At 43.6% G+C, this 576,716-nt stretch overlaps 1 protein-coding gene across 1 annotated transcript; it reads right to left on the reverse strand.

The window, feature by feature from the left end:
* Positions 1 to 24,551: 24,551 nt before the first annotated feature.
* MALRD1 (MAM and LDL receptor class A domain containing 1) lies at positions 24,552 to 389,785 on the reverse strand. Its single transcript, XM_040434052.1, has 27 exons — positions 389,744 to 389,785; positions 389,433 to 389,529; positions 387,649 to 387,783; positions 384,150 to 384,302; positions 382,060 to 382,165; positions 378,434 to 378,801; positions 363,151 to 363,575; positions 351,822 to 351,909; positions 346,867 to 347,043; positions 344,648 to 344,807; positions 332,267 to 332,423; positions 322,149 to 322,259; positions 312,108 to 312,321; positions 295,202 to 295,449; positions 289,261 to 289,553; positions 289,144 to 289,154; positions 287,311 to 287,556; positions 283,316 to 283,473; positions 247,238 to 247,418; positions 208,943 to 209,071; positions 199,425 to 199,574; positions 184,519 to 184,676; positions 168,886 to 169,087; positions 83,113 to 83,382; positions 42,595 to 42,717; positions 40,755 to 40,813; positions 24,552 to 24,827 (listed from the first exon to the last, which is right to left on the reverse strand). Exons 1-27 carry the CDS (start codon positions 389,783 to 389,785, stop codon positions 24,552 to 24,554), a joined length of 4,737 nt encoding a protein of 1,578 aa, XP_040289986.1.
* Between the last annotated feature and the right edge of the window lie 186,931 nt (positions 389,786 to 576,716).

Genomic DNA, 576,716 nt, shown 5'->3' on the forward strand with positions numbered 1-576,716 from the left:
TTTGAATGCTGACGGTGCTATCACTCTAGTGGTAGCATGAGACGGAGTCTACAACCCACACAAGTGGCTCAGGTAGTGCAGCTTATCCAGGATGGCACATCAATGCGAGCTGTGGCAAGAAAGTTTGCTGTGTCTGTCAGCGTAGTGTCCAGAGCATAGAGGCGCTACCAGGAGACAGGCCAGTACATCAGGAGACGTGGAGGAGGCCGTAGGAGGGCAACAACCCAGCAGCAGGACCGCTACCTCCGCCTTTGTGCAAGGAGGAACAGGAGGAGCACTGCCAGAACCCTGCAAAATGACCTTTAGCAGGCCACAAATGTGCATATGTCTGCTCAAACGATCAGAAACAGACTCCATGAGGGTGATATGAGGGCCCGACGTCCACAGGTGGGGGTTGTGCTTACAGCCCAACACCGTGCAGGACGTTTGGCATTTGCCAGAGAACACCAAGATTGCCAAATTCGACACTGGCGCCCTGTGCTCTTCACAGATGAAAGCAGGTTCACACTGAGCACATGTGACAGACGTGAAAGAGTCTGGAGACGCCTTGGAGAACGTTCTGCTGCCTACAACATCCTCCAGCATGATTGGTTTAGCATTGGGTCAGTAATGGTGTGGGGTGGCATTTCTTTGGAGGGCCGCACAGCCCTCCATGTGCTCGCCAGAGGTAGCCTGACTGCCATTAGGTACCGAGATGAGATCCTCAGACCCCTTGTGAGACCATATGCTGGTGCGGTTGGCCCTGGGTTCCTCCTAATGCAAGACAATGCTAGACCTCATGTGGCTGGAGTGTGTCAGCAGTTCCTGCAAGACAAAGGCATTTATGCTATGGACTGCCCCGCCCGTTCCCCAGACCTGAATACAATTGAGCACATCTGGGACATCATGTCTCGCTCTATCCACCAACGTCACGTTGCACCACAGACTGTCCAGGAGTTGGCAGATGCTTTAGTCCAGGTCTGGGAGAAGATCCCTCAGGAGACCGTTCGCCACCTCATCAGGAGCATGCACAGGCGTTGTAGGGAACAGGCACGTGGAGGCCACACACACTACTGAGCCTCATTTTGACTTGTTTTAAGGACATTACATCAAAGTTGGATAAGCCTGTAGTGTGTTTTTCCACTTTAGTTTTGAGTGCGACTCCAAATCCAGACCTCCATGGGTTGAAAAATTTGATTTCCATTTTTTTATTTTTGTGTGATTTTGTTGTCAGCACATTCAACTATGTAAAGAACAAAGTATTTCAGAAGAATATTAAATTAATTCAGATCTAGGATGTGTTATTTTTGTGTTTCCTTTATTTTTTTGAGCAGTATATATATATATATATATATATATATATACACTCACCTGAAGAATTATTAGGAACACCATACTAATACGATGTTGGACCCCCCTTTTGCCTTCAGAACTGCCTTAATTCTACGTGGCATTGATTCAACAAGGTGCTGATAGCATTCTTTAGAAATGTTGGCCCATATTGATAGGATAGCATCTAGCAGTTGATGGAGATTTGAGGGATGCACATCCAGGGCACGGAGCTCCCTTTCCACCACATCCCAAAGATGCTCTATTGGGTTGAGATCTGGTGACTGTGGGGGCCATTTTAGTACAGTGAACTCATTGTCATGTTCAAGAAACCAATTTGAAATGATTCGAGCTTTGTGACATGGTGCATTATCCTGCTGGAAGTAGTTATCAGAGGATGGATACATGTTCTCATTCTGTTTACGCCAAATTCGGACTCTACCATTTGAATGTCTCAACAGAAATCGAGACTCATCAGACCAGGCAACATTTTTCCAGTCTTCAACAGTCCAATTTTGGTGAGCTCGTGCAAATTGTAGCCTCTTTTTCCTATTTGTAGTGGAGATGAGTGGTACCCGGTGGGGTCTTCTGCTGTTGTAGCCCATCCGCCTCAAGGTTGTGCGTGTTGTGGCTTCACAAATGCTTTGCTGCATACCTCGGTTGTAACGAGTGGTTATTTCAGTCAACGTTACTCTTCTATCAGCTTGAATCAGTCGGCCCATTCTCCTCTGACCTCTAGCATCCACAAGACATTTTTGCCCACAGGACTGCCGCATACTGGATGTTTTTCCCTTTTCACACCATTCTTTGTAAACCCTAGAAATGGTTGTGCGTGAAAATCCCAGTAACTGAGCAGATTGTGAAATACTCAGACCGGCCCGTCTGGCACCAACAACCATGCCACGCTCAAAATTGCTTAAATCACCTTTCTTTCCCATTCTGACATTCAGTTTGGAGTTCAGAAGATTGTCTTGACCAGGACCACCCCCCTAAATGCATTGAAGCAACTGCCATGTGATTGGTTGACTAGATAATTGCATTAATGAGAAATAGAACAGGTGTTCCTAATAATTCTTTAGGTGAGTGTGTATATATATATATATATATATATATATATGTATATATATATGTATATATTGTATCTACTGTGTAATTATATATACACTGCGTGCAGAATTATTAGGCAAATGAGTATTTTGACCACATCATCCTCTTTATGCATGTTGTCTTACTCCAAGCTGTATAGGCTCGAAAGCCTACTACCAATTAAGCATATTAGGTGATGTGCATCTCTGTAATGAGAAGGGGTGTGGTCTAATGACATCAACACCCTATATTAGGTGTGCATAATTATTAGGCAACTTCCTTTCCTTTGGCAAAATGGGTCAAAAGAAGGACTTGACAGGCTCAGAAAAGTCAAAAATAGTGAGATATCTTGCAGAGGGATGCAGCACTCTTAAAATTGCAAAGCTTCTGAAGCGTGATCATCGAACAATCAAGCGTTTCATTCAAAATAGTCAACAGGGTTGCAAGAAGCGTGTGGAAAAACCAAGGCGCAAAATAACTGCCCATGAACTGAGAAAAGTCAAGCGTGCAGCTGCCAAGATGCCACTTGCCACCAGTTTGGCCATATTTCAGAGCTGCAACATCACTGGAGTGCACAAAAGCACAAGGTGTGCAATACTCAGAGACATGGCCAAGGTAAGAAAGGCTGAAAGACGACCACCACTGAACAAGACACACAAGCTGAAACGTCAAGACTGGGCCAAGAAATATCTCAAGACTGATTTTTCTAAGGTTTTATGGACTGATGAAATGAGAGTGAGTCTTGATGGGCCAGATGGATGGGCCCGTAGCTGGATTGGTAAAGGGCAGAGAGCTCCAGTCCGACTCAGACGCCAGCAAGGTGGAGGTGGAGTACTGGTTTGGGCCGGTATCATCAAAGATGAGCTTGTGGGGCCTTTTCGGGTTGAGGATGGAGTCAAGCTCAACTCCCAGTCCTACTGCCAGTTTCTGGAAGACACCTTCTTCAAGCAGTGGTACAGGAAGAAGTCTGCATCCTTCAAGAAAAACATGATTTTCATGCAGGACAATGCTCCATTACACGCGTCCAAGTACTCCACAGCGTGGCTGGCAAGAAAGGGTATAAAAGAAGAAAATCTAATGACATGGCCTCCTTGTTCACCTGATCTGAACCCCATTGAGAACCTGTGGTCCATCATCAAATGTGAGATTTACAAGGAGGGAAAACAGTACACCTCTCTGAACAGTGTCTGGGAGGCTGTGGTTGCTGCTGCACGCAATGTTGATGGTGAACAGATCAAAACACTGACAGAATCCATGGATGGCAGGCTTTTGAGTGTCCTTGCAAAGAAAGGTGGCTATATTGGTCACTGATTTGTTTTTGTTTTGTTTTTGAATGTCAGAAATGTATATTTGTGAATGTTGAGATGTTATATTGGTTTCACTGGTAAAAATAAATAATTGAAATGGGTATATATTTGTTTTTTGTTAAGTTGCCTAATAATTAGGCACAGTAATAGTCACCTGCACACACAGATATCCCCCTAAAATAGCTAAAACTAAAAACAAACTAAAAACTACTTCCAAAAATATTCAGCTTTGATATTAATGAGTTTTTTGGGTTCATTGAGAACATGGTTGTTGTTCAATAATAAAATTAATCCTCAAAAATACAACTTGCCTAATAATTCTGCACTCCCTGTATATATATATAATGTATCAACTGTATAATAATATATATAATATATTATTTATCAACTGTATAATATATAAATATATATATATATATATATATATATATATATACATACAGTATATTAAATTATAACAGTACCATACCCTAGTAGGAAGAAAAACTTTGCACTCCAGCTTATAAAAGTTTGTATAAGGAGGCAATCCAAAATATATTATGATTAGGGATGAGCAAATTGATTCGTCTTATCAGCAAGAGTTCTTCCCCTGTGAGGGGCAATCTCACCTTGCCCAGATAATCCTGTGCCTGCACTGCTGCTCCAAGTAGTGGCACAAGGCTCTTCTTCTGCTGATGTAGCAGCGACTTCCGGTGGCGCATGAACAGTCACTGCCCCAGAGCGGAAACAGAGCTTTTATGCTTGTGCAGCTAGTCAGAGCAGTGGTGTAAGCGCAAGATTGTCTTGGTCTAGCAAGATGTCCGGTCCTGTCAATCAAGAGGCAGGTGGGTGTTTCTTCAACCGCCTGGACAGCCCCTCACAGTTAAAGAACTGTTGTTGATGAGAGGAATCGATTGGTTAGAACTTAGAATCAATTGACTCATCCCTAATTATAATGTTTCGGTCATATAGACTTTCTTCACTTACAAGTGCCTCACTTCTATATACTCAATTCGTTGCTAAGATGAAGATGGACCCCTCGCAGACACAGGGTTCCTTATCAATCTGAAGAAGGTCTGTATGACCAAAATGTCATGATATACAGTATTTTGCACTGCCATCTAATATAAACCTTTTATAAGCAGAGATGAGTGAATCCATTTTTTAATTCTGAAATTCAGCCTGAATATTTCAAAAAGTTATAATTCTGAGGAACCCAATTTTTTTGTGATTTGATTCAGGAGATTTGATGATAGAGAAAGTGAGAGAGGTAGAGACAACTTAGAGACTTTTGGGTCAAATTTATTTGGACTCAAATCGAATAGGTGGGCCAGTTTATCTTTATTGTATCTGAATTTCAAGAGATTCGCTCATCTCTATAAACCATTACCTACTGGACTACTAAATTGTTCTTCCTACTGTTTGACAGGTTGGAACCCTACTGGTACACTCATAATCCCTAAAGTAGTGTGACATGGAACAAGTTACATGTGCACCGTAATCTAGGCATGGAAAAGTTCCATACAACAGAAGCATAAAAACAGAAGGAAGAAATGTTTTTGTGTAGTAATAGGTAACCCAAAAAGGACTATATTAGAATATTTAGTAAAATGGTAATATTACATTCAGTAGAAAAAATGTATTTGATGTCAGTGCCAGGGAAAGGATGGGCCTGAGTTTAGCTTTTGCCCAGGAGCTTCAACATCTTCCCAAATCCCCTGTATATGGTACAGTACACAGAGTTAAATCTCCAAATTATTTTTGCATTCCAAGGGAGCATGTTACATAAAGATTTAATATTCAGTTCATTACGTTATTGCTTAAACAGTTTGCAGTCCAATCGTCCCACCTATGGGAGGTCAGGGTTTTATTTTTATTTTTTTAACTCTGGTGGTTTAGAGCTCTGGGTGAAAAAAATGCTAAATCTGCACAAGTTTTACTGTGGTTGGAAAGAGATATCAAAGTGGTGTGGCTTGTGCAGAATTAATTTCTGGAAATTTTGAGGGTGTTCCCGGGGGAGATTAAAATTATCTGAAAATGCAAGTTAAAAAACGTTTCAAGTATTTTAGTACCATTATTTTAAATGTATTTTTGATATTGTTTTCTATTTATTGACATTTTATACAAGCATTTTTCCTGATGTTTTCGATGTCCTATAGGGTCTAAGGACATACTACGAGCAAGCTATGTTCTGCTAAAACCACTACCAACCCCAAAAATGCTTCAAAAACCAAAATGATGTCCAGGTATACTTTACAATATTTTAAAATAGATTTAAAGAAACATCTGGTCTCAAAAAAATTAAAAAGCATGCAAAAAAGATGTGAAAAACACTATGGACCAAGTAAACTCTCTAAGTGAAACTAGCCTTAGAGAAATACACAGTGTTGTTTGAAAGTTTTTGAACCCTTTCTGCATAAATTTTATCTAAAACTAGATCAGATTTTCACACAAATTCTAAAAAGTAGATAAAGATAACCAAATCAAACGAGTCAAAAATATTAATCTTGGTCATTTATTTTTTTAAAGAGAATGATCCAATATCATATATCCGTGAGTATATGATATGTGAACCTTTTCAGTATCTTGTGCAGCAATAACTGCAACTAACTGTTTCTGGTTTTGTTTTTTTTGATTACTCCTACACATAGATTTTGAGTAATTTTAGCCCATTACTTTAACCCCTCAAGGACCCGCGCCGTACATGTACGGGGCTGATGGACGTGACTTAAGGACCAGCGCCATACATGTACGGCGGGCTGATTGGGGGGGTGCAGGAGCTGTGCCTGCCCGATCAGCGGCAGGGGTCTGGCAGTCACTGATAGCCGGACCCCTGCTGTATGCGCCAGAATCGGAGAAAACATTAACCCTCACACTGCTGCGGTCAGTGCTAACTGCGGCACATGCAGGGTCCTGCCGGGTCCAGCGTGGCCATCGGGTCCCAGCACTGCTGTGACGGGGACCCGATGGCAGGGAAGCCAGCCCTTTGCCTTCCTTAGGCATCGTGGCTACCTTCCGTGATAGCCTGTGAGATTCAGCCCCCTGGATCTCACAGGCAGGAAGCTATAAGTGTATTACAGTGAGTAATACACTTACAGCCAATGCATTACAATACAGAAGTATTGTAATGCATTTTAAAGGGCACCAGACCCCCAAAAGTTGAAGTCCCAGTAGGACAAAAAAGTAGGACAAAAAAAAAGTGAAAAAAGAAGTTAAAAAAATAAAATTTTGCAAAAAATATTAAAAGATTCAACAAAAAAAAAGCATCCTTTTCCCATATTAGGTATTGCCGCATCCGTATCGACAGGCTCTATAAAAATATCATATAACCTATCCCCTCAGGTGAACACAGTCAAAAAAATAATTTGGCACCTAACATCACTAAGAGTGCAACACCAAGCGATCAAAAAGGCGTATGCCCCCCAACATAATACCAATATAACCGTCACCTCATCCCGCAAAAATGAGATCCTATCTAAGACAATCGCCCAAAAAATAAAAAAAAATATGGCTCACAGACTATGGAGACACTAAAACATGATGTTTTTGTTTAAAAAATGCTGTTATTGTGTAAAACTTAAATAAAAAAGTATATATATATATATATATATATATATATATGGTATCGCCACGTTCTTATGAACCTGCTGTATAAAAATATCACATGACCTAAACCCTCAGATGAACACCGTAAAAAAATTAAATAAAAAGTGTGTCAAAAAAGCTATTTTTTATCCCCTTACATCACAAAAAATGTAATACCAAATGATCAAAAAGTCATATGAACCCTAAAATAGTGCCAATCAAACCATCATCTCATACCAGAAAAAAATGAGCCCCTACATAAGACAGTCACCCAAAAAATATTAAAAACTATGTCTTTCAGAATATGGAAACTCTAACAAATAATTTTTTTCTAAAATGCTTTATTATGTAAAACTGAAACAAACAACCAAAAAAAGTTGTCATGTTTGGTATTGTCGCGTCTGTAACAACCTGCTCCATAAAAATACTACATGATCTAACCTGTCAGATGAACATTGTAAATAACAAAAAATAAAAACTGTACCAAAACAGCTATTTTTTGTTACCTTGCCTCAAAAAAAAATGTAATATAGAGCAACCAAAAATCATATGTACTCTAAAATAATACCAATAAAACTGCCACCTTATCCCGTAGTTTCCAAAATGGAGTAATTTTTTGGGAGTTTCTACTCTAGGGGTGCATCAGGGGGTCTTCAATTGTGACATGGCAACTTAAAATTATCCCAGTGAAATCTGCCTTCCAAAAACCATATGCTGTTTCTTTCCTTCTGCGCACCGCTGTGTGCCCGTACAGCAGTTTACAACCACATATGGGGTGTTTCTGTAAACTACAGAATCAGGGCAATAAATATTGAGTTTTGTTTGGCTTTTAACCCTTGCTTTGTTACTGGAAAAAATGGATTCAAATGAAAAAAAATTGCCAAATAAGTGAAATTCTGAAATGTCATCTCTATTTTCCTTTAATTCTTGTGGAACACCTAAAGGATTTAGAAAGTTTGTAAAATTAGTTTTGAATACCTTGGGGGTGTAGTTTCTTAAATTGAGCCATTTATGTGTGGTTTCTCACAAAATGACTTCAGACCTGAACTGGTCCTTAAAAAGTGGGTTTTGGAAATTTTCTGAAAAATTTCAAGATTTTCTTCTAAACTTCTAAGCCTTCTAACGTATCCCCCCCCCCCCCCCCCCCCCCCGCCCAAAAAAAAAAATATTTTTACAAAATGATCCAAAGTAGACATATGGGAAATGTAAATAAATAACTATTTTAGGAGGTATCTGTTTTAAAAGCAGAGAAATACAAATTTTGAAAATTGCTAATTTAAATTTTTTTTTGGTAAATTTGGTATTTTTTTTAATAAATAAAATTTTATATTTTGACTCAAATTTATGACTGTCATGAAGTACAATATGTGATGAGAAAACAATCTCATAATGGCTTGGATAAGTAAAAGTGTTTTAAAGTTATCACCACATAAAGCGAAACATGTCAGATTTGCAAAAAATGGCCCGGTCCTTAAGGTGAAAAATGGCAAGGTCCTAAAGGGGTTAAAGAGTCACTGTAGTTTAACACAATTTCATTTGATTTAATTGAAAATTGTATAACTACCAAATTTCTAAATCACTGCATTTAAAAAATATGCCAGCATCCACCTTAAAAAAAAGCTGCAAAGTCATGGCCACTAGGGGTCTTACTTCCACCTAAGTTGCAGCCCACTGTCTGTTGTCAGGCAAGATCCAGAAGATGGCTGAGAGCAAGTAGGGGCATGTCAGAGCTAGAGATGAGCGAACCGAAGTTGATGAAGTGGAATTCGATCTGAATTTCAGGAAAAATTCGATTTGTACTGAAACCGAATTTCCTCACGCTTCGTGGTAACGAATTACATTTTTTAAAATGGTTGCTGCACGTGTGAGGACACGGAGCAAGGAACTCTGGAAAGGCGGGATCACCCATAATGCCATGCATGCAGCCAAGCAGCAGCTAGCCCTATCACATGATGTCACAGCCCTTTAAATACCCTCAGCCATCTTGGATTCTGCCATTTTCCAGTGCATAGAAAAAAACTTCATTGTGCTAAAAAAAAAAAGATTTACAAGTGCAGGGAAAGATTATTCATTGTGTAGGGAAAGGATAGGGAGGAATCATTCCACAGCATTTATGTTGAACAGCGTTCAGTAGGGGAGGTTACAGCCTTGTTTGATACAGCCATTAACGGGGTTTATTACAAGGAAATATTTCTATGTCTTATTTGCCCTTGTGCGGTGCAGTTATATGTTCTAAAGCATTTTTTGGCTTGTTTTAGTGGGAAAATAGGGCTTATTAGCCGTTGTGTGATGAAGTGCGAAAATTACAGCCCTTTTTGTTGTGTATTAGTGGCAAAAGAAAAATATATTTGACGTTACAGCGGTGCAGTTATATGTCCTAAAGCCCTATTTGCTGTGTATTAGTGCCAAAAGTAAAATACACTGCCTGTCCAAAAAAAAAAATCACCACCTGGATTTAACTAAGCAAATAGTTATTATGAGCCTCCTATTGGATAATTACTGCATGGGCGATTATCATTTATCTGGCAAGTTATTTAACCCCAACTGGTGCAATGAGTTGCTTCTCATTTCTTGAACAACCATGTCGAAAGACACATCTCGTGGTCGTGGAAAATATGTTAGTCTGTTTGAGAAGGGTCAAATCATTGGCATGCATCAAGCAGAGAAAACATCTAAGGAGATTGCAGAAACTACTAAAATTGGGTTAATAACTGTCCAACGCATTATTAAAAGCTGGAAGGATAGTGGGGACCCATCGTATTCAAGGAAGAAATGTGGCGGGAAAAAAATCCTGAATGATCGTGATCGGCGATCACTTAAATGTTTGGTGAAATCAAATCGAAGAAAAACAATAGTAGAACTCAGGGCTATCTTTAATAGTAAAAGTAAGAGCATTTACACATGCACAATGCAAAGGGAACTCAAGGGATTGGGACTGAACAGCTGTGTAGCCATAAGAAAACCACTAATCAGTAAGGAAAACCAGAAAAAAAGGCTTCAGTTTGCTAGGGAGCATAAAGATTGGACTCTGGAGCTATAGAAGAAGGCCATGTAGTCTGATGATTCCAGGTTTACCCTGTTCCAGGGTGATGGGTGCATCAGGGTAAGAAGAGAGGCAGATGAAGTGATGCCCCCATCATGCCTAGTGCCTACTGTACAAGCCTGTGGGGGCATGGTTATGATCTGGGGTTGCAGCAGTTGGTCAGGTCTAGGTTCAGCAACAGTATGTGCTCCAAGAATAAGGTCAGCTGACTACCTGAACATACTGAATGACCAGGTTATTCCATCAATGGACTTTTTCTTCCCCGATGGCATGGGCATATTCCAAGATGACAATGCCAGGATTCATCGGGCTCAAATTGTGAAAGAGTGGTTCAGGGAGCATAAGATATCATTTTCACACATGGATTGGCCACCACAGAGTCCAGACCTTAACCCCATTGAGAATCTTTGGGATGTGCTGGAGAAGGCTTTGCGCAGCAGTCAGACTCTACCATCATCAATGCAAGATCTTGGTGAAAAATAAATGCAACACTGGATGGAAATAAATCTTGTGACATTGCAGAAGCTTATCGAAACAATGCCACAATGAATGCATGCCGTAATCAAAGCTAAAGGCGGTCCAACGAAATATTAGAGTGTGTGACCTTTTTTTTTTTTTGGTGCCGACTTTTTTTGGGGACAGTCAGTATATATTTGCCGTTCAGGGGTGCAATTATATGTTCTAAAGCCCTGTTTGTCATGTATTAGTGGCAAAAGTAAAATATATTTGCCGTTCAGCGGTGCAGTTATATGTTCTAAAGCACTTTTTGTCGTGAGTGGCAAAAGTAAAATATATTTGACGTTCAGCGGTGCAGTTATATGTTCTAAAGCCTTTTGTGGCATGTACAAGTGGAAAACAATAAGGGCCTTTTTGCCATTCAGCGGTGCAGTTATATGTTCTAAAGCCCTTGTATATTAGTGGGTGGAAAAAAGGGCTTATTTGCTGTTGTGTGGTGAAGTGAGAAAATTACAGACTTTTTTGGGGTGTTTTAATTTCCTTTTTATATATTTATTTGATCTAACAGTATGTCAGACAGAGAAGTGCCAGTCCATGCAAAGGGGAGTGGCAGAGGCCTAAATGTTTCTGGAGCAGGCACAGGTCGCAGCAGAGTAAGGGGCCGTGGCAGCAGGGGTCACTTTGAGAGGCCTGAGCTCCCAGTGTCAGCTAGCAGTCGTGTCTTGACCAGCAACCCAGCGGTTCTTGAGTGGTTGACTCGATCTTCTACTTTGTCGCAAGTGACATCAGACACCCCCAGCCAAGAGTCGGTGGGTTCCTCAGACACAACCCTTAGTTGGCATGGCCCGGGAGCAGGCCCTGTGCCCTCACTGGTCCTCGACCTGCCTCTGTCCTTTTCTGTTCCCTCAGCCAGAGGAGTATTGTCTGCTGTGGGCTCATCTCCACTATACAGTAAGGACGAGCTACTAGAAGACAGTCAGCAGCTACTAGCATGCCAAGATGTGGAGGAGACATCCGCCACTTTCTCCACTAGGCGGGCAAGTAGTGATGAGGAAAGTGGCGTGGGAGCTGGTGTTGTGAGCGGTCAGACTCCTGACCCAGAGACGGTTGAGGAGGACATCAGTGACTTGCAGACAGTACTCGATGATGATGATGTAGATAATCGAACTTGGGAGCCGGGTGATGAAGGGGCTTTATCATCGGGAGAAGAGGGTTGCAGCTTGCCCGTTAGGCAGCGGTGGAGCCAGCAAGTCGCTAGAGTGGCCGGGAGTCAGCAGGGTGGCAGCAGTGGGAGGTCGGGAGCCAAAAGTGCCCGGGGTAGATCACCCGCTTCGCAGGAGCCTACCTGCCCAGGAAGTAGCGGTGCACGGGTTCACGGAGGACGCGGCGGTAGCAGTCAGTCAGTGCGTAGTGTTGGGGGTAAAATCACCTACTCGGCGGTGAGGCAGTTTTTTGTTAAGCAGCCGGAGGAGGTGAACATGGCCATATGTAGAATCTGTGGGCAGAAGTTGAAGCGTTGCCAGGGTGCCAATGTTGGCACCACGGCCCTGCGTCAACATATGCAGCGACACCATAAAGTGGCCTGGGAAAACCGTGGCTCTGATGTGGTGATCCAGCCTGCCGCAGCAACTGCTGCATCACTCAGTGGCACACACCCGGTTTCAGGTAGTCAAGGCTCCACCACCTCAGCCGAAGGAAGCTGTCTGTTATTCCCATCATCTGCTGGTCCTGATGCTCCTGCTCCTCCTTCTCCTACTCCTCGTCAGTCATTTCGTCAGCAATCGATCACCGAAGCAATTGCCAAGAGACAACAGTATGCGTGCACTCATCCAATGGCACAGAAGCTGAACGTGCTCCTGTCCAAGTTGCTGGTGCTGCATTCCCTCTCTTTCCAAGTGGTGGACTCTGCACCCTGGCTTGTGCTGAGCCGAGGTGGAGAGTCCCAAGCCGTCATTTCCTTGCCAAATAGGCAGTACCAGCCCTGCACACATATGGAAAACAGAAGGTGGGCCAGTCCATGAGCCTGTCGGTGTCTGCCAAAGTGCACGGCAGCGCCTACGTGTGGACCTGTAACTACAGTCAGGGACAATACATGTCCTTTATGTTCCACTGGGAGAATGTGGTTCCTGCACAGTCACACCAGCAACTTGGCCAGGTGACGGCGCTTCCGCCTCCACGTTGCCATAAGGTTGGTCCTGCGACAATGTCCATCTCTGCCTCCTCATCCTCCACTGTGTCCTCAGCCTACACTGCAGGGACAATTCACAGTGCCCCTCCTCCATACCACATGTGCAGGGCACGGAGGTGTCACGCTGTTCTGCACCTCGTTTGCCTGGGAGAACGAAGTCACACAGGGAAGGAACTGCTCCGTGTCCTTCATCAAGAAATCGAACACTGGCTTTCTCCTCGACAACTGAAAATCAGAACCATGGTGACCGACAATGGGAAGAACATGGTGTCGCCGCTGTGTCAAGGAGAGCTGAGCCATGTGCCCTGCATGGCATACGTGTTCAATCTGGTTGTCAAGCGGTTCCTGAAGTCTTCCACCAATCTGCAAGACATCCTAAAAATGGACAGGAAACTTTGCATGCACTTCAGCCACTCGTACACCGCAAATCACACCCTCCTTGAGCTGAACGGCATCACCCAAGATAGCCTGATATGCGGCGCTTCCACCCATTGGAAATCCACCCTCCATATGTTGGACCGACTATACGAACAGAGAAAGGCCATAAACGATTTCTTGATTATACAAGTGGACAGGAGTACTCCCCTGTGTAACTTCGATGTCAGCCAGTGGCAGCTCATGCATGACACCTGCCATTTTCTCAGGCCCTTTGAGGATGCCACATTATTTGTCAGTTTCCAGGACTATGGGATGAACAATGTAATTCCACTGCTTCATGTCCTGGAACAGATACTGGTAAATCTGACTGGTCAGGGGACTGGAGACGTGGCGCCTAGATCTCACGGCCACATGAGCCGTGTGTGGGATAAACTGGAGGAGGAGGAGGACATTGGAGCACAAGCAATGTGTAGCAAAATGGGCAGTTTTTCTACACAGGTGACAGTAGAGGAGGAGCAGGAGCAGCCAGAGGAGCTACAGGGCGATGAGAAAGACGAGGCAGAGGAGCCAGACACACCATGGCAGTATGCAGTGGAGATGGAGGCAGGGAGTCCCTCCGAGTCACTTACACAAATCGCCCAATGCATGCTCACTTACTTGCGTAGTGACAGCCAAATTGTTACCATTCAGCAGAGGGATGACTTCTGGCTCTCCACCTTGTTGGACCCTCTCTACTGGTCCAAAATTGGGGCCTTTTTTACACCCGCTGAGAGGGAGGACAAACTGAACTACTATAGAGACATCCTATGTAGTCAGTTGGCCGCTGCCTATCTGTGCCATTCTCCATCCTCTCGCAGGTCTGACATGGGGGGCCCTCTGCTCTCACGTTCCCCTGCCATGGCTGCTGGGGAGGGGTGAAGTGGCAGGAGCAGTACCAGCTCCATCAGCAGCAGCCTGCGTCTAGAGTCGATGATGAGCAACTTTCTTCACCCGCATAGTGAAGAAACTACTCACCAGCAGCAGCAGCTAGACTTGGAGCATGACCTGAACCAGCAGGTGGTGGCATACTTGGACAGTACCCTGCCACCCCACATTGAAGATCCGCTGGACTACTGGGCAGCCAAACTGGATTTGTGTCCGCAATTAGCAGAGTTTGCCATGGAAAAGCTGTTCTGCCCGGCCAGTAGTGTGACATCAGAGCAGGTGTTTAGTGCGGCGGGGGCCATAGTTACCCAAAGAAGAACTCGCCTGTCCACCCAAAATGTGAAGAGACTGACCTTTGTCATGATGAATCAGGCTTGGATCAGCCAGGATTTCCACCCACCAATGCCTGATGCATCAGACTAGATCATCCATGGTGCCGCACCAACACTTTGACAAAAGAGACCGGTTTCTTCTGGATACCTGCCTCAGCTACTATTCTAATGCTGTCACCTGCCTGATGCCACACATCTAATGCCAAGTGCTCCTTCTTTCACCCACCATCTTTAGCTAGTACTGGTACTGCCACCCACCTCCACACTCTGTCACCAGGTCACTCTGTGGTCTCCTTATGCTGCTGCCACCTCCACACTATGTCACCTTGCCACTCTGGGGTCTCCTGATGCTGCTGCCACCTCCACACTATGTCACCTTGCCACTCTGTGGTCTCCTCATGCTGCTACCACCTCCATACTATGTCACCTTGCCACTCTGTGGTCTCCTCATGCTGCTGCCACCTCCACACTATGTCACTTTGCCACTCTGTGGCCTCCTGATGCTGCTGCGAACTCCACACTATGTCACCTTGCCACTCTGGGGTCTCCTGATGCTGCTGCCACCTCCACACTATGTCACCTTGCTACTCTGTGGTCTCCTCATGCTGCTACCACCTCCATACTATGTCACCTTGCCACTCTGTGGTCTCCTCATGCTGCTGCCACCTCTACACTATGTCACTTTGCCACTCTGTGGCCTCCTCATGCTGCTGCCACCTCCACACTATGTCACCTTGCCACTCTGGGGTCTCCTGATGCCACCTCCACACTATGTCACCTTGCCACTCTGTGGTCTCCTCATGCTGCTGCCACCTCCATACTATGTCACCTTGCCACTCTGCAGTCTCCTCATGCTGCTGCCATCCCCACACTATGTCACCTTACCTCTCTGTGGTCTCCTCATGCTGCTGCCACCTCCACACTATGTCACCTTGCCACTCTGTGGCTGAGCATTTTGCCGGACATTAGAGGGGTTGGATAAGCTATCAACCGCAATGACCAAGTATTATAAATATACCATAGTTTAATTTTATTACATTGATTTTGCATTCTTTTGTTTCAGGCCACGCCATGAACTTTTCAAAAAGCATAACTTTAGTAAAGTTTCTATTACCCTTTTATGGTCAATGTTGGTTTAGTTTTTTTTATTCCAGTCCTCATTCCTTCTGCAGGAAAACACCATTCTGGGCGACAGCTGCACTAGACATTCATGCTTCACATAATAAAACATTCATGCTTCAAACGGTAATTTAACTAAAAGTTCTCAGCCGTTCAGGATTATGAAGAGATTGTTCCATCCTAATTTATTTCAGCACCTTCAGTGTCAAGCTGTCTTGACAGGATCATTGAGCCTGTAGTTAAAAAGCACAGCAGCTACATGCCATATTCGCGGACGATCAGGAATGTGCTTGGAGGAGAGATTTTTATCAATCACCATTTTTGAGGACAGAAATTTAAGATTACACTTACCGGTAATCACTTTTCCATGAGTCCATGAAAGCACCCTTGAGAGACGACTAGAATAGTATTAGCATAGGGGAAGACTACTGCCTGGAGGACTTTTCTGCCAAAAGATAGCCGGTCTTTAGAGTCTAAATCTAACTTATAGTGGCGAAAAGAAGTAAATGGAGACTTCCAGGTAGCAGCTCTACAAATTTGTTCTAGAGATGCATTAGCCTTCTCTGCCCACGAGGTAGAAATGGATCTGGTTGAGTGAGCACCAAAACCCAAAGGAGGAGTTTCCCCCGCTGATTAATAGGCTAAGGTAATGGCACCTACTATCCATCTAGAAAGTGCTTTATAAGAAGCATTTTCACCATTGACTAGTGGCTTTCAAGTATTCTGACAGGCATCTTTTTACGTCTAGACAATGGAGCCTCGTCTCTTTCTCGTTCTTTGGGGACTGACACAAGCATGGAAGAACAATGTCTTGGGTTCTATGAAACAGGGAGACCACTTTAGGAAGAAAATAAGGATCTGGTTTAATAAGCACTCTATCCTTCAAGATGTTGGTATAAGGAGGGATAAGCTGAAAAGGGAGAACTCTCCCCTACGTAGAGATACAGTAGCCTTGCGGTTCGCCCGGCAGTCGTTTCACGGCGAACTTGTGAACACATTGCAATATTCGCGCCCGCCATATTATTTTACATTGTAAAGAACTTTGACCTATGACACATCCATCAGGTGGTACAGGACAGCCAAATAAGATGTTTCAGCACATGGACATACCCCCTACCTTATAAATAAACCTGATCTGGGTGCCATTTTACATTCAGTCTTTTGCCAGTGTAGGGAGAGGTTGTTGTGTGGACAGACTGTTAGGGACCCAATACATTATCTAATAGGGCCACAAAAGTCTTTTTAAGGATTGGTATAGGTGTGCTATCGATAGGAGTGACATACTGAGGGGTGTAATATACTTATAATATACTTTCTAACATAGAAAGTATATTATAGCGCAATTGTAGTGTGCAGCAGTGGTGTGCAGTTCTGCTGCGATACTGCAGCCACACAGAGTGCCAAACGCTATTGGAACAAATCATTTCTACTGGTGTGATTTACCAGTTGCCCCCCAAAAAACTGATTGAAGCAGGGGTGTTATATACCAATAATATACTTTCTATATAGTGCATTTAGGTAGTGCAGGATTTGTCTGCGGTTTTGTTGCGTTACCACATCTACACAGAGTGACAAACGCTATTGGAACAAATCATTTCTACTGGTGTGATTTACCAGTTGCCCCCTAAAAAATGGATTGAAGCAGGGGTGCTATATACCAATAATATACTTTCTATATAGTGCATTTAGGTAGTGCAGCATTTGTCTGCGGTTTTTCTGCGTTACCGCATCTACACAGAGTGACAAACACTATTGGAACAAATAATTTCTACTGGTATGATTTACCAGTTGCCCCCCAAAAAAACTGAGCTCAGTGATCAATGCCAGATAAAGTTACTATGATCCTCATGCATGTTTATTTACAGGACAACGTAATTATCTCCAGCGACTGATCAGGCGCACTAGAGACAATAAACAAACGTTCCTTTCATATATTGTTCTCTTAACAAATGCATCCACGCCAAGCCAATAAATCCACGTCTTGCACGGGGGCCCTAGCCGGCGTCCATACATCAGCCAACAAAACACTGCTCTGCTGAACACATCAGTCTCCCCCGGCCCACAGCCCAGTGCTTAGCACATGGACCATTCGCCGACAGAGACCTCTGCGCCCAGCAGCTGTGACAGGACATACACAGGAAGATATCCACTCCAATGGTTTACCCCGAAACTGAGAGACATGATGACAATACACAATATATTAGAAACACATCCTAATAAAATTTCCACAACACACTGCATCAAGATGAATCAGGTGTAGATCAGCCAGGATTTCAACACACCAATGCTGGATGCATCAGACTAGATCATCCATGGTGCCACACCAACATTTTGTTGCCCACCTGATGCCGAACATCTGATACCAAGTGCTCCTTCTTTCACCCACTATCTTCAGCGAGTACTAGTATTGCCACCCACCTCCACACTATGTCATCTTGCCACTCTGTGGCCTCCTGGTGCTGCCATGTCCACACTATGTCACAGTGCCACTCTGTTGTACCATGCTGCTGCTGCTGCCATGTCCACACTATGTCACCTTGCCACTCTGGCCTCCTGATGCTGCCATCTCCACACTATGTAACCTGGCCACTCGCTGGCCTCCACATACTGCTGCCAACTATATACTCTGTGATTGCGCCACTCGGTGGCCTCCTCATACTGCTGCCACCTCCACTCTGTGGACTTCTCATGCTGTTCACACCCTCCCCACTTTATGACTGGGCCACTATTTTGGCTTTCGGCCTGGCTGATATCATCATTTATTTGACCTTTCTTCTGATCTGTCAGAAGGAAGGAAATATGAAACGCACAACAGATCCTGTCTGTGTAGCAGCTGTAAGGCCTCTATGGTCCCATCAGAATTGGCTTATGATTTGGTAGACAAAAGCAGGAGTGAGTACAAAACACAGAAGACATGCAAATATTCCATTCACGTGTCATCTCTGTTTTAGATCCACTCCTGTTTTTATTGGCATTAGCAATACTGAGCAAATGCTGACTGGGTGAAGGCATATGCTCGAAAGACCGGATCTGTTTTTTGTGGGTTATAGTTCTGACGGATCAGAGGAAGGGAAAATTAATCAGTGACGTCAACACAAACTTACTGCTGACACCCTCTCCACTCTGTCAGGGTGGCTCTACTTGTATAAGCATTTAACAGAACAGGTTCTGTAGACATCTATGTGGAATCAGCTGACGACGGTGTAAAAGGAGTGCGCTTCTTCTTGACACTTACATCGACCTATAAGACAGCGTTCATACTTGAGTTATTAGGCCAGTTTTGGCAAATTTAAGTATACTTTCTTATAATTTTAATCAAGTTTTGGTTTAATAAAATCATTGTTAAAATATTTAATAAATGTAATAATAAAAATTAAATGTTGCGTAAGACAGTAGAGAATCGGACAGTCTTCTGCTTATTCAATGACGTGGTGTTGTGATGGAGAAAGCATAAAAAAAAAAAAATTACTCTCCATCTGGAGCCGAATCCTGTCAAGATTAATGCAAGTGCGGTATTGGCTGCTCATCCAGCAAGATACTTCTGGGGGAACCTGCCTGGCATGCTTAGGCCTCTACTAGCAACAGACAATGAGAAGAAGACAAAGCTTCAAGATTGTTTGGAGCCCGGAAGAGTTGCGAATTTAATCACGATTCAAACCAACCAGGGCCCAGTCTCTTCGTCAGGGGTTCCCAGTCATCATGGATAGGAAAGGAGGGTATCCTTATTATATTTAATAAATTTAATAATAAAATACATTTTATAATAAAAATTACATTTTTCCTAACACAGTAGGAGGACATCCTGAGGTGCACGGAGATGGAGATGGTCTTTGGATTCCCACACAGACGTCTCAGAAATGAACCGCGGCTCCCAAAAGCAGCTCCTGGGGAGATCATGGAGCGTCCCGATCATCCGTCATCTATTCGCCCCAATTTATTTTGGAAGTGTGTAGAACCCGTGTGGGACCCCCATGCTAAAGTTTGATCATGGAGACACCGAATTTTATAATATAATAATTTAATAAATTTAATAATAACATTAAAAGAATTTCTTAGGAGAGAATCGGCCAGTCTTCAGTTTAGTCAACGACGTGGAGGGTGTTGCGATGGAGAATGCATTCCAAAAAAACAATTCCTATACACCTGGAGCCGAATCCTGTCAAGATTGATGCAAGTGCGGTATTGGCTTCTCATCCAGCAAGGTACTTCTGGGGGAACCTGCCTGCCATGCTTAGGCCTCTACTAGCGACAGACAATAAAAAGACAAAGCTTTTTCTTTTCTGTACATTGAATAAATAATTTTTGGGGCCTGTACTCCACTGGCCTGCAGTAAAATTGATATCTAATGACTGTCTAATATACCTCCAGCCACATAATCACTTGATGTTTTCTATCCGGTGAATGCCAAATTTTTGGGGCCTGTACTCCCGTGGCCTAAAATAAAATTTTGCTAGGCTCCAGCAGGGCACATTTTTGAGAGTTTCAATTTAAGACACATAAAAATGGCCCCTGATTAAAATACATATTTTTTGTGGTATGTCACTGTCCATGTTGTGGGACGATTTGTGCACTTCTTGTAAGTATTTGGTGGCTGCAAATATAAGCTGAAGGTTTTTCAGGTTAGCCTGGCATTAAAGTGAATGGGTCCGCCGCGAACTTGCGGTTCACGAACATTTGATCGCATTCGCGCAATTGCGTTTGCGAACCATCCCGGCCGATGTTCGTCCATCACTACCCCTATGCGCCTGGCAGAGGTAATTGCCACCAAAAAGGCGGTTTTAAACGACAAATTTTTAATAGTCAAGTCCTGTATTGGTTCAAAAGGAGGCTCCATCATTCTAGTCAAAACTAGATTAAGATCCCACGGGGGAACTGAGGGTCTGATCACAGGTTTAATTCTACTACTTGCTTTAAAAAATCTCCTAATCTATGGATGATTTGCAATTGGGAAATAAAAAAAAGCACTAAGGGCAGAAACTTGTACCTTAAGAGTGCTAGGTCTTAGGTTCTTATTGAGACCCTTTTGTAAAAAATCTAAAATTTTTGACATAGGAGGAGAACTTAAGGGATCTACCGTGTTTTTAGAGAAGTTTAAAAAAGTCTTCCATATTCTGAGGTAAATGGTAGAGGTTACTTTTTTCCTACATGATAATAGGGTAGATACAACTCCCTTAGATAAACCACTGTGCTCTAGGATTTCCCTTTCAAATGCCAGGCTGTTAGATGAAGGTGTCTCACTTCCGGATGGAAGGCAGGACCCTGAAACAACAGATCTTGCCTGTCCAGAAGAATCCAAGGATCTGCTAAAGAAAGCTTCCTCAACCAGGGGAACCATGTTCTTCTTGACCAGAAGGGGGAGATCAAAATGATCCTTGTCTGCTCCTGCCTCAGCTTTTGTAACACTCTTGGAAGAATATAACTATTATTTCTCTTTTAATAAACAATATAGCCACAAAAACATATAAATTTAAAACAACATATGGAGGGCAAAATGCTGTTAGGGGACTATAGGTTTAACAACCACTGCTTATCTATAGGTGAGCTGATACCGAACACAAGCGCATAAGAAACAATGTGATTAGCTGATAACCAGACCATCGTGACCGATGAAACCGCACCTGGATTGGCCCATCTGCATGCTCTTCAACACGAGATATAATCCTACTGGACATCATGGAGCGGAAACCCGCCCCATGGATATATAAGATCTTACAAAACGTCAGTAGCTCCTTACCCCCCCTGAAGAAGCCGCATCTCGCGGTGAAACATGTCGGGGGAGCTGCACCATTAGTTTTTAATGATTATGGCAGGGCAAATTAATGATTAATTGAACGGCGATCTGCAGACGCCGCATATATACGTACATTATAGGGGCAGATAATAGGTACAAGTGCGGGCGGTAGGAGCCGCTATGATTGCCTGATAAAATATATCGGACTCTGACAAATATAGCACTGTAGGTAGGGTAATAATCCCAAGAGCGTCAGCTGCAAAGTGTCTGATGTCGGCTGACATTACAGACACGCACTTTGCATTCCACTGCAAGAGATAAATAAAAATCTCAGCTCACCTATAGATAAGCAGTGGTTGTTAAACCTATAGTCCCCTAACAGCATTTTGCCCTCCATATGTTGTTTTAAATTTATATGTTTTTGTGGCTATATTGTTTATTAAAAGAGAAATAAAACGGCCAGAAACAGGAATTATAGTCCCATGACTATTGAAACCGTACGTCTTGACCTCCTGGGTCCAGTGGATCACTTGTAAATATTATACTCTTGGAAGAAGCCTCACTGGAGGGAAGGCGTACAGAAGTTGATTCAGCCATTGAGCTCCATACCCCCTGTCGAATGCCCCACTGACAATAGGCGCCCCACCCTTTTGGACTGGCGTCTGTGGTGATGGTTATCTGCTCTTTTAGGTCCCAAAGGAGACCCATAGACAGATTTGAAGGATCCAGCCACCAGATTAAGGATTGTATTACCTGAGGGGTGAGAGGAAGCGGGCCATCCAATGGGGATAGTGATCCTTGCCACTCGTTTAGAATTTGCCATTGAAATGTTCTGGAGTGAAACTGGGCCCAATTAACAGTGGGTAACGTGGAGGTCATCCTGCCTAATATTGCCATTCCCTGTCTGATGGTTTGATCTTTTGAGGCTACCAGGGACCGCATTTTTTCTCTTAAATCTGGATATCTTGTGCTGAAGAAGCAAACAACGTAAGTTTACTGAGTCCAGAATCAGTCCTAAAAATACACAACTTTGGTAAGGGGTCAGATTTGATTTCCCCCGGTTGATCTGCCATCCTAATTTTGTCAAAATTTGCAATACTTCTTGGAGATGAGAGGTTAAAAGGTTTTCTGATTCTGCCACCACTAGAAGATCGTCCAAATAAGGGATAACCAAAATGTCTCTTTCCTTTATGTGAGCCATAACCTCTGCCATCAACTTTGTAAAGAGCCTGCGGGCCTGAGATATTCCAAACGGAAGTGCTCTGTTTTGTAGATTATGGACTTGGCCTTCCATGGAAACTGCCACCCTGAGATTTTTTTGGAATTCTGCATGAATTGGAATGTGGTAATAAGCATCTTTTATGTCTATGGTGGCCATGACACAGTTTTTGAATAGATGTTTTATTGCGGACTGTGTAGATTCCATCCTGAATTTTTTGTATCTAAGGCTACTTTCACACTAGCGGCACGGACCTCCGGCAAACTGTTCCGTCAGGTGAACAGCCTGTGCCGGATCCGTCCTGCCGCTAGTGACCGTGTGCCCGGGACTGCCGCTCCATCCCTATTGACTATAATGGGGGCGGAGTTCCGGCGGAGGCACGGCAGCGCACGGCGAGAATCTGCCGGAATAAAACTACGACATGTCCGACATTTATTCCAGAAGCCTCTCGCCGTGCGCTTCTGTGCCTCACTGGAACTCCGCCCCCGCCCCATTATAGTCAATTGGGATGGAGCGGCAGTCCGGGGCACATGGTCACTAGCGGCAGGACGGATCCGGCAGGCTGTTCACCCAACGGAACAGCCTGCCGGAGGTCTGTGCCGCTAGTGTGAAAGTAGCCTTAGGAACTGATTTAAATCTCTGAGGTTTATGATCATTATAAATGTTCCATCAGGCTTCGGAACAAGGAAAAGGGACAAATAAAACCCCCTCCCTTTCTCTGAGTCCGGCACAGGAACTAGAATCTTTTTCTCTAGAAGGGAAAAAACTTCTTGTCTTAGTGCTAGGTTCTTTGTAGAATTTTGCACAAGATTAGTCATTTTTAATCTTTCTGGTGGGGGGAGACAAACTCTAGACGGAAACCATCTTTTTATAATACCAAGAATCCACGGGCTTGATGAGATTTTTTCCCAGGCCCGAGAAAACAGAGGGAGTCTTCCCCCCATGGGACAGAAACTGTCATTGTTGACCAGCTTTGGACCATGAGTAATCCCTTATCCTTCCTATTTCTGATTTCTTGTCGGAAATCTTTTTATTTCTAAGAATAAACTGTTGTCTTTTGGGAGGTCTGGAGAGAGGAAACCCTTTTTTGTTATCAGATACCTTCTCTAGAAGGTCATCCAAAACCGGTCCAAAGAGATAATCTCCCTGGCACGGAATAGAGCAGAGCTTTTTCTCCGTGTCACCAGACCATCCCTTAAGCCAAATAGCTCTCCTTGCAGAATTAGATAGAGCCTCTGACCTTGCATTTAATTTGAATGCATTCGCAGAAGCATCCGAGATTAAGTCTACTGCTTTAAGGATGGTGGGGAACACTGCTAATAATTGGTCTCTGGAGGTTTTATTCTGGATATGGGACTCCAGTTCTTGTATCCATAGTTTTAACGACCTGGCAGAGGAATAGTGGCAATATTCGGTTTAAATGCCTGGGTAGAGGCTTCCCATACTTTTTTGAGGTAGACTTCTGCTTGTCTATCCATAGGATCTTTTAAGGCGCTGAGATCTTCAAATGGCAAAGCAGATTTATTAGAGATCTTAGCGATTGGGGCATCCAATTTAGGAGGTCTATCCCAGCAGGAGGACTCAGCCTCTTCAAAAGGTTATTTTCTTTTTAAAAATTTTGGAATAACAAATTTCTTGTTGGGTTTTTTCCACTCTTTCTGAATTAAACATTTAATGTTTTCATTTAATGGAAATACTCTTGATCTTTTGTGCCACAGATCACCAAACATTATATCTTGGACCGACCTTTGTTCTCTAGGTTCATCCACTCATAGTGGCTCTGATAGCCTTCAGCAGAGATTCTGTATCCTCAGTGGAAAATATGGGTCTACCCGTGGTTTCTTCATCCGAAGACGTGTTTGAACTCTCTAGGATTTCTCTTTGCTCATTCTCGTCTTAAGAATCTGAATCAGATACCATGGCAGAGTGACCCTGTTTGCCAGAGGCTGAGGAAGGGAGGCACTTCTTAAACATTTTCATAGAATCATAAACTTCAGATTTGACAATATCCTTAATGCTCTGAAGCAGAGATGTGGATTCCTCTTCTACCACCTTATTGACACAATGCTGACATAATAACTTAGACCAGGAAGGGGCGAGCTTTTTCCTGCATACAGCACACTCTTTGCCCCTGGTCTTTGTGGTAGCTTTCCTTGGGCCCTCTTTGACAGTCTATGATTAAAAATAAGAGAACAAGCCCCTATTAGAAACCTGACAGAGGAAATATAAAAGTTGGGGATTGACCCCCTTACCCCACCAGGAGTACCGGTCTGGCTTCATGACCTTCCTGGACATCTGCGCACGGACTATTCTCATCCTCCATTATAGTAGACAGGGAGAGAGCGTCTTCCATATGGGATCCACCGATGCTTGTAGGCTGGCTGGGCTCCTTCTGACCGCGCGCTGAAGGGTAATATATATACTGAAGGTTGGGTCCCTGCCAGTTCTCCCATGCGGCCCGAGTAGGAGAAATCCCTCCCCCACTTCCGGAACGCTCACCGTGTGCGTTCCAAATACCGGAAGTTGCGCCGCCGCAACTTTCGGTTCGTGCACAGGTCACGTGGAACAAGACTCTCTTCCCACCCCCTGCCTCTATAAGTTGCTAGACAGGGCGGCAGGCAGAGAAAGGCCCTGGACTTCCTGAACACCACCAGGAAGATCCGGCGTGACAGCATCACCTCCCGGTAATGCTGGGACTGCCCAGGAACACCGCCCCGATATTGAATCCAGGACCCAGAAGGTGTACCCCATACTTTACAGGCGGCTCCTAGTGGAGACTTACCCCAATTAAAAGTGTCTTCAGGGGCTGCTGCAGCCTAAAATTTGCTCTCTACAAAATACCATCCTATACATAGGACAGGAAACGGGAACTGGTGGTATAGGGGCAATGCCCCTCCTTAAGAGCTCTCCATGAAAGTTCCTGTTTACTGTCCTGGATGGAGGCGGTCTCTCAAGGGTGCTATCACTGCACTTTCTCCACCCTTCACTCTTTGTTCTGTTTTACAAAATCATATCTTGGCTTATCCTCGAGTGATGGAACTTGTCAATGTGTTCAATTTTTCAAAACTCCTCACGTGAATTCATTTCAACTCGCAATTGATTACTGAGCAGTAATCTGTTCCTAGAAAAACTGGCCCCTGCATTATAGGAGCTCAACTAAGCCTGCAGGGGTGTGTCTGACAACGAATATGTTGACTGTTTACAATAGCAATCAGCAGAATTGTGAATTCAGCTCTGGATTATAATCAATGTTCCCTCTAAACTATGTGCTCTGGAAAAAAATAGAACTGAAATGTCCACACCCTGCAGACAACCCGAGTTACTATTCGGCTCACTGGCTTCATTAGCAGGAGATTTTAACTCTTTCCTTTCTACAGAGGGAATGATGGCTATAATACAGGCTGTAACTCTAGCTCAGTATAAGCAATGCAATGCAAGTGTGGCTGGCTCCAACTTTACAGCATTTTCCTGGTATCTATAATAACAATGAAGGGTAATGAAGTTTTTCTAACATGGCAGCAACACTCTAAGGACTCATGCACATGACCGTGTCCGTTTTGTGGTCTGAAAACTGCGAATCCACCAAATATGGATGCAGTATTTTTTTGCAGACCCATTGACTTCATTTTGGGGGCATATTCTATCATTTTGCTTTATTTCTTTATTATCTGTGTGCTTTCTCCATCCGTATGTCCTTTCTGAAAAAACTGACATATGGCTGCAAAATGCAGACCACAGACCCATTGAAGTCAATAGGTCTGCTAGAAATGTGAATGCAACACGGACGGTATCTTTATTTTGCCTCAATTTGCGGGCTTCAAAATACATACAGTTATGTGCATAAGGCTTCAAGGGTCTATGCAAGAATGGGCACCTACGAGACCTGCAAAGGGAACGTACTTATCTGCTTGCCAGATTTGGCTCCCCGGCCTGTGATGCTCTGCTGGGCTCCAGTGATGTAAACATCCAGTTTGACATCGCTAAAGCCAATCACAGGCCACAGCGGGGTCAGGTTCCCCTTGTGACCATTTGTCATGACGCAAGGGGAGCCTGAGAGTGCTGGAGCCTGTGATTGACTGCAGCGTCACAGGCTGGGAGAAGAAGGAGCCGGGAGCCAGCGCTGGAAAGCAGGTAAGTAAGCTTCTCTTTGCAGGTCCAGCAGAATGGGGAAAAGGGCGGGGGTCCAAAAACCCTCTCGTTCTTGCACAAACTCTTCAAGTTAGAATAAATCAAATTTTTATAATTTTTTGGGTATTTTATATACCGTATGTCTGTATTATATACTAGTAGTACAATATATTTATCCAGTAATTAACTTCCCAATACATCTCGATTCAATAGGTAATGATCCATTTACAGATCACATGGAGCAGGAATACACATGAGGTTTCAATAAAAACATATTTTTTTCCGTTTCATTGGTTACCCACACAGAAAAAAGGAAGTTAAACTGTTTGCTGACATGTCTCTTGCGGCTTGGACAGACGCCTATTTTCTTGATACGGTTGCCAAAACCTGAAGGGAACAGACAGATAATATATTGAGGCTGGTTGTCTCGGTGCAAATTCGGAGCCACAGATTGAGCGTGTATTCTGTGGTGGCTGCAGACAGACCGCATCTGTGGTATCGTAATGAGCAGTTGTAGGCATTACAATCCAATGCTTTCAGTGGAGACATTTATTTTGCGGTCACATTGTAACAGAACAAGGTACTGTCTGAGCTGATCAGGAATATGCATGCAGGTTTGACGTTTCTTATATTAATTTGCAAAAAAAGAAGTAATCCAAAGTCCAAGCACCCATCTAATTCCCAATGGAAGGAGATATTATTCTGTTTACATTGTTACTACTTATGCCAGTTCAAAGGCAGCCATGTTCAGTTCAATAGGATTCAGTGACATAAATGAGGCGTGGGGTGCAAATTGACTCATGCCTCAGTGATATCACTGGCTGCTAATAGACTGGCTGAACATTCAGCCCACATAATTACGGACTACGTTGTTTATAGGCAGTGGGCGCTCATTAATGGTTGCTGGTAAACATCTATTTAGTTTGGAATATGCAAGACGATTGTGCTCTGGAAAAATGTATAAACCCTAATCCTAATGTTTCTACTTTAGCAGCGTCCAACAAAAACTTATAAAAGTTTCCTTTGTCTTTCATTGCCAAGCACTGTTTTGTCTTAGGGATGGAAGTAAAGTTAGAAAAAACACATTCACGTAATATGAACTGGATGGTCTCAAATAAACAATGAAGCCTTTTTGGAACAAATCTCAAGTTATCTTTTTCCTAAGAGGGGCTAGGGCCAAAGCTCATTGACGCTCCCTGCTGAGTAACCAGGATTGGAGCCTTTACAGAGATAAGGTCTAAAGGTTCATGCAGATAGACACGTGCGGCCCATGCCAGTATTGCGGCCCGCAAACAGCGGGTCCGCAATATATGGGCACAGGCAGTGTGCGCTCCGTATCTTGGATGTAGACCCATTCACTTCCATTGGGGCTGCCACCTCAGCTTTATTAGAATCCACAAGTTAAAGGGTTTGACTCCTCCAGAAAGGGAATCCGAGGCTTCAGGGTATAAAGAACCTCATGGCCACACACGTCTGTTTGGCAAATCACTAGTCACAGTGGTGACCTACCTCAGCTAGTGCTTTTTTTGAGGAGGTATCTCAAGGCATTTCCTGCATGTTAGAATAGGACCAGGAAGTACAAATTAGCGGTGACCTGGTGAAAGTCATAATGGGATTGGCTGGGGATCGGTAAGTTGAGTATTCTTTTATTTTCTTTTTATAACACTCCGAGGTCTTTCTCAATAAAATTTTCCCCTGAATAACTTTTTTAAGCCTATGGTCTACACCACTTGTTTAAGACCTACCAACAAGTGTAGATACATCTGGCGCAATGATCTTTGATCTTAGTCGAAAAGGCCAAGAACTTCAAGAACCAATACTTCCTTCCTTTTAGACTTCCCAGTAACATATCACAAATACTATATGAAAACTTCAGTCCAATTCCCATACATTACTTTGGGTTGGGCCAACATATTGGTCTACAAATCGGCCATGTAAGGTGACTCGCCTGAGCTGTGACAATTTCAGCAACTCGTGACACAACTGAACCTTTTATTCCTATCTTGAGAAATAATTCACCTACATCCCAATCTAATATGTTATTAATCTGCTACTGTGTAAATGCAAAAAAGGCGAGATAATTAGCTTAAATAAATTGAAATACTGCTGGTTATCACCATTAAAACTTCCCGAAAACCATAAAACCAATGAATAAAGCTGTTAGTTTCTGACAAGTTTCTGTATTAATTGCATTCAATCTCATTTGTGTCAGCGTGATGTGAATTAAAAGAGAGGAATGGCCATAGTAAAGATATATGTCTAATTTACAACAGAACAATAGGTATAATGAAACATTCTCCTCCGACGCTCACTACGCCAGCATCTAGCTAACACAACGCTCTGTGGTGTTTGGTAATCCTTTCATCTCTCATCTTCCCACACAATGAAAATAAATTATATTCACTGCCTCAAACTCAACGCCAGTCATTTAAAGGGGTGATTTACTTTAGGGTGTAGGTTCACTTTTGATAGTATACTAGGGAAATCCTTTATACATGTGCTGCATGTTGGGTCTTTAAATATCGTTCCAACTCAGGAGCTGAGTTTGTGCCATACCCGGCAGGTACCGTCAGGGTCCGTGATCAGAGACATCAATCACGATCATTTAAAGGACATTGGTCAGCAAATTTGTACCTATGACACTGGCTGACCTGTTACATGTGCTCTTGGCAGCTGAAGGCCTCCGTGTTGGTCCCATGGTCATATGTGCCGCTTTGCTGAGAAAAATGATGTTTTGATATATGCAAATAAATCTGTAGGCACAATAGGGGCATTGCCATTACAACAAGTGGCTCTTCTCTCTCTGCAACTGCTGTGCCCTCTGCACTTTAATTAGAAGGCCAGGCAATGTAAATAGGACCACTCCTGTCTGGTCCTGTCAATCAGAGTGAAGAGGTTGCAGCAGTTGCAGAGAGAGAGTATCCTCTAGGTGTAACGGCAATGCCTCCATTGCTCCTAGAGGCTCATTTGCATATTTTACCACTTCATTTTTCTCAGCAATGCGGGCACATATGAACATGTGAGCAACACAGATGCCTTCAGCTGCACTTGGCACATGCAACAGATCAGCCAGATGTGCTTTAACCTCTCAGATGAATTGCTCAATTTCGACCATGGCATTTGAGAGGTCATATACTGGGAAAAGATAGTGGGAGCAGCTTGATTAATTTGACAGCTGGGAGTAAGGTTAAGGCTCATGGGCCAGCAATTGTAAAAATCATAGTAAGCCCTGCCTCACGTAGAGCTTAATAGGAACATATTTCCATAGACTGCTATAGCAAACTGTTGAAGTCTATGGCATAAGTGATCTAATGACAAGTGATCTAATGAGATCACAAAAAGTTATCAATAAAAACTACAGCTGGCCCTGCAAAAAAAAAAAAAAGTCCACTAACAACTTCATAGATGGAAATGTATAAAATAAAATAAAGTCAGAATATAGCTTTTCAATTAAACAGATTATTTTTCAAATTTCCGTTTTTGTTCCTCCACTTTAAGAATATTCTCACAATAGTTTACTGATACCAAAATGTCATGAAGCTGACCTACTGTATATTGCATTCCTAAATGGTTAGCTCTACACGTGTGTCCTATACAATACACAGGACGCTTATCTTAGGAGGAAATGGGGCAGCAGGAGTATAAAAGATTTCTGCATGCATCTAAAATTTTGGGCACTGGCTAGCAGCTAAAGATGAGAATTGCTTTCAGGTTAAGTGACTGTTTCTTTACTTTATGCTGCAAATGATCTGTATATGACTTTTACCATTGCTTAGTAAAGGTCCCTTTACATGGGACGATATTAAAGCAGATTGTCGGGAAGGAATCGTTCCTTCCCAACAATCTGCTGCTCGCTAGTGGAGGAGACCGCTGCATTTATATCAATGATCTCCTCCAGAGTATTGGAAGGAGCGATCACTAATGCCATCGCTCTTCCCCTTAAGGATTCGTTGTTTGCTGGGGGCAGATTGTGTTTACATGGAACAATCTGCTGCCAGTAAACGATCAGATTGCCCAAAGATCGTTAGCAATAATCGGTGTGATTCTCAGCCAGTGTAAAGGGCACTTAAATCTTTTATTCGCTTAGCCATGGTTTAAAAGTATTTATTCCCGTATCTTTGAATCCACAGTAAATCAAACAAAAACTATTGCACATTTGGTATCATTCTCATCATACTGACCTGAAGAATAACGATAATGTGTCATTTTTATTGCACAGTTAACGTTGTTAAAGCAAAGCCTGTGAAACAATGGAGCAATTGCATTTTTCTTTTCCAATTTCACCCCACTAATCTTTTTTTTCCCAGCTTCCCAATGCATATTAAATGGTGCCATCAATTAAGTGAATGGAAAAATAAAAAAAAGTTATGCCTTTTGAAAGGTAGGAAGGAGAAAAATGAAAGCAAAAAATGAGAACTGTTTATGGTGCTAACAGGTTAAAGTAAAAATTCCTATAGTTAGTAAAATGGAGCTACTAATAAAAAATATATAATAAACATCAGATTTCAACCTGGACTAAAACTTACCATTAAAGGCATTCTCTGGGCTTTAAATATTGATAACCTATCCTCAGGATAGATCATCAATATCAAATCGGCGGGGGTCCGACACCCAGCACCCCCGCCGATCAGATCTATGAGGAGACGGTGCACGCAGTGTGCATAGGCCAGCTCCCTTCTCTCTTCCTGCTCGCTGCTGGTATGTCTATGGGACAGCAGCAGCGAGCAGAAAGAGAGAAGGGAGATGGCCTATGCACACTGCGTGCACCTTCCCTTCATACAGCTGATCAACGGGGGTGTCGGGTGTTGGACCCCCACCGATCTGATATTAATGATGACCTATCCTGAGGCATTCCTGCATTCCTAGTGGAGGTCTGGAGGAAACAGTGGTGCTGCTCTCGTACTTCTGTCTATCTTCAGGACAGGTCATCAATATTAAAAGCCCGGAGAACCCCTTTAAAATATATCCCAAGTCAAAGTCAAAGTCCTAATAAAAACCTGCAACATCATAATTGCAAACCAAAGAAGCTGTAGTTGTATACTTTATTAAAATATATCCCTTTATAAATATGACAGAATATATATATTTGAAATAATAATATAATTAAAAATAAAAATAAATTATATTTTGCAAAATATTTGTAGATAACATACTGCAAATATCCATGAAGGTATAATAGTATTTGCAGGAATTACATCAGAAAATAAGAGTGCATGTGTAGTAATAAAAACAACTTTTTACTGAAAATCCTTCAAGCTTTATTCGCTTCCTGGGATATAAACCTCCCCAGGGTTCTGCTTTGATTTCTGCAAGCAGAAAGAAATGCAGACAAAAAGATGCTGCACTTAAATCTCCCTAGCACCAAACCATAGCATAATCCTCAAAAGAAAAACACCATAATCTATGAGCACACAGACAATGATGTAGCCCAGGTTTACCCCTCCCTGGTCATTGCTTCAGAAACAGTCCTATGTTTTATTCATTTGTGCCTAGAATTTTTTTTACCTCCAGAAACACTACATTTTTCTGCAAAGAGTCCGACCTAAGGAAAATCTTAAACATATACAGTAAGGTTCCTTTAATCCATCACCAGATTATTATGATAGCTGCTGGATTACTAGATAGACTATTTGATTCTACCACCACGAGGTAGTGGTGGGGCAGATTTGCTACTGAAAAGGCTCTGATATTTTGGTAAAATTTACTCCAAAAAGACTGGCGGACATGCCATACATCACATTTATTAACCGTGTTAGATACTTTAGATACTTTTTCTGACAAGGGGCATGGCTTCGAGGTTAGGGGCATTGTTTAAATGCACCAAAAAATGCACCAAATTTTCGCTTTATATTTTTTTGTAAACTAAGCCAATAAACAGATGTAAAAAAAAAAGTAGACAGTCTAAAAATGCACCAGATTTATGAGCTAACATCAGCCACTGTGATAAATCTGGTGCGGTTTTTATGTCTCATTGAGTATGAGGGGTGTCGCACCAGACGTGTTTCGGGGTCTAATTGTTTGAGGAAGGGGCAAACAATTAGACCCCGAAACGCGTCTGGTCCGACACCCCTCGACTTTGTACCGAAAGACCTAAGTACCGAAGATTGACCAATTTACAGAGCAGAGGTGGACTCTTTCCGACGCAACTTTCCGTCATTTCACTACTGCGGAATTTTCATCTAAAAGCGGAGGTCCATAGGCTTGAACAGCGATTTATAGAGCCGTCTGCAATCTCCTGATCTTACAAGTGCTGCATGAACAGAGGCACATTTCGGAGAGTGGTCACATCTTAATGTTTGGCCGATTATAATCAACTTTTACTTGCAAGTAATTCAGTAGCGGGACGCCGCTACCCACTTTTGTTTCGGCGGGACGCCGCTGCAACTAAGTGTGGGATATCTGATTTCTGGTCTACATCTACCATACTCAGGTATTTATTTCAAAGACTGCACATAAGTATTGGATTGAACTTTTTAGTTATTGCGATACTGAGGAACATTTTAACTTGCTGGTCATACCTTTGAGGTCAGCTCATTATGACAATTTATACCTAGCGGACTTCTCAACAGCTGGAAGATAGTAATCATAATCATTGCAATATCTACTATACTGTATATGCTTATTCTGATAATATAGCATTGTATTTATTTCCTATTTTGTCTGTTTTATCATTAATAAAACTATATAATTGTTGCAACCACATGGTCACGGTCTCTTGAGTGCCCTGTATCCAATATAATAATAGGACATGTACTATCTTTGAACGGAATGGGAAAATAGAAATACGCAAACGGAATGCATACGGAATATATATTTTTGAAATGAATGGTTCCGTATATGGTCCATATACGGATCGCAAAAAACGGAACGTAAACGGAAAAATAAACGTTCGGGTACATGAGGCCTTAGACAGTATTAGCAAATCTGCCTTTGAGTATTTAAAGTGGAATTGTCGCTCTCCTAATATATGTCTGTTTTAGAAAATAATTGTATTCCCTACAGCCTACAATATAACAATTGTGGAGCATGTTTTCCTCAAGGTTTTTGCTGTGCTATTCCTTAATAGAAAGTAAGAAATTAATTGACAACTGGGTGTTACCAGTTAGGGGTGTGTCCCTACGCACTGTCCAATCAATACTGACAGTATTACACTGTGCAGAGACACACCCCTTTGACAAGATGAATGGTATTTCCAGGAGGAATAACAAAGGGATGGCACAACATGGATTATGAGAAAAGATAATTGGTTTTCAGGGGGAATACAATTCATAATTAAAGCAAACATGTGAGGAGAACTAACGGATCATCTTTAAAACTGACTTGAACTGGTAAAGAATATTCGGGAAGAAAGTCCAGTATTCAAAATTGTCACAGAATATTTTGCAATATACATCATTCACAATTGGTTCCCTGATTCTTCTGGTCTTGCGAAAAAACATGATATATTATGTTCTGCGCTGTGTTGAGTTATCACATTTTCTAAACCAAAAAATTCCCTGTATATTCAAATTCTGTAATAATTATTGGAATTTTTATGAAAAAATAAAATACTGAACTGAATCTAGTATGGGTCGGAGGGGGCATAGCAGACGCTGCCTCAGACGCTGCATTAGGCATGTCACAGTGCACGTTATGCTAGAGTGTGAAGTCACTGGTTTCCAGATCCCTTCCTTATTATTATTGCTACAATAGTAAATACATAAGCGCATATCCTTATTCTAATATAGCTGTTAGTGCAACAGTGGAAAAAAACTTTAACTTTGGACAATTTATTCTATGTTAGAAGGGTGCCCCTGACAATAAGCTGATCAAATTGGGAAGGGGGATTTATTAAGCCCAGCACTCCATTAGACTTTCTTCAAAAAGTTGAAAAAAAGCCAACCCGCAGGTAGCCATCCCCTGTGATGTCACAGCCCTATAAAACCCTCATCCCGTGTGATCTCCACCATTGTCCATTTGTGGAAAACACGTTCTCCACAGTGTGCACAAAATCTTTGATAAATATTGGCACCAGACATACCCTCAGACTACAAAAACGGAATCACTGCACGCTGCTCTTCTTTCGTGCCAATCACAAGTGGGGCGGCCATTGTTTCTCATACAGCAGTCACAGATGAATTGACAGAACAGGGGAGATTATGGTAAAAAATTATGTATTTGTCTTTTCTGAAAGTTGATTTAAAAAAATTCTACAGCCAGAGCGTGGATCATTTTAAACCCGTACTCATATATTGTATGTTTGTTACATTGCAGTATGCCATGAAGAATATTTATCACCTATCTACTAGTGATGAGCGGCAGGGGCAATATTCGAATTTGCGATATTTCACGAATATTTGGGCGAATATTCGCCATATATTCGAGAATTCGCGAATTCATGATCTCCAGGCATTATTTTCTTGATTGCGAAAATTCGCATAAAATTCACATAAAATATTCACATAAAAAATCGCATGAACTGGTATTTAAAAAAAAATCAAATATTCGCGATTACGAATATATTTTGCGATATTCTAAATATTTGCGAATTCTCGAAAGTGCCGATATTCGCGATTAAAATTCGCAATTCGAATATTGGTGATCAACACTACTATCTACATGATATTGTAGTGGATAATGCCTGATCAGTTGGTAGATGTCCTACTGCTGGGACCCCCATTGATCATGAAAGACCTTATACCCCTCACAGCCCCTGAACCCAAGGGTGCACCACCAATGAGGCCAGATAAGGCAATTGCCTCCGGCAGCACCAGGTAGGGACAAGAGGGGGGCAGCCGAAGGGCCATGGGCTTAAGGGAAGGGGTTAGGTTAAGAAACTGGCATTGGAGAGGGAGGGGCGCCATTTCAGTTTTCGCCTCAGGCAGCAAAAAGGCTAGGTGCACCCCTGCCTGAACCCCTCGCATCAGATCGAGAATGCAAACTGCTAATCAATGAATCTCTATGGGAGTACAGCGCATGGAGCTGAACAGCAGTGTATATGCTCAACCTGCCCTCTGTCCATTTCGGGGTGGGGGGCCAAGTGGTAGGGGTTTTTGTTCTCTTGATCAGTAGGATTCTTAGTGTTAGGACCTTCCCACCAATCTAATAGTTATCCCCTATCCTGTAGATAGGGGAAAACTTGTTACCTTGTCACAGCCGGAATTCCTTTAACTCATAATTCCTTAAAATTATATCTATAAATAGATTTGGATTTTGTAAATCAGTCAACCCCTTCAAATACCATATGGTATTCACTAAAGTCTGGTGTACAGTAAGGATAATTTAGAATTGTATGCAGATCAGTTTTATTCTTTACTGCCGCAAATAACAAAAAGTGACATGACACACTCTCTAGTCTAATGTACAATATTGCTGCATAATGCGTCTCAACTGGAAATATCACTAATATCTCGGAGAACATTCACATCATGCAGCCAGCAAACAAGAGGCCCATGGTTTCTCTATCACATAACTGTCAGAATGGCCACTGATTAATTTAATAAATCAATGCATATTACCCTGTATGTACCTAATACAATTTTTATCCATGGCCGCACAGTTATATTACTGTCTGGAGAGGGTTATTGTGGAAAAACTGTGAATTATCTCGCAGCATGAATGCATTGATGTCTGCTAAATAATCTATTTGAATTCTATTCTTCAGAGATTTGATACGTTCAGTTCCATAACTGCTAAAATTTCCACTTGGGATCTTAGGAATCGGCTCCATGAAATCACATATAGCATCTCAGACAGGCTATTGCCGAATGATTAATGACTGCATTGAGCAGCAAAAAGTAGGTTGTAAAATATCATAAAAATGTTGGAAATTCAGAAATGTGGACTGTCATATTCAGGCACAAATGGGATATTCGCAGCTAAATACTGACGTTTTTCACAGTACTGGGAAATTAGTATATGTTATTTTAGTGCCTTAAAATAGGATTAGCACAAATTGCATCAGTTGTTTTCCATCCTCCACAGGGCATAATGTAAAGCACCTGCACAGCTGGCAGTCGGTACTTTAATAGCACAAATACAAGCTACTGTATCTGTGTAAGAAATGCCTATTTAAGAAAATAACCTCAGTACATTCCCTATTTATTTCTGATGTGTCAAATGAATGCGAATATGATTGTCTTGCTTTATGTTCCTAAGTCCTGTCTCCCCCACCAAACATAGAGAAAGCCAGAGAGTCCTGATTCCCTTATCATTCATAGGGAATGCCTGTGAGTCCTGATTCCCCTATCATTCATAGGGAATGCCTGTGAGTCCTGATTCCCCTATCATTCATAGGGAATGCCTGTGAGTCCTGATTCCCCTATCATTCATAGGGAATGCCTGTGAGTCCTGCTTCCCCTATCATTCATAGGGAATGCCTGTCAGTCCTGATTCCCCTATCATTCATAGGGAATGCCTGTGAGTCCTGATTCCCCTATCATTCATAGGGAATGCCTGTGAGTCCTGCTTCCCTACATACACATAGAGAAAGCCTGTCAGTCAAGCTTAGACTTCTACTTATAGAAAAAGCCTGTCAGTTCTGCTTCCCCTGCCCATCCATAGAGAAAGCATGTGAGTCCTGCTTCCTCGAACCACATAGAGAAAGCCTGTGAGTATTGCTTCTCCTTTTACTCATCGAGAAAGCCTGTGAGTCTAGCTCCCCAACCCACACATTGAGAAAGCCTGTCAGTCCTGTTTCCCCTCCTACTCATAAAGAAAGCCTGTGAGACCTGCTTCTATATGCATTCATAGAGAAGGCCTGTGAGTCCTGCTTCCAATAGAGAAAGCCTGTAAAATCCTGCTTCCCCCAATCCACTCATAAAAATGCCTTTCAGTCCTGTGTCCCCTGGCCACTTATAGAGAAAGCCTGTGAGTCCTGCTTCTAATAGAGAGAGCCTGTGAATCCTGCTTCTCTGCCCATACATAGCAAAAACCTCTGAGTCCTGCTTTTCCACCCATTTATAGAAAAAGCCTGTAAGTTTTGCTCCCGGACCCTTAAAAAATGATTGACAGTTCTTTCTGCATACAAACTTTGTCAAACACTGTTTTTGGGTTGGAGAGGCAGGATTCACAGACTTTCTCTATGGACAATTAAATATGACCAAACCTAACATTTAAGAGGGCCTGTGAGCTCTCCTGATGTGCCTCTTTTAGTAATTTCTCGCAAACTCCATTAAATGACAATTCTGGAACATCGTGGCTGTTTCTCTTCTATTTCTCCTAGAGATTTATTAACTAATTGACAACAGAGTTTTGTACTTTCAGCACTAATTGGACAGTATCAGATTGTACAAAGTAACAAAGATAACACTCAGTTGTCAATTAGTTAATACATTTCTAGGATAAATAGAAGAGAAACAGCCACGAAGTTCCAGAATTATTTAATGGAGTTTGGAAGTAATTACTAAAATAGGCACATCAGGAGAGCTCACAGGCCCTCTTAAATGTTAGGTCTGGTCATATTTTATTATCCATAGAGAAAGCCTGTGAGTCCTGTTTCTGCTCATACACAGAGAAAGCCAGAGAGTCCTGATTGCCCTATCATTCATAGGGATAGCCTGTGAGTCCTGCTTCCCCTGCCCACTCATAGAGAAAGCCTGTGAGTCTTGCTTCTCTGCCCATTCATAGATAAAGCCTGTGAGTCCTGCTTCTCTGCCCACTCATGGAGAAAGCCAGAGAGTCCTGCTTCTCTGCTCATACGCAGAGAAAGCCAGACAGTCCTGATTCTGCTATCATTCATAGGGAAAGCCTGTGAGTCCTGCTTCCCCGACCAACACATAGAGAAAGCCTGTCAGTTCTGCTTCCCCCAGCCGATACATAGAAAAAGCCTGTGAGTCCTGCTTCCCCCAGCCACATAGAGAAAGCCTGTGAGTTCTGCTTCCCCAACCAACACATAGAGAAAGCCAGAGAGTCTTGCTTCTCCTTCTACTGATCGAGAAAGCCTGTGAGTCTAGATCTCCGATCCCCAAACATTGAGAAAGCCTGTAAGTCCAGCTTCCCCCCTACTCATGGAGAAAGCCTGTGAGTTCTGCTTCTATATGCATTCATAGAGAAAGCCTGTGAGTCCTGCTTCTAATTGAGAAAGCTTGTGAGTCCTGCTTCTAATAGAGAAAGCCTGTGAGTCCTGCTTCTAATTGAGAAAGCCTGTGAGTCCTGCTTCTAATAGAGAAAGCCTGTGAGTCCTGCTTCTAATAGAGAAAGCCTGTGAATCCTGCTTCTAGCCACTCATAAAAATACCTTTCAGTCATTTGTCCTCTGGCCACTCATAGAGAAACCCTATGCCAGCGTCATGCACAGTGATGAGCGGCAGGGGTCATATTAGAATTCGCAATATTTTGCAAATATTTTGTAGAATATTTGTCGAATATTCGCGAATTGGAATATTCGTTATATTCTACGAATTTTTACTTGAAAATTCGACAAGGTAATCATTGTGTAACATGCAAATTTTTGCAATGCGAATTTTTCGTAATGCAAATTTTTATCGCAAATTTTTCAATTGCCGAGTAAAAACATGATTCCTCCCTGCTTCTTGCTTGTGGGTCAATAAGTCATAGCACTATATCGAATATATTAATTTTTTCTAATATTCGTAATATTCCAAAACAAGAATATATAGCAATATAGCGAATATTCGAAAAAAAAAACTAATATAGAGCAATTTAGCTAATATAGTGCTATAATCATTTTTTTCAATATATTGACATTTTTTTCCTATCTGAACTTCTGATGAGAAAAAAAATTACAAATACAATATAAAACAGAATATAAAAGTCAGTCCTGCGTCCCAACACGGACAATTACTTGCGCTGCTGGTTCCGATGTAGTGTGGTAGGCAGTTCACACTGAGTAATCAAGTAATGGAAGTTTGGAAACCGCGCTGCTTGAGACCATATCATCCGGTGCACAGGTGAATGAAATTGGGCACCAGCCTCTTTCCTCCTCACCCAAAGGATCCGATCCTCCACAGACCGCCTCCTCTGCAGGGTTAAGAAAATTGGCAAATAGTGTAGCACCCTCTTGAAAGTTGGTTTAAAAGGTTTTATTCTACTTACAAGAGATAGTAGACAAAAAGCATGTAATAAAGGTAAAAACCGTCACGCTCCTGCCCGACCCGGGTTTCGCTCTCTGGCTTCCTTCCTTGTCGCCCCTGAGGAAGCCAGAGAGCGAAACCCGGGTCGGGCAGGAACGTGACGGTTTTTACCTTTGTTACATGCTTTTTGTCTACTATCTCTTGTAAGTAGAATAAAACCTTTTAAACCAACTTTCAAGAGGGTGCTACACTATTTGCCAATTTTCTTAACCCTGCAGAGGAGGCGGTCTGTGGAGGATCGGATCCTTTGGGTGAGGAGGAAAGAGGCTGGTGCCCAGTTTCATTCACCTGTGAACCGGATGATATGGTCTCAAGCAGGGCGGTTTCCAAACTTCCATTACGAGAAAAAAATTACAACTATTAGAGAAAAAAGATTATAGCACTATTTTAGCTAAATTGCTCTATATTCGTTTTTTTTAGAATATTCGCTATATTGCTATATATTCTTGTTTTTGAATATTACGAATATTCGAAAAACTAATATATTCGATATAGTGCTATATATTAGTTTTTTAGACTATTCATAATTTTTCCCATTTAAATTCATGATTCCTCCCTGCTTCTTGCTTGTGGGCCAATGAGTCATTGGCCCACAAGCAAGAAGCAGGGAGGAATCATGTTTTTACTCTGCAATTGAAAAATTTGCGATAAAAATTAGCATTACGAAAATTTGCAATTAAGAAAATATATCACTATATTCTAAATATTCGCGAATTTTCGAAGTACCTATATTCGTGATAAAAATTTGCAATTTGAATATTCGTGATCAACACTAGTCATGCAGAAAACAAGTATCTACTAAAACAGACATGTCAGGAGAATTGACAGGTTCTCTTTAAATGTGTATGGTAATTATGAATGTAATGCCATAAATACTGATTTGAACATTACCTGCATACAGGTACTTCATTGTTTAGTAAACATTTTCCTCCATTTTTGCAGTATGCTTTTGGACATTCTGGAAAATAAGAATAACATTATAAGCAATGTTTGTACTGGAGATCACCTGAACATGGCCTCCACGTAGTGCTGCCATGAAGCTCCATGCTCTCACCTAAAGGCAATTCTTCTAGTGGAGAACAACAATGAAAAATATTAAAAAGAACTTAAAGGGCTTCTGTCCCCCCCAAAACACATTTTTCATTTTTGGGCTTGTTAAAATCCTTATTGAACGACTATTCCCTATATAGGGCTCTTACCTTGGTCTGTGGCTTCGTTTCATTTAAAATCTATCTTTTAAAATATGCAAATGACTTCACTACCAGCAAGTAGGGCGTCTACTTGCTGGTAGCCGCCGCATCCTCCTTTTAAAAAAACGCCCCCTCCTCCTGTTGATTGACAGGGCCAGCGAGCGCTCTCCTCCTCCGGCTGGCCCTGTCAGCATTTCAAATCCCACGCCTGTCTTCATTCGGCGCAGGCGCTCTGAGAGAAGGACGATCGCCTCCTCAGCACTCCCTCAGTGTGCCTGCGCCGATGATGTCTTCTCTTTCGGTGATGTCATCAGCGCAGGCGCACTGAGGGAGTGCTGAGGAGGCGAGCGTCCTTCTCTCAGAGCGCCTGCGCCGAATGAAGACAGTCGCGGGATTTGAAAGGCTGACAGGGCCAGCCGGAGGAGGAGAGCGCTCGCTGGCCCTGTCAATCAACAGGAGGAGGGGGCGTTTTTTTAAAAGGAGGATGCGGCGGCTACCAGCAAGTAACCGCCCTACTTGCTGGTAGTGAAGCCATTTGCATATTTTAAAAGATCGATTTTTTATTAAACGAAGCCACAGACCAAGGTAAGAGCCCTATATAGGGAATAGTCGTTCAATTAGATTTTAACAAGCCCAAAAATGAAAAATGTGTTTTGGGGGTGACAGAAGCCCTTTAACCCTCGTCTTAACCATAAAAAAAATCCTACGGACTGCCAAGAAAATTAGACATGGTTATCTGCTGTTTATTTTTATCATTCATTTCTAGATTACATTTTCACTGCCTGGTCCTGTTAATCATAGCGCAGCAGTTGCAGAGAGAGCTGAGCCTCCCACCAGTTACTAGAATGGAGGAGCACTGAATTTGGATGTTTCTTTCAGCCTCCAAAGACAGAATGGAGAAGCAGGGAGCATGTGTTAACGCCTCATAATTCAAGTTCCCCTCAGGACACCCATGCAGAGTAGAGAAACAGGGGTGGCTTAAGACCTCCCATCCTACAAATCTTGGAGTTTCAGTGATCCGGCATTATCATCTACAGTATCACATAGATAGGTGATAAATGTCCTTCATGGCATACTGCAATTAACAAACATACAATATAGGTTGATGGATCAAAAATTATCCATTCTCTCGCTGTAAAATTTATTAAAATCAACTTTCATAAAAGACAAACACATAATTTTTAACATAATCTCCACTGTTATGTCAATTGATTTGTGACTGCGGTACAAGAAACAATGGCCGCCCCACTTGTGATTGCCACAAAACAAGAGCAGCGTGTAGTGATTCTTTTTTTGTAGTTCGAGGGTGTGTCTGGTTTCTCGAAGACTTTGTGCACGTCCACCCACATCCTCGACTGATGACAACACTGAGTGTACACATGAACAGGAAAGCTTGTTGACAAATGGACAAAGTGTATTGAAAAGCAGGAAGATTATGTCGAAAAATGATATATTTGTATTTTCTGGAAGCTGATTGAAGTAAATTCTACAAACAGAGTGTGGATAATTTTTGACTCACCCACGTACATAGTTGCACAGGATTTAGTACCTGAACATCCAGACTCATCAATGAGATCACTGCAGTCTTCTACTCTGTCACAACGTTTTTCAAAAGGCACCCAGGTGTTCGAGGGAAGGCACATCACGGAGCCATTTTCAGCCATTATTGAATCTAAAGCAAAACAGACAAATTAAAAAAAGTCAACTTGAAGTTCTTCAAACATTCATTGTCAATGTATACCATGCTTTATGTAGAGACACTGGCCATTGACAAGGCAATGGTAAAACCCACTGCCACCTTTCCTTGGCATATCCTGAGACGTGTGGCATCAGATGATCGGCTTTAGGGAAAACAAAATTTTATGATACTCTGTTTGGTGACGTATATGTCTCTATATGTGGTCGTGATGTAAAGTGCATCCTGTCAATGTTTTGTTAGCATGTAATATATTGAATTTGTGAATGGAGTCCTCAATGAAATTCACAGATAGTTAAGAGTGGACATATCAGAATTTCCAGAAGAAGTAACAAATGAATGGCACAACACAGAAAAGATGCTCCAAAATGATTATTGCATAAACAGCGTTTTTACACAACCCTTCCCAAGCCCCCTTTTTAGGCGGGGAGAGAGCAGGGCCAGTGGGCTCAGCACATTTATCTTCATTCACGTAGAGTTTTCTGGCATGACTGATGACAGCAATCTAAGGGAGCTACGAGGCTGCTGTAGATTTCAGTCTGGCACATGTCCTGCTAGAGGATGTACCAAGTCTATGAAGAGGCCTGCTCCTCAGCACACATTTGCGAGAGAATAGATTTAGCAAATGTTTTTGAAAATTGCTGTGGAGAGAATGACAAATTTGGCGAATCCTCTAGCTGGTCAATGTGCCCCTCTATGTTTATAGGGGTTTTCCTGTCTGGGATACTTATCGCGCATCGATAGGATATGTCATAACTTCCAGATAGGTACGGGTCCCACCTCTGAGACCTGCTCCTATCACAAGAGCAGGGCCCCAAAGTGCACAGCCAATCTCCATCTACTGCAATGGGAATTCCGAAAAGAGACAAGCACTGGCTCAGCTGTTTTTGGAAGTCCCACAGCAGTGACCGGAGAGGATTCTGCGCACGCGTAGTGAGCTCTTCATTTGTGGTGGGATCCTTTTATGGAGACAGGAGTTGGGAAGCACACCTATCAGAAAGTTATGACACATCCTGTCGATATTCCGTAAATGTCCCAAATGCACCAAAAAAGTGTGAACCTTAGAATTCCTATTCATCAGTAAAATATTTTTGCTCTCTCTTACAGTCTTAAACGTGAATACAATTACAAGACAAATATTTTATGATAGATTTCATAAAATTGAATTAATCAGCGACAAGCATTTAGCCAACTGTTCATAACATAAGGCTTTATAGAAATGGACCCTTGTTAGGCATTTAATGTTTTCCATTTAACAGCAGGGTGAACTAACAGCCGCTAGATCTCTAATGTGTGAAGACGAGTGGGCACGTACCGCTTTTCGCTCACCAGAAGCTACACACAGAGGTATATGCAGGAAATGTATTTTTAGGCTACAGATTGTAAAATGGAGAACATGTCCTATGCTACAGAATAAAAGTGAGTGTCCCTGTAAATTACTGCCATGTTGTAAAAGACACAAATAATTTCAGTAAATGGTGGTAAAATTGGTGCACAGTAGCACAGTGGTTAGTGCTGGGCCCTAGGTTCAAATCCGCCCATGAACAACATCTGCATGGAATTTATATGTTCTCACTTTGTTTGTATGGGTTTCCTCCCACACTCCAAATACATACTAAACTTAAAGGGGTTATTCCATGATTGATGTGCAAAATAAACATCATATAGTACATGACAATCTCTTTCTAACAAAGCTAGAACCAGCCCTGCACCTCACATGGATCCAGAGATCTCCCCATTCATTTATTTGCTAGATTTATATCAAGCTGGAAGTTCAAGGGGAGTGTCTTTTGTGCTGCAGCTCAGGGGGCGTGTCCATGCTCTTCCTATCACAGATCAGAAGGCAGTTGGAGGATGAAACTGAGCATGTGCGGCCTTCTCAGTGAGCAGGACAAAGAAATAAGAAAAAGAAACAAACAGCAGTTGGCGCTATACAAATACACTTTATTGAATAACTCAGTACCTATACAAAATTTTTAAATACATGCAATTACAAAAGTATCCAGATCCGGGTGTTGGTTTGAAAACTGTAGAATATTTTTTTGTGGGACAACCCCTTTAAGACTGTATAAAACCTGCAGATTAAGCAAGCGATTGTCAGGAGGGAAGTGTTCCTTCCCGGCAATTGCCTGCTCGCTGGGGGAGGAGACCGCTGCTATTACATGCAGCAATCTCCTCCTCAGTATGGGAAGAAGTGATCGCTAGTGCCATCGCTCATCCCCATACTGAATCATTGTTGGCCAGCAGCAGATCGTGATTAGACACCACAATCTGCAGCCGGCAAAGAGTGATTTTTAAACTTGTTGAAAGATTGGGATTGCCTGATGAACAAGCGTTTGCTTGTTCATAGGGTAATTGGCGGCAGTATTACACTGCCAGATCATCACAAAAGAGCATTACTATGAATGCTCGCTAGCAATTATCTGGCAGACCATCTGCCAGTCTAATACAGGCTTTAGATTGTGAGCTCCACTGGGGACAGCAAGCAATGATGGTTTCTGTAAAGAGCTGTGGAATAGGTCAGCGCTATATAAGTGAGTAAAATAAATAAATTAGAAATAATCATGGTAAAAGTGCATTTTCCCGAAGATAAGAAATGATTTGCCTAGAGATGAGAGAATTAATTCTAAATTAATTGGATTAGTCATAAATTTCACAAAAATTCTTCTGACCAACGAATTTCACTTTTAATGAATCGCGCAAAACTACACTCACCATTTTACTGTCAAAGATCACATGACCCTGGGAGGGGCCCTGGCCAGAAGGCTTGCCCACAATTCTTTGCAGGCATCCTGTCAGCCAATCAGGGGGCTGGATATTGGTTGGTCCATCAGGCAAAGCACAGATGCCTCTGTGAGCTCAGCCAATGATGTGTGAGGATGTGCCTGCCATTTCTCTAGCAGACACCTTTTAAAGACAGAAGCCAGCTTTGCAAGGACAGTGTAGGGAGTGTAAGGAAGCTATGTTCAATAGATTGAATTAATAGGTAGAAAAGTCAGGTTTTTCCTGTAGAGATGGAGAACAGTGTGTGTTTTACAGCAGGGAAAGCTGTTCATGTAATGCACTTCAAGAACAAAAATCCTGCAGCGCAAATTTTTTAATTTTTTTTCTGTCCATGAGCAGCCAGTGTTTTATAGACATATTAAAAGCAGCGACAGCAGCATATATTTTGCGGAATATGCACAATTTTCTTTCTTAAAATCGGTTTGCTATCATTTAAAACAAAACATTTCAGTCTGTCGATACCAGCGTGAAAGCAGAAGGGAATTGTCACGGATGGTGTACAGGAAACAAGACAATACCATATAAACAATGTCTCTCTGGATCCACAACTAAGGAACAAAGGGAGACCCCTGCAATAGACCTGCCGCTCTCCCTCACTGCTCAGCCTATGCGAACACCCCAAAGGTGGATGGCCGCATATCCACGTTCCTCGGCTATCTATTACCTGAAGACCCTACAATAGTGAAGGGACACGACCACCGGCTCCCTACACTGACACGGAGGGAGTCAGGGTCACCTGGATCCAGAAAAGACAAAATCATAAATACATAAACAGCACTTATCTTGCAGACGACTGACGACTGACGACTGGGAACTGGGAACAGCATGCACACACACTCCAGGAAGTTGTATCAGCCGCACACTACTGCATTATGGGGAGGAACTTAAAGGGTAGCAATCAGTCCAACTGCATGACAGCTGAGATAGACTAACGAGATGAGAAACTAAACCAAAACAAAGAAATTCATGGAGGAGGATCTGAGAAGCTCCTGTGAGCGCTTCTCAGCTGTCTGGCTGTGACAGTACCCCTCCCTCTAGGAGTGGACTCCGGACACTCAGAGCCCACCTTCTCAGGATGGGACCTATGGAAAGCCCTGATGAGACGAGTGGCCTTAATGTCCGTCACTGGGACCCACATCCTCTCCTCAGGACCATAACCCTCCCAATGAACGAGGTACTGGAGGGAACCGTGGACAAGACGAGAATCCACAATCCTAGAGACCTGAAATTCAAGATTTCCATCAACCATAATCGGAGGAGGAGGCAAAGGCGAGGGTATAATAGGTTGAACATAAGGTTTCAATAAGGACTTATGAAAAACATTATGGATCTTCCAAGTCTGAGGAAGATCAAGACGGTAGGCAACAGGATTGATGACAGACAGGATCTTGTAAGGCCCAATAAACCTAGGACCCAACTTCCAGGAGGGAACCTTCAATTTGATATTCTTGGTAGACAACCACACCAGATCACCAACATTCAGGTCCGGACCAGGCACACGTCTCTTATCCGCCACACACTTATATCTCTCACTCATGCTCTTTAGATTATCCTGAATCTTTTGCCAAATAGATGACAAAGACGAGGAGAATCTGTCCTCATTAGGCAAACCAGAAGAGCCCTCTCCCGAGAAAGTCCCAAACTGCGGATGGAACCCATATGCACCAAAAAATGGTGACTTATCAGAGGACTCCTGACGACGGTTATTTAAAGCAAACTCAGCAAGGGACAAAAAAGAACACCAATCCTCCTGATTCTCCGCCACAAAACAGCGGAGATATGTCTCCAGATTCTGATTGACGCGCTCTGTCTGGCCATTCGACTGCGGATGGAAAGCAGAAGAGAATGACAACCGAACCCCCAAGCGAGAACAGAAAGCCTTCCAGAATCTGGAAACAAACTGCGTGCCCCTATCAGAGACTATGTCTGAAGGAATCCCATGCAATTTGACAATGTGGTCAATAAATGCCTGCGCCAGCGTCTTAGCATTGGGCAAACCAGGAAAAGCGATAAAATGCACCATTTTGCTAAAACGGTCCACCACCACCAGAATCACAGTCTTCCCCGAGGAACGAGGCAAGTCCGTTATGAAGTCCATGGACAGATGTGTCCAAGGACGGGAAGGAATGGGCAAAGGAAGGAGAGGACCTGATGGCCGTGAATGAGGGACATTGGCACGAGCGCAAGTCTCGCAAGCTGCCACAAAACCCTCAACCGACTTACGAAGCGCAGGCCACCAGAATCTCCGAGCGATGAGATCCAGTGTGGCTCTTGCCCCCGGGTGCCCAGCAAGGACCGTGTCGTGGTGTTCTTTAAAAATCTTGTGTCTCAAAGCGAGAGGCACAAACAACCTCCCAGGAGGACAAAGATCAGGAGCTTCTGACTGGGCTGCCTGCACCTCTGCCTCCAATTCAGGAAAAAGAGCAGAGACCACCACACCTTCAGCCAAAATGGGACCCGGGTCTTCAAAATTCCCACCTTCCGGAAAACAACGTGACAGGGTATCTGCCTTCACATTCTTAACCCCAGGGCGGAACGTAACAACAAAATTAAACCTTGAAAAGAACAAAGACCATCTGGCCTGTCTCGGGTTCAGACGCTTGGCTGACTCCAAGTAGGCCAGATTTTTATGGTCAGTAAACACGGTAATAGGGTGTCTGGCTCCCTCTAGCCAATGGCGTCATTCCTCAAAAGCCAACTTGATGGCCAACAATTCCCTATCTCCCACATCATAATTTCTCTCTGCGGAGGAGAGTTTCTTTGAGAAAAAGGCACACGGTTGCCATTTGGCAGGAGAGGAACCCTGAGACAAGACCGCACCCACCCCTACCTCAGAAGCATCAACCTCAACTATGAAGGGTAACGAAATATCAGACTGTACTAGGATGGGAGCGGAAGCAAAACTCTCCTTGATATTAGAAAAGGCCTTACGCGCCTCTACCGACCAGGAAGAAAAATCTACCCCCTTTCTGGTCATATCAGTGAGTGGTTTAACAACAGAGGAATAATTCAAAATAAATTTCCTGTAATAATTGGCAAAGCCCAAAAAACGCATCAGCGCCTTCTGATTCTCAGGAAGCTCCCACTCAAGCACAGCGCGGACCTTCTCGGGGTCCATGCGAAAACCAGAAGCGGAGACAAGAAACCCCAGAAATTGGATTTCTGGAACCGCAAACACACATTTTTCCAGTTTCGCGTATAATTTATTCTCCCGCAGGATGAGCAAGACCTGACGTAAGTGTTCCTTATGAGTCTTGAAATCAGGAGAAAAAATCAAAATGTCATCCAAATACACTAATACAAATTTTCCCATTAAATGATAAAAAATGCTGTTGACGAAATGCTGAAAAACGGCTGGGGCATTCATCAAACCAAAAGGCATAACCAAATTCTCAAAATGGCCCTCAGGGGTATTGAAAGCCGTCTTCCATTCGTCTCCTTCTCTGACAATAACCAGGTTGTATGCCCCTCTTAGGTCTAATTTGGAAAAGACTTTAGCCCCAACAACCTGGTTAAACAGGTCCGGGATCAGAGGAAGCGGATAAGGATCACGAATAGTGATACTGTTTAGCTCCCTGAAATCCAGACAAGGTCTTAAAGAACCATCTTTTTTCTTAACAAAGAAAAAACCAGCGGCAACAGGTGACTTCGAGGGTCGTATGTGTCCTTTTCTCAGACTCTCAGAGATATAAGCCCGCATAGCGACCCTCTCAGGTTGGGAGAGATTGTATAAACGAGATTTAGGCAGCTTGGCGCCTGGGATGAGATTAATAGGGCAATCATACTCCCTGTGCGGAGGTAAACCCTGAACTCCACTCTCAGAGAAGACATCCAAAAATTCAGAGAGGAAAGGTGGTACAGTCTTAGTAGAAACCTCAGAAACAGATGTTATGAGGCAATTCTCTCTGCAAAAGTTACTCCAACCATTTATTTGCCTCGCTTGCCAATCAATGGTGGGGTTATGTTTAGTGAGCCAGGGTAGCCCCAACACTAGAGGAGTAGGCAAACCGCTAAGGACGAAACATGACACATCCTCAACATGAGCATCACTCACAATTAAACGGATATTGTGAACTATGCCCTTTAATGATTTCTGAGAAAGTGGAGCTGAATCAATAGCAAAAACAGGAATATCCTTTCCCAAAGTGCATACCTGGAAACCATGAGTTATTGCAAATTGATTATCAATGAGGTTGACAGCTGCTCCACTATCCACAAAAATCTCACAAAAAATGCTCTTGCTCTCTAGCGCCACCCTATCAGGCAGGACAAAACGGGAACTACAAGCAAACGGAAAACCTTCAATTTCCGCCTCAACCCTGCCAATAGTAACAGACGGAACATTTTTAAAAGATTTTTTCCTTTTTGTCTCTTTATTACTCCCAGAAAACTGCCTGAATCTCCTAGAGGGACAAACATTTGCCAGATGATTTATACCTCCACAACAAAAACAAACCCTCCCCTGCGGGCTGAATCTTCTATTGTCAGAGGCAATCAACCCCAGCTGCATAGACTCCTGCTCAGAAGGGGCTGACAGCGACTGAGACCCCTGTGCACAGAATGAGACCGCTGCACTGTCCCGGGACTGAGTATGACAGGAAGGAGAGATCTCTCCTCTCTCTCTAAGACACCTGTCAATACGAACAGCCTGAGACATAGCAGAATCCAAGGAGGTAGGTCTTTCATGAAAGGCAAATGCATCTTTCAATCCCTCTGAAAGACCATAGCAAAATTGACTTCGGAGTGCAGCATCATTCCAACCCGTATCTGCTGCCCATCTCCGAAATTCTGAGCAGTATATCTCTGCGGATTGTTTACCCTGGCATAACAGACGTAGTCTAGACTCAGCCAGAGCAATACGATCCGGATCATCATATATCTGACCCAGGGCTAAAAAGAATTCATCCACTGAACGAAAGGGCCGTGCCCCCTCCGGCAGCGAAAAGGCCCAGGACTGAGCGTTACCCCTGAGCAGCGATATAATGATCCCCACCCTCCGTTCTTCATCACCAGAAGAATGGGGAAGAAGGCGAAAATGGAGTTTGCAAGCCTCTCTAAAACTCACAAAATTCTCACTACCCCCGGAGAACGTATCCGGGAGCGAGATCTTAGGCTCAGCACAAACTCCATGAACGCAAGCTGAACCGGTCACTTGAAACTGAGAAAAAGTCTTACGGAGATCAGCTACCTCCAAAGAAAGACCCTGAAAGCGTTCAGCCAAAAGTGAAACCGGATCCATGCTTGAGACGGTTTTGGCGGCTGATAATGTCACGGATGGTGTACAGGAAACAAGACAATACCATATAACCAATGTCTCTCTGGACCCACAACTAAGGAACAAAGGGAGAACCCTGCAATAGACCTGCCGCTCTCCCTCACTGCTCAGCCTATGCGAACACCCCAAAGGTGGATGGCCGCATATCCACGTTCCTCGGCTATCTATTACCTGAAGACCCAACAATAGTGAAGGGACACGACCACCGGCTCCCTACACTGACACGGAGAGAGTCAGGGTCACCTGGATCCAGAAAAGACAAAATCATAAATACATAAACAGCACTTATCTTGCAGACGACTGACGACTGACGACTGGGAACTGGGAACAGCATGCACACACACTCCAGGAAGTTGTATCAGCCGCACACTACTGCATTATGGGGAGGAACTTAAAGGGTAGCAATCAGTCCAACTGCATGACAGCTGAGATAGACTAACGAGATGAGAAACTAAACCAAAACAAAGAAATTCAAGGAGGAGGATCTGAGAAGCTCCTGTGAGCGCTTCTCAGCTGTCTGGCTGTGACAGGAATCTTTAATTGAACCTCTATTAATTACTGAAAGACAGCTTCAATGTTGCTACCATTTATAAATGTGCAGTTCAACGCATTTTAGTGCATCAATGTAAGTGCTGTGCAGGAGTGACAGCATAGCGATCAGCCACAGTGGCTGATCACTATGCTGTGGATCTCACTGGGGGCACTGATTGGCACATGGGGGTGCACTGTGGAACTGTGGATGGCACATTGGGGCAATGAGGATGGCAGATGGGGCACTGGATGTCACTGGGGCACTGTGGATGGCACATGGGGCACTGTGGATGGCACATGGGGCACTGTGGGTGGCACATGGGGCACTGTGGATGGCTCATTGGGCACTGTGGATAGCACATTGGAGCACTGTGGATGGCACATGGGGACATTGTGGATGGCACACTGGATGTCACTTGGGGGCGCTGTGGATGTCACGGTTATGGGCGCTCAGTATGAGTGATAGGGCTCAGGCACACAACTGTATCCGTTTTGCGGTCTGCCATATGTCCCAGAGCGGCATACATCGTGTGCACGGGAGCGCACAGCATCATAGGTTACTATGATGCTATGAGTGCAGGACAATAGCCCCGCGGCGGCCCGATGCTCACAGCATCATAGTAACCTATGATGCTGTGCACTCCTGTGCACACGATGTATGCCGCTCCGGGACATATGGCCCGCTCGGAGGACATACGGTCGTGTGCATGAGCCCTTATAGATATAGTCGCTGCTGCAGGCAGAGCAGTGTGTGGGGCGTGGTCAGCCTGTGACTCATCACTGTGCTGTGCAGCCAGGCTTGTGTATCAATAAAGTTATGTATTCAACAAAACAAGAAGGGGAGAAAGTAAACAGATCTGCCAGGATAATGTGATGTTTTACAGGTGGGAAAGAAAGCTCAGACATGAAAAACAGGTATTGGGGGCATATTGGGACCGGACAATCTCTTTAACATTTGTGTTTAGCAACATAGGTATGCATCTGCCTCCATTAACCCCTTCAGTATCGAGCCACTTTTGACCTTCCTGTCCAGGCCGACTTTTGCAAATTGCTTTATGTGGTAATAACTTTGGAACGCTTTTACTTATCCAAACCATTCTGAGACTGTTTTTTCTCGTGACACATTGTACTTCATGACGTGGTAAATTTGAGTCGATATATTTCACCTTTATTTATAAAATAATCAAAAATTTACCAAAAATTCAATTTAGGCTCCATTCACACATCCGCAATTCCGTTCTGCATTTTGCGGAACGGAATTGCGGACCCATCTATTTCTATGGGGCCGCACGATGTGCGGCCAGGATCCGGGATTGCGGACCCGCACTTCCGGGTCCGCAATTCCGATCCTGAAAAAAATAGAACATGTCCTATTCTTGTCCGCAATAGTGGACAAGAATAGGCATATTCTATTAGTGTTGGTGATGTGCGGTCCGCAACATGCGGAATGCACATTGCCGGTGTCCATGGATTCGCAAAACACACACGGATGTGTGAATGGAGCCTAGGACAGATAGTAATACCTCATAAAATGGTTAGCAATCAACATTCCCCATATGTCTGCTTTATGTTGGCATAATTTTGTAAATGTCATTTTTTTTTTTTTAGGACGTTAGAAGGCTTAGAAGCTATTTTTCACATTTTCAACAAAATTTCCAAAACCATTTTTTTAAGCACCAATTCAGTTATTAAGCGATTTTGAGGGGCTTACCTAATGTAAACCACCCATAAATGGCCCCATTTTAGAAACTACACCCCTCAAATTATTCAAACTTTGTTAACCCTTGAGGTGTTCCACAAGATTTAAAGGAAAATGGAGGTGAAATTTCAAAATTTCCCTTTTTTGGTTGATTTTTTATGTTAATCTATTTTTTCTTGCAACACAGCAAGGGTTAACAGCAAAATAAACCTCAATATATATTATTCTGATTCTGAAGTTGACAGAAATACCCCATATGTGGTGGTAAACTACTCTATGGGCACGTGGCAGTGGTCAGAAGGAAAGGAGCACTATATGGATTTTGGAGGCAGATTTCACTAGAATGGTTTTTAGGCACCATTTTGTATTTGAAGAGACCCTGACGTACCCCTACAATGGAAACCCTCAAAAAGTTACCCCATTTTGGAAACTACACCCCTTAAAGAATATATTAAGGGGGGTACTGATCACTTTGACCCCCTAAGCGTTTTACGGAATTTGGACACACTTGGCTGTAAAAATGAAAAGTTTTGTTTCTTCCAATAAAATGTTGTTTTAGCCCCAAATTTTTCATTTTCCCAAGGGGTAACAGAAGAAAAAGCACCCCATAATTTGTTACCCATTTTCTCCTGAATACGGCAACACCACATATGTGGTGGTGAACTGCTGGGGGGGCACATGGCAGGATTCAGAATGGAAGAAGCGCCATATGGCTTTTGCAGCGCAGATTTTGATGGATAGGTTTATGGGATTTTATTTTTTAAGTGATTGTCGTATGTGGGGGCTCATTTTTTGCTGCTGTGGTAATAATCCATAATCACTAATTATTTTGTTCACATACCACTTGTTTAATAAGAATTTGTCCATAGCAACTGCTCCTCACAATACTTCTTTCTGACTATCTTCTCAAGATGGCCGCTGATGCCCTTACCCTGAGGCTAAGACCTCCCTCCCTAACTACCCAGAATTCATTCGGCTCATCTCGGGAAAGCACAGCCTCACCCCAACCAATCCGCTTTCTCCAGACTTAGGCTACTTTCACACTACCGTTCAGAGCGGATCTGTCTGATGTCTGCACAGACGGATCCGCTCCTATAATGCAGACTTGGGATCCGTTCAGAACGGATCCGTCTGCATTATATTGTAGAAAAAATTCTAAGTCTGAAAGTAGCTTCAGATGGATCCGTCCAGACTTTACATTGAAAGTCAATGGGGGACGGATCCGTTTGAAAATTGAGCCATACTGTGTCAACTTCAAACGGATCCGTCCCGATTGACTTACATTGTAAGTCTGGACGGATCCGCTTGTCTCCGCACGGCCAGGCGGACACCCGAACGCTGCAAGCAGCGTTCAGGTGTCCGCTTGCTGAGCGGAGCGGAGGCTGAACGTTGGCAGACTGATGCATTCTGAGCAGATCCACGTCCAATCAGAATGCATTAGGGCAGTACGGATGTGTTCGGGGCCGCTTGTGAGCCCCTTCAAACGGAGCTCACAAGCGGACACCCGAACGCTAGTGTGAAAGTAGCCTAAAACACACCCTCTTACTCCTGAGTAGTTGATTGCGAATATTCTAATTGCTAATTTTTCAGCACTATCCTGGTCCGATGGGAGAGCGCACGCAGAGTTAGGGACTGCCCACTACTACGTTTTACGTCTTCTTTATATAGAAGATAGGAGACGGAGGACACCTAGCAACGCTGTTTTAGCCGCACTACTGAAATGCCTGGGGGAGGAAAGAACATGCTGCAATTACTAGGTAATTCAATACCTATACAAAAGTATTAAAGGGTTTCTATCACTTCGTATGCCATAATTAGCTCTCAGACACTAGCGATCCGCTAGTGTCTGCTCTGGCCAACCATCCTAATATAAGAGCTTTTTGGGCAGCCGTTTTGCTAAAAAAATAACTTTTATAAATATGCTAATGAGCCTCTAGGTGCTATGTGGGCGTCATTAGCACCTAGAGGCTCCGTCTACCTTCATACACAGCCACCGCCCAGCGCTTCCCTCCAGCCCGCCCATCTCCTGATGAATGCGATCCTCCGTGTGACGCAACGGACGAATTCTCGCGCATGCGCCGTGCGCGGCTGTATTCGGCGCATGCGCAGAGAATGTCTGACCGCTTCCCTGCTCAGACATCTCCACTGCGCCTGTTCCTTGGAGCACTATGACGTCATCGGCGCAGGCGCAGTGGAGATGTCTGAGCAGGGAAGCGGTCAGACATTCTCTGCGCATGCGCCGAATACAGCCGCGCACGGCGCATGCGCGAGAATTCGTCCGTTGCGTCACACGGAGGATCGCATTCATCAGGAGATGGGCGGGCTGTAGGGACGCGCTGGGCGGTGGCTGTGTATGAAGGTAGACGGAGCCTCTAGGTGCTAATGACGCCCACATAGCACCTAGAGGCTCATTAGCATATTTATAAAAGTTATTTTTTTAGCAAAACGGCTGCCCAAAAAGCTCTTATATTAGGATGGTTGGCCAGAGCAGACACTAGCGGATCGCTAGTGTCTGAGAGCTAATTATGGCATACGAAGTGATAGAAACCCTTTAACTAGGGAACTAAGGTAAACTTAGTCAGACCAATCCAATTACATAAAAAAATAAAAATGACAGTTACCCTTTAAATTTTACACAGTAAAATAATTTTTGAACAGAATAAAATCTTGTTTTTGTGTTGCCATTTTCTGAGAGCCCTATTTTTTGGGCAATTGTCTTGGGTAGGGTCTCATTTTTTGCAGGATCAGATGACGTTTCATTGGTATGACTTTGGGGTGCGTATGACTTTTTGATCACTTGGTATTACACTTTTTGTGATGTAAGGTGACAAACAAAATTTCTTTTTTGACACCGTTTTTTTTTTTACGGTGTTCACCTGTTAGGTCATGTGATATTTTTATACAGCAGGTCATTACGGATGTGGCAATACCTAATACTTTCTTTTATTTATTTACGTTTTACACAATAATATCATTTTTTTTATAAAAAAAATCATGTTTTAGTGTCTCCATAGTCTGAGAGCCATAGTTTTTTTAATTTTTGGGGCGATTGTCTTAGGCAGGATATCATTTTTGCAGGAGGAGATGACAGTTTGATTGGCACTATTTTGGGGTGCATATGACTTTTTGATCGCTTGCTATTATACTTTTTGTGATGTAAGGTGACAAAAAATGGCTTTTTTGACACCGTTTTTATTTATCTTTTCACGGTGTTCATCTGAGGGGTTAGTTCATGTGGTATTTTTATAGAGCAGGTTGTTACGGACGTGACAATACCAATTTTTTTTTTTTACATTTAACACAATAGAAGCATTTTTGAAACAAAAAAAAAATAAAGTTTTAGGGTACTTTCACACTTGCATCAAAGTTTTCCGGTATTGAGTTCTATCCTAGGGGCTCAATACTGGAATAAAACGGATCAGTTTTATCCTAACGCATTCTGAATGGAAAGCAGTCCGTTCAGGATGCATCAGGATGTCTTCAGTTCAGTCCTTTTACGGTATTTGGATAGAGAAAAACCCGCAGCATGCTGCTTTTTTCTCTCTGGCCAAAAATACTGAACACTTGCCGGAATTTTTTTCCATTGGAATGTATTAGCGCCGGATCCGGCATTAAAATTGCTGCATTGACGGATACGGTCTTCCTATCTGCACATGCGCAGACCTTTTAAAAAAAAAATAAAAAATACTGTATCCGTTTTTCCGGATGACATCAGAGAGACGGATCCGGTATTGCAATGCATTTGTGAGACAGATCCGCATCCGGACCTGTCTACAAATGGTTTCTGTTTGCATACAGATTGCCAGATCCTTTCACACTTGCGTTGCTAGATTCCAGCAGACAGTTCTGTCGCCGGAACTGCCTGCCGGAATCCAGCAACGGGAGTGTGAAAGTACCCTTAGGCCCTTTTCACACGGGCGAGAATTCCATGCAGGTCCAATGCGTGAGGTGAACGCATTGCAAATAGTGAAAGAAAGGGGCAAACTCAGATGGGAGCACTGGAGTAGCCAAGGTATACAATTTAATAAAACATATAAAACAGATAAAAATGGGCATAAAACCATACATAAAAATAGCCCTATACAAAAGGTAGCACCTATACAACCTGTACTGGCTACACACCACTTGAGGAGCAAGTGATGAGTCTCATGCACCAGTGTACAGCTTCGCCCTTGGCTGCTCAAGATATAAACAATGGTGTAAATGAGACCTGTATCAGCTCCGCACCGTGATAAGTGCACCAGATGGTCAGTCCCGTATATAAATTTGCTGCAATGTGAATAGCCGTTTCAATGTAAAGAGACGTTTAGCGATTCGTCTACTCAGACATGTGGCTATTCCAACAGCATTGAAACATACTCCAAATTGCAGTCCAGTTCATAAACGCGATAAGTTCATGGCCAGTCACTTAGTGCTGCTTAGAGATGTGCCTCTGTAACAATGCCCAGTGTATGCCCAGCTACAAAACAAACTCCCCCATAGGAGTCTTACTCTTACCCTTCTTCACTGCTACTCTGCAGCGCTGGTCCCAGGTGGCCGCACACCAGCGGCATCCCATGTGGTGTGCTAGACCTCAGCGCGGCGTCCCACGTGACCTGGTTGCTCGGGAGACCGGATGAAGCTGAAGTGTCGTCACTAGTGAGGGACGGCTTTCACCGGATCCAAATGTTACAGACTTTCTTTCTTTGTCTCTTTGTTTGTAGATGTTGTCTCTGCTGGACTAATGAGTCGAAGCTCACTCCTTACGCCAGACGCGTTTCGAGGTGCTGTGCCTCTTCCTCAGTGGCCAACTGAGTGAGCGTATCCTCACTCTTATATAGGGGAAAAATATTCCCATAGTGCTTCACTTTATCCTGCATTACTAAACTCTGAAATGGAGTAGGATCTCCACAATATCATGCATTCTCAAATCCTGGTGTGGAATCGGCCAATATACTCTAAAATGCCCATTCACATCCTAAATGGCATATATTATATATAATAAAATGATAAAACATATATGTATCCTAGCATATTTGGGATTGGAGAAAATCGCATAGGTCACACAGTAGCGCAACAGAAAAACGCACCGAAAACGCATCAGAATTTAACTGGCGTCTTTCGTGCGGTTCTGCTATCTTTGAGTTATAATTCCCCATCATAAGTAGGGTATTTATGAATCTGTCAACCTTAACACTTCTGGGTCTGAAAGGAACGCATCAATATAAAGAGGACGTTTGCCCTGCGGTTTTGCTATATGTTTTTTTTTTTATGGAATTCCCTCGAGAGACAAAGCTCATGCATATACATTCCTCAAGCTCCTTGTAAGGAATGGAACATCCTGGATCCCAGAGAGGTACGTGTGCAGGGAGAGCTATCCGATAGGGAGGGGAGATCGAAGTGTCGATAGACGACCAGACTCCGTTGTCCCATCACCACCGGACAACCCCCCCATTCCTCACAGAAATCCAAAGACTTCCATTTCGGCGTTTAAGCCCCTTGGGATCATCGTATCGAATTCGAAGATCCTTTGTGATTCTTGTCTAGACATGTGCGCTATGTTGTTCCCACCTCTCCAAGACTTCCTGACTTTCTCAATCGCCATGAATCTTAGACCGGTGGGGTCACAATTGTGCATCAATGTGAAATGTCTCGACAAGGAATGTGTATCCTAACCCTTCTTGATGTTTGAGATGTGTTCAGCTACCCTCTTTTTGAGGGTTCTTTTTGTTCTTCCTATATACTGCTTTCTGCAACTGCATTCGAGCAAGTATATAACATCCGTAGAGTCACATGTCAAACATTCTTGTATATCCAGACTAAAGAAGTTGGCTACAGATTCCACTTTAGTAGTTTTCCTAGAGAAGGTGGTGGTCTTACAATTGGCACATCTACCACATCTAAAGAAGCCTTTTACTGCCAACCAATTGTCTTTACTCTGGGCATCATTTTTTCTTTTAACAGTTGGGGCTACTTTCCCTGCCAAGTTTCCTGCTCTCGTGTATGTAATCTTTGGGGCCTCACTTAGGAGAGGACCTATCAGTTTATCGTTTAATAGGTGACCCCAATGTCTCCGTATTATTCTTTCCATTCTCCTATATTGAGAGCTAAATGGTAGGACAATTCTCAAAGCTTCTTCTTGTTTTTGAGGGGAGCTAGCGGAGAAAAAATCTTTCCTTTCCATTTTTTTCACCTTATCCAGTGAACTATTACCTGCACTGGATAATCCCTTTCTAATAACTGTTGTCTCAGACGCACTGCTTCATTTTCAAATTTGCTATCTTCAGTACAATTCGGTTTCAATCTCCGGAATTGACTGGTGGGGACATTAATAAGGCAGCGCGGTAGGTGACAACTAGAAAACCTAATGAAACTATTTTTAGTAACTGGTTTGAAGTATGTGTTACAACATAATTTGTCCCCTTGGACACATATCTCCAAATCCAGGAACTCTACCCTTTCTTCACTTATATTGGGACTAAACACTAGGTTTCTCTCATTGGTGTTAATATTTTGCAGAAACATATCCAACGACTCGGGTGTATCTCGCCAAATGAACAAAATGTCGTCAATGTACCTGCGCCATAGCACCAGACTCGTCCCCAGCTTGGCCATGATGGTGAATGCATTGCACCCGCACTGAATCTGGACCCATTCACTCCAATGGGGCTGTGCACATGAGCAGTGATTTTCATGCATCACTTGTGCGTTGTGTGAAAATCGCAGCATGCTCTATATTGTGCATTTTTCCCACAACGCAGGCCCCATAGAAGTGAATGGGGCTGTGTGAAAATCGCAAGCATCCGCAAGCAAGTGCGGATGCGGTGCGATTTTCACGCATGGTTGCTAGGTGACGATCGGGATGGGGACTCGATCTTTATTATTTTCTCTTATGACATGGTTATAAGGAAAATAATAGCATTCTTAATACAGAATGCATAGTAAATTAGCGTTTTAATGCGTTTTGCACGCGTGTGAGAAAAATCGGTATGTTTGGTACTTAGACCCGAACCCGGACTTCTTCATAGTAGCTCGGGTTTGGGAACGGTGTTGTGTAGATTTTATTATTTTCCCTTATAACATGGTTATTAGTAAAGTAAGTAAATTAGGGATGTAAAAAAATAAATAAAAATTAAACTCACCTCATCCACTTGTTCGCACAGCCCGGCTGGTCTTCTTTCTTCTTCTTTGAGGACCTGGAAGGAAAAGGACCTTTGGTGATGTCACTGCACTCATCACATGGTCCATCATTATGGTGATGGTCCATGCAATGGACCATGTAATGAGCACAGTGACGTCACCAAAGGTCCTTTTCCTCCCAGGTCCTCAAAGAAGAAGAAGAAAGAAGACAAGCCGGGCTGCGCGAACAAGTGGATGAGGTGAGTTTAATTTTTATAAAAAAAATTTAAACCCCTCCATCCCTAATTTACTTACTTTACTAATGACCATGTTATAAGGGAAAATAATAAAATCTACACAACACCGATCCCAAACCCGAGCTACTATGAAGAAGTCCGGGTTCGGGTCTGGGTACCAAACAAGCCGATTTTTCTCACGTGCGCGCAAAACGCATTAAAACGCTTTGCACTCGCACGAAAAAATCTTACATTTTCCCGCAACGCACCCGCATCTTTTCCCGCAAAGCACCCGCAACGCCCGTGTGAAACCAGCCTTAGGCCTCTTGCACATGACCGTATGCCCTCCAAGACATACGATCCGTGAGCGGGCCATATATCCCGGAGCGGCATTGATCATGCGCACGGGAGTACACAGCATCATAGATTACAATGATGTTGTGAATGTCGGGCCGCCCGTGGGGCTATTGTCCCGCACTCATATGATCTTATGAGTGCGGGACAAGAGTCCCACGGGCGGTCCGACGTCCACAGCATCATTGTAATCTATGATGCTCTGTGCTCCCGTGTGCATGATCAATGCCGCTCCGGGACATATGGTCCGCTCACGGATCGCATGTCTCAGAGGGCACAGAGTGTGCAAGAGGCTTTAGTTTCTCCATAGTCTGAGCCATAGTTTTTTTTATTTTTTGGGTGATTGTCTTAGGTAGGGGCAAATTTTTTGTGGGATGAGGTGAAGGTTAGATTGGTACTATTTTGCGGGGCATATGCCTTTTTGATCACTTGGTCTTGCACTTTTAGTGATGTAAGGTGACAAAAATTTTTTCTTTTAGCACAGTTTTTATTTAAAAAAATGGACGGTGTTCATCTGAGGGTTTAGGTCATGTGATATTTTTATAGAGTCGGTCTATACGGACTCGGCGATACCTAATATGTCTTTTTTTCCCAATTTTTTTTACTTAATTTTGGAAAAAGGACCCTTTTTTCTTTTTTACTTGAAATTAAAAATTTTTGTAAAACTTTATTTTTTTAACTTTTTTTTGTACCACTCTGGGACTTTAACTTTTGGGGGTCTGATATTCTTTACAATGCATTCTGTATTGTAATGCATTGGCTGTAATACACTTACAGCTTCCTGCCTGTGAGATCCAGGGACTGGATCTCACAGGCTGTCACGGAAGGCAGCCACGATGCCTAAGGAAGGCATTGGGCTGCTTTCCCTGCCATCAGGTCCCCGTCACAGCAGCGCGGGGACCCAATGGACACCCCGCACCCGTCAGGATACCGCACGTTTTGCGGTCAGTGCTTACCGCGGCAGCGCAAGGGTTAATGCGCCGGCATCTGTGTTTTCACCGATGCCGGCGCATACAGCAGGGGTCCGGCTATCAGTGACTGTCGGACCCCTACAGCTAATCGGGCGGGCGTAGCTCCTGCACCTGCCCAATCAGCCCGCCGTACTTCCATGGCGCTGGGATTTCTGTCCCAGTTTCCAGCGCCGTACATGTATGGCACTGGTATCCTACAGGTTAAGGCATAATTCTTGAACACTCTATCTGAACAAGTCACTGTTTCTTCCAATACTGCTGTGTGTATAAACAAAGGCAGATATCTGTCTCCATTTTGGTGTAATCTTTGCACGATTGTCCAAAAGAAGCTACTAATTTCTAAACCACCATGTGTGTGTATGAAAATGGGCAAGCACCTGCCCCATTAAGGTATCATTTTTGCAATGCTTCTTCAGAACAAGATTTTTCCGATAATATGTGTTTAAACAACATCTGCCCCAATAAGGGACTGTTTTTGGAATGTTTTATATTTAGGAAACATAATCGAATGATGCAGTGTGTTTTTAAACAGACTGCTCATTAACACCAACAACCATGGGTTTACTCATGGTTATGTACAGTGGTGCTTGAAGGTTTATGAACCCTTTAGAATTATTTATATTTCTGTATAACTTTTACCTAAATCGACCTCAGATTTTCACACAAGTCCTAAAAGTAGATAAAGATAACCAACATAAACAAATGAGTCAAAAGTATTAGACTTGGTCATTTATAGAGGAAAAGGATCTAATATCACATGTCTGTGAATGGCAAAAGTATGTCATTAGCAGATAACTTGAAAGTGAAATTAGTTAGATATTTTGAATTAATGGGATGGTGTGAGAGGGTGACCTGTTTTATTTAAAGAACAAGGATCTCTCACAGTCTGATCTCCACAACACGTCTGTGGAAATGTATCCTGGCATAAACAAAGAAGATTTCTGGAGACCTCAAAAGAAGAGTGTCACGGACGTACCGAGACATATTGACGTCCCTGCGACAGTGAGTGGCAGGAGATCTTAGATTTATTGCTCTGAGTTAAGCTCTGAGGTGGGCTACTGATACTGAGTGGAACGATCCGGCTCTCCATAGCCAGTTTTGTCAAGGCTCTCCATAGCCAGTTTAAGTGTTTCATAGAGGCTGAAGGACGCTTTGGCCTTTCATGCAACTCCTGTGTCTCTGGAGGCTGCTATGTGTCTTGCAGTACGCATTGATAGACGCCTGAGAGAGAGATCTAGGGGCCCCTACTCTCAGGACGTCCTCCTCTGACACTTTGGGTGAATATACTCCTGAGTTTAGGTCTGGGGATGAACCCATGCAGTTAGGGGGAGCTACTCCTGGATCCGCTTTTAAGAGTACTGGTCATAAGAAGGGAGTGTGTTTTTTCTGTGGACAGGAGGGACATTTTACCAGAGTATGTCCATACATTCAGCGTAAAAAAAGGGGGAAGTTTAAATCCTATCTGACTCTTGGAGGGGTGAGAGGAGAGTCAGAAAATGTGCATTTGTCTTTGACTGGTAGTACCCGATTTCTCCTGATTGCTGAGGTGGCGCTAAAGTAAAAAATTGTGGGGATTGAGGTGTTTATCTACAGCGATGCAGGGGTGAACCTGATTGATGATAAGTTCGTCCATATGCACGGATTGTCACTGAGTGCATTAGAGAAAAATATTACAATTTTTGCTATTGATTCTGCACCTCAGAAGTGTTTATCGCAAGTTGTGCATGATATCAGATTAAGAATGGGTGACTTTCATCAAGAATTTATCTTGTGTTTAGAGTTGGAGGGTCTCCCTGCTCCGGTGGTTCTGGATTTGCCGTGGTTGAGCATGCACAATCCAACCATTGATTGGCAGGCTAGACAGATTCTGTATTGGGGTTATTATTGCGTTGACAATTGTCTGAATACATCTTTTTCTGTTTTAACTACTAAGACATTACCCTCTTTTATATCTGATTTTACCAACATCTTTTCTGAGTGGATGCCAGGATTTATCTCCACATCAGAAATATGATTGTCCTATCAATCTTATTCCCAGAGATAAATTGCCCAAATCTAGGTTGTATAACCTTTCTGGACCTTAAAGACTGGCCATGAGAGAGTATATTACCGAGAGTTTGGCTAAAGGACACATAAGACCCTCAAAATCTCCAGTGGCAGCAGGGTTCTTTTTTGTTAAAAAAAAAAGACTGAGTTCTTCGGCCATGTCTAGATTTCCATGAACTCAATTGGATTACTGTCTGTGATCCTTACCCCTTCCTTTGATTCCTAATTTGTTTAACCAGATTGTTGGTGCCAAAGTGTTTTCTAAGTTGGATTGAAGGGGGGCATATAATCTGGTCAGGATCAAGCAAGGGGATGAATGGAAGACGGCTTTTAATACTCTAGAGCAGGGGTACTCAACTGGCGGACCGCGGTCCAAATACGGACCGCGGCCGCCAGTTGTCCGGACCCCGGCCATCCTTCAGAGCGCTGCTCCTCTCCTGCACACTGTGCCGTGCAGGAGGAGGAGCTTACCGGCGCACTTCCACCTGTCCCACAGCGCAGTGAGACAGGGCTTCCTCCACATGTAGCGCTCCTCCTCCTGCACACTCTGGCAGCTCTGCTCAATACAGCGGCGGGCACAGGAGCTGATAGTTCTCAGCAGCGCAGGAGGAGTCTCTCCCTCCCCCTGTGCTGCTGCTGTCCCCACCGCTGCCAATAAGAAGAGAGACAGGAGGAGGAGGAGGGGAGGGGCTGTGGCCACTGCGCCACCAATGAAGAAAACTGACCTGTATTACAAATACAGGAGGCAGGTGCTGGAATCAAATAGCCGGCACCCGACCTCTGTGACAGGGAGCTGCGATCAGCTCCCTGAGGGGTTAATTGTAGCTGAGGGGTTAATTGTAGCTGATCGCAGCCCCCTGTCACAAAGGTCGGGTGCCGGCTATTTGATTCCGGCACCCGCCTCCTGTATTTGTATAAGAAACGTTGGTGGCACAGTGCGCCCCCCCCCCCCTAGTATAAGAAACATTGGTGGCGCAGTGCGCCCCCCCTTCCCCCTTCCCCATTATAATAAACATTGGTGGCTCAGTGGGAAGTGCCAATGAGGGTTAAAAATAATAAAAGAAAATTAACTCACCTCCTCCAGTTCATCGCGTAACTGCCGGTCTCCAGTTCTTACTTCTTTCTTCAGGACCTGTGGTGACGTCACTGAGCTCATCACATGGCCCATTACCATGGTGATGGATCATGTGATGAGCTCAGTGATGTCACCACAGGTCCTGAAGAAAGAAGTAAGAACTGGAGACCGGCAGTTACTCGATCAACTGGAGGAGGTGAGTAAATTATTTTTTAACCCTCATTGGCACTGCCCACTGCACCACCAATGTTTATTATATTGGGGGGGGGCGCACTGCGCCACCAATGTTTATTATACTGGGGTGATGGGGGGGCGCACTGCGCCACCAATGTTTATTATTTTGAGGGGGGGCGCACTGCGCCACCAATGTTTATTAAATTGGGGGGCACACTGCGCCACCAATGTTTATTATATTGGGGGGCACACTGCGCCACCAATGTTTATTATATTGGGGGGCACACTGTGCCACCAATGTTTATTATATTGAAGGGGGGGCTCACTGCGCCACCAATGTTTATTATACTGGGGTGATGGGGGGGCACACTGCGCCACCAATGTTTATTATACTGGGGTGATGGGGGGGCACACTGCGCCACCAATGTTTATTATTTTGAGGGGGGGCGCACTGCGTCACCAATGTTTATTGTGATGGGGGGCACACTGCGCCACCAATGTTTATTATTTTGAGGGGGGGCGCACTGCGCCACCAATGATTATTATATTGGGGGGCACACTGCGCCACCAATGTTTATTATATTGAGGGGGGCGCACTGCGCCACCAATGTTTATTATACTGGGGTGATGGGGGGGCACACTGCGCCACCAATGTTTATTATACTGGGGTGATGGGGGGGCGCACTGCGCCACCAATGTTTATTATATTGAGGGGGGGGCGCACTGCGCCACCAATGTTTATTGTGATGGGGGGGGTGCACTGCGCCACCAATGTTTATTATTTTGAGGGGGGGCGCACTGCGCCACCAATGTTTATTATATTGAGGGGGCCGCCAGACGAAAAAGTCGGACATGTAGTACTTTTAGTCTGGCGGCCTCTCACCGTGCTGCGCCGTAACTCTGCCCCCATCCCCATTATAGTCGATGGGCACAGAGCAGCGGCACGGCGAAGTAGTGGCAAGATGGATCTGACAGGGTGAGCAGCCTGTCGGATCCATCCTGCTGCAAGTGTGAAAGTACCCTTACTAATGAGCGCTTCCATCATGGAACGCCCATTAGTACAGCCTTTACCTCCACCGCTACTTGTGCTAGTAAAAAAATATATATATTACGGTACCTCCACCTCCATTTGCTCACGCTGTGGAGAACACTCCCTGCTGACTAGAAGCTCAGGACAGGACCTACAAGACGTCATCACGTTAGAGCACCGGTCCTGAGCTTGCAGTCAGCAGCGAATGTTCACCGCAGCCAGGTGAATGCAAATTATAATTTTTTTTTTGCAAAAGCAGAGAAGGGGGGCAATACTCTTACTGGGGGCACTAATGGGGACATTATTCTTACTGGGGCACTAATGGGGACATTACTAATTCTGGGACTTACCCGGGGCGCTCCACTTTAACGTCAGAGCGCCCCACGCGCATGTATCACATGATCGCATGGCATCTTTACTGTTGGCGTTCAGCTCGGACCTTCACCTGACTGCAGACCCTGGTATGTGGACCTTTAATAAAACTAGTTGAGTACCCCTGCTCTAGAGGGTCACTTTGAGAATCTGATCACGCCTTTTGGGTTGACCAATGCTACTGCAGTTTTCTAGCATTTTGTGAATAACATTTTTCATCACCTTGTGGGGAGGTTTGTAGTCGTGTATTTGGATGACATACTAATTTATTCTCCAGAGGTGGAGATACATCAGGATCGCGTTAGATAGGTGTTGCAGATCCTAAGGGATAATAAATTGTATGCAAAATTAGAGAAGTGTGTTTTTGCTGTACTCGAGGTGCAATTTTGGGATACCTGTTGTCGCCTTCAGGTTTTTGAATGGATCTGGAAAAAGTCCATGCTGTATTTGACTGGCGAAAAAACAAGAGAATGGAGCTCATGGTACCAAAAGTAAAAATATATTTTATTTCATTGTAACATGGTTAAAAAATATATATGTAAAGAAAAAAGTAAATGATATGCCATTAAAAAGTGAATGGGAGCAGAAAAAGAGCGCTACCCTGGGATAGCACAGGTATCAGTTGTCAAAAATATATTTATTGGTCAATGGAATGTACATGGTACAATAACCAGCCAATGACCAGAGAAAAATATAATAATAACCTAAATGCACAGGTGAGTCAGCAGTCAAAGATGAACTTACACGGCAATGAAGCAGGGTTTGTATTGCGAGTGCAACATAGAAAATAAAGAACAAACCACAGTGAAGACCAGGTATGAAAAGTAACCTAAGTCAAATGCCGTATAAGTAAAAAAAAAAGAACAGAGACTCACCTGAAAGAGACCGTGTGCTATGTCACCCAGGATGACGCTACCCCAACGCGCGTTTCGGCGTGCCTTCGTCTGGGGGTATTTGACTGGGATCGACCCGAAAATCTGAAGGCTCTTATGTGGTTTTTGAGGTTCACCAATTATTACCGAAAATGTATTAAGAACTATTTGACAGTAGTGAAACCCTTAACTGACATGACTAGCAAAGGGATGGATTTCTCAGTGTGGCCTAATTCGGCGTTGCGAGCCTTTTCTGCGGTTAAGGAGTGCTTCTCTTCTGCCCCTATATTGATGCAGCTGGATGTATCACAACCTTTCATTGTGATAGTGGATGCGTCCGAGGTGGGAGTAGGAGCATTTTTATTGCATGGCCCGTCACTTGGTAAATGGCGTCCATGTGCCTTTTTCTCCAAAAAAAACTCTCTTCTGCAGAGAAAAATTACGATGTGGGTAACAGAGAGTTACTGGCTATTAAGTTGGCTTTCGAGGAGTGGCATCATTGGTTGGAAGGGGCGATTCATCCGATCACAGTTCACAGATCACAAAAACCTGGCTTACTTGGAGTCAGCTAAATGACTGAACCCGAGGCAGGCCAGATGGTCTTTGTTTTTCACAAAAATTCTATTTCATTGTCAATTATCGTCCTGGGGTTAAGAACATCAATGCAGATGCCTTGTCATGTAGTTTTCCTGGAGGTGTGATTTTTTAAATCAGAGTCCTATTCTGTTGGAAGAGGTGGTGATATCCGATCTATACCCTCACCTAGAGGTGAAGGTGTTAGAGGCCCAGGGAGACGCAGTGGATTCTTGCCCCTCTGGGAAAATATTTGTGCCATCGGAATTGCGTCACAAGGTTTTTGAGGAACATAATTGTACGGTTCTTACGGGACACCCTGGGAGCAGATCTACTGCCGACCTCGTCTGTCATAGATTCTGGTGGCCGGGGTTGCGTAAATGTGTTGAGGATTATGTGTTGGCCTGTAGTGTCTGTGCGCGTGCTAAGGTGACACATACTCGGCCTTCCGGATTTCTACTTCCATTAGCCATCCCGTCCAGATTATGGACTCATTTATCTATGGATTTTATCACTGATCTGCCTAATTCGTCAGGAAAGACAGTTATTTTGGTGGTGGTTGATCGTTTTAGTAAAATGATACACTTTATATCGTTGTCTGGCCTACCTAATGCTAAAACACTTGCTCAAGTGTTTGTAGACAACATTGTGAAATCCCATGGCATTCCCTCTGACGTGGTTTCGGATTAGTTTGTGTCCAGATTCTGGAAGGCGTTCTGTACTCGGCTGGGGGTACAACTGTTGTTTTCTTTGGCTTTTCATCCTCAGTCGAATGGACAGACGGAACGCACTAATCAGATCCTGGAGACTTACTAGTTTTTGTCTTTGGAAGAGTTTGTCGTAAATAATCGTAGACAGGAGTCCACTGGTAAGTTGCCGTTTTTTGGGGCATATGGCACATTTTCTGGTTCAGATACTTCTGGTATTCCTGAGGAGGAAAGTTTTTCGGCATCATTATCATCAATATGGCGGAAAATTCTAAATAACTTGAGGAATATGGGCAACAAGTATAAACGTGTGGGTGACAAGAAACGTATGAAGGGTCCGGACCTAAGAGTGGGTGATTTGGTGTGGCTGTCCACAAGAAACATTAAGTTGAAGGTACCTTCTTGGAAGTTGGGTCCAAGATTTATTGGTACATGTAAGGTCACTGCCATTATTAATCCTGTAGCTTTTCGTCTTGAACTTCCTTCAGGCTCTGAAAATACATAATGTGTTTCATAAATCTTTGTCGAAGAGATATGTTGAACTTTTTTAAGCCATCTTCCTTGCCACTCGCTCCTGTCATGGTGGACGGTAGCTTGGAATTCCAGATCGCCAAGATAATAGACTCTCAAGCTCTCCATAGTTCTCTTCAGTATCTTGTTCACTGGAAGGTTTATGTACTTAAGGAGAGGATGTGGGTACCGGCATGTTTACTTTGTGGATCAATAGGCGTCTGTGTTGTTTCTGGTATTGGCCACACCCTTAACCCAATGGCGCTGTATATCTCTGTGACTACACTGTCATTAGACAGGTATGATGACAGTACAACATCTGTACTGGCAGTCGGTGCCATAGAACCAGCAATAGAAAAAAAGACCAATAAAATCCAAAATTCACTCTAGTCCTTTGTCTTGCGGTGAGCCCAGCCAGTAGATAAATTACACAAATAGAGATTTTCACAGTACAAACATATGGTAATGATTTTTTAAAATTTTTGTCTTGAAATCTTTTATAGTTAGAAAAAAAATTATAAGAAAGCAAAAATATATTTTTTTTAATAATTTTTCCTTAAATATATTTTCTTAATATTATATCTGTCATCTAATGGCATAAAAAGAAAGGTTCTAGGTGTTCCATAAAAACATTATCAAATTCTTGTAGGTTGGCTCCGAAATTACAGCATAAAAACCTCATGGCACCTGTGAAACAGAGTGGTGGTAATATCATGGTCTAGGCCTGTTTGGCTGCATCTGAGCCAAGAAAGCTTGCCATCATTCATGGAACACGTATAAAAAGGGGTTAGGGTCTGCGCTGAATAAATCCCTCATATGTTCAATGTGATGTTTAAGATTATGATTTTGTAAGTGTAATAAAGAAGCGTGAACTATTTTACATGCGGGTCTGGGCTATGTTGATACTCTCTTTGAAGGCGTGAGAAGCATACCCACTACCGCTCGTTGCTTCAGAGACTAAGAAGCTGCGAAGGAGAAAGGATAAGGAGGAGATTGGAAGAAGCAGCATAAAAAGAACAAGTGATTTTTGTGTTACCACTAAGCTTTCCTTTATTGCAGCGCGGACCCTTTTTATACCTTTTGGACTGAAAGAAGTGGAGACCTACTTCTACAAAGGGGCTGCAGCTAATAGCACGTAATCTAATACACAAAACTTTTGTATATTTATTCATGGAACACGGATTTCTGAATTATACCAGCAAATTCTAAAGGAAAATGTCAGGACATCTGTCCGTTAGTTGTGGGACTATTTTTGCACTTCTAGTAATTATTTCTTGGCTGCAAATATGAGCTGAAGGTTTTTCATGTTCGCCTGCCATTAAAATAAATGGGACCCGCCGCGAACTTGCGGTTCGCGAACATTTGATTGTGTTTGTGCGATCGCATTCGCGAACTGTCCCAGCAGATGTTCGGTGTGGTATACCTACCATAACTCATATAGTTTTGTAGGTATCTCATTAAAGATCTATACAACTTAAAGGGTGTACAGAGCAGTAATACACGCATGTGGATTAGGCCTAGAATTTTATATTTTTCTCCCTTTTTCTTATTGTTGATGTAAAGTACAAACCGGATTCCAAAAAAGTTGGGACACTAAACAAATTGTGAATAAAAATTGAATGCAATGATGTGGAGATGGCAAATGTCAATATTTTATTTGTAGTAGAACGTAGATGACAGATCAAACGTTTAATCTGATTAAATGTATCATTTTAAAAGAAAAATACGTTGATTCCAATTTTCACGGTGTCAACAAATCCCCAAAAAGTTGGGACAAGTAGTAATAAGAGGCTGGAAAAAGTAAATTTGAGCATAGCGAAGAGCTGGAAGACCAATTAACACTAATTAGGTCAATTGGCAACATGATTGGGTATAAAAAGAGCTTCTCAGTGTGGCAGTGTCTCTCAGAAGCCAAGATGGGTAAAGGATCACCAATTCCCACAATGTTGCGCAGAAAGATAGTGGAGCAATATCAGAAAGGTGTTACCCAGCGAAAAATTGCAAAGACTTTGCATCTATCATCATCAACTGTGCATAACATCATCCGAAGATTCAGAGAATCTGGAACAATCTCTGTGCGTAAGGGTCAAGGCCGTAAAACCATACTGGATGCCCGAGATCTCCGGGCCCTTAAACGACACTGCACCACAAACAGGAATGCTACTGTAAAGGAAATCACAGAATGGGCTCAGGAATACTTCCAGAAATCATTGTCAGTGAACACAATCCACCGTGCCATCCGCCGTTGCCAGCTGAAACTCTACAGTGCAAAGAAGAAGCCATTTCTAAGCAAGATCCACAAGCTCAGGCGTTTTCACTGGACCAGGGATCATTTAAAATGGAGCGTGGCAAAATGGAAGACTGTTCTGTGGTCAGACGAGTCACGATTCAAAGTTCTTTTTGGAAATCTGGGACGCCATGTCATCCGGACCAAAGAGGACAAGGACAACCCAAGTTGTTATCAACGCTCAGTTCAGAAGCCTGCATATCTGATGGTATGGGGTTGCATGAGTGCGTGTGGCATGGGCAGCTTGCATGTCTGGAAAGGCACCATCAATGCAGAAAAATATATTCAGGTTCTAGAACAACATATGCTCCCATCCAGACGTCATCTCTTTCAGGGAAGACCCTGCATTTTTCAACAAGATAATGCCAGACCACATTCTGCATCAATCACAAAATCATGGCTGCGTAGGAGAAGGATCCGGGTACTGAAATGGCCAGTCTGCAGTCCAGATCTTTCACCTATAGAGAACATTTGGCGCATCATAAAGAGGAAGGTGCAACAAAGAAGGCCCAAGACGATTGAACAGTTAGAGGCCTGTATTAGACAAGAATGGGAGAGCATTCCTATTTCTAAACTTGAGAAACTGGTCTCCTCGGTCCCCAGACGTCTGTTGAGTGTTGTAAGAAGAAGGGGAGATGCCACACAGTGGTGAAAATGGCCTTGTCCCAACTTTTTGGGGATTTGTTGACACCATGAAATTCTGATTCAACATATTTTTCCCTTAAAATGGTACATTTTCTCAGTTTAAACTTTTGTTCTGTGATTTATGTTCTATTCTGAATAAAATATTAGAAGTTGGCACCTCCACATCATTGCATTCAGATTTTATTCACGATTTGTATAGTGTCCCAACTTTTTTGGAATCCGGTTTGTAGTTGAATAGAAGCCACCTTGTAACCTTCAAAACACTTACATGAAAATCCAACTATAAACCCTTGGATAAAATTCAGATCTCTGTGTCTAGTTAGAAACTTTATTGAGTTTTTCTTTTCATCAGAATTCTTCATCTTGTTTATTTTAGTTCTTTGTCCGTCTTTCAGGCCTCATATTTTATCTCGGAAAAACAGATTTTTTTTTTCAAACATGTCATCACCTACAAAGATTATTTTATCAGGAAAGTGAATTTTCAACTACAAAGTGAAGGCAACATTTGTGGCTCTGTGATTACATTTCAAAGTAAATTAAATCATTATAAAGAAACCTTTTTTTATGTCCTCCAAATGAACGTGTTGGTACAATTGTTTCTTTTCTATTAATTTTAAAGGGAAGGAATAAAAGAGCTTTGTTAACAAGAGAAGATATGAAATCTCTGCCAAGGTTATGGAGGGATAAGGTTAGGAGAATATCAACACCTTCCGTGATCTCATTAAAAGTACTGGGTAATTTACTATCCTGTAATATGCCTATATTAGGTGTATTTCTGGCGCATAAAAAGTATTTCTTACTCGGCTATCTTACCACTCTTGTCCCAGACTAATAAAACGTAACTTTTACTTATTCATGTTTAAAAAACAAAAAAATATATATATTGTGAGCTACCTATAAGGTTAAAAACACTGTGCTCCATGTGGCTTACTGTATATAAAGAATCACTGGGGGTATGAGTTGGCGGGAGTGCACTAACACCGCTTAGTCATACATCATATTCCCAGTTATATAAACAGGTTTAAAAATGCCTGATAACTGCTTGGCCCCCATGTCTGGGGAATGACACACCAAGGTTGGATAAACTTAGAAGTATCATATATTGTGGTATCAGGCACACAAAACCACTGTAAGATCACATTAGGGTCAGCAAGTTAAAAAACCTAAAATCCGCCCCCCAACATGTGTCGCCAGCTAATCTGGCTTCATCAGGGGTATCGGGCAGACTTGAGTATCTGACGCTGGTGGAGGAATTTAACCTCTCAACTTTCATTTCCTGTGCGGGTAATGCACCAATCCGCAAGCTGTTTGGATCATGTTAGTTACTTGTAACCTATCATTGCACACATTGTTGCAAAGACAGGTTTTGTGGCATCACTTAGGAGGAGGGACCAGGATGACCCGATGTGCAGAGAGGACCGCCGCACACACTTACCTTTCCTGCAGGTCCCATATATTGTTCTGCGCATGCGTTGGAACTTAGGCAACAAACAAAACATCTCTATGCGCTGTGCCGTTCCCCGCATTAGCCTCTCTTCGGATCGTACTGATTTCCTGCGCATGCGCCAGGACTTGGGAAGGAAGAGGCACAATATTCCTTAAATGCCTCTATCCTCATAGCTATACTTGCGCAAAACATAAAAGACCAGAGAAAGAGATATAAATAGCAAACTTATACTCTGCCTCTGAGTGTCATTACTGGTTGTTAGTGCGCATACTAGCGAATCTGAGAGGGAACTTGGGCTGAATAGGGTACTACGGCTGCTCCGATACTACATTCCTATTGCCACAACATCATATCTATTTGCATTCAAAAGGCAGGGACAAGAAAGTACCCTACCACAAATATTTATATTATTAGTGCACATATATATATTGCGAATACTGCTAATTTACCAGTATAGGGGATCCTGCGGGTTATACACCCTCCCACACTCCTTATCCTATAAGGATGGTTATTCCACTGCTACTTTTAGTTATATTGTTTTTCTAACATCCTGACAATCAACTTATCACTTTCAAGAGTGACCTCCATATATTATGAGGTTTATTGGCTATATAGCTGGTAGCTCCTATTATCACTATTATCAGACCATTGATGTGAGAAGGCATTGGCCCATCTGGGAATGACTATATCCAGCTCTGTTTACCACTTCCCACAGGAGAGGAATTGTATGTTACACGTAAGTTTAGTATCCAATTTTGGAACTGTTATTATCGGATTTAATAAACCAGCGTCTATATCTGCTCACATAAACGTATATTCATTTCAAAAAGATATAATATTGTGTTCTGTCTTCATTTTACAAGAAAGATGTATAGGTGAAGCCTTCGTTTAAGCCATTTGGGCTAAGGCTATTCAGGCGGTAAATCCACCTTGTTTCTTCTTTTAGCAGGATTTGATCTAAATTCCCTCTCCTTGGCCCCAAAGTCCTTTTACAGACACCCCAAAACTTTAGGGATTTTGGGTCACCATTATGAAAAGTTCTGACGTGTCGTGATATTGCTGTGTCAGACTTAGTATTGATGCTACTTATGTGTTGGCAAATTCGTTGTCGGAATTCTTGGGATGTTTTGCCCACATACAATTTGTGACACGGACATTGTGCAATGTAGATAATGCCCATTGTTTGACAATTGATAAATTCCCTAATCTCGTATTTTCTGTCATCCAGGGGGTTCGTGAACACCCCCTGGATGATAGAAAATACGAGATTAGGGAATTTATCAATTGTCAAACAATGGGCATTATCTACATTGCACAATGTCCGTGTCACAAATTGTATGTGGGCAAAACATCCCAAGAATTCCGACAACGAATTTGCCAACACATAAGTAGCATCAATACTAAGTCTGACACAGCAATATCACGACACGTCAGAACTTTTCATAATGGTGACCCAAAATCCCTAAAGTTTTGGGGTGTTTGTAAAAGGACTTTGGGGCCAAGGAGAGGGAATTTAGATCAAATCCTGCTAAAAGAAGAAACAAGGTGGATTTACCGCCTGAATAGCCTTAGCCCAAATGGCTTAAACGAAGGCTTCACCTATACATCTTTCTTGTAAAATGAAGACAGAACACAATATTATATCTTTTTGAAATGAATAGACGTTTATGTGAGCAGATATAGACGCTGGTTTATTAAATCTGATAATAACAGTTCCAAAATTGGATACTAAACTTACGTGTAACATACAATTCCTCTCCTGTGGGAAGTGGTAAACAGAGCTGGATATAGTCATTCCCAGATGGGCCAATGCCTTCTCACATCAATGGTCTGATAATAGTGATAATAGGAGCTACCAGCTATATAGCCAATAAACCTCATAATATATGGAGGTCACTCTTGAAAGTGATAAGTTGATTGTCAGGATGTTAGAAAAACAATATAACTAAAAGTAGCAGTGGAATAACCATCACTACAGGATAAGGAGTGTGGGAGGGTGTATAACCCGCAGGATCCCCTATACTGGTAAATTAGCAGTATTCGCAATATATATATGTGCACTAATAATATAAATATTTGTGGTAGGGTACTTTCTTGTCCCTGCCTTTGAATGAAAATAGATATGATGTTGTGGCAATAGGAATGTAGTATCGGAGCAGCCGTAGTACCCTATTCAGCCCAAGTTCCCTCTCAGATTCGCTAGTATGCGCACTAACAACCAGTAATGACACTCAGAGGCAGAGTATAAGTTTGCTATTTATATCTCTTTCTCTGGTCTTTTATGTTTTGCGCAAGTATAGCTATGAGGATAGAGGCATTTAAGGAATATTGTGCCTCTTCCTTCCCAAGTCCTGGCGCATGCGCAGGAAATCAGTACGATCCGAAGAGAGGCTAATGCGGGGAACGGCACAGCGCATAGAGATGTTTTGTTTGTTGTCTAAGTTCCAACGCATGCGCAGAACGATATATGGGACCTGCAGGAAAGGTAAGTGTGTGCGGCGGTCCTCTCTGCACATCGGGTCATCCTGGTCCCTCCTCCTAAGTGACGCCACAAAACCTGTCTTTGCAACAATGTGTGCAATGATAGGTTACAAGTAACTAACATGATCCAAACAGCTTGCGGATTGGTGCATTACCCGCACAGGAAATGAAAGTTGAGAGGTTAAATTCCTCCACCAGCGTCAGATACTCAAGTCTGCCCGATACCCCTGATGAAGCCAGATTAGCTGGCGAAACATGTTGGGGGGCGGATTTTAGTTTTTTTAACTTGCTGACCCTAATGTGATCTTACAGTGGTTTTGTGTGCCTGATACCACAATATATCATACTTCTAAGTTCATCCAACCTTGGTGTGTCATTCCCCAGACATGGGGGCCAAGCAGTTATCAGGCATTTTTAAACCTGTTTATATAACTGGGAATATGATGTATGACTAAGCGGTGTTAGTGCACTCCCGCCAACTCATACCCCCAGGGATTCTTTATATACAGTAAGCCACATGGGGCACAGTGTTTTTAACCCTATAGGTAGCTCACAATATATATATTTTTTGTTTTTTAAACATGAATAAGTAAAAGTTACGTTTTATTAGTCTGGGACAAGAGTGGTTAGATAGCCGAGTAGGCAATAGTGTTTAAGTAATAAATAAACCCTTCCCAGATAGGGTCCTTGTTAGTAAGTATTTAAAATGTATTTCTGGCGCATATTTACGCAACAATACGCAACTTTTCCCCGCCCACGCCAGGTGTAAAAAAGGGAACGGCCTGGCAGGCACGTCTCATTCATCATTTTCTACGCCTGTTTTAGGCATAGAAAATGGTCTAAATGGAAGGGCTCATGCACACAAACACATGTGCTGGCCGTGCCTGTATTGCGGCCCGCAAACACGGATGTGGGTCCGCAATCCGGGCGTCTGGGCTTCAACGGCCGGAGGGACAGCCACCTTGGGCTCCTTACTCAGGTAATTACCTTTTTCTACTGCTTTTTATACTGCTATTATTTTCCCTTATAACCATGTTATAAGGGAAAATAATACAATCTACAGAACACTGATCCCAAGCCCGAACTTCTGTGAAGAAGTTCGGGTTTGGGTACCAAACATGTGCGATTTTTCTCACGCGAGTGCAAAACGCATTACAATGTTTTGCACTCGCGCTGAAAAATCGCGGGTGTTCCCGCAACGCAACCGCACATTTTCCCGCAACGTCCGTGTGGTAGGGGCCTTAGGTGTTTTGCACTCGCGTGAGAAAAATCCCACATGTTTGGTACCCAAACCCGAACTTCTTCACAGAAGTTCGGGCTTGGGATCGGTGTTTTGTAGATTGTATTATTTTCCCTTATAACATGGTTATAAGGGAAAATAATAGCATTCTGAATACAGAATGCATAGTAAAACAGCGCTGGAGGGTCCTATTCAGTAAAGGGGACAGAAGGAGATGCCGGCATTGCGATCAAGTGGATTAAGGTGAGTTAAATGATATCTTTTTTTTTAACCCCTTCAGCGCAGTTTTACTATGCATTCTGTATTCAGAATGCTCTTATTTTCCCTTATAACCATGTTATAAGGGAAAATAATAATGATCGGGTCTCCATCCCGATCGTCTCCTAGCAACCATGCGTGAAAATCGCACCGCATCCGCACTTGCTTGCGGATGCTTGCGATTTTCACGCAACCCCATTCATTTCTATGGGGCTTGCGTTACGTGAAAAACACACAAAGAGGAGCATGCTGTGATTTTCACGCAACGCACAAGTGATGCATGAAAATCACCGCTCATGTGAACAGCCCCATAGAAATGAATGGGTCAGGATTCCGTGCGGATGCAATGCGTTCACCTCCCGCAACGCATCCGCGTGGAAAACTCGCTCGTGTAAAAGGGGACTAATAGTTCCTAAAATCAGTTACCTACTGCTAACTTTACCAATACATCTTCCACGCAGACTCTTTGACTCCTTCCGAAAACTGTGCTCCTCCTATATCTGGGGCTCAATAAAACCCAGGATCTCCAATAAGATTCTCCTGTTACCTTTCCAAAAAGGTGGGATTGGGTTTCCCTCTCTGAAAGATATTACCATGCTGTCCATCTCAGTAGAGTTATTGACTGGGTAAGGAGACCGGCTCAAACACTGGGTATTAATTGAAGAAAATTTGGCTCATTGCCAACTCAGATCCCTAGTGTTCTCTGAGTCGTCAGGTTTGACTCATAAGCAGAAGGACAATACTATATTGACAGCAACTTTGTCAGTTTGGCATACCTCTGAGATAAGACTGTCATGTTCCAAATACCCCTCATCTTTAATGTCGGTGGGCGACTGTCTCTTGACCTCAGGTGAGGGCTACTCCACCTTACCTTACCAACTGAAAACTCGTCGCTTTCACCAAGAGAAATGTTAGACCAAGAGGGAGCCTTCTTAGATGCCCCCTCTATATGCACTAAATTAAATTTACCTCACTTTAATGATTTGCAATATGCTTTCATTCGCTCTTCTCTCAAGACAGTGCTGTCTCCTGGGGTCAGACCACTCCCGTTCACCTGGTTTGAAAAATGACTTACCCATGTACAGTACCCTCCTAAGCAAATCTCTACCATTTCACATAATTTGCGAAATTCGGAGTCTCCATCATTATATTTTATCAAAGAATGGGAAAGAGATCTGGATGTGAAATTCACAGACTCCGACATACACACCATATTAGTGGCACCTAAGCTCACTTCAAGGTGCACCACCATACAAGAGAATGAATATAAAGTCTTAACTAGGCGGTACTTGACCCCAGTTAAGCTTAGAATGATGTATGAAACCACCTCTGATCTCTGCTGGAGATGTAAAACAAATAAAGGCACCTTCCTACATATTTGGTGGTCCTGCCCCTTGTTAGTGAACTTTTGGACGACAATATTTGATAAGCTAAATCATATCCTAAAAACACATAACTCAAAACTTCAGATGTGCCCCAAAATTGCTCTATTATCCCTACTTCCAGATACACTCACCAAACCCAAACAACGTCTAATGAGAATTTTATTAGCTGCAGCAAGGTTACTTATGGCATCAAATTGGAAATCCGAAATATGCCCCCCACAACTGCTTTTTGGATAGACAGAGTAGAATCCATCTCCAGACTAGATGAACTTTCTCACTGGAAGCAAAGGTCCCTTCATAAGTATACTGTAATCTGGTCGTTATGGGAGAATTGGAGAACTACCAACTAGTTTCTTGGGTCTTGAGAGGAACACCACACTTCTCCTAGTCCCAGATTAGGATGTCTAAGAGGCTAATCGCCGTAGTGACCCTAGAGCTAGACTAAGTAGTTGCAAGTGCCAATTAAGGAGCAATCCCCCTCTTGTATGTTAGTGGACACCCAGACATGGTCCTTATAGGCCTGGTCCGGTCCCATACCTAGTGCTCGATCTCATATATACCATCCTCGTCCTCCCCGCCCCGTCCTTCCCTTACCCTTCACCCCATTATCCCCCCCTCCCCCAACTCCCATACATACGGGTTTACTGTTTGTTTTTTTGTTTGTGTGCTCAGTATTCAGGTATAAACAAAAAAGATGCCCAACAGGAGAGAAAATTGATGAGAAAATCTCTCCAACTACCACATAAACTGAAACTTGAAAGGACCCTTCGGAGTGGGCATAACGGAGTGTCATTATCTATTAGGGCAAAGGGAACATTTTAGGCTTGCCCATTACTGTGTAACGGCATATATTGATGAAAAAGAGGCTATGTGAGTTATACATGAATCGGAGGTATACAGGTGGTTACTCCCCTTCCAGCTCTTTTCCCCTGATGAGTCTGGGTAACGACAGACGAAATGCGTAGGGATTTTATCTGCCTTAGGGGTCCTCATTCAGTTAGTACCCAGGGCCTCTAATATTGTAGGGTTAGGTTCCGGACGGGCCGCCCTGGTCGGGCTATAGGGACTTCTAGGGACAGCGAGTTTTATCTGGACCCTGTCCGCACAAAAGTGTGATCTCTGGAACTACAAGACGGTACCCAGGTGACTCGCATCCACTGGTAAGATTGTTCCTTTTATTAAGCGGAATATACCAGATTTTTGGAAATCGTGCTATTTTGATCATGTGGCTGTGATCGGGAACGTATGGTCACCCATGGCAATATTACTTGCTTTTTGTGGATTTTGTTTGTGGCACGGTTGTGGTGTGCACACACCTAGCACTTTGTTATGTTTGTATCTTTTTATAATTGTATCTATTAAACGTTAAGTTTTAGATTGAACTACCTCCGTTCAGTATTCAGGTGTCACCCCGTCTGCTTCATGAACAAGAACACTAATTTCACAAAGGTATCATTGCACCCTCCGGAGCCCGACCTTCTTGATTTAGGTATATGTTTTTCATTTTAAAGACACATTCCCGCAAGTACTCTGTTACCCTCATTACGTACTGATGGACGACATTTTTTGCCGAGCATATTGTTCTTCAATTGTCTACGTTGTATATCTCTTTGTTGAAAATCAATAAAAAGATTTTAAAAAGAAAAGAAGTAGGAATGAATGAATGAATGAATGAAAGGTGCCTGGGTTGTTTCACCTGCTTCTCTATAGGGTGACTACGTCGGAACTGAGGGGAGAGGAAGAGAACAGGGAAGCTACTGAGCATGTGAGTCCATCTCTGAATGCAGGGGAAGGTGGACTAGAAGGATAAACAGCAGGGGGCACTACTTGAGAGAACAATGTAATGTACAGTCGTGGCCAAAAGTTTTGAGAATTACATAAATATTGGAAATTGGAAAAGTTGCTGCTTAAGTTTTTATAATAGCAATTTGCATATACTCCAGAATGTTATGAAGAGTGATCAGATGAATTGCATAGTCCTTCTTTGCCATGAAAATTAACTTAATCCCAAAAAAACCTTTCCACTGCATTTCATTGCTGCCATTAAATTACCTGCTGAGATCATTTCAGTAATCGTCTTGTTAACTCAGGTGAGAATGTTGACGAGCACAAGGCTGGAGATCATTATGTCAGGCTGATTGGGTTAAAATGGCAGACTTGACATGTTAAAAGGAGGGTGATGCTTGAAATCATTGTTCTTCCATTGTTAACCATGGTGACCTGCAAAGAAATGTGTGCAGCCATCATTGCGTTGCATAAAAATGGCTTCACAGGCAAGGATATTGTGGCTACTAAGATTGCACCTCAATCAACAATTTATAGGATCATCAAGAACTTCAAGGAAAGAGGTTCAATTCTTGTTAAGAAGGCTTCAGGGCATCCAAGAAAGTCCAGCAAGCGCCAGGATCGTCTCCTAAAGAGGATTCAGCTGCGGGATCGGAGTGCCACCAGTGCAGAGCTTGCTCAGGAATGGAAGCAGGCAGGTGTGAGCGCATTTGCACGCACAGTGAGGCGAAGACTTTTGGAAGATGGCCTGGTGTCAAGAAGGGCAGCAAAGAAGCCACTTCTCTCCAAAAAAAACATCAGGGACAGATTGATCTTCTGCAGAAAGTTTGGTGAATGGACTGCTGAGGACTGGGGCAAAGTCATATTCTCCGATGAAGTCTCTTTCCAATTGTTTGGGGCATCTGGAAAAAGGCTTGTCCGGAGAAGAAAAGGTGAGCGCTACCATCAGTCCTGTGTCATGCCAACAGTAAAGCATCCTGAGACCATTCATGTGTGGGGTTGCTTCTCATTCCAAGGGAGTGGGCTCACTCACAATTTTGGCCAAAAACACAGCCATGAATAAAGAATGGTACCAAAACACCCTCCAACAGCAACTTCTTCCAACAATCCAACAACAGTTTGGTGAAGAACAATGCATTTTCCAGCACGATGGAGCACCGTGCCATAAGGCAAAAGTGATAACTAAGTGGGTCGGGGACCAAAACGTTGACATTTTGGGTCCATGGCCTGGAAACTCCCCAGATCTTAATCCCATTAAGAACTTATGGTCAATCCTCAAGAGGCGGGTGGACAAACAAAAACCCACTAATTCTGACAAACTCCAAGAAGTGATTATGAAAGAATGGGTTGCTATCAGTCAGGAGTTGGCCCAGAAGTTGATTGAGAGCATGACCAGTCGAATTGCAGAGGTCCTGAAAAAGAAGGGCCAACACTGCAAATACTGACTCTTTGCATAAATGTCATGTAATTGTCGATAAAAGCTTTTGAAACGTATGAAGTGCGTGTAATTATATTTCACTACATCACAGAAACAACTGAAACAAAGATCTAAAAGCAGTTTAGCAGCAAACTTTGTGAAAACTAATATTTGTGTCATTCTCAAAACTTTTGGCCACGACTGTACATAAAAGCCTAGCAATATTTTTAATGCATGTATATTTCAATAATAAAGTACTTCGTTTGAAATGCACTATTCATTGCATAGTAACTAGGAATGAGCGAACCCGTGGACGTTCGGGTTCGCCGGATTCGGCCGAACTTCAGGTCACTTTATTACTTTCCATTATAACATGGTTATATCGGAAAATAATAGCATTCTTAAGACAGAATGCAAAACAAAATGGACATTTAGAGGTAAAAAAAAAAAAAAAAAAACTCACCTCATCGCGCACATCGCAGGTTCTTTGGCAGTTCCTGTTCAGTGAAGATAGAAGAAGCTGCTACAGCACGATCAAGTGGATGAGGTGAGTTTTTTTTTTTTAACCCCTAAATGGCCATATTGTTTTGCATTCTGTCTTAAGAATGCTATTATTTTCCGACATAACCATGCTATAAAGGAAAATAATAAAATCACCCAAACACCAATCCTGAACCCAGACTTCAGTGAAAAAGTCCGGGTCAGGTACGAACCCGAACTTTGCAGTTCGGGTTCGCTCATCCCTAAGGCCTCGTTCACACTTCAGTGTTTGGTCAGTGATTTCCATCAGTGATTTCTGAGCCAAAACCAAGTGTGGGTCAAAACCACAGAACAGGTGCAGATCTATCCGTTATACCGTGGCTTCACTTTGGGTTTTGGCTCACAAATCACTGATGGAAATCACTGAGCAAACACTGAAGTGTGAACGAGGCCTAATAGTAACCTTTTTAAAGCTTTGCCAGCTTCTCTGGATATAAAACTACAGGCAGTGCTGAATTTGTTATGTCAGCTGTATCTGTTATGTAACATAACTCAAAGTGATATTAGAATGATCAGAGGTAGAAATCCAAATCAACAAATTTGTACTTGTGTTCATATAAAAAAGTCTGAAGTCCTTACTGCAGGTCTTTTCATCTTCCCCAAGACGGCAATCTGTCACCCCATCGCACCGCATGATCAATGGGATGCATTTATCAAAGCAGTGGAACTCAGTAACTCTGCAGCGCGTTTCGGGGCTGGTGATAGGAGATGAAGTAGGGCAGAGGATCTCATCTGTACCATCCGTGCATTCTTCTACTCCATTACATTTTGCTGATAAGGGGAGACATTCCTTTTTATACATACAGGTGAACAAATCCTGATGACAGGAAGGTAGTGGTATCAATGGACCTGAAAAGAATAAAAGGTGAAACAGCTGAAAATATTAGTGTAAAAAACTGTATAAATTAAAAAAAATTATCATTATTTGTAACAATATATAGCAACATTTCTTTCTAATTTGAAAACTACCATATTTTTCGGCTTATAAGAAGATCCTCTGTTTACTAAAATACCAGCAGGGCCGTCTTTAACCCGGGGCAAAAGGGGCAGCTGCCCCGGGCCCAGTTTCTCCTTGGGGGCCCAAGGCATCTGCCTCTTGAGCCCCACTGCGGCCCTTGTGACAAGTGGGGGGCGGCAGCAGGGCACGGGGAGATGAGCGCTTCTATTGTGAAAGCGCTTATCTCCATAGTCATCTGTATCGCCGTTCTCAGGACAGCGATACAGATAGATGTGCTGCGGCGGGGCAGGGAGAGGCGTCTCCCTTCCCCATTCCTCTGATAGGCTGCAGGCCTAGTGCCTGCAGCCTATCAGAGGCCGGTGCAGGCGGCGCAATGACGTCATTGCGCCGCCTGAGCTGTACAGCGCGGGACACAGGCCGGAAAAGGCCTGCATCGCATCGCTGCCAGCCTGATGGAGGTAAGTATAAGTGTTTATTTTTTTATATGGTACTACTTACTGGCACATGATTGGGGGGCATCTATGGGGGCAATTTTTAGTGGCACATGATTGGGGGGCATCTATGGGGCACTTGTTATTGCCACATGATTGGGGGGCATCTATGGGGGCACTTGTTACTGGCACATGATTGTGGGGCATCTATGGGGGCACTTGTTACTGGCACATGATTGGGGGGGCATCAATGGGGCACTTGTTATTGGCACATGATTGAGGGGCATCTATGGGGTACTTGTTATTGGCACATGATTGAGGGGCATCTATGGGGTTACTTGTTACTGGCACATGATTGGGGGGGCATCAATGGGGCACTTGTTATTGGCACATGATTGAGGGGCATCTATGGGGTACTTGTTATTGGCACATGATTGAGGGGCATCTATGGGGTTACTTGTTACTGGCACATGATTGGGGGGCATCTATGGGGTACTTGTTACTGGCACATTATTGGGGGTCATCTATGGGGCTCATGTTACTGGCACATTATTGGGGGCACTGTGGGGGCATCTATGGGGGCACATCTTACTGGCACATTATTGGGGGCATCTATGGGGGCACTTCTTACTGGCACATTATTGGTGGCACTTTTTATTGACACATTATCGGGTGGCACTATGAGGGCACTTCTTACTGGCACATTATTGGGGCACTATGCGGGCATCTACTGAGGCCACAAAGGAGGTATTTTTTTATATGGGGGAAGGGGGGAGAGGAACACTATGTGGGCTTCTACTGAGGCCACAAAGAAGGGGTATTTTATATGGGAGGCTCTGTATAGAGGCATTTTATACAGGGGTGGGTACTGTGGGGAAGGGGAGCGAGGAGTACTATGGGCTCATCTATGGGGGGCACTAAGAAGGGGTATTTTATACTTGCAAATTATGGGGCACACTGAGGGCGTTTTATACTGATACATTATGGGGGGCACTAGGAAGAAGGGGCGAGAGGAGCACTATAAGGGCATTTACTGGGGGCACTATATAGGAGTATTTTATACTGGCACATTATGGGGGCACTATGGGGACATTAGCTCAACTGGGGGCATTAAAAGGGGGTATTTTTTGCACTGGCACATTGTAAGGAGAATTATTACTACTGGGGGCATTATGATGGGCTTTATTACTACTGGGGGTCTATGGGGAACATGATTACTAGTATGGGCACTATGGGAGCATTATTACTTCTGGGGCACAGTGGGCACATGTTGAGGGCACTGTAGGAGCACTATTACTACCATGTGTGCTCTAGCAGAGAATTATTCCTATTGGTGGGACGTTTGGGAGCACTATTACTGTGGGGGCACCTTGGCACAGTATCAGCTTATCACAATTATTTTTGGGGGACGTTATGTTTACACTATTAGTGTCAGGGGCACTATTTGCTGGGTGCAGTTATTTTAGGGCACTGTGTGCCAATAATTATTGAAGGGCACTATCTGCATGGTACTAGTATTATCAGGGGGTTTATCTGTTTCTGCAGTATAGTATTGGGGAGCACAGCGGCACAGTATTGGGGGTGGTTGGATGATTTGTTCAGAAGATGGGAGGATTATGGAAAAGTAGTAAACTAAGATTTTGTTTGTCAAACTGCAGAGAGGAGAAATGGCTGAAAAATGGTGGTCTGGTCTGAAGGTCTGAAAGGAGAAGATGAGGAAAGAGACGTCACTGAATGTAAGAGGTATGTGGCACTGGATTACCCTGTAGCTTCTTCCCCTATTCTACCTATCACCAATAGCGTATTGCCCTGAGACTTCCGCTCATAACATAAAGTAGACAGACAATACACAAAGCTTTACACCAAAAGCCAGGAGTACAAGCCAACAACCCATCCATAAGACAGGTACAGTCAGCATAACTTGCAATGGCAGCATTATGCACGAGACATGCAAGACCAGCTCTCCATCCAGAAGGACCTGAGAGCCAGTGAGCCTCAAATTGCCACGATGGGGCTGAATGGCTTGAAGGAATCTGCTTGCCCAGCTCATTATCATTAGGGTGACGAAAATTGAAAACAAATTTTTGGATGCCAGGTGACTCTTCTCTCACTTGCATGTCTCATTGTGCACAATGCTGCCATTGCCAGGTATGCTGACTGTACCTGTCTTATGGAAAGGTTGTTGGCTTGTACTCCTGGCTTTTAGTATAAAGCTTTGGGTATTGTCTGTCTGCTTTATGTTATGAGCGGAAGTCTCAGGGCAATAAGCTATTGGTGATAGGTAGGATAGGAACGTAGCGGGAAAAGTTAAAGATTATTGCAGACATATAGATAGAAGTAAGAAAGTTCTATAGCAAGGTTGATAGGTTAAAATGGTAAGATAGTATCGAAAGGGTTAATAAGGAAAAAGGTGTGTGTTTAAATAGATAGATAATTAGCTTAATATATCCTAACCAATAGTATTGCATGAAGTTTAAGTAGTGATTAATTGGTTAATTGAGGTATTTGTTACAAAGTAATTCTTTCCTGGTATTTTAGTAAACAGAGGATCGTCTTATAAGCTGAAAATATGGTAAGTATTGCTTGCACTATCTCTTGTACACCCTGGGGTGTTGGTCATGTGTTATAACGTGGTAGACAGCCATGTGTTATAGCATGGTCAACCGGATCTCTACCCCATATTTAGGCTAGTGATGATTATTTAGTTTTTACAATTCTGTATTAGTGATGAATGGCATAGGCAATATTCGAATTCGCAATATTTCAAAAAAGTTTTGGCCAAATATTCGCCATAAATTCGCAAATTAGAGATCTCCAGTCATTGGTTACTTGACTGCGAAAATCGGCAATGTAATATATTTGCGATAAATTTGTGATAAATTTGCAATTAGAATATTCAACACTATTCGCGAATACGAATATATAGCACTATATTCTAAATATTAGCAAATTCTCAAAGTGGCGATATTCGCGATTAAAATTTGCGATTCGAATATTCGCGCTCAACACTATTCTGTATGTGATTTCTCTGTTTTCTATTTAATCACACTTAGTAAATATATGGATTCACTAAGCCTGCGTGAAATAGGCCTTACCTTTCCTCTCGTCTCGTTATATCCTGATATGTGTGGTATGAGATGGCCATATATTCAAAAAAATCATGTTTTCATGATATAATGTCACAAGGTGCCTATATGTGTCTAGATCAGGGGTACACAACCTTTTCTGGTTGGGGGCCACATTGTCAGACTGAAGGAATCCAAAGGGCCGAAAAATAAAAGTTAAAGGGGTATTACCAACTGATATACTGTATTTATTGCATATTGTACATACAGTATATACTATAAATGTCTGGTTATGCCTCCAGGATTCATATCTAATGGGAGAATACATGAAAAATGCATGTGAGCAGCCACAAGACATAGACATACATGTCTGTCACCAGATGGTTGGGGGCCACACAGAATGATATCGAGGGCCGCATGTGGCCCCCGGGCCGCAGGTTGTGCACACCTGGTCTAGATGTAGCCCTCCAGTGGTTGTGTTGGGATTCACAGTCTGTCAAGGGCTTTGCTAGCATGTTGCTATAGTCTGAAAAAAATTTTATCATGAGAAATTGGGGTTCTTAAAGGAGATCATCTCACTAGGATATGCACCAATGTCAGACAGGTGTGGGTTCCACCTCTGGGATCCGCTCCCATCTCTGCGCATGCCATTTATTTCTATGGGAGTTCCATAGAGGGGAATGGAGCGGTGGCCGTGCTTGCAAAAATGAAAGCAAAAAGTTGCATGCAGTGTTATTTGTACAGCTGAAAGCCAGCATTTATGCCAGGAAAGAGGCTGGATCACCAACGGGTCCCATTATAGTCAATGGGGATCAGGCAGCATTCAGCAGTACCTGGCAATGCAGTGTATGGAGAGCTCTGATAGCCTGATCCCCAGCTGGATCAGGCCACTGAAATTCCAACCTGTCAACGGGCCCTTAGAAAATCTGTATCAATGTTTTTTTTTTAAAAAAACTCCACGTTTTGGTGCAGTTTTTGATGCAGTTTTTTGAGCCAAAGTCAGAAGTGGATTTAAGAGGAATTGTGAGTATAAATGAAAAACATATCTTTTCCATTCTGCTGCATCAATTTCTGGTCTTGACTCAACTGCATAAAAAAATGAACCAAAGGATATAGTGGCGTTATTTAAAAAAAATGTGTGAGGAAGATCATCCAATAAATATGACATGTACAGTTGAACTCTAGGCTAGAATCTCATGTAACCTCTAATTATGTAATCTGCAATCTTAAAGGGTGACATATCGTTAGGATATGCCATCAATGTTATATAGGTACAAGTCCCACTTCTGGGACCTTCTGTAATCTCCAGAACAGAGCCCTCCCTAGGACCCGCACCTATCTGACATTGATGGCATATCCTAGCGATATGCCATCAATGTCCAAGAAGGGAATACCCTTTTATATCTTCTTTACTTTTTTTTTTTTTTAAATCATCCATCATGATCTACGTAAGTAGAATAGTCTGCAGCGCTGGAAGCAGTTTTTTGCCTTATACCCTTGATGCAAAGACATGTAAGATTAATTAGAATACAGCAGTTCGCTGAAATGACAGATTTGGGACCACAGTAAGATTAACAAGGGGACGTCTGCTTTTGATAGTCCCTACAAGCAGGTAACAGAGTAACCCCCTAGCTGGGCACCCCTACTTTAGGTGATATCTGTAGAGTACCTGGCAGTAAGGCCTCTTTCACCCGGGCGTGTCCGGATTATGTCCGGATGCGTCCCGGTGCATTGCGGCAAACCCGCGCGAGTAGGAACGCAATTGCAGTCAGTTTTGACTGCGATTGCGTTCCGATGTTCAGTTTTTATTGCGCGGGTGCAAAGTGTTTTGCACGCGCGTGATAAAAAATCGACTGTGGTACCCAGACCCGAACTTCTTCACAGAAGTTCAGATTTGGGTTAGTTGTAGTGTAGATTGTATTATTTTCCCTTATAACATGGTTATAAGGGAAAATAATAGCATTCTGAATACAGAATGCATAGTACAATAGGGCTGGAGGGGTTAAAAAAAAAATTTAAAAAATTTAACTCATTTTAATCCACTTGTTTGCGCAGCCCGGCTTCTCTTCTGTCTTCATCTGTGAGCAATAGGACCTTTGATGACGTCACTGCGTTCATAACATGGTCCATCACATGATCCATCACCATGGTGATGGATCATGTGATGAGTGTAGTGACGTCATCAAAGGTCCTATTGCTCGCAGATGAAGACAGAAGAGATGCCGGCTGCGCGAACAAGTGGATTAAGGTGAGTTCATTTTTTATTTTTTTTTAATTAACCCCTCCAGCCCTATTTTACTATGCATTATGTATTCAGAATGCTATTATTTTCCCTTATAACCATGTTATAAGGGGAAATAATAATGATCGGGTCTCCATCCCGATCGTCACCTAGCAACCGTGCATGAAAATCGCACCGCATCCGCACTTGCTTGCGGATGCTTGCGATTTTCACGCAACCCCATTCATTTCTATGGGGCCTGCGTTACGTGAAAAACGCACAAAGAGGAGCATGCTGCGATTTTCACGCAACGCACAAGTGATGCGTGAAAATCACCGCTCGTGTGAACAGCACTATAGAAATGAATGGGTCAGGATTCAGTGCGGGTGCAATGCGTTCAACTCACGCATTGCACCCGCGCGGAATACTCGCACGTGTGAAAGGGGCCTAAGTGTTCGGATTCCCTGCAGCGCAAAACATTACACTGTGCCAAATTAATGAGATGTCTGTATAATGTAGGACAGAACAGGACAGGCTCCAGGGTGAGAGACACTTTTTCAAACTGTAATTATTAAACAGTTGTTCTAAGGGCAAAAATCCTATTCTGAAAATAAAGAGAAGCTCATCATCACCCAAACGTACTGATTTAATATAAGCAGCCGGATATAATCTTTATAGTAAATATCTACCCCTTAAAAGGAGTCTCAAAAATTGTAAACATTGTAAGCATTTACTGTAGGGTCAGTGCCCCTAAACGTAAACTTACTTTTCTTGTGAAAATCCGGTCCTCTAATTTAGAGACATTTTTCTTTATCGCTCTATGCTAATGAAGTTTTATGTGCACCTTTATGGGGTCACACCATTTGGTGAACCATTGTTCTACCATTCACCTCCCACTCTGCTTTGAGTGACAGTCTCACTCCTGGCTCTGAAATCCCACGTCGGCACCAATTGCTAAAACTTCAGGGCATGATCAATATTGGTCCACAGAAGTCAGTCCAGGGCTGTTCTCCACATTCGCTGGAGAGCCGGGGGAGAAGATGTCGGGATAAGACTGACCCTGTCAATCAAAGCAGAGTCCAAAGGATCAAGAAAATTATCCCGCGGCGCAAAGAACCAGCCTTAACAGGAGACAGATTTATTCTCTGTAGTAGATGGTACAAAGCGTTTCGGGGGGTGTTAGAACCCCTTCTTCAGGTACAGACTGCTTAAGGTAAGCAGTCTGTACCTGAAGAAGGGTTTCTAACACCCCGAAACGCGTTGTACCATCTGCTACATCGCTGCCTGCCACTCTACCAATCAAAGCAGAGTGGGAGACTCTGGGCGGTGAAAGTGGTGGAGTGATGGTGCATTGAATGGCAATGGAGCACCTAAAACCTCATCAGTATCAGGTGTGAGGCAGTGACAGGCCTCATACTGTATATAAAAGAAGGTATGTATCTCCCAGAAGGATGCAGGAAACCTATTAAGGAGATACATATTGTGGTTTGCTGTGGTGCACCTGAGATGTGCCACCAGGGTACCCAGCCTTGGCGGAGTGGAAGCCAGAAGCTAGAGTGTCCACTAAGATACTGTAGATAGTGGACAATGTTGTTACCTAGTATAGCTGGTAACAGCTAATCTGGGCCTGGATTTTACTGGGAGTAAGCAAAGAGCTAGGTGGGTGCTTACTCCCCACGATCCACTCCGGGGTTTATATGTGGCCCATGTCCATGATTGTGTTTAAAAGTCAGCAGCATGATGCAGGGTGGGTCTGCTGTGTAAGAGGCTGAAGATCACACCCTGCAAGGCGCGTGTGAAGCCCCAAGACTGCTTGACTTTATTGTGAATGACATGAACTGATTACCTGACCCGGCTGAACTGAACTGTAAGTTGGCTGGAACAAGCAATAAACTGTATTGAAGTGACTTTGTTGTGTCCCTGCTTGTCTTTAAAACTGATCATAGGAGCCCACGGCATTACAAAGGATAAAAAGATGCATTTTTCAGGATTAGAGGACCAGATTTTCACAAGAAATTTTTGTTTATGTTCTGGATCACTAACCGTACATGCTCGTATGCTTACTTTAATGATTTTGGAGGTAACAGACTCCAGTTAACATCATGAGATATTTCATGGCACACAAAAGTTTTAGCACATCTTGATTTATGAGCTGGTGTAGATTTCAGCTATAATTTCCTTTTTTTTAATTTATGATAAAAGTGTTTGGCTGAGGAGGTCCTGTCCGGTCCTGTCCGCTAAGCCCTGCCTACTTTTTGGAAAAGAGCCATGAGCTTCAGGAGATCCGAAAAAAAAAAAAATCACAAATCTTAGCAGAAAACTAGTGCACAAGCCATGATAAGTTATATTCACTTTATGTACAACTTACATGATAGACATACTATATACTGTGAGATACAGAAAACATATAATATCGTTCTATAGAGGCAGATTATAACTATAGGAGTGCCGAGGAGCCTCAGAAAGCCACATATGAGGAGGTCAATACCATAAGTAGTGTGTCATAGTTGGGCCTCTGCTACATACTTTACACTGTGGCCCAGTGCCTGGAGGTTCGCAGTAACAGTCTCTTCCGTGTAAAAGAATCCTAGGGCACAAATTGTGTTTGATATCTAATTTGTTCAGGGCATTGTCTGTACTCAGTAAAGATCTCAGCACGCCCTACAGTGAAAATTAGGAAAAGAGGAAAGACTGTTCATGCGCTGGGAACAGGGCCTCTAATATATTAGATTATAATCAATCCTTTCCAGTTTATTACTGAGTATCATATAGGTTTCCTTCCATATGCCACAGACCTATAAACAGGTCTTATTCACAGAGGGCAGACTAGGCCCAAGCTCAGAGAACCTCAGTCTCGGGGGCTGCAGCTTCACTACCAGAGAACTCCTAGGAGAAGGAGATAAGAAGGTCTTGAGCCTAACAGGCCATGCTAGTTTCAGACAGCAAGGTATTCGCTCGTTTATGGCATAAGAAACTTTGCTGCTATAGAAAGGATTATTGCCTCCTGCATCAACCACACTTTGAGACAAACTGGCCAATAGAGATGGCCCGAACTATCCGACGGCGAACAGTTCCCGGCGAACATAGCTTGTTCGCGTTCGCCTCTGCCGGGCGAACACATGCGATGTTCGGTCCGCCCCCTATACATCATCATTGAGCAAACTTTGACCCTGTACCTCACAGTCAGCAGACACATTCCAGCCAATCAGCAGCATACCCTCCCTCCCAGACCCTCCCACCTCCTGCACAGCATCCATTTTAGATTCATTCTGAAGCTGCAGTCTTAGTGAGAGGAGGGAGACTGTAACTGCTGCTGATTTAATTGGGAAATCGATAGCTAGGCTAGTGAATTCAGTGTCCACTCCAGTCCTGAAAGACTCATCTGATCTCTGCTGTAAGGACAGCGTCCTGACAGCACCCCAAAAAGCCCTTTTTAGGGCTGCAACATTAGTCTGCTTTTTTTTTTCCCTTTATATACATATTGCAGTTGCCTGGCCTGCCTGTGTGTGAGGAGCTGCAGGCCCACAGACTGTAGTGTGCCCACTGCCAGTGCTCACCCCTGTCATTCCGTGTGGCACAGGACTTTGCTTAAAAAAAGGCACTTAATTTTTACACTTTAATCTAAGGTTAGTTGCCTGCCAGTGTGTGTCAGGCTGACTTCCACTGACTGTAGTGTGCCCACTGCCAGTGCCCACCACTCATACCGGCTGGCACAGGACTTTGCATAAAAAAGGCATTTAATTTTTACACTTTAGTGTAATTTCAGCTGCTTGCCTGCTGCTAGTGTGTGTCAGGCCGACTTCAACTGACTGTAGTGTGCCCACTGCCAGTGCCCACCCCTGTCATCCCGTGTGGCACAGGACTTTGCTTAAAAAAAAGGCACTTCATTTTTACACTTTAATCTAAGGTTAGTTGCCTGCCAGTGTGTGTCAGGCCGACTTCAACTGACTGTAGTGTGCCCACTGCCAGTGCCCACCCCTGTCATCCCGAGTGGCACAGGACTTTGCTTAAAAAATAGGCACTTAATTTTTACACTTTAATCTAAGGTTAGTTGCCTGCCAGTGTGTGTCAGGCTGACTTCCACTGACTGTAGTGTGCCCACTGCCAGTGCCCACCACTCATACCGGCTGGCACAGGACTTTGCTTAAAAAAGGCATTTAATTTTTACACTTTAATGTAATTTCAGCTGCTTGCCTGCTGCTAGTGTGTGTCAGGCCGACTTCAACTGACTGTAGTGTGCCCACTGCCAGTGCCCACCCCTGTCATACCGAGTGGCACAGGACTTTGCTTAAAAAATAGGCACTTAATTTTTACACTTTAATCTAAGGTTAGTTGCCTGCCAGTGTGTGTCAGGCTGACTTCCACTGACTGTAGTGTGCCCACTGCCAGTGCCCACCACTCATACCGGCTGGCACAGGACTTTGCATAAAAAAGGCATTTAATTTTTACACTTTAGTGTAATTTCAGCTGCTTGCCTGCTGCTAGTGTGTGTCAGGCCGACTTCAACTGACTGTAGTGTGCCCACTGCCAGTGCCAACCACTGATACCGGGTGGCACAGTAGCTTGCCGATAAATAAGGCATTTAATTTTTAGACAGTAGTCTAAATTCAGTTGCTTGCCTGCTGCCAGTGTGTGTCAGGCCCGCTTCCACTGACTGTAGTGTGCCCACTGCCAGTGCCAACCACTGATACCGGGTGGCACAGTAGCTTGCCGATAAATAAGGCATTTAATTTTTAGACAGTAGTCTAAATTCAGTTGCTTGCCTGCTGCCAGTGTGTGTCAGGCCCTCTTCCACTGACTGTAGTGTGCCCACTGCCAGTGCCAACCACTCATACCGGGTGGCACAGTAGCTTGCCGATAAATAAGGCATTTAATTTTTACACTTTAGTGTAATTTCAGTTGCTTGCCTGCTGCCAGTGTGTGTCAGGCCCGCTTCCACTGACTGTAGTGTGCCCACTGCCAGTGCCAACCACTGATACCGGGTGGCACAGTAGCTTGCCGATAAATAAGGCATTTAATTTTTAGACAGTAGTCTAAATTCAGTTGCTTGCCTGCTGCCAGTCAGTGTGTCAGGCCCTCTTCCACTGACTGTAGTGTGCCCACTGCCAGTGCCAACCACTCATACCGGGTGGCACAGTGGCTTGCCGATAAATAAGGCATTTAATTTTTACACTTTAGTGTAATTTCAGTTGCTTGCCTGCTGCCAGTGTGTGTCAGGCCCGCTTCTACTGACTGTAGTGTGCCCACTGCCAGTGCCAACCACTGATACCGGGTGGCACAGTAGCTTGCCGATAAATAAGGCATTTAATTTTTACACTTTAGTGTAATTTCAGTTGCTTGCCTGCTGCCAGTGTGTGTCAGGCCCGCTTCCACTGACTGTAGTGTGCCCACTGCCAGTGCCAACCACTGATACCGGGTGGCACAGTAGCTTGCCGATAAATAAGGCATTTAATTTTTAGACAGTAGTCTAAATTCAGTTGCTTGCCTGCTGCCAGTCAGTGTGTCAGGCCCTCTTCCACTGACTGTAGTGTGCCCACTGCCAGTGCCAACCACTCATACCGGGTGGCACAGTAGCTTGCCGATAAATAAGGCATTTAATTTTTACACTTTAGTGTAATTTCAGTTGCTTGCCTGCTGCCAGTGTGTGTCAGGCCCGCTTCTACTGACTGTAGTGTGCCCACTGCCAGTGCCAACCACTGATACCGGGTGGCACAGTAGCTTGCCGATAAATAAGGCATTTAATTTTTAGACAGTAGTCTAAATTCAGTTGCTTGCCTGCTGCCAGTGTGTGTCAGGCCCGCTTCCACTGACTGTAGTGTGCCCACTGCCAGTGCCAACCACTGATACCGGGTGGCACAGTAGCTTGTCGATAAATAAGGCATTTAATTTTTACACTTTAGTGTAATTTCAGTTGCTTGCCTGCTGCCAGTGTGTGTCAGGCCCGCTTCCACTGACTGTAGTGTGCCCACTGCCAGTGCCAACCACTGATACCGGGTGGCACAGTAGCTTGCCGATAAATAAGGCATTTAATTTTTAGACAGTAGTCTAAATTCAGTTGCTTGCCTGCTGCCAGTGTGTGTCAGGCCCACTTCCACAGACTGTAGTGTGCCCACTGCCAGTGCCAACCACTCATACCGGGTGGCACAGTACCTAGCACGCGTAGTACCACTTATCTAAAAAAAAAATGACAGGCAGAGGCAGGCCACCCCGCAGGGGCCGTCGTGGTCGTGGTGCTGTGATTTCCACTGTCCCTGGAATAATGCCCAGTTTTCAGAGGCCACGTACCCTGAACCCGAAAAATTCAGAGGACGTAGTTGACTGGCTTAGACAGGACACCCAATCTTCAACAGCTTCCGCTAAGAACCTTGACGCACCATCCTCCTCCAACTCAGCTTCGGTCACCTGCTCTCAAGTTACCACGCACCCGCCCGTCGCCACTACCACCACAGCCACCACAGCCGCTTCACTTGATCCGTCAGAGGAGTTATTTACACATCAGTTGGATGCAATTAGTGATGCGCAACCATTATTGCCAGATGATGTAGATTACGGGGATATGTCTCAGTCAGGCAGGATTACACACATGGACGTACAGTGTGATGATGATGATGTTGTACCCGCTGCTGCTTCCTTTGCTGAGGTGTCAGATACAAGTGAAGCGGTTGATGATGACGATGTGTCCACGGATGCCACGTGGGTGCCTGCTCGAAGAGAAGAAGAGGGGGAAAGTTCTGAAGGGGAGACAGAGAGAATGAGGAGACGAGTTGGAAGCAGGGGGAGGTCGTCGCAAGGAGTTAGTGGCACAGTCAGACAGCATGTATCGGCACCTGGGGTCAGCCAGACAGCACGCCAGTCAACGCATGCTGTTGCCACCACTAGAATGCCGTCATTGCAAAGCTCAGCAGTGTGGCATTTTTTTTGTGTCTGCCTCTGATAAAAGCAATGCCATTTGCAACCTGTGCCAAAAGAAACTGAGTCGTGGGAAGTCCAACACCCACCTTGGTACAACTGCTTTGCGAAGGCACATGATCTCACATCACAAACGCCTATGGGATCAACACATGAGTACAAGCAGCACACAAACTCAAAGCCACCATGCTCCTCCTGGTCCTGCATCTTCAGCCACGTCAACCACTGCTGTCCTCCCTGCCCCCTCTCAACCACCCGCCACTCCATCTCTCACCTTCAGCAGTTCCTGCTCATCTGCCCACAGTCAGGTGTCTGTCAAGGACATGTTTGAGCATAAGAAGCCAATGTCACAAAGTCACCCCCTTGCCCGGCGACTGACAGCTGGCTTGACGGAACTCTTAGCCCGCCAGCTTTTACCATACCAGCTGGTAGAGTCTGAGGCCTTCAAAAAATTTGTCGCTATTGGGACACCACAGTGGAAGGTACCCGGACGAAATTTTTTTTCAAAAAAGGCAATCCCAAACCTCTACCATGTCATTGAAAAGGAAGTCATGGCATCTCTGGCATACAGTGTTGGGGCAAGGGTCCATCTGACCACTGATACCTGGTCTGCAAAGCACGGTCAGGGCAGGTATATCACGTATACTGCGCATTGGGTCAACCTGCTGACGGCTGACAAGCATGGAATGCGTGGCTCTGCAGCGGAGTTGGTGACACCACCACGACTTGCAGGCAGACCTACTGCCACCTCCTCTACTCCTACTCCATCCTCTTTAATTTCCTCCTCGGCTGAGTCCTCTTCTGCTGCGGCGTCTGGCTGCACATCAACTGATTCCCCCCAGCTCCCCAGGGGCTATTCCACATCCCGGATACGACAGTGTAGCGCTATCTTGGGGTTGACTTGCCTGAAAGCAGAGAGCCACACAGGACCAGCACTCCTGTCCGCCCTGAACGCACAGGTGGATCAGTGGCTGACCCCGCACCAACTGGAGATCGGCAAAGTGGTGTGTGACAATGGAAGCAATCTGTTGGCGGCATTAAATTTGGGCAAGTTGTCACATGTGCCGTGCATGGCACATGTGTTGAATCTCATCGTACAACGTTTTGTGTCTAAGTACCCAGGCTTACAGGACGTCCTCAAGCAGGCCAGGAAGGTGTGTGGCCATTTCAGGCGTTCCTACACGGCCATGGCGCACTTTTCCGATATTCAGCGGCGAAACAACATGCCAGTGAGGCGCTTGATATGCGACAGCCCGACACGTTGGAATTCAACACTCCTAATGTTCGACCGCCTGCTCCAACAAGAAAAAGCCGTCAACGAGTATTTGTATGACCGGGGTGCTAGGACAGCCTCTGCGGAGCTGGGAATCTTTTTGCCACGTTACTGGACACTCATGCGCAATGCCTGTAGGCTTATGCGTCCTTTTGAGGAGGTGACAAACCTAGTCAGTCGCACCGAAGGCACCATCAGCGACCTCATCCCATTTGTTTTCTTCCTGGAGCGTGCCCTGCGAAGAGTTCTGGATCAGGCTGTAGATGAGCGTGAAGAGGAAGAGGAAGAGTTGTGGTCACCATCACCACCAGAAACAGCCTTGTCATCATCGCTTGCCGGACCTGCAGCAACGCTGGAAGAGGAGTATGAGGAAGAGGAGTCAGAGGAGGAATGTGGCGGCTTTGAGGAGGAGGAAGACCAACCACAGCAGGCACCCCAGGGTGCTCGTTGTTGTCACCTATCTGGGACCCATGGTGTTGTACGTGGCTGGGGGGAAGAACAGACCGTCAATGACATCAGTGAGGACGAGGAACGGGAAATGAGAAGCTCTGCATCCAACCTTGTTCAAATGGGGTCTTTCATGCTGTCATGTCTGTTGAGGGACCCACGTATAAAAAGGATAAAGGAGAACGATCTGTACTGGGTGACCACGCTACTAGACCCCCGGTATAAGCAGAAAGTGGCAGAAATGTTACAAAATTACCGAAAGTCGGAAAGGATGCAGCAGTTCAAAACCAAACTAAAAAATATGCTTTACACAGCTTATAAGGGAGATGTCACAGCACAACAGGAATCTAACAGGGGAAGAGGTGAGTGTAATCCTCCTCCTACCACGGCGGCAAGGACTGGACGATTTACAGATGTGTTGTTGATGGAGGACATGCGGAGCTTTTTCAGTCCTACTCATCGCCACAGCCCTTCGGGATCCAGCCTTAGAGAACGACTCGACCGACAGGTAGCAGACTACCTCGCCTTAACAGCAGATATCGACACTCTGAGGAGCAATGAACCCCTTCACTACTGGGTGTGCAGGCTTGACCTGTGGCCTGAGCTATCCCAGTTTGCGATAGAACTTCTGGCCTGCCCTGCTTCAAGTGTCCTGTCAGAAAGGAGCTTCAGTGCAGCAGGAGGCATTGTCACTGACAAGAGAAGTCGCCTCGGTCAAAAAAGTGTTGATTACCTCACCTTCATAAAGATGAATGAGGCATGGATCCCGAAGGGACTGACAGTGGGGGATACGTTTGACTAACAAAAGGCCTGATTACATGCCTTGGCCTCAAAATGGTCCCCACGCTACTGTATTTAATGTCTGCATACCGGATGACTTTCGTGAATTCTCCACCACCAACTAGGGTTCAAGCCGTAATGTTTTAGTCACTTTTCTGCCTGGAAAACATAAATTTTTCCGGCCGCTGCTACAATAGCGTCTGCAACAGTGCCATTATTTTTCAGGCATGTGTACATGCCTAATTTTTCTGTCCTATGGTGCAGCACTGTGGCTGCAAAAACAAACCAAAAAAAAAAGGCACATACAAGTGTCAATTCCCCTTCGTGATCGTTACCTTGTTGTGGTGAAGGGGCTTGCGTATCACAATGAAGCAATCATCATCACCTCTATAAAAGTGTGTTGGCAATGTTGCCACACCCCAGATGATAAGGCCGTTGCTTCATTATGGTCAGACCAAAAGCGATCGGGTGGCCACGCTACTAGACCCCCGGTATAAGCAGAAAGTGGCAGAAATGTTACCAAATTACCAAAAGTCGGAAAGGATGCAGCAGTTCAAAACCAAACTAAAAAATATGCTTTACACAGCTTATAAGGGGGATGTCAATGGGGGATTCGAGAATGGTTAATCAATTCGACCGGATAGGGTCCGTAACAGGGATTAAACTGATAGCAATAGTACTAGTTAAGACACCACTCATATAGGGTGTCACAGCACATTGCTCTGTGCACGCGCAGTGCCCCAATTTGGGAGTAAGAGGACCGACCAAGCTGCTTTTTCCATCTCCCGGTTCCTGAAATCAATTCAGTTTAGTGTATGAGAGTTTGGTCTGTCACTGTGAAGGCAGTCGAAGGTACCCGGCCTAAATTTTTTTTCATAAAAGGCAATTCCTGATATGGGACGTAACAGGGATTAAACTGATGAGAATAATACTACAGAAAATACCACTCATATCGGTGGAGGGAGCCAGCGTTTTTTTAACCATCTCCCCGTTCAAAAAATCTATTTAATAAATGGCCCCCAGATTGGGGATGTTAGAGGGATTAAACTGATGAGAATAGTACTACAGAAAATACCACTCATATCGGGTGTGACAGTAAATTGCACGGCGCAGATGCAGTCACCGTGGTTTAAAACAGAGTGGAGGGAGCCAGCGTTTTTTTAACCATCTCCCCGTTCGAAAAATCTATTCAATAAATGGCACCCAGATTGGGGACGTTAGAGGGATTAAACTGATGAGAATAGTACTACAGAAAATACCACTCATATCGGGTGTGACAGTAAATTGCACGGCGCAGACGCAGTCACCGTGGTTTAAAACAGAGTGGAGGGAGCCAGGTTTTTTTTAACCATCTCCCCGTTCGAAAAATCTATTCAATAAATGGCACCCAGATTGGGGACGTTAGAGGGATTAAACTGATGAGAATAGTACTACAGAAAATACCACTCATATCGGGTGTGACAGTAAATTGCACGGCGCAGACGCAGTCACCGTGGATTAAAACAGAGTGGAGGGAGCCAGCGTTTTTTTAACCATCTCCCCGTCCGAAAAATCTGTTTAATAAATGGCCCCCAGATTGGGGAGTCGGGGACGTTAGAGGGATTAAACTGATGAGAATAGTACTACAGAAAATACCACTCATATCGGGTGTGACAGTAAATTGCACGGCGCAGACGCAGTCACCGTGGATAAAAACAAAGGGGAGGGAGCCAGCGTTTTTTTAACCATCTCCCCGTTCGAAAAATCAATTCAATTGACCTTTCGGGGACCCTTGGTGTTGTACGTGGCTGGGTGGAGGAAGAAACCTTCAATGACATCACCGGGACGTGGCTAGCTTGGTATCCAACCTTGTGCAAATGGGGAGTTTGCGGTTGTGCAAATGAACTGTTTGCGGTGCATTAAAAGGGGAGTTTGGTCTGTCAATGTCTGTGATGCGGGCGTAACCCTTACACTACCTGATCGATACAACATCATACCTGATCGTATACACACACTGGATGTTTTAAAGCACGTTATTCCAAACAATTTAGGAATGTTAGTTGATTTATGCCCTTTATGGATTAAAACCCGACTCTGCGTCCACTACGTAATTTTCCATGGGAGTTTTGCCATAGATCCCCCTCCGGCATGCCACAGTCCAGGTGTTAGACCCCTTGAAACAACTTTCTCATCACTATTGTGGCCAGAAAGAGTCCCTGTGGGTTTTAAAATTCGCCTGTCTATTGAAGTCTATGGCGGTTCGCCCGGTTCGCCAGTTCGCGAACATTTGCGGAAGTTCGCGTTCGCTGTTCGCAAACTGAAAATTTTATGTTCGCGACATCACTACTGGCCAACCACGTCTTAGATCTGTGCCCCTCATTCCAGGAACTTCACAAAAGGTTCACAAGAACCCAATTGCATTCCTGTGGTTACTTTGTACAGACTGCAAAGTGTTCTTAGAGAGAGAGGGAATACTACCGCTACCATCATTGATGCTGCTTATACACTGCTATGGGGACAGGATCACACTGTGATATATACCCAGTACATACCTGGGAACTGTGCATTTTACTACCATGTGTACTACTAGTGTCATCTTCAATTCAGTAAAGAAAAACTTAATTTATTGCAACTTGTGGGCCTTGTTATTGACTCTATCATCTCTTATCCTTTGCCCTCCTGTTTTGCATCCTACCAACTGTTCACCATCAAGGGCACCCAACTACCACCAGCCAGGAGCCCGGAGGGAAGTAAGGGTGTGTCCTCCACCTCCAGTCACTGCACAGCCCTAGGGAGAACCAGGGTGGAGCAAGCTGCCGTGAACTGTTCTACTACCACCATCTTAGCCACTACCAATCCTCCCATCCTATGCTCCTCTTTCCCCGCTGCACATGCATCTAGGTGTCCATCACATGACCAGGGCAGATTTTTATTCTCTGAAATAGCCTTAATCGGTGTCCTATAGGCTTCCTTGCGCCGATTAAGGCACTTTTCGTAAGGAGAGATGGTACCCTCCAAATCCTGACCAGTTAAGCCAGTACTCTCTGCTCTGCACTGGTGAGGGGCAATCACCCCAAAACAGCTGTCTGCAGATGAGATGCTGGCTTATTTATTATCCAAGTCATGTCTCATGGTCTATTTAAAGGGCTGAACATTGACTCATAGAATAGCTACCTTAGATCTGGTGGCTTCAGAGGCAGAGCTTTTTAGGGGCTGATTTGCATCCCTTTATTCTCATGAAGAAAGCAGTATAAGTCCCCATTTACTGACTACAAACACAGATCTTAAAAACTACAAGGAATTCCTACACAAGGTTTATTCAAAAATTGTATACATTTTGCAATATGCCACAAATAAGCTAAAACTATGTAAAAGAAACAGTCAGACCATGCGCACATGGTATTTGTATAGTGACATATGGAGTCTCTGTGGCTCCACACTAAGGATCTGTTGCCACTCTAGGTGACTCTGTATGACGGAAGTATTTTTGTAGTATGATATCTGGTGTTACATGCCTTGGCATCTGTACAACCTTGAAGACGTATGAAGAGGCAGAGAGCATCATACTTCCATGCAATACTGAGCTGAAGGCACTCCATGTGGCACCATATGGTGCCTCCATATGACACTTTTATTATTACCCTAAAATATTAAGCATTGGAACATACCATGGCAAAGCGCAGCCGTAGAGTCCCATATGGTTCCAAATTACAGCTCCATACAACTTGGAGCTTGAACAGAGTCATAATACAGCCACGTGCATGAGTGCTTAAATGATAAGCTCAGCTCCGCTACATCTGTACGTTCATGACTATTACCATAGGTTCTAGCCGAAATTCTTTTTGCAGCATGAAACTGAATCGCCATGCATTTCCAGCTCGGCACATTTTTGTCAACAGTCCAACTGCGGTATAAAAATTACATACATCCAGCAGCATAATGCATCAGAATCTAATTGGTTTTATAATTGCCTGTTCCCTCCTTTGACACTCGGAGTCTCCCACTTCTATCTTACGGGAGTTCACAGATGAAGTACATTATTCATACATTTGTCCTTGGAATACTAATAAATTAAATAATGGCAAAAAATACAGAGGGGAAGTTGCAAATCTACAGGAGTGCCGTTCTTCTGCATTGCTAAGCCTACTGTCAACACAGGATTATAATGCAGCTCTTCTAAAATTTACTAAAGCCAAATAAATTCCATTAAACACAGAGCAGGAACTCGGGAGCGTTTGGTGACATTAAAATCTACAGAGTTCAGCAACCATTTGAACGTGTTCAACAAACAATTTGCAGAATATTCTCATTAATCTGCGCCTCGCTCCCTTTCACCTTCTCCTGGTATTTTCTGTTTGGGCGTGCATGCCTGGCATCTGAATGCATGACTTTATTATCGCGAGCTCTTATTACATTTGTGTGGCCATCTTTGTATATTGAATTTTGTACTCCTTCTGATTGCCTCTCGGAATTAGCATAACATATTGGTAGATCATTGATTTTTTTTTTTTCCAGGAGAGATTGGTACATAAATGAATATGGGCCATTTGCTTGACATGACATGGGTGAGATTGATAACCATACAATGACAGATTAGTAGCGCCTAATGGATTGTGCAGAAAATATATACCAAAGGAAGGAGTGTGGGTGGTAAGACTAGAAGAGGGAGGGAGAGGTAAGGAAACTGGAGAAGAGAGAAGGACAGAGTCAGAAAATGAGCGTAGAGTAAAGGTGGCCATACATATTAGATGAATATCAGCAATGTCATCACTGCCGGACAACCATTCACTGTGTATGGCAGTGGGGGGGACTTTCCCCAATGGCAGATGTTGGGTATGTTGGATCTCGACTTGCCTAAACCTTTTATTCTTAAGGGAGATAATCCTCCTCCTGGTAGTGGCTTGTTCTCCTCTTTCTATTGAGACATAAGCACCCTCAGCCAAGCCTCCTATGCATGTGTATGGGTGCTCGGGTGGAATGGTTGTCGGCTCAAGGAGCATTTGACCAACAGCTATCTAAAGTACTTGCTAATCTTAAAACTAGTAGCATGGGTACAATTAAACAGAGATTAGGTGGATGTATGGGAAGAGAAAATCTGGAGTAAAAAGTAAAACAAAAAAATGTATAGGACAGCATTTATCAAAACCGGCTTAATTCCCCCTGTACTGCCGGAGGATGTGCCAAATTATGCAGAGGTGGATGCCTCTTGCACACACTTAAATCTATGGCCGCCTCATAGCTGCCGTAGATTTAAAGAGGTTGTCTGTGAAGGTTCTCATTTATCCAGGTCATGGTATATCTGTAAAGAATAAATCAAGGCAAATTGGACGTGCTGTAGATTTCTTGAAAACGTTTCACTCGTTCTTCCAACGAGCTTTCTCAATTCTGAGTGACTGTACAAGAATTCTCTGGGAATAAATATGTAACTGAATCAACATCTGGTAATTATACCAGAGGTGTGAAGGAGGCCATCTACGTAAAAATGGAGAAGCCAAGCTTGAATAGATGCGGGGGGGTGGTTAGATATCTATTGTCTGCCACATACAATGCTGTCTTGACACCATTTTCTGGGAAGTCTTTATCACCTACTGACTCCAATTAGGATTATGGAATCAACACCTTTGACCCCATGCTGGGTATAATGACCTCTGGGGTATGCTGGGTATAATTGCCAGATGTTGATTCAGTTACATATTTATTCCCAGAGAATTCTTGTACAGTCACTCAGAATTGAGAAAGCTCGTTGGAAGAACGAGTGAAACGTTTTCAAGAAATCTACAGTAAGTCCAGTTGCCTTGATTTATTCTTTACAGATATTTAAAGAGTTTGTCTCACTTTACCAAAAGGCATTTATCATGTAGAGAAAGTTAATACAAGGCAATTACTAATGTATTGTTATTATTAGAGATGAGTGAATTTTTCAAAAGTTCGATTCGGCTGATTCGCCTAACTTTGCAAAAAAAATTTGCTTTGTGATGAATTACTTCATACATGATCGCGGCATCTGAGTGTAAAAACTGTGTGAAATTAACATAAAAAAATGAAATCAAACTTACAGCGTCCATCTTGCTTGAAGATCTGGAGTGAAATCTCACGCGGCGCGAGATTACATCATCACGCCGGCCGACGTGGTGACGTGTAACGTCACCACGAACGGGATTTCGGCTGAGACCTTCAATCAAGATGGCGGCTGGCAGCCCATTGCAAGCAAATGGAGGAGGTAAGAATGATTTTTTTTGTTTTTTATACTAGTTCAGGTTAAATCAAGCACGATTAAATTTGGCTTCGAGGCAAATCGAATTCATCCTGAAATTCGAATCGAATTCCACTTTGTGGGATTCGATTTGCTCATCTCTAGTTATTATCCATATTGCCTTCTTTGCTGGCTGGATTCATTTTTCCATCACATTATACACTGCTCATATCCAGGGGTTACGACCACCCTGTAATCCAGCAGCGGTGGTCGTGCTTGCAAGGTATAGGAAAAAGCACCAGCCTCTCTGGCAGCTGGGACTGCAGGAGTGTTCATAGGCCGAAGCTTTTTCTTACAGTGTGCAAGCACTATAGGAAGTCCTACTAGTAATAGTACCTTAGTAATTAGTCTGTCTACTGAAGATGCATTATTTTTTTTTTTCAGATAGTCCACTCCATTGCGTCACTATGCCCCCTGTGTATTCTTGAACACAATATGCTAATTAGGGCTATTGGTACAGGGAGGAGGAGACCTCCTCAGTGGGCGTCTCCTTCTCCATGCCTATGACGCTGTCCAATTGCAGCGGACCGTAGCACAGCCAGAAGAAGATGTGCTGTTCATGTGAGATTTGATGTAAACAATTACTCATTTTGAGCTAAAAAATAATTTTTTCAAATGGTCTTTATTAAAAATTGTGAATCCCTGTCTCTCTGTGGCTTTGAGATTCTCTAGTAACAGGCTCTGAATTTTCACTCTGTTCCACCAGGCAGCTCAGCTGACGGCTCCTTATCTCCTCTCTCAATATGACCTTTTAGTAATTTAAAGATAAGGTTTATTAGCTGATCATCACAAAGTGAAAGCACCATTCACACATACAAATAGTTAACCCTTTGTGACAGAACAGGTGAATATTTTTAATAAAGACCAACTGAAAAAATTATTTTTAGCCCACAATGTGTAAAATGTAATTATGAAAAAAAATTGACCCCGAAGATGTAAATAGCCTTTAAAGATGTGCTATCTTTAAAGTATGCCATTGCAGATTCAAGCAAGACTACTATAGCATAAAAATAATACATGATAATAATAAATGTTATAGAATATAATAATAATAATAATATATGTTATTTTATAGACTATAATAAATGTTATAGACTATAATAGAGTACTATAGAATATAAAAAGAAGTGTTTACATAGTATAATAGAGTACTACAGAATGTAATAATAAATGTTCTAGACTACAATAGAGTGCAATAGAAGATAATAATAATAATAATAATAATAATAATAATAATAATAAATGTGGTAGAATATACTAGAGTGCTAAATAATAATAATAATAAATGTGGAATACAATAGAGTGCTATAGAATATTATAATAATATGTTAAATAATAGAATAAAGTACTATAGAATATAATAATAATAAATGCTATTTTATAAGAATAGAAATGTTACAGAATATAATACTGAATCGTTTCTGACACCATTTCAACAAAAACCACAATAACGGCAGTATATTGGGAAAAGAATCATAATATAGGATACATACAGTATGAATTATTGAGATGAAATCTTCCCTGAATTGTGGGAAATAATCTCCAAGTACTGTACAGTGTGGTGTGGGCTGTTTTATCTCCATTGTGGTCAGAATTCCCATAAGAAATAAGTTATTTTCACTGGAGACGGACAACTATGGGAAGAGTTTGTTGAACTGCTCTGCGGCTCCAGTTGAATTCTTCACATTTACTCCAAACTAACAAAGTTTTATACAACAATGAAGGAAAACCGCCATGTAAACGTGTGTGTCCCAGAAATACAGCGGAATCAGATACAAACTCCAGAAAATAATTAACACTACGGTAATACAGCATTGCAATAGGAAGAAGAAATGTGTCACTCCCATCAGGCCTCAGGACAAAGCACAGATTTGCCATTATTTTTACCCCGGGAGGTACTTACTTCTGAGCTCATTGTCGCCCCCTGCTGTGTAATGCACTTTGTATGAACCTCGAAATGGAGTTGGGGAATGGAAATGACAAGGGCTGTGAGCACAATTCTGGCTCACAAGGGTGGAAGATACAGATGGCATAAGAGCTGGCTTGTGGATGTAGCATAGCTGGGTTTGTCATTTGGCACAGCTCATAATTACCAGCCTCTGACCTAGTGCTGTGTTATTGTACAATAGCAAATAGTTAAATAATAGACTGAGCTCTACTATATCTGCCCTTATTAAGCCCGTTCAACGTTTGGCCCGACAACGTTAAATGTTTGCCAATGCTGCTAATACTGCCCCCTAGGAAGAAAAATGTGGTGGTGAGTGGGTAGGATTTCTGTATAGGAATACTTTTTTGCATCTGTGATACAACATTGCACGTATCATTTAATCATATCATCAATGGATTCAAATGATCACTTCCTTTTTACATATGCAAATCCAGATGCAATACAGAAACCCGATCCCAGGGCTAAACACAGAGTATAGCCAAAGAGCAAATAAAATCTTTCAGTGCCAAGCACCGGTAGATCCGAAAACTGTAGACATAGGGCATAAAGAGTCAATCAACAAATATGAGTACTACTATGTTCCTTTAAAAATATTATCTTATATTAAACATGATTTTAAAATTTACACCTTTTCATGTTATTAATAAATATTCAATACAACAAAAAAAGCAAACTTTTTTGAATATGATGGTCAATCCATTCGATCAGTAACATACCGTGAGTTGAATAAAAATGGCGACTTCCCTTTAACGTGCATTTCTGCTTCTTCAGGATCGAATGGTCTCCTCCATACCTGCCACTAGTATGTATATAGATTTTCTGTTTGTGTGAGTTCTAGGAAGGCAATTGTTTTTCACCCCTTTTCCCTTCCCGCACTAGTGCACTTTATATAGATAGTAGGCAATCGAGCATAACTAGACAGACAGGGCACATGTGTAATTGACCATCATATTCAAAAAAAGTTTTGTTTTTTGTTGTATTCAATATTTATTATGGCACAACATATTTGAATCCCTACTTCAATCATGAAAAAGTGTAAATTTTAAAATCATGTTTAATAAAGATAATATTTTTTAAAAGGATTGATTGATTAATTAAATCAAGTATTCCTGTTAGGTTATGTGGTTTTTGCATTGTGGGTAAAGTATATTGATAGGGCATAAAGAGGTAGCAGTGGCACCTGGGTCCCAATTACAAAGAATCGGTTCGTTTTGGATTTGACAAATTTTCCAAAAAGTTCGGTTCTGGTCCGAATCTATTCGTTCCGAACCAAAGTTGATCCAATTGCCCTGCAAAGTAGTATACAGTATACCCCCTCTAGTCCTCTAAAAGACAGATTTTTTTTTAATGAAAAGCTACTATCTCGTTTTGTTAATTGTTTTACAAATGTTTTCATTTTCCCTCGTCCGTCCCCTCGGTCTGATAGAGAGTCAGTTGTAACTGTATCTACTTTTATTGTTGCCGCTGCAAACTGTGGTTATTGCTTGGCCGCAACTGACTGTGATTACCTCCTTCCTGGTGGTGACAGAACACTATTGATGGCTTATGCGCTGGGCGCTGTTTTACAAGATTCGTCCGAATCGAACCAGAAAAGATTTGGGTTTGATTTGGTGCCTAAAAAAATCTGAGATTCGGAACGAAGAATCTCCGGATCTGTGAATAGATTCGCTCATCTCTCGTCCTAATGCCTGAGGTAGCTCGGAGGTTCCTCTGTCTCATAAGAAAACATTGGTGTAATAAATTCCACCTTGTAGTTGAGGCCCTGTTACACATAGTAAATGGCCCCAGGAGCTTCAATTTACATGTTCCATATTCCTATCTAGCATTATCTTGAAAAAGGTCACCTTAAAGAGGTTATCCAGCAATTAATATTGATAACCTATCCTCACGATAGGTCATCAATATCAGATTGGTGGGGGGGGGGTGACACCCGGGATCCCCGAGGATCAGCAGTTAGAAGAGGCCAGCCTAGGCCAGTGACATCACCGTACATCGCTCACATGACCTAGTTGCAGCTCTGCCCCATTTAAGTCAGTGGTAGTGATGAGCGGCAGGGGTCATATTCGAATTCGCAATATTTCGCGAATATTTCGTAGAATATTCGTCGAATATTCGCAAATTCGAATATTCATTATATTCTACGATTTTTTTACTCCAAAAATCGGCAAGGTAATGATCGTGTAATATGCGAATTTTCGTATTCGAATTTTTTAATTTTCGAATTTTTATTGCAAATTTTTCAACTTTTAGACAAAGAATATTATAGCACTATATTAGCTAAATTGCTCTATATTCATTATTTTTTTTCGAATATTCGCTATATTGCTATAACTTCGTTTTTTTGAATATTTGTAATATTCTAAAACAAGAATATATAGCAATATAGCGAATATTCGAAAAAAATAAATATAGAGCAATTTAGCTAATATAGTGCTATAATCTTCTTTGTCTAATAGTTGTAATTTTTTTCTCATCTGAAGTTCACCTATAAAAAAAAAGATTATAGCACTATACTAGCTAAATTGCTCTATATTTGTTTTTTTTTTTTAATATTCGCTATATTGCTAAAACAAGAATATATAGCAATATAGCGAATATTCGAAAAAAAAGAATAAAGAGCAAAATTCGCAAACAACACTACTCCTAAAGTCAAGCACATTGCAGCCTTCTTATTGGCCCACAAGCTAGAAGCAGGGAAGGGATCATGTGTACTGATTTAAAAAATAAATAAAAAATATTCGAAATTACGAATATATATCACTATATTCGAAATATTCGCGAATTTTCGAAGCACCTATATTCGCGATAAAAATTCGAAATTCGAATATTTGTGATCAACACTAGTCAGTGGGGCTGAGCTGCAATACCAAGCTCAGCCGCTATACGATATACGGCACTGTGCTTGGTAGGCTGCTGGGAGCCCGCCACGCTCACCAGAGCACCGCCGAGTGCCGCAGATCCCTAAAACAGCTGATCCTGAGAATAGGTCATCGTTATCATTTCCTGAATAACCCCTTTAAAGTAATCTGCCACCAGTGACCACCCTATCGAACTGTTTGCACAGACGCATAGCTGTGATTCACCTGATTAAAACACTGTGGATCTGAGCCTCCATTCCTGAGTTATGATACTTTTTCTTAACATGCAAATTAGACGTTTTGAGCAATGAGTCACCATTGCTCTTGTTGCACCCAAGCTCTGCTCCTTTCTGTGTCCTGACCCTCCCTTGCTGCTTAGCTTCTGCCTGTCCCTGTCAATTAAAGCAGCCAGGGGGAGGCTGGCCAGAAAAAGGAGTGGTGCTGGGATGCAACAAAAGCCATGGGGATGCCCTCATTGCACCAAAGGCCTAATTTACATATTAAGAAAAAAGCATCAGAACTACAGAATGGAGCCTCAGATAAACAAAAGAAAAAACAGCGTTTTAATCAGGTGAACCACAGGTATGTGTCTATGCAAACATTTGGATATGAAGGTCGTTGGTGACAGATTCCCTTTCAGAACTGCTGCTGTGTATCTATTTTCTCCCATAGAAGTCAAGGGGGTCAAGGGAAAATAGGGGTCTGTAATATGGATCTATATCGACCTGTATTCTATGCACAGACTTCAATGGAGTTGAAGAATATGGATCTCTTATAGAACTCAATACACTTCTATTTGAAAAACCAGACACATAATATATTCTACAGTTACTTATAGTCTGATCCAAGGGTGGAATATTCAAACTATATCTCATAGGGGCAGCATCATGGTCGTTCATGTAGCAGAGGAATTATACCTCAGAATGTACTGCTTTCTTTAATGGACTTCTTGGGTCATGTAAGGTGCTTCATGAGGTTTCAAAGGACTTTAAAGGAAACCTGTGGGGGATTCAATCAGCACAACTCTATATGTAGGTGCACATTGCTATGGCGAAATACATATACAAAGAAAAAGACACAAATGCAATGGCACTCTGCAACCAGCATTCTGCCCTGCCTCTATGCTGGATGAGGCATTGGTGTACATTTTGGCCAAAGCGTAATAAGCCACTCACCACGTCAAGGTCGCCTCTATGGAGTGGTCCCTAACACTAGTTCCTACCTGTTTGTGGGCCATGACAGCCACACAAAGTCCAGGGAATGCAGGTGCAGCATGCACGCCAAGCACACTCTGCTTTTAACCCCGTCCGGTGCCATTACAGCTTTCATCGGATCCAGGGATGCAAGTACCAACATGCATGCTGAGCCCACTATATACTTCTCCTGGAGCCAAATGGCTACTGGTAGGTGCTATATATGCAGACTCAGTTTTATACTGACTTTAAAACCAGCCTCCAGGACAGATTAACTGGTCAGGTGTGCATGACTGCATGGAGATCGCCACGCCTCCAATATATACTACAAAGAAAAAATGTGGGGGATTCAATCAGCACAACCCTATATGTAGGTGCACATTGCTATGGCGAAATACATATACAAAGAAAAAGACACAAATGCTTCAAGTACTAGCTTCAAGTACTACATTAAGTACTAGTAAAGAGATATTGCAGGAGATAGTCAGGAGGTAGGCTGGAAGGTGGAAACAATACAAAAAAAAAAGGTAAGATTTGTTTGTTTATTTAAAGTTACAATTTTTTTTTTGTTTTTTTCTCCTCTTTAAAATGGCAGACTTGGTTCAGTGCAGGAATTGTTGTGCATTTATTTCATGTTCCACTCTTTGGAGATTCGGATGCTGTCAGATCTGTAGACAGTTCTCCTTACTGCAGCAGGAAATTGCATTTTTGAAAGCTGAAATATTTAAATTATCTGTTAAACAAACTCCAGCTAGGACTGCTGCAATGCAGCTGCCACAGAGGACCCCCAGAAATGGCAGATGGGTTACTGTAGGTTCTGGAAGTCTTAGAGTGGTGGATAGAAGACATGTCCCACAGTCGGTGGTTCTCCATAATTCATTTGCAGCACTCTCAGAATGTAAGGACAACATGGATATGGACTCAAGCACAGAGGGTGTGAAACCATCGACTCCTATGTCTAATGTATGCAACAAAAAAGATAAAGTGAAGTCTCAAAGGAAGCAGCTGTTGCTGGGTGATTCAATCATAAGAAGTGTGGAGCTTAAAGAAAATGGTTTTGTGAGATGTCTCCCTGGGGCTACTGCTAGAAGAGATAGAAGACGTATTATTAATATTGTTAAGCAAGCAAAGCAGGAAGGGGACGTGGATGTTCTTGTCCATCTAGGGACAAATGACCTGGCTTGCAATGAAGTGTCAGAGGTGAAAAAAACTTTTATCACACTTGGTAATGACGTACAGGATTTTGCATCCAGCATTTCATTTTCTGAAGTTCTGCCTGTGCATAATGTTCAGAATGATAGGCAGAGGCGCATAAAGGAGTTCAACATATGGCTTGGTAAATGGTGTCAAGAGCAAGGATTTGGCTTTGTTTCTCATGATAGCTCTACTTGGAATAGAAAGGAACTGTACAAAAAAGATGGTTTGCATCTTTCTCTCAAAGGAACAAATGTACTTAGTGAACAACTCCAAGAATTTGCGGAAGAGTATTTAAACTAGGAAGGGGGGGCAAAAGAGTGAAAATAAAAGAGTCCAATTGCCCCCCGAAACAATGCCAGAACAGGTCAGAAGCACAGAGGTTAAGAAATGATAAGCTCAGAGTCCTGTCTACAAATGCTCGCAGTTTAGGTAAAAAAATCAATGAACTTGGGTCAATAATGGCATCTGAGAATGTAGATTTAGTGGCTGTTACGGAGACATGGTTTAATGAAAGAAATGACTGGGACATAACCATACCAGGGTACTCTTTATACAGAAGAGACAGAGAAGGCAAGAAAGGAGGAGGAGTGGCCCTGTATGTGAAAGATAGCATTAAATCTAACCTAATACAAGTTGGTGAGGCCAACATAGAGTCAGTTTGGGTTACGTTGCAGTTTGCTAACCATGCAGTAACTCGTGTAGGTGTGATATATAGACCACCTGGTCAAGTTAAAGAACTAGATGATCTACTAGTTGAAGAAATAGCTAAAATGACAATGAAAGGAGAAGTTATCATTATGGGAGATTTCAATCTTCCAGATATAAACTGGAAAACCAAAATAGCAAGTTCTACCAGGAGTACAGATATTCTAAATTCCCTACTGGGGTTATCTCTACAACAAGTGGTTGAGGAGCCAACCCGGAGGGAGGCCATTTTGGATTTGGTATTCACAAACGGGGATTCGGTATATGATGTCATTGTAGGCGAAACCTTGGGATCTAGTGATCACCAGTCAGTGTGGTTTAATATAAGAACTGTGAAAGAGTCCCACCACACAAAAACAAAAGTTTTAGATTTTAGAAAAACAGACTTTTCAAAAATGAAATTAGTCATAAATGAGTCCTTATCAGACTGGAACGGATTACATGGAGTCCAGGAGAAATGGGACTACTTAAAAGGTGCATTATTGAAGGCAACAGAAAATTGCATTAGACTTGTCAGTAAAAACAAAAAAAGGAAGAGACCACTGTGGTACTCAGCAGAAGTGGCCCAAATCATTAAAAATAAAAAGCTAGCATTTTGTAATTATAAAAAAACCCAGAGCAATGAAGATAAGGAAATCTACAAGATTAGGCAGAGAGAGGCCAAGCAAGTTATAAGAACTTCTAAAGCGCAGGCAGAAGAAAAACTAGCTCAGTCTATGAAAAAAGGGGATAAGACATTCTTCAGATATATAAATGAAAAAAGGAAATTAAAACAAGGAATAACTAAATTAAAAACAAAGGACGGAAGGTATGTAGAAGAGAATAAAGGGCTAGCCGACTGCCTTACTGAATACTTCTGTTCAGTTCTTACAAAAGAAAAAGGAGAAGGACCTCCACTAGAAAGAATGACTAATAAATCGTTTGATGCATGTATCTTTACAGAGGAAGATGTTCTAAGTTTGCTGTCTAAGGTGAAGACAAATAAGTCACAGGGGCCTGATGAGATACACCCAAAATTATTAAAAGAGCTTAGTGGTGAGCTGGCAAAACCGTTAACAGATTTATTTAACCAATCATTAGTAACAGGAGTCGTCCCGGAAGATTGGAAATTGGCTAATGTCGTGCCCATTCACAAGAAAGGTAGTAGGGAGGAATCGAGCAACTATAGACCAGTGAGTCTGACATCAATAGTAGGCAAATTAATGGAAACCCTATTAAAGGATAGGATTGTGGAACATCTAAAATCCCATGGATTGCAAGATGAAAAACAACATGGGTTTACTTCAGGGAGATCATGTCAAACAAATCTTATAGATTTTTTTGACTGGGTGAATAAAATAATAGACGGTGGAGGTGCAGTAGACATCGCATATCTAGATTTTAGTAAGGCTTTTGACACTGTCCCTCATAGAAGACTTATCAATAAACTGCAGTCATTGAGCATGGACTCCCATATTGTTGAGTGGATTAGGCAGTGGCTAAGTGACAGACAACAGAGGGTTGTAGTCAATGGAGAACATTCAAAACAAGGTCATGTTACCAGTGGGGTTCCACAGGGATCTGTACTGGGACCGATTTTGTTTAATATCTTCATAAGTGATATTGCAAAAGGCCTCGCTGGTAAGGTTTGTCTTTTTGCTGATGACACAAAGATAGGTAACAGGGTTGATGTTCCTGGAGGGAAACGCCAAATGGAAAAGGATTTAGGAAAACTAGAAGAATGGTCAGAACTCTGGCAACTGAAATTTAATGTGGATAAGTGCAAGATAATGCACCTGGGGCGTAAAAACCCAAGGGCAGAATATAGAATATTTGACACAGTCCTGACCTCAGTATCTGAGGAAAGGGATTTAGGAGTAATTATTTCAGAAGACTTAAAGGTGGGAAGACAATGTAATAGAGCAGCACGAAATGCCAGCAGAATGCTTGGATGTATAGGGAGAGGTATAAGCAGTAGAAAGAGTGAAGTGCTTATGCCGCTGTACAGAACACTGGTGAGACCTCACTTGGAGTATTGTGCGCAGTACTGGAGGCCATATCTCCAGAAGGATATAGATACTCTAGAGAGAGTTCAGAGAAGAGCTACTAAACTAGTACATGGATTGCAGGATAAAACTTACCAGGAAAGGTTAAAGGACCTTAATATGTATAGCTTGGAAGAAAGAAGAGACAGAGGGGATATGATAGAAACTTTTAAATACATAAAGGGAATCAACTCGGTAAAGGAAGAGAGCATATTTAAAAGAAGAAAAACTACCACAAGAGGACACAGTTTTAAATTAGAGGGGCAAAGGTTTAAAAGTAATATAAGGAAGTATTACTTTACTGAGAGAGTAGTGGATGCATGGAATAGCCTTCCTGCAGAAGTGGTAGCTGCAAATACAGTGAAGGGGTTTAAGCATGCATGGGATAGGCATAAGGCCATCCTTCATATAAGATAGGGCCGGGGGCTATCCATAGTATTCAGTATATTGGGCAGACTAGATGGGCCAAATGGTTCTTATCTGCCGACACATTCTATGTTTCTATGTTTCTAAATGCAATGGCACTCTGCAACCAGCATTCTGCCCTGCCTCTATGCTGGATGAGGCATTGGTGTACATTTTGGCCAAAGCGTAATAAGCCACTCACCACGTCAAGGTTGCCTTTCATCGGATCCAGGGTCTGCACACCTTTACCTAGTGGGACACTACACTTTTACCAATCAGTTTGGGTCACAGAAAAGAAACCCCAATGACCCCTTTGACAATTATCGGTGACACATCATAAGTAGGGATGAGCGAACCCGAACTGTATAGTAAAAGTCCGGCTTCGGGTTCGGTGTTCGGCGCTTTCTTGGCGCTTTTTGAAAGGCTGCAAAGCAGCCAATCAACAAGCGTCATACTACTTGCCCCAAGAGGCCATCACAGCCTTGCCTACTATTGGCATGGCTGTGATTGGCCAGTGCACCATGTGACCCAGCCTCTATTTAAGCTGGAGACACGTAGCGCCGCACGTCACTCTGCTATGATCAGTATAGGGAGAGGTTGCAGCTGTGACGTTAGGGCGAGATTAGGCAGATTAACTCCTCCAAAAGACTTCATTCTGTGATCGATCTGCAGCTGTGGATCATTGAAGTGCTATTATTGACTTGCTCACTTTTTTGAGGCTGCCCAGAGCGTTTTTAGATCACTTTTTTTCTGGGGTGATCGGCGGCCATTTTGTGACTTGTGGTGCGCCAGCACGAGCTATCACCAAGTGTATTTAACCATCGATAGTGTGGTTATTTTGTGCTATATCCTACATCAGCTGCAGGCTGAGCCTGTGTCACCGAAGTGCATTTAACCATCAACAGTCTGGTTATTTTTTGGCCATATACTACATCAGCTGCAGGCTGAGCCTGTTTCACCCAAGTGCATTTAACCATCAACAGTCTGATTATTTTTTGGCCATATACTACATCAGCTGCAGGCTGAGCCTGTGTCACCGAAGTGCATTTAACCATCAACAGTCTGGTTATTTTTTGGCCATATATTACATCAAGGGCAAGTTGAGCCTGTCACCCAGCGCCTAAAAAATAGACCTGACATTTCTATTCAACCAAATCTGCACAGTTTTAGCTGGTCAAGTTATTTGTAGTGACCGTCAAAGCAGACTTTTTGTTCTGGGTTGAAAAAGCATTCCCAAATTTGCCATTCTGAAAATAACTAGTTTGTGGTATTTCAGGCCTACTTTAAATCTATCCCAAAAAGAAAATCTTACATTGAAGTTATTGATAGTATCACTCAGAAAAACCTAAGACACCCGCTAGCGTGCTGATAGAAGTGTCATTCTGTGATTAAACCTATAACTGTCACACAGCGCAAAAAAAAACAGGTCTCACATCTCTATTCAACCAAATCTGCACAGTTTTAGCTGGTCAAGTTATTTGTAGTGACCGTCAAAGCAGACTTTTTGTTCTGGGTTGAAAAAGCATTCCCAAATTTGCCATTCTGAAAATAACTAGTTTGTGGTATTTCAGGCCTACTTGAAATCTATCCCAAAAAGAAAATCTTACATTGAAGTTATTGATAGTATCATTCAGAAAAACCTAAGACACACGCTAGCGTGCTGATAGAAGTGTCATTCTGTGATTAAACCTATAACTGTCACACAGCGCAAAAAAAAACAGGTCTCACATCTCTATTCAACCAAATCTGCACAGTTTTAGCTGGTCAAGTTATTTGTAGTGACCGTCAAAGCAGACTTTTTGTTCTGGGTTGAAAAAGCATTCCCAAATTTGCCATTCTGAAAATAACTAGTTTGTGGTATTTCAGGCCTACTTGAAATCTATCCCAAAAAGAAAATCTTACATTGAAGTTATTGATAGTATCATTCAGAAAAACCTAAGACACACGCTAGCGTGCTGATAGAAGTGTCATTCTGTGATTAAACCTATAACTGTCACACAGCGCAAAAAAAAACAGGTCTCACATCTCTATTCAACCAAATCTGCACAGTTTTAGCTGGTCAAGTTATTTGTAGTGACCGTCAAAGCAGACTTTTTGTTCTGGGTTGAAAAAGCATTCCCAAATTTGCCATTCTGAAAATAACTAGTTTGTGGTATTTCAGGCCTACTTGAAATCTATCCCAAAAAGAAAATCTTACATTGAAGTTATTGATAGTATCATTCAGAAAAACCTAAGACACAGGCTAGCGTGCTGATAGAAGTGTCATTCTGTGATTAAACCTATAACTGTCACACAGCGCAAAAAAAAACAGGTCTCACATCTCTATTCAACCAAATCTGCACAGTTTTAGCTGGTCAAGTTATTTGTAGTGACCGTCAAAGCAGACTTTTTGTTCTGGGTTGAAAAAGCATTCCCAAATTTGCCATTCTGAAAATAACTAGTTTGTGGTATTTCAGGCCTACTTTAAATCTATCCCAAAAAGAAAATCTTACATTGAAGTTATTGATAGTATCACTCAGAAAAACCTAAGACACACGCTAGCGTGCTGATAGAAGTGTCATTCTGTGATTAAACCTATAACTGTCACACAGCGCAAAAAAAAACAGGTCTCACATCTCTATTCAACCAAATCTGCACAGTTTTAGCTGGTCAAGTTATTTGTAGTGACCGTCAAAGCAGACTTTTTGTTCTGGGTTGAAAAAGCATTCCCAAATTTGCCATTCTGAAAATAACTAGTTTGTGGTATTTCAGGCCTACTTGAAATCTATCCCAAAAAGAAAATCTTACATTGAAGTTATTGATAGTATCATTCAGAAAAACCTAAGACACACGCTAGCGTGCTGATAGAAGTGTCATTCTGTGATTAAACCTATAACTGTCACACAGCGCAAAAAAAAACAGGTCTCACATCTCTATTCAACCAAATCTGCACAGTTTTAGCTGGTCAAGTTATTTGTAGTGACCGTCAAAGCAGACTTTTTGTTCTGGGTTGAAAAAGCATTCCCAAATTTGCCATTCTGAAAATAACTAGTTTGTGGTATTTCAGGCCTACTTGAAATCTATCCCAAAAAGAAAATCTTACATTGAAGTTATTGATAGTATCATTCAGAAAAACCTAAGACACACGCTAGCGTGCTGATAGAAGTGTCATTCTGTGATTAAACCTATAACTGTCACACAGCGCAAAAAAAAACAGGTCTCACATCTCTATTCAACCAAATCTGCACAGTTTTAGCTGGTCAAGTTATTTGTAGTGACCGTCAAAGCAGACTTTTTGTTCTGGGTTGAAAAAGCATTCCCAAATTTGCCATTCTGAAAATAACTAGTTTGTGGTATTTCAGGCCTACTTGAAATCTATCCCAAAAAGAAAATCTTACATTGAAGTTATTGATAGTATCATTCAGAAAAACCTAAGACACACGCTAGCGTGCTGATAGAAGTGTCATTCTGTGATTAAACCTATAACTGTCACACAGCGCAAAAAAAAACAGGTCTCACATCTCTATTCAACCAAATCTGCACAGTTTTAGCTGGTCAAGTTATTTGTAGTGACCGTCAAAGCAGACTTTTTGTTCTGGGTTGAAAAAGCATTCCCAAATTTGCCATTCTGAAAATAACTAGTTTGTGGTATTTCAGGCCTACTTGAAATCTATCCCAAAAAAGAAAATCTTACATTGAAGTTATTGATAGTATCATTCAGAAAAACCTAAGACAAACGCTAGCGTGCTAATAGAAGTGTCATTCTGTGATTAAACCTATAACTGTCACACAGCGCAAAAAAAAAACAGGTCTCACATCTCTATTCAACCAAATCTGCACAGTTTTAGCTGGTCAAGTTATTTGTAGTGACCGTAAAAGCAGACTTTTTGTTCTGGGTTGAAAAAGCATTCCCAAATTTGCCATTCTGAAAATAACTAGTTTGTGGTATTTCAGGCCTACTTGAAATCTATCCCAAAAAGAAAATCTTACATTGAAGTTATTGATAGTATCATTCAGAAAAACCTAAGACACACGCTAGCGTGCTGATAGAAGTGTCATTCTGTGATTAAACCTATAACTGTCACACAGCGCAAAAAAAAACAGGTCTCACATCTCTATTCAACCAAATCTGCACAGTTTTAGCTGGTCAAGTTATTTGTAGTGACCGTCAAAGCAGACTTTTTGTTCTGGGTTGAAAAAGCATTCCCAAATTTGCCATTCTCAAAATTGTGGTGAACGGGAACAATGAGGAAAACATCTAATAAGGGACGCGGACGTGGACATGGTCGTGGTGATGTTAGTGGACCCTCTGGTGCTGGGAGAGGACGTGGCCGTTCTGCCACAGCCACACGTCCTAGTGTACCAACTTCCTCAGGTCCCAGTAGCCGCCAGAATTTACAGCCATATTTGGTGGGGCCCAATGCCGTTCTAAGGATGGTAAGGCCTGAGCAGGTACAGGCATTAGTCAATTGGGTGGCCGACAGTGGATCCAGCACGTTCACATTATCTCCCACCCAGTCTTCTGCAGAAAGCGCACAGATGGCGCCTGAAAACCAAGCCCATCGGTCTGTCACATCACCCCCATGCATATCAGGGAAACTGTCTGAGCCTCAAGTTATGCAGCAGTCTCTTATGCTGTTTAAAGACTCTGCTGCCAGGGTTTCCCAAGGGCATCCACCTAGCCCTTCCCCAGGGGTGGAAGAGATAGAATGCACTAATGCACAACCACTTATTTTTCCTGATGATGAGGACATGGGAATACCACCTCAGCACGTCTCTGATGATGACGAAACACAGGTGCCAACTGCTGCGTCTTTCTGCAGTGTGCAGACTGAACAGGAGGTCAGGGATCAAGACTGGGTGGAAGACGATGCAGGGGACGATGAGGTCCTAGACCCCACATGGAATGAAGGTCGTGCCACTGACTTTCACAGTTCGGAGGAAGAGGCAGTGGTGAGACCGAGCCAACAGCGTAGCAAAAGAGGGAGCAGTGGGAAAAATAAGAACACCCGCCGCCAAGAGACTCCGCCTGCTACTGACCGCCGCCATCTGGGACCTAGCACCCCAAAGGCAGCTTCAAGGAGTTCCCTGGCATGGCACTTCTTCAAACAATGTGCTGACGACAAGACCCGAGTGGTTTGCACGCTGTGCCATCAGAGCCTGAAGCGAGGCATTAACGTTCTGAACCTTAGCACAACCTGCATGACCAGGCACCTGCATGCAAAGCATGAACTGCAGTGGAGTAAACACCTTAAAAACAAGGAAGTCACTCAGGCTCCCCCTGCTACATCTTCTGCTGGTGCCGCCTCGGCCTCTTCTGCTGCTGCTGCCGCCGCCTCGGCCTCTTCCTCCGCCTCTGGAGGAACGTTGGCACCTGCCGCCCAGCAAACATGGGATGTACCACCAACACCACCACCTGCGTCACCAAGCATCTCAACCATGTCACACGGCAGCGTTTAGCTCTCCATCTCACAAACATTTGAGAGAAAGCGTAAATTCTCACCTAGCCACCCTCGATCCCTGGCCCTGAATGCCAGCATTTCTAAACTACTGGCCTATGAAATGCTGTCATTTAGGCTGGTGGACACACACAGCTTCAAACAGCTCATGTCACTTGCTGTCCCACAGTATGTTGTTCCCAGCCGCCACTACTTCTCTAAGAGAGCCGTGCCTTCCCTGCACAAACAAGTGTCCGATAAAATCAAGTGTGCACTGCGCAACGCCATCTGTGGCAAGGTCCACCTAACCACAGATACGTGGACCAGTAAGCACGGTCAGGGACGCTATATCTCCCTAACTGCACACTGGGTAAATGTAGTGGCGGCTGGGCCCCAGGCGGAGAGCTGTTTGGCGCACATCCTTCCGCCGCCAAGGATCGCAGGGCAACATTCTTTGCCTCCTGTCTCCTCCTCCTCTTACTCAGCTTCCTCCTCCTCTTCTTCCACCTGCTCATCCAGTCAGCCACACACCTTCACCACCAACTTCAGCACAGCACGGGGTAAACGTCAGCAGGCCATTCTGAAACTCATATGTTTGGGGGACAGGCCCCACACCGCACAGGAGTTGTGGCGGGGTATAGAACAACAGACCGACGAGTGGTTGCTGCCGGTGAGCCTCAAGCCCGGCCTGGTGGTGTGCGATAATGGGGCGAAATCTCGTCGCAGCTCTTGGACTAGCCGGTTTGACGCACATCCCTTGCCTGGCGCATGTGCTGAATTTGGTGGTGCAGAAGTTCATTCGCAACTACCCCGACATGTCAGAGCTGCTGCATAAAGTGCGGGCCGTCTGTTCGCGCTTCCGGCGTTCATACCCTGCCGCTGCTCGCCTGTCTGCGCTACAGCGTAACTTCGGCCTTCCCGCTCACCGCCTCATATGCGACGTGCCCACCAGGTGGAACTTCACCTTCCATATGCTGGACAGACTGTGCGAGCAGCAGCAGGCCATAGTGGAGTTTCAGCTGCAGCACGCACGGGTCAGTCGCACTGTGGATCAGACCCACTTCACCACCAATGACTGGGCCTCCATGCGAGACCTGTGTGCCCTGTTGCGCTGTTTCGAGTACTCCACCAACATGGCCAGTGGCGATGACGCCGTTATCAGCGTTACAATACCACTTCTATGTCTCCTTGAGAAAACACTTAGGGCGATGATGGAAGAGGAGGTGGCCCAGGAGGAAGAGGAGGAAGAGGGGTCATTTTTAGCACTTTCAGGCCAGTCTCTTCAAAGTGACTCAGAGGGAGGTTTTTTGCAACACCAGAGGCCAGGTACAAATGTGGCCAGACAGGGCCCACTACTGGAGGACGAGGAGGACGAGGATGAGGAGGAGGTGGAGGAGGATGAGGATGAAGCATGTTCACAGCGAGGTGGCACCCAAAGCAGCTCGGGCCCATCAATGGTGCGTGGCTGGGGGGAAACACAGGACGATGACGATACGCCTCCCACAGAGGACAGCTTGTCCTTACCTCTGGGCAGCCTGGCACACATGAGCGACTACATGCTGCAGTGCCTGCGCAACGACAGCAGAGTTGCCCACATTTTAATGTGTGCAGACTACTGGGTTGCCACCCTGCTGGATCCCCGGTACAAAGACAATGTGCCCACCTTACTTCCTACACTGGAGCGTGATAGGAAGATGCGCGAGTACAAGCGCACGTTGGTAGACGCGCTACTGAGAGCATTCCCAAATGTCACAGGGGAACCAGTGGAAGCCCAAGGCGAAGGCAGAGGAGGAGCAAGAGGTCGCCAACGCAGCTGTGTCACGGCCAGCTCCTCTGAGGGCAGGGTTAGCATGGCAGAGATGTGGAAAAGTTTTGTCACCACGCCACAGCTAACTGCACCACCTCCTGATACGGAACGTGTTAGCAGGAGGCAACATTTCACTAACATGGTGGAACAGTACCTGTGCACACCCCTCCACGTACTGACTGATGGTTCGGCCCCATTCAACTTCTGGGTCTCCAAATTGTCCACGTGGCCAGAGCTAGCCTTTTATGCCTTGGAGGTGCTGGCCTGCCCGGCGGCCAGCGTTTTGTCTGAACGTGTATTCAGCACGGCAGGGGGCGTCATTACAGACAAACGCAGCCGCCTGTCTACAGCCAATGTGGACAAGCTGACGTTCATAAAAATGAACCAGGCATGGATCCCACAGGACCTGTCCATCCCTTGTGCAGATTAGATATTAACTACCTCCCCTTAACAATATATTATTCTACTCCAGGGCACTTCCTCATTCAAAACTATTTTTAATTTCATTTTACCATTATATTGTGGGGCAACCCAAAGTTGAATGAACCTCTCCTCTGTCTGGGTGCCGGGGCCTAAATGTGTGACAGTGGCCTGTTCCAGTGGTGGGTGACGTGAAGCCTGATTCTCTACTATGACATGAATACAGATTCTGCGCTGACATAAGGCCAGATTCTCTGTTACGGGACCTCTCTCCTCTGTCTGGGTGCCGGGGCCTAAATGTGTGACAGTGGCCTGTTCCAGTGGTGGCTGACGTGAAGCCTGATTCTCTGCTATGACATGAAGACAGATTCTGCGCTGACATAAGGCCAGATTCTCTGTTACGGGACCTCTCTCCTCTGCCTGGGTGCCGGGGCCTAAATGTGTGACAGTGGCCTGTTCCAGTGGTGGGTGACGTGAAGCCTGATTCTCTGCTATGACATAAATACAGATTCTGCGCTGACATAAGGCCAGATTCTCTGTTACGGGACCTCTCTCCTCTGCCTGGGTGCCTGGGCCTAAATGTGTGACAGTGGACTGTTCCAGTGGTGGCTGACGTGAAGCCTGATTCTCTGCTATGACATGAAGACAGATTCAGCGCTGACATAAGGCCAGATTCTCTGTTACAGGACCTCTCTCCTCTGTCTGGGTGCCGGGGCCTAAATGTGTGACAGTGGCCTGCTCCAGTGGTGGGTGACGTGAAGCTTGATTCTCTGCTATGACATGAAGACTGATTCTGCGCTGACATAAGGCCAGATTCTCTGTTACGGGACCTCTCTCCTCTGCCTGGGTGCCTGGGCCTAAATGTGTGACAGTGGCCTGTTCCAGTGGAGGGTGACGTGATGCCTGATTCTCTGCTATGACATGAAGACAGATTCTGCGCTGACATAAGGCCAGATTCTCTGTTACGGGACCTCTCTCCTCTGCCTGGGTGCCTGGGCCTAAATGTGTGACAGTGGCCTGTTCCAGTGGTGGGTGACGTGAAGCCTGATTCTCTGCTATGACATAAAGACAGATTCTGTGCTGACATAAGGCCAGATTCTCTGTTACGGGACCTCTCTCCTCTGCCTGGGTGCCTGGGCCTAAATGTGTGACAGTGGCCTGTTCCAGTGGTGGGTGATGTGAAGCCTGATTCTCTGCTATGACATGAAGACAGATTCTGTGCTGACATAAGGCCAGATTCTCTGTTACAGGACCTCTCTCCTCTGTTTGGGTGCCGGGGCCTAAATGTGTGACAGTGGCCTGTTCCAGTGGTGGGTGACGTGAAGCTTGATTCTCTGCTATGACATGAAGACAGATTCTGCGCTGACATAAGGCTAGATTCTCTGTTACGGGACCGCTCTCCTCTGTCTGGGTGCCGGGGCCTAAATGTGTGACAGTGGCCTGTTCCAGTGGTGGCTGACGTGAAGCCTGATTCTCTGCTGTGACATGAAGACAGATTCTGTGCTGACATAAGGCCAGATTCTCTGTTACGGGACCGATCTCCTCTGTCTGGGTGCCGGGGCCTAAATGTGTGACAGTGGCCTGTTCCAGTGGTGGGTGACGTGAAGCCTGATTCTCTGCTATGACATGAATACAGATTCTGCGCTGACATAAGGCCAGATTCTCTGTTACGGGACCTCTCTCCTCTGCCTGGGTGCCTGGGCCTAAATGTGTGACAGTGGCCTGTTCCAGTGGTGGGTGACGTGAAGCCTGATTCTCTGCTATGACATAAATACAGATTCTGCGCTGACATAAGGCCAGATTCTCTGTTACGGGACCTCTCTCCTCTGCCTGGGTGCCTGGGCCTAAATGTGTGACAGTGGCCTGTTCCAGTGGTGGCTGACGTGAAGCCTGATTCTCTGCTATGACATGAAGACAGATTCTGCGCTGACATAAGGCCAGATTCTCTGTTACGGGACCGCTCTCCTCTGTCTGGGTGCCTGGGCCTAAATGTGTGACAGTGGCCTGTTCCAGTGGTGGGTGACGTGAAGCCTGATTCTCTGCTATGACATGAATACAGATTCTGCGCTGACATAAGGCCAGATTCTCTGTTACGGGATCTCTCTCCTCTGCCTGGGTGCCTGGGCCTAAATGTGTGACAGTGGCCTGTTCCAGTGGTGGCTGACGTTAAGCCTGATTCTCTGCTATGACATGAAGACAGATTCTGCGCTGACATAAGGCCAGATTCTCTGTTACGGGACCGCTCTCCTCTGTCTGGGTGCCGGGGCCTAAATGTGTGACAGTGGCCTGTTCCAGTGGTGGGTGACGTGAAGCCTGATTCTCTGCTATGACATGAATACAGATTCTGCGCTGACATAAGGCCAGATTCTCTGTTACGGGACCTCTCTCCTCTGCCTGGGTGCCTGGGCCTAAATGTGTGACAGTGGCCTGTTCCAGTGGTGGCTGACGTGAAGCCTGATTCTCTGCTATGACATGAAGACAGATTCTGCGCTGACATAAGGCCATATTCTCTGTTACGGGACCGCTCTCCTCTGTCTGGGTTCCGGGGCCTAAATGTGTGACAGTGGCCTGTTCCAGTGGTGGGTGACGTGAAGCCTGATTCTCTGCTATGACATGAATACAGATTCTGCGCTGACATAAGGCCAGATTCTCTGTTACGGGACCTCTCTCCTCTGCCTGGGTGCCTGGGCCTAAATGTGTGACAGTGGCCTGTTCCAGTGGTGGGTGACGTGAAGCCTGATTCTCTGCTATGACATGAATACAGATTCTGCGCTGACATAAGGCCAGATTCTCTGTTACAGGACCTCTCTCCTCTGCCTGGGTGCCTGGGCCTAAATGTGTGACAGTGGCCTGTTCCATTGGTGGGTGACGTGAAGCCTAATTCTCTGCTATGACATGAATACAGATTCTGCGCTGACATAAGGCCAGATTCTCTGTTACGGGACCTCTCTCCTCTGCCTGGGTGCCTGGGCCTAAATGTGTGACAGTGGCCTGTTCCAGTGGTGGGTGACGTGAAGCCTGATTCTCTGCTATGACATTAAGACAGATTCTGTGCTGACATAAGGCCAGATTCTCTGTTACGGGACCTCTCTCCTCTGCCTGGGTGCCGGGGCCTAAATGTGTGACAGTGGCCTGTTCCAGTGGTGGGTGACGTGAAGCCTGGTTCTCTGCTATGACATGAATACAGATTCTGCGCTGACATAAGGCCAGATTCTCTGTTACGGGACCTCTCTCCTCTGCCTGGGTGCCTGGGCCTAAATGTGTGACAGTGGCCTGTTCCAGTGGTGGGTGACGTGAAGCCTGATTCTCTGCTATGACATAAATACAGATTCTGCGCTGACATAAGGCCAGATTCTCTGTTACGGGACCTCTCTCCTCTGCCTGGGTGCCTGGGCCTAAATGTGTGACAGTGGCCTGTTCCAGTGGTGGCTGACGTGAAGCCTGATTCTCTGCTATGACATGAAGACAGATTCTGCGCTGACATAAGGCCAGATTCTCTGTTACGGGACCGCTCTCCTCTGTCTGGGTGCCTGGGCCTAAATGTGTGACAGTGGCCTGTTCCAGTGGTGGGTGACGTGAAGCCTGATTCTCTGCTATGACATGAATACAGATTCTGCGCTGACATAAGGCCAGATTCTCTGTTACGGGATCTCTCTCCTCTGCCTGGGTGCCTGGGCCTAAATGTGTGACAGTGGCCTGTTCCAGTGGTGGCTGACGTTAAGCCTGATTCTCTGCTATGACATGAAGACAGATTCTGCGCTGACATAAGGCCAGATTCTCTGTTACGGGACCGCTCTCCTCTGTCTGGGTGCCGGGGCCTAAATGTGTGACAGTGGCCTGTTCCAGTGGTGGGTGACGTGAAGCCTGATTCTCTGCTATGACATGAATACAGATTCTGCGCTGACATAAGGCCAGATTCTCTGTTACGGGACCTCTCTCCTCTGCCTGGGTGCCTGGGCCTAAATGTGTGACAGTGGCCTGTTCCAGTGGTGGCTGACGTGAAGCCTGATTCTCTGCTATGACATGAAGACAGATTCTGCGCTGACATAAGGCCATATTCTCTGTTACGGGACCGCTCTCCTCTGTCTGGGTTCCGGGGCCTAAATGTGTGACAGTGGCCTGTTCCAGTGGTGGGTGACGTGAAGCCTGATTCTCTGCTATGACATGAATACAGATTCTGCGCTGACATAAGGCCAGATTCTCTGTTACGGGACCTCTCTCCTCTGCCTGGGTGCCTGGGCCTAAATGTGTGACAGTGGCCTGTTCCAGTGGTGGGTGACGTGAAGCCTGATTCTCTGCTATGACATGAATACAGATTCTGCGCTGACATAAGGCCAGATTCTCTGTTACAGGACCTCTCTCCTCTGCCTGGGTGCCTGGGCCTAAATGTGTGACAGTGGCCTGTTCCAGTGGTGGGTGACGTGAAGCCTAATTCTCTGCTATGACATGAATACAGATTCTGCGCTGACATAAGGCCAGATTCTCTGTTACGGGACCTCTCTCCTCTGCCTGGGTGCCTGGGCCTAAATGTGTGACAGTGGCCTGTTCCAGTGGTGGGTGACGTGAAGCCTGATTCTCTGCTATGACATTAAGACAGATTCTGTGCTGACATAAGGCCAGATTCTCTGTTACGGGACCTCTCTCCTCTGCCTGGGTGCCGGGGCCTAAATGTGTGACAGTGGCCTGTTCCAGTGGTGGGTGACGTGAAGCCTGGTTCTCTGCTATGACATGAATACAGATTCTGCGCTGACATAAGGCCAGATTCTCTGTTACGGGACCTCTCTCCTCTGCCTGGGTGCCTGGGCCTAAATGTGTGACAGTGGCCTGTTCCAGTGGTGGGTGACGTGAAGCCTGATTCTCTGCTATGACATTAAGACAGATTCTGTGCTGACATAAGGCCAGATTCTCTGTTACGGGACCTCTCTCCTCTGCCTGGGTGCCTGGGCCTAAATGTGTGACAGTGGCCTGTTCCAGTGGTGGGTGACGTGATGCCTGATTCTCTGCTATGACATGAAGACAGATTCTGTGCTGACATAAGGCCAGATTCTCTGTTACAGGACCTCTCTCCTCTGTCTGGGTGCCGGGGCCTAAATGTGTGACAGTGGCCTGTTCCAGTGGTGGGTGACGTGAAGCTTGATTCTCTGCTATGACATGAAGACTGATTCTGCGCTGACATAAGACCAGATTCTCTGTTACGGGACCTCTCTCCTCTGCCTGGGTGCCTGGGCCTAAATGTGTGACAGTGGCCTGTTCCAGTGGTGGGTGACGTGATGCCTGATTCTCTGCTATGACATGAAGACAGATTCTGCGCTGACATAAGGCCAGATTCTCTGTTACGGGACCTCTCTCCTCTGCCTGGGTGCCTGGGCCTAAATGTGTGACAGTGGCCTGTTCCAGTGGTGGGTGACGTGAAGCCTGATTCTCTGCTATGACATTAAGACAGATTCTGTGCTGACATAAGGCCAGATTCTCTGTTACGGGACCTCTCTCCTCTGCCTGGGTGCCGGGGCCTAAATGTGTGACAGTGGCCTGTTCCAGTGGTGGGTGACGTGAAGCCTGGTTCTCTGCTATGACATGAATACAGATTCTGCGCTGACATAAGGCCAGATTCTCTGTTACGGGACCTCTCTCCTCTGCCTGGGTGCCTGGGCCTAAATGTGTGACAGTGGCCTGTTCCAGTGGTGGGTGACGTGAAGCCTGATTCTCTGCTATGACATTAAGACAGATTCTGTGCTGACATAAGGCCAGATTCTCTGTTACGGGACCTCTCTCCTCTGCCTGGGTGCCTGGGCCTAAATGTGTGACAGTGGCCTGTTCCAGTGGTGGGTGACGTGATGCCTGATTCTCTGCTATGACATGAAGACAGATTCTGTGCTGACATAAGGCCAGATTCTCTGTTACAGGACCTCTCTCCTCTGTCTGGGTGCCGGGGCCTAAATGTGTGACAGTGGCCTGTTCCAGTGGTGGGTGACGTGAAGCTTGATTCTCTGCTATGGCATGAAGACTGATTCTGCGCTGACATAAGGCCAGATTCTCTGTTACGGGACCTCTCTCCTCTGCCTGGGTGCCTGTTCCTAAATGTGTGACAGTGGCCTGTTCCAGTGGTGGGTGACGTGATGCCTGATTCTCTGCTATGACATGAAGACAGATTCTGCGCTGACATAAGGCCAGATTCTCTGTTACGGGACCTCTCTCCTCTGCCTGGGTGCCTGGGCCTAAATGTGTGACAGTGGCCTGTTCCAGTGGTGGGCGACGTGATGCCTGATTCTCTGCTATGACATGAAGACAGATTCTGTGCTGACATAAGGCCAGATTCTCTGTTACAGGACCTCTCTCCTCTGTCTGGGTGCCGGGGCCTAAATGTGTGACAGTGGCCTGTTCCAGTGGTGGGTGACGTGAAGCTTGATTCTCTGCTATGACATGAAGACAGATTCTGTGCTGACATAAGGCCAGATTCTCTGTTACGGGACCTCTCTCCTCTGCCTGGGTGCCGGGGCTTAAATGTGTGACAGTGGCCTGTTCCAGTGGTGGGTGACGTGAAGCCTGGTTCTCTGCTATGACATGAATACAGATTCTGCGCTGACATAAGGCCAGATTCTCTGTTACGGGACCTCTCTCCTCTGCCTGGGTGCCTGGGCCTAAATGTGTGACAGTGGCCTGTTCCAGTGGTGGGTGACGTGATGCCTGATTCTCTGCTATGACATGAAGACAGATTCTGTGCTGACATAAGGCCAGATTCTCTGTTACAGGACCTCTCTCCTCTGTCTGGGTGCCGGGGCCTAAATGTGTGACAGTGGCCTGTTCCAGTGGTGGGTGACGTGAAGCTTGATTCTCTGCTATGACATGAAGACAGATTCTGCGCTGACATAAGGCCAGATTCTCTGTTACGGGACCGCTCTCCTCTGTCTGGGTGCCGGGGCCTAAATGTGTGACAGTGGCCTGTTCCAGTGGTGGGTGACGTGAAGCCTGATTCTCTGCTATGACATGAAGACTGATTCTGCGCTGACATGAAGCCAGATTCTCTGCTATGGCATGAAGAGACTGATTCTCTGCTGACATGAAGCCAGATTCTTTGCTATGGCATGAAGAGACTGATTCTCTGCTGACGTGAAGCCCGATTCTCTGCTATGGGACCTCTGTCCAATTGATATTGGTTCATTTTTATTTTTTAAATTTTAATTTTAATTCATTTCCCTATCCACATTTGTTTGCAGGGGATTTACCTACATGTTGCTGCCTTTTGCAGCCCTCTAGCTCTTTGCTGGGCTGTTTTACAGCCTTTTTAGTGCCCAAAAGTTCGGGTCCCTATTGACTTCAATGGGGTTCGGGTTCGGGACGAAGTTCGGGTCGGGTTCGGATCCCGAACCCGAACATTTCCGGGAAATTCGGCCGAACTTCTCGAACCCGAACATCCAGGTGTTCGCTCAACTCTAATCATAAGATGTTTAAACGGGTTGTTGCTGAAGTAACACAACCCCTTTAAATGGGTTATCCAATACTATAACCCCCCCCATATGCCGGACCCCTCGCAGGGAATATACTTACCCCGCTCCCTGCTCCCTGTGCCGCTCCTGGTCTCCGCATCACCATGGCAGCTTCTCTCCGTGCGTGGATGAAAACATCCGGTGTCGGGGGGGGGAAAGAGCAGCCAATGGAAGACAGGGACGGGGACGAGCCTCCCTAGCATCGCGGGTGACGTTAGAGAGACTCATCCCCGTCCCCGCCTGCCATTGGCTGCTCCCCTACCACTGCTGGATTGCAGGGTGGTCGTAACCCCAGGAACCGAGCAGTGTACAATGTGATGGAAAAATGAATCCAGCCAGCAAATAAGGCAATATGGAGAATCACAATATATTAATAAGTGGCTTGCAGTAACTTTCCCTACATAATAAATGCTATTTGCTGAAGTGAGACAACCCCTTTAAGGATATGTTCCCAGCTCCATGAATGTCTGCAACAAATGTATCATGTGAAGCTAGCTTATCTTTGTACAGTATTCTGGTGCCAATAATGTTAACATTAAAGGTAATGCCTACATGGCTCCAGATGGTGACTGAAGTGGTGGCCAATAAAGCCAAAAGATATGACTTGGCTCATAAAGCAGCTAAGAGTTTTTTCTTTCATACATGTAATTTATCCCATTTACAATCCATATAAAAATAAGACTTTATTAATTTAAATCCAATTCCATGATATCTAATGTTAAAGGGGAATTCCAGGAAACCAAAAAATTGGAAGAATGCCAGGAATGCCCAATCCCCCATTGTTCCAGCGCAGTGTCAGGAGGAGCTGTTGCAGTGCTGGAACATAGAGACTTTCTGTCATCATGTCAGTCCAGCAGAGGGAGCCAGTTCCCAGCTAGAGATAACAGGGGAAGACAAAGCCTGCTACACAGGAGCTCAGTCAGAGCCTGGAGAAGGAGAGGAGTGCAGTGCAGGAGATCCAGAGCAGGATCCGTTACCAGAGATCAGGGGTGGTGTGATACGACCACCCAAGTGAAGCAGTGCAGCCCAGACAGGTACAGATAGGCTGCAGCAGGCAGAGCATTGTATAGCCTGAAGGAAGAGTGCAACTACCTTGGAGAGATAGAGATTGAGCACCAGGAGGGTCCATTGCCCGCTAGCAGGATCAGTATAAAGTTAAACTTATTTCAAAGAGACAGTAGTTATACCTTCCCTGTTAACAAAACATTTTCTTAAAGAGACAGTGTCCCTATCGAATACAAATTTACCTGTTGCACCAGTTCAAGAGTTTATCGCTGAACTGCAAAACCATCATCAGCCGTTCCAGTGTTACTCAGTTGTCAGAGTGAGTTTGTCGCTATCCACTTGCACCACCTCCCCCTTACACGAGCACCGCAGCCCATGTAATACCAGGAGCTATGCTACACCCAATCTTTTAGTAGATTGTGGCACTCGTGTCCTGTTAATCGGGTGCTCTAGTTGTGGGGTCCCAACCCCGTAGAAGACAGTGAATAAAATAAACTTAGGCACTCCTTGAGATTTGTTTGCAGTATTGTGCTGATTTTTATTTGGTTTTCATATGCAAGGCAACTTTATCGTGTACATGTGACGTTTCAGTCCTACTTGGACTTTTTTCAAACACTAAATGACAGAATACAAGAATTCATATGAGTATCAGAAAATTACAGGAAATGAGTAAACAAGATTATATAACATCCGTCTGTGATAATATAGATATATATACACTCACCTAAAGAATTATTAGGAACACCTGTTCTATTTCTCATTAATGCAATTATCTAGTCAACCAATCACATGGCAGTTGCTTCAATGCATTTAGGGGTGTGGTCCTGGTCAAGACAATCTCCTGAACTCCAAACTGAATTTCAGAATGGGAAAGAAAGGTGATTTAAGCAATTTTGAGCGTGGCATGGTTGTTGGTGCCAGACGGGCCGGTCTGAGTATTTCACAATCTGCTCAGTTACTGGGATTTTCATGCACAACCATTTCTAGGGTTTACAAAGAATGGTGTGAAAAGGGAAAAACATCCAGTATGCGGCAGTCCTGTGGGCAAAAATGCCTTGTGAATGCTAGTGGTCAGAAGAGAATAGGCTGACTGATTCAAGCTGATAGAAGAGCAACGTTGACTGAAATAACCACTCGTTACAACCGAGGTATGCAGCCAAGCATTTGTGAAGCCACAACACGCAAAACCTTGAGGCGGATGGGCTGCAACAGCAGAAGACCCCACCGAGTACCACTCATCTCCACTACAAATAGGAAAAAGAGGCTACAATTTGCACGAGCTCACCAAAATTGGACTGTTGAAGACTGGAAAAATGTTGCCTGGTCTGATGAGTCTCGATTTCTGTTGAGACATTCAAATGGTAGAGTCCGAATTTGGCGTAAACAGAATGAGAACATGTATCCATCCTCTGATGGCTACTTCCAGAAGGATAATGCACCATGTCACAAAGCTCGAATCATTTCAAATTGGTTTCTTGAACATGACAATGAGTTCACTGTACTAAAATGGCCCCCACAGTCACCAGATCTCAACCCAATAGAGCATCTTTGGGATGTGGTGGAACGGGAGCTTCGTGCCCTGGATGTGCATCCCTCAAATCTCCATCAACTGCAAGATGCTATCCTATCAATATGGGCCAACATTTCTAAAGAATGCTATCAGCACCTTGTTGAATCAATGCCATGTAGAATTAAGGCAGTTCTGAAGGCAAAAGGGGGTCCAACACCGTATTAGTATGGTGTTCCTAATAATTCTTTAGGTGAGTGTATAGGATGGCCTAGTGGAGTCAAAAGGATTCCCTAGAGAGCATATGATATTAAGTGGTATGCTGAGTATGCCGAGCACTACTGAGGTAAAGTATAAGTGGCAAATGCTGGAATCTTCCTGTTGGGGCTGCATTGTCATATATACGGATGTAGCAGAGTGTAGGCTACTTTCACACTTGCGTTCGGTGCGGATCCGTCTGGTATCTGCACAGACGGATCCGCACCTATAATGCAAACGCTTGCATCCGTTCAGAACGGATCCATCTGCATAAACAGCTTTTTCAGATCTGAGTTTTCACATCGTGAAAACTCAGATCCTACAGTATATTCTAACACAGAGGCGTTCCCATGGTGATGGGGACGCTTCAAGTTAGAATATACTAAGAACTGTGTAAATAACTGCCCCCTGCTGCCTGGCAGCACCCGATCTCTTACAGGGGGCTGTGATCCGCACAATTAACCCCTCAGGTGCCGCACCTGAGGGGTTAATTGTGCGTATCATAGTCCCCTGTAAGAGATCAGGTGCTGCCAGGCAGCAGGTGGCCAGACCCCCCTCCCTCCCCAGTTTTAAATTCATTGGTGGCCAGTGCGGCCCCCCTCCCTCCCCAGTATTAAATTCATTGGTGGCCAATGCAGCCCCCCCTCCCTCCCTCCCTCCCTCCCCAGTATTAAATTCGTTGGTGGCCAGTGCGGCCTCCCCTCTCCCCCCCCTAATTAAAATCACCCCCCCCATCATTGGTGGCAGCTGAGAGTTCCGATCGGAGTCCGAGTTTAATCGTTGGGGCTCCGATCGGTTACCATGGCTGCCAAGACGCTACTGCAGTCCTGGCTGCCATGGTTACTTAGCAATTTTAGAAGCATTATACTTACCTGCGCTGTCTGTGGCCAGCCGGTCGCTCCTCCTACTGGTAAGTGAAAGGTCTGTGTGGCGCATTGCTTATAGCACAGACCTTTCACTTACCAGTAAGAGGAGCGACCGGCCGGCCACAGACAGCGCAGGTAAGTATAATGCTTCTAAAATTGCAAAGTAACCATGGCAGCCAGGACTTGGCAGCCATGGTAACAGATCGGAGCCCCAGCGATTAAACTCGGACTCCGATCGGAACTCTCCGCTGCCACCAATGATGGGGGGTTGGTGATTTTAATTAGGGGGGGGAGAGGGGACCAATGAATTTAATATTGGGGAGGGAGGGGGGGCCGCACTGGCCACCAATGAATTTAAAACTGGGGATGGAGGGGGGTCTGGCCCCTGCTGCCTGGCAGCACCTGATCTCTTACAGGGAGCTATGATACGCACAATTAACCCCTCAGGTGCGGCACCTGAGGGGTTAATTGTGCGGATCACAGCCCCCTGTAAAAGATCAGGTGCTGCTAGGCAGCAGGGGGCCGTTATGTACACAGTTCTTAGTATATTCTAACTTGAAGCGTCCCCATCACTATGGGAACGCCTCTGTGTTAGAATATACTGTAGGATCTGAGTTTTTTCACGATCTAACTCAAATCCAATGGTATATTAATAGGGACTCCTGACTTTACATTGAAAGTCAATGGGGGACAGATCCGTTTGCAATTGCACCATATTGTGTCAACGTCAAACGGATCCGTCCCCATTGACTTGCATTGTAAGTCAGGACGGATCTGTTTGGCTCTGCACGGCCAGGCGGACACCAAAACGCTGCAAGCTGCGTTTTGGTGTCCGCCTCCAGAGCGGAATGGAGGCGGAACGGAGCCAAACTGATGCATTATGAACGGATCCTTATCCATTCAGAATGCATTGGGGATGAACGGATCAGTTCGGGGCCACTTGTGAGAGCCCTCAAACGGATCTCACAAGCGGAACCCCAAACGCAAGTGTGAAAGTAGCCTAACACACATGCTTTATGAGACATGTCATCTAAACTAAATGCGTTAAGCAATTGCTTTTCAATGGCTTTTGTTTCAAGATAACGCGATGAGTTAAGAAATTTGAGTTAAGAGTGTGTGTGTTACCCCTGCTACATCTGTACATCACATTATGGATAGGTATAAATGAATACAAAGCTTGTCAAAGACAGCAATAACAAAAAATAGGCAAAGACGACAGTAACAAAACAATAGGGCAGAGCGTATAACTATGACACAGACATTTGTTTTCGGCTGATCCTACAATAATACGTGATAAGGTATTAATCTGAACAGGGTGTTGATTACAAAACAGACATTAGATGGTTCACTGTAGATCGAGGTTAAGGATAACAATATTGCGACATATTATGAGATACATCCAATTTCACAGACGAATGTTATATAATCTTGTTTTCTCATTTCCTGTAATTTTCTGATGCATTTTGTCATTTAGTGTTTGAAAAACGTCCACGTAGGACCGAAACGTCCTACTTGGACCACGATAAAGTTGCCTTGCATATGAAAACCAAATAAAAATCAGCACAATACTTCAAACAAATCTCAAGGAGTGCCTAAGTTTATTTTATTCACTCTCTGCTACACCCAATCACCAGCCTCACTTGAGAAAGTCGGGGATGTTGTCTCTGGAGAAAGACCTGTACTGCAGCAATGACTTGCCTGACTACCCCAAGTGAATGCGGGGGCCAGTGATTTGCTGCAGAAGTTATGTGGAATAGTTGCTACATCATCGCTGCAGTGCTAGTACAGACCACCGGAAGCACCAGATCGGCACTGCTGGAACGGTGGAGAGGTTGAGGAGGTGATTAAGGTTTCTTTAATATCCCCCTTTAGTATCCAGGACAGTTTGAAAAATGTCTAGCCTCAAAAAAAAAAAAAAATGCTTCTCTCTCACACAAGCAAGATGTTATATTTAAGACTCAATTGCTGCCCTCATTCCCTCTGTTCTCTCTACCCACCGATGAGAACTAGAACTTATACGGTTGCTACTTGCTGAGTCAGCGCGTTCATAGACTCTCATTTGCGAAGAGCAATCCCAGATAAACTTCAAAGGTTTGTGAGTGTGTGCTGCCGGCTGAAGCGTTATAGATAGATATAACGTGTTTCCCCGGGACTGTCTGACATAATGCAGGGTTCATTGAGGAAACATTTCATGCATGAAAACTTTCTGAAATAACCACTAAAACACATGGTAAAAAGCTACAAAGAGTCTAAGCTGTTCTCTTCTTTCATGGATGGAATTTATCCACCATTCATGTTCCAATTATTATAATAAAATGTATTTATATAGCACCGCCATATTCCGCAGCGCTTTACAAATTCATAGGGTTCGTTTACAAAACAAAAGTAACAGGCTAATATACAACTGAAGCACTAAGAGTCCGCAAGAGCTTACAATCTATGAGGAATTGGGGGTGACACATAAGGTAGTTGATTGTGATAAGTAGGATTCAAGCCATTATTGAACTGAAAGGAGTGGTGCCGACCGATCTGCTTCGGGTTTGGGACTGTTAGAGGATCGAGTTCAGGCCAGAGGAATTGGTGGGGTAGAGGTCTACTCGGGGAATAATAATTTTAAGTAGCACGTTTGAAGGTGGAGAAGTTGGGAATTGACCTGATATTCCAGGGCAGAGTATTCCAGAGAGTAGGTGCAGCTTGAGAAAAGTCTTGAATACGGGAGTGAGAGGTACGAATTATAGAGGATATTAATCTTAGGTCGCTAACAGAACGGAGAGCACGAGTAGGGTGGTAGACGGAAATGAGGGAAGAGATGTATGGAGGTGCAGCACTGTGGAGAGCTTTGTGGGTGAGGGTGAGAAGTTTGAATTGTATTCTGTGGTGGATGGGCAACCAGTGAAGTGACTGGCACAGGCTAGTAGCATCCGTGTAGAGGTATAATAAGCAAGAAAAAGACAAAAAACAGCGCCTCATGTGTGGTATAGTCTTAGTAGCAGTATAAGTATATGGTGTGTATTGCGCTTACCACAAACTGTTGTGATGAGTCACAACAGCTTTATAAGCCTTGGTGGTATCTGGCCCCACCAGCATCAGGGAAAGCCTTGCTGCTGCCTGGTCGGGCTTAGGATAAAATGTAAAAGATGTGAGACCACTTCTTAGGCGCTGCTGGCATATAGAGGAATCTTCTGGATGGATAAATATTCTTTTATTGAGTATCAGTCAATGCGTTTCAAGGGCGGAGCACTCCCTTCATCAGGACAATTCACAGGATAAAAGTTTGTTAGGCTACTTTCACACTTGCGTTAGGAGCGGATCCGTCTGGTGTCTGCACAGACGGATCCGCTCCTATAATGCAAACGCTTGCATCCGTTCAGAACGGATCCGTTTGCATAACCATGAACAAAAAAAAAAATATATATATTTTTTTTTTTTTTTCATGATAATGCAAACGGATCCGTTCAGACTTTACATTGAAAGTCAATGGGGGACGGATCCGTTTGAAAATTGAGCCATACTGTGTCATCTTCAAACGGATCCGTCCCCATTGACTTCCATTATAAGTCTGGACGGATCCGCTCGCCTCCGCACGGCCAGGCGGACACCCGAACGCTGCAAGCAGCGTTCAGGTGTCCGCTCACTGAGCGGAGCGGAGGCTGAGCGCTGGCAGGCGGATGCATTCTCAGTGGATCCGCCTCCATTGAGAATGCATCAGGGCTGGACGGCTGCGTTCGGGACCGCTCGTGAGCTCCTTCAAACGGAGCTCACGAGCGGACACCTGAACGCAGGTGTGAAAGTAGCCTTACATGTTGTACAATTTAAATAGCAGTTTTGGCGAGCTTATCTGGGGGGAAGGTCCAGGAGAAGGCGTGTTTAGCATAATGAGGCTCTTTATCAGTGAACCTCCTTATCAGAACACACTGCTGTTGCTCTGTTCAATCCAATACATTCCTTATATGGTTAACCCCTTCAACCCCGGGCCTGTTTTCACCTTCCTGCCCAGGCCATTTTTTGCAAATCTGACATGTGTCACTTTATGTGGTGATAACTTTAAAACGCTTTTACTTATACAGGCCATTCTGAGATTGTTTTCTCGTCACATATTGTACTTTATGACAGTGGTAAAATTGAATTAAAAAAAATAATTTTTATTTATAAAAAAATTCCAAAATTTACCCAAAATTTGGAAAAATTAGCAAATTAAAATTTCTCTACTTTTATAATAGATAGTAATACCTCCAAAAATAGTAATTACTTTACATTCCCCATATATCTACTTCATGTTTGGATAATTTTGAAAATGACATTTTTTTTTGGGGGGGGGGGGGGAGACATTAGAAGGCTTAGAAGTTTGGAAGCAAATCTTGACATTTTTCGGAACATTTCCAAAACCCACTTTTTAAGGACCACTTCAGGTCTGAAGTCACTTTGTGAGGCTTACATAATAGAAACCACCCAAAAATTACCCCATTTTAGAAACTACACCCCTCAAGGTATACAAAACTGATTTTACTAACTTTGTTAACCCTTAGGTGTTCCACAAGAATTAATGGAAAATGGAGATGAAATTTCAGAATTTCACTTTTTTGGCAGATTTTACCTTTTAATCAATTTTTTCCAGTAGCAATGCAAGGGTTAACAGCCAAACAAAACTCAATATTTATTACCCTGATTCTGCGGTTTACAGAAACACCCTATATTTGGTCGTAAACTGCTGTACGGGCACACGGCAGGGCGCAGAAGGAAAGGAACTCCATATGGTTTTTGGAAGGCAAATTTAGCTGAACTGGTTTTTAGATGCCATGTCCCATTTGAAGCCCCCCTGATGCACCCCTACAGTAGAAACTCAAAAAAGTGACCACATTTTGGAAACTACAGGATAAGGTGCCAGTTTTATTGGTACTATTTTGGGGTACATATGATTTTTAATTGCTCTATATTACGTTTTTTGTGAGGCAAGGTAACCAAAAAATGGATGTTTTGGCACCGTTTTAATTTTTTCTTTTTACAGCGTTTACCTGAGGGTTTAGGTCATGTGACTTTTTTATAGAGCAGATTGTTACGCACGTGGCAATACCTAATATGTCTACTTTTTCTTATTTATTTAAGTTTTACACAATAATAGCATTTTTGAAACCGAAATAATGATATTTTAGTGTCTCATAGTCTGAGAGCCATAGCTTTTTTATTATTTGACCGATTCTCTTAGGTAGGGTCTAATTTTTTGCGGGATGAGATGACGGTCTGATTGGTACTATTTTGGGGGGCATAAGCCTTTTTGATCACTTGCTGTTGCAATTTTTGTGATATAATGTGACAAAAATTGCTTTTTTTACTATTTTTTTTTACGGTGTTCACCTGAGGGGTTAGGTCATGTGATATTTTTATAGAGATGGTTGTTACAGACGTGGCGATACCTAATATGTATATATTTTTTTATGTATTTTACTTTAGCACAATAGCAGTTTTGAAAAAAAAAAATATGTTTTAGTGTCTCCATGTTCTGAGAGCTATAGTTTTTTTATTTTTTGGGCGATTGTCTTAGGTAGGGGCTCATTTTTAGAGGGATGAGGTGACTGTTTTATTGATATCATTTTGTGGGATATATGCCTTTTTGATCGCTTGGTGTTGCACTTTTTGTGATGTAAGGTGACAAAAATAGCTTTTTTTTACACCGTTTAAATTTATTTTTTATGGTGTTTATCGGACAGGGTGGATCATGTCATATTTATAGAGCCGGTCATTACGGACGCGGCGATACCTAATATGTGTGGGTTTAGTTTTTTTTCTGTTTTTTATTATAAAATAAGGGGAAAGAGGCGTTTTTTTCTTTTTTACTTTATTATAGTTTTATTACTTTATTAATTTTATTAAAAACACTTTTTTTTACTTTATTTCTGATGTTCACTTTTGGGGGGTCTGATCCCCTCTGCAATGCATTACAATACATCTGTATTGTAATCCATTGCCTGTTAGTGCATGACACTGTGCGTCCGCTAAAAAAAACTGATGCGGCATCCATTTTTTTTTGGAGGATCCGTTTTTTACACAGATCCCTTGTAATAAATGCCTATCCTTGTCCGCAAATGTGAAAAAAGTAGGACATGCACTATTTTTTGGGCTGAAGGGAAACACGGACAACGGACGCGGAACACAAACGGGTGAACTATCAGCATTTTTTTGCTGACCCTTTGAAATGAATGGGTCCCCATCCTATCCGCAAAAAAAAACGGAACAGAGGCCGAGAAAAACAACTGTCGTGTGCATGAGGCCTGAGTCATACACTAACAGGTTGCCTAGGAGACCCAGACCGAGGCTGGATCTCCTCGGCACCCGTAGAAGGCAGTTCCCGATGCCGTGCAAGGCATTGGGCAGCCTCTGCACGGCATCGGGCTGCCTTGTGTCGCATCGGGTCCCCGCCACAGCAGCGCGGGGACTCGATGCGATTGCTCAGCCAACACAAACTTCTTCTAAGTCGCGGTCAGCGCGGACCGCGGCATAGAAGGGGTTAATCCGCCGGCATCGGCTTTTACAGTGATGCCGACGGTTACAGCAGGGGCCCGGAACACGGACTGCCAGGCCCCTGCAGTGATCGCGCGCGCACCGCTCCGGTGCCCGCGCGATTACTATGACATACTATTACATCAAATTGCGGGAGCGCAGTGGTTCCCATGACATAGTAGTACGTCATAGGTCGGGAAGGGGTTAAACCAGCGAATTAGCATCGGTAGGATACATAGTATTTAATTGTATTTGTTTGTTGTCAAGGGAGCGCTACATGTGATACATCATACTCCATTCTTTCTGGACGCATGAGCGCTGTATCGGGCACTAATCAACACCTATCAACCTATTGGGGCTGGTAAACTCTTCACAGCGCTATCTTCTTTGGGCGCTGTGAGGTATACTGCGCTGTACTCTCATTTGGCAAGCGCTCCCACATCATGTAGCGCTGGAGCTGTTATTTCTACTGCCCCGATGTACTTACTGCTGGCCAGCGCTCCCCCATCGTGGGGACGCTGGAGCTGCTGTTGTAAATCTTCTATGTGTATAGCGGTTCTGTAAACCCTGAACCCATCATTGGCAGAAAGTAACAGCTCATACCCCCGGCGATAGTAGGGACTTTGGGACATTTTTGTAACCTCTATAATAGGGGAATAATTATGTTGAGAGATAGAGGACATTATATATACTGGGGAAATAATTCCATTTGGAGGAATAATGCATTATATAGATATAATCATAAGGTATATATATCCCTTGCTCTCTATAGTAGCTCATTTCAAAGCATGTAGCAAAAATACAATCATAAATAAAAATTAAAAATTATAATAAATAGACAATAGATAAATACATAAAAGTATAGCTAAAGATAGATAAATGAACTGCAATTAACCAAATAAAACTGTATAAAACCAATTACATAACCATAAATTGGGTAAATGGATAAAGACAATTAATTAGTACATTTGAGTATATAAGTAAAAAAAACATAAGTACATACTGGTTTTCATAGGAGGCGTGTTGTATCAATATATATATATACAGTATATATACATGTATGCGCCTATTATGTGCATGTATCTATATATATTCATATATATAAAAAGGATTACTGATATATGGACTAGATGGAATGAAATGGGCCCTAGTGAATACATTGTTTATCATAAAATGGTCTCGCTAATTTAGTTGAGTCCCCGCGGGCTAAGCGTATCTAGTTGGTATATCCAATAAATTTCTCTTTTCTGTAGGTTTTCAAAGCGATTAAACGGATTCTCTGGTATGAAATTAATAGGAGTGATTTTTATCTCATGTTTATCTTTTTCTGAGGTGGACGAACAATGTCTAGAGACACTGTGCTTCAAATATTGCTTTCGGATATTATATCTATGTTGGTATGCGCGAGAGTGGAGAGCTTGTGTAGTGTGGCCTACATGTTGTAGGCCACATCCACATTCAATAAAATATATCACATAGGTAGAGTGACATGTCAGATGATATTTTATTGGAAATGTTGTGCCATTATAGTTAGAGGTGAACGATGATTGTGTGTGATGATTTTGCAACAAACAATTTTTTGCTCCACATCTATAACTCCCTTTTTACGTGCAAGGATTATGTATACTCCCCCTTGTATTGGAGTATATTGTTTTAGTTTACTCGGGGCTAGAGTGTTTTTGATGGTAGGTGTGCGTCTATATGTAATTTTCTGAATAATAGAGATGTTTAGCTAGATATTGGTCCTGCAGAAGGACATGCCAATGTTTTTCAAGGCTTTTTTGTATCTGTCTATTGGATGTATTGTACTGGGTAATGAACCAAACTTCTTCCATTGTAGAAGTTGGATAAACAGATGAGCCTGGCTGCAGCATTTAGGACAGACTGAAGTGGGGAGAGTTTAGTGAGAGGGAGACCAATTAGTAATGCATTGCAGTAATCAATAGTGATGGCCGAACATCGGCAGTGACGTTTCGCGAACGCATTCGTGGCGGGCCCCATTCACTTTAATGGCAGGCGAACCTAAAAAACCTTCAGGTAATATTTGCAGCCACCAAATACCTACTAGAAGTGCACAAATAGTTCCTCAACAAGGACAGTGACATACCAGAGGGGGATCAACTGCAAAAATGCCCACAAAAAATATTTATTTTAGTCAGGGGCCATTTTATGCGTCTTAAAGGGAAACTCTCAAAAATGTGACCTGCTGGAGCCTAGAAAAAATTTATTTTAGGCCACGGGAGTATGGGCCCCCAAAATTAGGCATTCACCTGACAGAAAAGAATAAGTTATTAAGTGGCTGGAGGTATATTAGACGGTCAGTGCATAACAATTTTACTGTTGGCCAGTTAGATTACAGGCCCCAAAATAATGTATTCACCGTACATAAAAGATCAAGTGATTATGTGGCTGGAGGTATATTAGATGGTCAATGGACATCAATTTTAATGCAGGCCAGTAGACTACAGGCCCCAAAAATTAGGCATTCACCTGACAGAAAAGAACAAGTGATTATGTGACTGGAGGTATATTAGACGGTCAGTGAATAACAATTTTACTGTTACAGTTAGATTACAGGCCGCAAAAATTATGCATTCACCGTACATAAAAGATCAAGTGATTATGTGGCCGGAGGTATATTGGACAGTCAAGGGATATACATTTTACTGCAGACCAGTGGACTACAGGCTCCAAAAATTATTCATTCACTGAGCAGAAAAGAACAATTGATAGTGTGGCTGGAGGTACATTAGGCGTTCACCGTATAACAATTTTAAGGTTGGCCAGTTAGATTACAGGCCCCAAAAATTATGCATTCACCGTACATAAAAGATCAAGTGATTATGTGGCCGTAGGTATATTAGATCGTCAATGGACATCAATTTTAATGCAGGCCAGTAGACTACAGGCCCCAAAAATTAGGCATTCACCTGACAGAAAAGAACAAGTGATTATGTGGCTGGAGGTATATTAGGCGGTCAGTGCATAACAATTTTATTGTTGGCCAGTTAGATTACAGGCCCCAAAAATTATGCATTCACCGTACATAAACGATCAAGTGGTTATGTGGCTGGAGGTATATTAGACAGTCATTGGATATCAATTTTACTGCAGGCCAGTACAAATACAAATACATATGTTTAAAAGAACAAAAAATATAAAATTGGCTTAAAAACATGGCTAACAAAATCCCCCCCTTGAAAACCCCCCAAATGATAATAGTTGAAATTCGATAACACGTGGTCGTCAGAGGTGTTGAATTCCTCCGAGGTCCCAAACATTAGGCATTCACAGGACAAAAAAGGCATTTTTTTTGCCACTGTATTTACCTAAGACAGGGACAATTATTTGTTCTGGGTGGTGGCAGATAAGTGTGGGCTGGCATAAGGAAATTCAATTAGACGTGGTCGTTACAGGTGTTTAATTCCTCTGAGATCCATGCCTCATTCATTTCTATAAATGTGAGGTAGTCCACACTGTTGTGAGCTAGGCGAGTGCGCTTATCGGTCACAATACCCCTTGCTTAGCTGAACGTCCTTTCGGAAAAAACACTCGACAAGGGGCAAGCCAAGAGTTCCATGGCAAATTGTGCCAGCTAGGGTAACAGGTCAAGCCTGCACACCCAGTAGTCAAGGGGTTTCTCGCTTCTCAGAGCGTCCGATGTAGTCGGACACCTGTCGGTCTAGGCGTTCCCTGAGGCTGGATCCGGAGGGTGGCTGTCGATGGGTTGGCTGCAAGAATGATTTCATATCCGAAGTGACCAACACATCTTCAAACCGCCCTCTTCTTGCATGCGCTGTAGGATTGGTACTTGCTACTGTTTCTCTGTGGGTGGAAATTCCTCTGCCAGCTCCCGCAACAGCAGAATGCAGCATCTCTCGAAGCAAGGCCTGGAAATGCTGCATTCTGACAGCCCTCTGTGATGCTGGTAACATGTCCGCCATTTTGTGTTTGTACCGGGGGTCTAAGTACGTTGCCACCCAGTACTAGTCCTTGCCCTTTATGCTTTTTATACAGGGATACCTCTTCAAACACTGGAGCATGAAGGCTCCTACTCATCGCCCAGGAGAATGTAGTCCTCAGTCTCCTCCCCCCATCCACGGACAACACCAGGGATCCCTGAAAAGTTTAAAGCCTGCTCTTCTTGCTCCTCCTCCTTCTCCTCCCAGGCACTATCCTCCTCTGACTCCTCTTCAGACTCCTGCTGGTTTGTCTCAGATGGAGTAGACCCCCTTGGGAATTCATTCAGCATTGCGACTTCCTCATCTTCCTGCTCCTTGATGGCTTGATCAATGACACAACGCAATGCATGCTCCAGAAAGAAGGTGTAAGGTACGATGTCACTGACGACGCCCTGGCTGCGACTGACCGGTTTGGTGATGTCATGAAATGGGCACAGAAGTCTGCATGCATCGCGCATGAGCAGCCACTGGCACGGTGAAAAAAAAAACAAGCCCCCCAGAACCTGTCCTGCCGCAGAGTTCGTACAGGTAGTCGTTAATGGCACGTTTCTGCTGGAGCAGCCTATCAAGCATATACAAGGTGGGGTTTCAACACAGGCAAGTGGTGTCGCCGCTTAACGTCAGCAAGGTGAGCCATGGCCGTGTAAGATCTTCTAAAATGGCCAGAGATTTTCTTGGCCTGCCACAAGACGTCCTGGACCCCGGGGTATTTGGCAATGAATCGCTGCACGACTAAGTTCAGTACGTGTGCCATGCATGGCACGTGTGTCGTTTTGCCCTGTCTCAGCGTACTCAGAAGTTTGGCACCGTTGTCGCACACCACTTTACCAACTGTCAAATTGAGCGGGGTTAGCCACTGATCGGCCTGTGACCGCAGAGCTGAAAGGAGTGCAGGACCGGTTTGGCTCTTGGCTTCCAGGCACAACAGCCGCAGCACATCATGGCAATGTCTCACCTGGCACGTCGAATAGGTTCTGGGGAGCTTGGGGGGTACAGTGGAAGAAGCGGTAGCAGTGGAATAGGAGGAGTCAGCCAATAAGGAGACGGAGGATGGAATAGGAGGAGGAGAAGAAGAGACAGGACTGCATGCAATCCGTGGTGGTAACACCAAATACACATGGGTGCCCAGGGTTACATGCTTGACGGCCGTCAGAAGGTTCACCCAGTGGGCAGTAAAAGTTATGTTCCTTCCCTGCCCGTGTTTGCTAGACCACGTGTCTGTGATCAGATGTATCTTGGCACCGACACTGTGTGCCAGAGATACATTCCCTTGCGGCTGAACATGGCCATATAGCTCTAAATTTTATGAAGGCCTCCGAGTCCACCAGTTTATATGGCAGTCGTTGGCGGGCTAGCAGTTCTGACAAGCCGGCGGTCAGCTGTTGGGGAAGAGGGTTATTCAGCGTCATCAACTTTTACATTCGAACATTTGGGCCACGGAAGCCTGCCTTTTGCCAGATGAACGCGACGACGGCACGGTGGAAGGTGGAGTGGAGAACAAATGGGAGGAGAGAGGAGAAGGAAAAGAGGCAGGACGTGGAGCGTCGGGAGTGTGTCTTTCTGGGTTCTGACTGTGTTGTTCCCACTGGGCTCAGTGATGGGAGGCCAGGTGCCTTCTTAAGGAATTCGTCCCTAGGTGAGTGTTGGGCTTACCGCGACTTATGCGTTGACAGCACAGACTTCAGATGACGACACTATTGTCAGCATCTGACATGTTGAAAAAAGCCCACACTGCGAGCCATGTGCCGGCTTCCTGGGAGCGCCAGATGTTACCATGCATGGTGGATGACTCGCTCCAGATAAATTTGCAGTCTACTTTTTGCCTCCTGTGCACTGCGAGTTCTGCCTGCTTCTCCTCCATATCTTCTGCTCCGTCTCTCTCTCTCTAAACTCCCCTCCTCTTCCTCTCTTGTGGGCACACATGTGACGTCTATCGACACTTCATTATCGTTACCTTCACCAACACTGACATAAGAGATCTCGGAGTAGGCAGCAACAGCGGGGACCACCCTCCTTGGGCTGATCTGGGTACTGTTGTCAGACCGCTGGGTGGCGGCCGTTGTTACCTCCTCTTCCTCATCCGATGCCAAGAATGGCTGCGCATCGGTAAGGTCTGGAAATTGATGGGAAAATAATTCCTCTGACTCGAGTGGAGGGGCTATGGTAGTGGTGGTGGTGTCTTTGGGGGTGCACACAGCAGAGAGTGAGGAGGGTGCTGATACAGAGGATAAGGATGGTGCAGAAGCGGAAGGCTGAGTGAGCCACGCAACCAACTCTGGTGCGTCCTTTGACGTAATCGCACACACCTTCTCCAACTTCCCACTTAGGCTCCGGCCTTGTGAACCTGCCTGAACCCTACCACCCCTGCAGGAGGGGCTGCCTCTTCCTCTGCCTGTCATTTTCAAAATGACCCTGTGCCAAAGTCCCTAGAGAAGAGCAGTATTTGTTTAAGCAGGTATATCACAGGCCTCAATTAATATTTGGTGGGAGCTGGTATATCGCATGCCTCAATCAGTATTTTGTGGAAGCAGGTATATAGAGCACCTGAATCAATATTTGGTGAAAGCAGGTATATTGCACCCCTCAATCAGTATTTTGTGGAAGCCGGTGTATTGCAGGCCTCAATCAATATTTGGTGGAAGCAGGCATATTGCACCCCTCAATCGGTATTTTGTGGAAGCAGGTATATAGAACCCCTTAATCAGTATTTTGTAGAAGCAGGTATATCGCAGCCCTCAATCAGGGCCCCCCTGGAAGAAGCGCATTTTGCGAAACGTACATCAGGCTTCTGGCTCTCCCCAAAACTGGTTGGTATTTGCTATTGTTGGTAATTTGCCTTTTGGGATTTGTGTCTAGGGTGGGTGGGTTGCTGGTTGTGTTGGGTGTTTAGCCATGCCACCACTTATACCCTGTCCTTCACACAGGAATTTTTTCTGATCGGATATACAAATATACATACATTGGCAAGGGGGATTTGTCTTGGATAACAATATGGTTTAATTTATGGGGTAGATAATCAATTTTTTGCCATCACCCCACCATTAGTACCTGTACACTCCATTTTACTGCTACTGAGTTTTACCTTTCTGACCAGTATATCCTGTGTTTGATTGACCAATGACACAATATGTTTTCATTCTATGGCTAAATACCTATAAAATAACTTATTACCACTACTCATTGTTTTGGGGTTTGCTTGTTACTCCACAATTTAACACTCCCTGCTTTTTATTTATTTATTGTTATATTGATTAATAAAGATGGTATTTTTGTACTTCTATGTGTGGCTTTAATTATTCTTTGGTTTTCTGATACCTGCGATATCGCAGCAGAACCGCACACAACTGCTGCACACTACAATTGCACTATAATATACTTTCTATGTAAGAAAATATATTATAGGTATATCACACCCCTCAATCAGGTTTTTCTGGGGCAACAAGTATTTCACAACAGTTGCAATTAGTTATTCCAATAGCGTTTGTCCCACTATATAGCTGTGGTATCGCAGCAGAACTGCACAACACAACTGCTGCACAATACAAATGCACTATATTATACTTTCTATGTTAGAAAGTATATTATAAGTATATCACACCCCTCAGTATGTCACACCTATCGATAGCACACCTATACCTGTCCTTAAAATGACTTATGTGGCCCTATTAGCTAGCATTTGGTGTCCCTAACAGTCTGTCCCTGTTCCACAAAGCAACCTCTCCCTACACTGGCAAAACACAGAATGTAAAATGGCTGCCAGATCGGTCTCTGTTATAGGTTTGGGGTGTGTCCATGTGCTGAAATGTCTCAATTGGCTGTCCTGTCCCACCTGATGGATGTGTCATGGGTCAAAGTTCGGCGCAATGCAAAAGAATATTGCACATGCGAACATAGCTATATGTTCGCATGTTCAGCGAATCACGAAGAGCAAAGTTCGCCGCAAAATGATCACCGGGCGAACCGCAAGGCCATCTCTAGTAGACAAGACGCGAATGAATTAAGGCAACAACAAGAGTTTTTGCTGTTTCCACTGTAAGAAAAGTGCGGATTCTTGCAATATTCTTGAGGTGCAGACGACAAGAGCGTGCAAGTGATTGAATATGGGGAACAAAGGAAAGATCTGAGTCAAACGTGGCCTCAAGACAGTGGGCATATTGCACAGGAGTTATAATAGTGCTGCAGACCGAAATGGAAATATGAAGTTTAGGTGGTTTAGTAGATGGGAGAAAGACAAGAAGTTCCGTTTTTGAGAGGTTCAGTTTTAGATACAGAGAGGCTGTAACAGCGTCCTCGGTGAAACGCTGTCCCCCTGCTCGCCGCCACGGTTTCGGGCGCCGTGCTCACCTGTGATCATGATCTGTGCTTCCCTGTCTCGGCTGCTGCTCTGGAGATTCCGCTCCTCAGCTTCCAGTCAAGTTGAATGCTGCTTGTGCTCGGCTGCTGTACGCATCACTCCTTGGGAGAGTCTGTGTTGTGTCAGGTGATTCCATTGACCTACCCTGGCTCTCCTGGAGGTATTTAAGTGGCTAAGCCCTCTACCCTAGTGCCTCAGAGTCAAGGTCTTATTCTGTGCAATTGAGATTGCTACCACCTGGGTTCCTGACTACGTGCCTTGTTCCTAGACTACGCTGTTCATCTGATCCCTGCTTGCATCGCTCCTCCTGTTGCTGACTCGGATTGTCTGACTTCGTTCCTGTGCCGCCTCCCTGACCCATTGCTTTTCTCGACTATGTCTCTGCCTCGTTCACCGGTCCTGTCTGGTTGCTCCTGGTAACGACCCTGCCTGTCTAACTATGTCTATACTGTCGGTACCTTCACAGGTACCTCCTGGTCCACCTGGACAAGCTGCTACTGAGTCTGGGACTGCCCTTGAGTGGTACCTGGCAGCTACCCTAACGGCCCAAGTCTATCCTCACCACCAGAAGCTCTAGCGAAGACCAGGTAGCTGCTTAGTCATGCCCCTCCAGGGTACAGCCAGTCTGTAGCACAGTGGGTCCACTTCCACTGATTCGTGACAGAGGCCATGATGTTAGAGACATCTGCCACTCAATTACTGGTGTTTTGGAGTAAAGCAGGGGTGATGTCAGGGGATGAAGCGTATAGTTGGGTGTCGTCAGTATAGAGATGGTACCGAAAGCCAAATCTACTAATAGTCTGTCCGATGGGGGTTGTGTAGAGGGAGAGGAGTAGAGGTCCTAGTACTGAGCCCTGAGGAACGTCAGCATCAAGAGGATGAGGAGAAGAGGAGGAACCAATGAATGATACACTAAAGGAGTGGCCAGAGAGATAGGAAGAGAACCAAGAGAGAGCAGTGTCCTTAAGGACAATTAAGTGGAGCATGATGAGGAGGAGATATGGTCTACGGTATCAAATGCTGCAGAGAGATCCGGAAGAATCAGTACAGAAAAATCACCTTTTTTTTTTTGCTGTCAGAAGATCGTTAGACACTTTAGCAAGGGCAGTTTCTATAGAGTGAAGAGGGCAAAAGGCAAATTGTAAGTGGTCAAGGAGATTAGAAACAGGTCGGTAGTTAGCAGCACAGGTCGGGTCAAGAGATGTTTTTTTAGTAGTGGATTTATAACAGAGTGTTTGAAAGAGGAGGGAAATATACCAGAAGAGAGAAAGATTAAAAATTTTAGTGACCATAATAGCCATAAAACTCTAACTCTAGATAGCGATAGTTACTTTTAACATGGGCAACCTGGTGGCCAAAACATATTAATACCACACAGTATGTCTGCAGTGTGAAACATTTGTTTTATCTGTCAGTTAAAATTAGACAGTAACACATCTCCTTTTTTCTAATCTTTTTTTATTTTCTGATTGTAGATTTATTTAAATTTTATTTCCTGAACATTATTATGGGGCGGCCATCTTCCTGAGCTGTTCTTGATAACATTTACACAGCATTAAAAAAATTGCTTTACGGCAGCCGCATGGACCATAGACACAATGGACAGGAGGGGACCCTATTGACTTACATGGGAGAGTTTTCTAGCCATGCTCTGTGACCTGTGCAGAGGTCATTGTACAAGGAAAGAATAGAGAAGCTTTGACATTTACCTGCTGTAAATGGTGGATCCGGGCTTATCTATACACAGAGGTGATCTCAATATAGGCAGGGTTAAATGACAGATAAGCAGATAACTGCAGTAAAGTGATCTGTACAGACCAATAAGTGGTGCCAATTATTAGACATAGTGACCAGGCCGAACACTGCAGGATTTTTTGTTTTAGTTTAAATACAGTATAAAAAGTGATATGGAAAATTTAAAATGAAAGCATCAAAAATGATTTAAAAATATGTTTAACATAAAAAAGTAATTTAAACAGCAGGTCATTTTATGATGACATACTCCCTTTAAGCTAAAAGTATATCATAGGGAGACAATTCTTATAAAGCTGGTAGCGTCAGCAGGGACAGAAGTACCATTGTAGCAGGGAGGCTGGGGCTGTCAGGCCTGGGTCTCACCTGCCAGTACACACACACACACACACTGTAACGATCTAGGTTCAGGCTCGGAGTCCAGTAGCTGAAAGCAGCAATGCACAAGCAGAGGTAGATGAGAGGCAGCAAGCAGATGCAAGTCAGGACAAGCGTGGGTCAATAGCCGAGGATGTCAGATAAGTGAAGGACCACGAGCAAGCGTAGTAGGATAATTCAAGCCACGGGTCGGTACACGGATGATAACGTCGATTTCACAAGTAGCAGCGAGGAGCAAGATATTGGCAGAGAGCACAATAATCTGGCAATGAAACAGGAAGGAAGTACATGGGAGGAGCCAGGAGTTTAGAGTTCAGCAAGGAACTGGGAACCAATGTATCTAGCACAAGAGATCCGACAAGGTAACAAATCAGGAGTGAAGGTGGCTCAGCAGACAGAGCTGCAGCCAGGCACTGAAGCATTACTGGATTCGAATCCTGACATTACCCCCCTCCTTCCAGGACGGCCACTGGACGTCTGAGGACCTGGCTTGTGAGGAAACCTGTGATGGAATTCCCTTGTTAGCCTGGGGCGTGCACATTTTCTTCGCGTTCCCAAGAATTTTCCTCTGGACCACATCCTTGCCATTTAACAAGATATTGAAGCTTGTTCCTATGAATACGAGAATCCAGAATACGCTCCACAATAAATTCCTCTTTACCCTGTACATCAACTGGTGGTGGGGTTGGCAGAATTCTTCCAGGAAATGGGTTTTCACAGAAAGCCTTCAGCAGGGAGACATGGAAGACGGGATGAATCCTCATACCGCTAGGGAGTTGCAGCCGGAAAGTTAATGGATTAATCCGAGCGGTAATTGGAAAAGGTCCCAAATACTTTTGTTCCAATTTAGAGGAAGGAACATGTGTCTTCAAATGCCAAGTAGACAGCCAGACTTTATCAACAGTTTGAAAAGAAGGGGCTGCTCTGCGATGTCTATCAGCAGTTTTTTGTACTGTTCCTGAGCTTCCTGCAAAGTCTCAATCAACTTTTCCAGAATTTCCTTTAGAGCTGTTATTCTAGTAGAAACAGCTGGTATAGGGGTTGAGACTGGCAGGTTAGGGATAAAAACTGGATGATAACCAGAGTTCAAGAAAAATGGGGTCTGGGCAGTGGAGCTGTGCTTAGAGTTATTATAGGCGAACTCAGCAGTGGGGAGGTAATCCATCCAATCGTCTTGAAGGTAACTGACGAAACACCGCAAGTATTGCTCCAGAGTCTGATTGGTTCTTTCCGTCTGACCGTTAGTCTGGGGATCAAACGCAGAAGACAGATTGATAGAAACATCTAGAGCTTTACCGAAGTTCCTCCAAAATCCCGAGGTAAACTGAACCCTCCCTGTCAGACACCACATTATCCGGAATTCTGTGCAATCGAAATATTTTGCGAACCATTAGATTAGCAGTCTGTTCCGCTGTGGGTACACCTCTGGCTGGGATAAAGTGAGACATCTTATAGAAACATAGATAAGAACCATTTGGCCCATCTAGTCTGCCCAATATACTAAATACTATGGATAGCCCCTGGCCCTATCTTATATGAAGGATGGCCTTATGCCTATCCCATGCATGCTTAAACTCCTCAACTGTATTTGCAGCTACCACTTCTGCAGGAAGGCTATTCCATGCATCCACTACTCTCTCAGTAAAGTAATACTTCCTGATATTACTTTTAAACCTTTGCCCCTCTAATTTAAAACTATGTCCTCTTGTAGCAGTTTTTCTTCTTTTAAATATTCTCTCCTCTTTTACCTTGTTGATTCCCTTTATGTATTTAAAAGTTTCTATCATATCCCCTCTGTCTCATCTTTCTTCCAAGCTATACATGTTAAGGTCCTTTAATCTTTCCTGGTAAGTTTTATCCTGCAATCCATGTACCAGTTTAGTAGCTCTTCTCTGAACTCTCTCCAAAGTATTAATATCCTTCTGGAGATATGGTCTCCAGTACTGAGCACAATACTCCAAATGAGGTCTCACTAGTGCTCTGTAGAGCGGCATGAGCACCTCCCTCTTTCTACTGGTAATTCCTCTTGCTATACACCCAAGCATTCTGCTAGCATTTCCTGCTGCTCTGTGACATTGTCTGCCTACCTTTAAGTCTTCTGAAATAATGACCCCTAAATCCCTTTCCTCAGATACTGAGGTTAGGACTGTATCACTGATTTTATATTCTGCTCTTGGGTTTTTACGTCCCAGATGCATTATCTTGCACTTATCAACATTAAATTTTAGTTGCCAGATTTTTGACCATTCCTCTAGTTTTCCTAAGTCCTTTTCCATTTGGTGTATTCCTCCAGGAACATCAACCCTGTTACAAATCTTTGTGTCATCAGCAAAAAGACACACCTTACCATTGAGGCCTTCTGCAATTTCGCTGATAAAGATATTAAACAATATGGGTCCCAGAACAGATCCCTGAGGTACCCCACTGGTAACAAGACCTTGGTCTAAATATACTCCATTGACTACAACCCTCTGTTGCCTGTCCCTCAGCCACTGCCTAATCCATTCAACAATATGGGAGTCCAAGCCCAATGACTGCACTTTATTGATAAGCCTTCTATGTGTGACAGTATCAAAAGCCTTACTAAAGTCTAGATAAGCGATGTCTACTGCACCTCCTCCATCTATTATTTTAGTCACCCAATCAAAAAAATCAATAAGATTAGTTTGACATGATCTCCCTGAAGTAAACCCATGCTGTTCTTCATCTTTCAATCTATGGGATTTTAGATGGTCCACAATCCTCTCCTTAAGTATGGTTTCCATTAATTTCCCCACTATTGATGTCAGGCTTACTGGCCTATAGTTGCCCGATTCCTCCCTACTACCTTTCTTGTGAATGGGCACAACATTTGCTAATTTCCAATCTTCTGGGACGACTCCCGTTGCCAGTGATTGGTTAAATAAATCTGTTAATGGTTTTGCTAGTTCACCGCTGAGCTCTTTTAATAGCTTTGGGTGTATCCCATCAGGCCCCTGTGACTTATTTGCATTCATTTTAGACAGTTGACTTAGAACCTCTTCCTCTGTAAAGACACATGCGTCAAAAGATTAATTAGTCTTCTTTCCCAACTGAGGTCCTTCTCCTTCATTTTCCTTTGTAAAAACTGAACAGAAGTATTCATTGAGGTAGTCAGCTAGTTCTTTATCTTCTTCCATATACCTTCCTTCTTTAGTTTTTAATTTGGTAATTCCTTGTTTTAGTTTCCTTTTTTCATTTATGTATCTGAAGAATGCCTTATCACCTTTTTTCCCTGACTGAGCTAATTTCTCTTCTGCCTGTGCTTTAGAAGCTCTTATAACTTGTTTCGCCTCTCTCTGCCTAATCTTATAAATTTGTCTGTCATCCTCGTTTTTTTTTTTTTTATACTTCCTAAATGCTATCTTTTTGTTTTTAATGATTTTGGCCACTTCTGCTGAGTACCACAGTGGTCTCTTCCTTTTTTTGCTTTTACTGACAAGCCTAATGCAATCTTCTGTTGCCTTCAATAGTGCCACTTTTAAGTAGTCCCATTTCTCCTGGACTCCAATTAAACTGTTCCAGTCTGATAGGGACTCGTATACCACTAATCTAATTTTAGAAAAGTCAGTTTTTCTAAAATCTAAAACTTTTGTTTTTGTGTGGTGTGACTCAGTCACTGTACTTATAGTAAACCACACTGACTGGTGATCACTAGATCCCAAGCTTTCCCCTACATTAATATCAGATACCAAATTCCCATTTGTGAATACTAAATCTAAAATGACCTCCTTCCGGGTTGGCTCCTCCACTACTTGCTGTAGAGATAATCCCAGTAGGGAATTTAGAATATCTGTACTCTTGGCAGAACTAGCTATTTTGGTTTTCCAGTTTACATCTGGAAGATTGAAGTCTCCCATAATGATAACTTCCCCCTTCAATGTCATTTTAGCTATTTCCTCAACTAGTAGATCATCTAATTCTTTGACTTGGGTAGGTGGTCTATATATCACACCTACACGAGTTACCTTATGATTATCAAGCTGCAAGGTAACCCAAACTGACTCTAAATTGTTCTCGCTAACTTGTATCAAATTAGATTTTATGCTATCTTTCACATACAGGGCCACCCCTCCCCCTTCTTGCCTTCTCTATCTTTCCTGTATAGAGAGAACCCTGGTATTGATATATCCCAGTCATTACTCCCCTTGAACCACGTCTCAGTAACAGCCACTACATCTATATCCTCAGATGCCATTATAGCCTCAAGCTCATTGATCTTATTCCCTAGACTGCGAGCATTTGTAGACAAGACTCTGAGCTTGTCATTTCTTAACCTTTGTGCTACTGGCCTCTTCTGGCATTGTTCCCGGGGGGGCAGTCGGACTGCTGGATTATCACTCTTTTGCCCCCCTTTCCTAGTTTAAATGCTTCTTAGCAAATACTTGGAACTGTTCACCGAGGACATTCGTTCCCTTATGAGAAAGATGCAAACCATCTTTCTTGTACAGTTATTTATCATTCCAACAAGAGCTATCATGAGACACAAAGCCAAACCCTTGGTTCAGACACCATTCACCAAGCCATACATTGAATTCCTTAATGCGCATCTTCCTGTCATGCTGAAGGTTATGCACAGGCAAAACTGCAGAGAATGAAACAGTTGATGCAACCTCCCGTATATCCTTTCCAAGTGTATGAAAAGCTTCTTTCACCTTTGAAACCTCATTGCAAGCCAGATCGTTTGTCCCAAGATGGAGAATAACATCCACTTCCCTTTCCTGCTTTGCTTGCCTAACAATATTTAGGATCCGTCGACTATCCCTGCTTGCGGTAGCACCAGGGAGACATCTCACAACACCATTCTCCTCAAACTTCACACCTCTTATGATGGAATCGCCCACCAACAGCTGCTTACTATCAATCCTCACCTTCTCCTTTTTGTCTTTGGCTGCAGTCTTACATACTTTAGGCATGGGAGATGATTGTTTCTCACCCATTGTGCTTGAGCCATCCTCCATGTTGCTCTTGCACTCTGAAAGTGCTGCAAATTAATTATGGAGAGCCACAGACTGTGGGACATGCCTTCTATCTACAACTCTCAGTCTACCTGAACCTACAGTAACCCATCTTCCATTTCAATTTGGCAGTGGCATTGCAATGTTCTCAGCCTGAGTTTGTTTAGTGGTTAATTTAAAAATCTCATATTTCAAAAAGGTACTTTCCTGCTGCATTATGGAGAGCTGTCTACAGATCAGACAGTATCCAAACCTTTGAAGAGTGGAACCTGAAATAAAAGCACAACAATTCCTGCACAGAACCAGATCTGCCATTGTAAAGAGGGGAAAGATTTTGAACAAACAAATCTTACTTGTTTAGATTGTATCCACCTCCAGATTACCTCCTGAGTATCTCCTGAATATCTCCAATGCACTTATAACAGCAGCACTTAAAATAGCAGCCTTGGAAAAGCAGCAAGCTATGGTGAGACGGTCCACTACTACTAAGATAGTGGTCATATTGTGTGAAGGAGGTAGATCCACCACAAAATCCATGGAAATGGACCCCCAAGGTCGTGACGGAACTGGGAGTGGCTGTAATAATCCCAGAGGAGAAGATCGGGAGTCTTGTTTCTGGCACAGGTCAGACAAGAGGCAACATATTTCTTCACATCTTTTTTATAACTAGTCTTCGTGGCCCCAAAATGCCCTGACAGTTTAAAATCATGTACTAGTCTAAGTACTTCAACTCTAGCACATTTGGGAACATATATGCAATTAGAATGAGTCCATAATCCATTCTGAAAAGTTAGACTAATATCCTTTGGTGGATTACAAAGGAGTGGGTCACTACTGTAACCAACTTTAAGAAGTGCTAGGAACTCTTTGGCTGTAGTAGCCCCCAGGAAGTTCTTTTGAGGTAAAATGGTACAGTCTGGCTGGTTTTCTTCAAGGGGATTGGACAAAGTTCTAGATAGGGCATCGGCCTTGCCATTCCTTGATCCAGGTCTGTAGGAGATCACGAAGATGAACCTGGTAAAAAACAAAGCCCAGCGTGCTTGTCGAGATAATAGCCTCTTAGCGGAATGGAGGAACTTTAAATTCTTGTGATCAGTTAGTACAGTCACAGGATGATTGGCCCCTTCCAGAAGGTGTCTCCATTCGGAAAAAACATCTTTGATAGCCAGCAGTTATTTATTGGCAACATCATAATTCTTTTCTGCAGTAGACATTAGACGAGAATAATAGGCACAAGGATGAAGCTGCATCTCCAGTCCTCTGAGAAAGAATTGCTCCCACAGCATAATCCGAGGCATCTACTTCTACAATAAAAGGTAGTGTGGGATCCGGATGTACCAGGATGGGTGCAGAAGTAAAAAGTGTTTTTAATTTGGAGAACGCAGCCTGTGCTTCAGGTGACCAGGAGAAGGGTTTGCCTTTCTTTGTCAACTGAGTGATTGGTGCAATGACTTTAAAGAAATCTCTAATAAATCTCCTGTAGAAGTTTGCAAATCCCACAAATCTTTGAACCTCTTTAACATTAGTTGATGTGGGCCACTATACTACTGCTTTAATCTTGGCAGGGTCCAAACTCAGCCCTCCTGGAGAAATTATGTAGCCTAAAAACTGAATTTGGGTTTGTTCAAACTCACATTTCTCCAATTTGATGTACAGTTTGTTGTCTCTCAGTCGTTCAAACACTGTACAAACATGTTTGCGGTGTTCTTCTACATCATCTGAAAAGATCAGGATATCGTCCAAATTAACAACGACAAAAACATCCAATAGATCTCTAAAAACATAATTTATAAAATGCTGGAAGGTAGCAGGAGCATTGCACAGGCCAAAGGGCATAACCAGGTATTCATATTGTCCATATCTGGTTCTGAAAGCGGTTTTCCATTCATCACCCTCACGGACACGGATGAGGTTGTAAGCTCCTCTTAGAACTAATTTAGTAAATATTTTAGCTGATTGAAGTCTTTCAAGCAGCTCAGGGATTAAGGGAAGTGGATAACGATTCTTAACTGTAATCTTGTTCAGTTTCCTATAGTCAATGCATGGGCACAGGGTATGGTCTTTCTTTTCAACGAAGAACAGAGCTGCCTCTGCTGGAGATGTTGAGGGCCTGATGAACCATTTTTGTATATATTTATATCGATGTACTCCTTAAGAACCCGCAATTCCGGTTCTGAGAGAGAATAAATACGACCAAAAGGTATTTCTGCCCCAGGTAGCAACTCTATGGGACAGTCATAAGGGCGATGTGGAGGTAATTGATGAGCATTTATTTTATCGCAGACATCTTGACATTTCCTGTATTGTGGAGGCAAATTGGCAAATTGCATAGGAGCCGCTTCCTCAACTTGAGCTTCCTGGGTGACGGACTGACTCCGTAGACAATGTTTGTTGCAAAAGTCTGAAGTGAATGTTATAGTGAGTGACCCCCAGTTGATAGAGGAGTTGTGGACAGCAAACCAAGGAATGCCCAGAATGACAGGAAACTTTGGTGACGCTATTAGCTGAGAACTGATGGTCTCCTGGTGATTGGATTCAATGTGAAGTTCAAGAGGAACAGTCTCATGTGTCACCAGCCCAGATGATAAAGGTGAGCCATCGACATTCTCAATCTCGAACGGTGCCATCTTGTTAATCATTTTCATAATGTGATTATGAGCAAATTCAATGTCCATAAAGTTTACACCAGCTCCAGAGTCTAACATGGCAGAACAAGTAATGTCACGTCCTTGTAGCAGGATACGGATAGGAATGACAAAATGAGAGGATTGAGAGCAAACTTTATTTCCTTCGGGAATTACTGGTGAGACAGTCTGAGCGACGGAGTTTATTTGTTCGGACACTTTTAGATCAGTGGCAGCAATAGTTCTCTTTAATTTATTAGGGCAGTTGACTGCGTAATGTCCAGAATCCCCGCAATAAAGGCAAAGGATCTCAGCACGCCGTCTCTCTTTCTCTTGAAAAGAGATTTCCTGATTTTGTCTATCTGCATGAGTTCAGGGGGTGTCATTAAAAACTCCTCTGTACAGGTGGACTAACAGAGAAACGCCCCCCCCCCCCCCACCACCATTATTACCAAGCTGTCCAAGTCTCTCTTTCCTGCTTTCGGTGAGTCTTTGATCAATACGGATACATAGCTGTATGAAGGCCTCCAGATCATTAGGGGTGTCTTCTCTGGCAAGCTCATCTTTCACCTGTTCAGACAGACCACAACGAAATTGGCTCTTTTGCGCTGCTGGGTTTCATGTAGTGTCAGCCACTCAACGGTGAAACTCAGCAGTATATTCAGCCACTGAGCGTTTCCCCTGACGCAAGTTGTGCAGCTTAGCTTCAGCGGTAGCGCAGCGGTTAGGATCATCAAACACTTGATTCATAGCAGTTATAAACTCATCAAAATTGTTTAGGATGTCACTGTCCTGTTCCACTTAAGGGGAGGCCCAAGCTAGGGCTTCATCAGTCAGGAGGTTGATAATAAACAGTACCCTTTTTCCGTCCGGAAGGAAATGCAGTGGATTGCATTTGGAAATAGATACGGCACTGATTAAGGAAACCTCTGTATTGCCTGCGATCCCCATTGAATTTTTGCTGTAAAGGCATGCGTGCGCTAGAGTCTGTAGTGATGATATCCCGTGAGCGCAAGTCCAGTATTTGCCTCTGCAAATCATTGATCTCATCTTGTTGGTCTTTCACCATGTTGTGTAGATCTGAGAACCTTTCTTGATAAGTGACACCAAACTTTTGCAGCTCAGCAATTTTTTGCACAAGAGGGGCCACGGCAGCTGCGACAGTGGACTCCATGTTTAGGCCAGATTATTCTGTAACGTTCTAGGTTCAGGCTCGGAGTCCAGTATCTGAAAGCAGCAATGCAGAAGCAGAGGTAGATGAGAGGCAGCAAGCAGATGGAAGTCAGGACAAGCGTGGGTCAATAGCCGAGGATGTCAGATAAGTGAAGGACCACGAGCAAGCGTAGTAGAATAATACAAGCCACGGGTCGGTACACGGATGATAACGTCGATTTCACAGGAAGCAGCGAGGAGCAAGATATTGGCAGAGAGCACAATAATCTGGCAATGAAACAGAGCAAGGACATGGCTTTTAAAGGAAGTACATGGGAGGAGCCAGGAGTTCAGAGTTCAGCAAGGAACTGGGAACCAATGTATCTAGCACAAGAGATCCGACAAGGTAACAAATCAGGAGTGAAGGTGGCTCAGCAGACAGAGCTGCAGCCAGGCACTGAAGCATTACTGGGTTCGAATCCTGACACACACAGTAATCCTGTGTGTAGGGCAATAATGGATGTCAGCAGTTTGATTTAGGCCCTAAATTTGGGCTCAAGTCCAGCTGGTCTGTCACTCATTCATTATGGCCCAGGCCTCCCCAGCAGTAAACATGATGAAGAGTTGTCATCGTGCCTGCTGGGCTGCTCAGTAGGCATAATGAGATCATTGGATCTCGCCTACTGCTGGGGAGAGCATGATGTTACTCCATTTATTAGGATACACCTTAATAAAATGGAGAGTTACTTTTTTAAAATTTTATTAACACTACAGGAGGGGAGCACTAAAAGGGCAGCACTATTTTTTGCACAAGAGGGGCCACTGCAGCTGCGACAGCGGACTCCATGTTTAGGCCAGATTATTCTGTAACGTTCTAGTTTCAGGCTCGGAGTCCAGTAGCTGAAAGCAGCAATGCACAAGCAGAGGTAGATGAGAGGCAGCAAGCAGATGGAAGTCAGGACAAGCGTGGGTCAATAGCCGAGGATGTCAGATAAGTGAAGGACCACGAGCAAGCGTAGTAGAATAATACAAGCCACGGGTCGGTACACAGATGATAACGTCGATTTCACAGGAAGCAGCGAGGAGCAAGATATTGGCAGAGAGCACAATAATCTGGCAATGAAACAGAGCAAGGACATGGCTTTTAAAGGAAGTACATGGGAGGAGCCAGGAGTTCAGAGTTCAGCAAAGGGGATATAACTAATGTGTGGAGGCACTAACGGAGCATTCTACTGTACTTTAAAGGAGGCACTAAGGCTGGGTTCACATCGGCGCTGTGGGTGCGTTGCGGGAACATGCGCAATTTTTCCCCGCGAGTGCAAAGCGTTTTAATGCGTTTTGCACGCGCGTGAGAAAAATCGGCATGTTTGGTACCCAGACCTGAACCCGGACTTCTTCACAGAAGTTCGGGTTTGGGTTAGGTGTTCTGTAGATTTTATTATTTTCCCTTATAACATGCTTATAAGGGAAAATAATAGCATTCTTTAAACAGAATGCTTAGTAAAATAGTGATGGAGGGGTTAAAAATTATTTTTCCACTTGTTTGCGCAGCCCAGCTCATCTTCTTTCTTCTTATTTGAGGAAAAGTACCTGTGGTGACGTCACTGTGCTCATCACATGATCCATCACATGATGGTGATGGATCATGTGATGACCACAGTGACGTCACCACAGGTCCTTTTCCTCAAAGAAGAAGAAAGAAGAGAAGCCGGGCTGCGCGAACAAGTGGATAAGGTGAGTTAAATTATTTTTTATATTTTTTTAACCCCTCCATCCCTATTTTACTTAGCATTCTGTATTAAGAATGCTATTATTTTCCCTTATAACCATGTTATAAGGGAAAATAATAAAGATTGGGTCCCCATCCCGATCATCTCCTAGCAACCATGCGTGAAAAATGCACAATATAGAGCATGCTGCGATTTTCACGCAACGCACAAGTGATGCGTGAAAATCCCCGCTCATGTAAACAGCCCCATAGAAATGAATGGGTCCGGATTCAGTGCGGGTGCAATGCGTTTACCTCACGTATCGCATCCGCGCGGAATACTCGCCCGTGTGAAAGAGGCCCAAGGGTACTTTCACACTAGCGTTTTTGTTTTCCGGTATTGAGTTCCGTCACAGAAGTTCAATACCAGAAAAAAACTGATCAGTTTTACCCTAATACATTCTGAATGGAGAGTATTCCGTTCAGTATACATCAGTTCAGTCCCTCTTATGTTTTTTGGACGGAGAAAATACCGCAGCATGCTGCAGTTTTCTCTTCAGCCAAAAATACTGATCACTTGCCGGAATGTGAAGTTACATTGAATTGTATTAGTGCCAGATCCGGCATTAAGTGTTCTGGCAAAACGGATCCGGCTTTCTGCATGCGCAGACCTTTAAAAATGCAAAAATAATTAATATCAGTTTTTCTGGATGACACCGGAGAGACGGATCCGGTATTACAATGCATTTGTTAGACAAATCCTCATCCGGATCCGTCTGACAAATGCCATCAGTTTGCGTCCGGATTGCCGGAATCCTCTGCTGTTCTGTGGCACTTAGAGTTCATAATTTTTTTAAAGAGGGCACCAGTGGCGTACTGCCAATAAAGGCAGACCACGCCGTTGCTATGGGGCCCGCAGCACAGGGGGGCCCGGAGCGCATGGAAGGCCCCGCCCCCTAAGTCTACTCTGCACAAGTTTTTATTCATAGTTAATTGAGGCGCTCAGGCTGCCGTGGCCCGCCCACTTGTGTTATTTCCGCCCCCCCCCCTCCCCTTGGTTCACGGGCCCGCTCCCTATCTGACCTTTCTACAGGCTACAGCTCCCGGCGTCTGCTGCATTTTACACTGGCCAATCAGCATTTAGCAGCGCAAATATCCTGCTGCTAATTGGCCAGTGTATTGCAGCAGGAGCAGGCTCAATAATCACAAACAGAGTGCGCTCGTAGTTGTCCTCCGCTCTGCGCTTACGCGCTGCCTGCCATCTGCCCATCAGCCAGTGAGTGCAGCCTCCCCGACACAGACTGAAGGACCGCTTCATAGTGTGCCTGCCACAGTAAGAAGACAGCAGTCAGACTTAATAAAAAGTTAAAGTTCATGTATGGTTGGATGGGTATTCTTGATGGGGGGAGGGCAGCAGCAAGCAGTGTTTGTTATTGTTTTGGGTGGGGGGCCCTGAAAAATCATAGAGGACTCAGGAGGACAGTATGATTTCCTCCTAATCCTCCCCCTGTCCTTCTGAGTCCTCTATGAGCCTACAGGGTCCCCCCTCCCCAGCTCTTCAGTCACCTTGCGGGGGTGGGGGGGAATATGATTAGTGGCTATGTTCACACTGTGCTATCTAACCCCTATAATGCCCCCCAAAATGCCAGGGCACCGTACTTACCTCATTCTCAGGCACCCACATTGCTCCTGATGCCCACACAGCCGCCACTTCCTCCCTCCCGTCACAAAGATGAAAACATCCAGCGACATGGGGGGGGGGGGCAGCCAATAGCAGGCTACGATGGTAACGAGCCTCCCTAGCATCGCGGGTGACGCTAGGGAGGCTCATTTCCGACACCGCCTGCTATTGGCTGCCCCCCCCCCACTGGGCATAAGAATTATCTGTATGTGGTGCCTGGGCATTTTGGGGGGCATAATAGGGGTTAGATAGCCCCTTTAACCCTTAGGATACTGGATTTTTTATTATTTTTTTTTCGTTTTTGCATTTTCTTTTTTCTTCCCTATCTTCCTTCAGCCATAACTTTTTTATTTTTCCATTCACATAGATATATGAGGGCTTAATTTTTGCGGGAGAAGTTGTACTTTAATATGGCATACAATGTAGTGGGAATTGGGCAAAAAAAAATCCAAATGGGGTGGGAAAAAAAAAATTCTCCACCGTTTTATGGGTTTTGTTCCTACGGTGTTCTCTTTGCGGCAAAAGTGACCTGTGCCCTTCATTCTCTGAGTAAGTAAGTATAGTTTTTTTATATTGTGTAAATAGTATAAAAATAAATAAAAACTTTGAAAAAAAAATGTATTTACTTTTTCACATCACCATATTCTGACCCCCATACCTTTTTTTATAGTTATATCTACTGATCTATGTGGGTACTCATTTTTTGTGGCATGAACTGTAGTTTTTATTGATACCATTTTGGAATGTGTGCGCCTTTTTTATCACATTTTTTGGGGTTAGAGAAGTGATGAAAAAATGGTGCTGGTAGCAAAGGGGTTAAGATGTGGGGGGGTGGGCTATGTCAGGCTTTAGCACAGTGGACACAGACACTTGTTCAGTTGTGCTCGCATACATATTGCCCCCTGTATCCACTGTCCTATGCCCACTCTGCTAAAGTCCACATAGCCTATCTATGTCCGGCTTTACCAAAGCAGACGGGCAGGAGCAGTGATGGGCGCTGTACATCACTCACTACAGCCCCAGTGAAATCCTTACTTCCATACAGCACTGTCATATCAGCGGTGTATGAGAGTTAATAAAAAATAAAATAAAAAAAGATTTATCCCTAACGGTTTCAGTAGGTCAAGTATACATTTCTTTATTGGCAAATGGGGGTGTGGAAGGGGGAGGAGCCAGGACAGTGGTCGGGGTTAGGGGGCCCAAGTCAGATTCTTGCTATGGGGCCCAGTGATTTCTATGTACGCCCCTGGAGGGCACTATGGGTCAATAACTTATGTGTTGGACACTAAGCAGGCATACAAAGTCCCAGTGGCATACTGTAAACTGTTGACACCTCCTCCTGTCCAGCGCTAATAAACGATGGACAGGAGGTGGTGTCCAATGCCAGTAAACATTTCATTCATGACAGAGTGGGTGGGTGGTTGTATGACAAGCATGGGCGGCCTTAACTAGCCGCGGGAAGGGGGGATCCAAAAACGTACTGGCCCATTATTTTCTAGCCACGCCCCTGAACATCAAAAGTCTACATTTGTATAGTAGAAATTATCCTCATACTGTATACTGTCACTTGTCAAAAGAATTTTTGTTAATTTAATTTAACATTAAAGTAATATAATCTACAGTAGATATGTAAATAGCTATCTCAGGGGAAGCGACTGGATAGATGGGTGGGGATTTGACCACTGGGAGAGCTGCTTGGCTCTTTGGGCAGTGCCATATATCTTGAATGGAAATGGTATCACTGAATTAAAATCATGCTCTTGAAACTGAGTACTTCATTCTGACTAACCTTGGAGATAAGTGCACCCTCTCCAATTTATCTATTCAGTGGACAGTTGATAAAGGAAAATACTGCAGGACACAGGATGAGAGCTCACAGAGAAGGTGGAGTTACAAGATGAATTACATAATGAAGTACAACCATAGATAACTTACATAAACCAAATATAACAATAGCCACTAGATGGCAACAAAGCACTAAGTAAATTGGAAAACAAAAATAACAAAGAATATAATTAAATGAATTCTAGTTTGAGAATCCATTGAGAATCCATGAGCTGGAACATCACAATTATCCTTGTACTGTGTCACTATGTACAGATGCAGCCTAGCTAAATTTGATGGTTAATGCGTTAATAAAGAATGGAAAGAAAAAGATAACTAACTTTTCAATGGATTTCAATGGCTTTTTCACAACATAACCAAGATTACACTGTGCCATGTGTTATCAGAATTAAGTTTATCTATTCTACATCTGTATGTTATGCTACTTGTCATGTCCCTGCATATGCCTTGTCATGTCATTCATAAAGTGGGCGGAGCAGGCACGTGACGTAGGAAGTTACGCTGCCAGTGCCTGCCCGCCCACCCAGCCTCCTGCCTCCAGCCTGCTATGATCGTAAGTACAGGCTGCTTAGTGCTGGATCGAACATATGTATAGTTAACCATTGCCTGCCTGCAGTTACAGATACCATTAGTACAGGGAGCGGGGCCCGATGTAATAGAATACAGCAGGCATCCTCAAACTGCGGCCCTCCAGCTGTTGCAAAACTACAACTCCCAGCATGCCCGAATAGCCTACAAGTATCAGCCTACAGCAGGGCATTGTGGGAGTTGTAGTTTTACAACAGCTGGAGGACCGCAGTTTGAGGATGCCTGGAATACAGTGACTGCACCGGGCCCCGCTGCCATTACAGAACTAAAGGCCGGCCCCAGCCCCTCCTCCTCCCTCGTTGATACACACGCCGGCTGCGCTGTGCAGCTTGCGGTCGGCGGTGTATCAGTGTAAAAATGGCAGCCTTCGCCCCATAAGACGCACTGCCAGTTTCCTCCCACGTTTGGGGGGGGGGAAAGTGCGTCTTATAGGGCGAAAAATACGGTAGATTGAAAAATAAAAATTGTATAGCTCTTGGAACGCGATGATGAAAAAAAGCAAGAAAACCGCTTCGTCAGTAAGGCCCAAAACAGGATGGTCACTAAGGGGTTAAAAAGAAAGAGAGCAATTCCTAAAGGGGTTGTACAGACAAAAAACATGGCTGATTCCTTCTAGGGTTTAGTGGGTACTGAATTATCGATGCTTTTTCAATACCTTTTTACATGGTTCAATTCAATACGAGGATTGGCAATTTTTATACCAAGCTGCACTATTACAGTGATGGGGGAGTGTCAGAGAAGGAGCGAGGGGGAGAATAGAAGGGCAGGGGAGAGATAAACTCACCGCGGTCCTTGTGGGGCTAGATGCTCAGAGGTTAAAGGACCTCTGATGATTAGTGATGAGCGGCAGGGGTAATATTTAAATTCGCAATATTTCGCAAGTATTTGGGCGAATATTCATCATAAATTTGTGAATTCAAGAATTAGCGATTATTTTCTTGATTGCAAAAATCAGCAATGTAATGCACACGCAATACAGGCTTGGGTCACTTTTGCTACATTTTTCAAGCTGCTAGAAGTTTCCTGAGACTGGAGAAAATGGTTGGCACAGCAGAACATTACAATAGCTTTATATGCAGATAGAGTGCTCCAATATATTTGCGATTGCGCAAATTGTCAATTAATGATGCGCATATTTTTGCGCAATAAGTGCAACTTCACATTTTAGCAGGTCTGACTACATATTACTGATTGGTGCATTAAGTATTGTTGTGAACTTGTGACATCACAGCACTATGTCTGTAGCATGTATGTATGGACAGCAGAACCCTATATCACGATCTAACCTACACTGACTACCTCCCACTAACTATCTGTATTATATTTATATAAGCTAACTATCTAATGTAATTACACAGCAAAGCACAAAGCACAGCAATGACACTGCTCTCTCTCTCTCAGAACTCCATAAAACTACAGAAAATGGCTGCTGGGGAGGTTCTTATATAGTAAGGGGTAGGCAACTTTCCTATTGGTTGCTAGGGATGTTGCTAAGCTCAGACATTGCAGCCTTCTTATTGGCCCACAAGCAGGAAGCAGGCAGGGATCATGGGTTCAGATGAAAAAAAAATCTAGAATATTTGTGAATACGAATATATAGCACTATATTCTACATCTTCGCAAATTCTTGAAGTGGCGATAATTGCACTTAAAATTCGTGATTCTAATATTCGCAATCAACACTACTGATGATGTCATCGCCATGTGACCAGTAATATCGACTTGCTACTGGTTACATGGTGATGACATCAAAGGTCCTTTATCCTTCAACATAAAGAAGAATCTTGCTGTTTTTCCAGGTTTGTGCTTTATGCTATATGCCTGTATTAATGCAAGGCACAGGGTCTTATTGCATTACAGTACTTCCATGTGCCTCACATTAGTAGGAACAATGACCCCATCATATACCTCATAATTGTCACAGGATGTACGGGGAAGGAAAGACAACCAAAGGGAACCACAACTAAGCAACAACAGACTAGGCCCCAAACCTAGGGAATAAAGAGGTCACCTCCTAGCATTTCCTGATACTCTCCCTAAGCTGCTAACCACATGTGCAAATCTCAATAGTAGAAATGCACATGCACAGGAACCCGAGACTGCTGAAACACTGCACTAAACCCTCAGCTTAGGGAACCAGGAAAGAGGCAACTGGCTCCTTCCAAACAGAAGGAGCTAGTGTCTCCCTGAGGCCTAGTCAGGACAGACACACCAAGAAAAGGGAAAGGATTTAGCTTGAGATGTAACTGGAACAGGAGAACCACCACACAAGCAGAGCACTCCACAGAAGAACTATCAGCCGCAGGGAAACAAGTGAGAGGCGGAACATATAAAAAGCCACCTGACTGATAATGAGCAGCATCTGCGAAGGGGTGGAAACCTGTCAGCAACAATGAAAACAAGAGAGATCTGTCAGATAGACTCCTGAGTCTTCTGTCTATTTGAACTTCTAAGATCTCTCCCAGGGCCGGCGGTGACAATAATGTGCAATATGGGGTTAATTATGGTGTCACTTACTATTAATATGAGGTCCAAATTATTAATGCCATGTGCCTCACATTAATAGTAACCCTGTCAACTACCTCCTCACATAATGGACAACATGGGCTTAATGTGAGGTACATCATGGTGTTACCTAATGTGAGGTACGTAGAGGTCCAAATTGACAAAACCATGTGCCTCACATTAACAGTAAGTAACCCCATCATGTACCTCACATTAACCTCATTTTGTCCATTATGTGAAGAAAGCAATCGATACTTTGCCACCAAAAAAATATAATACTGCTCAGCAACATGAGGTTATTGGTATTGAGTATTGCAATATTTGTTCTCGGTTTTGAAATTGAATCAAAATTTTGGTATTGTGACAACTCTACTCCCTCCAAGAAAATGCTCCGCACTTATTGTTGGGTTGTATGGTGTTGTAGCTCAGATCAACTGAAGGGAATTCTTCTAAGCTTCAGTACCACACCCATGGACAGATGTGGTTCTGTTCTTGGAAGAAAACAGGTTTGCAAATCCCGTACAACCCTTTTTTTCTAAAATGCCCACCTTACATAATTTGGATAACTGGGGAGAGCAGACATCTACCACCAGTAGAATAAATGTACCATTCAAGGTGCTTTCAAAAGAAAGAGAAGAGCAGAAAGTTATGGCTACCATGATGGATATTCTCCATAGGTGGTGTCTGCATGATACTGGGGTGAGCTGATGCAGATGATAGGAATTTTCTTCTCATGCTCTTTTGTTTGACTTAAAACTTTTAGTGAACCTTCAGTACAAAAATGAACACAGTAAAAAAAAATACATAGCAATACACTGAGCACACTACTACGCCATTCGAGTCTACATGCACTGCTGACTATAAAGGACTCTAGTCTACCAGTAAACTAATACAAACCTATTAAACATACCAAAACACTCACCTTCTACTTGGCAGTCCAATGTAAATGATATATCATCCAAAGCAATGTCAACATCTTGGTTGCCCCCTACTTGAGCTTCAAAGGCCACCCGAAATGGACTGTTGCTAGCCAGAATGACAGTGCCGTACATCCACCTTTGCTCCATGCTCTCGACCGCTGACCACAGATGGATATTCAACCCGTATTCAGTGACTATATATACCTGTAAAGCAGCATATAAAATACAGAACATAAAGCATTCCTGTTATTAAATTATAGTAAAACTACCATTAATCACAATTTACGGGATTTAGGATGATCTCTAGCTACGTTGTCCACATTTGCTGATTGATGGGATAGACAGCGTCACCCAGACAACAATTTATGCCGATGATAAAACCAATCAGTCTTGCTTTAAAGAACTCTGTGCATGATGCATGCAAACCTATCATAAAAAGTGAATGACTTTGAAAAGCTGCAAAAGGCAAATGTCTAAATAATCAATTTCGTCTCATATTCCACTGACACAATAAGATGATGTGAAACAGGAAATACATGCATAAACAGAATATCCAAATAGGCAAAAAAAAATAATACTGTTTAGTCTATGCAGATGAGAGAAACCAGAAAAGGTGACATTCAGGAATCTGTTTACTACTGGGAAGATCAGAATTGGAAGCTACTATATTCATTGGAGGCAATGAAAAAAATAATAATTAAATCTGAATATTTACTGAGACTGGAAATTTAAAGGGGTTCTGCGCTTTGGACATACCCTTTTTGTTAGAAGGGTCCCCAGTCATATGTTAATCATGGCGTGCCCTGATGGTTAGACCCCCAGTCATTTGCAGAATCCCCTTAAAGGACATCAGCAGATTTGTCCCTATGACACTGGCTGACCTGTTACATGTGCACTTGGCAGCTGAAGACATCTGTGTTGGTCCCATATTCATATGTGGCGGCATTGAGGTTTAAATATATGCAAATGAGCCTCTAGGAGCAAAAGGGGGCGTTACCATTACACCTAGAGGCTCTGCTCTCTCTGCAACTGCTAGCCAGAAGGACTCAGTCAAAGTGGAGAGGGAGTGGCGGTTGCAGAGAGAGCACAGCCTCTAGGAGAAACGGCAACGCCCCCATTGCCCCTAAAGGTTAATTTGCATATATTTACACAGGCCTTTTTTTCTGGCGGAACGCCCCGAACGGTGTTCCGACACCTATTTTCTCCGACTCGCTCCGCCCCCCTCATGGGCGTCCGCCCGCCGCCGCAAACAGGAAAAAAATGAATGACCTTTTTTTTTTTTTTTACCTCACCTGCAGCCCGAGTAGTCCCGCCCATCCCCAGCCTGCTGCTTGTGATAGGTAGGCTGCGCAGCCCGGCCTCCACTGGCACTGCCCTCTGCCTCAGCAAGCATTGTCAGTACAGCAACATGAGCTCAGGGCAGGCCACGGCCCCGGGGGCGTGACGAGTGGTGCCGCGGAGGCGGGAAGCATTCAAGCAGGAGACAGGAGTGCAGGTCCTAGTGCAGAGGTGAGCTGACTGACTGTGTGTCAGCCGCCCTCAGTCAGGGCCCAGAGCCCCAGATTGAAGACGCTAAAGTAGGAGCAGCAGCAGGAGACAGCGCCTGGACAGGAGACGGAGAGTCAACTCAGCCGGACAGCTGTTACTGGGTAGGTGGTGATGTCAGCCATGAAAATGTACCAAGGGGTCCAAGGGCATGGGCAGGCACAGCAGCATCCAGCATCCATTAAATTCAGGCAGGGGGGCATAGCTAGCAGGCTGCAGCCATGATTAAAATGTACCATGGGCAGGCACAGCAGCATCCAACTAAGTGGCCTAGCGCTCATCTTCTCAGAGAACCACTTAGTTGGATGCTGCTGTGCCTGCCCTTGGTACATTTTCATGGCTGCTAGCTAGGCCACTGCCTGCATTTAAGGGCCCATTCAGACGGCCGTATAAACGGATCCGTACCCGTTCTGCAATTTTGGGGAACGGGTACAGACCCATTAATTTCAATGGGGCCGCAAAAGACCATGACCGGTCTGTGGGCTATACAGCCCATTCAGACGGCCGTATGAACGGATCCGTACCCGTTCTGGGGAACGGGTACAGACCCATTCATTTCAATGGGGCCGCAAAAGACAGCCCATTCAGACGGCCGTATGAACGGATCCGTACCCGTTCTGCAATTTTGGGGAACTGGTACAGACCCATTCATTTCAATGGGGCCGCAAAAGACCATGACCGGTCTGTGGGCTATACAGCCCCATACAGCAAGTCATGATGCCTTGTGATGTGTTCTTCTTAGGCCACGGCCGCCTAAGAACACACAAGGCATCATGACTTGCTGTAGATGGGGCTATATAGCCCACAGACTGGTCATGGTCTCCCTGCTGACCTCTGTGAGTGAAGACCCTAGACCAAGTTCCAATTTTTTTGTTCTATTTTAATAGTATGGGCATTTTCGGTCAGGGTGATACCCATGATGTTTATATTTTATTGTTATTTAGGTATTTATATTTTTAATTATAGCCAGCCCCAGAGCCAGTCAGCCCCAGAGCCAGTCAGCCCCAGAGCCAGCCAGGCCTGGCCCCCCCCCCCAAATTTTACTTGCATCCCTGTTCTCTAAAGGGGCGGTTTTAGGGGGCGGTCCTAGGGGTGGGTAGGGGCGTGGCCAGGGGAGGGGGGGTGAGTTCCACCACCTTTTCTCTGAGAAAAAAAGCCCTGTATTTACATATAAACATACATATGAAAAAAGCACCAACACAGATGCCTTCAGCTGCCAAGCGCACATGCACCAGGTCAGCCAGTGTCATAGGGACATATCTGCTCACAGATGCCCTTTAAATCCAGTTAAATGTCTAGTACAGATGAGGGAATCCCTGAAAATGTGTAAGTTCGGCAATTCGTTGATCAGCAATTTTTTTATTTTTTTTATTTTGGAACTGATTTTGCCCATGTAGAGGGGTTATTTTACCATAACTTACCCTTTTCAGTTCTTTATAATATGGATGTGCCTAGAGCTCAATGAAAAAGGCGCACTATAGGATAGTACGTTCAGGATTATATTTATGGTATAAACGGTGTGCTAATGGAGGCTCACCTTGTGGGGTTGTGCTACTATAGGCACAACCCTATTGTAGGCTTATTAAACAAAATCTTGTCAACTGGGGTGCTGCCGCAGGTAGTAGTCCCTTTGGGAAGAGATGTCCAGTCCCTCCAAGAGGGTGCTTTGAGACAAAGATACAAATTCCTGCTTCGGCGCTTCAAAGCCCAGTATAGACAGTCTTGAGTGTAAAATCTTCTTTATTTCATTAAAAAGCGCACAGAATAAGAACAACGCATTTCGGGGAAGCTATAGTCCCCTTTATCATGTTGGCATTGATAATCATAAATGTGATACAAATAGGGGTATATATACACAGTAAAAAAAAACACATCTGTGGGTGGTTACTGTCTCATGGAACCATCCCTAGGTGGTATCTCATTAGCATGAATATACATGAAACATAATATATGTAAACATTTTTATGTATTGATTTAATATAACATTAAAACGATTATAAACATAGCTATTGTGTGGTTTTTGATTTGCTTCTACAGATGGTATGATCGGTTTATACTTTATTAGCATATGAAATAGATTAGGGCAAAACACAGTCACGTGATTGCAAGGTTACCGATCACGTGACTCGTATCCTAGCAGATAGGGATGCCAGGAAGTAGTCTGGCCAATCGCATGCGGTCACTTGACAAAAAGGTGTCACGTGACACGCACCGGTATGTAGGAAGAGCGCTGCGAAGCGCAAGTGTCACGGTGGGGAGTGGGGGAAACCCCCCACTGTACAATATGGAGGGTAAATGGGAAGACAACTAGGCCTGGATGCCGGGATAAGGTAGCAGGACACCTCAAAATGCTTCCCTAACCCTCGCCCTGACTCCTACCCGTATGAATGGACCTGGATGATAGGACGGCTCATACCCAGGAACCTAGGACCCTGAGTCGCCCTGATAATCCCTTATAATAGGGAAAGGGCTGAGACGACCTGTTCATCCCAGAGATGGATGAACAGGAGTCTCACCCGGCCTAGAATCATGGAAAAGTAGCTGTAAACAGCTACTGGATCGGCAGGTAAGCACACAGAACCACACACTTACCTGCCGCAGCCACCACAACTGGAACCCGTGCATAGGTACTGGTGCCAAAACACCATACAGGACACCGTACCAACAACCACATACAGGTATCCAGCACACCAGTTACTGCCTGGACCCCCATGCAAACAGGATGCATGGCGGCCCCAGGCAAAGCTACAAACAGACTTGTAGTTCCCCCTCCGGGGAACCCTGGAGCCCTCTTCTGAAGTCACAGACAGGGGAAATGTCTAGCAACCATGCTGGACAACAACACCAAACATACTAGACATGGACCACCAAACTAGACATAACAATACATCCATAACATAAACCACACCAAACAAGACAACAGGTGAGGAAGGGTAAAGGACAGAGGGAACACAGGGGAGACATCATGGTGACATCGATGTCCAACTAGGTGGCCCTCACACTGGACAGATGGTATATACAGGACAGGAGCATAACTCCAGCACACACCAAGGCTGGAAGACAACTAACTCCAGCCTAGAAGCCACAGGCAATAAGAACACCTAGTGGCCACACCCAGCCAGGTAGTTAACCCCTCCAGCACCAGACAGGAAAGGACCCAGGAGAAAGGAGGAGGCACCTACATGCTGCAACATGTTGCCCCTGGCAACCAGCATGCACGGCAACCATGACACGGCGAACACCACCAATACCGTTACAGCAAGCTTTAGACAATGAGCTGGAAGTGGAGACCAGTAGCTGGGTGGATCGGTCATGTGATCGCGCTCATGCGGTCACGTGATCCGTTGCCAGGACACCATGACGCTGGAGGAAGCGAGATGTGACCTGAGATTTGATTACCTGACTCGTGAACTGATTTTAGTATAAAATCATCATTAAAACCATAGAAATGCCTAAAAAAAATGCTTAAAAATATTGTCCATGAGGAAAAAAAATTATTAATGAAACTGAAGATAGGTAATAGTAATGTATACACATAAACATATATAATAATCTATAATAAAAGGTGATAATAATATATAAAACATATAGTAAAAATGGGAAATAATGATAAACATATGTAATAATCTATAATAAAGGGTAATAATAATGGGTAACACTGATAGGAAGTGATAATAGTAATATGTAATGATATGAATATGATATGATAATAATAAATAGGATAATGCTGAATAGAAATCATAGAAAATGATAAAAATAATACATAGAATAATGCTGAATAGAAATCATAAAAAATTATAAAAATTGTATGTAAATGTATATATATATATATACATACACATATATATACACAGTCAGGTCCATAAATATTGGGACATCGACACAATTCTAACATTTTTGGCTCTGTACACCACCACAATGGATTTGAAATGAAACTAACAAGATGTGCTTTAACTGCAGACTGTCAGCTTTAATTTGAGGGTATTTACATCCAAATCAGGTGAACGGTGTAGGAATTACAACAGTTTGCATATGTGCCTCCCACTTGTTAAGGGACCAAAAGTAATGGGACAATTGGCTTCTCAGCTGTTTCATGGCCAGGTGTGTGTTATTCCCTAATTATCCCAATTACAATGAGAAGATAAAAGGTCCAGAGTTAATTTCAAGTGTGCTATTTGCATTTGGAATCTGTTGCTGTCAACTCTCAAGATGAGATCCAAAGAGCTGTCACTATCAGTGAAGCAAGCCATCATTAGGCAGAAAAAACACAACAAACCCATCAGAGAGATAGCAAAAACATTAGGCGTGGCCAAAACAACCGTTTGGAACATTCTTAAAAAGAAGGAACTCACCGGTGAGGTCAGCAACACCAAAAGTCGCAGAAGACCACGGAACACAACTGTGGTGGTTGACCGAAGAATTATTTCCCTGGTGAAGAAAACACCCTCCACAACAGTTGGCCAGATCAAGAACACTCTCAAGGAGGTAGGTGTATGTGTGTCAAAGTCAACAATCAAGAGAAGACTTCACCAGAGTGAATACAGAGGGTTCACCACAAGATGTAAACCATTGGTGAGCCTCAAAAACAGGAAGGCCAGATTAGAGTTTGCCAAATGACATCTAAAAAAGCCTTCACAGTTCTGGAACAACATCCTATGGACAGATGAGACCAAGATCAACTTGTACCAGAGTGATGGGAAGAGAAGAGTGTGGAGAAGGAAAGGAACTGCTCATGATCCTAAGCATACCACCTCATCAGTGAAGCATGGTGGTGGTGTCATGGCGTGGGCATGTATAGCTGCCAATGGAACTGGTTCTCTTATATTTATTGATGATGTCACTGCTGACAAAAGCAGCAGGATGAATTCTAAAGTGTTTCGGGCAATATTATCTGCTCATATTCAGCCAAATGCTTCAGAACTCATTGGATGGCGCTTCACAGTCCAGATGGACAATGACCCAAAGCATACTGCAAAAGCAACCAAAGAGTTTTTTAAGAGAAAGAAGTGGAATGTTATGCAATGGCCAAGTCAATCACCTGACCTGAATCCGATTGAGCATGCATTTGACTTGCTAAAGACAAAACTTAAGGGAAAATGCCCCAAGAACAAGACAGTTGCAGTAGAGGCCTGGCAGAGCATCACCAGGGATGAAACCCAGCATCTGGTGATGTCTATGTGTTCCAGACTTCAGGCTGTAATTGACTCTAAAGGATTTGCAACCAAGTATTAAAAAGTGAAAGTTTGATTTATAATTATTATTCTGTCCCATTACCTTTGGTCCCTTAACAAGTGGGAGGCACATATGTAAACTGTTGTAATTCCTACACTGTTCACCTCATTTGGATGTAAATACCCTCAAATTAAAGCTGACAGTCTGCAGTTAAAGCACATCTTGTTCGTTTAATTTCAAATCCATTGTGGTGGTGTATAGAGGCAAAAATTTTAGAATTGTGTCGATGTCCCAATATTTATGGACCTGACTGTATATATACACTCACCTAAAGAATTATTAGGAACACCATACTAATACGGTGTTGGACCCACTTTTGCCTTCAGAACTGCCTTAATTCTACATGGCATTGATACAACAAGGTGCTGATAGCATTCTTTAGAAATGTTGGCCCATATTGATAGGATAGCATCTAGCAGTTGATGGAGATTTGAGGGATGCACATCCAGGGCACGAAGCTCCCGTTCCACCACATCCCAAAGATGCTCTATTGGGTTGAGATCTGGTGACTGTGGGGGCCATTTTAGTACAGTGAACTCATTGTCATGTTCAAGAAACCAATTTGAAATGATTCGAGCTTTGTGACATGGTGCATTATCCTGCTGGAAGTAGCCATCAGAGGATGGATACATGTTCTCATTCTGTTTACGCCAAATTCGGACTCTACCATTTGAATGTCTCAGCAGAAATCGAGACTCATCAGACCAGGCAACATTTTTCCAGTCTTCAACAGTCCAATTTTGGTGAGCTCGTGCAAATTGTAGCCTCTTTTTCCTATTTGTAGTGGAGATGAGTGGTACCCGGTGGGGTCTTCTGCTGTTGTAGCCCATCCACCTCAAGGTTGTGCGTGTTGTGGCTTCACAAATGCTTTGCTGCATACCTCGGTTTGTAACGAGTGGTTATTTCAGTCAACGTTGCTCTTATATCAGCTTGAATCAGTCGGCCCATTCTCCTCTGACCTCTAGCATCCACAAGGCATTTTTGCCCACAGGACTGCCGCATACTGGATGTTTTTCCCTTTTCACACCATTCTTTGTAAACCCTAGAAATGGTTGTGCGTGAAAATCCCAGTAACTGAGCAGATTGTGAAATACTCAGACCGGCCCGTCTGGCACCAACAACCATGCCACGCTCAAAATTGCTTAAATCACCTTTCTTTCCCATTCTGACATTCAGTTTGGAGTTCAGGAGATTGTCTTGACCAGGACCACAACCCTACATGCATTGAAGCAACTGCCATGTGATTGGTTGACTAGATAATTGCATTAATGAGAAATAGAACAGGTGTTCCTAATAATTCTTTAGGTGAGTGTATATATATATATATATATATATATATATATAAAAACACAAATAGTGCAGCAGCACAGTCAGACACGATGTATCGGGTGCAAAGTCCCCACAGAGGTCGGCTCTTCCTTCACAGAATATATCAAACGAATGATGAGGCAGCACTTCCAGTATGGAGTGAACGGGTGAGGACCCCAAACTTTATTCAAGCGACGTTTCGGCCTGCTCAATGAGGCCTTTCTCAAGCTTGAGAAAGGCCTCATTGAGCAGGCCGAAACGTCGCTTGAATAAAGTTTGGGGTCCTCACCCGTTCACTCTATACTAGAAGTGCTGCCTCATCATTCGTTTGATATATATATATAATAAATGAAGGGAAATATACATGGTTCATAATACGATCATAATACAACCACCCACGCAGTTTTCTGTGCATCCCAACTCGACCTCCGAATCCACTCTCACATCTCCAGTATATTCTGTAATGCGGGATGTTGAAGCAGATTCACATATCACCATTCATAGTTACACCTCTCCAACCCCACGACCTAAACAAGATCCACTGAGAATCATCAACAATGGAACAGTCTAGCCATCCCAGCGGACCACCATAATACAGAACCTTCCACCTCGGTATCTTTTTTAGCATTACCTCCCCTCCTTACTCCCACCATGTCCTATCCCATTCTCAAAAGCCCCCAAACCACCACCATTACCAATTTTTTTCACCCATTGGGCCGGAGACCGGTAAAAAGAAAAAAATGCAGAAGAGGTCACAGGGGAGGTATCAGCAAAAAGAAAACAAGAAGCAATAGCACAATAAGATCCAATCAATGGTATCTTCAATATATCCAGCCATGTACTCACTAAAAGCGAAAGTTCGCTATTAACTAAAGGCCTTTTTATTCTGCCCATCTTCTAAAATAAATGAATATGATTTGTTCCTAGATTTAAATCATTTCATTAGACACTTTGAAATATTTGAAAAGATGTCAAGAGAAACTAAAACACCAATTCCCCCGGCAACTCCAGACCGGGATCCCCCTGTATCTATACATTCAGGGCTAAAACCACCATCTAATTTTTATCAAATCCACCATAAAGGAAATTTTATAGATACATTCTACTCAGTAGTATCGGAGGATTTTTGACAAATCAATCAGGGATCCACCAGCAAACACAACCTCAAACCCTCTGAGAAAACCACTCTAAAAAAAACTACAAGTAAAAACATCATCATTTGTAATGCAGACAAAAAGGGGGCGGGATAGTCATACAGAACAGAGAGGATTACGTCCAGAAAGCCATAATGATCCTTTCTGACAAAGAATACTATTTACCACTTAGAAACTACCCCTCAATACAAGACAGAGAAGAATTTTTGACACTGATTAAGATAGCTAATCATTTGCTGGATAAAAAAAAATAAAAAAAGAGTACATTCTGGTAAAGGATTCCACGTTATCTACGTTTTACCATCTCCCTAAGATCCATAAGGATCTAAAAAATCCCCCAGGTTGACCCATTGTCTCTGGAGTCTCCTCCCTCACCCGCAATCTATCTCATTATATAGATGTATTTTTACAGAAATACATTATCAATCTTAAATCATATTTAAAGGACTCCACGGCTCTAATCAAACAGCTAAAAAGTATTGCGTGAAACAAAGGATACCAATGGCTCACACTGGCTGTTTCATCCTTATATTCCAATACTGTATCTCACACAAATTAGGAGTAGAATGTACATCAAAATTTCTCGCTGAAAATTCCACAATACCTGGAGAGCAGAAAGATTTCCTCATAAGAGGGATCGAGTTTATCCTCACTCACAATGTGTTTCAGTTTCAAGACCAAATTTACAAATACAATAGGGGTACCGCTATGGGGACTAGATTTGCCCCAAGCTATGCTAACTTATCTATGTTTTTTTTTGAAGCTCTATTCATATACAAATCACAATACTGGGAAGAAAACATCATATATTTCAAATGCTACATTCACGATCTGATTTTTATCTAGAGAGGAGATCAAACAAGCATTGAAAGTTTTATCTGCCATTGCAACACAAATGATTGGGGGATATCCTTTACAGAGACATACAACCCCGAAAGAATAGAGTTTCTAGACCTTGAGATATTCTGCAAAGATAAAGAAATACTAACAAAAACATTTTTCAAAAAGGTCGATAGCAATAGCTATCTAAACTGTACCAGTACACATTTAAAAAAATGGAAGCAAAATATACTTTTCAGTCAATTTAAAAGAATAAGAGGAAGTTGCACTCTGGAAGAAGACTATAAACACCAAAGTGCAATACTATCAACCAGATTTCATGAAAAAAATTACCCAAAAAGTATCATCACTGCTGTACATGAGAAGGCAGCTAGATTAACACAGCTTGAATGCCTCGAACCCAAACAAGAACAAGTCAGCAAAACTGAGAACTATCACTGCAATTTCATCATTACTTACAAACAAAAACATAATACGGTCAAATCCATTTTAGCCAAACACTGGCATATTCTAAATAATCCCAAGGGCACCACAATTAACATATAGAAATGCTTGCACTCTAAAAAATATATTGGCTCCAAGTAAACTCAGGGATACAGAAAATAGAAGGAACGACACTAACAATAAAACAGCAGTATGAGATGTAGGCAATCAAGATGTCTACGCTGCCCAATGATTCGCCAAACAGTGTCTTTTGTGAACAAAAATGATGGAATCTCCTATCCTATTTTTGTAAAACTCGACTGCAATTCCACCCATGTAATCTATGTACTTGAATGCCCTTGCAATCTAATATATGTTGGACGTACTATACAAACACTTAGAAACAGATTAAATAAACACAGATCCAACATAAAGAAAAAATACCCGAAACATAGCGTCTCGAAGGAATGCCACAGATTACCACGGAGGAAGCCCAGTGGGATTCAAGATTACCCCAATAGAGAAAATACCGATGCACCAAAGGGAAGATATCCAGCACATCAGAAGACATGAAATGTACTGGATTTTCAAATTTAGCAGTCTAAATCCTTATGGCCTGAATGAGGTATTCAAAATCAATTTATAGTGCCCTTGAGTCCTCTGACTGTTCTAAATTACATAATTCACTGCGTGCAGAATTATTAGGCAAATGAGTATTTTGACCACATCATCCTCTTTATGCATGTTGTCTTACTCCAAGCTGTATAGGCTCGAAAGCCTACTACCAATTAAGCATATTAGGTGATGTGCATCTCTGTAATGAGAAGGGGTGTGGTCTAATGACATCAACACCCTATATTAGGTGTGCATAATTATTAGGCAACTTCCTTTCCTTTGGCAAAATGGGTCAAAAGAAGGACTTGACAGGCTCAGAAAAGTCAAAAATAGTGAGATATCTTGCAGAGGGATGCAGCACTCTTAAAATTGCAAAGCTTCTGAAGCGTGATCATCGAACAATCAAGCATTTCATTCAAAATAGTCAACAGGGTCGCAAGAAGCGTGTGGAAAAACCAAGGCGCAAAATAACTGCCCATGAACTGAGAAAAGTCAAGCGTGCAGCTGCCAAGATGCAACCTGCCACCAGTTTGGCCATATTTCAGAGCTGCAACATCACTGGAGTGCACAAAAGCACAAGGTGTGCAATACTCAGAGACATGGCCAAGGTAAGAAAGGCTGAAAGACGACCACCACTGAACAAGACACACAAGCTGAAACGTCAAGACTGGGCCAAGAAATATCTCAAGACTGATTTTTCTAAGGTTTTATGGACTGATGAAATGAGAGTGAGTCTTGATGGGCCAGATGGATGGGCCCGTGGCTGGATTGGTAAAGGGCAGAGAGCTCCAGTCCGACTCAGACGCCAGCAAGGTGGAGGTGGAGTACTGGTTTGGGCTGGTATCATCAAAGATGAGCTTGTGGGGCCTTTTCGGGTTGAGAATGGAGTCAAGCTCAACTCCCAGTCCTAATGCCAGTTTCTGGAAGACACCTTCTTCAAGCAGTGGTACAGGAAGAAGTCTGCATCCTTCAAGAAAAACATGATTTTCATGCAGGACAATGCTCCATCACACGCGTCCAAGTACTCCACAGCGTGGCTGGCAAGAAATGGTATAAAAGAAGAAAATCTAATGACATGGCCTCCTTGTTCACCTGATCTGAACCCCATTGAGAACCTGTGGTCCATCATCAAATGTGAGAATTACAAGGAGGGAAAACAGTACACCTCTCTGAACAGTGTCTGAGAGGCTGTGGTTGCTGCTGCACGCAATGTTGATGGTGAACAGATCAAAACACTGACAGAATCCATGGATGGCAGGCTTTTGAGTGTCCTTGCAAAGAAAGGTGGCTATATTGGTCACTGATTTGTTTTTGTTTTGTTTTTGAATGTCAGAAATGTATATTTGTGAATGTTGAGATGTTATATTGGTTTCACTGGTAAAAATAAATAATTGAAATGGGTATATATTTGTTTTTTGTTAAGTTGCCTAATAATTATGCACAGTAATAGTCACCTGCACACACAGATATCCCCCTAAAATAGCTAAAACTAAAAACAAACTAAAAACTCCTTCCAAAAATATTCAGCTTTGATATTAATGAGTTTTTTGGGTTCATTGAGAACATGGTTGTTGTTCAATAATAAAATTAATCCTCAAAAATACAACTTGCCTAATAATTCTGCACTCCCCGTAAATCAAGACATAAATATGTTTACATATTGTATATTTGTTATGTTTCATGTATGTTTATGCTAATGAGATACCACCTGGGGGTGGTTCCATGAGACAGTAAACACCCACAGATGCGTTTTTTTGGCGTTTTTTTTTTACTGTGTATATATACCCCTATTTGTATCATATGTATGATTATCAATGCCAACCTGATGAAGGGGACTATAGCTTCCCCGAAACACGTTGTTCTTATTCTGTTCGCATTTTAATGAAATAAAGAAGATTTTACACTCAAGACTGTCTATAATGGGCTTTGAAGCGTCGGAGCAGGAATTTGTATCTTTGTCTCATATTACCCTTTTCAGTGGCACACTATTATACTTATCAACATTATTGTTGGTAAATTGGAGGCATTTAAGCCCCACCCCTAGGATACTCCAAACCGGCTGAAGGGCACCAACCTCTGGATGGGGCTTATATAAGCTCCACTCATTTTTGGCCTGGAAAAGCCAGAATTTGCTGGAGTTGCGTCTGAAAATTAGAAACAGCCCTTGCAAATTCAGCACTGTGGGCAACTAGGCAGTAGCCCAGTAATCAGCTAATTTCTGCAGGTCAGGCTTCAGAAGCCTCAGGCCATCAGAAGTTATTGCCAGTGGAAGATGTTGATGTCTTTTCCCTAAAAACAAGGAAAACCTGAGAACTGAGACTTCTAGCAACTTGCACTTGGCCAAAGTAACTTATACAGTACTTAAAAACTAAAAGTAACACCTACTTGACAACTTTTTAAAGTTGGTATGTGGGAGAGCCTAGAGGGTAGTGTACAAAGTGCCTCACCCCAAATTCTTTTTGGGTGTGGACATGACCCTTTACAAGTATACACCCCTTTCCCAATAAGCCAGACCCTTTCACGATACATCATGTCCCTTTCTGAGACCTTTCACAACCCCCTCAGAGCACATATGGGTTCTGGGCTGAATCTGATAATGCAGCACCCTGGCACCACATACAGTTACGGCTTACGGAGTGCTACTTTCTTGAAGAAAACAGCCCTCCATGCGCTGCGCTCTTATGGAAATCAAAGAAGTCTGCTCTTTTTGTGGGAGACTCTTGGATCGTCAGGGGCAGTTGGCAAGTGTGCTCTAACACTAAGACTATCTGTGTTTCCCATAGCAACCAATCAGAGTAAAGCTTTCATTTCCCAGAGCAGTCAAAGATATGAAAGCTGAGCTATGATTGGGTACTATGGGCAACAAAGACACGGCCCACAAAGGCCCACTGTGTATAGCCTACTGTAGGCCTGAGGCCAGCAGTGCATGACACAGAGGATTTTTCTTTACTGTTTTATGATCCTATGTGCCATGTACCACCCCTCACCTTCCACATTAGTCATAACACATTGTATAAGTGGTAATAAAGCTCTTTGTGTGAAGCCATAATAGGGTAAGAAGTGAATGCGGCATCTCCATGCGATGCTGTACATATGGAGCTTATTTTTAAATGAGGTATTTCTTCTAGAGGAGTATAGTTCTGTATACATGGCATCCGGCAGAGCGTTGTATAGTGGCACAGAGAATCCCATATCCAATGTGCATGAGGCCTAAATGTTAGAGAACTTAAAGGGGTTGTGCCACAAAACATTCTTCAATTTTCAAACCAGCACCTGGATCTGAATACTTTTGTATTTGTATGTAGAAACATAAAACATAGAAACATAGAATGTGTCGGCAGATAAGAACCATTTGGCCCATCTAGTCTGCCCAATATATCTGAATACTATGGATAGCCCTTGCCCCTATCTTATATGAAGGATGGCCTTATGCCTATCCCATGCATGCTTAAACTCCTTCACTGTATTTGCAGTGTAATTAAACATTTGTTATAGCCAGTCAGCTATTCAATAAAATGTACCTGTATAGCGCCACCTGCTGTTTGTTCTTTTCCTTTTTTCTTGTCCACATCACTGAGGTGGTCGCACACGCTCAATTTAAGGCTACTTTCACATCTGCGTTTTTGCTGTATCCGGCAGGGGATCAGCAAAAACACATCCGTTCAATAATACTACCGTCTGCTTCCATGCAGAACGGATCCAGTTGTATTATCTCCAAAATGTACAAGACGGATCCGGCACTAAAACCATTGTAAATCCATTTGACGCCGGATCAGTTTTTTTTTGTGTCTAAAGAAATGTATCCGGCGTGAAACACAATGTTAGTCATTGGTGCCAGTTCTGTATTTTTCAGACAGATCCAGCAAAAACGCAGATGTGTTGCTCAGCATCCCATGCCGTACACAAAAACGCTGCTTGCTGCAAAACACTTCAGTTTTCTCCCCATTCATTTTCAGTGGGTACAAAACTGAACAAATTTTTCGTTGCTGCTTTCCCATGCCACAACGAAACAGAACAGAGTGCATTCTGATGCACTCCATTCAAATTCATTCAATTTTGTCCCCATTGAAAATTAATGGTGAGAAAACGGAAGCGTACAGCAAAACGCAGATGTGAAAGTAGCCTAAATCTTCAACTGTCACCAGCCATACCTTATGTTAGATCCTGTGGCATTTACAGGGAAAAGAGCTGCGACAGACAGGATACACCGCCTGAGCTGTGATCAGAAAGGACATGCCCCTGAGAAAGGACACCCTGAGCTGCCAGCCTGAAATAAATCCAGCAGAACAATTGGAGCAATGAATGGGGAGATCTCTGGCCCCATGTGAGGTACAGGGCTGGTTCTAGGTTTGATAGAAAGAGGTTGTCATGTACTATATGGTGTCTGATTTTCATTTTAACATGAATTATGACATAACCCATTTAACTTTCTAAACTACTTTCTAAGTACATAATTGTGAAACACTTTTCAAAAATTACAGTATATTGTAGATTAATGGATTTCTAATTTATTTTCACCTTTAACATCCCGGACTGTGGAGGTCCAAATAGATAATACCAAAACCGGACTCTGCACTTCTCAGTGGTGGCAGGAAAAGCTTTGGTTGTAAATATCCGTGCAGTGTCGCCATCTTTCTGTCTGACTGCATTGGCATAGAGAAAGAATCTTCCTGTACCTTTTTAAAGAAGACAGATCGTCATTTCACCATATCGGATACATAGAGATAGTAATTAACCCTTTCGGGACCAAGCCATTTTTCACCTTACTGCCCAGGCCATTTTTAGCAAATCTGACGTGTCACTAGCGCTTTTTCTTACCCAGGCCATTCTGAGATTGTTTTCTCGTCACATATTGTACTTCATGACAGTGTCAAATAGAGTCAAAAGTTTATTTTTATTTATAAAAAAATATACCAAATTTACCCAAAATTTTGAAATATTTCTAAATTTCCAAGTTTCAACTTCTCTACTTTTATAATAGATAGTAATAACTCCAAAAATAGTTATTAATTTACATTCCCAATATGTCTACTTCATGTTTGGATCATTTTGTGAATGCCATTTAATTTTTTGGGGACCTTAGGCTTAGAAGTTTAGAAGCAAATCTTGAAATTTTTCAGAAAATTTCCAAAACCCACTTTTTAAGAACCAGTTCAGGTCTGAAGTTACTTTTGTGAGGCTTACATAATAGAAACCAACCAAATTACCCCCATTTTAAAAACTACACTCTCAAGGTATTCAAAACATATTTTACAAACTTTGTTAACGCTTTAGGTGTTCCACAAGAATTAATTTAGATAAAATTTCAGAATTTCACTTTTTTGGCAGATTTTCAGTTTTAATCAATTTTTTTCCACTAAAAAAGCAAGGGTTTACAGCCAAACAAAACTCAATATTTATGGCTCTGATTCTGTAGTTTACAGAAACACCCCATATGTGGTCGTAAACTTCTGTATGGCCACACAGCATTGCGCAGAAGGAAAGGAAAGCCATATGATTTTGGAAAGCATATTTCACTGGGATAATTTTAAGCTGTCATGTCACATTTGAAGACCCCCTGATGCACCCCTAGAGTAGAAACTACACCCCTCAAGGTATTCAAAACAGATTTTACAAACTTTGTTAACCCTTTAGGTGTTCCAGAAGAATTAAAGGAAAATGTAGATTAAATTTCAGAATTTCGTAAACCGCTGTTCGGGCACACGGCAGGGCGCAGAAGGCCATACGGTTTTTGAAAGGCAGATTTTGCTGGACTGTTTTTTTGACACCATGTCCCAAAAAAGTGATCCCCTTTTAGAAACTACGGGATAGGGTGGCAGTTTTGTTGGTACTATTTTAGGGTACATATGATTTTTGGTTGCTCTATATTACACTTTTTGTGAGGCAAGGTAACAAGAAATAGCTGTTTTTACACCGTTTTTATTTTTATTTTTTAACGGTATTCACCTGAGGGTTAGGTCAAGTTATTACAATGCGGCTATACCCAATATGTATACTTTTTTTTTATTTATGTAAGTTTTACACAATCATTTCATTTTTGAAACAAACAAAAAAATCATGTTTTAATGTTTCCATAGTCTGAGAGCCATAGTTTTTTCAGTTTTTGGGCGATTATTATGGTAGGGTATGATTTTTGCGGGATGAGATGACGGTTTGATTGGCACTAATTTGGGGTGCATATGACTTTTTGATCCCTTGCTATTACACTTTTTGTGATGTAAGGTGACAAAAAATGGTTTATTTAGCACCGTTTTTATTTTTTACGGTGTTCATCTGAGGGATAAGGTCATGTGATATTTTTATAGAGCCGGTCGATATGGACGCGGCAATACCTAATATGTATACTTTTTATTTATTTATGTAAGTTTTACACAATAACAGCTTTTTTAAAACAAAAAAAATGATGTTTTAGTGTCTCCATATTCTGAGCCATAGTTTTTTTATTTTTTGGGCTATTGTCTCAGGTACGGGCTCATTTTTTGTGGGATGAGGTGACGGTTAGATTGGTACTATTTTGGTAAGCAAACGCCTTTTAGATCGCTTGCTGTTGTACTTTTTGTGATGTAAGGTGACAAAAAAATTGTTTATTTAGCACAGTTTTAATTTTTTATTTTTCACGGTGTTCATCTGAGGGGTTAGGTCATGTGATATGTTTATAGAGCCAGTCGATACGGGCGCGTCGATACCTAATATGTCTACTTTCTTTTTTTTCCCCTATTTTTTTTTACTTTATTTGGGGAAAATGACATTTTTGTTTATTTTTACTTGAAACATTTAATTTTTTGGGGGGGAAACTTTATTTTTTTCAACTTTTTTTTTTACTTTTTTTTTTTTTTCCACTTTGCTGACTGCCTCCCCTCGACATCAGGTCCAGTATGTCCCCCACCAGTCCCCACGGGATGGTGAGAATTTTGGAGCTGTGGAGGATGTTTTCTGTGAGGAGCAGGCTCTGTCTGCTGGGCTCTGTAAGTGTGAGGAATGTCAGCAACTACTCCAAAACTCTCACCATCCCATGAGGACTGGTTGGGGGGATACTACACCTGATGTTGAAAGCGAGGAGGAGAAGTGCTCTGGTGTCTGCCTGTCCGGAGGCCATTTATCTCCTCTAGCAGTCTTCTTGCCTCTTGACCTCTGAGCCCTGTGTACCGGGCTGGGGCTCAGGCATTGAGGTGAACGAGAGCATCTGGATCTTGCTGGTGACACAGGTGGTGGGGATGATGCAGGGAGTGCAGAGGGTCCCACGTCTTCATGATTCTTGTCACCTTGAAAGACTGAAGCTGCAATGCACTTTGTGCTGAAGAACTAACACTTAAGGTAGGAGCTAACACCTCCCTCCCAAGGGGTGACCAATAAGGAGAGGGAAATCAAAACTAGGTTTTTGACTGGAATATGTGACCCAGACATGACCCTGCCTTGCTGGGGCTATTCATGACCTCCGAAGGCCCTGAAAGTCACTTATATTCCATACACTATAGCTTCACACTGAGACGTGCTCAGAAAGCAAATCAACATATTACTGCTTTGTTCACAAGAACAATATATGAATATAGATATCAGTAATGTATTTTAGCTCATAAGCATGGGGAAAACAAATACCTTTATGTGGTAATGCTAAAGCTTGGTGGTGAAGTGATTGGTTTTGTATGTAGAAATTCCATGTTTGAATCTTGGGAAAAACTTTATTTTTTTTTTCCTTCCACATTTATCCATTAAGAAAAGTATATGTCCTTACTATATTGAAAATAATATGTTTTTTTTAGAAAGATAATAAATATTACAGTTTTTTTTTATAATCATGTATTGTGCCTGCAAATAAATAGGTTTTAGCAACAAAAAAACCCCACTATTCTCAATATAGTAAAGCCTAATTATTAAATGATTATACACTAGATTATTTATTTTAGTATAACCTTTTAATATAGTTTTTAGATGGAGGGGAAAAAAATACAGAAAGAAAATTTTTATAAATTCTGGGTTTTGAACCTAGGATCTCAACATGCAGGCCAGACCATTATACCACTAAGCTATAGCATTACCACATAGAGATACATGCTTTTTACCAACAATCAACAGCTTTTTTCCTATAACACTGTGTGTGTTTAAACACCATCTGCCCACTGATAAGGGACACTTTTTGAAAGGCTTCTAATATTAAAAAGCCTAACACATGTGATGGTGTTAGGTCATATTTGGTATTGTCGGATCCAGGACAACCTGCTATATAAAAATACCACATGATCTAACCTGTCAGATGAATGTTGTAAATAACAAAAAATAAAAACGGTGCCAAAACAGCTATTTCTTGTTACCTTGCCTCACAAAAAGTGTAATATAGAGCAACCAAAAATCATATGTATCCTAAACTAGTACCAACAAAACTGCCAGCCTATTCCGTAGTTTCTAAAATGGGGTAACTTTTTTGGAGTTTCTACTCTAGGGGTGCATCAAGGGGGCTTCAAATGGGACATGGTGTCAAAAAACCAGTCCAGCAAAATCTGCCTTCCAAAAACTGTATGGCATTCCTTTCCTTCTGCGCCCTGCCGTGTGCCCGTACAGCAGTTTACGACCACAAATGGGGTGTTTCTGTAAACTAAAGAATCAGAGCCATAAATATTGAGTTTTGTTTGGCTGTTAACCCTTGCTTTGTATCTGGAAAAAAATTATTAAAATGGAAAATCTGCCAAAAAAGTGAAATTTTGAAATGTTATCTCCATTTTCCTTTAATTCTTGTGGAACACCTAAAGGGTTAACAAAGTTTGTAAAATCAGTTTTGAATACCTTGAGGGGTGTAGTTTCTAGAATGGGGTCTTTTTTGGGTGGTTTCTATTATGTAAGCCTCACAAAGTGACTTCAGACCTGAACTGGTCCTTAAAAAGTGGGTTTTTGAAAATTTCCGAAAAATTTCAAGATTTGCTTCTAAACTTCAAAGCCTTGTAACATCCCCAAAAAATAAAATGTCATTCCCAAAATGATCCAAACATGAAGTAGACATATGGGGAATGTAAAGTAATAACTATTTTGGAGGTATTACTATGTATTATAGAAGTAGAGAAATTGAAACTTGGAAATTTGCTAATTTTTTAAAATTTTTGGTAAATTTGGTATTTTTTTATAAATAAAAATTAATTTTTTAGACTCCATTTTACCAGTGTCATTAAGTACAATATGTGATGAAAAAACAATCTCAAAATGGCCTGGATAAGTCAAAGCGTTTTAAAGTTATCACCACATAAAGTGACACTGGTCGGATTTGCAAAAAAATGGCCTGGTCCTTAAGGTGAAAATGAGCCCGGTCCTTAAGGAGTTAAAGGGGGGATTGGGAAGAAAAAGCAAAAATAAAAAAAATAAAACAATACAATTTTAATGCAAAATATATTACATTTGATTCTTGTAGTATTGATTTGGACACAAATCAAATTATTTTACAAAATTCGCCAAATCGGACATGTAAAAAATTGGAAGAAGTTCTGTCTAGTCTGTGTATCCACCTACCGTATGTATCGCATATCTATCTATAGTATCTATTAATGGTATCTACAGTATCTATCTACAGCATCTACCTATTTATTTTGAAGGACAATTTTTACATAATAATGAATGTGAGGCATATGTACCGTATTCTCTAATATCTAATTAAAAATATTTTGTGCCATATTTTATCTAACAATCCCATATCTATCAACTGGATGCATCCATTATCTAATGCCTTTCAATAAGTGTCCAATAATTCAGACTTCAGATTACAAGATGATTTATCCACTTGATTATTGTAATGTATTTCAAGTAATATTGGCAACGTTGGATGTGAACTCCAAACATCAATAACATTCAATATATTTTTTCCATTTGATATCATTTCAGCCCTATTTTGTGTTTTTTTCAGCCTTACACTTCAAAGAGACGTAATCCTTTGAAGAACAATTTACAATTAGCTTGATAATATGGTGACATTGACTCTGGTACATTGGGTAAAGCACCAATTATTTTCTTTTCATGTCTCTTCACTACAATCCACACTGTTTTCCCTATGTTTCCTATTTTTTAGCCTACATAAGAGCCCTATATTTATTTTTCTGCCACAAATGACATTCCATGTAGACGTACCCTTAAAGTGTCCCTCCTATTGCCATCTCCTGTCCAATCTGACATTTAGTGTTGGAAAATACAGCTGGGGAGAAGAATATCAAACACTGGTCCTATTTTAAGCACATAGTGACATTTACATCTATATTATACAGCTGACACCAGCCAGCAATGTCTGGGAATTCTTATGTGGACTCTCAAACCCTGATTAAGATGAAGGCCCCTCTGTAAGAAACTTACCTTTCTGGGCTCCAGCGGCGTGATACTCAGCCTTGACACGGCCATGTCGGGAGAGACGCACTGCTGAGCCACGCACACTGGTGATGCGATAGCATCCTTAGCAACAGGATGCAATTGTGATGGCAGTCGGTAGGGAAGACATGGACTGGAACCCCTCCTGCTTTCCCTGCCTATTTGCAGTGCAAGCCCTAGGCAGCAAGTTCGCAACTGGTCACCGTTCCCTTCTCAACTAAGGTGCAAGACAGACGACATACAGAGACAAAAAAACAAAACAAAAGCAGAGTTGGACAGAAATGGGTAGGAAACAGGAGGACGATACAGTACCAGAACAAGAGACAGAGGGTAGACAAATAGCCAAGTCGAGATCAGAACCAGACGGGAAACACAGTACCAAGGTGTATTGCCAGGAGGCAATTTAAATAGAGCGCTGAGTTCCTGGATCAGAACCTGATAGGTCCATGGACTCGGCACTCCATAGGACAGTTTTCAATCTTCAAAGTAACTGGGCAGCTGGGCTGTAACTCAGCCCGCCACCCATCGCACGCACACTGCATGGTAAAAGAGAGCATTGCGCTCTGTTGCTAGGGACACGACTTCGTCAACAGGTGTCTGGCAGGGCATTTCACCCGGAACAGCCGCGCCAAAGCCAGAGACAGTGGTGCTAGAGCCCAGACAGGTAAGTTCGTGACAGCAATGCTCTGTTTCTCCCTGCAGTGGGGATGTGCTGGGGAAGATTACCAGTGGACTGATTGCTCAGCTGCTCTATTACTGTGTGCAAATGTTTCTGACTAATAGAGCGCTGAGTCAGGTTCTGATCCAGTGACTCGATGCTCTATTTAAACCCCTTCCTGGCCATACACCAGTGCCAGTGAGAGTCTCTGACTCACTAGCTGTGTTCCTGGTTCACAGAAGATATCACAGCAGCATATCCAGTGTGACTTTTATTGGGGACCAGAGTGCACACACAAATACGACGTTTCGGCTACACAGTAGCCTTTCTCAAGTATACCAGTATAAAATCAATCAAGCATATAAATAGCATAGTCGGCCCCCCACATGTGACAAAATATAGCCAATGACCACATACTATCAATAAAAAACACCTGTGTGTTAGTTAGAATGATCGCTATTGCCAATAGAAATGCTGCTGTACCAATCAAGAGTACCTGATGTTCACTAAATCGGTTCCATGTTGTCCACGTATGTTAAAGAAAAAAGAGCTGAAATAGATTTTTACCTTACAAGCTCTCCAACCCCAGGTATACTGGTATACTTGAGAAAGGCTACTGCGTAGCCGAAACGTCGTATTTGTGTGTGCACTCTGGTCCCCAATAAAAGTCACACTGGACATGCTGCTGTGATATCTTCTGTGAACCATTTATGTATATGGGACAGCGTTGGATCGGCTGTCCCTACACGGCTGGTGCATTCCAGACAGGCCAGAAGGTCCACTTTGTGCTGCTCTCCAACTATTTTTATCATAGCTGTGTTCCTGGTTCCTTGTTCATGTGCTTATTGGATTGTCCTTCCCTTGACCCCGGCTTGTCTTCTGAACACTCTTTATCTCTTGTTTTGTACTGCGTTGTCTGTCTGGTTTTGATCTCGGCTTGTTTTCTGACCACTCTCTGTCTCTCGTTTAGTACTATATAGCTTGTCTAAAAACGTAAAAACACCAAGTTGGAGCTCACCTCACCATACACCACCGAGGAGCACGGACACAGAACCGGAACCAAGGCTGAGAAGTAGCGAAAAAAATAGATTGTCCAGCTTCACCTCGCAGTGCGTGTTTTATTAGGAAACGTGCTTAACCGCTTTACGTCCGCCCATAGACTATAAACGTCCTATGGGTGGACGTCTATTTCTGACAGCACGTTTTAGAACGTCCTTTCAGAAATAGCAGCTGCACGCTAATCGTGCAGCTGCTTATCGGGTTGCCTGCTGTCAGTGACAGCAGGGCAACCCTAAGACAAGGCAGGGACAGTGCCCAGGTGTCCCTGCCTTGTAGATCGCTGCAGACACAGCGCTCACCGAGCGCTGTGTGTGCAGAGCAGGAAGCGCTGTGCGCTTCCTGTCCCGGCCCGGTGGTCATGTGACCGCCGTGACCGGAGAGTGCAGGGGCTGTGTGAGGTCTCTCAGAGACCTCGATCAGCCCTGCTCTGAGGCTGTACAGCGCTGGATTGCTGCTGTACAGCCTCTCTAGGGGTGCATTTGTCCTGTAACTGGGGCTACTATGTCAGCCCCAGTTACAGAAGAAATCAACAGTGTAAAAAAAAAAAAAAAGTGAAGTAAATGTCCCCCAGAGGTCTTGTATGACCTTATGGGGGACGAAAAGTGTAAAATAAAAAAAATAAAAATAAAAGGTTGAAAATAAAAAAATAAAAAAAAGTTTCACAAGTAAAAAAAAAAAGTCCCCAAGTAAGGAATGAAAAAAAAATGTTAAAAATAGAAAAAATAAAAAAAGTATACATATTAGGTATTGCCGCGTCCGTAAAAATCATCTCTATAAAAATATCACATGAAAAAAAAAAACTGTGTCTAAACAAGCAATTTTTGTCACCTTGCATCACAAAAGGTGCAACACCAAGTGATCAAAAACGCGTATGTCCCACAAAATAGTACCAATAAAACCGTCACCTCATCCCGCAAAAAATGAGCCCCTACATAAGAAAATCTCTCCAAAAATAAAAAAACTATAGCTCTTAGAACATGGAGACACTAAAACATCATTTTTTTGGTTTCAAAAATGCTATTATTGTGTTAAAGTGAAACAAATAAAAAAAAGTATACATATTAGGTATTGCCGCGTCCGTAAAAACTAGCTCTATAAAAATATCACATGACCTAACCCCTCAGGTGAACACCGTAAAAAATAAAATAAAAAACTGTGTCAAAACAAGCAATTTTTGTCACCTTGCATCACAAAAGGTGCAACACCAAGTGATCAAAAACGCGTATGTCCTACAAAATAGTACCAATAAAACCGTCACCTCATCCCGCAAAAAATGAGCCCCTACATAAGAAAATCTCTCAAAAAATAAAAAAACTATAGCTCTCAGAACATGGACACATTAAAACATAATTTTTTTGTTTCAAAAATGCTATTATTGTGTAAAACTTTAATACATGAGAAAAAGTATACATATTAGGTATCGGCACGTCCGTAACAATCTGCTCTATAAAAATGTCACTTGACTGAACCCCTCAGGTGAACGCTGTAAAAATAAATAAATAGAAACTGTGCTAAAACAACCAATTTTTTGGTCACCTTGCCCCATAAAGTGTTATAATGAATGATCAAAAAATCATATGTACCCAAAAATAGTACTAATAAAACTGGCACCTTCTCCCCTAGTTTCCAAAACGGGGTCACTTCTTGGGAGTTTCTACTGTAAGGGTGCATCAGGGGGCTTCAAATGGGACATGGCATCTAAAAACCATGTGGAGTTCCTTTTCTTCTGCGCCCTGCCGTATGCCCATACAGCAGTTTATGACCACATGTGGGGTATTTCTGTAAACCGCAGAATCTGGGTAATAAATATTGAGTTTTGTTTGGCTGTTAACCATCGATGTGTTAAAGAAAGAAATTGATTAAAATTGAAAATCTGCCAAAAAAGTGAAATTTAAAAATTTGATCTCCATTTTCCTTTAATTCTTGTGGAACGCCTAAAGGGTTAACAAAGTTTGTAAAATCGGTTTTGAATACCTCGAGGGGTGTAGTTTCTACAATGGGGTCATTTATGGGGGTATCCACTATGTAGGCCCCACAAAGTGACTTCATACCTGAACTGGTCCTTAAAAAGTGGGTTTTGGCAATTTTCTTAAAAATTTGAAGAATTGCTTCTAAACTTCTAAGCCTTCTAACGTCCTAAAAAAATAAAATGACATTTCCAAAATGATGCCAACATAAAGTAGACATATGGGGAATGTTAAATAATAAATATTTTATGAGGTATCACTTTCTGTTTTAAAAGCCGAGAAATTGAAATTTAGAAAATTGCGAATTTTTCTAATTTTTGGGTAAATTTGGGATTTTTTCATAAATAAAGGTGAAATATTTTGACTCAAATTTATGACTATCATGAAGTACAATGTGTCACGAGAAAACAATCTCTGAATGACTTGGATAAATAAAGGCGTTCCAAAGTTATTACCACATAAAGTGAGATAGGTCAGTTTTGCAAAATTTGGCCTGGTCAGGAAGGGGGCAAATGGCCCAGATGGCAAGTGGTTAAAAACCAAACATCAGGCTCATTTCATCAACATGTTTCGGATCACCATATATTACAGAGGAAGGATCTGTAATATATGGTGATCCGAAACATGTTGATGAAATGAGCCTGATGTTTGGTTTTTAAGCACGTTTCCTAATAAAACACGCACTGCGAGGTGAAGCTGGACAATCTATTTTTTTCGTTATATAGCTTGTCTGGTTCTGACCAATTTACATACAACTCTGGTATTGTGTTTGTCTGTCTTTGTTCGTTTGTCCGTCTCTACACTACACTACATAGCGAAGAGAACGTAAACCAGTTGCGGTCTAGCTATCTAGGGATTGTACTGCAAGCAGGTAGGGAAAGTGGGTTGGGTTCTAGCATTAGGGCTCACTGTCCTTGTCTGCCCCTACCTACAGTCGTAACACCCTCCCATCTTAGTACACCCATTACAGTCTGTCAGGTGTATAATGTAATAGCATGACGAACAGGTATAATACACTGCAATACACACTGGGATAGATTTACTAATCTTATAGATGGTGTAAACTTACTGTAGATGAGCTGTCTAGACCTGCACTAGATTTATCAAAGGTGCTCAGTGTTAGCCCAGTGGCCTGTGTCGGCGCCGCTGCCCCTATCAGCAGGCACGGGCGCCGAGTTCCCTCTTTTCCCTCCTGCCGCCCAGCTGACAAACACGGGCAGCAACTAACTTGACTCTGCTACATGTGATCCATGCCAGTGTTTCCTTGCTGCTGGAGACCTGCACTGCTGCTGAAGCTTGCGTGGGTGTGTCTCTCTTTCCTATGTGGCAACACATACACGTCCTCTGTCTCAGCAGCCAATGGCCGGATTGCAGCATGTATTTAAAGACGCTTCCTGCTACAGGAAGTTGCCTGGGCAACCTCAGTATCTAGCTTGTCTAGTCCCTGTGCAAAGGTGCTTATCTTGTCTGCCTTCCTGTGTACCGAATCCTGCTATTGAACTCCTAGACTTTTGCCTGTTTGCTGCTTGCCTCTGACCTCGGATCTCGTTTATGGACTTTGTTTGTTTGTTTTCCGCCTGCCTCTGACCTAGGACTTCGCTTACTGACATTGCTGGATCGCTGCCTGTCCTGACCCGGATCCTCCTGGCCACGTTGTCCCCTTGGTGCTTGCACCGAGCACTCTGACCCCCTGGTCAGCTGCTACTGACTTGGGGACTACTCTGGAGTGGCACCTAGCAGCTCCCCTACGGCCCAAGCCTATCCCCACCATCTGGGGCTCTAGTGAATACCAGGTAGCTGCTTAGTTACGCCCCTCCGGAGTATACCCAGTCAGTGGCACAGTGGGTCCACACCCGCTTGAATAACACTCAGGCTGTGTTATATGAGTTTGATGTAGTGCAATTTTGGTGCAAAAGGACACATCCCTTTTCCTGTGAGGTCATGCCGTTCTAATTAAACTCTTTCCTTTTGGAGTGAGTCAGAATTTATTTTAGAAGCTCTAGCAGTGCCAAATTGTGCCATTTTGTAATATTTTTCTTACCCTTTTTAGGGTAATATTGTAATATTTTTTAGATAGATTTTAGGCAGTGCTATTCAACCTGCCTCTATATTCATTTCTGTTGCCAGAAAATTGCACTTGACACCAGCTGCTATTGAATGTATTTGAAGTTCTACGTTGCACTTAGCAAAAGAGGCTTTTATACGTTTAATTCTGGCCTCATTCTTCAATAATACATTTCCAGTGCACCAATGTCCATGGAACAATGGCCTAAGAGAGAATACCATAACATAACAATTCATCAGGGCCACTACAACTCCTATCATCTGCACCAGTTCCTCGGAGTCGCTGCAAAACGACTGGACAGAAAGATAGATTAATAAATTTCTTGAGCTTCTACTAAAGGGGCTCTCAATCTTTGAACGATTCCCTCACAAATACATTTCTTATAGATATCTCTACAAAGAAGGGTAAGGAAATTAGGATTCTTGTGTTCTGGATGTCTCTGAAGACTAGAAATTGGTGTAGACGTGATTTCTATATGCTTATTACATTTGATTCTGTCTGCTATTATAGTTTATTTATAACATTACAGGTCAATATTGTATGCAGCAATAATGAAATCAGTCTGACATCTTCCATAAATACAAATGATATTGGCTATTTGAAGCAGAGTACAGAGTACATGGAGATCTGAGATCTTGGCTGACTTTTTGGAGGAGGAACAGATAGCCCTGGCTTCCTTCGAAGCTTACGTGGCTTACAAGCGGCTCTACCTAATTAGTTCTCAAGGACAAATATGCTATGCGCCAAAGGTCTGATACAAGTATGTGATCCAAATACAGAAAATAAATAGAAGGACGCAATGTTCTCCTTTTTTCTAATCTTCTCTTCATTCATTAAATGGTCAAAAAAAACTAATTGTATGTCAAGAATAGACAGCAAAACAACTTCTATCTGAGTCAGTGTACAAAGTGCTGATTCAGTTACAACTCAATTTTTTTAAGGTGCAAAAATAAAGTATATAGAAACCCTAAACAAATACCATAGCAATCATTTACTTATCTGAAATGCTCTAAAATGTTAGTCCAGGATTAGAAAAAAGGCTCAACATTTTTTCTAGAAACAAAAAAAAAACTAAAATGATTTCTTGTCCATGAGCTGTGTCTGGTATTTCAGGTTATGTACTGAAAATCAGCTGCAATACCAGAACAAGTCCTTGGACAAGTGTGGTGCTGTGTTTTTTTTTCTAGTTCTGGAGTGTTCCTTTAAACTTGTGTTTTCCCATGTTGGGGTAGGTTTACATTTGCGTTTAGCATATCAGGCAGGCTGTTCTGGCAGTTCATAGGCCCAGCATAGCCACATACTGTCGTTCAGTCAGTTGGGTTTGGAGGGGATCCAGTTGCTTTCCAGTATAAGTTTAGATGCAATGGTTTTTGTCCGGACAAAAGCCAGCATTTCACCAGAAATTGCCTGGACCTCCATTGGATCCCATTATAGTCAATGGGGTCCGGCAGTGAACGGCAGTATCGGCTAGGCTGGATCTCTGGCAGGCTGTTCTCTCTTAATAGCCTGTCAGATCTGTTAAATGCAAATGTGAACCTACTCTTGGATATGTATGGTATGCCCCTAGAATATGCCATAACTGTCTGATAGATGGACGTTAGAAGGGTTATCTGTAGCCAGTTCTCAATTCTATTTTTGTATGTTGCCACATGTACAAGTGGTAAAACAAGGGTCCCCATTCTGCCATTGTGAATATGCCAGAAGAATCCAAGAAAAAATCCAGAAAAAAACAACATAAAAATGAGTAAATTGTTAGCTGGCAAAGTATTGTATACTGACGATAGGTCATCAGTAAGAAAATCTCGGAAAACCCCTTTAAATCTAATTTAATCTAACTTGATATTGTTTTCCCTGACATTAAACTCTCCCTGACACTAAAGACCTCTTTGCCCGAACACCGGGGAGATTATTGCTGACAAACATTTGTACGGACGCTTGTTAGCAATAATCTGCAGGTGTAAAGGTGCTGTCAATTTCCCGATAAATGAACGTTTCGGATCTTTCATGCAGTCATCTAAATCTTTGTTTACAGCAGCAGATCGTGCCGTCTAAACAGGCTCTACTGCTGGCAAATAAGGATTCTGTAATGGAAAAATTGATAGCATTAAAGGGGTTATCCAACCCCAAAAATGTCCTCCCAAATGCCCGGGCCCCTCACATAGAATGTACTTACCTCACTCTTGCACGACAGGAGATGCAGTGGTGGCCGTGCAGGCATGAGAAGCAATGCAGGTGCCAGGGAGCAAAGTAAGTCCAATCTGTGTGAGGTGCCCGGGAATTTGGGGGGGCATTTTTGAGGTTCAATAACCCCTTTAACAATCACTCCTCCCCATACCGTGAAGGAGATTTCTGCATGTAAACACAGCGGTTTCCTTCACTGGCAAGCAGGCCACCGCTGGGAAGAAACACTTCCGTCCCAACAACCGTCTGCTCAATTGAGCAGTGTAAAGGGTCCTTTAGTTAGCTGTATTCTCTGATAAGGTTTTATTACTCTCTTCCAGAATACACATGGATTCCATGGTTGGGATCGTATGTAGAGCCTATGACATGTAAATATCATGCCTCCTGATTGTCTGAGACTGACTGCAAGGCATTAGGGGCAAGCCCATCAGCCACGGCTCCGCTTAGGGTCAAGTGGTCATCCTTCTTCATCTTCCCTGCTCCACGGTACTATCTTTTGATCTGTAAAATGACAGATGCCATTTTGAGCGGTTTGTCTGGAACAAATTGCAAAGGTTTCAGATTTGATAGAGTCCAACGTTTTTTGAAAATTCGTAACGAACTTTGGTTTGGTAGAACCGATTCACTCATCTCAAATACGCTTCGGGGCCAGTATAAAAATTGCAGAACTTTAAGATTCTTTTTTTAAAATATAAAACCATGGTTGGGATCTTATGTAGAGCCTATGACATGTCAATATTATGCCTCCTGATTGTCTGAGACTGACTGCAAGGCATTATGGGCAAGCCCACCAGCCACGGCTCATCCTTCTTCATCTTCCCTGCTCCACGGTTCTATCTTTTGATCTGTAAAATGCCATTTTGAGCGGTTTGTCTGGAACAATTTACAAAGCTTTCAGATTTGATAGAGTCCAACATTTTTTGAAAATTGGTAACGAACTTTGGTTTGGTAGAACCGATTTATTCATCTTCGGGGCCAGTATGAAAATTGCAGAATTTTAAGATTATTTTTTTTATATATAAAAGGTGACACATGGAATATTGAAAAAAGAAAATTAAAAATTCTAAAAAAAGAAACATGTTTAACATAAAAACATGATTTAAACAATAGGTCATTTTCTGATGACACCTTTCCTTTAACAACATAGGTCGCTACTTACCTGGAGTGTGGTCTGTATTTAGATATTTGTTGACTTTGCGTCGTACGGCCCACCAGAAATCATTTGCAATGTCTTGAGAGAGATCACATCCAAAACTGATCTTGTCTGCATGCTCAAAATTACAGCTCCCAGGGACATTGGTGTACTCACCTATGTATATGAAAAAATAATGTCTGCCTTTAATGGATAAGCACATGAGAGACGTTCACTCAATATGTTCTCAGTAATTCACACACACGAAAAAAATCACTTTACTCTGAAAGCAGCAAGATAAATGTCTAATTTACTTAAATCAACCTCTGCTTTACCCTTCTCTCGAGCAACGCCATCTTCTGCTGCCTGAACCATGTACAATTTCCTATGAGTCTATAAAGGGATTAGCTCATCCTGGCTTAACACATTTACTTAATTTCACCAAGGAATTCCTATTTTTCATATCAGTACTTGCTTCAGTGCCATTCAACCGAGTGTGAAAATTGTAAATAAGATCATTTACATTTTAAATGAAATATGTCTCAGATGTTGAAAAATTAAACCTTTTATGATTATTATGAAGATTTATTATTTTAAGGAAATTCTTCTTATACCAAAGTGACAGATCTGATGTCATATACAAAATAATGACGGAAGGGAAAATGTAATATTTAGCTGCTCTTTCGGCAGTTGTCGGGCTTATAGGGGCCTATGGCTGTATTGAGTATGACAAATATGCACACAGAACATAGTGTGAAAACAGCCTAATAAAATATTAAGTAGATAGTGTCGGGCCATTGCATTGTATTTGAAGATGATGTCAGAATAACTAATCATCTCTGCCCCTCCGTGCTTTGGATTAGAGTTTACATAATGTATTTGACATGCATACTGCTGCATAGCAAAGCTTTCAGCATCTCTTGTGCCTTAGATCTGCATCTGTGGTAATGCTCAAAGTTTGGGGTAATCTTCTATATAATTTATAGCATCTTCTAGATCTAGCCATCATCTATTTCCATCCCTTCAGTGGGCTAGAGTTTGCACACTACCTGTGAATTGCATGCTGCTGAATAGGTATAGCGTTCAGCATCTCCTGGGCCTTAGATCTGCATCTGTGATTTCGAACAGAATCCTCACAGTTTGGAGTGATCTATATAATTAATAGCATCTGCTAGATATGGCCATTATCTCTTCCCCTCCCTTCAGTGGGCTAGAGTTTGCACACTACCTGTGACGTGCATGCTGATACATAGGTGAAGACTTCAGCATCTCCTGTGTCTTAGATCCACATCTGTGGCTTCAAGCATAATGTTCACAGTTTGGTGATATCTATATAACTAATAGCATCTGCGACTGCTAGGTCTAGCCATCATTTGTTTCCCTTCCTTAACTTGGCTATAATTTGCACACTGCCTGTGATATGCATGCTGCTGCACAAAACACAGTCTGCAGCATCTCCTGTGCATTTTTAGCTATTCAAATTTGGGTATCCATCCTTCCTCGCAGATCATGTACACCCATACATGCTGATTCTCTTTACTGGGGCTGATTGGATCCTCCAGCAAATATGATGTGAAGTGTCACATGGCTAGAAATTTGGACATTGATTGGAAGAGCATGACCAAGACTTCCAAGTACTACCCTGACCCCCTAATTCCCCAGACTTGAACCCAATTTAACATCTGTGGGACTCATTCATCGTTTTCCCTCTATAGATTCTCCCCCCCCCCACACCTTCCAGCAGCTGTGGAATGTACTGCAGTCAGCATGGCTCCAGATACCGGGGACAACTAACCTGGACCTTACTGAGTCACTCCCAGCCCATCTAGGTGCTGTCCATGCTTCACACATCAGTTATAATAATGTGACTCAACTAGATGAATATTCAGCAAAAGTTCTATATTGAAAAGTTTCGGGGTGGGGGGGATTAGGTTGGTTATCTTTTTTTGGGCAATGATTTCTTACAATTTTCAATATTCAAAATGTTGTCATCAATTGTAACTTTGATTGTATAATTGTACATAAAAATCTATTCAGCTCATGGGATGGACATATAGATGTGAGGCTTGTTATAAGTCACAGCTCTGATAACTGTTCTACAACTGTACCGAGCCGTGCCCCTGTGTGTCCATGACAGATTACTATCCAGAGGAAATTAACAATTACATGATGGTGCACACAGGGGCACACATTCTATCTGATATTTAGATAATGCAAACTTAGGGGACATAGTGCTTTTTTCCTCTAAAATATGTGACTTTTTACAGTTTTACACCACCCCTACCACTTTTAACCTCTTAAGGACACATGACGTACCGGTACGTCATAATGTCCTGGTACTTAAGGACACATGACGTACCGGTACATCATGTATGGTTCCGATCACCGCCGCGCGGCGGGCGGTGATCGGAACCCGGTGCCTGCTCAAATCATTGAGCAGGCACCTAGGCTAAATGCGCCGGGGGGTCCTGTGACCCCCCCATGTCGGCGATCGCAGAAAACCGCAGGTCAATTCAGACCTGCGGTTTTCTGCGTTTCCGGGTTATTCGGGTCTCTGAAGACCCGATAACCCGGAACAGGATGGTGATGGTGGTGTGATTTCACCCCACCAATCACCATCCAGCGATCCTGAGTGGTGATGGTGACATCACCACTCAGGATCGCTTCTGATTGGTCTGTGGGCGGTCCGGCGGCAGATTCAAAAGAGGCAGGCGCTCCTTTCCTCCTCCTTTTGTGTTCCGGAGCCGAGGAGAGAGGAGCTGTCTGCACGTGTGTCCGCCATCGCTGCCAGCACCCCTATCTGTGCCCCCATGACCCGATCTGTGCCCCTAGCACCCCATCAGGTACATAGGGACAGCATAGGGAAAGTTTGGGTTAGGCAGGAAAAAAAAAAGGGAAAGTTAGTTTGTGAACTTTTCATTGCATCACCCTAAGTTAGGGTGTCTGGGGTCCACAGCAAAGCTGTGTGACCCTAGACACCCCAGGGGTGCGTCCGGCCACTGTTAGCGCATCGCACACCCCACCGCTGATCAACTTCGGACGGTTGATCAGCGGTTTAGATATTTTTTCCCACATTTTTTGGCCTTTTTTTAGTTTTTTTTTTTTTCTGTTAGTTTTAGGGTTAAGTTTGCGAACACCCGTGCCCCCACACACACACACACAAAATAAAGATTTACACACACGCACATACACACGCAGACACACACTCCCCTATGGCCCGCCGGACGTTCTCGGCCGAGGAGGCATACGCCCAGCTTGCCTCAGACTTCGAGAGTCCCAGTGAGGACGAGGATGACCCCACATTCCTGTTATCATCCGCGTCCTCCTCATCATCTAGCGATGATGATGAGCCCCCAAGGCGGCGAAGACGCCGCCAGGCGGAGCAAGGGGACCGCCATGTTAGGGACCCTGTGGCCCAGCCTAGTACGAGCAGCTCTGGAGCTCGTACTGGTTTCCCGGCCCACCAGTTAAATCCAGAGCGATACGAGCCCGTGATTCCTGATTTTGTAGGCCAATCAGGAATCCAGATTTCCACAGTGGGCTACACTGAATATGACTTTTTTTGTCATTTTTTCAGTGACCCACTGGTAAATCTGATGGTGGAGCAGACGAATCTGTACGCCCAACAGTTCGTCGCTCAACACCCGGGCTCCTTTTTGGCCAGGCCCGGTGGCTGGACGCCGGTCAGTGCAGCCGAAATGAGGACATTTTGGGGCCTCGTGCTGCATATGGGCCTGGTCAAAAAACCCAGTGTCAGGCTGTACTGGAGTGGGGACGTCCTATACCAGACCCCACTTTACAGTACAGCCATGACACGCTCCTGGTTTGAGGCCATCCGGAAATGTCTGCATTATTCCGATAATGCAGCATGTTCCCCCCGAGGTGATCCTGCCCATGACCGTCTGTATAAGATACGGCCGGTCATCGATCACTTTGGGGCCAAATTCATGGAGGCCTATGTACTTGGAAAGGAGGTCGTGGTTGATGAGTCTCTCATTGGTTCAAGGGGAGACTCATTTTCCGCCAGTATGTGCCCTCCAAGCGGGCGAGGTATGGCGTGAAGCTATACAAAATTTGTGAGAGTACCTCAGGGTACACTTACAAATTTCGTATATACGAGGGGCGAGATTCCCGGATTCAACCCCCAGAATGTCCCCCCACTCTGGGTGTTACCGGGAAACTTGTGTGGGATCTTATGCACCCACTGCTGGATAAGGGTTACCACCTGTACGTGGATAACTTTTATACCAGTATCCCCTTGTTCCAGTCCCTTGCCGCCAGATCCACGTTCGCTTGTGGGACCGTGCGGAAAAATCAACGCGGCCTCCCTGCCCTCCCCCCTCCAGGTACCTAGCCCCAGGGGTGAGACCCGTGCCCTTACCACTGGAAACCTGTTGCTGGTCAGGTATAAGGAAAAGAGGGATGTCCTTATGCTGTCCACAATTCATGGTGCGAGGTACCGCGGCAACGGTCCTCAAGCCCGATTGTATCGTCGTCTACAATCGGTATATGGGAGGAGTTGATCTCTCTGATCAAGTCCTCAAGCCATATAACGCCATGCGCAAAACCCGGGCATGGTACAAAAAAGTTGTGGTCTACTTGGTACAGGTTGCCATGTACAACTCTTTTGTACTATCCCGAAGCGCTGGCAGCACAGGGACATTCCTCCAGTTCTATGAGGCAGTCCTCAAGGCCCTGATCTTTTCGGACCGGGAAAGAGCAGGCCGGAGTACCTCGGGAACTGTAGGCGCCCGGATCGTCCCTGGCCAACACTTTCCAAGTGTGGTCCTCCATACTGGAAAGAAGGGACGAACCCAAAAAAGCTGCAGAGTGTGTCACAGGAGGGGGATACGGAAGGACACCACTACTCAATGTGACACGTGCCCCGATCATCCGGGCCTCTGCATTATTGGTTGCTTCAGGGAGTATCAAACTTCCATGGAGTACTAAATTTATATCCCAATATAGCACTGACATCGGATAAAAAAACTGGTTCTCAGACTTGAGACACCCAAAAAAACTAAATTAATTTATTAAAAGTAGACATATTAGGTATTGCCGCGTCGGTAATAATCTCCTCTATAAAAATACCCCATGACCTAACCCCCCAGATTAACACGGTCAAGGAAAAAAAAAAAAAGGTGCAAAAAAAGATTTTTTTTTGTCACCTTACATAACAAAAAGTTTAATAGCAAGCGATCAAAAAGTCATATAGCCCCCAAAATAATGTCAATAAAACCGTCCGCTCGTCCCGCAAAAAATGAGCCCCCCACATAAGATAATCGGATAAAAAAGAAAATAAATGACACAGACTTTAGAGATACAAATTATTTTTTTTTGTATCAAAAAGGATAATATAGTCAAAAACCTAAATAATTAAAAAAAAAGTAGACTTATTAGGTATCGCCGCGTCCGTAAGAATCTCCTCTATAAAAATATCCCATGACCTAACCCCCCAGATTATTACGGTTAAAAAAAAAAAAACGGTGCCAAAAACGCAATTTTTGGCACTTTTCCATTTCAATCCGTTTTTTCCGGTAACAAAACAAGGGTTAACAACCAAACAAAAGTTTATATTTATTACCCTGATACTGCAGTTTACAGAAATGCCACATTTGTGGTCTTAATCTGCTGTATCAGTAAAAGGGAGGCCGCAAAAGGAAAGGACCGACATGGTTTCTGGAAGGCCAATTTTGATGGCCTTTTTTATTGACACCATGTCCCTTTTAAAGCCCCCCTGATGCCCCCTAGAGTAAAAACTCCCTAAAAGTGACCCCATCTAAGAAACTACACCCCTCAAGGTATTCAAAACTGATTATACAAACTTTATTAACCCTTTAGGTGTTCCTCAACCGTTAATGGCAAATGGAGATGAAATTTCAGAATTAAAATTTTTGGCAACCTTGCCTCACAAAAATGTAATGTAGAGCAACCAAAAATCATATGTACCCTAAAAATAGTCCCCCAAAAAATGCCACCTTGTCCCATAGTTTCCAAAATGGGGTCACTTTTAGGGAGTTTCTACTCCAGGGGTGCATCAGGGGGGTTGAAACAGGACGCGGTGTAAATAAACCGGTCCATAAAAATCAGCCCTCCAAAAACCAAACGGCGCACCTTTCACTCTACGCCCCGCTGTGTGGCCGTACAGTAGTTTACAGCCACATATTGGGTGTTTCTGTAAACGGCAGAGTCAGGGCAATAAAGATACAGTCTTGTTAGGCTGTTAACCCTTGCTTTGTTAGTGGAAAAAATGGGTTAAAATGGAAAATAAGGCAAAAAAATGAAATTTTCAAATTTCATCGCCATTTGCCAATAACTCTTGTGCAACACCTAAAGGGTTAACGACGTATGTAAAATCAGTTTTGAATACCTTGAGGGGTGTAGTTTCTTAGATGGGGTCACTTTTAGGGAGTTTCTACTCCAGGGGTGCATCAGGGGGGTTGAAACAGGACACGGTGTAAATAAACCGGTCCATAAAAATCAGCCCTCCAAAAACCAAACAGCGCACCTTTCACTCTACGCCCCGCTGTGTCGCCGTACAGTAGTTTACGGCCACATATTGGGTGTTTCTGTAAACGGCAGAGTCAGGGCAATAAAGATACAGTCTTGTTTGGCTGTTAACCCTTGCTTTGTTAGTGGAAAAAATGGGTTAAAATGGCCCCCCTTAGACTATATACTCTGAAGATGCATCAAATTTGGCCGATGGTGTAGGCCAAATTTGAAGTATCTTTAGACACTTTTGTCTAACTTCACACCAGCTATTGGTTGGCTTTTTTTGTGCCAAAATTTTGTGCCACAGAGAGCCCAGGCAACCCCTTGTATCTTTTGCCATTTACATGAAGCCTTAGTGTAGCAGAATGCCTATATTTAAGGGAACCTTTCACCATGCAATCTGCAGGCAGGCAGCAAGAGCAGGAGGAGTTGAGCAGATTGACATATAGTTTTGTGGGAAAAGATTCAGCAAAACGTGCCATTTCTTATTTAAATCTCTGTTCTTTCTGGGCTCAGTAGCCAAGTGGGCATTCCTATCAGCGATTGAAAGCTATCTCAGTACACCCACTCACACAGGGAAGGCTATAAATCACCGATAAGACCACCCACTTGGCTACTGAGCCCAGAATGAGATGAGAGTTAAAGAATAAGTTAAAAGGTTTGATGACCATATACAAAAAAATCTACATGTCAGCTTCTGCTCAGCTATAACATGCTGACTGCTGATTGCACTGTATTTCATGGTGAAAGACTCCTTTAAAGGCAGGGGGTGCACCTCCAATGAGGCCAGGTGAGGCAATTGCCTCAGGAGGCGAGACCTAGAGACAAGTGGGGCGTTGGCAGGGCCGTGGGAAATGAGCACTTCTCATCATTCTATATTCAACTGTACCACAGTATGCCTTTAACATTAAGGCTGGAGTGGGACGCCATTTCAATTTTCTCCTCAGGCAGCAGAAAGACTAGGTGCACCCCTGTTTAAAGGAGATGCCAGCTTCAGATGGACAAGAGTTACATCACATAGTGCATATACTTGGCCTATAGACCACACCATAACAATAACTTTTACAAAGACACTGTAAAAGTAGGATATGTTGGCTAATCTCTCAATTTTACATCAGTATGAGGGTTTAGTCAGACCGCAGAGTGCACCTGTCCTTGTATAAGTTATTGTTATTTTGTTTTATTGTTTATCACATCCACACATTTGCTATCCTGTGTAGGATGTCTATTGTGGTACTTGTGGTCCGCTGCGGGCATACTCTATTGTATGCATTTTTGCCATTAGCAGCGGACCACAAGTGCAGGATCTGCCCCCCCCCCCCCCCCCCGGTATAGATGCACCACTGCATAAGGGGTTGAGCACTTCCTGCTTTTCATTACCACGCCAATTTGTAGTTTATAATCCACATAACAAATAGATCTGCACATTCAGATGTAGGAGGAGCTAAAGCGACTCCTGGCGCATTAACACACAAGCTTATCACACTGGCTTAGTTTAGAAATCTGCAAGGTTTCTAAAGCTTAAAGAGTAACTAGACCTTTGTAGGAATGTTTAATATGATGTCCCTAGTTCCTTAATAAAACTATTTCTAATATACTTTATTAATCAATTTTGTAATTTTCTTACTCTTTTACCTCTCTAAAGTGCACCATTCACTGTGTGCTTAAAACTCAGTTCTCTGTGTACGGAGTACAGATTGTGAAATTTAGGAATGGGGCAGCAGCGCTGTGAGTATGGGCAGGAGCACATATTGCTGCTCCTGCTCGTGCCGCCCGGAGGTTTACTAACTCCTGGCATAGTACATGGGTACCCTGTAACCACGTACTATGGTAGAGGAGATAAAAAAGGAAGGGGGGTTAATCTCTATTCTTCCACGGAAGGACCTGTGAAAGTATCAATGGAGGTAAATTTTTAGGCTGCCAGGGGAAAAACAACCATCAGGGAGATTCCCTAATGGGTGAGGTATAGACAGAGGGAATAGAACAAAATATATTTTTTACCCCTTTGGGGGGCGCCACCATCCCTCGAATGAAAAATATAAAATATGACCCTCAGTGGGTTAGAGTCTTTAAAAAAAATGTTTTTCTTGTATATATCTATATATACAGATTGATAACACACACATTAAAAAACTCATTTAGAAATCAATTGGATGATGTCATAACATAAATTCAAAGTAAAAGCAATTTTGACTCACTTCACCCAGGAGGTATCGGATGGGATAAACTCAAAACACCCTCAGAATTACCTCGCGCCTGGGTAGCCTGTAAGATCTCACTGAATGACAGCAGTCCAGTCGTGCTTCTTGTCAATCGTCTTTATTGAACCACAGGGTGAGGGTGAAGGTCTCTTGCTCAAGAGATGAGCAAGAGACCTTCACCCTCACCCTCACCCTCACCCTGTGGTTTAATAAAGACGATTGACAAGAAGCACGACTGGACTGCTGTCATTCCGTGAGATCTTACAGGCTACCCAGGAGCAGGAGGTAATTCGGAGGGTGTTTTGAGTTTATCCCATCCGATACCTCCTGGGGGAAGTGAGTCAAAACCACGTACTATGCCAGGATTAGCTGAGCGGAGCGCCGCCTTCTTCTGCCTACGCCGCTAAGCCAAGAGCTGACATGCAGTTCTCTTAGCTTAGTGAAGAAGGAGCCAGCTAATCCTGGCATAGTACATGGTTACAGGGTACCCATGTGCTATGCCAGGAGTTAGTTATCCTCTGGGTAGCATGTGCAGGAGCAGCAATGTGCGCTCCTGCTCATACTTACAGTGCTGCTGCAGCCACATTCATAAATTTCGCACTCCATACTCCGTATTCCGTACACCGCTCAGCGGTGTACAGAGAAGTGAGTTTTAAGCGCATAGTGAATGGTGAGCTTTAGGGAGGTAAAATTGATTAATAAAGTATATTAGAAATAGTTTTATTAGAGCATTAAGGACATCAAATTAAAAATTGTTGCAAAGGTTTAGTTACTCTTTAAAGTTGGTGTTAACTCTCTGATGTTGGCACTTCCTAGATATGTATAAATAATGTAAGGCCATGATGTACATACTGCAGTAAGCTTCATCCGAAGAGTCCCCACAGTCAGGCTTGTAGTCACAGACTAAGTGGGATTCAATACATTTTTTGTTTTTGCATATAAAATCAGTATTTTCTGGGCATTTTCCAGGCTCCGCTCCAACTGCAAAAAAACAAGACATTAAATCAATAGTCATCCGAGTGGATGTATGCTCCATTTCATTTGTTGATGTAAGTTTAGCAACACGTTGTTTCCATTAACATTGTGTCATCTTATTCCCATTACCTGCATTGGTTTTTACTACATCATTTAGTCATCAGTCTGTCTCTATTTAAGAATTAAACGAGAAAGAAATCCAAAGTCAGCAGCTTATGAAATGAAATCTTATCTAAAAAGCTGGAGACATCATTCTCTATGGAAATGTCTCAGAGGTTCTCAGAACGGGAGATACGTGAGATAAGGTTTGTAATACCTGTGAAGGATAGACCTGTCAACCTCTCCTCCTCCAGTCTGACGTGGCTGATAACAACGAATAATAGACTGCATTGAATGGCACCGATAATATAATAATATAATATAGTTCAGGCTCTGTGTCTATTTAACCAAACCTAATGATAGCATTGACTGAATGTGCTGACAGGTTGACAGGAACCATTTTTTGTGTAGATGACAACTTATATGATTGCTGTCACTTTTTAAAGAAATGTCTGTTGCCCTTTAAAGAGAGAGTCTGTCAGCAGTTTCGACCATGCAAAACTGCTGACAGCACAAGGTAGGGGCTGGGGAGAGCAGGACAAATATAAAATTTGTGGAACTTTTTTGTCAGGAGTAGTATGAACATGAACTTTTGGTCTGCCAGATTCTGCTCCTGCAAGTGCACTGGAGACAAAGCTTCACTGCAAATGCGATTATGAGCTATGCATTGAGATGCGTCATAGCTCCTCCATTCTACTCTGAGTGACAGCTGTAACATCCATCCAAAAAAACACTTCAGCTCACTTATAGCAGTGCAGAGGGTCTGTGAAGTGCCTGGCGGAATAAAAGTTCATGTTCACACTACTACTGATCCCTACATAATGCTGTCAGCAGGTCTGCAAAACTGCTGACAGACTCATTTTAATTTTAATATCACTATGTAATCAAACTGCACCTATCACCCTAACTTCAGATTTACTCATTTATGGTGCCTATTCTTTATAGACATCCTTCAGTTCACAATAAAAATGTTCCAATAAATGCAAAATGCATAGTTAAAATATCCGGTGCTCTCCTTTTTAACCCCTTCTACACATTTATGGAGTTGGGCCTGCTCCATACACAGTGTATGTCGGCCATGTTATCTCTGATTCTGGACTTTTAACCCCTCAGATGCCACAGTCAATAGCAACCATACATCTGAGCATTTAGATTGAGTCTCCTAGGACTGCCTTTGTAATCTGCCTCTGGCAGGGCTTGATAGAAAGTTATAATAGACTGCAATAATAAGGTATTGCAGTGTATGGTATAAATGATCGAATGATCGCATGTTCAAGTCCCTTATGTAAAAAATGTAAAAAAAAAGTTTTAATAACGCAATTTAGATCAGAAACCTTTTTTTTTTTTTTAAGTAAAGCACAAGAAAAACTTTAAATTTAGGTAATGCTGCAAATGATTGTTACAGATCTGCAGAATAAAAGTAAGATGGCTTTTGGATGGACCAGCTAAAAGTAGGGTAAAGGTTGTCATTAGTATGGTAAATGGTATATGGTGAGATTTATGTCCCAGATTTGGCATTAGGGTCCACTAGCTGAAAGTTACACTTCTTTACTAAACTTCTTTCTTAAACTACATATTTATTTCCCACATACAGCAATTCCGCAATATACAATGGCCTCATATACAATACAATATTTTCAACGTACAATGATCTTTTCTGGACCATCGTACGTTAAAACCAGAGTCAAAATACAATGTCTAAGACCCAGATGCAACTGTCAACATGACCATTTTTCTAGAAAAACACATTTATTGGTTGTCCAGTAGGTCCTCTGCGGTATTAAATAGTTTGCACTGCCCTCTGTCTGTGCCAGGGTGAGCTGCTCCTTTGGACACCAGTTGAGCGGCGACTAAATTTAATTTTTCTGGTACATCTACCTATGTACTATGCAAGAGCCTGAAGAAGCACCTGCCCTTACCATAAAAAGTCATTTAGGATTCCAGCATCTATTCCTGTATGTTTTACTTTAGGACTTGCTTTATATGTTTTGGTTATCTGCTTATTTTTCTTAAAACTTCACTTTTTCTTGTTTTGGGATGACATTTGGGGGTTTTGGAACAAATTACTGGTTTTCCATAGAGTTATGAACTTAAGTTACAATGATTTCAACTTACAATGGTCATCTCAGAACCAATTATCTATCTATCTGTCTATCCATCTATCCATCTATCCATCCATCTATCCATCTATCTATCTATCTTGTGCCTTCCTCTATGACATACGTACAATATATATAAGTGGTTTTGGCAGAGAATAACAGACGAACATTTACTGCATCAGTTTACATAGTGTATAAGTTTGATAGTTTTTCACTTATAGGATAAGGTCAGAAGACAAGACATAAGGAAGTTACAAGAGGTCTTCTAACTGTCGTTCAGATTCAGGGCAAGCTAGTTTCAACTATTTACCCATCAGTCAGGAATCTGAAGGTGAATTGAAATGAACATCACAGGGTCACTTGTCCGATTATAAGCTCATTACTTTAGTGACCTCTTGTCTGAGTTTCAAAGTCAAACTCTTCGCTCTTTTGTTGTTCCCTCTCGGTTTTAACAATTTCTTTAAAGTCACTCTGTAAATAGCTATAGAATAAGTCATCCATGAAGGTTGTGTGCAACTCAAAGGAAAGGGATATGTTTTATCAAAGGGTTGTATCAATAATTTTAAATGCTTAAAGGCTATGTACACCTTTGGGGGCAATTTTTGTTTTATTATTGCACTCGTACTCATTTCGAGCTAAAAACTTTTTCAATTGATCTTTAAAATTTTTACATTTTGTGCCGCCTTGAGTAGCAGGATATGAAATTTCACTCTGTTCCTTCAGGCAGCTCAGCTGACGGCTCCTTATCTCTAATCACTGACCTCCTAAACCAGTGATGGCTAACCTCCAACACTCTAGCTGTGGTGAAACTACGACTCCCCGCATGCACCATTCATTTCTATGGAGTTCTGAGAACAGCCAAGTAAGTGTACATCTTGGGAGTCGTAGTTTTACCACAGCTGGAGTGCCGGAGGTTAGCCATCACAGTCTTAAACACTCATTATAGCTCAATTCTTATCTTACTGATAAGAAGGTGGCTTAATTAAGTGGTTAGAGATAAGGTTTATTAAATGATCGGCAGTGAAAGTACCAGTCACACAGCTAGAAAAACAGTTAACCCTTTGTGACAGAACAGCTCAACATTTTTATTTTTTTAATCCAATAAATATTTTATTTTCTTCAATGATAATAACATAGCATTTAAACAAAGCCGGAAAAAAAAAAACAAAGGAAAAAAGTACTCACAAAATAGGCTTATACACACAAAAAAGATATTACTATCGTTTTAACATCATCTCAACCATGAGATTAAATCCAGCTCTGTAAAGTCAAGCCTAATATCTTTAATCCCAAATATCCCCCCCCCCCTTCCCTTGGCTGCTGTTGCTGATAGACCGGACCCCATACTCCCCCCTCGTACCCGTCCACGTACACCAGCCAACAGAGCGCAGTAATCAATCCACCTCGCTGCCACAGATAAAGGGGTATCGCGTACCTTACCTTCTCCGCTTCTCAATCTCCTCATACAGCTTTATTTGGGACATAATCCTTCTCCACTCCTCAAATACGGGGGATATGGGGGAACCCCATCTCTTAACTATCAGAACCTTTGCTATCAAGCAGCCCTTCAGCCAGATCAGATGGTATACAGAAAAGTTTGACTTTACTGGTATATAGGATCCCAAAATCACAGAAATCATATCCGGTGCACAAGATTGGGGGAAATCCCCCTGGAGTGCTGCAAATACCTGCTCCCAAAACCGCTTTATCACGCGACATTCCCATAAAAGATGGATATATCTAATATTGGGGCTACCACACTTTCGACAAAAAAATTCACGACCTCTGTCATTAGCAAACTTAGCCTGCATTTGTGGTGTATAATACAACCTATGCAAAGTTTTAAACTGGATCAATCTATAACTGGTTGCAGATATTACCTTCTTCGTATTTTGAAAAATCTGTGGCCAGGGGAGATTCTCAGCTCCCGTTCCCATTTAGGTATACTTTTAAAGGAAATCACCGTGGACAGTGAAGCTCGCAATTTCGAATAAATCTATGCCATTTTTATCTTTTTCCCTAAGTGAAAAAAGCAATAATCAAAAAGTAGGTGTTGTTGGGTAATCATATATGTTTTATTAAGTGTAGCTTCGTATGCATGTTTTAAGTGTGCATACATAAATTGGTCTAAAAACGAAATATTTGTGAAATTAAAATCCCCTAAAACCTTAAAACGGTCTGCAGCAAACCAATGTGCCACTCTAGTGATACCCCTACGACTCCAATAAGTGTAATCAGTTATTTTCAAAAATTCTGGTAAGTTCTGATTCTCCCACAACGGGGTAAAATTAAGCACATGTGACACCTGCAGAGTCATTTTCAATGTATCCCAGACCCTCTGCAGAGTTCTCGGGATCAAACAACTAGTGTCCAAACCTCTAAACTGTGCTGTTTCTAAGTGCATAAAAATATTATCAAGTGACCTACAAGTTACCCTAGTTAAATATTGCCCAAGTGCATTCTCTCTAAAGTTACAACATCTTTGTAGCTGCACAGAAAAAAAATTCCCTTGAAAGAAAGGAAGTGCCAATCCCCCCTCTGACTCGGCCAGCCACAAATACCTCTGCTTTATGCGAACCCTCTTCCTCCCTCAAATTAGGTTGTTTATTAAAGCTTCCAGTCTATAAAAGAAGGCATCCTCTATCCAGATGGGGGAGGCACAGATCGGATACAAAACCAGAGGTAATATGATCATTTTAACTAATGCCAGTCGATCGGATTGCGATATTAACAATTTTTGCCAAGCTCTGATTTTCCCCTTTACTTTATCTATTACCGGGGAGAGATTTAAGTCGTAGAATCTACTTATAGGGACACCTATCTTTATCCCCAGATAGTCCAGAGAGTCATCCAAAGACAACATCCGAACCCGCGAACCCCCCTCAGGGTCATTTCGTTTTAGAGGGAGGAGTGAGGACTTAGCCCAGTTGATTAAATAACCAGAAAGTAGACTGAACTCCTCTATCACCTGCATAACATAAGGGACGGCTTTCCAGCCCTGATCCAGAAAGAGGATAACATAGTCTGCGTAGAGCCTAATTTTATCACTCTCTCCCGCTACCCCGAAGCCCCGAATCTGACCATTCAGACGAATCCTACAAGCCAACGGCTCCATAAATAGCGCAAATAAAAGGGGCGAGAGCGGGCAACCCTGTCTCGTACCGCGTTGAAGCTCAATAATAGAGGAATTAACCCCATCAATGTTAAAATGATAATTGCCTCTCTGAAAGATGGAGGGAGGGATCCGTAGCTATATGATTCATTTAGAACCTGCAGCAGAATGGGGAGAAGTGCCTTAGCGTGGAACCTATAGAGTTCAAATGGCAAAACGTCCGCCCCAGGGGAGGAGTTATATTTAACCGAGCAAAGAGCATCCTCTAACTCTGCCTGGCGTATTGGATGATCGAGCATTCTGGTTTCCTGAGGGGAGAGAAAAGGCATTTCTAATTCATCCAAATAATCGTCAGTTTTTGAGGGGCTACATACCGTTTCAGATCTATATATATCAGAGTAATACTTGGCGAATTCCTGTCTGATCAACTCTGAATCCTTAACTATCTGACCCCGAGTGTTTCTAATATGACTTATTTTAGTCCCACCCCTTTGACTTGCTACCAGTGCAGCTAACAATTTCCCTGTTTTCCCCTCCTCACTAAAACGTCTCTGTCCTTGAAAAAAGAGTTTATGTTGGGTTTTATTTACCATAAAAGTCCTATATTGTTGGTTGGCTTCCTTCAATTCTATACGTAGTGAATCTGTACCGTGTTTCGTCAAAGTCCCCTACAACTTCCTAACTGTCTCCCTCAATGCGTTTTCCTGCTTATGAAACTCCGCTTGTTGTCTTTTTATTTTAACGCAATAAAGGCCTCTAATATAGGCCTTCAAAGTGTCCCATACAAAATGAACATGGGTGGAGCCCTCATTTCGATGCCAAAATTCAAGAATCTCCGCATTGATTAAATCTCGCTCACCAATGACTCCCAACCAATAGGGGTTCAATCTGAAGGTTCTATTAGGGCCTGTATTTACCCCCCTTTCCCCTGAGCAGAAGCAATACCGGGGAATGGTCAGAAATTCCATGCAATTCATATTTCGTCTTCACCACTTGATCAGACATAGCCCCGTTTGCGAATGCTAAGTCAATTCTTGACATTGACCTGTACGTCCGGCCAAAGCATGAATACGCTATTTTTTCTCCATACAAGTGACGCCAGACGTCAACCCATGCCAATTCCTGGGTAATTCTACACAGGAGAGACTGAGAGTGCCTCTGCTCAGGGGAGAAAGATAACCTATCCAATCTCGGATCCAATACCGAATTAAAGTCACCGACCAACAGCAACGGGCACGAGGGTTTACTACAAATAAACATAGACAGCATAGATAGAGAAGTGGAGGCAAAAGGAGGAGGGACATAGACAAAGGCTAAAATACAACATTTTTAATAAAGACCAATTAAAAAAATGATTTTAGCCCAAAATTAGTAAAATACAAAAAAATAATAAAATTTGACCCAGAAGGTGTCCAAAGACTTTAAAATCATACATAATCTAGTACATTGCTCTCTCTTTCTAACAAAGCTAGAACAAGCCCTTACCTCCGATGGATCTATAGATCTCCCCAATCATTGCTCCAATTGTTCTGCTAGATTTATTTCAGGCTGGCAACTTTGGGAGGTGTGTCCTTTCTCAGGGGTGTCCTTTCTGCTGCAGCTCTCTCCCTATCACAGCTCAGGGGGCATGTCCTTTCTGCTGTAGCTTTTTTCCTGTAACTGTCACAGCTTCTAACTAAAGATATAGCTGGTGACAGTTGAACATTTAATCTGAACACGTGTGACCACTTCAGTGAAGTGGACAAAGAAAAAGGGAAAGAACAAACAGCAGGTGACACTTTACAGATACATTTTATTGACTAGTTCAATGGCTATATTACGTTTTAAATTCATGCCATTACAAAAGTATTCAGATCCAGGTGCTGGTTTGAAAAATGTAGAATACTTTTTGTGGCACAACCCTTTTAAAGGGAGACCATCGCTTCCAAAATTAGTTTGAATGTAAGCATGTGTGAATGTAGCCTAACAGAGGAACGGTACAAAATACAGTCATAGGAATAGATGCTCCAGAATTGCTATTACAAACAGAAGAATGTTTTCCATTCTCCGAGTTCAGTGATGTCACTTATACGGTATATACCTGCACTACTCCTAGAATCCATGCATTCATCAGTATCACTATTTATTCTCATACTTTACTTTGTATTTTCATTTGCTGTACTTCATCTTGATGAAACTCTTATCTGGCCTCTCCCTGCCATGTGTTTTATCTGCTCCCTGAAGCTACTGCTGTCAGTTCATTTCTAATGGTGCTCTCTCTGTCTTATTAGATCAGTGCCCCACAGATTGAATTATTACCACCAGGCTTGTTATTATATACCACCATCGATTAATACCTGGAAAAACGGAGGGGTCAAGGTCTGTCTTAATAAAAAAAAAGATCCAAATTATTATAGAAAATAAATTGCCCCTTGAGCTAGTAATTCAAGACATTATGAGGCTCCTGTTCTGTCATCCAATTCATGAGATACCGGTAACTCAGATTCCTCCAAGAGAAATTTGCAGGAAAATTGATACAGTAGGTGTTATTCAGTTTTTCAAAGCAAAAAAATTAAACAACAAATATAAAAAAAAAAGCTACCACTCTCCTCTTCTATACACTGCTCCGGCGGTTCCCCCAGACTTTGTGTACAAGCAGTCAGCACATAACCACTGCAGCCAATGAGTGTCATGGTCTTTCAAAGATATTTCATGGCTTAGGGCTATGAGCCCTGTTCTATGTTCAAAGGACCCAGGTGAGTTACAATAGTTATAATATAATTTGATCCATATTGAAATCAATCCCATCCACCAGGTTTCTTTTTTGCACCAGGCAATGTTATTTTAGGTGGCAGAGGGTTCTTTGCCCCCCCCTCGCTTGGGTGCGACTGCTACTGTACCTCTGCACCTGCTGTAGCTATGTCCTTACCTAGAGAGATGTTAGTGCAGCTACATGTGAATGATTTTAGATTAACAACAAGCTTACATCATTGCTTCGTGTCTCTGACTGCTCCAAAAATTAGGCCCAGAGGGAAAGTCAGAGGGCGTTGAAATCACAGTTTGCAATGCAAGGCTAGTGTCTGAATCCTCCATAATTAAATTTTTGGGGCCATGACTTTTGTTGTCTTACCATTCTCCTTCCAATGTTTAGTCTAGGGTTACTTCTCATTGACATTGTAATGTAGTTAATTCTGCTCTATGTTAAAAACTTCTGCTCCACCTCTGTAGTGTGATGTTCTGCACATTCCACCATATTTCCATAAATGTAAACCTTTGTTGCCAGGTTGACTGACCCAGGTTCTTGTACAGTACTTGTCCTTGTACTCAAACTCTCACTAAACATTACAAATACTCCTGTTTTATCCCGTAAAATACAAATTTTCTATCCTAATCTAAACAAGTGGAAGAAACAGGAATCTTTAGTCAATTTAAGAGTCTCAGTGTAATTTAGAAATTTTTGAAAGTGCCACTGGTAGGGGCATCCATACAATCCCAATGATGTGTCAAAGCAGTAGATGGTCAGAGGGCCCATGGGACAGCCCTGTGAACCAGAGTTTGGAAGTGCTGTACAATATTTAATTTTGAAAATAGGATATAAGGGTGGTGTATTCAGAGGATGAGAGCTCTGTCATCCAAAAACTCTCCTTTGACTGGTGTTGTTGTCTTCCTAATATGTCATCCACATATCCTTTTTTGTGAGGAGGATTGTAGCCCAATGTCATTGAAAATGTAAGAAGGTTGTAAACCTCTAATCTGTGGTTTAAAGGGCTGTGCAGTGAGGGCTTGAGCACCAACAGTTTAAAAACCTTATACCCATCTGTTTAATGGCCAAGCTCAGACTATCCTAAGGCTTTCTAAGGACCCTTCGAGTAAATACAAAACAAATGAACTTAGTAAGTATTACTGGACCCAGCAATTAGAATTTCCATTGGCATTAATTGAAAATACCCAAATGGTTATGGAGGGGATGTATCATTTCATTTGCATTAGAAAACCAAAAAATTAAGATTTTTATGCATTTTATACTGCTCTTGCTTCATTTAAAAAGTCAGTGGTAAAGGTTCTTATTCATACAGGTCATGGTATATCAGTAATGATAAGTCAGATCAACTGAAGATGTTTCATTAGTCACCCAAATAGCTTTCTCAATTAGAATCACTTACTGGTGAATACTGGTGACTCAAAAAGAGCACTATTGTGTATACAGTCCAGTGCAGTAAGGAGTGCCAAGAATTGTACATTGGGGAAAAAAATAGCAGCTATACCAATGTATGGCTCAGCACAAAAGAACCAAAGCTTGCTGTCAGGAGCTGGTTATCCATTTGTTAAACGTTATGTACACTTTTGGAGGCAATTTTTTTAATATTTGCATTTTACTCATTTAGATCCAAAAATAATTTTTTAATTGATCTTTATTACTGTAAATAAAATATTGATACGTTCTGTCACAAATAATTAACTGGTTGTCTAGCTGTAGAATCGTTCGTTTTACTTTCACTTTGTGCTGGTCATCTAATAAACCTTATCTCTAATTTAGTAAGCGGTCGTAAACACTTATTTAAGCCACATTCTTATCAAGATAATAAATGAACTATAGTGAGTGTTTATAATGTCAGAGAGCAGAGATAAGGAGCTTGTCAGGTGAGCTGGTTGATGGAAGATAGAGAAAAATTCTGATCTTGATACTAGAGTATCTCCACCCTGTACAGAAAAAAGGGCTTCATATCTCTAATGAAGACCGAATGAAAAAAATATATTTTTAGCTCGAAATGAGTACAATGGAATAATTTTAAAAAATTCCCCCCAAAGGTGTACTTAGCCCTTAAGGACACTTGTTTTATGACAGCGAGGTTTGCATCTTAGAGGAGGACTGGTTCAAAAGAGCTGTGAAAGAAGTTATTTACGTTAAATTAGAAAAACCAAGCTTGAGTAGATGTGGAGGGCTGTGACATCTATTGTCTGCCATTTACAATGCTGTTTTAACACTTCTCCTCTACTGAGGCAGTTAATCACACCTAATAGCAATGAAAATGTAATCAACATATTACCCCTACGACTGAAGCATGAGTCACCAGTATTTAATGCCAGAGAATTCTTGTACAAGCCATTCTAATTGAGAAAGCAGGTCAGGTGATTAGTGAAACGTCTTCAAGGGAAAAAAATTCAATTCCAGTCCAGTTGCTCTGACTTATCACTACTGATATCTTTATTAGTTGCACTCCATATTTATCAACTGTGACTTTTTAAAAAGTTGCCAAAAAAGTTTCAATTTTGCTCTAGTATGTAAGTGGTGCAGAAGACTATCTCAATATCTCAAAAATGTTACATTTAAAACTGTACCACATATATCAAACACCATGTGATTAATAAATTTGGTGGAAATTATATCAAGGCAGACTAAAAATAAGTGACTTCTAAAATTACTCTCATGATCAATTCCTCCCTATGTGTCAATAGCAAATTTAGGCTACCTGGCTCCTGCCATTTGTCCAGCTCTCAGAAATAAATATAGAAGGGCACTCAACAATCAGAGTCACACCGAATTAGAGAGATCTATCTCTAAAACTATGCGATAATGCGAGATATCATAAAACAAATAACATAGAACAAACGGATAAAGCAATGGATAGATGATATACTGATGGTAAAATATAATTGTCCAATACAGCGAACTGAAAAAATGTGAAAGTCAATTTATTTCTGTAACCTCCTGATAGTATTGATTTGGGTGCATCAATTTCAGTTGGAGGACCGTCCCTTTCCTGATATAGGGTGAGCCGCCCCATATACCTAATACTATATCCATTTGTCCAGCTCTGCCATAAAAGTTTCCTTGCTGATGGCAAGGTCATTGGCACTTCCACTCATGTTGACTACAACTCTGTCCTTCTTAGGTATTGAAAACCTACAGTACATATTGTTTTCCCTTTCTAGAAACAAACCTCAGAGGAGAATTTAACCTTCTCTTACCTGACTTATTTTCAATGGACTGAGAATGTGTTATCATAAACCAGTACCATGAGGATGGCCCTATCTCTGTTGTCTAGTCTCTACATGTCCCTGTGAAGTTACAGAAACATCTAGAGAATCAATACCCCCATACACATCAGACTACAGTATTTTCAGCAAAACCTGTTGCTTTCGAACAGGACCAGCTGTCAATCTACAGTAATATGTATGGGGAGCCTCGAACTCTTGAATTTCTTAATCCCTTTGTTCTCCAAAACATAAGCCACTGCCAAAAGTGTCTGGAAGCATCTCTCTACTCAAGTGTATATATGTGTATGTGACAATTGGGAAAATTAGCTTTTGGCTGAAAGCTATTGAAGATGTATGGGCGCCTTTAGGTTTTCCAGATCTAGTTGTATGTCAGAAGAGTGAGTATAAGATCTGAGTAACTTGATGCAGTCATTTTATTCTGAGACATCACGTAAGATTTTTCACTTTTATTCTGACAACAGAAATAAGCCACTGGATATATAAACAGGATTGCTACATGAAGAGAGTGATATAAATATATATATATATATATATATATATATATATATATATATATATATTTATTTATATCTTAGTCTAGACTGAAGAAGTGTCCTGTTTGCCAGTCCACTGTGATGATGTCTTGTCTGAACAAGGTCACGTCAAGGCAAGTTTAGATGAAAATGATGGATAGCGCTAGATACCAGACGATGGGGTGGGTGCTCAGTGTCAAGTAAAATGCACTACAGGCACAAATAAAAAAATTGTTGTTTGGCCTTATTGATCAATCAAGAACATTTTTTGCATTCTGTGCTTGGTATGTACTGTCAAGTAGTCTGGCTAAACATCATCAGATCAGCTGAATTGCAAAGCACTTAGAAATCCGAGCCTTGTATTTTCCAAATCCAGTTTGATGTACATCAAGTATACAGAATATTAAACACTAAGGTCTGGTGTCTTTCCAGAAGCAAAAAGCATTGTCAGAAATGGAATAAAGATAAAGTTGCACTTCAGAAACACATGATTTTCACTCTTCATGATCGGACCAAAACATTGTACATTTTTAAACGAAATTATATTGTGACGTGATAATTCTAAAGCCCACACAACATTTTCATTAAATGGACCCATAACAGTAGCCTCATTTATGGAAAAAAAAAAGTAAAATAATACAACACTTTTTTAAAATATAATTTTCTCACTATAGAGTTAGGTCTTCTGGGTAAAATGCACCAGTGTGCATGAGTGAAAAGCATTTTTTCTTCTTTAGTTTAGGAATAAACATACAAATTTTATCTTTAAAGCAGGGTTGTCCAACTTTTGTACCCAGTGTACCCTACTGTTTCCCTTTTATAAATGGTAATTACATTTTACCACATCTACTGTTCTTGGGGGGCTGAACATGGACCTTTTTAGCCCTTCATGCTTAGGCTAGGTTCACAACATTGTTGTTGTTTTTTTTGTTCTATACTGTCATAGGACATCAACGGTGCCAGAAGGATCCCATTGACCACAATGGGGTCTGTTAGGTTTTCTGTTACAGTTTGCAGGTTTTTTACCAGACCAAATATCACACTTGATAAGAACCTCCTCTGTCGATGTGAACCTAGCCTTACAGGGGCTTATCCGCTTGAGATTTTTCTTATGTTTTCCAATGTCTTTTCATGTGATCTGAATATGGCCACTTCCTTATATTATCTTCTTTCTATGATTAAAATATCATTACTGTTTTATTAAGTGCCACAGATATAATTTATTTTTCTAAAACCAACCCTATTAAAGGGGTATTCCCATCTTAAAGTGATTTCATAATGTTAGCTTTGGGAATTAAGCTGATACTAAGAATGACAAGGCCACAGCACTGATGTAGCTCTGCGTCTTCTTAAGCTAGCCATATACATTAGATATATGTAGGCCGTATGATTTCTGCGAGATCGAGTGACCATCTAATGTGTGTGGAGGTTACTGAGCCCGGTAGGGTGGCGGTGGCCAGAATGATACAACGTATATGGCTCGCAAACTGATTGCTCAACATTGGCTGGACGATTGTAGCCCCAGTAGAACCAAATACATAGCCAAGATTAACTGGCTACTTAACCTGGAGCAGAGGGGTTTATAGGAAGACGGGGGCCCAAGCTAAATTTGAGAAACTTTGGGCTCCTTGGATCTATGCCTCTGGGTTAGCGACCCAGGTACTTCGGAGATATTGTCTGGGCCTGGTGTGATGGGTACTACTCCTGTCAATTTGCATTTGTGATTGTCTCCGTGATTGGCAGTCTTCTGCGTGGCTCGTGTATGCATTCCTCTTATTTAGTGGAGACGAACTGTGCCTGGCAACGACCAAAATTATTGCTGAACAATTCTACTGTTAATTACTGAAGGGAGTTGTGGATGGGTCAGGCATAAGTGCTTTATATTGCTGTGATGGCAACATCACAAGATGGGACTGTGGCGGATGGAGAGCATCTTCTGGACATTTTGTGTGTGTGGGGGGGGGGGGGAAATGGGCTTTCTGTTTGGTTAATTTATTAAAATGTTAATAAAAAAGACTTAATTGAAAAAAAAATGACAGATGTTGGGAGAGATAAGGGTCTGACAATTAGGATTTCAACTGCCTGATCCTTGTGTTCTAACGGAGATAAACCAGTAGAATCTGGCAGTGGCTTTCTATCCCTTTTCCTACTGAGAACATGTTTTTTTGGCCTAATCAAGCAGGCATTTATATGAGGGAATCGAGAGTCTGGCTGAGAGCTAAAGTATGTGTATGGCCATCCTTATCTGTCCTTCCCTGTAAGGGTGAATTCACACTGGCATTAGGGAATTCCATTATAGGTTCCGTTATAACAGAATTCTAGCGGAATATAACAGAATTCTAGGACGGAATGCAAAATGAAAGCCTTTAAGAGGCATTCCATTTTGCTCCGTCCTAATACATGTCTATCGGACCTAATAACAGTTCAGTTTTTTCCGGTATACGTGACGGAAAAAATAATCCTGTATAACAGAGTTTTTTCCGTCATGTACAGTATAATGGAAAAAAACTCTGTTATAATGGAACCTATAACTGAATTCACTAACGCCAGTGTGAAGCTGCCCAAAATGGGGATGTCTGCAGTTACCTGCACAGTGAGATGGCCTGGGTGCTGCAGCCCCTTCATTCTCAGGGTCAAAACTCCACCGATCATAAAGTATGTGAGACAGTGACAGATCTCACACAGGTTAGAGGCAAGGAAGGGTTGGATTATGCGGCCCACACCCCTATTCCACCACAGGGGAGACAAGCTGGAGGTACTCAGGCGGGCATAAATCACCTCCCAGGGTCTCAGTAAGGGGGGAGTGTGCAAACAGAGACCTGATGAGGCTCTGTGAGTGTGGTCTCAGCTGGGCAAGGCTGAGAGACCACGAGGCTGGGAGATATTCTGACCGTGCTGCAGCCTGGGGATTGGTGGACTATTGGGCTGAGAAAGCCGCACCTGAAACAGTGAGTGCACTGTGATGTATACTGTAGGTGAGTCAGAGAGACACGTCTTATGTTTTAGTTAGTGCCCAGACGGGTAGGCTTTTATTTTGAACTGTTTATGTTTGTGCTTTTGCCACAATAAAGCACAGTTTGGCCCCAAAATTCTGGTGTCCGTGAAGAAGTGTGTGGTTGCAACCCCCGAAAAAGAGCTAACCCCCACACATAAGCTGAAAAAACTCTCTGTAAGGAAATACACTGACCAAAAATATAAACGCAACACTTTCGGTTTTGCTCCCATTTTGCATGAGCTGAACTCAAAGATCTGAAACATTTTCTACATAAACAAAAGACCCATTACTCTGAAATATTGTTCACAAATCTGTCTAAATCTGTGTTAGTGAGCACTTCTCCTTTGCCGAGATAATACATTCCACCTCACAGGTGTGGCATATCAAGGTGCTGATTAGACAGCATGAATATTGCACAGGTATGCCTTAGACTGCCCACAATAAAAGGACACTCTGAAATGTGCAGTTTGATCACACATTTCACACAATGTTTGAGGGAGCGTGCAATTGGCATGCTGACTGCAGGAATTTCTACCAGAACTGTTGCCCATGCAATGAATGTTCATTTCTCTACCATAAGCCGTCTCCAAAGGCGTTTCAGAGAATTTGGTAGTACATCCAACCGGCCTCACAACCGCAGACCACGTGTAACCACACCAGACCAGGACCTCCACATCCAGCAGGTTCACATCCATGATCGTCTGAGACCAGCCATCGGACAGCTGCAGCAACAATCAGTTTGCATAACCAAAGAATTTCTGCACAAACTGTCTCAGGGAAGCTCATCTACATGCTCGTCGGGGTCTGGACCTGACTGCAGTTCGTCGTCGTAACCAACTTGAGTGGGCAAATGCTCACATTCGATGGTGTCTGGCACATTGGAGAGGCGTTCTGTTCACGGATGAGTCCCGGTTTTCACTGTTCAGAGCAGATGGCAGACAGCATGTGTGGGGTCGTGTGGGTGAGCGGTTTGCTGACGTCAACGTTGTGGATCGAGTGACCCATGGTGGTGGTGGGGTTATGGTATGGGCAGGAGTATGTTATGGACAACGAACACAGGTGCATTTTAGTGATGGCATTTTGAATGCACAGAGATACTGTGACGAGATCCTGAGGCCCATTGTTGTGCCATTCATCCACGACCATCACCTCATGTCGCAGCATAATCATGCACGGCCCCATATTGCAAGGATCTGTGCACAATTCCTGGAAGCTGAAAACATCCCAGTTCTTGCATGGCAAGCATACTCACCGGACATGTCACCCATTGAGCATGTTTGGGATGCTCTGGATCGGCGTATACGACAGCGTGTTCAAGTTCCTGTCAATATTCTGCAACTTCGCACAGCTATTGAAGAGGAGTGGACCAACATTCCAAAGACCACAATCAACAACCTGATCAACTCTATGCGACGGAGATGTGTTGCACTGCATGAGGAAAATGGTGGCCACACCAGATACTGACTGGTTTTCTGGCAAAACTGTGCACATTTCAGAGTGTTTCTATTATTGTGGGCAGTCTAAGGCACACCTGTGCAATATTCATGCTGTCTAATCAGCACCTTGATATGCCACACCTGTGAGGTGGGATGGATTATCTTGGCAAAGGAGAAGTGCTCACTAACACAGATTTAGACAGATTTGTGAACAATATTTGAGAGTAATGGGTCTTTTGTGTATATAGAAAATGTTTCAGATCTTTGAGTTCTAATCAGCACCTTGATATGCCACACCTGTGGCATATGCCCTGATGTCCTGGTACTTAAGGACACAGGGCGTACCCGTACGTCCTGTGTAGTTCCGATCACCGCCGTGCGGCGGGCGGTGATCGGAACTGAGTGCCTGCCGAATTCATTCGGTAGGCACTCTGGCACAATGCCTATGACCCCCCCGCATCGGCGATCACAGCAAACCGCAGGTCAATTCAGACCTGCGGTTTACTGCGTTTCCGGGTTATTCGAGTCTCTGGTGACCCAATAACCCGGAACAGGATGGTAATCGGTGGTGTGATAATACACCACCAATCACCATCCTTAGATCCTGTGAGATGATGGTGACATCACCTCACAGGATCTCTTCTGATTGGCTGCACGGGCCGGCGGGGGTTAACTCCCCCGTACTCTCCTCTCCTCCTCCATTCGGCCGTAGGACTTCGCAGAGAGAGCAGCCTGCTGCCCTATCTCCAGACTGCACCCCCTGCCTGATCTGTGCCTAGCACCCCCTCTTTCGATCCTCCACAGTGCCATCTGGCACTAAAAGGTAGGTTAGGGACAGGGTAGGAAAAGGTTTAGTTCAGGCAGGGAGACTTCAGGGAAAGTTAAGGTTTTTAGTGTTGCATCATCCTCTTAGGGTGTCTGGGGTCCAAAGCATAGCTGTGTGACCCTAGACCCCCCCAGGGGTGCTGCAGTTTGCCCCCTTGCCCCCCCCCTTCACCCTTTTTTTTGGGGGCGCAAGCTTTTTTTTTTTTTTTGCGTACACTGACAGTGGCCGACACTCTTTAGCGTCCGGCCACTGTTCGTGCATTGCCCACCCCACCGCTGATCAGCTTCGGACGGCTGATCAGCGAGTTAGAATTTTTCTTTTTTTCTTTTTCACGTTTTTTTGGGCTCTTTATTTTTTTTAGTTAGTTTTTTTTTTGTTATTTTTCCCTGTTAGGTTTAGGAAAAAAAGTCCGGGAACACCCGAGCCCCAACACACACCTAATAAAGATTTACACGCACGTACACACACACGCAGACACACTCCCCTATGGCCCGCCGGACGTTCTCGACCGAGGAGGCATACGCCCTCCTTGCCTCCGAGTCCGAGAGCCCCAGTGAGGACGAGGATGACCCCACGTTCCTTTTGTCATCCGCGTCCTTCTAATTATCAAGCGATGAAGAGCCTCCAAGGCGGCGGAGGGACCCTGTGGCCCACCCTCAGTCCACCTGAGCCCCCTGCAGGTGAACTTGGCTGGTGTACCCCAGAGCGATTTGAGCCCGTGACTCCTGATTTTGTTGGACAACCAGGAATCCAGATTTCCACTGAATACAACTTTTTTAGTCATTTTTACAGTGACCAACTGGTAATGGTGGAGCAGATGAACCTGTACGCCCAACAGTTCATCGCTCAAAACCCGGGCTCCTTTTTGGCTAGGCCCGGTGGCTGGTGGCTGGACCCCGGTCAGTGCAGCCGAGATGAGGACGAGGACAGAGATGAGGACATTTTGGGGCCTCGTGCTGCACATGGGCCTAGTCAAGAAACCTAGTGTCAGGCATTACTGGAGTGGGGACATCCTCTACCAGACCCCACTCTACAGTACAGCCATGACACGCTCCCGGTTTGAGGCCATCCGGAAATGCCTGCATTATGCAGATAATGCAGCATGTCCCTCCCCGAGGTGATCCTGCCTATGACCGCCTGTACAAAATCAGGCCGGTCATCGATCACTTCAGGGCCAAATTTTTGGAAGCCTACGTACCTGGAAGGGAGGTCGCGGTTGATGAGTCTCTCATTGCGTTCAAGGGGAGACTCATTTTCCGCCAGTATGTTCCCTCAAAGCAGGCGAGGTATGGCGTGAAGCTGTACAAACTTTGTGAGAGTACCTCAGGGTCACTTACAAGTTTCGTGTGTACGAGGGGAAAGATTCCCGTATTCAACCCCCAGAATGTCCCCCCACTCTTGGTGTTAGCGGGAAACATGTGTGGGACCTTATGCACCCACTGCTAGATAAGGGTTACCACCTTTACGTGGATAACTTTTATACTAGTATCCCCTTGTTCCAGTCCCTCGCCGCCAGATCCACATCCGCTTGTGGGACAGTGCGGAAAAATTAACGTGGCCTCCCTACCCACCCCCACCAGGTACCTATCCCCAGGGGTGAGACCCGTGCCCTTACCAGTGGAAACCTGCTGCTGGTCAGATATAAGGACAAGAGGGATGTCCTTGTACTGTCCACAATCCACGGTAACGGCATCACCCCTGTCCCTGTGCGAGGTACCACGGCAACGGTCCTCAAGCCATATAACGCCATGCGCAAAACGCGGACATGGTACAAAAAAGTTGCGGTCTACTTGGTACAGGTTGCCTTGTACAACTCTTTTGTACTGTTCTAGTGCGCTGGCAACACAGGTAAATTCCTGCAGTTCTATGAGGCAGTCCTCAAGGCCCTGATCTATTCTGACCGGGAAAGAGCAGGCTGGAGTACCTCCTGAACTGGAGGCGCCCGAATCGTCCCTGGCCAACACTTTCGAGGTGTGTCCCCCATACTGTAAAGAAGGGACGGACCCAAAAAAAAGTGCAGAGTGTGTCACAGGAGGGGGATACGGGATACGGAAGGACACCACTACTCAATGTGACACATGCCCCGATCATCCGGCCTCTGCATTATTGGTTGCTTCAGGGAGTACCACACTTCCATGGAGTACTAAATTTATAATCCCCTTTTCCATTTAGCCACTGACAATCGATAAAAACTATGGTTCTCAGACTTGAGACACCCCAAAAAAAATTCTAAAAGTTTGTAAAACTAAAATAATTTTAAAAAAGTATACAAATTAGGTATCGCTGCGTCGGTAACAATCTCCTCTATAAAAATACCCCATGACCTAACCCCCCAGATTAACACAGTCCAAAAAAAAAAAAGTGCCAAGACAGCTATTTTTGGCACTTTTCCATTTCAATCCGTTTTTTCCGGTAACAAAGCAAAGGTTAACAACCAAACAAAACTAAATATTTATTACCCTGATACTGCAGTTTACAGAAACGCCACATTTGTGGTCGTAAACTGCTGTATCACTAAAAGGCAGGGCGCAAAATGAAAGGACAGACATAGTTTCTGGAAGGCCGATTTTGATGGCCTTTTTTATTGACACCATGCCCCTTTTAAAACCCCCCTGATGCACCCCTACAGTAGAAACTCCCTAAAAGTGACCCCATGTAACCTTACCTCACAAAAATGTAATATAGAGCAACCAAAAATTATATGTACCCTAAAAATAGTCCCAACAAAACCGCCACCTTATCCGGTAGTTTCCAAAATGGGGTCGCTTTTAGGGAGTTTCTACTCCAGGGGTGCATCAGGGGGGTTAAAACAGGACACAGTGTAAATAAACCGGTCCATAAAAATCAGCCCTCCAAAAACCACACGCCGCTCCTTTCCCTCTACGCCCCGCTGTGTGGCCGTACAGTAGTGTACGGCCACATATGGGGTGTTTCTGTAAACGGCAGAGTCAGGGCAATAAAGATACAGTCTTGTTAGGCTGTTAACCCTTGCTTTGTTAATGGAAAAAATGGGTTAAAATGGAAAATTTGGCAAAAAAATGAAATTCTGAAATTTCATCTCCATTTGCCAATAACTCTTGTGGAGCACCTGAAGGGTTAACATAGCTTGTAATATCAGTTTTGAATACCTTGAGGGGTGTAGTTTCTTAGATGGGGTCACTTTTAGGGAGTTTCTACTCCAGGGGTGCATCAGGGGGGCTTGAAACAGGACACGGTGTAAATAAACCGGTCCATAAAAATCAGCCCTCCAAAAACCATACGGCGCACCTTTCCCTCTACGCCCTGGCAGAGCCAGGGCAATAAAGATACAGTCTTGTTTGGCTGTTAACCCTTGCTTTGTTAGTGGAAAAAATGGGTTAAAATTTAAAATTTGGCAAAAAAAAGGAAATTCTGAAATTTCATCTCCATTTGCTAATAACTCTTGTGGAACACGTTAAGGGTTAACAACGTTTGTAAAATCATTTTTGAATACCTGGAGGGGTGTAGTTTCTAGAATGGGGTCATTTTTGGGTGGTTTTTATTATGTAAGCCTCACAAAGTGACTTCAGACCTGAACTGGTCCCTAAAAATTGGGTTTTTGAAAATTTCTGAAAAAGATTGGCTTCTAAACTTCTAAGCCTTATAACATCCCCAAAATATAAAATATCATTCCCAAAATGATCCAAACATGAAGTAGACATATGGGGAATGTAAAGTAATAACTATTTTTGGAGGTATTACTATGTATTATAGAAGTAGAGAAATTGAATCTTGGAAACTTGTAAATTAGTTTTTTTTTATAAATAAAAATGATTTTTTTTTTTACTTCATTTTACCAGTGTCATGAAGTACAATATGTGACGAAAAAACAATCTCAGAATGGCCTGGATAAGTCAAAGCGTTTTAAAGTTATCACCACTTAAAGTGACACTGGTTAGATTTGCAAAAAATGGCCTGGTCCTTAAGGTGAAATAAGGCTGTGTCCTTAAGGGGTTAAAAAGCAGCTTTTATTGTCTTTTGTTTTCCTACTGTATGTTTTTTTTTTTGTATTTCTATATAAATCCTGAAACCAAAGCTAAAACTGAGCCATGGCTTTTTGGCTTGGGCTGCAAGGAACTTTTTGGTTGCAATGAGTCCTTAATGTATCCCTATGGAGATAACACTGTTTTCTTGATGATCCTTTTCTCGTCTGATGTTCGCTACAACGGAACATTACGGTTGTGTTGCAATAGTGCTGCGATTTTGTCTCAGTTAGCAGTAGTATTTGTGCTGCTCTATACTAAAATGTGTGAAAAGCAGGGCAAACAGAACAGTTTACAGATTGTATGCCATAAAAATATTCAACAACATTCATTTTCCTTTTATAAAAGAACAAAAACTGCACTACACGTAAATACTTTGCTCATGACCCTACCTAGTATTAAAGATAAACTACTTAAATGGGTATTAAGCTGGCTGACATTAGCGATGTGCTAATGTCAGCTGAACATAACTATATTAGTGCCTTCTCACTGCCTAAAGCCTTTGTTGAGAAAAATGAACTTTTATAATATGCTTATTAGCCTCTAGGAACAGGGGGGGGGGGGGGGGGCGTTGCACCTGCTTTTAGAGGCTCCATTTGCCCACCTCTTTTCACGCCCTTCTTGATTCACAGGGCCAGGGCAGCGCTGCTCCCCTCCCGCCGGCCGTGTCTGCAGTGTAAATCTCGCGCTGTTCAGTATTCGGCGCAGGCGCAGTGAGGAAGTCAGCAGCTGCTGGGCAAATGGAGCCTCTAAGAGCAGGTGCAACGCCCTCTCCTGCTCCTAGAGGATAATTAGCATATTATAAAAGTTTGTTTTTCTCAACAAAGGCTTTAGGCAGTGAGAAGGCACTAATATAGTTATGTTCAGCTGACATTAGCACATCGCTAATGTCAGCCAGCTTAATAGCCATTTTTCAGGTGACAGAAACACTTTAAAAATGCAATCACTCCGAGGGTTAACTCACTTCAGTAGATACTGACAAAAGATAAAAGATGAGTTCTTTACACATCGCTGACCTTGAGGTTAACTGAGCAGTACGTGGCCTGAAAACATTCCTAGTAACAGTACGATATGCCAATATGCAAATCATCTCGCAAAATGTCTAGTGCCTTATTGTGGGTCATTTACATAGCATAACCTTCAACAGCCTTGAATAAGCTTATTGCTATGTGGGGAAAGACATTGACTTTGATGCTGTCTGCTTATATAAAACTTAAAAGAATATTATACAATATATAGTATTCGGTATCAACCTAGACATGAATAGGAAACTATGTAGGGGACCTTAGGACAAAATACATATTAATTTGAATTTAAATCTGCCCAGGACGCAATAAGTAAGTAATAAAATAATTTGAGATGAGCGAATTATTCAAAAGTTCGATTCGGCTGCTTCGTGATTTTATTTTAGATTGATTCGCTACCACGAAGCATGAGGAAATTCAGCTTCGCGGCAAATCGAATTTATCCTCAAACACTCAACACTAAAAATAATATTCACATTGCTATAATACATGTAAAGGCCAGGCTCACCTATAGGTAGAGTAAGCCAGGCAGATGGTAGATTTACATAAGAATGCATTAAAAAGTGCCTCTTTAGTGTGCCAACAATCAGGCCAATTATCGCGAATAGCGTTCCTAGCTTCGTTTTGCTGAATAAATACAGACAGACACAGAGTAATTTGTTATGTGTTGCTGTTGATCTGATGTTGTGCCTAATTTTTTACATAATTCTGCACCTCTTCATATCTCCGGTGGATCTACCGCCTGCTTAGGCTACTTTCACATCTGCGTTTTCAATTCCACTATTGAGAGCCATCATAGGATCTCAATAGCGGAAGAAAACGCTTCAGTTTAGTCCCCATTCATTGTCAATGCGGACAAAACTGAACTGAACGAAACGGAATACACTAAAATGCATTGCGTTCCATTTGGTTGCGCTACCATCGCTGACAGAATAACGCTGCAAGCAGCGTTTTTCTGTCCACGATGTGGTGCGGAGCAAGGCGGATCCGTCCTGACACACAATGTAAGTCAATGGGGACAGATCCGTATTCTCTGACACAATAGAAAACGACTTTCAATGGTGTTCATGACGGATCCGTCATGGCTATATAAGACATAATACAACCGGATCCGTTCATGACGGATGCATGCGGTTGTATTATTGTAATGGAAGCATTTTTGCAGATCCATGATGGATCCGCAAAAAACGCTAGTGTGAAATTAGCCTTAGGGGTTTATTAAGACTAGCGTCTTAAACGCCGGTCTTAATAAATGTGCCCCATAGTTTGTAAGACTGAAAAAAGACATCCAGTATAGCCTGTTATCTTGCAAATTGATCCAGAGGAAGGCAAAAAAAATATATAAAAAACTGAGGTAGAAGTAAATTTTCCTAATTTTAGGGGAAAAAAAATATCTTTCTGACTTCAATTAGGCAATCAGAATAAGGCCTCTTTCACACTTGCGTTGTCCGGATCCGGCGTGTACTCCATTTGCCGGAATTACACGCCGGATCCGGAAAAACGCAAGTGAACTGAAAGCATTTGAAGACGGATCCGTCTTCAAAATGCGTTCAGTGTTACTATGGCACCCAGGACGCTATTAAAGTCCTGGCTGCCGTAGTAGTAGTGGGGAGCGGGGGAGCAGTATACTTACAGTCCGTGCAGCTCCCGGGGCGCTCCAGAATGACGTCAGAGCGCCCCATGCGCATGGATGACGTGTCCATGCGATCACGTCATCCATGAGCGTGGGGCGCCCTGACGTCACTCTGGAGCGCCCGGGGAGCCGCACGGACGGTAAGTATACTGCTCCCCCGCTCCCCACTACACTTTACCATGGCTGCCAGGACTTTAGCGTCTTGGCAGCCATGGTAGCCATTCAGAAAAAGCTAAACGTCGGATCCGGCAATGCGCCGAAACGACGTTTAGCTTAAGGCCGGATCCGGATTAATGCCTTTCAATGGGCATTAATTCCGGATCCGGCCTTGTGGCAAGTGTTCCGGATTTTTGGCCGGAGCAAAAAGCGCAGCATGCTGCGGTATTTTCTCCGGCCAAAAAACGTTCCGTTCCGGAACTGAAGACATCCTGATGCATCCTGAATGGATTTCTCTCCATTCAGAATGCATGGTGATAATCCTGATCAGGATTCTTCCGGCATAGAGCCCCGACGACGGAACTCTATGCCGGAAGACAAGAACGCAAGTGTGAAAGAGCCCTTAGTCCCTGGATCAACGACCCCTCTCTAGTAACTATAACCTGTAATATTATTACACTCCAGAAATACATCCAGGCCCCTCTTGAAAGCTTTTAGTGAATTCACAATCACCACCTTCTCAGATACAGAGTTCTATAGTCTCACTGCTCTTACTGTAAAGAATCCTCTTTAAAAACCTTCTTTCATCCAGACGCAGAGGATGTCCTCTCTTCAAAGTCACAGTCCTGGGTATAAATACATGATGGGAGAGATCTCTGTACTGATCTCTGATATACAGTATTTATACAAGGTTATCAGATGCCCCTACAGTCGTCTTATTTCTAACGTGAATAACCCTAATTTTGATAATCTTTCTGGGTACTGTAGTCCACCCATTCCAGTTATTACTTCAGTTGCCCTCCTCTGAACCCTCTCCAGCTCTGCTATATCTGTCTTGTTCACAGGAGCCCAGAACTGTACACAGTACTCCATGTGAGGTCTGACTAATGATTTGTAAAGTGGTAGGACTATATTCTCATCACCTCATCTATGCCCCTTTTGATGCAACCCATTATCCTATTGGCCTTGGCAGCAGCTGCCTGACACTGGTTTCTACAGTTTAGTTTGCTGTTCACTAAAATTCCTAAGTCCTTTCCCATGTCAGTGTTACCCAGTGTTTTACCATTTAGTATGTACGGGTGACTTGCATTGTTCCTTTGTATGTGCATAACTTTACATTTGTCAGTGTTAAACCACATCTGCTACTTCTCTGCCTAAGCCTCCAATCTATCCTGATCCCTCTGTAGCAGTATACTATCCTCTTCCGTGTTAATTACTTTACACAGTTTAGTGTCATCTGCAAAATTTTTGATTTTAGCATGCAAGTCTTCTACAAGATCATTAATAAATATATTGAAGAGAATAGGGCCCAATACTGACCCCTGTTATACCCCACTAGTGACAGTGACCCAATCTGAATGTGTACCGTTAATAACCACCCTCTGTTTTCTATCACTGAGCCAGTTACTTACCCACATACATAGTCAAGATATACAGTTGCAAGAAAAAGTATGTGAATAGGGATGAGCGAACCCGAACTGTATAGTTCGGGTTCGTACCGAATTTTGGGGTGTCCGTGACACGGACCCGAACCCAAACATTTTCGTAAAAGTTCGGGTTCGGTGTTCGGCGCTTTCTTGGCGCTTTTTGAAAGGCTGCAAAGCAGCCAATCAACAAGCGTCATACTACTTGCTCCAAGAGGCCATCACAGCCTTGCCTACTATTGGCATGGCTGTGATTGGCCAGTGCAGCATGTGACCCAGCCTCTATATAAGCTTGGGTCACGTAGCGCTGCACGTCACTCTGCTGATTCAAGCATAGGGAGAGGTTGCAGCTGCGACGTTAGGGCGAGATTAGGCAGATTAACTCCTCCAAAAGACTTCATTCTGTGATCGATCTGCAGCTGTGGATCATTGAAGTGCTATTATTGACTTGCTCACTTTTTTGAGGCTGCCCAGAGCGTTTTTAGATCACTTTTTTTCTGGGGGGATCGGCGGCTATTTTGTGACTTGTGGTGCGCCAGCACAAGCTATCACCAAGTGTATTTAACCATCGATAGTGTGGTTATTTTGTGCTATATCCTACATCAGCTGCAGGCTGAGCCTGTGTCACCGAAGTGCATTTAACCATCAACAGTCTGGTTATTTTTTGGCCATATACTACATCAGCTGCAGGCTGAGCATGTTTCACCCAAGTGCATTTAACCATCGACAGTCTGATTATTTTTTGGCCATATACTACATCAGCTGCAGGCTGAGCCTGTGTCGCCCAAGTGCATTTAACCATCAACAGTGTGGTTATTTTTTGGCCATATATTACATCAGGGGCAAGTTGAGCCTGTCACCCAGCGCCTAAAAAATAGACCTGACATTTCTATTCAACCAAATCTGCACAGTTTTAGTTGGTCAAGTTATTTGTAGTGACCGTCAAAGCAGACTTTTTGTTCTGGGTTGAAAAAGCATTCCCAAATTTGCCATTCTGAAAATAACTAGTTTGTGGTATTTCAGGCCTACTTGAAATCTATCCCAAAAAGAAAATCTTACATTGAAGTTATTGATAGTGTCATTCAGAAAAACCTAAGACACACGCTAGCGTGCTGATAGAAGAGTCATTCTGTGATTAAAGCTATAACTGTCACACAGCGCAAAAAAAAACAGGTCTCACATCTCTATTCAACCAAATCTGCACAGTTTTAGCTGGTCAAGTTATTTGTAGTGACCGTCAAAGCAGACTTTTTGTTCTGGGTTGAAAAAGCATTCCCAAATTTGCCATTCTGAAAATAACTAGTTTGTGGTATTTGAGGCCTACTTGAAATCTATCCCAAAAAGAAAATCTTACATTGAAGTTATTGATAGTGTCATTCAGAAAAAACTAAGACACACGCTAGCGTGCTGATAGAAGTGTCATTCTGTGATTAAACCTATAACTGTCACACAGCGCAAAAAAAAACAGGTCTCACATCTCTATTCAACCAAATCTGCACAGTTTTAGCTGGTCAAGTTATTTGTAGTGACCGTCAAAGCAGACTTTTTGTTCTGGGTTGAAAAAGCATTCCCAAATTTGCCATTCTGAAAATAACTAGTTTGTGGTATTTGAGGCCTACTTGAAATCTATCCCAAAAAGAAAATCTTACATTGAAGTTATTGATAGTGTCATTCAGAAAAAACTAAGACACACGCTAGCGTGCTGATAGAAGTGTCATTCTGTGATTAAACCTATAACTGTCACACAGCGCAAAAAAAAACAGGTCTCACATCTCTATTCAACCAAATCTGCACAGTTTTAGCTGGTCAAGTTATTTGTAGTGACCGTCAAAGCAGACTTTTTGTTCTGGGTTGAAAAAGCATTCCCAAATTTGCCATTCTGAAAATAACTAGTTTGTGGTATTTGAGGCCTACTTGAAATCTATCCCAAAAAGAAAATCTTACATTGAAGTTATTGATAGTGTCATTCAGAAAAAACTAAGACACACGCTAGCGTGCTGATAGAAGTGTCATTCTGTGATTAAACCTATAACTGTCACACAGCGCAAAAAAAAACAGGTCTCACATCTCTATTCAACCAAATCTGCACAGTTTTAGCTGGTCAAGTTATTTGTAGTGACCGTAAAAGCAGACTTTTTGTTCTGGGTTGAAAAAGCATTCCCAAATTTGCCATTCTGAAAATAACTAGTTTGTGGTATTTGAGGCCTACTTGAAATCTATCCCAAAAAGAAAATCTTACATTGAAGTTATTGATAGTGTCATTCAGAAAAAACTAAGACACACGCTAGCGTGCTGATAGAAGTGTCATTCTGTGATTAAACCTATAACTGTCACACAGCGCAAAAAAAAACAGGTCTCACATCTCTATTCAACCAAATCTGCACAGTTTTAGCTGGTCAAGTTATTTGTAGTGACCGTCAAAGCAGACTTTTTGTTCTGGGTTGAAAAATCATTCCCAAATTTGCCATTCTGAAAATAACTAGTTTGTGGTATTTCAGGCCTACTTGAAATCTATCCCAAAAAGAAAATCTTACATTGAAGGTATTGATAGTGTCATTCAGAAAAACCTAAGACACACGCTAGCGTGCTGATAGAAGTGTCATTCTGTGATTAAACCTATAACTGTCACACAGCGCAAAAAAAAACACGTCTTACATCTCTATTCAACCAAATCTGCACAGTTTTAGCTGGTCAAGTTATTTGTAGTGACCGTCAAAGCAGACTTTTTGTTCTGGGTTGAAAAAGCATTCCCAAATTTGCCATTCTGAAAATAACTAGTTTGTGGTATTTCAGGCCTACTTGAAATCTATCCCAAAAAGAAAATCTGCGCTGACATAAGGCCAGATTCTCTGTTACGGGACCGCTCTCCTCTGTCTGGGTGCCGGGGCCTAAATGTGTGACAGTGGCCTGTTCCAGTGGTGGGTGACGTGAAGCCTGATTCTCTGCTATGACATGAATACAGATTCTGCGCTGACATAAGGCCAGATTCTCTGTTACGGGACCTCTCTCCTCTGCCTGGGTGCCTGGGCCTAAATGTGTGACAGTGGCCTGTTCCAGTGGTGGGTGACGGGACCGCTCTCCTCTGTCTGGGTGCCGGGGCCTAAATGTGTGACAGTGGCCTGTTCCAGTGGTGGGTGACGTGAAGCCTGATTCTCTGCTATGACATGAATACAGATTCTGCGCTGACATAAGGCCAGATTCTCTGTTACGGGACCTCTCTCCTCTGCCTGGGTGCCTGGGCCTAAATACTGATGTAGCAACTAACGTTACACGTCCGCAAATGAGCGGGTATCTGACTAAGTATCAAGCCAATTAATTTAGATCAATACTACCTAAAACAAAAATATACATTACCCAAGGGTCAAGTGATGTGCAGAGTCTTGGGGCAGCCAGCTCTCAAGAGTTTTTCCCGATAATCCCAATGATTCTCCAGAGATCTATAATCCAAATGTTTCTTTGTGTTTTTTTTTTTCTTTCCCCTTTCCTCTTTTTTTTTTTCTGGTAACTGGTTTCTTAACCCAAAACTTATCAGGTGAACACGCCCTCCGAATTTGGAACTTTCCAATCATTGTTGGGTGGGCGTGGGCATTGATAAGGAGTATGACGTCATAATACTACCCAGAATGCACTTTTGCTACTGATGTAGTATTAACTGCGCTGACATGAAGCCAGATTCTCTGCTATGGCATGAAGAGACTGATTCTCTGCTGACATGAAGCCAGATTCCTTGCTATGGCATGAAGAGACTGATTCTCTGCTGACGTGAAGCCAGATTCTCTGCTATGGGACCTCTGTCCAATTGATATTGGTTCATTTTTTTATTTTTTATTTTTATTTTAATTCATTTCCCTATCCACATTTGTTTGCAGGGGATTTACCTACATGTTGCTGCCTTTTGCAGCCCTCTAGCTCTTTCCTGGGCTGTTTTACAGCCTTTTTAGTGCCCAAAAGTTCGGGTCCCCATTGACTTCAATGGGGTTCGGGTTCGGGACGAAGTTCGGATCGGGTTCGGATCCCGAACCCGAACATTTCCGGGAAGTTCGGCCGAACTTCTCGAACCCGAACATCCAGGTGTTCGCTCAACTCTATATGTGAACCCTTTGGAATGATATGGATTTCTGCACAAAGTGGTCATAAAATGTGATCTGATCTTCATCTAAGTCACAACAATAGACAATCACAGTCTGCTTAAACTAATAACACACAAAGAATTAAATGTTACCATGTTTTTATTGAACACACCATGTAAACATTCACAGTGCAGGTAGAAAAAGTATGTGAACCTCTAGACTAATGACATCTCCAAGAGTTAATTGGAGTGAGGTGTCAGCCAACTGGAGTCCAATCAATAAGATGAGATTGGAGGTGTTGGTTACAGCTGCCCTGCCCTAAAAAAAACACACACACCAGTTCTGGGTTTGCTTTTCACAAGAAGCATTACCTGATGTGAATGATGCCTCGCACAGAAGAGCTCTCAGAAGACTTACGAATAAGAATTGTTGACTTGCATAAAGCTGGAAAGGGTTATAAAAGTATCTCCAAAAGACTTGCTGTTCATCAGTCCACGGTAAGACAAATTGTCTATAAATGGAGAAAGTTCAGCACTGCTTCTACTCTCCCTAGGAGTTGCCATCCTGTAAAGATGACTGCAAGAGCACAGCGCAGACTGCTCAATGAGGTGAAGAAGAATCCTAGAGTGTCAGCTAAAGACATACAAAAGTCTCTGGCCTATGCTAACATCCCTGTTAGCAAATCTACGATATGTAAAACACTAAACAAGAATGGATTTCATGGGAGGATTCCACAGAGGAAGCCACTGCTGTCCAAAAAAAAACATTGCTGCAAGTTTACAGTTTGCACAAGAGCACCTGGATGTTCCACAGCAGTACTGGCAAAATATTCTGTGGACAGATGAAACCAAAATTTGAGTTGTTTGGAAGAAACACACAACACTATGTGTGGAGAAAAAGAGGCACAGCACACCAACATCAAAACCTCATCCCAACTGTGAAGTATGGTGGTGAGGGCATCATGGTTTTGGGCTGCTTTGCTGCATCAGGGCCTGGACGGATTGCTATCATCGAAGAAAAAAAGAATTCACAAGTTTATCCAGATATTTTGCAGGAGAACCTAAGGCTATTCGTCCACCAGCTGAAGCTCAACAGAATATGGGTGTTGCAACAGGACAATGACCCAAAGCATAGAAGTAAATCAACAACAGAATGGCTTAAACAGAAGAAAATACGCCTTCTGGAGTGGACCAGTCAGAGTCCTGACCTCAACCCGATTGAGATGCTGTGGCATAACCTCAAGAAAGCGATTCACACCAGACATCCCAAGAATATTGCTGAACTGAAACAGTTCTGTAAAGAGGAATGGTCAAGAATTACTCCTGACCGTTGTGCACGTCTGATCTGCAACTACAGGAAACGTTTGGTTGAAGTTATTGCTGCCAAAGGAGGTTTAACCAGTTATTAAATCCAAGGGTTCACATACTTTTTCCACCTGCACTGTGAATGTTTACATGGTGTGTTAAATAAAAACATGGTAACATGGTTATTAGTTTAGGCAGACTGTAATTGTCTATTGTTGTGACTTAGATGAAGATCAGATCACATTTTATGACCAATTTGTTCAGAAATCCATATCATTCCAAAGGGTTCACATACTTTTTATTGCAACTGTATGTCAAGATATATGACATACATTGACTCGCCGTGGTTAAGTCTGGAACTTACCTCCTCATAGAAACTGATTAAATTAATTTGACATGACCGATCCCTCATGAAGCCATACTGATATGGTGTTATTCACTTATTTTTTATGGAGGTACTCCAAGATAGCATCTCTTAGAAAACATTCAAACAGTTTACCCACGGCAGATGTTAAACTTACCGGCCTATAGTTTCTAGGCTCTGTTTTTGACCCCTTTTGGAATATTGGCGCCACACTCCCTGTCATTATAGATTCCTGTATGTGAAAGATAGCATAAAATCTAATTTGATACAAGTTAGCGAGAACAATTTAGAGTCAGTTTGGGTTACCTTGCAGCTTGATAATCATAAAGTAACTCGTGTAGGTGTTATATATAGACCACCTAGCCAAGTCAAAGAATTAGATGATCTACTAGTTGAGGAAATAGCTAAAATGACATTGAAGGGGGAAGTTATCATTATGGGAGACTTCAATCTTCAAGATGTAAACTGGAAAACCAAAATAGCTAGTTCTGCCAGGAGTACAGATATTCTAAATTCCCTACTGGGATTATCTCTACAGCAAGTAGTTGAGGAGCCAACCCGGAAGGAGGCCATTTTAGATTTAGTATTCACAAATGGGAATTTGGTATATGATATTACTGTAGGGGAAAGCTTGGGATCTAGTGATCACCAGTCAGTGTGGTTTACTATAAGTACAGTGACTGAGTCACACCACACAAAAACAAAAGTTTTAGATTTTAGAAAAACTGACTTTTCTAAAATTAGATTAGTGGTATACGAGTCCCTATCAGATCGGAACAGTTTCATTGGAGTCCAGGAGAAATGGGACTACTTAAAAGTGGCACTATTGAAGGCAACAGGTAATTGCATTAGGCTTGTCAGTAAAAGCAAAAAAAGGAAGAGACCACTGTGGTACTCAGCAGAAGTGGCCAAAATCATTAAAAACAAAAAGATAGCATTTAGGAATTATAAAAAAAAACAAAAAAAAAACGAGGATGACAGGCAAATTTATAAGATTAGGCAGAGAGAGGCCAAACAAGTTATCAGAGCTTCTAAAGCACAGGCAGAAGAGAAATTAGCTCAGTCAGGGAAAAAAGGCGATAAGGCATTCTTCAGATACATAAATGAAAAAAGGAAACTAAAACAAGGAATTACCAAATTAAAAACAAAAGAAGGAAGGTATATGGAAGAAGATAAAGAACTAGCTAACTGCCTCAATGAATACTTCTGTTCAGTTTTTACAAAGGAAAATGAAGGAAAAGGACCTCAGTTAGTAAAGAAGACTAATGAATCTTTTGATGCATGTGTCTTTACAGAGGAAGAGGTTCTAAGTCAACTGTCTAAAATTAATACAAATAAGTCACAGGGGCCTGATGGGATACACCCAAAGCTATTAAAAGAGCTCAGCGGTGAACTAGCAAAACCATTAACAGATTTATTTAACCAATCACTGGCAACAGGAGTCGTCCCAGAAGATTGGAAATTAGCAAATGTTGTGCCCATTCACAAGAAAGGTAGTAGGGAGGAATCGGGCAACTATAGGCCAATAAGCCTGATATCAATAGTGGGGAAATTAATGGAAACCATGCTTAAGGAGAGGATTGTGGAACATCTAAAATCCCATGGATTGAAAGATGAAAAACAGCATGGGTTTACTTCAGGGAGATCATGTCAAACTAATCTTATAGATTTTTTTGATTGGGTAACTAAAATATTAGATGGAGGAGGTGCAGTAGACATCACTTATCTAGACTTTAGTAAGGCTTTTGATACTGTCCCACATAGAAGGCTTATCAATAAATTGCAGTCTTTGGGCTTGGACTCCCATATTGTTGAATGGATTAGGCAGTGGCTGAGGGACAGGCAACAGAGGGTTGTAGTCAATGGAGTATATTCAGACCAAGGACTTGTTACCAGTGGGGTACCTCAGGGATCTGTTCGTGGACGCATATTGTTTAATATCTTTATCAGCAAAATTGCAGAAGGCCTCGATGGTAAGGTGTGTCTTTTTGCTGATGACACAAAGATTTGTAACAGGGTTGATGTTCCTGGAGGGATACACCAAATGGAAAAGGATTTAGGAAAACTAGAGGAATGGTCAAAAATCTGGCAACTAAAATTTAATGTTGATAAGTGCAAAATAATGCACCTGGGGCGTAAAAACCCAAGAGCAGAATATAAAATCAGTGATACAGTCCTAACCTCAGTATCTGAGGAAAGGGATTTAGGGGTCATTATTTCAGAAGACTTAAAGGTAGGCAGACAATGTCATAGAGCAGCAGGAAATGCTAGCAGAATGCTTGGGTGTATAGGGAGAGGAATTACCAGTAGAAAGAGGGTGGTGCTCATGCCGCTCTACAGAGCACTAGTGAGACCTCATTTGGAGTATTGTGCGCAGTACTGGAGACCATATCTCCAGAAGGATATTAATACTTTGGAGAGAGTTCAGAGAAGAGCTACTAAACTGGTACATGCATTGCAGGATAAAACTTACCAGGAAAGATTAAAGGACCTTAACATGTATAGCTTGGAAGAAAGACGAGACAGAGGGGATATGATAGAAACTTTTAAATACATAAAGGGAATCAACAAGGTAAAAGAGGAGAGAATATTTAATAGAAGAAAAACTGCTACAAGAGGACATAGTTTAAAATTAGAGGGGCAAAGGTTTAAAAGTAATATCAGGAAGTATTACTTTACTGAGAGAGTAGTGGATGCATGGAATAGCCTTCCTGCAGAAGTGGTAGCTGCAAATACAGTGAAGGAGTTTAAGCATGCATGGGATAGGCATAAGGCCATCCTTCATATAAGATAGGGCCAGGGGCTATTCATAGTATTCAGTATATTGGGCAGACTAGATGAGCCAAATGGTTCTTATCTGCCGACACATTCTATGTTTCTATGTTTCTATGTCCTTAAATATCAGAAATAAGGGTCTGCCTATGACATTACTTAATTCTTTTAGGATACGTGGGTGTATGCCATCTGGTCCCAGCGATTTGTCTATTTTCATCTTTTTAAGACCCAGATCCACTTCTTCCTGGGTCAGACAGGGCACTTTTAATGGGAAATTTAGTTTTACATTCTGCATTTCATCTGACAGTTTATTTTCCTCAGTAAATACAGAGGGGAAAAAACTAATATTTAATAGCTTTGCTTTCTCCTCATCGCTGTCTGCAACTCCCCCCTAATCACTCTGTAAAGGGCTGACACCTTCACATTTATATTTTTTATCATTTATATAATTAAAGAACACTTTAGGGTTAGTTTTACTTTCTTTGGCATTGAATCTCCTTGTCTCCAGTTTGGCTGCTTTTATGTAAGTTTTACATATTCTATTTTTTTCCATATAGTTTTTCAATGGTTCCTCCCTACCCTTCTGTTTTAGTGATTTAAAAGCTTTCTTTTTGTCCTTTATTGCTTCCTTTACATTTCTATTTATCCACATAGTTTTTTTTTTTCTTGTTCCTCACCCATTTATTCCCATAAGGTATGTACTTCTCACAATTAGAGTTTAGGACGGTTTTAGAAATATCTCCTGTTGTGGCTGCATTTTTATTTGAGGACATTGTCCTAGTTAGTGACACTAATGGCCTCTCTTAGCTGGTTAATTTAGCTTTTTTTTGTCGTTTGGTATTCTTGTCCCTCCCTTAAGATACGCTCTTTTGAATGTGTCCCTCAAACTGCATATCGGTTGTTCTGTCTATTGGTTAGTACAAAGTCCAGTATGGCTGCCCCTCTAGTCGGGTCCTGAAAAAGTTGGGAAAGGTAATTGTCTTTGGTTATTGCCAAGAATCTGTTTCCTTTATAAGATCTACAGCTTTTGGTATTCTAGTCTATATCTGGGTAGTTTAAGTACCCCATAATACTGACCTCATTATGATTTGCTGTCTCATCTATCTCCTTTAGTAGTAGATTTTCTGTGGACTCTGGTATATTAGGTGGCTTATAATAAACTACTATTAATATTTTATTATTGTTTTTGCCTCCATGTATTTCTACTCACAGTGACTCCACATGTTCATGTCCCTCACTTATATTTTCCCAGAGTGTGGGCTTTAAATAGAACTTTACATAAAGGCAGACTCCTCTCCGGTTTTGATGATACTTGCTAAACAGACTGTAACCCTGTATGTTAACCACCGAGTCATAGCTATCATCCAGCCATGTCTCAGTTATTCCCACTATGTCATAGTCCTCCATAGACATTAAACTACTTCCAGTTCACCAGTTTTATTAGTCAGACTTCTAGCATTAGTGTACATACAATTAAGAGGTTGTTGGATATTTTTTTACCCTACACCTGTCCTTATGAACTGTTCTAGTCCAACCTTCCACTACTCCTTCAGTTTCATTACCTTACCCCAGGTCTCTATCTGCACTATCTTCCCCTCCTCTAATGTAATTACTCTCCCCCAAGTCCCTAGTTTAAACACTCCTCCAACCTTCTAGAGATCTTCTCCTGCAAAACAGCTGACTTCATTGAGGTGCAGCCCATCCCTACAATAGAGCTTGGAGCCGACAAAGAAGTCGGCCCAGTTCTCCAGGAACCCAAACCTTTCCTTCCTACACTATTTATTAAGCCACTTGTTAACCTTCCTAATCTCTCACTGCCTTTCTGCTGTGGCTCGTGGTTCAGTCAGTATTTCGGAAAACACTAGCTTTGAGGTCCTTGCTCTAAGTTTGTGACCTAAATCCCTAAAATCATTTTTAAGAACACTCCACCTACCTCTAACTTTGTCATTGGCTCCAATGTGGACCATGACTGCTGGATCTTCGCCAGCCCCTCCCAGTAATCTGTCAACCCAATCCACAATATGTCAAACTCGAGTGCCAGGAAGACAACACATTTTGACGATCCTGGTCTTTGTGACAGATCGCCTTATCTGTACGCCTAATTGAGTCTCCCACTACCAGTACCTGTCCGGCCTGCCCTTCTCTCCTGGTCCCCGGCTTACTGGAGCTGACATTCCCCTGACTGGCAGAGGAAGTGTCTTGCTGCAGTAGTGCTCTCCCTGAACTGACACCCCCCTCATCTGCCAACCTTGCTAACTTGTTGGGATTTGCCAGATCCAAACTAGCCTCCCTGGCACTCTTCCCTTTACCCTGCTTTGTAACTGTTATCCAGCTACTTAACTCACTTTCCTGAGCCTCCATGCTACCACCCTCCCCCAAAGAGTGCCTGCTCAGTGAGCAGCAAACTCTTTTCCAAATTGCCAATGCTTCTCAGTGTTGAACCTTGCTCGTTTAGAAACGCGATGTGCGATTCCAACGGGCAATTTGCTCATGGGCTGTTCCAGGACTACATACATTTGACAAGATGTGCACTGGACTGCATTGTTAATAATGGAACACATACTAATGGGGATTACACAAGAAAAGAGAAAGAAAAAATACAATAATACAGTGCAATGACTTACTGTAGTCCCCTCCTAAAGTCCCAATGAACTCAATAAGAGGAGAGAATTGAAAGATCACATACCGTTATTCCTATATCATAGATTGGCATTTCATTACGGGCAGTTCATCTGTTCTTGTAAAAGAACCACTAGGCTTCCTGCACATATGAATGTATTTAAAGTGGATTTTCTGCATAGATTTTGCTGCAGATTCCTCTGTTTCCACTTTGATTCTGTATCAAAATCCATATATGTTACATGCAGACTTTGTAACTTTGTCACAGATTTGTCCTGAAGAATGCAATCCATAAAGAATTAACATGCTACAGATTTCAAAATCTGCAACACAGACCAATTTCTGCCCTGAAAATTGCTCCGTCATGTAGATGAGGAGCAGGGGCATTGTGAGGTTAAAACATTTGGGGCCTGGGCCCCTGATGTTTTGTGCCAGGCCCTGAATGTCCTGCCTGCCAGATAGATACAACTGTATCGCTGTCCTTCAGACGGCAGTACAATTGAATCTAATGCACTGGAAGGGCTGAAGGACCTGTGATGACATCACGGGTCAAGTGACTAGAAAAACAGGCAGTGGTTGAGAAGGACCTGCGATGATGTCACTGTCATGTGACCAGTGCAGGAAAGTACGGCAGTGAAGAGGAGAAGTCCTGGGGTAAGAATCTGTAGTGATGTTTCCTGCATGAGGAGAGGTAAGTGAGGGGAGAGGCAGAGGAATGCTGGGAGTTGTGGTTATTTAACTGGGACTGTATGTTAGGGCTGAAGGGAGGGATGTTATTTACATGGAACTGTGTGTTGGAGGTGGCTGGGGAGGGGGTCATGTTATTTACATGGGACTGCATGTTGATGGTGGCTGTAGGAGGGAGTGATGTTATTTACATGGGCCTGTTTCATCAGTTATTATCCGTTTGAGCCATTTTCGTCTGAGATCCGTTTTTTTTAGACGCATGCAGGACTTTTTTCTGTCTAAAAAAAACGGATCTCAGATTGAAATGGCTCATACAGATGACAACTGATGTAACAGGATCAGTTTAAAAAAAATAAAATAATGGATCCCATTAAGTCCTAGGCATTTTTTTTATTTCTCTCTCTTCTTCTGACGGATCAGAAGAACGGAAAGTTAATCAGTGATGTGAACTCAGCCTTAGGCTAGTTTTACACTAGTGGCAAGGGAGTCCGGCAGGCTGTTTCGGTGGGTGAACAGCCTGTGGGATCCGTCCTGCCGCTAGTTCACGTGTGCCCCCAGACTGCCGCTCCGTCCCCATTGACTATAATGGGGACGGGGGCAGAGATTGTTGCTACTGCAAGTAAACAAAAGGCCAGAAGAGAACCAGGGAAATGAGGAAATATATATTTTTTGCCTAAAACTTGCTTAGCATAGTTTTATATTGCTGCCCATCAGATTTTCATTGATATATATATATTTTTTCATAACTCGGACAACCCCTTTAACACAACCAAAGCCACTGAAGCGTTGAGCTAACATTTCTTACCACAATGTAATTAAAGCATGAAGAACGGTACAGCTGTGTTACCAACAGGTATGTTTACTTCATACAGATAACTGGGGGCACCACTTGGCACAAGCCCCGATGACATCCTGACCACAGAGACCAGAGAAGCTATAATACCGTAGCTCACAGCATTACTGGGCCAGATGCACAGTAAGTAATATTTTGGGAGTGGGGGATATTCTCTGATGAGATAATATTGGAGTTACAGTATTTATTATGTTGCTACTCACACGGTGAACAGTTTAAAAACTCAATGTCATCAATGGCCGCTCCTCCGCCAAAGTCTCGCGTCCGTATGCCTTCAAATATGACTTCAAAGTGTCTCAGCTTTCCCAAGCGAATTTCCACTTTATTCCAATACCCATCTTGATTCTCGGATTCTCCCCATACTTTCATTAGGTTATTTTCTGTCTAAAGAGAGAGAAATATAAATGTTAAGAGCAATGAGTCATAGCAGGTGACATCCATTAATACATTTTCATACCACATTAATGACTGATTTTCAACAGACTGCATCTATAAATTATGTAGCGGATGTGGGGAAAATGGAAAATAGAGAATGCTTCAGCACGCATGGGTTGCTAGATCTTTTTTTAATTATTTGAATTTCTTATTTTAACCTACTGCAAGTTAACTCCAATTAAAAAACTGTGGCCTAGACTGATAGTTTTGCAGCTGAAAGTAGCTTGAATGTCATTTTATTGTATTTAATCGTTCCAGGTGTGCACACAGAAATCAGAAAGTGCCATAGCAAAATGTAGAATGCCCCCCCCCCCCAAATAAAAGTCTGTTAATGGGGTGAGATTGGACCTGGCAGTTTTCTGTCACTTTTCTAAGGTTAAGGTTCCCTCCATACTTGGGGGGATATAGCAAACCCAGCTGGCCTATGATACACCAGAATTATTAAGAGGCAATAATTCTGGGGCACAGTTAGGAGTTCCATGCGCCATAAAAAGAAACCTATGCCAGCAGGGCAGCTGGCATAGATTTCTGGTCTAATGTGTGCCAGTTTTCTGCTGCACATGTTGTTCAATGAGTCAGGCTGCAGAGGTTCCACCTGGTCCTGCTGTCCATGCCTGCCCACTTTTTGTAAATATGTGAGGGAGGTGGGAAAGGGCAAAAAATAAAAATATTTTGGTACAAAAAAGTTAAGTTAATACATTCCCCCAATAGGTTTTTGTGCTTTTTTTTTTATAAACACCTGGAGCCTGCTGATTTTTGGGGAAAAAAAGAGATGCTATCAACCCAAACAAATGAACCAAAAGTGATGAAAAATAAACATTTTTAAAAAGTGGCTTTTTCAAAAAATGTTACACGTTAAACCCCTGTTATAGTGACAGCTATTGTTAACATGCCAAAAAAAAGTATGATTGTCATTCCATATGCTACATTTTTCAGTGTATTCACACTATAAAACTGCCATAAACACCCCCAAATACCCATCATATCCCATTGTAAATGATAAAGCTCTACTAGGGGAGGTCAGTACATATGAATTTATCAAGCTACAATAAAACACAAAAGCAGCTATATAAACCTCTATGCAGTGAGCTCCCCCTGCTGGCGGCTGCAGGATATTTATTTGACTATGTCTGGAAGCAGTGAAAACAGCTCAGTGCCAGACCCCCCCTTCCTCCCATGGCAGGATGTGATCTGCCTCCATGCAAATGACGCCACTGAATCATTCTCATATAATGTACAATTGCCTTAGCTGCATTGAATTGTGGCAAATCCTGTGTGGGAGTCATTTGGTATATATGTTTTCAGCCTCTGAAGGTAAATACAAATGTTTCCATTCACTGACAGTTAACAATGGTCTGTAAAATGGTAAGAAACTGAAAGGAAGAATATTAAAAAGTTGCATGATGTGATGTGGGTAGGAGTAATGCTATACTCTCACTGGCCAGCAGATCAATAGAACTACAATTAGCAGCACTGCTTATCAAATGCACAAAGATATAAGCAAACAAATGCTAAATAAACTGCTTGGTTGCTATATAGAAAAAAATAGAAGCTCTTTGCGCATATTAGTGATCAAAAATATGTCGGCCCATGTACCAGCGACAAGGTGGCTTCCATCAGATGGGGCCTACTCTAACACGGCTCTCCGGGGATAACAGCCTACAATATGGGCAAAGTACAGCTATGTAATCCTGCTGATTAAAAACAGTTTTTAATCAGCAGGAATACATAGCTGTACTTTGCCCATATTGTACGCTGTTATCCCAGGAGAGCCATGTGTTAGAGTAGGCCCCATCTGATGGAAGCCACCTTGTCGCTGGTACATGGGCCAGACATATTGTTGATCAATATCATACCTCCAACCGTCACAGATCCGTCGGGACAGTCCCGGATTACAGTGGCTATCCCGGTACAGGGGAGATATATCCCACATTCTGGCAGCTGTCTCTGAGTCCATAATAAGCAGAGAGAGTTGCTTGTATTATGATAAAGCAGAGAGCCGGCATCGGCTATCTGCTTCATCATCCCTCCCCCCTGCTGGCTCTCCACTCCTCTTGTCTGTGCGGGGGGCGGGACTGGCCGACTCTGCCTCCTTCACAGACTAGAGGAGCCGATATCCTGCTGCTTGGAAGAAGGTAAGTACAGTTGCAAGAAAAAGTATGTGAACCCTTTGGAATGATATGGATTTCTGCACAAATTGGTCATAAAATGTGATCTGATCTTCATCTAAGTCACAACAATAGACAATCACAGTCTGCTTAAACTAATAACACACAAAGAATTAAATGTTGCCATGCTTGGAAAAAGTATGTGAACCCCTAGACCAATGTTTCCCAACCAGTGTGACTCCAGCTGTTGCAAAACTACAACTCCCAGCATGTCTGGACAGCCTTTGCCTGTGCGGGCATACTGGGAGTTGTAGTTTTGCAACAGCTGGAGGCACACTAGTTGGGAAACACTGCCCTAGACTAATGACATCTCCAAGAGCTAATTGGAGTGAGGTGTCAGCCAACTGGAGTCCAATCAATGAGATGAGATTGGAGGTGTTGGTTACGGCTGCCCTATAAAAAACACACACCAGTTCTGGGTTTGCTTTTCACAAGGAGCATTTTCTGATGTGAATGATGTCTCGCACAGAAGAGCTCTCAGAAGACATACGATTAAGAATTGTTGACTTGCATAAAGCTGGAAAAAGTTATAAAAGTATCTCCAAAAGCCTTGCTGTTCATCAGTCCATGGTAAGACAAATTGTCTATAAATGGAGAAAGTTCAGCACTGCTCCTACTCTCCCTAGGAGTGGCCGTCCTGTAAAGATGACTGCAAGAGCACAGCGCAGACTGCTCAATGAGGTGAAGAAGAATCCTAGAGTGTCAGCTAAAGACTTACGAATGTCTCTGGCATATGCTAACATCCCTGTTAGAGAATCTACGATTCGTAAAACACTAAACAAGAATGGATTTCATGGGAGGTTACCACAGAGGAAGCCACTGCTGTACAAAAAAAATATTGCTGCACGTTTACAGTTTGCACAAGAGCACCTAGATGTTCCACAGCAGTACTGGCAAAATATTCTGTGGACAGATGAAACCAAAGTTGAGTTGTTTGGAAGAAACACACAACACCATGTGTGGAGAAAAAGAGGCACAGCACACCAACAACAAAACCTCAAACTCATGGTTTGGGGCTGCTTTTCTGCGTCAGGGCCTGGACGGATTGCTATCATCAAAGGGAAAATGAATTCCCAAGTTTATCAAGACATTTTGCAGGAGAACTTAAGGCCACCTGTCCACCAGCTGAAGCTTAATGGGTGTTACAACAGGACAACGACCCAAAGCGAAAAAGTAAATCAACAACAGAATGGCTTAAGAAGAAGAAAATACACCTTCTGGAGTGGCCCAGTCAGAGTCCTGACCTCAACCCGATTGAGATGCTGTGGCATGACCTCAAGAAAGTGATTCACACCGGACATCCCAAGAATATTGCTGAACTGAAACAGTTCTGTAAAGAGGAATGGTCAAGAATTACTCCTGACCGCTGTGCATGTCTGATTTGCAACTACAGGAAACGTTTGGTTGAAATTATTGCTGCCAAAGGAGGTTCAACCAGTTATTAAATCCAAGGGTTCACATACTTTTTCCACCTGCACTGTGAATGTTTACATGGTGTGTTCAATAAAAAACATGGTAACATTTAATTCTTTGTGTGTTATTAGTTTAAGCAGACTGTGATTGTCTATTGTTGTGACTTAGATGAAGATCAGATCACATTTTATGACCAATTTGTGCAGAAATCCATATCATTCCAAAGGATTCACATACTTTTTCTTGCAACTGTATGTGGTGTTTATTTATTTTTTTACTTTCTGTGAGGGGCACAATGTGGGCATATTACTGGGGGGTCCAATGTGGGCATATTACTGGGGGCACAATGTGGGCATATTACTGGGGGGTCCAATGTGGGCATATTACGGGGGGCACAGTGTGGGCATATTACTGGGGGGCACAATGTCGGCATATTACTGGGGGGTCCAATGTGGGTATATTACTGGGGGCACAGTGTGGGCATATTACTGGGGGCACAGTGTGGGCATATTACTGGGGGCACAACGTGGGCATATTACTGGGGCACAGCTGGGCATATTACTGGGGGCACAGATGGGCATAATTCTGTGAAGACACAATGTGGGCATAAATACTGTGCGGTGGCATGAAGGTGGAATAATTACTATGGGGGGCATTAAGGGGACTTGGTGGGATTAGGTGTTTAGTTATGTTTTGGGCGGAGTTAGAGGCGTGGCCTAGTGCAGAAAAAAAATTGCTTTGCGCGCCGCACAATGTATCTCTCTTTATTTGTTTACAAGGTTGGGAGGTATGCAATAATATGCGCAAAGAGCTTCTATTTTTTTTTCTATATGCCAACAAAGCAGTTTATTTAGCATTCATCATTTGCTTATATCTTTGTGCATTTGAAAATCAGTGTGCTGTTACTTGTAGTTCTATTGTATTGTGTTTCAGCGGAGGTAGCGTGCACCTGCGTTCTCATATCTATACATTATTGAGGTGTTGGTTCGTTTATTTTTTATCTCGCCAGCCGATCAGGCAGAATAGGCTACCATAAGGCTCTGTATACATCTCCACTGTCCCTCCCTGCTTCCTGGGTGAGTGGCTACACTCCATACTTTACTTTATCACTGGCCTCAGTGGTCACGTGTACTAGAACAGCACTACAAGTAATGTGCTACTGACATGCTGCTCAAGCGCATATGACCACTAAGGCCAGTGATTGACTATAGCGGGACTGCTAAGTGCTTTTTTTTTTTTTTTTACGTTTAATTGGACACAGATGTTGATGATTTGGGTTTTCAGCTCCTAGGCTGGACAACCCCTTTAATTGTAGCAGAATAGACTGCAGTGTGTGGCCTTTATGGCAATGAAGAACTGTACAAGTGGATTGTGAAACTAACTGTTCTGTGGGTGGCATCATTAAATCATTCATTGACCACTAACTAGTGGTGTTAATTCTACTGTGGATGATAGCATTACAAAGATTACATGGACACTCATTTGTGGCATGTATCATTAAATGGACACTGAATGGCTGTATTAATTGAATAATAATTGCATGAAGAGTATTGACGGTAATCAATTGGTTACAAATTATGTATCCGTTTACTTTACTTTTTTATGCTTGTTGTATTTGTGATTTATTCTTGATTTTACATCATTGGCAACATTTCAGTGTAATAGGCTCTCAACTGAAGGGCTCATTCAGATTTGTGTATTAAAATACAGGTCACATAGGGATGCACAATATGGATTTTTTTTTTACAGTTTGTTTTGTTTTTGTTCTGCATTGTGTTCTGAGTTGTCCATTTGTAATCCGTATTTTTTGAAGGATTAACTTTTTTTCCTAAATGGGACATTCATTTATGGCATATCACAAGGAGAATCCCCCGGTGGGCCCCTGAGCATGGTGGGCCCCTAGTCTCCCACCCCCTTGACAAGTGGAACATAACACAATAGACTTACTGTACTACATACATATATTTAATGTTCAGCACTTCCACCAGCCTGTGTTCATAGAAAAAACTTGATAGATTATTAAAGAAACTCCCCAGTTTATTATTATAGACACGATAAGAGCTGAAATGACTTCTAGCTATAGAGGCATATGTGCATATGTGCCTCCCACTTTTTAAGGGACCAAAAATAATGGGACAATTGGCTTCTCAGCTGTTCAATGGCCGGGTGTATGTTATTCCCTCATTATCCCAATTACAATAAGCAGATAAAAGGTCCAGAGTTCATTTCCAGTGTGCTATTTGCATTTGGAATCTGTTGCTGTCAACTCTCAAGATGAGATCCAAAGAGCTGTCACTATCAGTAAAGCAAGCCATCATTAGGCTGAAAAAACACAACAAACCCATCAAAGATATAGCAAAAACATTAGGCATGGCCAAAACAACTGTTTGGAACATTCTTGAAAAGAAGGAACGCACCGGTGAGCTCAGCAACACCAAAAGACCCGGTAGACCACGGAAAACAACTGTAGTGGATTACCGAAGAATTCTTTCCCTGGTGAAGAAAACACCCTTCACAACAGTTGACCAGATCAAGAACACTCTCCAGGTGGTAGGTGTATGTGTGTCAAAGTCAACAATCAAGAGAAGACTTCACCAGAGTGAATACAAAGGGTTCACCACAAGATGTAAACCATTGGTGAGCCTCAAAAAAAGGAAGGCCAGATTAGAGTTTGCCAAACGACATCTAATAAAGCCTTCACAGTTCTGGAACAACATCCTATGGACAGATGAGACCAAGATCAACTTATACCAGAGTGATGAGAAGAGAAGAATATGGAGAAGGAAGGGAACTGCTCATGATCCTAAGCATACCACCTCATTAGTGACACATGGTGGTGGTAGTGTCATGGCGCGGGCGTGTATGGCTGCCAATGGAACTGGTTCTCTTGTATTTATTGATGATGTGACTGCTGACAAAAGCAGCAGGATAAATTCTGAAGTGTTTCGGGCAATATTATCTGCTCATATTCAGCCAAATGCTTCAGAACTCATTTTACGGCGCTTCACAGTGCAGATGGACAATGACCCAAAGCATACTGCAAAAGCAACCAAAGAGTTTTTTAAGGGAAAGAAGTGGAATGTTATGCAATGGCCAAGTCAATCACCTGACCTGAATCTGATTGAGCATGCCATTTCACTTGCTGAAGACAAAACTGAAGGGAAAATGCCCCAAGAACAAGCAGGAACTGAAGACAGTTGTAGTAGAGGCCTGGCAGAGCATCACCTGGGATGAAACCCAGCGTCTGGTGATGTCTATGCATTCCAGACTTCAGGCTGTAATTGACTGCAAAGGATTTGCAACCAAGTATTAAAAAGTGAAAGTTTGATTTATCATTATTATTCGGTCCCATTACTTTTGGTTCCTTAACAGGTGGGAGGCACATATGCAAACTGTTGTAATTCCTACACCGTTCACCTGATTTGGATGTAAATACCCTCACATTAAAGCTGACAGTCTTCAGTTAAAGCACATCTTGTTCGGTTTATTTCAAATCCATTGTGGTGGTGTATACAGCCAAAAATGTTAGAATTGTGTTGATGTCCCAATATTTATGGACCTGACTGTATATGGCGGCCAGCAACTGAGTGAAAGTTCCTAACCTGTCTAAAAGCACGGGACCTAACAAGGACAATCCATGTCAGAACCAGACAGGAACAACAAGGACCAAATCAGAATCCAAACACAGAACCAGTAACAAGCCAAAGTCTAAACCAGGGAGTAACTTCAGAATCAGAACGAGAGACAAAACAGAATCAAATACCAGACAGGTTCGGCACCAGGAGAACCGTCCATAATTAAATCGGTAGTCACCGGCAAGTCAAAAGGCAAATCCAAGGTCAGAAATCTAGTAATCCGAATTTGATTGGCCCAGCGTCTCTGTGCACTGATAAGCTTACCAGCCCAGCTGCAATAAAGCTGGACTCACCATGGTGAGTACAGGACAGATATGGTGCAGGCCCACCTCTTGGACCCACTCCTATTTCCACAACGGGGGCCCCTGAAGTGAATGGAGAGCACACTGCACATGTGTGGTGTGCTATCCATTCACTATCTGTTCAGCTATTTTCAGAACTCCCATAGCCATGAATGGAGGGGGGTTGCGCATACACAGCTTGCCCTTCCTTTACTCTAGCGTTCTGTTCTGGAAATAGGAGCGGGTGCGAAAAGGTGGAACCCACACCTATCTGACATTGATTTTTTTTAGGCATATCCTAGCAATACGCTATCAATTTCCCAGACAGGCCAATAAGTATTTCTTGATCTAATGGGTGGAGGACATAGAGCCACCTTCACCCCATTTAGAATTTAATGATATGTTTTACGTACCTGAACACAACTCTCTCACTATACATTTTCTCCGTACCTCCTCTCTGCATATATAAAACATAATGTACGGCTGTATTTTTATCTGCTGCATCATTAATCCTCAGATGCACAGATTTTGAGTGATTTCAATTAATTTGTCCTTTCATGTTAGTCGGAAAAAAGGCTACTATTATTTTTACTGGTCAATTTATTATGTGGACGATATCTCAAGGAGCAGAGGTCACGCAATAAGCAATTTAATGTAAAACTTTTTCATCCAGAATGTATTAGATGCAGACTGGTATTATTCACACAATGCCTTGTTAGACCTCTCAATGCAGCAAGGAAATGCACACCAGCCATGGTATGAAGTTCTGGAAATTCAATGTGACTTTCCACAAAGTTAGAAATGAATATATTTGCTTTAATGGCTTACTGACACAGGCTTTATAGTTAAAGTGGCTGCACGCTCTGAACAATCTCATTTTGTCAGAAGAGGTAGTCTATTGGCTAGGAATAGAGATTCACACCTAGTCTTTTATGGGGGCTTCCGTTACTCCTTCAGTGGTGCGGCACCAAACATACTTGACCGCGGCTTCATTCCAATACTTCTTCCTATGCAGACTATGAGACCAAATTTTCTCCTTGTTCTAGAAATCATTGGTGGAACCCCATCAATTTAACATTTATCACCTATCTGCTGGATAGTTGTTACACGTTTGCAGCTAAAATGCCCCTTTAAGCTGCCCGCAGGGTATCCTGTGCTAGTGCAGTACGCAGCTCTGCAGGGTGAGCGAATGTAAGGTCACAGGGGTAGTTAACAAACCGAGGGTTGCTCTTGGTACTCACAGTTTTTATATACCCTGGGCAGGCGTACAGCAGTGATGGAGAGGCTGGCACATGGATCCTCTGGGGCACTCTCTGTGTATAGGGATCAGGCCAGGTGGTAGGTGAGGTGCCCTGGGTGTTGTAGGTTTAGTGTGCCAGTAGCAAGATCCCTTAAAGGTTGTGATGCCAGTGCCGGTAACAATGGCACACCGATTTGTTGTAGGAATAATTGAGGTACACAAAGTTGCAGTGAACCAGAACTTCTTTTACTGAACAGTCCAACTATGTACAGGTTTTAGTTAGTTCCACATGTAAAATGTTGGCAACAGGCAGGCTTCATATAAATGGCAGGCAAAGTCTTTGCAAGATACTCAGAGGGAATAACACTTACAGATCAGGCTGCACTTTTCCTCAGATCCTGTCTGTCTTCCTCCAAGGCCCATATGCCCTATTGCTGGCTTTATCCTTGGGTAGAGAAACCTTTCTATGGTATATATCCTCTTGCTGTAAATATCCTTCTGCCCTTCAGCTTTCTATTTGGCTGGATAAAAGTGGCTCTGCTCTGTACTTTTAAAGGTGCTTATATATCTTCAGGAGGCAACTTCTTCTCCTGGAGGCAAACTAGGAGCCTGGGCTATCTAGCTGCATGTCAGAAGCTGCTCCTAAGCTCCTGCCTGGCTGAAGTGACTCTTGGCTTCTGACCATACACACCCTCTCTAAATACCATAACCATGTTCCACAGGAGGTGGAGAACAACGTGACCCAATTGACCCTTGTGTAGTGCCCACCCTTACGTAGTGGGACACTACACTAGGACCAGTCATCAGTTGCCATCTGTAAGAGAACCATGGAAGAAAGTGTTCCGTTCTCCTGCAGTGCCACCACAAGAGAAACTAAGCATTACACAATTCTCATTGAAATCAATGTGTTGTCTAAGTAAAGCCAGGTCCTTAAGAGCCGACACTCTTTGTAGACACTCTTGGCTCTAGCTGATGAATTAGGTCTTCAAAAATGTTTTTTAATATTTTTTTTTTTTATTCCAGACAGTCCCTTTAAAAGGAACCTGCAACTATGTAAGTTTGGGGTTACTAAACCATCAGCATGCTATTTTGCAGACAGAGTTTAGGGTCCGCTGTTGACCGTAAACAGGGCAATTGCCCAGGGACCCTTTCCGAAAGGGGCCCCCTGCTGCTAGATACTTAAGTAGGCCGAGTGTGGGAGATTTTATTATTATTATTTTTTTTATTCAATTCCTTTATTTTCCTCCTCCACATGCTCCCCAGTGTCTCTTGACCATGCTGCAGCGGTCTCTGTATGAACAGTCACCGCTGCTGTTCCCCTCCCGCAGTCTCCCCATCTCACCAGACCTCAGTGACAGCCCAGCAGGCTGCATTATCCACAATCGTGAGTGATGCCACAGACCGGTGTCAGGACGTTCTGTGTGGCCATCCTTTCCCTGCACTTGCTCCAGGCTGGAGGCCTAAACTTCATACTGGGATGGCTGGGCCTTCTTCTGCATCTGACCCCCAGACTCTGACCTCAGCTGCTGGACTTCAGGGGGCTCCCAGGACCCTCTTATCAAAGCACCTGGCCTGTTCCCTCTCCGACTGGTAAATCCATGGTGTAAAAGGTATGCAGCAGTGTCTATGGAGGAGGGGGGGAAGGGGCTGGGATCACACTCTCATTGTAGCAGCCCTGCACTGCCCTCAACTACTGATGGTCACTGACCTGTGAGCTTCCACTGTCAGCTCTGTGGCCCTCCTATGTGCTCCCTGCGTGCCCCTCCTGTGTTGCTCCCTGTGCCCGCTGTGTGTGCTCCATGTATGCGCTCCCTGTATCTGCTGTGTGCTCCCTGTGCCCGCTGTGTGTGCTCCATGTATGCGCTCCCTGTATCTGCTGTGTTCTCCCTGTGCCCGCTCTGTGGGCTCCATGTGTGCTCCCTGTGCCTGCTGTGTGCTCCCTGTGCCCACGGTGCGAGCTCCCTTTGCCCCCTCTGTGTGCGCTTCCCTGTGCCTGCTGTGTGAGCTCCCTCTGCCCCCTCTGTGTGCCCTCCCCTGTGCCTGCTGTGTGAGCTCCCTCTGTCCCCTCTGTGTGCCCTCCCCTGTGCCTGCTGTGTGAGCTCCCTCTGTCCCCTCTGTGTGCCCTCCCCTGTGCCTGCTGTGTGAGCTCCCTCTGCCCCCTCTGTGTGCGCTCCCCTGTTCCTGCTGTGTGAGCTCCCGATGCCCCCTCTGTGTGCGCTCCCCTGTGCCTGCTGTGTGAGCTCCCGATTCCCCCTCTGTGTGCTCCCTGTGCCCACTGTGTGAGCTCCCTCTGCCCTCTCTGTGTGCCGGCTGTGTGCGCTCCCTGTGCCTGCTGTGTGCTCGTTCCCTGTGCCCCCTGTGTATGCTCCCTGTGCCCACTGTGTGCACTCCCCTGTGCCTGCTGTGTGAGCTCCCGATGCCCCCTCTGTGTGCTCCCTGTGCCCACTATGTGAGCTCCCTCCGCCCCCTCTGTGTGCCCTCCCTGTGCCCGCTGTGTGCGCTCCCTGTGTGCGCTCCCTGTGCCTCCTGTGTGCGATCCCTGTGCCTCCTGTGTGCGATCCCTGTGCCTCCTGTGTGCGATCCCTGTGCCTCCTGTGTGCGATCCCTGTGCCCGCTGTGTGCGATCCCTGTGTTTTGTATGTAAGCATCCTGTGCTCCTGTGTGAGCTCTTTGTGTCCTGTGGGCTCCATGTGACTCCAGGGCACAACCAAACGGCATGCTCATGTGGTGCTTGTGACGTGGCCACGCTGCGTTCAATTACTGCATGGCTGTCTGGGCCATAGAGGGCTCTAGTTAAACTAATGAAGATGGCATTGTTTAGGTTTGTTGCATTGTTAATTGAACATGTTTTATATTCTGTGTTTTTCACGCAGCCCTGGCCCCATAGAAGTGAATGGGGCTGCGTGAAAAACGCATTGCATCCGGAAGCAAGTGCGGATGCGGTGCGATTTTCACTGATGGTTGCTAAGAGATGTTGTTTGTAAATCTTCCGTTTTTTATCACGCGCGTGAAAAATACATCAAAATGCATTGCACCCGCGCGGAAAAAACTGAACAACTGAACGCAATCGCAGACAAATCCAATGCAATCCTCCATAACTATGTGCATGTGTAGCATTATCTCCATTCACTGCTACGGAATTGCCAGTGATCAGCTATTTTCAGAGCACTCATAGTATAATGGAGGATGACCATGCATGCACATTGTGCTCTCCATTCACTTCAGTGGCCCGGATGGGACAACCCCTTTTTTTTCAGCTTGTGGTTTTATAAACTGCACCATGGAAAAAAAGAAGTGCCCTGGCCATTCATAACTAGGGATGAGCAAATTTCATATTTTGAAATTCGTTCACACTTCCTTTGGTGGTAAAAGTGTTATGGATTCCTTTACCACGGACCATAACGAAATTCTATGACGGAATGCATAATGGAATGTCTTTAGAGGCATTCCGTTATTCATTCCGTCATAATAAAAGTCTATGGGCTGCAAAACGGACCCGTCCTCTCCTGCATAACGGAAACGGGATGGATCCGTTTTGCTGTCCATAGACTTCTATTATGACGGAATGAATAACGGTGTGCCTATAAAGACATTCCATTATGCATTCCATCATAGAACTGCGTTATGGTCTGTCGTAACTGAATCCATAACGCAATTCACCTTTTACCACCAAACGAAGTGTGAACGAATTTCATAAGCGGAAATTCTCTCATCTCTATTCATAAAGCGAGGTCCATGTCCAGAATTCCCATTGAAAATGGGAAGGAATGAAAATCCATGCCAAAACTGCATCAAAAACTGTTTTATAAGATGCGTCAGAAAAAAAAACACATCCAAAATAAAAACTGATGCGGATTCTGCATTAGATTTTTTTAAGCACAGACAATACTCTGTGTGAACATACCCAAAGAGGCTGCAGGATCAGCAGCTTAGGCCTTGTTCACACGTCAGTTATTTGATCAGTTATTTCCATCAGTGATTGTGAGCCAAAACCAGGAGTGGAGGCTACACAGACATAAGGTATAATGAAAAGATCTGCACCTCTTCTGTGTTTTTGACCCGCACCTGGTATTGTCTCACAGTAACTGATGGAAATAACTGACCAAATAACTGACGTGTGAACAAGGCCTTACAGTGGAAAGGCTAAAGAGAGATGATGTGGCATTCTGCAATCAGCTGCTGTGGTTGCAACTGCTGTCCGTGCCTACAAGGTTCTGTCAGACTGCTAGTCCAATATTTCAGGATATGGGGCCCCACATTCAATTTTGCCCAGGGCCACACTTTGTCTAAAACCGGCCCTGCAAGCACCCATGTAAATGAGATAGGTGGTGATGTGAGGAGCAGATGGAGCAGAGCAGAAGGGACTTGAGAGACGGAATTTACATGACCTCACTGGACGTTTTGATACCAATGGGGGCACGTGACAGGACTTCATATCTACAAACATAGTAACATAGTTTATAAGGCCGAAAAAAGACATCTGTCCATCCAGTTCGGCCTGTTATCCTGCAAGTTGATCCAGAGGAAGGCAAAAAAAACTGTCACGGTCCCTCCAGTCACAGAGGTTAGAAGAGCTGAGAGACTGGCTGCACGTTAGGTCATCTGACAGTCTCTCTGTTTTCACTTGTTGCAGTGTTGTTGTTGTTGTTGTTGTTAATGACCACACCTCTTGTCTCAGGTGTAGCTTGTGGTCATTAGTGCTCCTCTATTTAGTCTGGACTCACAATTCATACCATGCGGTTGATATTCTCTGCCTGGAGTTGGAAGAGCTGGTGTATGGTCCTCATCTGAGTTCCTGCTCATCTATTTTCTATTAAAGATACGTTTACTTCTCTTGGTATTTTGTTGCTCCCATTTGCTCGTTGTTTACTAGGCCTCAGGGAGACGCTGGTTCATTCATCTGGGAAGGAACCAGTAGTCTCAGACCCTGTCACTAATCCTAGGGATTTATAGGGTTACTAGGGCCTAGGTTTCCGGTGTATGAATATTCCTACCATCAGGGTCTATTCATACTAACAGTAGTCTGGGCTAGGTTTAGGGTTTCCTTAGGTGGTCACCATTTCCCTTTCCCTAGCCTTGAGGCCTATTTCCTAGTGATTTTCCTTCTGTTGTCCATATGGTGTTCCTCCCCCTACACTGTGACAAAAACCCTCTAAGGCAGAAGCCAATTTTCCCCACTTAAGGGGAAAAAAATTCCTTCTCGACTCCAATCAGGCAATCAGAATAAGTCCCTGGATCAACGACCCATCTCTAGTAGCTATAACCTGTAATAATATTACACTCCAGAAATACATCCAGGCCCCTCTTGAACTCTTTTAGTGATTTCACCATCACCACCTCCTCAGGTACAAAGTTCCATAGTCTCACTGCTCTTACTGTAAAGAATCCTCTTTAGAAACCTTCTTTCATCCAGACGCAGAGGATGTCTCCTCTTCAAAGTCACAGTCCTGGGTATAAATACATGATGGGAGAGATCTCTGTACTGACCCCTGATATATTTATACATGGTTATCAGATGCCCTTACATTCGTCTTTTTTCTAAAGTGAATAACCCTAATTTTGATAATCTTTCAGTGTCCTGTAGTCCACAAATTCCAGTTATTACTTCAGTTACCCTCCTCTGAACCCTCTCCAGCTCTGCTACATCTGTCTTGTTCACAGGAGCCCAAAACTGTACACAGTACTCCATGTGTGGTCTGACTAGCGATTTGTAAAGTGGTAGGACTATGTTCTCATCACGGGCATCTATGCCTCTTTTGATGAAACCCATTATCTTATTGGCCTTGGCAGCAGCTGCCTGACACTGGTTTTTACAGCTTAGTTTGCTGTTCACTAAAATTCATAGGTCCTTTTCCATGTCAGTGTTACCCAGTGTTTTACCATTTAGTATGTACGGATGACTTGCATTATTCTTTCTCATGTGCATAACCTTACATTTGTCAGTGTTAAACCTCATCTGCCACTTATCTGCCCAAGCCTCCAATCTATTCAGATCCCTCTGTAGTAGTATACTGTCCTCTTCCGTGTTAATTACTTTACACAGTTTAGTGTCATCTGAAAAAATTGCTATTTTACTGTGCAAGCCTTCTACAAGATCATTAATAAATATATTGAAGAGAATAGGGCCCAATACTGACCCCTGAGGTACCCCACTAGTGACAGTGACCCATTCTGAGCGTGTACAATTAATAACCACCCTCTGTTTTCTATCACTGACCCAGTTACTTACCCACATACAGACATTTTCTCCCAGTCTAAGCACTCTTATTTCATATACTAACCTTTCATGCGGTACAGTGTCAAATGCTTTGGAGAAGTCCAGATATACGACATCCATTGGTTTGCCGCTGTCAAGTCTAGATTTTACCTACTCATAGAAACTGATTGAATTAGTTTGACATGACCGATCCCTTATGAAGCCATGTTGATATGGCGTTATTTGCTTATTTTCATTGAGGTACTCCAAGATATAATCTTTTAGAAAACCTTCAAACAGTTTACCCACGACAGATGTTAAACTTACCGGCCTATAGTTTCCGGGCTCTGTTTTTGGACCCTTTTTAAATATTGGCACCACATTTGCTATGCGCCAATCCTGTGGAACACTTCCTGTCAGTATAGAGTCCTTAAATATCAGAAATAATGGTCTGGCTATGACATTACTTAATTCTCTTAGGATACGGGGGTGTATGCCATCTGGTCCTGGCGATTTGTCTATTATAATCTTTCTAAGACGCTGATGTACTTCTTCCTGGGTCAGACAGGGCACTTTTAATGGGGAATTTACTTTTACATTCTGCATTTCATCTGACAGTTTATTTTCCTCAGTGAATACAGTGGATAAAAAAATATTTAATAGCTTTGCTTTCTCCTCATCGCTTTCTGCAACTCCCCCCTCATTACTCTGTAGAGGGCTGATACCTTTAGATTTATACTTTTTACCATTTATATAATAGAGTTAGTTTTGCTCTCTTTGGCAATTAATCTCTCGGTCTCTAGTTTGTCTGCTTTTAGTTGTTTTTTTACATATTCTATTTTTTTCCAGGAGCAAGGTTGGCAATTAGAGATGAACGAATTTCTTCAAATAGATTTTGGGCCCGATTCTAAGTAATCGGTCCTCTGATTCAATTGGGGTACAAATAAATACTAATACATAAATCGCTGCATTTTGAGCATTTCCTCCCATTTAGTTTACTTTATTTTAGTGATTTTACAAATAAATACTACCCAAATTAAAAGTACCCTGATTGTCCTGAAAAGTCATGTATGACTCTCTGAGGTCTCCTAGGACTGCTTTCAAGCAGTCCAAGCTTTTTAACACCAAGCCTGTTTAATAGCACACTGCACTGTCTCATTTTGTTTTTAAATTAAAATATGGTTGACAACATATCCATTTTTGGTAGCAGATGCCTTCTTTTCTGTCTTCTTACTTGTAAAATGGTGGCAACCATTTTGAGAGATTCTAAAGATTTGGATCTGTCTGGAATCCAAATATTTGGGAAATTTAAGAGATTTTTGAATCATTTAGTATATTACAAAGTTACATATTGATGGACATTATGATTCATGAGATAGTATGGACAACCCTTTTAAAGGGAACCTGTCACCTCTGTCACCTTTAAGATGCAATTTAATGTTATGTTATGTTATAGAGCAGGAGGAGCTGAGCTAATTGAGCTATAGTTTTAATAAAATAAAACTTGTGAAGAGAGAGGAGCATTGGGGATGCTGCGACTCTAAGAGCTGTCCCTGACACCGAGGCTCATAAGGAACAGAGGGTGACCATATGACAGATGGTGTTTTGATACGGAGAGGTAGAGACTACTGACAAAACAATGACCATTATCTATACTAGAGTCATGGACGATTTCATTGGAGATAAGGGAGGCAAGAAGTTCTCAGACTTGGAAAATTGGGCACTGGCAGGGTTTGGTTTTGGATTTTAGTTGTTGCTATACCGTTTTATTGTTTTTTTTGTATGTATGGGATATTTCACTGATGACTGTAAACTTGTCAACATAGAGTTGTATGTTTTATGAACATTTTGATGCTGTACAAAAATTTCAATAAAAAATATATAAAAATAAAATAAAACTTGTAATTTATTCATTTAAACCTCTTATCTTTCTATACTTACGTGTGGTGGGAGGTCTTACCTACTGATGTGACAGCCTTCCTGTATGCTTAGCCATGCAGTTAGCTGTCAGTCACTAAGAGGACCTAAGCCTAGAATGAGCAGAGGTGTAAATGAATGAATTGCAAGTTTTACTGATCCTTTCCTATAAAACTATACAGAGCATGGATAAGATGGTTTTTAAATTGAATTCTCTGTATGATGGACAGGCAGATCTTTTTTGTAACCCATGCATGTAACAATTATTAATAATAGTTATTGCCCTATACCCAACAAAATATCACCAACTCTGTGTTGTATGGCATAAATTGACTTGGCTTTTATACATCCTACTAATGTTCCCAAATTGTTTAATCCATACAGTAAAATGTACTGAAGATTAACAAAGCCATCTCAAGAAAGACATTAGTAAAAAGGTTCTCCGAAGAGCAGCTGCAATGAAAATCTTAAAAGTTAACAAAAATGTATTTTAAAACTCTGGTCATATAGAGCCATGGAATTAACATAAAATCCTATTATAAGTTTTTCTTTTGCATACCAACGAGGTATTTTTATCTGCATAGATAAGCCTGTATTGCTTCCATCTAAGATGGAGAATTTATCTTTTAACTACATTCTGCATCAAGGCCTCTTGTAATTCAAACTGTATTTTTCATTAAATTGTAATTCAGATGATGTATATTGTTACTAAGGAAGTTAATCTGCTTGCAAAAGATGGCAGAGATTTCAGAATCTCCTGATGGCGATCCTAAATTAATTAAATGTGCCGCACATAAAAATCTGAGTTAATATAATCTATAAATATGAGTTGTGAGGCTCTAGTCTATATGACCATTTGGTCTTGGTTTTAAACATTTTATTTGGTAGTTCTAGACTATAGGGAAAGATGATTATCTTGAAAGCCAAGCACCTATCTGAGTTATCTTAAAAAATGGAGGTAAAAAATAGAGGGGTTGTCGATACCTCCCTTCATAATCTTAACTTGTGGTAACTTAATATACATTAAAAATATACAGGGTGGGCCATTTATATGGATACACCTTAATAAAATGGGAATGGTTGGTGATATTAACTTCCTGTTTGTGGCACATTAGTATATGTGAGGGGGGAAACTTTTCAAGATGGGTGGTGACCATGGTGGCCATTTTGAAGTTGGCCATTTTGAATCCAACTTTTGTTTTTTCAATAGGAAGAGGGTCATGTGACACATCAAACTTATTGGGAATTTCACAAGCACACCATTGTTTTTCTTGTGAAATTCCCAATAAGTTTGATGTGTCACATGACCCTCTTCCTATTAAAAAAACAAAAGTTGGATTCAAAATGGCTGACTTCAAAATGGCCGCCATGGTCACCACCTATCTTGAAAAGTTTCCCCTCTCACATATAATAATGTGCCACAAACAGGAAGTTAATATCACCAACCATTCCCATTTTATTAAGGTGTATCCATATAAATGGCCCACCCTGTACATTAAAGGGGTTGTCCGAGTTCAGAGCTGAACTTATCCCGATTTTCACCCCTCCGGCCCCTCTGACATAAGCATCGGAGCATTTCATGGCTGGATTGCGCAGGTCAAGGGCTTGATTGTTTATATTTTCACACTGCTAGTGTTGCCAGTGATGTCACCGGCACTGAACCCTCCACCTAGCAGTCCCCATGAAAAGCCCGGTACATCACTGGATCTCTAAAAAATGCCTTTGACCTGGGTGAAAATAGGGGTATGTCCGGGTTCAGCGCTGAACCCGGACAGCCCCTTTAAAAAAAATATATATATATATACACACACACACATGCACACACACACACACACACACGTGCTATGTACATATAGTGGGGCTGCAATCAAGTCATGGTAACTTTCTCCAAGCCAAAAAGCCTGCTATCTTAAATTAGTCAGACAAAACTTTTCAGATGTTCTGTTCCTCTTTATACCGCTAATTGTGGGGGTGGTGGAGGTTATCCTAGCTAGGGACCACCTCTATAAGGTGAATTTTAATGGTAAGGGGTTGCATGATAATAGAAAATATTATAGTTTTTTTTTTTACAGGGCTACAAACTCAATTGCTTCGAGGAAAATGCATATACTTTTTTTCAATTTTGTACAATACTTATATTTTGTTTTGCGTAGACACATCGTTTACCAATCGTTTACCAACTTTGTATAAAAAATGGGAAAAGTTGTCTTTTGCCAAGATATATCTCTCACCCAGCATGGGTATATGTAAAATGACACCCCAAAACACATTCCCCAACTTCTCCTGAATACGGAGATACCACATGTGTGACACTTTTTTGCAGCCTAGGTGGGCAAAGGGGCCCAAATTCCAAAGAGCACCTTTCGGATTTCACCAGTCATTTTTTACAGAATTTGATTTCAAACTCCTTACCACACATTTGGGCCCCTAGAATGCCAGGGCAGTATAACTACCCCACAAGTGACCCCATTTTGGAAAGAAGACACCCCAAGGTATTTGCTGATGGGCATAGTGAGTTCATGGAAGTTTTTATTTTTTGTCACAAGTTAGTGGAATATGAGACTTTGTAAGAAAAAATAAAAAAAATAAAAAATCATCATTTTCCACTAACTTGTGACAAAAAATAAAAAATTCTAGGAACTCGCCATGCCCCTCACGGAATACCTTGGGGTGTCTTCTTTCCAAAATGGGGTCACTTGTGGGGTAGTTATACTGCCCTGGCATTCTAGGGGCCCAAATGTGTGGTAAGGAGTTTGAAATCAAAATGTGTAAAAAATGGCTGGTGAAATCCGAAAGGTGCTCTTTGGAATGTGGGCCCCTTTGCCCACCTAGGCTGCAAAAAAGTGTCACACATGTGGTATCTCCGTATTCAGGAGAAGTAGGGGAATGTGTTTTGGGGTGTCATTTTACATATACCCATGCTGGGTGAGAGATATATCTTGGCAAAAGACAACTTTTCCCATTTTTTTTATACAAAGTTGGCATTTGACCAAGATATTTATCTCACCCAGCATGGGTATATGTAAAATGACATCCCAAAACACATTCCCCAACTTCTCCTGAATACGGAGATACCACATGTGTGACACTTTTTGCAGCCTAGGTGGGCAAAGGGGCCCACATTCCAAAGAGCACCTTTCGGATTTCACCAGTCATTTTTTACAGAATTTGATTTCAAACTCCTTACCACACATTTGGGCCCCTAGAATGCCAGGGCAGTATAACTACCCCACAAGTGACCCCATTTTGGAAAGAAGACACCCCAAGGTATTCGCTGATGGGCATAGTGAGTTCATGGAAGTTTTTATTTTTTGTCACAAGTTAGTGGAATATGAGACTTTGTAAGAAGAAGAAAAAAAAAAAAAAAATCATAATTTTCCACTAACTTGTGACAAAAAATAAAAAATTCTAGGAACTCTCCATGCCCCTCATGGAATACCTTGGGGTGTCTTCTTTCCAAAATGGGGTCACTTGTGGGGTAGTTATACTGCCCTGGCATTCTAGGGGCCCAAATGTGTGGTAAGGAGTTTGAAATCAAATTCTGTAAAAAATGACTGGTGAAATCTGAAAGGTGCTCTTTGGAATGTGGGCCCCTTTGCCCACCTAGGCTGCAAAAAAGTGTCACACATGTGGTATCTCCGTATTCAGGAGTAGTTGGGGAATGTGTTTTGGGGTGTCATTTTACATATACCCATGCTGGGTGAGAGAAATATCTTGGCAACACTTACACAACATTAGACAACTTTTACCATTTTTTTTATACAAAGTTGGCATTTGACCAAGATATTTATCTCACCCAGCATGGGTATATGTAAAATGACACCCCAAAACACATCCCCCAACTTCTCCTGAGTACGGCGATACCACATGTGTGACACTTTTTTGCAGCGTAGATGCGCAAAGGGGCCCAAATTCCTTTTAGGAGGGCATTTTTAGTCATTTGGATACCAGACTTCTTCTCACGCTTTGGGGCCCCTAAAATGCCAGGGAAGTATAAATACCCCACATGTGACCCCATTTTGGAAAGAAGACACCCCAAGGTATTCAATGAGGGGCATGGCGAGTTCATATTTTTTTTTGATTTTTGATTTTTTTCTCACAAAGTCTCCCTTTCCGCTAACTTGGGACAAAAATTTCAATCTTTCATGGACTCAATATGCCCCTCAGCAAATACCTTGGGGTGTCTTCTTTCCAAAATGGTGTTATTTGTGGGGTGTTTGTACTGCCCTGGCATTTGAGGGTCTCCGCAATCATTACATGTATGCCCAGCATTAGGAGTTTCTGCTATTCTCCTTATATTGAGCATACGGGTAATGAGATTTTTTTTTTTCGTTCAGCCTCTGGGCTGAAAGAAAAAAATGAACGGCACAGATTTCTTCATTCGCATCGATCAATGTGGATGAAAAAATCTCTGCCAAAAAAAGAAAAAGGAGGGGAAAGGCGTCTGCCAGGACATAGGAGCTCCGCCCAACATCCATACCCACTTAGCTCGTATGCCCTGGCAAACCAGATTTCTCCATTCACATCAATCGATGTGGATGAATAAATCCTTGCCGGGATTTTTTTTTTTATATATACAAAGTGTTTGCCAAAGTATATGAACACCGCCACCTCCTCAGCTCATATGCCTCGGCAAACGTATCTTTTACTGCAGAGGAGAAATCTCGTCTTGCAGCGCCGCATACACCGACTTGCGTGTAATCTGACAGCAGCGCAATGCTTCTGTCAGAATGCACATCAGTGCTGCAGCTAGTCGATCGGTTGGTCCACCTGGAAGATAAAAAAAAAGAAAAAACCAGGCCGCAACACAATAATTTTATTAACTTTGGAAGAGAACATCTAAACTTTAACTTTTTGAACTGAACATTAACCTTTTTGCTTACTGGTGTTTTTTTTTTTTTTTTACCTTTATAGAACAAACCTCTCCTTCCCCATGGGTCAATGTGCAAAGCGCAAATCGCCCAAAGATGTGGCGAAGTGCGTTATGCACTTTGTCCCATGTGAAAGGAGACGTTTGCAGCAGCTGTGAGTGAATGGGCCCTAATAGCCCTGTGTGCCTGTCCTGGTGAGATGTGATCCCTATGCTAGGTGTACCTGTGTGTGGTACTTCCGGAAACACTCTCAATAGCATAGGGCAGGGTGGTCAGGACAGTCAGGACAGAAATAGCGGGTGTCACGCCTTATTCCACTCCTGCTACAGACACAACATTTTTTTCGGGGTGGCGGTTGGGATGAGGTACCAGCAACGACACTGGGGAAATGTCGCTCGTGTAGACGGCTAACTACACTGGTGGATGGGGCCACGGAACCTCCTGGATAAAGGTGGTTCTCGATGATCTCTTCCTGGAATTTGAGGAAGGATCCTGTTCTCCCAGCCTTACTGTAGAGAACAAAACTATTATAGGCAGCCAATTGAATTAAATATACAGACACCTTCTTATACCAGCGTCTGGTTCTGCGGGAAACTAAATAGGGAGCCAACATCTGGTCATTGAAGTCCACCCCTCCCATGAGCGCATTATAGTCGTGGACTGAGAGGGGCTTTTCAATGACACGGGTTGCCCTTTCAATTTGGATTGTCGTGTCTGCGTGAATGGAGGAGAGCATGTAAACGTCACGCTTGTCTCTCCATTTCACCGCGAGCAGTTCTCTCCCCCCTTGCAAGACGGGTGGTAACAAGCCGTTGGGGAAAGCCCACGCGACTAGTTCGCGCGGTGCCACAGGCGCAAATCCGTTCTAGAAACAAATGCCTAAAGAGGGCCACACTTGTGTAAAAATTGTCCACATAAAGATGGTACCCCTTGCCGAATAAGGGTGACACCAAGTCCCAGACTGTCTTCCCACAGCTCCCCAGGTAGTCAGGGCAACCGACCGGCTCCAGGGTCTGATCTTTTCCCTCATAGATCCGAAATTTGTGGGTATAGCCTGTGGCCCTTTCACAGAGCTTATACAATTTGACCCCATACCGGGCACGCTTGCTTGGGATGTATTGTTTGAAGCCAAGGCGCCCGGTAAAATGTATTAGGGACTCGTCTACGCAGATGTTTTGCTCGGGGGTATACAAATCTGCAAATTTCTGGTTGAAATGGTCTATGAGGGGCCGAATTTTGTGGAGCCGGTCAAAAGCTGGGTGGCCTCTGGGACGGGAGGTGGTGTTGTCGCTAAAATGCAGGAAACGCAGGATGGTCTCAAATCGTGTCCTGGACATAGCAGCAGAGAACATGGGCATGTGATGAATTGGGTTCGTGGACCAATATGACCGCAATTCATGCTTTTTAGTTAGACCCATGTTGAGGAGAAGGCCCAGAAAAATTTTAAGTTCGGAAACTTGGACTGGTTTCCACCGGAAAGACTGGGCATAAGAGCTTCCCGGGTTGGCGGATATAAATTGTGTGGCATACCGGTTTGTCTCTGCCACGACTAAGTCCAAGAGCTCCGCAGTCAAGAACAGCTCAAAAAATCCCAGGGCCGAACCGATCTGAGCCGTCTCAACCCGAACTCCAGACTGGGCGGTGAAAGGGGGAACTACAGGTGCGGCTGAAGTTGGTGACTGCCAATCAGGGTTTGCCAGCACCTCAGGGATTCTAGGGGCTCTACGGGCCTGTCTGCGCGGTGGCTGCGACGGGGTAACTACTGCACGTGCCACCGTACCAGCTTCAACTGCCCTTCTGGTGCTCGCCACGTCACCATGTTGTACGGCAGTGCTGGTACTAGGTCCAGGAAGGGCTGCGCTGCTGGTGTATGCCTCACCACGTGATCCGGCAGCGACAGCCCCACTCTGCTGCCCTTGAAGCGGATCCTGCACAACCTGTGGTCTAGCGACACGGGGCCTGGTACGCCTGGTTCTATCAGGGACCTCCACCTCCTCGTCCGAACTTTGGGTCAGAGAGCCACTGCTTTCCACAGGTTCATATTCTGACCCGCTAGATTCATCAGATGAGGGTTCCCACTCCTCATCCGACTGGGTCAGAATCCTGTAGGCCTCTTCAGAAGAATACCCCCTGTTTGCCATTTGGACTACTAAATTTAGGGGTATTCCCTGAGACTACCCAAGAAAAAAAGCAAGCCTGTCTTACAAAGGGGAGGCTAGCGAAGTACCGGAGGCCGCTGCGGTTGATAAAAAAATATCAAAACTGATTTTTTTATCGCCGCAGTGCGTGTAAAGTGATTGTGCAGTGATCAAAAAAAAATTTTGTCACTGCGCCGGGGCGGGCGTGGGTGAACGCACGTGTGGGCGACCGATCAGGCCTGATCGGACAAACACTGCGTTTTGGGTGGAGGGCGAACTAAAGTGACACTAATACTATTATAGATCTGACCGTGATCAGTTTTGATCACTTACAGATACTATAAAAGTACAAATGCTGATTAGCGATACGCTAAACAGCGAATAAGTGACTGCGGTGCGGTGGGCTGGGCGCTAACTGATCCCTAAACTACCTAACCAAGGGGCCTAAACTAATCCTAAACCTAACAGCCAATACTAGTGGAAAAAAAAAGTGACAGTTTACACTGATCACTTTTTGTCTTTCACTAAGTGATTGACAGGGGGGCGATCAAGGGGTTAATTTGGATGATGGGGGTGATGGAAGGTGATCAGGGGCTAAGGGTAGTGTTTGGTGTGTACTCACAGTTCAGTCTGCTCCTCTGCTGGATCCAACCGACGAAAAGGACCAGCAGAGGAGCAGAGAAGCCATATAACAGATCATATTTACTAATATGATCTGTTATATGGCTTGTGATTCGATTTTTTAAAAATCAGCAACCTGCCAGCGACGATCATTGGCTGGCAGGTTGCTGATGCAATACTACTCTAACTTTTGCCGGCCCGCGATGCGCATGCACGGGCCGGCAATACCCGAAATCTCGCGTCTCGCGAGAGGACGCACCGGCGCGTCCACCCAGAGAAACAGGACCGCTGCAAAGACGCAATCCTGCGTACGGCGGTCCTGAGGAGGTTAAGAGCTACAACTTTGCCAAAGCTGTGCGAGGGCTCTGGACGACCTGTAGTTTTCATTGCTACTATTCTGGAGTACATATAACTTTTTGATCATTTTTTAATCCTTTTTTAATGCATAATAAAGCATATTTAAATTGAAATATATATATTTTTAAATTTACAATTCAATTCTTATTTACAATTTCTTAGATTTTTTTTCATTTTTTTGGTTTGCTTTTTAGTTCCACTAAGACTAGATCATGCAATCTTCTGATCTGTCATTCAATACACTGCATTTCAGTAGAAATACTGTTATCAGTATACCACTGACAGTCATCCTATTAAGCCTTGCAACTGAGGTGTAAATATATGGCAGACCTAGAGGCCTTCATCAGACTCCTGACTGCCATGATGTGTCTTTGGAATCCCAATATTAAATTGCATCTAAGGGGTCTGTCATGGTGTGTGACACCTACATGTACGGCACAGCTCGTGAAATACCCACCTATTGCACTGTAGCATAAAGGGTTAAACTAGATAAAACCAAGATATTGATCTATTTTGTGTATGTCATAATGTAAGATTATCATAAGGCCTCACGCACATGGCATGTTCTTTATGGAGCTGCAATAGGGCTAACATAGAGGTGCATGAGCCCTTTACTGTAAATCTGTACAGAGGCAAATTGAGTTTTTTTTTATGGGGTATCCTCAATTGAACCACATACAGGTGAGACTCGAAAATTTGAATATCGTGCAAAGTTCATTTATTTCAGTAATGCAACCTAAAAGGTGAAACTAACATATGAGACAGACTCATTACATGCAAAGCGAGATATTTCAAGCCTTTATTTGTTATAATTTGGATGATTATGGTTTTAGCTTATGAAACCCCAAAGTCATAATTTTGAGGTCCCCTTTGCTCAGGGGATATGGATTAATTAGCTGACTAGAGTGCGACACTTTGAGCCTAGAATATTGAACCTTTTCACAAAATTCTAATTGTAAGCTGCATTAATGCAATTCCTTTTAATTTGAATTACTGAAATGAATGGACTTATTTTAATTTCTCGAGTTTCACCTGTATGTACAGACGTCATCTTCACTTGATGCATTGCTCATGTCACGTGGAGTCCAACTGAACCTATTGGACAGTGCTAAGAGGCAAACCAACCAGAAAAAAAGCCTGGAATGTCAAATGAAATCAATACACATTAGGTAAAGAAAATAAATCCTGCTATTGACAAAATTTGTGAATTTTAATTCAAAGTACAAATTAATTCAACATTTGACTTTTTGTTCCCATTGTGAGCTGGAGAATTAATGTACTTTGCATCAATCAGATGAAACAGAGGAGAGATAAATGCAAATATTACTTAGTAAAAAAAAAAAAGTTTTGATTGACACACTGCAGGGAGAAACAGAGTATTGCATCGTATTGCTAAGGATGCTGTCATGTCACCAGGGGTCATGGCTCAGCAGCATGTCTCTCCCGGCAGGGCCATGCCAAGGCTGAGGATCATGCAGCTGGATCCTGGACAGGTACGTTTCTTACACCTGGAAAACCCCTTTAAATGTTTCATTGTTCTCTTCTCAATTTATTGGTAAGTATGTACCTAGAGGAATTTTAGGTATGGGTTGTGGAGTTCAATAAGCTATTTCAGGCACCAATTTTTGGTGGGATTCATAACACTAGTTAGAGTAGAAACTCCAAAAAAGTGACCCCATTTTGGAAACTATGGGATAAGGTTGCAGTTCTGTTGGTACTAGTTTAGGGTACATATGATTTTTGGTTGCTCTATATTACACTTTTTGTGAGGCAAGGTAACAAGAAATAGCTGTTTTGGCACCGTTTTTATTTTTTGTTATTTACAACATTCATCTGACAGGTTAGATCATGTGGTATTTTTATAGAGCAGGTTGTTTCACGGACGCGACAATACAGGCGGGACCGCGCTTGTACAGGCGGCGCATGCGCCGTCGGCCTCAGTAGCAGCGCGATCCCGTCTATCGTGCGGACTCAAGCGCGATCCTGTAACTGAATCACGCATGCGCCGTCCGTCCCCGATGCCTGCACCTGAGTAACAGAAGACAGGCAGGCATCGGGGACGGACGGCGCATGCGCGATTCAGTTACAGGATCGCGCTTGAGTCCACGCGATAGACGGGATCGCGCTGCTACTGAGGCTGACGGCGCAAGCGCCGCCTGTACAAGCGCGGTCCCGGCGACTGAGCCGGGTGTCAGTTACACTGCTTAGAGGAGGGGTTAGGGCAGGGGAGTTACAGCCCGGACTTCTAGCGTGACTTCAGGAGCTGGAGACGAGCACTTTATAAGTCGTTTTTTTCATCAATTTACATCCCAGGAAAGCGGCACAAGAATGCATTGAAACAGAATGAGGATAATATATAAGGTACTGGTAATAGTTTATTAAGTGAAATCCAGGTGAAAGGTTTGCTTTAAGTACCAGGGTATCATGACGTACCGGTACGTCATGTGTCCCCAAGAGGTTAAAATGGTCATCACGTGACATTTTGTGGGCATTCCTGGGGAGGGGGGGGGGCTAAAATAGGCTTGCAATTTGGGATGAAAGTGTTGGTAAGGTCTGTATGCACATGTACTACCAGAGATGAGCTGAATGTCTATAGTTTGATATAAAAAAAGACAGATAAATAAAACATAGTTCCAGAGGTGTTAACTGCCATGTGTCCATATTGCAATATATACGTGTTGCCATGGATTGACATTTCACCTCGGAAAAAGTCATCGATATCAATGTACATTGACAAACTCTATCATGAAAACACCATAATAGGTTTCTGCATGTTGCCTAGGAAACACAAGTTGTCTTGTAGACATGTTGCAATGGATGCCCAGTGCCAGTTATGAACTATGGATACAAGTTGCCATGGATACGAATAATGCCTTGGCTAAACACAGAAGTATAAAGTTGCCATGGAAATAAGTTGCAACACATAAACAGCTTCCCATGGATACATATAGTAATTTGTTGTGGAGAGGGATTGTCATATTTACATGGATGATCATTATTGTCTTAGAGACCTGATCTCTAGGGATATTTTAGGTTGTTCACATGACCTACCGTAAACATATACATTATTGGGGGATTTATTAAGCCCCCTGTAACAGAAAAGTGGCCCCAAAAATGCTAATTTTTGGGAAACTCAAAATGAAGCAAAACCTTGTGACTTAGTGCTCACTCCTTTTTCAAAAAAGTGGGAAAGGTGTAAGAGGCCGTGTAAGAGGCCGACACATTCCTCCTAAATTTTTCATTATGTAAGCCAGAAAATTGGCAGATATAATACCTATCTGATGTAGATTTCAGCTTCTGTTGCACAAACATCCCAAGATTAGAGATGTCGCGAATATAAAATTTTCCGTTCGCGAATGGCGAACGCGAATTTACACAAATGTTCGCGAACGGGCGAACCGCCATAGACTTCAATAGGCAGGCAAATTTTAAAACCCACTCTTTCTGGCCACAATAGTGATGGAAAAGTTGTTTCAAGGGGACTAACACCTGGACTGTGGCATGCCGGAGGGGGATTCATGGCAAAACTCCCATGGAAAATTACGTAGTTGACACAGAGTCGGGTTTTAATCCATAAAGGGCATAAATCACCTAACATTCCTAAATTGTTTGGAATAACGTGCTTTAAAACATCCAGTGTGTGTATACGATCAGGTATGATGTTGTATCGATCAGGTAGTGTAAGGGTTACGCCCGCTTCACAGTGACAAACCAAACTCCCTGTTTAACGCACCGCAAACAACCGCAAAGAGTTGTCAATAGTTGACACACTCATGACATAAATTTTATTCCTCTATGCGTCAATCTTGGTGTAGTGATGACTGTGCTCGTGCGCACGTTCGGGAGATTGCAGGCGATGGCGGTTTTTCAAAGCCTATGGTCGTGCTGAGGTAGTTCAGTGACAGTTAAGTGACCCAGAAAACAATGATTCTGCAGTGTGGGCCCATTGTTGGCCTAGTAGGCTTTAATGATCACCTTAGATGATCACAAAGAAAATTAATGTTTTTTCTATGAAAAATTATCCAGCCGATCGCTTTTGGTCTGTTCACAATGAAGCAACGACATTATCATCTGGGGTGTGCCAACATTGCCAACACACTCATAGAGGTGCTCGCTTCATTGTGATACGCAAGCCCCTTCACCACAACAAGGTAACGATCATGAAGGGGAATTTACACATGTATGTGCCTTTTTTTTTGTTTTGTTTTTGCAGCCACAGTGCAGCACCAGAGGCCAGAAAAATTAGGCATGTACACATGCCTGAAAAATTAGGTATTGTTGCAATAAATGTTTTCCAGGCAGAAAGTGCACTAAAACATTGCGGCTTGAACCCTAGTTGGTGGCGGAGAAGTCACGCAAGTCATCCGGCATGCAGAGATTAAATACAGCAACGTGGGGACCATTTTTAGCCCAAGGCATCTCATCAGGCCTTTTTTAGTCAAATGCATCCCCCCACTGTCAGTCCCTTCGGGATCCATGCCTCATTCATCTTAATAAAGGTAAGGTAATCTAGACTTTTTTGACCTAGGCGACTTCTCTTCTCAGGGACAATACCTCCTGCTGCGCTGAAGGTCCTTTCTGACAGGACACTTGAAGTGGGGCAGGCCAGAAGTTCTATTGGGATAGCTCAGGCCACAGGTCAAGCCTGCACACCCAGTAGTCAAGGGGTTCATCGCTCCTCAGAGTGTTGATATCTGCAGTTAAGGCGAGGTAGTCTGCTACCTGTCGGTCGAGTCGTTCTCTGAGGGTGGACCCCGAAGGGCTGTGGCGATGCGTAGGACTTAAAAAGCTCCACATGTCCTCCATCAACAACACGTCTGTAAAGCGTCCTGTCCTTGCCGCCGTGGTCGTGGTAGGAGGAGGATTACTTTCAACTCTTCCCCTGTTAGATTCCCGTTGTGCTGTGACATCACCCTTATACGCTGTGTAAAGCATACTTTTTAACTTGTTTTGGAACTGCTGCATCCTTTCCGACTTCTGGTAATTCGGTAACATTTAAGCCACTTTCTGCTTATACCGGGGGTCTAGTAGCGTGGCCACCCAGTACAGGTCGTTCTCCTTCAGCCTTTTTATACGAGGGTCCCTCAACAGGCATGACAGCATGAAAGACCCCATTTGCACAAGGTTGGATGCAGAGCTACTCATGTCCCGTTCCTCGTCCTCACTGATCTCATTGAAGGTCATTAAATGACTTTTATCTGCAAGGTGCTGTGCCACCCTATATGAGTGGTGGGCAGTGGGCACTGTACAGTCTGTGGGCCTGACACACACTGGCAGGCAACTGCAATTATATTACAGAGAAAAATTTTTATGACTTTTTAAACTGCAAGGTACTGTGCCACCCTATATGAGTGGTGGGCACTGGGCACAGTACAGTCAGTGGGCTGACACTCACTGGCAGGCAACTGCAATTATATTACAGAGGAAAAATTCAATTACTTTTTTATTTGCAAGGTACTGTGCCACCCTATATAAATGGTGGGCAGTGGGCACAGTACAGTCTGTGGGCCTGACACTCACTGGCAGGCAACTTCAATTATATTACAGAGGAAATATTTAATGACTTTTTTTTATCTGCAAGGTACTGTGCCACCCGATATGAGTGGTGTGCACACAGTACAGTCTGTGGGCCTGTGGCCTCTCACACACGGGCAGGCAACTGCAATATATATATATAGAAAAAATAAATAAAAGCAGACTGATGTACCAGCCCTAAAAAGGGCTTTTTGGGGTGCTGTCAGGACGCTGTCCTTACAGCAGATGAGTCTTTGAGGACTGGAGTGGACACAGAACACTGGCCTAGCTAACGCTTTCCCTATTAATTAAATTCAGCAGCAGCAGCAGCACTCTCCCTGCTCTAACTAACATAACAGCTTCAGAATGAATCTAAGAGGGCTGCCGTCCTTGCTTTTTTATAGGAGGTGGGAGGGTCTGGGAGGGAGGGTATGCTGATTGGCTGGAATGTGTCTGCTGACTGTGAGGTACAGGGTCAAAGTTTGCTCAATGATGACGTATAGGGGGCGGACCGAACATCGCATCGATGTTCGCCGGGAACTGTTCGGCGGCGAATAGTTCGGGACATCTCTACCAAGATGTGCCATTGTGTAGTTCACCAGTATGTAGTATAAAACGTTAGTCGCAATAAATTCTGTTTTTTGGCTTTTATTTGTGTTTTTTTTTTGTTTGTTTTTTTTGGGGGGGGCATCGTTGCTATTATAATATGTGTATTTTTCTGAGAAAAACATTGACTAATTGATTTTCTGAGTAATTTTTGCATATTACCTACATAGTTGACATGTCTTGATTTTGCATGAATAGTGCTGCTTACTGGGCCATTAAAAGGCAAGGTTAATGTAAGTTCCACCCCAAATGGTCCATATTGTGGGCATTTTGGGCCATTATGGAGACATTTACGGGTTGTCCATGAGATGCAGCTTAAAGAGGGTTGTCCAATTTAATGATATGGATGACCTATCTTCCAGCCTCTTCAAATAGCTGATTGGTGGTGGTTTTCAGGCATCAGACCTCCACTTATTCTAAAGTCATAAATATCATGAACCTAGTGTTATGACTGTAGGTAGGGATAGACAAGGACAGTAAGCCCTAAGCTAGAACTCAGCCCGCCTTCCCTATCTACTTGCAATAGAAAGCCCTAGATAGCTAGACCGCAACTGGTTGACGGTTCCTACGCTACTTAAGTGCAGAGATGGACAAGCAGCAAAGACAGACAAACACAATACCAGAGTCATACGTAAATGCAGTACCAAACAACAGACAGAGAGTGGTCTGAAGACAAGCCAAGATCAGAACCAGACAAACAAAGCAGTACCAAACAAGAACAAGAGACAGAGAGTGGTCAGAGGACAAGCTGGGTCAGAAGAATGAACAATCCAATAAGCACAGGAACAAGGAACTAGGAACACAGCTAGTGAGTCAGAGACTATCACTGGCACTGATGTATGGCCAGGAAAGGTTTTAAATAGAGCACAATGTCCCTGATAAGAACTTGATAGGTCCACGACTTGGCGCCCCATTAGTCAGAAACACTAGCACACACAAATAGAACTGCTGAGCAATCAGCCTACTGATAATCTGCCCCTGTACACACTGCAGGGAGAAACAGAGTATTGCATTGTATTGCTAAGGATGCTGTCATGTCACCAGGAGTCATGGCTCAGCAGCATGTCTCTCCCGGCAGGGCCATGCCAAGGCTTACGCCACTGGAGCCTGGACAGGTACGTTTCTTATACCTGGAAAACCCCTTTAAATGTTTCATTGTGCTCTTTATTTATTGATAAGTATGTACCTAGAGGAATTTTAGGTATGGGTTGTGGAGTCCAATAACCCATTTCAGGCATCAATTTTTGGTGGGATTCATAACACTGGTTAGACTTTGACCTAGGGGTCTCCAAGCTTTTGTAGGTTGTGAGTCGTTTTCCAAAATGACTGGTTGTATTGAGCCTCAATTCATACTAAAAGTGGAGCTGTATTAAGACTAATACAGTGTCAAATGTAACAATTTATTCCTCTAGTACCAAATTCTATTAGTTCTATGGCATCCATGGTCCAAAAGTGTACAATAGTACCAACAAATGGAAGCTACATAGAAGAGACCTGGACGTTACACTTGGCCCTCAATCCACCGATTATGAAGCGCCGCTCTATTTCAACATTTTGGAATAAGCAACATAAAAGTTTTTACACTTCGATGGTTCAGCTTCTGTATTTGAGGGGGAGCATCTCCAGTGACTAACTGTGGCCATTTCTTGTACATATGAAACAGCTTACTCCATCCTATGCAATCTAAAACACTTGTAAGACAAAAATAGTATTTCTATGATATAGAGATGTCTGTCTGCTCACTCAAAGAGTCTTAAAGTCTGTAATCAGTCAATAGCCTGGCTTTAAGTACTCAAAGGATTTATAGTGCTTTATAGATTCTTCCATTACCTGAAGGCCCATAATAATTGCCACCTTAGTTTAAATACAGTTGTGTGACTTTTGAAAAGTTCCTTCAAGACAACTTGAAATTTAGTTTCTCCATTCAGATATTGATCTGCTTCACTCAGATTCTCCGCAGACTAAGATTATAACATCAGAAAAGCTACAAATGTTGGATTGGCTGAGCAACAATCTACTTTCGTATTGACAAACCTATTCTGATATGGAAGTAAGTGTTTAAGTCTTACTAATTCAACATCTGGCTCTTGGAAAGCTTGAACAATGACTTAGTAACTTAATAAAAAGACTCATTATGCCATTTGATGTCCTGTAGTTGTGGTTTCAGCTATATGAAGGTTATCGATTGCACGGGCTTATATCAGAGAGCTGCTCTATCTGGGGATAGGAAAGTTTCATATTTACAGTTTTCAGTCTCATTGCAAAAATATGAGAATGTTTTGACATAGAACGACCCTATCCTGTAGCGTGGATTTGGATAGGAATTTTAATTTCATTCCAAAAAGGAATTTAGAAAGAAATCCAAAGCACAAAAATTAAGTAGGAATTTTAATGTAGACAAAAATTTACCAAAGCATGAAAAATTGCTATCGGGGACTAGTGATAATCCCATGTTCTAGGGTAACTGGCAGACCAGACATTTCCACCAGGATGGACCTGGTAGTGAGTACCTACGAGTGGGAGCAAATTATATAGATACAAGAGCAGAGCAACATGGTGAATATTTCCCTTGGACATACAGTACATGGACTAAAAAATTACCACAGCTTAAGATGTTGTTGTTGGGCCCACTGGCTTTCTCATTTCTAGGTTGAGTGGCATATCAGACCAGTGTGATCCTGGGTTCTGAGTGTCTGTTGAGGCACTGACAAGCCAGGACCAAAGTATTTAGATGTAAATCTAGGCTATTAAAAAGGCTATCTGTTTAGGTTTCTAAAATTGATAGTCGGGGCTCATGCCTGAACTTGATTAGATATTTGATAGATTAAATAAGCATTCACTTTGGTCATATACACTGAGGATACAAATAATTCGAAGACTTTTGCCATATAAAAGTTTGCTCTCTTTTCAACATCTTGATAAGACAATTATATATTACCTGATGCAGCGATGCTTTGAAGAATGGCCTTAAGCATCTTTTTTTTGTGCTTGTTTATCTACCCAGCATGCATTACTCGCTTGTTAGATAGGCTCTCTATAACTATTGCAGTAAGCATTTACAGCTCTACTGATGAGGGCAAATGCACAGCTGAGCATACTTCATATACTGCTTTCTCCATCAAATCAAATATTTGCCTCTGACAACAAATAGAAGTCAAGCTGTTGTATATGATCTAATGGTGTGAACTTGGGGTAAGCAGAGACATTCCCTAAGGCTCTGTGCATGCTATGGAAATACCATTAGTCATTCGAAGACCACAGAATATACACTGCTCAAAAAAATAAAGAGAATACTTAAACAACACAATGTAACTCCAAGTCAATCACACTTCTGTGAAATCAAACTGTCCACTTAGGAAGCAACACTGAGTGACAATCAATTTCACATGCTGTTGTGCAAATGGGATAGACAACAGGTGGAAATTATAGGCAATTAGCAAGACACCCCCAAAAAAGGAGTGGTTCTGCAGGTGGTGACAACAGACCACTTCGCAGTTCCTATGCTTCCTGGCTGATGTTTTGGTCACTTTTGAATGCTGGCGGTGCTTTCACTCTAGTGGTAGCATGAGACGGAGTCTACAACCCACACAAGTGGCTCAGGTAGTGCAGCTTATCCAGGATGGCACATCAATGCGAGCTGTGGCAAGACGGTTTGCTGTGTCTGTCAGCGTAGTGTCCAGAGCATGGAGGCGCTACCAGGAGACAGGCCAGTACATTAGGAGACGTGGAGGAGGCCATAGGAGGGCAACAACCCAGCAGCAGGACCGCTACCTCCGCCTTTGTGCAAGGAGGAACAGGAGGAGCACTGCCAGAGCCCTGCAAAATGACCTCCAGCAGGCCACAAATGTGCATGTGTCTGCTCAAACGGTCAAAAACAGACACCATGAGGGTGATATGAGGGCCCGACGTCCACAGGTGGGGGTTGTGCTTACAGCCCAACACCGTGCAGGACGTTTGGCATTTGCCAGAGAACACCAAGATTGGAAAATTCGCCACTGGCGCCCTGGCTCTTGACAGATGAAAGCAGGTTCACACTGAGCACATGTGACAGATGTGACAGAGTCTGGAGACGCCGTGGAGAACGTTCTGCTGCCTGCAACATCCCCCAGCATGACCGGTTTGGCATTGGGTCAGTAATGGTGTGGGGTGGCATTTCTTTGGAGGGCCGCACAGCCCTCCATGTGCTCGCCAGAGGTAGCCTGACTGCCATTAGGTACCGAGATGAGATCCTCAGACCCCTTGTGAGACCATATGCTGGTGTGGTTGGCCCTGGGTTCCTCCTAATGCAAGACAATGCTAGACCTCATGTGGCTGGAGTGTGTCAGAAGTTCTTGGAAGACGAAGGCATTGATGGACTGGCCCGCCCATTCCCCAGACCTGAATCCAATTGAGCACATCTGGGACATCATGTCTCGCTCTATCCACCAACGTCACGTTGCACCACAGACTGTCCAGGAGTTGGCAGATGCTTTAGTCCAGGACTGGGAGGAGATCCCTCAGGAGACCGTCCGCCACCTCATCAGGAGCATGCACAGGCGTTGTAGGGAGGTCATACAGGCACGTGGAGGCCACACACACTACTGAGCCTCATTTTGACTTGTTTTAAGGACATTACATCAAAGTTGGATCAGCCTGTAGTGTGTTTTTCCACTTTAATTTTGAGTGTGACTCCAAATCCAGACCTCCATGGGTTGAAAAATTTGATTTCCATTTTTTTATTTTTGTGTGATTTTGTTGTCAGCACATTCAACTATGTAAAGAACAAAGTATTTCAGAAGAATATTTAATTAATTCACATCTAGGATGTGTTATTTTTGTGTTCCCTTTATTTTTTTGAGCAGTGTATTAAAGACATAAACATATATTAAAATAATAAATCAACCTCCTACCTTTATAAGAACTCGTATTATTCCAGTAGCTTTTGGTGACATGTAGTACCAAAATCTCAGCATACAAGTCCTCGCCGACTCCTTCCACTTGGAGCTTTTCATATGAGCTTTTTCACCACGTAGACCAACATATGATGTCTCGAGATACAAAAAGTGACCTATTGTATGGACCACATGGAGCACAAAAAATGGTTCTATTAGGTCTCATAGTTAATAATGTTTTTATTAAGGTCTCATGCACGATCATTGTACAGCTGTAAAACTACGCCTGTGGTTCAATACCCTTCCTCACCATGCTTCCAATGTAATATTGGGTCATAATGAGCCTTTTTTTCAACACAGAGAAAAAATTATGGAATGGTCCTCCAGCCTCCATATTAACGGATGCATTCATGAGATATTTCTGTATTGTGCTGTAGAGAGGAACCGTATGGCAGCAAATAGATTTCCTAGAGACTCTGTGTGGCATGACATCATTTTAGGTATTTTATACCACAAACATCTTAAAGGTCTATCAGGCGGTTTTTGTAGATCCTACCTTTCATAGTGGTTGGTAGGGCTTGACTAGTCTACTAAAGCAGTGCATTTGTTAAGGTAATCAAAAATTGCGATCAGTTAAAAAGGTAGCTTGTTCAAATATGCTTCTGAGCTGTTTGTAGCACCAAGCGGAGGACCTAGCCCCTTGGTGCATCATCTGGCTCCATAATCTTGAATCTGTGCCATGCGCCACAGTTTCAGCACATGCACAGTACTGCTTCTGATTCCTGCCTGAAAGAGAAGACAACGTACTGTGCATGCACTGAAATTATGGTGCATGGAATTTGTGCAAGATTATGAAGTCAAGCAAGAGCAGGATTCGAACTCTGAGCTTTGCCAATCACCTAAGGAAAGGAGGAATTTCATGAATGCACAGGACAGACAGATGGTGCACCGAGGGTCTAGTGCCAGTGCTTGAGGTTCTGAACATCTAATTAGCATATTTGAACAAAGTACTGAACGTTGTTTTTGCCAAATGTAGTAATGAATTTATATAACAAAAGGTACTATTTTAGTAGACTATTTAAAGGCTATGGACACCTTCAAAATCAGTCTATTTGAAGACTATCGCTCCTGAGTTCTGTCAGCTCATGAGAAGCCTTATCCCTGATCTCCTGATCTCATAGACACTCATTATAGCTAAAGTCTTATCAAACTGATAAAAATATGGCTTCAATGAGTGTTTATGGGGTCAGGAAATCAGAGATTAGGCTTCACATGAACTGCCAGTTGACGGAACTCAGGTGGGAAAGTCTGCAAATAGACTGATTTTTATCACAAAAAACTACTGAAAATCTTTAATGAAGACCAATTCAAAAATATTTTTAGCCCAAAATGAGTAAAATATAATCAAATAAAATTACCACAAAAATGTCCATAGCCTTTAAGCCCTACCAGCTACTAAGAATGGTCTCATATGCAAAAACTTGCTGACCCTCTCCCTTTAAATATTTTATTCTCGAGGCTCAGGGCATATGTTGGGTATAGAGGAAACAAGTTTTTATCTTCATTACTAGTGGAGCAAGTCATGACTTTTTCCTATTGATTCTCATGGAATCAATGCAAATCAAAGGGTGTAAAACTAGAGGCTTGTGCCAGTGTAGGTCAACAGAACTTGATAGTCAACAAATTTGGGAACCATGTGACACAGGTCCTATAAAATAAATTATACTTTCATAATTGATCGTTGTTTGCAATTATCATTATTAATGCTCAAAATCTTTTCAATCGTAATGGTAATTGCTATATATTATGAACAGGTCTTCAAGGGAGAGGAGACACCATGAGCAGCCACTGGAGGTGGTTGGTTCCAAACGTATTATCACAATAGTAATGATGGACTCTTTAATTTGAACGGTGGGGGTTCTTAAAGGAGGAGCATTCCAAAAAGTGTGTCTTTCTTGATAGAAATGTGAAGGAAGTAGTAGAAGAAGGTCATTGAGAGTCACTTCTACAAAAAGAATTTAAAGGTAAAAGTTGTAATTGAAATATTGAGGCATACTGTAGCTATAGGTCGGGAAGAAGTAGTAGACCTCCCCAAGTCTTGGTACCTGAAGGGGCCCAAAGGCTGTTCTACGACATAAAAAGACCCCAGTATTATAAAGACAACATGTTAGATGGGGGCCCTGTTCAGATTTTGTATCGGTGTCCAGCTGCTGCATGTTATACCTCCATTGGCAAGGACGTCAAAAGTTTCAAAGCTCCACATTTTATGCGGCAATGTTTTTCTCTCACTTACAGGCTGATATGTGTTCCCCACGGAGGCATCCATTTTGTGACTGCATAAATATCAATTCATTGACAGCCTGAACCTCATGAATATAAATCAGACCTTATGAATATTAGTCAGGCAATGCTTCAAGGGTTCCTGACATCCTTGATAAGTCAATGATACAAATCCCTCTGCTGTCTGTAGGTGATAGGTCGGCTTTAATGGTAGCAGGTTTACACAAGGTTAATACATGAGAAGCTTTAACCTGACTCCATCCCTTCTACTCCAGAATGTCAATTACTCCAAATTACCCTAATTTATAGATCACTACAATACGTGACAGGAATACGTATCTCTAGGCTCTTTATAACGTGGGATTGTATTTTAGTGAGTATATTGTAGAGATGTGAAGTCCTCTTGTGTACAGTAGATGTCTTTGGTTTGTCTGCTCATTATAGGAATGCTCCTATTGGTTTGTTGGTCAATGTACTAATTTCGCCCAGGTCATCAAAATGTAACATTGCATTACCGAAATGCCATTGTTTTTATTTTATAGATAGCAAAGGATGAAAATGGTAGTTCTCATGACTACATTTGTATCCCAAACAGACAAACCAGAAAGGCTTAGAACGGTGTTCCTCTAAATGGAAGTGGATATTTGGCCACCATTATCTGTACAAAATATATATTCAGTACAGAAGCAAAATTAAGTTGTAAGGTTAAAGGTGTTTAAAAAAATTCTTGCAATAGGGCATCACAGGGGTCTCCTACTCTATAAAACTGTAAGAGCTACTCTTCTCTGGTGAACCTAGTCCATCCATGCATTTCACAGATAATCATAGAAGGGAAATGCCTGGCCAGAATCAGCACCCTATGTGAGTAACCGCTGACTGACGGGGATTAGAGCAGCTGTACTCCTTTAAAAAATAACTTGTCCTCATGAGACAACCCTTCTATGACTTGTAATGAATGTCATTACCCATTTTCCAACATGTGATATGTTTATTAACATGCATGCCAAATGTCCACACTTTAAATCAGACATCTGGGGCTAATGTCTGCGATTGATAATAACACTGATCGCAGACATTTAACCCCATCACGTGCTTTGGTCAGTTGTGGCCATGACATCTGAGATGATTTTCTTTGGGAGCACTGTGCTCCTTGGTCCAGAAATGTTCAGATGCTCCAGTCAAACAGGCTAAATGAGTGAAGGGGAACTCTGAACCCGGACAAACACTTGAACGTCCCCAGGATGCTGATACAAATGAATAATGTGGTGATGCACAGGAGTCTATGACACCTTTCCTCAACATTCACTCTCATAAGCCACAAGCCATTTAAGGTCTATGCAAGGGTAGGTCAACTACTTGCGAGATGACGTTATTGCCACTGTCTGCACTGGGTCACAGGCAGCTCAAGATGCAAGTGAGAAGAGACCTGTGACCAGCACTGCACTGCTGAAGGTGACATGGAGCGAGTCTTTTTGGACCCTGATCCAGTCCTATCATCTCTGTGCAAAATATTATGTTTGCAGTTAACCGTCACAAGGGTACCACCATGGCCACCCTAATATACAGCATCTCATAAAACCAAACTGCTTAAGTTTGCCAATCAAACCTGGCTAATAACTGCAGAAGCCGGGAATTCATCTGTTACGACCCGCCAATATCTTTTTCTAACACATGCGTTTCCCTACATACTCTATGCCACCTCATAATATATGTAATAAATAACCAGATCTTACCATTTTCATTTCCAAGTGTATGGTCTATGGGAGGTCTCAGAGACTTAGATGAATGCCCTCCCAAAATCCAGTCAAAACTGTCAGCCACAGAGTTTTTCCACCCGCATGCACCATTTTCAAATGTGCATGATGTGCCACACTGTATTTCCTCTGTATTATCCCCACAGTCATCGACAAAGTCACATAACTTTTCAGAGGTGATGCACTTTTTATTTTTGCATTTAAGAAATCCCACTGGGCAGTTATCTGGTAGAAAACAGTTTGGGGTTAGACACCGACCATACTACAATAGATATAAGAAGAAATTCTGGCTATATACATTCATCTTACAGTTGGTGGAGAATAAACCCAATGTTCAGAATGAGCATCTTATTTTTAGGCACCAGTTCTACTTTTTCAAACATAGAAGCTGGAAAAAGTGGGAGAGACCGAGGGCAACTTTTTAATTACAATTTGTTTATTTGTTCTGCTTTATAAAAAGATCATAAATTCGTTTGAAATCTTGGGCGTTTCAGTTTGCGTTCCATGTTACGCGAGAATGTTTGATGCATGTGTACTGGAAAACTGGTGGTACAGAAGGGCCCATACTAACTTTTACAATGGGGCCCTATCACTGCTGGATGTGTTCTGGATTTGGCAAGTTTCAGTTTGATACTTCAAAGGGGTTGGCCCGCCTCACATATCGGTGACATATCAATAGTATATGTCACCAATGTCAGATAGATGTGGGTCCTGGAGGTGGACCCTGCACCTATCTGACTTCAGTGGTATATCCTAGCAATAGGCCACCAATGTGTGAGATGGGACAACCCCCTATATATTTGGTAGCAAAGTGACAAAAGGCAAGGGCAAATACAGGATTTTAATTTTCAAAACCCGCAGCTCAGATGGCAAATTGTTATATATCTTTGTACAAATGAAGGTTTAGAACTGGGATCACTACTCCAGCTGTGGTAAAACTATGACTCCCAGCATGCACACTGGCATGGCTGTTTTCAGAACTCCGATGGTACTGAATGTAGCTTGTTGGAAGTTGTAGAGAGCTAGAGAGCAGGAGGTTGCTGATTCCGAGCGACATGCTTGGCTGTTTTCGTAAGTCCCATAGAAATGAATTGGAAGCATACCACACAACCACGGCCACCGCTCCATTCACTTCTATGGAGCTGACGGAAATAGCTTGGTTATTTTCAGCAGTCCCATAGGAATTAATGGAGGGAGGCTGCGCATACATGATACACACTCCTTCACTTTACAGGCTCCGTTCTAGAGATAGGTGTGGGTCCCCCACACTTATCTGAAATTGGCGGCATATCCGTTGCAGAGTACTGCTGTCATGTCTTTGGTTTTATTTTTGTATTTTTAGCCACAGCGATGCACACCTGCACCTTAACTTCATTTCATAGGATATGCTGAACCTAAGTGTATGCACTGGAGTGGTAGGGGATTTAACAGGCGAGTATTGGTTATTTTATTCACATTTACTACTGCTAGATACATTTTTAAAATGTCCTGAAAACTGATTGTCCACCTTGGGGGGGGGGGGGGGCTGGACCTGCAGAGGGAAACATGCCAGCCTCATCACCTCCTCCGTTCCTCTGCTGCCACTGTTATACTCCGGTCCCACTTATCCACATCCGGTTTGACAAAGGTCTCATGTGCCGCTGCAGGTGATGCATGGGGGGGAACATCACTGCTGCTGCCAGTTATTGGCTGCAGTGGCACATGTGACCCCCGTCAAACCCGATGTTGATGAGTGCGACCAGAGCAAGCCAGCGGGGGACTAAAGAAGTCGGAACCTGGTGACAGATACAGGGTAAGTGTGCTTTCCTCCACAGGTGGGGGGTCTGGCCAAAAGGCAATTTAAGGATAGAAAACATAATTTAAGCCTTTTGTAATGCAACTAACGGAAATTTTGAAAAGGACTGACCTTTTTGGTGCAAAAAAATTCACAAAGTCTTACCTTTTCTGAGAGGCTGTGGGATAAATGCAGAAGATGGAAAACACTCATTTGAGAGAACAATGTCATCCAGAGCTATATCTCCTCTTTGATCTTTTCCAACTTTCCCTTCAAACGTAATGTAGAAATCTTCTCCCAGATCATGAAGTGATAGCTCCTTTCTCTGCCAGAAATTCCCCTGATCTCCAGTCATATTTAAAAGTAGATTTTCATGTCCGCTCACTGTTACCTGATACATGGTCAGTGATCCGATGCCCTCTCCATACATGTGGAAGTAAAAGATGATCTGTGGGAGAAGACAACCGCATGGTGCAGACAAAATATGTCATCAGAACTAGTTATAAGGCCATTATTTAAAGGGGTTTTGCCAAGTTTATAGGTAATCCTCTATCCACAAGATAGGGGATAACTAGCTGATCGCCGGGGGTTCGACCATTGGAACCCCCATCAATCCTGAGAATGGGAGTCTCTTTCTGACGGAGCAGCAGGTCATGCATGCGTACTGCTGGTTCATTCATTCTCAGTGGGAGCGCCGGAGAAACCTGAGCGCTGTACTGGACTATGTCCAGCGCTTCCGTAGAGAATGAATGAAGCAGCAGTGCATGCACGACCTGCTGCTCCATCAGAATGGGGAACCAGGACTCCCATTCTTTGGTTTGAGGGGGATCTAGCGGACTGATCTCCAGCAATCCACTAATTAGGGGATAACTTCGAAACTGGCCACAAAACCCTTCATGCTAGAGGTCCGCAACCTTTTTGGGATGACAGCCATACTCAAGTATAACAGGAGAGATTGCACTGAAGACTGCATTGAAAATATAATCCAGTTTACATCATGCATAAGAAATTCCTGCAATTTTTTATTAATTATTTTCTTCTCCCTTCTCTCTTTAGAGAGGGAGTAAGCGGCACGCAAAGGGCGGGGAATTCAAGTATATGTATGTATTAACTGTGTATTGTATAAATTTTTTAATGTTGGTAAAAATTGTAATAAAGATTAAAAAATAAATAAATAAATAAAATAAATTCCTGCAGATTTCATGTCGCAGTACTGAACTTCAAATCCACAGTCCTAGTCATTGTAGACCCTGAGAAATGTTGCATAGTGAACATTTATCATATTATACACTGCTCATATCCAGGGATTACAACCACGGCTGCAGCGCAGATATGAGGTGGCCAGGACGGGAGCTACTGCGTATATGTGCGCTGCTACAGTCCCGGGCCACCAGAGAGGATGTTGCTTTTTCCTATAGTGTGCACGCACGACCACCAATGCTGGATTGCAAGGTGGTTGTAACCATGGACATGAGCAGTGTATAATGTGATGGAAAAATGAATCCAGCCAGCAAAGGAGGCAATATTGACAATCACAATACATTAGTAAGTTCCTTGTATTAACTTTCTCTACATGATCAATGCCATTTGCGAAAGTGAGACAACCCCTGTAAAGTGTCCCTGGAAAAAATTGTCAGTTTTAGTTCATTGGTGGTAGGTGGGTCCAAAACAAATAGAATGCCCCATTAGACAATGGAACTGAGTTACCCAACTCTGCAGTCAAATGTGGAGCACTGTCATTTTATATAAAGCCCTATAGTGATATGTGAAGACGTGTCATTACATATACAGTCCTATAGAAGTATAGGGAGCACCATTACAATACACTGTATATAGTGAGATATGGAGCACCAGAATTACATATACACTCACCTAAAGAATTATTAGGAACACCTGTTCTATTTCTCATTGATGCAATTATCTAGTCAACCAATCACATGGCAGTTGCTTCAATGCATTTAGGGGTGTGCTCCTGGTCAAGACAATCTCCTGAACTCCAAACTGAATGTCAGAATAGGAAAGAAAGGTGATTTAAGCAATTTTGAGCGTGGCATGGTTGTTGGTGCCAGACGGGCCGGTCTGAGTATTTCACAATCTGCTCAGTTACTGGGATTTTCACGCACAACCATTTGGGTTTACAAAGAATGGTGTGAAAAGGGAAAAACATCCAGTATGCGGCAGTCCTGTGGGCAAAAATGTCTTGTGGATGCTAGAGGTCAGAGGAGAATGGGCCGACTGATTCAAGCTGATAGAAGAGCAACGTTGACTGAAATAACCACTCGTTACAACCGAGGTATGCAGCAAAGCATTTGTGAAGCCACAACACTCACAACCTTGAGGCGGATGGGCTACAACAGCAGAAGACCCCACCGGGTACCACTCATCTCCACTACAAATAGGAAAAAGAGGCTACAATTTGCACGAGCTCACCAAAATTGGACTGTTGAAGACTGGGAAAATGTTGCCTGGTCTTATGAGTCTCGATTTCTGTTGAGACATTCAAATGGTAGAGTCCGAATTTGGGGTAAACAGAATGAGAACATGTATCCATCCTCTGATGGCTACTTCCAGCAGGATAATGCACCATGTCACAAAGCTCGAATCATTTCAAATTGGTTTCTTGAACATGACAATGAGTTCACTGTACTAAAATGGCCCCCACAGTCACCAGATCTCAACCCAATAGAGCATCTTTGGGATGTGGTGGAACGGGAGCTTCGTGCCCTGGATGTGCATCCCTCAAATCTCCATCAACTGCAAGATGCTATCCTATCAATATGGGCCAACATTTCTAAAGAATGCTATCAGCTCCTTGTTGAATCAATGCCACGTAGAATTAAGGCAGTTCTGAAGGCAAAAGGGGGTCCAACACTGTATTAGTATGGTGTTCCTAATAATTCTTTAGGTGAGTGTATACAGCCCTGTAGTGATATAAGGAGCACCGTTATTACATATAAAGCCCTATAGGGATATATGGAGCACCATTATTACATATAATGTCCTATAGTGATATATGGAGCACCATTATTACATATAATGTCCTATGGTAATATATGGAGCACCATTATTACATATACAGCTCAACAGTAGTACATAGCACCCTATGGAGGAGTGTTATTACTTTATGTTAGCAGGCAGAGTTTGTGGCTTGTATGCAGATTGTGCTAATTCTTAATAAAACTCTATATACCTAATGTAATGTCTATTAGGATGAAGAGCACTAGTACTAGTGATGCCACCTAGTGTACTGGTTTATGGGTCTTCAGGTTTTTTAGGAGGGAGGGGAGGGTTGACCTAATCATGCGATGACCTGACAGGATTTTTTCCTGTAGAATCAATGTCCAATCTGCACCTGGGTAGCTACAGAATCTTGTAAGTCAATGTCTAATCCATGAAGGAGCCTTGAAGCCTGACTAGGGATATTAGCCAAACCAGAGGCACCGTCTGTAGACAGTTTTTCTGGAGTTACTGCAGCTCATAGTAGGGTCCTGTTCAGCTGGATGACACAGCTCTCAGGGGGTACATCCTTGGTCCTGTTTCTTTTCTTTTTAATTGGTCTGTCATTGACTCACAAGTTAGTTACTTATAAGTAGCACTAATGAGTCAATTTTCTTCCTTCAGTTGGAGACCTAATTTGCACATATTTTGTCCCAGAATTTTGACCAAATGTAACCTGAAATTACGTCAGAATCTTATTACCTCAGACATTTATCTGTACAGAGCTACATACAGTGGGATGCGAAAGTTTGGGCAACCTTGTTAATCGTCATGTTTTTTCTGTATAAATCGTTGGTTGTTACTATAAAAAATGTCAGTTAAATACATCATATAGGAGACACACACAGTGATATTTGAGAAGTGAAATGAAGTTTATTGGATTTACAGAAAGTGTGCTATAATTGTTTAAATCAAATTAGGCAGGTGCATAAATTTGGGCACCACAAAAAAGAAATGAAATCAATATTTAGTAGATCCTCCTTTTGCAGAAATTACAGCCTCTAAACGCTTCCTGTAGATTCTAATGAGAGTCTGGATTCTGGTTGAAGGTATTTTGGACCATTCCTCTTTACAAAACATCTTTAGTTCATTCAGGTTTGATGGCTTCCGAAACATGGACAGCTCTCTTTAAGTCACACCACAGATTTTCAATTATATTCAGGTCTGGGGACTGAGATGGCCATTCCAGAACGTTGTACTTGTTCCTCTGCATAAATGCCTTAGTGGATTTTGAGCAGTGTTTAGGGTCGTTGTCTTGTTGAAAGATCCAGCCCCGGCACAGCTTCAGCTTTGTCACTGATTCCTGGACATTGGTCTCCAGAATCTGCTGATACTGAGTGGAATCCATGCGTCCCTCAACTTTGACAAGATTCCCAGTCCCTGCACTGGCCACACAGCCCCACAGCATGATGGAACCACCACCATATTTTACTGTAGGTAGCAGGTGTTTTTCTTGGAATGCTGTGTTCTTTTTCCTCCATGCATAACGCCCCTTGTTATGGCCAAATAACTCAATTTTAGTTTCATCAGTCCACAGCACCTTATTCCAAAATGAAGCTGGCTTGTCCAAATGTGCTTTAGCCCACCTCAAGCAGCACTTTTTGTGCTGTGGGCGGAGAAAAGGCTTCCTCTGCATCACTCTCGCATACAGCATCTCCTTGTGTAAAGTGCGCTGAATGGTTGAACGATGCACAGTGACTCCATCTGCAGCAAGATGATGTTGTAGGTCTTTGGTGCTGGTCTGTGGGTTGACTCTGACTGTTCTCACCATTCGTCGCTTCTGTCTATCCGAGATTTTTCTTGGTCTGCCACTTCGAGCCTTAACTTGAACTGAGCCTGTGGTCTTCCATTTCCTCAATATGTTCCTAACTGTGGAAACAGACAGCTGAAATCTCTGAGACAGCTTTCTGTATCCTTCCCCTAAACCATGATGGTGAACAATCTTTGTCTTCAGGTCATTTGAGAGTTGTTTTGAGACCCCCATGTTGTTACTCTTCAGAGAAAATTAAAAGAGGAGGGAAACTTACAATTGACCCCCTTAAATACTCTTTCTCATAATTGGATTCACCTGTGTATGTAGATCAGGGGTCACCGAGCTTACCAAGCCAATTTGAGTTCCAATAATTAGTTCTAAAGGTTTTGGAATCAATAAAATGACAACAGTGCCCAAATTTATGCACCTGCCTAATATTGTTTGAACAATTATAGCACACTTTCTGTAAATCCAATAAACTTCATTTCACTTCTCAAATATCACTGTGTGTGTCTCCTATATGATATATTTAACTGACATTTTTTATCGTAACAACTAACGATTTATACAGGAAAATCATGACGATTAACAAGGTTGCCCAAACTTTCGCATCCCACTGTACATATACTGTATAACATACACACAAATCTCATAGGGCCCTATAGCAAAATTTAGTATCCTCCCGCCCCACCTAGTTTGCCAATACGTGTGCGTCAAACACTCCCCAGATTTCTGATAAATTAAATTGTTTTTACTGAGCTGAATAAATTTTTATAAAAAAAAATATTAATAAACCAAAGTTGCCCTTGGCCTCACCGATTTTATCTAACTTGTATTTTGGAAAACGTGGAACCAGTGCTTAATAAATATAGTGCTCATGCTAAACCACATATTCCTGACTGTATTTACACCAGACGACTGGCATAATTACATTTGCAAATCTCCCCTATACAGCCATAAATCACTGGTTCTTTTCACATAATATATTACAAAGCTGGCTGCCTGTAGACACCACTAGGGGGAGCTCAGTGCATAGGAATTCAAACAGTAACTGTAATATTCTCTTTGCACTGCACTCCCCTAGTGGCAGCTGCATGAAAATGCAATGCTTTCATATCAGGAAGAGAGAAAATTCAGTTCCATCCTCCTTCCCCCAGGTACCATGGCAGTCATGTGGTCTACCTCCATTAAATTTATTTTTTTATGTATTGTTTATTAACTCTGCATGTGCACCACTTTTACTATGCTTAATTTAACAGAGTTGTGATAAGTCAATATTTTCTATACAATAATTAAATTTTCCTTTGGTTAAACATTCATTCTGATCTCTCAGGGGTTAAACATACCGTGCAATTTCTGCTCCATTTGCTTATTGGTGGTCCTGAAAGCTTAGCGACCTGGCCTGGTAAATGTGGAAAAGATGCTTCTATGAAAATATAGAACCCAGATGGGTTCTTTGAAGTGTGATCAGTCACTGGACCAGTGCCAACAGTAGGAGTGCTCCCAGCTCTCATGCTCCAGTCAAAATTATCGCTCTGACTCTGCTTCCAATCACAAAGATCAAATTCGAAATTACAATGTCCAAGATAGGAGCCTAAAGAGTAGAAGTAGAAGTTTATCAGTGGCATTCACTGACGATGCATAGTATACTCAATTCAAGAGTTTAGAGGAAGAAAAATACTGAAGTAAAAGGATAGTCTGACATCTCAACATTCATGAATATCCACAGGATATGCCATAAATGCCTGACTGATGGAGGCCTCAATTCTGGAACCTGTACCTATCTCCAGAATGTGGGTCCCCCGGCCAGGTGGAGAATGAATGAAGAAGTGGCTATGCATGTGCACAGCTTTCTCTATTCACTTCTATAGGACTTATGGAAACAGTAGAGGAAGCATATTTGATCATTTCCATGAAGTTAATAGATAGAGTGGTGGACACTCACTGCCTGGATGCACCACCGTGTCAAGTGGAATAAGGTGTTTAAAGGCTATATGGACCCTTCGGAGGGTAGGGGTGGGGGCAATGTATTTTATGATTGCATTTTACTCATTTGGGACAAAAAATCTTTTTTTAAACTGGTCTTTACTAAAAATATTGAGCCCTTCTGTCATAAAGGATTAACTGTTTTTCTAGCAGTGTGACTGGTACTTTCATCTAATAAACATTATCTTACTATAAAAGGTCATGAACACTCAGTAAGATAAGAACTGAGTTATAATGAGTGTTTCTAAGGTCCTAGATAAGAAGCCGTCAGCTGAGCTGACAGAGAGAAATTACAGATCCTATTACTAGAGAAACTCATGGCTGCACAAAGACAGTGGTTCAAAATTCTTAACAAAGACCAATTGAAAAAAGATTTTTAGCTAAAAATGAGTACAATGCAAAAATAAAAAAAAATGCCTTCAAAGATGCACACAGCCTTTAACCCCTTATGGACCGGGCTCATTTTTACCTTAAGGACCAGGCCATTTCTTTGCAAATCTGACCAGTGTTACTTTATGTGTGAATAACTTTAAAACGCTTTTACTTATCCAGGCCATTCTGAGATAGTTTTTTTGTCACATATTGTACTTCATGACACTTGTAAAATGGAGTAAAAAAATAAAATTTTTATTTATAAAAAAAAAACCAAATTTACCAAAAATTTCGAAAAATTAGCAAATTTCCAAGTTCCAATTTCTCTACTTCTATAATACATAGTAATACCTCCAAAAATAGTTATTACTTTACATTCCTAATATGTCTACTTCATATTTAGATCATTTTGGGAATGCCATTTTATTTTTTGGGGATGTTACAAGGCTTTGAAGTTTAGAACCAAATCTTGAAATTTTTCAGAAATTTAAAAAAACCCACTTTTTAAGGACCAGTTCAGGTCTGAAGTCACTTTGTGAGGCTTACATAATAGAAACCACCCAAAATTTACCCCATTCTAGAAACTACACCCCTTAATGTATTCAAAACTAATTTTACAAACGTCGTTAACCCTTTAGGTGTTTCACAAGAGTTAATGGCAGAATTTCAATTTTTTGGGCAAATTTTCAATTTTAATCCATTTTTTCCATATACAAAGCAAGGGTTAACAGCCAAACAAAACTCAATATATATTGCCCTGATTCTGTAGTTTGCAGAAACACCCCATATGTGGTTGTAAACTACTGTACGAGCACACGGTAGGGCATGGAGGGAAAGGACCGCCATGTGGTTTTTGGAAGGCAGATTTTGCTTGACTGGTTTATTTTCACCATGCCCCATTTGAAGCCCCCCTGATGCACCCCTAGAGAAGAAATTCCATAAAAGTGAGCCCATTTTGGAAACTACACCCCTCAAGGTATTCAAAACTGATTTTACAAACTTTGTTAACCCTTTAGGTGTTCCACAAGAGTTATTGCCAAATGGAGATGAAATTTCAGAATTTAAATTTTTGGGCAAATTTTCCATTTTAATCCATTTTTTCCAGTAACAAAGCAAGGGTTAACAATAAAAAAAAACTCAATGTTTATTGCCCTGATTCTGTCGTTTATAGAAACACCCCATATGTGGTCGTAAATTGCTGTATGACCAAACGGCAGGGCGCAGAAGGAAAGGAACGCCATATGGTTTATGGAAGGCAGATTTTCATGGCCTGTTTTTTGACACCATGTCCCATTTGAAGAACCCCTGATGCACCCCTAGAGTAGAAATTCCATAAAAGTGACCACATCTAAGAAACTACACGCATCAAGGTATTCAAAAATGATTTTACAAGCTTTATTAACCCTTTAGGCGTTCCATAAGATTTAATGGAAAATGGAGATAAAATTTCAGAATTTCACTTTTTTGGAACATTTTCCATTTTAATAATTTTTTTTCCAGTAACAAAGCAAGGGTTAACAGCCAAACAAAACATAATATTTATTACTCTGATTCTGCAGTTTACAGAAACACCCCATATGTGGTCGTAAACTGCTCTACGGGCAGGGCGCCATTTGGTTTTTGGAAGGCAGATTTTGCTGGATTGGTTTTTAGACACCATGTCCCATTTGAAGCCCCCTGATGCCCCCTTAGAGTAGAAACTCCAAAAAAGTGACCCCATTTTGGAAACTACGGGATAAGGTGGCAGTTTCGTTTGTACTATTTTAGGGTACATAAGATTTTTGGTTGCTCTAAATTACACTTTTTGTGAGGCAAAGTAACAAAAATAGAAATTTTGAAATTTCATCTCCATTTGCCATTAACTCTTGTGGATCACTTAAAGGGTTAACAAAGTTTGTAAAATCCATTTTGAATACCTTTAGGGGTGTAGTTTCTTAAATGGGGTCACTTTTTGGAGTTTCTACTCTAGGGGTGCATCAGGGGGGGGGCTTCAAATGGGACATGGTGTCAAAAAACCAGTCCAGAAAAAAGTGTCTTCCAAAAACCTTATGGCGTTTCTATCCTTCTGCGCCCTGCCGTGTGGCCATACAGCAGTTTACGACCACATATGGGGCATTTCTGTAAACAACAGAATCAGGGAAATAAATATAGAGTTTTGTTTGGCTGTTAACCCTTGCTTTGTTATGGGAAAAAATGGATTAAAATGGAAAATTTCCCAAAAATGTTTTGGCACCGTTTTTATTTTTTATTATTTACAGCGTTCATGTGACAGGTTAGATCATGTGCTATTTTTATAGAGCAGGTTCTTACGGACGCGGTGATACATAATATGTATACTTTTTTTTATTTTATTTAGGTTTTACACAATAATATTTTTGAAACAAAAAAAAAATCATGTTTTAGTGTCTCCATAGTCTGAGAGCCATTGTTTTTTCAGTTTTTAGGCGATTGTCTCAGGTTGGGTATCATTTTTGCGGGATGAGATGATGGTTAGATTGGCACTATTTTGGGGTGCATTTGACTTTTTGAACGCTTGCTATTACACTTTTTTTTACAGTGTTCACCTGAGGGGTTAGGTCATGTGGTATTTTTATAGAGCAGGTTCTTACGGACGTGGCAATACCTAATATGTATACCTTTTTTATTTTATTTAGGTTTTATACAATAATATTATTTTTGAAACAAAAAAAATGTTTTAGTGTCTCCATAGTCTGAGAGCCATATTTATTTTTATTTTTTGGGCGATTGTCTTATGTAGGGTATCATTTTTTGCGGGATAAGGGGATGGTTAGATTGGCACCATTGTGGGGGGCATACACCTTTTTGATCACTTGGTGTTGCACTTTTAGTGACGTAAGGTGACAAAACAAATGTTTTTTTAGCACAGTTTTTATTTTACTTTTTTGACAGTGTTCATCTGAGGGGTTATGTCATATGATATTTTTATAGAGCCTGTCGTTACGAACGTGGCGATACCTAATATGTTTACTTTATTAAATTATTTTAAGTTTTACACAATAATATCATTTTTTGAACAAAAAAAATCAATCATGTTTTTATGTCTCCCTAGTCTGAGAGTCACAGTTTTTTCAGTTTTTGGGCGATTGTCTTAGGTAGGGTATAATTTTTGTGGGATGAGATGACGGTTAGATTGGCTCTACTTTGGGGGGCATACGACTTTTTGATCGCTTGCTATTACACTTTTTGTGATGTAAGGTGACAAAAAAAAATTGCTTTTTTGAAACCGTTTTTATTTTTATTTTTTACGGTGTTCACCTCAGGGTTTAGGTCATGTGGTATTTTTATAGAGCAGGTTCTTATGGACGCGGCGATACCTAATATGTCTACTTTAAAAAAAAAAAATGTACATTCAACATAAAAAAGCATTTTAGAAACAAAAAAAATCATGTTTTAGTCTGAGAGCCATAGTTTTTTTATTTTTTGGGCTATTGTCTCATGTAGGGGCTCATATTTTGTGGGATGAGGTGACGGTTGGATTGGTACTATTTTGGCGTATATATGACTTTTTTGATCACTTTTATTATCCTTTTTGGGAAGTAAGGTGGGCAAAATTTAAATTTCATCATAGTTTTTATATTATTTTTTTTTATGGCGTTCACCGTGCGGGGAAAGTAACATGACCGTTTTATAGATCAGGTCGTTACGGACGCGGTGATATCAAACATGTGTGGGGAATTGTATTTTTTTTATTTTTAATTAGTGATAAATGCGTTTTTTATTTTTACTTTTTTTTTACTTTTTTTTTGACCCAGACCCACTTGGTTCTTGAAGATCCAGTGGGTCTGATGTCTGTATAATACAATACAGTACACTATATAGCCTTAGCAGAAGTCTGATCAGCACCATGGAAAGCCAGAAGCCTGTGAAGGCGTCCGGTTGCCATGGTAACCATCACCCGCTGCCACAACAGAGCAGCGGGTGATGGGGAGGGAGGGGGGCCCCCTCCCTCTGTGATCCCGTCAAGAATCAGGGGCTGAAAAGGCACTGCAGCCCCCTATGGGAGAGGGAGGGAGCTCCCTCCCTGTTAACCCCTTCCATACAGCGGTTCCTATGGACTGCGGCATGGAAGGGGTTAAACGGCTGACATCTGTGTGATGATGTCACCCGTTTCAGGCAGAGTGTCAGCAATGTGCTGACACTCTGCTTTACAAGCTCGGCCATCCTGAAAATGAGAGGGAGGGCGGGCGGATGATCGCGCGCCCGCCCTCCCGCCCTGCCACCCGCACTACCGCACCGCCCACACCCCCCCCCCCTGACCGGCACAGGGGGGGGGGTTAAACATAAAAAACAGGCATTTTGATGTTTCTGATCCCCGCGGTTTGCAGCAATCGCCAATACGGGTGGTCACAGGACCCCCCTCGGGATTGAACCAGGATGCCTGCTGATTGATTTCAGCAGGCACCCAGTTCCGATCACCCCCCACTGCGCAGCAGTGATCGGAAATACACAGGGCGTACCTGTACGCCCTGTGTCTTTAAGTATCGGGACATCAGGGCGTACAGGTACGCCCTGTGTCCCCAAGACGTTAAGTAATCTCTGTTTTGGAGGAAGGTGCAGGTCCCAGATGTGTATATATCTACAGTATATTTGCCAAAATGTCAATAGTGGGAATATCCATTTAAAGAAGACCTGTTGCCACATGAAATTACAATTTGGGTGCATTTTTTGCAACTCTGTGTTGTGCTCTTCCTTTATTGTCCTGATAGAAGTTTATGAATAAAGGTACAGCTGAATGTTACCAGTTGGTGGGGTGTCCCTGCATAGTCTAACACCTCCAGTCAGTTCTACCAATTCTTAAACTTCTATCAGGAATAATAGAGGAAGGCCACAACATAGAATTCTAAGAATAAATGCTCCAGAATTTTCATTTCATGTGGAATACAATTATTTACTAAATCATACATGTAAAGATAGGTCACGGGTCTTTTTTAATAGCTGCCAAAATAATTTTTGGTGTTGTGTTTTGATTTAAAGACATAGATCTGTTTCTGTTATTAATTTCTATCATAATTTTTATTTTATTTTTTTCATTTTATTAGAGGTAAATTGTATGAAAACCTTAAAAAATCTATGCAAATATTTGATTTTTATTTATTTATTTTTGGGTGATTGGGGTTATGGTTCCATTGCCATTGTGGTTAACAGGTAGGAACAAGTGTTAGGGACCACTCAAATGAGACGACCTTGACGCGGTGAGTGGCTTATTACGCTTTGGCCAAAATGTACACCAATGTCTCATCCAGCATGGAGGCAGGGCAGAGTGCTGGATGTAGTGTGCGATCACATTTGCATTTTCCATTGTGGTTAACTTTCCACTTTTTTTCTATTTTATTCTTTTACTATTAATTGCATTTATTTATTCTATTCTTTCACATCTACTGAATATTCCCCAAAGGTCATAAAAGATCACTCAAAGTCATTTGGACTGCATTTAATTTATGGCAGTATTTTCCACTGTAATCAAGGAATCCATAGGAGTTCCAGTTACAGAAGAAAACAACCCTTGTGGTGACAAAGCTGAGCTGTGGTGGCAGAGCTGATTCGCTATAACCTTATACTTCTGCTGCCTCTGTTATTACAGATTGCTCATGTATATGGAGGCACCATACAACGGCACACAGAGTGTCTATGGGTTTCACTACAGCAGGCATGCTCAACCTGTGGTCCACCAGCTCTTGTAAAACTAAAACTCCCACCATGCCCTGCTGTAGGCTGATAGCTGTAGGCTGTCCGGGCATGCTGGAAGTTGTAGTTTTGCAACATCTGGGGGTCGCAAGTTGGGCATGCCTGCACTACAGGAATCAGTATTACTGAGGGCTTTAGTCCTGAAAGCAATTGGAACGTGATGTGTAGCTTCCTGGAGCCAAATGGCATTGACTTCAGTGGAAGGCGACAAGCATAATGTTTCATTGCATTAATATTCCCTTCTGTTGAGTGATGCAAGAAAAAAAAAAAGTTCTAGAAAAGTTAACATTATGCAGTTTTACTCCTGTCACATTATATAAATCACAGCATATACAGTAATATAAAAAAAAGTAATTTCCCCCTTTTACAGTCCCCTAAAATATTACACACCAAACAGTTATGATCTGAATTAGTGTTGAGCGAATTCACCGGAATTGAATTTTCAAGAATTTTCAAGTACTTCGCTCATCTCTAATCTTTGACTTAGAGTAGATTCACATCACCGTTTTGTTTTCCATTCTTCTGATCCTTCAGAGATACAGAAAACAAAAAAAAAAGGATCCCTTATTTTTTAGCCATTTCTGACTGAGATCTATTATTTTAGACAGAAAAAAAGTCCTCCACAAAGTACTTTTTCTTCCACCTAAAATAACGGATCTTAGACGGAATTAGCTAAAATGGATACAAAATGAGTAGAGATGGGCAAAATATTTGAAAAGTTAATTTGTCTGCTTCACCTAATTTTAGAAAAAAAATTGCTTTGTGGGTGCAATGACAGGAAGCGATGATTGCGCCGCCCCCGTCATTGCACCCCTCATACATGCTCGTGGGATCTAGCAATAATCTGGTGTAAATTTTTTTTTAATAAAATCATACTTACCATGCTATGCGCGCGATGGGCAGGTTCCACCATCTTAATTGAAGATCTGGCGCAAAATGTTGCACGGCCCGTGATGACATTATATGTCACTGCGCACGGGATTTCATGAGAGATCTTCAAGCAAGATGGCGACGTCCAGACCGTTGTGAGCAAATAGATGAGGTAAGTATTTTTTTTTTGTTTTTTACACCACCAGGGAAAATCGATGAAACATGAGGAAATTCTGCAAATCAAATTTATCGTGAAATTTGTGGACTTCGATTAGCTCAACACTAAAAATGAGCATAGCATATGTTCAAAATAAAGGATACATTTTTTATTTCTGTTCCTCTGACGGGTCAGAAGAACGGAAAACAAAACGGTGATGTGAACCTGGCCTTAGAAATGTCACCATTCTACATCTGGATTTTGCCACAGATTATCACAGATTTTGCAGGCAAAGTTTGGAGCAGACCTTTCTGACACAAATTAACCCATTGTTGACGTACCTGAACATCCTGTGAACTATTCAGGACCAGTGATGAGCGGCAGGGGCAATATTCGAATTTGCAATATTTCGCGAATATTCACCATATATTCGTGAATTCGAGCATTCGTGATCTCCAGTCATTATTTTCTTGATTGCAAAAATCGGCAATCAGAAAACTTGCAATAAAAATTTGCGATCCGAAAATTTGCGATCAACACTACTCCTAAAGTCAGAGATATTGCAGCCTTCTCATTGGCCCACAAGCAAGAAGCAGTGACGGATCATGAGTACTGATGAATAAAAATCTAGAATATTCGCGATTATGAAGATATAGCACTATATTCTAGATATTCGAGAATTCTTGAAGCACCAATATTCGCGATAAAAATTCACGATTAGAATATTCGCGATCAACACTATTCAGGACAATCAAAATTCTATGCTTTTCTGTGGTGCCTAAAAATGGGATCATATTACAGAGATATTCATGGGGAGAATACTTCTGGAATATGGCAGCCGATGAAGCATGGTGGGTAGGTATGAGCGAATTTCTTAAAATTCGAACAATTTGGTTTGAGTCTCAAGTAAAAGTACGCCAATTGCCCTGAAAAGTCATGTATGACAATCTGGGTCTCCTAGGACTTTATACAACTCATTGCAAGCTGTTTAATGCCAGGCCTGCATTAGTAATCTAAAGTGACAGCAACATATATGTCTATATGGCTTGCTGCTCGGCTATTTTCGGCACTCCCATAGAAATTAATGAAGGACGGCCACTCATGCGCGGTATGCCCTCCATCACTTTGCGGTCTCCGTTCTAAAGATAGATGCGGGTCCAGAGGTGGGACCTGCACCTATGAGACATTGGGGCATTTCTTACGATATGCACCCAATGTAAGAGATGACACAACCCCTTTAAGCTTGTACCGAAGCCGAAATACAGCAACTTGCGTGAGGCGGCAAATGTGCTGCAGTAAAGTTTTCATGACACAAGGTCAGGGAATCACACAATGTAACATTTGTGCTGAAAGTCAATCTGTTCTCTTATGTTTTATTGTAATATATTGTTGATAAATCTAATCCTGGACTGTACAGTTTGGGCTCAAAGTCAATCTGTTCCGCAATGTTAATTTACTATAGTAGATCTAATCCATAAAATATAGTAATAAGCAAAAATGTTATTTTGCTACTAAAGGGATATGACATTGACGGATGCGAAACTGAATATATTTCTGTATAGTCCTGAGATTTTGTATGAACCCATGGAAATGATGGGTAGGGTCCTTCTTTTATTTAGAACTATCATGAAGTGAACATGTCGTACCCCAGATCTGCAACTGTTTACTGTTTTATATGTAATGTGAATGTAAGACATGCAATACACTTTGTTCACCAGCAGATGGAGTACAGTTGGTAATGTTGGTAAGAGTGGGCTGGTCCAATTTACTGCCAAATGCGGGGCAGAGCTAGATACGGTGAGTTCAAAATGTAGAAAGTGAGCAGTGAAGGAGGATGTGCTCCATCTCCTGCTTCTCCAAGTCGTGTGGACCACAGTTGCGGCTCTTCTAGGATAATGTAATTGCCCCAGGAATACTACAAGTTCCTAGGTCACAGAGGAATCGCCAGCAACGCCGTATTTCAATCAGCAGAGTGATTAAGCATCCAAGCTATGAAGACTTGACTGCTAAGTGGTGGGTAACATGTTCTGACACCATCACGAGAGCTCAAGACAGACATAGCTAGAGGCCTGCATCATACAGTGGACACCTACAGTCACAGGTGCCAAAGTAAAGCCATAGGGAAAGAAATCCAGAGAGAGATAGCATCAGTTAGCAAGTTTTTGAGTGCCATCTTTGCTACATTACCAGCCACCATACCCCACCACCTGGGAGAGAAATTGTACTTTGTACGAGCTGCTGATGAATGCGCTGCTATCCATTTTTGCACTCAGTAAAATATGTTATTTGTTTAACCATCTCTGCCTGGTTTATTTCATCAACAGCTTTTTCACTCCTGCAAACCACAGGAAGTAATGGCCTGAGGTACTGTAGGACACTGTGACACTGCAATGCCACATCAGGACCACTACCACTCCTATTCTCTACACTGACTCCCACAGGGGCTCATCTGTGTCTTTCATACTAAATATACAGAAAATATAGGAGGTCTCATGCACACAAAAGAACCATGTAAAAATAGGACTATACAGTGTATAAAATGTAACTAACCCTATAGTCCTGTACTATGGAGCAGTAAACAATCTGCACCGGCATATGGTGCAATGGGCGCCTCACCCTTGGGCATGAAGCTAGACTACCTAGAAATGGGACCCACCCTTCCTGCAGGAAGTGGGACTCCCCCACCCCTCTCCGGGGGACGGCGGGGGGTTCTACTTAACTATAGCTCTGCCGTGTTTGCTGCCACCTGCTGATGAACCAGGCACATTACATTTAAACATAACAGTTACAAACATTGGAAATGCACAGTGTAGTGGACCTGGAATAAAATGCATAGATGACATTATATTAGCCCATTTAAGACAGTAGCGGGGTGAAGAAGTGGTAATGCCACTCTGGTGCGTTACATTCCCCCTTACTTAAAACCAAGCTGCCCTCGGCTTGAGCTTAGGGTGTGCTCTAAGGGTATCCAAGAAAAAGTTAATGTGCTACATGAGAATATACACTTACCTAAAGAATTATTAGGAACACCATACTAATACAGTGTTGGACCCCCTTTTGCCTTCAGAACTGCCTTAATTCTACGTGGCATTGATTCCACAAGGTGCTGATAGCATTCTTTAGAAATGTTGGCCCATATTGATAGGATAGCATCTTGCAGTTGATGGAGATTTGAGGGATGCACATCCAGGGCACGAAGCTCTCGTTCCACCACATCCCAAAGATGCTCTGTTGGGTTGAGATCTGGTGACTGTGGGGGCCATTTTAGTACAGTGAACTCATTGTCATGTTCAAGAAACCAATTTGAAATGATTCGAGCTTTGTGACATGGTGCATTATCCTGCTGGAAGTAGCCATCAGAGGATGGATACATGTTCTCATTCTGTTTACGCCAAATTCGGACTCTACCATTTGAATGTCTCAACAGAAATCGAGACTCATCAGACCAGGCAACATTTTTCCAGTCTTCAACAGTCCAATTTTGGTGAGCTCGTGCAAATTGTAGCCTCTTTTTCCTATTTGTAGTGGAGATGAGTGGTACCCGGTGGGGTCTTCTGCTGTTGTAGCCCATCCGCCTCAAGGTTGTGCGTGTTGTGGCTTCACAAATGCTTTCCTGCATACCTCGGTTGTAACGAGTGGTTATTTCAGTCAACGTTGCTCTTCTATCAGCTTGAATCAGTCGGCCCATTCTCCTCTGACCTCTAGCATCCACAAGGCATTTTTGCCCACAGGACTGCCGCATACTGGATGTTTGTCCCTTTTCACACCATTCTTTGTAAACCCTAGAAATGGTTGTGCGTGAAAATCCCAGTAACTGAGCAAATTGTGAAATACTCAGACCGGCCCATCTGGCACCAACAACCATGCCACGCTCAAAATTGCTTAAATCACCTTTCTTTCCCTTTCTGACATTCAGTTTGGAGTTCAGAAGATTGTCTTGACCAGGAGCACACCCCTATATGCGTTGAAGCAACTGCCATGTGATTGGTTGACTAGATAATTGCATTAATGAGAAATAGAACAGGTGTTCCTAATAATTCTTTAGGTGAGTGTAGACTATTACACACATACATAGACTGACATAGCAACAGCTACCACTAAGTTCCTGCCATATGAGTAGGGTGTCTTTTCACAGTTTGCCCTCTCGGTAATAACTAGTGAACCAAAAAAGACTGCAAAAAGCGCTCAAATACTCCACGATGTGGCCATAGTCCTATATGGAGTGTGGGGGAGTCATATACTGTTATCCCTCCAGGATGCTATGAGACGCCCGCAAATAGAAGGGTGGCTTCATCCCGTTTTCCCTTCCAAGCACCAAGGTCTATAAATAGCTTTTTGCTGGGTCACCTTGATGACAAAATAGGCAGCTACAAAATTTTCCTTGAGGCAGTGCACAAGGCCTTAGGACATAGACAGACTAGGAGAAGGAGCTGGTTCTCTCCCATATCTCCATGAGTTTTATTCCCTCTAAACACACATTAGTAGCGGGTCTGCCCTTGACGGTGTTAGATCTGCTTGTGTTGTAACCTGACGTCCTCAGAGGCAGTCCATATGAGCTAGAGTAAAGTGCTAACTATCTAGCTAACAAGATTAAGTGCAAAGATCCAATTAAAGTGCATACAATCACATTGCAGTGCCTATAAAGGAATACACACAATGGGCACAATACTTTAAACGTTGCTGAAAACTTGAAAAGGTTAGTGCAGAAATAGTGCATATACACAATGCAATTAAATAGTGCAATAAAATCACATTCAAGTCCTTTTCTTCACTGGTGGCGGATGAAATGCACCAAACTGGAACCTTTAGTGCAAAAAGACACTGCAAAAAGTCCTTTGTAATCCACGGGAAATAACAACGTCATTATTGGTAATCCATATAAGGCACAATGTCATTTGTAATCCACATGAGGTAGTAAAATAAAATATAAAGTAGCAGCAATGGTAATGATAACGCTTTTAAGCAAAGAGGCTCCCAATTAACCTGAGAAGGGGGGGAAAGGAATTTTGGCACAGACGTGCGCAACTGGGAATCATTTTCCTGTAACTGGGGAGAGTCCTAATGAGTATGGCCATCTGAGTGAGGACGAAACGGGGCAACAAGACACACAAAACAGCCAACACGTCCTCACCCATCAAGTCCAGTCCATGAAGTGGCTCCCATTAGTCCATGGTTCTTCTTTCTTTTCTTTCTTGGCGGAAAGGTAGCTCCTTAGAGGAAGGTCCTGACATCCTCTTTGCTGCTAGAGCTGCTAAAGCTTATAAGAGGGTGCTCCTGCCTCCTGTACACCATACTGGACGCTGTGGTGGAGCTCCACTGACCTCTAGTGGCTGTTCTGGGTATTGACCGTGTGGTCACACTCGCCACTGTTGCAACTTTTTGCCTCACTGGACCGGGACCTCTGGCTGAATAGGCAGTGGCAGGTAATCCTCCGGTCATGTTGTTGAATCCTGGGAGGCTCTCTCCATCGTCAACGCCATCTTACAGGGCAATTAGTAGTTTACCACCGTCGGGCTGTATGTAAATGCGATGGCGGACGCACATCCTAGTTAAGAGCTGGGAGGTGCAGGTTATCCTGGGATGAGAAGCTCCGGCTTTGGCTGAGGCTTCTCACAGAAGCGGAGTACTCCCCCTGCGGTTTCTTGCAGGCAGCGTACCCAACCTACTTTAGCTGGGTCTTCCTGACAGTACTCTGGTGCTGGCGCCTGAACGAGGGGCTTCTCCAGGAGGGTCACTCCAACAGCGAAGGGTCCCTTGAAGGCCTCCATAGAGATATATTACACCGGGTCTCCCTTGTACAAGCTGTGCCAGGCCTGGGGCAAATAGGGGAGCTTGACAGAGCGACGTCCCACGAATAGCACCTGCCCGGTCTCGTCGTTCATAAGGAAGCCACTTCCTCTCTCGACCGAAAACCAGACGACGTTTCCTCTTCACCGTTCCAAGTTCGGGTCCCCTGGCTGTGGTGGATCCAGAGCACGGATTGCCCAGTCTCCGTGGCCCGCTTGTACTCCCACAAAGTTGCGGTGTGGGCTGTCACCTCTTTAGGGACCATGGGATTGAGGCCTTCAAATGTCCCGCTCTTGCTAGGCGGTGGAGTGGACAGTCCGACTTCCTCCACCGCACAAGCCGGCGCGGTGGATGCCTCGGGCATTTTTTCTGGGTGTCGCTGGATTTGGGACATCTCCCATTTCGGGCAGGTCATCTCCCCAGACCATATTATTCCAATTTGGCTTAGGGAACTCCATCTTGCTTTCTCTTTCCTCACAACGAACTGGTGAGGGAGGAGGAGCTTAATGGGTGGAGTTTCCTCTCTGTACATTTGCACTGGGTTGTTCCCTGTGGGCAGGGCTGTATTTTCCCGTTCTTGGGCTGGGCGTTTCTTAATTTTGCCACTCTTGGGGGGGGGGGGGGGGGGAGAAGAAACACCATCACAGGCAAAGATGGTGGATGCCGGCGAGCACTTTCCTGCTCCGCAGTAAACGCAATAAAGTCATTTTTAAAGGGTTTTTAACAATTCTGTAGGCCTTGCAATATAAAGGCATGCAAGTAAATCCTGTTCGTGACGCCAATTGCAATGGGCGCCTCCCGCTAGGACCCTTAATAGATGTATGATTCGAGTCCCAAGTGTAGGAATGCCAAGTGGTATAGTGCAGATTAAAATGTTCCTTTATATGTGTCACGTGCTCCTGCCTGGATACGGCTGGACCCCAGGCTTTGGCTCCGAAGCAATAAATAGGGGGAATAATTAAGGGATTTGCAAGAAAAATTTAGTCCAGATCTTGTATGAAGTTGAACAGAAGCTTTACTTGAATAAAAAACATTCATCAGAAACAATTTTCAAGCTTTGTCTTGGTTCCAGCAGGCTTTAGCATGAAAACTGGCAGGCAAACTCGTCTCTGCTACATCTGTTTCTCTCTGGCTCTGCTGTACTGACAGGCTGGCTGTATGACTCTGCTTCTTCTGTATGTTGCACTACTTTCTTTGTAATCTGATCTGTCTCTAGATTAGGCCAGGGAACTTTCCTCCTGGCTCCTGAGGCCTTGGCCTCCATGACCAGCAGAGCTTAGGGTGCCCTGACTGGCTTGGGCACGTCCAGCAGAGACCTACCCTGTACACCTTCCCCTAGCAGGGGGTAAGCTAGGGGAATGGGACTCGCCCACCTCTTTCCAGAGGGGGGTTAGGGTACTTTCACACTAGCGTTTTTCTTTTCCGGCGCTGAGTTCCGTCCTAGGGGCTCAAATCCGGAAAAGAACTGATCCGTTTTATCCCCATGCATTCTGAATGGAGAGTCAGTCCTTCAGGATGCATCAGGATGTCTTCAGTTCAGTCTTTTTGACTGATCAGGCTTTTCAGAAAAACGCAGCATGCAGTATTTTTACCTCCGGCCAAAAAGCCTGAACACTTTGACTGAACGCCGGATCAGGCCTTTTTCCCATTGACTTGCATTAACGCCGGATCTGGCACTGTGTGTTCAGTCAAAACGGATCCGGCTTTTGCATGTTAAACCCGAAAAATGCAAAAAAAAAGTTAAAGTCCATAAATGGCGGATCCGTTTTTTCCAATGCATTTTTTCATTGTGATCAAAATCCTGATCAGGATTCAAATGTAATCCGTTTTCACACGTTTTTCCGGATCCGGCGGGCAGTTCCGGTGTCGGAATTGAACGCCGGATTAAAACAACGCTAGTGTGAAAGTAGCCTAAGAATGGAATGGGAGGTTCTATTCTATCTAAGTACAGCTCTGCCGTGTTTGCTGCCACTTGCTGGTGAACCAGGCATATTACATGAACATAATATCTATTATAGTCATATTCATAGGGAATCTTACATGTATACTATAAGGTATAATACCTTATACTATACATGTAAGATTATCTATGAATATGACTATAATAGATATTATGTATAGAAAACTTTGATGTTGTCATGTACAGTACAGACCAAAAGTTTGGACACACCTTCTCATTCAAAGAGTTTTCTGTTTTTCATGACTATGAAGGCATCAAAACTATGAATTAACAAATGTGGAATTATATACATAACAAACAAGTGTGAAACAACTGAAAATATGTCATATTCTAGGTTCTTCAAAGTAGCCACCTTTTGCTTTGATTACTGCTTTGCACACTCTTGGCATTCTCTTGATGAGCTTCAAGAGGTAGTCCCCTAAAATGGTCTTCCAACAGTCTTGAAGGAGTTCCCAGAGATGCTTAGCACTTGTTGGCCCTTTTGCCTTCACTCTGCGGTCCAGCTCACCCCAAACCATCTCGATTGGGTTCAGGTCCGGTGACTGTGGAGGCCAGGTAATTTGGCGCAGCACCCCATCACTCTCCTTCATGGTCAAATAGCCATTACTTTCAAAGTTTTCCCAATTTTTCGGCTGACTGACTGACCTTCATTTCTTAAAGTAATGATGGCCACTCGTTTTTCTTTACTTAGCTGCTTTTTTCTTGCCATAATACAAATTCTAACAGTCTATTCAGTAGGACTATCAGCTGTGTATCCACCTGACTTCTCCTCAATGCCACTGATGGTCCCAACCCCATTTATAAGGCAAGAAATCCCACTTATTAAACCTGACAGGGCACACCTGTGAAGTGAAAACCATTTCAGGGGACTACCTCTTGAAGCTCATCAAGAGAATGCCAAGGGTGTGCAAAGCAGTAATCAAAGCAAAAGGTGGCTACTTTGAAAAACCTAGAATATGACATATTTTCAGTTGTTTCACACTTGTTTGTTATGTATATAATTCCACATGTGTTAATTCATAGTTTTGATGCCTTCATAGTCATGAAAATAAAGAAAACTCTTTGAATGAGAAGGTGTGTCCAAACTTTTGGTCTGTACTGTATATCTAAATCTATATTTATGGATTACTTTTTCCATTGTCACACAGTGTTTGATAAAGGTCCTTTGACCGAAACGTCACAATTTGTGAAGTTGCCTTGCAAAATAAAAAGTCTGAACTGAAGTTCTCAAAAGAGTGCTGTTTCATTATTGATGATTCTGGCTGGGAAGGCACCACCATTTCATTAGACAAGAGTGCCACGTCTTGTCTGTAAAAAATTATGTTAGACCATTAAGGACAGTAGCAACACCACTCGGGGGGTGTTACAAATGGAATTGCTGTCGTTAGTTTGTACAGATTGTAGAGTCACTTACCACATAAGTAGGGGTCCTCATCCGAGTTATCCGAGCAGTCATTAACAAAGTCACACATGTTATTCTTGGGAATACAGTATTTATTGGAACACATGAACTCCTCTGATGTGCACTGCTTGTCATCTACCAGCACTGGTGCGCAGTCTTCGAAAGCTATATCATCCACGCAAACATCTCCTATGTAACTCACACCACGTTTAGCACGAAGGACAATCTACAAAATAGAGAGATTACTGAGGTTAATGAGATATTGGAAGGATAAAGAATTTAAAAATACATGACAGGGGTTCTCTGTTGTGGGAAATCCCTTTTTGTCAGAAGGGGTTCCGCAATAAGGAGTTGCTCACAGGGTATCCTCCTTCAGGCGCCCTCAGTTTTTCACTTCTACTGCACTATATATCAATGTGTTGGGTCCTCCAGAGCAAAATTGGTGCTCTAATCCAGTCTCCAATTTGGCAGGATAGGCCACTAACAGCAGCCCTGTTTCCCATGTGTGAATTGTACAGAATAATGCTTATTGGGCCTCATTTATTTTACCAAAGTAGTTTAAGAAATGAGTTTGGCCCATTATCTCCTTCCCTCCCATTCCAGTCGCACTCTTTGCAGAAGACAGTAGTATATTGCGTAATGTGTTCAACATGCCGTATTTGAGTGATATAACTAAGAATTGTGAAAGCGGAGGCCAACGTCCTTGAGAGCCTATTCACAGAAACTGGACGTTCCCATTCCAGAAAAAATAAATAAATACAGCATCCATGGTTTAGACATAGTTGCCAACAGTCACAAATGTGCAGGGACTGTCCCTAAATTTAAGAGACAGTCCCTGCAAATTCGGTCTGTCCCTGACTGAAAATGGGCTGGTGGTTAGGTAACACATAAATTGCCGGGTCCACACTATTTTGGGGAAGTTCCTGGGGGGATGACTTATTTGTCTCAAATTTACCAAGATGTTTGATTCTAGAGATGTAGAGGTGCAGACAGTATGAGTGGGCAAGCGTTTGAATATAGGGGGTAAAGGAAATATAAGTGTCAAACGTAGCAACAGCACAGCGGGTGTGCTGCCTAGGCGTGTTTGTAGTGCCACACACTGATAGATATCAGATTTAGGTAGGTTAGTAGATGGGGAAAACACCAGTAGTTCAGTTTTTAAAGATTTTGTTTCAGATAGAGAGAGGACATGATGTTAGAGACAGCGGACAGACAGTCAGTGATGTTCTGTAGTATCACAGAAGTGATGTCATGGGAAGACGCACCGGTCTATATCATATAGTTGGGTGTCATCAGCATAGAGATGGTACTGAAAACCATATCTGATTATTGACCAATCTGGGCTGTGTAGGAAGATCTAGGACTAAACCCTGAGGAACCCCAACAGCAAGAGGCAGAAGAGGGGAGGGAGAGCCAGCAAATGACACACTGATAGAGCCACCAGAGAGTTAGGAAGAACACAAAGAGAGAATGGTGTCCTTAAGGCTGTTAGATTGGAGCATAGTGAGGAGGAGATGAGGGTCTACAGTGTCAATGCTGCAGAGAGATCGAGAAGAATTAATAGAGTGTAGTCATCATTTAATTTAGCTGTCAGGAGGACATTTGTCACTTTGATAAGGGCAGTTTCTATAGAATGTAGGAACCAGATTGGATCAAAGACTGAGATAGCGGAAAGATAGTGGATGAGGCGAGACTAGACCAAACACTCTAGGAGTTTACAGATGAAAGGGAAAGACACAGGTCTGTAGTTAGTTGCACAGGACGGGCTAAGTTTTTTTCCTTTTTTTTAATAATAGGGTTATGACAGAATGTTTAAAAGAAGAGAGGAAGATACCAGAAGAGAGAAGATGAAGATTTTAGTTAGGTGAGTAGAGACAGCTTGAGAGAGACTGGAGGCAGTGTGAGTGTATAGGGTCAGTAGTGCATGTGGTAGGACAAGAAGAAGAGAGGAGCCTAGAGACTTCTTCCTCTGTGACTGGGTCAAATGGGAAGAGTGAGCCAGAGGAGATGAGGGGGGAAATGGATTAATGACGCTTAGAAGCTTGGAGCTGATTTCCTGCTGGATATTTCCAATTTTCTCTTTCTCTGAAGTAGGTGGCCAGATCTTTAGCACAGATGTCTGTACTAGGTGCCTTCACTTTTTGGACTGAGGAGGGAGTTAAAAGTGGCAAAGAGTTTTTTGGATTATTGGCTAGTGAGGAGATTGGGGTTGTGAAGTAGGTCTGTTTGGCGAAGTGAAGTGCAGAGTTATAAGTTTGCAGCATAAATTTATAATGGAAGAAATCTTGTGGTGTGCAAGTTTTTCTCCATAGGCATTCAGCGCCTCTGAAGCATCGCTGGAGTTAGGAGTTCTAAGGCCCTTCTGCCACATAAGACACCAGATTTTGCATCTGAACTTCAAGTTACACCTCTGCTTGTTGCCCAATTCATCATGATACAGGTTGCATAAGGGTATCCATAGTTGTCTACATATTTTCCTTTCTCCAGGGTATGATACTTTGTTAGCATAGGTTTTATTGTCCCCATGTTCCTTGCTGTTCTTTTATTTAATACAATCGGAGTTGTCTAACTATTCTACAGCGAGTTAATAACAAAATGTCACGCTAAAAATATCTGCTATTGTAGCAGATTGCTTCATTACCTAGGCAAGTTGCATTCTCCTATTTAGCATTTGATAGACTATCTTCCAAGATCTACTGTAAGCTAGACATGATATCCAAACGCAAATACATATCAGTTTAATTATTTGGCTAGGAGACACAATGTTGAACATATGGTAAGTCCAATTAATTACCTTGCCGCTGACATTGTTTATGGTGCTATATTTCAGTTTCACTCCAGTAAATTAGGCATTATGTTACACTCCGTGGGGAATATTATGAGGGTTACAGAATGGGAAATGTATTATTAAGCAACATCTATTGCAATCATTGGTTCCAGGCGACATTATTTTTCAGCTCTTTGCACCAAAGCCCATCAGAGAGACCACAGGCAGTTCTCCAAATCATAATAAAGAAATGATGACAACTAGGGTTGATCAAGCACCAAAGTGCGCAGGTGCTCTGGTGCTCGAGTAGAACACTTTGGGATGCTCGGGTGCTCTACCGAGCACAATGGAAGTCAATGGGAGAACCAGAGCATTAAACCAGGCACCCCCTGCTCTGAAGAGGTGAGAGTGTCTGGTTCACAGGAAAACGTCAGAAATTGATGGAAACACCACTGAAATAGTTTGGGAACAGCATGGGGAGGATGTCTGAATGCATCTTGGACTCCCAGGTCACTGCTGGGTAGTGATAGCCTTGCGGTTCACCCAGCGGTCGGTTCGCGGCGAACTTTACTCGTTCGCGATTCGCTGAACATGCGAACATATGGCGATATTCGCGCCCGCCATATTCTTTTACATTGTGAAGAACTTTGACCCATGACACATCCATCAGGTGGTACAGGACAGCCAATTGAGACATTTCAGCACATGGACATATCCCCTACCCTATAAATAGACCCGATCTGGCTGCCATTTTACATTCAGTCTTTTGTCAGTGTAGGGAGAGGTTGCTGTGTGGAGAAGGGACAGGCTGTTAGGGACAAAAACGCTATCAAATAGGTCCACAAAAGTCCTTTTAAGGACTGGTCTAGGTGTACTATTGATAGGTGTGCAGTACAGAGGGGTGTAATACACTTATAATATACTTTCTAACATAGAAAGCATATTATAGTAGATTTGTATTGTGCAGCAGTGGTGAGCGGTTCTGCAGCGATACTGCAGCTACACAGAGTGACAAACGCAATTAGAAAAAACTATTATAACTGGTGTGTTATACCAGTCGCCCCCCAAAAAAACTGATAGAAGCGGGGTGTTATATACCAATAATATACTTTCTATATAGTGTATTTGGGTACTGCAGCATTTGTTTGCGGTTTTGCTGCGTTCCCTCTGCTACACACAGTGACAAACGGTATTGGAAAAAATTATTATAACTGGTGTGCGCATGCGCGTACGCAAAAATTATATTGCTGATATTTCGCATTTAAAAAAATAATTAATGGAGATCGCAAATTCGAATAATACATCTGGTTTGTCACTGTCCATGTTGTTGGACTATTTGTGCACTTCTAGTAATTATTTCTTGGCTGCAAATATGAGCTGAAGGTTTTTAAGGTTCATCTGCCATTAAAATAAATGGGACCCGCCGTGAACTTGCTGTTCGCGAACATTTGATCGCGTTTGCGAACCGTCCCGGCAGATGTTCGTCCATCACTACTGCTGGGAGCGATGTTGTCCGAGTAGTACGCCACTTTTACAGACTGACAATATTACGGCCAAAACCGAAGATAAAATTGATTTTAGAGGAAAAATTGTTAGGAAACATTCTTTCCTGTATATTTACTTGTATATAAAAGTGCAAGTGCTGCCAAAAATTACAAGGAAGAGGCACTCTGATACAACCTGTATATCACATAAAGGAGGGCCTCATTCACATTGTGGTAGAATTGTTCAGGTAGTGGGACTCCTACACTAATAAAGCCTATGCACTAAGTGAAAGGGCTGCCAAAAATCGCAAGGAACAGGCACTCCAATACACCCTTTATTACACATAAAGGAGGGCATCATACACACCCTTGAAAAATTTTGATTGATGGCCTGCTGGTGACCCTCAAATACATTAGGAGCAAGGGCCTGCTGGTGACCCTCAAATACATTAGGAGCAAGGGCCTGCTGGTGACCCTCAAATACATTAGGAGCAAGGGCCTGCTGATCTGACCATCTAAAACATTAGGAGCAAGGGCTTGCTGGTGACCCTCTAAAACATTAGGAGCGAGGGCAGCCTAATATGCATGTTGATATGATGGAGGAGGAGGAGGACGGCGACGAGAAAAGGAAGATTGAACTATATACCCTTTTTTGTGGTAGAAGGGGTGCATGGGAATACAGTGTATTCAGTACATTATAAACACCACATTTAAAGTGCCTTTATGTTCAGCTGCTTTCCTCTGGTGGAGTAGAGAAGTCAGGGGCAATCCAGGCCTTGTTCATTTTGATAAGAGTCAACCTGTCAGCATTTTCAGTTGACAGGCGGATGCGCTTATCAGTTATTATGCCCCCAGCAGCACTAAATACCCGCTCTGACAAAACGCTGGTGGCAGGGCAGGCCAGCACCTCTAAGGCGTAGAGCGCCAGTTCGTGCCACGTGTCCAGCTTGGACACCCAATAATTGTAAGGCACAGAGGGATCACTGAGGACGCTGACACAGTCTGCTACGTACTCCTTCACCATCTTTCAAAACTTTTCCCTCCTTGTGACACTAGGCCGCGCATCAGGTTGAGGGTGCTGGCAGGGTGTCATGAAACTGTCCCAGGCCTTGGAGAGTGTTGCTCTGCCTCTGTTGGAACTGCTTTGTGTTCCCCTTGTCTCCCCTCCTCGGGTGGCCAAGGAACTACGTACTCTGCAACCAGTGTAGTCAGCTGCAAATTTTTCCACAAGGACCTTCTGATATTGCACCATTTTGCTAGTCCTCTCCACCACAGGAATGAAAGATGATAAGTTCTCTTTGTAGCAGGGGTCAAGAAGGGTGAACAACCAGTAATCTGTGTTGGCCAAAATGCGTATAACGCGAGGGTCACGGGAAAGGCAGCATAACATAAAGTCAGCCATGTGTGCCAGAGTCCCAACCGACAAGACTTCGCTGTCCAAATCAGGAGGATGACTCTCAATCTCCTCTTCCTCCTCTTTGGCCCATCCATGCTGAACAGATGGAATAAACCTGCCATGGGTACTACCCTCTGTAGCAGAGGCAACCGTCTCCTGCTCCTCCTCCTCATCATCATATTCGCGCTGAGAAGACGAACTGAGGGTGGTCTGGCTATCACCCTGTGTACTGTCTTCCCCATTTCCACTTCTTCTACATGCAAAGCGTCCGCCTTTATTGTGAGCAGCGAGCGTTTCAGTAGACACAGAAGTGGGATGGTGACGCTGATAATATAATATAATATAATATAATGTTGATTTCTCAAAGTTTCTTAAAACCTTGCAGAGATCAGACATCCATGCCAACTCGTCGCTTGTGAAGAGCGGAAGCTGACTGGAAAGGCAACGACCATGTTGCAGCTGGTATTTTACTACTGCCCTCTGCTGCTCACAAAACCTGGCCAACATGTGGAACGTGGAGTTCCAGCGTGTGCTCACGTTGCACAACAGTTGGTGAACTGGCAATTGCAAGCACTGCTGCAGCGTTGCCAGACCGGTGGCAGCTGTAGATAACTTTTGGAAATGGGCACACACCTTCACCAGTAGCACCTTCACCAGTAGCTCAGGCAAATTGGGGTAGGTTTTGAGAAACCTCTGAACCACTAAGTTGAACACGTGGGCTAGGCATGGTATATGTGTGAGCTTGCTGAGCTCCAAAGCCACCACCAAGTTACGGCCATTATCAGACACAACCATGCCTGTTTGTAGGTTGAGTGCCGAGAGCCACAGCTCAGTCTGGTCCCTTATACCCTGCCACAGCTCTGCGGCGGTGTGCTGTTTGTCACCTAAACAAATTAGTTTCAATACGGCCTGTTGCCGCTTCCCCACTGCAGCTCTACACTGCTTCCAGCTACTGACTGATGGCTGACTGGTGCTGCAAGATGAGAATTTAGAGGTGGAAGTGGAGGAGGAGATGGAGGAGGATAAGGGGGGGTTGCAGCCTCTAATGTATGTGGTGGTGGAAATCCTGATGGAAGTAGGGCCCACAATCCTTGGTGTCGGTAGCACGTGTGATATCCCAGGGTACGACTCGCTCCCGGCCTCCACAACATTCAACCAGTGTGCAGACAGGGAAATGTAGCATCCCTGGCCAAAAGCACTTGTCCATGTGTCAGTCGTTAAGTGGACCTTCCCAATAACTGCGTTGGTCAGGGCACGGATGATGTTATGGGATACATGCTGGTGTAAGGCGGGGACAGCACACCGGGAAATATAGTGCGGCTGGGGACTGAGTAACGATGGACGGCAGCCGCCATCAGGCTGCGGAAAGCCTCAGTGTCCACAAGCCTAAATGGCAACATTTCCAGGGCCAGTAATTTGGAAAGGTGCGCATTTAGTGCTATGGCCTGTGGGTGGGTGGCTGGGTATTTGCGCTTTCGTTCAAAGGCCTGGGGTATGGACATCTGTACACTGCGCTGGGACACAGAAGTGGATGTGCTAGCTGATGGTGCTTGCGAAGGTCCATGTCCAGGATGGGAGGCATCCAAGCCGGCATCTTGGACAGGGGATTGGCCAGCACGTAACACAGGGGAAAAGGAGGCAGTGGTGTGACCCGCAGACACTGATTGTGGACTCAGGCGTTTGGCCCACCTATTAGGGTGCTTTAATGTCATGTGGCGGATCATGCTGGTGGTGGTGAGGTTGCTAGTGTTCACGCCCCTGCTCATTTTGGTAAGGGACAGTTTGCAAATTACAAATTTTTTTTATCGTCGGCACTTTCCTCAAAAAAGCGTCAGACTGCGGAACACCTACCCCTTGGCAAGGGAGTGCTCCGGAGAACAGTTGCGGGACTGTTTGGTGTGGCCCACCTTCTTCCTTTAGCCACCCCACTGCCTCTTCCAGCCTGTTGCAGTGTTGCGGATCCCTCCTCCTCTGTACTGCTGTCCTCGCTCGGCTTGCCACCTTCCCAGGTTTGGTCAGTGATTTCATCATCCACCACCTCCTCTTCTACTTCCTCACTCTGCTCATCCTCCTGACTTGTTGACCTAACAAGAACCTCACTTACTTACAATTGTGTCTCATCATCAACCTCTTGAGACACTAATTGCCGTTGACTTATTGGCAACTGTGTCTCATCATCATCATCATCCACCTTGTGAAACACTAATTGCCGTTCCCCACCATCATCTTTTTCTGACTGTGGATGCTCAAGAGTTTGGGAATCAGTGCACAAGATCGCCTCATGTCCCTCTTCAAGCAAACTTGGCAAGAGGCCCAAATCAAGGAATTGCGCTGAAAAGAGCTCCTTGGAATATCCGAGTGTGGGATCACTTGTTTGCCAAGACTCTCCATGGTGGGAGGAAGGAGGATCAGGGTGAGAATTCTGTTGACCAGACTTTTGGCTACTGAGACTGGAGTTTGTGGAAGACAGGATGGTGCTTAACCGACCGGAAGCATTATCTGCAGCGGCTAAGAAAAAATTACACTGAATGTCACAGATATTTAGGATGCACAAACGTTATACAGGAGATGCGTCGCAGGTAATGTCGCTGTCACCAGCGGCGAAAAAATTGCACTGAATGTCACAGATATTTAGGATACGAAAACGTTATGCAGGAGATGTAGCACAGTTAATGTCGCTGTCACCAGCGGCTAAGAAAAAATTACACTGAATGTGACAGATATTTAGGATGCGCAAACGTTATACAGGAGATGTAGCGCAGGTAATGTCGCTGTCAGCAGCGACCAAACAATTGCGCTGAATGTCACAGATATTTAAGATGCGCAAATGTAACACAGCAGATGTAGAAGAGGTTGTGTCACTGTCAGCAGCGGCCAAACAATTGCATGCAATTTAGCGCAGGTTACACTAATAATATATATTGCAGCCAGATAAAACAATAGTCCTTAAAAGAACTTTTGGGTCTCTAACACCTTTCAACACTAAACCCTGCCTGAAAAAAAAAAATTCCTGTCCCTACACTATCTGTCCTTTCTGCTGCAGCTCTCCCTGACTAAGACTGAGCCGAACCACGTGTCATCGGGTGCTATATGGCACCCGATGACGAGTCCCAGCGAACCAATCATTGTAATGCCAGTAACCAACATGGCTACGGCATTACAGTGAGTGCCAGTACTTCTCTGCACGTTTATTGGCTGCTTAGCAGCCAACAAATGTGCAGGGAGGAGACTCGAGCATCATGATGCTGGGCACATAGCGGTGTACGGGTCAAAATGGTGTTCGGCCGAGCATGCTCGCCCAACACTAATGAAAACATTAAAGAGCTCTGTAAAAAAAACTTCTCTAAAAGGGGTTTCTCACCCCTCAGTGGTCTTTCGGGCAGTCCACCCAGAGTGGATGGACCTGCGGAGGGCGTCATACCTGATTCCCTTCTCTAGCTCATTTGCTCCCACTCTGCCACTGCAGATCTCTGGTTTGATGGGGGTCAATCAAGGGAACCACTAGCAAATGTAAGAATAATTTTTTTTCTGTCTCAAAAGTGTCTTTAGCCTTTAAATAGTCACTGAGTTTTGGGAAAACTTTTAATATATCATAGAGACATATCAAAAGTTGTGATTTTGTCTGAGTGCTGAGACCCCCACCAATCACTAGAATAAGGAAAGAAAAAAGTGTGCGCATATCATTCACTCTCGCCTCGATGCAGAAGATGGACTCAACAGAAGTCTATAGGCCTGTCTTAATTTCTGTCCTCTGCAGCAAGGAGAGAGAGCGCAATATGAGTGTGCTTCTCTCTCCCCTTTCTAGTGATTGTAGGGATCTCAACACTCAGACCCCCACTGGTCAACACTTTTGATATGACATATCAAAATTTTTACCAAGACCTAGTGACCCTTTATGTATTTGAGAACATATTTTTTAATTGTCAAGTCATTCCAAGTATTGTTTAAAACGTCGCAGTCAGAAAACCCAGTATCTCTCCTATTAATATGACAGTTTGGCTTATTGAAACGTCTCTTTGGGTTGGAGCGTTGAGTGGCTGCAAGGCTTATCCAACACCGAAGAAAAAATGATGACATCGATTTTTCTCTCATACATTATTATGCTAATGGCACTAGAGGGTGGTGTCCTTAGGATAGATCATCATCAGTGTTTGATCTGTGGGACTCTGACCATTGGATCCTCACTTTTTTAGTAGAATAAAGAGTGCTCCAGGGAGTGGCTTCTTTGTATTCCCAGTCAGTGTGTTGCAGGTACTATACTTACAGCTTTGCTAGTTGATACATCTTAGGCCCATTCATTTGGTGACTAGCAGTTTGATGACCCCCACGGAAAAAAAACTTGGGCTAGAATATCAATGTTTCAGTCCCTAAAAAACTCTTCAAATGGCAAAACAAAAAATACAAACCTGAAAGTTAGACAGTTTCCCCAAGTAAACTTCAGCTCTCCTCCACTTCGCTCCTTGTTTTCCAGTCTGAAACCAAACTTCATACGTCACATTGACAAGTCTAATAAGAACCTGTGATTGAAAAAAGAGAAATGTCTTTAGTCAAAATGTGTATATGGCTGCTCTTCCTGAGCGATAGCTGCACTCAATATACAGATATCCTTGTTATAATCTGTTATTTTCATCTGTGGACCCATTTTACATTCCCATCAGGTGCCAGGGGGGTGCAGATGTTGAAGTTGCACCCTGGCCCTGTGGGGCTCAAAGGCTCTTCTGCCACATAAGATACCAGTATTATAAATAGCATATGGGGAGGGGGAACTGTTACAAATTGTGCAACAGGATCAGACTACATTCACACGAACAGGAAAATCGGTCATGTGACAGCCACTTATGTAATGTCCATTGTACAGCCATTTGTAGAACCAACTGAAGTCAACGGGGGCTATTCACATTAAATGCAACAGGACCTGAGCTCGTAGCATGATGATGTTGTCATCCTGGGAGCGCAGGTCTGGCTGCATTCAACGAGGAGCGATTTTTTTTTAATACAAGCAGAATAGGGGGATTCTTTATACTGGGAGCCAGTAATAGAGGTATTAATAATACTGGGGGCCATTAATGGGGGAATTAATAATATTGGAAAGCACTAATGGGGTATTAAAGGGGTTATCCAAGACTATAAAAAACTCCCCCCCCCCCCAAAGCCGGGCCCCTCACAATGAATATACTTACCTGGCTCCTTGCTCCCTGCGCCGCTCCTTGTCCCCGGTGTCAGGTTGGAGTAGCCAATGGCAGGTGGGGGCGGGACGAGCCTCCCTAGCGTCACCCGCAATTCTAGGGAGGCTCGTCCCTGTCTCCGCCTGCCATTGGCTGCTCCTCCCCACCGACACCGGATGTTTTCATCCGCGTACGGGTAGAAGCTGCAGCGGCGGTGCGGGGACCAGTAGCAACATGGGGAGCGGGGAGCCAGGTAAGTATATTCATTGTGAGGTGCCTGGGCATATGGGGGAGCTATTCATAGTCTTGGATAACCTCTTTAATAATACAGGGGGCCTCTAAGGGGGCAGTAATTATACTGGGGGCACTAAGATGGGGGATTTGATTCCAAGGGGGTACTATGGGGTGGGAGGCATTAGCTGTGAGGACACTGCAGGGGATGGAATTTTAAAAAACAAAAACAAATGGAGAGATTTCTTCAAACCACTTTTTCACTGCAGCGAACCCCAGGGACCGATGGCCTGAGTGAGTACATTGTGACACAACATCTCATCAAGGCCATCACCATTTCCAGCCTCTGCACCGGCTTCTCGGGGGCTCACTTCATAGGCAGCTGCCTCCTGGATTACCATAGGTCCTCTGCTAAACCTAGGGTCAGAGATGCAAGCCCGGTCAGTGGCAACCCCCTTTTTCTCTAAGGGCTAATAATTCTCCCTTTGGTTCTACACAAACTGCACACACTTAAGGCCAGTCCTACAGAGGTGGGATCCCCATCTATCTGATATTCATCTCATGGATATGCCATAAATGTAACTTGTCAGAATAAACTTTTAAGTGAAAGTAGCAAATATTGCATGGAAAACGATTTATGACATTATAATACATGTGCCCTTTAATATCAGTAAAATAAAGAGAAAGTTGGTCATTTTTGGGACTGGATTACTTAATCTTAAGAACTCTAGATGATATTATTACTTTATTGTGACTTAACCTGATAAAAAATAAGAAAATGTGAGCAAATAAGAAGCCTCACACCATCTAAGGCCAATTATTTAACACCATAAACGGCTTAGGGTGGGTTCACACTAGCGTTAGGGATTATAACGGAAATCAACGGAATCCATAAAACGGAACGACGGATCCGTTCTTCTCGCCATAGACTTGTATTATGACGGAATGCAAAACGGAAGCCTTTAAAAGGCATTCTGTTTGCTCTCAGTCCTAATAGAAGTCTATGGGAATCAAAACGGATCCGTCTGGTTCCCGTTATGCAAGACGGAAAACAAAGTCCTGTCGACAGGACTTTGTTTTCCGTCTTGCATAACAGGACCCAGACGGATCCGTTATTCTTTCCCATAGACTTCTATTAGGACGGAAAGCAAACGGAATGCCTTTTAAAGGCTTCCGTTTTGCATTCTGTCTGGGAAATTCCGTTATTTTCCATTATAGCCATGTTATAACAGAAAGCCATAATGGAATCCCTAACGCTAGTGTGAACCCACCCTTATTTAGTATTAGGATATTTGACAAATAGCTTGTAGATAAATTGTATTTTTGAACCCGTTGCCATTACACTTTTCTTCGGTACACAATAAAAAATTTACTTTGTGAAATATAAAAATAACTGGGAGCTGATCCTAAACTGCACCAGGCCGAGTAAATATCATTCATGTAAATACTGTGAGATTAGAGTTTCGAGGAGATATTTTGGTATCTTTTTTTAAACAAAGCATAATCTTACTAAGGCCTCTTATCTTAATTGATATGAAATTATAGCAGATTCTTTTAGTGGCATTTTGTAATGGGAATTTCTAGTGATATATCGGCCTACAAAAACAATTGAGCTGTGGGACTTTGAAGATACATTAGGGGGGGGGGGGTCTTGTGAACACAGTTTGTATTTTATGTACAGTAGAGAAAAAACACACAGAAACACATTAAATTACAGAAGAGAACATCAATGGCTCACGGTTTGGATATCTACCTACAGTAATGGTTTGTTTGCAAGACAGAATTTGACTTCACCTCTGGCCTCATCCACACAAACGTTGTTTGTTTCAGTGTCCGTTACGTTTTTTTTGTGGATAGGATGCGGACCCATTCATTTCAATGGGTCTGCAAAAAAACGCGGACAGCACACCGTGTGCTGTCCGCATCAGTATGTCCGTTCTGTTGCCCGGCAAAAAAAATAGTGCATGTCCTATTTTTTTCTAGTTTGCGAACAAGGATAGGCATTATTACAATGGATCCGCAAAAAATAAACGGATCCGCAAAAAAAACAGATGCCATACGGAACGTCATCCGCAAAACACATACGGTCGTGTGCATGTAGCCTCTATCAGTCCTAACTGTGGCTGTTGATATTCAGATAGCCCCAGGACTTGATTAATAACAGAATTAAGTAGTAGCCAGACAATTTCCAGGAAAATATAGCACATATCAGACAACAAATATAGAATAATAAACTCACCAATATGAGGATGGCAACAGATGACAGATAGAAATGGTGTATACATGTGGAAAGTGATGAATGTAGGGAAGAATAATAAAACCTAGCAGAAAGTGACACTGAACTACTAAATCCAACAAGCCAGTAGAAAACAAAAAAGCAAACAGCAAACAGAAAGCTTAACGCACTACAAGCATATCTGCAATAGAAAATAACAGTGAAACCACGTAACCAAAAATCCCAGGAAGCACTAAAAAAAAAAACAAGACACAGAGCAAACGCTATACCTGGCAAAGAGGCACAGAAAAGGTATTTAATGACATAACAATCATTAAAAAAAACCTCCAAGATTAAGCTAGTTAATACCATATTCAGGTTAAGACATAGCAACTGTCTGAAACAAAGTGAGAAGTGAGAAGCATGCAAGAGATGGAAAAACCTGCTCTCCTGGAAACTCCAGGCACAAATAACAGCCTCACACATAAGGATACTATGGCTGCCTTCACTGGAACCTTGGCTATTTTTATGAATGAGCTGACACTAGATTATAGGGAAGGCAAATGGGCTTTCCTTGGGGTCTTTACCACCTTGGTGTTCAGACTTTAGTGTTGCGGTCTGGGGCTCAGGCGCGGCCATGCCATGTCAGACATGCTGCCAGGCCATGCCCCTGTGATGCGCAGCCTAACCACGCCCCCTGGTTACTCAAGCGCGTCCATGACAACCGCGCACTTGCTCACCTCCTCCCCACAACGCGCGCACCCTTGCTAGTTATAGGTTTACTCCCTTGCTGTGCTCCCAGTTCTGTCTGTGCGATTGTTTGTTATTTACAACCTCGCTTGCCTCTGACTTCCCTCTGTCTAGTGATTCTGTACTGTGTTACCCGTCTAGTTCTGACTCGGGCTTGGCTATTTTGACTACCCTCCGTCCTCTGATTTTATACCGTATTGTCCTCCCGGTTTTGACCTATTTCTGTATGACCCGTCTCTGTGTGGTTGCATCTCTTTATCAGTCTGTCTGGCACTTAGCAATACAGGCAACGACAACCAGTTGCAGACTTGCTGCTTTGCGCTTGCACTAGAATTGGGCAGGGAAAACAGGTTGGGTTCAGTCAGGGCTCACTGTGTGTGTGTTCCCTGCCTACTGTGCTGACACTTGGGCTGTAAGGGCAAGGCAGCCTACACCATCAGACATTTAGATTATTCATTTACAATGCAATGTTGCTGAAATATCATGGATTAATTTAGCTCAGATTATTACTTTTATTCAGTGCTGATCTTTTAACAGATTCTACATCTATATATGTTAATTAGATAAATAGGATTCTGTGTTTGAGAAGGACATCTGGGGAGGGAGAGGGCAATATTCTGATTTATAAAAATAAAAAAAAGTGAAGTGAGACCAGGAGGTGGAAAGATGAGAGTAGTAGTTGTGGCCGATGGAGGTGGTTGTAATAATCACAGTGGTGGTCCTCACTCTAGTGCTTACTGGATTGTGCAGTGAAGGGAGGGATGCACCCTGGGGTCTCCTGGGGGGCCCTTGGTGTCGGTGGGTTTTAGGTGTGCAAGGCAAGGATCCCTGGAAGTCACGCAATGCAGGGCTGTGGTAGTGTAGGTGATGAGGCCATTTTTAGTTAAAGAAGTGAACTATATTTACTGACGCAGCTTGGTAGATGGTACATACAGACCCTTACAAAAGTAGGCACAGTCTTTAACCCCTTAGTGACCAGCCTGTTTTGGGCCTTACTGACTAAGCGTTTTTCTTCCTTTTTTCATCGTCGCGTTCCAAGAGCTATAACTTTTTTATTTTTCAGTCTTTAAAGCTTTTATGAGGACTTGTTTTTTGCGGGACAAGTTGTAGTTTTTAATGGCGCCATTTTGGGGTTCACATAACTTTCTGATTAACTTTTATTAACTCTTTCTGGGAGGGAGATGGCAAAAACAGCAATGCTGCTACTGCTTTTTTACATGATAAATTTTACGGCGTTCATTTTTCAGTATAAATAACATAATATATTTATTCTTTGGGTCAGTACGATTACAGTGATACCAAATAATTTTTTTTTTTTTACGTTTTACTACTTTTTTGCAATAAAACCCCTTTTTCTAAAAAAGAAAAAAATGTTTTTGCATTGCCGCTTCCCAAGACCCATAACTTTTTTTATTTTTCTTTCTATGGAGTTGTGTGAGGGCTTGATTTTTGCGGGACGACTTGTATTTTTTATTGGTATCATTTTGGAGTAAATGGCGCTTTTTGATCGCTTGTTATTATGTTTTTTCTGTGGCAACTAAGAATAAATTAGCAATTAGCAATTCTGTCTTTTCTTTTTACGGCGTTCACCGTAGGGGATAATTTATGTGATATTTATGTAGTCTGTGTCGTTACGAACGCGGCAATACCAAACATATGGGGGCGAATTTATGTTTTGCAATTTTTTTTATTGAAAAGCGAATTTTCAATGGAAAAAAAAAAGCATCAATTTTTTTATGGAATTTTTTTTATTTAATAAATATTTTTTTTTGTCTTTTTTTACCACTTAATAGTCCCACAAGGGGACTATAACAGACAGTATTTTGATTGCTTTTAAAATGCAAAGCACTATCCCTATAGTGCATTGCATTTTAATGGCAATGCTATTCTAACATTGACCAGCAGGCTGCGCCAGAGAGGCGCAGCCTGCTGGTAATTACTGAAGGCTGGTCTGGGGCCTACATCCTATTCCTGCCAGCCTTCATACACATCGGCACCCACGATCGCATTTGGGGGTGCAGATGGGAGACAGTCCGCTCCCTCTGTCAGCACTTTACATACGGCGGGCGCCAATGCCGTGGCATGTAAAATGTTAAACAGCCCGGATCGGCTCTCCTGTGACTCCGAGCTGTTAGAGCAGGGTCGCGGCTCTCATGTGAGAATTGGGGACCCGTGCAGCACTTAGACTAGACCGCCACAAAAAAGCGGCGGCCCAGCCTAAGGCCCCTTAGTGACCCCTGTAAAAAGGCGTATGGGTGGTAACTAAGAGGTTAAAGGTTGCATAGACAGTTTCCCAAGGCTGCATATAGGGAGGAATAGGTAATGAGGTAGTTCTCCGAGTACCTCTCTGGTTAATCTAAGCAATCTTCCCAATACAGCCAAGTGGTGCAAATTCTCTCTCTCTCTGTATTCTAGTTCAGTCAGTATTTGTACAATAGCCAGCTGCGGGTTATTGCAGCCGACCGCTTCACAGCCAGGGAGAAGATGAGCCGTTTTTTCCCAACGTCTGTTACACGGTCCGCTGGGATTGGACTGCTCACAGCCAGGGAAAAAGAGATGCCCCCTGAGTAACACAGCCGTCTCCTACTCCATGTATTAACATACAGGGTGCCAAAACAGAATGGGGGCACAGCAAGGCAACGGAGCAGCGTATCATTAAAGAAATAGCACAATGACATCTCCTAATCTTGGCTTACAATGTGAGTTATTCATTTTAGAAAGTACAAACTAATGAAATGTCCTCTTTAGGTATGATAGGGAGCTTAAACCTTCTATCCCCAACCAAAATGCTGTGGAAATCTACAGCCGAGGTACATGTGTTACCTTCACTGCCTTTTTTGTCTATGCACCGTCCCTTGAAATGGCGGCTAAACCTTCTGTAAGGCTCAATACTTCTCTCCCTTAAAGGCTGGCACTTGATCATCTCTGAGAAGACTGCTGCATCTCAGTTTGCTGCTTCTCCTTGTCATGGAATCAGAAGCAGTGGGGCCAGCCCACACCTAGCAACTGAATCTAGGTAGCCAGGGAATTAAAATGCAGAGTATATACCATTAACCCCTTCAGCAGTAAACCACTGGGTCATTGTAAAAGCAAAAAGCAATTGATTGAAGTTTCGGTTTACTTGATGGGTAGAATCTACGGTATAACATCAGACAGAATGTGCTCCTTCCAGAGATGTACATTTTCTACTGTTTATGACCCAAAGGAGCAATGGCATATAGCATGGGTGTAAAAGCCTGTGTTCCAAAATGACATGTGGCCTGCGATGCCATTCTGTTTGACTCCAACCATATGGACACAGAAATGCTTGTGTGTTTGTGGCTGCTCACATTAGTTTCCCTGTCGCAGAGAAGAGGAGTACACAGCTCAGGGACAGGAATAGTGTACTGTGTAGCCATCACTGGATCACCCATATATCAGGAAATGACTGGTGTCCATGGACCCTTGGGGTATATGAAATAGAAAAGTGGCTTTCTGCGCATATGTCTCTCTCTTTTGAATTTCATGGGACTTGTGAAATCCTAGGCTGTTACCACAACATCCATAATCTACAATGCAGAGGGCCATGTGCATGGATGGTCACCTCTCTGGAGGGCTGAATTCCAGAAGTAAACCTGCACCTATCAGACACTTATGGCACATAATATTGATTTGTCATACATGCCTTCAGATGGTGATACCTCTACATTTTATTGTGGCCCTTGGGAGCAGTTTAATATAATAATGTGGCCCTTGGGTCAGAAAAGATTGTGCACCTCTGGTCTACAGGAAAGAGATAGAACAGACATAGCAGTGGTCCTTCTGGGGTAACTGTTTTTTTTTTTTCCTAAACCTGTCACTTTAGGATTGCCGGTCAAATCAATGAATATGAAATTGCACCTTTTTTCTTTTTCTTCCTAGGGCTCCCTATTGAGACCATGATCCTTATTCTAATGTATGCGTCCTTATAAAACGTCCCAGCAGGAAGAGCAGCTGTCGCGCTGCATCCACCATATAAGTATACTCGGAATAAATGCTGCAGGTCAGTTTGTGCGAAATGAAGATAAAATTGTAGACACGGGTAAGACGTGGAACATCAATCATTGCATAATAATGTTTTAGTGAACCTCTATGAGCCTCTGTCTTAATTGACAACACCGTGCCTTAATGTAACATATGTGCGGCGGCATTTGCTGCATAATTAGCGCTTTCTTTTTCCTTTTTCCCGGTAGGATTGTACAGCCCTTGTTATGTACTGATTGCTTTCTAGTTTTCTACATGACTAAATTATACCTGGCAAACTTGGTTTAAGACGGAAGCCAGATATTGCTCTTGCCTTTCCATCAGAAGGCAGCTGCCGCAGCATTGTGGTGATCTGGCTTCTTGTTAGATGTTCACCTGCTGCTAGCTGCCAAATGGGCTCGCTACAAAAAACACTGCAGGGAACGTAACCCGCAGCGTTTTTATCTGACACAATATTCATTTCAGACCAAAAGCGATAGGGAGTACGTGCCCATTCTCATGTTAACATCTTAATACACTGAGCCAATGTACTAGACAAGGATTATGCCATAAATCCAGACAAGCAGCATGTAAACCGGCCATTCCCTTCGACACATCAAACCTATAGTTGTTGTGAGCCACAGACAAGAGAATTTTAACACAAACCCTAATTGCTAACTCTCCTGGACTGTTCATGAGGCTCCCAAATAAGGGGGGAGACCTCAAAGACTCCTGGAGAAGTTGGCGAATTTCCCGGATACCACAGAGGCCTACCGCAAGCAGAGCTCCCTGAACATGTCCTGTCCTTGCCTCCAGGAAGCTACGTCCTCAGACTCAAGCCTGGCGTCCAAACACACATTCAGGGGGTGGCTAAATGGAGACATGTCCCAAAAAATTGTGCACGGTTCGTGCAACGCCCTATGGTCTCTTAGAAAGCAGTTTCTAAAAATTGGCAAATGTGCATGGTTCAGTGTTTAGCTCTGTTGCCTTGAAATACTGGGGTGCTAGGATGCAAGCCAACCAGATGTAGCATTGCAGGGGATGAGAGTTGCCATGCAGACCCCAATAACTGAGTCTGTTATGTATTTTGTGGTGTGAACAAAGTTCAGAATATTATTATTTTTCTTTTATGTCATGTTAACTTCTGGCTAGCACATTGAGGTTTAACACCCACTCAATTTCTAAATAAATACAGCAGGCTGTTCTACCTTAATTGATTCTGCACAAGGTCCTGTTTATTTTAGTGTCTGCATTTTCCTAAGACTGTTGGAGGATTGTGATCCAAGATACGCCACTCTCGCTGGCAAACAGGGATTTGAAAGTGTGAGGGGCTGCAGTGTGGCTATCTACAGCAACTTTTGGTGACCCCTACAAGCTCACAGGTGGAACAGTCATGCAACTGAACCCTCAAGCCCTCATACCACTATATAGATGAAAAAATACAAAAATGATAGCTCTTGGAATTTGACGATGAAAATATGAAAAAATAATTGCTTGGTCACTTATCATCCCAAAAGATTACAGGGAAAGGCATTGTATATTGTTCTAACAATACTACATGAGGCCATATAGAATCATCTGGATGTCTTAGGTCATATCCACATGGCAAGGCTGTGTGTAAGGTGCCTTTATGGCAATATATTACTAAGTGGTTGGTACTACGTGTGCAACTATGTGACGTAAGTCAGAGTGACAGAGGTAAATCATGGAACGTTGATTAAAGGAGTTATCCAATGACTAAAGTAAAAAATAAAATCAGACGTCATATAATACTTTCTAACAAAGAACCAGCCCTGTACCTCACATAGATCCAGAGATCTACCCATTCTTTGCTCTGCTAGATTTATATCAAGCTGACAGATGAAGGGGAGTGTCTTCTCTGCTGCAGCTCAGGGGCGTGTCTCAGCTCTCCCTATCGCAGCTCAGGAGGCAGTTGAAGGGTGAAACTGAGCATGTGCGACCATCTCAGTGAGCAGGTCAAAGAAATAAGAAAAAGAACAAACAGCAAGTACTGCTATACAGATACATTTTCTTGATTTGGCTATGCTAAATTTTTAATTACATGCAATTGCAGAAGTATTCAGATCCAGGTACTGGTTTGAAAACAGTAGAATACTTTTCATGGGACAACCTAATATGACATTGTATACTGTAGGAGTCATCTTTATCACTGTTTACCTACCTCTAATGATCCCACAGTCGCTCCATTCATATGGGTCCAGAATGTCAGCTTGCACTTGGGTCCAGTATGGGATATAAGAGGAGTCATGACATGAGCTGTATGGCCAAACTTTCCATTTGAGCTGTCTGCATACAAATACCAGCCTTCTTCTGTAGACCTGTGAAGTCAGTTATGTTATGGTGAGTTATGCTACTATCACGTATTAAAGTAGTACGTCTCTAGGAAGGTCAAATGTTGTGTTGGTTCCCTTTGAAAGTCTTTGGAAATTGAGAGTTTTCCTTTGTGATTATAAATTGGGTAGTCATTTATACTCTCTAACGCATTTCCACATTTGCTGTATTTAGTCATCAAAATATGATCTTTTGTGAGAATATGGATAACCACCGAACCTGAGAATAGTGGTTAGTGGGGGCAACCAATCAACTTCAATGTAATGTCCTTGGGTGGCGGTGTAGGCAGGTGTGTACTTATCTACAGTTTGTGCCCTCTACAACTGAGAAACAGTTGCAGTATTCCAATTAAGTGGTCACCATTCTATAGTTTATAGATATTTTGGAATTTCATTATATTATATATTTAGCTTGAAAGGTTCAGCTGTTGCTCTGTTCTGGTGGCGCACTGCACAAGGGGTTATTAAGATGTCATACATTCCCCTCCTTGAAGGATGCAAACAGAGTTAACAGGCCCATGGAACAAGTGCTAGCTGGGGCTGCTTTACAGTCCCAATAGGGAGGGGTTGTTGCAGAGTATATAGAAGAGGGTAGAGATATCGCACCCCTGTCTCTGGATAAGAGGGAGCAAGTTAGGAAAATACTGGATGGTCTACCTGCCTTGCACCCCACCAAGGGCACCCTGAACTACCACCAGACAGGAGACTGTTCATACCTGGGTGTGCCTTGAGGAGAAGAAATGGTGTGTTCCTCCCTTCAATGTGTACCGGCACGAGAGCTGGAGAAGGATCTCCACCATGTGCTCTACCACCAAAATCCTCGCGCAAGACACCACTCCCATTCTCTCTGCTTCACACCTCCCTTGCGGACTGCTACACTGTATGCTAAATACAGCACATTTTAGCTTGATTAGTCCAGTTCATTAAGAAGGTTAAGGTAATTGTGTGACAAAAGCTACTGCTACAACCATCATATGGTAAGCGTTTTTGAATGACACACCCAATGAGACCTGAGGACCAGAGGCAGAACTTGAAGTTCCTGAGCCCAATGCAAAATTTGTAACAGGGTGCCCACCCACCTGTGCCATTTATAATACTGGTGACATTGTGTGACTGACCTCACCCATTCCAATAGTCCATGCAGGCAGACGCAGCTCTGGCTAGGCAACTGAGCGTCCTCTGCTCTAGTGATGCCTCTGCAGCCATAGCTCTCTGCTATCTTCTGACAGGTACGTTGGGCTGCAAATGTGTCTGGCGGCCACTGATGACCCCAGCCTTGGTGGACTATTTAACGGAGCAGATGTCATAGATCCCTACCCTGCAGATTAAGGTATATCATTTGATTGTGACTCTGTTCATGACTCTTATTCTAACCCTGAGTTTGCTGACAGTCCTGTCTGGTTCTTTGAATGAGTCGCTTAGGTTCCTCTACTGACTCTTTGGGGATCGCAATCTGGGAATTCAACAAGAATATTCCATACTTTCTTGTATGGGTTAAAGGAGTTGTCCTGTTTAAGTATGAAAATGTAAATTTAAAAAGTATAAATTAGAGAGGGCTCACCTGCTAGTCAAGGATGGAGTGGGTGCTCCTACAAAAGGATTCACCCAATCCTCTAAAATTTTAAACAAGAAATATACAATAGTAGGGCACACCAACACCTGGGCTACACACGGAGAGTTTTGATATAACGATATATTTATTATGACATATAAAGCTATCTATTCCGACATGTTAAAATACATAGCTAAAATACATAAAATACATAAATACAATATATAAACGAAAAAATAAAAAATAATAAAAATTCTCTATATTGACCAATGTGTCAGAGTCTATTGCATAAATATAGTCTCTCCAAACGAATTTCCAAACTAATACTTGGAATAATAGTTTATGGCTGGTAAGGTGCTTCACATACTCGACGCAGTAGATTAATACTGCAAAGTCACTATAGTGGAAAAAACGCTGCCTATTTGTAAAGATAAACCGCAATTGTTATACTCACTGTTTGCGGCTAAAGTATTTGCCGTTTAATTATAGCACTGGTGGCGTCCCACGAGTGGTAATGATCTTTATAGGTTGCGGTGTAATAGGAATTTCCACCGGGTGTTATGTGAATACTGAATCCGGGATCCTCGGTGGTGTATAAATCTGTGCTGTCCTAGAGGTCGCTTAGTGGTATCCTTTTGCTGCGCTATTTGGTTGTATCACGCAGGCTGTGTAATTACCAAGTGCGTATCTCATAGACAGCCGACAGATATCCAGCTTTCCTTCAAAAAGATAGATTCTCACCGATCCCTTTTCTTTTCCTTTTGATTCCTTTTCTTTAAGCGCTTTAAATCTTCTGATTCTGTGCCTTATTTCATGGGATTTACCATACGCGTTTCAGAATATACTACGACTCCTTCTTCAGTGGCCACATTGTAGAAGCAGTTATTTCATCAGGCCCAGGTCTCAGATAGCTCTGACACGCCCCCGCTTCCTCTCAGCTGTCTTCTGTGTCTCTATTACCAGGGACGGATTTTGCCTGACAAAAGGCAGTGGATTGCAAATTAGGTGAAACTGGGACCCCTAGTGGCCATGACTTTACAGATTTTTTTCAAGTGGATGCAGGAATATTTTTTAAAGTGATTTACAAATTTGCTAGTTACAACATTCTCTAGTAAATGAAATCAAATTGTGTGAAAGTGCAGTGACTCTTTAAGGGTGAAGAACTGGAGATTCCTTAGACTTCATATCTAGCCAATGGTGCCCTAGCACAAATATATGATCAATCTTATGATCAATCTTATGAGCATCATATTGACATTCTTTTTTCAAAAGAAGATAATTATGCAAATGCAAGCTAACTTATGTAACATTGGGGCCAGCCTGCATCAGACGGGGAACTGGTGTTTTAACCTTGTATTGATAAGTGTGGCATTTTTTTAATGGTATGTTGAGCCAATTTGGAGTAAAGAAAACTTTTATGCATTTGCTCGACAAACTATTGTTTTTATGATCACTGATCTCAGGTTGTGGAGAGTTTGACTTTAGTGTTTTTGTAAGGAATAACTGACCCGAAGTCCAGTAAAATGTTATTATTCTCCTGTTATTATTACTTTATTGGACATGTCCTGCATTGACATATATAGATAATAATAAGCCTACTGTCTCTTTTATCAGCCATCGATAAACTAACCGGGAAGTCTGATAATTGCCGTTTGCATCCTTGTTACGGAGACATGGGGTTATTTCTACCAGCTAATAAGAAGTCACCGAGGCTTACACAAGGACATTGATCTGGCAACGTGTTTTCATTGAGGATCATACTTTTAATTAATGACGGCATGTTTTGTATCGGCAGATTCCTGTTTATTGGCTGAATTAATTAAAGACGTGTCAACATCTCGGCGCATGGCGGCCCACCCCAAAATACTAGATGTTCATTACTCATTAGGCAAATAAAAGAAAATTTTTCCGAGTGATCTACAGCTCTGACACTTTACTGACTGCAACGATTAATTACTGAGGTCATTCACTACAACATGAATATATCAGTATAAAAGGGATGGGAGAGGAATATAAAGTTATGGTAATGTATGCATGGTGTGTACTAGCCTACCAAAATGCCAGGGCACCCTCCAATATGCCCAAAAAAGAAGAAATAATGGGCCCCAAAGGTCCCGCAGAAGTCAACCTCATTTGGAGCTGACGTTGGAGACAATTATGGTCCTTGTCACTAGGGTCTATTTCTGATGGGATAATCCACAAATAACTTATTAGATTGTCTTCATGATATGTCCGTTATGTACAATGAAAACAACAAAGATTACAATGTAATTCTATGGGATGTGTACATATTGCATATGATTGGAGGGTGGACCCTTAGAACCATCTGCTCTGGTGGACACTTTGTTGCTTTTTTACTTTACCTATCGGCAACTATCACTGTATCAGTGTGGCACAGGTGGCAATCTTAAGAGGACCCGCATGATCAGGAGTGGGATAGTAGCTGTAACACATAGCCACTGTCCTGCTTTGATACAGGATCTGGGAAATTCTTTTGGACAAATTCGGTATCTATGTATTAGGTATCTATCTATTTTCTCCTATCTTTTTCGCTCCTAGTTGATGGCTCTATTTTAGGATCCCAACCATAGAAAATTAATATCAGGCAGACGAAGGAAGATATATAGATATATATATATTTATTCACATAAACATAGCCAATGGTCTTCAACCCCACATTGGGATCTTCATCAGCCATATCAATGCTTCAATTTTCCATGGTCAGGATCCTAAAATAGAAAAACGGATCATTCAAAGATGTCTACCTTTGTCCAGTGTTGTCACCAACTTCAAAGAAGGAACGGGGGAGTCTCCAAAGAGGTGCAGCATCAGGCTCAGGGGGGTCGTGTCCAACAAGCCTCTCGGTTTTTGTTGTGTCTATTCATTTCACAACCACCCAGGGCTAGATCATTGCATTTGACAATATGCTAGGAAGCACCCCTCTAAATTTTTATTACAGAGAAACCCTTTGTATGCTTTTATTACAAGGGAAAAGTGTAGTACCCCAGAGCAGGCACTATCATTCCTACACCCTGCTCCTGTCTCTAATGGCTAACAAATAATGTCATCTGTGTATTTGATCCAAGGTCCTTTGATATTGTGCCATAATAACATTGCTATATAATTATGTATTGTATTACATGCACTGTGTCTGGTTATCCAGCAGGTGGCTGTGTATCTGACAGAGAGAGATCTTACCATTCCATTTTCCCCCCTTTTGGGCAGAAGTGGGCTAGTGTTGCTTCCTACCAAGGGAGGGGTTGTATAAAGCTATAGGGAGTTGAGAGTTGGAAGGAGAGGAGGCAACATGGCGCAGTGAGGGGAGCGTTCCCCACCTGCAGCAGGAGCCCTGGGAATTAGCTTGTAGAGCACCATGACTCCTTGCAGATCATGGACTTTGTATTGCAAAAGGGTCAAAAGCCAAAAGGCACCACACTCAAAGGTATCAGAACTGCTAGAAAGTCTGATAACCGGAGTCATGCCAGAGATTAGTACAGAAGAGAAATGCAAAGCCAAGTGTCCGAACTGACCTGCCAGTGCACCCCAAAACCTGAAGGAACAAGAGAAAGATTAAATATTATCTGGATGCAAGTTTATTCAAGTAAAACTGTTAAACTTCAAGTCTGGACTCGGCTTATTCCTCCACCAAGTACAACTCTGTTTGAATGTTGTAGAGCCTTACCCTGGGGAGAAATAGTATCCAGGTAGGAGCACAATGACACACAGAACTAGTAAGGCCACATCACCACTCAGCATTTACTACACATTAAGACCCCGATCGTGCCCTGGGGGGGGGCACTTTGCAAAAGAAAAGGGGGGACCCTTTGATTACAGGGGCATACACAGATCTCTTAGGGCCTCATAGCAAAACAATATGGTCAGCCCTGCCCCCCTAGTTTCTGAGTATGCGTATGTCCAGACAAATTTATGCTTTTTTTTTTTATAAAGTAGAAGAAATTTTCATTGAATACAAAACATAATAAAAATGCCTTTGACTTCAACCACTTTATCTGACTTTTATGTTGGAAAAAGTGGAACAGGTGCTTTAATATTATGGTGCTCATTCTGTATACTATATTTCTTTATTTATGCTAGACAACTGCCAAAATAGATTGATAAATCTCCTGCTTCCCTTCTATTACAAAGCTGGCTGCCTGCAGCTACCACTAGAGGGAGCTCAGTGCATAGGAATTTATGCAATTACCATGGAAGCTGTAATTACTAATCATCTCTTTGTATTGAGTTCCACCTAGAGGCGACTACTTGAGGAGAAAAATTTCTATGCCCCCCCATCTCCCCCAGGGCCCCATAGAAGTTGCAGGTACACTACTGGTTGATTATATCATGATCGCCATATGCTCCAATATATACGAAAAATAGGTACCGTACGTAGCCTATGATACATTTGCCTATACATGTATTAGAACACAGTGAATTGCACTTTGGAATGGTCATTATTCAAGTTCTTTATGTAAAAGTATTAAGCAAAAATGTTAATTAAAATTAATTAAAAATATATTTTTTTTACATTTATTAAAGAGCATCTGTCAGCAGATTTGTACCTATGACACTGGCTGACCTGTTAAATGTGCGCTTGGCAGCTGAAGGCATCGGTGTTGGTCCCATGTTCATATGTTTCCGCATTGCTGAGAAAAATTATGTTTTAATATTTGCAGATGAGCCTCTAAGAGCAATGCGGGCACATATGAACATGGGACCAACACAGATGTCTTCAGCTGCCAAGCGCACATGCAACAGGTCAGCCAGTTTCATAGAGACAAATCTGCTGACAGATGCCCTGTAGTGGGGTTGTGCTACCATAACAACTAATCACCTATTCACAGGATAGTCAGAGACGTAAATTAAAGCTCCTTTCCCCATCTGTCCTTTATGATATTGGTGTCTTATGTGGTGGCAGAAACAGAGTCATAACTAGAGTTCATAGGCCCCATAACAAAATGAGATGGACCCACTAAGTGACAGGAACCTGAAACAGCCATATAAGTAGCAGTGATGAAGGAGGTAGATAATAGCAAAGTATATTGGAGCACCCACATACAAAGTTGCAGGTAGCAGAACTGAACAACTTCTAATTCCCCACCAAAAGTGGCCCTACTATGCTATAGTTACACCCATAGGCACTACCTTTAGCTATGTTCCAATTACAGTAGTTGATATCTGATTCCATGATGGGATAGTGTCAGAAAGTGTGTGTCACGATGGGGAGTGGGGAAAACCCCCCACCGTACAATGTCAGGTATAAAGGAGAAGCAGCTAGGCCAGGACCCCAGAATCAGGGAGCAGGTCACCTCCTAAAGCGTCCCTAATCCCTCACATAGTAGCAGGGGAGAGACGACCTGTTCTTCCCAGCCACGGATGAACAGGAGTCTCAAATGGCCTAGCAGCAGGAAAAGGAAAAGACCATATGCAGCAACAGAGTCGGCAGGTAAGAACACCAGAAACACACTTACCTGCCGCAGCGACCACGACTGGAACCCGTGCATAAGTACCGGTGCCACACACCAAATAGGACACCGTACAACCAACACCACACACAGGTATCCAGCACTCCTGATAGTGCCTGGGCCTGAAACAGCAAGGTGCACTGCAACCCCAGGCAGCACTGCATACAGACTTATGGTTCACCCCTCCGGGAAACCTGCCTACTTCCGGAGGTACAACACAAACTGGGTAACGTCTTGCACACATGTAGGGACAAACACCAACAACATTCCAGACATGTAACAACAAACAAGACGTACAACAAACCCTGAACATAAACCCACACCAAACATACAACAAGTAAGGTTGGGTACACTGAGGATAAAAGTGAGACAAAGGAATGACATCGCAGATGACATCAATGTCCTACAAGGTGGCCCTCAAAGACTGGGCAGATAGAATACCCTGGACTGGAGCAGAGCTCCAGCACCAACGACAGCTGAAGTACAACTGACTCCAGCCAGGAAGCCACAGGGGATAAAACCCTCGTGGCCACACCCAGTCAGTAAGTTAACCCTTCCAGCACCAGACAGAGGGAGGATACCACTAAAAGGGGAAGTGCACACCAGCCAACAAGCAACACGTTACCACAGGAAACAGCATGCGTGGCAACCATGTCACAGCGCACACAGCAAAAGCCGAGACACTGCCACCACATGCCATAACAGCAACACGTGGCCCAGGGCAACTGCAAGCGTGGCAAAAGTGTCATGGCGCACACCAAAGGCAGTGACAGTGTATTTCATATAGTGTGTGATTCCAGGCCAGTCTAGGATAGTAGAGAAGGTTAACATCTGGTTGTCTGGTGCTTTACTCACACCCCTAAGACCCAATAATATGTCTTTTGGTCGTTAAAGGATGCTGAACTTAAAGAGTCACTGTACTTTCACACAAATTTCTAAATCATTTCATTTTAAAAAAATCTGTCAACATTCACCTGAAAAAAAGCTGTAAAGTTATGGCCACTAGGGGTCTCACTTCCACCTAAGTTGCAGTCCACTGCCTGTTGTCAGGCTAGATCTGTCCCTGGTAACAGACAGTTCACAGGAAATGGGGGCATGTCAGAGCTAGCTGAGAACATGAGCCTGATAAAACAACTGTTTCTACACAGCTTTTGAAGATTATAGGAGCCTCCTGTGTGTCTTTAAGTGTGATCCCCCCCCCCCCTCCTTATCTGTTCTGTGAGCTCCAGTGCAGAAAACAAACATAATGGGTTTCTAAAGTAAGGCAAAAGATGTCACAGCAGTATAGTGCTGGCAGACTTCACAGAAGTGATGCATCCCCTGCTTCTGAGTGAAATACATCTAGCTGTGCGGCTAAATAATATGCCATTATGCAAACTTTTTTTTTTTTTTTTTAACTCAGGTAGGCTTTAAAGGGGTTATCCAATAATATAAACTGCCCCTCCCCCATATGCTGGGCCCATCACTGGGAATATACTTACCTGGCTCCTTGCTCCCTGTGCTGTTCCTGGTCCCCGATGTTTTCATCAGCGCACGGGGAGAAGCAGCAGCGGCGGTTCGGGGACCAGCAGTGGCACAGGGAGTGGGGAGCCAAGTAAGTATATTCCCTGTGAGGGCCCCGGCATATAGGGGCCAGTTCATAGTATTGGATAACCCCTTTAAGGTTTCCATTTCGGCCCTGCACTGTTCAAATGCATCCGTCCTCGGTGATCAAGCAAAGTGCTTTATGAGGGCTCTGTTCGATCATTAGGGAAACAGTCAGAGCAACTTTTTTTCCATTTGGTCCCACCAAATTTTTCTTGTTAAAAAGTGCATCTCATAGTCTAGAATACAGGATTCTTGTTATAATACAATACTTTATTCCAGTAACCGGTAACTAGAAGTTTTAGTAAAGTTTTATTACACTTCCTCTCTATCTATTCATTTACTGGCCAAGCGGTTATTGCTACTTGTAGTAATTGCCTCCTACTTCGAGAAAGTAATTATATTGAAGCCACAGATTATAAATCAGATTGATACAATCTGCCTCCATCAGTATTTTATTAGCATATTCTTTTGTTGAGCCAAGAAAAGAATGCTTGCCTCATACCAATAGACGTGATGGTAAAGTAAACATTTATTTCCATCTCGCCGGCTGCAAAGCAACAAAGCAATAAAAAGGAAATTGCAAATAAGTCACCAAACAACCTAAGGTCAAACTGAAACTTAGAATACAATTACCTCTAATAATATTCCCATTTGTTAATATTGTTTTAAAACACAGGCAAGTAGTATAAAACTATTTAGCAACTATTTAGTTTAAAGGCGTTATTCCACAAAAAGTATTATGATGCAATGGATAGGACATTTGAAATTAAGTATCATTGCAACATACTGTACATGCAAACATTTTTTTATTTTTTTTAACTGTACTTTACATTTTGCACTCTGGTGGCGCCGCTTGCTGTTTATCCTGCTGGTCCACCTTCACCTGCCTTCAGATGTGGACTTACATGCTCAGTAGCTTTTCTGCTCCCCTCTCCTCAGTACAGGCGTAATGATCTAATAGATAAGCAGGTGAAGAGGTCCCAGACACTCAGGGGCGAAGCTAAAGGCTCATGGGCCCTAGTGCAAGGGTTCAGCTTGGACCCCCTTCCCTCAGTGCTTTGTGGCCAGGGGCAGGGAAGCACATTGCCTTCATGCTGCCCGAAGCAAAGCAAAAATTAAAGCGGCAACCCCCCCCAATAACACATTTTTGACCTAACCCCTTCTCTCCAGCCAGAGATATAACTTGACCAGTCTGCACTTTCTATAATACCGCTGCGACACAAGAGTCTTTGGGCCCCCTCAGGCTCCTGGGCCTGGTAGCGACTGCAACCTTTGCATCCCCTATAGCTACGCCCCCTGCAGACAGGGGAAAAGGAAAATGTGGGAGCTTCACATACCATAGGTATCTCTGGGACTATACAGTATGTGAGGGACTATTTTCTATGTACAGTAGAAAGGAGTTAACAATGCATCCTGGGAGATGCAGGTGCTTTATGAGCTACTGCCATCCCAGAGAAAGGTAAAAAGTCCTCCAGATATGTGAGTTTTATGTTTTTAAATTTGTAGTATAACTACTTTAAAGGGGTATTACCTCCGTGTAGCTGTAAGGCGGAGATGCTCACATCATAATCAGCCCAAATATATCCTTTGGCTGAGGAGTTATGTATGTAATGCTTGTGGTGAAGCATGTTTCTGCTCATAATCAGGGGTATACCTATAAGGGATGAAGAGGTTGCAGTTGCACCCAGGCCTTTGTGCCTGAGGCGATCCAAAGTATCCTCTGCTACATAACAAGACACCAGAATTATAAATGACATATGGTAGGTAGGGGAACAATCCTAAGGAGGGATAAGTGACTTAATTTGCTGGGTAGTGTATGTGATTGACAGTTTGATAAACTTTTGGAAAGCAAGGCATGATTTAACTAATTTTGGTGGATTATAATAGGGACATCTGAGTCGGTAGTCCCCTCCCCAATGTTTCTGTGGGGATCATCGCCACCCAAAACGCCGATTACAAGGAAGGAGAGCGTGATGCTCATAGGAGAAATCACCTGTGATTACATCGCCATGTGACAAGTAACATATGGTTATTACTGGTCACGCGGAGACAATATCATCACATGTCCTTTCTCCTACAGGAGGAGCGTTGATGCAGGAGAGGTTTGCAATAGTTTTATGTGGAGATTACATCAAGGAAAGGTGACAGAGGGTGTTACACTATATACTGCATACTGTGGGGTGTTACACTGTATACTGTGAAAATGTTAAACTATATACTGTGGGGTGTTATAACGTATACTGTGAGGTACTGTATACTGTGGGGTGTTATACAGTATACTGTGAGAGTGTTAAACTATATACTGTGGGGTGCTATACTGTATACTGTGGGGTACTATATACTGTATACTGTGGGGTGTTATACAGTATACTGTGAGAGTGTTAAACTATATACTGTGGGATGTTATACTGTATACTGTGGGGTGTTATACAGTATACTGTGAGAGTGTTAAACTATATACTGTGGGGTGTTATACTGTATACTGTGGGGTACTATATACTGTGGGGTACTTTATACTGTAAACTGTGGGTTACTTTATACTGTATACTGTGGGGTACTATATACTGTGGGGTACTATATACTGTGGGGTACTTTATACTGTATACTGTGGGGTACTTTATACTGTATACTATGGGGTACTATATACTGTATACTGTGGGGTGTTATACAGTATACTGTGAGAGTGTTAAACTATATACTGTGGGGTGTTATACTGTATACTGTGGGGTACTATATACTGTATACTGTGGGGTGTTATACAGTATACTGTGAGAGTGTTAAACTATATACTGTGGGGTGCTAACTGTATACGGTGGGGTACTATATACTGTATACTGTGGGGTGTTATACAGTATACTGTGAGAGTGTTAAATTATATACTGTGGGGTGTTATACTGTATACTGTGGGGTGTTATACTGTATACTGTGAGAGTGTTAAACTATATACTGTGGGGTGTTATACTGTATACTGTGGGGTACTATATACTGTATACTGTGGTGTGTTACACTGTATACTGTGAGAGTGTTAAACTATATACTGTGGGGCTTTATACTGTATACTGTGGGGTACTATATACTGTATACTGTGGGGTGTTATACAGTATACTGTAGGGTACTATATACTGTATACTGTGGGGTGTTACACTGTATGCTGTGAGAGTGTTAAACTATTTACTGTGGGGCTTTATACTGTATACTGTGGGGTACCATATACTGTTGGATGTTATACTATATACTGTATAATGTGGGGGTATTATACTATATACTGCATACTTTAGGGTGGTATACTGTATGCTGTGGAGTGTTATATTATATGCTGTATAATGTGGGGTGTTGTACACTATGTACTATAAAGGGCTGGGGATGTTATTTTATATGTGGTATAGATTTCTTTATAAATTACCAGAAAAAAAATATGGGAACGAAATACGAAAGAGGGGCTGGTCAAGTAAGGGGGGTTTAAGATCCTCGGCCTATGATACAGTTAATCCGCCCCTTTATCTTGGTGCTTATAGAAATGACTTGCCTATCATAAGCACTAGCTAATGATTTGTGATTTACCAGGAATGTCACCACATAGAAATTCCAAGCTTAGAGCATATACTCACGTGGTATGGTCATCGAGAGGCCTATGGTTCTCTTCCCCAGGAACAATGGCAATGCCTTGACCGACAGACCACTGGAATGCCGTGTCCCAACGAAAAGAACTTGCCTCCGGCTGAAGCCAATTGCATAAACTCCCGTTTTCAAAGTCACAATATTCTGAAACTAAGAAATGATGGAAACCTCAGACAACTTCTTTTAGATGTTGCAAAAAGTATAGGCATTTAGAAACAAAGAAATCCAAAGCTGAGTTAAAGGGCTATTACCAGAATCTTAATCAATAATTATTTTTTGCAATTGTAATCAATTAGCAAAAAGCAATAGTTCCTTATTTTTTTAATCTCCCCCCCCCCCCAATAAATAACCTTTGTTAGTAGCTTTAGTAGCTGGCCCTAGTCATGTCTTACTATAATTTGGTACTGTCCAGTTGAACATGTGCAGTGTAGCATCAATTTTGCTACAGCGGCGCTCCTTCTCACCGCGATGCGCGAGTATGCACAAATGGCACAGAGCATGCGTACACAAGACTCCAACCTTGCGGAGATTGTAGTTTTATAATGTAAAACCATAGTGATGTGATGCTCTTGTTAAAGAAATTAAGTGATTAATGAATATGAATTGTGCTAATTGTAGTTAATTATTAGGTGTTCTCCATTTGAGTCATGAAAACCAAGAGCAATATTTTAGTATATGTATTAAGCAGCATCCATTTTATCTACTTCCTCCATATGTTTTACCATAAATATATGGCCGGTGTTTTCAATTATCATTTATAAGGAATCTTATTTTGTTGCATTTGCAAGTAGAGGAACTGCTGAGATACCAAGATATTATTTAGAAAAGGGCTTTTTGCAAAACCACAGAACATGCGCTTACGTGTAATGTTTAAATCTAACAGATATATTTTCTCCTCACTTCATCAGAGAAATGACTTAATTTTTGAGAAGGTGCAGGCCTTGTCATGAATTAGGTGCATTCCGTGGCAGTCCATGCGCCTAGACTGAAATCTACTATAGAAACAAAGTAGCGAGTCCAGCACTCTGGTCTTGGATAAAACCATGAATCTTTTATTTCAAATAAAAAGTTCCAAAATGGTACACAGTATTGTACTTTTTTTTTAAATATTTGAAATAAAATATTCATGGTTTTATCCAACACACGGGTGCTGGACCCCTTACTTAGTTTCTCTTAATGATCCGTGCACCAAAGACTAACAATGGCGGTGAACTTATTGCATTTATTTCTTTGTGTGTAGACTGAAATCTACTCCATCTTCTAGATGGAGTAGATTTCAGTTGTCATTTATGCCAGTAAACTGGTGTAAATTATAGTGAATATAACGTGGCCCCGCCCGCCTACACCACACCACTCCCTTCCACTCCACCTTTTCAGAAAGTGGCAAGGGCGGCACAGAGACACCAACTAAAACTAAATGTATGCGCACTGGCATTCAAAAAGTCACAAACTGTGGATTTGTGACTTTATTATGCCACTTTCTGGTAAAGGGGGTCATAATAAATGAAAACTCTGAACAATTTTGAAAAATTCAGGACTATTGGCAAGTATGCAGAAAGTGGAATGGCTTCCCATTGCTTAAATAATTTACTGTCATTTACACCAGAAATTTGCATAAACTAATGCGCAAATCAGTGTGATCTAATTGCGGATGTAGATTTGACTTTCTGAGGTGTATCTACCACTTAATAAATTAGGCACATTTTACTCCAGTGTACCTTGAGGCTGACAAATGAAATAGGTCGTCATAGCAAAGCTCTAAATGAGCAATGCTAAGGAGAGTCTATCTTCAGTCTTCAGTTTTACTGAGCGCTGAGGACACCAGTGTGTAACACGTCAGAGTGATGGCCAGTGATAGTTAGGGCACATGTCAGGGACTGATTTAGTGACAAGAGGCAGGCTGGAAACCCCTGTGTTACACATAGAAGTCTTAAGTGTTCAGTATAACGCAGAAGACTGAAGACAGTCTCTCCTTAGCAACGCTATTAGAGAATTGCTAAGAAGACTCTTTACACCATGTTTTCTACTACAAGGAAACATCTTTCCCTAATGAAGTATATTACAAAAATCATTGAAGTTTTAGGTACGCCCAGTGGAAGCTTTAGCAGATGTTGGAATAGTCTTCAGATTTCTTCCACCATCGTCACCCAAACTAGTAACCACTAATCTGTGCAATCTAGAAGTAGTTGTCACTGGTATTTTGACTTACCACAGTTGTGCTCATCAGACCCATCTGGACAGTCTTCTCTGAAGTCACACCGCTTTGTGACTGGTATACAATGTCCTGTTGACCTGCAGACATGTTCATCCTCTGAGCAGTAGTGGACTGGAAGCGTTGCCTTAGTAGGCGTTTCTAAGGGAATTGGTGACCAGGTTGGCAAAGTACCTGTAGGCAGATATAGTCATAGTCTGGTTAACTTATGCGACCACAAACTGACAGGACAAGTTACTAAAAACAATAAAGGATGATTAAACCTATTAGTAACTGGTAACATGAATGGAAGAAATCTTCACAGCATTTGCAGGATTTTCTATATACTACTGAAAAAACTGTCTTGTAGAGACATTGCAGAGATCACAAGTGTTAAAGGGGTTATCGATCTATAATGCCCCCCCATATGCCCGGGCCCCTCACAGAGGTTGTACTTACATACTTACTTACGTTCTTTTCACCCGCGCGACGAGGAGATGCAGTGGCGGCCGTGGCGGTATGAGAGGCAACGCAGGTTCCGGGGAGCCTGGTAAGTACAACCTCTGTGAGGGGCTTGGGTATATGGGGGGGGGGCATAATAGATCTTGGATAACCCCTTTAATTTCCTCCAGGTACTTTTCTCTTGCGGCTGACAGATTAGTTGATGAGACAAGGCTTGAAGGGAGTCTATTAGTTTAAAAGTAAGGATACCACCATGTAGGGTCGGTGCCCCGAAAGATAACCATAACTTTCTTATGAAAATCCATTCCTCTAATCCCGAGAAATGCTCCTTTGTATTTTATGCATTAAAAAAGGTCTTCTGTGTAATGTGGGTGAGACTGCTCTGCTAGATGGACATGGCTTATCCTGCATCATTGCTCCTAGATCTTAAATCTCATGGACTCTCAATCAAACAAGAGGGGGGCCTAGGAGGCATTACTGGTGGACTGATAGCACACCAAATGGTGGGGCCATTCCCATGGTGCACTGAAAACCTTATTTGCATAAAGATAAAAAGAATTTATGGATTTTCAAAAGAAAGGTGTGTTTCGGGGTCTCTATCCTAGATGGTGGCATGCTTTCTTTGAAGCTGATTTTGGATGTGACAGACTTTCTTTAATATTCCTAGTCTCTTATCATAGACAGAGTAGGGGGGAAGAGCACCGGCATTAGCCAGTTGCCTTACAGTGAGACACAGATCTGTGAGGAGGAGGGTTGATCTCCTGGTATATATAATGTATTTTTCACAGCACTTGATAAGGTGTAATTTGAAGCACCTGGGCCCTAATGCAAAATCTGTTACCATGTGCCATTTATAACACTGGTGTCTTCTATTGTTGCATATGAGCCTTCTGACTTTCATGAGCACCAATGCCTGGGATTGACTGCTACATCTGTGTCCCCCTTAGCTACAGATCTACTGTTTTGTATAACTTAATAAAAATGAATCATGGCACAGAGTCATGGTGTGTGACTATGTAAAGTCTGGCATTTGGCTCAGACAAAGGCCATGGTCCAAGCTTGTCTACAAGTTACCTTTTTTACACTTACAGATTAAGATCCCATGATATGACATTTGTAAGAAAACCGAGAGTGGGAACTATCGCTCCATAATAAGAGCATTTGTCTCAATCCCGATGAAGTGAGTTTTACAGATGCTCTGCTATGCAAAGTAGTACTCAACTACTGTTTTCTTGTAGCCACCATTAGGGGGAGCTCACTGCATACAGATTTCTACAGCTTCCATTGAGTGCAATAGTAGCTGTATAAATCCATGTATAGTGAGCTCCCCATAATTGTGTGGCAGGCAGACAGAAATTTGTAATATATGAAGTTAGAAGAACAAATCTCCCTTAAACAGATATAATGAAATCAATCGGGAATGTTGGACTTAGAAATAAAATGGCGCACATCCCTGGTAACATAACATGTAATCTGAAGACTCTAAACTCATGGAAGGGCATAACTGTGTGATGAACAGAAATAAATTGATTTAATCAGTGTGGGTTTATGTGTTACATTAGACAGTTGGACAAAATGAAAGCCAAATGTCAAAGATTTCTTGACAAAGGTCTGTAATTGCCATCTGTGCCGGATTCATTCTTCTCAGACCAATTTCATAGGGTTTGGAGAAATGGTTCTAGAACTGCAGATTCTGAATTATGACCAACTAATTAAATACAGTCATGGCCGTAAATGTTGGCACCCCTGAAATTTTTCAAGAAAATGAAGTATTTCTCACAGAAAAGTATTGCAGTAACACATGTTTTGCTATACATATGTTTATTCCCTTTGTGTGTATTGGAACAAAACTGAATAAGGGAGGAAAAAAAGCAAATTGGACATAATGTCACACCAAACTCCAAAAATGGACTGGACAAAATTATTGGCACCCTTTCAAAATTGCTGATAAATAAGATTGATTCAAGCATGTGATGCTCCTTTAAACTCACCTGGGGCAAGTAACAGGTGTGGGCAATATAAAAATCACACATGAAAGCAGATAAAAAGGAGAGAAGTTCACTTAGTCTTTGCATTGTGTGTCTGTGTGCGCCACACTAAGCATGGACAACAGAAAGAGGAGAAGAGAACCAAAATTGTGGAAAAATATTAAAAATCTCAAGGTTACAAGTCCATCTCCAGAGATCTAGATTTGCGTTTGTCCACAGTGCGCAACATTATCAAGAAGTTTGCAACCCAAGGCACTGTAGCTAATCTCCCTGGGCGTGGACGGAAGAGAAAAATTTATGAAAGGTGTCAACGCAGGATAGTCCAGATGGTGGATAAGCAGCCCCAAACAAGTTCCAAAGATATTCATGCTGTCCTGCAGGCTCAGGGAGCATCAGTGTCAGCGTGAACGATCCATTAACATTTAAATGAAATGAAACGCTATAGCAGGAGACCCAGGAGGACCCCACTGCTGACACAGAGACATAAAAAAGCAAGACTACATTTTGCAAAAATGAACTTGAGTAAGCCAAAATCATTCTGGGAAAATGTCTTGTGGACAGATGAGACCAAGATAGAGCTTTTTGGTAAAGCACATCATTCTACTGTTTACCGAAAATGGATGAGGCCTACAAAGAAAAGAACACAGTACCTACAGTGAAATATGGTGGAGGTTCATTGATGTTTTGGGGTTGTTTTCCTGCCTCTGGCACTGGGTGCCTTGAATGTGTGCAAGGCATCATGAAATCTGAGGATTACCAACGGATTTTGGGTCGCACTGTAGAGCCCAGTGTCAGAAAGCTGGGTTTGCGTCCGAGATCTTGGGTCTTCCAGCAGGACAATGACCCCAAACATACGTCAAAAAGCACCCAGAAATGGATGGCAACAAAGCGCTGGAGAGTTCTGAAGTGGCCAGCAATGAGTCCAGATCTAAATCCCATTGAACACCTGTGGAGAGATCTTAAAATTGCTGTTGGGAAAAGGCACCCTTCCAAAAAAGAGACCTGGGGCAGTTTTCCAAGGAAGAGTGGTCCAAAATTGAGAGGTGAGAGGTGTCAGAAGCTTATTGATGGTTATAGGAAGCGACTAATTTCAGTTATTTTTTCCAAAGGGTGTGCAACCAAATATTAAGTTAAGGGTGCCAATAATTTTGTCCAGCCCATTTTTGGAGTTTGGTGTGACATTATGTCCAATTAGCTTTTTCTCCTCCCTTTTTTGGTTTTGTTTTAATACACACAAAGGGAACAAACATGTATATAGCAAAACATGTGTTACTGCAATACTTTTCTGTGAAAAATACTTCATTTTCTTGAAAAATTTCAGGGGTGCCAACATTTATGGCCATGACTGAATGTAAGGAAGAGCTTGTAGCTGCATATGGCACTTCTAGTCCATGATATATTTCTCCATAGGATGGAATAAGAAACATTAATGGTCCCACAATGAGAAATCTGATTTATTAAAATATTGTCTGACTTTTAATAAATTAATTGTCAGCAGCATATGTGATAATATGCAGAAAAAATAGCCCTGTGGGATTCTGTTTAAATTGTGTGGGTAATGATGTGCTGGACCAGCATGTGATTACTCCAGCCAGTCAATGGCCACAGCAGCCGTGCTGTGCATGCTGACTGGATCTCTCTGATCAGTGATTGACTGGAGCGATTTCTTGCTAGTATGGGCCATAATGTTTTTTTAGACTGAAACAGCACCACTTATGTCCTGAGATATCCTAGAAATTTAATCATGGGGGTCCTGGCATCTGCAATCCAAGAGAATCCACCATATATAATTCTTGCAGCATGCAGTCACCACTAGGTGGAGCTCACCGAATCTGTGACCTGATCTTCCAGTACCTTTCCACATGTAATCTCCGATCCTCACAAGACCCCCTTCTCTACTGTCCTTTTATCACATCTTCTTACAATCGCTTCCAAGATTTCTCCCGTGCATCCCCCATACTCTGGAACTCTTTCTCCCGATACATCAGATGTTGAACTACCAAAAGAACCTGAAAACCTACCACTTCAGACAAGCCTACAGTAAACATGCTGCCATTATACCACCAAATGACCAGCGTTACCCTCACCTACTGTATGCTTTCCCCATCCCTTGAAGATTGTATGCCTTCGTGGACAGTGTCCTCTCTCCTTCTGTACCAGTTTGTAACTTGTCTTGTTCATGCTTATTGCAATTGTTTTATATTATGTATGTAAACCCTTTCTCAACTGTAAAGCGCCATGGAATGAATGATGCTTTAATAATAAAAAATTATAATAATTTATACAACCAGTGGCTACAGGTAGCAGCTGCGACAGTGCCACCACAAGCAGGTGAAGCAGTTCAGTACCGGACCACCATAGGACTCATTGCAGTTGCATGCCCTGTGCCTATGGTAGGTTTGCATAGAAACCCCAGTACGTTCTTGCTTTAGAAGAAAAATAAATATATGTACCACTCATAGAATAAATGTAAATGTGAAATCAGTCCCTCTGAACTACACCAGTGCATCAATGTAATCTTACCTCGATACAAAGTACAGTTAAAGAAGGAAATGTCGTCAATTGCAATGTCCCCGGTGTATCCATCACCTACCATGCCTACAATTAATATCTGAAATGCAGAAAACAATATATTAGTACTGTTCCATAATAATGTACAGAACCAGTGAGGTCTGTTTATACTATCTCAGAATCATAAAAATCATATGTACAGTAGTACAGAGTATATGTACAACTATAATTTACAGAATGCTCGGAAGTATATAGCTAGATGAGTGAAGAAGAAGAAACAAAAGAGTACTCATAGAGAGTTTTCACTCCTGTAGGATACCTATTAGTGATGAGCGAGCACCAAAGTATTCGGGTGTTCAGCCCAAACACATTGCTATATTTGTGTGCTTGGCCAAGCACCCGAGTATAATGGAAGTCAATAGGAGACAACCAGGCACCCCCTGCTTGGAAGAGAGGAGGGTGCCTGGTCCATAAAAAAAGGTTAGAAATTAATGGAAACCCCATCAAAATGGTTTGGCAACAGCATTAAGAGGATAGCTGGATGCGTCTTAGACTCCTATTATGTACGACATACAATAGACAACCACACAAAGGCTGTATGCCAAAAGCCAGGTATGTGCAAGCCATCAATCTATCCATGAGACAGATAACAGTCAGCATACCTTACCATGGCAGCCTTGTGCACTATGAGATATTCCAAACCAGCTCTCATCTGACTAAGAACCAATAAACCTCAAAATTATTTTGCATCTGTTGGATGGCTTGGGTGGACCTGCACACCTAGCTCAATATCATTAGGGCGACAAAAAGTTTTCCGATTGTCCTAGCATAATATTCAATAACCTTTCTATACAGTTTTGTCATGTAAAAACTAATTTGCATAAACATGGGCATATGGGAAAGACATGAAAATGAGCAGAATCTGCCTTGTTTTTCAGCTGTCATAAGACTATGAAAATCCATAGAGGGCGCTATTGAGTTATGAACAGCACCCTCTATTGGTTTCACAGTCTTATGACAAGACAAATATTCTTGTCAGAAGACTATGAAACCAATAGAGAGCGCTGTTCATAACTCAATAGCGCCCTTTATTAGTTTTATAGTCTTCTGACAAGAATATTATACTGATTCTTTTGACAAGCTTATTAGTGTAGCCTTTTGCATGGAAAATTTGCGATTAGAATATTCGTGATCTACACTAGGATGATATCTGACACTGGGAAAACTGGGTAATAACTCGCAATCTACACTGAGTTATTATCCAGCTTTCCCATTTTTTCACTGAATTACTACATAATTATTACATAATATTTGCTATATTGCTATATATTCGTTTTTTAGAATATTACGAATACTGGAAAATCTGGGTAATACCGTAACTCAGTGTACATCGCAAGTTATTACCCAGCTTTCCCAGTGTCAAATTTTATCACTGAGTTATTACTCAGCTTTTCTAGTGTCAGATATCATCCTAGTGTAGATCGCAAATATTCTAATTGCGAATATTCTAGTTGCAAATTTTCCCTGCAAAAGGCTACACTAATAAGCTTGTCATAAGAATCTGTATAATATTCTTAATAGAAGACTATGAAACCAATAGAGGATGCTATTGAGTTATAAACAGCACCCTCTATTGGTTTCATAGTCTTCTGACAAGAATATTTGTCTTGTCATAAGACTGTCAAACCAATAGAGGGCGCTGTTCATACTCATTACTCAATAGCTCCCTCTATTGGTTTCATAGTCTTCTGACAAGAATATTTGTCTTGTCACAAGACTGCGAAACCAATAGAGGGTGCTGTTCATAACTCAATAGCGCCCTCTATAGATTTTCATAGTCTTATGACAGCTGAAAAACAAGGCAGATTCTGCTCATTTATATGTCTTTCCCATATGCCCATATTTATGCAAATTCGTTTTTACATGACAAAACTATATAGAAAGGTTATTGAATATTATGTTAGGGAAATCGGAAAACTTTTTGTCGCTTTAATGATATTGATCTAGGTGTGCAGGTCCACCCAAGCCATCTAAAAGAAGCAAAATAACTTTGAGGTTTACTGGTTCTCAGTCAGATGAGAGCTGGTTTGGAATATCTCATAGTGCATAAGGCTGCCATGATAAGGTATGCTGGCTGTTATCTGTCTCATGGATAGGTGGATGGCTTGTACATACCTGGCTTTTGGCATATAGCCTTTGTGTGGTTGTCTTTTGTATGTCGTACATAATAGGAGTCTAAGACGCATCAAGCTATCCTCTTAATGCTGGGGTTTCCATCAATTTCTAACCTTTTTTATGAACCAGACACCCTCTTCTCTTCCGAGCAGGGGGTGCCTGGTTGTCTCCCGTTGACTTCCATTGTATTAAATTGTACTCCAGCACCCGAATTATTCAGCTGAGCACTCGGATCTGCCGAACTAGAGCATCCAAAACATGCTCAATGGGTTACATGTCCGGTGAGTATGCCGGCCATGCAATAACTGGGATGTTTTCAGCTTCCAGGAATTGTGTACAGATCCTTGCAATATGGGTTCATGCATTATCATGCTGCAACATGAGCCGATGGTCGTGGATGAATGGCACAACAATGGGCCTCAGGATCTCGTCAAGGTATCTCTGTGCATTCAAAATGCCATCAATAAAATGCACCTGTGTTCGTTGTCCATAACATACTCCTGCCCATACCATAACCCCACCGCCACCATGGGCCACTCAATCCACAACGTTGACGTCAGCAAACCACTCACCCACACAATGCCACACACAATGTCTGCCATCTGCCCTGAACAGTGAAAACCGGGACTCATCCATGAACAGAACGCCTCTCCAATGTGCCAGACGCCATCGGATGTGAGAATTTGGCCATTCAAGCCGGTTACGACGACGAACTGCAAGCCGGTTACGACGACGAACTGCAGTCAGGCCTAGACCCTGATGAGGACGACGAGCATGCAGATGAGCTTCCCTGAGATGGTTTCTGACAGTTTGTGCAAAAATTGTTTGGTTATGCAAACAGATTGTTGCTGCACCTGTCCAGGTGGCTGGTCTCAGATGATCATGGAGGTGAACATGCTGGATGTGGAGGTCTGCGGTTGTAAGGCAATGAACATTCATTGCACGGGCAACAGCTCTGGTAGACATTCCTGCAGTCAGCATGCCAATTGCACGCTCCCTCAAACGTTGCGACATCTGTGGCATTGTGCTGTGTGATCAAACTGCACATTTCAGAGTGGTCTTTTATTGTGGGCAGTCTAAGGCACACCTGTGCAATATTCATGCAGTCTAATCAGCACCTTGATATGCCACACCTGTGAGGTGGGATAGATTATCTCGGCAAAGGAGAAGTGCTCACTAACACAGATTTAGACAGATTTGTGAACAATATTTGAGAGTAATGGGTTTTTTGTGTATGTAGAAAATGTTTCAGATCTTTGAGTTCAGCTCATGCAAAATGGGAGCAAAGCTGAAAGTGTTGCGTTTATATTTTTGTTCAGTGTATATATATATTTGCAGACACCCAGATCTGATGGCCATCATGTAACATGTGCCTGGCCAGCACCTGTTCTGACTAAATTCCTCTATATCTATAGATTTCAATATTTTATCATCAATTTATTTTAATATTAGAAAAAAAAAGATTACTATGCCGTGAATAATGCAAACAGAAATGCTCTGTGATCCTACTAGTTAAATAAATAATATTCTGTTTTATCTTTTTCTACCAGATGATTGCCGGAAGCTCTCACAATAGTGCTTCGAGGACACAAGCCAAAATTTACTCTGCCTTAATATAGGAAAGAAACTTACATAAGAAAGCTTCGCTGAGCTGATCTTTGCAGTTCTGCAACACTGAATCTGTCTGGGAATTTAACAGCCGGGTCAATTTCCCATCTATTTTTTTTTTACCCTCTCAGTAAATTCTTATAATTGGATTTCAAAGGTAAAAATGTGTTGCCCACCATTCAACGAATTGCCATTTCCAACAAAACTTGCATGTCAATGTAAAGCCACCTCCGGGGAGTGCAGCCACCGTGAAGATAATTTCACAACTCATTTATAATGTGAATTAGGACAAATACCACTACATTTTCTTTACAGATGAGAAATGCACCTTGTTCGGCAGGTTGCATCCACTTGTCAGTAACTATCCATATTCTACAGGCCTGGGATTTCTCTCTTCAAAATTGAATTGTATAGATTTTTTCCATTAAGCCGTGCAGGCAATTAAACACATTTCTCATCCAGAGATAACGTGACTATTTATCACGGATTGAAGAGGACAGGTGGCAAAATAGAGCAGCGAATCAATAGAAAGAAGAATGATGGAAATGTAAGTTGATAGATTAAATAGATAGATAGATAGATAGATAGATAGATAGATAGCTATGAGATAGATAGATAGATATTAGATAGAATATAGATAGTAGTGTTGAGCACGAATATTCGAATTACGAATATTTATCGCAAATATCGCAACTTCGAGAATTTGCAAATATTTCAAATATAGTGCTATATATTCGTTATATCGAATATTCGTCGTTTTTTTTTCCCATCTGAAAACATGATTTCTCCCTGCTTCTTGCTTGTGGGCCAATGAGCCATTGGCTCACAAGCAACTTAAGCAGAGAGGAATCAAGACTTCAGATGGAAAAAAAAATCTGAATATTCCAAAAAACTAATACAGATGTAGTAGAGTTAACACTCGTGCTTTATGAGATGTGTTATCTAAACTAAATGCGTTAAGCAAACACCTTTAATTGCTTTTCAATGGCTTTTGTTTCAAGAAAACACAATGAGTTAAGAAATTTGAGTTAAGAGTTTGAGTGTTAACCCTGCTACATCTGTATATAGCACTATATTGAATATAGTGCTATATATAAATTTTTTAGAATATTCGTCATTTTTTTCCAACTGAAGTCATGATTCCTCCCTGCTTAAGTTGCTTGTGGGCCAATGACTGTTCACTTCAAATGGAAAAAAATGACGAATATTCTAAAAAACGAATATATAGCACTATATTCTTACGAGATTTTTACATTGCAAATTTAATTTTGAGTACGAATATTGGTGAATATATAACGAATATTCTACCACATATTCGCGAAATATCGCGAATTTGAATATTGCCCCTGCCGCTCATCACTAATAGATAGATAGAAAGATAGATAGAGAGATAGATAGATATTAGATATACAGACATATATGAGATATATGTTACATAGACAGATAAATATACAAAATGAGGCAGCACTCAATAAAAGATAAAATACCATAAAGTTATAAAGTTATTAACAAGTGGACGCTTGTTGGTGAATAACAGAACTTATTTTTTTTCTTTATTTTTTGGTAAGTTAGAACCTAAGTCAATGGGATCCTCTGATACAATGTATTATCTATCTATCTATCTATCTATCTATCTATCTATCTCATATCTTTCTATCTATCTATCTCTCTCATATCTATCTAGTGGCGTGCCTAGGGTGTTTGGCACCCGGGGCGGGTCCTTTCTCTGGCATCCTCCAATACTTAAAAAAAAATTGTACCCCCTCACAGTAGTATTGCCCTAATTGTACAACCTTCACAGTAGTTTTGTACAGATGTGTGCCCCCTCACAGTAGTTATGCCCACATTGTGCCATCTCATAATAGTTATGCCCACATTGTGCCCCCCTCACAGTTGTAATGCCCTTTTTGTGCCCCCTTCACAGTAATAATCCCCATTGTGCCCCCTTCATAGTAATAATCCCCATTGTGCCCCCTTAATAGTAGTAATGTGCTCTGTGTCCCCTTCACAGTAATAAAGCACACTGTGCCCCCTTCACAGTAATAATGCCCTCTGTGCCCCCTTCATTGTAGCAATTTTCTTTGCCTCTCTGCCCCCTCCATAGTTGAAATGCCCATTGTGCCCCCATCAAATTAGCAATGCCCTCTGTGCCCCCTCCAGAGAAGTAATGCCCTCTGTGCCCCCTCCATAGGAGAAATGTCCTCTGTGCCCCCTCCATAGTAATAAAGACCTCTGTGCCCCCTCCATAGTAATAAAGTCCTCTGTGCCCCCTCCATAGTAATAAAGCCCTCTGTGCCCCCTCTGTATAAAAAAAAAAAACCACAGTAACTACTCACCTTGTCCCGTTCCTGAAGCTTACAGTCCTCTCTCCCCTGCTGTAGACACAGATCGCTTTGCAGCACTGTGTGGGTGGAGCTTATGCAGATCTCTGGGCTGCAGGCTCCGCCCATATAGGCCGGCAGCGTGATCTGTGCCTGCAGGCTGAATGGTTGAGCAGGGAGAAATCTTCCTGCTTCACCATTCAGAGGGCGGCTGGCCTGAAGAAGGGGAGGAGTGCGGGGAGCTGAGCGGTGAGTAACAGGACCGCAACTCCCTGCGCTCCTGCAATGAGCGCTTCCATCTGTATTGATGGAGGCGCTCATTGCTTCTGGACTCGGGGCAGACCGCCCACCAGGATCCCCCTTAGCAAGCCACTGTATCTATCTATCTATCTATCTATCTATCTATCTATCTATCTATCTATCTATCTATCTATCTATCTATCTATCTCATCTATCATATCTATATTCTATCTAACTAGTATCTATCTACCTACCTATCTATTTATCTATCTACCTACCTATCTATCTATCTCCCTACCTACCTACCACACTGTATGTATACCCATTTATCCATAATTCTGTTTTTCATATTTATGGTTTAGAAGATAGTTGATAGATACTGTATACTGATTGATTTGAGGTTGAGATAGATAGATGAGATGGAATAGATGGATTTGATAAGAAAGCTTACTTGCTGATAGACGTTGTTAGTGGCCCATAAATTGCCGTACATGCTATACATTTTAATGGAGGTTCACTCCTAGGACAAATCACCTTTAGAGGCAGAGAACTAATCTTTTACTTTCAAGGACAGTAGTAGAGAAATGACATAACATAGTGCACACGTGAGACATTTTATTCTAATCTTTTCCCCATGACCCCTAAAATGTCAGACTTTCTGCTAAGATAAATATTTGGAGAACTGAAGCATAACTCACAAAAATATCAATTTCTTAGGAATCTAAAACCTTTTTATAACAGAACATTTCTAGACACAAAATAGATGTATGACAGCATCAGTACTGAATGCTGGATGCATATTTTATAGAGCCTGTCAGCATGATCAACCCTAGTAAACCAGGCATACTGTCTCATAGGCTGGATCATGCTGATTAAAACAATACATTAGTTAGTTACATACGTAGAAACATTGGGGGAGATTTATCAAACTGGTGTAAAGTAGAACTGGCTTAGTTGCCCACAGCAACCAATCAGATTCCACCTTTCAGCTGTGAAAAATGAAAGGAGAAATCTGATTGGTTGCAATGGGCAACTAAGCCAGTTCTACTTTACACCAGTTTGGTAAATGACCCCCATTCTTCATATACTGTATTAGAATTTTTACAAGAGCAGGAACGGAGCTGCTAGGAGGATCGCAAGATAAGTGTGCTCTCTTCCCCAACAGCCCTCTACTCCGCTGCCACCAATTAGTGGCAGGACCTACATGTAATCAGCGGGAATGCATGATTCGCAAATATACTTCCGATTACGTGCAAGTCCCAACACTCATTAGTGGCAGCGGAGCAGAGCAGACTTACCTCATGATCCTCCCAGCAGTTGTGCTCCTGCGCTCTCTGTGAAGCTACAGGACCACCAATGACTTCTCAGTACAAATATATGACCACAAATAAACCAACATTCTTTTTTTTTGAGAACCTCATGAAGAATTTACATAGTTACGATATTGGGGGTGTATGCTGAGAATAAAGGGGGTGCCTAAGAGGGCAGGGTGTAAGGTCATTTAGGTGATACACTATTGGGATTGGTGGCACAGGCATCAGAATACAGGGCAAGACAAGATGTCTATCCCTGTTACTCAAATGTAGTAAGCTTCAACTGGACTGGAGAAGTCGAGTGGAGTGGTGGACCATAGGCGCAAAATCACAACCAGAGATTTTCAATACAGTAGGTTTTATTGTAACAACGCGTTTCGGCAGGGGTGTAGCTAAAGGCTCATGAGCCCTGGTTCAAGGGTTCAGCTTGGCCCCCCCCCCCCCCCCTTCCCTCAGTGTTTTGTGGCTAGGGAAGCACATAGCCTTCATGCTGCCTGCCGCAAAAAATTTAAACAGTAGACCCCCCAACCCCCCATGCCAAATTCTTGACCTAACACCTTCCCTCCAGCCAGAGCTATAACTTGACAAGCATGCACTTTCTATAATACTGGTGTCTTTCTATAATACTGGTATCTTCTTATGTGGCACAAGGGTCTTTGGGCTCCCTCAGGCTTCTGGGCCCAGTAGCAACTGCTACCTCTGCACCCCCTATAGCTACGCCCCTGCGTTTCGGGGTTCTGTGGACCCATTTTTCAAGTCTGTGGTGATGCTGCTGCAATGGGACACGCTGCTCCAGGCGTCTAGCACGTGGGGCGTCCTGGTAGTGGTGCCTCAAATGGCAGGGGAGATTACCTTTTATTCATTTGCACATGAATAAAAATGCTCTTATTTCGGGAATGCAGCTATGTAGAAACCTAAGCTATTATTTTATTCATCATGATCAATCCCACTATGCAGTATGCCTGGTTTACTAGGGTTGATCATGCTGACACAGGCTGTTTAAAGGTATCTCTGCAAAAAAATAATTTAAGAAGAGTGTGATAGGAAGATGTCAACATACAAAAACATGAAGTAACGCTAAGGTTAAAATATATTGTGTTATAACCCTAGTACAGGGCCTGAGGCAGCGGAGCATGACACAGGAATTCAAAGAACACTAAAGAAACCATTGCCATGCCCTGCCCCCTTTCTCTAGACAGCGGAGAAGGATATTGTGGGGACATTACATACCATGTGTATCTCTGGGTCTATGTGTGAGGGTCTATTTTCTAAGGGGTTAACAAAAGCTACTTTCAATGCTTCCTGAGAAATGCGGGTGCTTGATGAGCTACTGCCCACCCACAGAAAGGAGAAGTCATCCAGATAAAAAGAGGAAGTCAATCGGGTAAGCAGAAAAGTGAGTAAAAGAGATTTTTTAATAATTGGATAACCTCTTTAAAGGGGTTGTCCCATGAACAATATTCTACAGTTCTCAAACCAGCACCTGTATCTGAATATTTGTGTAATTGTATGTAATAAAAAATTTAGCATATCCACTGAACTATTCAATAAAATCTATCTGTATAGCACCACCTGCTGTTTGTTCTTTTTCTTATTTATTTGTCCTGCTCACTGAGAAGGCCGCACATGCTCAGTTTCATCCTTCAGCTGGCTCCTGAGCTGTGATAGGGAGAGCATGGACACGCCCCCTGAGCTGTGATAGGGAGAGCATGGACACGCCCCCTGAGCTGCAGCAGAAAAGACACTCCCCTTGAGCTTCCAGCTTGATATAAATCTAGCAGAGCAATGAATGGGGAGATCTCTGGATCCATGTGAGGTGCAGGGCTGGTTCTAGCTTTGTTAGAAAGAGATTGTCATGTACTATATGGAGTCTGATTTTTATGTTTTACATTTGTCATGGTATAACCCTTTTAAGGTAGCTCTATGGGTACAGTAAGTGATGATTTTACTGCAACCCTAGTATGGCCTAAAGTGGCCATAACTGTTGCCAAGATCCTTTTACTACTTTTATGCACTTCCAATCCGTTTGGCATGGTCTTTTTTGCTGGTACTACTATTAGGGATGTATCTTCCAGTCTACATGACAGTCTTTTGTGTTGGTAGTACATTAGGGATGTAGCTGGGGAGAGGCTAATAGAGGCGGGTGACTGATGGTGTTAGGGAGAAGGAGGAGACAAGAAACTGTGAACTGAATTTTCAGGTATTAGATATCCTAACTATAACTAACTAAGTCTATCCTTGACTGTTATTGAATGCAAATGTGGTTCACACTGCTTACAAGAAAGAGGTAAGAACCAAACTTGAGCTGGACCCTCACCTCTCTCAGGGCCATGCTGCAGATATGTACAATACATGCTTGGATGTAAGTTTTATAGTTCTATAAATCAAAAATCCCAACTAACAATAGTCTTTGTGCCTGGGTCTCTGGCTTCATTCATCTCCCCAAGCCGTGCTTTGTAGAATGAATTCTACTGTAAAATATGTTTTGTAACTTGGACTGTATTTCATCTTTACTCGGATTCCTGTTATTCCAAATGAAGATAAGTTCAATGAAAGTTCAGTAAGTTTAGTTAATAACTATTCTGCTCGAGTATAGATTTCCACATACAGAGTGAACAAGTAGTTCTCATTGAATTCTACAAGGGAATATTGACTTTTTAGGTGGCTGGGTCATATCTCATGTACTGAGGTAATGTATACTTATTATTAAAGGGGCGTTCCAGGACTTAGATATTGATGGCTTATCCTCAGGACAGGTCATCAATATCAAATAGATGGGGTCTGACACTCTGCACTCCCACAGCTCAGATGTTTCAGAGTAGACGGAGCTGAAAGCACAAGGTTGTGTCCACCATAGTAGTGTCCGGGTCGGTGTACCACGGCTCTGCTTCCTTTCAAGTGAAGTATGCCAACACGAGAAACTACACATTGGACGTAGCCAATACATTTAACGGCCATGGGCACGTTCGGGGCAATTTATTTTTAATGGTTGCATTTTACTCATTTTGGGCTAAATATAATTTTTTTTGTTGGTCTTTCCAGCTAATTTTCAGCAGTTTTTGTGATACATGCGGTTAAAGGGCATCTGTCAGCAGATTTGTACCTATGACACCGGCTGACCTGTTACATGTGCACTTGGCAGCTGAAGGTATCTGTGTTGGTCCCATGTTCATATGTGCCCGCATTGCTGAGAAAAATGTTTTAATTTATGCAAATGAGCACTGCCATTGTACCTAGAGGCTCTGCTCTCTCTGCAACAGCCGCACCCTCTGCATTTGATTGACAGGGCCAGGCAGTGAAAACAATCAAACCCATCTATGGTTTTATGAGCTCAAGTAATCTTGTAGACATTACACCCAGAAGGTCTACAGTAATACTGTGTTAGATTCAACCTTCTACAGATGTAAACCAATGTGAACTTGACTGGCTTGATGCATTAACACAACGAAATCATATTACAGTGATACAACAAATTGTATTAAAGTAACCACCCTGGTGCTGCACATGGTCATATAGCAGTGGAGATATTCTTTAGAAGTGTTTGCTAGAGGAACATGCAGTAACTTAATTGAATATATGAACTAATTAAAGAAATATGGGATGTTGCAAACTATTTAGTAAGGTTTCTTAAATATTCATAACTGAGCAATGGATGAAATACTAATAAATTGTCAGATTCATTACCTGGAATGGCAGAGAACTGTTTATGTAGAGTATTTTCTTTAACCAACGGGTTCCTTTATTTCCAAACGATTGCCACAGTAATTGGCCTCTAGTGTTCCTAATGGTCCTTTTATAGACTGCCAAGGAATAAATTTGCCTTCCAAGCATGTGGTAATGGAAGCGGAAAATACAAGATTTATTCTTGTTATTAACTGTAGCATCTATTTCAGGGCTTAGTAGAATGGCTTGATTTCGGTACAGCTGAGGTTCTGATGTCTCAATGTAGAGGTAATGCCCTTTGGCTGTTCCCAGGGTATGGTCTTTCATGGGTCCTGTGTCAGTAGTTGGTGTCTGGCCTTGATGTCTAGTCCAATCAAAGTCATCAGTATCAGTGTCTTGCGTCCAGTTACATAATCCTTCTTCGAAGTTGCACTGTAATTCCGAAGCTGCAATAAATCATAGGAATAATGTTTTATAGAAGACAGATATCCTGACTATAGATATTCCACTTATTCTACGTGCTTGTCCATACCGTAAATGATCTTATCTCTGTAAATCATCAGTAACAATACAGCTTACTAGAGGTTGTAGGTAGGCTTCATTCAGTTGAGGATTGCTGTTGTACATTGATATCATTGATGTTGGATGATAGAGAAATTTTCATCTATTATCTAGTTAAGACAGCCTACAGTATCTCCATATGTTTTGCAATAGCAAATGCGTGTAATATATGGAAGTCCCCTGTCCACTAGCTAGTGACAATCTCCCAGTTGCAGCTCTCCACTTCCTTTTTGTTGACTGGCATGTCTTGGTGAGGTTGGTCCGTGTTGATGCCTGCTGATTAAAGTATATCCTACTCTTCCTATAGTTTCTAACTTTTGATCCTGACCATGGTTCTGTTACTAGATTCTGTTTTTGTCTCGCTCCTTGAACTTGTTCCTGTTTTAATACTTCTTGGTCTGACTTGTTGTATCCTGACTGCTCTTCTGGTGACAACCATTGGATCTGTTTCTGACTATTGCCTTGCACTTGGTGACTATTCTGGGGGAATTCAACTTTGAAAGTCCATACCCCCTTGCAGGGTTAAAGAGTGAAGAATTGAAAGATTCCTTAGACTCCACACTCGAGTTTAACAAGTGCCAAACCGATTACAGCTTAGAGGCTCCAAATCTCCTATGACAGACATAACAACTACATAGAATGGCTTTCCCTCAGTAGGATCCCGATCATTGTGCATTACATGGATGGCCCATTGATTTAATCTCAGGTCTTCCTTTTATAAAAGGAAGGACCTGAACTCTTCCCAAATTCATTCATAAGTACGTGTACATTTTCTTATTTGGTGAAGAAATGCTTAAAAGTGTTCCCATTTAATCAGAGGATCGGTGATAAATGTTAGTCCCCCATACCTCCTCTCCAGCATGTCCATTGTGAAAATTATTTGTATGGAGTAGTAATCCATCATGTGTTTTGTCAATCCATACAACTGTTTAGGAGATACAGTATGGAAACAGTGCAGTACCCCAGAGGACTACTGAAAAAGGGTTAACTACTACCAAAAGAGTTTATGTAATGTTGACAAATTAAATGTTGTGATTTGTTGTTAAACGTACTTATCTTTTTATGCATTGTGTAATCCTAACAGCAATATATGGGCATTATAGTGTTAACTTTAGCACAATTTTTTGGTTGCCATGGTGATGGCCTTGGTCCACTGCCTGAGTTAAAACTGACAACAAGATGAGGTGGAATACATTCGATTTTCCCCAAATCCTCCATGTGAACATATCCGTTAGACTAAGCTGTTAGGTCACTTTCTGACTGCTGAGGAGATGAGCTGCCGTATGTTTCCAATGGCAACCAGTAGAATTTTTGAATGTAGAAACAAATGGGGAACACGACAGAAGTCAAAATTGGTGCGAAAACTGCAAAGATGAAAAGTTGCTCAATGTTTTAATGTACATTACAACTATGAAATGTTGAAATCACTGTGACAGTATTACATCTCTTGGCTTCCTTCGGGTAAATTGGCAAGGTAGCGTTTCCAACAACCAAGCAAATGCTGAGCTTCCAATGAAAGAACAAAAAGCAAAACCCATATTTGAGGGCTCTTAAGTTATTATGATCATTTCCATGCTTGAAACATGATAGTCAACAGCAGTATAAAGACTTCAAAGACAGAGCTGACATTTATTTTTTTTATAACTGTACTGGCCATGCTCATATTTATAGAAGGACACATAGAAAATAATTCCAGTTATATAATAGAGGAAAATGATGCAGAAATGTTTCAGGAGGCAATAATGATATAATTAAAAAAGTCACATTAATATATTCCCTTGCTGCAACCACTTACTGCAGACATTGTCAGATCCGCATAAAATCTACTGCGAAAATGGCAAAGAACTATCTCATGGCTTCACCCACAAATAAGAACTGACAAGCTGCCTTGGCATCGATTTACCCTTGTGCCGCCAAAGGTTTATGACATGTCCTACCATTATGGCAATGCATTAGCATGTAAAGTATACACATACACACTAAAAATGTCTTTAATTCAGCATTAATGAGACCTTATAGGTGCCAGATTACCAGAATATACTGGGCAGTCATAGAAAAGCTTATTTTTTTGGGCGATCAATAAGGCACTCTAAAATCAAAGTCTAATAAAAATATATATTACTACCGGCCTCTATACACCAGATACACGTGGGAACTCGAGAATATCAAAAATTCTATTGAGTAACCAGAAATATTATTATTATGAATAATAGAATATGAATAGCAAAATAGGGGCACATTTATTAAGACCGGCGTTTTAGATGATGGTCTTAATAAAGCCCTAAGCGGTGGTGGTTCCGCCAAAGTTATGAAGAGGCACCGGCCTTTTCATAACTTTGGTGCATTCTGCGCAAGTTCTAAATGTAAGACAGCTTCCGAGCTGTCTTATATTTAGACCTTTTTCTATGTCCGAAACAGGCGTAGAAAATGGTAAATGCGATGGGCCTGCCGCCCCTTCCCTGCCCACGTTATGCCCACTAATTTAGACCTGGCATGAGCGGGGCGAAGTCGCAGATTGAGGCGCAACTAATACGCAAATTTTTTAGGCATATTTCAGAATGATAAATGACCCCCATAATCTTGATGATAAAATCAAACTCAGTTCAGAAGACATCCAATAACTATCCTCAGTGCCCTAGAGATATGTTACTAAATAAACAGAGCACCCGAAGTCTATAATAGGCATCCACATGTAAAATATACCGTTTTTCTCAGTTTACACAGCAAAAGAGGTATTCCAGTTAGGCCTCATGCACATGAATTTATTTTTTGTCCGCATCTGATGCAGATTTTTTGAGGGTCGGATGCAGACACATTCACTTTAATGGGACCACAAAACTGTGTGCTGTCCGCATCCGCATGTCAGTGGCATCCGCAAAAATATAGAACCTGTCCTATTCTTGTCCGTATTATGGACAAGGATAGGACTATTCTCTTGAAGGCAGGACGTTCCATTCTGCAAAATTCAGAACGCACTCGGCGGAATCCGTGTTTTGCGGTCCACAATTTGCGGGCAGCAAAATAGGCTACGGTCGTGTGCATGAGCCCTTATAAACCTTGAACTTTTTGGCAAAAAAAATGTCAGCTCTAGATGTTAGCTGAAATTGTATGGGAAATATATTGTAAAATGCAGGACACACAAAAGATATTGCGGACCGCAAAATAGGCTACGGTCGTGTGCATGAGCCCTTATAAAAAGGTCTAAGCAATCTAACCATCCTGTGGATTGGTGATAACTGCTAGATTAATGGGGGTCCAACTGCGGGAAAACCACACTCTTGCCACTCTTGCTGTCGCTCCATTTAAAGTCTCTGGAACTAGTGGCGCACCTTCAATGGAGACAGACCATGCAACTGCTACTGGACCAGTGCTGACCTCCTTCTTCTCTTTTCAATGTGAAAACACTGCATTTCCATACAGTCAGCACTAGGGAGAGCTCCGAACAACCAGATGATTACAGCTTCCATTTAAGGCCATTGTAACTGCATACATTTCTATGCACTGAGCTCCCTCTAATGGTCAGAATGAATGCCATAATTATGAAGCATTTGTTCCACTTTACTGACTTAGGATGAAGTGGGTCCAATTAAGGCACTGTCACTCTATGGCACTGACAGAGATGGCTGTGTCAATCACTTTATACTCTTTTCACCACTGTAGGAAAGCGGTTTACATCTAATAGAAAACTATGTACAGTACAGGCCAAAAGTTTGGACACACCTTCTCATTCAAAGAGTTTTCTTTATTTTCATGACTATGAAGGCATCAAAACGATGAATTAACACATGTGGAATTATATACATAACAAACAAGTGTGAAAAAACTGAAAATATGTAATATTCTAGGTTCTTCAAAGTAGCCACCTTTTGCTTTGATTACTGCTTTGCACACTCTTGGCATTCTCTTGATGAGCTTCAAGAGGTAGTCCCCTGAAATGGTCTTCCAAAAGTCTTGAAGGAGTTCCCAGAGATGCCTAGCACTTGTTGGCCCTTTTGCCTTCACTCTGTGGTCCAGCTCACCCCAAACCATCTCGATTGGGTTCAGGTCCGGTGACTGTGGAGGCCAGGTCATCTGGCGCAGCACCCCATCACTCTCCTTCATGGTCAAATAGCCCTTACTTTCAAAGTTTTCCCAATTTTTCGGCTGACTGACTGACCTTCATTTCTTAAAGTAATGATGGCCACTCGTTTTTCTTTACTTAGCTGCTTTTTTCTTGCCATAATACCAATTCTAACAGTCTACTCAGTAGGACTATCAGCTGTGTATCTACCTGACTTCTCCTCAACGCAACTGATGGTCCCAACCCCATTTATAAGGCAAGAAATCCCACTTATTAAACCTGACAGGTCACACCTGTGAAGTGAAAACCATTTCAGGGGACTACCTCTTGAAGCTCATCAAGAGAATGCCAAGAGTGTGCAAAACAGTAATCCAAGCAAAAAGTGGCTACTTTGAAGAACCTAGAATATGACATATTGTCAGTTGTTTCACACTTGTTTGTTATGTATATAATTCCACATGTGTTAATTCATAGTTTTGATGCCTTCAGTGTGAATCTACAATTTTCATAGTCATGAAAATAAAGAAAATTCTTTGAATGAGAAGGTGTGTCCAAACTTTTGGTCTGTACTGTAGTTTAGAAAGACACAGCCTGTAGACCCCAGAGAAAGGATTGTGTGGAGGCACAGATCTGGAAAAGGGTGCAAAAACATTTATGCTGCACTGAAAGTTCCGAAGAGCACAGTGGCCTCCATAATTCTTAAATGGAAGAAGTTTGGAACAATCAGGACTAGAGTTGAGTGAACACCTGGATGTTCGGGTTCGAGAAGTTCGGCCGAACTTCCTGGAAATGTCAATGGGGACCCGAACTTTTCGGCACTAAAAAGGCTGTAAAACAGCCCAGGAAAGGGCTAGAGGGCTGCAAAAGGCAGCAAAATGTAGTTAAATTCCCTGCAAACAAATGTGGATAGGGAAATGAATTAAAATTAAAATAAAATAAATAAAAATTAACCAATATCAATTGGAGAGAGGTCCCATAGCAGAGAATCAGGCTTCATGTCAGCAGAGAATCAGTCTTCATGTCATAGCAGAGAATCAGGCTTCACGTCACCCAAAACTGGAACAGTCCATTGTCAGATATTTAGGCCCCGGCACCCAGGCAGAGAAGAGAGGTCCCATAACATAGAATCAGGCTTCATGTCATAGCAGAGAATCAGGCTTCATGTCATAGCAGAGAATCAGGCTTTACGTCACCCAACACTGGAACAGTCCATTGTTAGATATTTAGGCCCAGGCACCCAGGCAGAGGAGAGAGGTCCCATAGCAGAGATTCAGGCTTCATGTCAGCAGAGAATCAGTCTTCATGTAATAGCAGAGAATCATGCTTCACGTCACCCAACATTGGAACAGTCCATTGTCATAAAATTTAGGCCCCGGCACCAGACAGAGGAGAGAGGTCCCATAACATAGAATCTGGCTTCATGTCAGCAGAGAATCAGTCTTCATGTCATAGCAGAGAATCAGGCTTCATGTCACCCACCACTGGAACAGGCCACTGTCAGATATTTTTAGGCCCTGGCACCCAGACAGAGGAGAGAGGTCCCATAACATAGAATCTGGCTTCATGTCAGCAGAGAATCAGTCTTCATGTCATAGCAGAGAATCAGGCTTCATGTCACCCACCACAGGAACAGGCCACTGTCAGATATTTTTAGGCCCCGGCACCCAGACAGAGGAGAGAGGTCCCATAACAGAGATTTAGGCTTCATGTCAGCAGAGAGTCAGTCTTCATGTCATAGCAGAGAATCAGGCTTCACGTCACCCACCACTGGAACAGTCCATTGTCATATATTTAGGCCCCGGCACCCAGACAGAGGAGAGAGGTCCCATAGCAGAAAATCTGTCTTCATGTCATAGCAGAAAATCATGCTTCACGTCACTCACCACTGGAACAGTCCATTGTCACATATTTAGGCCCAGGCACCCAGGCAGAGGAGAAAGGTCCCATAGCAGAGAATCTGGCTTCATGTCAGCAGAGAATCAGTCTTCATGTTATAGCAGAGAATCAGGCTTCACGTCACCCAAAACTGGAACAGTCCATTGTCAGATATTTAGGCCCCGGCACCCAGGCAGAGGAGAGAGGTCCCATAACATAGAATCAGGCTTCATGTCAGCAGAGAATCAGTCTTCATGTCATAGCAGAGAATCAGGCTTCACGTCACCCAACACTGGAACAGTCCATTGTTAGATATTTAGGCCCAGGCACCCAGGCAGAGGAGAGAGGTCCCATAGCAGAGATTCAGGCTTCATGTCAGCAGAGAACCAGTCTTCATGTCATAGCAGAGAATCATGCTTCACGTCACCCAACATTGGAACAGTCCATTGTCATATAATTTAGGCCCCGGCACCCAGACAGAGGAGAGAGGTCCCATAACATAGAATCTGGCTTCATGTCAGCAGAGAATCAGTCTTCATGTCATAGCAGAGAATCAGGCTTCATGTCACCCACCCCGGCACCCAGACAGAGTAGAGGTTCATTCAACTTTGGGTTGCCCCGCAATATAATGGTAAAATGAAAATAAAAATAGGATTGAATGAGGAAGTGCCCTGGAGTACAATAATATACGGTTATGGGGAGTTAGTTAATGTCTAATCTGCACAAGGGATGGACAGGTCCTGTGGGATCCATGCCTGGTTCATTTTTATGAACGTCAGCTTGTCCACATTGGCTGTAGACAGGCGGCTGCGTTTGTCTGTAATGACGCCCCCTGCCGTGCTGAATACACGTTCAGACAAAACGCTGGCCGCCGGGCAGGCCAGCACCTCCAAGGCATAAAAGGCTAGCTCTGGCCACGTGGACAATTTAGAGACCCAGAAGTTGAATGGGGCCGAACCATCAGTCAGTACGTGGAGGGGTGTGCACACGTACTGTTCCACCATGTTAGTGAAATGTTGCCTCCTGCTAACACGTTCCGTATCAGGTGGTGGTGCAGTTAGCTGTGGCGTGGTGACAAAACTTTTCCACATCTCTGCCATGCTAACCCTGCCCTCAGAGGAGCTGGCCGCGACACAGCTGCGTTGGCGACCTCTTGCTCCTCCTCTGCCTTCGCCTTGGGCTTCCACTTGTTCCGCTGTGACATTTGGGAATGCTCTCAGTAGCGCGTCTACCAACGTGAGCTTGTACTCGCGCATCTTACTATCACGCTCCAGTGCAGGAAGTAAGGTGCGCACATTGTCTTTGTACCGTGGATCCAGCAGGGTGGCAACCCAGTAGTCCGCACACGTTAAAATGTGGGCAACTCTGCTTGTCGTTGCGCAGGCACTGCAGCATGTAGTCGCTCATGTGTGCCAGGCTGCCCAGAGGTAAGGACAAGCTGTCCTCTATGGGAGGCGTATCGTCATCGTCCTGCGTTTCCCCCCAGCCACGCACCAGTGATGGGCCCGAGCTGCGTTGGGTGCCACCCCGCTGTGAACATGCTTCATCCTCATCCTCCTCCACCTCCTCCTCATCCTCTTCCTCCTTGTCCTCCAGTGGTGGGCCCTGTCTGGCCACATTTGTACCTGGCCTCTGCTGTCGCAAAAAACCTCCCTCTGAGTCACTTCGAAGAGACTGGCCTGAAAGTGCTAAAAATGACCCCTCTTCCTCCTCCTCCTCCTGGGCCACCTCCTCTTCCATCATCGCCCTAAGTGTTTTCTCAAGGAGACATAGAAGTGACCCATGCGTGCTGCAGCTGAAACTCCACTATGGCCTGCTGCTGCTCGCACAGTCTGTCCAGCATGTGCAAGGTGGAGTTCCACCTGGTGGACACGTCGCATATGAGGCGGTGAGCGGGAAGGCCGAAGTTACGATGTAGCGCAGACAGGAGAGCAGCGGCAGGATGTGAACGCCGGAAGCGCGAACACACGGCCCGCACTTTATGCAGCAGCTCTGACATGTCGGGGTAGTTGCAAATGAACTTCTGCACCACCAAATTCAGCACATGCGCCAGGCAAGGGATGTGCGTCAAACCGGCTAGTCCCAGAGCTGCAACGAGATTTCGCCCATTATCGCACACCATCAGGCCGGGTATCAGGCTCACCGGCAGCAACCACTCGTTGGTCTGTTGTTCTATACCCCGCCACAACTCCTGTGCGGTGTGGGGCCTGTCCCCCAAACATATGAGTTTCAGAATGGCCTGCTGACGTTTACCCCGGGCTGTGCTGAAGTTGGTGGTGAAGGTGTGTGGCTGACTCGATGAGCAGGTGGAAGAAGAGGAGGAGGAGGAAGCTGAGGAGGAGGAGGAGACAGGAGGCAAAGAATGTTGCCCTGCGATCCTTGGCGGCGGAAGGACGTGCGCCAAACAGCTCTCCGCCTGGGGCCCAGCCGCCACTACATTTACCCAGTGTGCAGTTAGGGAGATATAGCGTCCCTGGCCGTGCTTACTGGTCCACGTATCTGTGGTTAGGTGGACCTTGCCACAGATGGCGTTGCGCAGTGCACACTTGATTTTATCGGATACTTGGTTGTGCAGGGAAGGCACGGCTCTCTTGCAGAAGTAGTGCCGGCTGGGAACAACATACTGTGGGACAGCAAGCGACATGAGCTGTTTGAAGCTGTCTGTGTCCACCAGCCTAAATGACAGCATTTCATAGGCCAGTAGTTTAGAAATGCTGGCATTCAGAGCCAGGGATCGAGGGTGGCTAGGTGGGAATTTACGCTTTCTCTCAAATGTTTGTGAGATGGAGAGCTGAACGCTGCCGTGTGACATGGTTGATATGCTTGGTGACGCAGGTGGTGGTGTTGGTGGTACATCCCATGTTTGCTGGGCGGCAGGTGCCAACGTTCCTCCAGAGGCGGAGGAAGAGGCCGAGGCGGCGGCAGCAGCAGAAGAGGCCGAGGCGGCAGCAGCAGAAGAAGTAGTAGGGGGAGCCTGAGTGACTTCCTTATTTTTAAGGTGTTTACTTTACTGCAGTTCATGCTTTGCATGCAGGTGCCTGGTCATGCAGGTTGTGCTAAGGTTCAGAACGTTAATGCCTCGCTTCAGGCTCTGATGGCACAGCGTGCAAACCACTCGGGTCTTGTCGTCAGCACATTGTTTGAAGAAGTGCCATGCCAGGGAACTCCTTGAAGCTGCCTTTGGGGTGCTCGGTCCCAGATGGCAGCGGTCAGTAGCAGGCGGAGTCTCTTGGCGGCGGGTGTTCTGCTTTTGCCCACTGCTCCCTCTTTTGCTACGCTGTTGGCTCGGTCTCACCACTGCCTCTTCCTCCGAACTGTGAAAGTCAGTGGCACGACCTTCATTCCATGTGGGGTCTAGGACCTCATCATCCCCTGCATCGTCTTCCACCTAGTCTTGATCCCTGACCTCGTGTTTAGTCTGCCCACTGCAGAAAGACGCAGCAGTTGGCACCTGTGTTTCATCATCATCAGAGACGTGCTGAGGTGGTATTCCCATGTCCTCATCATCAGGAAACATAAGTGGTTGTGCGTTAGTGCATTCTATGTCTTCCACCGCTGGGGAAGGTCTAGGTGGATGCCCTTGGGAAACCCTGCCAGCAGAGTCTTCAAACAGCATAAGAGACTGCTGCATAACTTGAGGCTCAGACAGTTTCCCTGATATGCATGGGGGTGATGTGACAGACTGATGGGCTTGGTTTTCATGCGCCATCTGTGCGCTTTCTGCAGAAGACTGGGTGGGAGATAATGTGAACGTGCTGGATCCACTGTCGGCCACCCAATTGACTAATGCCTGTACCTGCTCAGGCCTTACCATCCTTAGAACGGCATTGGGCCCCACCAAATATGGCTGTAAATTCTGGCGGCTACTGGGACCTGAGGTAGTTGGTACACTAGGACGTGTGGCTGTGGCAGAACGGCCACGTCCTCTCCCAGCACCAGAGGGTCCACTAACACCACCACGACCATGTCCGCGTCCCTTACTAGATGTTTTCCTCATTGTTACCGTTCACCACAATAAGAAAAATATTCTTTGGCCCAATGTATTGAATTCAAATTCAGGCCTTTTTTTACAGACATCTAACACTATCTGGCTATCTATTTAGGTACCGTATTACACTAATACAGGCACAGCAGTAATGACAGATTTAGCCGAATATAAATTTGAGGCCTATTATTTAGGCGCTGGGTGACAGGTATACGTTTACGGACAGAATTAGACTTGGATCTGCACAGTAGCGTGTGTGTGAAGTTATTGAGAATAACCCTATCTGCACCTTGAATCTTACATACCCTTTTAGGGATAGATTTAAAGTAGGCCTGATACAGCAGAAACCACTAATTTAGAGAATTGCAAAATTGGGAATTGTATTTCAACCCAGAACAAAAACTGTGCTTTGACGGACACTAAATAACTTGACCAGCTAAAGCAATAATGACAGATTTGGATGAATATAAATTTGAGGCCTATTTTTTAGGCGCTGGGTGACAGGTATACGTTTACACACAGAATTAGACTTGGAATTGAACAGTAGCGTGTGTGTGAAGTTATTGAGAATAACCCTATCTGCACCTTGAATCTTATATACCCTTTTAGGGATAGATTTAAAGTAGGCCTGATACAGCAGAAACCACTAATTTAGAGAATTGCAAAATTGGGAATTGTATTTCAACCCAGAACAAAAACTGTGCTTTGACGGACACTAAATAACTTGACCAGGTAAAGCAATAATGACAGATTTGGATGAATATAAATTTGAGGCCTATTTTTTAGGCGCTGGGTGACAGGTATACGTTTACACACAGAATTAGACTTGGAATTGCACAGTAGCATGTGTGTGAAGTTATTGAGAATAACTTGCTGACAGGCTCAGCTTGACCCTGATGTAGGATATAGCCAAAAAATAACCACACTATTGATGGTTAAATGCACTTGGTGACAGGCTCAGCTTTCCCCTGATGTAGTATATGGCCAAAAAATAACCACACTATTGATGGTTAAATGCACTTGTGACAGGCTCAGCTTGCCCCTGATGTAGTATATGGCCAAAAAATAACCACACTATTGATGGTTAAATGCACTTGATGACAGCTTGACCCTGATGTAGGATATAGCCAAAAAATAACCACACTATTGATGGTTAAATGCACTTGGTGACAGGCTCAGCTTGCCCCTGATGTAGTATATGGCCAAAAAACAACCACACTATTGATGGTTAAATGCACTTGTGACAGGCTCAGCTTGCCCCTGATGTAGTATATGGCCAAAAAATAACCACACTATTGATGGTTAAATGCACTTAGTGACAGGCTCAGCTTGACCCTGATGTAGGATATAGCCAAAAAATAACCACACTATTGATGGTTAAATGTACTTGGTGGCAGCTTGTGCTGGCGCACCACAAGACACAAAATGGCCGCCGATCAACCCAGAAAAAAGTGAATGAAAAACGCTCTGGGCAGCCTAAAAACAGTGAGCAATTGAATAGCAGCAGTTCAATGATCCACAGCTGTAGATCGATCACTGAATGAAGTCTTTTGGAGGAGTTAATCACTGCCTAATTTCGCCCTAACGTCGCAGCTGCAACCTCTCCTCACACTAAGCACAGCAGAGTGACGTGCAGCGCTACGTGACCCAAGCTTATATAGAGGCTGGGTCACATGCTGCACTGGCCAATCACAGCCATGCCAATAGTAGGCATAGCTGTGACGGCCTCTTGGGGCAAGTAGTATGATGCTTGTTGATTGGCTGCTTTGCAGCCTTTCAAAAAGCGCCAAGAAAGCGCCGAACACCGAACCCGAACCCGGACTTTTACGAAAATGTTACTATACAGTTCGGGTTCGCTCATCCCTAATCAGGACTCTTTGTAGAGCTGGCTGCCCCACCAAACGAAGTACTTAGAGGAGAAGAGCTTTGGTAAGAGAGGTGTGACCCCGATCCCAGAGGTCTAAAGATCCTATATGCAGATGGGAGGAACTTCTACAAGGTCAACCATCACTTCAGCACTCCACCAATTTGGGCTTTATGGCAGAGAGAAGCCTCCTCAGTAAAATGACACATGAAAAACTGCCTGGAATTTGCAAAAAAAAAGCAGATAGAAGACTCTCAGAATGTGAGAAACAAGATTCTGTGGTCTGAAGAAACCAAGAGGCACATTTACTGTATAAAGACAGTTTTTTTGTACACCAGTCTATAGCTGGCAGTGAATCAACAAAGTTATGTAGAGGCAAAAGAGAGATATAAGAAAAACTAATTTGAATATATTTCCCAGAAACCTAAAGGTATGCAAATTGTCTTTCAATTATGAAAAAACACTGATTGAACAGTTTGAGGCTACCACTAGTGATGGACGAACATCTGCCGGGACGGTTCGGGAAATCAAATGTTCGTGAACCGCAAGTTCGCGGCGGGTCCCATTCATTTTAATGGCAGGCAAACCTGAAAAACATTCAGCTCATATTTCCAGCCAAGAAATAATTACTAGAAGTGCACAAATAGTTCCACAACATGGATAGTGACATACTAGATGTATTATTCGAATTTGCGATCTCCATTCATAATTTTTTTTCAATGCGAAATATCGGCAATATAATTTTCGCGTACGCGCATGCTCAAATGCACTATACAGTACCAAAATGCACTATAAAGAAAGTATATTGGTATGTAACACCCCGCTTCAATCACTTTTTTGGGGGGGCGACTGGTATATCACACCAGTAGAAATGATTTGTTCCAATAACGCTTGTCCCTCTATATACCTGCAGTATCGCAGCAGAACCGCACACAACTGCCGCACAATACAAATGCACTATAATATACTTTCTAACATAGAAAGTATATTATAACATTGTACAAGGAAGGCAATCCATTAGAATATACATAAAGATAAAACATAACCTTTAATAATGTTACTATGAGGGTCCATTCACACGTCCGTAAGTGTTTTGAGGATCCGCAAAACACGGACACCGTCAATGTGCATTCCGCAATTTGTGGACCGCACATCGCTGGCACTATAATAGAAAATGCCTAATCTTGTCTGCAATTGCGGACAAGAATAGGACATGTTCTATTTTTTTGTGGAAACGGAAGCACGGATGCGGTAGTGCAGATCCGCAAATGCGGATGCAGACAGTACATTCTGGCCCCATTGAAAATGAATGGGTCTGCACCCGTTCCGCAATTTTGCGGACCCATTTTGCGGACGTGTGAATTGAAAAGATATCCCTCAAAATGAAAATAAATTAAATTATTAAAGTTAAGCAAAAAGCATAGATGTGGTAGGCAATAACAAGTGCTCGGCGGCACCAAATCAGAAACCATATGTCCTACCACAATCCGGGGGGGTTCCAGTGCACATCCATGAATCCCGGAGGGAAAGCAAAAAACATCTATCCTGGGCTAGATGATGATGTGGTATTGAAGGAAAGGGTGGGCAAAGAACTGTCCCTGATATTGCCCTACAGGGGGGTGCTATTCTGGCCCTGATAAGAGCGACCCCGTCCGGAACCTTACCCTATATAATAATGGCCCTAGTAAGCCCCTAGCCCCCTAAGCCCCTGACTTCCAGGTGATCACTATTATATAGATCTATTTTTTTTGACTCATTATAAAAGTATATTATAAGTATATCGCACCCCTCTGTGTATCACACCTATCGATAGCACACCTATACCAGTCCTTAAAGGACTTTTGTGGCCCTATTAGCTAGCGTTTGTTGTGCCTAACAGACTGTCCCTGCTCCACACAGCAACCTCTCCCTACACTGGCAAAACACTGAATGTAAAATGGCAGCCAGATCAGGTTGGCTGTCCTGTACCACCTGATGGATGTGTCATGGGTCAAAGTTCTTCACAATGTAAAAGAATATGGTGGGCGCGAATATCTCCATATGTTCGCATGTTCGGCGAATCGCGAACACGCAAAGTTCGCCGCAAAAAGACCGCCGGGCGAACTGCAAGGCCATCTCTAGCTACCCCCAGGGGAAAATCGAGTCTACCACTAGGGGAAGATCTTATTATGAAAAAGCACTGATTGAACAGTTCAAGGCTACCACTAAAGAAAAATCTTATTATGAAAAAAAAAGCCTGATTGAAAAGTTCAAGGATACCACCAGGGGACAGTCTGATGGTAGCATTGAACTGTTCAATCAGCACTTTTTCATAATAAGTGTTATGCCCTGGTGGTAGCCTTGAACTTTTTGGCAAACAAAAATGTCAGCTCTAGATGTTAGCTTAAATTGTATTGGACATATAAAATGCAGGACACACATGAGAGCTTTTGCTAATAATGTGGCTTTTTTAGGTGTCTGGCATTTCAGCATTTTGACATCTTCTTTATAAGGGCAAAATGGGCAGACAAAAATTGTGGTTCACACAGTCATGTAGATATATCTGCTGTTAAAAAGAAATGCCATAAAAACCGCATGTGGTATGGAAGAAATTCATGGCTTTCTATGGCTTTTTTTAATGGTAAAAAATGCCAGAGCAAATTCACATTTAACGGGGCCCTAAGGGGGGTTGTTCTACAACAAACACTTATGCTTTAACCACACAAATAGGGGATACGTTTTGATAGGAGTGGGTTCAACTACTGGGGCCAGTGTCCATCACCAGAATGGGGGACCTGCATTCCCCGACTTAAATAAAGTGGTGATCACAAATGTGCACTGCCGCTTCATTCAGCTCTATGGGGTTGTCCCAGCAGTCAGTCCCCCCACCAATCAGACACATACCCCTTATGCTGTGGAGCTTCATTTCAATAAATTCTTTAAAATGACTAAACAGAAGAAAAGATAAGATGGCACTTACTGCAATTCATCTCATCCGATCCATCTCCACAGTCGTCAATGAGATCACACAGCAGTAAATTGCTTATACAAGCCTTAGTATCTTTACACCAGAAGCGCTCGGGTTCTCTACAGCTTGGGTCAGCAGTAGGAAGAGAACAGTTTTCAAACACAATATCATCAAAGGCTGAGACACCTTCATAGTAGCCCACGTTGCGTTTATTCACTGACAATTGGAAAGGATGGGACAAGCGATCAAGCTGAATGAATCCCTTTAACCACTGGTTCCCTTGGCTGAAGTAAGTGCTCCAGAGCACAGTGGGCACACGCTCATTATCTACATGTAAAAGGATCTCTGCCATTCCCACCGATGATCCATAGTTGTAATACCTGAAAATAAAATGCAAAATAAAGTTTAATTGTAAGTTCAATTGGTTTATCTATTGAGATACTGAGATGAAGGTACTGGACAATGAGTTGATGTTTTCCCAAAGAGTCCAAAGAAAGGTAAAGTCCATTGAACTGAACTAGGGATGAGCAAATTGATTCTTACCAATCCATTCGCTCATCTGAATGAATTCTCTGCCTGTGAGGGACTGAGCCTCTACAGAAGATTACCCACTCTGACGACAGATTAACATAAAGCTAAACCAAAATCCAGCCTTCACTCGACTTGGCGTTCACGTTGCAGCGGGAAGGAGCTGCCTCCACATGGAATGTATGAAGAAATCCCAGCAACTGTGTCTTGCTTATAAGTATATACTTTTATTTCATCATCATAAAGTATATGATAGACGCGTTTCGGCACACAGCCTTTCTCATTCCCTGGACTGAGAAAGGCTGTGTGCCGAAACGTGTCTATCACATACTTTATGATGATAAAATAAAAGTATATACTTATAAGCAAGACACGGTTGCTGGGATTTCTTCAGACAGATTAACATGGTCGCACATCTCGTGAGACATAGAAACATAGAAACATAGAATGTGTCGGCAGATAAGAACCATTTGGCCCATCTAGTCTGCCCAATATACGGAATACTATGGATAGCCCCTGGCCCTATCTTATATGAAGGATAGCCTTATGCCTATCCCATGCATGCTTAAACTCCTTCACTGTATTTGCAGCTACCACTTCTGCAGGAAGGCTATTCCATGCATCCACTACTCTCTCAGTAAAGTAATACTTCCTTATATTACTTTTAAACCTTTGCCCCTCTAATTTAAAACTGTGTCCTCTTGTGGTAGTTTTTCTTCTTTTAAATATGCTCTCCTCCTTTACCGAGTTGATTCCCTTTATGTATTTAAAAGTTTCTATCATATCCCCTCTGTCTCTTCTTTCTTCCAAGCTATACATATTAAGGTCCTTTAACCTTTCCTGGTAAGTTTTATCCTGCAATCCATGTACTAGTTTAGTAGCTCTTCTCTGAACTCTCTCTAGAGTATCTATATCCTTCTGGAGATATGGCCTCCAGTACTGCACACAATACTCCAAGTGAGGTCTCACCAGTGTTCTGTACAGCGGCATAAGCACTTCACTCTTTCTACTGCTTATACCTCTCCCTATACATCCAAGCATTCTGCTGGCATTTCGTGCTGCTCTATTACATTGTCTTCCCACCTTTAAGTCTTCTGAAATAATTACTCCTAAATCCCTTTCCTCAGATAACCACACAGGAATGGGCTGATGATCTGCCTGCAAATACGGATCAGCTATTGCGCATGCTCCTCTAAAATTCCTTTAGTGGGGCAAATCTGGATTCATACACAGATCATCTGCACATACGGTACTACTCACAGTAACGGTGCATATGGTCTTGCAACATGAGCGGTGCTATAATCAAGCAGCAGAGGGAGCATCCAGAGCTGTGGGGATGCTTCCTCACAAGTGTTAAAATTGTACAGATGAGCAAATCAATTCATACAAATTGATTCGCTCATCCCTAGACTAAACCAACATCCATATGCAAACTACAAAAAAATGGCGTGGTGTCAAAAGGCAGGAAGTACTCAACCCCATATGCTCCTGGTATTGCCCATACGACACAGGTAGGTTAGCGTTAGGTCCCGAGCTACTTGAGATACCTTGGCGCGGTGCTCGGGCTCAGATATGTCCTTCATATAAGGATATATTGGCTAAATTCTCAATTTTAACACCAGTTTGAGGGTATAGTCAGACTTGTTTGTTTGCCTCCACAGTAGTGCACCTTCCTTATTAATGTTTATTTCACAAACCAAGATCCAACCAAAGCCATCAGGAGAGTACTGTTTCTCCTTGTGGAGACCAGCACCTGGCATAAAAGACATGCAATGCTCCCTGAGAAAAACATTATGCATATTGGCTGGAAACGGCTGCCCCTTAAAGGGGGCTCTTCTGTTTTGCTATATTGATGACTAGTGATGAGCGAAGTATTGAAAAATTCTATTAGGCTGTTTTGACAAATTGAAAAAAAAAATTTGCTTTGTGACGAAGCATTTTCCATTCAGGGAAAATCGATTCGCTACCATGAAGCATGATAAAATTTGGCTTTGCGGTGAATCAAACTTTCCCTGAAATTCGGATCAAAGTCCACTTTGGACATATGGACTTTGATTTGCTCAACACTATTGACGACCTATCCTCATTATAGGTCATCAATATCATATCGGCAGTGGCCCGAATGCCGACGCCCCAATCGGCTATTGGAAGAGAATGCAGTTCTCATACAAGCGCTGTGTTCTATTCTCTCTTTATCTGCTCGCCATTGACACTGTAGTAGTGAGCAGGTGTAATTACAGCTCCTATTCAAGGGAAAACCCCTTTAAGGGCTCTTTCAGACAGGCGATGGTAAACTTGCCCAGGGGGTTTATACTGTTGAGTATAACATCTTTTAACGCCTTCCCTGTCTTTAGCAATTTTTTTTAAAAACTTGGACAACCCTTTTAATGTCTGACCCTTTAACAAGCCATGCAACATGACCAAGGATATTAGCCAAACCATCACTTCCTTTAACAAGTGTGCTTTTTTTTTTGGAGGCTTTGGTTTGGCTAAAATCCTTAGTCACGTTCAAGTCAAGGTTTATTAAAGGATCAGACATTGACTTACAGAGTAGCTATCCCCTAGAGCAGGGGTGCTCAACCTGGGGCCCTCCAGCTGTTGCAAATCTACAACTCCCAGGATGCCCTAATAGCTGTAGGCTGTTCAGCATGCTTGAAGTTGTAGTTTTGCAACAGCTGGAGGGACGCAGGTTAAGCATCCCTTCCCTAGAGAGACAGTGGAGTGCTAATTTGCATACAAGATTAGAAAAACATGGCGGTTTTCTTATAAAACAGTGTCGCAACCGTCCACAGATTGCAGGGAGTATTGCAGCTCGACCCAATTCACTAGAAGTGGAGCCGCAATTCAAGATTCAACCCATGATCAGAGGCAGTGCTGTGCCTGGAAGAAAGTGGTCATGTTTTCCTAATGCTAGACAACCCCTTTTATGTAATGAAACGTTTTACACATTATCCAGCCTCCTTTGACATGTTAACATAAGTATTCTGCTTATTAAAGTCAATAATGTCATGAAATAATCATGGATCTTTGCTTTTCAGCCGATACGCACAGCGTGTAATAAGAGAACATTTTATTATTGCATAAAAGTGAAGAGATAAAAGTGTTCTCACCAGAAGGTCACGGAGCAGCCTTGTCCTGCCTGACTGAACCTCGGACTCCGCAGTTCTGCAGTCTGAGTGTAGTTCCTATCCTTCCGCTGAATAAACATGAAATGACCTAATAAATAACAACATAAATAAGTGGAGACATAAAACATGTTATAGCCGCACACATTTAATATCTTTGAACGTTGTGGAGTAATTGATCAGATTCTACAACCTCGTTAATATTTTATCTTGTTTATCCTTGTACATACTTTGAACCAAACCGCAGGAAGTCGAGGCTGGTTTCCAGTTTTACATTCACGAAGATTTTCAATGCAGAGATTTTTTGCTAAGATTCTGGTTTAATTTTTAAGGAGTTCTCCAGAAATTGAACATTGATGGACTCTCCCAAGGAGTAAATGGACAGGGACCAGAAGAAGATTTCCTCCTCTAGAAGTAAACTAGATCTTGAAAACCATGAGGCATTGATCCAGAAAATATATTGGATAGCTAATGATACTATACGAAAAATAAAGTATCAGTAGCTGTAACATGAATTCTAAAGATTTGAGAATGAATAAGCTTACGCAGGCTTAGTGAATAAATATATTTACTAAGTGTGATTAAATATACGACAACACAAAAAAAATCACATACAGAATAATAAAAAGTAAATAAACATCACTAGCCTAAATGGGGTAGAGACTCCGTCGATATTGCTATAACCCATAGCTGTCTACCACATTATAACACATGGCCGACATCCCAGGGTGTGCAAGAGATAGGGCAAGTAATACTTACATCCTGCCTAGGATGAAGTCTTCAATTGAGTCCCCTGAGGGAATATGTGTCAAGTTTAAACCTGTTAGCACCTCCTCCGGTGTGCAGCATGCATGTCTCTGAGATCACTTAGGAATGTGGTCTTATCAGCACAATGGGGGATTGGTACTATCTCTAAATCACTTCATTACAAGGGAAACTTATAAACTATTACACAGAGTATTAAACAGAATTAAAGGGAACAGAACCAATCAGTACTTAAAAATACCCTTACAATACAGTAGCTAAAGTATTAAAGAGCTTTTCTAGGCCTTATATATTGATGGCCTCAGGATAGGTCATCAATATCAGATTTGTGGGAGTCTGACACCCAACACCCCCACCAATCAATTTTTTAAGGCAGCTGGCGTGGCCTGTAACTATACAATGGATGGAAGGCTCCATGCACTGTGTAGTTTCTGGTGTATTTTCAACACAAAGTTGGCTGCCAATATGGAGCAGTCTTGGGCCAAGATAGGCCATAAATGTTTAAGGTTCATAAGACTCCTTTAAATCATATTCAATTTATTAGATCTATTTAAAGGAGTTTTCTGGTACTTAGATACTTATGGCCTTTTCTCAATATAGGTCATCATTGGTGGGTGTCCGACACCAGGCAACCCCACCAAGCAGCCTTTCCGGACAGTTATTGCCAGGAACTGTACAGTGGATGGAACCGGAAGCAGAAGGCTCCATCCACTGTGTAGTGGCTGTTCCGGAGCACTGCATCTAAGGTATTGTTCTAATGGGAGCTGAGCTGCAATACACTGGGAACTACACAATGGATGGAGTCTTCCTGATCGGTGGGGATGTTGGGTGTCAGAATTCCACCAATACGATATTGATGACCTAACCCAAGGCCATCAATATCTAAGGCCCAGAAAACCCCTTTAATACTCTACTTTAGCTACTGATACTTTATTTTTCATAGAGTATCATTAGCTTTCAGTACATATCTGTAGAATATTATGACTATTTATAAAATTTTACAATATACTTTCTGGATCAATTCCTGGTGGTTTTCAAGATCTAACTTACTTCTAGAGTATGAAAACTTTTTCTGGACAAGTGATGAAAACTCCCATAGCTCCCAATAAGACAGAACTTAGATAAGCTGTGCACCTACCTGTGTGTCCTTCCCATGACTAGGACAAGGATTCCATTGGAATTAAACAATAAAGCCTCCCATTGAATGACAGCAAGCAGAGCTCTTAAAAACTTGATACAAAAAGTAAAAAGTACACAAAAAGTAAAAGCTGAAATTTTAATTTAATGTCAGGAATGTAAAGGAATTTTACCTTGCATTGAATTAGTGGTATGGTCCTGTGGTGGGGCTTGGGAGAGATACTCAGGTGTCAAGCTCCTCGATGAGCTTCTAACCCAGTCAAAGGAATCAAAGTAACGTATCTCGCGCCAACCACAATCATCGCTTTCAAAGTCACATTTAGCAGCTGAAGAAAGAAAATTACAATAAAAGACATAAAATGGATTTAGACCACAGGAACTGGAACCAATAGCAAGCAGACATTTCTTTCATCTACATGACCCCAAACGAATTCATCATGAAACCAGTGCACTGATGGTTTTCACTGATTAGAGCTCCTAATTCTAGAATTTGCCAATATAAGGACTCATGCACATGTGCATAAACGGATCCATAATGTGCTGCATGTTAGCTACTTAATGGCTATGTGCCTCCAATTTTATACAGAGGACCTTAGAGGATGTTGTCATGGATGGCACATGAATCTGTAAAAAAATTAAATAAAATACTTCCATCTTATCTCATGTTATAGATGAATTGACATTGCTTCTAGGTCGATAAATGCTGGATCAGAGCTTTACTGTTTCCATCACTGAATTAGATTTTGATTTGAGTGGCCGGTGCAAATGCTTGACCACCGCACCATTCAAACTTTCCAAGCCATGATCTTGGGAAATGGTAGACTTTGATCCCCTGTTATGTTGACCTGTAGGGATCCCAGAGGTCCTATCTCTACTATTCTAGCATTTATCACCTATCTGGTGGCTAGGTAATAAATGCTTCTGATCGGAAGACCCCTTTATGCAATGTATGTGTAACCATGAGAAATGTAAAATTATACAGTTGCCATCTGCATACATACAGATATTTGGAGAACCAACCTGCAGAGCTGGAAATATAATAATTGGTAACTGCTACTTTGAAGAGGACCCATCAGTTGTCTTGACATCTGAACCATTTTTTTTTTAGAACTCTGCATTCTGTTTTCACTTAGTTATTCCTCTTGTAAATGTGTGAAAAAGATTTATGACAGGTGTTACCATTCCCTTTTCCAATGCTGCAAATTCTGACACTGCTGTCAGAATGACTGTGTGTGGGTGTAGTACCCCCAGACCTGAGGGTACTACAATTGTAAATAGTTTTATGTTATAATGTTGTATATTTTATTGTATGTATTTGTCCATATTTTCGAGTTAAGGATATAGATCAGCAGAGTTAACAGGGAACAGGGCTAACCAACCTGTCCCTCCCCTCTTGGTGGGGGTTGCTGAGAAGAGAAGAGTTCCCGTCCAGAGACAGAGGGGAGAGGAAGCATATTGCAGAGCTCCTGCTCCTGTTACAGATTCTCCTGAGAGAACTACTCAAACCTGCCTCAAGTGAAGTCTTGAGATGATCAAGTCTTGAGACGATCGACAGCAGAGTGAACTGCTACAACCATCATTAAAGACACTGCTGCAAGTTGAGGGATTACAGCCAAGACACCCATCAGCCAGGATATTACTAGGTCATTACAACCATCCAACCTGCCTCCATAATACTTACTGGTGCCAGAGATGATTTGGACTCAATGCCTGCTACAACTTAATGTATTGGAAGTTCTAATTTGTACTTAGTAAAATATTTTGTTACATTTAATTCTGACCTCATTCTAAATTTCCACAGCATGGATTCCCAGGGAGCAAAGGCCTGCAGGAGTACACCATGACTCAACACTTCATCCGGGCCACTACCAGTCCCATCCTCTGCAATGGCTCCTTTGCTGCTTGCTGCATATGAACACTACCTATTGACACTGGGCATGATTGCTCAGTTGGCAATTGATTCTTACATTTCCAGGAGGATTAACAGGGGAATGCTAGAACACAGATGTTCCAGATTTGTTATTTTATGAGCAATACAGATATTTAACAAAACATACATGTCAGGAGAGTTGCCAGGTCTTCAGCCATACTTTGCTACCACTTATACTGTATAAGTATCAACTGCAATAAAATCTACCTCCTAATAATTAGTGGACAAGGAGAACTAACCTGAGAAAAAAGACATATAATGTTATGGACAATGGTTGTGGAACCACTGTGCCAATCAACAGATCTGGCTTTGGGCTAAACCTACAATAAGGGTGTTATCCTGGAAGTCCACCTGTATTCACGCTTTAACCTCTGTAGAGGGAGAGGGACTTTGCTACAGGGGAGTTACCAGACCACTACAGGCTGAGGTTAGGCAGAGTTCATGCTAATCTGTGAAACATTCCAAAGGTCAGGGCAGATTGCACAGGGTCAGAAACCAGTACACAGGCAGACAAACAGATTATAGCATCTTTGCCAGATTTAGCAAGCTAGAAAGACCTATGGCTCAGGCACCCTTAAATACCCCCAGAAGTCCAGCCATTGGTTGGTGTAGATTGTGTACAGGTGCACTAGCCATTTAGGGGCCAGAGATCGCTTGCTCTATGGAATACATGAAGAGGCCAATCTGAGGCCTGCAGTGTGGGACATAGGATCCCGAAGCTAGGTGAGTGGTGTAACGCCCATGCCCGCTCCAGATTGTTGGATGGCAGTGGGCACCAAGTGTCACCATGAATTAAAAATTATAACCAGACCATTTGGCTGCTAATTACCACATTAAATTACTGAGACTGACTCAGATCAAAATTTTAAAAAATTTGAGTGGATTTTAGTCAATCATGACCGTAAAGACAATGAAGTCAATGAGGACTTTTCCTAATAATGTTTAATATGCGTCTTTTGGCACAATGAAGATGAACTGGTCCCTCATTTTGTATGAGGCTCAGGCTGATGCCTAAATGCATCGGTTTGTATTTATGCTGGATCAGGATATATTTTCACACCAACAATATTGATAGACAATTGATTTCTCCACAGATCCGACATTGAAATTTGAAATGGTTGTCCCAACAACACCTGCCTATATGTCCTTTAAGCAACGAGTACCCTTTTTGTTACCCTGGAGCACTTGCAACCATCTCTTACAATAAATTATTTCCTCCGGCCATAACTTATAAAGCAGATAGCATAAGGAGTTGTGCATTCTGGGTAACTGTCCTGAATAAATCATGTTCCTGAGTGTCTCTGATTGCTGGGGATACTGCAACTGTAATTGCCCATTTTCCATGCAGCATCTCAAAAAAAAGAGTCGCGAAAATTGATAAAACTCTAACAGAATATCCTGTAATGACCAACTGTGTATCATGGTATGGAATATCGAATGTAGCAACTAGCATGTTCATGAGGTCCCACCTTGTATTACACAGATAATCTATTGATTTAAATGGGCACTGTGTAATGCTTAATTTCTCCTCTGGAGGCACTGCAGAGAAACTGAACACTTACTGTATAACTATGTTTCTCCACTGATTCCAGTTGATCCCTGGGGATCTCAGCATGTGGACGCTTTTCTGATCTGCTTATCCTTAAGGGACCCTTCTAACAAGTAAGGATTGTCCAAAAAACCTCATGTCTAAAATTATACTAAAGGCAGTAAGTTTTTTCAAAAAAAAAATAAATACTTACGGCATAAATTTTCATCAATGCCATTTGGGCAGTCCTTTGTAAAATCACAGCGCTTTTTCCATAATATGCACTGACCATCTCCACATGAAAAGTAGCCAAATGGACACCGATGAAATGTTGACCTTTTTGGATTACCTGTAAAGAATGCAAAAAGAAAAGTGAACAAGGAGAGTGAAGATATTTTAAAGGGTTAAAACCCCTTGAACCTAGTGAGCTGGGGAGCCTTGTGTTTTGAGCTGGTGGTCTCTATGGATCCAAAATAGCAAAGCAAAGGCGCTCTGTCTGCTACTGCATGGCGCCCTTGTATGACAACATAAAATTCCTCTAGAAGCTTTGGATCTAGTAGAGAATACTATGGCTATAATATGGTTATAGGAGTCTTGGGACTAAAGATGAGTGAATCCATTCTACCAATTCGGTACTCATTCGGAATTTCTAAAAAGGTTCGGATTCATGCAAAGCCAAATTCTTTGCGATTCATTTCAGGTAAATTTGAGAGAGAGAGAGAGAGAGAGACCATATTTTGTGGTCTCCCTAATGATAAAGAGCACCCCGAAGAGTACCTCACAAGAGCGTTCAAGCAAACAAGACAAATTTCTCTTGAGATAGTATGGTTCTTTTGTCTTTCTAGAAAGGGAACTACATTTCATGTTTCACTGAGAGAATTGTAAGCTTGTTGGGATGTTCTAGTTCTGGTGTCTCATTTTCAGTTGAAAGTTACTTTGGAGGTCCCTCTCTGGTTCATCTGAAATTAGTCCCAAAAATGGTAGAGAGTACCATTTAGACAATGCATATATATTGTTGAGAAAAACAGGATGGTATACTGAGCTCTCTCTTGTTGATTCAGGAATTTTTCAAAAAATTTTGCAAACCTGAAACAAACCGAACCTTGAAAGATTTGCTCATCTCTACTTGGGACCCATCTCCCCTTGTCACTGCAGAGAAGAAAGAGGGTAAAGAGCATTTTGACACTTGAAATCTCCATAATAGCTTTTGCTAATTATGTATGCTCTTGTATCGTGATATAAGGCAAACACTATGGGGGCCATTTACTATCCAGAAATATGCCTATATTTTTCCAAGCTCAAAACAGATCTAAAAGAAGGGAGCATGGCAGGGGCAGGGGTGGGCAGACAGACCTGTCTCATTCATCATTTTCTACTCCTATTTTAGGCGAAGAAAATGGTCTAAATTTTAGCCAGCAAGGAAGCTGGCTTACACTTAAACTGGCACTGGATATGCCTCTACATAACTTTGGCAGATCCACTGCCAGCTAAAGGGGCTATTAGGACTGGCATCTAAAATGCCTGTCTTAATAAACAACCCCCTATATGTGCATCTAACCTAAAAAGAAGTAGGAACAAGCTTTCTCCATTATTCCAGCAGAGTAAAAAAATGTGTTGTCTGACCGTTTTTTTCAAACTCTATCTAAAAGTTTCCCCGTTCCAATACTAATGGACTAGTAGTCCCTGTTAGAACAGAATGATGTCATCCATCCTTTACATGACCACTCAGCAGTCACACCCTGTTCATGCGCAAATGGGCGCTCAGGCCAGTAATTGGTTGAGTGGTCACATAAAAGATGGATGTGATGTCATTGCTTCCGGTCCAATGGGTGCCATATTCACAATGCTGGAACGTAAGGACTTTAAGCTTTTTTTTCTTTTTCTTTTATAAGACTTTCCACCCTCCGGAGAATAAAAAAATACTGTTGTACAACCCTTCAAGACCAAGCTACGAACTTCAGAGAAAAATTAATTCACTACAATATGTCCTGGTTTTACCTGAAAGCGTGTTATAGGTGACACAATCCAGGGACAAACCGATGTCATCAATAGCAATTATGGCCTGAGGTGAGATAAGGAGGGCTTTCAAAATGATCTGAAATGCAAAAAAATATCAGTGTAGCATCCATATTACATACTGTACTACACAAGAAGAAAATTATGTACCAGTTATGTAAGGCTATGTTCTGATTGGTGTCATGACCTCCATTCATAATTGAAGACCTGACGCTATGCAGATCTGTTGTACAACAGATCCAAATGACACGAGACAAACTCCATGGACTTATACTAAGATCTCTTGGGGTTACGTCAAGGATTCTTTTGTTCTGTTGCCGAAAATAGTGCTGCATGTTCTACTATTCTTGTCATCAAAATTAATGAAATTCTTAAAGTTACCCTAGCAGAGGTGATGGGCAGAAATGTGAACTCAGCCCATCATGAAAATTATAGAGGGTCGGTCATGGTGCAGAAGAAATAATTGGTTGTGACTAGGATGTTCCTGTTCCAGGCCAGGTTTAACAAACTGTAGTCTCTACATCTTTACCTACACTGTAGGCAAATTGATGGCCCCTTATGTAGTCAACTTGAGCACAACAGCTATGAGAGGTGTTTATTGCAAACATAGATTTTTCTTCCCCCCATTTATAGTCTTGTGGATGATTTATGTCTGGTATTGCAGCTCAGCTCTATTCAAAGGGGTGCAATACCACACACACACTCTATGGACAAGAGTCATCCTGTTCCTCAAAGAAAATCAAATCTAACTGTATACAACCTCGTGATACTGTGAGATTGTGAAACAGCTCTTCCTGTATAATGTTTGTGCCTAAATTGTATTGAAACTATCATTTAGCATTCCGGGCACTAGAGGCCACTGTTTTGCAGCTACAACCAGCACACTCTGGGATTTGCTGCTCTGACATGGTGGAAGCAATGTTTTGTGAGAGACTGAATCCGATTCCATCTTGGCTTCCGGGTGTCCAGGAGTGAACGGGCATGCAGAGGAACGAGACTAGTTGTTGCCCCTTACTTGGATCCGGCACTTTGAAAGGGAGATTGTTCCAGGAAGACCATTTACAGCGTGTGGGCAGAAGTCTGACTACCAAGCAAGGCCACATGGTTGCTGAGAGTTTGGTGGCCATCCCGGGTAAGAGGCATCCTCAGGCTAAGAACGGACGTAGGTCAGTACACCTGGTTATTCATTGACATATATTGAGTAGCGCCTGAAGTAACAGAGACTAAGCCTAGGCTTAAAGTAGTTAGCTAGTTAGGGTTATATGTTTTGCTAGGCCTTACAGAACGGTTCTGCGGCGCAGTATTTGACTTGCAGGCTCTGCTGCATCTGCCACCGGCTAGGTGTGTCTTCTTCAGCGGCACACCACGACTTTCAGGCTCTGCTGTGTGCGCCACCGGGCTAGGCCTATACCGCTTACAGGGACAGTGACTAGGGGCCTGGGATATAACTTGGTCTGTGTATACTTATATTGTTGTGTTATTACTATTGTTAAAGTAAAGTTTCTGTTCCTGCATATAAAGCTGGTGTCAGTGTCGCTTTCCTTGTCTGTGACTTTGATGTATCCTGGGGAGCCCACCCCGGTACATGGCTTACAATACAGTGTGAAGGTGACCATGAGCATTAGATTATTATCAGCCGATTCTGGCAGGACTGGCCAATCATCTAATGTGTATGAGGGCTTCCTGTCTCTACCTTGGTGGCTGATGTAGGAAAAAAGAAGGGTCTGACGTGTTGGATGTCAACATGTGTGATACTTTTGTGAAAGTAAAAAAAAGAGCTATCTGCCATGCATTCTCAACCATGCTGAATTTGCATGTTTATGGAAGGTTAGATGGACTATTGAGCCGACAGGTGTCTGAAGTGTAGAGCCATCTTAAAGGGCATCTGTCAGCAGATTTGTACCTATGACACTGGCTGACCTGTTACATGTGCTCTTGGCACCTGAAGGTATCTTTGTTGGTCCCATGTTCATACGTGCCTGCATTACTGAGAAAAATGATGTTTTAATATATGCAAATGACCCATTAAGAGCAATGGGGATGTTGCCATTACGCTTAGAGGCTCAACTTTCTCTGCAACTGCTACACCTTCTCCACTTTGATTGACAGCGTCAGGCGGGATGATGTTTACACTGCCTGGTCCTGTCAATGAAAGTACAGTAGTTACAGAGAGAGCTAAGCTTCTAGGTGTAACAACAATGCCCCCGTTGCTCTTAGAGGCTTATTTGCATATGTTAAAACATCATTTTTCTCAGCAATGAACATGGGACCAACACAGATGTCTTCAGCTGCCACCTGCACATGTAACAGGTCATCCAGTGTCATAGGTACAAATCTGATGACAGATGCCCTTTAAAGAGGTTTTCCAGGAACTTCAGCCTCTTCCTTGACTTGTGATGTTACCTCCATCGGTCACATGACCTTAGTGCAGCTCAGTCCTATTCAAGTGAATGGGACTAAACTGCTAAACTATGGACAGCCATTATACAATGCATGGCACTGTGCTTTGTATACTATGAGAAGGCCGTTGTGCTCACCAAGCACTGCGGGCCCCTTCAGTAGCTGATAAGCAGGGATGCTGAGAGTTGGCCCGTCACCAATCTGATATTGATGACTTATCCTAAGGTCATCAATGCTTAATTCCTGGAAAACCGTTTTAAGCCGGTAAACAAAGCCTGCCGCCCACCCCTCAGAGCAGCAGTCCTCGAGATAAGTGACTGAAGACCAATCTGTATCTATAGTATGAAGTGTGAGAACTGCATCCTCAAGCGGATGGATTCTAGGAACTTTTGATAAAATGTCTTTGAAATAAAAGGTTCTCCAAGGATTAGTTTATCTGACTTTTTGACTTAAAAATATTTATTGAATTTTAGACTGAGTCCCACTATCCTCACTGCTGGCCTCTAGTGTGTTACATACTGGATATATGAGATCATCCTTCACGCAGGCACTAATTGTATTATTTCTGGTGATCACATTGCCCATTATCAGTTTATCAGGTATTTTCAAAAGTAATAGGTACCATATCTCCATGCTCTGCTCTCCCTTTAAATGCAGAATCTGTTTTTAATCTGAAGTGCAAATGCAGATTTAGGCTTTACATATGGTCTTCATCTTTCTATTCGGGAAAAATGTTCAATTTTTCTTTTGTTTTACAATATGGCATACATTAATGTAAGGAGCTGAGGCATACTAAACAATCTTCTGAGAGTATATCAAAGCCATCCATCAACCTCGACATGATGTAATATTTGGCTCATACAGAAGCGATAAACGGTAATCTAGCATTTTGAAGAAAAAAAATACAGAAGTAAGGTTTATGTAAGCCTACTCTTCTCTAAATGTTCTGTCAACCATATGGACAGATATTATCTAAATTAACAGGAAAAGTTCTGTATTTAGTATATTTCTACTTATATGAGTAAAGTTAGGTGAAGAAACAAAGGCCCTGATTTATCAAGGCTGACGTGTGTTATGCTCGCCTTCATAGGGCCTACGCTACCAGAAGAGTCATGTAATTTATGAGAGGCATGGGAGTCATGGCAGTCTACAGGAGTCATGGATTTGCGACTTTTCTACATCAAAAAGAGGCGTAAGGGAAATGATTAGTGTGGAGCGGATCGAGCTTTGGATCCGAAGTCGGATCATTCAAAACTTTGTTTTAATGCTGTACGAAGATTTCCGTACTGCACTATTATGTATGGGCTCTGGCGAGGTGAAATTAGTTATCACTGAGGTCTCGCGGGACTTCGCTGGCTGACTTCGGCCATTGATTTTGAAACTTAAAAAACATTTTTAAACTTGGATCTGAAGTCAGCTTCAGTACTGGCTGGTTTTGACCAAAGTTTTGACCGAAGCAAATTCAGATCTATAATTCAAAGCTCGCTTCTCTCAACCCTAAAAATGATAATTTCCCCACAAAGTGCCTTACACTTGATTTCTCTCCACTCCCCCATATACAGTACATCCTATACGCGTTCAGCTCTGCTGAAAATGTGTGTGTTTTCTATGGAGAGAGAAGAGAAAGCTGCTGTCAGATGTCTCTGGTGGCTAGGGATTAGGTGTTCAAACTCAACATCCATGATCCTTTTCTCCCCTGACCTCATCTGTCAGGACAGAATTGGGTGCTCCCTATACACATTAAATTGTCAACCTGCCATGCATTTAGCAGTATTTATCAAAGGCTGTATGCCCGTTTTCTGCACAAAAATTAGCCTTTTCTTTTTTTCATTTTTACGCCAACCTTCTCCACTTTTGAAATAGATAGTGGAGCTAAGCAGGACGGATCAACAAAATTAGTATATGCCAAAAACTGGGGTAAAATATAGCATCATAATCAATCTATCAGCAGATGTAGATATGATTCTCTGGATCTGGGACCGCCAAAAGATGCGCTAAATTTATTAAGAGGCGTCCACATCTTAATAAATTTGGCAACTTTTAATTCAGTGCACTTCTTATTAGGACTGGAGTTTGAAACATTTATGAACACCATCCTGCCCTGTGCCATATAAAAATGGCACGGGCAGGATGATGTTCATACAAACCGCCATACATGTATGGCACATTGATGGAGTGGACCTCAGAGCTGAGCCCCTGCCATAAGCAGCACATTTAAGCTTTAGCAAATAGTTGACATTCTGCTGCAATGGCCCGGGACCAGAGCTTGCTTCTATTCTGAGTGGTTTAACCCCTTAAATGCCATGGTCAATAGCAACTACAGCATCTAACCACTTAGACAGAGGGTCCTGCAAGGCCCCCAATAATCAACTGTGGTATGTAGACAGGTTTCTGTGGGGACTTCTGGAGACCTTATAAAGATCCCCTGGCCTGCTATCTTTTTCGTCTTAGGCAGGGCCTAAGGCCTCATTCACATACGTTTGTATGTATGTAGTGTTTTGGTCAGTGTTTGGTCAGGGATTTCCATCAGTGATTGAGGGCCAAAACCAGGAGTGGAGCCTCCACAGAGATAAAGTATAATGTAACTATTTATTTTGTGTTTTTGACCCATCATTAGTTTTGACTCTCAACCACTGATAGAAGTCACTGATCAAACACTAATCAAAACACCGGCATGTGAATTAGACTTAACAGGATGCCTGTTAGAAGAACACTGGCAGGAAAGCATAATACACTACACTACATAAACAGTGCAGTGTATTATTTAAAGTGGCACTGTACTTAGAAAAAGAAAACCTTCGAATTATGAAGTCTGTGGGCCTGTCAGCATTCTTCTGACATATGTAGTGCAGTGTATTATTTAAAGTGGCACCTTTGATTTGTCAGCGTGACATAAGTTTTGATCAATGGGATCAGCCACCAATCACTAGAACGAGGAGTAAGAATCTCTCGCATATCACACCCTCTCTCTTGCTGCAGAAGAAATCAAGACAGGCCTATAGACTTTCTACAGAGTCCATCTCCTGTAGTGAGGCAAGGGAGTGAGCTACATTATGTGAACAGTTTTATCTCAGTCTGGCAATTGGCGGTGGTCTCAGCACTCAGACCCCCACTGATCAAAACTTATATGTTGCTGTAACATATCAAAAGTTTTCCCAAAGTACAGGGACACTTTAAGCCTAAAAACGATAGAATTTTCAAACCCTTTTGTAGGACTAATAAATATTGTAAAAACAGATTGTTGCTATTGCAATGCAAAATGCTTTATTACAGAAAAAAAACCTACGCAAAAATGGTATTGTTGAATTCATAGTGACCAGTACTATAAAACACATTTTCATCAAACACAATAACCATGGTAAACCATGCCAGAATTATTGGTTTATCTTCATTCCATTTAAAATTAAAAAAAACATAGTAAAACATGATCAAAAAGTCATATATACCAGAAAAAGGTACCAATGAAAATTTCAGCTCCTCCCCCCAAAAAAACAAGCCCTCACACAGCAGTATTGACAGAAAAATAAAAATAAAATGTTCTGGGTCAGGGAATTCGGTGACCCAATACCTACCTGAGAAGTGTTGATTAAATTACTCTTAATATCTATAGTGGCTTCTGTCCACTCGTCACCAGTTGGGTCAGTGATCTCATGCAGTAGTTCCAATCCTTCATTAAGTAATGTTCTCTTGTATATTAATATTTTAGAGGATTCCCACATGTGGTACCACAATTGCATCTGAAAAATATTGACGTTATTAGGCTGAGAGCAGTCATGACACAATGAAAGAAATGAAGGATGAAATGATGAATAAATGAATAATGAAAGAATCACATAGAGAAGAAAGTGATCCTTATTCTGTGTTTTCTCACATTTCTACCAACAATAGCTTTAAAGTTGTAGACAGTTTAAATAGAATAAAATTCTAAATCTTTGTAGAGCTTTAAGGAGTTCTCCTTCTTGGAAAAGGGTCTCTTGACAATATGTTGTTCACAGTATCCCTCTCCTGGCGCCTCAAGATATCAGCTGTAAACTGTGGATAAACCTAGCAGGAAGTGTTCAGTTGTGCTGCAGCGCCACCATGGGAGAAACTAAGCATTACACATTGCCTATTCAAAGCAAAGGGTTGTCTCTGTAATGCAGGACAGGATGGGTCCTCCAGAGTGAGAGATGTTCTTTGTAACCGATTTATACTCTGGCCAGGAGATGAGGATTCTGGCCCTGCTCTATAAATTCAGGATTCCTTTTTAGTTGGGTGCCTAGCAGATTCACTGGGTGGAGATAAGCAGCTGCCAAACACCTTTAGTATGACTTATCTCACAAAAAAAGGAACTGTCTAAGTGGTTAATGCAATTAATAATAGAGGAGTTGCACACAGATTTTGGCTCCAATTATTCTACAGCCAATTATAATCTGCAGCAGTCACATGGGATAAGACGTCATCATAGGAGGTCGAGTGGCACAGAGACTGGTAGATAATCAGACAAGGGGATACAAAACACAACAAGCGGAACACTTAACTTCGGAGGATGATGGATGAACAGGACTTCAACACGAACCACACTCCAGCTCTTCCAAAACCAAATTAAGCTATCCAGAGCAAGGAGTGATGGGTAAAGTAAGACTAAATAGGGATGGGTAAAGGTCACATGATCCACACCTGAACAGGAGGTGTGGACATACCAGCAACACACAGACAAAGTCAAACTAAAAAACTAAAAGAGGCTGTCAGATCACTAATGTGAAAGTAATCTTTCAGACCTTCTAAAACCTGTCACAGACCTCCAGGCACCCAGGACCGACCTTATCAGGATGAGCTCTGTGGAATTCTCTCACCAGACGACTAGCATTAACATCAGTCGCTGGAACCCACATTCTCTCCTCTGGTCCGTACCCTCTCCAATGTATGAGATACTGGAGGGATCTCCGGAGAACTCGGGAGTCCACAATCCTGCTGATCTGAAATTCTAAATTGCCGTCCACCATGACAGGAGCGGGAGGTAAAGAGGATGGCTCAACAGGTTCCGCACATTTCTTTAACAGCGATTTATGAAATACGTTATGGATTTTCAATGCCTGAGGAAGTTCAAGACGGAAGGCTACAGGGTTAAAAATGGCAGTGATCTTATATGGACCAATAAACCTTGGGCCCAACTTCCAAGAAGGTACCTTAAGTTTAATGTTTCTTGTAGACAGACAGCCACACAGAATCACCCACTCTCAGGTCCGGACCACTCATACGTCTCCTGTCAGCAGCACGCTTATACCTGTTGCCCATTTTTTTATGGTTATTTTGGATTTTCCGCCAAATAGAAGACAAAGAAGAGGAAAATCATTCCTCCTCAGGAATGCCGGAATTTTGAGCACCAGAAAATGTACCAAACAGTGGATGAAACCCATATGCCCCAAAAAACGGCGACTTATCAGTGGATTCCTATCTACGGTTATTTATAGCAAACTCAGCTAACGACAAAAATGAAGACCACTTTTCCTGATTCTCTGAAACAAAACATCTCAAGTAAGTCTCCAGATTCTGATTAGTGCGCTCCGTCTATCCGTTCGACTGAGGATTAAAAGCTGAAGAGAAGGACAATTGTACACCCAGACGAGTACAGAACGCTTTCCAGAATCTGGAAACAAAGTGAGTCCCTCTATCGGACACCACATCAGAGGGAATGCCATGAAGTTTCACAATGTTGTCGACAAACACCTGTGCAAGAGTTTTAGCATTAGGTAGACTAGGTAATGCAATAAAGTGTGCCATTTTACTAAAACGATCAACTACCACCAGAATAACGTTTTTTCACGAAGAATTCGGTAAATCCATGATAAAATCCATGGACAAATAGGTCCAAGGTCTGGACGGGATGGGCAATGGAAGCAGAGATCCGGAAGGCCAAGTATGTGTCACCTTAGCATGTGCACAGGTACCACAGGCTGACACATAGTCCTCAAGACACTTACGCAACCCTGGCCACCGGAATCTGCGAGAGATGAGATCGACAGTCGATCTGCTCCCAGGGTGCCCAGCAAGCACCGTACAGTGATGTTCCTCGAACACCTTGTGACGCAATTCGGAGAGAACAAACAATTTTCCCGGAGGACAAGAGTCCGGAGCATCCTCCTGTGCCTCCCACACCTTGGCCTCGAGATTAGGATAAAGAGCGGATATGACTACCCCTTCAGCTAAAATGAGACTAGGGTCAATAGTCTCACCCCCCCCCCCCCCCAGGAAAGCTACGCGACAAAACATCCGCCTGTCACGGCCTTTGGTTTGCGCTGTGACACTGTTGCCACACTTACGGTTGCCTGCGGCAACATGTTGCTGTGAGAGCATGTGGTGGCAGTGTCTCGGCCTTCTGGGTGATTGCCGGGACATGGTTGCCACGCATGCTGTTGCCGGTGTTAACGTGTTTGGTATGCTTGTGTGTGCACTTCCCCTTTAAGTGGCTTCCTTCCCTTGTCTGGTGTTGGAAGGGTTAACTCCCTTCCTAGTGTTTTGTGAACACTGGGTTTATGTGTGTGTGGGTGTGGCTGCTTGGGCTATTTAGTCTCTGCTGGATGCTTGAAGCCCAGTGTTCCTCCAGCCTTGGTGTATGCTGGTGGTTCTCTGTTCCTGGCTTGTTCCATCTGTCCAGTAAGAGCCACCCTTGTGGTCATCAATGTCATCCCGGTGTCTCCTTCCCTTCCTGTCCCTATTTGTATGGAGTGAGTTATGTTCAGGGTGTTTATTTGTCTAGCTTGGTGTTACATGTCTGGTGGTGTTTGGTGTCATGTTTACTAGACTTTCCCCTGTTATTGCAGCTATGGTATCCTGGGTTCCTGTGTGGTTTGTGGTGTGTGCTGTGTCCTTTTAATGTTGGTGTGGACACCAGCAGTTGTGCATGGGATCCAGTCAGTGTGTCTGTGGCAGGTAAGTGTGTTATTGGTTTTGCTTACCTGCCACCTCATTTAGCTGTATGTGTTTCCCTTTCCTTGCTTCTAGGCCTTTAGAGACTCCTGTTCCTCCGTGTTGTGGATGAACAGGTCGTCTCTCCCCTGCTCCTATGTGAGGGATTTCCAGGGCGACGGATATTAGGTATCCAGGGTATGAGCCATCCCACCATCAGGGTCCGCTCATATGGTTAGTAGTTAGGGAGAGGATTAGGGATGCGATAGGAGGTGACCTGCTCCCTGATCCCGGCGTCCTGGCCTAGTTGCTACCATTATCCTTCTTACATTGTATGGTGGGGGGTTTCCCCCACTCCCCGCCGTGACACCGCCTTGTCGTTCTTAAGCCCAGGGCGGTAAGGGACGATGAAGTTAAATCTGGTGAAAAACAATGACCATCTGGCCTGCCTTGGGTTCAGTCGCTTAGCCGACTCCAGGTAGGCCAGATTCTTGTGATCCGTAATTACCGTAATAGGATGAATTGCTCCTTCCAACCAATGCCGCCATTCCCCAAATGCCAACTTAATGGCCAGCAATTCCCTATTCCCCACATCATAATTCCTTTCAGCAGTCGAGAGTTTTTTAGAGAAAAATGCACATGGGCGCCATTTACTGGGTGAAGGACCCTGCAACAAGATTGCTCCTACCCCTACCTCGGACGTGTCAACCTCAACAATAAATGGCTGAGACACGTCCGGTTGCACCAGAATAGGGGCTGAAGCAAAACATTCTTTCACAGCAGAAAAGGCCTGTAATGCCGCATCAGACCAGATAGAAATATCAGCACCCTTCCTAGTCATGTCTGTTAAAGGTTTAACCACCGATGAATAGTTGCATAAGCGCTTTCAGATTTTCGGGTCCATCCTAGTCCAACACGGCACGGACCTTCTCGGGATCCATACAAAAACCTGAGGATAAGAGCAGGTAACCCAGAAATCGCACTTCCTGTACAGAAAATGCACACTTTTCCATCTTAGCATACAACTTATTCTCTCTTAGGATCTGTAACACCTGTCTCACATGATCCTGATGAGTCTCTATATTAGGCGAATAAATTAGTATGTCATCAAGGTATACAACGACAAATCTCCCCACCAGATGATGAAAGATGTCATTGACAAAGTGTTGAAAAACCACAGGAGCATTGGTTAACCCAAAGGGCATGACCAGGTTTTCAAAATGACCCTCAGGGGTATTAAATGCGTTCTTCCACTCATCCCCCTCCTTGATCCTTACCAGATTATATGCCCCCCTCAGATCCAATTTAGAGAACACCTTGGCACCGACAATCTGACTAAACAAATCTGGAATCAAAGGAAAGGGGTAAGGATCACGGACGGTAATACGATTGAGCTCACGGAAGTCCAGACATGGTCTCAGGGTACCATCCTTTTTCTTTACAAAGAAAAATACAGCAGCCACTGGGGACTTGGATGGTCTAATATGTCCCTTTGCCAAACTCTCTGTAATATACTCTCGCATTGCCTTTCTTTCGGGTTCCGAAAGATTATACAACCGAGATTTGGGCAATTTAGCCCCGGGAATAAGATTGACGGGACAGACATACTTCCGGTGCGGAGGCAACTCCTGATTACCACTCTCAGAGAACACATCAGAAAATTCAGAAATGAACGAGGGTACAGTTTTAGTGGTAACCAAAGAGAACGATGCATTAAGACAGTTGTCCATGCAAAAATCACTCCAATCGAGAATCTGTCTCGCTTGCCAGTCAATGTTAGGGTTATGTTTGCTTAACCATGGTAAGCCCAACACCAACGGAGCAGGCAGACCCTCCAACATATAACAGGAGATAGATTCCAGATGCAAATCACCCACACTTAAATGAATGTCAATCACTACCTGCGACAGGCATTTTTGGGTTAGAGGTGCTGAGTCAATTGCAAAGACAGAAATACTTTTCTCTAATGAATTAGTAGTCAACCCGTGAATGCGTACAAACTGTCCATCAATCAAGTTAACTCCTGCCCCACTGTCGATAAATGCTTCGATTTTCACTGTTTTTGACTCTAGCGCCACCTCGGCAGACAGGAGAAAACGCGTACTACCAGTAAAAGACAAAAGTAGGTTTTCTTGCTCCCCACCCACACCACCAATAGTAATTTGGGGATTAAACGTTTTTTCCTTTTTGTTTACACCTTGATGCTGCAAGTACGGACAAATATTCACAAAATGTCCCTTCTTGCCACAATAAAAGCAGACTCCTTTCAAATGACCAAAACTTTTGCCAGAAGTTCCAGGAGTAGCTTCTACTAACTGCATAGGCTCCTCGCAAGGCGCAAACACCAGTGTCTCTCCATCATAAGTGTCAAAGGAAGCAGTTCCCTTATTGGACAGTACTTCCTGAAGGTGAGGACCCCTAGATCTCTCCCTCAGGTGTCTATCAAGATGTACAGCAAGGGACATAGCTGCTTCCAATGACTCAGGATTTTCATGAAAAGCCAATGCGTCCTGCAGTCTCTCAGAGAGACCCTGACAGAATTGGCTACGGAGAGCAGGATCATCCCACTCTGTATCGGTAGCCCATCTCCTAGATTCAGAGCAATAGCTCTCCGCGGAACGTTCTCCCTGCCGCAAACCCCGTAACTTGGTCTCGGCCTGAGAGATCCGATCCGGTTCATCGTAGATAAGACGCAAGGCTCTAAAGAATTAATCTACCAACAGGAGGGACGGTGATCCGGTCGGCAGAGAAAAAGCCCAAGATTGGGCATCCTCTTTAAGCAATGAAATAATCATACCCACACATTTACACTCATCCCCAGAAGAGTATGGACGCAGCCTAAAGTATAATTTAAATGACTCCCTGAACCGGATGAAATTGTCACTACCCCCGGAAAACCTGTCCGGGAGTGCCACCTTTGGTTCAGGGCAGGCCTGGGACCCACCACCGGAACCAGCAGCCTGTGGAGTCTGAATCTGGGCACTACATCTGCTTTTGAGAAATTGGCCTCAGGCCCACATTTTATATCACATTTGAATTAAAGATATTTATTATTTGTAGTTTTAACATCTTCAGAAGGCAGTGAATGGTCCTTGTATGTTGGTATTATCTCAGCAGTCCATAGAAGTATGAGCACTGTGTGGCACTGCTACTTAGGCATTGTACAGTACATACATTTTGCTTTGTACAGCTTTGTATTTAGATAGCTTTGATGGAATTATTATTTGTCCAATGTATGGCACTGGTACAATTACGTGAACACTGTATGACAGTGCACCATATTGTGCGGGAATCTAGCAAGCATTGCTTCTAGGGGAGAATATTTCCATACATTTCCAATGAAGCCTGTACAATAATGTACTATGACTTTCTATGAGCCTGTAATCTGTATTCCCACAAATGACTAAAAAATCATATTTAGTGTTGTTTGTAAACCAGTTCTTGGTTCTTTACATTTAACCAGAGCACAATTGATCACAGTATGAAAAGAAAGCAGAATCCATCTACCTGGACTACTTACTGAGAATCTACATATGGACGAGCATAACGGGACTGAGCAATTTGAATAAACAGTGGGGATTTGCCTCCTCTGTCAAGAAATCGGCGACTTGCTGGATGAATATTTTAAATTATTCATTGTGGAATAAAGAAGTTTCATTTATTCTCAGGCGCTGCAAATCTGCATGTGCCTCCCTTCCCGAGTCTGCTACTTTCCATTTTCATTGAAATCAAAAGTTTTTCCTGCGCAGGGCTAAGCTCCCTAATTCACAAAGCAACAACATCTCCTGCCCTTTAAAATGCAGTAAAACAATAATGGCAGAAGACATTCCTAGAAGTAATTACTAATCAAGTAATTACTGCACAGACACTAGTGTACTCGCTCCATAGGGAAGCCTTTCTGAGAGCTTTAAGGAAAATTCAGTATATTCTACTATTATGTTGTTGCTTTTCTGTGTGCCCTGTATTTGGTGTTACAAAAAGACTTTTATACTGTAGCTTCTAATAACTATAGATTAGAGATGATCGAACCTTTTGAGATTCAGTTCAATTTTGCTGAATTAAAAAAAAAAAGTTCTCAAAAATTCTACCCAATTGCACTGGAAATTTGTATATAACACCCTCTAATCTCCTCCGACTCAGAATTCTCTTTTCATAAATTTTTTCTGAATTTTTGTTTCTCCCCCCCCCCTTTCTGAGCTTTTAAACACGACAACAGCAGTAGAAAATCATCTCAGAGTGATACTGATATACAGTACATAGCTAAAGGTAAACGCATGGTTGACAAGGTTATACTTTTTCATATTACAAAGCTTCCAAAAATGGTAACTATCGGGGACAGATGGTGTTTAACCCTTTCATGACCAAAGGTCATTGATGCTCTAGTGTCCAGGTCAAAATTTACAAATCTGACATGCGGCACTTTATGTGGTAATAGCTTTGGAGCACTTTTATTTATCCAAGCCATTGTGAGATTGTTTTCTCCTGACACATTGTACTTCATGACAGTCATAAATTTGAGTCAATATATTTCACCTTTATTTATGAAAAAATCCCAAATTTACCAAAAATTTTGAAAAATTTGCAATTTTCTAAATTTCAACTTCTCTGCTTCTAAAACAGAAAGTGATACCTCATAAAATATTTATTACTTAACATTCCCCATATGTCTACTTTATGTTGGCATCATTTTAGAAAAGTCATTTTATTTTTTTAGGACGTTACAAGGCTTAGAAGTTTAGAAGCAATTCTTAAAATTTTTAAGAAAATTTCCAAAACCCACTTTTTAAGGACCAGTTCAGGTCTGAAGTCACTTTGTGGGGCTTACATAGTGGATACCCCCCATAAATGACCCCATTGTAGAAACTACACCCCTCAAGTTACTCAAAACTGATTTTACAAACTTTGTAACCCTTTAGGTGTTCTACAAGAATTAAAAGAAAATGGACATGAAATTTCTAAATTTCACTTTTTTGGCAGGGCGCAGAAGGAAAGGAGAGCCATATGGTTTTTGGACAACTCCCAAAAAGCGACCCTATTTTGGAAACTAGAGGATAAGTTGTCAGTTTTATTGGTACTATTTTGGGGTACATATGATTTTTAATACTTCTATATTACGTTTTTCGTGAGGCAAGGTAAACCAAAAATTGCTGTTTTGGCACCGTTTTTTTTTTGTTTTTTTTTACAACATTCATCTGACTGGGTAGATCATGTGCTATTTCTATAGAGCAGGTTGTTACGGACGCAGTGATATCAAATATGTCTACTTTTTTTGTTTGTTTGTTTCAGTTTTACATAATAAAGCATTTTTGAAAAAGAAATTATGTTTTTGTATGTCCATTTTCTGAACGCCATATGTTTTTTATTTTTCTGCCGGTCGTCTTGTGCAGGGGCTCATTTTTTGCAGAAAGAGTTGAGGTTTTAATTGGTACCATTTTTGGGTACATATGATTTTTTGATCATTCATTGTTACACTTTATGGGGCAAGGTGACCAAAAAACTGGCTGTTTTGGAACAGTTTTTATTTATTTATTTTTACAGCATTCATCTGAGGGGTTAGGTCATGTGATAGTTTTATAGAGCAGATCGAGCAATACCCAATATACAGTCAGGTCCATAAATATTGGGACATCGACACAATTCTAACATTTTTGACTCTATACACCACCACAATGGATTTGAAATGAAACAAACAAGATGTGCTTTAACTGCAGACTGTCAGCTTTAATTTGAGGGTATTTACATCCAAATCAGGTGAACGGTGTAGGAAATACAACAGTTTGCATAAAAGTAATGGGACAAATGGCTTCTCTGCTGTTCCATGGCCAGGTGTGTGTTATTCCCTCATTATCCCAATTACAATGAGCAGATAAAATGTCCAAAGTTCATTTCAAGTGTGCTATTTGCATTTGGAATCAGTTGCTGTCAACTCTCAAGATGAGATCCAAAGAGCTGTCACTATCAGTGAAGCAAGCCATCATTAGGCTGAGAAAAACAAAACAAACCCATCAGAGAGATAGCAAAAACATTAGGCGTGGCCAAAACAACTGTTTGGAACATTCTTAAAAAGAAGGAATGCACCGGTGAGCTCAGCAACACCAAAAGACCCGGAAGACCACGGAAAACAACTGTGGTGGATGACTGAAGAATTCTTTCCCTGGTGAAGAAAACACCCTTCACAACAGTTGGCCAGATCAAGAACACTCTCCAGGAGGTAGGTGTACGTGTGTCAAAGTCAACAATCAAGAGAAGACTTCACCAGAGTGAATACAGAGGGTTCAGCACAAGATGTAAACCATTGGTGAGCCTCAAAAACAGGAAGGCCAGATTAAAGTTTGCCAAACGACATCTAAAAAATCCTTCACAGTTCTGGAACAACATCCTATGGACAGATGAGACCAAGATCAACTTGTACTAGAGTGATAGGAAGAGAAGAGAATGGAGAAGGAAAGCAACTGCTCATGATCCTAAGCATACCCCCTCATCACTGAAGCATGGTGGTGGTAGTGTCATGGCGTGGGCATGTATGACTGCCAATGGAACTGGTTCTCTTGTATTTATTGATGATGTGACTGCTGCTGCTGACTAAAGCCGCAGGATGAATTCTGAAGAGTTTCGGGCAATATTATCTGCTCATATTTAGCCAAATTCTCCAGAACTCATTGGATGGCGCTTCACAGTGCAGATGGACAATGACCCAAAGCATACTGCAAAAGCAACCAAAGAGTTTTTTAAGAGAAAGAAGTGGAATGTTATGCAATGGCCAAGTCAATCCTCTGACCTGAATTCGATTGAGCATGCATTTCACTTGCTGAAGACAAAACTGACGGGAAAATGCCCCAAGAACAAGCAGGAACTGAAGACAGTTGCAGTAGAGGCCTGGCAGAGCATCACCAGGGATGAAACCCAGCATCTGGTGATGTCTATGCGTTCCAGACTTCAGGCTGTAATTGACTGCAAAGGATTTGCAACCAAGTATTAAAAAGTGAAAGTTTGATTTATGATTATTATTCTGTCCCATTACTTTTGGTCCCTTAACAAGTGGGAGGAGCATATGCGAACTGTTGTAATTCCTACACTGTTCACCTGATTTAGATGTAAATACCCTCAAATTAAAGCTGAGTCTGCAGTTAAAGTACATCTAGTTTGTTTCATTTCAAATCCATTGTGGTGGTGTATAGAGTAAAAAATGTTAGAATTGTGTCGATGTCCCAATATTTATGGACCTGACTGTATATATTTTTTCTTATTTATTAAAGTCTGTGAAGGTTCTCATTTATCCAGGTCATGGTATATCTAAAGAATAAATCAAGGCAACTGGAGTTACTGTAGATTTCTTGAAAACGTTTCACTTGTTCTCCCAACGAGCTTTCTCAATTCTGAGTGACTGTACAAGAATTATCTGGAAATAAATATTTAACTGAATCAACATCTGGTAATTATACCCAGCATGGGGTTAGAGGTCATTATACCCAGCATGGGGTCAAAGGTGTTGATTCCATTATCCTAATTGGAGTCAGTAAGTGATAATGACCTCCCAGAAAAATGTGTCAAGACAGCAAGACAGCATTGTATGTGGAAGACAATAGATGTCTAACCCCCCGCCTCTATTCAAGCTTGGCTTCTCCATTTTTACGTATATAGCCTCCTTCACACCTCATTTGTACCAATCGGCCTCCTTATCCAAAACACATACTTGACTGTCTTCAAAGGTGTGACCTGTTTCTTTTAGATGTAAGTACACGGCTGAATCTTGACCAGAGGTTTTGGCTCATATATATGGAGCCATACGCTGATGTAGTTGTTGTTTTGTTTCGCCGATATACAGTTCTGAGCATTCCTCATTCAACTGGACTGCGTATACAATGTTGTCCATCTTGTATTTAGGCGTGAGGTCTTTTGGATGAACCAGTTGTTGCCTCAGTTTGTTGCTGTGTTTAAAGCAGACAGGGATGTGATGTTTATTAAAAATCCTTTTGAGTTTCTCAGACACCCCAGCTACATATGGGATAACCATATTCTTGCGTCTGTCATGCTTCTCGCCCTCACTGGTAGTCTTGGTGCTCTTTCTTCTCCTTCCTTCTGTTTTGACAAAGGCCCAATCTGGATACCCACAAGTTTTAAGTGCCCCTCTGAGGTGTTTGAATTCCTTCACTTTGGCCTCTGTACTGGTGGGGATATTCTCTGCCTGGTGGTGTAGAGTCTGGATGACTCCCAGTTTGTGGTCTAGAGGATGGTGGGAATTAAATAGCAGGTACTGGTCTGTGTGTGTTGGTTTTCGATAGACATCTATTCCCAGCTACCTTCCCTCTTCCACTGTTATAAGACAGTCCAGAAACGCCAGTTTGTTGTTCTGCATATCTTCCCGCGTGAAATTGATGTTATGATCCACTGAGTTGATGTGGTCGGTGAAAGCCTGTAACTCTTGTTTATGAATTTTAACCCAAGTGTCATCCACATATCTGAACCAATGACTCGGTGTAATTCCAATGAAAGTGGTCAGGGCTTTCCTTTTCTACTTCCTCTATATACAGGTTCGCTACAATAGGTGAGACTGGCGATCCCATAGCACAGCCATGTTTTTGCTTGTACAACTTGTCCTTATACTTGAAGTAGGTGGTACTCAGACAAAGGTCCAGTAAGGCACACACCAATTAGGATAATGGAATCAACACCTTTGACCCCATGCTGGGCATAATTACCAGATGTTGATTCAGTTACATATTTATTCCCAGAGAATTCTTGTACAGTCACTCAGAATTGAGAAAGCTCGTTAAAAGAACGAGTGAAACGTTTTCAAGAAATCTACAGTAAGTCCAGTTGCCTTGATTTATTCTTTACAGATTTATTTATTTAAGCTTTACACAATAATAGCATTTCTGAAACCCAAAAAATTATGTTTTAGTGTCTCCATAGTCTGAGAGCCATAGCTTTTTTATTTTTGGGGCGATTGTCTTAAATAGGGCTCATTTTTTGCGGGATGATGTAACGGTTTGATTGGTACTATGTTGGGGTGTATACGCCTTTTTGATCGCTTGGTGTTGCACTTTTTGTGATGTAAGGTGACAAAAATGCCTATTTTTTACACCGTTTTTTTTCATTTTTTTTATGGTGTTTATTGGACGGGGTCGATCATGTGATATATTTATACAGATGGTCGTTATGGATGCGGTGATATCTAGTATGTGTGTTTTTTATTTATTTTTTTTTTTTTTTATAGGAAAAGGCAATTTATTCTTTTAATTTACATTTTTATTTATTTTTACTTTTATTATTTTCAATTTTTTTTTTATTAAGTCCCACTTGGATCTTGAAGATCCAGTAGGGCTGATGGCTGTACTATACTTTGCAATAGTATAATACTACCAGATTTCCTGTCGGTGGCAACACCGGGCGCCTTTGCAAAGCGTCTGGTTGCCATGGCAACCATCGTGCGCTGCAATCGCAGCACAGCAGCCCCGATGGTCGAGAGAGGGAGCCCCCTCCCTCTAATAACCCCATGGATGCCGCTGCCGTGGCATCTATGGGGTTACAGCAATGAGCTGACACTCACTGCTGATGGCGGTGGCTCAGGAATGGAGCCGCCGCCATCACACACAGCAGGGGGACCGCATCGGGGGCAGCGCTGGAAAAGGGGGGGGGGATATGGCCAGCATTGAGGGGCACAGATCGGGGAAGGATGAATGTATTGGGTGGGGAGGGGGCGGACCGCATCAGAGGCACGATACATGGATGGGGGGAGGGGACTGCATCAGGGGCAGGCAGAGGCAGGGCTCACGGTGGTGGTGGGGGGTTGGAGGCGCACAGGAAGGGGGCACAGATCGGGGGGCTTCAGGACACATTACCTGATTTCAGGCTCTGATCTGCACTCTGCAGATCAGAGCCTGAAATCAGGTAATGTGTCCTGAATAGGGATGAGCGAATCGATGAGCGAATAGGGATGAGCGAATCGACTTCGAATGAAACATGAATTCATTTCTGAAGTTATTACCTGAAGTCCTGCAAGACTTCACAAAGTAATAACTTTGGCTCATAGGAGCCAATACATTCTAATACTGTACGGAGCGCTCGCTCCATACAGTTTTCTAACAAAGATTTATGCGAATCGACTTGGGATGTTTCATCCGAAGTCGATTCGCTCATCCCTAGAAGGGAAGGATGAGATTTTTCAATGCCTTCATGCCAGTTGTATGGTGTAAATACATTGAGAAGTAAGGAGTTCAATGAGCACCATATTTATGATGCACCTGTTCCACGTTTTTTTAAGACACATGAGTCGTATAAACTGGGTGAAACAAGGAGTGACTTTTTTATTGCAATTTTTTAAATCAAATGTCTTCTATACTTACCGTAATTTTAAAAAAATGCGAATTCATCAGAAAATCGGGAGCATTGCACTTTGCATTCTACATTGCTTGGGAGTGATTGTGGCACATGTAGCGGGAAACTTGGTGGGGTGGGGGCCCATACTAAGTTTTGCTATCGTGTTCAATGAGATTTGTACATGCTCCCAGCTACTTGGCCTTATAGCTCTGGTTAGGGTTTTTCTGGCTTTTGCACGCCATTTTCAAAATATCTGCAGCTTCCCGTGCTGTATTGCAGAATCTATACCACAGAAGGAATTGCGGAGACATTTTGGCTGTAAGTGCACTCCTCAGCTAGCACCGTGTGTAAGTAATTGCATCTCATAGAGACTTTGGAGGTAACCAATGGTTCAGCCAGAACTTGTTCTAACTACTGTACTAAGATATGTGCCTCCATCATGTGTGGAGGTGTTTGTAGCTGTGCACTGCAGTAAAGAATCTCTGCTACCTTGTTCAGCTGCACTGTGCTCGCTCCGATCTCCTGTCTTTTACTTGCTTCATTATATTAAGGGCACCCCACCTTCCATCAGTCAGGAGACTCCAATGAGGGTATGCCCCAGAGAAGCAACTACTGTTCCTATCTGCAACCTTCTAATCACTCTAATCACTGTACCCATCCTGGAAGTGAGGGTGAAGACCCAGCCACCATCAGTTCTATAACTACTACCACTACTACCACTCTCACCTTCCTCTCCGCACTTCTAGCTGGGTTGTTGCATATGTGCCCGACTCTGTCCATATTATTTATCTTCCTACATGGTCATAAGTTGGGGGGTGCCTAGAGTCATGTGACAATTAATGTCTTCCCCTTCTCTCCCCTATGGCACGCTGCAGAAGCAGTCTACACTATTTTTTCTGCCTATCTGTGATTAGATCTGTGGTAGATTTGGGGAAGTGAAACAAGACAGCATGCCTTATCTGGAGTTCTGGAAGCGGTTCTGTTTACAGACTGGAATGGAGGTACATACATCTTCAGGGTATATTCACATAGGCTGAAATCCTTGGCGGGAAAATCAATAGCAGATCATTAGCTGAAAACAGGTTGGTTTTGGCGGCAGATTTGTAATTTGTAGGTGGTTTAAAAGTTTTTACAAGAGTTTTAGAAGAGTTTTTAGTTGAGGTTTCTCTGCTTCCCCATTGACTTCTATGGAGCCCACAATCAAATCTGCTGCAAAGAAGTCCTGAATAAAAAAAAAACTAATATGGTTATTTGAATGAAGAAATTAAAGTTATGGCGCCTGGAAAGCAGGGAGTAAGAAACTAAAAAAAACTTAACATTGCTGTATCCGGATGGGCGTTCTTTGCAGAATTTCTACAAGACTATTTATGTCAGATACATGGAGAAAATGCTGCAGACTGACGGTGAGGGCAACTAAGCTGTAGGTTTAGTGCTCCTTTCAGGGGCGGATTAAGTGTATCATAGGCCCAGGGCTGTTTACCATCTTGGCCCCCTCCCTCCATTTGCCCTGACCATCCCCCCTTTCATGTTCCACTCCATATTAACTTTACAGCCGACAGCCGAGGACCAGGAAGTGGTAAGTACATAGCGTTCACCGCTTCCTGGTCCTCCGGTACCAATGAGCGCTTCCAAAATGGAAGCGCTCATTAGTATTTGCCGGCCAGTAGGCTTGATTAGGGTGTGCCCAGGCACACCCGTCACACCCCATGCGCACGCCTATGCTCCTATAATCTTGCACTGCAAGTCAAATGAAGCAGCTTTCCTTCCTTGTAATGGTGTTTTGGGTGGCAATGGGGCCGCAGAGACGTCAGGCTCAGGGCTACCAAATGTCCCTATTATATATCTTGACTGGTAACCTTTATTTCTCCTTTACCTGTTCCTCCGTTTTCCTTTCCCCCTCCCTCCCTCCTTCCTTCCCTTCCCTTTCCATGTTTGTCATATTTTGTTTGTTCTTGTATCAATGACTTTATTCTTTGATATGGATATATTTATATTATTTTTCAATATGTAAAGAAATGCTTACATTGAATCATTTGGAGTGATGTAACTCCATTATATATATCCTTGAAATACCTTTAAAATAAAAAATGTACATATAATCTACTATTGGTTCCTTTAATAAGTAACAGTCATTTATTCTAGTTTGCATAGTTTCTCATCAGTGTAAGATATGAAAACCATTGAAATTACAATTTGCATACCTCCACCCATTATGCCGTTGTATGGATATGTGATGGAAGTGAGCATGTGAATACATGTTTTTGAGAATCCGTGGTGTAATAAGGAGGAGTTTGGTTCCATTTAACCATCCTTACTCCAACCTTAATAGTTCCCAGGTACATTGTTTAAATATCCAATATTTCAGAATATTTGATCATCTGGCATTTATCAGTTCCCAGTGATGCGGTGAGTTATTACATTTATACATACAGACCTGTGCAATCTACATATTTCATTTTTCATATGAAAACACTGTATAAGAAAGAAATAATTATAGGTAAGAAGAAAGTCGCTAGGCCCTGGTCCTGCCACACTTTTATAGATGGAGAGAAGACAGCAAATAAATTACGTCAGATATTCTAAGAAAACCCGAGGCACAAATTTATCAAGTGTTTTACTGCATTTTGTGTGAGATAATGATCTCTTTAGGTGATGTTATTTTATAGGGGTGGTTCATCAAGTCATGCCTAATCTTAGACACGTTCATAAATCAACCTGGCAGAACAGTATTGGATGGCAATAAATTATTTTTTATGAGATGATGTAATCAATCCAAAATCCAAAGTGAATGTAATCTGTTTGTAACTGTATTTTCTGTAGAATATATGGTATAAAAATTATATATATATATATTTTTTTTAACATATATTATTGTTGTTCTACATTTTTCAAACCAGCACCTGGATCTGAATACTTTTGTAATTGCGTGTACTTACATATTTAGTATGGTCTCTGAGTTATTCACTGAAATCTATCTGTAGAGCGCCACCTGTTGTTTGCTCTTTTTCTAAATTCTTTATCCTGCTCACTGAGGTGGACGCACATGCTCAGTTACATCCTTCAACTGCCACCAGCTGCAGCAAAAATAAATCTAGCAGAGCAATTGGAGCAGTGAATGGGGAGATCTCTGGGGTGATGTCAGGTACAGGGCTGGTTTTAAGTTTGTTAGAAAGAGACTATAATGGACTATAACCCCTTTAAGGATCAATTCATCTCTTTAAGCAGAGTTCTGTACCTGTGCCCGGGTGTCCCTGAAGACCTCTCGGCCTACCCCGACAATCTTGCTTCTGTGCCGCTGCCCTGAGTACCAGAGCAAGTGCAGAGGCTCTGCTTTCATTACTCAAGATTGGAAAATATGCATTAGAGCCATAAGGGGTTCAGAGGTAGCAGTCATATCCAGGTACTGGTGCTTATGAGGGCCTAAAGTCCCCTCCACCTCATTTATAAGACACAAGTATTATAAGTGGCACATAATGTGGTGGCCCTTTTTCAGATTTTGAATTGGGGCTCCCAATGCAAGTCGTATCTCAGATTTTTAGGCAGAATTTTCATAACGTAGCCTCTGTTCACCAGTCCCATATGTCTGAAGCAAAGCATAGATAAATATTGCAATAAGCATTGAGGAATTACAGCCATTTTTTACATGGTGTCTGCTTTTTCACAGGCTCAAAAATGAATTGCATAAACTAACATAATTATTAGAGATGATCGAATTTCATATTTTGAAATTCGTTTGCGATTCATTTACTGGTAAAAGCAGAATTACGTTATGAATTCTGTTACCATGGACCATAACGCAATTCTATATGACGGAATGCATAACGGAATGCCTTTAGAGGCATTCCGTTATTCATTCCGTCACAATAGAAGTCTATGGGCTTCATAACGGATCCATCCTGTTTCCGATATGCAGGAGAGGACTCACCTGCATAACGGAAACGGGACGGATCCGTTATGCAGCCCATAGACTTCTATAGAATTGCGTTATGGTCCGTGGTAACAGAATCAATAATGCAATTCTGCTTTTACAGTAAACAAATTGCAAATCAGATGCTGAGTTTCCTCAATGGAGATGGTTTGCTAAGCCTTTACTGCAGCTGCCTGTTTGTGCCTTCAGCGTTGTCTTCAGTAAGTGAAAATCAAGCTCAATCAGTCTGAGGTCAGATGGCTGACTTGGTCATTGAAGAATATTTCATTACTTTAATTTAAGAAGCTCTTTGGTTTATTTTACAGTATGTGTTAGGTCATTATCCATCCATCTACTGTTAAGCAATATCCTATCAGTTTGCAAAATTGGCTGAATCTGAGCAGAAAGTTTAGCTCTATACACTACAATTCTCCCTACTACTTCTATCCAAAGTCGTATCATCAGTAAATGCCACTGGCAACATTGGAAGCCATAGCTGTCCGTGCCATTACACTGCCTCCACCATGTGTGATGCATGATGTGGTGTTCTTTGAACCATGACCCCTTTTTTCTTTCTTCAAGCTGTTTTCCTTCCATCATTCTGGTGAAGTTGGATTTATCTGTCCATCCAAACCTGTTCTAGGACCAAGTGGCTTATTTAGTTATTTTCTAGGACGATTTTATTGGACTTTTTTCATTTCCAGAGTATTACCAGTAGATAACACCCTCTGGATTTACAGTCATGAACACATCTCTTGATTGTAGACTTTGACAGTGAGACGCCCACCTCCTTGAGAGTGCTGTTGACTTGGCTAGTAGTTGTAAAGGTTTTTACCAAGCAAAGTCGTCCCCAATCACCCAGTTTAGTTATCTTTGGTGTAGCTCAGTTTTTCGGACCTTTCCTTCAATTTAACAATATACTAAATTGTTGCTTTGGCCTCTCCTATAGTTTCTGCTATCTCCCTAGCATAACAATGCCCTGTTTCACTTGCATTGACACATTTTTGGACCACATATTGACAGTTCCCATAAACAGCTATCAAATGCAAATCCGAGACTTGGAATCAATATCCAGACAATTTATATCTTTGTCATGAAATAATTAGGGAACAGGATCATTGGACAATAAAACAGCTTATCAGTCAATTGTCCGATTACGATGTATAAAATGTAAGTGCTAAACAGTTAATGTAATATTTTTGTTAAACCCCTTGGATCAAAGATACACGTCAATCACATGTTCCTGACTTTGTTTGACATCAATTTTTGGTGGAGTACAGAGGCTAAATACCGAAGTTTCTATCACTGCCCAAATACTTCTGTACCCAGCTGTGCATACAAGTCTTTTTATCCAGCATTGTAAGGCTATTGAAGGTCTATGTGTAGTGTCTAAAGACGCATTCGATTCATCACAGTGGTTGATGATAAATCTAGTGCACCTTTAGACTGTCTAGTTTAAGTTTATACCACGTATTAGTTAGATTATTTTGTGCCAGAATTGTTATTGTACATTAAGTCATGCCCTTTGCTTCCAATCCACCCTTCCCCCTTTTTAAGAGACCCGCTAAAAGTATGTGCACCAGAATTCCAGCACAGGGTAAAATCTGCCCAATCTGCTTTAAATATACCAGAGAGTGAATACCTGACATTGAGCTCCGGCAGAAGGCTCCACCAAAAAGTTACTTTCCAGCTGTGATGACGGAATGCCCTCTCCAGGTTTAGAGTTGCTATTAAAGTATATGAAGTGTCCTAAAAAGTGGGGGAAAAAACATAATTAGTAAAATTTATCTATGTCCTGTCAAGGATGCACCATTGATGTAGAACATGCGGCTGCTATAGGGCTCTTGGATAGGGGGGCTCAGCCCCGTCCCCTTGGCTTTGTGACAAGAACCTGTTTGGAATATGTGTAACACCCAGAGAAGCTGCACTCCCCCTGAATGCAGAGTCTGCCAGAACGTCTAGGTGCTGTGTGTCAGCAAGAGGTGAAACCAAAGATCTGGAGAATGTTGGGGAAGGTTTTTGAGCCTGGACAGTTCCTACACTGTAGTAGACAGAGAGTGTGGTGTTTGTCCTAGACAGAGACATAGCATAAGCAAAGGTGTCTGCAGACCTACCGTAGGTGGGGAAAGCTAGGTGTGTCCTGCTCAATTCAGAGAAGAAGAACTGTGCAGTAGGCTGCATGCTGCAAGCCAGACCACCAGCTACCTACCGGCCCCATAACAGAGGAGTGGACTACAAGAGGGGAGCAGCATGATATCATTACAGGCCCTGGATTAAAGGGAACCTGTCATCAACTTTATGCTGCCCATACTAACGGTATCATAAAGTAGAGACTGGTGAGTTGATTTCAGCGTTCTGTCATTTAAAAGTTAAAAGTAAGTAGTTGCCGAAAACCAACATTACAATCATTGCAAACTGGACCTGGAAAAGAGTCACGGCCACCAGAGAAGAGTCATGGTTATTCATAAATTCCTACTCTCCTCACCCACCTGCTGATGACTGACAGGCTCTTACCTAGTTTTCTCCCTTTCTGTCTAGGAGAGAACTGCCAATCATCAGCAGATGGGCGGGGAGAGCAGGAGATTATGAATAACCATGACTCTTCTCAGGTAGATTTGTCTCTTCGAGGCCTGGGCTGCAGTGATTATGATGCTGGTTCTCAGCAACCACTTACGTTTGGCTCATAAATGACACACAGCTGACATCAGCACTTCTGTCACTACTTTATGCTGCCCACAGTGAGGTCAGCATAAAGTTGATGACAGGTTCCCTTTAAAGCTTAGAGTCAGTCCAAATATTTACTTAAAAAAGTCACCTGGTGTAAGGACTGTTAAACTGTATCCCATAGAAGAAAATGTACTGCTTCACATTGCCGTAGTTGTCCTTGACAACTGAATATTGTTTATAAAGATTGTCCACATGTAGACGTTTAAGAGACATTCATGTTGTGTGCTGGTAGGTCATCACGTTATTTGTTGCATCATATTATTAGTATAGAATTGCAGATTATATCACCTGCCTTAGTGTCGTTGTCACCATCCACCTGCAACGTTCCATTTTGAGCATCATTTTGTTATTTTAATACCCACCTATGCCTTAAAAAAAAATTCTCTAAACTCAAACAATCCAATTAAATGGCTTTTCTGGAGATTACAGTAACTTTTGCATGGCCTTAAAACTGTAAAAATCTAAATATATTGAGAAACTGTAATGCTCATATTAATTATCTCCACCAAGCCCACGCTGTTGGTCAGCTGCCGTTCTGCATCGCTATCTGAATGATGCCTATGGACAAAACAACATGTGACCATGACGTCAACGATGGGTGAAACGTCAACACAGTGGTTAGTTCTTCTTCTCCATTGTCACAAGACATGTTCTGATGGACTTCACCTCATCACGAGAAAAAGCAGATAAACAGGAACAGTAAAATCATAGTTGCTAACAGTTTTGAATTTGGCGGGACTGTCCCTGATTTTCAGAGACAGTCCCAGCAACTTTGTGCTGTCCCTGGCCAAAAATGGGCAGGACTAACTGAAATCCCACCCAAAAGTGGGTGTACCCAGGCAGGTCGGGTCATTCCCAGTGACGGGGCTTAGTTGACCTGATTTTACCAACTGAAACGTTGTTAATTATGTAAAATAAATATACTGACATTTTTTTATTTCACTATATTAACCATACCAAAGTTATTTTATTTCTTTGAGAATTTTATCTCAAAGAAAAGGATGTCCACATACAGTATTGTGAGCCCTAGATGCCCAGGATAAGTTCACTTGCATATATAACAGTTGATCCGAATGCAGTGGTCAGGAGTCAGACCCCACCAATCTGATATTGATGATCTTTCTAAAATATTCCTTTACAGGGCTTTTCCAGGACTTAGATATTCATTGTGTTTCATTAGGATAGATCATCAATATCAGATCAGCAGGGGTCCGACACCCCCCACCGGCCGTCTAGAGTACTTTTACAGTCGAGTCAATATTGATAAAGAACCTTGAAAGTTGAAAATACCTATGATTGTTGGGTTTAGTTTCTGATCATGAGTAACTTTGATTGGGATGTTTTTGGTCTGGCTTTAGGAGTCACGGTATACGTTTTGTTTGTTCTTTACTGTGGTTGGAAAATTGCAGAACATTATAGAAAGGGAATAACAGAGTACACTAGGTAATATAGTGAGAAAGCTCTGAGGAAACTGGGTCTCAGTAACAGAGTGACTCTAGGTGATATAGTGAGGAAGCTCCGAGGAAACTGAGGGGAAACAGACGTCTGAATTTAGTTACTTTCTATAGTTGTTCTGGTACAGTTGAAGAGTGATGGGGAATAATTTTAGTTTACCCGAAGGTTATAAGGAAAGAGGAGGTAAGGAGGGTCTGAAGAATGTGGACAGAGTGTCACAGAAGGCAGGGATGAAGTATGGGAATATTAATCCTAGGAGTACAAGTAACGTGACACCCTGATTTAGGGAGGAAGCTTCGAGGAAGCTAGTCTGGGAAAGATTCATTAGGACACATTGTGGTTAGATAAAGGATCAAGGATGTGAAGAAGTGGTTGATATATGGATAAAAGTAGCTTGTGAGGTTGAAACTGAGGGATGGCGAGGAGAAGTTGTACAAGGTAGATTGTTGTATACTCAGAAACAGAAAGACAGTACCATTCCTGGTTGACACGGGGGCAGCCAAAACAGTAGTAGACCAGAGTTTCTTGCAGCCTCATCAGTTAACCCCTTATTATGTAGCGGCTGTGGGATTTACAGAAGAAACCGTTTTTGTCCATGAATCTTAACCAGTTAAACTAAAGATAAAAGACAGTACGGTTGTTACCCAATTGTTAGTTAAAGAAAACCTGCCAGAACCTCTTTTAGGGCCTGATGTTTTGCAAGCTCTGGGAGCCCACATACACTTTTACCCCGATGGCACTACCCGTGTAGATTTTGGGGCCCCAGAGGAAGTATTATGTCCCTTAATAGCGTTACTGGCCCTGCCTGAGACTGAACCGTCAGAATTAACCCTTGTAGACCAGGCTGTTCTTGAGGTGGTACCAAAGGATTTATGGGCAACATCAAAAACAGATATAGGGAAACTTCCTGTGTCTCCGGTCACTGTGCATCTTAAGCCAGGATGTCAGCCCCCTCAAGTGAAGCAGTACCCCCTCAGTCATGACCAGGAGATAGCAATGGCCAGTCAAATTGATGCTTTTCTCCAGGCCGGTGTATTGATAAAAACAGTATCTCCGCTAATACCCCACTGTTCCCAATAAAGTAGAAACCAGTTAAGGGACAGCCTGTCAGTTACAGGAGGGTTCATGATCTTAGAGAAGTTAACAAGGTGACAGTTTTACAAACTCCAATAGCGCCAAACCCACATACCTTACTGTCACAAGTTCCATCCACTGTTATGTGTTTCACAGTGATAGATCTGGCAAATGCTTTCTTTAGTGTCCCGTTGCATCAAGAATTTCAGTATCTGTTTTCCTTTACATTTAAGGGTAACCAGTATACTTGGACCGTTCTGCCTCAGGGAGCTCAGAACTCCCTGACCATGTATACATAAGCTCTGCAATCTGTCCTTACAGACTGGGCACCGCCTGGCTCAGCGGTCCTGTTACAATACGTGGATGATTTGCTCCTGTGTGCTAAAACCAATGAAATTTGATGTGAAGCAACTATATCTCTTTTAATTTTCCTACATCAGAATGGGTGTAAAGCCTTAAAACAGAAGCTGCAGTTTTGTAAAAACAAGGTTGTATTTCTAGGACACTAGGTCTCTCCCATGGAGCTCGCCACCTAACCGCAGAAAGAAAGGAGGCTGTTGAAAGGATACAAGTGCCCAAAGGAGCACAAAGCCTACGGGTGTTTTTGGGGCTGGGGACATATTGTCGCCCCTGGATTAGACATGCCTCCATGTTAATGCAGCCTCTGTATGATTGTCTGTCATCTGACCCATTTCACCTGACAGAAGAGGCAGTGAATAATTTTCATACATTGAAGCTGTGCATAACCTCGGCCCCAGCCCTGGGTATCCCAAAACATGACAAGGAATTTCACCTGTTCTGTTCAGAAATGCAGGGTCACAGCAAGGCTGTGCAACTCAGAAACATGGTGACCATCAGCGGCCAGTGGCGTACTTTTCAGCCAGATTAGATCCTGTCACCAGAGGCATACATGAAAACCCCCTTGATAACCCTGATGTTGAGTATTTTGTAGATGGAAGCAGGTTCATGAGAGAGGACAGCTGGTTCCACACTGGATATGCAGTGGTCACACAGCATGAGGTAGGGATAGCTGAACCACTGCCACCTCACATGTTAGCGCAAGAGGCAGAGCTGAAGGCACTCACTGAGGCATGTAAATTGGCCAAAAGGAAGAAGGTGAACATCTACACGGACTCAAGTTATGCTTTTGGCATTGCACATGACTATGGACCCATATGGCAGGCTAGAGACTTTCTAACATCAGCAGGCCAGCCAATTAAAAATAAAGACTCTGTACTTGAACTTATGAACTCTCTGTTATTACCAGAGGAGGTTGCTATTATTAAGGTAAAGGCTAGAGATGAGCTAATCAAAGTTGACAAAGTGGAATTCGTTTAGAATTTCAGGAAAAATTTGATTTGCAAGAAATGCAAATTTCCTCGTGCTTTGTGGTAACGAATCGCATTTTTCCTTAAATTGTGGCTTAAATGATCACCCAGATTGACATGCCTGAATGCAGCCAATCAGCAGCCAGCCAGCCCTGTGATGTCAAAGCCCTATAAATACGGCAGTGTAACGGTCGCGTACACACACACACAGGGGGAAGGGAAGTGACCACTGCGCTCCACCCTTACCCCTGGCCCTGCCTACTTGCCTCGCGAGTCCTAATGACAGGGGACAACTGGACGGCAATCCCTAACTTGGAGTAAGTGCAGGGATGACAGACAGACAAACAACAGGACGTGAACGGACCGAGTCAATACCAGGAAAGCTGCAAAGTACAAATGGAGCAAGCAGAGAATTGTCAGGAGAAGCCGGGGTCATAAATACCAGGAGAGCAGAGAAGTACAAGAGGAGTCCTAAGAGAGTAGTCAGGTGGGAGCCGAGGTCACAATACCAGGACGGATGCGCAGTACAGGAGGATCAGGCAAAAGGATGGTCAAGGAACAGGATCAGGTAAGTATTCAGCAGTCATACAAATACCAGGAACCTAGAAATTAACAGGCAACCTGTAGCCAGCAGGCTGCCTGTATTTATAGTGGGGAGTGAGGGTCATGTGACGTGGCCAGCGTCACATGACCGACAGACCAACCAGTCGAGCACCGAGTGATCAGCTCGGCGCTCAAGGCAGACTTAGGAGCAAGGAGCCACCCAGCTAGTAAAGCCGCCCTGGGAATGAGGTCAAACACAGAACCTCATTCCAAAAGCTAAGCAACAGTTCTGCGGGCAATGGGGGACCGAGTGCACCTTCGGAACCCCGTGACAGGCAGCCATTTTAGATTCTGCCATTTTCCAGCGTTCAGAGTGCAGGGACAGACGTGTGAAGGTGTTAGGGATTCGCAATCGGAAAACCTCATTGTGGAAAAAAAAGACATAAAAAATGATTTATAATAGCAGCGAAAGAATAGGGAGGAATCATCTCACAGCATCTTAGTGCAGGGAGAGACGTCAGAAGGCGCTAGGAACATTGATAGGAAAGTGATTTACAATTGCAGGGAAAGATTATTTGGGGATCCAAATAGCCATTAGACAGCTTTGTCATTCCAGCTATTTGTTATTGGGCTGCAAGTGCTATGTTGAAAAGCCTTTAGTGGCTTATACAGTCCTGATCAAAAGTTTAAGACCACTTGAAAAATGGCAAAAAATCATATTTAGCATGGCTGGATCTTAACAAGCTTCCAAGTAGAGCTTCAACATGCAACAAGAAGAAATGGGAGTGAGACAAAAAAATTTTTGAGCATTCAATTTAATGAAAACAACAAATAAACTGAAACAGGCTGTTTTTCAGCTGATCAAAAGTTTAGGACCACACCTCCAAAAAAAAAACTAAACCCCCCCAAAAACAGAAATCCAACTTCCAAACATGAACTCAGTAATGAGTAGCTCCGCCGTTATTGTTTATCACTTCAAAAATTCGTTTCGGCATGCTTGATGCAAGCGTTTCCATGAAGTGAGTGGTGAAGATGGCGCATGAAGGCCATCTACTGTCTGGAACTGTTGTCCATTTTTGTAAACTTCCCTTGTCACCCATCCCCAAAGGTTCTCAATTGGATTTAGATCAGGTCAACACGCAGGATGGGCCAAAAGAGTGATGTTATTCTCCTGGAAGAAGTCCCTTGTCCTGCGGGCATTGTGTACTGTAGCGTTGTCCTGTTGAAAAACCCAGTCGTTACCACACAGGCGAGGGCCCTCAGTCATGAGGAATGCTCTATGCAACATCTGGACATAGCCAGCGGCCGTTTGACGCCCCTGCACTTCCTGAAGCTTCATTGTTCCACTGAAGGAAAAAGCACCCCAGACCATTATGGCACCCCCTCTACTGTGGCGCGTAGAAAACATCTCAGGTGGGATCTGCTTGCCATGCCAGTAACGTTGGAAACCATCAGGACCATCAAGGTTAAATTTTTTCTCATCAGAGAATAAAACTTTCTTCCACCTTTGAATGTCCCATGTTTGGTGCTCTCTTGCAAAGTCCAAACGAGCAGTTCTGTGGCTTTCAAGGAAACGAGGTCTTTGAAGACGTTTTTTGTTTTTGAAGCCCTTCAGTCTCAGATGCCGTCTGATGGTTATGGGGCTGCAGTCAGCACCAGTAAGGGCCTTAATTTGGGTCGAGGATCGTCCAGTCTCTTGACGGACAGCCAATTGTATCCTCCGGCTCAGTGCTGATGACATTTTTTTGGGTCTTCCACTTGACTTTTTTGTTCCATAACCCTCAGGATCATTTAAGAAATTCGAAATGACTGTCTTACTGCGTCCCACCTCAGCAGCGATGCCGCGCTGTGAGAGACCCTGCTTATGCAGTTCAACAACCCGACCACGTTCAAAAAAAGAGAGTTTTTTTGCCTTTGCCATCACAACGTGTGACTACCTGACAGAAAATGACAATAAATCCACATCTTTGCACAGATTTGGCCTTTTAAAGGCATGTGGTCCTAAAATTTGGATCAGCTGAAAAACAACCTGTTTCAGTTTAATCGTTATTTTCAATTAATTGAATGCTCAAAAAATGTTTAGTCTCACTCTCATTTCTTCTTGTTGCATGTTGAAGTTCTACTTGGAACCTTGTTAAGATCCATCAGTGCTGATGAAATTTTTTGGGGTCTTCCACTTGACTTTTTTGTTCCATAACCCTCAGGATCATTTAAGAAATTCGAAATGACTGTCTTACTGCGTCCCACCTCAGCAGCGATGGCGCGCTGTGAGAGACCCTGCTAATGCAGTTCAACAACCCGACCACGTTCAAAAAGGGAGAGTTTTTTTGCCTTTGCCATCACAACGTGTGACTACCTGACAGAAAATGACAATGAATCCACATCTTTGCACAGATTTGGCCTTTTAAAGGCATGTGGTCCTAAAATTTGGATCAGCTGAAAAACAACCTGTTTCAGTTTAATCGTTATTTTCAATTAATTGAATGCTCAAAAAATGTTTTGTCTCACTCTCATTTCTTCTTGTTGCATGTTGAAGCTCTACTTGGAACCTTGTTAAGATCCAACAATATAAAATATGATTTTTTGCCATTTTTCAAGTGGTCTTAAGCTTTTGATGAGGACTGTATCTTAGTATCTTTAGTATCATATATCAGTACTACAAGAAAAATATATATACACATTTCACTTCTGCAGAATGCTCTCCAATCAGAATGCAGGGGGATAAAACTGATCAGTTATTTTCCAGTATAGAGCCCCTAGGACAGAACTCTATGCTGGAAAAGAAAAATGCTAGTGTGAAAGTACCCATCTCTTTTTATCTCTGGCCAAAAAAACTGAACACTTGCCTGAATGCCGGCATTTTTTTTCCTAGTTTTTCCGCATGACACCGGAAAGACGGATCTGGCACTTCAATGCATTTGTAAGACGGATCAGGATCCTGATCAGCCTTACAAATGCCATCAGTTGGCATACGTTTTGACGGATCCGGCAGGCAGTTCCGGCGATGGAACTGCTTGCCGGATCACTCTGCCGCAAGTGTGAAAGTACCCTTAAGAGTCTATGTGTTACCCCTGCTACATCTGTATTTCGGTCGAAAAACTAAATTTATTCAGCGGTCAGCGCTGCGGTTATATGCGGTAAAATCTCTATGATGTCTCCATGATAAATCTGCAGCGTGAAAGCTATCTTGACGCTTTGTCTTGTCATTGTTTGTAGCTACTAGAGGCCTGTTCATGCCAGGCAGGTTCCCCCAGGAGAATCTTAGTCGATCAACACTCTGTTATTGTGCCACTCTATGGCTTCCTGATTCTGCTGCCACCTCCGGACTCTGTCATTGTGCCACTCTGTGGTGTCCTCCTGATGCTGCTGCTGCCACTTCCAGACTCGGTCATTGTGCCACTCTGTGGCCTACTCATGCTGCTGCCACCTCCAGACTCTGTCGTTGTGCCACTCTGTGGCCTACTCATGTTGCTGCCACCTCCAGATTCGGTCATTGTGCCACTCTGTGGCCTACTCATGCTGCTGCCACCTCCAGTCTGGGTCGTTGTGCCACTCTGTGGCCTACTCATGCTGCTTCCACCTCACCACTATGTCATAGGTCCACTATGTGGACTTCTTTTGCTGATTCCACCCTCCCCACTTCATGACTGGTCCACTATTTTGGCTTTTGGTCTGGTCGACATCATGATTTATTTGACCTTTCTTCTGATCTGTCAGAAGGAAGGAAAAATTAGATACACAATGGATCTACCTGTCTGTGTAGCAGCTGTAAGGCCTGTATGCAGTGGCGTACCGCCAATATAGGCAGGGTACGCCACTTTTATGGGGCCCGTGGCACAGGGGGGCCCAGAGCGCATGGAAGGCCCTGCCTCCCCCTACGTCTACTCTGCACAACTATTCCTACTATGAATGAATGGGCCAGCATTGAGGTGGGCCGAGCTCTCCACCCCCCTGTTTATTTACTTCTGTCAAGACTCAGAGTGCAGGCTGAGGAGGACCGCAGGGCAGCAGCATTACACCTCAGCACGCTGAGCCAATGAGGAGCGGGCTCTACAGACGTGCCTGCTGACGCTGATTGATGCTGCCAGGTCCGTGCTCAGAAGGAAGCATGCAGAGCAGAGGTTAGGAAGAAAAAACCTCTCTGCATGCTATCAGTGGTGCTCCCCCTCCTCGCCTCCTGACTGCTCCTCTCCTGCAGCCTCCAAGTAGAAAGGTAAGTGACCAATCTGTGTTTGTTATGTGTGTGTATATATCTATATATAGGCTGCGTCATAAGAGAGTGTGGCCAAAGGTTTGTACTCTGTGAAAAGGAGCATGCCAAAAAAAAATTCTGACCTCCTGATGGCCAACTCATAAAGGTTTGTATTTTTCATGGGATATCAAGTCTGGATAAGGGCATGGCCTTCACAAATAGGTGGTCTTTTAGTGGGGCTTCACTGGATTTTACCTACTTTGGTATTTTACTCTAGTAATGTGCTAACAATGTGTCTTCACATTTTGAAGGAGTCTTAAGAAATGTTTGAGCTCTTGTTCTACAGGATCCTAAATTATACAATATCAAGAGGGATCTCTGAGCATGTAATATTAATATTACTGTCATGTATAATTGAGTAACAAGGCTCCAGATCATATGTAGGAGATGTATACCGGTCCTGGAACAGTTGGCTCTAAGATCAGACTGTGCAAGCAAGGAGGTGAAGTCCCTGGAGGTTAGGACAGAAGAGTAAGTGAATGTTTTATAGTATATACCAGCTGTTAGGAAGAAAGGCCTGGAAAATTCACTCTGCCTTTATATACAGTTTGTTTTAGTAATTATAGCGGCTGACAGCATACAAGCCAAAAAGGTATACCAACTCCGTACATCATACCCGTGTATAATATATGACTCCTCTTAATAATTCATGATAGTGAATTATTAGGCAAAAAATATTACAGTATGTCTCCATATAGCTATCATTAACCACATTAGCCACAAATTTCACACCTCATTTGCTCCAAACACAAGTGCTTGCAGCTGACTTTTCCCACATTAGGGCTGCATAAAATATCTACACTGTAGACAGGCCAATTACTAGTGCCAATGGAGTAATCAGCACCAAATGCATCTGCCCAAATCATGTTTCCACCGCACAGATTTAATTATTGTGCTACACACATAACAGTATCCATAAATTTATTAACCTCACATAGTGGATACTGTAACCGTAGAGGCAAGTGTATCTGCTAAGGCAGCGCTCATACAAATATGCCAGTTACTATAAGAGTAATTTTAAAGGGGTCGACATATCTAGCACATTGATGGGATATTTTTAGGATATGCCATCCAAGTCAGATAGTCTGGGACCCGCACCTATCTCCAGAATGGGGCCCCAGGGGTGAAGAGAGAGAAGCTGTGCATGTGCAGTCCCCTCTATTCACTGCTATGAGAGTTCCAAAAATAGTCAAGCACCGCCTCGGCTATTTCCGGCAGCCCCATAGCGGTGATAGGAGAAGTGGCCATGCTCGCATGGTGCACTATTTTTAAAAAAAAGACAAGTGTGCTCGCTTGGCTATTTTCAGAACCCTCCTAGCAACAAATTGATAGCACATAACACATGCATGTTGAGCTCTCCTTCACTTTTGGGGTCCTGCAGAGATGGGACCTGCACAGGGTTGCCAACCAGAATTTTTCTTTTTTCTGGACAACTTATGCTAAAATCACGAACAGCCTACATTTTTTACGGACAAATTGGAAAACCATAATGAATGATGAAGATTATAAGTAATCCATGTCTATCGCTCAATATCCTGATAATCACTCATTACCAGTATTTATTGTCAGCTTTAGAATCATGATAGTCACCACCAAAATAATCATGGACACATCAATTTTTAATCACAGACACAGGAAAAAAAGTCACCTATTATTATAGACTGTCCAGAAATTTCTGAATGGTTGGAAACTCTGGACCCGTACCTATCGGACGTTGATGGCATATCCTATCGATATGTCATCAATGTCCCAGATAGGCCAACCCATTTAAAGGGATTGTACCATGAGAACCATTTTACAGTTTTCAAACCAGCACTTGGATCTGAGTACTTTTGTAATTGCATGTAATTAAAAATGTAGTATTCAATAAAATGCATCTGTTGTGTGTTCTCTTTCTTATTTCTCTGTCCACCTCAATGGAGACGCACATGCTTAGTTCCATCCTTCAACTGCCTCCTCAGCTGTGATAGGGAGAGAACTGCCTCAGAAAGGACATGCCCTCTGCCCACTGCAGAAAGGACACTTCCCATGAGCTGACAGCTTCATATAAATCTAGCAGAGCAACTGGAGCAATAAATAGGGGGATCTATGGATCCATGTGAGGTACAGGGCTGGTTCTAGCTTTGTTAGAACGGGATTTTCGTGTACTATATGTTTTCTGATTTTAATTTTTTACATTTATCATGGGATAACCACTTTAAAGGCTATCGACACCTTCAGTGGCATTTTTTATGATTATGATTGCATTTTACTCATTTGAGGCAAAAGAAAATATTTTCAATTGGTCTTTATTAAAAATATTGAGCCATTCTGACACAAAGGGTTTGTCTTTAAGAATAGTACTATCCCTTTCACTTTGTGCTGGTCATCTAATAAACCTTATCTCTAAATTACTCATAAACACTTATCTAAGCCACATTCTTATTAGAAAGATAAGAATTGAGCTATAATGAGTAGTGATGAGTGGCAGGGGCAATATTAGAATTTGTGATATTTCGCGAATATTTGGGCGAATAGTCGCCATATATTTGCGAATTCAAGAATTTGTTATCTCCAGTAATTATTTTGTTGATTGTGGAAATCGGCAATTGAAAAATTTGCGATAAAAATTTGGATTACAAAAATTCGCAATCAACAGTACTCCTAAAGTCAAAGATATTGCAGCCTTCTCATTGGCCCACAATCTAGAAGCAGGGAGGGATCATGTGTACTGATTAAAAAAAAATCTCAAATATTCGAAATTACGAATATATATCACTATATTCTAAATATTCGCGAATTCTCGAAGTGCCGATATTCGCTATAAAAATTCGCAATTCGAATATTCGTGATCAACACTAATAATGAGTGTTTAAGAGGTCAGACTTCTGAGATATAGAGCTATCAGCTAAGCTGCCTGATAGACAGTGAAAATTCAGTGCGTGTTACCAGAGAAACTCAAGGTTGCACAGAGACAGGGGCTCAACATTTTTAATAAAGATCAAATGGAAAAATTATTTTAGCTCAAAATGACTACAATGCAATATTTAAAAAAAATTGCCCTCAAAGGTGTACATAGCCTTTAATCTCTTGGCCCCATTCAAAATCTGTATTTGGTGTTATTATATAACTGGTGTTATAGTTAAAGGGGTATGCCAGTTATTAGTAGTTATCCTATATACCAGGACTCAGCAACCTTCGGCACTCCAGCTGCTATGTAACTACAACTCCCAGCATGCAAACATGCTTGGCTGCTTTTCTAACTACAATAGAAGTGAATGAAGCATTCTGGGAAATGTCGTTTCTGAAGAGCTGGAATGCAGGAGGTTGCTGACTCCTACTATATACACTCCATTCATATGGAGGTCATATAGTAACTCCGTTTTCAGGTTCAACTAGGGTCTAAATGATAAAACCAGCGTCCATTCTAACAGTTATCCCCTATCCAATGGATTTGTTTTAGAATTTTACAAAAAGTTGGATGAAGAAAATCTTTTTTTCCCCCCAGAAGTTTGTCTTGTCAGATACTGCGTGTGAATGTTTTACGAGTTTCTCTAGTGAAGACCTAATATTAAATAGTCCTGTGAATTCTGTTGGCTTCCGATCTTCAGTGCTGTATTATTTATAGTCATTTGTTTTTACCTTTCTAAGCCGTTACTGGCTTGCAAAACCGTTCCCCAGGATCATAAATAAATGAAAATTCATCTATGCAACAATAGAATGAATATTCCTAACAATTCCCCCAAAGTAATGTCTAATTTATTCGACAAGTCGTAACACTAGCACGTTAGTTATGAGTGATAACGCATGCTTTTTATACCTGTAGTAACATTTTCTCTGTTTCAAATATGTATTCCATCTCTCTGCTTAATCTAGACTGTGTGGCTACAATACATGTGGAAGGCTTTTCTTTACTCAGTAATCTCTCAGGCTGCCATACTGAATTTTACTGAAACCTAAGTAGGAGGAGAGGCTGGCTACTTACCTACTACAGTCTGACACATCCCTAAAAGACAAAGGGCCAGATTTATCATGACTGACAGCTCACTCCACTTTCACATATGGCTAAAGTCAGTTTTAGCCAAGTCAGATTTATGATCGGCCCTTTAAGACTGTAATAAATGTGGTTTGACGGTAGCAGTTTATCCGTCAGTAAGCAGCTTTACAAAAGTCGCACATCTTTACGAAAAATTTGCGCGTTTTTATGAAAAAGTCGCGCGTTTTTATGAAAAAGTCGCATGTTCTATTAAAAAGTCTCATAAGATAAGCATGTTCCTCACTGGAGTGAAATTGCGCATTTTTTTGTGATTTTTTTGCGACTTTTTAAATAGTCCCAATAGTAAATCTGTCTAGAGATTCATTTACATAAGAAAACACGCCCACTTTCAGAAAACTGCCGAGCATAGTGCTGTCACGGCCATGGCTATGGCCGTGACTCCTTAACCGCATGCGGTTGCCTGTGGTTTGTTTTTGGTAGTTCAACCACAGGTGAGGGCTACTTGTGTGTTGCCTCACTTGTGGTTGCCGCGGGCAACATGTGGTTGGAGATTGTCGCAGATAGCAGCCTGAGCTGGTGCTAGGCAGCTTGCGGCATCTTCATGCGGTTACACCTAGCAACCTTTATGTTAGGTGTGTGTGTGTATGTTATGCACGTTGTATGTATTGTGTGCACTTCCCGTTTGAGTGGTGTTTTTCCCTTCTGTGGTGTTGGAAGGGTTAACTCCCTTCCCAGTGTGCGTGTGTGTCACTGGGTGTGTCTGACTGTGGGTGTGGCTACTTCGCCTATAAAGCCTCTCACTTTTGCATGGCTCAGTAGGTTGCTCCAGTCATGCTGGCTGGAGCAGCCTCCTGTGTTTCTACCTGCCTGTGAGAGCCACCCCTGTGGTCATAAAGATATTGTCGTTATGTTTATGTCTTCTTGTATGTCATGTTGTATGTGATGTTCTGTTGGGACCTTCCCTGTTACTTTGTGCAGTTTACGGTTCTGGATTCCTGTTGCACAGGGATCTAGTCAGCAAGGCTGTGGCAGGTTGGTGGAACTTCTAGTTCGCCTGCCATACCCGTAAAGCTGTTTGTGTTCCCCTTTTTCCCAACAGCTTGGCTAGTGAGACTCCTGCTCCTCCACGTTTAGGAGGAGTAGGTCGTCTTACCCTGACTCCTAGCGCAGGGACCGGACGGAGGGTGAGTTAGGGATCCGAGGTTCCTGCGCATGGGTCCTCCTACCTTTAAGGTCGGCCCATGCAGTTAGGAGTTAGGGTCAGGGTAGGGACGCTGTTAGGAGGTGACCTGCTCCCTATCCTGTTCTCCTGGCCGAGTAGGCCTACAGCATCTGGCATCGCACGGCTGAGGATTTCCCCCATCCTCAGCCGTGACAATTTCCCCCATCCTCAGCCGTGACAAGTACAGAGCAGAAAAAAGTCGCAAATTTGTGCGCAGTTTTAGCGTTTGCGCATTTTTTTTGCGACTTTTTCACTCCATTATTCTGACTTGAGCTAATGATAAATCTGGCCCAAATAGTCCATTTCACATTGCAAAATATGTATGTTCTCTCACTGTTATAACTGCCACAGAAAACTGATAGAGGAATGATTCTCTCACTGTTATAACTTCCAGGGAAATTGAAAGAGGGATGGTTAAAGGGGTTGTATTGGGGGCATATTGTTAGGATAAGACCCCAATTTCTGATAGGTGCAGGTCCCATAGGGTGGGGCTGCCTTCGCTCTTATGTAAGCCCCATAGAAGTAAATGGAGTGGTGGCCACAATTGCACCGTGCACTTCCCATTCATTTCAATGGGACTTGAGAAAATAGCCAAGTGCACCTCTTGGCTATTTTCAGCAATCCTATAGAAATGAATAGAGGGCGGCTGCGCATGCACTTTGCTCGCTCCATTCTAAGTATGGGTGTGGGTCTCAGAAATTGGGGGCATACCTTAGAGATATGCCTCCAATGTCCAAGATGATACAAGCCCTTAAAGGATCGTCTTGATGAGTAATGGCATAGTCCCATACAAGCTAACATGACTGACAAATGTTGCTGTCAAACAGCTACTTCTGCTGGGATTCGTTGGTTGACTGCTAAGAGCTTAATGCTATGGTTCACTGTATGGTTAATAATAATGCTAAAGGTTAAGGTTATGGTTCATTATTAAATCTGTTGCAGTGTGTATTGTGATGCTAACTGTGGTCTATATACAGTACTATATGACTCAAAAAGGTTATGTATGGGAGGAAAAAGTTAACCGGCAGTCTTTAGTGTTAGGCTACTTTCACACTAGCGGCATCCTTCTCCGGCAGCCTGTTCTGGCGGGTGAACTGGACAGCCTGGCCGATCTGTGCTGCCACTAGTGCACGCGTGCCGCCGGAGGTCCACTCAGGCCCCATTGACATGTTGTAGTTTTGTTCCGGCCGCCTCTCGACATGTTTGCCGTGCCGCCGCGTGCACTAGCAGAACTGCCGAACTGCCAGAGAAGGCTACCACTAGTGTGAAAGTAGCCTAACACTAAAGACTGCCGGATAACTGTTTACTCCCATACATAACCTTTTTGAGTTATATAGTACTGTATATTATGTATGGGAGGAAATAGTTAACCGGCAGTCTTTAGTTTTAGGCTACTTTCACACTAGCGGCAGCCTTCTCCGGCAGCCTGTTCTGGCGGGTGAACAGCCTGCCGGATCCGTGCTGCCGCTAGTGCACACGTGCCGCCGGAGGTCCACTCCTGCCCCATTGACTATAATGGGGGCGGGCCAGAGTTCCGGCGGCAGCACGGCAAACATGCCGAGAGGAGGCTGGAATAAAACTACGACATGTCAATGTGAAAGTAGCCTAACACTAAAGACTGTCAGTTAACTATTTCCTCCCATACATAACCTTTTTGAGTTATATAATACTGTATATAGACCATAGTTAGCATCACAATACACACTTCAACTGATTTAATAATGAACCATAACATTAACCCTTTAGCAGTGAACAGCCTGCTGGAGAAGGCTGCCGCTGGTGTGAAAGTAGCCTTAGTTGTCGGGTAATGGGCTGGTCCCCTTTTCCTCTTGGTAAGGAGTCTGCTGATGAGTAAGCTAGAGTGAAGGCCTGTTTCATGTGTGCTCCTGTTACGTAGGCCAAGATAGAAGCCTTCTCCAGGAAAACACTGTTCAGGAGAGTGAAAACTGCCATAAAAGCAACTGTTCTAAGGATTAACCTCTGAAAGAAAGAAGCATTGAATTACTGAAGAAGACTGAGAACCATAAGGGCTGTGCTTGGACTGAGACACTAAAGGTAACACACGATTACAGCTTTGGACTTGACTGCATGTGGTTATGGTTTATTGCTTCTGGCACCCACCACAGTACTAAAACGGCCTGGTCATCCGATCTAGGACTGCAGTTGGGCACTGCAGAGAAATATCAAGAGATTTCAATCCTTCAGTCATTTGGGAAGATTGTTAGTACTAATAGAGAGAGACTTAGAGGGGACAATCTAATTGCTTATTTTCTATACAAAGCCTTTGGGATAAGCCTACTCTGTGGAATACTTGAGAACTGTGCCTACTACTCATTTGTTTTTTGACCTCCATCATCTATTCAGTAAAAGAGAGAGAGACTCTATTCTTAATACAACCAAGCTGGCCTGGTCATTGGTCTCCATTACCAAGCAGATCCTCCATCTCCTGCCTTGCACCCCGCTACTCACTTAACATCAAGGGCACCCAAACCATCACCAGGCAGGAGAACCCAAAGTCCAGGGTGTGTCCTGAGGGGAAGAAGGATTCTGCTCCTCTATACACGGCAAGCATGGTCTGGGAGAGCCCTAGAGCAGGGTTAGCCATCTGAGTCTCACTTCCTTCTGGGATTCGCGTCCCCACCTATCCCATGTTTGAACTTGATGGACTTATGTCTTTTTTCAACTGTTTTAACTATGTAACTGGGAGGACTTTATCCACCCTTAACCACATCCACTACCATCACTCTAATCCTCTCCACTACCACCCATGGTCTCACCCTGCTGGACATAGCACTGCACTTCCTGTTACATAGAGTAAAGGCAGAATAAGCCTATAGTTTCAACTCTAAACCTGTGGTATGTGTTCCCCAGTGGGTGAATGCCATGTCTCTAGAGGGTACAGTACTCGCCCTGTCCTAATACTGATTCTAATATGCAACCCAGTGTATGAATATAGCATTGGCGGTACCCTGGTTAGGGGGTACACGGCTTAGAAATTCTGTGAAACACTGGTCTAGCACTACCACAACGTCAGCGTTTCACTATAAAAACTATGTCGGCTTTTGGCAATGGTCAGGGAAAGTCACAGTAATTTTCTGCCCCATAAAGAAGCAAAGTTTGTGGTAAATGCTCCAATAAAACAGTAGTTTAAGGTGAAATGTGAGGAACTCCCTGGTGCCTTGAAGCCCTTGCCTAGTTGTGCTCAGAGCTTGAAAAAAGACTACACATGCAGATGTGTCAATGCTTTCCATTATCTAAATTTGGTTAAGAATTCCAGTTTCTCACAAAACATCTGCAGTGCAATATTTTAACAGGCTAGCAAATGTTATGACAGGCTGCAATGCACAACATAACCACTGGGTGGTTGGTACATATAACATAGACATCTTGTGACAGAGCATTGTGAAATCATATTCTTTTTTTAAAGCTTAACTATCCATTTTTCTGTTCTCAAAGTCAGTGGATAGTAGGGTGTCTTGCTGCTGAGACCACCAGCAATCAGCAATAATCTGTCAAGGAACTTGGCAGCAATGTTCAATTCCCCTGCAGTGCCCCCACAGGAAAAATGAAGTATTACATACCACTAACTGAAAGCCAATGGGATGCAATTCATCAGTGTGTGAGGTGCACGGGAAAGACACTTTTTGTAGCCATTTCTTCTCTAATAGATAGAAGTTCCAAATTAAGGACTCCTCATATTGACTCAGAACTATTTGAGTTTTTTTTTCTTCTAAACAGATAACCCTATAACGCTAAAAACTTTAATTGACAGTTTAGTTGAGTTGAGTTGACTTCAGTTGTACATGAACTGAGATCTAGTGCATGGATGACTTTCCTTAAAGTGCACCTATGTGATGAGTATTAGTGTCACTTACCATATTCCCTATCAGTTGTATGGTCTCTTTTAATATTACTGAAGGATTTTCCAGTAGTTCTTTTCCAGACCCAATCACTGTTATTGAGTGTTTTCCAATCGCAAAAGTCATGCTCAAAGTCACAAGTGTTCAAGTTTCCTGCAGAAAATAGATGCACATGATTAGTCAATATTAAGGTGCCAACATAGATACCACAGCTATAGCAGATTTGCTTTTGTTTAGTATTTTTATTTTTTTTGTGATTTTATAGAGTTTCACATAATCCAGGTTTTGGCAAATACAAATACCATTAAATCAATTTGTGGCCTTGCAGATGATAGACTGATCCTACCCTAAATCTAAAGCAATAGTCAGTATTTTCCATAGATTATATATTTGTGACAAATTCACAAAAATTACTCGCTCCAAATAGCATATCTGCCTTTAGAATATATAAATATCTCACACTGTGCAGTAAAATGAAGGATTTCTTCCAATATACTGCTAATACATCAGTCTGTAGTGTCCAAAAAAAAAACAGCTTCAGTATGCTATCCCTATTTTTTGCAGACTGTACACTGACCTATTCATTTCTATGGGGGCATGCACACATCAGTATTTTTGGCAGATCTGTGTGGCCGTGCCCTTTTGTTTTTTTCAGTACATAGGAGTTTGTTTTCTGTTTGTTAATTCAAATAATTTGTGCGGGTTTTTGGAATACATGAGGCTTTTATTTTTATTTTTAGTATTTTTTATTTCAGATTTTTTAAATCTGGTAATATGCAAAAATAAAAAAAGGGGGGAGTTTTAAAATTTTGTCCCCCTTTTTTATGGTAATTTTTATATATACGGGATATATGCAGTGACCCAGTGGATCACTGATTAGAGTCAAGAAGGATTTCTTTCCCCTAAAATGAGGAAAATTGGCTTCTACCTCATGGGGTTCATACCTTCCTCTGGATCAACTTGTAGGATAACAGGCTGAACTGGATGGACGGATGTCTTTTTCAGCCTTACAAACTATGTTAATATGTTATTAAAGGGTTAATATTGTTATGGATCAAAGAGGTAAAAGCTACCAGAATAGCAGCCAATGTGTTCTACCCCTGAGAGAAAGAGAACAGACATTCATAGATGGTTTTGACTATGCTGGACAGACAGTAAGGTAAATGCTTGTCTATGCCAACAGACTTTACTGCATGTGGAAAGGGTTAGTTGCCTCCAGCACCCACTACACATTTGAGATGGACTGGCCATCCAGATCTAAGTTCTGCACCCTGCAGACTAGGCATTGTAGAAAGTGTTAATGAGAATGGAATTGCGCGTCTGCAATAATTTGGGAAGATTGTAAAGTGTATCTAGAGAGAGACTCGAGGAGGATTACTACCATATTTTCTTCTGTCTATACACAGCTATTGGGAAGAGCATACTCTGTAATATACCTCAGACTTGTGATACTGCTGATATATGTACTGCAACTGCCATAATCTATTCAATAAAGAAAGACTTAATTTATTAAAATCAAATGGGCCTGGTCATTGACTTCACCGTCATCTGTTGGCCCTACCTCTATTCTCCTGCACTGCTCCCCATTGCTCGTCTAATATCAAGGGCACCCCAGCCACCATCAGGTTGGAACCCCAAGATCCAGGGTGCACCCCGAGGGAAAGAAGGGTTGTGCCCATCCAGTCACTGCATTGAGCACTGTGTATACAGCCATCAGGAAGGCAGGTACAGTAATAAACCATGTCTGCCTTCTCTATGGGGAGCCTGGCTGTCACTGACCTTTGGTACAGCTGTACAATATCAATGCAGCTGCAAACTCAGCAAGGACGTTCAGGAATGTCTGATGGTCTGCAAGTACTACATGAATCCTAATTGTATGGCAATTTTATATTATACAGCACTGTTATTAAATTACTATGTAGGGGACTGTTAGCTGGGCTTTATATGTTGGTATTATATCAGCACTATTTTATAGATTAGGCATTGTGTGGCACCATTTCTGTACAATGTTATTTTGTGGAGACTGGTGGTTGTAGTGGCATGCTGTAAAATTGCTATTTAGGTAATTTGTAAAAGTGTCCTTTTTGGCCCGATCTATGGCACTGTTAGGTGGACACCATAACTGTATTTATTAGACACTGTATGGCTATTTTTTACATTTATGACTGTTCACTCTTTGGGAGTGGGCATTAATAGAAAGCACCAACCAACATAAGGCCAGCCATACATTCTAAGGCCTCATTCACACGGCCGTTGTTTGGGTCCGCATCCGAGACACATTTTTTGGAGCTCGGATGCGGACCCATTCACTTCAATTGGCCTGCAAAAGATGCGGACAGCACTCCGTTGCTCTGTTCCGTGGTCCCACAAAAAAGATAGAACATGTCCTATTCTTGTCCATTTTGTGGCCAAGAATAGGCATTTCTCTCATGGGCCACCGTTCTGCAAATTGCAGAATGTACAAGCCCGGCATCCATGTTTTGCAGATCCGCAATTTGCTCGTCTCCATCCCAACCTGCTATTGGCCCCTCCCCCTGACACGGATGTTTTCATCCGTGTACAGGTAGAAGCAGCAGTGGCGGTGCAGGGACCAGGAGTGGCGCAGGGAGCGGAAAGTGGGGTAAGTACTGTATATTCCCTCTGAGGGTCCCGGCGCATGTGGGGGCTGTTGTATGATGTTGGATAACCCCTTTAAGAACTGCTCCTTAACGCACAATGCAATACAACATGGCACAATTTGTACAAAATCAGAAGCCTATGACTATACAGTATGTTTCTATACAAGGTATTTCCCTTAATTAATGTCATAATCGTTTACAGTATATTCCAGATTAATGGTGAGTAACTCAGAATTCAACATACTGGGAATTGTTAGATCTTCATCTCTACCATAACCGCAGTCATTTGGAAATTCACTCATTGATGCATCCTTGAAGCGTGGTCCATTGGAAGAACTTCCAGAATAGTCTTTGCATCCAGTGCATCTGAAATCATCCAAGCGAATGAACCCCCTGATGTTCCTTACCGTTCCTTCAAAAGCAAGCTTTAGATAAAAGTGACAATAGTTTAATTATTGTGATGCTTCTATCTGCAGTATACATATGTCCATTTCACGTACAGGGCAGGCATTAAATGGGTTGTACAGGATTACACGACAGTTGTTTTTCTCGGCCTCCATTCCGTTTTTTTTTTTTGCGGATAGGATGGGGACCCATTCATTTCAATGGGTCAGCAAAAAAATGCTGATAGTTCATCCGTTTGTGTTAAGTGTCCCTTGTCCGTGTTTCCCTTCAGCAAAAAAAATAGTGCATGTCCTACTTTTTTCACATTTGTGGACAAGGATAGGCATTTATTACAAGGGATCTGTGGAAAAAAACGGATCCTTCAAAAAAAACGGATGCCGCATCCGTTTTTTTTTGCGGACGCACAATTTGCGGACGCAAAAAACAACTGTCGTGTGCATGAGGCCTTAGAAGAACATGACTGCTTTCTTCCAAAAACAGCACCACATCTGTGCTGCAACGCCACACACAACCTATGGATGGGGAGATGTTGTTTTAGTAAAAATTAGCCATGATTTTCTATTCTTAAACAAGAAATGGTGAATATTAAAATGTTCCCTTATGTTTAATGGTCAAACAAATAAAGAATCATTTGAGCAGATCAATATTTAATTAAGACAGCAATTTAGTGTTCATTATGAGTTCATTTATTTAAAAGTTAAAGAAAATCAAAGCAAGAAATATGGAAACAAATTAATTAAAGGGGTTTTCCAGGATTTTCAATTAATGGGGTTGTTTCACTAGCAAATGGAATTTATCATGTAGACAAGGTTAATACAAGGCACTTACTAATGTATTGTGATTGTCCATATTGCCTCTTTTGCTGGTTTAATTCATTTTTCTATCACATTATACACTGCTCGTTTTCATGGTTACGACCACCCTGCAATCCAACAGTGGTGGCCGTGCTTGCACACTATAGGAAAAACGAAAAACCCTGGAAACGAGCAGTATATAATCCAGCCAGCAAACGAGGCAACATGGACAATCACAGCACATTAGTAAGTGCCTTGTATTAACTTTCTCTGCATAATAAATGCCATTTACTGAAGTGAGAGACCCCCTTTAATGCAGGCTTGCCGGAGGTGGCAGATTCCCTTTAAATTTCTATTGCAACTTTATAAAACATTGATGCTAAAGCTAAAAAACAGAGGGGGCAGCAATTGGCTTGACATTTTTTTTATTTTTAAATAATTCTTGAATTTGTCTTAAAGGGGTTATCCGAGAGTATAAAAAGCCCCCCCCCCCCCCATATGCCGGGCCCCCTACACTGAATATACTTACATGGCTGCCCGCTCCATGCACCTCTCCTGGTCCCCGCGCCGCCGCTGCGGCTTGAAAACATCCGGTGTCAGGGGGGAGAAGCCAATGGCAGGCGGGGACGGGGATGAGCCTCCCTAGAGTCACCCGCACGGGGAGAAGCTGCAGTGGTGGTGCGGGGACCAGGAGCGGTGCAGGGAGCGGGAAGCCAGGTAAGTATATTCAGTATTGGGGGTCCGGCATATGGGCATATTTTATACTCTTGGATAACCCCTTTAATTGCAATCTTATCACCAAAAAGCTCAAAGTTGTCAGATATATAGATATTTCAAGAGGAGTAATTAGCAAAATTACATCTGTGATTCTTCTTGGAACAAAAGAATATTTTAGGACATGTTCACCTTTGAGCACAATTTCACCTACACAAGTGACATAACTTAAAGGGGTTTTCTGGGCTTTTAATATTGATAACGCATACTCAGGGTAGTTCATCAATATCAGAGGTCCGACACCTCCGCCGATCAGCTGTATGAAGGGAAGGCGCGCGCAGTGTGCGTGTGCAGGATCCCTTCTCTCTTCCTGCTGGCCGCTGCTATGTCTATGGCGAGCAGGAAGAGACACACTGCTTGTGCCTTCCCTTCATACAGACACCTGGCACCCCCACCGATCTGTTCATGCCTGGCATCACATTTGTTAAGTGTTTAGACGCTTTTTCCTCCTAGTCCAACAAGGGGTTATGGTTTAGCTAAAATGGGGCATGGATTTGTGACTATACATTGCCTGGTGTAAAGACTATGCGCATCTGAAAGCAAATCGACCAGTTCAAGCTCTTTGCAGACATCATTCCTGCCGAGATTCGGTGAGATTTAGGCCCCTTTCACACGGGCGAGAATTCCGTGCGGGTGCAATACGTGAGGTGAACGAATTGCACCCGCACTAAATCCAGACCCAATCACTTCAATGGGGCTGTGCAGATGAGCGGTGATTTTCATGCATCACTTGTGCGTTGCGTGAAAATCGCAGCAGGTTCTATATTGTGCGTTGTTTCACACAACGCAGGCCCCATAGAAATGAATGGGGATGCGTGAAAATCGCATAGCATCCGCAAGCAAGTGCAGATGCAATGCGATTTTCACGCATGGTTTCTAGGAGATGATGTTAGTAAATTGATAAAAGTCCATTTTATAAGGGAAAATAATAGCCTACTTAATACAGAATGCTTACTAAAATGTTGCTTGAGGGGTTAAAAAATATAAATAAATTAACTCACCTCATCCACTTATTCGCGCAGCCGGCTTAGCAAAATGTGCCTTGAGGGGTTAAAAAAAATATAATAATCAACTCCCCTGATCCTCTTGATCGCGCAGCAGGCATCGTCTTCTTTCTTCCTCTTTCAGGACCTGCAAAAGGACCTTTGATGACATAATCGCGCTCACCACGTGGTGACGTCAGCGCAGGTCCTGCTGAATGAAGATAGAAGATCAGATTACGTCATCAAAGGTCCTTTTGCAGGTTCTGAAAGAAGAAGAAAGAAGTCGATGCTGGCTGCGCGATCAAGAGGATCAGGTGAGTTGATTATTATATTTTTTTTAACCCCTCAAGGCACATTTTGCTAAGCATTCTGTATTAAGAATGCTATTATTTTCCCTTATCACCATGTTATAAGGGGAAATAATACAGTAATTAGACTTTAATGGGGTTGCTCATCCCTATCATCTCCTAGCAACCATGCGTGAAAATCGCACCGCATTCGCACTTGCTTGCGGATGCTTAAGATTTTCACGCACACTCATTCATTTCTATGGGGCCTGCGTTGCATGAAAAACGCAGAATATGGCTCCATGCACACGATCGTTGTGTGTTTTGCGGTCCGCAAATCGCGGATCCGCAAAACACGGATGGCAATTTGCGGAAGAGCACGGACAGCCTTTAATATAATTGCCTATTCTTGTCCGCAAAGCGCAGACAAGAATAGGACAGGTTATATTTTTTTTTGCGCACCACGGAACAGAGCAACGGATGCGGACAGCACACGGAGTGCTGTCCGCATCTTTTGCGGCCCCATTGAAGTGAATGGGTCCGCATCCGAGCCATCAAAACTGCAGCTCGGATGCGGACTAAAACAACGGCCGTGTGCATGAGGCCTATAGAACATGCTGCGATTTTCACGCAACGCACAAGTGATGCATGAAAATCACCGCTCATCTGAATAGCCCCATTGAAGTGAATGGGTCTGGATTCAGTGCGGGTGCAATGCATTTTTCACTGATGGTTGCTAAGAGATGTTGTTTGTAAACCTTCAGTTTTTTATCACGCACGTGAAAAACGCATCAAAACGCATTGCATCCCTGCGGAAAAAACTGAACAGCTGAACGCAGTCGCAGACAAAACTGACTGAACTTGCTTGCAAAATGGTGCGAGTTTCAATGAGCGCATCCGGACCTAATCCATCACGCTTGTGTAAAAGAGGCCTAAGGTCGCCTGAACACGTTACGGAAAATTTCTGCTACCAAAAATCAGTTCCATTCATCTGAAAGCGGTTCTCTTGGCAGCAAACACATGGACTTCTGCAAGTGCCATTCAGATAAGTCGAACTAATTTTCAGTTGCAGAAAATTCCTGTGCGGAAACACCGCAGCGTATTACAGTACGAGCAAAGTGTTTGAGATTACACAATTCTCATGTACACTTGATTTTTTCTATCTGCAGAATTATGTTTGCGGTTTTAGCTGCAGATCTCGCCCTTTTCGAATAAAGGAAGAGATCTACGCCAAAACCGCATCAAATCCACACCAAAAATGCTTTTTAAAATTGCGGATTTTGGTCTCAGTCTCATTATGGTGCAGAAAAGCACAGAAATCCAGAAACTTTCTGCATGTTGACCTGAACCCGTATGCTGGTATTTTAAGGCCTCTTTCACACGAGCGAGTTTTCCGCGCAGGTACAATGCGTGACGTGAACGCATAGCACCCGCACTAAATCCTGACCCATTCATTTCAATGCGTCTGTGTACATGAGAGGTTTTATTCATGCATCAGTTCTGCGCTGCGTGAAAAATGCAGCATGCTCTATATTCTGCGTTTTTCACGCAGCCCTGGCCCCATAGAAGTGAATGGAGCTTCAGTGAAAAACGTATTGCATCCGCAAGCAAGTCCGAATGCAATGCGTTTTTCAGTGATGGATGCCAAGAGATGTTGTTTGTAAAACTTCCGTTTTTTATCACGCAAGTGAAAAACACATCAAAACGCATTGCACCCACGCAGTAAAAAACTGAACAAATGAACGTAATCGCAGATAAAACTGACTGCACTTGCTTGCAAAATGGTGTGAGTTTCATTTAGGCCTCTTTCAGACGGGCGTTGCGGGAAAATGTGCAGGTGCGTTGCGGGAACACCCGCGATTTTTCCACGCGAGTGCAAAACATTGTAATGCGTTTTGCACTCGCGTGAGAAAAAGCGCGCATGTTTGGTACCCAAACCCGTACTTCTTCACAGAAGTTCGGGCTTGGGATCGGTGTTCTGTAGATTGTATTATTTCCCTTTATAACATAGTTATAAGGGAAAGTAATAGCATTCTGAATACAGACTGCATAGTACAATAGGGCTGGAGGGGTTAAAAATAAATAAAAACATTTTTAACTCACCTTAATCCACTTGCTTGCGCAGCCGGCATCTCTTCTGTCATCATCCTAGCTGTGTGCAGGAAAAGGACCTGTGGTGACGTCACTCCGGTCATCACATGGTCCGTCACATGATCTTTTACCATGGTGATGGATCATGTGACGGACCATGTGATGACCGGAGTGACGTCACCACAGGTCCTTTTCCTGCACACAGCAAAAAAGAAGACAGAAGAGATGCTGGGCTGCGCGAGCAAGTGGATTAAGGTGAGTTAAATTATTTTTTATTTATTTTTTAACCCCTCCAGCTCTATTGTACTATGCATTCTGTATTCAGAATGCTATTATTTTCCCTTATAACCATGTTATAAGGGAAAATAATAATGATCGGGTCTCCATCCCGATCGTCTCCTAGCAACCGTGCGTGAAAATCGCACCGCATCCGCACTTGCTTGCGGATGCTTGCGATTTTCACGCAGCCCCATTCATTTCTATGGGGCCTGCGTTGCGTGAAAAAACACACAAAATAGAGCTTGCTGCGATTTTCACGCAATGCACAAGTGATGCGTGAAAATCACCGCTCATGTGCACAGCCCCATAGAAATGAATGGGTCCTGTTTCAGTGCGGGTGCAATGCGTTCACCTCACGCATTGCACCCGCTCTGAAAACTTTCCCGTACGAAAGGGGCCTAAGGGTGCATCACATGCAGCAGAATTTGTTACAGAAATTTTCTGCAACTGAAAATCATTTCCATTTTCCGGAAAGTCACTCGCAGAAGTCCATGTATTTGCTGCCAAGACAATCCTATTCAGATGAATAGAACTGATTTTCCGTAGCCGAAATTTCTGCTGTGTGTGGAGGCATACTAAGGGGGCCTGCTCAGACATGCAAGTTTGCTAACAGAAAATCTGCATAGTTTTACAGGTTTCATATGTTACACGCAGTTTTTGGTGGAAATTTAATGCAGTTTTGCCGCAGGTCTCACCATGCAATAAAAAGGGGTAAAATCCACACAAAAGAACCACACAGAGAATTGACAGGATGCAGATTTCAAAATCTCATTCAATTTGCTGGTACTGTATTAGGCCTCTTTGACACGACCATATGGCTTTTTCAGTGTTTTGCGGTCCGTTTTTCATGGATCCGCTGTTTCATTTTTAATTTCCGTTGTGTTTCCGTTTTTCCGTATGGCATATACAGTATACAGTAATTACATTGAAAAAATTGGGCTGGGCATAAAATTTTCAATAGATGGTTCCGCAAAAACGGAACAGATACGGAAGACATACGGATGCATTTCCGTATGTGTTCCATTTTTTTTTCCGGACCCATTGACTTGAATGGAGCCACGGACCGTGATTTGCAGGCAATAATAGAACAAGATTTAAAATCTAGCGGAACGGAATTGCGGACATACGGAAACGGAATGCTCGGGGAGTACATTCCGTTTTTTTTCTGCAGACCCATAGGAATGAATAGTTCCGTATATGGACCGTATACGGAACGCAAAAAACGGGCCGTATTCGGAACGCAAAAAACGTTTGTGTGAACGAGCACTTAGGACTCTTTTTTTTCGTTTTGCGGGCCGTTTTTTGTGTTCCGTATACGGTCCGTATATGGAACCATTCATTTCAATGGTTCCGCAAAAAAAAAACGGAATGTACTCTGTATGCATTCCGTTTCTGTATTTCCATTTTTTCCGTTCTGTTGAAAGATAGAACATGTCCTATTATTGCCTGCAAATCAGGTTCCATGGCTCCATTCAAGTCAATGGGTCCGCAAAAAAAACGGAACAAATACGGAAATGCATCCGTATGTCTTCTGTATCCGTTCCGTTTTTGCGGAACCATCTATTGAAAATGTTATGCCCAGCCCAATTTTTTCTCTGTAATTACTGTATACTGTATATGCCATACGGAAAAACGGAGCGGAAACGGAAACAAAAAACGGAACAACGGATCCGTGAAAAACGGACCGCAAAACACTGAAATAGCCATACGGTAGTGTGAAAGAGGCCTTAAGCTGTGTTTTTTCCGCATGAGTCTCCATGCGTGTAACTGATAGTTCAGTCTGTGCAGGTAGCCTAATACAGTCTCTCTCAGGATCATTACAATGTATGTAATACGATGAAACACGTTTTTTTTTTTATGAAAAGCATTGCTATTCTTAAACTATAATTTGTAGGCCTGAGAGGAAGAATAAGAAAGTGAAACCTGTGTTTGCATTTCATAGAAAGAACATAAGAAGGAAGCATTGATTAGAAAACTAGAAAGTTAATTGTTTTCTGATGAGTGTGCGGAGATATGGTTTTGGATTTGAAGTAGTTCTTTCATGTAAAAAGCTGTTTAAATGTTGTCACGACTCAGAGTCCTGATTCCCCAATTCATTCACAGAGGATGCCTATGAGTCCTGCTAACTCTACAAACTCATATAGGAAGACTGAGTCCTACTTCCCCGGCCAGTTCATTAAGAAAGCCTGTGAGTCCTGCTACCGCCACAAACTCATATAGGAAGACTGAGTCCTACTTCCCCGGACAGTTCATTAAGAGAGCCTGTGAGTCCTGTTACACCCACAAACTCATATAGGAAGACTGAGTCCTACTTCCCCGGACAGTTCATTAAGAGAGACTGTGATTCCTGCTACCCCCACAAACTCATATAGGAAGGCTGAGTCCTACTTCCCCGGACAGTTCATTAAGAGAGCCTGTGAGTCCTGCTACCGCCACAAACTCATATAGGAAGACTGAGTCCTACTTCCCCGGCCAGTTCATTAAGAAAGCCTGTGAGTCCTGCTACCCCCACAAACTCATATAGGAAGACTATATCCTACTTCCCCGGACAGTTCATTAAGAAAGCCTGTGAGTCCTGCTACCCCCACAAACTCATATAGGAAGACTGAGTCCTACTTCCCCGGACAGTTCATTAAGAGAGCCTGTGAGTCCTGCTACCCCCACAAACTCATATAGGAAGACTGAGTCCTACTTCCCCGGCCAGTTCATTAAGAAAGCCTGTGAGTCCTGCTACCCCCACAAACTCATATAGGAAGACTGAATCCTACTTCCCCGGACAGTTCATTAATTGGGTTGAGCGAACCCGAACTGTAAAGTTCGGGTTCGTACCGAACTTTAGGATTTTTGGACCCTGGACCCGAACCCGAACATTTCCGTAAAAGTTCGGGTTCGGGTTCGGTGTTCTGCGCTTTCTTGGAGCTTTTTGAAAGGCTGCGCAGCATCCAATCAACAAGCGGCATACTACTTGCCCCAAGAGGCCATCACAGCCATGCCTACTAATGGCATGGCTGTGATTGGCCAGAGCAGCATGTGACCCAGGCTCTATATAAGCTTGAGTCAGTGTAGGGAGAGGATGCTGCTGGACTTGTGATGTCAGGGAGAGCATAGGAGAGACTCTAACTCAGCGATCTACAGACAAATAGTTGTGTGGGTGCAGGGCACAATCGTTTTACCCTGCCCTGAGCTCATTGACCAAAAAATACTAACTTTTAGAATTCTGTTAGTTAGGTAGGCGGCGGCGGCCATTTTATGCATGTTCAGTGCACCAGCACTGCATCTGAGCTTTTGGGACATTGCAAATCACAATTTTTTGGGGGCAAACTACAACATCTGGATTAGTCAGTGTGCAATTTAAGGTAGAAATACACCCATCATTTTCTGGGGTTTTAAAAACACACTATTTGTTTAAAAAAAACTGTATTTTCCAGATCTGCAAGTGTTAAATTCAAGTTTAATATATACAGCTTTCATATTCTGTTTGCCAAAAAAGTATTTTTTGACAATCTACAACATCTGGATTAGTCAGTGAGCAATTTAAAGTAGAAATACACCCATCATTTTCTGGGGTTTGAAAAACACACATTTTTTTTCAAAAAACAGTATTTTCCAGATCTGCAAGTGTTAAATTCAAGTTTAATATATACAGCTTTCATATTCTGTTAGCAAAAAAAGTCTTTTTTGGCAATCTACAACATCTGTATTAGTCAGTGTGCAATTTAGGTAGAAATACACCCATCATTTTCTGGGGTTTGAAAAACACACTTTTTTTAAAAAAAAAACAGTATTTTCCAGATCTGCAAGTGTTAAATTCAAGTTTAATATATACAGCTTTCATATTCTGTTAGCAAAAAAAGTCTTTTTTGGCAATTTACAACATCTGTATTAGTCAGTGTGCAATTTAGGTAGAAATACACCCATCATTTTCTGGGGTTTGAAAAACACACTTTTTTTTTCAAAAAACAGTATTTTCCAGATCTGCAAGTGTTAAATTCAAGTTTAATATATACAGCTTTCATATTCTGTTAGCAAAAAAATACTTTTTTGGCAATCTACAACATTTGTATTAGTCAGTGTGCAATTTAAGGTAGAAATACACCCATCATTTTCTGGGGTTTGAAAAACACACTCATTTGACAAAAAACACAATTTTCAGGCCTTGCAGCATCAGCACATGTGAAATTACAGGCTTATATACTGCTGTCAAATTCAGTTTTTAAACAAACACTCATTTGGGCACAAAAAATTTAGTTTGCAGCCTTTGATGCAGATGTCATTGTGAGATACACCCTTAATACATTAGGGTTACATTCAGAGATTTTAAAGGGAATCTGTCACCTGCTTTAACCATTTTTAAGCTGGCACCATCGCTATGTGGACTAAAGTACCTTATTTCCAGCAGTCTTCTTTTTACTTGATTTCGTTTTGTAGTTTTGATATAAAAGCGCTTTTTCTGATATGCTAATTAGGGTCCAAGGAGCCCAGAGGGGCGTTTTTTTCCCTCTCCGGAGCCCAGTGACGCCCCCCTGCAGTGCCCAGCCCGCCTTAATTTGAATTCCAAGAATGCCTCCTGATCATCAAATAACCTCCCACAGCCCGGCAAATGGTTCCGCCCCCTCCCCACGTCATAGTCTACCTTATAGAAATGCCCCGTCCTTCTTCCTGTCTGCGGCCTGCGCGATCATCAACGTCCTGAGGGCAACAGCGCTCAGGTCACATCACTGGGCTCGGCGCATGCCCAGTGAGACTTTTGAGGCTGTTGCCCTCAGGAGGTTGATGATCGCACAGGCGCAGGCCGCAGGCGGTACTGCGCCTGCACGAGTTTTCTGGCCGCAGACAGGAAGAAGGACGGGGCATTTCTATAAGGTAGACTATGACGTGGGGAGGGGGCGGAACCATTTGCCGGGCTGTGGGAGGTTATTTGATGATCAGGAGGCATTCTTGGAATTCAAATTAAGGCGGGCTGGGCACTGCAGGGGGGCGTCACTGGGCTCCCGAGAGTGAAAAAAACGCCCCTCTGGGCTCCTTGGACCCTAATTAGCATATCAGAAAAAGCGCTTTTATATCAAAACTACAAAACGAAATCAAGTAAAAAGAAGACTGCTGGAAATAAGGTACTTTAGTCCACATAGCGATGGTGCCAGCTTAAAAATGGTTAAAGCAGGTGACAGATTCCCTTTAAATACCGCCATTTGGTATTGCACCAAAATTGAATTTAGGCCTACACTGGTTCAGACCCTGTGAGATACACCCTCTACATACAGGGGTTTGAATTAGGCATTTGAAATACAGCCATTTGAAATACAGCCATTTTGTGCAAAGATATATTTACTTCAGGCCTACAGAGGTTCAGGCCCTCTGAGATACCACCTCTACATACAGGGGTTTGAATTAGGCATTTGAAATACAGCCATTTTGTGCAAAGAAATCTTTAATTGAGGCCTAGTCTGGTTCAGGCCGTTTGAGATACACCCTTTACATACTGTCGTTCTTTTCTACTATTAATTAAACACCCATTTAGGGAAAGATCCTAAATTCGAAAAATATGAGGAGAGCGTCAAATAAGGGACGTGGCCCAGGTCGTGGTGCTGCTGGTGGAGCTCCTGTTGCAGGGAGAGGACGTGGTCGATCTGTGCCAGCTACACGCACAAGTGAAACCCCTTCCTCAGGTGTGAGTAGGCGACAAAACCTGCAGCAGTATTTGGTCGGGCCTAATGCTGCTCTACGAATGGTGAGGCCTGAACAAGTACAGGCGATAGTAGATTGGGTTGCTGACAGTGAATTTAGTTTTTTCACATAGTCTCCCACCCAGTCTCCTGCTGAAAGACCACAGTTAGCACCTGCAGCCGATGTCCATCAGTCTTTCACCTCACCCCCTTGCAAATCAGCCAAGCAGTCTCAAGTCATGCAGCAGTCTCTTCTGCTTTTTGATGACTCTGTTAGAAGGGTTTCCCAGGGCCATCCACCTAGCCCTGCCGCAGAAGTGGAAGAGATTGAGTGCACCGATGCTCAACCACTTATTTTTCAAGATGAGTACATGGGAGGACCATCGCAGCACGTCTCGGATGATGACGAAACACAGGTGCCAACTGCTGGGGCTTTCGAAAGTGTGCAGACCGACAAGGAAGTCAGGGGTGAAGACTGGGTGGAAGATGATGTGGAGGACGATGAGGTCCTCGATCCCACATGAAATCAAGGTCATGAGAGTGACCGATGTAGTTCGGAGGAAGAGGCGGTGGTCGCACAGAGCCACCAGCACAGCAGAAGAGGGAGCAGGGTGCAAAAGCGGAACGGCCATCCTCTAGACAGTACGCCTCCTACTGCCTACCACAGCAAGGGACCGAGCACACCAAAGCCAGCTCCAAGGAGTTCCCTGGCGTGGCAGTTCTTCAGAAAATGTGCTGACGACAAGACACGAGTGGTTTGCACGCTGTGCAATCAGAGCCTGAAGCGAGGCATAAACGTTCTCAACCTGAGCACAACCTGCATGACCAGGCATTTAAGTGCATAGCACGAGCTGCAGTGGAGTAGACACCTCAAAAACCTCTGGCTCCTCCTGCTTCCTCTTCTGCTGCAGTCGTGGCCTCTTCATCCACCTTTGGAGTAACAGTACCACCTGGCACCCCGCAAACAGAGGATCTGCCAGCAACACCAACACCTGGGTCACCAAGCATCTCCACAATGTCCCACGCAAGCGTTCAGCTCTCCATATCCCAAACGCTGGAGAGGAAGAGGAAGTAACCCCCTACCCACCCGCGATCCCTAGCCCTGAATGCCAGCATTTCTAAATTACTGGCATTTGAAATGCTGTCATTCCGTCTGGTGGAGACCGATAGTTTTAAAGGCCTTATGGCGGTGGCTGTCCCACAGTACGTCGTGCCCAGCCGCCACTACTTTTCAAGGCGAGCCATCCCTTCCCTTCACAACCAAGAAGGGGACAAAATCAGGTGTGCACTGCACAATGCCATCTGTGGCAAGGTGCACCTGACTACGGATACGTGGACCAGTAAGCACGGTCAGGGCTGTTATATCTCAATAACAGCACACTGGGTAAATGCTGTGGCGGCTGGGCCTGAGGCGGATAGCAGTTTGGCGCATGTCCTTCCACCACCGAGGATTGCAGTTTTAAAACTTATCTGTTTGGGGGACAAACCACACACCGCGCAGGAGCTGTGGATGGGCCTTGAACAACAGACCGATGAGTGGTTTGTGCCAGTCAGCCTCAAGCCCGGCCTAGTGGTGTGCGATAATGGGCGAAATCTCGTAGCAGCTCTGGGACTAGCCGGTTTGAAGCACATCCCTTGCCTGGCGCATGTGATAAATTTGGTGGTGCAGATTCCTTAAAAATAAAACCGACATGTCAGAGCTGCTGCATAAAGTGCGGGCCGTCTGTGCGCGCTTTAGGCGTTCTCACCCTGCTGCTGCTTGCCTGTCAGCGCTGCAGCGTAACTTCGGCCTTCCCGCTCACCGCCTCATATGCGACGTGCCCACAAGGTGGAACTCCACCTTGCACATGCTGGCCAGACTGTGCGAGCAGCAGCAGGCGATAGTGGAGTTTCAGCTGCAGCACGCACGGGTGAGTCGCTCGGCGGAACAGCACCACTTCACCACCAATGACTGGGCCTCCATGCGAGACCTGTCTTCCTTGTTGCTCTGTTTCGAGTACTCCACCAACATGGCCAGTGCCGATAAGTGTTCTCAGCGTTACTATCCCACTTCTATGCCTCCTTGAAAAAACGCTCCTGGCGATGATGGAAAAGGATGTGGCACAGGAGGAGGAGGAAGAGGGATCATTTCGTAGGGTTTCCGGTCAGTCATTCCCAAGTGGCTCCGAGGGTGGGTTCCGGCACCCACAAACCCAAGGTACACAATTGTCGAGCCAGGGCACAGTTCTGGAGGATGACGAGGTGGAGGATGAGGAGGAGGAGATGGAGGAGGAACCATGTTCACAGCAGGGTGGCACCCAGACCAGCTCATGGCCATCACTGGTGCGTGGATGGGGGGATACAGAAGACACAGACGATACACCTCCCACAGAAGACAGCTTTTCGTTGCCTCTGGGCAGCCTGGCACACATGAGCGATTACATGCTGCAGTGTCTCCGCAACGACCGCCGAGTTGCCCACATTCTAACTTGTGCTGATTACTGGGTGGCCACGCTGCTGGATCCCAGTTACAAGGACAACGTACCGTCCTTAATTCCCTCACTGGAGCGTGATTGTAAGATGCGCGAGTACAAGCACACGCTGGTAGACGCGCTACTGGTGGCATTCCCACCTGACAGCGGGGCCACAGTGGAAGCACAAGGCGAAGGCAGAGGACGGGGAAGAGGTCGCCAATGCAGCTGGGGCACCGCCAGCACCTCAGAAGGTAGGGTTAGCATGGCCGACATGTGGAAAAGCTTTGTCAGCACGCCACAACAACCAGCACCACCAGCTGATATGGAACGTCTTAGCAGGAGGCAGCATTTCACCAACATGGTGGAGCAGTATGTGTGCACACGCCTACACGTACTGAATGACGGGTCTGCCCCCTTCAACTTCTGGGTCTCCAAATTGGGCACATGGCCTGAGCTTGCCCTTTACGCCTTGGAGGTGCTGGCCTGCCCTGCAGCCAGTGTATTATCTGAACATATTGTTTAGCATGGCAGGGGGCGTCATCACAGACAAGCGCAGCCGCCTGTCCACAGCCAATGTGGACAAGCTCACGTTCATTAAAATGAACCAGGCATGGATCCCTCAGGACTTGTCCGTACCTTGTGCAGAATAGACATGTATACCGGCACTAAGCAGCCATTGTTATACTGCAGCGCAATTGCTCATGTTTGTATTTTGGATATTTCACACTCTTTTGGAGTCTACCTTAATTTTACAAAATTAAATTAAAACCAAAAACCTGTGTTGGCTATCTCGTCCTCCTCCACCACCGCTTCCACCTACACCGCTACGTCCACAGCCTCCTCAAACTCCTACTCCATATGGAACTCCACCTCATAAATCCATTTTTTTTTTGTACGTGTTTTATTTTATATCATTTCACTACTTTGTCATTTACATTTTCTGGTGGAATTTACCAATTTTTGGGTGTATAGTACCACTACTCTACCTAGTAGGTCGGTTAACAAAAAATAAAAAAATTGTCATTAACATGTTCTGGTGAAATTAACAAATTTTTGGGTGTATAGTACCATTGCTATACCTAGTAGGCCGGTTAAAAAATAAAAATAAATTGCCATTAACATTTTCTGGTGAAATTCACAAATTTTTGGGTGTATAGTACCACTGCTATACCTAGTAGGCCGGATAACAGAAAAAATATATTTGTCAGTTACATTTGCAGTTGAAATTCAACAATTTTTGGGTGTGAAGTACCACTGCTATACCTAGTAGACAGGTTAAACAATAAAAAAAATGTCTCTTACATTTTTTGGTGAAATTCACTAATTTTTGGGTGTGATGTACCACTGCTATACCTAGTAGGCCGGTTAACAAAAATAAATAAATTAGTCAGTTACATTTTCTGGTGAAATTCAGCAATTTTTTGGTGTGAAGTACTACTGCTATACCTAGTAGACCGGTAAAAAAAAAAAAAATTGGCAGTTACATTTTATAGTGAAATTCTGCAATTTTTTGGTGTGATGTACCACTGCTATACCTATTAGACCGGAAAAAAAAAATATAACATTTGTCAGTTACATTTTATGGTCAAATTCACCAATTTTTGGGTGTAATATACCCCTCCTCTACCTAGTTGACAGCTTAATAAATTTCAATAATTTTTATTTTACATTTTCGGGTGACGATAAACAATTGTTTTCTGTCATAGAACCCTGCTCTACCAAGTAGACAGGTTAATTAATTTCTGTACTTTTTCTATTACATTCTTGGGTTGACATTATACAATTTTAGACGTGAATAAACCACTGCTCTGCATAGGTGACAGGGATTATAACCAAAATACTTCAAATAACAATGAGAAAATAATATGTGAGCACAAACTCAATAGATCCGATAAACAAGAACACACATGTACATAGATCACAAAAATAATTTATTAATTCGTCACATAAAGGACAAAAAAAGGTAGACAATAGTAAATGTAATGAATAACAGCAGTAATGTGGCGGCACTGCGGATCAGCGCCCCACCTCGGTTACACAAAGTGGATATATCCCCCCTAAGCACACGTCACCTGCTAGCATGAGTAAGCTAAGTAGCTATATCGAGATAAGTTGTCTCATCCACAGGCCAGGGGAAAGGTGAGCTTAAGTAATAATACAGGTGTTAGCATGCCAGCCGAATCATCGGTGTAAATGGACGCAGTGTATGGATAGCATATCCACAACAACGGACATAGTAAAATGCCACATGCATCCAGCACATAAAGGGTCACAACCGGCATGTAAAACACATATATAGGATAGAGTGAAGGGGAACCAACCTTGGGACCTTGGTGAGCCCCTTTTGAAGTAGCTGAGCGAAACGCGCTTCAGGAGTGCGCTCACCAAGGTCCCAAGGTTGGTTCCCCTTCACTCTATCCTATATATGTGTTTTACATGCCGGTTGTGACCCTTTATGTGCTGGATGCATGTGGCATTTTACTACATGCTAACACCTGTATTATTACTTAAGCTCACGTTTCCCCTGGCCTGTGGATGAGACAACTTATCTCGATATAGCTACTTAGCTTACTCATGCTAGCAGGTGACGTGTGCTTAGGGGGGATATATCCACTTTGTGTAACCGAGGTGGGGCGCTGATCCGCAGTGCCGCCACATTACTGCTGTTATTCATTACATTTACTATTGTCTACCTTTTTTTGTCCTTTATGTGACGAATTAATAAAATATTTTTGTGATCTATGTACATGTGTGTTCTTGTTTATCGGATCTATAGGTGACAGGGAATAACATTTCTGAAATGCTTCTTTAATTGATGCATGCCACCTCCTTTGATTCAATGCTTAAACTTAAGCAAGTTGTACCACATTTAAGCTTCAATACTTTGTCCCACATTTCCGCTATACTCTTTTGGCCAACATTTGCGCCTCAATAGCTTTTCCCACAATTCTGCTTGACTCTTTTGGCCCACATTTGGGCTTCTGTAACTTGTCCCACATTTGCGCCTCAATAACTTTTCTCACATTTCTTCTTGATACCAATTTTTTTAAATAAAAGTAATCTCCCTTAAATTTGGTCTCTCTTTCTCACGCTCCCTCTCTGGCCTGGAAACCTGATTCCCCACCACCCGTAATCACCATGGTAGGCGCATAAAAGAACATCGAAAGTTGATAGAGCACATATCAAATTGGATCGTGAACATCATGGGAACGTGCGACATGGTGGGTGGGGCAGTAAGTGTGCACACACCTACACCAACTAACTGACAGGGGTTAGCCCCTGTAACTTCTGGGTCTCTAAATTGGGCACATGGCCTGAGCTTGCCCTTTACGCCTTGGAGGTGCTGGCCTGCCCTGCAGCCGGTGTATTGTCTGAATGTGTGTTTAGCACGACTGGAGGGTTATATTTCCCAATTTTTGGGGTGTACCCTAATTTAAAAAAAAAAAAATCAATTTAAAACCAAAAAGCAGTGTAGGCTACCTCCTCCTCCTCCACCGCCACTTCCACCTACACCGCCACATCCACCGCCTCCTCAACCTCCTTCTCCATATGGACCTGGTCCTCCTAGATCAAGATTATTATTTTTCACTGATTTGAAGAGAAAACCTGTTTCCCCACCTAAACACAGAAAGAAATCCTGTGAGCCTCGCTTCTTCTATCCACACACAGCAATTGACAGTTTACCTTAACTACAAAAATCATAGAGAAAAATATGTCAATCTATCGGATGTGCGGGGAAGCAGGACTCACAAGCTTTCTTATGACTCCTGGCAGCTGCGTTTTGCATGAAACTACTGGTCAAAGATAAGCTGCCGTGAGATAAGAGACCTACATTTTTTGGCAAATGATCGCTAACGAGCATTCGCATGAATGCTCATTAGCAATCATCTTGCAGTGTAATACTGCCACTGGTTGCCTGATGAACAAGCAAACGCTCATTCATCGGGCAATCCAAATCTTTCGACATGCTAAAAAATTATCGTTTGCCGGCAGCAGATCATGGTGTATAATCACGATCTGCAGGGGACGAGCGATGGCGAGCGATGGCATGTAATAGCAGCGGTCTCCTCCGCTAGCAAGCAGGCAAGTGCCGGGAGGGAACGCTTCCTTCCTGACAATCGTCTGCCACATTAGGCTGTCTAATACAGGCTTTAGTCATTGGTATTTGGAAGATACACAACAAAAACAAATCAAAAGAGAAAACTTGTCCACATTTGTTAGATAGTGTATCTTACTGATGATTATCCATGCGATAAAAACTCTGTACCTGCAAATCTTCTGAGCTCTCAGGCAGACAGACTTTTCCTTCCAGCCAGTGCCCTTCGGTTGATGAATTTTGTTCAAAAAGTACTATTTCTTTCTGAGAAAATAATAATGGGTCACAATTAAATATAAACATTATTAACACATACAGGTCCATCAGAAATAGCTGGGCTCAATACAAGCAGATGGTCAAAGCCCCTATTGTGTCCATTAACCTTCATCTTGTATCTATCCCCTGAAGAAGGCTGTTCTATGTCCTGCCAAGCACATCGACCACTGATATTGGAAGGAAGGTAAATAATAAGATCTTTGTGCTGCCTCTGAAGCCTAAATTATATAAAGTATTTAATAGGTTCATCGAGAGGTTAAACAGAATACTACTTTACCATTATCCTCAGGTTTATGGGCCTCATTCTGAGAACCAGATTTGATGGTAACTCCCATGCAGTGACTGGTCTGTAGTGAGTAGATGGCAGCTGAAATGGGAGTTTGGGTCCCTTACTTGCTTGGGCCCCTGACATTAGTGCCACCTGTACCGCCACCTGTACCGCCAGAAGGTGACCATGAATACATCTGCATAATGTGATGCTTCCCCTTACGTGCTACGTAAGATAAATAAATAGAAAACAGAACTTGTGGAATATGAACGGCACATTTATGCAGACACCCGTCTGAGAGTAAATTAAACCTGAGGACTTAAACAAGGGTGCAATCAAGCTCTGTTCATTAGGATCTGAAGCATCATGTCAGTAAACAATCACAACTTGAAAAACAAAGTGATGAGGACTGTAATGAGAGTATCTTCAAGTGAGGAGTAAAATAAATGGCAACATCGGTAGGAGAGGCGAGGAGAACATCTGAGATCCATGAAATGTGTTCCACTCAAATTTTGTATTTCATGGTTCCTGAGAGCGCAGGAAATTCATAAGTAAAATGTTATTTTCAGTAGTTATAACCTATATTAGCATTAAAGTGGTATTCGAGATAGAAGATGTTATCCCTTCCCATAACTATGCGAATAATAGTCTCAGGTGAATAGAGCAGCTATGATGAACATTTGGGTTGGTGTCGTTTTTTTTCCCCCTTTTTTACTTAATTTATATCTTATAATTTTGTATATTGTTTCACTTGTAATACCCACTTGATTGTGCCATGTTCCACTGTAACTGAGGCATCCATAGGGGCTGCAGTGACAGAAAAAAACAGACCCCTAGGTCACAACGGTCGCTAGAGGAGGAAGACGCCTGATGACCACGTGATCCCTGGGCCCAGTAGAGACACCAGTATACAACAGCCGGGAGCTCCTGCTGGATTGCAGGTGTCTTCATACAGCAATGCCAAAAGAAAACCCTGTCGTTAAAAGAAGAGGTTTTGTACCATTCAGTACTTTCCCATGTGGTGCTTTGCCAAAGTAAGGTAGGGACCCACTCGAAAAATGTGATGAGGAGATTGATGTGGTGAGTGGGCCTAAACATCTTGATCGAAACATATAATGAGTGCCTTGTGTATATGTTTATAAATTATGCTGAGAAGCAATAGATCAATGTATGTGGATATGCGATCCATGTCTCTTTTCTACAGATTGGCATATTTACAGTTCTGTCTCCTCGTTTATTTATTTATTTTTTTGCTTTTTCATAGTATCCGCATGCCTCTCATTTGAACAATGTAGCAAACATTAAGCAGCACTCTAACCCACCGTGGGTAAAATTCACAGAACAAGTGGTGCATGCGGATGGGGACCCAGGCTCGCGGGTCCCAGTCAGTATCAAGCAATTAGAAGGGATCCACAGCACTCGTCAGTTCAAAATATCTTGCGGTTTATTTAGAAGACAAAAATATGTCGAAGTTTCTATGTGAAGTCTTTATCTTTTCTTTTCTAAATAAACCGCAAGATATTTTGAATTGACGATTGCTGTGCATCCCTTCTAATTGCTTCCCATTTAACCAAGGCATTTTCAATCAGCAAGAGACTGCATAGGGATTGATATCTACCTGGTCTCAGTCTGGTTTCAGAGACCACATGGAAGGGTGAGCATTTGAGATCTGTTCACATCGGATTGTGCTGCTTGGTCGATGCTGTGGCCATGTGCCTATGGGTTGGTAGGTCTTAGTGCCAAGAGGGCCCGGCCTGACAGCATTGATGTTGTTGGGCTGCTGAGTCTTTCCGTCTGCGGTGATGGTTGCCACCATGTGGTACTAAGCCAAAGTAGAGTAGGGACCCACTCGAAAGAGACCATCTTGATGTAGTGGGTGGACCTATGCATTTTGGTCAAAACCTATACAAAGTACCTCATTGATCAATACAACAATGTATGGCATGTGGATGTGCAATCCATGTCTTATCTACAGATTGCTAGTACTTCATTTTCCCCTGCAGTGATGCTGCAGGGCAATTGGAAACTTGCTAACGGACTCCCCACAGATCAGAGCTGGAGGTTGTTGCAGGTAGGTACCAATGTGTCCAGGTAGCTCTTGTAACATAGAATGTACGGATTAATTTTAATTGGTATATGTGTCAAAGTTAATCCCTTTAGCTCTGATTTAGGATTCCATATGTTATGTGTATGGAATGTAAGATGAAGTCAGACCTGGTCATTTAACCCTTACTCATAATGATGCTAGTAGCTTATGCAATAGTGCCACCTAGGGATGAATAGGTAACCTAACAACAACAGCCGAAATGCATTCTGGGTGATACAGTGACATCACAGTCATTATCATATGCACACGCCTAAGCGACAATGATTAGAAAACTCCAAGTTGGGAAGGTGTGTCTAACTGATAAGTTTTTGGATAATAAACCACGCACAAGAGGGAAAAAGAAAAGAGGGACCAAGAAAGAAAGGACACCCCAGGAGAAAACCCCAATGATCAGAACAGACTTTAGAGCTGACTTCCCTTAGACTCTTCATAGCATCTAAATTCTCGGGTAACATATAACTTTATTATGTGTAGTATTGATTGAATTAATTGGCCTGATATTTAGTAACTCCCCGCTTTAGTGCGGATGTGTAATGTTAAAAGTGCTACATCAATATTATCACAATATTATCACAAGATGCATATTACTGAATAAAAGATCTAATATTGATATCGGAGAAATGCTCTCATTGGAATATTCACATTCCATAGTCAATCGCAGGCCTGATAATTTATAAGTTGTGTAGCAATACTACCCGATATCTGAGATTAGTCATAGTTTGAGCATAGCAAGGGTTCGTATCTATCCTTATCGCTATTAAGTTACTGTGTATAGTCAACTGATTGTATATCTCATAAATCTCATAGGCAAGTAAGGTGTTAATTTGCTGTTGGGGGAGGAGCCTTTGTGGGAGTGTGGGTATATATATCCACACAGTATTAGCTTGCTAATCATAGCTTGCTGCTTTTCCAAGGCTGCTAGTTCAAGTGCTGCTGGTATAAGTGAATTGGAGATATTCAGGAGATACTCAGGAGGTAATCTGGAGGTGGATACAATCTAAACAAGTAAGATTTGTTTGTTTAAAATCTTTCCCCTCTTTACAATGGCAGATCTGGTTCTGTGCAGGAATTGTTGTGCTTTTATTTCAGGTTCCACTCTTCAAAGGTTTGGATACTGTCTGATCTGTAGACAGCTCTCCATAATGCAGCAGGAAATTACCTTTTTGAAATAAGAGATTTTTAAATTAACCACTAAACAAACTCAGGCTGAGAACATTGCAATGCCACTGCCACAGAGGCCCCCTAGAAATGGAAGATGGGTTACTGTAGGTTCAGGTAGACTGAGAGTTGTGGATAGAAGGCATGTCCCACAGTCTGTGGCTCTCCATAATTCATTTGCAGCACTTTCCGAGTGCAAGAGCAACATGGAGGATGGCTCAAGCACAGTGGGTGAGAAACAATCATCTCCCATGCCTAAAGTATGTAAGACTGCAGCCAAAGACAAAAAGGAGAAGGTGAGGATTCATAGTAAGCAGCTGTTGGTGGGCGATTCCATCATAAGAGGTGTGAAGTTGGAGGAGAATGGTGTTGTGAGATGTCTCCCTGGTGCTACCGCTAGCAGGGATAGACGACGGATCCTAAATATTGTTAGGCAAGCAAAGCAGGAAAGGGAAGTGGATGTTATTCTCCATCTTGGGACAAACGATCTGGCTTGCAATGAGGTTTCAAAGGTGAAAGAAGCTTTTCATACACTTGGAAAGGATATACGGGAGGTTTCATCAACTGTTTCATTCTCTGCAGTTTTGCCTGTGCATAACCTTCAGCATGACAGGAAGATGCGCATTAAGGAATTCAATGTATGGCTTGGTGAATGGTGTCTGAACCAAGGGTTTGGCTTTGTGTCTCATGATAGCTCTTGTTGGAATGGAAAAGAACTGTACAAGAAAGATGGTTTGCATCTTTCTCTCAAGGGAACGAATGTCCTCGGTGAACAGTTCCAAGTATTTGCTAAGAAGCATTTAAACTAGGAAAGGGGGGCAAAAGAGTGATAATCCAGCAGTCCGACTGCCCCACGGAACAATGCCAGAAGAGGCCAGTAGCACAAAGGTTAAGAAATGAGAAGCTCAGAGTCTTGTCTACAAATGCTCGCAGTCTAGGGAATAAGATCAATGAGCTTGAGGCTATAATGGCATCTGAGAATATAGATGTAGTTGCTGTTACTGAGACGTGGTTCAAGGGGAGTAATGACTGGGATATATCAATACCAGGGTTCTCTCTATACAGGAAAGACAGAGAAGGCAAGAAGGGGGGAGGGGTGGCCCTGTATGTGAAAGATAGCATAAAATCGAATTTGATACAAGTTAGCGAGAACAATTTAGAGTCAGTTTGGGTTACCTTGCAGCTTGATAATCATAAGGTAACTCGTGTAGGTGTTATATATAGACCACCTACCCAAGTCAAAGAATTAGATGATCTACTAATAGAGGAAATAGCTAAAATGACATTGAAGGGGGAAGTTATCATTATGGGAGACTTCAATCTTCCAGATGTAAACTGGAAAACCAAAATAGCTAGTTCTGCCAAGAGTACAGATATTCTAAATTCCCTACTGGGATTATCTCTACAGCAAGTAGTGGAGGAGCCAACCCGGAAGGAGGCCATTTTAGATTTAGTATTCACAAATGGGAATTTGGTATCTGATATTACTGTAGGGGAAAGCTTGGGATCTAGTGATCACCAGTCAGTGTGGTTTACTATAAGTACAGTGACTGAGTCACACCACACAAAAACAAAAGTTTTAGATTTTAGAAAAACTGACTTTTCTAAAATTAGATTAGTGGTATATGAGTCCCTATCAGACTGGAACAGTTTAATTGGAGTCCAGGAGAAATGGGACTACTTAAAAGTGGCACTATTGAAGGCAACAGAAGATTGCATTAGGCTTGTCAGTAAAAGCAAAAAAAGGAAGAGACCACTGTGGTACTCAGCAGAAGTGGCCAAAATCATTAAAAACAAAAAGATAGCATTTAGGAATTATAAAAAAAAAAAAAAAGAGGATGACAGACAAATTTATAAGATTAGGCAGATCACTGGCAACAGGGGTCGTCCCAGAAGATTGGAAATTAGCAAATGTTGTGCCCATTCACAAGAAAGGTAGTAGGGAGGAATCGGGCAACTATAGGCCAGTAAGCCTGACATCAATAGTGGGGAAATTAATGGAAACCATACTTAAGGAGAGGATTGTGGACCATCTAAAATCCCATGTATTGAAAGATGAAAAACAGCATGGGTTTACTTCAGGGAGATGATGTCAAACTAATCTTATTGATTTTTTTGATTGGGTGACTAAAATAATAGATGGAGGAGGTGCAGTAGACATCGCTTATCTAGACTTTAGTAAGGCTTTTGATACTGTCCCACATAGAAGGCTTATCAATAAAGTGCAGTCATTGGGCTTGGACTCCCATATTGTTGAATGGATTAGGCAGTGGCTGAGGGACAGGCAACAGAGGGTTGTAGTCAATGGAGTATATTCAGACCAAGGTCTTGTTACCAGTGGGGTACCTCAGGGATCTGTTCTGGGACCCATATTGTTTAATATCTTTATCAGCGAAATTGCAGAAGGCCTCAATGGTAAGGTGTGTCTTTTTGCTGATGACACAAAGATTTGTAACAGGGTTGACGTTCCTGGAGGAATACACCAAATGGAAAAGGACTTAGGAAAACTAGAGGAATGGTCAAAAATCTGGCAACGAAAATTTAATGTTGATAAGTGCAAGATAATGCACCTGGGACGTAAAAACCCAAGAGCAGAATATAAAATCAGTGATACAGTCCTAACCTCAGTATCTGAGGAAAGGGATTTAGGGGTCATTATTTCAGAAGACTTAAAGGTAGGCAGACAATGTCATAGAGCAGCAGGAAATGCTAGCAGAATGCTTGGGTGTATAGCAAGAGGAATTACCAGTAGAAAGAGGGAGGTGCTCATGCCGCTCTACAGAGCACTAGTGAGACCTCATTTGGAGTATTGTGCTCAGTACTGGAGACCATATCTCCAGAAGGATATTGATACTTTGGAAAGAGTTCAGAGAAGAGCTACTAAGCTGGTACATGGATTGCAGGATAAAACTTACCAGGAAAGATTAAAGGACCTTAACATGTATAGCTTGGAAGAAAGACGAGACAGAGGGGATATGATAGAAACTTTTAAATACATAAAGGGAATCAACAAGGTAAAAAAGGAAATAATATTTAAAAGAAGAAAAACTGCTACAAGAGGACATAGTTTTAAATTAGAGGGGCAAAGGTTTAAAAGTAATATCAGGAAGTATTACTTTACTGAGAGAGTAGTGGATGCATGGAATAGCCTTCATGCAGAAGTGGTAGCTGCAAATACAGTGGAGGAGTTTAAGCATGCATGGGATAGGCATAAGGCCATCCTTCATATCAAATAGATAGGGCCAGGGGCTATCCATAGTATTTAGTATATTGGGCAGACTAGATGGGCCAAATGGTTCTTATCTGCCGACACATTCTATGTTTCTATGTTTCTATGTTTCTAATTGTGGTCGAGACATTTTATGTTTCAGAGGTAATATGAAACGCTGGTATTTGTGTTAGAGCCATCTAGTGGAGAATTTAGGGCACTGCATATCACTGTGTGTTATAGCATAAGCTTTGATTGTATTTTGAGTTATTATATCATAAATTATTTATATTTTGCATAGATAATTGCACCATGTTTTACTGATTGCACAACATAATTAAATTAACAACTAATTATTTTTGAGGTGTTTTATATGTCTACCTCTAGGATGGATTCCCTAGGAATTTTTTTCTTTTGATCCTTTCTTTTATATAAAGCATTTGCTTTATAGTTCGGACATTATACACTGCTAGTTTCCGTGGTTTGGATAAAACTATGGATGCCATAGAAGCAGCAATTTCTGGCTAGGGGGCAGTTGGGTGGATGGACATTATACGGTGCCACACAGAATCCCAGCTTGAAGTATGTAGACCACCATACTCATGAACAGTACATGGCTCTTAAAGAAGTTTTCCATGTTTATTCCCAGTTTTAAATTTGGTCACATACCTAATTTCCCGCTCTCCATTCCAGTGATGAGGACTCAGTCTGTGCTCCTTCCAGTCCCCAGCCTGGAAAACTTCCGAACGGGCTCACATGCACCACAGTAGCTATTCACTGGCCTCAGATGTGTCCCCGAGCGACACATTACTGCTGGGTCACATGCCACTTGGGGACATATCTCCGGTGAATGACTGCAGTGGTTCATGTGACCCCTTCCGGAGGTGTACAGGCCTGGGACTGAATGGTGCATCGATCGGGCCCAAGGCACTAGACTGAAGAGGCAGGGGGTATGTGCATGATTTTTTTCTTTAGTTACACCCCTGTCCTATCCAAATTTTAATCATTACATTACTCCCATTTGCATCAATGGGTTGCCTGTGTAATGCAGGACAGGATGTGTCCTCAAATTCAAGAGACTCTTTTTGTAGCTGATCTCCACTCTGGCCAAGAGATGAGGAACCTGAACAGATCTCCACTCCAATGGGGTAAATTAATATGTATTGTGTGTACCAAACAGCCCTTTCAAAGTGTATCCTCAGTTATTTGGCATTAGAGACTTCCACCAGAATGTTTTATAGATGCCATTGGGAGATGCTACTGGAAGGATGGGCAGTATTGTAACCTATGCAAGTTTCTCCTGCAAAGTTCCTATCAATTGTAAAAGAAGATTATATCATACAGTTGCATAGACTATATGGCTACCCCTTTCAGTTTCAAGTGATAGGTTATACCCAGGATAAGACATTAATGTCTGATTGTGGAGGTTTCACACCCCGAACCCTGGCGATCAGCTGCTCTGCAGTAGTTCCGGCACTAGAAGTTGGATCTGGAACTACACAGGTCTATCCACTTTGTAGTGGACAGAGCTGATTACTGCAGCTATGCTCCCATTGAAGTGCACAATGGACGGAGCTGTGTAGTCCCAGCGCCAAGTTCTGGTATTGTAGCAGAAGATTAGATTAGATTATGAGGTGTTAGGATTTGACATCCATGGACCAACCTGAAGATAGAGCATCTCTTGTAAAATCCTGGACAACCCCTTTAAGATTCTAGCAGGAATCCCCAAACAGTAAAAAAATGAAGCTAAGCTTTAAGCCTTCCGCTGATATAAATTTATAATTTATTTTCACTTTAGAGTTTGAAATTGAACATCAATCCCAAAGTTTTAGGTGTCTCCAAATAATTAAAGGTTTACATTGTTCTTGTTCTCAGTAACTTGGTTTCATTTTTTTGTACACGTTTTAAAGAAAATGAATGCTGTTGGCAAAACCACTTCCTATTTCTATCACTTGAAATGTTATAATGCTGTGTTCCTGCTTTGGCAGTAAATTCCAGCTGAGTAGGAGCACCTACGAGTGCTCGGCAGTTAATGGATTCTTACCTCATCCGAGTAGAGCAGAAGTCTCAGACTGTTGTCTTCCTCAATCATGTAATAGAAGTGGAAACGACAGATCTTGCCTCTGCTCCTGCGAAACAGCGAGCTTTTTAAATAAGCCCTTTTCTGCAAATTGCCGGGGTTCCCATCAACAAACAGAAAATGTCCTGCAGTGATAAACAAAGCGGTTAGATGTTGGAAATGTCAAAACATGAGGCCCGCTGCTATAGACTGCAGATAAATCCTGTTTCATCTCATATGCAGCTTTGTACATGTCTAATACTTTTATTCCGTTGCCTAAAAATGTAAAATAATAAGGGCTACAAGTGGAGACTCTTAGATATTAGCTGATCTAGGGGCTCCATTGTGGACTTTAGTGGCTGCTGTGCAATCTAGCAGATGAGGCGACCTAAACCTTCCTTCTATGCTTTGCAGACACGGCCAGCTTTATGTTGAATGGTGTCTGGTACATTCTGCAGGTACGTAGCCAGGTGGGTAGGAAATGGATGTGCCTTGGATGCAGTAAGGTAGAGATGTGGAGGAGAGCCCAGGATAAAGGTATCCCTCTTTTTACTGGCTGTTATAACTTTATCCAAGCAGCTCTGTCGGTATAGACAGAAAAAGAAGAGGGAAGGAGCACAGAAAGGTGCTTGTTGCCACCGCTCGCTCTGAACTGCTGAGATGTAACATCACTTCAGGAGAGGTAAGTATGTGTAATGTGCTTGCATGTGTGTATTATGTGTATGTATGGGTAATGAGTATGTATATGTGTTTAATGTGAATATATACAGTACAGTTTGGACACACCTTCTCATTCAAAAAGTTTTCTTTATTTTCATGACTATGAAGGCATCAAAACTATGAATTAACACATGTGGAATTATATACATAACAAACAAGTGTGAAACAACTGAAAATATGTCATATTCTAGGTTCTTCAAAATAGCCACCTTTTGCTTTGATTACTGCTTTGCACACTCTTGGCATTCTCTAGATGAGCTTCAAGAGGTAGTCCCCTGAAATGGTTTTCACTTCACAGGTGTGCCCTGTCAGGTTTAATAAGTGGGATTTCTTGCCTTATAAATGGGGTTGGGACCATCAGTTGCGTTGAGGAGAAGTCAGGTGGATACACAGCTGATAGTCCTACTGAATAGACTGTTAGAATTGGTATTATGGCAAAAAAAAAGCAGCTAAGTAAAGAAAAACGAGTGGCCATCATTACTTTAAGAAATGAAGGTCAGTCAGTCAGCCGAAAAATTGGGAAAACTTTGAAAGTAAGGGCTATTTGACCATTAAGGAGAGTGATGGGGTGCTGCGCCAGATAACCTGGCCTCCACAGTCACCGGACCTGAACCCAATCGAGATGGTTTGGGGTGAGCTGGAACGTAGAGTGAAGGCAAAAGGGCCAACAAGTGCTAAGCATCTCTGGGAACTCCTTCAAGACTTTTGGAAGACCATTTCAGGGGACTACCTCTTGAAGCTCATCAAGAGAATGCCAAGAGTGTGCAAAGCAGTAATCAAAGCAAAAGGTGGCTACTTTGAAGAATATGACATATTTTCAGTTGTTTCACACTTGTTTGTTATGTATATAGTTCCACATGTGTTAATTCATAGTTTTGATGCCTTCATAGTCATGAAAATAAAGAAAACTCTTTGAATGAGAAGGTGTGTCCAAACTTTTGGTCTGTACTGTATGTGTAATACACAGTCAACTAATATCCAGAGTGTAAGAAAGGGACAACTTTTCTCATAGCCCTTATTATCTGTCTATGGTTTTATGTCGATGTTGTGTGCTTTATATATTTTTATGCCTTTCATTAATACTGTCGTTACAATTCCATGCAGTCTGGACCTGTAGGGGAGGATACACAAACACCTTTTGGCAGGATTCAAATTAGCATCCTCCTGCTAACAAAGTAGTGGTAACAAAGTTTCCTGGGCGAGACACTAGAGCCTTATGGTCATGCCTTACACTTCAGACGTATTGGCACCGGTGCACAGCAGACATCTAGGTGCTTTTGTGACAGACCGCCTGGTACCTCGACTGGGTACCTTCATCAGAAAACAGCTTCCCCTCCGCTGGAACCCAAATTCCAGTGTCCTCAGCCCAAACCTGCCTAATAATTGGACAGATCCAATATATGAGAACAGAACGCTAAACTCCTCGATCATCAGGCAACACCAATGTTGAAGAGTAAATCAAGAACTGATTTATTGAAGACCAACTCAGTATATATACAGTTCAAGAAGTCTAAAAACATAACTCAATCAAATATGAACAGCATGCAAACAAACATCCCCTCCCCAGTGTCTTAATGAAAGAATAGGGAGAGAGGAGACACATGTGATGGGATTATCTCCTGAGTGTATCATAGGGTGATCTACTCCTTAACACCGGAGTCGGCTGCTACTAGAGTCAGCTATCTTAATCCCATTACTAACACAATAGAACAAAGGGACAAATAAACTAACACATTCATTGGGAGTCTTAGTGCAGAGTTAACCCTTTTTGTGTTGTGGATTCACACCCTGCACCTTTAATGGGCAATAGGAAAGATGTGGCCTATAACTCCACACATAAATCAGGGTTAATAGTTCCTTGTAACCCCAAGATGTCTGAGGGGGTCTCTATAGTTCTGGGTCCATAGTTCGTTGGAAGGAGGATAGCCCTCAGGCTTCTCCAGCAGCCCAAGTGACGGTTCAGTCTGTCACACTTTTCAACTGGAGTACCAGAGGATGAAGAAAATATATCATAAGCGATAACTCATCTGTGGTACAACTCACATATTAATTATTGTAATAATTGCATTCCGTATAACGTGGGCGTCATACGGAGTCCAAAAATTATCCCCCCTGACAGCCAGCATTCCCGCGTAATGAGAATCTCTCATTTCGGGACCCCTACACTGGTCATATTTGGTATTAGAACAACTGGCGTGATGAAATAAGCATTATTAAAAATGTTGGGGCCCAAATATCCATTAGTGTGGACGGGAAGCCATGTTTTATTAATATTTCATGCTTGCCAGCCGAGGGATAGAGGTGGAGCACGCACCCATAATAAAGTCTTTCCCAGAAGGCTGGGCCAAGGATGGGGGAAAGACTCCTCTCAGCTCCACCCTCTGCCAAAGGGAGATAAAAATGTGGGATTTGGAACCTTTCATTGACACAATTTGGGGATTCGATTAACACTGGGTTGTGTTCCACGTCCTCCTATCCCCGGGACCAGAACAGACTCTTATCACACCATTCCTTAAGGAGTAAGACTCTTTCTGTTTTTATCCTTTTATTTTAGAACTGTTTCGTGCACGTTTATGTATGTGTCCTATTTTTGAAAATTTTTGCCTTGTGCCCTGAATGAGCCCATTGACCGCAGTTTGCGTTACCGTGTTTTTGCTATAGGTGTGGCCTGTGTTACTATGATCCTGCTTGTAAGTGGGGCGCTGTGGGGTTTTACACTGCTCAAAAAAATAAAGGGAACACAAAAATAACACATCCTAGATCTGAATTAATTAAATATTCTTCTGAAATACTTTGTTCTTTACATAGTTGAATGTGCTGACAACAAAATCACACAAAAATAAAAAAATGGAAATCAATTTTTTTAACCCATGGGGGTCTGGATTTGGAGTCACACTCAAAATTAAAGTGGAAAAACACACTACAGGCTGATCCAACTTTGATGTAATGTCCTTAAAACAAGTCAAAATGAGGCTCAGTATTGTGTGTGGCCTCCACGTGCCTGTATGACCTCCCTACAACGCCTGTGCATGCTCATGATGAGGTGGCGGACGGTCTCCTGAGGGATCTCCTCCCAGACCTGGACTAAAGCATCTGCCAACTCCTGGACAGTCTGTGGTGCAAAGTGACGTTGGTGGATAGAGCAAGACATGATGTCCCAGATGTGCTCAATTGGATTCAGGTCTGGGGAACGGGCGGGCCAGTCCATAGCATCAATGCCTTCGTCTTGCAGGAACTGCTGACACACTCCAGCCACATGAGGTCTAGCATTGTCTTGCATTAGGAGGAACCCAGGGCCAACCGCACCAGCATATGGTCTCACAAGGGGTCTGAGGATCTCATCTCGGTACCTAATGGCAGTCAGGCTACCTCTGGCGAGCACATGGAGGGCTGTGTGGCCCTCCAAAGAAATGCCACCCCACACCATTACTGACCCAATGCCAAACCGGTCATGCTGGAGGATGTTGCAGGCAGCAGAACGTTCTCCACGGCGTCTCCAGACTCTGTCACATCTGTCATGTGCTCAGTGTGAACCTGCTTTCATCTGTGAAGAGCACAGGGCGCCAGTGGCGAATTTGCCAATCTTGGTGTTCTCTGGCAAATGCCAAACGTCCTGCACGGTGTTGGGCTGTAAGCACAACCCCCACCTGTGGATGTCGGGCCCTTATATCACCCTCATGGAGTCTGTTTCTGACCGTTTGAGCAGACACATGCACATTTGTGGCCTGCTGGAGGTCATTTTGCAGGGCTCTGGCAGTGCTCCTCCTGTTCCTCCTTGCACAAAGGCGGAGGTAGCGGTCCTGCTGCTGGGTTGTTGCCCTCCTACGGCCTCCTCCACGTCTCCTGATGTACTGGCCTGTCTCCTGGTAGCGCCTCCATGCTCTGGACACTACGCTGACAGACATAACAAACCTTCTTGCCACAGCTCGCATTGATGTGCCATCCTGGATAAGCTGCACTACCTGAGCCACTTGTGTGGGTTGTAGACTCCGTCTCATGCTACCACTAGAGTGAAAGCACCGCCAGCATTCAAAAGTGACCAAAACATCAGCCAGGAAGCATAGGAACTGAGAAGTGGTCTGTGATCACCACCTGCAGAACCACTCCTTTATTGGGGGTGTCTTGCTAATTGCCTATAATTTCCACCTGTTGTCTATTCCATTTGCACAACAGCATGTGAAATTGATTGTCACTCAGTGTTGCTTCCTAAGTGGACAGTTTGATTTCACAGAAGTGTGATTGACTTGGAGTTACATTGTGTTGTTTAAGTGTTCCCTTTATTTTTTTGAGCAGTGTATATGACCCCTAATTAATTGGTGTATTAATTTAAATGTCATAGATGGTGAAAGCGTGTTGGGGTGCATGAAAGTCTGTGTCGGGGTGTGATCTAGGTTCAATATGAGGCCTGTGTGTAGGGGCGTGAGAGATTGAGTGCATTAAATAGATCGGCCCTTGGTAGTGGCACCCAGGTCACGTGACAGGGCGGTTCCCCAGCAGTCTGGAGAATTAGTGGGCCAGGGTAGTGCTTGGTAGTCTTGGTCATGCTCTTCCAACCAATGTCGGTCATTTCTAGCTGTGTGACATGTTGCATTGTCTTTCTGGAAGATTCCATCCACCCAATGGAAGACAATCAGCATGTATGGGTGCACATGATCTGCAAGGATGGATTCATACTCAAATCAGTTGAGAGTGGCTTCCACATGGATGAGTGGCCCAGAGGAGGCCACAAAAACATTCCCCGGGCCATAATGCTGCCACCAACAGCTTGTGTTATTCCAAAAATGGTTACAGGGTGTTTGTTCTTTGTTTCTCTGCTGACATGCCAACGTCCATCCATCCGATAGAGCAGAAACGCTCTTCATCAGAGAAAGCAACCCTTTTCCAATTGGCGCAGGTACAAATCTGATGCTGATGCGAAAATGTAAGCCTTTTCTGCCGATGCAAGTTTGTTAGCCGAGCAGTGATCATCCATCTGCTTTGTAGACCCACACACAGTAGAGTTTGCTGAATTGTTGCTTTAGACACACATCATGTTCATTTTGGTGGTGAGCTGCTACACTGTAGCGTGTTGGTTCGCCCTTGCTCACCTTTAGCTAACATTCACCTCTCCCATTAATGGCACGTGGTGCTCCACAGTTTCCATATTCACAATGGTGCAATTTGTTCACTCACCATACACTTTCACCACAGCAGCACATGAACAGTTCACAAACTGCCAGAAATGCTGCCACCCTTGGCCCGAATGCTGATAATCATCCCTTTTTGCAACTCTGATAAATCGTCCCCTTTACCCATGACAGCAACAAGGATATGTGTGCAGACAGCCTATTACACCTTATATAACCACGAGCCAGCTCATCACATGTGACTTCCTTCATGACGTACACACTGCTGATATCAAAAGTAGGAAGCGGTCATAATAATGTGACTCGACTGTAATAGATGTATGTATTATGTAAGAATATGTGTGTAATCTGTACATACAGTATGTGTTTTGTGTATGTACTATATGTGTTTGTAACACATCTTCTGGCATGGAAAAGTCACTGCACATTTGCAGAAAAATTTGCAACTTTTTGGCCCTCATGACACTTTTCAGAAGTGGTGCGAAAAAGGGGCATTTTGTGGGATGGGAGGGGGCAGGCAAGGGGTTACACATATGTCTTTATTCACACCAGTTTTCTGGCGCAAATAAGGATAGAAACCTATGGCAGTTAGGGTTTTGTAGGCAGTAAACCCTCAGGATAGGCCATCAATGTCTGATTGGCAGGGGTCCAACAACTCTATGTGAGCGCTGCTTCCTCTTCCCCGTCGTCTCGGAGGTTAGTGTAATTACAAGTACTCACTCCATTCCCTTGAGCGATGTGTCCAAATAACAGTTCCATACTGTTTCCAAAATAATAATTTTATACAGAGCCGCCACCACAATAGGCTGCATGCAGAACAGCCAGTTGCTTTCAATAGTCATAGTGTCATGCTTCATTGCTCCTGTGGAGGCGCTGCAGAGAAATTACACACATTCTGCAGAATACAGCTATTGCTGGGACAGCTTATTTTCCAGAACCATTCTCACAAAAAATGTATTGGAAAAAGCGAAAAATCCTGGTCGTGATTTATTTTCTAGAACGAATACTTTGTAACATTTATATATTATTGTTATTTTATATCTAAAATTGAGCTTGTACTCATTGAATCCTAGTCAACCTAAAAGAAATGCTCCATAACGTGCTATCATCATCGTTTATTTGTAATAAAAATAATGTTTTATGAGGTAGACTGTTTTTATATCCAAACAAAATTGGGATATTTGTGTCTCCCTTCAGTTCTCATTCCTGGAGCTGTAACTCTCGCTTTATCTGAAGGTGCAGCTTTTATCGTTGGTTTTATTTCAGTTTTCCCTGGCAATCTTGACTGTTTTCATTGGGCTTTTATTTTTATTTTTTTAAGAGAATAATGATTATCCTGACAGTTCCTATTCACCCAGCACCTCGGACGTGCTATCTCTGGCAGCAGACCACTGCCTGGTCCAATCTGTCAGCTGCCTAGTCTTTTCCCATCCGCAGCACATGCTGCTATGGGATTCAGGCATGACCGTGACCTCTTCTAACAAGACCCACTGAAAGATAATATGACACTTTATACTTTTGTGCTGAAATTTCCCATTACAGCTCCAACATCTGTCTCTTCTAAGATGTTCAAGGCCTCAGCCTGTGCTGGCTTCCGAGATCTGGAACCGCACTGAATATAGAAGCATCATGACTTCAACAGCTGTCAGTTTCTCCATCGCTTGCAGTGATTTGCACTGTTAACCGTTTTTCATGGTTAGATGGTCTGTCTGTGGGGACGTCAAATTAGCAACGCTCCTACTGTAGCTATGAGACGTGAAGCCTCTCTGGGGATCCGATTTATGGCCTAATGCATGGGATAGTTAAACATTCAAATAAGAACTAATGCAGATAAAGCTCCACTTGGGCCCTGACCATCTCTTATGTGTAATATCAAAGCAGATCAACATGACTTCTAATTCACAGATGAAAGATCAGTTTGTATCAAAGGGGAAATTAGTCACTAAGGATCTAGGAAACATGGATGTGTAAATCGGGAGCTCCTCCATATGGGGGGCTGTATCAAATGAATGAAAAACCTTCACTCAACTTTTAAAGGTCTGCTTCTCATGTGCCACCACTCGGGTCCCACTGGAATTGCAGCAGACAAATACCGCTCACGTGAATGTTTCAGCCAATTGCAACCCATCACGTATGCTGAGGCCAGTGAGTGGATGCAGTGGTCCAATAATGATGAACGACACATGACTAGAGTTGAGCGGACATCTGGATGTTCGGGTTCGGCAGGCTCGGCCGAACTTGAAAAAAAAGTTCGGGTTCGGAACCCGAACTTGACCCCGAACCCCATTGAAGTCAATGGGGGCCCGAACTTTTGGGCACTAAAATGGCTCTAAAATAGTCCTGGAAAGGGCTAGAGGGCAGCAAAAGGCATCAAAATGTGCTTAAGAGCATGGCAACTGTTCGGCAAACAAATGTGGATAGGGAAATGACTTAAAATAACATAAAATACCGAAAAATTAAAAATAACAATCTGGATCTAGGAGTAGGAGGTTGAGGAGGCGGTGGATGGGTGGATGTGGCGGTGTAGGTTGACGTGGCGGTGTAGGTGGAAGCGGCGGAGGAATAGGTAGACAACACTGATTTGTGTTATTTTTTATTTTTAAATTGGGGTGTCCCCCAAAATATTGGGACATATAACAAAATAAAACAAAGAATAAGTGCACTTGAGTACAAGAATGGATGGTTGAGGCTGGTATAAATGTCTATTCTGCACAAGGTACGGACAAGTCCTGTGGGATCCATGCCTGGTTCATTTTATTAAACGTAAGCTTGTCCACATTGGCTGCGGCCTGTGATAATGCTCTCTGCCGTACTAAACACACGTTCACACAATACACTGGCTGCAGGGAAGGTCAGCACCTCCAAGGCTGACAAAGCTTTTCCACATTTTGGCCATGCTAACCCTGCCTTCTCAGGTGCTGGCGGTGCCCCAGCTGCGTTGGCGACCTCTTCCTCCTCCCCTGCCTTCGTCTTGTGCTTCCACTGTGCCCCCGCTGTCAGGTGGGAATGCTATCATCAGCGTGCGCTTGTAGTCGCGCATCTTCCGATCAGTAACAGATGTTTTCACAAAATTTAGTTCCTTGTCAGCAATGCAGAGCAGGGGTTCATTCACGGCAAAAGTGGGTTCATGTCACCCAGCAATACAACAGAGGATTTTGAGAGATTTAGGCCCCTGTCACCCAGGCACAGCAGGGGTTTGTATACGCCAAAAAAGGTAAAATGGCACCCGACAATTGAAAATAAGATTTTTTTTCAATTTAGGGCACGAAAATTGGCACTTTTTTAAATTAAAATGGCTCTAAAATAGTCCTTGAAAAGGCTAGAGGGATGTAAAAGGCAGTAAAATGTGCTTAAGAGCATGGCAACTGCTCTGCAAACAAATGTGGATAGGGAAATAACTTAAAATGAAATAAAATAACTAAAAATTACAAAATATTAACAACTCAGAGAAGGAGGTGGATATGGAGTCGGAGGTTGAGGAGGCGGTGAATGTGGTGTTGTAGGTGGAGGCAGCAATAGAGGAGGAGGAGGTAGCCAACAATTTTTTATTAATTTTTTTGGGGTAGGTAGCCCCCAAAATATTCGGAAAAAAAAAAAAAAAAAAAAAAAAGAATCATTGCACTTGACTTGAGTACAAGAATGTATGCTTGATGGTGGTATAAATGTCTATTCTGCACAAGGTACAGACAAGTCTTGTGGGATCCAAGCCTGGTTCATTTTAATGAACGTGAGCTTGTTCACGCTGGCTGTGGACAGGCGGCTGCGTCTGTCTGTAATGGCGCCTCCTGCCGTGCTAAATACACGTTCAGAGAGTACACTGGCTGCAGGGCAGGCCAGCACCTCCAAGGCATACAGGGCAAGCTCTGGCTATGTGGACAATTTGGAGACCCAGAAGTTGAATGGGGCAGAACCATCAGTCAGTACGTGTAGGCGTGTGCACAGGTACTGTTCCACCATGTTGTTCAAATGCTGCCTCCTGCGAACACGCTCCATATGAGCAGTTGGGGCCGGTTGTTGCGGCGAGGTGACAAAGCTTTTCCACATGTTGGCTATGCTAACCCTGCCTTCTGAGGTGCTGGCGCTGACACAGCTGCGTTGGCGACCTCTTCCTCCTCCCCTGCCTTCGCCTTGTGCTTCCACTTGTCCCCCAGTGCCAGTCGGGAATGCTCTCAGGAGCGCGTCTACCAGTGTGCGCCTGCAGTCGCGCATCTTCCGATCACGCTCCAGTGAGGGAATTAAGGACGGCACATTGTCTTTGTAATGGGGATCCAGCAGGGTGGCCACCCAGTAGTCAGCACACGTTAAAATGTGGGCAACTCTGCAGTCGTTGTGCAGGCACTGCAGCATGTAGTCGCTCATGTGTGCCAGGCTGCCCAGAGGTAAGGACAAGCTGTCCTCTGTGGGAGGCGTATCGTCTGCGTCCTCCGTATCCCCACAGCCACACACCAGTGATGGGCCCGAGCTGCGTTGGATGCCACCCCGCTGTGAACATGCTTCATCCCCATCCTAATCCTCATCCTCCTCGTCCTCCAGTAGTGGGCCCTGGCTGGCCAAATTTGTACCTGGCCTCTGCTGTTGCAAAAATCCTCTTTCTGAGCCACTTCTAAAAGACTGGCCTGAAATTGTTAGAGATGACCCCTCTTCCTCGTCCTGGGCCACATCCTCTTCCATCATCGCCCTAAGTGTTTTCTCAAGGAGACATAGAAGTGGTATTATAACGCTGTCATTGGTGGTGAAGTGGTGCTGTTCCGCATTGCGACTCACCCGTGCGTGCTGCAGCTGAAACTCCACTATGGCCTGCTGCTGCTCGCACAGTCTCTCCAGCATGTGCAAGGTGGAGTTCCACCTGGTGGGCACGTCGCATATAAGGCGGTGGGCGGGAAGGCCGAAGTTACGCTGTAGAGCAGACAGGCGAGCGGCAGCAGGATGAGAACGCCGGAAGCGCGAATAGACGGCCCGCACTTTATGCAGCAGCTCAGACATGTCGGGGTAGTTGTGAATGAATTTCTGCACCACCAAATTCAGCACATGCGCTAGGCAAGGGATGTGCGTCAAACCGGCTAGTCCCAGAGCTGCAATGAGATTTCGCCCATTATCGCACACCACCAGGCCGGGCTTGAGGCTCACTGGCAGCAACCACTCGTCAGTCTATTGTTCTACACCCCGCCACAACTCCTGCGCGGTGTGGGGCCTGTCTCCCAAACACATTAGTTTCAGAACGGCCTGCTGACGTTTACCCCTGGCTGTGCTGAAGTTGGTGGTGAAGGTATGTCGCTAACAGGATGAGGAGGTGGTAGAAGAGGAGGAGGAAGCCGAGTAGGAAGAGGAGGCAACAGGAGGCAAAGAATGATGCCCTGCGATCCTTGGCGGCGGAAGGACGTGCGCCAAACAGCTCTCCGCCTGGGGCCCAGCCGCCACTACATTTACCCAGTGTGCAGTTAGGGAGATATAGCGTCCCTGGCCGTTCTTACTGGTCCACGTATCTGTGGTTAGGTGGACCTTGGCACAGATGGCGTTGCGCAGTGCACACTTGATTTTATCCGATACTTGGCTGTGCAGGGAGGGCACGGCTCTCCTGGAGAAGTAGTGGCGGCTGGGAACGACGTACTGTTGGACAGCAAGCGACATGAGCTGTTTAAGGCTGTCCATCTCCACCAGCCTGAATGACAGCATTTCAAAGGCCAGCAGTTTAGAAATGCTGGCATTTAGGGCCAGGGATCGAGGGTGGCTAGGTGGGAATTTACGCTTTCTCTCAAAGGTTTGTGAGATAAAGAGCTGAACGCTTCCGTGTGACATGGTGGAGATGCTTGGTGACGGAGGTGGTGTTGTTGGTGGCACATCCTCTGTTTGCTGGGCGGCAGGTGCCAACGTTCCACCAGAAGTGGAGGAAGAGGCCGAGGCAGCAGCAGAAGAGGGAGCAGGAGGGGCCTGAGCCCTTTCTTGGTTTTGAAGGTGCTTACTCCACTGCAGCCCGTGTCTCGCATGTAGATGCCTGGTCATGCAGGTTGTGCTAAGGTTCCGAATGTTAATGCCTCGCTTCAGGCTCTGATGGCACAGCGTGCAAACCACTCGGGTCTTGTCGTCAGCACATTGTGTGAAGAAGTGCCATGCCAGGGAACTCCTTGAAGCTGCCTTTGGTGTGCTCGGTCCCTGTTGACGGTGGCCAGTAGCAGGCGAACTGTTTTGGCGACGGCTGCTCTGCTTTTGCACCCTGCTCCCGCTTTTGCTACGCTGTTGGCTCGGTCTCACCACTGCCTCTTCCTCCGAACTGTGAAAGTCAGTGGCATGACCTTCATTCCATGTGGTGTCTAGGACCTCATCGTCCCCTGCATCGTCTTCCACCCAGTCTTCCTCCCTGACCTCTTTTTCAGTCTGCACACTGCAGGAAGACGCAGCAGTTGGCACCTGTGTTTCGTCATCATCAGAGAAGTGCTGAGGTGGTATTCCCATGTCCTCATCAGGAAACATAAGTGGTTGTGCGTCAGTGCATTCTATGTCTTCCACCCCTGGGGAAGGGCTAGGTGGATGCCCTTGGGAAACCCTGCCAGCAGAGTCTTCAAACAGCATAAGAGACTGCTGCATGACTTGAGGCTCAGGCAGGTTCCCCAATATGCACGGGGGTCATGTGACAGACTGATGGGCATGGGTTTCAGGCGCCACTAGTGTGCTTTCTGCAGAAGACTGGGTGGGAGATAATGTGAACGTGCTGGATCCACTGTCAGCCACCCAATTGACTAGCGACTGTACTTGCTCAGGCCTTACCATCCTTAGAACGGCATTAGGCCCGACCAAATATCGCTAGTCCCAGAGCTGCATTATCAGAGACGTGCTGAGGTGGTATTCCCATGTCCTCATCACGCTACTGGGACCTGGCGGCTACTGGGACCTGAGGTAGTAGGTTCAGTAGGACATGTAGCTGTGGCAGAACGGCCACGTCCTCTCCCTGCACCAGAGGCTCCACCAACACCACCACCACGACCGCGTCCCTTATTAGATGTTTGCCTCATAGTTAGCGTTCACAAAGCAAAGTAAAAAGTGGTTAAGTCTGTTAAAAATAATTAACCACCAATAAAAACCCTGATGTGGGGTATTGCACAAATGTTTTTTTTTTTTAACTCTATATGACAGTGGTATTTCTGGCCTAAATTTCACAGTAACTTATACACGTCTAGTACCAGGTGTGCAGTATATCAGAGGGTTTTTTCACCCCAGTATGCCAAAGCCGTATTTATGGCCTAAATGTGACAGTCACTTATGAACGTGTAATCCCAGATGTGCAATATATTAGAGGCTTTTTTCACCCCGCTAACCAAAAAGCCGTATTTCGGGCCTAAATGTGACAGTCACTTATGCACGTCTAATCCTAGATGTGCAATATATTAGAGGCTTTTTTCACCCCAGTATGCCAAAGCCGTATTTATGGCCTAAATGTGACAGTCACTTATGCTTGTCTAATCCCAGATGTGCAGTATATTAGAGGGTTTTTTTTACCCCAGTAACCAAAAAGCCGTATTTCTGGCCTAAATGTGACAGTCACTTATGCACGTGTAATCCCAGATGTGCAGTATATCAGAGGCTTTTTTCACCCTAGTATGCCAAAGCCGTATTTTATGGCCTAAATGTGACAGTCACTTATGCACGTGTAATCCCAGATGTGCAGTATATCAGAGGCTTTTTTCACCCCAGTATGCCAAAGCTGTATTTCTGGCCTAAATGTTACAGTCACTTATGCACGTGTAATCCCAGATGTGCAGTATTTCAGAGGCTTTTTTCACCCCAGTAACCAAAAAGCCGTATTTCTGGCCTAAATGTGACAGTCACTTATGCACCTGTAATCCCAGATGTGAACTATATTTAACAGATGTATTTTTTTTAACCCCAGTAAGCAAAAAGCTGTATTTCTGGACTTGCAGACATGCAGATATCCTGTGCTAGTGCACTATCGTTGCATAAAATGGCTGCCAATCATGTATTGATATTGACTAACTGAAGAAAAAAAAGTTTGTTTTCAGCAGTAGTTGGCTCAGGGCAGGGTTTAAAAAATTGTGCACTGCACCCACAAAACACTTTTTCTGTAGATCGCTGAGTACAAAAAACAGTTCTTGATAAGATTTCTCCCTGATCTCTCCCTCACAGCAGCTGCAGCCTCTCCCTACACTAATCCGAGTAGAGTGACGGGCGGCGCTACGTGACTCCAGCCTAAATAGAGGCTGGGTCACATGCTGCAGTTGGCCAATCACAGCCATGCCAATAGTAGGCATGGCTTTGATGGCCTTTTGGGGCAAGTAGTATGACGCTTGTTGATTGGCTGCTGTGTGGCCTTTCAAAAAGCGCCATAAAATCGCCGAACACCGAACCCGAACTTTTACGTAAATGTTCGGGTTCGGGTCCAGGTGCCAAAAACCCTAAAGTTCGGTACGAACCCGAACTTTACAGTTCGGGTTCGCTCAACTCTACACATGATGAGTGCGGCAGACATTTAGGGTGCACTCAGAGGCTGTGGATTTTGTTGCAGAAATTTCCACAATTAGGCTCATTGATTTCTGCAAGCTCCACTCAGAAGAATGGAATTGATTCTCTGTTGTGGAAATTTCTGTAGCGTGTGGGTGCACCTTTAAATGGCAAATGCTTTTTTTCTTTGTTTCATACAACCCTGTTCTCTTGGCTATTTTTTCAAAAACATTTTGGAAAACCCCCTTGTAAAAGAACACTTATCATATAACAGTGTTGCAACATTATGGCTTTGTATTCCAGTAATGTAGCTATAGGGTGTACACAGATAGCAATCACACAAGGGCGACCCTGGTGTCATAGTGGGTCCAAAAGGATACGCTAAGCAGGATCTGTGGCACCTTCTGTCACTAGTCAGTTACACTTAGACGATGACATAATAGGATTTGGAGGCACTTTTATTGTCGGGAATTCTTTGCAGCGAATGGTTTTATGTATTGGTGTCACTGGGGATGGCAGCACACACACAATTGCTGTTTGTTGATCCAGTCCCTTGTTACACTATTAGCCTGCTACAAGAACTGAAAAATGAGACTTCTGCAGATCTTCAAATCCGTAACACACAAATCAACACTGTCTGCTGTGAGAGGAAGGAGTACAGCAGACAGTGCAGACAATGTGAGCTCTGATCTGGAAGCAGGCAGAGGCAGTGTGCTTCCAAATCCATGTCAAAAGCAGCAGCGTAGTCAGCTATGTGAAGGAGTTCCACAAACTCTACAGCAACAACATTATAGGAACTTTTGCACCAAGATTACTTACAAAGTTGCTTAATTTTGCACTTAGTAAGCAAAGAGACAATATTTGCAAAACAAAGGTGTCCATAGCCTTTAAAGTGGTTCTCTGGGAATAATGAATTTCAAAGGGTAACTGTCATGTTTTCATAAAAAAAATCACTTTTAGCATATGTTACTGCTGCTGCAGCATTATGCATAAAGCAATGTTTACTTTCTTCACATATCACTGTTTTCCTTGAGTTTTTCCCTTAGTTACGGCTGTTTAAACATTTATAATATGAGGACCTCATCAAGATGGCTCCTCTGCCAGTTATCCGAGGCCAAAACTGCTTTCCCTCACTTCCCATACACACTTGTTGTAACCAGCAGTTTCCTGCCAGTCAATCAGATTGGATTACTGAGAGACACGCCTCCTCACTCTGAAGCCTAATGCAGGCATGCAGTGTGAAGGACCGCTCCTCCGTCTTCCTGTCTTCTTAGCCGGAGACAGATGAGCCATAGCAATTGTCTTTTAAGGGAGCGGTGGAAAGGGACAGAGGACATTACTTAAAGCTGTTATTATAGGGTAATTACAGATCTTCTGACAATCATTGACAGACTAACTCAGGTATACATGCCTAGCTCTAATAAACTAGCAAATAAATAAAAAAAATTACAGTTACACTTTAAGCATGTGCCCACAGCCTGCCTCTCTAAAGAGAAGATTCATGCTCACTTTCTCCCTGCCGCTCCAGCCCTCCATGCTGCCTCTACAGTGTCCATGTTCCTGTCCCCACAGAGATGACATCTGGCGCAGCCTGACTGGCTTCAGTGGTGATGTGGTGTATTGTATGGGTATTTGCAAGTACTGATTGGTTCTGTTCTCTTTAATTCTGTCTCTTTTATATTATTTTAATATTCTGTATAATAAAGTTTCCCTTGAAATATGAAATATATATATGAAAAATGAAATATATGAATTATGAAATATAAAATCAGTGATACAGTCCTAACCTCAGTATCTGATGAAAGGGATTTAAGGTCATTATTTCAGAAGACTTAAAGGTAGGCAGACAATGTCATAGAGCAGCAGGAAATGCTAGCAGAATGCTTGGGTGTATAGGGAGAGGCATTACCAGTAGAAAGAGGGAGGTGCTCATGCCGCTCTACAGAGCACTAGTGAGACCTCATTTGGAGTATTGTGCGCAGTACTGGAGACCATATCTCCAGAAGGATATTGATACTTTGGAGAGAGTTCAGAGAAGAGCTACTAAACTAGTACATGGATTGCAGGATAAAACTTACCAGGAAAGATTAAAGGACCTTAACATGTATAGCTTGGAAGAAAGACGAGACAGAGGGGATATAATAGAAACTTTTAAATACATAAAGGGAATCAACAAGGTAAAAGAGGAGAGAATATGTAAAAGAAGAAAAACTGCTACAAGAGGACATAGTTTTAAATTAGAGGGGCAAAGGTTTAAAAGTAATATAAGGAAGTATTACTTTACTGAGAGAGTAGTGGATGCATGGAATAGCCTTCCTGCAGAAGTGGTAGCTGCAAATACAGTGAAGGAGTTTAAGCATGCATGGGATAGGCATAAGGCCATCCCTTATATAAGATAGGGCCAAGGGCTATTCATAGTATTCAGTATATTGGGCAGACTAGATGGGCCAAATGGTTCTTATCTGCCGACACATTCTATGTTTCTATGTTTCTGTGTAAATGTAGTGGGTTAGAAAAGTACCCATCCCCGATTATGCTGATAAGACCACATTCCTGAGTGATCTCAGAGACATGCGTGATGCACACTGGAGGATGGGCTGATAGGAATAACTCTGGTTTGCACATATACATTTGGGGGACTCCACCTAGAACTTCATCCTAGGTAGGATGTAAGTATTGATTTGCCTATCTCTTGTACACCCTGGGGTGTCGGTTATGTGTTATAACGTGGTAGTCAGCCATGTGTTATTGCATGATTCACGGAGTCTCACCCCATATTGCATGTTGCATATTTAAGCTAGTGATGCATTTACTATTTTGTATATGATTTGTCTGTGCTAACTTATATTTAATCACACTTAGTAAATATATTTATTCACTTAGCCTGCATAAGCTTATTTATTCTTAAATCTTTTGAATTCGCGTTTTAAAACACGTGGCCACGGTAATAGACAGTGCTACTACAGATTACCCACAATATGCTAAGCTATAAAATATATTAAGCATAAAAGAAAGCTATGCTCATCACCTTAGCTCCACAACAATGTTCTGACACTCCGCAGGCAAAGTAATGGAAACCAATATATAAAGAAAATACAGAACTTCTCAAATCCATATGTTTATTCAAACATCATAAAAGCCAGAAGTATAGTCCACCTGTTTACGCATTTCCAACCCAAAAAGGTTCTTTTTGCATTTGAAACACGTAGACAGGTAGACTGTACTCCAGGCTTTTATGATGTTTGAATAAATGTATGGATTTTAGAATTACTGGCTCTTTTTTTATATCAAATATATTGGTCTGATATAAATATATATTGTAATCATTCCCTTTTAATTAACCTGATATTTTCCAGGTTATAAACTGCACCACTTCGATATAATCTGTCAGAAGAAAAGGATTGCCTAAATCTTTTCTTAATCTTAAATAAAAGCACGTGTTCTGCAGGATTACTTTTGTTATTAAAATGTATATCCTTTCCATATGTTCACACTTTGATCTGCTTGCAGATTGTAGGTTGGTTATGAATTATACATTGTTATATACAGTATATGTATTTTTTCCAACCTTACTATGTATTTATGTAAAGTTACCCAGCCGAACATTGGCCGGAGCATCCACTGGCTTACCTATTTCCTATAGTGCATGTTGGTGCCATCTCTTCCCCAAGTAATAGATGCACATACATCCAGCCATCCACATGATATAAAAAAAAGTTGTGATGCTCATGTTTCAGTTAAACTGTAGGTCAGTATGGACTGCTGTGTGTGATACAAGCTGCAATGCACTGTGCATTCTGACTCATTTCTATCCCAGCCAGCAAAAATTTTTTCATTACTTTGTGCTACTGTACATTAGCTCTTCTGTAGGCTCAGACTAGATGGGCTAGCTTTTGCTCACCACGCATATTAATGAGCTTTTGAGTCCCATGACCCTGTCCTTAACCACTGCATACCAGGAATCCCCCACAAGCCCCTTTGTTTTGGAGATGCTATGACCTAGTCAACAAGCCATTACAATTTGATCCCTGCAGGCCACTGATCCAAACTATGTGTATTAAAGTTCTTTAGAGATTGCAATGGGATGACTATGCTACATAGAAGATCTCTGAGGTTAATAAATATGTGAGTCCCTCATTCTATTGATTGGTGATCCTTTTCTTTTGACATATTAATAACATACCAGAATAAACATGTAGTACATTGTAACGGGTTAACTTGCACTGTGATTTATGCTGTTACGTGCATCTAAAGACTCTTTATGGAAAATCTGCTTAGTCATTCCAAAACACTTGCATTGAAACTCTATACAAGTCTATGACAGACTGAAATTGCAACACTGCTTCTGTTTAAGTTGTGTTTCTCCACTCCACCCTCATACTATAAGGTTCTAGTTCAACTAGCAACTGTATAGAAGGAGTGCAGTCAGAGCCCTTAGTTGTCTGTAGATAGAGACCATTATGTAGTGGAAGACACTCTGCCAGACTGCATGAGTAACCAGATGAATACACTGAGACAAGGATAGTCTGCAATAGACCCTTGGTAACCAGATCTTTGACCAGAGGACCAGTTGGATGACTGAGCCACAGACCCTGGGCCACAAGCCTTTTAGCCAGGGTACCAGCATTCTGAGAGAGAAGGACAGCTAACTTAGGCCTTTTCTCAGCACAAAAACTTGTTCTGCCAGGAAGGAGACAAGAGAAGCCAGATGAATGCTTTGCTTGTATTGTTTTGCACTTGAGTTCCTCCAGTAAAGAAGCACATTGGTTTACTGTAAACCCTGACTCTCTTGACTTATTTCCCATTTGTGTGCACCACGCCTTACCATTCACTCAGGGGAGCAGCAACACATGGTGACACCTCAATGGTATCCGAGGGACCCAGCGTAGCGTTGAGACCACTCCAAACCCAGCCATTGCATATTTATATGTACCTACAGCCAACTATACTCCTCAACATTATAATTGCTACACCAAGGACAAGCTGTAAGGTTATGCAAACCAAAGAAGTAGCCAGTGTGACTAAGATCCACAAATGCTCACATTTTTAAGCACCTAGCTCCAATCTTTGGCATGCGGGATGGGCATAAAAGCCAGATTGAAAACAGTTTATTTAGCCATATAGAACCGAAAAAAATGGATAAAGTCATGTGGAATGATGCCTCCTGTTCATCAACATGCCAGTTATCACCACTTGTCACAAACTGAGACAGACAGAATCCTTGACCTGAGAGACCTTAATTTTTTACTCTGGCAGATCGTTACTCACCTAGGCCCTACTGTTTAACATTGTGTGTCCTGGTGGTTGGGAGAACAATGACGAACTAGAATGACAGCAGGAGGGAATGTACGGTAGCTAGATCTCTCTAGCATTCATTTCAGGTACACTACCAGCTCAGCATTGCATTGATTTGGTCATGGAACCAGTGGTACAACCATTTCTACAAAGTGTCCAGCGAGCCTTATTTCAACTGGACAATGCCTCTACTGTGAGCAGTCTGTGTGACCTAAGCGTGCTACCATGGCCAGCAGTCTCTCCAGACTTGTCTCTCATTGAGCACATCTGGTACGTTATTGATCGACAATTTTAAAGGGAGCTGCCAGCAGCAGATCTAGATGATTTGCGTGCCCAAGTGCATTCAGCGTGGTAGAACATTCCTCAGAAAACCATTAATAATGTCATGGATAGGCCAAGATGTGTAAGCGTGTGTATTTCTGCATGTGGCTTTTATACTCGATACTGAATATTTTGTTCCCATTTTATTATCATTTGCATATCATTAACATGTATCGATCCTGTGATTTCCATAATTCCATGACTTTTCCTTCTTGGTGTTGCAAGTTCAACGTTGAGGGGTTTATTTCAAACTTTGACTCATCAGGCTAGAAGGCAGATTGTCAGGATAAGGACTACCGTCACATACAAACAGGGATAGTCCAACCCTAACCTGCATGGACCCACTATCCCTACCTTCTTGTACGATCACCCTAGGCAGTGACCCACAACTGGACGAGAGTCCCTATACTACAATGTGTCCTATTCTGAGTTTTAAAAGGGTTGTGCACCTTTTTCGGGGGTTTTTGGCAACCCCCTTCTCTTCCTTGGGCAGACCTGCAAAAGGAAGCATGCTGCTCTGCTAAGCTCCCAGGATGTAAACCGTTCTGTTCCGTTTTGATGTGGCTGCAATCAATCGTTGGCCACAGCGGAGGTCTCCTCCCCTTGGATCATACATGATGCAAGGGGAGCAGGTCACTGCTGCGGCCAGCAATTGACTGCAGCTGCATCAAAACCCAAGTTTACCTCTTTTGATTGCAGCGGAGCAGCCAAGGCCAGGTAAGTACAGTATGATTCCCTTAGCAGGTCTGCCCAAGAGGGAGGTTTTCCAAACCCCTTTAACCACTCAGAAAACCCTTTAAAGTTTTAGTTTTTTTCCTGTTGTGGTATACTCAGCAGGAAAAATAATTTCTGCAAAGCATTATCTTATGGCAGTCTCCACAGAAGATAAACTTTAAAGGCAGGACGATTAACATTTCAGAAATGTTACTGGTATGATTATGCATCAAACTGCTTATTTCGCTAATCAATTCAAGCCTATGTACACTTTCAAAGATCATTTCGCCTCTTTTAAATTCCAATCCATTTTTCTTCCTGACTACTTCCTTACAACACGCATTTTCTGACAACAATCTATGATTTGGCTTTTCAGCCTACAAAGAACTTTATGCATATGCAGAGAAATTACAAATGTTAAAGCAAAGTAAGAGTGGTGTCGATTACTGAACTCATCTGCATATATGTCATTTCCATTGCTTGTTTTTCGGCTGTATGTAGCAGAGCCGAGCGCCCGTCTGTGTTTTCTTATTGTCTGAATGCTATAAATAATCCTGCATTTAAGTTCTTCATGAATATGATAATTGATGCAGCATACTAATACTGCTCTTGGAAGTTACACATGGTGCATTTAACTCTGTGTTAGGATAAGGTTTCTCTGTCATCATTGAGAATTACTGACTGTTTTCTATTCTAAAAAAATCAATATGAAATTTCTGCATTGCAATAAAGTACTGGAGCCATTAGTGTGACGTCTGTTGAGGTCTTAGTTGAGGGGATGATCACTTATGGGGTGGAAGCATAAATGAATCCAAAATGTCCTTCAATGAAAGTGTGTGGCTCAAAGGGATTTTATGATGTTAGAAACAGCGCCACCTTCATCTATGGTCCTTTTCTGGTACTGCAGCGTCACAGTGAACGGTTTACTAGCGTGTACTAGATTTCTGGAGATGGGGAGTAGATCTATAGGAGATGTAGGCATTATATTTGTAGATGCTTCGTCTGCCACAATGACATGACTGTATCCGTGTTTCAGTCTGCAAACCATGGATCCGCGCAATATGGATGCCTTTTGGGTGCATTCTGCATTTTTCTCACCCCCATCAATAAAAATAGATATTCTTGTCTGCAACACGGACTGGAATAGAACATATACTGACAAAAAACACGGGATGTCTGAATCACCCCATGGAAACAAATGGGTCAATGTGCTATCCACACCAAAAATGGATGCACCTGAGGGGTTAATTGTGCATATCATAGCCCCCTATAAGAGATCAGGGGCTGCCAGGCAGCAGGGGGCAAACCCCCCTCCCTCCCCAGTTTAAATATCATTGGTGGCCAGGGTGCGGCCCCCCCGCCCTCCCTATTGTAATATCATTGGTGGCCAGTGTGCGGCCTCCCCCGGCCACCCCCCCCTCTATTGTAATATTATTGGTGGCCAGCGTGCGGCCCCCCCTCTATTGTATTAATATAATTGGTGGCCAGTGTGCGGCCTCCCCTCTCCCCCCCCCCGATCATTGGTGGCAGCGGAGAGTTCCGATCGGAGTACCAGTTTAATCGCTCTGGGGCTCCGATCGGTAACCATGGCAACCAGGACGCTACTGCAGGCCTGGTTGCCATGGTTACTTAGCAATATTACAATATTAGAAGCATCATACTTACCTGCTGCGCTGTATGTGTCCGGCCGGGAGCTCCTCCTACTGGTAAGTGACAGGTCTGTGCAGCGCATTGCTTAATGATCTGTCACTTACCAGTAGGAGGAGCTCCCGGCCGGTCACAGACAGCGCAGCAGGTAAGTATGATGCTTCTAATATTGTAATATTGCTAAGTAACCATGGCAACCAGGCCTGCAGTAGCGTCCTGGTTGCCATGGTTACCGATCGGAGCCCAGAGCAATTAAACTGGGACTCCGATCGGAACTCTTCGCTGCCACCAATGATCGGAGGGGGGGGGGGAGAGGGGAGGCCGCACACTGGCCACCAATGAAATTACAATAGAGGGGGGGGGGAGGGCCGACGGAGGCCGCACACTGGCCACCAATGATATTACAATAGAGGGGGGGCCGGGGGGGGGCGCACCCTGGCCCCCAATGATATTACAATAGAGGGGGGGAGGGGGGCCGACGGAGGCCGCACACTGGCCTCCAATGATATTACAATAGAGGGTGGGCCGGGGGGGCGCACACTGGCCACCAATGATATTACAATAGAGGGGGGGCCGGGGGGGGCGCACACTGGCCACCAATGATATTACAATAGAGGGTGGGCCGGGGGGGGCCCACACTGGCCACCAATGATATTACAATAGAGGGGGGGCCGGGGGGGCGCACACTGGCCACCAATGATATTACAATAGAGGGGGGGCGGGGGGGCGCACACTGGCCACCAATGATATTACAATAGAGGGGGGGCGCACACTGGCCACCAATGATATTACAATAGAGGGGGGGCCGGGGGGGGGGGGCGCACACTGGCCACCAATGATATTCAAACTGGGGAGGGAGGGGGGTCTGCCCCCTGCTGCCTGGCAGCCCCTGATCTCTTACAGGGGGCTATGATACGCACAATTAACCCCTTCAGGTGCAGCACCTGAAGGGTTAATTGTGCTGATCACAGCCCCCTGTAAAAGATCGGGTGCTGCCAGGCAGCAGGGGGCAGTCATGTACACAGTTCGTAGTATATTCTAACTAGAAGAGTCCCCATCACTATGGGAACGCCTCTGTGTTAGAATATACTGTCGCATCTGAGTTTCACAATGTAACTCAAATCCGATGGTATATTCTAACATAGAGGCGTAGTTAAAATATACCATCGGATTGGAGAAAACTCCGATCCTATGGTATATTAACTCCTGACTTTACATGGAAAGTCAATGGGGGACGGATCCGTTTGAAATTGCACCATATTGTGTCAACGTCAAACGGATCCGTCCCCATTGACTTGCATTGTAATTCAGGACGGATCCGTTTGGCTCCGCACGGCCAGGCGGACACCAAAACGACTTTTTTTTCATGTCCGTGGATCCTCCAAAAATCAAGAAAGACCCACGGACGAAAAAACGGTCACGGATCACGGACCAACGGAACCCCGTTTTGTGGACCGTGAAAAAATACGGTCGTGTGCATGAGGCCTAATGATTACACTGATGACGTGAGTGCACTGATTGCACATATATGTGATACAGATGGATCTAATTATGCACATTATATGGTGTTGTATGTAATGTATTGAACAATGTATTTTATCTACATTATGCACTTTGTCACTTTATCTTCTAGCGTCGATATTTGACTTTTTATGTATTTTGATATATCTTTTATTCATATGATCATCTTAATTATCAATTATGTTACGTCACTGATCACTTTGATTGATACACCTTTATATGCTTGCTGTTCATTTTGTACCAATGCTTGAGAAAGGCTCATGTATGAGCCGAAACGTCGCTCTGTGCCACTTTATGGGTGAATAAAGTTCATTGACTCTTTGGAAAGTCCTTCGGAGTGCAGTCCAATTTTTGTCTTATACAAGCGGGTAAGCACCTATTGCCATACTTGGGCTTTGCACCCTCTTTTTTCCCTTTTTTTCTTGGATGGTGCTGCTGGTGGTTTTTCTTTTGTATATATATATATATATATATATCCTACTCATTTGCACAACACTGTGGAAAGGGTTAAGGAATACTGAAAGACTTTGAGCACTTTTTAGCTAATAATGAGAAGCTGGTAATTTACCACAGTTTTGGAGGGAAAAAGCCAGACTTGTTTACCACCAAAACCAGACAGACGGACCTTTTGGATACCAGGTGCTGCTATGTTATTAGGTCTAAACAGGGGCGTACCTAGAGCATTTGGCACCCGGGGCGAACCCTTTGTTTGGCACCCCCCCAAGAAAGTTAAGAAAACATGCACAAACTTTTTTCAATGTTTTCAATAATATTTATAAATAAAAATAAAACCCCTTAATAAAATAAACCTCTGCACACACCCTTAACCCCCCTTAATAAAACCCATTAACCACCCCTTAATAGACCCCTTAACCCTTCCTTAATAAAATAAAAACCTGCACCCCCTTAAACCCCAGTATAATAAACATTGGTGACGCAGTGCGCCCCCCCTCCCTAGCATAATAAACATTGGTGGTGCAGTGCCCCCCCCCCCCCCCCAGTATAATAAACATTGGTGGGCAGTGCCAATGAGGGTTAAAAAAATAAATAAAAATTAACTCACCTCCTCCAATTGATCGCGTAGCAGCCGGTCTCATGTACTTTCTTCAGGACGCAGGACCTGTGGTGATGTCACTGAGCTCATCACATGATCCATCACCATGGTAATGGACCATGTGATAGAGGCTGGAGCTCAGTGACGTCACCACAGGTCCTGAAGAAATTACAAGGAGACCGGCAGCAGCTACGCGATCAATTGGAGGAGGTGAGTTAATTTTTTATTTTTTAACCCTCATTGCCACTGCCCACCAATGTTTATTATACTGGGGGGGGGGGGGCGCCGCACTCAATGTTTATTATACTGGGGGGGGGGCGCACTCAATGTTTATTATACTGGGGGGGGGGGGCGCCGCAATCAATGTTTATTATACTGGGGGGGGGCGCACTCAATGTTTATTATACTGGGGGGGGCACTCTGAAGATAACTGAGCTGTTAATACAAATACAGGAGGCGGGTGCTGGAATCACATAGCACCCGCCTCCTGTATTTGTATTAACAGCTCAGTAATCTTCATTGGTGGCGCAGTGGCCACAGCCCCTCCCCCGGCCCTGTCCCTCTTCTTATTGGCCGCTGCGGCAGCAGCACAGGGGGAGGGAGAGACCATCTGGAGCCCTGCCCCTATCACAGCGCCACGCCTGGGCCGGCCCACTCGCCACATTTTTTTTTTTTTTTTTTTTTATCCTCAGTCGCGGCTGGCACCCCCCTTGTGAGTGGCACCCGGGGCGGGCCGCCCCCCCCGCCCCCCCCTTGGTACGCCACTGGGTCTAAAAACCTGTTGGTCTGGAAAAACTGCTGTGCCATTGCCATTGAGTATCACTGAAGCTGTAATGCAAGTCTATGAGAGACAAAAAGTGCAACATTGTATTTGTTTGTGCTGAGTTTCCCAACTCCACCTTCCCCACTAGAAGGTTCTAGTTTAGCTAGAAACTGTATATAACGAAAGCAGTTAGAGCCTAGTGTTCTGCAGTTAGGGATCAGTGCTTAGGAGAGGCTCATACCAGCCTGCATAAGTGACTAGAAGAAGATGCTGAGATGGGTATGCTGAGCCACAGACCATGGTTCACTAGCCCTGTGACCAAGGAGCCGGAAGGAGACAATAAAAGCAAGCCCAGTGCCTTGCATCTATTGTTTTGCACTTAAGTTCCTCCAGTAAAGAACACTGGTTCACTGCAGACCCTGACTCATTGGGGTGCATAATGGCTTACAATCCCATCCGGAGAACCAGCGTAGCATTGGGGCCACCCCAAACAAGGTCACTGCAGATGGTTAACAGAATATTATCATATCAGATGTGTCCTGACCTCCAACTAATCCATTTGGTGACCAAAGCTAAATGGGTTAGAGACTCATCTTCAGTCTCTTCAAAATTTAGGCAAGATGGAGCCTAGCTATCACATAAGTCTCCACTCACCTTGCCCAGCCTTAGAGATGGAATGTGAGGCCATAAACCAGGAAGGTTCGTCAACTGGTCAGCACGCTACAATTCAGCCATTAACTCTTCAAAACACTGAGCATGAATATAAAAAACACATAGGGGCACATTTATTAAGACCAGCGTTTTAGACGCTGGTCTTAATAAGGCCCTGCGCTGGCAGTGGATCCGCCAAAGTTATGTGGAGGTGCCGGCCTCTATATATCTTCGGCGGATCCACTGCCGCTTCTAAATATAAGACTGCTTCCTAGCTGTCTTATATTTAGACAATTTTCTACGACTAAAGCAGGAGTAGAAGATGGCAAATGAGATGGCTAGGTAAGATCGTGGCTAGGTAAGTTCCTGACATCTCTGTTTTGGTACTTTCATAAATATCTGGGCACTGACTGTCTCTTATTGGAAGTCTCATAGCGGCCATTGAAGGGGCATTCTATGTCCTCTCCATTCACTGCTATAGGACTTCCAAAAATATCTGAGTGCCCTAGCAGTGAATCCTATTGATGTGCCATAAATGTCCAAAAGGGACAACACTTTAAATTCTATGTATTTGTCAAATTGGTATTGTCTGATGAGGAATTACCTTTCTCCTAAAAAATGTGTAATGTCTGTCAATGTCTGTAATGTCTGTCATATGCAACGTAACACGGAATACAGGCCCATTCTATTTACTACTGCTATCAGAAGATCTTCAAATAGCTGCAAATGATGAAATTGTTGCTTTTAGTTCAGGTGATTTACAAAAGAACCATTTAAACTTTTGTTCAAGGCATCCCACTTACCAAGTATTAAAAGAAATCAATGACAAACGCAGATGATTTTTATAATTTGTTCGGCGTCTACCGTGAACTGTCCTTACATTTCTATGCTATTGCATATATATAGAGATGGCCCGAACTATCCGACGGCGAACAGTTCCCGGCGAACATAGCTTGTTCGCGTTCGCCTCTGCCGGGCGAACACATGCGATGTTCGGTCCGCCCCCTATACATCATCATTGAGCAAACTTTGACCCTGTACCTCACAGTCAGCAGACACATTCCAGCCAATCAGCAGCATACCCTCCCTCCCAGACCCTCCCACCTCCTGCACAGCATCCATTTTAGATTCATTCTGAAGCTGCAGTCTTAGTGAGAGGAGGGAGACTGTAACTGCTGCTGATTTAATTGGGAAATCGATAGCTAGGCTAGTGAATTCAGTGTCCACTCCAGTCCTGAAAGACTCATCTGATCTCTGCTGTAAGGACAGCGTCCTGACAGCACCCCAAAAAGCCCTTTTTAGGGCTGCAACATTAGTCTGCTTTTTTTTTTTCCTTTATATACATATTGCAGTTGCCTGGCCTGCCTGTGTGTGAGGAGCTGCAGGCCCACAGACTGTAGTGTGCCCACTGCCAGTGCTCACCCCTGTCATTCCGTGTGGCACAGGACTTTGCTTAAAAAAAGGCACTTAATTTTTACACTTTAATCTAAGGTTAGTTGCCTGCCAGTGTGTGTCAGGCTGACTTCCACTGACTGTAGTGTGCCCACTGCCAGTGCCCACCACTCATACCGGCTGGCACAGGACTTTGCATAAAAAAGGCATTTAATTTTTACACTTTAGTGTAATTTCAGCTGCTTGCCTGCTGCTAGTGTGTGTCAGGCCGACTTCAACTGACTGTAGTGTGCCCACTGCCAGTGCCCACCCCTGTCATCCCGTGTGGCACAGGACTTTGCTTAAAAAAAAGGCACTTCATTTTTACACTTTAATCTAAGGTTAGTTGCCTGCCAGTGTGTGTCAGGCCGACTTCAACTGACTGTAGTGTGCCCACTGCCAGTGCCCACCCCTGTCATCCCGAGTGGCACAGGACTTTGCTTAAAAAATAGGCACTTAATTTTTACACTTTAATCTAAGGTTAGTTGCCTGCCAGTGTGTGTCAGGCTGACTTCCACTGACTGTAGTGTGCCCACTGCCAGTGCCCACCACTCATACCGGCTGGCACAGGACTTTGCTTAAAAAAGGCATTTAATTTTTACACTTTAATGTAATTTCAGCTGCTTGCCTGCTGCTAGTGTGTGTCAGGCCGACTTCAACTGACTGTAGTGTGCCCACTGCCAGTGCCCACCCCTGTCATACCGAGTGGCACAGGACTTTGCTTAAAAAATAGGCACTTAATTTTTACACTTTAATCTAAGGTTAGTTGCCTGCCAGTGTGTGTCAGGCTGACTTCCACTGACTGTAGTGTGCCCACTGCCAGTGCCCACCACTCATACCGGCTGGCACAGGACTTTGCTTAAAAAAGGCATTTAATTTTTACACTTTAATGTAATTTCAGCTGCTTGCCTGCTGCTAGTGTGTGTCAGGCCGACTTCAACTGACTGTAGTGTGCCCACTGCCAGTGCCCACCCCTGTCATACCGAGTGGCACAGGACTTTGCTTAAAAAATAGGCACTTAATTTTTACACTTTAATCTAAGGTTAGTTGCCTGCCAGTGTGTGTCAGGCTGACTTCCACTGACTGTAGTGTGCCCACTGCCAGTGCCCACCACTCATACCGGCTGGCACAGGACTTTGCATAAAAAAGGCATTTAATTTTTACACTTTAGTGTAATTTCAGCTGCTTGCCTGCTGCTAGTGTGTGTCAGGCCGACTTCAACTGACTGTAGTGTGCCCACTGCCAGTGCCCACCCCTGTCATACCGAGTGGCACAGGACTTTGCTTAAAAAATAGGCACTTAATTTTTACACTTTAATCTAAGGTTAGTTGCCTGCCAGTGTGTGTCAGGCTGACTTCCACTGACTGTAGTGTGCCCACTGCCAGTGCCCACCACTCATACCGGCTGGCACAGGACTTTGCTTAAAAAAGGCATTTAATTTTTACACTTTAATGTAATTTCAGCTGCTTGCCTGCTGCTAGTGTGTGTCAGGCCGACTTCAACTGACTGTAGTGTGCCCACTGCCAGTGCCCACCCCTGTCATACCGAGTGGCACAGGACTTTGCTTAAAAAATAGGCACTTAATTTTTACACTTTAATCTAAGGTTAGTTGCCTGCCAGTGTGTGTCAGGCTGACTTCCACTGACTGTAGTGTGCCCACTGCCAGTGCCCACCACTCATACCGGCTGGCACAGGACTTTGCATAAAAAAGGCATTTAATTTTTACACTTTAGTGTAATTTCAGCTGCTTGCCTGCTGCTAGTGTGTGTCAGGCCGACTTCAACTGACTGTAGTGTGCCCACTGCCAGTGCCCACCCCTGTCATACCGAGTGGCACAGGACTTTGCTTAAAAAATAGGCACTTAATTTTTACACTTTAATCTAAGGTTAGTTGCCTGCCAGTGTGTGTCAGGCTGACTTCCACTGACTGTAGTGTGCCCACTGCCAGTGCCCACCACTCATACCGGCTGGCACAGGACTTTGCTTAAAAAAGGCATTTAATTTTTACACTTTAATGTAATTTCAGCTGCTTGCCTGCTGCTAGTGTGTGTCAGGCCGACTTCAACTGACTGTAGTGTGCCCACTGCCAGTGCCCACCCCTGTCATACCGAGTGGCACAGGACTTTGCTTAAAAAATAGGCACTTAATTTTTACACTTTAATCTAAGGTTAGTTGCCTGCCAGTGTGTGTCAGGCTGACTTCCACTGACTGTAGTGTGCCCACTGCCAGTGCCCACCACTCATACCGGCTGGCACAGGACTTTGCATAAAAAAGGCATTTAATTTTTACACTTTAGTGTAATTTCAGCTGCTTGCCTGCTGCTAGTGTGTGTCAGGCCGACTTCAACTGACTGTAGTGTGCCCACTGCCAGTGCCCACCCCTGTCATGCCGAGTGGCACAGGACTTTGCTTAAAAAATAGGCACTTAATTTTTACACTTTAATCTAAGGTTAGTTGCCTGCCAGTGTGTGTCAGGCTGACTTCCACTGACTGTAGTGTGCCCACTGCCAGTGCCCACCACTCATACCGGCTGGCACAGGACTTTGCTTAAAAAAGGCATTTAATTTTTACACTTTAATGTAATTTCAGCTGCTTGCCTGCTGCTAGTGTGTGTCAGGCCGACTTCAACTGACTGTAGTGTGCCCACTGCCAGTGCCCACCCCTGTCATACCGAGTGGCACAGGACTTTGCTTAAAAAATAGGCACTTAATTTTTACACTTTAATCTAAGGTTAGTTGCCTGCCAGTGTGTGTCAGGCTGACTTCCACTGACTGTAGTGTGCCCACTGCCAGTGCCCACCACTCATACCGGCTGGCACAGGACTTTGCATAAAAAAGGCATTTAATTTTTACACTTTAGTGTAATTTCAGCTGCTTGCCTGCTGCTAGTGTGTGTCAGGCCGACTTCAACTGACTGTAGTGTGCCCACTGCCAGTGCCAACCACTGATACCGGGTGGCACAGTAGCTTGCCGATAAATAAGGCATTTAATTTTTAGACAGTAGTCTAAATTCAGTTGCTTGCCTGCTGCCAGTGTGTGTCAGGCCCGCTTCCACTGACTGTAGTGTGCCCACTGCCAGTGCCAACCACTGATACCGGGTGGCACAGTAGCTTGCCGATAAATAAGGCATTTAATTTTTAGACAGTAGTCTAAATTCAGTTGCTTGCCTGCTGCCAGTGTGTGTCAGGCCCTCTTCCACTGACTGTAGTGTGCCCACTGCCAGTGCCAACCACTCATACCGGGTGGCACAGTAGCTTGCCGATAAATAAGGCATTTAATTTTTACACTTTAGTGTAATTTCAGTTGCTTGCCTGCTGCCAGTGTGTGTCAGGCCCGCTTCCACTGACTGTAGTGTGCCCACTGCCAGTGCCAACCACTGATACCGGGTGGCACAGTAGCTTGCCGATAAATAAGGCATTTAATTTTTAGACAGTAGTCTAAATTCAGTTGCTTGCCTGCTGCCAGTCAGTGTGTCAGGCCCTCTTCCACTGACTGTAGTGTGCCCACTGCCAGTGCCAACCACTCATACCGGGTGGCACAGTAGCTTGCCGATAAATAAGGCATTTAATTTTTAGACAGTAGTCTAAATTCAGTTGCTTGCCTGCTGCCAGTGTGTGTCAGGCCCGCTTCCACTGACTGTAGTGTGCCCACTGCCAGTGCCAACCACTGATACCGGGTGGCACAGTAGCTTGTCGATAAATAAGGCATTTAATTTTTACACTTTAGTGTAATTTCAGTTGCTTGCCTGCTGCCAGTGTGTGTCAGGCCCGCTTCCACTGACTGTAGTGTGCCCACTGCCAGTGCCAACCACTGATACCGGGTGGCACAGTAGCTTGCCGATAAATAAGGCATTTAATTTTTAGACAGTAGTCTAAATTCAGTTGCTTGCCTGCTGCCAGTCAGTGTGTCAGGCCCTCTTCCACTGACTATAGTGTGCCCACTGCCAGTGCCAACCACTCATACCGGGTGGCACAGTAGCTTGCCGATAAATAAGGCATTTAATTTTTAGACAGTAGTCTAAATTCAGTTGCTTGCCTGCTGCCAGTGTGTGTCAGGCCCGCTTCCACTGACTGTAGTGTGCCCACTGCCAGTGCCAACCACTGATACCGGGTGGCACAGTAGCTTGTCGATAAATAAGGCATTTAATTTTTACACTTTAGTGTAATTTCAGTTGCTTGCCTGCTGCCAGTGTGTGTCAGGCCCGCTTCCACTGACTGTAGTGTGCCCACTGCCAGTGCCAACCACTGATACCGGGTGGCACAGTAGCTTGCCGATAAATAAGGCATTTAATTTTTAGACAGTAGTCTAAATTCAGTTGCTTGCCTGCTGCCAGTGTGTGTCAGGCCCTCTTCCACTGACTGTAGTGTGCCCACTGCCAGTGCCAACCATTCATACCGGGTGGCACAGTAGCTTGCCGATAAATAAGGCATTTAATTTTTACACTTTAGTGTAATTTCAGTTGCTTGCCTGCTGCCAGTGTGTGTCAGGCCCTCTTCCACTGACTGTAGTGTGCCCACTGCCAGTGCCAACCACTGATACCGGGTGGCACAGTAGCTTGCCGATAAATAAGGCATTTAATTTTTAGACAGTAGTCTAAATTCAGTTGCTTGCCTGCTGCCAGTGTGTGTCAGGCCCACTTCCACAGACTGTAGTGTGCCCACTGCCAGTGCCAACCACTCATACCGGGTGGCACAGTACCTAGCACGCGTAGTACCACTTATCTAAAAAAAAAATGACAGGCAGAGGCAGGCCACCCCGCAGGGGCCGTCGTGGTCGTGGTGCTGTGATTTCCACTGTCCCTGGAATAATGCCCAGTTTTCAGAGGCCACGTACCCTGAACCCGAAAAATTCAGAGGACGTAGTTGACTGGCTTAGACAGGACACCCAATCTTCAACAGCTTCCGCTAAGAACCTTGACGCACCATCCTCCTCCAACTCAGCTTCGGTCACCTGCTCTCAAGTTACCACGCACCCGCCCGTCGCCACTACCACCACAGCCACCACAGCCGCTTCACTTGATCCGTCAGAGGAGTTATTTACACATCAGTTGGATGCAATTAGTGATGCGCAACCATTATTGCCAGATGATGTAGATTACGGGGATATGTCTCAGTCAGGCAGGATTACACACATGGACGTACAGTGTGATGATGATGATGTTGTACCCGCTGCTGCTTCCTTTGCTGAGGTGTCAGATACAAGTGAAGCGGTTGATGATGACGATGTGTCCACGGATGCCACGTGGGTGCCTGCTCGAAGAGAAGAAGAGGGGGAAAGTTCTGAAGGGGAGACAGAGAGAATGAGGAGACGAGTTGGAAGCAGGGGGAGGTCGTCGCAAGGAGTTAGTGGCACAGTCAGACAGCATGTATCGGCACCTGGGGTCAGCCAGACAGCACGCCAGTCAACGCATGCTGTTGCCACCACTAGAATGCCGTCATTGCAAAGCTCAGCAGTGTGGCATTTTTTTTGTGTGTCTGCCTCTGATAAAAGCAATGCCATTTGCAACCTGTGCCAAAAGAAACTGAGTCGTGGGAAGTCCAACACCCACCTTGGTACAACTGCTTTGCGAAGGCACATGATCTCACATCACAAACGCCTATGGGATCAACACATGAGTACAAGCAGCACACAAACTCAAAGCCACCATGCTCCTCCTGGTCCTGCATCTTCAGCCACGTCAACCACTGCTGTCCTCCCTGCCCCCTCTCAACCACCCGCCACTCCATCTCTCACCTTCAGCAGTTCCTGCTCATCTGCCCACAGTCAGGTGTCTGTCAAGGACATGTTTGAGCATAAGAAGCCAATGTCACAAAGTCACCCCCTTGCCCGGCGACTGACAGCTGGCTTGACGGAACTCTTAGCCCGCCAGCTTTTACCATACCAGCTGGTAGAGTCTGAGGCCTTCAAAAAATTTGTCGCTATTGGGACACCACAGTGGAAGGTACCCGGACGAAATTTTTTTTCAAAAAAGGCAATCCCAAACCTCTACCATGTCATTGAAAAGGAAGTCATGGCATCTCTGGCATACAGTGTTGGGGCAAGGGTCCATCTGACCACTGATACCTGGTCTGCAAAGCACGGTCAGGGCAGGTATATCACGTATACTGCGCATTGGGTCAACCTGCTGACGGCTGACAAGCATGGAATGCGTGGCTCTGCAGCGGAGTTGGTGACACCACCACGACTTGCAGGCAGACCTACTGCCACCTCCTCTACTCCTACTCCATCCTCTTTAATTTCCTCCTCGGCTTAGTCCTCTTCTGCTGCGGCGTCTGGCTGCACATCAACTGATTCCCCCCAGCTCCCCAGGGGCTATTCCACATCCCGGATACGACAGTGTAACGCTATCTTGGGGTTGACTTGCCTGAAAGCAGAGAGCCACACAGGACCAGCACTCCTGTCCGCCCTGAACGCACAGGTGGATCAGTGGCTGACCCCGCACCAACTGGAGATCGGCAAAGTGGTGTGTGACAATGGAAGCAATCTGTTGGCGGCATTAAATTTGGGCAAGTTGTCACATGTGCCGTGCATGGCACATGTGTTGAATCTCATCGTACAACGTTTTGTGTCTAAGTACCCAGGCTTACAGGACGTCCTCAAGCAGGCCAGGAAGGTGTGTGGCCATTTCAGGCGTTCCTACACGGCCATGGCGCACTTTTCCGATATTCAGCGGCGAAACAACATGCCAGTGAGGCGCTTGATATGCGACAGCCCGACACGTTGGAATTCAACACTCCTAATGTTCGACCGCCTGCTCCAACAAGAAAAAGCCGTCAACGAGTATTTGTATGACCGGGGTGCTAGGACAGCCTCTGCGGAGCTGGGAATCTTTTTGCCACGTTACTGGACACTCATGCGCAATGCCTGTAGGCTTATGCGTCCTTTTGAGGAGGTGACAAACCTAGTCAGTCGCACCGAAGGCACCATCAGCGACCTCATCCCATTTGTTTTCTTCCTGGAGCGTGCCCTGCGAAGAGTTCTGGATCAGGCTGTAGATGAGCGTGAAGAGGAAGAGGAAGAGTTGTGGTCACCATCACCACCAGAAACAGCCTTGTCATCATCGCTTGCCGGACCTGCAGCAACGCTGGAAGAGGAGTATGAGGAAGAGGAGTCAGAGGAGGAATGTGGCGGCTTTGAGGAGGAGGAAGACCAACCACAGCAGGCACCCCAGGGTGCTCGTTGTTGTCACCTATCTGGGACCCATGGTGTTGTACGTGGCTGGGGGGAAGAACAGACCGTCAATGACATCAGTGAGGACGAGGAACGGGAAATGAGAAGCTCTGCATCCAACCTTGTTCAAATGGGGTCTTTCATGCTGTCATGTCTGTTGAGGGACCCACGTATAAAAAGGATAAAGGAGAACGATCTGTACTGGGTGACCACGCTACTAGACCCCCGGTATAAGCAGAAAGTGGCAGAAATGTTACCAAATTACCGAAAGTCGGAAAGGATGCAGCAGTTCAAAACCAAACTAAAAAATATGCTTTACACAGCTTATAAGGGAGATGTCACAGCACAACGGGAATCTAACAGGGGAAGAGGTGAGTGTAATCCTCCTCCTACCACGGCGGCAAGGACTGGACGATTTACAGATGTGTTGTTGATGGAGGACATGCGGAGCTTTTTCAGTCCTACTCATCGCCACAGCCCTTCGGGATCCAGCCTTAGAGAACGACTCGACCGACAGGTAGCAGACTACCTCGCCTTAACAGCAGATATCGACACTCTGAGGAGCAATGAACCCCTTCACTACTGGGTGTGCAGGCTTGACCTGTGGCCTGAGCTATCCCAGTTTGCGATAGAACTTCTGGCCTGCCCTGCTTCAAGTGTCCTGTCAGAAAGGAGCTTCAGTGCAGCAGGAGGCATTGTCACTGAGAAGAGAAGTCGCCTAGGTCAAAAAAGTGTTGATTACCTCACCTTCATAAAGATGAATGAGGCATGGATCCCGAAGGGACTGACAGTGGGGGATACGTTTGACTAACAAAAGGCCTGATTACATGCCTTGGCCTCAAAATGGTCCCCACGCTGCTGTATTTAATGTCTGCATACCGGATGACTTTCGTGAATTCTCCACCACCAACTAGGGTTCAAGCCGTAATGTTTTAGTCACTTTTCTGCCTGGAAAACATAAATTTTTCCGGCCGCTGCTACAATAGCGTCTGCAACAGTGCCATTATTTTTCAGGCATGTGTACATGCCTAATTTTTCTGTCCTATGGTGCAGCACTGTGGCTGCAAAAACAAACCAAAAAAAAAAGGCACATACAAGTGTCAATTCCCCTTCGTGATCGTTACCTTGTTGTGGTGAAGGGGCTTGCGTATCACAATGAAGCAATCATCATCACCTCTATAAAAGTGTGTTGGCAATGTTGCCACACCCCAGATGATAAGGCCGTTGCTTCATTATGGTCAGACCAAAAGCGATCGGGTGGCCACGCTACTAGACCCCCGGTATAAGCAGAAAGTGGCAGAAATGTTACCAAATTACCAAAAGTCGGAAAGGATGCAGCAGTTCAAAACCAAACTAAAAAATATGCTTTACACAGCTTATAAGGGGGATGTCAATGGGGGATTCGACAATGGTTAATCAATTCGACCGGATAGGGTCCGTAACAGGGATTAAACTGATAGCAATAGTACTAGTTAAGACACCACTCATATAGGGTGTCACAGCACATTGCTCTGTGCACGCGCAGTGCCCCAATTTGGGAGTAAGAGGACCGACCAAGCTGCTTTTTCCATCTCCCGGTTCCTGAAATCAATTCAGTTTAGTGTATGAGAGTTTGGTCTGTCACTGTGAAGGCAGTCGAAGGTACCCGGCCTAAATTTTTTTGCATAAAAGGCAATTCCTGATATGGGACGTAACAGGGATTAAACTGATGAGAATAATACTACAGAAAATACCACTCATATCGGTGGAGGGAGCCAGCGTTTTTTTAACCATCTCCCCGTTCAAAAAATCTATTTAATAAATGGCCCCCAGATTGGGGATGTTAGAGGGATTAAACTGATGAGAATAGTACTACAGAAAATACCACTCATATCGGGTGTGACAGTAAATTGCACGGCGCAGATGCAGTCACCGTGGTTTAAAACAGAGTGGAGGGAGCCAGCGTTTTTTTAACCATCTCCCCGTTCGAAAAATCTATTCAATAAATGGCACCCAGATTGGGGACGTTAGAGGGATTAAACTGATGAGAATAGTACTACAGAAAATACCACTCATATCGGGTGTGACAGTAAATTGCACGGCGCAGACGCAGTCACCGTGGTTTAAAACAGAGTGGAGGGAGCCAGGTTTTTTTTAACCATCTCCCCGTTCGAAAAATCTATTCAATAAATGGCACCCAGATTGGGGACGTTAGAGGGATTAAACTGATGAGAATAGTACTACAGAAAATACCACTCATATCGGGTGTGACAGTAAATTGCACGGCGCAGACGCAGTCACCGTGGATTAAAACAGAGTGGAGGGAGCCAGCGTTTTTTTAACCATCTCCCCGTCCGAAAAATCTGTTTAATAAATGGCCCCCAGATTGGGGAGTCGGGGACGTTAGAGGGATTAAACTGATGAGAATAGTACTACAGAAAATACCACTCATATCGGGTGTGACAGTAAATTGCACGGCGCAGACGCAGTCACCGTGGATAAAAACAAAGGGGAGGGAGCCAGCGTTTTTTTAACCATCTCCCCGTTCGAAAAATCAATTCAATTGACCTTTCGGGGACCCTTGGTGTTGTACGTGGCTGGGTGGAGGAAGAAACCTTCAATGACATCACCGGGACGTGGCTAGCTTGGTATCCAACCTTGTGCAAATGGGGAGTTTGCGGTTGTGCAAATGAACTGTTTGCGGTGCATTAAAAGGGGAGTTTGGTCTGTCAATGTCTGTGATGCGGGCGTAACCCTTACACTACCTGATCGATACAACATCATACCTGATCGTATACACACACTGGATGTTTTAAAGCACGTTATTCCAAACAATTTAGGAATGTTAGTTGATTTATGCCCTTTATGGATTAAAACCCGACTCTGCGTCCACTACGTAATTTTCCATGGGAGTTTTGCCATAGATCCCCCTCCGGCATGCCACAGTCCAGGTGTTAGACCCCTTGAAACAACTTTCTCATCACTATTGTGGCCAGAAAGAGTCCCTGTGGGTTTTAAAATTCGCCTGTCTATTGAAGTCTATGGCGGTTCGCCCGGTTCGCCAGTTCGCGAACATTTGCGGAAATTCGCGTTCGCTGTTCGCGAACTGAAAATTTTATGTTCGCGACATCACTACATATATACGCTTTATGTTGCTTTTACCTGTATTTGTTTTCTCAGTTGTGACTCTTCAGCTGCCAACAACTAACACACACTGTTAACTGGGAAATCTTTTCACTGAACCCTTTAGGCCTCTTTCACATGGGCTTCATGTTTTTGGCCCGGTTAAGATGCGGGTGCGTTGCGGGAAAACGCGCAATTTTCCACGCGAGTGCAAAACATTGTAAAGCGTTTTGCACGCGCGTGAGAAAAATCGGCATGTTTGGTACCCAAACCCGAACCCGGACTTCTTCACAGAAGTTTGGGTTTGGGATCAGTGTTGTGTAGATTTTATTATTTTCCCTAATAACATAGTTATAAGGGAAAATAATAGCATTCTTAATACAGAATGTATAGTACAGTAGGGCTGGAGGGGTTAAAATTTTTTAAAATAATTTAACTCACCTTAATCTACTTGATCGCGCAGCCCGGCTTCTCTTCTGTCTTCTTCTTTGAGGAATAGGACCTTTGATGACATCACTGCGCTCATCACATGGTCCATCACATGATCCAACACCATGGTGAGGGATCATGTGACGGACCATGTGATGAGCGCAGTGACGTCACCACAGGTCCTTTTCCTGTGCACAGCAAAGATGAAGACAGAAGAGAAGCCGGGCTGTGCGAGCAAGTGGATTAAGGTGAGGTAAATAATTTTTTATTTTTTTTTAACCTCTCCAGCCATATTGTACTATGCATTCTGTATTAAGAATGCTATTATTTTCCATAACCATGTTATAAGGGAAAATAATAATGATCGGGTCCCCATCCTGATCATCTCCTAGCAACCGTGCGTGAAAATCGCACCGCATCCGCACTTGCTTGCGGATGCTTGAGATTTTCACGCAGCCCCATTCACTTCTATGGGGCCTGTGTTGTGTGGAAAACGCACAAAGAGGAGCATGCTGCGATTTTCACGCAACGCACAAGTGATGCGTTAAAATCACCGCTCATGTGCACAGCCCCATAGAAATGAATGGGTCCGGATTCAGTGCAGGTGCAATGCGTCCACCTCACGCATTGCACCCGCGCGGAAATCTCGCCCGTGTGAAAGGGGCCTTAGGGTAGAGCCATAATAGTCAGGTTTCCTGATGCAGGTTTGAAAGCCGAAACCAGGAGTTATATCTGTCAATGAGAAGTCGCATTTGTCCCTTATGCTGTACTTTCTCTCCTTATTTGATCCACTCCTGATATTGATTACCAAAACTTCATCAAGAAACTTGAATGTATGGCTATACACTAAAAAGCAGTGAAGACACACAACACCATAAACAGTCAACTGTAAGATCTTTCAGTTTAGCCTCTCACCAACCTCCTTGTGGCTTTATTACTAGGCAATCCCAACAAAATCAGTCTGCCCCAAGCTCAAAATAGGTGGGGCTTATGTAAATCCTGCACGTAAATGGGTGTTTCTGGTAGGGCTGAAACGATTCATCGATTTAATCGAGGCAAAAAAAATCCTTTATGCAGTTTCCCTGCATCGAGGATTCGTTTAAATCCCGTGATCACGGAGCGTGAGTGAAGTGAAGCTTCTCACTCACCGCTCCGTGGACTCACGACTCAGCACCGTGCTGCACTGGCCAGGGCCTTGCGTGAACACATTGTCAGCGCGCTGGCTGACGCTGTGTGACATAAGGTCCCTCCCAGTGCATGCTGGGATGAAGACGCGTCTGCTGCGGACTCCATGTGTCAGCGCATGCCGCACTGCCAGGAAAGGTAAGTAGATAGTGTAGCTGGCCAGCTAAGACCTGTCCTAGGTTGCTAGTATAGCCTTATATTTATATACAGCTAAACCTGCTAATAACCTTAATACAGTTCCTATGTTTATGTGTTAAAGACAAAAGCAGAGTTATTTACTGTGACATCATGTTTTGGATGTCACATAACTGTAATATTTTGTGTTCACAGAAGCAGAAAAAGATAATATGCCTTTAAGAATGACACAGCAGAAACAACACAAAGTATAGTGTTAATCTGCTGTTGCTGGGCAAAAGTCTAGACCAATCACAGCCAGCTTCTCATACAGCAAGAGTGTTCACCAATCACAGCCAGCCTCACACACGGCCTGTCTGAGAATTCCCCCAGCTCCTGCTGCTAGAATCATTATTCACCAGAGACAGGAGCTGAAGAGACATTCACTCTACTGAGAGCTGAGTTTTATGGGAGCAAGAGGCCAAAATAGGTATTTAAAACAGTTATATAATGCTCATATTGTTAGTATTGTGTTTAGAACTGTATACTAACCCATTTATATGTGTGTTTACTTACAGTTCCACCAAATTCAATTGCAACGATACAATAGCAAATAAAAATTGCCAAATACAAATTGCAAGCTACAAATTGCAAGCATACAATTGCAAGCATTCAGATTCCATATTGCAATCCAAACTGCGAATTGCTCACACCAGATCATAAGCAATTGCATACTGCAAACTGCAAGCCAAGTTGAGCAAGCAGAACTATTAGTTAGATCTCAGATATACCTCTCAAAGACATCATAAAGTGCTTAAGTAACTTTAAGTGAGAGTACAGATACGCATTTGGTGTGCTCTTTAAACCTACTGTTTCCATAGAACGGCGCTAGAGGAATTACAGAGTGACAGACAGTCTGGTTAGACTAAAAGTCAGAGATACCAAAATGCTTCTAATGCCACAGCGCACAAGGCACTTCATAGTGCTGCGCCTGCCACATATAGTTAGCTGCAGGGCGGAGGGATCCTGTGATGAAGGGGGCACCTGTGATTTGGCATGGAGGGGCTGATTTGATGGGAGTGGGGGACATGGTGGATGGCATGGAGGCACTGGGGGACATGGCATGGAGGGGCTGATCTGATGGCACTGGGGAGTGGGGGACATGGTGGATGGCATGGAGGCACTGGGAAGGGGGACATCATGGCAATCTGGATGGCATGGAGGGGCTAATGGCAGTGCCATCATGGGGGCACTGGGGGACATGGCAATGGATGGCATGGGGGTCTGGCTCTGATTGCAGCAAGGGAGGGTCTGATAGTGGCAGCCTGGGGGTCTCATCATGGTGGCATGGGGGTCTGATTGTGAGATTGCAGGATGGGGGGACTGATTTGAGGGCAAGGCTGACTGACTTGGGGGAGTTCCTATCAAAATGCTATGTCACTGTGCAGCATTTTTTGTCCAGATCCCCATTACAGTCAATGGGCATCAAGCTATGACAGATGCAGCCAGTGAACTCCGGCAGTCTGTTCCTCCACCGGAACAAACTGCTGGAGTTCACAACATAACCGTAGATACACATTCTGGCAGAAGAACAGCCTGCTGGAGTATACCGTAAAGGTATAGCCGGATACAACCAGCTATATGCTCTCATTGACTATAATGTGGTCCAAGGCCATCTGGCCATGTTCCGGCATACATGCTCGGTATCGTCCAAAGTTTTTTAGTTTTTTTTTGTCCGGCCAAAACCCAGCTTGAATGCTGTAACAAGGCCAGACCCCATTACAGTCAATCGCTGCAACAGCCGGCAGATAATCCAGCTATACCCGATATGGTACATTCTGGCTGTTCTGACAGAATGTACATTGCAGCTGTGAAAGAAGCCTTGTGTGTGCAATTATGTGCTATACCACTGTAAGAAATAAAAATATTGTTTTTATAAAGAAATCAATTTTTTTAAGAAGGTTTTTCTTTTAGAGTACTCGATTAATCGTAAAAATTTCTGGGCAGCTTTGGGGCATTTCCCGGGACTTAAAAGTCCCAAATTTACCAACGCAAATTTTTATAAGTATGGAATAGTGACTTCAAGGGTTATGCAGCTGACAACCAGGAGTCAAGTATATGAATCAGGACTAGCTATTTAAAAGGGTTGACCAGGATTTGAAATATACTACAAGTGTTTATTCCAAAAAGAGTGCCACAACTGTCCACAGTTTGTGCGTAGTATTGCAGCTCAGTCACATTTACTTCAATACAACTGAGCTACAATACTAGACACAACTCATGGACAGGTGTAACATTGTTTTGTAAGAAAGCAGCCATGTATATCTAATCTCCTGAACAAACCATTTCATGGTTATACCTTCTCACTTCTTCTCATGTGTTAAGTGGATCAATTTTTGTAAAGATAAAGGTCTGTCCTTACTCTTTAAACATCTTATGTCTTTATGATTCCTCTACCCTGTTCCTTTTGAAAGATGCCTGAACAGCAAAGTCAGACTGAGGTTCCTTGGGCTCACCAGAGGAAATTGTTCTCAGGGCCAAACTCCCATACCATCAAAAAAGTCAAATAGGTTTTGATTCACAGAGATAGACCATTTTTCGGCAATTTATTGTCTCCTAAGGCAGCTTCAAATGTTTTCTTTCTCTGGACCTTTGGGGATCACTATGGTATCAGAGCATGGGCCCACCAGATGATCCTCTGGTACTCTGGTGGGCCAGTCCAATGCTGCTGAACAGTGTCATAAAAATGGATAAAATTAGTCTGTAGGACTTTTACTGAAACTTAGATAAGTACTACAAAGCTATGGGTATTCTATGTGCCATTGTATGCTGCCTTGGTACAGAACCATATGACTGAGACCTAATCCTCAAGAAGGATACACAGGGTTAGAGTGAACTATCTGCAGCATACACAGGGCCTTTTCCGGTCATGAAGCACTCTCCCCAATAACCCTAAGCAAGACAGTAGACAGAAAGTGGTCCACAAATTCTCAGCAGGATTCCCAAGCTGCCCTGATTGGCAGGGCCCAACTCCTCTTTACAGATCTCCTCTGGATCTTGGCTTTCCCCTGACAGGTCCTCTATTCACACTCTACACAAGATACTAGACCACAAGGAACACCTAAGAGCCTCACTATATACTTTAGATCCAGCTACTAGGGAGTCCACATGGTGCTATTTCTTCTGCAGACACATAACCAGAACTCTCTCCAGTCAACTGTTCCCACTAGTGTACATAGTAAATCATTACAATAACTTCTTTAAAGCACAATACCCATAAAATAATGGCAACACACATTACACAAACTCAATACTAATGTCCAGTTAGTCTCATTGGCACAACAATAGTTTAAGTGCCCATCGACAAGCGTTTAATTGAAGTTTACTGTTGTGTTAAAGGTGCTAGTCAATGCTTGTGCAGGAGCACTCCTTTACAGGATAGTTTTACTGGAGGCACCAGGTTTGTAATGCACTGTCGATATATACCCCGGAAAAAGCTCCCAATTTGCACAGTACGTCATGCCACGACTTTAATCAGCAATTTGTCCAAAGGATTTATATTGTTGGATGCATTCCATTCCCTATTAAAGGCAAAGAAAAAATATAGGGATAAGCGAATTTCATGTTATAAAATTTGTTTGCGCTTTGTTTGGTGGTAAAAGCAGATTTGCGCTATGGATTCCGTTACCACGGACCATAACGCAATTCTATGACTGAATGCCTTTAGAGGCATTCCGTTAATCATTCCGTCATAATAGAAGTCTATGGCCTGCATAACTGATCCATCCCGTTTACGTTATGCAGGAGAGGACTCCCCTCTAAATGAATTCTGTTATGCATTCCTTCACAGAATTGCGTTATGGTCCGTGGTAATAGAATCCATAGCGCAATTCTGCTTTTACCACTAAATGAAGCTCAAACAAAATTCAAAATATGGAATTCGCTCATCTCTAAAAAAATATATATGAAAATCTAGGCAACATACCATTGGGGAGTCTAGTGGTGACCACCCTGATGGCTGTTATGGAGGCCATTATGATTGCCATCAGGCTTTTTGTGAAATGTTATTTACTTACTTATTTATAAACTTTTTTAAATAAAATTCATTATAAAGAAGAGATTAAATTCTAAAAAATATAAGAACGTCATTATTTCACTGTGTCTTCCTTAACCACCTCAGCCCCCAGTGCTTAAACACCCTGAAAGACCAGGCCACTTTTTACACTTCTGACCTACACTACTTTCACCGTTTATTGCTCGGTCATGCAACTTACCACCCAAATGAATTTTACCTCCTTTTCTTCTCACTAATAGAGCTTTCATTTGGTGGTATTTCATTGCTGCTGACATTTTTACTTTTTTTGTTATTACTCTAAATTTAACGATTTTTTTGCAAAAAAATGACATTTTTCACTTTCAGTTGTAAAATTTTGCAAAAAAAACGAGATCCATATATAAATTTTGCTCTAAATTTATTGTTCTACATGTCTTTGATAAAAAAAAAATGTTTGGGTAAAAAAAAAATGGTTTGGGTAAAAGTTATAGCGTTTACAAACTATGGTACAAAAATGTGAATTTCCGCTTTTTGAAGCAGCTCTGACTTTCTGAGCACCTGTCATGTTTCCTGAGGTTCTATAATGCCCAGACAGTACAAACACCCCACAAGTGACCCCATTTTGGAAAGAAGAGACCCCAAGGTATTCGCTGATGGGCATAGTGAGTTCATAGAACTTTTTATTTTTTGTCACAAGTTAGCGGAAAATGATGATTTTTTTTCTTACAAAGTCTCATATTCCACTAACTTGTGACAAAAAATAAAAAGTTCTATGAACTCACTATGCCCATCACGAAATACCTTGGGGTCTCTTCTTTCCAAAATGGGGTCACTTGTGGGGTAGTTATACTGCCCTGGCATTCTAGGGGCCCAAATGTGTGGTAAGGAGTTTGAAATCAAATTCTGTAAAAAATGACCAGTGAAATCCGAAAGGTGCTCTTTGGAATATGGGCCCCTTTGCCCACCTAGGCTGCAAAAAAGTGTCACACATCTGGTATCTCTGTATTCAGGAGAAGTTGAGGAATGTGTTTTGGGGTGTCTTTTTACATATACCCATGCTGGGTGAGATAAATATCTTGGTCAAATGCCAACTTTGTATAAAAAAATGGGAAAAGTTGTTTTTTGCCAAGATATTTCTCTCACCCAGCATGGGTATATGTAAAATGACACCCCAAAACACATTCCCCAACTTCTCCTGAGTACGGGGATACCAGATGTGTGACACTTTTTTGCAGCCTAGGTGGGCAAAGGGGCCCATATTCCAAAGAGCACCTTTCGGATTTCACTGGTCATTTTTTACAGAATTTGATTTCAAATTCCTTACCACACATTTGGGCCCCTAGAATGCCAGGGCAGTATAACTACCCCACAAGTGACCCCATTTTGGAAAGAAGACACCCCAATGTATTCGCTGATGGGCATAGTGAGTTCATGGAAGTTTTTATTTTTTGTCACAAGTTAGTGGAATATGAGACTTTGTAAGAAAAAAATAAATAAAAAAAAAATCATCATTTTCCACTAACTTGTGACAAAAAATAAAAAATTCTAGGAACTCGCCATGCCCCTCACGGAATACCTTGGGGTGTCTTCTTTCCAAAATGGGGTCACTTGTGGGGTAGTTATACTGCCCTGGCATTTTCCAGGGGCCCTAATGTGTGGTAAGTAGGTAAATGACCTGTGAAATCCGAAAGGTGCTCTTTGGAATGTGGGCCCCTTTGCCCACCTAGGCTGCAAAAAAGTGCCACACATGTGGTATCTCCGTACTCGGGAGAAGTTGGGGAATGTGTTTTGGGGTGTCATTTTACATATACCCATGCTGGGTGAGAGAAATATCTTGGCAAAAGACAACTTTTCCCATTTTTTTATACAAAGTTGGCATTTGACCAAGATATTTATCTCACCCAGCATGGGTATATGTAAAAAGACACCCCAAAACACATTCCTCAACTTCTCCTGAATACAGAGATACCAGATGTGTGACACTTTTTTGCAGCCTAGGTGGGCAAAGGGGCCCATATTCCAAAGAGCACCTTTCGGATTTCACTGGTCATTTTTTACAGAATTTGATTTCAAACTCCTTACCACACATTTGGGCCCCTAGAATGCCAGGGCAGTATAACTACCCCACAAGTGACCCCATTTTGGAAAGAAGACACCCCAAGGTATTCGCTGATGGGCATAGTGAGTTCATGGAAGTTTTTATTTTTTGTCACAAGTTAGTGGAATATGAGACTTTGTAAGAAAAAATAAAATAAAAAAAAAATCATCATTTTCCACTAACTTGTGACAAAAAATAAAAAATTCTAGGAACTCGCCATGCCCCTCACGGAATACCTTGGGGTGTCTTCTTTCCAAAATGGGGTCACTTGTGGGGTAGTTATACTGCCCTGGCATTTTCCAGGGGCCCTAATGTGTGGTAAGTAGGTAAATGACCTGTGAAATCCGAAAGGTGCTCTTTGGAATGTGGGCCCCTTTGCCAACCTAGGCTGCAAAAAAGTGTCACACATGTGGTAACTCCGTACTCGGGAGAAGTTGGGGAATGTGTTTTGGGGTGTCATTTTACATATACCCATGCTGGGTGAGATAAATATCTTGGTCAAATGCCAACTTTGTATAAAAAAAATGGGAAAAGTTGTCATTTGCCAAGATATTTCTCTCACCCAGCATGGGTATATGTAAAATGACACCCCAAAACACATTCCCCAACTTCTCCTGAGTACGGCGATACCAGATGTGTGACACTTTTTTGCAGCCTAAATGCGCAAAGGGGCCCACATTCCTTTTATGAGGGCATTTTTAGACATTTGGATCCCAGACTTCTTCTCACGCTTTAGGGCCCCTAGAATGCCAGGGCAGTATAAATACCCCACATGTGACTCCATTTTGGAAAGAAGACACCCCAAGGTATTTAATGAGGGGCATGGCGAGTTCATCGAACTTTTTATTTTTTGGCACAAGTTAGCGGAAAATGATGATTTTATTTTTTTTTTTCTTATAAAGTCTCATATTCCACTAACTTGTGACAAAAAATAAAAAGTTCTATGAACTCACTATGCCCATCACGAAATACCTTGGGGTCTCTTCTTTCCAAAATGGGGTCACTTGTGGGGTAGATATACTGCCCTGGCATTCTAGGGGCCCAAATGTGTGGTAAGGAGTTTGAAATCAAATTCTGTAAAAAATGACCTGTGAAATCCGAAAGGTGCTCTTTGGAATATGGGCCCCTTTGCCCACCTAGGCTGCAAAAAAGTGTCACACATCTGGTATCTCTGTATTCAGGAGAAGTTGAGGAATGTGTTTTGGGGTGTCTTTTTACATATACGCATGCTGGGTGAGATAAATATCTTGGTCAAATGCCAACTTTGTATAAAAAAATGGGAAAAGTTGTCTTTTGCCAAGATATTTCTCTCACCCAGCATGGGTATATGTAAAATGACACCCCAAAACACATTCCCCAACTTCTCCTGAGTACGGAGATACCAGATGTGTGACACTTTTTTGCAGCCTAGGTGGGCAAAGGGGCCCATATTCCAAAGAGCACCTTTCGGATTTCACTGGTCATTTTTTACAGAATTTGATTTCAAATTCCTTACCACACATTTGGGCCCCTAGAATGCCAGGGCAGTATAACTACCCCACAAGTGACCCCATTTTGGAAAGAAGACACCCCAATGTATTCGCTAATGGGCATAGTGAGTTCATGGAAGTTTTTATTTTTTGTCACAAGTTAGTGGAATATGAGACTTTGTACGAAAAAATAAAATAAAAAAAAATCATCATTTTCCACTAACTTGTGACAAAAAATAAAAAATTCTAGGAACTCGCCATGCCCCTCACGGAATACCTTGGGGTGTCTTCTTTCCAAAATGGGGTCACTTGTGGGGTAGTTATACTGCCCTGGCATTTTCCAGGGGCCCTAATGTGTGGTAAGTAGGTAAATGACCTGTGAAATCCGAAAGGTGCTCTTTGGAATGTGGGCCCCTTTGCCCACCTAGGCTGCAAAAAAGTGCCACACATGTGGTATCTCCGTACTCGGGAGAAGTTGGGGAATGTGTTTTGGGGTGTCATTTTACATATACCCATGCTGGGTGAGAGAAATATCTTGGCAAAAGACAACTTTTCCCATTTTTTTATACAAAGTTGGCATTTGACCAAGATATTTATCTCACCCAGCATGGGTATATGTAAAAATACACCCCAAAATACATTCCTCAACTTCTCCTGAATACAGAGATACCAGATGTGTGACACTTTTTTGCAGCCTAGGTGGGTAAAGGGGCCCATATTCCAAAGAGCACCTTTCGGATTTCACTGGTCATTTTTTACAGAATTTGATTTCAAACTCCTTACCACACATTTGGGCCCCTAGAATGCCAGGGCAGTATAACTACCCCACAAGTGACCCCATTTTGGAAAGAAGACACCCCAAGGTATTCGCTGATGGGCATAGTGAGTTCATGGAAGTTTTTATTTTTTGTCACAAGTTAGTGGAATATGAGACTTTGTAAGAAAAAAATAAATTAAAAAAAAATCATCATTTTCCACTAACTTGTGACAAAAAATAAAAAATTCTAGGAACTCGCCATGCCCCTCACGGAATACCTTGGGGTGTCTTCTTTCCAAAATGGGGTCACTTGTGGGGTAGTTATACTGCCCTGGCATTTTCCAGGGGCCCTAATGTGTGGTAAGTAGGTAAATGACCTGTGAAATCCGAAAGGTGCCCTTTGGAATGTGGGCCCCTTTGCCCACCTAGGCTGCAAAAAAGTGTCACACATGTGGTATCTCCGTACTCGGGAGAAGTTGGGGAATGTGTTTTGGGGTGTCATTTTACATATACCCATGCTGGGTGAGATAAATATCTTGGTCAAATGCCAACTTTGTATAAAAAAAATGGGAAAAGTTGTCTTTTGCCAAGATATTTCTCTCACCCAGCATGGGTATATGTAAAATGACACCCCAAAACACATTCCCCAACTTCTCCTGAGTACGGCGATACCAGATGTGTGACACCTTTTTGCAGCCTAAATGCGCAAAGGGGCCCACATTCCTTTTATGAGGGCATTTTTAGACATTTGGATCCCAGAATTCTTCTCACGCTTTAGGGCCCCTAGAATGCCAGGGCAGTATAAATACCCCACATGTGACCCCATTTTGGAAAGAAGACACCCCAAGGTATTCAATGAGGGGCATGGCGAGTTCATAGAAATTTTTTTTTTTTGGCACAAGTTAGCGGAAATTGATTTTATTTATTTTTTTCTCACAAAGTCTCCCTTTCCGCTAACTTGGGACAAAAATTTCAATCTTTCATGGACTCAATATGCCCCTCACGGAATACCTGGGGGTGTCTTCTTTCCAAAATGGGGTCACATGTGGGGTATTTATACTGCCCTGGCATTCTAGGGGCCCTAAAGCGTGAGAAGATGTCTGGAATATAAATGTCTAAAAAATTTTACGCATTTGGATTCCGTGAGGGGTAAGGTGAGTTCATGTGAGATTTAATTTTTTGACACAAGTTAGTGGAATATGAGACTTTGTAAGAAAAAAAAAAATTTCCGCTAACTTGGGCCAAAAAAATGTCTGAATGGAGCCTTACAGAGGGGTGATCAATGACAGGGGGGGTGATCAATGACAGGGGGGTGATCAATGACAGGGGGGTGATCAGGGAGTCTATATGGGGTGACCACCACAGTCATTGATCACGCCCCTGTAAGGCTCCATTCAGACGTCCGTGTGCGTTTTGCGGATCCGATCCATCTATCAGTGGATCCGTAAAAATCATGCGGACATCTGAATGGAGCTTTACAGGGGGTTGATCAATGACAGGGGTGTAATCAATGACAGGGGGGTGATCAGGGAGTCTATATGGGGTGATCACCACAGTCATTGATCATGCCCCTGTAAGGCTCCATTCAGACGTCCGTGTGCGTTTTGCGGATCCAATCCATCTATCAGTGGATCCGTAAAAATCATGCGGACGTCTGAATGGAGCTTTACAGGGGGTTGATCAATGACAGGGGGGTAATCAATGACAGGGGGGTGATCAGGGAGTCTATATGGGGTGATCACCACAGTCATTGATCATGCCCCTGTAAGGTTCCATTCAGACGTCCGTGTGCGTTTTGCGGATCCGATCCATCTATCAGTGGATCCGTAAAAATCATGCGGACGTCTGAATGGAGCTTTACAGGGGGTTGATCAATGACAGGGGGGTAATCAATGACAGGGGGGTGATCAGGGAGTCTATATGGGGTGATCACCACAGTCATTGATCATGCCCCTGTAAGGCTCCATTCAGACGTCCGTGTGCGTTTTGCGGATCCGATCCATCTATCAGTGGATCCGTAAAAATCATGCGGACGTCTGAATGGAGCTTTACAGGGGGTTGATTAATGACAGGGGGGTAATCAATGACAGGGGGGTGATCAGGGAGTCTATATGGGGTGATCACCACAGTCATTGATCATGCCCCTGTAAGGCTCCATTCAGACGTCCGTGTGCGTTTTGCGGATCCGATCCATCTATCAGTGGATCCGTAAAAATCATGCGGACGTCTGAATGGAGCTTTACAGGGGGGTGATCAATGACAGGGGGGTAATCAATGACAGGGGGGTGATCAGGGAGTTTATATGGGGTGATCACCACAGTCATTGATCATGCCCCTGTAAGGCTCCATTCAGACGTCCGTGTGCGTTTTGCGGATCCGATCCATCTATCAGTGGATCCGTAAAAATCATGCGGACGTCTGAATGGAGCTTTACAGGGGGGTGATCAATGACAGGGGTGTAATCAATGACAGGGGGGTGATCAGGGAGTCTATATGGGGTGATCACCACAGTCATTGATCATGCCCCTGTAAGGCTCCATTCAGACGTCCGTGTGCGTTTTGCGGATCCGATCCATCTATCAGTGGATCCGTAAAAATCATGCGGACGTCTGAATGGAGCTTTACAGGGGTGTGATCAATGACAGGGGGGTGATCAGGGAGTCTATATGGGGTGATCAGGGGTGATCAAGGGTGAATAAGGGGTTAATAAGTGACGGGGGGGGGGGGGTGTAGTGTGGTGCTTGGTGCAACATATTACTGAGCTACCTGTGTCCTCTGGTGGTCGATCCAAACAAAGGGGACCACCAGAGGACCAGGTAGCAGGTATATTAGACGCTGTTATCATAACAGCGTCTAATATACCTGTTAGGGGTTAAAAAAATCACATCTCCAGCCTGCCAGCGAACGATCGCCGCTGGCAGGCTGGAGATAAACTCTCTTACCTTCCGTTCCTGTGAGCGCGCGCGCCTGTGTGCGCGCATTCACAGGAAATCTCGGCCATCGCGAGAGGACGCGCCGGTGCGTCCAGGAGGAATGAATCAACCACCTCCAGGACGCGTCTGTGCGTACAGCGGTCCGGAGGTGGTTAAAGGGGTTATCCGAGTTATGGGAAAAAAAATAAAACCTAACAAAATTAATCAGGATATACATATACATTAGTCAAGCTTGATTTTTTGAAAAAAAAACGATCTTTACACCTTTTCTAGGTTCTATTATTGCTGTGTTTACATGCAGCAGTAACAACAATGACTCATCTCTCCCTCATGAATATTTTTGGGAAGGGTTGATCATCATGATGGCACTGTTTAGGGGGGAGATCTGTGTGGATGGCACTGTTTAGGGGAGGGGGATCTGTGGTCTGTGGATGGCACTGTAGAAGGATCTGTGGATGGCACTGCCTGCCATCCACAGACCACAGATCCCCCTACAGTGCCATCCACAGATCCCCCTCCCCGACGCTCACAGCAGCAGTATATTAATAAACTAATCAGTCACTTCATTTCTCAATGCAGAGCTATTTTCTTATTATTTTGAAATCTCTGAGTCTCTGACTCTTACTTTGCTGAGCTCCGGTAACAACAGCAGGCAGTGCAGGCAGCGTTCATTCACTGACGTCACGCGCCTGCTCCGCCTAGTGGGAGGAGCAGGCGCGTGACGTCAGTGACAGTGAGTGAGCGCCGCCCCCCGAATTGCCTGCTCTGCTATTACCGGAGTACAGAGCTAAGACAAAGTAAGAGATATCCTGTAATAATCCAAGTAAAGAGCTCACTACAGCGCCCTGTATATTCTAACCCCCAGGCAAGCGTCCCTGTCACCATGGGAACGCTTGGGGGTTAGAATATACCATCGGATTTGAGTTTTTTACGATCTCACTGAGCTCGAAAAACTCAGATCCGATGGTATATTCTAACCAGGCAAGCGTCCCCGTCACCATGGGAACGCCTGGGGGTTAGAATATTTTATACCATTGGATCAGCTATTAGCCTCAGGGAAGAACTTGGAGATGCGCGATCAACTCACAGCCGCACGGACTGTAATCCAGAGAGGTGGGGGCGTGGCCAAGGCTGATGACGTTCCGTTTACATGGCTTAGTCACTCCGACAAGCAGAGAGCTCCATGTAAACGGAACGTCACAGCTGATGACGTGGGCGGTCACATGACTGTTTAGTATAGCAGAGAAACGGCACAAGATAGGTACTGCAAGTGATTTAGGAAAACTAATGTATAGGAGAAATAAAGCCATAGAGAGAAATTAAGTTAACTCGGATAACCCCTTTAACTAAACCACAGGACAGTGCTTCACAGATAATAAATATTGCTCCACAATTTGGCTTAGACATGTCAATTATGGGATGGGCCCTACACTTATTTCTTCCATGTTAACGGTCTATTCAGAAGCCAGGAACATGGACAATTCTTTGTTGATATTTTCCAAGCATTCAGAATGTAAATCATACCTTTAATTGTATAGCTTCCACCAAGTAGTAAGCAGAAGCAACATTTGCTAAAATGAACGCTTTGAATTTCACTCACGTCCCTTTAGTCTTTGAGCTGATATTATAAAACAGTGTTCTTACTTTATATTCTTACTGGTACAGGGTAGGTGTTATTTGTGGTGGGCCTGACAGAGAAGAATAGAGACAGCATGTACGAGCACGCCTTTGTACTAGCACTTTTGGGGCAGCTGATTTGCAATTTCCTACCATCTGATTCTGAGTTAGGTTGTCACCTAGGTTAGCCAGGTTAATTATGGGTGGCATTGTTGATTGCACAGCCTTTATGTGTCCAGGCTTTTTTCTTGTCTCATTACTAGGGATAGTGTATGCTCTGTGCATGTTTCCAGATTGCTAGTATCTTTTTCTAGTCTAGTGTGTTGCATCTGTGTATTCTGGGGTCTGTAGTCTTACAGTCTTTCATTGCTCTGCTTTGAAGATTGTTTTTTTACGGAGTTCGGTTTTGATTTGTCTTGGCTGTCATGCTGGGTTGTATCCAGGGCAGGTTGGGTTCAGTATAGCTTTATTATTGTTTAATGTCACTCATCTGGTATCTACCTGAATGTCAATACCATCTCCATTGCTAGACCCCCATCCATGGCTATCATCATTTATTTAGTCCCTCTGAGTTCATTTCAGCACATTATCATTTGCTAGTTTTGGTGCAAACAATACATTTCTTTTGACAGTCCTTTGGTGCGCAGTTCAGCCCTATTGTAAGTCCTGGAGTTATCTGAGTACCAGTAGACACTGCTAGTACTTTGAAAAGGCGACTGCTATGAGCGAAGTCTAGTTCTGTGGTCTTGTGAACAACCGGTTTCATTACAATAGCTCAGAGACATGCTCCATGCCTTAACCAAAGACTGTACAAGGGGTTCATGCAGCCTATAGCACTCCAATGGCCGGCCATACATACAGTATTAGATGAGGAGGTTTGGGAGAGCATTCGGCAGATAGCCATCTCTCCCGACTCTGATGTAAACATGCACTCTCTGCTCAGCTTAGCATGTATGTACCTTGAACAGGAAAAGGGGGTAAAGCTGCTGAAATGCACCTCTGGCAGTGGTTTATCTTACTGAGAACGAATAGTTCGGGCCCCTATACACTTGGTTACTTTTTGGCAGAGACACCGTACTCTAGAAGCAATGCTTATAGGGAGGGATATCTCCACAATGCAGCGTCCAATGAAGCCACATTATTTTCTACTATATTCTTAGGGAACAAAACACTTGGAAAACCTCTTTATAATTTAGCATAGCCACTAAGCTATTTAATAAAATGTATCTGTATAGCGCCATCTGCTGTTTGTTCCTTTCCGTATTTTTTTTGTCCGTCTCACAGAGCTGGTCGCACATGCTCAATTTAAATCTTCAACTGCCACTAGTTATATGTTATGTTAGAAGTGTCAGTTACATGGAAAGAGCTGCAGCAGAAAGAACAGGTCCTCCGAGCTGCCAGGCTGAAGATAATCTAGCAGAGCACTTAGAGCAATGAATGTGGAGATCTCTGGATACATGTGAGGTACAGGGCTGGTTCTAGCTTAGAAAGAGATTGTCATGTACTATATGATGTCCGATTTTCATTTTTTTAAATCAGTCATGGCATAACCCCTTTAACCCTCTGTTAACATCCTTTTTGCACACTGAGCTCCCTAAAATGTGCTGTTACTTCCACAATAGAGGGTTGTTTTCCAGTTTGCATGCACAGAAGTCTAAATAAATCTGTGTCCCATTCCTCTATATTACCCTGGAGTGAATATTAACTTCATATACCTCCAGCGGTTCTCAGGAGCCGCGTGTAAGCGCTCTATTATCCCACATGTATAGCGGTTGTTATAGATGTGACAGGGCGGCATGTTTACACCCAGAGGCTGGATGTGCAGATCTTTCCAATCTATGTGCTCCAGGCTATGCCAGCTCCCTTGTCTCACATTACACTACAATGACATTCTCTGCAGCTCGAGCCTCCGCACCAGCGGCTCGAATAAGGAATAGAGGAATTCTATTGGAAATCACATAGAAAAAGTTACTGCTTGAAATTAGCCTTCTTCCATCATCAGCAGCAAATGGCTTACTTACACTTGAGGTCTCACTTACCAGAACTTCCAAATAAACAGTATAAACTTTATATTTAAAAATAAATAAAGGGATACTTTTAGGGGCGGCTTGGCAATGTACCTCACCTGGAATTTTTCCGGTGGGCCACCAGTAATCGCGCTCTTTAACACACATGGCAGGCAGTCGACCAGACCTGTTGTGCTATAGGCCGTGTTGGGAGTCCCTGCTCTGCTCAGGAGTCCCCTGCCTGACTCCAGGTATGGCTAACTGCATATATAGAGAGAGTGTAGCTAAAAGCTCATGGACCTTGGTGCAAGAGTTTAGCTCGGGCCCCCCTTTCCCTCAGTGTTTTGTGGCCAGGGACAGGGAAGCACATAGCTTTCATGCTGCCTGAGGCAATTTGAAACTGCACCCCCACTCCCCCATGCCAAATCCTTGACCTAACCCCTTCCTTCCAGCCAGAGGACTAACTTGAACAATCTGGTCCCCAGTGTAAAATCTATAACAGAGCCCTCCCACCATGCACTTTCTATAATACTGGTGTCTTCTCATGCGGCACAAGGGTCTATGGGCCCCCTTAGGCTCCTGAGCCCGGTAGCGACTGCTACCTCTGCACCCCCTATAGCTACGCCCCTACTCAGGGGATCCCATGATGACATCATATATGGCAACTGCAATTATGGCATCTGAGGCATCTTTCCCTTAGAGGTCTGTGCTTCCAGGGCCTAAACAGATGCCCTGGGCCAAGATCGAGTGAGCCGTTTGTTTGCAATGGCAGTGCTGGGCCTTTGGGAGATTTCGAGACCTGCCAAAGCGATGTTCCTAAGGAGGCCTTCCTGAGCAAAGGGTATACTACAAGCCTTTATTGAGTGCGTAAAGAGTCCGTTCTGTTGCTACAGGAAACATCCTGGTGCAAGTACTCTGTGTGTGAAGTAAAGTGAATGACCTGCTGAGCTGTAACCATCTGTGGAGTCTAGAGACTGTCCTGCCACCAGTGACAACCGGCTGTAGATTGCAAGTACCCCATCACCAGCTCACAACTTTTTAAAGAGATTTTCCAGTTTGCAACAACATCCTATAAAATAACCATTTATGAAGGTCGCTGTAATTTTGTATTGTATTTATTTTCCCTTTATTGCTCCTATCTCCCGTTCTGGGCTGTGGTCCCATGACCATGTCCATGTAGCTGTTTCTTATTTCCTGTGATATCTACTAGGACATGGCCGTGATAGGGGCGTGTCTATGTAACTAGCTGTGTGAGAGGAGCTATAAACTAGCTGGGCGTTGTTAGGGGCAGTGTTGGAGGTGTGGCAGAGAAAGGAGAAGTGCATCATGGGTTTGGTTGGATACAGCAACAGGAAGTGCTACATACAGGGTGGAAACAAACTAGAGGGGTTGGTTTATATGGTGAAAATGGTTAGACGAGTCCAAATTGAAAAAAAAGCACAGGGAAGATGGTAGATAACCAAATACATGAGTACATCTGTTGAAAAAACTGTGATCTTGGAATGGAAAACCAACTTAAAGGGCATCTCTCATCAGATTTGTACATATGAAACTTTCTGACCTGTTACATGTGCGCTTGGCAGCTGAAGACATCTGTGTTGGTCCCATGTTCATATGTGCCCGCATTGCGGAGAAAAATGAAGTTTTAATATATGCAAATGAGCCTCTACGAGCAATGGGGGCATTGTCGTTACACCTAAAAGCTCTGTTCTCTCTGGACCCGCCGCACTCTCTGCATTTTGATTGACAGGGTCAGGTATGATAACGTTTTCACTTCCTGGCCTTGTCAGTTGCAGAGAGAGCTGAGCCTCTAGGTGTAACAACAACGTCCCCATTGCTCCTAGAGCCTCATTTGCATATAATAAAACATAATTTTTCTCAGCAATGCAGGCACATATGAACATGGGACCAACACCGATGCCTTCAGCTGCTAAGTGCACATGTAACAGGTAAGCCAGTGTCATGGGTACAAATCTGATGACAGATGCCCTTTAGGCCTCATGCATACGACCATGTGCCAGCCGGGCCCATGCTGAGGATCAAGATCCGCATCCAACGGTCTGCACCGCAAAAAACTAGTGCAAGCTCTACTTTTTTGTGGTGCAGAGGAGTGGACAGAAAACCCACGGAAGCACTCTGTAGTGCCTCCGTTCCACACTGCATATGTGATACGATGCGCACAAGACCAGTGCCTGTATATTGCGGACCTGCTGTTTGTGGGCCGCAATACGGGCACGGACCTGCCACGGTCATGTACATGAGACCCTAAAGGGGCTGTCTCATCTTGCCATTACTGCATTACTGCGACCACCTCCCGGCCCGGAAACAGCAGAGTGCTTTGGTGCTCTGCTGTTTCATTAGTTCTCATTGCCGTGCATGAGAGCTACTGAAACGGTGTAGCACAACAAGCTCTGTTGTTTCTGAGTTAGGGAAACAGCAGAGCTTACTGTGTTACGTTGTTTCAGTAGCTCTCATGGTTGGAACTGTGTCTCGTCTCGCCTTAGTAATGGCGAGATGAGACAACCCCTTTAAGGTGTATAGAGACTGCTCTGTTACTGATGGCAATTGCCAGTAATTATTTAGCAAACTAGAGACGGTCTAAAGACTGCGCAGTTGTCCTGCCCAGTAACTCACAATTCTGTGTCATTGGTTAAGACCCACATAGAATCGGTCAACGGTTTCAGCCTAATTGAACCTGAATCGAATTTTGAGCGATTCGCTCATCTCTAGTAAGTAACTTATTACTAAGTAAGCTATAGTCATCACGAAACAGCATAGTAAAAAATACAAAGACAAAAGAGGTGCATCATATATAGCGAATGTTTTATATTTGCTTTAAAGATCTTACAGTATATAACTCTTCTGAGTTTCCTTCCGGGATAAGGAGAGTTTACCCTTTCTGTATTTCAGTAGCATAAGAAACGCCTGAGAAAACAAACTCCACAGACAGACCTTTGTATTCTGCTTAATGCAATGCTCCAGCTCCAGAAATGTCAAAGATCAATCTTCAGCCTTTTCTCTCTGAATTCTGACATTTATGGGGAGATTATACCTCTCTTTCTTTGGTGCACAGGTCCCAGCAGTGATGTGAAATTACATACTATGCTAATAGAAATAACCTTTAGCTGATAAAGCAGCAGAAAAAGCTGCATCCTAGGCTGAAATGCTGAACAAAATGACCGCCGGGACAAAGTCCATTATTTAGAATGAAGCTTTCTGACCCAGCTTGTCACTGTGATAATCAATAGCACATTTAGTAGTAGCCGTGGTGGAAAGGGACAGATTAACCACAACCAATCTGGAACGATTTATAACAATCAGCGGCATGAAGGTCTCCTGCCAGAGGATGTCCCACAACCTCGACTGATGGGATGTGAATGTTGCGGTCAGCTTTGATTTTTAGTAGGCATCATGGCTTCAGTGAAAACTCATTGCACATAATACTCATATATGTTAAATTTGAACCAGGTCAGGAATATCGCCAGATCTCTCCTCATTTTAGAATGTCTGGGACTGGAAGGGACGAGAGATATCCCATGCACTGCAGCCAGCAACCACCTTGGCTGAGGTCCTGTAGTTTACACAGGCAGGCTTCCGGCCTGCACCGCTCGTCCTACACAGTACAGCTGTGTGGTGCGCCAACAGCTCAGCTGAATGGTAAAGTGGTGAGTGGATGACTCCCTGCTTCACCATTCTCTCTGTGTCCTATGGATGCGGACAGCTGAGAGACAGACACCAAAATCTGGGACTGTCCCACCAGATGCAGGATGGTTGGGAAGTATGTATACAGTATGTAATACTTCTAACATGTTCTGGCGTAGGTGAAGACAACAATGCATTAACAGTGGAGCTCCTGTACTCTGATATAAATGAAATTGGCAGTCTGACTGTGTATCTACCATCTTAGGCAGGGCTGCACAGTGACTTTGGCCGTGACGTACATTGCATGACCAAATATCGCTGTGTGACGTTGCAGCATCGCAACTAGTTAATTTGAATGAGGCTAAGTTGCAACCCAAAAACTACCACGACTGTGACCCGACAGTTGCAAGAAATCCAAACCATCAACGTGACCCTATTCACTTTAATTATGCTGCAATGTACTTTTTCCACACATGTGTCTCAGCCAAAGATCCCATGTAGACCCAACCTAAATGTCAATCATATAAAGGTTATGTCTCCTAATGGCTAATCAGGCTAGTCAGAGTGCTGGATTCAGATTGGTGGGGCCGCCATACCATCTCTGGGACTTAAACGCTGCCAACACTCCTATAGAAGCCACATACAGAGAGGTGACCTTGCATGCCTTCTAAAATCTATGTGAATTATGGGAGTCACTTTCTTAGACATCAGAAGATGCCTAGCCAACTTGTCATGGTCCCTTCCGTGACAGATGTCAGAAGATAGAAGAGACTGGCTGCACGTGAAGGGATATAACAGCCTCTCTTGCTTCTGTGTTGTTGCTGTCAATGACCACACCCCTTGTTTCGGGTGTAGCTTAGTGATCATTACACTTCCCCTATATAGTCTGACCTCACCCTTCTGGCTATGCGGTTGATAGCTTAATTTGGTTTTGGAAGAGTTGGTGTGTTGTCCTCTCTGGTGTTCCTGCTCGTCCATCTCTCTACAGAAGTTAAGTGTCTCATTCCTTTGTGTTTTGTTGTCTCTCCCCGTTTCTGTTGTTACTAGGCCTCAGGGAGACGCTGGTTACTTCATCTGGGAAGGAACGAGTCGTCTCAAGCCCTGCCAATACCCATAGAGCTCTATAGGGTCTCCAGGTCCTCCAGGTTTCCGGTGTATGGGCATTCCTACCTTCAAGGTGTGCCCATACGAATAGGAGTCAGGGCAAGAAGTAGGGTTCTATAGGAGGTGACCCTTTCCCTAGCGTTGAGGCCTAGTGACTTTTCCCTTCCCTCCTGTTGTCGGTGTGGTGTTCCCTCCCATACCTCATCCGTGACACAACTGTTCTTGGCTGGAACAGATGGCTTAAAGTCCATTAGATTACTCTCATTTCTCTAGTTAGTGGAGGTAAGAAAAAAGTGCTAGGTCACGCAGCAAACATTGAAAGGACCCTTGATCATTTACAAAGTCAACCCTAGTCTAGGCAATGTGAAACTACAGCTCCCAGTATAGAAATGGGAGTAGAATGTAACACATTGGGGCAGAATAACTTACCTATTCACCAGTGCTCCTGTCACGGCTGAGGATGGGGGAAACCCTCAGCCGTGTGCCGGAAGGAAAATGGTCGCTGCTAGGCCAGGACGAACAGGATTAGGGAGCAGGTCACCTCCTAACAGCGTCCCTAACCTGACCCTAACTCCTACCTGCATGGGCCGACCTTGAAGGTAGGAGGACCCATGCGCAGGAACCTCGGATCCCTACTCGCCCTCCGCCGGTCCCTAGGCTAGGAGTCAGAGTAAGACATCCTGTTCCTTCTGGATACGGAGGAACAGGAGTCTAACTGGCCAAGCTGCAAGGAAGGGAGAACAAGTGCAACCTGTGGCAGTGGCAGGTACTTGCCACAAACATCACACTGACCTGCCACAGACAACCAAGCCTGGAACCCATGTGGGTGTACTGCCCACAGACAGCAGGACACAGCACACAAACACACAACACACGGGAACCCAGGACCACAGGTGCAATAAGACAACATAAAAGCAAACACATCTTCCAGACACCAAAGGACATAAATATAGCTTATGACCAGAAGGTTGGCCCCCACTGGCAGTTGGTAAGTAACCAGGAGGATGTCTACAGCCAGCATGGCTGAAACACCCTCTCTGGCTACTGCCTACAACTGAGGCTTTATAGGGCCAAGAGGCCACACCCAACAGTCAGACACACCCCATGACTCAGACACACAGAAAGGGAGTTAACCCTTCCAAAACCACAGAAGGGAAAACATAACTAAAAGGGGAAGTGTCTAAACTACAAACACACTGTGGCTGTTGCCGCAGGCAACGACATGGGTGGCAAGCGTGTCCTGGGAGTCAGCCCGAAGGCCGGGACACTGCCACCACATGTACACATACAACCAAACGTTGCCACGGGCAACCACAGTGAAGGGAAGATGTCAGTGCACACCACACACAAAACAGAGTGCACACAGACATACAAAAGTGCATACAAACGTGCACATAACTCACACACCTAACAAAAGGTTGCTAGGTGTGACCGCATGCCAGGGCAGCAAGCTACCTAGCGACGCTCAGGCTGCTCTGCTGCTAAAAACACTGGTTGCCCGCGGCAACCACAAGTGAGGCCACAGACAAGCGGCCCTCACCCGTGGTTGAACGCCCATACAAAACCGCAGGCAACCGCATGCGGTAAAGGAGTCACGGTCATGGGCATGGCCGTGACAGCTCCATTCCTGTGGTAAGCATCCGCTTCCTCTGTGGACCAGAAGTGTGATGTCCCCTGTGTCATCACATGCACTGCTGCAGCCATTCACTGGCCTCAGTGGTCCTGTGTGGCTCGGGAACATGTCACAGCTAAGATCAGTGAATTAATGCAGAGGTGCACATGATGACAGACGACATGTGAAACTTCCAGTTCATGGGGAACCAGAAGCAGTGGGAATGGGACCCTTGGGTTCCAATCCACAGAGGAATAAAAGCCGGAACCGGAAACAGCACTTGAACTGAGATCTGGTGACTAGGTAAATGGGCTTGCTTTTTCAGCCAGAGCACTATCAGGCCCATAACAAAAATTTCTATGATGGTCAGCCATGGGGTTGTAGCTTAGTGATCATTACACTTCCCCTATATAGTCTGACCTCACCCTTCTGGCTATGCGGTTGATAGCTTAATTTGGTTTTGGAAGAGTTGGTGTGTTGTCCTCTCTGGTGTTCCTGCTCGTCCATCTCTCTACAGAAGTTAAGTGTCTCATTCCTTTGTGTTTTGTTGTCTCTCCCCGTTTCTGTTGTTACTAGGCCTCAGGGAGACGCTGGTTACTTCATCTGAGAAGGAACGAGTCGTCTCAAGCCCTGCCAATACCCATAGAGCTCTATAGGGTCTCCAGGTCCTCCAGGTTTCCGGTGTATGGGCATTCCTACCTTCAAGGTGTGCCCATACGAATAGGAGTCAGGGCAAGAAGTAGGGTTCTATAGGAGGTGACCCTTTCCCTAGCGTTGAGGCCTAGTGACTTTTCCCTTCCCTCCTGTTGTCGGTGTGGTGTTCCCTCCCATACCTCATCCGTGACACAACTGTTCTTGGCTGGAACAGATGGCTTAAAGTCCATTAGATTACTCTCATTTCTCTAGTTAGTGGAGGTAAGAAAAAAGTGCTAGGTCACGCAGCAAACATTGAAAGGACCCTTGATCATTTACAAAGTCAACCCTAGTCTAGGCAATGTGAAACTACAGCTCCCAGTATAGAAATGGGAGTAGAATGTAACACATTGGGGCAGAATAACTTACCTATTCACCAGTGCTCCATTCCTGTGGTAAGCATCCGCTTCCTCTGTGGACCAGAAGTGTGATGTCCCCTGTGTCATCACATGCACTGCTGCAGCCATTCACTGGCCTCAGTGGTCCTGTGTGGCTCGGGAACATGTCACAGCTAAGATCAGTGAATGAATGCAGAGGTGCACATGATGACAGACGACATGTGAAACTTCCAGTTCATGGGGAACCAGAAGCAGTGGGAATGGGACCCTTGGGTTCCAATCCACAGAGGAATAAAAACAGCACTTGAACTGAGATCTGGTGACTAGGTAAATGGGCTTGCTTTTTCAGCCAGAGCACTATCAGGCCCATAACTAAAATTTCTATGATGGTCAGCCATGGGGTTGTCTTATACATGTCCCCCCTACAGTAAACATAATCATAACAGACAATTAACAGTGAATTAAACATAATAGAATATGTGAATTGAAAAATTATGATAAAAATTTTAACAATTCTCGGCAGTAACTTTCCCTCTTGCGACATTAGCTACTGCAGGTGTTATGCAAATACAATTAGACGTGTTTGCATGTTCCTATTAAGCGATTAATTTCGCATTCTAGAATATATATTTTTTCTGACGAATTGTAGAAACAGATAAATCCCACATAGTTTCTAATAAAAAAAACTCTTAAAGGCTTCCGTTTTGCATTCTGTCCTAAAATTCCATTATATTCCGTTATAACTCTGTTATAACGGAACACTATAACGGAATTAGTAACGCTTATGTGAACCCACCCTAACAAAAAGAACACTAATTAAGGGTCTATTCACACGTCCGCAAAATGGGTCCGCATCCGTTCCGCAATTTTGCAGAACAGGTGCGGACCCATTCATTTTCAATGGGGCGGGAATGCGCTGTCCGCATTTGCGGATCTGCACTTCCGTTCCGCCAAAAAATAGAACATGTCCTATTCTTGTCCCCAATTGCGGACAAGAAAAGGCATTTTCTATGAGAGTGCCGGCGATGTGCGGTCCGCAAAATGCGGAACGCACATTGCCGTGTCCGTGTTTTGCGGCTCCGCAAAACACATACGGACGTGTGAATGGACCCTAAGACACATTATCTATCCAAGTTTTATCTATTCACTACAAGTGTCCGATGTGAGCTCCATTGGTGACACGGCAGATATCTAGGGGGTAGTCCAGTTCTGACCAGACACAGACAGCATATCTTCGGATATAGACTCCACTTTTTCAATGATGCGTTTTCTCCAGTCGTTTAGATCTTGTGGCCTCGGGAACAGATACAGCGAGTTCTTGATGTAGCCCCACAGAAATAAGTTTCAGAGTGTTAGATCTCATGATCGGGGAGGCCAGCGCAACATTGGTGAATCATTTATTCCAATGCGGCCAATCCAGTCTTCTGAGTCTCATTCAGGTATCTGCGAACATCCAACTGGAAATACTGAGGATAGACCACATTTGGCAGATCTTCCTTTATCTATTGTATAGGCCGAGTGTATAGTGGTTGGTGATTGGATCATCTGCAAAAAAGAAGGAACCATAGACTTTGCACCTTCTCATTGCACAGAAAATGTTTACTTTGGATGAGTCCCTCATGGGCTCGATGATGGCACTTGGGTTTTCTGAGCCTCAGACTTTAACGTTGTGCTGATTGACCTTCACATTGATGTGAAAGGAGCCTCATCTCTGAACACCAGCCCGTTGGCGAATTTGTCCTCCTCCATTCGGCTCTGCAAGTCAATGCAAAAGTCACAGCATTTTGGTTTGTTGTCCGGTTGCAGCTCCTAAAGAATTTATAATCTGTATGGCTTACAACACAGAAATTTTCATAAGATGCACCATACAGTGCTTTGTGGCACTTGTAGTTCCATACTAGTCAGCCTGGTTGACTTTCTAGGACTAGGCTCGTACATGGCTCCAATCCTGTTCACTGTCTCTTCTGAAGTCCTTGGGCGGCCCAGACTTTTACGATGACAAACAGCCAGTGGTTTCAAATTTCTTCACTGACATAAAATGCAGTTTCTATGTGCAGTAGCCCACCATAGGGTACTGCAAATTGTTTCTTGTATAATGTTCTGATGTATTGTATAGCCCAGTGTAGCTCTCTAGGGACCATTTAACAATTTAAACTCTGTCTTTTTAGGAAGCTAGGTGATGGACTTAGGTCTGCCCCTAGTTGAGTAGTGTGTTAGCTGAGGAAGAGAGAGGATCAAGAAAGCTATCTGGGAAGATTTGATCTGTGAATTGTTTGGAACTGTGTTTCATACTGTTGGATGTACTACAACTCTCATTCTGCACTTTAGTAAAGAGACTTATCTATTTTCTACAACGGATCTGGTTACTAACTACAGCACCATTTGCCACCCACAGCACCTACATCTCTTGTCTTGTACCCCCACAACACTCATAACACCAAGAGCACCCCAACTACCATCTGGCAGGAGCCCCAACATCAGAGTGTGCCACATGGGCACATTTTGTGGGTGCACCCCTCATTTCACTGGCCAGCTCTAGGGAGCATCCATGTGAGAATTGGAACTGTGTATAATCATAGCAGCCAGAGCCACTACCACTCTAATCCTCCTCTCCACTCTTCTTGGGCTCCCTGCATATGCGAAGCACATTTACCAAATTTATTCTGAAAGTTTCACTGTACTGTCAAAAGAGACGTTGTTTTGCTGCCATGTCGCCATCTTAAACCTGGCCCTTTGTGTGAAGGTTTATACCAACCTAAGGGGCAGATTCATGAAAACTGCTTAAGGGCACATTCATACGGACGGGTGACGGACGTGCACATGTTGTGGAGTGCAAACCGTGGATCCTCAATACACGGGCACCTCCCATATGCAGCCTGCATTGTGGTGCGGAACCATTGACATCAATGGGTCCACAATCTGCAAGATGTAGGGAAAGATAGGGCATTCTTATCTTTTGCTGAAGCACGGATCCGGAAACACGCGGAAACACTTAGAAGCCATTCTGTATGTTCCCAGGTCTGTGCCTCCACGCCGCAAAAGATGGGACGTGTCCTACTGAAGTCAGTGGGTCCGCACCATGATGTGGTCCACAACACAGGCAGCCATCACGTTCGTGCGAATGCGCCCTAAAAGAAAACCTTGTAGAAACCAATCACAGCACAGCTTTTCATTTTTCACTTCACGTTTGCACCGTCCTGTATTTCTACTGATGATTTATTCCTGTTTTTTTTAATCACTTTTCATCTTACTGTACCTCTGTTGGATCCTCCATGCATCTTCATTGTTGCATCGTTTATAGAGGTATGTCTCCAGGGGATGTGTCCAAGAGGCGGCTTTGTGGTCCAGGCGCAAGTGTCCACATTGAACTCACAGGACAGGATAGTTTCTGGAAAAATACAAGTAACCAGTTTACTATAGCACCACACAGTAAAATAAATCTGTCATATTATGGATCTGCATATGGCATGTCATCGTGGACATAACTAGAAGGACCCCAGTGCAGAATCTATAACGGAGATTTGCAACTACGACATGCTAATGACGCCACCAGGGTGCAGGTGCAAACACAACATCTGCATCTTGCATAGTTATGTCCATGTATGCCATAAGACATACAGAAGGATATAGTAATGTGCAGAGACACAATATAGTGGCATACCTCCCAACCGTCCCGGATCCGGCGGAACAGTCCCGGATTTCAGTGGCTGTCCCGAGGTCCCGGTATGGGGGAAGTATGTCCCACTCTCTGGCAGCTGTCCCTGCTTCAGCAGAGACAGCTGCCTGCACTGATGAAGCAAGAGCCCTCCGTCCGCTCCCTGCTCCATCAGTGCTCCCCCTGTCTGCGCTCTACACTGCTGGTCTGTGCAGGGGGCGGGGCAGCCTCTGCTCCTCCTTCTACACACACCAGTGACCATGTGGAGTATGTGGAGATTTTTTCTGTGAAGGGGGCACAATCCTGGTAATATTTCTGAGGGGTCACACTTTGGCATATTTCTGAGTGGGTACAGCTAGCTGGGCATATTTCTGAGGGTTCACAGCTGGGCATATTTCTGAGGGGTCACAGCTGGCAGCTGGGCATATTTCTGAGGGGTCACAGCTGGGCATATTTCTCAGGGGACACAGCTGGGCATATTTCTGAGGGGTCACAGCTGGGCATATTTCTCAGGGGACACAGCTGGGCATATTTCTCAGGGGACACAGCTGGGCATATTTCTCAGGGGACACAGCTGGGCATATTTCTCAGGGGACACAGCTGGGCATATTTCTCAGGGGGCAGAGCTGGGCATATTTCTGAGGGGGAACTGCTGGGCATATTTCTCAGGGGGCACAGGTGGGCATATTTCTCGGGGGGGGGGGCACAGCTGGGCATATTTCTCAGGAGGCACAGCTGGGCATATTTATGAGAGGGAGCACAGTTGGGCATATTTCTGAGGGGGCACAGCTGGGCATATTTATAAGGGGGTACAATCCTGGACATATTTCTGATAAGGCACAGCTGGGCATATTTCTCAGGGGGCACAGCTAGACATATTTCTCAGGGGGGGCACAGCTGGGCATATTTTTCAGGGGGCACAGCTGGGCATATTTATGAGAGGGAGCACAGTTGGGCATATTTCTGAGGGGGCACAGCTCGGCATATTTATAAGGGGGTACAATTCTGGGCATATTTATAAGGGGGTACAATCCTGGGCATATTTCTGAGGAGGCACAGCTGGGCATATTTCTGAGGGGGCACAGCTGGGCATATTTCTGAGGGGGCACAACTGGGTATATTTCTCAGGGGACACAGCTGGGCATATTTCTCAGGGGGCAGAGCTGGACATATTACTGAGGGGGAACACAGATGGGCATATTTCTGTGGGGGCACAGCTGGGCATTATTCTAAGGGGGCACAGCTGGGCATATTTCTGAGTGGGCACAGCTGGGCATTTTTCTGAGGGAGTACAGCTGGGCATATTTCTGAGGGGGCACAGCTGTGCATTTTTCTCAGGGGGCACAGCTGGGCATATTTCTGAGGAGGCATAGCTGGGCATATTTCTGAGTGGGCACAGCTGGGCATATTTCTGATGGGGCACAACTGGGTATATTTCTCAGGGGACACAGCTGGGCATATTTCTGAGGGGGCACAGCTGGGCATATTTCTCAGGGGCAGAGCTGGACATATTACTGAGGGGGAACACAGATGGGCATATTTCTGTGTGGGCAAAGCTGGGCATTATTCTAAGGGGGCACAGCTGGGCATATTTCTGAGTGGGCACAGCTGGGCATTTTTCTGAGGGAGTACAGCTGGGCATATTTCTGAGGTGGCACAGCTGTGCATTTTTCTCAGGGGGCACAGCTGGGCATATTTCTGAGGGGGGCACAGCTGGGTATATTTCTCAGGGGGCACAGCTGGGAATATTTCTCAGGGGGCACAGCTGGGCATATTTATGAGAGGGAGCACAGTTGGGCATATTTCTGAGGGGGCAAAGCTTGGCATGTTTATAAGGGGGTACAATCCTGGGCATATTTCTGAGGGGGCAAAGCTTGGCATGTTTATAAGGGGGTACAATCCTGGGCACATTTCTGAGGAGGCACAGCTGGGCATATTTCTGAGGAGGCACAGCAAGGCATATTTCTCAGGGGGCACAGCTGGGCATATTTCTGAGGGGGCTCAGCTGGGCATATTTCTGAGGGGGCACAGCTTGGAATATTTTTCAGGAGACACAGCTGGGCATGTTTCTCAGGGGGTACAGCTGGGCACATTGCTCAGGGGACACAGCTGGGCATATTTCTGAGTGGGCACAGATGGGCATATTTCTGAGAGGGGCACAGCTGGGCATATTTCTCAGGGGACACAGCTGGGCATATTTCTCAGGGGACACAGCTGGGCATATTTATGAGGGGGGCACAGCTGGGCATATTTCTGAGTGGGCACAGCTGGGCATATTTCTGAGTGGGCACAGCTGGGCATATTTCTGAGGGGGAAAAGCTGGGCATATTTCTAATGGGGCACACCTGGGCGAAAGTTTGGAAAACAAGTGCTTCTAACTGTAATTTCTCCATTCCCCAAAAATATGTTTTTTTAAATCTTCTTTATAATTAATTTTATAATTCAGTAATTATCTATGTCTCTGCTCTTTTTGCACATATTGTTTTGTTACATTCTTCCTCAGTCCAAGTATCCCCTAATGGTTAGGCTCATTTGTAATGCAACCATGATAAACAGTCTCCCTGCATATCCTTTTCCGCACACACAGCACGCTCCGCTCCTTTCCCCCACGGCCTGTTATCTTACCAACAGCCTCAGGGCGCTGACTGCTCCGGACGCTGCACATGCACTTGCAGCACAGCTGTACTCGCGCCGTTCAGTAGCTCACCCTCTGGCACGCTTGCCAGAGACACAGGCACCGATCTTGATTTACCACTTTATCATAACATAATTTTGCCCACATGTGTTTGTTCTGAAAATTGCATACACAATACCGATTGCCTCTGTATCTTCTAATCATCATCACATATCCTGGCAATTGTTTATAGCATAACCTCACCAGTATACACCATAGACTCATTCATTATTCCTATTTTTTCTCCCCACAGTTACTTTTCTCTTCCCTAATAAAAATGTATTTTATACTCCTATACAGGCCGGTCTTCCATCTAATAATAGACATTATACAAACAAAGAATAAAAATCACATTAATAAATAACAAAATACTATATTTTAATTTCATTTAATTTTATTGATTTTTTACATCTAAATCATGTGTGTAAAACAGAAAATAGAGTGCATTTATCTAGGTAAAAAAATAACAAGCAAACAAAAATAAAAAATATATAACAAAAAATACACATAAATAAATAAAATATGACATAAAATATCATTTTTTTTTATCCTTTATTTAATTTATGTTGCGCCAATATAATGGGTATAAAGGACCCTCTGTAATTATGATTGTTGTTTTTATTGTCCCAATTCCATTATTCGTTTTCATCAGCATGACCAACCTTATTTGTTAATTTATAGTACAGACTACAGCCTAATTTAACTATATGAATTTTTATGTAATAGATAATATATTTATTGTTACGGTATTTATTATTGAATATTAACAATATATGTTCTCTATACAAACAGGTTTATATTTTTATATATTTTTACCTAATTAAAATTTTTCATATATTTTTATTATAAATTTGGCTATCATCATTAGTATTATTCATATTATTCCCACGCACCCTGAAACACATTGTTTCGAACTAAAAGATAATAAAAAATGTATTATACTACACTTGACATCCTCATCTGGTCGTGTATTGCGCCTCTGACTACCAGGGCTTAGTGGGTGCTAGTCGGTGCTGACTGACTCACGCACATAACAAAACACAAGGTGCATATTAAAATATATAACACTATATAACGACTATATAAACTGACTATGGTCTCTGCTGCACCTGGTCTCTGCTGCACTGGTCTCTGCTGCACTGGTCTCTGCTGCACTGTACCGTATTTTTCGCCCTATAAGATGCACCTAGGTTTTAGAGTAGAACAATAAGAAAAAAATATTTTTCATTACACCTCAGGTCAGACCCCCAATGTTAATCAGACCTCAGATCAGACCCCCAATGCCTCCGATCCACCCCCCAACCTTTAGCCATCTATTAGCCCCCCATGTCAGCCATCAGCCCTTATACAGTCCTGATCAAAAGTTTAAGACCACTTGAAAAATGGCAAAAAATCCTATTTAGCATGGCTGGATCTTAACAAGGCTCCAAGTAGAGCTTCAACATGCAACAAGAAGAAATGGGAGTGAGACAAAACATTTTTTGAGCATTCAATTTAATGAAAACAACGAATAAACTGAAACAGTTGCATGTTGAAGCTCTACTTGGAACCTTGTTAAGATCCAACAATGTAAAATAAGATTTTTTGCCATTTTTCAAGTGGTCTTAAACTTTTGATCAGGACTGTATCAGCCATCAGCCCCTTATGTCAGCCATAAGCCCCTTATGTCAGCCATCAGCCCCTTATGTCATCCATATGTCAGCCCCCAGCCCTTATGTCAGCCATAAGCCCCCACATGTCAGCCATAAGCCCCCACATGTTAGCCCCGAGCCCTTGTGTCAGCCATCAGCCCCTTATGTCAGCCATCAGCCATATGTTAGCCCCCAGCCCTTATGTCAGCCATAAGCCCCCCATGTCATCCATAAGCCCCCCATGTCAGCCATAAGTCCCCATGTCAGCCATAAGCCCCCATGTGAGTCATAAGCCCCCATGTTAGCCATAATCCCCCATGTCAGCCATAAGCCCCTTATGTCAGCCATAAGCCCCTTCTGTCAGCCATCAGCCATATGTTAGCCCCAAGCCCCCCATGTCAGCCATAAGCCCCCCATGTCAGCCCCCAGCCCTTATGTCAGCCCCCAGCCCCTTATGTCAGCCCCCAGCCCCTTATGTCAGCCATAAGCCCCCCATGTCAGCCATAAGCCCCCCATGTCAGCCCCCAGCCCCCTATGTCAGCCATAAGCCCCTATGTCAGCCCCCAGCCACTTATGTCAGCCATAAGCCCCCATTTCAGCCATAAGCCCCCATGTCAGCCATAAGCCCCTTATGTCAGCCATAAGTCCCCATGTCAGCCATAAGTCCCCATGTCAGCCATAAGCCCCCATGTCAGCCATAAGCCCCCATGTCAGCCCCCAGCCACTTATGTCAGCCATATGCCCCCATGCCAGCCCCAGCCCTTATGCCCCCCATGTCAGCGCCCAGCCCTTATGTCAGCCATGAGCCCCCCATGTCAGCTATCAGCCATATGTCAGCCCCCCATGTCAGCCCCCACATCAGCCATCATCCCTTATGTCAGCGCAAACAAAATAAAAAACACTTACCTCTCCTGCTCCTGGTCACCATCGCGATCCTCTTCATTCTGCTGTCGGCTGTGTATAGCGGCGCACAGCGTGAGGTCACAGAGCGACCTCACGCTGTGCGCAGCCCTGCACAGCCGATAGCCGAGCCGAGGACCAGGAAGCGGTGAGTACAGATCCTTCAACGCTTCCTGGTGTTCCTGTACCAATGAAGCGCTTCCATATTGGAAGCGCTTCATTAGTACCGCGATAAAGACGGCCCTGATCACCGCGGCCTGGCTAACAATCTTCCACGGCCCGGTCCTGGGCCACGGCCCGGCGGTTGGGGACCGCTGGTTTAGGGGACTGGGTGAGATTAGGTGTATAGTGGCCTAGAGCGGAAAAAATTCTCTTCCTTCTTTTCAAAATTTGGGAGATATGTAGTGGCACATGGCCTATGCCTATGACTCGTTTATATAAAACCACAGCACTAGTGTTTCCGTGCTGGATGCTTCTGAATATTTTCCATGTTTATCATGTTGACATTACTCACATCATTTGCAGACTCATCTTGTATTACTATAAAATCCTATTTTATATCTCCTGTACACGAGTGTATTTTTTTTCCGCACCTGATCCTCATTTAGTAACACAGGTTTGTGGAACGCAAAGTACATACAGTCATGTGCATGAGGCTTTATTCTCACAGGGCCTATATATCCTGTAGTAGGATGTGCAACCCCTATCCTATATATCCTAGCTGTAGGCTATCTGGGCATGATGGAAGTTGTAGTTTTGGAACAGCTGGAGGGCCACTAGTTTGGCATCTCTGTCTTAGGATATGCACAAATGAGGAACATGACAGGGGTTTTCTAGACTATAGTATTGATTCCTGATCTTTAGGATAACCCATTCATTTCTATGGGACCGACGGAAATAGCCAGTGCTCAGCTATTTTCTGCAGTCCCATAGAAATGAATGGAGGGCAGCTGTGCATGTGCAGTGTGCCCTTCAGAACTTTTGGGGCTTCGTTCTCTGTGTAAGTGCAGGCCCCAGAGGTGGAACCCCCACCTATCAGAGAATGGGGGCATATCCTAGCGATATGCCCCATTGTCTGAGATGGGAAAACCCCTTCAATGGCCATCAATATTAAAGTCCTGTCCACACCAAAAAACGAAAATAACATATGCGTTTTTTGGGGCAGAAACGCACAGAACTGATTTTCAGTTTGTAAACCTATACCCATGTGCAGGTACCCTTACCATTACCATAACATGACACAAGGTTTTGTTTCAATTGCCGTCGGGTGTGGGACAAGAAACAGTTCTCCTATGACACAGCAGGTGGCATACATGTATATCTGCTCCGTATAGTCAAAGGTTGGATCCAAATTTTTAACAACAGGTTCCCTACTCAACGGCAGGCACACGGCATCACGACACATGTTTACATATACATACACCATATATATGCAGCACACATATACATAAATACACCATATATACACTACACACACATACAACCCAACTTTTAAAAAGCCTAAGGAGCTAAACTATGGAGTGGAAGTTCTCATCTCCAGCTGCCGCCGCCAGAGCTCCGTATTCAGGTGGTAACACGGTTCTCCGATCCGGCTGTAATTTTAACAACCGTATCTGGATAACCTAAGGGACTGACTGAATCCCATGCCTTCGTATAGTCAACGATTTAGAACATTTTATTTATTTATTTATCAGTGAATATAAATGGACTGCACAATAGCGAACATGGATTTCACAAGATCACGTACAATTGCCAATTCAGGATATGTGGCTTATGTTGGATCAATATCAGGATACAGATTGATTATATTTCTAATGCAATTAAAGGTTCAGAAATGCTAAACTCAGCGGCCATGATGCTGGTAATCAGATCTTATATGTACGGTAGAATAGAAGTTATATGGCCAGCGGCATTAGCATCAATTTATAAACTATGGCTGACTTAACAAAATATGGAAATGAGATAACCGCATTAAACGACTCGAATGGGACTCTGCCACCGATATTTAGCACATATAACTAAAGCTAAGATACTATTGCACACTAAAGGAATATTAAAACCACACCTGTGTTTCTTTTATCACCATTTCCAATCCCCATAAAATTAACTTTGTTGAACATGCAAAAAAGGAAACTAAGGGGGTCATTTACTATCAGATATACGCCAAGTTATTTCCACCGCAATCTGCGACTTTTCCCCGCTCATGCCAGGTCTAAAAAAGGGGGCTTGCTGTGGATGGGGACGGGCCAGGAGGCCCGTCTCATTTATCATTTTCTATGCCTGTTTAAGCTTAGAAAATGGTCTAAATTTAAGCCAGCAAGGAAGCGAAGTAAAATTAATGACTATGTACACCTTCGGAGGCAATTTTTTTTTAATGATTGTGTGTTATTCATTTTTGGCTAAAAATCATTTTTTCAATTGGCCTTTATTAAAAATGTTGAGCTGTTCTGTCACAAAGGGTTAACTGTTTTTCTAGCTGTGTGACTGGTACTTTCACTTTCACTTTGTACCGGTCATCTCATAAACCTTATCTCTAACTACTGAGAGGTCATAAACACTCATTTAATGTCAGAGAGCAGAGATAAGGAACCCATCAGCTCCTGGTCTGACGGAAATACAGAAAATCCAAAGGGTGCTACTAGAGCATGTCAGCTCTGTACAGAAAAAAGAACACTATATTTTTTTAAAAAGACCAATTAATTTTTTTTTTTTTACCACAAAATAAGTACAATGCAATAATAATAATAATAATAATAATAATAACAATAATAATAAATGACCCCCAAAGGTGTACATGGCCTTTAACCACCTCCCGACCGCCTAATGCACGGATGCGTCCTGGAGGCGGTCGATTTATTCCTCCTGGACGCATCCGTGCGTCATCTCGCGAGACGCGAGATTTACTGTGAACGCGCGCACACAGGCGCGCGCGTTCACGGGATCGGAAGGTAAGTGAGTGGATCTACAGCCTGCCAGTGGCGATCGTTCGCTGGCAGGCTAGAGATGCGATTTTTTTAACCCCTAACAGGTATATTAGACGCTGTTTTGATAACAGCGTCTAATATACCTGCTACCTGGTCCTCTGGTGGTCCCTTTTGCTTGGATCGACCACCAGAGGACACAGGCAGCTCAGTAATAAGTAGCACCAAACACCACTACACTACACCCCCCCTGTCACTTATTAACCCCTTATTAACCCCTGATCACCCCTGATCACCCCATATAGACTCTCTCATCACCCCCCTGTCATTGATCACCCCCCTGTCATTGATCACCCCCTTGTAAGGCTCCATTCAGACGTCCGTATGTTTTTTACGGATCCACGGATACATGGATCGGATCCGCAAAACACATACGGACGTCTGAATGGACCCTTACAGGGGGGGTGATCAATGACTGGGGTGATCACCCCATATAGACTCCCTGATCACACCCCTGTCATTGATCACCCCCCTGTAAGGCTCCATTCAGACGTCCGTATGTTTTTTACGGATCCACGGATTCATGGATCGGATCCACAAAACACATACGGACGTCTGACTGGAGCCTTACAGGGGGGTGATCACCCCATATGGACTCCCTGATCACCCCCCTGTCATTAATCACCCCCCTGTAAGGCTCCATTCAGACGTCCGTATGTTTTTGACGGATCCACGGATACATGGATCGGATCTGCAAAACACATACGGACATCTGAATGGAGCCTTACAGGGGGGTGATCAATGACAGGGGGGTGATCACCCCATATAGACTCCCTGATCACCCCCATGTCATTGATCACCACCCTGTCATTGATCACCCCCCTGTAAGGCTCCATTCAGACGTCCGTATGTTTTTTACGGATCCACGGATACATGGATCGGATCCGCAAAACACATACGGATGTCTGAATGGAGCCTTACAGGGGGGTGATCAATGATAAGGGGGTGATCACCCCATATAGACTCCCTGATCACCCCCCTGTCATTGATCACCCCCCTGTAAGGCTCCATTCAGACGTCCGTATGTTTTTTACAGATCCACGGATACATGGATCGGATCCGCAAAACACATACGGACGTCTGAATGGAGCCTTACAGGGGGGTGATCAATGACAGGGGGTGATCACCCCATATAGACTCCCTGATCACCCCCCTGTCATTGATCACCCCCCTGTCATTGATCACCCCCCTGTAAGGCTCCATTCAGACGTCCGTATGTTTTTTACGGATCCACGGATACATGGATCGGATCCGCAAAACACATACGGACGTCTGAATGGAGCCTTACAGGGGGGTGATCAATGATAAGGGGGTGATCACCCCATATAGACTCCCTGATCACCCCCCTGTCATTGATCACCCCCCTGTAAGGCTCCATTCAGACGTCCGTATGTTTTTTACAGATCCACGGATACATGGATCGGATCCGCAAGACACATACGGACGTCTATATGGAGCCTTACAGGGGGGTGATCAATGACAGGGGGTGATCACCCCATATAGACTCCATGATCACCCCCCTGTCATTGATCACCCCCCTGTAAGGCTCCATTCAGACGTCCGTATGTTTTTTACAGATCCACGGATACATGGATCGGATCCGCCAAACAGATACGGACGTCTGAATGGAGCCTTACAGGGGGGTGATCAATGACAGGGGGTGATAACCCCATATAGACTCCCTGATCACCCCCCTGTCATTGATCACCCCCCTGTAAGGCTCCATTCAGACGTCCGTATGTTTTTTACAGATCCACGGACACATGGATCGGATCCGCAAAACAGATAAGGACGTCTGAATGGAGCCTTACAGGGGGGTGATCAATGACAGGGGGGTGATAACCCCATGTACACTCCCTGATCACCCCCCTGTCATTGATCACCCCCCTGTAAGGCTCCATTCAGACATTTTTTTGGCCCAAGTTAGCGGAAATTGTTTTTTTGTTTTTTTTCTTACAAAGTCTCATATTCCACTAACTTGTGTCAAAAAATAAAATCTCACATGAACTCACCATACCCCTCACGGAATCCAAATGCGTAAAAATTTTTGACATTTATATTCCAGACTTCTTCTCACGCTTTAGGGCCCCTAAAATGCCAGGGCAGTATAAATACCCCACATGTGACCCCATTTCGGAAAGAAGACACCACAAGATATTCCGTGAGGGGCATATTGAGTCCATAAAAGATTTAAATTTTTGTCCCAAGTTAGTGGAAAGGGAGACTTTGTGAGAAAAAAAAAAAAAAAAATCAATTTCCGCTAACTTGTGCCAAAAAAAAAAAAATTCTATGAACTCGCCATGCCCCTCATTGAATACCTTGGGGTGTCTTCTTTCCAAAATGGGGTCACATGTGGGGTGTCATTTTACATATACCCATGCTGGGTGAGAGAAATATCTCGGTCAAATGCCAACTTTGTATAAAAAAAATGGGAAAAGTTGTCTTTTGCTGAGATATTTATCTCACCCAGCATGGGTATATGTAAAATGACACCCCAAAACACATTGCCCAACTTCTCCTGAGTACGGCAATACTAGATGTGTGACACTTTTTTGCAGCCTAAGTGGGCAAAGGGGCCCACATTCCAAAGAGCACCTTTCGGATTTCACAGGTCATTTTTTACACATTTTGATTTCAAACTACTTACCACACATTAGGGCCCCTAGAATGCCAGGGCAGTATAACTACCCCACAAGTGACCCCAATTTGGAAATGGCGTGGCGAGTTCCTAGAATTTTTTTTTTTTGTCACAAGTTAGCGGAAAATGATGATTTTTTATTTATTTTTTCTTACAAAGTCTCATATTCCACTAACTTGTGACAAAAAATAAAAACTTCCATGTATCGCCGTACTCAGGAGAAGTTGGGGAATGTGTTTTGGGGTGTCATTTTACATATACCCATGCTGGGTGAGAGAAATATCTTGGCAAAAGACAACTTTTCCCATTTTTTTTATACAAAGTTGGCATTTGACCAAGATATTTATCTCACCCAGCATGGGTATATGTAAAATGACACCCCAAAACACATTGCCCAACTTCTCCTGAGTACGGCGATACCAGATGTGTGACACTTTTTTGCAGGCTATGTGGGCAAAGAGGCCCACATTCCAAAGAGCACCTTTAGGATTTCACAGGTCATTTTTTACACATTTTTATTTCAAACTACTTACCACACATTAGGGTCCCTAGAATGCCAAGGCAGTATAACTACCCCACAAGTGACCCCATTTTGGAAAGAAGACACCCCAAGGTATTTCGTGATGGGCATAGTGAGTTCATGGAAGTTTTTATTTTTTGTCACAAGTTAGTGGAATATGAGACTTTGTAAGAAAAAAAAAAAATCATCATTTTCTGCTAACTTGTGACAAAAAATAAAAAGTTCTATGAACTCACTATGCCCATCAGCGAATACCTTAGGGTGTCTACTTTCCGAAATGGGGTCATTTATGGGGTTTTTCTACTGTCTGGGCATTGTAGAACCTCAGGAAACATGACAGGTGCTCAGAAAGTCATAGCTGCTTCAAAAAGCGGAAATTCACATTTTTGTACCATAGTTTGTAAACGCTATAAATATTACCCAAACCATTTTTTTTTTTTTACCCAAACATTTTTTTTTTTATCAAAGACATGTAGAACAATAAATTTAGAGAAAAATGTAGATATGGATGTCGTTTTTTTTTGCAAAATTTTACAACTGAAAGTGAAAAATGTCATTTTTTGCAAAAAAATCGTTAAATGTCAGCAGCAATGAAATACCACCAAATGAAAGCTCTATTAGTTAGAAGAAAAGGAGGTAAAATTCATTTGGGTGGTAAGTTGCATGACCGAGCAATAAACGGTGAAAGTAGTGTAGTGCAGAATTTTAAAAAGTGGCCTGGTCATTAAGGGTGTTTAAGGTAGGGGAGCTGAGGTGGTTAAGTAGAGGCCGACGGCTCTTCATTAGTTTGGGAGATCCACCTCCAGCACAGGGGTTTTTAAAACCAGCTTCTAAAACGCTGGTCTTAATAAATGACCCCCTAAGTGCCCAGCTGGGCATTTCCAGTCATGCCAAGAGCTAAAACCCATCAGTTCCCCCAACCTGCTATGTCACTGTAACGGCACCCTGGGCATAAAAGGGGGTAAAAGCTGTTTAAGAGATATTCCCTTTGCAGATGCAAAGGCAGCTACTAAAGACGCCCCTCTCCCGAACTGGAAACCATATGAATGCTGCATACAGCCGAATAGGAAAAACCATATGAAAGGTTTACACTCCTAGCAGTCGAACTGGAACAGCATACAATAAATCCCCCCCAAGAACGAGACAAGGCGCCGTGTTGAGGGTCAAGCAGTGGACAGCCAGAGCTGTGAGTTTATTGTTCTTATACACATTCTTACACATTAGTACCACCCACAGGGTTTTGTAAAACAACCAGTAACCCCGTACAATACACTCAGACACTCCCACAGAAAAATCCTCCCCTCTGCCTGTGATGCAATTACCTTACACAATGGGTTAATGTATATATCACAGGCAGGAAAATATACAGTTTTACACAAAGTCTTCTGTCCTGGAGATAATTGGGAAGTAATGCAATTTATCTCCAAGGACAGAGGCAGCAATTCAGGACACACAGACACAATACACCCCCACAATGCATCCTGGTTTCCTCCTCTCTGCCCTGGAGACAACCGAGGAGTAATTCAATTATCTCTCAGGACAAAGGGAAATCACCCTTATACACGTGGGGATAACAGGACAGAAATCATTATTCAAATATACAATGTCACAACCATTACAGTAAACATAGACATTTAACATATCCCCAGATAGCTTGGATCTGAGCGCACATTATTACTGAATGGCTCTCAGATCACATACATACAGTTCAATTGCCATGGAGCCAAATTCTTTCACATAGTCTTTCGTTATCCGAATGGGCTCCATGGCATAGCTATCTGGGGTATCACTGTTCAAATAGGGCAAGTACTTTCATGTCTTTGCAGGGGAAAAATCAAGCGTTTCAACACGGGGCCATAGTCTAAAGGAAGCAGGCGGGCAACCAGGCTTCTCCAATGCAATGTGGCGAGATTGGTCTCGTCACAGTCACTGATCCCCTTCCCCTCTGACTGTGACGTCACTGAGCCACTGCATCCAAATATTGTGCATGGAAGATATTAGCGAAGTGGTATATGGGCAGTCTGTGCCGGAGTAAGACTTGGATACGATAGTAACATAGTAACATAGTACATAAGGCCGAAAAAAGACATCTGTCCATCCAGTTCGGCCTGTCATCCTGCAAGTTGACTTAGAGGAAGGCAAAAAAAAAAAAACTGAGGTAGAAGCCAATTTTCCCCACTTTAGGGGAATAAAAAATTCCTTCCCGACTACAATCAGGCAATCAGAATAACTCCCTGGATCAACGACCCCTCTCTAGTAGCTATAGCCTGTATTATTACACTCCAGAAATACATCCATAGATAGATACAACTCAAGGTCACTTAGCTCTCCGGGAGCACCATCTTCTCAGTTTAGACTGTTGGTACACCTCAAGAAGCCACTCAAACACCGTAGATTTGGGTGCAAACTGACCGCAACCAGCTTTATTATCTCTTGTCGCAAAAAGACAGTGTACTGTTGCAGGGACAAGGTGTGTGCGTGAGTCAGTGGCCAGATGGGTGTAGTAGTTGTGGTACTCATGGTTCTGAGGCTTACTGGCCTGGCATGCATTGATGGGAAGGACATACCTTTTCTTCCCTTTAAGGCTGTCTCCGGTTCTAGGGTTCTCCTGCCTGATGATGGTTTAGGTGCCCTTGACGGTGGTAGTTTTGAGGTGCAAAGCAGGGTCCCCTTTGTTGTTTTGACAGCACTTTGCAGTGGCGTAGTGATGCAGGAAGCAATCACTTTGCAACTTTCTGCAAAGTCTCTTTCTTTCCAAGGTCTGGCATATAAATGGTCCCTTTTAACACTGCTTTCCAGCTGCTCACTGGTCTGCAGCTCACACTGGACTGAATTCTACAGGGTGGGCCATTTATATGGATACACCTTAATAAAATGGGAATGGTTGGTGATATTAACTTCCTGTTTGTGGCACATTAGTATATGTGAGGGGGGAAACTTTTCAAGATGGGTGGTGACCATGGTGGCCATTTTGAAGTCGGCCATTTTGAATCCAACTTTTGTTTTTTCAATAGGAAGAGGGTCATGTGACACATCAAACTTATTGGGAATTTCACACGAAAAGCAATGGTGTGCTTGGTTTTAACGTAACTTTATTCTTTCATGAGTTATTTACAAGTTTCTGACTACTTATAAAATGTGTTCAATGTGCTGCCCATTGTGTTGGATTGTCAATGCAACCCTCTTCTCGCACTCTTCACACACTGATAGCAACACCGCAGGAGAAATGCTAGCACAGGCTTCCAGTATCCGTAGTTTCAGGTGCTGCACATCTCGTATCTTCACAGCATAGACAATTGCCTTCAGATGACCCCAAAGATAAAAGTCTAAGGGGGTCAGATCGGGAGACCTTGGGGGCCATTCAACTGGCCCACGACGACCAATCCACTTTCCAGGAAACTGTTCATCTAGGAATACTCGGACCTGACACCCATAATGTGGTGGTGCACCATCTTGCTGGAAAAACTCAGGGAACGTGCCAGCTTCAGTGCATAAAGAGGGAAACACATCATCATGTAGCAATTTCGCATATCCAGTGGCCTTGAGGTTTCCATTGATAAAGAATGGCCCCACTATCTTTGTACCCCATATACCACACCATACCATCAATTTTTTGTTCCAACAGTCTTGGAGGGATCTATCCAATGTGGGTTAGTGTCAGACCAATAGCGGTGGTTTTGTTTGTTAACTTCACCATTCACATAAAAGTTTGCCTCATCACTGAACAGAATCTTTTGCGTAAACTGAGGGTCCTGTTCCAGTTTTTGTTTTGCCCATTCTACAAATTCAGTGCGCCGATCTGGGTCATCCTCGTTGAGATGCTGCAGTAGCTGGAGTTTGTAAGGGTGCCATTTGTGAGTAGCTAATATCCGCCGAAGGGATGTTCGACTAATGCCACTCTCCAGTTACATGCGGCGAGTGCTACACTGTGGGCTCTTGCTGAATGAAGCTAGGACAGCCACTGATGTTTCTTCATAAGAGACAGATTTCATGCGTCCACATTTTGGCAAATCCAACACTGAACCAGTTTCACGAAACTTAGCAAGCAGTTTGCTAACTGTAGCATGGGAGATGGGTGGTCTCGTAGGGTGTCTTGCATTGAAATCTGCTGCAATGACCCTGTTACTGAGTTCACCAGACATCAACACAATTTCTATCCGCTCCTCACGTGTTAACCTCGGCGACATGTCAATGGTTGTAAACAAAGAGAAACTTGTAAATAACTCATGAAAGAATAAAGTTACGTTAAAACCAAGCACACCATTGTTTTTCGTGTGAAATTCCCAATAAGTTTGATGTGACACATGACCCTCTTCCTATTGAAAAAACAAAAGTTGGATTCAAAATGGCCGACTTCAAAATGCCCGCCTATCATGACATACAGTGAAACTCAGACTAGCTGAGCTTTGCAGTGAGCTCCAGTACACAGCAATCAGTGTACATTTCCAAGACAGAATAGAAAAACCTAGGCCATCTAGCCACTAACTATACAGAAGTTCTCCATAACTACCAGATCCTGTGTCTACTACCCCATGAGTCCAAAACACATTTCATACCATGCAGCTGGTGCTATAGCTCCCCCAGGTCTCGACACTGTCTGTCCCTTCTCCAGACTGGTGGACTGTTGGAAGAGCTCAGCCCATGTATACATGAGCTCTTCAGCTGGCTGCTAATTAAAGGAATTGTGTCACTTCAGAAAATATCATTTATCATGTAGAGAAAGTTAATACAAGGCACTTACTAATGTATTCTGATTATCGATTTTGCTTCCTTTGCTGGTTGGATTAATTATTCCATCACAGTATACACTGCTCATTTCCATGGTTAAAACCACCCTGTAATCCAGCAGTGGTGGTCGTGCTTGCACACTATAGGAAAAGTGCTGGCCTCTCTGGCGTCTGGGACCGTGGGAGCTCACATAGGCTGGTGCCTTTTCATATAGTGTGTAAGCACGACCACTACTGCTGGATTGCAGGGTGGTCGTAACCCCTGGATATGAGCAGTGTATAATGTGATGGAAAAATGAATCCAGCCAGCAAAGGCAGCAATATAGACAATCACAATACATTAGTAAGTGCCTTATATTAACTTCCTCCACATAATAAATGTTACTTGCTGAAGTGAGACAACCCCTTTAAGCCTCATTAACAGCCTAATTGTCTAAGGAACAGAGAAAAAACCCGACTTTCCCAGACTTTTTACACAATTCGTTTTGCGGTCCACAATTTACTGATCTGCAAAACAATAACGGCAGTGTGTGTTCTGCATTTTGCAGATAAGCACGTCCTGCGCTTTGTTAGGATTGGCTATTCTTTTCAGCAAAACGGACAAGAATAGGACACGTTCCATTTTTTTCTTTGCGGGGCTGTGAAACCGACATATGGATGCGGACAGCACGCAGTGTGGTCTGCATCTTTTGTGGCCCCTTTGAAATGAATGGATCCGCATCCAGTCCGCAAAAAATGCAGATCTAATATCTACCGTATATATGTAATATCTATCTATCTAATATCTATCTAGTATTTATCTATCTATCTAGCTATATATCTAGTGATCTATATATTTCATATATACTATATCTATCTGCAGCGATCCAGAAATGAGGTGTTTATGGAGTATATCCGCATAGATGATACAATATAATGTCATGTCAAGTTGACTTTATATTTCTGGAGCTGGAATACGATGCACACTTTACTATTCCTGCACAGAATGGACTTATTAACCTACGAGTCAATCTGCCAATGTCTACAATACAGCATAACTGCCATATGGTCACCGTGACTTCTTCTGAAATAAGTCACATTGAATAGGTTTATCTTTTACATCAAGGGATGGACTAGAAAATCTGATCAACCATAATACGCCAACAATATATCATACGGATTTCTTTTATCAGTGTTTCTCATCATTACTTTCACACTAGCAGCACGGAACTCCGGCGGGTGAACAGCCTGTCGGATCCATGCTGCCGCTTGTGCACGCGTGCCCCCGGACTACTGCTCTAGCCCCATTGACTACAATGGGGACGGGGCCAGACTTCCGGCGGCAGCACGGCAAACATGCCGAGAGGCGGCCGGAATAAAACTACGACATGTTGCTGATGCAAAATACTGACCGTGTGAAAGAGGCCTTCTGCGCAATTTGCATCCGTTTCGGCCATTTATGCCTGAAATCAGTTTTTTTTTAACAAAGAAAAAAAGGTACTGCATTCAAGACTTTAATGGCCTCTTTAATATGATCAGTATTTGATCAGTGTTTTGCATCAGCATTTGATCAGTATTTGTAACCCAAAAACAGGAGTGGGTTCAAAACAGAGATAAAATGTAAAGGAAATATTTGCATCTCGTCTGTGTCTTTAACCCCTTCTACCCCCGGCGAGTTTTCACCCTTCTGCCCGGGCAATTTTTTGCAAATCTGACATGTGTCACTTTATAGCTGACCGCTACATAGAAGGGGTTAATCCGCCTGCATCGGCTTTTACAGCGATGCCGGCGGATACAGCAGGGGCCCGCCTATCAAGGACTGCCGGGCCCCTGCAGTGATCGGGCATGCACCACTCCGGTGCCCGCCTGATCACCATGATGTAATAGTACGTCAAAATGCGGCAAGTCACTTTTCGCCATGACGCACTATTACGTCATATGTCGGGAAGGGGTTAACCCACTCCTACTTTTGGCTTACAAACACTGATCAAAATACTGACCATATGAAAGGGGCCTTACGAATGTTCAGAATACACAATTTTCTGTTCTTCTGACAGATAAGAAGAAAGGAAAAATAAACTGTGTTGTCAACATAGACAAACAGGAACAATAGTGGCCCCATAAGCAAGTGGGGATGGGGGCCAACAGCATTGGCAGTAACAGGCAGTGGCGTAGCGTGCATTGCTGGCACCCAAGGCAAGCCAAGTATGGTGCCTTCTAACCTGCAGACACGCTCCCTTTTTTGACCCACACCCCACATGCTGCGTATGGTGTGGGATCAGCGGATGATGCCTCTATATATACTTATTGCACTCCGCTGACATACTATTGCATCAGGGGTCACAAAGGAATTCCATTCCCAATCCCCATTTAGGCTCCATGCACCTGTGAGAAATAGGTTTTATTTCTCTCTATATATAATGTGAACATTCTGTAGTACACATTTTTGTCCACAAGATGGCCGCAAACCAGATGTATGAGCCATGTGTGCATTCCTTTGTCTTAAGGTCACTGGGGTATGGGGAGGGGGCGTTAGGTTGCCATTTTTGAACGTGCCAATGACACTCAGAGTTGAAGTTGTTGAAACCACTCCTATCAAGTTAAGGAGCCACTAGTCTCTTCTTAAGGAACACCCCTTTTGTGATGTCATGTCTGCTCTCTTGTTCTGGCTCAGGGGGATGAGAAGATACTTTCATGAAACCAACTTTGTGTGTCTGGTCTCATTATAAAAGTAGTATGGCGTGCACAAACTTATACTTCTAACTGATTTGGCACCACACAAAGAAGATGAGAATCGCATGAATTGTGATAACACACCCGACCAGCCCCACTGAGAGTAGTAGAAATTACTAACTCTCACAGGCAGCGGACTGTGTGCATCCTACCAGCGCAAGTCAGTGAATGAATGGCAATGGCGGGATGCACTTTGTGCGCTGCCTGTGAGAGTGAATGGCATTGTATTTAACAGCTGGGCGCCCCCTTGCAGTTCAGCGCCAGGGGCAACCGCCCCCTTGGCTCCCCCACGTTACGCCACTGGTAACAGGGACAATAGTGGCCACATAAGAGAGGGGGATGGGGGCCAACAGCAGTGGCAGTTTCAGGGACAATAGTGGCCCCATAACAGAGTGGGGATAAGGGCCAACAGCAGTGACAGCAAGAGGGACAATAGTGGCCCCATGACAGAGTGGGGAGGGGGACAGCATCAGTGGCATACAGCACAAGATGGTGACAGATCACAATAGTAGCAGAACCCAAAAACAGCATTGTGATAGCAAGGCCCAGTGGCATGTATATCTTTTTAAAAATGTAACGTGTACATATCAGTAGACCAAGAAGCCCTATTGTAGGAATGGCACACTACATTAGTGGCAGAATGATTTATTCTGTTACATCAGGCACCGGCGTCTAGAAATCGTGGTTGATTCACGCCTAATTTATCTTTATGAAGGTTAGTCCCTCAACATTTTGGGAGGAAAGGCGAGTTCTCTTAGAGGTAACTATGGCCCCCCGTCGCACTGAACACCTGCTCTGATGCCACACTATTGGCCGGGCAGGAAAGCATGCCCATGGCAAACTAGGCCAGTTGCGATAACACTTCAAGTTTGCATGCCCAGTAGTCCAGGGGATCTTGGATCATGAGTGACAGGGTGCAGTCCAAGTAAACCATCACCTGCTGGTTGAGATTCTGCTACATATCTTACTGATGCTCGGTGGTTTCTTCGGTAGGCGGCTGAAGAAAACTGATGGAGCTGGTGCGGTTTCTGCCCTCCCCACCACCACCACGAGTGATGGCAGTGGAGCGTGAGTGCAGAGGGTCCCCCGGTCAGACCTTCGTGAGGACGGGCAATAGCACTTGTAGGCAGCAACCTAACTACACATGTTTCTATAGTAGTCAATTTTTGCATCCCTCTTAAAAGGTCAAAAAAATTCCCCCATTTTTGACCAGTAGTGAAGGTCTAACTATATGGATAACATGCATCTGGCCATTTGCACAAGGGACTTGGAGGGCCTCCCTGCCGCCATCTCCACTGCATACCGCCAAGGTCTGTCGGGGTCATTTGCATTGTCTTCATTGTCGCCCTCCAGCTCTTCATGTTTCTCCTGCTCCTCTCCTGTTGCTTGGGCGTGGGCAGAAAAATCACCTAGTTGTGTATAAAATTCCTCCAGTGTTTATGCCTTCCTCCTATTCTGCTAGTTTACCCTCCTCAGGGCTCAGGTGGCCATGAAAAGGAGGTGCCACATCTTCTGTCCCTTCGCCCATCAGATTTGTCAGCATACTCTCCAGGATGTGAAGGAGTGGAATGACATCATTCATCCCGTAGTTCTGCCAACTGACAAATAAAATTGCCTCCTCAAAGGGCCTGAGCAAACGGCACATGTCAAGCATGAGCTGCTGCAGCGTACTCAAGTTAGGGTTAATAGTGTTCCTGGGTGTTGTAGTGCAATCATGACACTAACCTGAGACGGCTGACTCTCTGCAAGGGCAGGGGATGATAGGAAATGTTCGTGACGCCAGTGCCAATTAAACGGTGGCACGCCGTTTGCTGATAGCAGGAATAACTGAGGAACCACGTGATGTTAAAGCAGAACTCAAACTTTAGTAGTTATCATACATGGGCATAGCTGGAAACGCAGTTCCTTTGCAGACAGTTTGTTGCAGTACATTTGATGCAGGCAATATAGACATAGCAAGGTGACTTCAGAGTGTTAAACACAGGACTTGCAGTACAGGCAGTTTGCACTCTATTCTTGACTGATCCTGGAAACATAGAAAATCTTCTCCAAGGCCCAATACCCTAGCTCTGGCGTATATCCTTGGTTTTATCTTTATAAAGTACCTCCTCTGTTGTCTTGAGTACCTCTTGCTTCTCTGGATTTGCCTCTGTCTCTCTCTCAGCTTCCTCTGACTCTAGGAACTTCTGCACTCCCAGGCTGTTTAACAGTGGTCTTCCTGCTTCTGCATATATAAATTCAGGAGGGGAACCTTCTCCTTGGATCTGGAACCCGGTTACAGGGACTGCAATACCATCTCCTGGTCCGCAGGCTTCAGGCCTGGACTTGTCTCTGACATAGTCTAAGCTCCAACTTCAGACTACAGGCTGCAGCTTTAGACTCCCACTTTAGACTCCCTTTCCTTTCCCTGACTGGGCCTTATATAAACTAGGGCTCCCTAGCTCCCTCTAGTGACTAAGAGCTGGAATGACACCCCTAGCAGGCCTGTACATGCAAGTTTCACAGTAACAGGGAAATACATAGCATTACATTACATGACATTTTATAAAGATGACATATACCAACTTCCCCATAAATAAGGGGGGACGACAGCACACCAAGTGACCCTTTTGTAGTGACGGGCATTACAGTCCCCGTACACTACATACCCCACTGCTTTAAGCTGAGTACGACCTCGTACTCCATCAGGGCTCGCCCAACTGGAATCTCTACCTGAAACAGAAAAAAGAGACATGCAGGCATACATATATGTAATTCATCTGCATTTACATTCATATGAGATCCAATTGGCAAAGATGAAGGGTGGTGACAAGGGGCGTCGTTCTCTTCTCCTCAGGATAGTGAATGGAACTGGGGCGCTGACCTGGCACAGCGTAACATTATAACCAGGATAGTCCATGACAATGAATAAGTCCATAATAGAACAGCAAAATAGATAAAACAGTATAAAAGTTCTTGGAGGCTCAAAGAACAAACATGAGTCCGTACCCAGGTTATTTTCCTATTAATCACAGAGGCTCTCATGCGGTGGAGTCCATCTCTGGGCACATTTCCTTTTAAAAGAGCAAAAATCTCAGAGGCTCAGGTTCTTTTGAGTCTGTCTCCGGGCACGGTTCCTTAGTATCAAGTTGCACAATAAAATTGTAGAATATAAAACAAGTGCTGTAATACCCCTGATCAACCTGAAAAGGGGGTTAAGGGTAAAAGGTGCAACTCAGGAACAGGCACAACTTGGCGTGGGATAGCAAAAGCAGGCAGGAGGTCCTGGAAACAAACGTAGTTTTGTTGACTTTATTACTTCAGTGGTCAACACCTACCACTGAGCCGTGGATAAACTGGCAGCAGCAACAAACGACCAGGAAACATAGGACTCCTGTCCTGGAAGGGTTAATAACATCATTCTTTGGTGAAATAAATCAAAGTGCTAGCAGGCTGATTCACAGGGGTATGTCATCATTACCCGGCTCTGCTGGCAAATACGGCCTGTAGTAGTCCTCTACAGGAGGATGGGCCCACATAACGGTGTTAGGGGGCAGCTGCAAGGTAAAGGGGCCCCTAATAGGTATTGGCCCCATGGGCCTAGGGGTAAACCCTTGGGTGGACCGTACTGGTCCCGGCATGATAATTGTGGGATGTAAGACAGTTGGTACCGCCGCCGCAAGCGGTCCGGTGGGCTCGGTGCAGCAACTCACAGGAATAACGGGTCTTCCTTGGGGCCTTGACGGAGCAACATTAGCAGACGGTGGTTTACGGGTGGTGACAGGCACCCTTACCTCGTCCTTCTTTGGCGGCGTCTGGATCCTGGCGGTCGCGATCTTGCGCAGCTCCCGCAACTTCTCCTCCAGCCGGACAATCTGTTCACCGATGCTCTCCGTGTCAGAGTCGCTGTCATCTGCTGGCGCCGCCGGCGCAGGTACAGTCAACGATGGCGCGGACTCGGCCTCTGCAGGTTCTGGTGATGCATCGGGTCTCCGACCCCTCCGGATGTTCTCAAAGGTATTGCGAAGTCCTTTTAAGTTTTCCATATCTTGTATGGTCTTCTCCCGACGAGGCAGCTCGGGGGAAGGATAGGGGCTCACCCATTTTTCCAACACGGTTGGCTGCCAGAAGACGTTAGGCCCAATGAAGGAGCTCCGCTCTTGGAAGGCGTGATGGGCCGGCTCTGGAGAGCGTTCAGGTTCCCGCTCGCAGCCAGAGTAGTCTTTTTCTGCCTCCCAGTCCTCAGGTTCTCGCTTGGGACGGGTCACGGCAGTTGCATAAGGGCCTCTCAGGCTCTCGGCAGGGGTGAACTCCACTTCCTCTCCCTCGCGGAGGCTGTGCTGATAGGAAGGGAGGTAGTCTCTCTTGACAGATCTTCTGTTAACATATAGGTCTCTGCCAGTCAGGTAATCTTGTATGAACCCGTAGCCACGGGCTTTGTCAAAGGACACCACCAACCCCTTTCTCCTTTCCAGGCGGGGTTGGGTGTTGGTGTGTCGTTCATGGATAGTCTTGGTCAGTTCCTCATAATAGATTTTAGTCTTTGTATTCCGCTTTATAGCGGCCTCCCGGATCTCTGCCATTAGTGAAGACCACTTGAAAGAGGGCTGAAAGAAGTCTCTCCAGGAGCCATAGCAGGGCTCCGGTTCTTTCTCCCGTGGCGGGCAGGCGGGTCTCTCCGGTCTCGGAGAGTAGGCCAGTGGAGCCTCCTCTGGCTCTACACCAATATCAGTCATCTTTGGTATTTCAGGCGTGGACGTTGCAGCAAAGCGGTGCTCACTCTCCAACATGCTCGATCCTTCTCTGGAGAGCGATAGGGTGGCGCCAATAAGATCAGCCAGCTCCTCCCATTGCACTGGGAGGCCGCCCCCCAGGTATTCCAGTATATGGAAGGCGGAGTCCATGCTGGCCGACATGCAAATGTCCAGATAAGCAGTGGCGCCTGACCTTGAACTCCTTCCCGCTCTTTCCTCAGAAAGGCGCCAATTTTTCCCGCCTTTTCGGGACAAAGATGACGCAGCAGCTATTTCAGTAGCCTCAGCGGCCATCTTTGGGTATAAACGCTGTCTATTCACTGACAGCAAGCAGGATGATGAAAAGTCCATAAAACCACACTCCGATGTGGCGATTTCCTTCCTCTTGATAGCGCAACACTGTACAGCGCTTTTTGGAGGTTTTAGGTACACTTTGGGTAGGATTTTCAGTCCACAAAGTCCACTTTAAATAAACAGGCAATTTGTCACTTTGGTCACAGGGCAACTGTATAATGCACAAAGTTCACGCTTCTTGCACTAGAAAGCGTGCGTATCCTGTTCGTGACGCCAAAAGAGAGGTGCAGCGTACTCAAGTTAGGGTTAATAGTGTTCCTGGGTGTTGTAGTGCAATCATGACACTAACCTGAGACGGCTGACTCTCTGCAAGGGCAGGGGATGATAGGAAATGTTCGTGACGCCAGTGCCAATTAAATGGTGGCACGCCGTTTGCTGATAGCAGGAATAACTGAGGAACCACGTGATGTTAAAGCAAAACTCAAACTTTAGTAGTCATCATACATGGGCATAGCTGGAAACGCAGTTCCTTTGCAGACAGTTTGTTGCAGTACATTTGATGCAGGCAATATAGACATAGCAAGGTGACTTCAGAGTGTTAAACACAGGACTTGCAGTACAGGCGGTTTGCACTCTATTCTTGACTGATCCTGGAAACATAGAAAATCTTCTCCAAGGCCCAATACCCTAGCTCTGGCGTATATCCTTGGTTTTATCTTTATAAAGTACCTCCTCTGTTGTCTTGAGTACCTCTTGCTTCTCTGGATTTGCCTCTGTCTCTCTCTCAGCTTCCTCTGACTCTAGGAACTTCTGCACTCCCAGGCTGTTTAACAGTGGTCTTCCTGCTTCTGCATATATAAATTCAGGAGGGGAACCTTCTCCTTGGATCTGGAACCCGGTTACAGGGACTGCAATACCCTCTCCTGGTCCGCAGGCTTCAGGCCTGGACTTGTCTCTGACATAGTCTAAGCTCCAACTTCAGACTACAGGCTGCAGCTTTAGACTCCCACTTAAGACTCCCTTTCCTTTCCCTGACTGGGCCTTATATAAACTAGGGCTCCCTAGCTCCCTCTAGTGACTAAGAGCTGGAATGACACCCCTAGCAGGCCTGTACATGCAAGTTTCACAGTAACAGGGAAATACATAGCATTACATTACATGACATTTTATAAAGATGACATATACCAACTTCCCCATAAATAAGGGGGGACGACAGCACACCAAGTGACCCTTTTGTAGTGACGGGCATTACAGTCCCCGTACACTACACTGCCACTGGCTAACATGGAAGTAACACCGGGGAGTAGACCTGTCCGTCTGCTGCATTAAGAAATAATTGACCACCTTCCTCTGATTGTACAGGCAGTCTAACATATGGAACGTGGAGTCCAACAGGGTGGAAACGTTACATATCAGGCGATGTTGGGGAAGAGCATTTTGCTTTTGCAGCTAAAGGAGGGTGTGTTTCGCACGGTAAGAGTGGCTGAAGTGCATGCACAGTTTCCTGGACATTTTTAACAGCTCCTGCAGTTCAGTGGAAGACTTGAGGAACCAGGTGACAATGAGATTGAAGATTTGCTCCATGCAGGGTGCATGGGTCCGCCCTCTCTAATGCAGCACAGAGAAAATGTTCTTCCCATTATCAGTAACCATGGCTCCTATCCTATATAGGCGAGGAAACATCCAGTGTTCGATTTAATTATTGATGACACCAAGCAGTTCCTCCCCGGTGTGGCTCCGTTCACCAAGGCTGACCAGGTGCAGAACCGCGTGACAACGCCTAGCTTTGCATAGGTAATATACTGGAGGACCACTGTGAACCGTACCTAGAGGGGAGGGTGAGGAGAAGGTGGAGGATGAGGAAGACATTGGTGCAGAAATCCCATGATTACAATGTGGAGTTGGCATTGCCATCAGGTGGACAAGTTGCTGGTGTGCCTGGTCTGGAACCACATTTACCCAGTGGGCTGTGAACGACATATATAGTCTTTGACCATAGCCATAACTCCACACATCAGCGCTGGCTTAAACTCCACCAGACATCGAGAGGCCGAAGGACTGGCCCACCTTATGCGTAACGTATGGGTGCAGGGCTGGTACAGCTTTTTTTGAAAAGTAATGTCAGCTTTGGACTCTACACTTCGGGTGGACACAAGCCATCAGTTCTCTGAAATGTCAACAACATGGAAAGAATGGGACTGTAGTACCAGCAACTTGGCCAGGTGCATGTTCAGCTTCTGCGCCGGTGGATGAGTGCACGCATACTGTTGTCTTTTCGCAATGGCCTCAGTGATCGATTCTGTCTTGTGCCTTGCTGGACATAGCCCCTTGCTGCTGACCCAGGGGTTTTTGCCATCTGTCCTTCTGTGTGGTGTCGCCTCGTAAAATATTGTTGTTGATGTAGTATCCTGTCTATTCCATGTTTTGCCTGGCAGTGTAACTGCTTCTGATCCTGTCTGTTCCATGTATAGCCTGGCAGTGTCTAACTGCTTATGATCCTTTCTGTTCCATGTCTAGCCTGGCAGTGCCTAACTGCTTCTGATCCAGTCTGTTCCATGTCTTGCCTGCAGTGCCTTACTGCTTCTGTTCCTGTCCTGTGAATATCCTGCCTTCATGAGAGGGCTCCTGGGTTCTTGGCTGCTACCTGCAGAGAACCACGCTGGTGCAAGCACCAGCAGAACAGACAACAACAGAAGGACTGGAACCCAACATAAACTCAGGACAAGGATCAGACATGACAAATGGGAACCAGCACACAAGCAGATGCCTGGACCCCATGACGAAGAGAAGCACGGTGGTCACAGCCAGAGCTGCACACAGACTCAATGTCCTCCCTCCGGAGAACCAAGGAGGACATACACAGGACAGGAACAGAAGCAGTAAGGCACTGCAGGCAAGACATGGAACAGACAGGATCAGAAGCAGTTACACTGCCAAGCAAAACATGGAACATACAGGATACTACATCAACAACACTGCTTTATGAGGCGACACCACACAGAAGGGAATATGGCAAAATCCCCCTGGGTCAGCAGCAAGGGGCTACTCCCAGCAAGGCAAAAGACAGAACTGACCCCAAGCCCCACAGCTCACAGGTAGAAATAGCTGCATAGAGGGCAACTGATAAGTCACACCCAGGAACAGACCAGGACATTTTTACCCCACCAGAACCAGGATTAACAAAAAGCATAAAACATACAATCACAAGTGTCAGTTCACACCAGTCACAGAATGCTGCAGCCAGCATGCCCTAAAGGACAACCAGCATACACAGGATAACTGTAGCCAATACGAGGTTACAGGCAGCCAGCCTACACAACAACGAGATAGTGACAGAACCGCACTGCGATACAAACACAAATGCATCCAAACTCAGACCCTGTTCACACACAAGGCCGCAGCCAGCACGCATCACAGAATCAGCATACATGTGCAACGGGCGTCTCCCCCCAGGGCCCTTCTATATTGCGTCCCAGGTGTAGGAATCTCGAGTGGTGTAGTGCAGCCTAAACGTCTCTTTATGTGTCTCAGTGCTCCTACTTTGAGGGATTGGAAAGAACTTGAGTCCAGACCTTTAGATGAAGTTCAACAGCAGCTTTACTTTGAATAAATGTTTCTGCAAACAGTTTACAGGCTTCGTCTTGGTTCTAGCAGGCTTTAGCATTAAACTGGCAGGCTGACTTGAAGCTTCTTCTTTATGCTGCACTTCACACTTAAGGCCTCATGCACACGACCATGCTGTTTTTTGCGGACCGCAAACCGCGGATCTGCAAAAAATGGAAGCCACTCGTGTGCCTTCCACAATTTGCGGAATGGAACGGGCAGCCCATTATAGACATGCCTATCCTTGTCCGCAAAACGGACAAGAATAGGGCAGGTTATATTTTTTTTTTGCGGGGCCTCGGAACGGAGGAACGGATGCGGACAGCACACGGAGTGCTGTCCGCATCTTTTGCGGCCCCATTGAAGTGAATGGGTCCACACCCGAGCCGCAAAAACTGCGGCTCGGATGCGGACCCGAAAAACGGTCGTGTGCATGAGGCCTTAGTCCGACTTATCTACAGCCAAGGAAGTTTACTCCTGGTTCCTGAGGCTTTTAGGCTTCTGCCTCCATGTCCATCAGAGCTTAAGGTGCTCTGGCTGGCGTGGTCACCAGCGTTGAGCGGCAGGGGCAATATTCAAATTCGTGATATTTCACAAATATATTTGGACGAATATTCGTCATATATTTGCGAATTCGAGAATTCGTGATCTACAGTCATTATTTTCTTGATTGTGAAAATTGGAAATCGAAAAATTAGCGATAAAAAAATTTGCAATATGAAAATTCGCGATCGACACTACTCCTAAAGTTAAAGATATTGCATCCTTCTCATTGGCCCACAAGTAAGAAGCAGTACGGGATCGTGGGTGCTGATGAAAAAAAAATCTAGAATATTCGCGATAAAAATTTGCAATTAGAATATTCGCAATCAACACTAGTGGACATGTCCAGCCAAGACATGCCCTGTACACCCTTCCCCTGTCTAGGGAAGACTAGACTGGAACTAACTGGTCCACACTAGAGATGAGCGAATCAAAATTGACGAAGTGGAGTTTTATCCAAATTTCATTAAAAATTCAATTTGCACCGAATACGAATTTCCACGCGCTTCATGGTACAAAAAAAAAAAAAATCATATTTTTTCCTAAAATGGCTGCTGCACGTGTTAGAACATGGAGCAAGGAAATCTGGGAACGAGGGATCACCCACAATGCCATGCATGCAGCCAATCAGCAGCCAGCCAGCCCTGTGATGTCACAGCCCTATAAATAGACTCAGACATCTTGGAGTCAGACATTTTCCAGTGTACTTAGTGCAAGGAGAGATGTCAGCAGGGGCTAGGGACAGTGATAGAAAAGACTTTAAAACTTTTATTTTGCTGTATAGAAGTTCAGGAAAAGGATAGGGAGGAATCATTCCACAGTATTGAAGCAGAAGAGGGTTCAGTAGGGGAGATTACAGCTTGGGTAAGAGAAACAATCCTATTACACCTTGCTGCACTGACTGCGGATCCAAATAGCCATTATACAGCTCTGTAATTCCAGAAAACCGTTCTTGTTTTTGGGGTGCAAGTGCTGTTTGATATAGCCATTAACAGGGTTTATTACAGGAAAATATTTATACATCTTATTTGCCCTTGTGCGGTGCAGTTATATGTTCTAAAGCATTTTTTTGGCTTGTATTAGTGGGGAAGAAAGGGCTTTTTAGCCGTTGTGTGGTGAAGTGAGAAAATTACAGCCCTTTTTGGAGTTTATTAGTGACAAAAAAATATAAATTTGCCGTTCAGCGGTGCAGTTATATATTCTAAAGCCTTTTGTGGAGTTTATTAGTGGCAAAAATATATACACTGCTCAAAAAAATAAAGGGAACACTTAAACAACACAATGTAACTCCAAGTCACTCACACTTCTGTGAAATCAAACTGTCCACTTAGGAAGCAACACTGAGTGACAATCAATTTCCCATGCTGTTGTGCAAATGGGATAGACAACAGGTGGAAATTATAGGCAATTAGCAAGACACCCCCAATAAAGGAGTGGTTTTGCAGGTGGTGACCACAGACCACTTCTCAGTTCCTATGCTTCCTAGCTGATGTTTTGGTCACTTTTGAATGCTGGCGGTGCTTTCACTCTAGTGGTAGCATGAGACGGAGTCTACAACCCACACAAGTGGCTCAGATAGTGCAGCTAATCCAGGATGGCACATCAATGCGAGCTGTGGAAAGAAGGTTTGCTGTGTCTGCCAGCGTAGTGTCCAGAGCATGGAGGCGCTACCAGGAGACAGGCCAGTACTTAAGGAGACGTGGAGGAGGCCGTAGGAGGGCAACAACCCAGCAGCAGGACTGCTACATCCGCCTTTGTGCAAGGAGGAACAGGAGGAGCACTGCCAGAGCCCTGCAAAATGACCTCCAGCAGGCCACAAATGTGCATGTGTCTGCTCAAACGGTCAGAATCAGACTCCATGAGGGTGATATGAGGGCCCGACGTCCACAGGTGGGGGTTGTGCTTACAGCCCAACACCGTGCAGGACGTTTGGCATTTGCCAGAGAACACCAAGATTGGCAAATTCGCCACTGGCGCACTGTGCTCTTCACAGATGAAAGCAGGTTCACACTGAGCACATGTGACAGACGTGACAGAGTCTGGAGACGCCGTGGAGAACGTTCTGCTGCCTGCAACATCCTCCAGCATGACCGGTTTGGCATTGGGTCAGTAATGGTGTGGGGTGGCATTTCTTTGGAGGGCCGCACAGCCCTCCATGTGCTCGCCAGAGGTAGCCTGACTGCCATTAGGTACCGAGATGAGATCCTCAGACCCCTTGTGAGACCATATGCTGGTGCGGTTGGCCCTGGGTTCCTCCTAATGCAAGACAATGCTAGACCTCATGTGGCTGGAGTGTGTCAGCAGTTCCTGCAAGACAAAGGCATTGATGCTATGGACTGGCCCGCCCGTTCCCCAGACCTGAATCCAATTGAGCACATCTGGGACATCATGTCTCGCTCTATCCACCAACGTCACGTTGCACCACAGACTGTCCAGGAGTTGGCAGATGCTTTAGTCCAGGTCTGGGAGGAGATCCATCAGGAGACCGTTCACCACCTCATCAGGAGCATGCACAGGCGTTGTAGGGAGGTCATACAGGCACGTGGAGGCCACACACACTACTGAGCCTCATTTTGACTTGTTTTAAGGACATTACATCAAAGTTGGATCAGCCTGTAGTGTGTTTTTCCACTTTAATTTTGAGTGTGACTCCAAATCCAGACCTCCATGGGTTGAAAAATTTGATTTCCATTTTTTAATTTTTGTGTGATTTTGTTGTCAGCACATTCAACTATGTAAAGAACAAAGTATTTCAGAAGAATATTTAATTAATTCAGATCTAGGATGTGTTATTTTTGTGTTCCCTTTATTTTTTTGAGCAGTGTATATTATTTGCCGTTCAGCGGTGCAGTTATATGTCCCAAAGCCCTTTTTGGCATGCATTAGTGGCACAAAAAAAAGTATTTGCTGTTGTGTGGTGAAGTGGGAAAATGACAGCTCTTTTTGGCGTGTATTAGTGGCAAAAAATATATATTATTTGCTGTTCAGCGGTGCAGTTATATGTTCTAAAGCCCTTTTTGGCGTGTATTAGTGGCAAAAAAATATATATTATTTGCTGTTCAGCGGTGAAGTTATATGTTCTAAAGCCTTTTGTGGAGTGTATAAGTGGAAAAAAGTAAGGGCCTATTTGCCGTTCAGCGGTGCAGTTATATGTTCTAAAGTCCCTTTTTTGCGTGTATTAGTGGCAAAAAGGGGGGCTTATTAGCCATTGTGTGGTGAAGTGAGAAAATGACAGCTCTTTTTGGTGTGTATTAGTGGCAAAAAATATATATTATTTGCTGTTCAGCGGTGCAGTTATATGTTCTAAAGCCTTTTGTGGTGTGTATAAGTGGAAAAAAAAAAGGGCATATTTGTCGTTCAGCGGTGCAGTTATATGTTCTAAAGCCCTTTTATGGCGTGTATTAGTGGCAAAAAAATATATATTATTTGCTGTTCAGCGGTGAAGTTATATGTTCTAAAGCCTTTTGTGGAGTGTATAAGTGGAAAAAAGTAAGGGCCTATTTGCCGTTCAGCGGTGCAGTTATATGTTCTAAAAGGGGGGTTCATTAGCCATTGTGTGGTGAAGTGAGAAAATGACAGACTTTTTTGGTGTGTTTAAATTTCCTTTTTATTTTTTTATTTGATCTAACAGCATGTTAGACAGAGAAGTGCCAGGCCTTGCACAGGGAAGTGGAAGAGGCCTAAATGTTTCTGGCGCAGGCACAGGTCGCAGCAGAGTAAGGGGGCGTGGCAGCAGGAGTCGCAGCGAGAGGCCTGAGCTCACGGTGTCATCTAGCGGTCGAGCCTTGACCAGCAACCTAGCGGTTCTTGAATGGTTGACTTGGTCATCCACTACGTTCCAAGTGACATCAGACACCTACAGCCAAGAGGCGGTGGGTTTGTCAGACACAACCCGTAGTTGGCATGGCCCGGGAGCAGGCCCTGTGCCCTCACCTGTCCTCAACCTGCCTCTGTCCTTTTCTGTTCCCTCAGCCAGAGAAGTATTATATGCTGTGGGCTCAGCTACACTATACAGCAAGGACGAGCTAATAGAGGACAGCAGCTACTGGCCAGGCAAGATGTGTAGGAGACATCCACCGCTTCCTCTGGTAGGTGGACAAGAAGTGATGAGGAGAGTGGCGTGGGAGCTGGTGTTGCCAAAAAGATAAATTAGACCCTATCTGGGAAAGTATTAATAATAAACAATCAAATATCTACAAGCTGATATCCTCTCTTGTCCCTGATATTAAAATATAACTTTTAATGAATGGATTAAAATAATATAAACAAATCTATTAGTCTATTATAAGTGAGCAAAAATATTGTGGGTTAAAACTAGCTGATACTCATTATTGGTGCCACATATCTGCGTGATTATACTACGTTGTTTCTAGAGGGTGGCTGGGAGTGCACTTCCCCACATCACCACTCTGATTGTGGTGCACACTGGCACACACTATCCACTCCTAAATATGCGTCTATATGAAGATATATCCTATCACTTTAGAGCACATTTCCATAAGAGATCAGCAAACTAAAACCTAAGTCTGCCCCCCAGGAGCTTGCTTCGCAGGAGCCTACCTGCCCGGTAAGTAGTGGTGCAGAGGTTCACGGAAGCAGCGGTGGTAGCAGTCAGTAAGTGCGGTGTGTTGGGGGCAGGGGAGGGCTGGCAGCCTTAGTCCTGGGGGGCAAATTCAGTCAAGTGGCCAATTTTTAGCCCCGCCCATTATTAAAAGCGCCTCCTACATTTAATAGGCCACTCCCAACACACACTGTACAGCTGACATTCTATAGTTGAGGCCTGTCTCTACACATCATACGGAGGGGGGGTCTGTCCTGGCTGCACTGCCTGCTTATACAACAAGCTACAGCCAGGAAGCTCCTCCGCTCTCCTCCCTCCCCTGATCCTGCTCAAGGCCTGTGGTCCCCCCACCATCTGCCACCCGCCCGTGGTCTGCTGCCCCCTTGGCCGTCCTCACCCAGCTCTGAATCCTCCTTCTGCAAATGGCAGGGGGAGGAGCCGGAGCATCTCCTCTCCTACATAGCGCCCCCTACCTCTTACATCCAGTGATGTCACCTTTGTTGTAGACCATGGGTGTCAAACATGCGGGCCGCATGCGGCCCGCAATGAATATCTTTGCGGCCCGGCAAAGATGCAGCATCGCAGACTGCTATGTATGAGCCGGGAGAGAGGAGGGGCTGGAGTCCGTAACTAGGGGCGGGGCCCGGTGCAGTCACTGTACTATTACACCGGGCCCCGCCGCTCACCAAAGTATTTATAAACGTGAATCCTTATCCTGTTATTAAGTTGAACTAACGCTGCGCTCTCCCATGTTCCCATGTTCCCCTGTATCCCCATAGCACTTACTTAAGCTTCAATAGCAGGCAGAGCGGACGGCAGCAGTAACGTCACTCACTGACGTCGAGCGCCTGCTCCGCCCACTTTATGAATGAAGCAGGCGGAGCAGACGCGCGACATCAGGGAGTGACGTTACTGGTGCCGTCCGCTCTGCCTGCTATGGAAGCGTGTTCGTAAGTGCTGTGGGGATACAGGGGAACATGGGAGAGCGCAGCGTTAGTTCAACTTAATAACAGGATAAGGATTCACGTTTATAAATACTTCGGTGAGCAGAGGGCCGGTGTATTGGGGGACACTGTTATGAGGGGGATCTGTGGATGACATATAGCAGTGTCATCCACAGATCCCCCCCATAACAGTTCCATCCACAGATCCCCCCACCTCATAACAATGCCATCCACAGATATCCCACCCCATAGCAGTAACATCCACAGATATCCCACCCCATAACAGTTCCATCGACAGATCCCCCACCTCATAACAATGCCATCCACAGATCCCCCATAACAGCACCATCCACAGATCCCCCACCCCATAACAATGCCATCCACAGATCCCCCCCACCCCATAACAATGCCATCCACAGATATCCCACCCCATAGCAGTACCATCCACAGATCCCCCATAACAGTGCCATCCACAGATCCCCCATAACAGTGCCATCCACAGATCCCCCATAACAGTGCCATCCACAGATCCCCATAACAGTGCCATCCACAGATCCCCCCACCCCATAACAATGCCATCCACAGATATCCCACCCCATAGCAGTACCATCCACAGATCCCCCATAACAGTGCCATCCACAGATCCCCCATAACAGTGCCATCCACAGATCCCCATAACAGTGCCATCCACAGATCCCCCATAACAGCGCCATCCACAGATCCCCCATAACAGCGCCATCCACAGATCCCCCATAACAGCGCCATCCACAGATCCCCCATAACAGTGCCATCCACAGATCCCCCATAACAGTGCCATCCACAGGTCCCCCATAACAGTGCCATCCACAGATCCCCCACATGACAGTGCGTCATCCACAGATCCCCCATAATAGTGTCATGCACAGACCACCATTAATTCAAAGCCCACCAAAAGCACAACTTTTGGTTAAAAATATTTTTTTCTTATTTTTCTCCTCAAAAACCTAGGTGCGTCTTATAGTGAAGTTTAATATTTGTATATATATATATAGGTCTCACTTGTGTTATTGGGCAACGGGATGTTGGGGGTCAGCAGTCATGAAACAACAATGTTGTTCTATGAAAATGTACGATTTTTTTTATTTTTTTTGATGCGGCCCACATAAACTTAAATTTAGTTTTTTTTGGCCCATGTTAGCCTTTGAGTTTGACATGCTTGTTGTAGACGTTCTCTTTCTTTATCTTCTCCATTCAGACCAGACCGCCATGATGATTTTTCTGCCATCTCCCGTCTCTGCAGAGATTGAGAAACAGACATTAGTTTCCTGCCACCCCCAATACTATACTGCAGAAACAGTCCCCCTGGAAATACTACTACCACACAGATAGTGCCCCCTTAAACAATTATTGGCACACAGTGCTCTAAAAAATAACTGCGCTCAGACACTAATAGTATAAAGATAATGTCCCCCAAAAATAATTGTGCAAAGCTGATACTATGCCAGGGTGCCCCCAAAGTAACAGTGCTCCCCAAAATCCCACCAATAGAAATAATTCTCTGCCAGAGCACACTTAGTAGTAATAATGCCCCTATAGTGCCCTAGTAATCATGTTCCTCATAGACCCCCAGTAGTAGTAAAGCTCCCCATAATACCCTCTAGTAGTACTAATTTTCCCTATAATATGACAGTACATGAAATACCCCCGCTTAGTGCCCGCAGTTGAGCTAATGTCCCCATAATGTATGCCAGTATAAAATACCCCTATATAGTGCCCCAGTAAATGCACTCATACTGCTCCTCTCCCCCTTCCCCATAGTGTCCCCCATAATATGCCAGTAAAAAAATGCCCCTTAGTACCCCCAGCAGATGCTCCTATAGTGCTCCTCTCCCCCACAATGTGCCAGTAAAAAAATTCCCCTTCTTAGTGCCACCATATGCCCCAATAGTGCTCCACTCCCCCATAGTGCCCCCAAATAATGTCCCATAGTGCCGCTCTCCCCTATAGTGCCTGCCATAATGTGCCAGTAAAAAATGCCCCCATAGTGCTACCAAATGCCATAGTGCCCCCCATAATGTTCCAATACAAAAGGCCCCTTTAGAGCCCCCACTTCCCCATAGTGCCCCCAAATAATGCCCCTATAGTAACACCAGATGCCCCATAGTGCTGCTCTCCCCTATAGTGCCCCCCAGAATGTGCCAATAATTTTAAAAAAAAAGCCCCTTTAGAGCCCCCAGATACCCCCATAGTGCTCCTCTCCCCCATGGTGCCCCCCCATAATGTGCCAGCAAGAAATGCCCCTATAGTGCCAGCTCCTCCAATAGTGCCAGCTCCCCTCATAGTGCCAGCTCCCCTCATAGTGCCAGCTCCCCCCCCATAGTGCCATCCCCCTTATAGTGCCATTTCCCCCATAGTGCCAGCCCCCTTATAGTGCCAGCCCACCCATAGTGCCAGCCCCCCCATAGTGCCAGCCCCCCCCATAGTGCCATCCCCCTTATAGTGCCAGTTCCCCCATAGTGCCAGCTCCCCCATAGTGCCAGCCCCCCCATAGTGCTAGCTCCCCCTATAGTGCAAGCCCCCCCATAGTGCCAGCTCCTCCCCCATAGTGCCAACCCCCCCTATAGTGTCAGCCCCCCATAGTGCCAGCCCCCCTATAGTGCCAGCCCCCCTATAGTGCCAGCTCCGCCTATAGTGCCCCCCCAAAGTGCCAGATCCCCCCCCCATAGTGCCAAATCACCCAATAGTGCCAGATCCCCCCCATAGTGCCAGCTCCCCCATAGTGCCAGCCCCCCCATAGTGCCAGCTCCCCCTATAGTGCCAGCTCCCCCTATAGTGCCCCCGCATAGTGCTAGCTCCCCCATAGTGCCAGATCCCCCCCATAGTGCCAAATCCCCCCCATAGTGCCAAATCCCCCCAAAGTGCCAGCCCCCCCTATAGTGCAAGCCCCCCTATAATGCCAGATCCCCCCCATAGTGCCAGATCCCCCCCCCATAGTGCCAGCTCCCCCCCATAGTGCCAGCTCCCCCTATAGTGCAAGCCCCCCCATAGTGCCAGATCCCCCCCCATAGTGCCAGCCCCCCCTATAGTGCCAGATCCCCCCCATAGTGCCAGATCCCCCCCATAGTGCCAGCTCCCCCTATAGTGCCCCCCCCATAGTGCTAGCTCCCCCAAAGTGCCAGATCCCCCCCCATAGTGCAAGCCCCCCTTATAGTGCCAGATCCCCCCCCCCCCCATAGTGCCAGCCGTCCGCAAAGAAGAAAAAAAAAAACACACTAATACTTACCTCCATCAGCAGCGATGCAAGCCTCTTCTGGCCTGTGTCCCTGCTGTGTGCTGCCGGGCTCAGGCGTCGCGATGATAATGACGTCATCGCACTGCCTGAGCCGGCCTCTGATAGGCTGCAGGCATTAGTGCCTGCGGCCTATCAGAAGAACAGGGGAGGGACACGCCTCTCCCTCCCCTGCCCCACAGCACACAGCACGGCCGCAATGACATCCAGGGCCGCGCCGCCTGTGGTGATGATCGGCGGTGCGGCCCTGAAGAATAAAAAAATAATAATAATAATTTTAAGACGGGCGGCCCAGCGGCCGTTTATTTAGAGCGGCCTGGGGGGCAATTGCCTCCCTGCCCCCCGGTCCAGCCCGCCCCTGGTTGGGGGTAAAATCACCTACTCGGCAGTGTGGAAGATTTTTGTTAAGCCGCCGGAGGAGTTGAACATGGCCATTTGTAGAATCTATGGGCAGAAGGTGAAGCATGGCCAGGGTGCCAATATTGGCACCACAGCCCTGCGTCAACATATGCAGCGTCACTATAAAGTGGCGTGGAAGAACCGCGGCTCCGATGTGGTGGTCCAGTCTGCTGCAACAACCGCTGCATCACCCAGTGGCACGCACCCGATTTCAAGCAGTCAAAGCTTCACCACCTTCGCAGAAGGGAGCTGTCTGTCCTTCCCATCATCTGATGGTCCTGATGCTCCTGCTCCTACTCATCGTCAGTCATTCCGTCAGCTATCGATTACTGAAGGGATTACCAAGAGACAACAGTATGCGTTCACTCATCCAACGGCGCAAAAGCTGAATGTGCTCCTGGCCATGTTGCTGGTGCTGCAGTGCTGTGGTCTCCTGATGCTGCTGCCACCTCCACACTGTTATTGTGCCACACTGTGGCTTCCTCCTGATGCTGCTGCTGCCAACTCCACACTCTGTCATTGCGCCACTCTGTGGCTTCCTCTTGATGCTGCTGCTGCTGCTGCTGCCACCTCCACACTGTCCTTGTGCTACTTTGTGGCCTCCTCCTAATGCTGCTGCTGCCACCTCCACACTGTCCTTGTGCCACTTTGTGGCCTCCTCCTAATGCTGATGCTGCTGCCACCTCCGTACTCTGTCATTGTTCCACTTTGTGGCTTCCTGATGATGCTGCTGCCACCTCCACACGCTGTCATTGTGTCACCCTGTGGCCTCCTTCTGATACTACTGCTGTAGCCACCTCCACACTGTCATTGTGCCACCCTGTGCCCCCACATATGCTGCTGCTACTGCCACCACCTCCACACTCTGTCATTGTGCCACTCTGTGGCCTCCTGATGCTGCTGCTGCCACCCCCACACTGTCCTTGTGCCACTCTATGGCCTCCTCCTGATGCTGCTGCTGCCGCCACCTTCCCACTCTGTCATTGTGCCACTCTGTGGCCTCCTAATGCTGCTTCCACCTCACCACTATGTTATAGGGCCACTCTGTGGACTTCTCATGCTGTTCCCAACCTCCCCACTTCATGACTGGGCCACTATTTTGCCTTTCGGCCTGGCTCACATCATTTATTTGACCTTTCTTCTGATCTGTCAGAAGGAAGGAAATATTAGACACACAACAGATCCTGTCTATGTTACAACTGTAAGGCCTGCATGACATGGTCCCTATTTTGCATCAGAATTGGCTTATGATTTGGTAGCCAAAAGCAGGAGTAGGTACAAAACACAGAAGACATGCAAATATTCCATTCATGTGTCATCTCTGTTTTGGATCCACTCCTGTTTTTTTGGGCTTTAGCAATACTGATGGATTACTGACCAAATGCTGACCGAGTGAAGGCGGATACTCCACAGACAGGATACGCTTTTTGGGGGTTAATGTTCTGACGGATCAGAGGACGTCAACACAAAATTACTGCTGACACCCTCTCCACACTGTCGGGGGGCTCTACTTCTATACGCGTTTAATAGAACAGGTTCTGTAGACATCTATGTGGAATCAGCTGCTGATGGTGTAAAAGGAGTGCGCTTTTTCTTAAAGCTAACATTGACCTGTAAGGCTGAGTTCACACTTGAGTTATTTGGTCAGTTTTGGCCCCGTAACTGCCCAAATAAGTGAAGTGTGCAGTGATTCTAAGAGCGACGTCTGTCATCTGCATGTCATACTGACTCACAGTATTGTTTCACTATCACAGCACTATCACTCCCTATGCGCGTTATTGGAAGGCACAGTGTTTTACACAACTATAAAGGCTCTCTACAGCTAGGAAATAGTTGTTTTTAAAGCGATTCGCCGCAAATAAATTCGGATCGAAACAAATTTTTCAAAAAATGTGGTGAACCAGTTGAATCGAATTTTTGAGAACTTCGCTCATCTCTAGTCCTCACACCATCTCTCCACATTAGGCTTGAGAGGACACGCCATCTTGTCTTTCTTGTACTGGCTGGGACACACTGGGAAGGCGGGGCGGATTCTTGAAAGTGGAGTCTTAGACTGGGCAGTCCCCAGTGGGCAGGGTCACTGTTTGGCACACTTGGGCTGGGCGGTTCCCTGTTTTCCCGCACTTGTGGTACACGAAGAACATATGCCAACACTGGCAAAGATGGCGGATTAACCCCTCGGTTGCCGGTGCGCACTTTCCAGTGCCTGTTAATCTGGAATAGATGCCGCAAAGTCATTTTTTTTATGGAGTTTTCTGTCAAATCTGTAGGCCTGGAGCTTAAAGGCACAAAAGCAAATCCTGTTTGCGACGCCAAAAATTGCAACGGACACCTCCCCCCAGGGCCCTTCTATATCGTGTCCTAGGTGTAGGAATGCCGAGTGGTGTAGTGCAGCCTAAACGCCTCTTTTTGTGCCACGGTGCTCCTACCTGGATACAGCTGGATCACAGGCTTTGGCTCCAAAGCATTGAAAAGGGGGAATAATTGAGGGATTGGAAAGAACTTGAGTCCAGACCTTAAGATGAAGTTCAACAGCAGCTTTACTTTGAATAAACATTTCTTCAAACAGTTTACAGGCTTTGTCTTGGTTCCAGCAGGCTTTAGCAATAAACTGGCAGCCAAACTCAACTCTGCTTTATCTTTCTCTCACTCTGCTGTACTGACAAGTTACTTTACAACATTGAGGTAAAGATCCGCCTCATCCTCCTCTCTGCTCTGCTTGTCAGGGATTATGATCCTGAATACAGATGATAAGATCTTCAGCAGAATCTCTGAAGGAAAGGAGCTCATTTGGAGACATGAAGTACAGAGAGAATGGACAGGACAGACTGTGGTAATGCTGGGCTGTGGTTATAGAGACTGCATACAAGTGCTGCTGCTCATTACCCACATCCCTACCCTCCTCTCTGTATTTAATGTCTCCTCATGATACTTCATTCCTAAAGCTCATATTAAACTGTATTCAGGATCATAAATCCCTGAAAAGTAGATCAGAGAGGAGGATGAGGCAGGTCTGTAGCTTAGTGTTGTGAAGTAACTTGTCCTTCTGTGTCATTAGGACAGGTTTTGTGTGACCTAATGGCACAGCTGCCATTTTATTTCCCCAGATGATTGCTCCCTAGACAAAACAAGCCAGTATAACCAATGAAAGGTATTTGGGAATATATTTTTAATAAAGTATTATTTCTTAATTCCTGGAGAACCCCTTTAAGGTGCTCTGGCTGGCGTAGGCATGTCCAACAGAGACGTGCCCCTGCACACCCTTCCCCTGCCTAGGGAAGACTAGACTGGAACTAACTGGTCCCCACCCTTCCTGCAGAAAGAAGGACTAGCCCACTTCTCTCCAGAGGGGGGTTAGAATGGAATGGTAAGTTCCATTCTGTCTAAGGATAGCTCTGCCATATTTGCTGCCACCTGCAAGTGAACCAGGCATATTACATGAACATAACAGTTGCAAAAAGATTAGGAATGCACAGTGTATAGAACCTGGACAGAAATACATAAGATGACATTTTGTTAGCCCAATAAAGACAGTAGCAGGGCGCATGAGTGGTAACACCACTCTGGGGTGTTACACATGGATACACCCACAGAATGTACACAAAGCATATGCAGCCAGCCAGCACAGCACCAGTGACAGGAACCACAGAGATGAATAGCAACGGAGCGAGGCGCAGACATAGTGGAGTGCGTCTTGACTTGGGGGGAAGACCGCAGGCTAGGAGAGGGTTAAGTGTGTTGGGGGTTAGGTTCAGGTGAACGGGGAGGAGTAGCAATTTCCCGGGCTGTATATAGGTTATGGGTGGAGCTAGTGAGGCAGTTGCCAGTGTAAGCTAAAGTGTTTAGGGTCAAGATGTCATCTCTGGAGGAGTTATTAGAAGCGGTCCGTGCTGCGGTTCAGGTACATGGAGCGGAGCGCTTGCAGCAGACCATACAGGCTTCTTTGATCCCCCCGTCTACGGCGGCCTTGCCGGCGCGTCCACACAGGACCAGGAGGTCGGTTCCCCCAGAGCGCCTGAGTCCAGAGGCTACACCTCGGGTACGTCGTCGCCTTAGAAGCCCCCCTATGGCCCCTCCGCTGCAGTCTGCGGTGCCTGTGCCCGGTTTGGCGCCCAGACGCAGCGGGAGGAGTGTGTCGGCGCGAGGTAGGTCAGCGGGTGAGGGACGGGATGTCCCCGGCCCGGTCTCCCCGGCGGTGAGAGGAAGAGAGCGCAGACAGGCGGGTGTCTCTGCACAGGTGCGGCGTTGTGAGGAGCGAACCCTGGCGGCCTTACCGTCGGAGAGGAGGAGCAGTGCGGTCGGGCGGTTCGGCAGCCTGGGCCTTCCATCAGTCAGGGAAGAGAGGTCTTCTGCGCCGCGGCCGGTGGCTTCCGGTCGGCGGCAGGCAAGCGCCGGGTCCAGTGAGCAGGAAGGAGCGGATAGGAGTGAGTGTGCGTCGCGCCCCCTGGAGGTGGGTCGGCGACATTGCGGCATGGCAGGGACTGTGGCTGTTGCTTCGTCTCCTGGCATTTTGTCGCTGGATGCGGCTCACAGCCCTCCTGCTGTGGGGCCCGAAATTTCGATGGGTGACAGAGGAGAAAATATGCGGCCTGGTGATGAGGCCTGTGCTGCAGTCGATTTAGCGGATGACGGTCACCTGCAGTTGCAGGGTGACGGGGGGATGTCACCATTGGAAGAAGGAGAAGTCGGCCCAAACGAAGAATTGGCGGCAGGCGCTTTGGACTTTCCGCTGGATGATGACGCCGTGCCGTGCAGGATGGACGCGCTACTGAGGACACCTGGGAGGAGTTCTGCGGCTGCCGGAGGTGCTATCCGGGGACGGCCAGGTGAGAGATCTACGGGTCAGACTATTGTTGGGGGAGGTGGGGTTGCTGTGTCTCATAATGTGGGGGGTTCTGATGTTTTGGTGCGGGATGTGTTGTCAGGCATGATGTCATTGTTGTCACGGCTGGGTACGGGATCTGTTGCGTCCCCGGTGCCAGTCTGGGCTCCGGCGCAAGCGGGTTCGTTGGAACAGGGGCCGGTGCGGGGTTTAATGGGGACAGTGGAAGACGGTGTGGCGGTTGGTACCCAGGGATCTGGGGCGGTTGCGGGTGTTAGGAGTGACATGGGTGATGGCGTGCGGTTGGCGGATGCAGCGAAAGGGGAGATCTATGTGTGTTTTGAGGGGCCGCTGGGGGCTCACTTGAAGCAGGAGATGAAGGATAAGATATGGAAGGATGAATACGTTGAAATTTTTTCGTTGCTTCCATTGGAAAAATTTAATTTAGATAGGGGAAAGCCGGACGAGAGTAAGAAAGAGGAGGAAGAGAGGAGGCGGTACAGGCTTATCCCGCGTACTTTTCAAAATTGGCTTCAAGCCTTTGCAATTTTGGCTAGCGTAGTTGGGGAAAAGGCGCCTGAGCACTGCTCCGCGCTCTTTTGCTATATGGATGCTATTGGTGAGGCGCATCGGACGTATGGGGGTGTTGCGTGGCTTAGGTATGACGAGCAGTTCCGGCAGCGGAAGGCGGTCAAGCCTAGCATTCGTTGGGACCATAAGGACATTGGTCTGTGGATGCGGTTGATGGCGGCACCTAGGATGGGCCCTCAGCCCTTTCGTGGAACGGCCGGGGGCACCTCGGCCTCTGAGTCGCATGGGGGTAATAGAAGGGGGTGTTGCTGGCAGTACAACGAAGGGCATTGCAGGTTCTTGTCTGATTGCCGGTACAAGCATGAGTGCTCCGGTTGTGGCGGCTCCCATAGTTTGTCGCAGTGTTTCAAGCGCGGCAAAGGTAAAGGACCCGAGGTTGTGCAGAAGAGGGGTGACGCCGGTGAGGGTGGAAGAGATGGAGCCCTATTTAAAGAAGTATCCAGATAAGGAGGTAGCGCAGCTGTTGTTGGCTGGGTTTACGGAGGGTTTTGTCATTCCGTGCGGATTGGTTGGGCCGCAACGGGCACCCCGGAATTTGTCATCGGCTCTTCGCCATCCGACAGTTGTGAGAAATAAGATTGAGGGGGAGGTTTCTGCCGGAAGGGTGGTGGGTCCTTTTTCTGTGTGTCCGTTGCCGGATTTGTGGGTTTCCCCTTTGGGCTTAGTCCCTAAGAAGGAGCCTAATAAGTTTCGGCTTATTCATCACTTGTCCTATCCGTTAGGTGGGTCAGTGAATGATGGTATAGCGGACGAGTTATGCTCCGTTTCGTACACGTCTTTTGACGAGGCGGTACGGTGGGTCCGGCGTTTTGGGCAAGGCGCCCTGCTTGCGAAAACGGACATTGAGGCCGCTTTTCGTTTGTTGCCTATTCATCCCGATAGCGTGCATTTACTTGGTTTTCAGTGGGATGGCAGTTATTATGTTGATTGTTGTTTGCCGATGGGTTGTGCGATTTCGTGTTCATTGTTTGAATCGTTTAGTTCTTTTCTGGAATGGGTGGTGAAACAGGAGGCAGGATGGAGTTCGGTTTTGCACTACCTGGATGATTTTTTGTTTTTGGGTCCGGCTGGGTCCAGAGTGTGTGCTGTTTTGTTACATACCATGGAAAGGGTGGCTGCGCGCTTCGGTATCCCGTTAGCTGCGGAAAAGACGGAAGGCCCTTCCACGGTTATGAAGTTTTTGGGTATCGAGATTGATAGTGTGGCTATGGAATGTCGTTTGCCTGACAACAAGGTGTCGGATTTGTTGGATGAGGTTGTGTACTTACGGAAGGCGAAGAAGGTTCAGCTTAAGCGGGTTCAATCGGTTCTGGGTAAATTGAACTTTGTGTGTCGCATATTGCCGATGGGGCGGGTTTTTTGTCGTCGTTTGGCGCTTGCGACTGCGGGGGTTACTGCCCCGTTTTACTACTTGCGTTTACCAGCAGCAGTGAAGGATGATTTGGCGGTGTGGGAGACGTTTTTGTTAGAGTACAATGGGCGGTCTATGTGGATGGAGGCAGTGATTAGTAATGTGGATTTGGAATTGTTCTCTGATGCATCAGGTTCGTGTGGATATGGTGTTTTCTGTAGGGGACAATGGAGTGCGGGGGCGTGGCCGGTTGAATGGAGGCAGGCGGGTTTTCTTACTAACCTGGCTTTGTTGGAGCTTTTTCCGATTGTTTTGGCTACTGAGTTGTGGGGGAACTGGCTCAGGAATCGGCGAGTTCGTTTCTACTGTGACAATATGGGTGTGGTGCAGGCGATCAATAGCCAAACGGCGAACTCGCCTCCGGTGTTGAATTTACTGAGGCATCTTGTATTGCGGGGTTTGCAGTTGAATGCATGTTTTGTTGCGGTTCATGTTCCTGGAGTTGATAACTCACTCGCCGATTCCCTTTCTCGTTTTCAGTGGGACCGTTTCCGCAGCTTGGCGCCGGGTGCCGAGTTACAGGGGTTGCCTTGCCCCCAGTGGCTCTGGAGCGTGGCCTTGGGGTATCTGCAGGCTTGATTAGGCAGTCTCTTAGTAGAGGTACGTGGTCGGCCTATTCATCAGTGTGGGCGTTGTGGGAGGAGTTGATCGAGCAAGTAGGTGGGGGCAGTAGTTCATTAGAGGATTTTCAGACGTTATTGGTTTTTTGGGTGGGTCAGTCTTATGCTGCGGGTTTGTCATTCTCGGTTGCATCTAAGAGGGTAGCGGCTGTTGCCTTCTGGTTGCGCTTGCGGGGACTGGCCGACGTGTCTAAATGTTTTATGGTGCGGCAAGCTTTAAAGGGTTACCGTCGTAGTGCGTTACGGAAGGATAGTCGTAGGCCGGTTTCGTTTGATGTGTTGCAGATGCTATGGAAGGTGGCTGAGTCTGTTTGTGTGTCGGCATATGAAGTATGTCTGTTTAGGGCGGCTTTTGCGTTAGCTTTTTTCGGGGCTTTTCGTATATCGGAATTGGTTGCAGCTAGTCGCATGGGTGATGGTGGTTTGTTGTGGGAGGATGTTTGGATTGTAGAGGGGGCTTTGAGATGTACGCTCCGTAAGTCTAAGACTGATCAGGATGGTAAGGGTGTGGTTTTGTGGCTTAGGCCGCTATTGGGGTCAGTTTTTTGTCCAGTACATTGTGTGAAGGAATTTTTGGAGCTGCGTCCTGGCGGTCCGGGTGCGTTGCTGGTTCATAGGGATGGTTCGCGGTTGTCGCGTTTTCAATTTGTGGCAGTTTTCAGAAAATGTTTGGCTGCCGCGGGTCTTCCTGCAAAGGACTTTGCATCTCACTCATTCAGGATTGGGGCCGCGACTGAGGCTTCTAGGTGGGGCCTAGGGGAGGAGGTTATAAAGCGAATTGGGCGTTGGGAGTCCGATTGTTTTCGATCATATGTCAGGCCTCATCTGTTATAGTGTTACAAGGAGGAATTGGGTTTGTGTCTGTTCTTTATTAAATTGGAATTTTTCAGTGCTGTTTTCTGACTATGTTTGTTTTTGCAGGGGCGGCGCCTTGCTTGGCATGGATTTTCGGGCATTCGTACGTCTACTGGGGGGCCTTGCGAGCGGATGTGCGGCGGAACGGTCGTCAATTGGGTTTTCCGATGGAGGATTTGCTGGTCAGGTGGATTGGTTTGAGGGGGCTCCTCTGGGGGCGTGTTTTGCCCGAAATCCATACCAATGTACTGTTAGATCGCCCGCCTGATATCTTAGTTCTTCATGCGGGTGGTAATGATTTGGGGGTTCGGCGGTCCCGTGATGTGATACGGGATATTAAGTTAGACGTTTTGCGTTTGATGTCAGATTTTCCGGAGTTGCTGGTGGTGTGGTCAGAGGTGGTGGCGAGGAGTAGTTGGCGGTTTGCCAGGTCGGTTGAGCGGCTCAATAAAGCGCGGGCCAAGTTGAATAAGGAGGTGGGACGTTTTGTTCGCAGACAGGGTGGTCTGGTGGTTCGACATCGGGAATTGGAGGCTGCATCGCCTCAATTCTTGAGATCCGATGGTGTGCATCTTAATGATATCGGGATTGATATGTGGGCGTTAGGTATTCAGGAGGGTCTGGAAACGGCCCTGAGGGTGTGGCGCGACGCCCACAGGGGAGGTGTCACCGGTGGTCTTCTTGTGGCTGATTGATATGGGATCCTGGGGGAGCAATACAATGGTTTTAAGAGATGCAGGACATGTTGGAGCCTGTATCTCATGTAGATGGTGATTGCCGAGGATGGGGCTCCTGTTTGGGCTGAAAGGCCTACAGGAGGAGATACATGGATACTTCAAGGATTTGGTGCCCTTGGGTCGGTGAGTGCGGCCAAGGGTAACCTTGAAGTACAAGGAGAGATGTTTAAGGAAGATACCGCTTGTTGGGTTGCCCTCCAGGATCCTTGTTACGGTACAGTGGCTCATAAGGTTGAAGGATGTGTTAAAATGCTTGTTGGTATTATTGTTATTATTATTATTGTGTGTGTATAATAAAGTTGGCCGTAATGGTCATTTTACCAAAGCAAGAAGGTTTCTGTGTGGTTATTGGAAGAAAAAGGGGTTTGGTAAGGCTAGCCGGAGGAGAATTCTTCCATCCTAGTAAGTCAGAATAGCAACGGAGCGAGGCGCAGACATAGTGGAGTGCGTCTTGACTTGGGGGGAAGACCGCAGGCTAGGAGAGGGTTAATGGTTGGAAGTGTGTTGGGGGTTAGGTTCAGGTGAACGGGGAGGAGTAGCAATTTCCCGGGCTGTATATAGGTTATGGGTGGAGCTAGTGAGGCAGTTGCCAGTGTAAGCTAGAGTTTTTCCCGCCCTCCCGCCCTTGTTTGGGTAGAGAAGGGTATAATTAATGGAGGTGTGATGGTGGCTGATTGATATGGGATCCTGGGGGAGCAATACAATGGTTTTAAGAGATGCAGGACATGTTGGAGCCTGTATCTCATGTGGATGGTGATTGCCGAGGATGGGGCTCCTGTTTGGGCTGAAAGGCCTACAGGAGGAGATACATGGATACTTCAAGGATTTGGTGCCCTTGGGTCGGTGAGTGCGGCCAAGGGTAACCTTGAAGTACAAGGAGAGATGTTTAAGGAAGATACCGCTTGTTGGGTTGCCCTCCAGGATCCTTGTTACGGTACAGTGGCTCATAAGGTTGAAGGATGTGTTAAAATGCTTGTTGGTATTATTGTTATTATTATTATTGTGTGTGTATAATAAAGTTGGCCGTAATGGTCATTTTACCAAAGCAAGAAGGTTTCTGTGTGGTTATTGGAAGAAAAAGGGGTTTGGTAAGGCTAGCCGGAGGAGAATTCTTCCATCCTAGTAAGTCAACCGACACGGAAGCCACAAACATAGGCCACAGTTCACACACAAAACAGCAGCCAGCATGCAGCCCCAAGCAACCAGCATGCACAGGTGTCAGCCTGCAGCCAGTACACAAGAGAGTCTGCAGCCAGCCTACACGGCCAGGACTGTCACACTGTGACAAAGAGTTTTGATGAGCATGGCGATGGCTTTTTTGATCACTTTTATAATGCACTGGTATATATCGTATACCAATATATTACAGCCTATCAATCTAACAGTGACAGCTGTGACACAGGCATATAATCATGGCCGGTCTAGGACCTTTGTTAAAGGGAATCTGTCACCAGCGATCTCCCTATCATAGACACATAACTGTGGTTCACCTGATTAAAGTGCTGTTTTTCGAGTCAAGATACTTTTTATTTATAAGCAAATTAGGCCTTTGGTGCAATGAAGGCTTCACTATTCCTCTCATTGCACCCAAGCTCTGTTCCTTTCTGTGACCAACCCCTCCTTGGTTGCTTTGATTGACAGGGCCAGGCAGTGGCAAAGCAGTGAGAATGGGGCTGGTCACAGAATGGAGCGGAGCTTGGGTGCCCAGGAGCAATGGTGATGCCTTCATTGCACCAAAGGCCTAATTTGTATATTAAGAAAAAGTGTATGTGTGACATGCTCTGAGTAGTGGCGCATAGGCAGAGGCTCTACTTCTGTTATTTTCGGGTAGCAGTACATGGACGGTCTGCTCCAGAAGGGGAAGCAGAACCTCTCCGCTACTCAGAGCTGCTACATTGTCAGGATGCGGCCCTGTCAATCAAGCAGCACGACGAGCCCACCCCATTGCAGATGTAGAAGGCT

Source organism: Bufo bufo, chromosome 5, assembly GCF_905171765.1.
Source record: "Bufo bufo chromosome 5, aBufBuf1.1, whole genome shotgun sequence".
NCBI lineage: Eukaryota > Metazoa > Chordata > Amphibia > Anura > Bufonidae > Bufo > Bufo bufo.

What these genes read in the sequence shown, in the direction of transcription:
- MALRD1 (XM_040434052.1), bottom strand. Translation starts at nt 389,785, where the DNA reads ATGCAGCACTATTTTCGGCAACAGAACAAAAGAATCCTTGAC. An exon ending in TGAGGACCCCTACTTATGTG is followed by an intron (nt 295,450 to 312,107) that starts GTAAGTGACTCT and finishes TCTACTCTTTAG; the next exon opens with GCTCCTATCTTGGACATTGT. An exon ending in AATGGAGCAGAAATTGCACG is followed by an intron (nt 289,554 to 295,201) that starts GTATGTTTAACC and finishes CTTCTCCCACAG; the next exon opens with ATCATCTTTTACTTCCACAT.